The sequence below is a fragment of the Furipterus horrens genome, unplaced genomic scaffold (assembly GCF_987537825.1).
Source record: "Furipterus horrens unplaced genomic scaffold, mFurHor1.1.pri manual_scaffold_2, whole genome shotgun sequence".
Classification (NCBI taxonomy): domain Eukaryota; kingdom Metazoa; phylum Chordata; class Mammalia; order Chiroptera; family Furipteridae; genus Furipterus; species Furipterus horrens.
Window position 1 is genome coordinate 207,085,910 of NW_028327172.1, and position 576,716 is coordinate 207,662,625.

The 576,716-nt window shown below is 38.4% G+C and overlaps 1 protein-coding gene and 1 pseudogene across 2 annotated transcripts; one reads left to right on the plus strand and one right to left on the minus strand.

The window, feature by feature from the left end:
- Positions 1 to 2,236: 2,236 nt before the first annotated feature.
- SLIT2 (slit guidance ligand 2) lies at positions 2,237 to 327,786 on the minus strand. Of its 2 annotated transcripts, XM_090267024.1 has the most exons (37): positions 325,770 to 327,786; positions 322,212 to 322,283; positions 320,970 to 321,041; positions 310,200 to 310,271; positions 132,435 to 132,506; positions 119,764 to 119,835; positions 114,159 to 114,230; positions 111,451 to 111,614; positions 109,216 to 109,354; positions 97,114 to 97,185; positions 96,543 to 96,614; positions 89,298 to 89,369; positions 86,590 to 86,733; positions 86,314 to 86,477; positions 85,299 to 85,322; positions 81,547 to 81,697; positions 78,528 to 78,602; positions 76,910 to 77,053; positions 73,339 to 73,482; positions 71,577 to 71,743; positions 70,103 to 70,235; positions 66,442 to 66,510; positions 62,691 to 62,762; positions 62,101 to 62,172; positions 60,604 to 60,675; positions 57,806 to 57,969; positions 49,460 to 49,584; positions 49,234 to 49,331; positions 47,847 to 47,986; positions 29,673 to 29,766; positions 24,075 to 24,212; positions 23,729 to 23,969; positions 22,029 to 22,159; positions 10,197 to 10,351; positions 4,469 to 4,760; positions 4,075 to 4,286; positions 2,237 to 2,980 (listed from the first exon to the last, which is right to left on the minus strand). In XM_090267024.1, the coding sequence occupies exons 1-37, from the start codon at positions 325,946 to 325,948 to the stop codon at positions 2,739 to 2,741; spliced, it is 4,593 nt and encodes a 1,530-aa protein (XP_090123150.1). In that variant the 5' UTR covers positions 325,949 to 327,786; the 3' UTR covers positions 2,237 to 2,738. The 2 variants fall into 2 exon arrangements, with proteins under 2 accessions (XP_090123150.1, XP_090123152.1); XM_090267026.1 differs by lacking the exon at positions 85,299 to 85,322.
- Positions 327,787 to 336,196: 8,410 nt separating this feature from the next.
- Positions 336,197 to 362,458, plus strand: LOC150020314 (heat shock protein HSP 90-beta-like; annotated as a pseudogene).
- Positions 362,459 to 576,716: the final 214,258 nt, after the last annotated feature.

Below are 576,716 nucleotides of genomic sequence, written 5' to 3' on the forward strand. Positions count from 1 at the left end.
CAGGAAGGAAGAAAAAACACAGTGTGGAAACTACTAAGACTCACTAGTTTTCCCCTTTGAAAATCAAAAACAAACACATGTCTCTGATGTAGATTACTTAAGTCAACAATGATCTGCAGAGAAAACTGCTGTGGAAATGAGGCTCAGAGGATTACCTTGGGTCCCCGAAAATAAGACAGTGTCTTCTGTTAATTTTTGCTCCTAAAGACGTGCTTGGTCTTATTTTCAGGGGGGGGCCTCATATTTCTAAGCACTAGGTCTTATTTTCGGGGGATTTCTTATTTTCAGGGAAACACGGTAAAAGAACCTTAGTAGAGGGTTGTGGGTACTGAGCCACAGCACAGATGTAGGCACTCGGCTCCTCTGTTGTGAGCTGCTGTGCCTGTGTGAAATGGGGAGCGCGGCGGTTGCGTACTCAGGTTTGCAGTGAGAGCTGACTGAGCTATTTCATATAAAGCCCTTGGTAGAGTGCCTGAAATACAAAATACAGTGGCTATTCAGATCATCCATACCTCTAAACACAAAGCTAAGCAATGTCATTCTCGTAGAGGTTCCTTTGCTTAATGAATGGTCCACAGCTCTTGAAAAAAAGAAGCAGCAGATGGGAATAAAAAATGTTTTAAATTGACTTTATAATATTTATATAATTAAAAATGTAGACATTTTAAACAAGAGTGAAGAAGTGATTGGACATTTGTTGTGTGTGAAAGATAAGAGTGTGTGTGTGTGTGTGTGTCTGTACACACATATACGTGATTTTCCTACAGGAAAATGAAGACATCTTAGCATGGCGGGTGGGTACTAATATCCCAGCCAGTCAGTGTGTTGTCTCCCTATGTGGATGGTACTTTGACATTACCTGCCTGAGTTTGCCTGTGAAGAAAGGAACACATTGCCTTTCATTGTTTTCCATCTGTTTCTAATTGAGAGAGAAAGAAGAACAAAGTAAAAATATCATTTTTGGTTTAGTTAGAGTTCACCTTCTACTTTCTGGGGACTAAATTAATTGAATATGCACATTCTTCCTAGCACAGAATGTGTCCTACCTATCTCTTCCATGTGGTCATCCCAAAGTCCCCAGATGCGACACTATGCTATTTGCAACCTAATATCTGACAACAACGACAACAAAATAGAGGTTCTCTTCTCTACTTTCTGTATCACTCTGATTAAAGAATTCGTAAGGAGGGGACTCAAAATACTGTGTAATTTCTAAGAAAATCACCAAGCTGTTAATGCAGTAAATATCTTTTTAATTTACAAACATCAGTAGTATAACTGATATTAGTCTGGAGAAAGACAAAGCACGCTGAATTATACATGTACATCTAATTTTCTCTGTAAAAAAACATTTTTGGAAAGAAACATCTGTGTCTTTACAGGATACCCTGGGATTTTAAGGAGGGAAGAGCACAGTTCACTATAAATCATTATCATTCTACATTGTAATTTAGCAGCAAACATGTTAACATGGGAACATTAAGGTAACAAAGGAGCTTTATTGGTTGGGAAAAAAAAATCACAGTTCTTGACATTACAGCCTTTTCTCTCACCACCCCACCCCCCAAAAGGGCCAAAAAGGTCAAGGGAACTTTACTTTGTAAAAAATCTACTTTCTAGTGCCGATTGCTACACACCATTTCTGTTCGGTGAGGACAGGTTGCAGAGGGGCCACATCTTTCTGTACAGGACCATCTCATGCAAGGACTTGACCTACTCTCTGCAGGTGTCCTGAATGAGACCAGTAGGTCAGTGACACTGGTGGTCAAATGTCAACGTAAACAAACAGACCAACTTGCGTTTATCCCAAGATAACACCCTATGTTAGTACTATTGCAAAAAAAAAAAAAAAAAAAAAAAAAAAAAAAAAAACTCCTGATTTTTAAATTTGAAAAATGTACAAAAATATCAGGACAATTATAAATTAATATATATTAAAGCATCAAGAAACAGAAAAAGGATGGCCTAAAATGTTAAGTACAATGTACTTTGATACAATAAATATTTCTCATGGAAACTGAATACTGTATAGGGCTGTTTAGAACTTATAGAAACAAAAATTCATATTATTACTAATTTATTTATCAATAATCTATTGGTTCTTTATCATCTCTTTTATCATTTATATTACAAAAAATGTAATACTGGAAAACGGTAGATAAACACTTTTGTGTGCTTCTTCTGCTAACATGCTGACGTTGAAAAAGAAGGTAAAACTTTAGCATTCCCGTCATGAATGGGACCCAGGTTTTCGAGACACTATGTTTTGCACAAAATATTTCTCCTCCGTCTGTTCTCTCTGTGAATGCGGGGTCCCATTCCTCTGCTAGGCACCCTCACTCCCACGCATGTGCTTGGTCTGTCTTCATGAACGCAGAGGGCAAGTTCACGTCAGCGCGCAGCAGCTCGTGCGTCCCTGGCCGGTAATGTGCTTCTGCTCATCTTCAGCGCGTTCCAGGGAAGAACCGACCGAGCCGCCACCGTTCCCGTCCGTGTTCTCACGCCTCCGGGGGATACCTGCCTGCACGCTTCTCCAGCGTCGGGGAAGCTGTAGTTCAAGCATTTCTATTTATTTTTCCAAATGCAGAAAAAAGTCTTTATTCTCATAATAAAAATAAGTCTGTTCTGTATTTTACAATATATTTCAAATATTTCCACTATGAAGCATTCATGAGTCCAATGTGGTCAAGGAGGAGACAACATCTTCCCAAGCCAAGAGGCGCCAGGGAGGCGGGCGGTTAGGAGGCGCACCTGGTGCAGCCGCACTTGACCACCTTCTCCACCTCGTCCACAAAGGAAGACCCGTCAGTGCATTCGAAAGAGTATTTCCGCCGCTTGCTCCGCAGGGGTCCACAGCACTGCCCTCCCGCACACCCGCCTCTGCATTCCAGTCGGGAGACTTTCTTAGTCGTCTGGCAAGCCGCGTAGCCCTGCTGCTTTTGGTAATAATCTCTTATCCGCTCCCCTTGACAAGACACTTCTAGGGAAGAACAAAAAACACAAGCAGTTTAAGGGCAGTCTCTGTGCAGAGGGACCGAGAATCCACACCTGGAACCTGGAGATGGCACATCTGCTTCCTGTTTGTAACTGCTATTGTCGGTGTTACGCTTACAGGGCATAGTATGGACTGGTGGCGTGGCCTGCTGTTTTTTTTTTTTTTGCAAAATGTGACTTTTTTTGGCCTTTATTTTCAGCAGAGTGCATACTATAAATGGGAACTATAAATACAGCCATTGGACTGACAAGAATACTGGATTCCTAAGTCTTTTCCTTTATGGCAAAAATACACATCTTCTGCTTTTACACTCCCAGCAGCTGGTTCTGTTTGCCGCAGGGAGCAGTTTCAGAGAGTCAGCGATTTAATTTATTAGACCTGGGGTTTAATATCATTCAATCTGTTACTTAATACAAGTAACATTCCGCTAACTTCTTAAATTACCCCGGTAGGAACTAGTTCAAAAAGAGACATCTGCTAAAAGCTTCCACGGGCACGTTCCTCTTGTCTCGTCCCCTGATAACACTCAACCGAGCCCGTGCCAGGTAGAAGCAGGGCATTCTGGTCATGCAGACACAGAAGGAGAAAGGCGGCTACCAAGTCAGCCCGGTTCCATCTCTCCCGCCTGCATCATGTGCTCGGATGCATGAGCTCGATTCTAAGGTCAGAGGTGATTTTATCCTCAAACTAGAGCCAAATTATGAGCCCCTCTTCTCTGTTCCAGAAGGTGAATTTTGGGGAGGACATCCCATAAAGGTAAGAAAGGAGTAAAGTTAAATGCACTTCTATGTGAGGTGAAAGGAGTCTTTTCAGAGCAAATCGAGTTGTGAGCAGACAGCCGAAGGCTGGGTAAAAATCTTGCAGGGGCGGATTAGCAGAGTTCACATCTGCTGCCTTCATAACACTGGGAAATAAATAGACAGCAGCAACTCCAAGTCCCATGAAGACCCGGCATTCCTCCTATTCCTCCCCTCTCTCTGGCTCTTTCTCATTCTGTCTGCCTTTCTCTCACTCTGTTTTCAAAGACGAGGCCCCTCTTGCTGTTCTAAGACGGAAGGTGCCTGGCTGGGCAGGCTTACCTCGGTCACAGCTGTCCCCAGTGTATCCACTGCTGCATTCGCAGTAGGGCTGCCCCAGTCCTGAGAGCCTGCACTTCCCATGCTTACACCTGATGGCCTGGCAGGGGTTAAACAGGTCCTCCTCTTCATCACAGAGGACACCCCCATGACCCTCCAGGCACTTGCAGCTGTAGGAGAAAGCGTTGATGGGCAGGCAGGTGCCATGCACGCATCTGCGGAGAGGAGGGATGCAGGAATGAGAACGGTTAGCAGAAAGGATGAGGATGGAGGGAAGACAATGGAAGAAATATGGAGAGAATTTAATGAGGTGACTTTCTTACCCTCCCTCCCTCCCTTAGGGTTTGCCTTGAGGGTTGCAATATGGGTGTTTACCTGCCAAGTAGCCCAGACTTACTTATTTCCAAGACAGGGGTCATTGGTCCTCTGGTCACAGAGGGGCCCCGTCCATCCCTCCTCACACTCGCAGGTGAAGCCCGACGGGCTGCCAGCCTGGCACGTGCCGTGGGCACACACCTTCTTGTGGCACGGCTCACAGCCAGGCAAGATGCCAGTCTGCATGGGCACCTTGCGGAAGTCCTGCAGCTCACTGTTGATGTAGAGGTTGCGGATGCAGCCGTGGAAGCTGGTGCCATTCTGCCCGGGGGCCTGGCGCAGGGCCGCAGCCACGTTGTTTTTCCCGGGCATGCCTGGGGAGGGACAGCGAGTCAGAGGTCAGGCTCTCTGGGGACTCCTCAGCCATTTGCCACCCAGATGCTCTTAGCTTTCTCAGGAGAAACTGATGTCATGAGCATCTAGTCCCGTGGGTCTCAACCTGGATGCACCTGACAATGCCATGGGCTCTCTGAAGGAATACTGATGCTCTGCACCTCAGCCCAGACCTCCTCGATCTGTTTTTCTGGGCAGGCTTGGGGAGGGAGAAGAGATGTTATGTTTCTTTGCTTTTGTCTTTTACAAGATACTCCGGCCGATTTTAATGAACGACTAGATAAAGGACCTAGTTCACTGATGGTCAAATTTTAATTTTTAATATTTGTTTCAAACCAAACCTGACACAGAGGTGTAACGTGACACCTGAAGCAGGGCTCCTGCACCTAAAGGCAGGACCGGGAAGAGGGAAGGGGTAGCGCTCTGTACTCTACACTCACCCCCTCAACCTGGACGCCATGCCCCAGATGCCTACAGTTCCACAAGCGAGGTTAGTCCTTCCCTCACCAACCCTGTCTCCTAAAGGCGAAGGGCCAGGACCCAAGGGGCTCAGGTGGCATACTCAATGTCACCCAACAGGACCACGTTAGAGCTGCGCAGGTGAGGGGAACCACCTCTGCAATCTCTCGTCACATTCAAGTTCAGAGGGTGAGAGCTGGGTTCACAGTGGCCACACACCCTGGTCCTGCCAGATTCTAAGCCAGCGACTGACCCAGCTCACCGCTGACAATATCCGGAGCACAGCCGGGGACCTCAGTGCTGGAAAACCTCACCATGCTTCCTATCAGGATGGCACCTCATTCCTGTCATTTCCTTCCTTGCTAATGGCGAGTAAAACCATTGTGGTCCAAGAAATCGGAAATGTAACAAATTCCTCCAGACATAGAATGTGCAATCTTTGCACATTTCATTCCACTAGTGATAGTCATCTAGTAACCCACAGCTGGCAAAACTGAGGAATCTTTCCACAGCTTAAGCCAGACCCTGAAATAGTTCCTGGATGGGCTCCTACAGAAGGCAACCGTCCAGGTCGCTGTGGGAGGTTTACAGAGCTGCTGACTTTCTCCGTGGCGTGCATGTCCTCGTTGTGCCTGGACTCTGAGCTTCTGGCTGGAGGTCCAGGGGGTTCGATGGTTATACAGTCCAAGAACCTCAGCACTCCCAGGGCCTACCTGTGGCATCATCACGTTTCCCATCCAAAGGAGCCCTGTTTGCAGGCGCCAGGGTCCCACAGCAAGGTGCACACCACCACAAGGCTAGAGGTCAAAGTCCTAATTGTTGGTTCTGTGTGCACTTGGGCTGGTCATTTCCCTTCTCGGAGGCTTGTTTTTTTCATCCATAACATGGGTGGATGGACCAAAACAGTTGTCGCCAAGCTGGTCAAACATAAGTACCAGCGGATGTGCATGCTCAGAAGGCCCCTGCCCAATCCCCCTCACCCCCCTCCCTGAAAGGGACTCAGCAAGAAGGCCCAGCATGCAGGAGTCTAGATGCAGGTGGTCCACAATCACACTTCGACAGCGCTGAGCTGTGCGTCTTGGCTTTGAAGTTCCAGTTCAGGCTTTCAGTCTATGACCATCGAGCCCTGGAAAATGGGTGCTTTTGTGGAGCAGGGTCAGGAGAGGAGGAGGAGCAGGAAGTTCCTGACTCTGGTATCAGATGCTCTAATTTAATCTTATCTATCATCAGCGTGTGGACTTTACGGTCCACATGTTTGTGGCCCTTCTTTCGAGGTGAAAAAAGAACGTCTTTCCAAACTATGTTTAATCGCTCATTTTGATTGGGTGATAATACATACATGTGCATGAATCAAGATTAAATACAGACTGGCGATGTTCTGCAGCAGGAAATGCGCTCCTTTTATTCCCAAAGCTAACAATTGTACCAGGTCTTAATTGATCCTAACAGGCAAGATAGACTCATAGATGGAGAGCAGGAGGACAGCTTTGGTGGGGTGGGGGTGGGGTGATTGAGCCAAAAAGAAAAAGAACTCATGGATGTAGACAGCAGTGAGGTGATTGCGGGGGTTGGGGGTGGAAGAGGATAAACAGGGACGGCAAAAAGGAATAAAAATAAACTATTAAAAAAAAAAAAAGAGGTAGATTCTTGGGTTTTTTTGTTTTGTTTTTGTTTTTTTCCTCCAGCTTGTTTTCTATGCCCTAGGCTGTAGCTGGAGTTCAATCAACAGATAACTCCATAGGAGGTTTGTAGGCTTAACATGGGCAACAGCAGACCCTCCATATCACCCTGCCCAGGCTCTGTAGCTTCAGCTTCACTGGAGAGGACACTCCAGCGTCATCGCAAGATGTCGATTCAACACGGGAGGAGACAGATGCCGTGTCACTCCCGAGTCGGACTGCACAGCCATTCTCGGCGGTGCAGATAGACACTTAAGAAGCTACACCATCGTCTCTCGAGACGGACGGCTGCCGCCGACGACGACATTTTACAATGACAATAAAGGGATTATAGGTCGGAGCTGATTATGGGTCTTCTGTCCAGTGTGGCATTAGATTTGTGACACACTGATGGGTCTTTTTTTTAAAGGTTTTATGTGTTTATTTTTAGAGAGCGAGGAAGGGAGGAAGAAAGAGAGGGAGGGAAACATCAATGCATGGTTACCTCTCACGTGCCCCCAACTGGGGACCTGGCCCCCAGCTCAGGCCTGTCCCCTGACTGGGAATCAAAACAGCAACCCTTTGGTTCACAGGTCGGCACTCAAACCACTGACCCGCACCAGCCAGGGCTGATGGGTCTTTATGTATAGGTCTCAACTATTGTTTTGTAACCCATTAGATAATACTACATGTTCTGATCGCATTATTATACAGAAAAGCATAAAGATTAGATTGCTTTGTGTTGAGCAAAGCCTATATCATGGGCAATTGATAGGCCAACTGTAGGGTAAAGCTGCCTCCCTCCTGCTGGAGAATACTTCTGCAAGGGGCCTAAGGCATGGTATTGAGGAATGTCCCTGTTTCAAACTTGGAGAAAAAGGAAAGCTTGTTTACCTCGCTCTCCTTTGCTACCTCAGATTCCCTTGCCTTCACCATAAAGAATTCAGGGCTGCAGTTTTACAATTGCTGTGTACTTCCTTCCTTCCTTCCTTCCTTCCTTCCTTCCTTCCTTTCCTCCTTCCCTCCTTCCTTCCTTCCTTCCTTCCTTCCTTCCTTCCTTCCTTCCTTCCTTCCTTCCTTCCTTCCTTCCCTCCCTCCTTCCTTCCTTCCCTCCTTCCCTTTTTCCTTCCTTCCTTAAGATTTTTTGATTTAATCTTTATTGTATTTTTTCCCCCATTACCATTTAGTCCCCTTCTACCCCCAGCAATCGCCACATTGTTGTCCTTAATCTGAATTACCCTTCACTCCGAGTTAGAAGGAAGTTTGCCTGCTCTGTTCTCTGGCTGTGAGGTGGGGAGGGAAGAGGTTTCCGTCAGGCCTGGGTGGACAGTGGAACTGGGGGCACACCCAGGCCCTCCGTCGGCAGAAGGATGACCGCTTTTAGTTTGGACTTGAAAACACTTTTTTTCTTTTTTGGAAAAATGTTCTTACCCAGGCACTCCCATTTTGTAATTGCTCCCCCCACCCCCACCATATTCTAAAGGGGTTTAAAAAGATTTAATGAAATGGTTTCTAATGAAAGCATAATGAAATCAAGTAAACAAATCCAGAAAGAAAGAAAAAAAAGCCACACACCTCCGACTGCATCCCTTTCTGCTCTATGTTAATTAGGAAGTGGCAATGCAGGTGGCTTTGGGTCAGACAGACCTGGACTTAAATGAGGTGTCTATCACTTCAGAGCTCCGTCAACTCGGATTTTTAGGAAGTCCCTGAGATTGCCTCTTCGGGACTGCAAAGCAAAAATCATACCTACTTCCTCAGGCCTCTGAGGAATAAGATCATACAAGCGGCATCGTGTTGGGCCCATGGCATGTGCTTAGAAGATACAATTTCGCTACCATATCAGGCACAGCTGAGACTCGCTTCACCCCTCCCAAGGCAGCAGCTGTTCATGGCCACACAGGCAAAAAGCAAGGCCTCTGTCTGTTGATGAATCTCACAGTTGTGAGTCCCACGTAGCAACGAGATCAGTCAACCTGCTGCACAGACTTAATGTGTGATACATTTGCTTACTTGAAAACATGTCTGCCTTCTCCATGCCCCAGGGCACAGAAGAGATTGCTTTTTTCAACTCTCTGTTCTTCAGGCATCTATTAACTTAGTTCTCAGCATATGGGAGATGCTCAATAAATATTCACAGAAACAGAACCGAAGACTTTTAACTGTTTCTAAAAACTCAAAGACTATCAAAGGGCTAACATTTTCTATTGCAAATAATTGAAAATAAAGGTGCTGTGGACATTCAGGATTAATTTTTTACAAATGCTGTTGGGGAATGCTTTGAAGTGGTTGAGAAAATTGTGTAGCAGCTAAAGATCACTATTTTGAAGGGAATGATGTGAACTTCATAAAATGCTTGTCACGGGGAAGAAATCGGTTATATTGACCTGTAGAAAAGCTTTAGCTTATTTATCTGTAAAATAAGTTAATTTTATCAGTCATTTCACCTCAATTCAATCTGATTTTATTCACTATCACATGCTTTCTTGTCCCTTTGCCTGAAATTTGAAATTCTACGTCTCCAGTTTATACTGGCTCCTCCCGCTGGAGGCAAGAGAGGCAGCCTCTCCTTTGTCGACCCTCTCCTCTGGGCTCCTCCAGAGTCTTGCTCCTGTTGCTTCCCTCACCTATTTACCCATCTGACTTATCGCTTAAAAGTGAAGTCCAAAGTCTTTATTACTCCAAGCCTGAATGCAGCTGCCCGACCCTCTCTCTTGTTCACTCACAATAAGGTCACAGCTAAACAAAAACTATGTTCTATTATCCCAATATAATTTCTACATTCATTCACTCAATTTCATTAATAATCATCCTGTCATCTACATGAGTTAGCAACTGGTGGCCCAGACAGCGGCAGCATGGTGACATGTAACCGAAGCTGCTAGCGTTTCCCTCCTCACGGGAGCTGGGGTGCGGTCCTGTGCTCCACAGTGTATATCAAACTTGTTTTGTCATTTTATTCACGGTCTGATTTGACCTCTCACTGCTTTCTTTTTTCATAGACCAGATCAAATAACAAGATGACATTCTATGATGTATAAATCACCCAGCATGTGACAGACACAAAGAAATATTGATGTTCTTCTCCACCCCAACGACATGTTCAGTTAAAACCGGAGCTGGGATTATAAAATGGTCCCTGAACAGCTCTCCAGGGCTCGCTCTTTTCTATCCTTGCTCTCCGCCTTTCAGCAACTGGTGACTGTTGGCCAATGACCACAGCACCAGGCACCGACAACTTCAGAATCAGCCTTTGATGAGCAGAGTTTGGGGGCCCACTGCATTTGGAAGAGAGTTTACCTCCTACGTAGAGCGGGGAGTCAAAATTCAGAGTGGACTGCTTGGACAAGTTAGTGATGATTTTGGGACTCCCTCCATCCACGGAGAGAGAGAGACTCTGATCCAGGGCGAGTAGTTCCACAATGTGAAAATTTCCATCGTTGATTGTCTCCACACTACAAACAAACAAACAAATAAACAAACAAACCTTAGATGATGCTTGCTTGTTCTTCATATTAAAGAAAAGAAGTCATGATACAAACTCCAGTAAACACTTCTTGGGAAAAGATACTCCTATCTAACACTAATGAAGATAAAAACCATTAGCTGATTTAAAAATAAAAGATATTTGCAAGGTGATAAAATTTCTATTCTTAGGAACAGATAAGCTTGTTCTTCCATTGGGAGAAGTGGAAATGAGTACATTTTATCATTATCCAGTCACGTTCTCTTAATAGATGAGGTCTGTCCAGAAAAATATCCAGCTATTGTTAATACAATGAGAATGGTTTCTATGACATCGATGTAACCTGGCAGCCAAGGGGAGTGGACTGGAATGTGCATGCGTGAACAATGATGACTTCACTGTACTGCTCAGTGGGGGTGGTAGTCTCCATTGAGTGAGCATGTGCACTGTGTGGCCACTGCATTCAAAACGACTGAGTAGAGCAACGAACCTGCATCAAATTTTGCATTAAGCTTGAATTTTCCTCTGCAGAAACTATTTGGGTAACTCAGAAGGTTGCAACTATGGGCAACAGGTGATAGGCAGCTTCACTACAACACGCCCACTCATGCATCACATTCTATGCAGAGTTTTTTTGGCAAAACATCAGCTAACCCAGGTGACTCAGCCCCACTACAGCCCAGATTTGGTGCCCTGCGACTTCTGGCTTTTCCCAAAACTAAATTCACCTTTGAAAGGGAAAAGAATTCAGAACATCGATGAGATTCAGGAAAATATGACAGGGCAGCTGATGGAAATTGGGAGAACTGTGTGAGGTCCCAAGGTGCCTACTTTGAAAGGGACTGAGGTATCATTGTCCTATGTACAACGTTTCTTGTATCTTCTTTAATAAATGCCTCTTTTTCATAGTACATGACTGGATACTTTCTGGACAGACCTTATATAGAAATTACAAAAGATACTTGATTTGCTGTTAAATGCTACAAAAGTTGCATTGACTAAGATACTGTTAATCCAAATTGCATGCAGAAGACAAGGAACCTACACCTGTGTGAAATATCTTCTACAGATATTAATATTAGCAGAAAAGTAGCTTCTGCTCTCCTAAGTACTGCACATACAACTTATTAGACTCAAACATACCCAAATACAGAATGATACAATGTGGTATGATCAAGGCACTTTTTAAAGCTTGTTAATTGATGATATATTCTTATTTTCTTTGCATTTTCAGGGGACCACCCATCGAATGATACTACTATGAACAGATCTACATTCAGTGAACTGAAGGCAATAACAGATTAAACAGAAAGTGGAACACAGTCGTATCTAGGAGCCTAGTGGTGATAGTGGTCAGTTTCTCTTAGAGACATTGGGAATACTTCATGTTCCCTACCCAAGGTGTTTACTTAAATTTCAAGGTGCTGATATTTAAACTTGCAAATAGTCAAGCCAGGAAAACAACAGAAAAATGTATTGCCATTTCTGCATGGTTCTCACCACAGAAGTCTAATTTTATTCCTCTTTTTTTTTCCCCTGCATAGCATAGAAGGGTTTGTGATATGGTAACACTATAGAGCATTCTGCAGAACTGTGAAAACATGTGAGGTTCTCTTGTTTTAAGTGCTTAAAGGAGCCCATGTATAATGGGCTCCTTTGATAATTTGTCTCAAATATCATATTTAAAAATGTTAGACATGCTAATCATTTATTTTTTGCCTTCTACACATTTAATTATTCCATTAACATCAACAGAATAAAACGCTGTACAAGGACATCATTTTGTAAGTAAAGTTGCATTGCACCTGTTAGTGGGCTTAAGTATTAGTTTTTTAAGGGGATATGCTGAGTAGTAGTATCAAATAGTAGTTAAGCATACAGATTTTTGATGTCAGATAAACTTGGATTTGAATACAGGTCCTGAATTTTAAAAAATTTTGACCTTAGATAAGTTACTTAATTGTTAATAAATTTCAGTTTTCTCTTCAGTAGATGTTAATAAATATTTGTCCCTCTTATGTAAACTTGAGAGCTATAGGAGGTGAATTTTTAAAAATGCAGAGCACAGCATCCAGCATATGGAAAGGACAAAGTTAAACATTAGATATTAATGTCACTATCACCAACATTACCACAGTTTACCATATAAATAATGCCATACTACTTCAGAACTTTCTTCAGAAATAACTTAGTCCAGTTTTATGTTTAATAATGACTGCAAGATAATATTAAAGACAAGCAGAAACATAATAACTTCTTTGGGGGGCATAGCTTGTTCAAATTACTAAAAGTTTTAAGTAAAACATTAAAATAAAGATATAGAGAGAGAAGGTAGTGGCCAGTCGCTTTTTCTTTGGGATCATGTACAACTCTCAAAGTGGTTTTCTATGAATGTTCTATGAACATGGACTTTAATTAAGTCATACATATTAGTAAGGAGGCCCCTTTTTTTCTTTAAAATTATAAAAAGAAGAACCTTGTGTCCTGGGAATGGGTTCTGAGTCACACAACAGTTTTAGACAATTAATTCAGGCATGTCATCGTGGATGGTGGTGTTCGATGCAGTACAATCAAGTACACTACTTTAAAGAAGCCAGGTATACTTATTTCTGTAGTCCTTAATGTAGCCAGTAGAGTGTCTGGCATATAGTCGTCGGCAGCCGTCCGTCTCGAGAGATGATGGTGTAGCTTCCCAAGAGTCTATCTGCACCGCCGAGAATGGCTGTGCAGTCCGACTCGGGAGTGACACGGTATCTGTCTCCTCCCGTGTTGAATCGACATCTTGCGATGACGCTGAAGCTACAGAGCCTGGGCAGGGTAATATGGAGGGTCTGCTGTTGCCCATGCAGCAGACCCCCCCTCTCTTCGCAGCTGAAGGATCCAAGGGAAAGACGGAGTCAATACAGCTTGGCTTCAGGTGCGCCGCAGGAGTTGCCGGTGTTGACTACAAAGTCAAACCGCCTTAGGGACTCCGGCTCCGGATTTTCTGTCAGGGTTTACTCCCTTAGCCTTTCCCCTGAAGAGGTATGCCGCAAGGCAGCGGAGGTTTTTTGGAGTCATATAGTAGGCGTTCAATAAATACATGCTAAGTAATAAAATATAAGGGAGATGTATTAAATATTATCTATATAAATTTTTTAGTAATACTAACTGTATAATAGTTTAAGATAGTCAAGAGACTTCAAAGCATACTTTGAGCAGGACATCTAAATGTATTTTATTTAAAATATTGAATTTTACAGTGGCCATATCTTGAAGGACAACGCTGGGAGACAAATCCTGTTCAGCTCGTTCTAGATGACATTGGGTAGTGACTTCAAGTAGTTTGTTTCTGCTTTATCTTCCTCACCAGGAAAATGTGAATACAGCGATCCCTCACTTACCGCGGGTACTATGTTCTAGACCCCCCCACGATAGGTGAAACTCCGCGAAGTAGGAACCTTACATTTACTTTAGTATTTACTGTACAGTACCGCGAAATCCCGTGATATAGCAAAAAATCTGCGATAAATAATTAAATATATTTTAAAAAATCCCGCGATACAGTGAGGCTGCAGTAAGTGAATCACAATAGAGAGAGGGACCGCTGTAATAAGACCAAAGAATTATATAGCACCGACTATGAGCCAGGTACTGTTCCAAGACCTTCACATGTATTAACCCATTTAAGACCCACAACAGCTCTAAGATTTGGGCACTTAGGGGATTTAAGGTGGTACTGCTAGTGGTCACAGGTTTGAAGCCAGGTTGTCTGGTTCTAGAGTATGTGCTTTTAATCAGTATGCATCACTTTCCCAGAATAAATAAATAAACACACACACACAAAAATGAAAGAGTAACTAGTACTGGACCATCAGCCTGTGTTCTCACCACTAACAAGTCTTTAATAGGTGATTTCTCTCCCAAATAGCCTAGGAATAAACTGCTATTGAAAATAAGCTTATATAATGGTTGCACAACTTTGACATTTACTAAAAATCAAGGGACTGTGAAAACAAAAGTAATAGTTTAGTAAGGAGATTTTGAATTCAGTGAAGGTTATGAGAATGCATCTAAAGGATATAGATATAAAACTTGGATTTGGACTCAATTTTCCGAATTATAAGTACAGTTCAGACTGACTAGGTTTCTCTCCCAGACGCTTTAAATGTCCCATCTGATCATTCCAGAACTTGGCAAGAGTTACCACGGAGCTTAGTTCTATTTCTATTTCCCTATAATTAAGGCCTCATGCTGGCCTTTTAACAGGCAAGTGTTGTGAAATAACTATTTTTCGATGTTTTTTGTGTGTTTTCTAGGGTGGTGGTGCGCGTGGATGGGGCCTGAAGGAACCGTGTGAGAGCTAAGAGTATTCTGCATGGTTGCTTCACACTGTCTGGTAAAGCATGTGATAGACGGGGCGGTGACCAGGCGGGACATTTTAAAATAAAAGCAGTGACCAGCACACCGGCTGTAACATGATAAAACGGAGCCATCATCGATTGTACCGGCTCTCACCGTCAGCGCCCGCCTCTCCGCTCACAATGCACAGCGTCCTCTCCGGTGCTGAGGAGCACTGATGACCCCGCTCGCCCCCCCACCTGGGGAACCGTATACTGGATGACTCAGAGGAGTCACAAGTGCACCACTTTGCACCGAGCCTCTCCACGGGGAACGTAGATGGCATTTATTGCCTTTATTATGTAATTCGGTTTTGCTGTCCTCATCTGCTACCTGAGAATTTATTTTCTTGAATTTCTAAATGGCTGTATGAAAACAAGGCAGTGACTCAACTCTGTCTTGTGTCTACAGAAAAAGAGCTTAAAAGAAGAGAGGCTCTCATCGGTCTCGGCTTTTCCTACCTTATGCAGGACACGTTAACAATGACTTTTATATTTCTGTCTCAACCATAAGTCTTATGTCAGCCACTTAATACATATTTATGGTTCACTGTGCTTATGCAAGGTTCAGCTTTTTGCCTTACAAATTTTAAGTATCTGTTGGCATATTCTGTGCAAGAAACAGAAATTTTAAAAAAATGAGACAAGTTCAACTGGTCACCTCATTTTGATGTCACTGTGCTGAAGATACTGCAATGGTGAAGTGGGATGGTAATGATAAATTTCCCTGACTAATGCTTTCAGGCAAATGGAATGGGTGGCCAAATGGGATTAAAGGTGTGTATGTATATGCCTAAGAGTTTTCACAGGATGTTTTATAAAATAATGAGTTTATCAAGTAACGCTATACTTTAATCAGTACTCTGGAAGCAAATTAATTAAGATGCACTAAAATAGACAGGGACTTCTATATATGGTAACTGTCACCTGTAAGAGAATAACATCTGCACTTGGGTATTTTTATTCTTCAGTATCTTGATATCTGAGCATGAAGAACACCCATAAACCGTCATCATTACCAATCATTGTGAGCCTACTCTGTGCCTAGCACTATACTAGGAGCTTTATAGTACTTCCATTTCTCCCAAACACACACAAAAAACAGACCTAATTCCGATTGCTCAGAGGAGCAAATATAAGCACAGAGAAGTGAGGTAACTTGCCCTAAGCTATAAAGCTGGTAAATAGTTTGTGTCTTCCTGTATGGTATATTAAGAAGGGCTGAGTCTTATCTTGGAAATGAGAAGACCAAGGCGATTCTATTTCTCCAATGAGACCCAATTCTTTATTATTATTATTCTTTTCAATCTAAGCCGGTAAGTTACATAACTCAAAGGCTGTGCAATGAACCAAGCCTAAGAGTCAGCAGGGGAAATTCCTCCGAAGGTATACATGTTCCACAAATACTGAAGCTGATTTATGCGTGGTATAATCCTGTACTTTTGTAAGATACTTATCTGTTTTCCTAGTTTTGAACAGTAGTGACTATGTTTCCAAAGAACGTGTCTAGTTTGGAAAATGACATTAATTTGAATCTAGAGAAAAAAAACATACCATTTATTACTCATTTAAAAATGTTTTTGACTATCTGGATGAAAACAAAGTCACTCTGAAAGACAATCAATTATCAGCCTGCTTGAGAAAAAATGGGTTGCTCTGTTCCTCTTCGGAGGGCAGCTGCTGATGTTAGCTTTAAATTTAGGCTGTCATTCATTCATTCATTCCTTACTCACTCACTCATTCATTCCTGGCATTATTCCCAAGCCCCTTTTGATGCAATTCTCTAAGCAGTGTAAAAACGAGGCACATGTGTGATGTTCTACATTCATTCACTTGTTCGACAGTTCATGACATCTCTGTGGTTGCTGATTAGGTCCCTTAAACATCAGGGTGCTGGTGAATGGTCAATGAATAACTGAAATAAGAAAAAGAGCCTGGATTTTTACTGATTTCTGCGGTGGGAATACTCCCAACGTGGTTGGTCTCAAGGCCAACGTCGAGCATGATGTCATAGAACTTATCTAAGAGAAGAGATGCACACCCCGAGCTCTGAGAGCACAGCTCAGACATATTCCTCTTATAACTGTGGTTCTGGAATGATGGTCCCTGGACAAGTGCATCGCCTGGGAACTTATAGAAACACAAAATGGGGGGCATATCTGTGATCTGAATCAGAAATTAAAGGGGGAGCCCGGTAATCTGTATTTTAACACACCTTTCAGGTGATTCTGGTGCACACTATTTTCCTTCTTTTTTTCTCATTTATTTTATTTTATTGTTGTTCAATTACAGTTGTCCCAACTCCCCCCCCATTGTTCTCCCCTGCCTCACCCACCTGCTGCTCCCAGAGTCAGTCCCACCCTGTTGCCAATGTCCTTGGGTCCATTATACACGTTCCTTGATTAGACCCTCCCCTGTCTTTCCCCCATTATCCCTCTGCCCCCTCCCCTCTGGTCGCTGTGAGTTTGTTCCTTGTTTCCTTGAAAACAATTGCTCTACACTGCCACTTCCATGTCTGGTCCTGTCAGGAGTAAGCAAGTCTACAAGAAAACAATGACCTTCTGAAGTCAGATGTAAGAAATAAAATAAGAAAATGTGCATGCTACTTTAGTTCTACTGAAAAGGAATAATTACTACATCTTGAATTTTCTTAAACACACTTAAAGCCATGTTAACTACTCCCTCTAGACATAATTCTCTGAAATAATGGTTCTCATAGAGATTCATCTGATACAGTAACTGACATCTAAAATGAACATTTTAAAGCAAAAAATATCCTGTAGAAACAATAACTTAATGTGGGATTATTTCCCCCTTTTTTAGTCAGATTTTATTTTACTAAAGTAAAATCCACTTCCATCAATTTTGAAAAGAAACCATGCAACTGAAAAGATGCACCTTTTGTATAAAATTATTTCTGTATGTGATGTCCAATAGCACATTAAATAACTGTAATTTGGAAAAAAAAGTTTACCAAAGCTACTTTTTATAATGTAAAATTATGCAATTAAACTAAACTTACACTGAGCAAATTATCTGAGGTAAGAATAAATAAAAATACCTCTTTTGAAAACATTAATGTAGTGTACTTTCCTAATGTTAAGTAAAGTGGAAACACATTAAGATCTGAAAGTTTAATTCAACCCAACAAAAAATTTATTAAGCAACAGTGTTATTAATGGATTTTGCTATAATGGTGGGGAAGGCATACCTTTCATCACAGTTCACATTCTAGCAAATCCTGAGCAAGTTCAGAAGCCTTTGGATAAATGCAAGAAAATTAGAAGCAGAGCTAAGACTTGGGACAAATTTCAAGTTAAAGGTGAAGGAAAGAAAAAGAGTAAGAGTAATTCTGCTACACTGCTGATGCCCAAGAACTTGGGGATCCCTCTCAATGCAATTAGGACACAGGTTCCGGTGAAGCAAAGGAAAGGAACTCAGTTTCAAACATTCTGAAATTATCATCCCAATAGCTCTTATATTTACTGCTTGGTATGCATTCTTCTAAATATTTTATGTGTGCCAAATCATAAAATTCTTACTACAGTCCCAGAAAGATGAAACTATGATCAATCGCAACCATTGACCAGGTGAGGCCCAGAGAACTTATGCCGCTTGTTGAAGGCACACAGGTGACAGGTGGCAGAGCTGGGACTCGAATCAAGGTGGACTGTCTTTAGGGCACCTGCTACATCAATTTTCATTTTCAGTGACAATAACATTCACACGGTTCAAAAATAGAAATGACATGATACGGTATTCATATACAAGTCTTGCTTCTCTCCCACTCTTTCCTCTCTGTCCCTTGTTTACCTATGCAAATACCAGGACCTACAAATACAAAAGTTTATCCATATTTGACACTGTTCTGCCTTGCTGCTGCTTCTTTTTTATTTAAACTGAGCAATATACCTTGGAAACCTTTCAATATAATATATAGAGAAGATCCTCATTCTCTCACTCCTTCATTCCTTTTCTTTTCACAGTGCTCTTCATTTTGTGGATGCACCATGCATAGTTTGTTTAGATAGAAACCTGGGTTGCTTTCCAACCTCTGTTTTACAGCCAATGCCACCGAGAATTGCCTTGCGCAAACGTTATTTCTATGTCCTCAGCTATATCTGTAGGATGCATTTCCAGAACTGGGATATTATAGGTTGGAGAGTAAATGTATCTGTAATTTCGATATTTTTAAAATGCTCTCTGTTGAAATTGTAAAACAACTTGAACTTCTACTATTAATGTGTGAGGATTGAGGGTACATTTTTGACTCCTCTTCTATACTCCACAGGAAAAAAAAAAAAAAAAAGATACCAGAAAAACGTTCCTGTATTGACAGAAGGGAGATGAGAATGAAGACAACGTGAGTGAGGCGTGAGGACAAAGGTGAGTTTAGTCTGATATTCAGAGAGACCTGATGGGGAGGTGCTATATTATTACTTACAGAAATGATTCTAAGGCACAGAAAATTAAGTACCTTGCCTGAGTTTATATCCCAATCATTGGCCAAGCCTAGACCTGAATACATATCTTAGCACAATGATCCTTACTTATCAAAAACTATATTTTCCTAGTGTGTTGAAATAATTTAATTGTTCTCTGCGGTCTCAATTACACAAAAGTATTTTTCTAATCCAAATTGAAATATTAATATATTCATATTATATATACATATATTTCATATTAATCAATCAGTCAATCAACTTCTCATCTTTATTTGAATTCTAGGTAATTGTTGTTTCTTTTATTTTCCTTAAAAAAATACAATAACTTTTCTCGATTGTTGTGCTGTAAACCAAAGAGCAAGAATTAACCATTATGTTTTCCCTGGACTTCTGGTTCACAGTGAAAAGTGTGCCATGTGTTATTATCCATTTATATAAAAGCCACAGGGTATGCTCTGTTGTTTGTTAGGCAAACACGGTAATGAACATAAACTCAAAATAAGCTCTTTATAGTAAGTCATCATTTGGATATAATTATCTGGGTTTCTACAACTTATCAAGAAATACTTTAAGTATATATTTTTTTGTGAATACCAGCTTTAATAGCCAACCTCAAGAACCTTTATTATGGTTTCTGAAAGTTCTCTGCTGTTTCACTGCATAAAATACAACAAAAACAATCAAAACCAGAAATGAAGCACCAAATCAATTTTCTGAAATATTTTTATGGGCTGGATCCAATTGAGACTATGATTTGAAGCCTCACAATCTCTGCAACGTTGGTGCTAATTCATTTCCATTTGGAGATGAACTAACGACTGCGTTCCTCTTGGAAACCAATAATGATGTGTTTGTTTCCATGCTGTAAATATTCCCGAGTGGGTGAGCTCACCACTAAAAGGATTCCATTCACGGCTACAAATGGCATTGACTTTCCTGGAACTTTTATGAAGGATCAAATAGGATGTGAAGGCTTTTGAAGCACATTGACATATATAAGAATAATTTCAACAATATAGAGGTCAGTATCTCCACTTAGTTCCAATCAATGGCCACAGATCGGTTGCCAAGCCTTTTGGTTTATAGATGCATTGTGTTAACCACAAATGGTCTTTTGAAATAATGTGAATCAATATTTAAAGGGGGAAAAACTTCAGAGCTTAAAGAAATTCAGATTTCTGCCTTTGCTGGAAAAAGCTGGAGTTGCAGCAAACCCACATTTTTGCATGACAGCACCAGGGAGAGCCGCATAGAGGTTATGCAGCCCTGTTTGGACAAAGATTTGCTTTGGGTTCACTCCAGACACAACCACTCCCATTATATTGCCAACATCAAGGCTATTTGTCATAGAGGAAGAGGTCCCTGAAAAGTTAGATCTCTTCAAAAGTAATAGGAAGAGAACATATTCTTTTCTTTCAAATGATCTGTTTATTTCATTTAAGGTACTGACTGTATATGATTTGATAACCCTGTTCTATTTCTATATGTGAAGAAGTTTACTAGGCATTTTTTCTGCAGGACGATAGAGTTAGTGTTGAGACCCAACAGAGGTGCTCTGAAGGTTAATCTTATGCAAAAAAGTACACTTCCAGCAAAATCTATGCCCCATGAATACCATCCTTTTCACATCATCAATATATCATCAATATCATTATATTATTAAAAAAAAAACTTCCAAAATTAATAAGATTACCAACACATATTGTATACACCCATTGGTTTATCACATGAAAGCTCTCTAAGGGCAGGGGTTTTGTTCCTGAAAGTTTAGAACAGGACCTGGCATGGTAGGTGCTTAATAAATAGTGTTGCATGAATAGTAACTTTAAATTACTGTGCCAAGTGTCTCCTGCAGCTGTTTGTCTACAGCTTCTCCCTACAGGTCTCTACCCTGCTCTGAGCACTGGGAGGCTCCTGTGTGACTTACAGGACTGGGATCAGTGTATTCCTTGTTTTCTGGCATCTGATTTGACCAAAGGGAAGCACTAGGCATGAGATAGTTGGGAGGAAGAAGAGTCATCAGCTTGGGTATTTAAAACCCCAGGTCCTAAAGCTGACTTTACTGAAGGTCATAGCCTGTCCTGCAGTCCTCTCCACAATTCCTTTGAATTTCCATAACTGCTGCCTCCTTCCGCTCCTTCAAACACAAGGGTGGCAGCAGTGTCTCTGGTTTCTAGCCCCAGGTTAATGTGCTACCCCTGCCAGGCTTGGTAAACACAGGTACCCTTGCTTTCTGAAAGTTCACTTGACCGCCACGTTGTGGAAGACAGAGCAGTAGTCCCTGTTCTCCCTAACAAAAAGAGAGGAATCTGGCTAAAGGAATGTGAATATAAGACTCTTCTGCTTTTCTTTCCAAGAGTGAAAATAGCGTTTGCTTATCAGTGAGCCCGTGTAGAGGAAGCGTGCACCTGGAGCAGCGAAAGTGCAACCAGCAAGCTCCGCCCCTGGGAACCACCCCCGGCCTCTCAGCACCCAGCCGTCCCAGCTCCGAACAGGGCCTGTGAGCACGTGTGCTCGGTCTCCATGGAGCTGGTACCTCCAACGGCTGGGGTGTCCCACGGTGACTGCTTTCCCCCTTTCCTCCGTTTAGGTTTAGGAGAGGTTTTGCAGGAACACTCCACTTGCGGAAAGCGGGGGAGACCCTTAGTCCCACTACATATCTCTCCTGCAGTTAGTTATCCAACTGGAGTCTGCCATCTGTTTCTGCCAGGCCCCTCACACATGCAGCACAGAGCCTGCCCGGGCCCACTTATTCCCTCCCCTGCCCCTTACAGAACAACGGAGAAGCAGTTCTTCAATAAACGGTTGTTTTCACCTTTACCAGTAACTGAGAGATCTTCACCTGTAAATGGCAGAAGCCGGGTGAGAGCCGGTGTCATAGCTGGCACGGACACGTCCCCGGTAGAGTTCCACAGCGATATGGTCTCTGTCCCCCTTATACAGGAGGATCCCACTGTCCTCATCTGTAGCGATCTAGGAGAAAGGACCGTCACATCAGTAGGGTGCATCGTCACCCCAACCCACTTCATTGGAAGAAACAAGACTCCTTAGTGAGGAGTTTTTACTATGGTTTATTTTTTCCCTAACGGCTATGAGAAAATACTAATGTACGTTGAAATTATTACTTGAAAGTTAACCTGGTCTAAATTACTTCATGGCAAAGAAATTCCTAAAGAACTTTAAAAGGTGTTCCTTTTTTTTACATTCATAAACATATTTTGATTCTTTCTGTACATACTGGCAATGATAAAGCTTAAAGATGCATGTCCCATAAAAGATGCAAAAATGAGGAATTTACATACAAAATTTATAGTTCAGGAAATTAAAGTTGAAAATAGCTTCCACAGCATTACAGTGCACAGTATGTAAAGTAAACTGAGCTTTCCCCCTTAGATTTCAAACTGTATTTTCTCAGCAGAGAATGATAAAATCTAATCAGGAATAAAGTGGTCATGGTCCTGTCCTGTTGAAAAAGAACAATAGCAAATACTTAAACACCATTGCATGGGCCTGACCTTTCTTTTCTGGAGCTTTCCACTCGCCTGCTCCTTTTGCTTGTGGAAGGGGCTTTATTTATGGCACATGTGCAATGTGACTGCATGGAGCAAGAATGATTTTCATATTTCACATAAAAAAGGAAATTCTTTATAGTATGGCATAAAAACAGGGAAACCTCTGCTTATATCCTGCTTTCTGGCTTTTTTTGGGTTTTGAAGAATCAGTTCTGTAAAAGTCATTTCTGGGTACTTCTCATAACAACCCAACATGGCAAAGGTTGGAAGGCAGGATGACAGGTTTTTTAAAAATAAAGTAAGCCTGTCTTGTTTGTATCTTCCTTATGACTTCTGAAGAACCCTTGCTCCTCATGGGAGTGCCAGGGTAACCCAAATACAAAGAGAGGTATACAGGAAATAGGCTAAAACCATTTGAATTCAAAACATATTAAAATAGTTTGCTTACCAGATAAACAAACACGCAGCCCCAATCTGCCCCATGGCCCCAATTGGCGTGATTACACCTAATCTAGTCTAACCTCGTCTACTGGGGTCTGATTCCCTGACTCCAAGCAACTCGGTGACTTGGGGGAAAGACTAACACTAAATCGGAGCTTGTTCCTTTCGGGTCTCTCCTCAAAGGTTTTGCCTGAACAGTGAAAAGACACTCGCGATATGTTGCCGTGGTGTGCCCTGCCCCACCTGCACGTCCTCTAGGAAAAGCATCCCTCCAGAAGATCCTGGATGGCACAGTTGTAAATATAAATGACTATGAAGCCTTCACCCAGGCACGAAACAAGGAGATGCACTGTGCTGTGTGTTTTTTCAAACAATGAATAAAAATACCTGGTTCCCATTTAGTTTGGAAAAATAAAATGGAGAGATGACAGAAGCTGTCACACAGGAGCACTGTGGGTCCCTGCGTTCTGCAGTCTGTAACTGACTAGGTGAGGAATCACATCACTCACAAAGGACTGCGAGTGTAAATGCTTTAAAGCTGAATCTGGCTTAAGGTGAGATCAGCTCTTGCTAGTGGCGGAAATCTTACCTGAAGGCTGATGTTCGTTTGAGGCCGAACCTTGGCTGAAGGAATTTGAAGATAGGACTCTTTGTTTACAAAATTCACACTAACTAACTTTTCACACTTCTCCCCTTGGTAGCCAGGCAGACACTGGCATATTGGCTCATTTATCCTGATGATGCACTGAGCCCCGTTCTGACAATCGAAATTATCACAGGGGCTGGTCCGAGGGAGGACCATGGGTGGAGAAAATTCACAGAACAAGCCACTAAAGGAAAACAGAAACATGCTGGTTAGATTTTCTCTAATTGCCACTGTAAACAGAGTCCTGTGAGACCCAACCTGACACACAGAGGTGTATTTCTCCTTTTACCTGTAACCGTCAGGACAGGTGCATGTATAGCCGTTCACGGCGTCTGTGCAGTGGGCTCCGTTTTTACACTTGTGATCTTGGCAGTCGTCGAAGTCCATGTCACAGTGCTCACCTATGTACCCTGGGGTGCAGTCACATCTGTGGGAGCGAGCAGGGACGCGATTTCAAACCCAACTGAGCCACAGGGAGGAAAACAGTTGCATTTCATCCAGAAAAAGATGGCGTCACCTTCAGAAAATGTATTTCGACAGGCTCACAGAGCCCCCAGTGAAAGGAAGCCTAGAATACGGTACTGGTCTGCAAAGTCTCCCGTGGCTTCTCGCTGTGGTCTGTCAGAGGAACAGGGATTTCGTCTCCCTGATGGCAGTGAGTCTCCGTGAGCCAAGTAAGAACAGAACCATTGCGCCATGATGCCTGCCTTCTCTCCATCTTGTTTGCTTCCTTCCTCTCCTCTCTCCCTCTCTCTCTTCCCTTCCCTCTCTTCCCTCCCTTCCCTCCTCCCTTCCATTCCATTCTCCCTTCCTCTTTTCCCCTCTGCCTTCCTCCCTTCTTGCCCCACTTAATTTGTCTACAGGGTCTTCTATTTTTAGCTCTAATTCATTCTAAGAGTTAAGACGATAAAAGTGCTATGTTGTCAAATGTACTAAAACGATTTAGCGATTTTTAAAATGAATAACAGTTAAAAATCTTTCTAATAGAGAATAAATACATTGGGATAAAATATATTATGGGTGAAATAATATGTGAACACTGGATACCGTAACTCATACTAAACCCAGACAATCATTATGGCTGAACGGGGCTGACCTAATGGCACGGGACAGGGAAGCCCAAATGGAACTCTGGGGCCAGGCTACGGGACAGCTTCTCTGCCTGTTCCTCTGGCGCCCTGGGGGCAGAAGGGTCTCAGCTGCCCTGAGGGTGAAAAACCAGGGACTACAGGCAGCGGATGGTCTCTGAGCACTTCCTCTGGGCCAGCCCCTGCCATACCCCCCCCCCCCCGCCCCCGCCTTTGTGGGTTCCCTGAATGCTCCCCAGGGCCCTTGGCATCGCTGTATCTCTGCTGCCCTCTGCAGGCGAGGAAACAAAGGACATGCTGCTTGAGTACCTTACCCCAGGGCATTGAGCTTCTAAGTGCCACAGCCAGAAACGGAACCCAAGCAATCTGACAAGGGAGCCTGGACTTCGAACCACTGCACATGCTGTCAGATCATTAATTCTGTAGGGCTCTCTGTGAAACCTGTCCCTTGCTAGGGCCGACTGCTGGAATCTCTGGGCATGACACCAAGGACCCAGGACTTCAGAATTGCCCGAGGGAAAGCAGTGTGGCAAGTGCAGTGGTTTTTGGACTACGCTCTGTGACTCTGTAGGGGACCCTACCAATATGGCCGCGGCAGGGCGTGCGGTGCTTCCCTGAGCTTCCCTCTACTCCCCTCTGCCTCCAGCCCTCTCTTGTTGCAGTTTATTCATTTTATGCACCGGGCTTCCATGAGCATTTTTGTTTTGGGTTCTCTGACTTAAAAAAGCAAATAAGCCAGGGAACTATGGGTTAACTATACAGAAGTTGGACGCCGCCGTTACACCGATCTGGGTTTGTATGCTGGCCTCATCCGTAAGTGTATGTCATCTTGACTAAGTTACTTAACCTAAGTGCCCATATGTAACATATACAAAATAAAATAACTTCCATCTCACAGTTTTGTTAAAGATTAAATAAAACCACTCTCATAACATCGTTAGCACAGTGTTTGATACATAACACATGATCAATAAATGGTAGGTATTTTTAAAATAATTCTAAGTCTTTATAATTCTATAAACGTCTTTATGGTTAGGCTGTAGCAATTACCCACTTTTCTATTTTGAAGCCATTAAGGTTTAAGTGAATGAGGATAATTCAAAACACCAAAGTGAATGTGGACGTTACTGAATGCCAGGGGTTTTGTCTGCAAATGCAAAATCGGGATTTAAGAGCTACTGGAGAACTGATGGATTGAAATAAATGGGGTAACATATAGACTCTCAGCTCTGCATGTATGAATTGAGAAAGAAAGGAAGCTACCTGCATAAGCATGCTTGCCCTGGAGCCAGTGGCTGTAGTGCTAAATCATAACAATGCAAAGTAAACAAGTCTGAAGTTAAATGGGTCCTAAGTGGCCACGGACATTCTCAAATAGATGGACAAGCAGCAAGCCAAGAGCTCCCGCCCACGTTAATGCGAGCAGAGCTGAAGTGCCGAGCATTAAAAGAAAGAAGAAATGCTTTGAAACATTCTGAATTATTTATCTGAGAAAAGAAATCCAAGTAAAAGATAAGAGAACCAACCATACATTCACCATAGTGGCTGTCTAAGAGCTATTTTATATTCTCTTCTCCATAAACACGATTTTTCAAGCCCATTAGAACTTGAAGTCATATTATGACCAACTTTTTTTTTGTCTTTCTTTTGCTCCTCAGTCCTAGTTTTAAATGATGATGAAAATATTTAATTAGGAATTCCTTAAAGTCTGCATTATCAATAAAACCTTATCATATTCCCTCAACTCCATTATCTGCCAAGGAGTGAGGAAGAAAGCAAAGACTATAAAATATAGTCTGTTTGGAAGCCCAAACGCTGACTAAGTAAGATGCATGCTTGAAAGTACGGCTTATGGCATATCGTGGTCTAAAAATATCTCAGAGCAATTTGGGAGATTTATGAGGTATATAATAAGCTGGAGAAGTAAAACCAGCTCTCTTCGCTTAGTAATAAGAAAATGGAGTTGAAGTAACAGTACAACTGGTCCAAACAACGTTTGTCAGTGGAGATTTTCTTTAGCAGCATTCATCCAGTTTTGGTTTTTAAGCCCCCTTTTTATTGGAACTGCCTTTCCCACAATGTGCAGTTATGTATAAGATGGGAGTAACAGCATGTACTGCAACTTCACCTGTTTTTATGCTAAGCTATATCCAGCTATAAACAAGCTCACACATCACTGCTGAAAATTCTGGTTCCCAAATCAGCCAACCCATAATCCAGTAAGATGCACTCTTAAAGAGTGTGTAACCTCAAAAACTAAAAAAACAAACAAACAAACAAACAAAAAAAAACAGAAAAAACCAGAACTACCTTATGACTTAGCAGTTCCACTTCTGGGTACTGACTCAAAGAAATCCAAAACACTAATTTGAAAAGATACATACATCCCTGTGTTTGTTGTTGTATTATTTACAATAGCCAAGATATAGAAGCAGCCTAAGTGTCCATGGATAGATAAATGGATAAAGAAGATGTGGCACAGATATACAATAGAATACTACTTGGTCACGAAAAGAATAAAATCTTACCATTTGTGATGAACTGGATGGACCTCATGGGTATTATGCTAAGTGAAATAAGTCAGACCCAGAAAGACAAATATCATACGATTTCACTTATATGTGGGATCTAAAGAACAAAATAAATGGACAAGCAAAACAGAAGCAGACTTAAAGATACAGGGAAAAAGCTGATGGTTGCCAGAGGGGTGGGGGGTTTCAGGGACTGGGTGAAAAGGGTGAAGGGATTAGGAAGTACAAATTGGTACTTACAAGTAGTCAGAGGGATATGAAGTACAGCATAAAAAGTACAGTCAATAATATTGTAATAATTATTTATGATGCCAGGTGGGGACTAGACTTATCAGGGTCACTCCATAAATGATACAAATATCTAACCACTATGCTGTACACCTAAAACTAATATAAAATATTGAATGTCAACTGTAACTGAAAAAAAGTATGCAATCTAATTGGTAATAATAGAAGACATTGATTAAAGATTCATCTTTTTGAAGATGAACCTCTTCATTTTGTAATAATTTCCATTAAGTCTTACTAATATTTTATCTTATAATTACACTGCCCAAAGTCCTGTGAAACCTGTATAGCAGATAAACAGTTGTGGAAAACCACCTTCTTTACTGAGAAATGAGATCTGTTATGTATGTGATAGACTTTCAACCTGCCAAGTTCAATTGTGAGAGATCAAAGGCATTAGGAGTTTAGAGTAATTTATGCACAGTACTTAGATGGACAAAAATGCAAAGCAGGATTTTGTATAAAATAATGATTTCAATAAGGCTTTTGTTTTTTGCAGCGGATTGTAAACTAAAATGAAAAGTAGAATCAAAGATACTTTTTTCTTTTCCAGTAAGTCATCAAAAAGAATTGGCAGGTACTGCAACTATGTGTATTTTCTAAAATGATGAATTTTAAACAAAGCTGTATCAAAAATTTAAATAAAATTCAAGAATAAGTATTTTATTCAGATTGACTTTTAAAGGCAGTGGGGACACCTTGGTAATACAGACCCTTATGTCCCATCCAACAGAGATTGTTTGATGATCTGTTGACAAATTTCAAAATGTTAGAGTCTCAGCTCAAATCCCAACTCCTCTCATAAAACTCTTCCTGACCTGAGTCATTTTTAATTCTCTGAAATCTGCGGCAATTAGGCTTGAGTCATTTCACTGAGAAAATCAAGAATGTGAAATCAAGTAGCTATCAAGCAGTATAAAAGCATAAAATGGCAGGATTGCCATGTGCCCTGACCCAGGGCAGGTGCTCAATAAATATTGTGTAAAGGAACAAATAATGTTCTTTTCTAGTTGTCTGATGTAAGCACAGCTCAGCTCCTGAACCCCACTGTGTCATCCCTGAGAAACCAGCTACCTCCCATAATAAGCCAACTGCAACGTTAATAAACCACAAAACTTAGAGGGAACCTGTGTTAGAAAAATTATCCAGCTAGGAAGTATATATCTGACCTCCATCTCTGCCAGTGAATAACCCTGACCTCTTCCAACAACCACTGACCGACCTGGGCCTTGGCTTCCTCATGCTCAAAAGGAAGACTTCAAACAGGATGACCTCTAAACTACTGTTGTCTCTAAGAAGAGAAGGTGCTGTTGATAGACCCTTAAAATATTTCAGAACTGTGGCAACGCTGTAACTTAATTTGATACCAAAGGTATTTCAGCAAGATTGCTGAGGAGGACAGAAAAATGATTTGGAAGTTCTGAATTCGCTTGCGGGGGCCCCCTGCCTAGAGCAACTATATGCTTTTTCTTCCCACACAAGACTTAGGGAAGGGGAAGGAGCACTATTAATAATCACACCGAGACAAGAGGCATAAACTGGGATTGTCCCTGGGCAACCTCGGCTATATGTCCCCTCTCTCTTCCTCGCCTTGGGGAGTTACAGCATCGCTGCAGATCAAAAACTTTCCATTACATTAAATTAAACTCCATATTTTTACCAGACTTACATTCAGATAATAAAGCACCTACCAGATATTCCACATTTATTTGGCCTTCAAACAGATTTTGCTAATATAGTCCAAGGCTATTTTATTTCATACCTGCCTTCCTAGGAAGAGTCATGAAAAAAAGGAAACCTTCTCTATTATTTTATTTCTTTTAGTGAACTAAAAAAAAAAGGCCATGTCGTTTCTGAACATTTAGACAAATGTCATGGACTCCAGAGAGTCTGTCCCTTCAATCCCGAGTGAAGATGTGAAGCTAGATCCCAAAAGGAAGGTTCCCCTCATCGTGAGCAGCGAGGCAGCCCCTGACTTACTTGAATCCCTTTGGCGTCAGGATGCACTTGGAGTCGTGCTGACAAGGGTTCAGGTCCTGGGCACAAAAGTCCAGCTTCTCCTCACACAACTCGCCTGCGAACACAGCAAACAATGTTAGTTCACGGAGAAAGGAGAACAGGCTTCCAGCCAGCAGGCTGTGTCACAGGCCTAATAGGTCAGCCCAGGTTGGGACAGGGGTGGGGGTGGGGTGGGAATCATAAGACACGGAAGCAGAAGATCCCAAATTCTGGTTCTGCTGGTAAACAGTCTTATGATCTGGGACAGCACAGTGTTGTGATCTGTGACGAACACCTGCCCCTTTAGGAGATGCCGCTAGGATTAGAAAAAGGAAATCTGAATGCTTTTCATTCCTATTGTTAAATCTATTTTATTTTGGACATTTTTTTGAGGTACATATAGCATATACCCAAAGGACAAGTGAATAGCTAATGAACACTCACTGACTGAGCCCACGCATGTAACCAACATCCACGTCCAGAAACAACACTATTTCCCAGCCTCGGGGGGAAATACCCACTATCCCAGCAGTACCACACATTAGCTGTGCCTGGTTTTGAGCTTGACATCATTTTGTATGTACCCTTTTATGTCTGGTTTATTCTATTTTATGTCTGAAAAAATAATCCTCGAATCTTCACAGTCTCCAAGGTCTTATAAATCTAGAATAAAATATTTTTCCCACTTCTGACTTATTGCAACAGCTTCAGAGAATACTCCTTAGCTACATGCACCAAGATAGGCAGGAAAAAGCAAAAGGAAAATTAATCTAAAGAGAGAACATAGACTTTTTTCTGAGTATCAGCTGGCTTGTAAGGAATAATTTTTATTAATAAAGGAGACCCAAAAGCATAACCGTGCCGAGTCTAGACACACTATGTTCAATTGCACATCTGACTCTCAGGAAATGTCTTTAGATACAAATGACATGATTATATTTTATTTTCAGGTATATTAAGCCAAACATGATTTTCAGTGAGAAGACTTACCCAATCATTGTGTGAGATATTTAGGGGACTGGAAAAATATAAAATAGAAGTTCTTTTTTTCTACCTTACTTCTGTATTACTTTTTAATTATTTTAGTGACACACCTATAGGCCTCTGTTCATTTCCAAGAAACTATTAGAGCTTTTGTTTGTTTAGAGTGTGTGGATTTAAACAGCAATGGTTAAAAAATCAGGAGTCTGCAACATGTCCCTTTGTCATAAGACTGTCCTTTTCCTTATACTTTGCTAACTGGCAGAAATAGTTGCTTAACAACTAAATGTGGCATATTATTTACACTCTAAGGATATTTTATTATGATGCAAATATATAAATGTACTCATCTAGGTGTTATATCAACTTGATCTATGGTAAAGTAGGTTTTCTTCTGTCTCTTAACATGAACTAATTGCAATTGAAAGTCTCATATATTTTTTCTATAAGAAGGCTCTCTGTGTCCCTAATCTGTGATATAAAAAGGTTTTAACAATGTATATATGATGAGCTATTTTTAAACAGGGTTTATCTAGAACTTTCACTGTCAGTATTATTTTAAGTAATGCATCTTGATGGGATTCATTCATTATAATTTATTGGTCCACCATGATGAAATACCATTTTTAATTTTCTAATCAAATCTATCCAGTTGGATTCAGGTTCTCTACAATAGTCTATATCCAAAGCATCTTGTAAAAAAATGATGGTAAAGTGGGACCATTTGAGATAGATAATATCATTCTATGTACTTTTCACTTTATACCCAAATAAAAATTGTTTTAAAAATACAAAAGTGAGGGCCTCTTTTACTTCTTATTCATTTTGATCTGATCCTATTTGATCCAACCCCACCCAATTCAATGAAGCCAATCTAAACTTTAGTTTGTAGGGATTTACTAAATGATGCTCTGTGCTAGATGCTGGGGCTATAAGGATGGATATGATGAAGGCTGCCCTCAGTCAGCTCTCAATCTACCAAGAGAGAAAGCCTGAGCTGGAGCTAGAACATAGAGAAAGAACTTCAGCTCTAAGTGAAAAAAAAAAAAGAGTTGACACTATTCTCCACCACGTATTTTTCCACAAACTAGATGTGGAAAAGAGAAAGGAGATAATTCTAAGCAACTGTTGGCTAAACAGATTGTCAAGTCTATAATCCACTCACAGCTTTAAAACTAAGCCTGCCAACGTGACTGTGAAAAGCTACATCAATGTCAAGTGTTTCTTACCTTAGAAGGACTCTATGGTATAAGAACAGCATAGCAGTAATAATGATCATTGCTAAAGCTGTGTAGAACAGTTCTTTGTGACCTTTACCTAACTACCCATTTGACTTTCCAGTTAGATTGACTTATTACTTCAAACAGGGTTTTTCTCCTTTTAAACATCACCAAATAAAATAATATTAACAAATATTACAGAAGCATTTTCCGTGTCCCATTACTGCCTAACTCAGTTTTAAAGCCCAATCTTCCATCCTATACTGTTGACACCTGCGTTTGTACACTGGATTATGAATTTATCTCAGATATGTGCCTAGGCTGATGGTGTTTCATTTTACTTTAGTAACTTTAATAAGTTCTGTTCTCAGTTTTTCCCTTCATTATACATCCCCTTCTTTATGAAAATTTCCTGGATGTTATTATCCATTTGTTATCTATCTACAATTTTTACATGCCAGGTTTGCTTCTATCTATGGCACATATTGTATGCATCGATATTGACTTGAGACATTTATATAGTGCTGACTACCGTGTCAGACTGTTGTAAAGGTTATGTAAATTTGCAGTCATTTAAATGTTCATGAGAATTATATAAGGTAAGGTTGTAGGGCTGCATGGTTCTGGGATCATTGCATACTACTGGTGTTTCTCTATTTCACTTCCTTTGTAAGGTTATTAAAAGCGATATGCTTGGCGTCTTTACCTTTATATCTTTTTAGAGTATGGTGCAGAGCCATACTAAAATAATAGTTACTGAAAGGAAAAGTCATGCTTTTAAAGGCATGACTACCTCATTGACCTATATTCAACTTGAATTTCAATTTAGCCTTTAGGCACTTTTATGTTTAAATTTACTGAATAGTTACTCATTAGTAATAAGTAACTTATGCTCTTTTCTTTAACAATTACTTTAGATATTTCCCTGGCCAAATAGTAAAAGAAATGTTTTCATTGCACTGTTTGCTTAATGTGTGCTAATTATACTGGATTCTGCTGTATTTGGGGGAAGGCAGCTTTTACAGTTCAAATAGTGGCCCACAGTGGTGAGACCCAGGAGCTCGGTATAAAATGGGAGATGTAGCAAGTGCCCTAGGCAAATGCAGGACTTGATGTCACTTCTCACTCAGTAAGGAAACTCGGACACTTGAAAACATCGCTGGGTTTTCAAGAAGAACGGGAATAAAATGCCCTAACAGTTCTGTACTCTTCTGGTTTCAGTCACTAATGAACACTCTCTCCCAGATCTCATGGCATTGAGGGGACATGATGCGATTTTCTTCCTTCTCCTCCATCTCTGCCTCCTCCTCCTTTTTCTTCTTCCTCTGCTTCTCCTTCTTCTCCTCTTCCTCTTCCCCTCCTCCTCCTCATCCTCCTTCCTCCTCTTTTACTTCTTCTTTAGTATGTGTGTAGTCAGAGCAAGACTTGAGTTAGTGGAGAAATCAGGAAAATTTTTTTTAAAAATATGACATCTGAATTTGCTTTTTTAATAGTCCAGGGCCTGTCTGAGCTAGTATCATCAATGGCTGCCTCCCTTCCTGAGATGATAAAGTGTGATGTGACAGAAAAAACAAAACGGGAATGTTCTTTATATATCACACACAGTCAATGTTGTAATCTGCTCTCCTATAAGCAGGGTTTTCTATACTTAACATGGCCTCAGAAAAGGTAAGGCAGCCCATTGGAGTGGGTAAGGTCAATGCAATTGAATACAGGTTAAATATCTGGGCCCTTGAACTCCTCAAAAGATAGGGATCTCTAGACAGTCTTTGATTCCATGATTTGATGCCAACCCTGGAAATCCTATGCATTTGCTTTCATCCCCAGATCTGTAAAGGTCCCCAAGGACAAAGCAATAGTGGGGAATATCATGGTTGCGTGACACTCGTGATTTCCCTTTTGGTCAGGCAAAATAAATTAATTTTCCTCATGTTTCTGGTTTTCAGCTTTTTTGTTGATGAGAAGTTAAGAAAGATGTGTATGAGTGTGTGTGTGTGTGTGTGTGTGTATGTCAGTTGTCTGTGTTTTCAAGAAACAGAGAGTTACCTCCTCAGGATATCAGTTAGTGAATGACCCACTCTATCCTGTGAAGCAAAAGTGCCACATGTCCTACACAGAGTTGTCCTTTTTGTGAGAGAGGGATATGCAGCTGTCGGATCACTTCCTCCGGAAGCATCTGTCAGGTGAACAGGGCAGTTCCACAGTCACACTAGGATGCGCTGTGAGGGAGCAGGGCAGGTGCCGCCCACTTCCCTGAAAGGGTGTGATCCCTCAAAGCCACTCCTGGGGAAGATAAACAACTCATTGCCTGCGGAACACCTGCAAATGTGGTTTTTCTGAAGGGCTTCAGGTAGTGGTGATGTCGCCATGCATCCTGGCTTGCTCAGGACAGTCCTGGTTTGTACCTGTTGTCCGGAGTAATTATCAATAGCCCCCATAAAGTCACACAGATGCCCTGATTCAGATGATGAATGTTATGGCACCTTGTAGGTGGAGCAGTGAAAGCTGAATCATCGGAGTTAATGTTCAGTTGGGAGTAAAGAATGAGCGGGCATAAAGGGAGAAATCACAGAGAGAAGCTGCCCTTCCGGGGTGAGACAGCATCTTGGTTGCTGAGTTATTGCTTGGAACGGCCTTCTGCAACTTGTTCGGTATAAAAGAGTGGGCTGGCTGCAGGGATGTGAGCTCTGTCCTGGGCCCCGATTCTTCATCGGCAAAATGAGGTTCTGAGATTGAAGTGGTATAAGGTCGACCGTGACTCTAAAAAGTCTTTAAAAAAATGCTTATAAAGAGATGGATAATGTAGCTAGCACGTTAGCAGAGGGAGCATCATGCTCATCTGCACAAAATAGCATTACTGCATTCAGTGGTGAAGACAAAGTGTCAGCACGTGCCCAGAGCCCGCTAAGGTACCGGTGTTGTGGATATTATTGCAATGAGGCAGAGATCTCAATGCACTCTGATGCGCGCCCCGGGGACTGGTCTCTGGACTCGGCCTTGCGTCCTGTTTCACTTTCGATCCGTGAACGTCTACTGATAGTAATATTTCTTCCCTTCTGAACACAAGGGGCCCTTCCTTTTATCTTCATGTGTACTTCCGGTATCTTCAGTTATCACTTGGTTTACATGTCTTATTAACCAACTTACCAAAATAGTTTTAAAACTGTTCTACAAGCTTCTCTCGTGACACCCATGGAGTGATATGCCTATGGCTTTTTCTAATGACTCCAATCGGAAATCAGACTTTTAACATGGTCATATACTTTGAGTGCCAACTAGGTGTCAGGCCCTGATTCAATGTTTGGAGCCTAGTGATGAACAGCAAGGACCACAAACACTGATGTCCCTGTTCTCAGGGACCTGATATGTGAGAGGCAGAGGAGAAGACAGTAATCTAATAACTTCATAGGTAACTAAACAACCGACTGTGTGGTAAATGCGCAGCGGAGAAATGTCCAGGCGCGCGAGAAGAGGCACCGACTGCGACGGAGGTTTTTCTGAAGTGATACCTGGATGACAAGAGCTGACAGAGGTTCTGCGCAGCAGGTGACAGGGCCTCTGAGACACGGGGAGGGAGTCCGGGAAAGCATGGTGCCAGAGGAGGTCCCATGAGTTGGCAGGGGCCGCTTGATAGAACGTCTTGACTCAATGAGCAATGGGTGCCACTGAAAAGGCTGAAGCTGGAGGAGGGCCAGATGGCAGGTTCCTGTTGAAGAGAACATTCTGGCTCCAGGGGCACAGACGGCTGGATACAAATGGACACGGGAGGTGGCTCAGCTTGCACTCAGGAGACAGGGATGGCCTGGGGAGGTGGTGAGGAGGCCACACAGACGGGAATCTGTGCTGGGGCGGACAACGGGGAGGCTGAGAGAAGGAGCTGCCTGGAACGTCTGGGTCTCTGGTGGGTATACCTGGAAGGGCTTTTCTGAGACACAGAGCAGACTGAAAGAATATTCGGTTTTCTGGTCCAAAGACCGAGAGTTTTAAATATAGCGATGTGGTGTTATGGGCTGAATGTGTCCCCTCCAAAAAATATATGTTGGAGTCCTCCAGTATCTCAGAATGTCAACTTACTTGGAGATACCTCTTTATGGAGGTAATCATGTTAAAATGAAATCTTTGTGGTGGGCCCTGATCCCATATGACTAATGTTCTTATACAAAGGGGAGATGTGGCACAGGGGAGGATGGCATGGACAGCCACAGGAGAAAGGTGACTAGCTACAGCCAAGTAGGAAAGCCTGCAGTAGACCCTTCCCTCCAGCTTGAAGGACCAGCTCTGCTGACCCCTTGATTTCAGACTTCCAGCCTCCGGAGCTGGGAGGAAAGACATTTCTGTGGTTTAAGCCACCCGGTCTATGGTGCTTTGTCACAGCAGCTCTAGCAAACCAGTGCGGGTGGTGAATTCTATACTGATCAAGGTTTAGGGTAGGGAAAACGTTTTAACTTATGCCACTATTGCTTTTTCTTTTCTTTCCTTTTCTCCCCTTCCTTCCTGCCTGTTTCCCTCCTTTCTTCCGTCCTTTCTTCCTTCCTTTCTTCCTTCCTTCTTTCCTTCCTTCCTTCCTTCCTTCCTTCCTTCCTTCCTTCCTTCCTTCCCTCCTTCCTTCCTTCCATGTGGTTGTTCTCCCGTGGTCCTCAAATTTTCTTCCAGGTCTTAGAGCTTCTTGAACAGAGTCTGTAATAAGTGATGCGCAAGGAAAAAATAAGTGGCCTGTGACCATGACCTCTGCATTTAAAAGTGGCCAGGACTGAACAGAGCACAGCAGAGTAGTCTAGCCTTACCTTGGTTTGCTGCTAGAGCCAGAACCCTCTGTGCCAAGCACTGTGAGTCTCAGTTGACCTGGACCAAGAAACCCTCAGCCCTCTCCCCAGAGGGAGATGCAGGGTGGGCTTCCCAGACAGTAGTAACTCATGCCAATTAGGTGAGACCTTAAGATGTCAAAGGTGATAAAGTCAAGAGAACCACAAACTTTGGTGTCTTAGAGAGGGGGAGAAAAGTTAGTCCATTGTCCTGTTCCATCAACTTTACTAAATTGGGAGACTGGCTTGAACTGTGAATAACGGCCAGACTTAAAAATAACTATTAGTATCTATACTATCCTTAGTTATAAAACAATAATCTTGAAAGTATCTTATAAATTTAAACTATGTCAAAGACATCAATACTCAATGAGGGGAGGATGCCTGAGTCGAATCCTGTCACCAATATGATTTACATTCTCCGCACACACACTCAGCTTTCTTAAGAAATATTTTTCCTTAAAAAACTGGCTCAACTCATGGCACTGTTGCTAATTCTTAACTATAGAGATGCTTTGGCAAATCCACGAATAATGAAGACAGTACCTAATCCATGGCAGTTAACATTAAATGTTTCCTGAAACTAATAATGGTATAAAAAAGAAATTATCTTCTTGTAATAGCATTATTTATATATACTCTGGAGTGAGATATTTTTATTTGACCAAATGAAAAGGTGTTTTAGTTTAATAGTTTTTATACTAGAATGTGGGGGGGGGGATATTTTCAGCTCTATGCAGCAAATGATTAAAGGGAGAGCATGACCCAGTCCTTACCCTGGAGGTCACTACCTGTATAATTTAGAGAGCTAAGATGCCCAGTTTTCCAGTACCCCTTAAAAGTTCCATTTAGTGACTGGACTCTGGACCATTTTGAAATGCTGAATGGCTTATTAGTACTTTTATTTATAACTGAAAACTATACCACACAGTCCCTGACATCGTTGTTACCTCTAAAGAGATTAGTCTTTTATGTAAACTGTGCTAGTCAGAGACAACTTTTGAAGAGTTATTGGATGGACAATGAATTGCTCTCTCTACCCAGAAATTCCGGCACCAGCACGTCTCACCTAGATTCATTCAGTCCTCAAAGTCTGCTTAGCAGAAAACAGGTTGGTCATTTTGTTCCTGGATTAGGATTTCTGGAATTTTCCCATTCAAATCACTGTTTAAACTATTCATTTGTTTTACACTAATGGAGAAATTTTCAAAAGGGTAGATTTGAATGAATAACGCTATCATTTGAATTTTTTCCAAAAGTGAGCCCTTTAAATGCAGGTTGGGCATGTCTATCTATAACAGAAATAACTTAGATACGGGTAACATGGCGTTGTTGGAACACTTATCTGTTGCTAGTTTCTGCTAATTTAGCCAGATTAATTTCTTTTTTCTATAAAACAGGAAAAACCATTGCAGAGTCCATTCTGGGGCTCATGGGTATATGACGGGGGTGGAGAGGTTTCTGGGCTGATGGTACGGACTGTTCTTGTTCCTATTCATACATTGTACCAAAATAGATTTTTTTTTTTAATACAAAAGGATCATTGCTATTGATGATAATGGAAAGGGAATTTATGACAGCAATCTGAATAACTGGATTAGAATTCCAATGTTAAAGCTAATGTGTTATGACATTTTCAAGTATACTTGTAACAAGGGAGGAAGTCTGGTTGAATTCCTGACAGAATCCCCAGGACACAGATTTCTGGAGGGTCAAAATGCATCATTCTTCAAATATTTGCATTTGAGCTCTTTCCTGGTTCAAGAAAAAGCCTGAATAAAGGGAACCAGTTTTACTCTAATTGGCACAGCAAGGGAAGGTATCAAAAAGCAACGTATTGGATAAAATAAATGAGATTTAATTTCTTAACTGTATACTACTTGAGGACAGGGGATAAATACCTTTATATATATTTATATGGTTGTACCTCTTTATTCCCATTGCATTAACTAGCAAATTATCTGCCACAAACTACATATTTGCTGGTTGCTGACAATGTGAACGATAGCACTTATATGATTGCATCTCGAAGGAAAATATGTTTTTAAATGTTAATAAAGGAGACCCAGATGGCATACGGGACAATGAAAGGAAACAGAACATAAGGAAAACTGGTAGAAGATTTGTGTTCTGATATCTGGCCTGAGACGGTTAGCTTGTTGACTCAGATATTCCTACAATCTTGTCGGCCAAATAACAACAATCCCAAGTGGAAATGGAGAGGATGAGCTGGGAATCAAGGAAGTGGGCATGTAAGCACTTCAGTGGTATGTTTGAGAAAGGTTAAGATGAACGGACCTGAATGATTCGTATTGCCACATTTTAAAAGTTCCATCCAATTCCTATCAGAAATTATATATTACCCATTTGTTCTTCTTCCTTTTGTAAGTTTATTTTGTTCATTAGATTCCACATCTGAGTGAAATCGTATGGCATTTGTCTTTCTCTGACTGGCTTATTTCACTTAGCATAACGTTCTCCAGGTCCATCTGTGCTGTTGCAAAAGGTAGGAGCTCCTTCTTTTTTATGGCCGAGTAGTATTCCATAGTGTGAATGTACCACAGCTTCTTTTATTCATTCATCGACTGATGTTCACTTGGGCTGCTTGCAAATCTTGGCTATTATAAATAACACTGCAATGAACACAGGGGTGCTTATATTCTTCTGAATTAGTGTTCCAGGTTTATTGGGATATATTCCCAGAAGTGGGATTGCTGGGTCCAAAGACAGGTCCATTTTTAATGTGTTGCAGTTACTCCATACTGCTTTCCACAGTGGCTGCACCAGTCTGCATTCCCACCAGCAATGTGCCAGGGTCCCCTTCTCCCCACATCCTCACTAGCATTTGTTTGTGGATTTATTGATGATGCCCTTCTGGCAGGTGTGAGGTGAAATCTCCTTGTGGTTTTCCATTTGTTCCTTATTCATGCAGAGAAAACCGTCCCCTCTCCTCTTACAGACCTTGCGGTGCAACATGGTGATGGGCGAGCCTTGGTAGAGGGTGGACAGAGTGCATGGGGTCATGGGAGTCATCCCAGGATAGGTTAAATGGATTGGACCTGAAAGGAGAGTGTTTCTATTTTCTCCTCTTTTGCTGAGCCAGGCCAGATCGATGTGTTACATTCTCTGCTCATGGCTTTAATCCCAAACACCACAGCACATCACCATGAGCAGATATCCAGTCTCCCATATTCTCAGGGGTGATGGTAACAGTTGGCTTTATTTCTATCAGTAAGTAAATAGCGTGATCCTGTTTATTTCTTCAGAGAGCCAACTCTTCCTGAAGATTCTTTTTAGTAACCCTACGCTCTCTTATTTGTGTCCACTATCCTGAAATTTGTCCTCTCTATTAGAAATAGTTAATTGACCTTCACAATATGACCAATAAACAATCCAGATCACACCCACTTCTGTGAGCTTAATTAAATCCCATTGTCAGTATAGAAACACAGGGGACTGTTCTTGAGGGGTGTCGAATTCCTGAAGATACAAGAGAAACCAGTGAATGTCCTCCTGGGGCCAAAATCGTGCATGTGGGACACATGTTCCAGCAGGACATGGCCACAGAGTAACCTCGTGAGATCAAGTTAATCATAATTCAAAACAGGAAGGCTCAAAAATACATGCAATAAATCTGGGTATTAAAATGTTTCCAAATGAAGGCAATTATTTTATGTTCTCACTTTTGATAAATGATATAAAATAGATTGCTCCATAATACTTGTTTGCCAGAAAGTTTGATTAGGCTTCAGAGTCAGAAAAGAGCGTTTCTCTTTGCTTACGATCTGGTAAGGTAACTCTACTTGCTGCTGACTTTATTGGGATATGAGGAATGATGACTTTGCACTGGCCTAGCCTGAACTTGCAGGGAGAACCAAAGCCAAGGATTTTGCCTGGTAGACAAGGGTAATGTTTTATGAATTTTTGTATCACTTCAAATGCTAAGCACAGTGTCCTGCATAAAGTATTTTCTCAATAAATATCTTTTGAATTTTTAAAATGGAAAAACTAACCTCCCCAATAAATAAACAAAGAGGAGGTATTTTTCAGTACTTCCTCGTTGGAACATTGGAGCTCAATAATGGAGCCAATTCCAACAGCTACTGAAACTGCAGAAGTATTTCAATCTGTTTTAAAAATAAATAAATCCAAATTTGATTGAATGAGGCTTGGTTAAGCTAAACTGTTGTTCTGGGCTCCATGGTCTCTCTTAACTGAAGAGCAAACAGGATCATTAAAATGTTTGCTGAGACTCAAAGGCATTTAAGAAGGCTTTGAAAGGGTGGAAGATGAACAAAAATCACACAATATCATTAGGTTGCCAATGTATCCTCTCTAGTTAAAATAGACTGCAGGTATGTCTGTGACTAAACTGACTTTGCTATAAAGACCTTACATATCTCAAGGCAAATTAATCATAGAAGGAGTCGCTATTTTTAAGGGATCATAAAAACCCAAAAATATGTACAAAACCTAAACAATGAAACAAAATCCAAGAGTTCTTCACCATTTAATATTTCCTTAAACTTCAAAGTAGAGTAAGGGGGTAAAAGAACTAAAGACTTAACCCTAGGTAAAGTCTTTCACTTGAAGCAAGCACAAAAAAATAATAAAAATAATAATTTTAAAAAGAGTACTGGAAAATATGGGGAGAAAAATTTCCTTCACACATATAGTTTCCTTTAGGTGGAATTTTCTCTACCAAACTAACTGTAAGAATTCTTATGTCATTAGGAATGCCATCAAATCATCTAAACTAGGTCAATGGTTGGAATTACATGATGCAAAACATTTACATTTCACCTGTCGTATAGGGTAGCCCTTGATATTTCTGGAGTGTAGACATGTAACATTTTTAAATGTTTTCCCATGTCCTGTCATGTAATTCTGAAGTATCTATGTGAATGGGGACAGATAGCATTATCCCTGTTTCACAGGGAAAAAATAAATAAATAAACAAGACCAGGAGGGGTCCCAGAGTTGCTAAATATCAGCATGAGATACCCGAGCTTTCCCTGTTAGGTATTCAAACTCATCAGTATCCCATCTGCTCTAACTGATGGAAAGTAGCCTAGTCATCAGGGACATTAATTACTGAATTATACAGGCATTGGGCATTGATAAGACACTTTCTTTTTCTTTTCTCATGTGTAAATAAAAGAGATTGCTGTCTATACCTGCACTTTGTGGCTACGTTTACTATTTTCAAATGCACATAAGGGGTCATTCTGTGTGGCAAGCTGAAGAGAGAGCAGAAGAAAAGCTTGTTTGGCATCATCGGTCAGTGGGAGCCACTGTGGGATGTACAAGGATTCGGAGCCGGGAAGATGGCAGCAGGTAGGAGGGGATGGTTCTAATGCATGTCCCCAAATTAGCGCGCATGCCTTGGGCATCTGGGCGCATCTCCTCAAGGTGTGAATTCCTGGGTAAGTTATTTTTCCTTATTTTGTACAACTTACTGCTCAAATCCTTTCTGTTCATATCTATGGGGATTTTAAAAATGAACCGTATGTTGGCTAATTACAGAACCTCTTTTTATTTCAGAAAATTACCCTCGGTGTTATAAAGAAACTGGAATTTCATTTCTAGTTAAGATTTGGACTTAAAAATAGAGAATAGTTTGACTGCTTTTAAAAGCAAATTTAGTAAGCAGTGGACTCTTGGAAATAAAAGACATCTTTTATAACACAGGCATGAAATTTAGTCAACACATGCAACCACGTGGTGATTTAAAACACTATCTCACTGCCAAGCTTGCTCCTGAGAGTATATAGAGCTATTTAAGGGTATATTCCTGTGACAGAATAATTGCTACTGTGTTTCTGAGATACAATCAGACCTTAGACATCCCTGCCCCAGACCCCCAACTGTTTCAGTACTTGTACAAAGGATAGATGGCACCTGACCAAGAATGGTATTGAATGCATCAATCCACAGAGAACTGACCATGATGTATTTTTTACATTTTAAAATATAAAACCATTTTTAAATGTTTTTTTCAACCTAATTCTGCACATAGTACGAGTAAGTGACCAAACGCAGTCAATCACCCGAACGATGCAACAGAAAGAAATGGAGTCTTTGGCAAGAGGAGACAGAGCAAGCTGCTGTATACCATTCCCGTGTAAACTATATTCTTACTGCCAACGCTTCACAAACAGCCGGGACTGCCGAGACAGGTACATATTGGGCTCCTTCTATGACGCTGTGCCTCCACTTGGCACTTGAAGACTTTTGGTCAATGAAATGAGTAAAAATCCAATGTTGTTAGTAATAATTCTGAACCTTTAAGATAACATTTCACAAAGGTTCCATAATTATTTCTTGAACACGCCTACTGACCTAATCAGGTCTAGGACCTCCTTTGCTGGGCCCTTATATATATGGGGAGATACGAGGACCCTACTGATGTCGATGATTAAATACAGCTCTCTTTATGCTTTAAAAATATTGCCTAGTACTCATAATGTAGTATAATATGAATTTGAAAGTGTCATTTTATAAATCAACCTCCTGGGTTTTGTAATATTTATTTTATAAACTGTTTTAGTAAGTGTATACTCCTTTCAATATTTCTCCTGTTTCAAATTACTAAGATATTAGTTTACCATTATTGGAAAATTCCCATGATTGAAAGCATTTTTCTATCTATACCTTATGTGATGTACTATAAATGACATGTATTTTTCATTGTAAAAATAATTCCTGTTCCCGCTATCTTTAAAAATGTAAAAGCGTACAGAAAAGCAGAAAGTAGAAACTATTCGTCTTTATTTCTAGCCACTCTTCACCCCACTCAGAAGGTTCCCTTCACAACCTTCTAGAAACTGGGAAAGCGCATTTCGGATGTCCTTTGACAGTGTTCGGCAAAGCTACTCATATATCAAGGATCTGCACAACTGGTTGAACACATTAATTTCAGATTTTGTCAACTTTCCTTTTACCACGTCAACATTCCAACATAATGAAATCTGTGTAGCATTAAAAGAAAGAGGGAAGAAACCAAAAATCATAATAGACTTAAAAGGCCACTGACCTTTTTCCACCTCATTCAGATTAGCAGCTGGCAGCGACAAAGACAGAAGAGACAGAAGACTTTTTACATTGCGATACAGTAGCCGAGCACAGGAAGCTAATGCATTTAACAACAGAGAGGCCACAGGAGAGAAGGCAAAGGGGGCCGAGGCTTCTGTTTCTTACCCACAGCAGGCCAAGCGCACAAACATGGAGGGAATGAGGCAGCAGGCAAGCGCCGTCTTAGGGAGCTGGAGATCTGCATCTGAACCAGGCGACTTAACAACCAGCCTTATTTTTTACCATGGGCAATTCATGGGTTGTGTGTGGACATTGGAGATTTGGAAAAACAGAGAGCTCATGCTACAAAATGGAAACAGGGTTCTCAATATTTTCCACAAAATATATTCTCCATCTTTATATGCCCAATTGGTAGGGAAACTTTCATTTGCTGAATTTGTGTGATCCCATTAAGTGACACCATGGATTACATTGTGATAAGTGGTGTAGCATCTTTGTATGGGGGCCCATGATAATAGGGTTGATTAAGAAACATAGCCTGATCGAGCAGATCCAGGGTTCCGACGCTTAGGAAACATGCAAAAACACATTTTTCAATTTAACACCTAAGATCATGCTAGACTTTAAGAAAAGGCATCAAGTTTTCAACATAGCAGGGGTGCCATGTTTGTAATTTTCATTTTTATAGGTTTTGAGCTTATATATTTCCAGGAATTCCTCGAAGATTTTCCTTCAAGAAATGCCTTGGTTTCAGAAAGAATAAAATAATTTAAAAAAATCAAAAACACAATCTCTTAAACTAAAATTAAAACTCTAGAGCAAATTTTAAAATTATTTGTTTAGCAATTCCAGAGTCATACTTGTTCAGTCCTTAGCATAGTGATTTTGATTAAAAATAATACTGCATCAAACTTTTCTAAAATTAACTATACTCGATCCTTACAGTGTAGTGATTTTAATTCACAAGCATACTAAATTAAACGTTTCAAAAATTAATTCTGTATGAAGAATATTAGCAATCAACAACAATATATCCTACAACTAGAACAGATAATGAATTGAATTAAGTAGAAATCAACAGTTTTGATAACTGGAGGGGGGAGGGTATAATGAGGTTTAGATAATGGAAAAATAATACAGACCCTTAACATTTATGTTGTTAATCTCTGCAGCAGAAAAGAGCAGATAGTTCTGTCCTCTAATAAATCAATAACGATTTACTGTGATGTGCTGGTCACAAGGGCTTAAATAAATTTAATACATTTTCCAGTGGTGGGTCATTTTATTTTGAATATTCATAGCTGTGTTTTATCATCTGCCCATCATACGAAGACCTCTCCAGCAGATTCCTTTCAGATCTCTGAATTTTCTCCATTAACAACAATGTCCGTTTGGACTCTTGCCATGGATGCCAAATGTAAAAACTTTCCCCATAATATTTTATAAGCTTTTTCCATGAAGTTTTATTTGTTCCAAGTAAGGAGTTCACATTTTCATTTATGCCTCTGGGGTATGGAGTAAAAATCTTCAAACAGAAAGCAACTTGTGACTTGAATAACTTTTAAACAATGACAACATTATTATATTCCCTGAGCATAGCAGGGTTTCTGTTCCCGGATCTCATGCTCATTAATCAGACTCCAAACTTAAATCTAAAATAATACAGCCACATTATAAGAAAATTCCTCCCTAACTGTAAACTTGGATGAAGGAGGATATAAAACTCTAGAGTCCAATTTATATTTTCCTATAATTAAAGGCCACTATGTGCCACTGATTTCAAAATCTGCAGATGGTTGTTTGATATTTTGTAAATGAGCTCACTTCACATATGGACAAAAATACTACAGTTAATAGACGAGTTACAAAAGGGCCCCGTTTATATATTTGCTTCAATGCCAAATTGTCAGGTTCTTCATTGCCCACAAGACTCGGCCCACAGTTGCAATGGTAATATCTTCATGCTATTAAGTTTCTGTGGAGCTCAGTATTTTTGTTTATACTTTGCCAAAATTAACGCGAACTGATATTTGCAATAGCTATGCTTAAAAAGACTAAAAGAGTCTCAGTTCTTTTTGAGAACTAAATGGCTCTTGACAGACAGTCTTGGCTGGTTCCCACATGACAGCTTTGTAGATGTTACATTTTGGCTAAAAAAAAATGGCTTTGCTAAGTTTTAGGTTTTTCGGATGTTTCAAGGCAAAGGATCTGGCACAGAGAGCTGAGCCTTCATAATACTTCTCAGAGGAAGCTGCAATGAACTGAATCATTTCACAGGGAGAAGACGTGTGGTCAAGAGGATCAGGTATGGGGGCGGGGGCTTAGAACATGAAGGATGAAAAGATAAGACAAAGACTCAAAAGGAATGGCTAAGGAATAAGGCGCAGCAAATCTGAGGCCAAGGCAGGAGGACCCCTTCAAACCAACTCAGAAGAGTCTTCCACCTTCTGTAATTGACCATAAAAAAGGGCACGGAAGAACTCAAACACCTAGGTTGGCAACAGAGAGGGGATGCAGACAAATTTCTGGTTGCTGTGCTCTGAATCTCATTAGCTAGTTGAGGTGTGCTTGAAATGCTTTGGCCCAGTGTGTCTTGGTCAGAACACATCGGTTTATGAAGGCCTCAGAGAGTGTAAGTGAATTAAGATCTTTACATGATGATTAGAACAATAGTGGGAAAAGAGAACTATTCGACCTAGGTAAACCTAGGTCACAGATTTTAGTGCACACATCAGGCCTTTTATACAAGTCTAAATGAGCTCATCCAGCAAAACTCAGTTCTCAGGGGAAGCTCCAAGGGCTGCAGAATCTGTGCCTGCTGAATAGACTGGCTATCCTTCATTAATACAAAATGTCAGAGAGCACTCAAAGTTTGCCCATGAAGGAGCCCAAGGGCTACGTATATGTAATAGAGAGACTGGCAAATACAACATGCTCAGATCTCTACTGGAAACTTAGTATATCACTTTATATGGCACCGGGTGCTTTACGGGTACAGGAAAAAATCATACCAGAGAAAGGCAGCTTCAGAGTACTCAGGCAGATCTGGGTCGAAGCAAAACCCCCTTATTCTAGTTAACATTTTACCATCAAGAAAGGTACTTAGTGAAATGTCAAGTTTGGGTAGCCCATAAAAGCTTAAATTTCTATGCTTTCCTAACAAAGTGCCTGGAAAGTTAATCATACAGATGTAATTTCATCTTTCATGTTTAGAGATGCTAACCTTACTCACCTACATAGTTATTTCGCTCTCTGATACTCTTACCCATGAACTAAATTATATGAAAATAAATGTAGTTAGTGAAAAATGCCCAGCAAAATGAAAATGGTAATTTTAAACAGAGTGACAGAATTGACTGCTCCATTTTTTCTTACAAATACTATGTATAACATTCTCTTTTTCTTGATCATATATTAAGTCTAAGTGGTTTATTAAGGAAACAAGGTTGTAACTGTGAAGTTTCTTATCCATAGCCACAAAAATGAATCAGAATAGATATTCTTCCATCACATCAAAGTTATAAACTCGATGTTGACTTTATTGCAAATTGGTTGGTCTAGGGACGAAGTCAATAAAGTTGAATAGTCGATGAGATTTATCATCCCAAGAGATAAGATGTCAAAAAAAGGTGATGGTCTCTTAAGATTATTCAACGTGCTTAATATTTCCCCATTTGTATTTTATTTTAAAGAACGTGAGTTACTAGAGGAAAATATTCGTTAGTGAAGAACCAAGTATGGATACAATCTCAAATGCTTAATTATGTTTTGATTAGGTAAAGAAATGCCTCTTTTCACATATGTATTGGTAGGCTGCTCTGCAGAGGAAAAACGCTTTGTGCACAAATGTCATATGACTGTGAGATGAATAGCTTCAGTACAATTAACTCCTTTTTTTTGCTGGAGAGCCTGATGTGACAGATAACTGAGCTTGGCAGGTCTTTCATGGGGTTGGCTGAAAACAACCTGAACTTCGTCTGTTATTTACGTTATATCTAATCTCCCAAACACCTACCAGTTATTAAACAATGCAGTGGTTTACTAAACGTAAGCAGCAGGGTGCCTATGATGTGTTCAGATACACAGATCGATGGCCAAGCATTTCCAGTTCTTCCTACCTGTGTACTCAGGTGGGCAAAGGCATGTGTAGTTATTAATCCCATCGACACACGTAGAATTATTTTCACAGTCATTATCTTCACAGTCATCAACATTGATTTCACAATGTTCTCCTTCAAATCCATCAGCACAAATACACCTGAACACCAAAGAGGGGGAGAAAGTAAAACATCAAATCAAAAAAACATTAAACACCCCTGCGTTTTAAAACCGTATGTTCTAAATATTGAAAGAAACCTAAATACACTCATTAATTGCAGGATTTTAAACTACGAGAAACTGGTTTTTAAAATGCTTTTACAAGACATGTTGTAAGCATCGATTTAAGGTAATACCCTCCAAATCAGAAACAATGTGAAACAGAAATCAATTCTGGCTGCAAGATGGCAAACGGCACCATGGTCCTATGGGTCAGTAGATCTAATATATTTGCAGATCTAAAATACAAGTAAAGTTTACTCTATGCAAATTTCAAGTTGTGCCCTAATGAAATAATTCACACTTCTTTGTTCATAAGTGAGGAGGAATTGGCTCTGATTTAAAAAGAAAATACAACACCCACTATTCTATGTATAATGTTCTTGATGTCTCAAAACAAAAAAAACATTAGAAGTAAAATTTGGTCTTCCTTGCCATTATAAAACATGAATGTTATCTTTAGGTCTCAACAAATGCAATCTTTTCACTGGCATGAAACATTGTACATTTCATCTTGATAGGCATCAGAATAATCTTTGAAAATCCTTGATAAAAAAGAGACAATTTCCTAACAGAATGCTGAAATAAAGCCCATTTGTTATAAAAAGTGGTATTTCTAATAAGCTTTAGTAGTACATTGGCATTCTTATGTGAAATTAGTGTCATTATAAGAACTCTATTTCATAATTCATGAAGTACATCTGAAGTAATTGTATTGTATGATTAAATAACTCCAGATTAAAAATGTTCACAGCATGGTTTTCTACTCATATCGAGGCTTGGAAATGAATCATTAATTTTCTGTTTCAGTGGGACCTACACACTTTTAAGCAATACACACAATAACAGATGAATATATGACTTGCAGTGGGAGAGTAGTTGGCTCTTAATTAGCATAATAGAGCCACTACTTTGCCTTGACCTAATCTAACTTGATTAATCATAATGTGTGCATGTGCGTGTTTTAAATTTCTTGATTCTGTAGATTCCTGAGCTGAAAATACTGAAACATCTCCACCTGTTTTTTATATTGCAATATCTCAGAGAGGGACTCATACATGTTGTCCTTATGAATAGGTTTCTGGCTTACTTTAAAAAATATTCTTCTTTGACTTGAAAAAGAAAATGCAATGTTTGCTTCTTGTTCCAGTCCTTCAGACACAGGTCACAGACTAATAAATGACCTACCAGAATCCATCTTTTTCTCCTTCTTTCAAATGGCAGGTTCCTCCATGTTTACATGGGTTACTGATGCATGCATGAATCGGGACATCACAGTCCTGTCCCTGGAGAAGGAATGGCCAAGCGGAGGTGAATGTAAATAAAGTATTAGTTGTCAGCACAACAAAATAAGACAGAGCCACCAGAAGAAGTATGTTTTCAGATCATGGCTCCTATCACAGCTTCCACTTACCTTGAAACCATATGGACAGGTGCAGCGGTAAAAGTCAACTGGATCATTGTTACAGGTGCCATCATTTTTACATGGATTAGATAAGCAGGGATTACATTTAGCTAAAATAGTCACATCCACAGGACCTAAAATTAATTAAAAATATGAGAAACTGGTACAATTTTGGTTCACTTGAAATTGTTTCAATGCCTTAATGTAACAGCAAATTTTGTATAAAAGTGATTGGCCACAGATCTGTATGTAAGGCCCCTCCATCACAAAACCAGAAATTAGTGTTATCATATTATGTTCAAGAATGAAATGTGTCGGGGGGGTGGTCTTCTGATTGAGAGGGATGGTGAGACTCTGACATCAGAGTGGGACTCTGGGTTTTGATTTCACGGGCTGGTATCTGCTGCTAATGATGCCAATGTCATAGGCTCAGTCCCCTCACGGATGAGCTGCTTCTGTAGTTGAGTTCCCCAGCTATGACTGCACCTTAAACTCAGCCAGCTGTCATGGACATACTTGTCACCCATCCCAAAGAGGACTGGGTGAGTGTGTGCATGCATGCTGGGAGATGGGTGGGTAGGTTTTTATGAATAAGTAGGAATCATCAGTTAAATTATAAATTCCTCAATTAAATATAAAATCGTAGGCACCTGCCCTGATAACACCAGATCAGTAGGATTGTGTTCATACAGGAGACACAAAACAACATAAACCAACAATGTAATCTCTGTGACATCCCCCCTTATGTCCTTGTGTCTCAGTTTGTCAGCACACGGGCACAGGCAGGCAATGGGTGGAGTGTCTCTAGCTTCCTCTCCAGAAGGACTTTCCACTGAAATCATCTCTACTTGCAATCCCACCTTTTGGAAAATACATTAAAAAAAGAAAACTGATCCATAACAGGTTTGGATTAAACGCCGATTCGGCTGCAACCATTTCCCTTCGGTAACACATATGTATCCCCTAAGTGGCTACCTGTGTAGCAATTGTACTGTCCTCCAAAAACCAAGTTTTGCGCTGTTGGGGAGAGCTCCCTGGGATGCCTTCCGGCAACTCTCGGAGGAGGACCTCTGTCCAGGTGACATCTTTATGTGTAAAATGCACATCTTCCAATTTTGCTGTCACCGGTCTCCCTGAAATACTTTATCCTCACGGGAACAGCAACGACCAGTCCAGCTGCATGTTTGATCACACGTCATTCCAGGCAAAGTGTGTAGCACGTGGCCCCTTAACATCCACTACTGTCACCTCCTCAGGGACCTCCAACCCGGCAGTTGCGCGACTTCCGCTCACGTAAACCTCCTTTCAGTTCTCTATAGATTAGAGTTTAGGTTTGTGAGATTTTTGACCACTGACAAAACCTCACGTGTGACAGAGAGTGTGGCCATAAGAACTGCCTAGCTTAGTATCCCCCCATGCCCCCCCCCCCCCCCGCCCGGAACTGCCGGCCCAGTCACATATTAGGGTTTTGGAGTAAAACCCAAAACAGAATAGTTCTCTATATGATTCAATTTTTCTATTAATAAAACCCTGAAATACAGGGATTCCTCTTTCTTTTTAACCATTTGAAATGGATGGCCATCCTGGGGATAATTGTATTGATGAGAAGGCATGATGCTTGCTTCTAGTGACCCCCTCAGTCATTAAGGGAGGTCTTGCCAGTGTCTGCTTCAGTTTTTCTGGTAACCGAAATAACTACGGCAGTCTCTATATCCAATTACAGCCGAACAATTTCTGGGATTAACACTGAAGTGAGCCTCATAGAAATTCAATTTCTCACCCCTCCCAACTTATTTATCAATTAAGGACCAGAATGTAGCCATTCAGAATATTGCAGAAATGAATGGCAGCAGTTAGCAAAAGCTGCTGGTTAAATGAATGTCATCGTCCACAATAAATGACTTGGTATTTGCTGAAGTTATCACACTTACAATCAGCAAGAGAAAAGAAAATACTTAACTGGCAATGGATCACTTAGCTAGGCTAAAAAAAAAAAATCTGATTTTGAACAAAGGCGGAGGCTAAAGCAGCAAATAATGGACACTGGCAAAACGGCACGTCAGCAAATGCAAGAGCTGGCCACGTTCGTCTGGCCACTTGCCAAGACCTTGATAAAAATTGTCTTCTTGTCTATTTCTGTGCTTTCAACCTGGTAAGACTGGTTTGAATAGAGGCGTTCAGGGCTGACAATTTCTAAGTTTATTCTATTGAGTGTGACATTTTTCAAAAATTATGTTTGATTATTTAAATGAGAAGCTAGAGATTGTTTTAGAGAAAAAACTGGATTCATGGATGCATTTTGAACAATTTAATAAAGTATGCAGGTGACAAAATTGCCAGGCTGAAATAGTCCCCTGTCCAATTTAACAGATGCTCAAGATTTATTTAATAAATAATCACCGAACCATATCTGATTAATAAGCACTATCTAATCTCTTTGATTTGGTTTCCAATATAGTTAATGCTGCTCAATTATTTTCTAGCTGGAAATTCTTACTGGAATATGAAGGGAGATTGTTGTCCCCTTGAATATATTCAGTTTAACTACAGGAATCAAAATAATCAGGTTTACCATGTACATAGGATCCTTCTGACACTTTATTAAACCCATGAACTGTGTTGGTGATATCAAGATTGGGGAATATAGAAAAATATCGAGTTCACACTACTTCAGGCTGGTAAAGTTGCTTGCTTCTTTTTTAAAAAAAATCCTTCGTTGAAAATCAGTGTTTTAATGATAATTTTTTATTTCTAGCACTCAAGTTTGAGTAAAGGGTCGTTCAAAAGATGTTTATAAGACATATAAATTCCAAATAGCAGCATCCTCTGATATATCCAAATACCTTAATCCCCTTTCCTGATTTATTTTGATTGTAAATCCACCTAACTAAACATCCTTCCTATAATGTGATTTATACATCTACATGGTTTATCTAAACCTCCTTATTTCTCTATTCTAATCCGTTGGAACTCCAGCTGACCCTTGAACAGCTCAGGGGTTAGGGGCACTGAACACCAAGAAGGAGAAAATCTGCATATAATTTTGATTCTCCCCAAACTGAAATTGTCTCTCAGTAACTATAGCGGATGGGTTCCTGGACCTTGACTGAATGCCAAAATGTGCAGACACCCAAGTCCACTACAGACAAGGGACAGGTCAATGCATACAGCCTGCCCTCGGCATCCTCAGACTCCCAAATGCAGACCGAAAACAAATTTATTGGGAAACACTCATATGTAAGTGGACCCACACAGTTCAAACTTGTGCCGTTCAAAGGTCAGTCATCCCTCGTATCTGGTTGTCTGCTCTCACTCATCTTCCCACTCATATTTTGCTCCTCTTCTAAGACTATCTTCTACCTTCTGTTTTTCTTCAACTTATGATTCATTTTCCACCCAGGACATTTTCTCTGAGATCCTCTCCTGTAAAGTTCTTAGTCAAGGAGAACGACATCTTTAATCTGTTTCTACAACAAGGAGATGGTATCCAAGTTAAAGGGCGATGATAAAAAAAAAAGTCAAAAGGAAATGCTGAAGAGTTTGCACAGCTCTCTAGAAGCAAGCCAGCGCTTGCAGAATTCTGCAAACTTGAATAGTCCCAGGGGACAAAAATATGCCCAGGGACAGGAATCAGAAAAGTGTTTTGGCATAATGTATAGTAATGGAGGACAGAAAATCTGAAGCCTATCAACCCAAGTCAGTAACCCAGACTTGTCACTTACGGGTGTGGCGTTAGCAGAACAATGGCAGTCATCTCAAGGGATTGTTTTAAGCATTAAATTAGATGCTAATGAATGTTTGAGCACGGATTATAGCGAGAGCTAGCACAGAGCCACAGCAATTTCTGACCCTCTTCCTCGACTCCCCAAGAAGGTAGGGTGATGAGGAAAACATGCGTAGTTTTCCAAAAAGGATAAACACAGTCTTCTTCTGCTTGTTTGCCCACATTTAACACAGACAGAGGCCAATTAGAGCTTGCCATGTAGCCTTCTGTCTATGCCAGGGCTGCTCAAATTTGGGAAACCCGTAGAGGCTTTTATTATCAAAACCATGGGGGAACGAAGTAAGCCCTGAGAGAGAATTACCCATTGGGGAAACAACACACAGAGTTAATGATTTTGTATTTTTAAGACTGCAACTTTGATTGTAAATCCGGTATGGACAACCACCAGAAATAACTGTCAGGCAATGAAAAGGAGAGGTTCTCTTTTCTCTTTGCATTCTATTTAATTAAGAAAACTAGAGCTTCCTTCGATACAACTTTGCTGATCTTCTGTCTTTCTTCCTTCCCAGCGTAAACTAGTTCCAAGAATTGTTAAAGTCTTTCCAAAACAATAGCCCTCCTAAGACGTGTGCCACAGAGGAGATGAAGCAATCTAGCTTCTGGGATACAGATTCTTACTAATGTCAGTGAAATGAAAAGAGGCCAGTCTAGGCTAAACAGACTGATGGAAGTTTTGGTCTCGATATAAGAGAGCCTTCTAGCATCAGCTATCTGGACGGGAGGTGTGTTTAGCTTAAGAATTCAAAGGGAAAAGGAGAAAGAAGTTGGGTTTAACAATTTGTCTTTGTCAGTTACTTTAATCTTTAATGGGAGAACCGCGGGGCCCCCCATCCATTAAAGCTTGTAGGCAGACGCGCTTACTTGACTCTCATCACTAGCTTTGCCCCTGACACCCACATCACCACCCACAGAGAATTGTATCTCACTTTGATTTATGACTAAAAGCTGCCCACAAATTTCGAACTGTATTCCAGAGTCTGCCCCCATTCTGGCATCCCTGGGAAACATGAATCAAATAACAAATTCCTCTAGCACTGACCTTGTAAAGAGTCTAGGTATGTCAAAGACGACTCAGAAAAATTGTGGGTCGGGGATATTGGAGGTTGGGCATAATGAACTAAGAGGAGGTTTTTACTGAAAACCAAAGATTCTACACTCCACTTGCAATGACAGCGTTGCATTTCTTAAGCATGGATTATCAATACATATTTTAACATATTTGTATCAACTACAGAACTCTATGGTAAGAGGATGTATGTTTTGGAATATGTTTTAAGTTTATACAATCCATCCAGGGGGAGGAATTTACCAAGTGAGTGGTAATCTGAAGTTCATAAGAAAAGTCATGGCTAAATATCTGAAGCCATGAGGTTGAAATCAATTAATTTCATAGGGCTAAGGAGAGAACCCCCGCCACCCCCCATGCATGTCAATATTAGAGAATGGGTAAGAGGAGTCAGAACAGGAATGAGGAAAGGCAAAGAGAATATACCAGAAGGAGCACTGTCTAGGATGAAAAGGGAACAGACAAAGGTGAGTACAAGATGCCACTGAAGTAACCAAGACGGAAGTTGCTGGTGTCTCTCTAGCTTCATTGGAGGGGTGAAGATTGTCACGGGATGATGGGGGCAAAAATCCTATAAAACTGCATAAAAACCCTATAAATGGTCTCTCCAGATGGAAAAAGTTCTCAGAGGGAAACGTTTTGCAGATGTGGAAGAGGGGAAACAAAAAAACTGCAGAAGCACGAAAAGGGATCGAACTTGACAAGGTCAAAAACTGTTTTGTGCAGTTGAAAAGAAGTCTCGACAAGTGTACTGCATCAAAGGTACTTTGAAGGTGACTAAAGTTTACACGTGCAAGAATACACACAAAATTTTTTTGTAAATAAATTCCAGGATTTTTTGGGTCCCCCCTTGTACAGGCATGCATTTGAATTCTGAGAACACTGAATAAGTTAACGGGAACAAGGATACTCTAAGAATGGAATATAAGTATGTAGCTTTCTAAAATTGTTATCATGATTTAAAAAAACAAAAACAAAAGACATCTCCAAGAACTCTATAAACTTTAGGAAATACAGATCATCACTAGCATTTAAAAAAAAAAAAAAGAGCACATGTATCCTTGAGCACAGAAAGGGGTAATAGAATCAATCTGCTGTTTCTCAGCTTCCTCCACAAAATCCTTCTAAAACTGTTCTGCCCAATAACATTCCTGAGAATAAGTGTTTATGCCAGTTTCTCCTTCCTTTTGACAAATGTCTCCACGTTACAAAAAATGGTGTACATCTCTGCCCAGAAATGAACCATAGGGCACTGGCCCAATGGAATAGTTGGAGTCACAAAGAACAATATAAAATCCTGGTTATTTTCAAAGTCTCATGCAATCAACGCACATAATCCCAGAGAGGTAATTCCAAAAAAATTCTACTTTCAATTTTCAATAACAATATTAAAGCATGGGTGAATAATTATATTGTCCCAATCAATGATTCAAGTATTAGTGGAAATAATTTGGTTGAAAGAAGAATTTAAAAACTCAGATTTGTGGGGGCAGTAAATTTTTTAAAGCAATTTATATATATATTTCTGTAGTGAAGAATGAGACAGTTCTCTGAGGTACTGGAAATAGGAATTCAAAGAGAAAAACATAAGTTCAAGAAAAATGAAAAAAAAAAAGCATCTTGTTTTTGTCTTTTAAAATTAGCTGTTATAGTTAGATTCCACCAAATACATTTAAAAGAATAATGGAAGAGTTTTGTTCTAAAACATCAAACTTTGCAGTGCACTGCAGATGACATACTTTGCAATCATTCAGAGCTGTGGAAAAAAGCATCGGATGCCAAGTTAAAAATCTTTGGAGGGAATAGAGTTTTGGAAAATTCCTTCTTTAACCAATAAACCACAGATAGTCCCTCATCATTTTTTTGTTGGTCTTTTGAAGTGTTATAATAATAAAATTACTAGTTAATCTATATTGGTGCTTCCTGTGTGTAAGGTAACATGTTTCACATACATCATATAAAATAAGATCTATTTTCCCAACTTTATTGAGGAATAAGTGGCAAATATAATGAAATATATTTAAAGTGTCCAACATGATAATGGGATATACACATATATTGTGGACTTAAGATAATTAACACATGTCACCTCACATAGTTACCATTTTTGTGTGTGGTGAGAATGCTGAAGATCTACTCAGCAACTTTCAAGTACACATTATCGTATTATTAACTATCGTCGCCGTACTGAACATTCCATCCTCACAACTTGTTCTGCTTGTAACTGAACATTTGAACACTCTGACCTACAGCTCCCCACTTTCCTTTCCCCCGGCCCCTGACAACCATCATTCTATTCTTTGTTGCTCTACAATTGGCTTTTTATGATGATTCTACCCAACCTTAAACTCTCAGATGTGTACTGCGGTCGTCTCTGCTGACCTCTGAGAACACTGAGGCAGAGCGCAGCTAAACCATTACAGTTCTGTAACTACTGAAGAGCGGACCTGGTCTGCAGCCCAGGACGTACCAGGCTGGGCTTCAGTGCCCAGGCTGTGACCCACTGCACATGACCCACTAGATATGTTTTCCTGCCTAAATGAGCAAACGCGGGAGGCTTCTCTCCTCAGCTAGGTTTGCAAGCCTTGGGAGGCAAGACCATAGCATCAACTTCTGCATGCTCTATGACACCCGGGATTGAGTTTTACACATAAGACACATTTAATAAACATTGGCTGATTATACATTTACAAGTTTCAAGGATTTCCTACATTTAGTAATTACAGGTAGCCCTCTTGAAAATCTACAAATTAATAATAATAACCTATTCCACTTTTGGTAAAAAAAAATAAAATCTAAATCCATACATTTCACTTGTAAACATGGAAAAATATACAGAACAAGTTCAATAGTGGTTACTTCTAGGTATTGGGATTAATGGTTCAGTTTAGTTGTGACCATCTACATTTTATTCTTTAGGTTTTTCTATGTTGGAAATATATTATTCTTGCAAGTAAGAGACACATATTTCTTACTAAAATGCTATTTCGAATTCACAGATACATAAAACCAAGGGGAAACAAGGGAATGCAAAGAAGGACGAAAGCCACGTCACCGCGGGAAGAGGGCAGCACAAGAGGCCAGTGGGAGGTTTGGCCTGACACTCAGGTGGGCTCATCTCCTTACCTGGTGTCAGGGAGCCGCAGGGCCCTGGCAGGCCTAGGAGCCGGGCACACGTTCAGACAAAGCAAAGGCAAAATATTTCACTGTTAGAGGCCATGAGAGGAATTTCCAGAAGCAGTGTACTCTTCATCTCTTCATGCATTTTAAAGAAAGCAGTGATTTCCAACTAACTCTTTCTGCGATTTATTTGAAAAGCCTAATTCTTCACTTGGGTGCCTCAGGTGACCTCTCTGTCCTGTCCAAGTGTGTGTGGAAAGAGTAATTAGTTAGTGGGACTTCTCAGCTACCCCTTTGAAATCTAGTGGCAAATGGTATTCTTTTTCTTTTGGAACTAATATGGCATATTTTAATTTACAGAAATACAAATGACGAAAAACCATACCTTGACATGTAAATTTTTTGGAGGGAGTTGTGAGTAAAAGTTTATCTGCCATTTCTCCAGGACCAGCACAGCGAGCAATTCCTGGTTCTTTGTACTCGGACTTGACCCAGTCAGATAACCATTGCATGTTACAGTCACAGTAAAGAGGGTTCGCTCCAATTGCTCTGGAAAACAAAAGTGCACACACGCAGGTGTGGAAGTCTTATTTGTAAGGGAACATAAAGTGATGCTCAGTAGAAAATCCCTATAGATTTATTGACAAAAACGATTTAGAAGAAAACAGTGGCATTGGGATTCCTCATTTCCCTGAATTGTGTGCAACTGAGATTTAGTCAATTGTCACCAGTGTTCACGATTACCTGCAATTTAGACAGTCCCCTGGTATTTGCAGAGACAGGCTTGTATTGGGTGCAGATCAACACATCCTTCATTTGCCAATTCTATGCCAGGTTGTGGGGACCCAAATATGAAACCGCATTATGTTTAACTCCAAAGAACTCCTTCTGCAACATAGACTCGTATGTGCCATAGTTTCATTTAGAGGTGCTCTAGTAGAAGTATTTACTTACAAGCTGACTATGAACAGAGGGTAAGTCCCCTGTGGGGCTGGTGGTTAAAAATGTCTAAGCTTTGAGATGGCCAAATAGGTGGGAGAGGCTGGGAAGAGCATTTCAGGGTAAAAACCCTAAGGACAAAAGTGCAAAGATAAGAATGTAAATGAAATAATAGAGACACATAAAGCTAGTTCACCAGAGTTGACTTAGACTTTAGTTGGATGAATGTTCTTTTACAAAGTGTTTCATTTAGGACTTTGGTCCCTACTCCTATCAACAGTGATAGTGGTAGGAAAAGTAATCGAGACAAGTGTGAACACTTACTGTATCACTCAATAGGCTGGAACTGTGCTAAACCACTCATTTATATGCATTCCCTCATATTATCCAAAATAGCATTTCTCTTATTATTAATAACCCATTGTATAGATTAAGAAACTGAAACCAAAGAAGTTAACCAATGTGTTTGTAAAACTGCCAAGAGATACCTAAAGTAGCATTTAGAAACTGATTAACTCTGATAATTAATTTTGGATTAGCAATGTTTTAGGTCTACCATCTAAGAAAAATTACTCTTTTATTGAAAAACTGCCAAAATATGTTTGTAAAACTATAATAGTTTATATTGTAATTTTAATGCCCAACTCTAACCAAGAAACTGGAGTAAAGGTTATGCTCATATATGTGTCAGATTCAAACCCTTCTTCTAAATGAAAAATGAGCAAAATGATATCTTGGAATCATTTGCTCTCATCTTTAATGGCCTTTACTAAGTCCTTCCTATGTCAGGGGACCCAGAAGAACAAAGGAACAGAGCAGAGCTCTTCATATTCTAGGGAGTAAAAGACAAATGCACAAATGAAACACAGGACTGAATAGAGCACATGACAGAGAGGGTTCAAATGACCCTCCCTAGTGGGGGCTGGTCACATAAAGGGACATTCTACTTAGTTCAGGCAACACCTTTCCCACGTAGCCTTTTCTGACCCGTTGCCCTAACGCTTCAGATGGCCGCTTCCTTCTTTCTGCTGCATGGTCTGCCAGACAGCCCTGCAGTCCTACACCCCTCAGGTACTGGTTTTCATTAATATTGTATCTCAGGCAACTGACATCCCTGCAGTTTTCAGAGGAGTGGCCCTGATGTCAACTTTGAGGTAGGTACTGGGGCTCCAATATGAAAAAAAATGAGGGTCTTGCCTAATAGGTCGTAACTAATAGGTTAGTGGAAGGAATATTAACTGAAAGCACCAGGCAGTTAGATGCATAAAAACCTCCATTGACAACACAGCCCCCATAGGGAAATTCACCTGTAGCATGACTGATGACTAACTCCTATCCTCTGCCCATCCTCCTTTCTCAATTTTCTATACATCTTATCTTCTTGGGGTTTGGTGGGTTTTGGAAGGAAAGGCAAAGCCAAAAGGGACAGGGCAGGCAACCTCTTCTGGGAACTGGGACCAACTGACATTGATATTTAAACTGAGACAGAGAACTGTTCCCAGAGGATGCCAGTTCAGCCTGACTGTAGGCTTTGGGTTCTGGGACTGTTCCCCTAACTTCCTTCCAGGTTTGCCATGGTCTTAATGTACAACTGAAAACAAGAGAATAATGGAATTTGACCCAGATGAGTTTTTGGACCCCACTTACCCTGTATGAAGTTGTACTTCCAAGAAATAAGGAGATACACATGGCTGCGATGACAGAGAAACAAAGGGAAAACATTTCACCCAGGATGAGGATCTGGCTGTTTCCTTCTACCACACTATAAAGGCTTGAACTCTCATTTGCTTTTCTAATGTGTCAATGTTGAGTGATATTTGCTAAAGAAATGAATCCTGTTTCAGCCGATCAGGACAGGCTTCATGGAAGAGGTGATAGTTGGGGTATGACTTAGAAAAGTTGGATTTAAAGAGACTGAATTGAAGGAGAGCCAACAGCCCAGAATCAGAGAACATCAAGAGAAAAGTCATCCGCTAGGAAGTTGGGTAAGCCATGTTTGTAAGAAATACTTTTAGCTAAGTAAAGGGAATACAGCTTACGGCGAGTAAGGGCAAATATAATAAAGTAAGGCTATTTTGTGGCGTTCACCATATCTGTATTGAAAATATTTACATTTTCGTTAAAGATGGAGCCAATCACATGTTTAGATGTGACAATAAAAGGGGAGGCAGAGCACATGGTTTCCAAACTCACTTGTCAGGGACAGTTTTACACGTACACCCACATCATGAACTAGGTACTCACAGGTGTGATAATGCAGAAAGATCATTGAAAGCACCTTCGGGCACAACAGAAATGTCATTTCCATGTAAAGAACTAAAAACAAGAAAAACAAAATTAAATTTCCTAGGCTTCAGAGAGTTCATAAAAATCCCCATGCATGCATGAACCCTCAGTTTATAATAAGCCTTTTAACTTAGTGAAGATAAGATGATCTATTCAATAAATAGTTTTGGTACCACGGGGTATCTATTTTGGAAAGCAAAAAGTTAGTGCCTCCCTCACATCATATGCAAAATAAATTCTAGATTGAAGAGTTAAATGTAAAAATAAACCTAAAATGCAGTAAATGAAAGCATTATCTTCAACTCAGAAATCATAATGAAAAGGAGTGACAAGTTTTTGACAACGTGAAATATATTCATAGTGTAAAAGATTACATATAAGGGACAGAATGGGAAATATTTGTAACACATATAAGGTACAAGGAATACTTTCTTTGGGAAAAGACATGAAAATTTAGAGTCAAGTGGTAGATGCATAAAGATATGCACGTTAACAAGGAAAAGAAAAAGTACCCAATAAAAATTGGGAAATGATATGATCAGGATCAGGCTCAGGCTCAGAGATTAAGCAGCACAAATGTTCAATAAACAAAATAAATTCAAATGCCCTGGTAACTGGAATTGCAAATTAAAACAGAAATGGAAAATAAAGTTCCATTTTTCATATGACAAAAATAAAAATATTGATAATATTCAATATTTGCAAGGGCGCCTTAGAACAGGTACTCTATCAAACAATTGGTTGAAAAAATGAATTTGTAAATTGACAAAGTCTTGCCTGAAGGGTGACATGACCGTTATTTTTGGTAGTTTCCCAATATACTCAACGGTAACTTTCCACTGCAAATTACTGCCGGAATGCTAGCACATTTGCATCAGTGATGTGTACCATGTCCTTTAGAGTGGTGTACAGCATAACAAGAATTTGGAAGCAAAATTTATGACAGTGAAGATGTGGCAGGACAAGTTCTATTTGCGGCTTTTAAATTTTATATGGCCAGGGGCGTACCTATACCATCATACAATATCAAACGCGTATACACAAGGGCCAGGAAAGAACTTCAACTGTATAACAGTAAATTCTTGGGGAGGGTTTTGAGATTGAGAATCATATTTATCTCACATACTTTAAAATTCATATATTATGTAATCTGTGAAGAAATTAAATTTCCTACATTCCTTTCAAAATTAGTTGACTCTATAAAACATACATCTAAGTATTGTATATTATCAGATAAACAATTACAGCAAAAGCAAATATTACAGGAGAGAAAATTATATTATCCAAATCAGAGCTGTTGAGCAATAATAATACAGTGAGATATGATTTTCTCAATCTGTAGTAAATCCTAATGCATATATCTGAAAACACCCAAGAATCAGCAAAGTAGTTAAATCATTAAATAGACTCAATTCCTGAGAAAAAGAGTTATTCTTTTGAACATAAGATGCTTACAGTAATCGAAGAGACTTTAACCCATCGAAGGTTCGAGGAGGAATACATCTCAGACGGTTGTAACTGAGAATCCTGAAAGCACACATAAGCCAACTTATCTTACTCAGGCACCCCAAACGGCCAAATATCATTTTAAAAATAAAACAGTTAATAAAAGGGTTATTTTAGCATCTTATACATTAAGAATAATGACATGAAATATTTAAAAAAATATTTGTGTTGTGTCACTAAGACAACCTATTTATTTCCTTAATACAGTCCCCAAAGCTTTCTACCTCTGCAGGATGCTGATGCCTGAACTATGCCCGCCCGGAGGTGACTTTCTCCAGATGCTTGCTTAAGGACCTCTCCCAATCCCTCCACAAGTACAAATTATTCTTGTGTCTTTTACAGAACCCAACTTTTTTTTGCAATGCCTTTATTTGTTGGCTTGTTGGGGAATTATTTGTCTATTTCTAACAACACGTATATTTCCATTCCTTGAGGGCAGAGCCACTATCTGTCTTGTTTACTGAGAATGTCCAGTGCCTAGACAATGCAATTTGTCCAGTGAATTCATAAAAAACTCAGTACCACACTTTCACACTCACAAAGTGAGGAGCTGGGTCATGTTGCTGAAGCTCTGGTTAGAAAGGGTGCTTATTCGGTTGTTACTTAAGTCTCTGAAAGAGAAAAAGAAAAGGGATTTACTGTTACCACAGAAATTGAAATACTAGCGATTCAGAAAGAGATGTTCTTCTTGTTTCACAGGCAGAGCAGCATTGTTAGCACTCAACTTTATCTGCAAATAACAAAACATCGGGTAACCACCTGAAGTAGACTCTAATGTTATTCATGCCCCGCGCTGTTGAAATCAGAAGGGACCATACACCTGGCTCTGGCCAGTGAAGTGTGGGCACTGGAGCTGGTATCGTTTCAGCACAGAGTTAGAGTGAACTCACTTTTCCCGTATCCGTTCTCTCCTGTAAGACTTGATGACCATCCCCAGACTCTGTGACAGTTGTCCAGTCCCAGAGCAAAGCCATGTGGAGGCCATTTAGCCAATACAATGGACACATTTTATGGGTGAGAAAAAAACCTTTGTTCTTGAAAATTCCATCAGGTACACACACTTTGTCTTCATTGTAGTGTATCCTCGCTAATACATAGTCATATCTGATAACTGAAAGAATCCCTCATTTAACTACATTCACAATGCCATAATTAAAACAATGCCATAATTAAAAACTTTGCCCTTGGCAAAGTCACTAGCACATAGCAGGTCCTCAGTAAATATGTTTAATGAATGATAAGTAAATGAGAGAGGTGTGAAATATTTACCAATGCTAAATGGCTAATCATAAGTGAACTTCATACTGAGTTGTAATTTATATACAGTGAACTTCATCTTATTTTTATTATATATGTGATATATATATATAACATGATGGCATAAAATATATTACAAATATAATATATAATGCAACATAATAATATATGACATATACATATTTTGCATTTTGCTATAAAAATTAGTGAATATATACATATACATATATATGACAATGTGATACAATTATTAGTGAACATGCATATATTCACTAACATTTTTCCCAAAGCAACATGTCAAATATATAAATAAAAGATTAATGAATACATGAAATATTCTGAGTCATAAATTATGCTCATTTATGTGTGTATTTATAGTCACTAAATTTTCCTTAAGTAAAATATATGAATCAATAAATTCAAGATTCAAAAAAGTTGATTATCCATTTCTTTATGAAAGTACCAAATTTCATTAAAATGAACCAATAAAATTATGAAAATAGTAGAAATGTTATTGAAGCTCTAAAATATCAGGTTGGCCAAAAAATTCGTTCCTTTTTTTCATAAGCTGGCTCTAGTAGTACTTAATTGTTTTTAACTTCATTCAAAACAATTTTGTTAGATTGTATTGTGACAGCTGTCCTACATGTTTTTACCACATGAGGTCTGTTCAAAAAAAGTCCAGCCATTGTTAATACAACAATGGTTTGTACGACATTGATGTAACCTGGCAGCCAAGCAGAGTAGGCCAGAATACGCATGCGTGAACAATGACGACCTCACTCTACCAATCAGTGGGGAGCATGTGTACTGTGTGGCCCTCACATTCAAAATGACTGAGTAGCGCAATGAATCTGCATCAAATTTTACGTTAAGTTTGAACATTTCTCTGGAGGAACTATTCGGATGATCCCAAAGGCTGCAGCTATGGGCAACTGGTGATTGGCAGCTTCATCACAACAATGTACCCGCTCATGCATCACATTTTGTGCAGAGTTTTTTGCGAAACATCAAATCACCCAGGTGACTCAGCCCCCCTACAGCCCAGATTTGGTGCCTTGAAACTTCTGGCTTTTCCCTAAACTGAAATCACCTTTCAAAAGGAAGAGATTTCAGATCATTGATGAGATCCAGGAAAGTATGACAGGTCAGCTGATGGCGACTGGGAGAACTGGGTGAGGTCCCAAGGTGCCTACTTTGCAGAGGACTGAGGCGTCATTGTCCTACGTACAATGTTTCTTGTATCTTTTATCTTCTTCAACAGATGTCTCCAATTTTTATAGTACATGGATGGGTACTTCCTGGACAGACCTCATATTATGCTTTATTATTTCAAGAAAGGTAAAAATGAAACTGAAACACAAAGATCTGTGCAGTGTGTGGAGAAGGTGTTGTGACGGATTGAATGTGTCAAAAGTGGTTTGCAAAGTTTTGTGCTGGCGGTTTCTTGCTGGACGATGCTCCATAAACAGGCAGAGCAGTTGAGGTTGGTAGCGATCCAGTTGAGACAGTAATTGAGAACAATCACCCTTACACCACGTGAGAGATAGCCGACATACTCAAAATATCCAAATCAATAAAGTTATTGTTGAAAATAAAAAAAGTGTCTTTTATTTTATGGAAAAAAACATGCAGACTTTTTGGCCAACCCAATACATTTTCTGAACTTCTGAAGTGCTATATCTAAATTTAAATGTCAATAAAGATGCCTATACCAGCAAAATTACTTGCCTACAGTTGGATAATGACTCCTTGGTAAAACTATTTGTGGATCCACAAATTCTCATTTATCATTTTCAAATTGGTTTTAAAATAATCGTGTGCTGTCCCACAAATGACCCAATTCTGCTGAAGTGACCCTTTGGAAACTGCAGCAATTTAATGGTTTATTTAACTGAACACAATGTATGTAATCACTTCTTGCTGCTATTAAATAACTAAAGGCAGAACAAGACACCTTAAAGGATATTCTCCTTTTTTCTTAATTTCAACAATTTGTCATTTAAACACTCCTGTATGCTGCCTACAAAGTGTTTCACCATATTTTTAAGAAAAATTAAAAATTATCAACATCATTTTAACTAACCTCCCACTTCTCTAGGTTAAAGTTTATATTGAGAAATGTGACACTTTCTGCCACCTTGTTTTCTAGAATTCACTAATTAAGACTAAACCTCCTTATTATAGCACTACTAGAAATCTGCCTCCTAAGTCAGTTATATTTACTCTAAAACCAGATAGACTTAAACTAAAGATAAAGTATTTACTTTTATGTTCACTGTCATTGCTAATATTTTATTTTTGTGAGAAATTCTATCAATTCCTAACAAGGCTATTCTAAGTGCAACATTATATAGGGTAAGATTATATATTAAAAAAATATTTTGCACATAACTAGATTAAAATGTATGCTTTAAATATAATCTTGTACTTACAATTTTAAATGGTAAAAAAATTATTGTTTACACACATTAACAAAAATGATGTCATTTTTAGGACACCAAACAAAAAAAAAATTCAGTTTTGAAATCTATATTCAGAATGTCATCTCTTTGTCAAGTTTTCCTAAACACTGTATAAGTAAATATGGGTTATAAAAATGAACTTGAATTCTGGAAGCCCATAATTTAATTCATAATTTATTATATAAGAGAATCAAACCTAATAAACTAGATTTATATTTTCAGTAAGATTACTACATCTATCAACTTTTGCTTAAAGTCAAGAATAAAAAGTTTTCTATCTTTATTTCCTTGGTTTGTCATAAAAAAGCCCATATTCATTATCAATAGAAGGATTGTATTTGTAATTTGAAGAGAGGAGGACCTTTTCTTAGTAGCACTGCTGCCTGCTTGATACACAATGAAGATGCAGCCAGTGACCAGAAAGAACCACTGTAAGTGAGGTAGGAGGAGGTCATTGTGGATGATTTATATGACCTGAAAGGTTCACCACGTTTCTGCCTCTTGCTATCCCCACTTTTGTGAAATGGAATAAGAAGTCAAAGATGGAAACATACCATATGTTACTTACATAAGTGTTAAATGTTTGTAGTTGGAGAGTTCCTTAGGAATCAGGGTAAATTGGTTCCCATCCAGATACCTGAGAATGAGGAAACAATATTATCTTTTCAAAAGTAACAGTAGTGCACTGTAAAAGAGTTGGACGCTATTTCACTCTTAATGGAGGCGAGAAAGCACTTGGCAATTTTGACTTTAACATGGCATGTTTCTAGCTGAGATGGCTATTTCAGAGAAGAAGGGGAAAAGCACTTTGTCCAGTCCAGTAGGATTCCTTTGCGGATACTACAATAAATTCTAAAACCAAGGAGAGACTGGTGAGTCCAGCTCTTTGTGGTTTATCCAAGAAGGCAAGCATGTGTCCAACCATTTGCTTGGCAGTGAGAAGGTTCATTCAAAAAACCACATTGTTAGTCAAACTCCAGTTTGCTTGTGTTTATGTGGAGTTAATGCCATGACGGGCATCTACTGGCAGAACCTCCCTATTGAGGCCATGAACACTCTTCGCTGCCTTAAATCAATACATTTAGTAAACAACAATGGAGAGTTTAAAGGAGATTTTGGGGAATTTAAACATAATTACATTTCAGTTAATAATACCTTAAATTAATTTTTTCCACTGTATATCTATTTGATGATATAAATTTTAGGAGGTTTCTTAGAAAATCACATTTATCGAGTGCACAATTATAGCACATTTGTGTAAAACTAATAATAAAAAAACACACTTAATAAATTTTCTTTTTCTGATTAGTCAGTAGAATAATCAGGGAGAAGGCCCTGACTGGTGAGTTCTGGACTGCAAACTGAAAGGTCACTGGTTTGATTCCCAGTCAGGGCACATGGCTGGGTTGCAGGCCAGGTCCCCAGTTGGGGGCATGCAAGAGGCAACCAGTTGATGTTTCTCTCTCTCTTTCTCCCTCCCCCCTCTCTCTCTAAAAAACAAATAAAATCTTAAAAAAATAAATATCTTAAGAGTTTTAGATTCTATTAAAAAAAGAAGGTAGATAGGCTCTGGGCTAACTGGGAAGATATAAAAGTAAAGGAATGCTTAAAGGTATATCCAGGATGTTGCACACACACACACACACACACACACAAGGATAAATTCCATTTCCTCCCAAGGCTATTCTTTCCCAGGACATAGACAGGGGTGAAAATGCCTTTCATTAATGTCAGTCATTTGGCACAGCTGTGCCCACAGTCCACCTTGGCACACTGGGCCTGTGACCCCTCTTGCCCCAGTGCTGTGGTCCATCCCAGGCTTGGGGTTAGTATTTTTGCTGGATGCAGCAGTAGCGGAGAAATTGCCTAAGACTACAATCTGTTTCAACTATTTCAAAATGAAAACAGTTATATAACAGTCACAAAGGATCAAAATACATAATAAATATTTGATTAAGAGCCCATGATATGATTCCTCTTGCCTACTCAAATTTTCTTTGTATTTCAACTCTCCCTCCTTCCTCTCTCGTAGCTAAATTTTCTTGCTGCCACTAGAAGGCAGCATAATCCCATACACTTCAATACTCTCCCTTCGTTCCAGAAAACATCTTCAGAGAAAGCTAAAAAGATTCAGAATGTGCTACGGATGTTTACATGTAAAACAATCTAAGAGGGAAATTACATGAAAACAATTAAAACTAATAAGCACTTTTTGTTTTAAAATTTCTACTGGTACTATTATGCCAATTTCTGAAATAATTTAATATAACAAGCACAGGAAGTTTTTCTAATACAGGCATATATATTATTGTAAAGAGGAATTCTGCTGACTTGGTCTAGTTCTAAGGATAAACTGTTTGGGAGGTAAAACTTAGAATTCACATGAGAGAAGCTAATTTCCTCATCACTGTAACATATTTTCTTTAGCAAAAAGATTACTTTTTAAAAATGTATATTTCTGGCTAGTGTGGCTCAGTGGATTGAGTACCAGCCTGTGAACCAAAGGGTCACCAGTTCGATTCCCAGTCAGGGCACAGGCCTGGGTTGCGGGCCAGGTCCCCAGTTGGGGGCGCGCTAGAGGCAACCACACAGTGATGTTTTGCTCCTTCTTTTTCTCCCTCCCTTCCCCTCTCTCTAAAAATAAATAAATAAGATCTTTAAAAAAACAAAGAATGAAAATTGGTAGAGAAAGAGACTCATGATTTGACTATGTAACAGAAGAAACGTGTAGATGACATAGAAAAGGCATGAATTAAGCATGCTCTCTGATGTGGTTTAGTAAGGAAATGAAAGAAGGTTAACATTTAAAAATTTTCCAAAATTAATTAATGTGAATCAGGTAAAATGACAGGGGGCAAGGGCAGTTAAATGATAAAAGAAAAGAGGTAGTGTCTGACTGTTGTGCTGAGAGCTATGTTCTGGGCTGGGGTGCTCCCCAAATCAATGCTTCGCCTACAGAGTACTCTATAGGCATCTAGCTTCCCAACTCTGGATGGAGGCTAATCATCTGACATAAATACACATTAAAGTAAGAATTAAGTATCTAATTACACACAGGCACACACAAAGCGGTGCTTATAGTTAACTAACAACTGTGACTGGCAGTAAAAGAGAGAAACCGATCACTTCATAACTATTCAAATCTAAGAGGGACCTTTTGTGTACATACGCTAAGATCACACGGTTTCCAAGCATTCAATTCAGGACCGAATTAGGATTCACAGAACTGCACATGGTTTGAAAACAAGTTTTAAAAAAAAAAAAAAAACCCTAACATGGTCTCTTCTGAAACCTCATTAAGGATGTTTTCCATGTTGCCAAAAGTTTATCAAAGCTGCTCACTTGGGGTACTTGTACACAGCTGCATTAGTACAGGCACACATTTGCATGAGTTAGAGTGGGACTTAAATCATTTTTGACATATGGTTCCATGCAGACAAAAATCAATGAGGCAAGATGGCTTCACTGTAAGTCAAGCATTTGTGCACTGCCCATTCGTACACAGCCAAAGGAATGGAAAGAGTGTGCGTGCATTATTATTTAAGCAGCTTGTTCTCTGCTTTACTCCATTCCCCGTCATAGCATAAGGCAGCTAAGGAGGTGTGGGTTGTGTTTACTACCTAGATATGTGTTTATCAACCACGTAATTTGTGGTTAAATGTCAGTAATAAAAATGTTAGAGATCATTGGCCCCAAACCCTTTACAATCTAAAAGACTCTGATTCAAATCCAAAGGGCAGTTTTTCTTTTTAAAGGTAAGAATTATGCTAGCTTTTTCCACCTCCCAGATATGAATGTATCCCATATAGTGAGATATTCTCCTAAGAGACACAGTGGTAAAGAATAATTAAGCATATGGAATATCTCAGACACTAAAGATAAACTAAATATTTCCCAAGGCGCATTGATGGAACATTAGCCTTACAAGATACTCCATAAGAAAAGGGCTACAGGAACAAATAAGTATGGGAGCATCCTTATTTTTTACCATCCTCTCTTGTAGCTTTACCATGCACCTTAGCATAATAAAGGCTCTGAGAAGTCCTGCAGGAAAAACAGAAAAACACACCCAACCGGCATTTTCCAAGGGTATCGGGTATGTGATACTCATTAAAGGTCCATAGAATGTAATTTGCACACAGGACTCTAAAACCTTGTGTTCAATGCCCATTTCCCTTGGAGTGTGAAGTACTAATTATTCAGAAAGAAGAAAGACAGGCTTTACTTACAGTTCAGTGACATCCCTTGGAATTCCTTTGGGCAAGACCTTCAAGCCCTTATTGCTACATCGGACCACCGTATCCAAGCAGGTGCACTCCATGGGGCAGCGGGACAGCGGGGAACAGCTGTTGTCATCATTTCCTAAATTGCCAAAAGATATCCAGGAAAACCCGGATTTGTGGCTCGGAAGATGTTAGAAGCGATTCCATGTTTTTACATGAACATAACGGGCACCAATCTTGAGCCATAGGATCCCTGATATTTAGAGCTTAAAGGATTTATGGATTGATGCCATTCATTTAATATAGCACCATTTTCAGACAGCCTCGGGCAGAATTCCAGAAAACAATTTCTAAGTCGTCTTCTCAATACAATGATGAGTTGTCTTCGTACAGTTATTTACATAAATTATATACTTTTTAAATTAGAGTATATAAGTGTTAGCTGAATTATGGATAAATCATAAGGAGACAGACATGGAGAGACATGAAGTGACAGAGTAATTTAAAATGTTTAGCAAAAATGGTACAGGTCCCTCATTTTAATAAGCTCAGCATTCACTGGCAAATATTGTAATAGCAGGATCTGCTTTACCTACCCTACAGGGCTATTAGAATCAAATGTGATGAGTGCATTAAAAAGTGGAAATTATTATTTTTGTTAGATTTACTAGCATTCCTATTTTGAAGTCAATTGCTTTTCTTATTTGGAAATGGTAGTTAATAGAATGGATGCTTAGGATAATAAAGAAATGTTACAACGAAGCTGTAAAAGTAGTATCACGCACAAGTCGGAAACTGGAAAATCTAAGATTCAAAAACACAAAGGGGACTTGGACGGGAAAGTGCAGTCTGAGAAGGAAAGTGTCCTATTGCCAAAACATCACAGGACAAAACAACATGAAACATGCCTAGTGTCTTTGGAATGACATGCTGTTCAGCTGTGCCCACAGCATCAAAACAGCCACCAGGACACCCGGCATCCCAAGGTTTGGCTAGGTCTTCCTTTTTCTTTTCTTTTATTGAATTTATTGGGGGGTGACACTGGCTAATAAACCATACAGGGCATTGCGTCTTGGCTCATCACCCCAAGTCAAGTCTCTTTCTGTTCCCATTTAGCCCCCTTTTGCCCACTTCCACCTCCCCCACCCCACCCCCCTTTCCTTCTGGCTATCACCACACTGTTGTCTGTGTCTGTATGTCATTCATATGTACATATACATATATATATATACATATATATATTTATTTATTTATCTTTTGTTTAATCCCTTCACATTTTTTCACCCAAACCCCCAAACCCCCTCCCCTCTGACAGCTGTCAGTCCGTTCTCTGTATCTGTGGGTGTGTTTCTATTTTGTTTGTTAAATGATTGTGTTGATTAGATTCCACATATGAGTGAGATCCTGTGGTACTCGTCTTTCTGACTGGCTTGTTTCACTTAGCGGAATAATTTCCGGGTCCACGCAGAGGCTTTCTTACCGTCATCGCACGTGAAGTCTTGAATGGCCACATCCTGGATGGGGATTTCTTTAAGGAAGTAGGGTTTCTGACACCGAGGATTGCCCGTGACAATTCTCTTCTTCCTCAGCCATTCTCCCAACCAGGCCAGGTAGCAGTTACAGTTAAAAGGATTGGCCAAGAGGTTTCTGAGCGCCACATGCAAACAATGCAGAGTTGAGTTCAGAGTCCCACTTTCTTACTTCTCAACACCCCAGCCTACCTTTTTGCCACACTCTTTCTCTTCATTTTTCATATTCCTTTCCAGTCCCCAAGTCATACTCAATTATAATATTGGAGATGCATTTTTTTTTTGCTAAAATAGTTACGTGTGAAATTTATAAAGTAACAACAGTTCCATATAAGAAATTTTCAACTAATTTCATGCAAAAAATAAAGTGAAGGCAGCAATTTTGGGCTTCTGCAGAGAGGGTCCTGAGAGATATCTCATTTAGAGATAATTTAAACTTGTCTGGGATCTGAGTTGCTGTCAGACTTGCCTACCCTGACAGTGCAATAATTTAATATAAAGATGAAGGCTGATTACCTTATATTATTGAGTTTAACCTGACAACAGCTATTTCATTAATTTGTCATTTCAAGATTTCCATCTCTTATTTGCTCTAGAGAATAGGTTTCCCATCTGAACTGACAGCTGAACTGATTAAATGCCAGTTATAAAAATGAATTTACTTCTACATATCGTCATACTTTTGGCATCTCACCACTTCAGCACAAACCTATTGACAATCCCATTATTTATAAACATGCCATATTTAATATGCACAAATTAGTCACCCCATGTAAAATGTCACATATTATGTGGAAAGAGGATTAAATACTTTGCTGGTGGAGGGATGCTTTCCTCAAATTATTTCTTCAGTGATGTGAGCTATGTTGAACATGGTTTTGTCTTTTTATTTTTAATTTCTAACTACATTTTTAGATTAGTATGCCACCATTACTAGGAAATCATATCAATTATAAGATTTATCCTTTCAAACACCGCTTCTTAGACACTGATATACAAGACACCAGAAATATGTTATTTGGAGAGGGTTTTTTTTGACACTTTCTGAGTTCTGTGTTCAGAAAATGATGAGATTTCACCAGGTTTTTCTTGGATTTTTAGCACGCTAACATTAAATGTCTGTGTTTAGACCTACAAATATGCTTTATTCCTGAACTGTCTACATAAAATATCCTTCTGGACAGGCTCAGCCTGTTTCTTTAATATTTTCCTACCATCTCAGTTAATGCCCCCCCAGTGAGCAGCTGTTCCTGTTCTTCCGGTCATCGTGATGCAGTCCTTGTCATTGTGAATGACCCTTTTGAGCATCACAAGGTGGCAATATCCTATCAACTGTTTTTATGACCCTTATACTGAAAAGACTCGAGTGCAAAGACACTGGGAAAATTCTGCAACAGTTCTTTCATTTGCAGCACACTTGAGCTCTACAATTAAAATTTATAAATTAAGCCACAGCACATTAGTATAAAAAAGAATTGATTGAAAACTACTATGATCTTTATTTAATTTTAATATGAGATAGTAGGTAATCCTTTTAGAAAAATTAAAATAAAGTTAACATGAGCAAATTTGTCTTTAAAAACAAAATACCTAAATCCTTGATCAGGTTTTTATGAAATGCCTAATTATGCATTAAAATGCTATCAATGAAAGTAATAAATGTGATACAGTGGCTCAAGCGATACACAAATGAAGGCTATTTTTCATACTCACAGAGTAGATAAAGAATGGAGAGTGTCAAAGGCCCCTGGTGCAAGTGTCGTAATTTGATTATCATATAAAGAAAGGAGACGCACAGAACTCAGTCCTATGAAGCTGTCATTCCCTACGCAGCTTATGCGATTACTTCTCAACATCCTGAGGGGGAAAAGGAGAACACTGTTATGGAGAGAGAGCATCAGGCAATCAATTTTGCCTATCTGAGGACCAAAATAACTCCTCTCTGCAAATCCGTAGCATTCATTACTGTTTTATGAATGTTTTCTAGACACTAGGGATCACTGCACCTATGTACCGAGAACCCTGCACAGAAGTAAAATGCTTTGAGTTGTCAATGATTGCACTCAGTTACAAAAAGCAAGGTGAGCCTAGGCGTGCATTTCCAACCCCATCTGATGAGGGCAGAACGCTTCCCTTTGATGCGATCATTTTGTTTGCATGTTTACATAATGTCCTAAGTCACCTACAGCTCTCCAGGCCCTTGAAGTCCTGTGATTTGTGAATTCACTGCAGTATCACATTTGAGGTTGAACAGAGGGAGGCAGAAAAGAACGAGTAACCACAGCAGAAGAACGAAGGGCCTCTCAGGGACTTACGTGCCAAGTCGATGTCAGCATCAGCTGGGGGAGTCAAACTTGACTGAGCACCCACAGAGCCTACGCAAATTATTTTATTTTTGATAATCGTCTCATTGTTTTAAGTTCAGGACTTAAAAAGAAGCCCTAGTTAAAGATCTAAGTTGTTCACAGGGAGGTTGAAATGGGGCTTCTCTTAAAAAAAATCTGATCATCTTTTATTTATATGTTTTAGCTGTTGCCATTAATACAATTAACACTGTGGTCATTCTGTTAACACTGCTAAAGGTTTGGTTCATTCTTGATTCTTGTCTCAACTCTTTATTTGTGGGACTTAGAAAAATAACAAAAGGTTCTAAAAATCCCATGTCAAAATGAATAGCTGCCATAAATCTAATTCAGAATTGCTGAAAAGTTCATTTCTTTCCCTTAATGTTTCTAAATATGAGTTGACTACCCTATTTGAAGATTGCAGGATATAAAAACGAGAGTCACAATAAATTAACAAAATGTTCTTTTAAAACTCTAGCCCACTCTATAATAAATATCAGCTTCTGCATTCTGCTAAGTCACAGAAAAGAAGAAACTATGATGCCTCCTTATTAAGATATCATTTTATGTTATGGGACAAATGCCCAACATAAAAAAATTTCTATCAGCACTAATCCTTTGCTGTATATAAATAAAGAGGACTTGGTCTTAATTTTGTTGGAATCATGAACCTCTGGGAGAAGTTAAAGAAAACTTTGCTTTCTGTCACTACACAAATCTGTAAGCAAACATCCATGGACCATATTTCACCTGCAATCAGAGATTCAATTGTCCCTAGACTATAGGGGTGTCCTGCCAAGAACTTTACACCTCTAAGTTGCAAGTTCCCATTAGAGGACAAGATATGTCCAGGTAAACCTACTCTAGGCCTTTGACTATGCCAGCTTGGCTCTAAATGCTCTATTATTCTAGTTCTGATACAGTGGGGTTAAGCAGAAAGCCATCTGGGTATCTGCCTCCGGTGCCAAGACATAAGAGGCACAAGAACATTGCTAGGAATAGGATAAAGGAGAAAGATAAATTTGGAGCACCTGTCTCAGAGAAAGTCCTGTGAATGAAGCTCGTCAGAAGCAACACTTTGCTGAATTCCTTGGAGTGGTGCTGTGAACTGAATCATGTCCCTCTAAACTTCATACGTTGAAACCCTAACACTTGATGGGACTGCATTGGAAATAGGGCTTTCAGGGACGCAATTAAGGTTAAATGAGGTCTCACAGGTGAGGCCCTAATCTGATAGAAATGGTGTCCTTATAAGCAGAGGAAGGGACAGCAGAGCTCCCCCTCCCCACGCACAGAGGAAAGTTCAGTAAAAAACACAGTGGAAAGACGGCAAGCGAAAGGGCGAGAAGAGAGCCCTCGCCAGACACCAACCCTCTCAGCCTCTGGATCGTGAACTGCTAGCCTGCAGAACTGTGAGAAAACAAATTCCTGCTGCTGAAGCCATCCGGTCTGGGCTTTCTCGTTAGGGCAGCCCAGCGCAGACTAATACAGTTGGAGTTACAGGTTCCCCACTCCCTGCTCCTCCTCCTGCCCGGTCAAGAAGAAAATTTCAGTAACAGGCAGTCCCTCAACTATTGTCTAAGAAGGAAGCATTCTGCTTGCGGCAGGATTTCTGTTTTGCGGAGTTACCTGAGACCGCTTGGGTGGATGTAGATGCAGCAAGCCACCTGTAGGATAACTTCTCTGCCTTCCTCCTGCACACTCCTGACCTCCTCCACAAAAGGCTGAAGGAATACTTGCATAACATTTTGAAGGGGCTCCAAGTTGTGCAGGAGAGGGGACCTGCTAGATAGTTAGGCTCCAGGCTACTCCTCAAGGAACACATGTGCATTTCCCCAGGCAGAGTTTTTTCAGCAGGATTTGAGTTTGGGATGCTAGGAACATATCTGCCCTTCGCATCTGATCAAGAGCAGGCCATGGACGCCCTTGGCTCTCAGTCCCCAGGTCAGGGCTCCGAGGGCTATGGGAGAGGATGAGGGTGGCTGGGAGACAGTGGAGCTGGGTCTCTCTCCACTGCAGTCACCAAGGGCTGCTGCTTGGTGACAAACAGGTTTCCGTTGTGTCTTTGATAGGCTTCCGAGTTCGGTTTGTGTCTCTTCCGAGTTTTAGGCCACCACTTTTGTCAGACATAATTATACACTTTGGAGATAATAAAAAGTACATATGTGCCCCGTAGAAAATTCAAATAACTCAGTGTCGTCATTACTAGTCACTCTAATCCCATCCTCCTTGGCCAGCAGCCTTTTGGAAACAGAATTTCTTTCTCCCAACCTCAAAATCCCTAAGCAAGTAAGCAGACATAACTCTTAGAATGTTTGCTTTAAAATCTGTAGTAAATGTTCCAATACCAGTCAGTCTCTTCTGCACTAAAACCTTGCAGACACAGACCAAGGTGATCTCCAGGTAAGCTGCTATTCCACCACAGGGCTCGGAGCAGACTCTGAAGCCAGCTGCCTTGGCCAAGGCAGAGTCTTAGATGGAGGTGTTTGAGGAAAAGGAAAAAGAAGGATCGGTCTGAGGTGGATCAGAGGAGCCAAACCTCTACAAGCAGTGGACCAAAGATGGTCTGGTTTTTGTCGTTGTTGTGGGACTGCAGCAAGGAGAGGCCTTTCTGCTCTTTTGCAAGCAATGTGCTGGAGTCAGGGGTATTAGAATAAGGTACTGTCTGCAATGTGTGTGTGTGTGTGTGTGTGTGAGTGTTTGTGTGTGTGTGAGAGAGAGAGAGGGAAAGAGAGAGAGAGGGAGAGAGGGAGAGAGAGAGAGAGAGAGAGAGAGAGAGAGAGAGAGAGAGAGAGAGAGAGAGAGAGAGAGAGAGAGGTGGCCAGTGGCTCCCTGGGGGATTAGGAAGAATAGAATCACCAACCCCTCTCCAGGATTATAACGGCCAATGAAGTGCAATCCAGCAGTAGAAGAATCACAATGCAGATAAGAATACTTACAAAGTTTTGAGACTTTCCAATCCCTTGAACATCTTATGCTGCACATTTTCCAAGCGATTACTCGTGAAAAGTATTTCATTTACACCAGAGGCTCCTTCAAAAGCTCCTTCTTCAATGTCTGTGATCTTATTGTTGCTAAAGTTTCTAAATAAAAATTGTTGAAACACTGATTTTAAACGATTTCTTTCTGACAGCGAGGACACTGAGCCATGCTCGATCAATTACTTCTACAGGATAGACTTCCACAATTGCCAGGCTCTTCTCAGCCCAGCACTCCCAGGGCTCTGAAGAGATACCACTTCCCAATTCCATCAAGTGAAAGTGAGAGTAACACTAAGGGTGATGGTTATGGTGAAAAATACCAGCCTGGTCATTGTCAAAATGATCTGAATGGGTCCCCAGGAATAAGAAGTTCTTTAGGTCATGTATTGAGTCATGTGAATCTTTGTCACCAAACTTACTAAGGACATTTTCAAAGAAATGCCCCTGACTAAAAGTGCTGAATGAATTAATGACTTACAAGAAGGCAACTGGGTGGAGAGAAGAAGAATGAACTAAAGTGTGTGAGCATTTAGGGAGCATCAGAAATATATCTGAATATGAGTTTGTTACCAATGAGATTATGTAACAGTGTGCCTAAACTACCAACGTAACTGCCCGCATTTCATTTCTCACTGCTCATGCCAAGACTAGGAACGTCGTTTTATTCCTCTCAGAGCATTGCACGTAATAGCTGCTCAGTGCATATGTGTGCCATTGAAAGGCATCTTATGGCTAAGAGGAAAGAGAAGTTTGTATCAGAGAAAAAGCCGGACCACTAAGCAAGTAGTAACTGTTTGGGAGGCAGACTGTAATTTGGGGGTCAAGTGCACAGAAGTAGTTTCAGTCTCCTCTGCCTCCTACAGTCTACGACCGTGGTCCAGGCCCATATATAAAAGCACATATATCACAGAAAACACCCCTTTCCTCCTTCTGATGCTTCCTCGTATGTGGAGGGCGCTCGCCTGGCCTTACACTCTTGGCCTTTGTCCTGTCCCTCCCTCCCGCCTCCCCAGGGGGGTAGGGTACTGTTTTGAGAATTGTTGAAACTGCTGAGCTTACAAACTTATTTTGAAATATGAGTTGTGAATGTGTAGGAACACAGATGAGCTATCAAGCCAGTTTAGCAATCATTAATTTTGACTATCTCCTAATGAAAGTTTAATGAAGCAAAAAGTCAAATAGCCGAAATGAATGTGCTGAAAGAGAAAGAACAGCTTGCTTCTTGGGATGGTAAAGGAAGTTACACAGCATTACGGGACCCGTCTCTAACGGGCTTAGGTGCCGGGCCCTGCCGCGGCGGCACGACAGGCCAGCTGTCGGAGTCACAGTGAGACGCGAGCGCTCTGCTATGGGAATGTGGTTCGCATCGCGGAATCCACAGAAAAGAACCAATTACTCAGGTTCCTCCTCTCAGAGAGGACCCTAAATTCATGCCACAGGTAGGCATTGTTGGACATTTCTCTGGATCTTTTATATTTTCCAATTTCCAAATACATCTACACAAAATTGCAAAAGGATGGGAAAAACACAACAAAACACCACAGAAATGTACAGAGATGGCTAATGCACGGCTTACATTTTACGTAACTGAGGAAGTTTCTTGAAGATTCCTGTAGCTTCCAACACCGTGAACTCATTATTATTGAGACGCCTAGGGAAAAGAAACAAAGTTTTCGTTACCAAGAGTCAGGAAGGGATAAAATTTTATTTCTCGTGCAGAATTATAACATTGTTTAAGGATTATACTAAAGCAAAATATAGGACATGGATCACAGAAGATCCAAGGAAAATAGAGTCATCCCTCAATCTCCAGACAGGATTGCTTCCAGCACCTTCCTTGGATACTAAGATCCACAGAGGCTCAATTCCCTTACATGAAATGATGCGGTATTTGCATATAACCTACACACATCTTCCCGTATGCTTTAAACCATCTATGGATGATTTAAATGCTACCTACTGAAATAGATATTACATTGTATTTTTTAGAAAATGATGGCCAGAAAAATGTCTGTACATGTTCCATGTTCAGTACAGGTCAACCATCATAGGCCTGAGTACATAGGACATGTCAGCAACAAGGTAACTTTTAAAAAACATCTTTTCCATCCAAGATTGTTTAAATTTGCAGATGCAGACCGCGAGAATATGAAGGGCCAACTGTACTGAATTCTTTCCCAGTTCACTCAAATTTTAATGATTAAAATAAAATCTATAAGAAGCACACAGTAAAGAAAAACAATAATCAAAAAACCAAAACAAGCTCTTATTTAGCAATCACAAACATTTTTTTCTTACTATTACCCTGCCCCCAGAAAGAATTTTAGACCTTTCTTTCCTAATCACTTGCTCCATAATTATTTTTTTATATTAATGGCTTTACTGAGAAACAATTTATCTGTCACGAAGTTCACCTTTGTAAATTACATAGTTCAGGAGATTTTAGTCCATTCACAAAGTTGTGCATTTTTGCTACATCACTCCCCAAAGAAATCCCACACCCATTAGCTGGGCCTCTCAATTTGTTTCCCCACTACTTAAGTTCTTGGCCACCACAAATTTACTTTCTGTCTCTATAAATTTTCCTCTTCTGGACATCTCATGTAAATGTGGCCTTCTGTGGTGGTCTTTTTTTTTAACTTTGCACGTTTACAAGGTTCATCCAAGTTTAGCATATGTCAGTACTTCATTTCTTTTCATGGCCACATACTCCATTGCATGGACTTACCACTTTATGTTTATCCATCTTGATGAAGATCTGGGTTGCTTCACTTGTTGGTTATTTTAAATAATGCCGCTATGAATATCAGTGTACAAGTTTTTCTGTGGATATATGTTTTCAATTCTTTTGGATATATATATATATATATATATATATATATATATATATATATGTGTGTGTGTGTGTGTGTGTGTGTGTGTGTGTGAAATTGCTGGGTCACATGGTAAATTGATGTTTACCTCTTTGAGAAATAGCTACTCTTTCCAAAGGAGTTACATTATTTTATAGTCCCAGCAGTAATGTGTGAAGGATCCAATTTCACTTACCTGTTACTATCTTTGTTTGTTTGTTTGTTTTTTAATGACCATTCTAGTGGGTGTGCACCATTACCTTATTGTGGTTTTGATTTCTGTTTCCCTAATGCCTAACAATAGTGAGAATTTTTTTCATGTGCTTATTGGCCATTTGTATATCTTCTCTGGAGAAATACCCATACAAATAAATTGACCATGTTTTAATTGGGTAATGTACATTTTTATTTTTTACTTTATTGTTGAGTTGTAAGAATTCTTTATTCATTCATTCTGGTTATAAGTCCTTCATCAGGTATATGGCTTTTTCCTCCAAGTGCTGATTTTTAAATGTATAATTTAAAAATAATCCTTAATTTCTTAAAACACAAATATGACCTCTGCTGAAAAATTAATTAGATGCTAGTTTCTGATGTAATTCTTGATTGACAATTATGCTGGAAGATATGATTTGAATTATTGTTTTAGTATTATTGGAAATGAGCATAACTCCCTACATGAGTACAAAAATAGAATTTGGGGCTTTAACTGCATGGGCTCCATGAATTTCTAAAAGTCCTGACACTGAAATAGCTTTATGAACTAACAGGAATAAAAACCCATCACTATAATCACAAGGTAGTTCGTTCCTGTCATCTCTTTGAAAGTGTTACATTATTTTTAATTATTCAAATTGCTTAAAATTCATTAAGTAACAGGCATGAGTATAGACTCTGTGGGAGTAAACTATAAAACACAATCCCTGACATCAAGGGGCTATAATCTAGTTGAAGATAAAAGGATTATACAGGCACAGAAAGACAACCAACTATGCCAAGTGGATAATGACAAATACCAAAGGTACTATACATACACATGGCTAACATGTTCAGAAAACAATGAGATTTCACCAGGTGTTTCTTGGATTTTTAGCACGCTAACATTAAATGTCTCACTTCTATAAACAAAGTCAGTAAAGGCAAATGGTACATGGGCATAGTACCTATAAATGATCCAACAGACATATTTTATCACCCAGTGCGCACTAAGCTCTCTGTTAGGGTTGTAAGTGTAACTCTGATCATACTCTGTCTTCTCGGCTTTTCCTGCTAGGCTGTCCTTTGTGCTGTAATACTTGATAATCGCTGAATCCTTCCAGCTGTGAGTCCGTGAGGCAGTAAAGCAGATAAAAAACTCTTTGTTTTGAATTCATAAGAAACAGAGATTAAAAATGGTGATGCTCAAACTACTTTATTTGGTTGCCGTAAAGACTAAATACATTAAAAATCTGTTACTTGTTTAGAAATGGGTTGGGCAGATGTAATGCTTAAGAAATAAACATCACGTGAGTGTTATCATTCATAGTATTACTAAGTGCTAACTGAATTTCTGTAATTGTGTCTTGGGCCAGAAAGGATGCAGTAAGCCTGGAAAATGCCCTTATACCTAGAAGAGTTAGGTCAATGTGTATTAATTGAGATTAATGTAATTATTGAGCATAAAAGGGAAAGACCAAAATTCCAAGGCTCTGATGCTCTTGTCCCCTCCCCCTCAGCCTGGGTTTTGGGGGAAGAGGGACTTACAGTTCTGCAGTGTACTGGGGAATGTGGTCTGGGATTTTGGTGAGTTTTTGATTGGAGCAATCGACTGTGGTCCCCTCACAGCGGCACTTCTCAGGGCAAGCCAGGTCTGCAAAGCAGTCCCCACTTAATTTTGATCGGTAATCTTCTGTACCTATTGAGGATTCAAGCCAAGAAAAAATAAAACAGAGAGATACTGAGTCTAAAGGTTAGGATGTTTGTTAATTTGTAGGAAGAAAAAAAGAAGATAACAACAGATTATGCAGCAGGGAGACAACTTGGGGGGATTTGGTCAATGGATGTCAGGAGAAGGTTAAAACAAGGGCTTGGAATTTGCTGGAAAAGAAGAGTAACTAGAGTCACAGGACAGGCAAACATTAATAGAGATGAGCTTTTCACAGCTGTACTTTCTGCTGATCCAGTTCTGAGCGATTCTAGCCTATTTGACAGCGAATCACACAATGGCTATTAATTGTGGAAAAAGATGATTTTTTTTCAGAGTCAAGAATTTAAAAATGTATCCAGCCATGAACATATCCCTATATCGTTTAAAATTGGGGCTTTCAAGGCAAATAGATGTACTCAGGTTTTTAAATTTTCTATGGTCTTTGATTATTCTCTCCCTCTCACATAATCTCCAGAAATGCCTAAAAAGCCCTCTTTGTTCATTTTGATTTTATAAAGAGAGACCAGTACATCCCGATTTAAGCCTCAGCAGCTTGTCATGCTGTAGAAAGCTGCGTGACGTTCCATGGTGCTTGACGGAACCATGTTTTACTCATACCTGGCAACCACATGGTTAGATCAAGCACAACAGAAAATCTCGCTACATAATCACTACACCATCCACTAGGCCAAGGGGAAGGCGGAGAGGAAGGATGAAGGGAAGCAGGAGAAAAGCTACAGATGCTCTGGAAGTGTAATACTGTTCACATGACATGCATTCTTCCCGCAGAATGTTTGCGACCATTGTTAAGAGGATTACTACCGAAGATTCCTGGAAACACAAAGAAGGGGCTATACTGAAAGGTGTCTCCGCTGTTCCTCAGAACCGCAGAGTGGGGACGACAGCTTTCAGGAACAACCTCCAGGCAGAAGCTGGGTGTGAACTACAAGGACAACAGAGAAGCTCAAAAGATCTGTGGGTTCTTTTTGAGAAAAAAAAAAAAAAAGCATAAAAGACTGTGACCAGAAGAAGGTAGATACACCAGGATTGAAAAGGGGGGACATTATGTTTCAGATGAGACACTTTACTTACAGCCCAAATGGTGGACTCCTGTAAAAGTAAAGATCACCAAGAAGGACAGAAAGACAGAAATCCCAATTAAGGTTAATAGACATGTAGATATATAACTAAGGTCTCTTTCTTCTTTCCTTACTGTAGCAGTTATTGGGTGATGCTATGGTAGCATCGGAACTGTCATGCTTTGGAAACTTTTATAATAATTTCCTGAAGCACAGTGGTCTTACAGGAAAAGCAAAGACATACAAGATGCGCAGTACAACTTAAGTTCTGGCCAACTCCTTTAAAAGGTGAACTCTGCACGATAGATCTCTTTTGAATTAGCAATGCAGTATCTAGAATGCCAGGCAGAATGGCGGTAGCAAGTAAACATGTAAAATTAAGTGAAAAAAAATAATCGCGGAGATCTTCAAGGATGGTCCTCAGCACGTTTGGCTTAATCCCTAGGCTGTGGCTCATGTGCTTTTTAATCGCCTTTCCAATTTATAAATAATGTTATTCAGTTAAAATGGAATCAGATTTAAAAAATTGCAAAGCTAAATATAATAGTTTCATTACTTTTGGAAATTACTGCCATGGCATTAATTGAAAACCTGTTGTATGGTGGTTTAAGCTTTTGTTTTAAAATTAAAATGAGAAAATACTGGGAACAAAATCTAAGTAACAGTTGCACTAGGTATCTTACATTTAAAGTAATTCACCTTCTGTACAGTGACAATGATTCTTATTTATGGTGACTCTTTAGATATGCGCAAATTTTCATTAAAATCTGGTAAAAAGGGGAGAGTATGACCAAAGAATTCTTCTGAGTCCTGACTTCTATAATTTTAAATAATGTAAATTGAATTACTATAAGTTGACAATTAATACATGATATCTGGTATAAGAGGTACTTTCCAAAACCTCTTTTGGCTATTGTCAATAAGTGGGCAAAAGTGCATTAGAATTTATGAAAACAACCTAACTTCTGTTCTTTATTTGGTGAGTTGAAAATATTAATTTCTAAATTATTAATGAATTATATTTAAAACAGTATATCATGTAATATTTAAAATAATATATTTAATGTACTAATAAATAATGAAGTATATTTAAATGTCATAGGCTGAATAATTTGCTAACAATTACATTAACTGCTATAATTTGGGGATTTAAGCAATATTAATGTTTTATTCTATAGGTGTCCTGGTGTTTAGAATATGACTTTTTCTGTTTTAGTAATAGCTATCAGATGACCTTCTACCTAATAACTGGGTAAAAATAAGGAATTTAAAAAATTGCCAGTGTAAGCCAATCAACCTCTGTTCAACACATTACTTTTTTGACATGCTAATTCTTATGCTGTCACTGTAATATGTGAAATGTTATTGATCACTCAAGCTCAAAATAGGCAATAAAACATAAAATTACTCAAATCATAACTCAAGAATGGCAAGCAACACCCATCTCCTTAAAATAGAGAGCAAACCCAGAGTCCTTTAAAAAATAGGTATGGTTTTACACACTAACACTACAGAATATGTCTTTATTTATACATGTTAAAATACATTGCAGTTTAGAATATATCAAGACACGGTAAATGTGGCCAATCAGTTACCACTTAACATATAAACTTTTTAATATAATGGTTTAAAACAAACAAGTCAAGAGGCATTTTACACAATTGGCAAGCAAGAAAAAAATAAGTAAGGAAACTTATTTCAAAGAACTAGTTCTAGACTCTTCAGCCTTGACAGTGTTAAGAGTGTAGTGCTAAGACATTTCAATTACTTCTCTAAGAACGTTTCATTCATTGGTGTAAATTACTCAAGGCATTTAGTGCCCAAGAACTTCTGATGCTTGGAGGGCGGATGTCAGTGTTGCTTCTGTGGAGCTTATACTCTGGCTCCAGGTGTGCAAGGAGGTAAAGTCACAGAGAAAGTACAACTGCATGTAAATCAGCAGGAAGCTGCTGTTTTTGTATAAAAAGGGAAGCAACAGTAAACAAACTCAAGCGGAAATTAAGGGACACTCTTTTAATATAAAAATAAAAACATGAAAAAGATGAATCCCATGATGAAAACCACAATTACGTGTGTCGGTAGCTGATTTCATGAAGAACTAGCTCTTTGACAACAGAAAGGTCTGTCTTTAAAACCAGCTCGTGAGCTACATTTTAAAAACAGGTTCAAAGATCAGATCTCTAATGTAAGGAGAGAACATGATTTAAGTAGAAAGCCATAGGTTCAAACATTTTAGCTTTTGTGAGAAATTTTAGATAATGTGCCAAAGTGAGAGAGAGGGTAAATAAAAGGTGAGAGTTTAATAATATATATATACATATTTAATATCAGAAGCTGCATGCAAAGGTCAGGTGTTCAGGAAACAGCTATAAGTGATCTATGCAGAAGTAAATCTATCTACTCAGTACCCACTGTATTTTCAAAAGCATGCATATCAAAGTTTTAGAAGCTATATTTTATAAGGTGAGGAAAGGGCATCTGCAGTTAGTCCTACTACCGAGCAAACCTACCTGGAATGAAATACTGTTCTTTAGCTAAATAAAAAAAGAGAAAAAAAAATAGAATATGCACCTGAATGTCAGCAAGCAGAGATATGAGTTATATTAGATTAAGACTGGTCTAAAGTTACCACAGATAACTAAGTGAAAATGTATATTTTCAGCAGGGGCTGAAGTATAATAATGTACAGTGAGTAGTAAATGCATCTAGAACCATGGACAATAACCAACTTTATCTCGATATTAGCTTTTTAGTATGAATTAACTGCCGAATGTGAAATAGGCCTGGAATAGTTAGGTAGCATACTACTCAAACCATACAGAATGTATTTTATCATTAAGAAAACAGAAGAGATTAGGCCAAAGCAAATTGTAAGTTTCAATGAAGTAAGCTTTCTATTTAATATTAAAACAATGCATCTATGGTTAGCTTTCTATAAACAAATGTAATATTCCCAACACATTGAAAGATGGCCTTTTGGAAAAAAAGATATATATGTATATCTTCACAGTCTTATCCAAAATAAGAGAATGCAAACATGAGAAAACAGTATTCAGTAAGGGGCCAGGCGATTTTCCCCTACTTCTCAGCCTGAGCAAATAACGTAACCAAGTCTCAGTTCATTTCCTGAAGCAACGAACACATGATTAATTACCTTAAGTTTCTCAATGGAGAATAATACAACAGACATGAGACTCAACAGGCTTAAAAGGCATTCTGAGTTAACTAAAAGGCCCCTGGTATGTTCGCACCCTGGGAATACCGTATGAAGTAACCATGCGTCATTTTTTTCTTGGCCGGTCACCTATTCCTTCTGCTTCATATAGTGTTAAAAAATGTTACACAAAGGAGGCTTATATGAATTGTGTTTATAATTCTCTTTGTTTTTTCTTTATGTATAGAAGATAAAGAAATATGATTGTCTAATGTGTGGTAATTAACCAAAGGCCAACTGTCTCTAGGTGTCCCATAACCACTGTTTTTGGTAACAACACAGGGGAAATGTCACGTGAAGTAAGAAATTACCTGAACAACGGAATTTCTTGCTTTTGATCTGTCCGATTCTTTTGTTTGCCAGACGCCGGGGGCTGGTGCAGCGGGCACCGCTGGTCTCAATGGGGTTGGTGTGGAGATAATCCGCCAGCCACTTGAGATGGCAGTCACAAATAAAGGGGTTCTGGGCCAGATGCCTTGGAGAAACACATACAGAACACTTTTATACATGACTTTCAAGGAACTCAACTATCAGGTTCAGAGTGAAAACAACGGTAATCCAATTCGATCCAAATCGCATATACATACATGGTCTGAATGGCCCGGAGGGGTGAAAAGGTCCCCTTGGCGATGGTCTGAAGCTTGTTGTCATATAAAGACAGAAGGTTCAAGTTGTGCAGATCCTGGAAAGCATCTACCCGAAGACAGTTTATCTTGTTGGCATTCAATAATCTGTTTGATCAAATAGTTGTAAAATTAAAGTGTGGCATTTCCTTAACCTTCCCTTCGAGATTCTGTCCTTGAGAAAACCCAACCAAGAAATAGCATTTCTTTTATCCTCAACACTGACATTTATACTACAATAATTTAGGCATCCCAGGCTGAAGATTCAGAGTTATACCAGATAAAGCAAGGCTCATGGAGTCTGAGGAATGCCTAAATCTAGTGGTATTTATACATCCATTTAATAAAAAAAAAATAATTAAACAAACTCTCTAAAAGATGTAGAGGTAGTGCAGTAGATAAAGGTCGGTGAGCCCCAGACTCTGCTGTCAAGGATGCCATAAAAGGGAAAAAAATCAGTGCCATAAAGCCTTATCCACTGCTTTTGCAGGTGTCCCATGCATGTGCAAGTCTATGACTTCCTTGTGGTGACTTTACTTGCTGCACTCTTTCCTATTTCCCTGCAGGAGCCGAAGAGTTGGCCTTCTCTGTGTTCTGCATAATACTTCCTTAAAAGCTCAGGGGCCTGGTTTGAGGTACGGGCTGCTTAATTCCACTCCTCCGCAACCAAGTTCCACTGTCCTTAATCCCTAATTCGTCAGCCACCCAGAGGAAGGAGTTATAGCACAGAACATTAAGGGCAAGAAGAAGGTGGGTGTCCTGGGGGACAATTGAAGAAGGTGCTTTTCTGAGTATTTCGTACTTTAAATTTACATAGTCCGACAATCAGGGGGGAAAGTATTGGATGGTAATTTATTTAGTTCCTTCCATTTACCTACTTCTCCCCCTGAATACTACATTCATTCAGGCAGATCAAAGATGCTTAACCAAATTCTCAGTAAGCTATGAAGAGACAATCCTGTATCTTTAGCTCTGGCAGGCTTAAGAAAGGGCTTTAGTATAGAGATAAAACACTAGGCTGAGGGAACGTATGTAGAATTATTGTATTAAAGATCAGAAACAATATTTGCTAACTCTATTGCAAAGGTTAGAACATCATTTGAAACCCAAATAAAGTCATTAGGTAACAAATATCAGTATTTGTCTTGGCTCATTGGTTTGTTGGAGAGAGAGAGAATGGAGAAAAAAATAAAAAGTACTGGGCACAGGAAAGGGAACTTTTTTTTGGTTAACAATTTGTTTCATTTGTATGTGTGTGTGTGTATAAAAACTGGGCTGTGATATAAGATATGTTCCTGTATAATGATGAAAAATTTAAAACATGAATAATAGAATATAATTATGAACATACATTTATTAAGTAAGAAAAAATATCTATATTTGGGACGTTTGTGGAATTAGGAATTTTTTTTTTTTTTTACCAAATAAATGATATAAACATCAACACCAAAAAACAAATGCATATACTCAGAAGAGAAAATAACATTCTAAGTTAAAATTTTTTATGTTAATGATGTTTTTATTAAAATTATTTTTTTCCATTACAATTTATATCCAATATTATTTTGCATTAGTTTCAGGTGCACAGCATGGTTGTTAGACAATAACATACTTTATAACGTGTTCCCCTGATATTTCCAGTACCCACCTGGCAACGTACATAGTTATTACAATATTATTGACTACATTCCTTATGCTGTACTTACATCCCCATGACTGTTTTGTAACGACCAGTCTGTACTTTTCAATCCCTTCACCTTTTTTCACCCCGTCTCTCCCTGCTGGCAACCATCAGTCTGTCCTCTGTGTCTCTGGGTCTGTTTCTGTTTTGTTTGTTTAGATTGTTCTTTAGATTCCACATACAAGTGAAATCGTAATGTAAAATTTTTTAAAGTAGGCTGACTATGAACCAGTTGAGAGAATTACATCATTCTCATTGCTGCATCCGCAGCAGGAGGCTGTGCTCTAAATGAGGTACTCTGTATGTGTTTGGTGATCTGGATGGAATTTGATGATCCAACAATCATCATCTTAATGCTGGCATGTTTTTCCAATTTCCTTTTCATATAAGCATTAATTAAAACACCTGGGGTCAGGTCTGAGTCTTATAAATATGTACAGTAAGTAGTTCCTCTGAGGCAAAGGAGAAGTAGCTTTTGTTGAAGTGGAGTGGTCTTTATAAAGATATAATCCAGGGATTTACAGACAACTCTCTTACTAAAGATTAGATGCAGTGTTACACTGTGTTCTGGCCTCCTGCACCCCACCTTTTTGCCGGGGGATGTTTTATTCTAGAATCGTCACTCTTGCAGATTCTCTGCCCAAAGGTGGATAAACATATCCCCGTGCCTCTCTCCTTTCCAACTATTGTTAAATCAAACCAGAGAAGTTTCACAGAAGGTGGGGATTGCAAAAGCTTTAAAGGACAGAGCAGATGGGATGCATACATTCGTGACCGTGTGAAGAGAAAGGCTTTGAGACAATTTCAAAGTGTTGTGTCTTCCAATAAATAATCATCAGCAAGGTTAGATCCACTAGGCTAATCTTTTTCATTTCATTAAACTATGTCATTTTGGGTCAAATTTTTCTAAAGCCTCCATGAAAATATGAGACAGTACACTGACTAAAATATAATATTTCGTTCAACCGATCAGAAACAATCAAATACTTACAGTAGCTGTAAGGAAAATAATCCTTCAAATAAACTTTTTGGGAGTTCCGTGATTTTATTTCCATAGAGAACACTGGAAAAAAAATATTTAAGAGAAAAAAATCAGACACCAAACCAGCATAACAAATTAATCCAACACATACTTATATTCCACCATATTGAAGGTTAGCAAGCACTCTGCACACAAATACATGCTTATGATAGAAAGTTTGGAAAACACTGAAAAACAAGGAAAAATTAACAAAATTAACACAGTTCATAAATGTATTATCCCTTCATAGCACTGCCCACTGCTAAATTGTCATTTTTTTACACACATACACATACACACATAGTTCATATGTAATGACAGCACATTGTATGTAACAAAAGTGAATGCTAAATGTGGAATCCATTGCTCATTGAACGGATGAATTTTGGGCTTATCATGTTGGTGAATAGTGAAAGAAATCCATCCATGCATTAGCTGTATAGCATGTATGCTTGAGAAAGGTAACATCTATGAAGAAAGTGATAATTAATATTAATACAGAGGTTTTTGTTATAAATTTAAGTTCCCCAAAGAAATATGAACAGAAATGCATCCTCATGGTACCCACTTCTGGTTAGCCACTAAGTGCAAAGACCATGAATGACTTCACGAACCCAGTACAACTAGTGCATGGCACAGGCCTTGGCAAATGGTGATGTTCTGCTTGGACTGAGAATGAATACTGTTTGATAACTGAAAGGAAAACTAATTACATAAGGAACCCACTAAAGAATAAATTAACAAAAAGGGTGAAATAAAGGTATTTCGACAGCAAATGAATGGCTATCGTTGACTCATCATTTCAATTAACAATAGGTCTGTCATGTTGCTGATCTATTTTGAGCCATGCAAAGCAGGAAACCACAATTAAGTGTAGGAAAACAGAGCAATCATATTTTAGGAGGACATTTTGGCAACATATATCAAGAGTCATAACAAAGTTTATATAAATTTTACATAGTAGTTTCAAGGAGGGGTTTAAGAAAATCATCAGAGATAAACAGTATTTTATGTACAAAATGTTAATCAGGGCATAATTTATAACAGTGAAAAGTTAAAATGTTCAAATCATGTTTTGAAGAATATTTAGTGACATGAAAGTGTTCATGGTATGCTAAAAAGAGCATAATATCCATATACACAAATTGATTGATATGATACACCACATTAACAAAATAAAGGATAAAAACCATATGATCATATCAAGAGATGCAGAAAAAGCATTTGACTAGCTACAACATTAATTTATGATTAGAACACTTAATACAATGGGTATAGAAGGAAAGTACCTGAAAATAATAAAGGTCATAAAGGACAAACCTTTAGCTAACATCATACTCAAGGAAAAGGACTTAGGAGTAAAAACCAAAAGCGTTTACTCTAAGAATAGGAATAAGACAAGGATACCCACTCTCAACAATTGTTCAGCATAGTACAGGAAATTCTAGTCAGAGCAATCAGGTAAGAGAAAGAAAAAAAAGGCATCTAACTTGGGAATGGAGAAATAAAATTGTCCCTTTTTGCAGATGGCATGCTTCTTTATATAGAAAACCTTAAAGACACCACTAAAACTTAGAAACAACAAACAAATACAATAAAGTTTCAAGATACAAAATCACTATAAAAATTCATTATGTTACTATCTACTAAAAATAAAATTTTAGAAAAAAATTAAAAGCACAATTCTTTTTGCAATTGCAACAAAAAGAATAAAAATCTTAGAATAAATTGAACAAAGGATGTGAAGAAATTATACACTGAAAACTGCAAAAAATTATTTAAAAAATTAAAGAAGTCACAAGAAAGTGGAAAAACATTTGTGTTTATGAATTGGAAGAATCAATTTAGTTAAAATGGTCATATCACTCGAAATATGCAGTTTAATGCAATCCCAACCATAATCTCAATGGCATTTTTAAAAAAGAAATAGAACAAAAAAATAATCAGATTTGTATAGAACTAAAAGAGACTCCCAATAGCCAAAGCAATACTAAGAAAAAAGAATCAAGCCACAAGTATCACATTCCCTGATTTCATATTATACTACAAAACAACAATAATCAAAGCAGTATGATATTGGCAAAAACAAGACCAGGGAAAAAAAGATCAGACACATAGACCAATAGAATAGAATTACTGAGAGCCCAGAAATAAACTCACATGTATATGGGCAAATAATTTTCACCAAGGGAGCCAAAAATACATAATGGAGAAAAGAAAGCTTCTTCAATAAATGGTGCTGTGGGATATTGGAAAGCCACATGCAAAGAATGAGACTAAGCTGCTATTTGTCACTATACCAAAAAAAAAAAAAACCAAAAAACAAAAAACAAAACAAAAATAAAACCTAAAAATGAATCAAAGACCTAAATATACAATCTGAAATAATGAATTACATAGAAGAAAATATAGATACTAAACTCATGGACTGGGTCTTAGAGACAATTTTATGAATTTGACCTCCAAGGTAAAGGAAGTAAAAGCAAAAATAAATGAATGAGCCTATATCAAACTTAAAAGTTCCTGTACGGGAAAAAAAAAAAAGTCGACAAACAAAAAAGCAACCAACCAAATGGAAAAAGTTATTTGTACACAATACCTCTGATAAGAGATTAAAATCCAAAATACATAAAGAACTCACACAACTCAACAACAACAAGACGATCCAATTAAAAAATGGGTGACACTTCTCTCAAGAAGACATATAAATGTCCAAGAGACACATGAAAATATGTTCAACTTCACTAGATATTGGGGAAATACAAATCAAAGCTTCACTGAGGTACCACCTCACACCTGTTAGAGTGGCTATGATCAGTAAGACAAGAAATACCAGGTGTTGGAGGGGTTGTGGAGAAAAGGGACCCCTCATTCACTGCTGGCGGGAATGTAGTTTGGTACAGCCACTATGGAACACAGTGTGGTGGTTCCCCAAAAAATTAAGAATAGGGTTACCATATGATCCAGCAAACCCTCTCCTGGATAGACATCTGGAAAAATTTGAAAATATTTATTTGCAAAGATATATGCACTCCTATGTTCATTGCAGCATTATTCATGGTGGCCAAGACATGGAGACAACTAGAATGTCCTTCAACAGATGATTGGATAAAGAAGATGCGGGATCTATATACAAGGGATACTACCCAGCTGAACAAAAAGGTGAACTATTGCCATTTGTGACAACATGGATGGATCTTGAGAACATTATGCTAGATGAAATAAACCAGGTGGAAACTGTCAAGAATCATATGACTTCACTCATATGTGGGATATAAAACTGAAAGCAACAAATGATCAAACAAGAAAAACAAACAAAAACTCAGAGATGCATAAACAGTAGGGTGGTTACAAGAGGGAAGGGGGCTGGGGGAAGACAGTAAAGAGTAAAGGGGATTGAATATATGGTGATGAAAGGAGATTTGACCTCAGGTAGTAATCACACAATGCAATGTACAGGTGAGGTATCATAGAATTGCATACTTCACACCTATGTGATTTTATTACCAATGTTAACCCAATACATTTAATAAAATACTTTCAAAGCTTAACATAAAGAAGTAAATTACAGCATAATTTTAATTTTGTATATATATATGTATGCATAGAAGTATATATACACACACTGAGAAAAAGGTGGAAAATCTTATAATGGCAAGTGATTTGCCATCCAGAGTTTATTTGAATTTGATTATATTTTTTCTTATTTTTTACATTCTCTCCAATGAACACATATTACTTTGGAAAAAATATTTTGGAAAATAAAGGATGTGATAATACATAAAGAAAATATTGAAATGAGAATCTATATAATATGTTTGGCAGGCAGCAGTACATGATTTCTATTTGAAGAGGAGGAAAATAACAATACGGGAGAGGTAAATAAGAGTGAGGGGAAACACTTCCCTTTTAAGATGTCAGTGAGAGGTTGGCTATATTACAAAATGGAAGAACATTCTCAAGGAAATAAATAAACCTGGATGCTGTATTGTATAAAGAGACTTTAAATTTGTATAGATTCCTGCGGTACAGGCACACAGCATGCCATAAAAATTCATTTCTGTAGAATATAGATTTCTTAAAAAGGTAAATCAATTAGAAAATAAACAATTTAAAAAATCAAAACAGAAAAGAGAGCAATCAGTCTAGTCAGGGTCAAGAAGGTAAGGGAACTTAGAGTAAAGCAAGAATAAGTATATGTTAAAGTCAAGAGTAAAAAAAAGAGGAGGCTTTAGGAACACAAATGAGCAGATCACAGCATCGGTTCAGGATATTCAATTCAATATTATTCAGCAAGAGATATTGCACACTTACTGTGTGCCAGGAGCATTGCTAGATTCTAAGCACAATGCCAAATTGCATGGAATCCAACTGTTATTTTTTGAATGTTTATCATTTACACATGTCCCAGGCACTGATATAAGGTATGGCTTCAAAGACCAATCCAAAAGAAAAATTTTGAATAGTGAGTTTCATATTTTGATCCCATTGAGGAGTAAAATGGAAATATAATACGTGTAAATAGTGGGAGACCCCTGTAAGAATTTGGGGGAAGATAATTTGGTTGGTAGTTTATTTGAGACTTTTTCTTCAAAGGCAGGCTCAACTAGCAGGAAAGGAGAACTGCTCGGAGGTATGTCATATTTGCATGGTGAAACTATTTTTTTCCAATAAATTATTGTTTTCATTAAGATCATGTTAAAAAATAGATGTTGACTGCCAATGAGACAATTATGTGCATGGGAGAAACAAGTAGATCACACAAGGGTGAAGGAAATCCACCATTTACTGGATATATGGACTAAAAGTCATGGAAAAGGTATAACAATACTAGGGCTGGGCTCATTTTTCTTACATCCAGCAAGATCGACATGATAGAAAAGAAAAAGATGTTAAAATATCAACAATCCAAAGACCCAGAATGAGAGATTGGATGATGGAAATGACTTATATTCCACATTTTATATATAGCGTTCAATCACGCCGATGGAGAATTTTTTAAAGACCTTTGGGACAACAGGGGAATCATAAGGCTGCCTTTGTACCTGTTCCTAGGAGGAAGACTAGGAATTCTAAACCCAGTTTCGCCCTTGTGAGTTTCATCTCCAGGACAGGAGAATACTACCTAGGACAGTTGGAAGCCAGAACTCCTACTGAAGACAAAAGTATCTGAAATAGAAACCTATTAAGATGGCTGTTATGTAAAAAGTGTTAAGGGCAGGCTTTATTATCTAAATATATGGTAGAAATCAATACTTACAAATGAAAAACGACATATATCTGAGAATCAACACACTAAGCAAGTTTATAGACGGTATACATTGCTACATTTTCATGTTCATTGAAAACCTATAGTAAAATGCCACATATTGAGCAGGACAGTTAACAGGAGTCCAAAAAAGACTGTAGGAAGTGTTAATACAGCAATCAGAATCAAAATACAAGTCTTTCACTGGGGCTAATAAAAAAAAAAATCTGTGTCCCTGGTTCAATTCCCAGTCAGGGCACATGACTAGGTTGCACGTCAGGTCCCCAGTTGGGGGCGTGAGTGAGAGGCAACCACACAGGGATGTTTCTCTCCCTCTCTTTCTCCTTTCCTCTCTCTCAAAAAACAAACAAATAAATAAATAAATAAACAACAAACAAATAAATAAATTATTTTTTTTTAAATGTGAAAGGAGCAAAACTTTATGTTGAGGATTTGGAGCATAAGAATTCTCTGGGATAATTAAAATTCAGAAACATACACGTTGATAAGTATCAGAAGAATCTGTCAAGGCTACATCTGTTATCTCTTGATTTCTTTTCTGTGCTTTGACAAAACTGGAAGGGGAGTAATCATATCCCCACTTCAGAGATTGGATAACTGAAGCACAGGGAATTTAGTAAGAATTCTCTGACCACTTCTCTCTTTTGACACTTAATCATTACCTTGAGGCACAGATACTTGAAGGATCAATAATTTGTATACTGACTTGACTTTTGCTCTGTTCTTTTATAGGGTGACTCTATTTACTTGGATAATATCATTGTCCAGAGTACACATGGTCGTTGATGGGCACATTGGGTGATTTAATTGAGTTTCAAATTAAACTATAGAGTCTGACAGTCCACCCTGAGTGCAGTACATGACTAGGCTACATTTTCTGCCAACAACTGTTCCCCTAACTTAGACTTTCTGTAGTAAAAAACAAACATAGAAACAATCAAACCAAAACACAAACAAATCAACCATGAACCTACTCAGATACTGCTGAAATGATAGTTTTTAATGTTCTCTTTTCAAAGGAAATTGTACCTTCCTGAGCAGACCAGCATAGCGCCCTGCACACTCATATGCCCAGAGGAGCGCATCTGTCTCATTCTCCCCTTGGTACAAGTGAGTGTAAATTGTTATATAAACCCCAGGTGTTTATCTGGGCCCTGCACATGTGTATCTTGGAATGACTTCTGAAATTCATAAGAGCTCCGCAGTAACTACATCAATCAGAACCCTTTTCTAAGCATCAACTCTTCAAAAATACATGCCGGCCTCCACTTTCAAACTTTAAAGTGAAAATTTGAAATAAAGGTTTCTTTACTGGATGATCTTCAGAAAGTTTTTACAAAAAGGAGTGGCAGCATTTATCCATTTATTTTAGAACCACTTTACATAGTTAGCTCCCTGAAAGTCCTTTGACGTTAAAAAGCTCTAAAGCTTTCTTATCTTTGTACTGTTAGAGACTAAAGCTGGTTCTTTCAGGGAAGTCGAAGGTGATAGAGCGGGGGGTTGAGGGGGCCTCTCAGGGGTCCTCTTCCATTGCTCTCTGCAAGACTTCACCCAGCATCCTTCTAAAGGGGACTGATATTGTCCCCAGAGATCATGGCTGTTGGCTTAAAAATTATAAATACAACATTGACCAGAACATTCCAAAATAAACATTTTCCTTTTATTTCAGAAACAAAAATGATAAAAAAAGAAGCTCTTACTCTTGCTCTCTAAACAGCAAAACTATCAAGTCCTACAATATATACCCTTATAATTGGATGATTTTAATGACAGGTGGCATTCCTCAGTGAAAACAACAGAATTCATTAACGATTGACAACAGTTAGTGTCGTTTGTAATTATTAATACACAAACTTAAAGAAGTATGTTTTAAAAATCCAAATTAAAAAGCAGAACCACACTTAGTCATGCACTGCGCTTTCCTTCCGGGCTGTGGGGGTACTCACAGTGAGTTCAGGGAGCGCAGTCCTTGGAAGGCATCTGACGCAAGTTCAGAGATCTGATTATTGCTCAGGTCGCTAAGATTAGAAATAGGGTTGGGTTCAATTAAACAGAATGTCAGTGATATTTATTGCAGGAGAAAGTTATTTACTGCTTTTACATGTCTATTTTGCACCTATCAATCGATAGATGTATAAAATTTGTAACATAAAACATCTGAAGTATCCTAAATATAAAAATAAAATCATCCTTTTAAATCAACTATTATTTTCTTAAATTATTATAAAAGATGCCATGTCTTATTTTTGAAAATAGAACATCTAAGATTTGATTGTATACTATATTAAAACACATACATTCACACTAGTGTGAACTGATATGTTAAATTGCAGAGAACTTTAAAATATTCATAGTTTATTAATGTTACAATATAGAGAACTGGCAATCAAAGAGTCATATTGCTTAATATTTAAGCTGTCAAATACCTATATATTCATACTTAAGTGGATGCCTTTGCATGGTCATGGCCCGTAGAATTAAAAATATTACATATATTCCAGAATATTATCCACTCACATTCTTCTAAGCTTTTTATATGGCGAGAAAGCTCCAGGGGGGATGACCTTGATTGAATTCTGTTCCAGACGTCTGCAATAAATAAAATTCATTTTTAAATGGAGACATGAGCTATCAGATGCATTTAATGCAAGCCTAGGATTTGGGTCAACAAGCAAAGTTGATGTACTTCATGAGTAAATATTCTTTTTTTCTCAAAACTGGCCATGAAAATGAATTGTTCTTGGGAATAAAAACAAAGCAATTACAAAAACAATTTTAAAAATCCCAATTTGTTGGCATTACATGTCCACTAAATATGATCTCACTTATATATGAGATCTAATGAACAAAGTAAACTGACAAAAAACAAAGGACCAGAGGCATGGACGAGACTGAGAGAACTCAGAGGGAATGGGGGGGGGGGGGGGCTGCAGAGATGAGCCAAAGGACACATATGCGCATATGCATTGCCCTTAGGCACAGGCAGTGATGTGGGGAAGGCAGGGACGGGGAGGGCGGAGGGCTGGGTGGAAGCGGGCAAAGGGATGAAAACAAGGACATCTTTCATCGTGTCGACAATAAAAAAGACCCACTTGCACAACCGAGGAAGCACCTGTGAGAAACAAATTTGGGGGTACGTTTTAATAACCTCAATTCCAGTAAGAGAGAGATGCATACATATATAATGTTTTTTAGGGATAATTGTAACTCTTCCACAAAGGAAATTGTTGTTGAATATTAAGTCTTATAAACCTTCTATGTCCTCTACAGAAAGTGTATTATAGGTTGAAGAAAATAGTTGTTATATTCAGACAATTAATTCTGAAGCTTCTTATGAAGCCAAATCTTAAATTCTAAATCCATAAGTGTTATAGGGATTTCCAGTAAGACTGCCAGGACTCTGTTGATTCATTGTGTGCATATTTTATGGGAAAACCACTGCAGCAAAGTGCATTCAGACACAACTGAAGTACTTTTATGATGCACTAAAATCAGAGAGTTGAAAATAACACTCATATTTTAGACTCTATGGTTCTGCTATCAGAGAAAGACAAGATTTGCCCACCTAGTTATGAAAGAAACAAAGAAATATATTTTGTGAAGTATTTTGGTAAACATTTTAGTCCATCAAAACATGTTGCCTCTCAGCCTCATGTCTACCCATATAAACGTCTATTAAACATATCCAATTCCCTTCTCTGCTCTCTATTCTCGAGAGCTGACTTCTGTGAACCATGAGCCCCAAGCACACTTTCCTACTGGTTTTTGTGAAATTCAGCCAATGGGAGGCACTGGTGGGAGAGTGAAGGTAGGAAGAGGGGAGAAGATAGGATATTCTCCCCTCAAGGGAGGTTCTCAGCAATAGTCTCCTCCCTCCCTAATTTCAGCTCTGGTTGAGGCTACCTCCTCACTTAGTATTACGTCACTTTCCTCTTAGGTCATTGTAACCCTGGGGGTGGACACAGCTTTCTAATTTCTGCCTTGGGTTCTACAACTGTTTAATTCATTCCTCATATTAAATCCCTCTACTGAAGTACTGGGCATGAGTTCCACTTTCCTGCCAGGATTTTAAATATATATATATATATACATATAAATAAACATTTAGCTTTATATATTTATGAATGAATATGAGAATAGATATTGATTATGTGTGTCATATACATTGGGTCATTTTTATTGAATGTTGGTAATACTGTATATATTATTAATGAGCATCAAGTCAAAACATACAAAATATCCCTGAGAGGTTAAGTCAAATTGCTTAAGTATTGGTCTTTTCCGACTCAAAGACCATTCACAGGACCATGTTTTCTTTAACAGTCTCAGGGGTTCCCCTCTGACCTCCTTATCTCTAAATGCAACTGGCTTCCTCAATGGCCATAGCTTTTGAACTCCATGTAGTATTTGCTATAGCTAACAATCCTTCTTTCCTTGGATGTGACACCATATTGCCCTGATTCTCACTCCTTTTCTTTTTCTAAATTTGTAACTTTGATTTAATGCCCTAAATCAAGCTGTTCCTCAAGTTTCTATCCCTTCCTCTCTTACAAAAAGATAAAATCCAGCCTCTGTCACCTGCATTGTTAGTAATAAATCCCCCCTCTAAAAACAGAAATTATTTTGTTCACATTCAAGACACATTCAAGTTTAATTACGAAATATGAAAAAATTCTTAGTCACTAGTAGATTTATTTTAACAGTAATACAAGACTAGTTATTATCATTCCTTTTTATAAATTTCAGGTCCTTGAAAATAAGAGCATCAGAATATATTTTATAAACTAAAAACCACACATCTCAAATGGTATCCTTATGCCTATAACACAGAGGAAAATATTTAAAGCAGATTATAAAGCAGATTGTAAAGAAAGAAAGAAAAATATTAGAGTTTTCAGGTGAAGGTTTAAAAAAAGCAAATGAAATGTATATTTTATGTCTTTGCTATCCTCTTATCTTCTATTTTAATAGCATAGAATCTACTGACTTTTATAGAGTGTAAATATAAATCCATTGTTCCATGAAGAATCTAATTAAAAACATTCAGGGTTACAAAAACAGATAGTGTAATAGCTAAGATATATTTTCATGCTGTGGATAAAATCCTCCATAACTAAGAGACTTCCTAATGCTAGTCCTTCAAGGAAAGAAAATTCAGTATTTTGAATTTCAAAGTGAAAATAGACTTAGAAAACTGAATAAGGGAGAGAGAAAATTCTATGAACCACATGATGTAAGAAAACCTTTTTTCAAAATATAAAAGTAGCCTGAACCTTAGTTTTTTCCTTTTTCTCCACAGAATATACGTGAAAAATTCTAAAACATTTCATCACTGAGTATATGTGTGTGTGTATCTATATCTGTCATCTGTCTCTCTCTCTATCATCTATCTTTCTGTCCATCTGTTGGTCCATCCATCCATCTATCTATGTATCTATCCATTCATCCATCTATTATCTATCTACAATCTGTCTGTCTGCCTGTCTACCCATGTGGTTTACATAAAAGCAATTTGTTTTTGCCACTTCATCAAAACCAAGTGGAAACTTTAGTTAGACATTCAATGAGATAAGAAACCGGAGACAATTTTTTAACTGTTCCAATAAGAAATTCAGACATGTTTAATCAGTGAAGATCTTCATCCTCACTTTCAAATATTTTTTCTCTTATTCATTAATACTGATTTTTTTGAATAAATCAACAAAAAAATGAACTGCAACCAATATCACTTTCTGGTGCCTACTTCAGATTATAGGAAATTTAAAAAACTATCAAATCCTACATCAGTAGAGCGTACAACAATGCAGTTGGGCAATTTAAAAACCCCAACTAGTTCTGAAGCCATTTACAAGATATTAAATTATCTTAATGACACTTTCAGCTCACCAGTATTCAATTCGCAGGCATTATTCTCAGTGCTTTTCAAATTAAATTATTTTGACAAACCACACAAAATAACATCTACATGCCAAAGCTGAAGCAGCTCACCCCAGGAGATATTAATGTTTTGTATATGTGTACACATAAAGACAAAAATGTGTAGCTTAGTGCTTGGATGCTTATACGGAGTTGGATTAAATCCTGTTTTTGCTATTGATTTGTTTTCAGGGTCTTGCAAAGTTACTTTTCTTCTCTGTGTCTCGGTTTCTCTTTCTGAAAAATGAGGAAAATACAACCTACTATATATGTTTTGGTAAAACTTACGAGATGTAGAAAAATATATATGGTATGTTTTTCTTGCACAAAAAATGGAAAAAGAATAAAAATATGGTGATAATATTTAGCATTATATAATAGAATGTCTACAACGTATCTTAGCCATAAACATACACAAAAGTTATATAAATGAATAAATATGATACATGATGTTGATCTCTAGTATGAAATAAATATATATGGTTCCAAAATATGTTTTTAAACAAATCAGTAGTACAGATTTTTATATAACTCAATAACTATATATTAAACACATATATCAATACATCATTCATATGGATGCTGGAAAAATATATATATGGTTGCAATTTCAATGATCAAGTTGGTTAAAGTATAGCATTTTCTCTAACTTGGAAAATGTCTAAGAAACTCAAAAATGTTTTTACAGCACCAGTAAAGTATGAGATTGTATTGGCTGTATCTGTAACATACAGCCCAGACGCCGATTATATATGGCAATCAAACTGATAGTCCTTTACAATTTCTTCTTCTGCGTTTAATGTAAATGGCAAAAACAGCTGCCAGAAAACAGAACCTAGATTTAACAGAGCGAAGTGGGTGTGTGGAATGGCTCTAGCTTCCGAATCTTGGACTGCCCAGGGTAGCCAAACATTCTCATCCTAAGGAACGTGAGACCGGCATTTGAAAACGGAGGAAGCAGCAATATTTCTCTGGCTTCAGGGACTCTCTTGCCTATTACATAATAATTCTAAAGTAACGACTTTCTATTTCTGGACTGTTACTTCTAACGTTAGTAGTAAATGCCGTTGAAGTCCTTCACGTGTCTCCACATAAGATGACCCACAATTCTTTTAGACTAGAATATTACTTCTGGTAAGTAACTGCAGTCTCCAGAACACTGTAAGTTTAACAAATATCTTCAGCAGCGGAGTGAACACTGGCCTCTAGAGGGACATACGTTGCATATACTAATATTTTTTTGCCTGAGGACTGTGCCCTTACTAATTACCAGCCATCCCTGCCTTGGCATGATTTATTCCTGAAACTATCCATTTCCTTAATCTTATTTTATTTCTTGTGATGTCATTCTAGGGTACATTCCCCCTAGTGTAAACTCAATTGATGTTTTCATAGGAGCATTAACTCTTTTCCCATTTGGTCTTTAAGCAATTAAAGCAAGACAGAAATAAGTGTGTGCTCTTACTGACCTCATATTTCAGGCAGTGACCTTTTCGGGTGTTAAAATTTTCATGCATGCATTCATGTGGATGCATAGTCAAATACAAAGATACACTCAACACACACAATAATCTGCTTTAGATTTAGAGGGAAATTCAGAGGCATATGCTCACTGAATTCAGGAGGACAGAGTATAGATATGTAATTCTGAACAACACTGTTTTTACATATAATTTTTCTTTAGCAACCCAGGAAAAAAAAACAAACTTTTCTGTTGCTTGTTTTTCATTAATAACTAAAACCTTGTGACCACTTCCTATGAGTCAGGCACTGAACAACGTCCCCCATTTGGTAATAATTTTAGTTTTCAAAACATTATGCAAATTACCTTTACGCATCACTAATTTGACAGCATTACTCAATGAGTGGGTAGCAATTTGCATCCTCCCCAACCCTGCAATTTGCATCCTCCCCATCCAAGTTATCTGTCATCTTTTTCCTAAAATTCAGATAACAGTATGATCGCTAGTGGAATTTGAACTACATAAATTTTCAACTTAATCCTTCCAGTTGATTATATAACCACAAATCTATAAATTAATTATCAAATTCATCTAAGAATGAATGCACATTTGACTATGCCCCACCTGCCTTTATTTTTATGTTGAAGTCCACCCAGGTCTTTATTTACATCTAATGGTATCCACCTTTTCCTGCAGAAAATTCTAGGAAAATACGTACCCCAACAGCACAAGGGTCACGTCTTGGAATCACCTGCCATGACTACCTGCGGGAAAGTCTGCCCTCATCGTGCCTTCCAGAGACTGTTCTAGCACATTCCTAGTAAGCTGCTTTTCTCCAAACCCCTCTCTACTCCATGCTGAGTGGATTTCCTAACCAACAAATCAAATAATGCTACTCCCTTGCTCAAAATCTTTCCTTGCATGCATTGCATTCTTCAAAGTTAGACTTCTGCTTTATGTCCTGGCTTTTGAAAACTTAATTTCTCAAAGATATACTCCTCTCATTTGACTGGGATTTTGCATGTGGTCTTTCCTGTCTAAAAAGCCCCCAGTTTCTATGCTGTGAAACATATCCTCATATCCGAAGTTTCCTTGATTCTCCCAGGTGAACCAAGGGGTTCCTTCCTCTGTGTTCTCCGTGCATGTGTATTTTATTCCTTATCGCGTAGCTTAAAATTTTCTATTTGTATAAAACTTCCATTCTCTGCAGTGTAAACATTCTGAAAGCTGGAACTGTGCCCTCTCAACTGTAATGCCTGATGCAGAGAAGGCACTCTGGGGGGATGGGTGAAGAAGGCAGATGAGGTGAAAAAATATGTAGATAGAGAGTATATAGAATCTAATAGAATGAAGGGTTCAAAGTTCTGGAAGGGGCAAATGCAGAAATAGCATGCAGAAAGGGTTAAACATATAAAAGAAGATTGTTTAATAGAAAAAATAGAGAATATGTGTATATTTTTAAAGTTATATTCAGTATCATCAATGGAGGCTGCAATCGGATATAGCATTTATGAATATTCTCACTTTCACTTTATATTTATGCGTGCAAGTGGTCCAGAGGACGCCAAAGGACCAGAAGCACTCCCAAACCTCAGATCCAGCTCCACACAGAGGATCTCTTTCCAGCTGTTATTATTATTGGCAGAGTAAGAGTAGTCCTGTGAGTTTACACAGGAAAGTGTTTCCTTTCCATTACACCTATTTGAACAGCATGTCCAGAAAAAAAAAATTATACTAATTTCTGAGAATTTGCAATCCACCTTAGAAGACATCGAAACAACACTCAGTGTTCTGACAACATTACTCTTATCCTTCTCCTTCCCATAATTTAAACTTTTCCCTGGCTCTCTTCTCTAAAACAAATCAAATAAAGACCTGAATGGTTCTTAGCTTCGGAGCCCTTTTGGGCAACCAAAAGCAAAGGCAGGAGACATTAAGAGTAACATGGACATTCTAAATTGTTTCGACTTATGTTCTTACTAACTATTCTCTATGATTTATGGAATTCCTCTATAATGGTTTGAATAGGTGATCTGCCACAAAAGATCTATAACTGGATTGAAGAGAACTAAATATCTACTTTATAGCAATCCATCACATTGCATTTGAAATTTTATACCTCAAAACATGATTTAAGAAATTAATTCCAAGGATTTGATATATAGAGAACCAATGTGCTCTTAACGATTTTGTTGCCATGGGCCAGATCATATACGGACTTGCCTCTGGCATTCTGTGTATGTGAAAGCAAGATTTCAACAAGCATAGTCCAAAGTAGCAAGAGCACTAGCAACAGCTTCTTTCTTTTAAACATAATTTCACCTTATATTATACATTCTAACTCCCCCATCTTCATTAGTCCAATTTCCTTTGTCATGTGAGACAGAAAAAAAAAATATGGCAAAGGAATTTGGACTAATAAAGATAGGAAACAATACATACACACGCACACACACACACACACATATATATAATTTTTTTCACTAAGAACAATGGAGGCTTGGAGACTCTCCAGATGTTGGGAAGATATGATGGGGAAAGGGACATGGTCCTGCCCTCCTTAGGCTTGCAGTCTGATAGAAGAGTTTGACACTATTCAAAATATTAAATCAAAGTGTTAGAAGTTCTGTGCAGACTAAACCCAGGGAGATGTTAAGAATATTTAATGGAGAATAAGAAAGATGGCATTATAGTAGTTCTGCATGTAAAACATAGTAGGAAACAGCTCTCAGGTATGCAAACACGCCTGTACCTGAGTGCCTGGTTCTGCTCTCCGCTCCTTCTATGGTCTCTTGATGTGTACATTTCTTAAAATTTCCCATGTGCTGTTTTTCTGACGAATCAGTCAGTCTCTTGTGATTTTTTTCAGTTATTCCCCTTCACTCTGTCCCAACAAGCTGAGTGATGTCTGCCTTCTGTGGGCAGCCCGATAAAAGAAGGAACATGAACTTTGGAGTCAAGTGAATTTAATATGGTGGCCAGTTTAGCCGCTTCACAATTGAAGAATTTTTGTTTTATAAGGTTTCTTAACTGTTTTGAGCCTCATTTTTTTTAAATGGCAAACTGAAGTTGCCAGCCTTTTAGGCATTTGAGGTGAGTGACTATGGCTTCCCTACAGATGAAACAGGACCTTAGTGAAAGGCATCTAAGATATCTGTAAGAAGACTCACGTAAGTATCAGTATCTAAGGAAGAACAGGACCTATCACATACTGGGTTGGTCAGCCTAAAAAAGAGAAAAAGGAGTTTTCACACCCACGGAGAGGGTGCAATCCAAGTCAGTATGAGGAACATTCCATTCATTAACTTTTCTCTTACTGGTCTTATGTTTAAAAGCATTATGTATTGTCTTTTCCTACAGATATGTATGAACATATATATATATATATATATATATATATATATATAATAATTAGGTACAGTCATAATTTGATTTCTAACCTACAGATGGGAGGACAGATCTTGGGTCTGGTGAAATCATCAGGATAACAATGCTTCTTGGAGAAAACCACCAACTTTTATCTAACACAGGCCTCTGCATGGTTTTCTCAACTATACCAGCCACGGTCAATGAGAAGATCAAATCACTTAATGAGCATATGGCATCCAACATTGCAGGTATTGGATAAATCTGGTCTCTTTCTAGTCTTCCTTCTCCAATTCTGACTTTAAAAGATTGTTTGCCTTCTATATCTTCACAGATCATTGTTTCAGCAAATACCAGAAGTGTGTAATTATAGATGAAAGCACAAAGCAGAAAAAAAGGAGGAGTTGGGGGCTTTTTGGCAATTGATTAGTCCAACACAAAGCACATACATACTTCGTTTTGGTCAGAACTGTATTATGAGAGAGTTGCAGGAATATCACTCAGTAAGAAATCAACTCAACATTACTGAAAGAAATATCTATTAACTTCCAGTAAAGAAATTCTACTACTATTTTGTGGTAAAACCCAGATTAAAATTATCTGAAAAATATGAATTTAGAATTTTTAGTTCATCATCTATTAAAATCCTGGATCTATAAAAAATTTTAGAAGATGTTGCATAGCTTTATTTCCACATGGTATGAGTCTTACTGATGTCCTTTATTCTAATAAAAAAATAAGTGTAATGAAAAGTAGATTACTAAACTGGTAAATTATGCCAATATAACCAATGTTAATGGGGGTATTTTGTTGGAGTTGAAGATCAGTATGATTTATTACCAGATGCTCTACTGATAAAGCTGATGATATAATAATCAGAGCAATAAAATTCATCTAGAACTAAACATATTTTCATATCAACTTACACATTTAATTTATTCTAGCTTCACTGTATACACCACCTCCTCAATATAGTCAAAACCAATGGGACACATTATTTTGTGTATCTTTTATGTTACTAGATTCTACCATTATACAAAATCTATAGTGTGTGCAAATAGAAGAGAGGCTCTATTGTAAAAAGTAAAATAGATTACATGAGCGAAACCATTTTAAACGTCCCATGTTACTTTCATTCTTTCACAGTGCTCACTCTCTGCTTCACTTCAGTCCCTCCGAGTCCCTCAATGGCACCTCAGCATTTCACAAACACTGCTCACCACCACCTGCCTTCCCAGTTCTGGTCCTGCCCCTCAGCTTCTTATATACCATGATACGATCATCATCTCCCAGTCCCTCCAACTTGAAATGCTGGCATCATCTTTGGTTCATTTTTCTCCATTATTCCCTCATCTCAACAGATTCCAAATCCCATTTATTCTGCTTTTCTATTAGCTATCATATCTGCTTCCACATCATCATCTGACAGTTATGTATTTGCTCCTGTTCTCAGGACATCTCCCCTCAATCAACATAATAGTCTCCTAAAAGGCCTCAGGCTTGGTATTCTCTCCCTTTTGCCAGCCACTGGTATACAGCTGTCAGATTAATTATTGAAGATTCAGAGTAAAACTCCCATATTCAAATGCAGTCCAAATAAAGACAAAGATCCTTATACTACCAAAGGCCCTCCATGAATTGTCTCCCACCAACCTTTCCAACTTTTATTTTCCTGCACTCTCTCAGGTTTCAAATACCAAGCTGAGTTTTGTAGTGTCTTGTATCACCATTCTTAATGCCTTTGCTTATGGTGTTTTATTAACGTTGAAAGTCTTACTCATCATTGTACATATTTCTATTCACTACCTATTCTTCAAGGCCCACCTCACGAGTTACCACCCACATGAAGGCTTCAATGATCAAAGTAGCATTTATTGAATGATTACTATATCGCTAAGCACACAAAGCTCAACATGTGTTAAGGATTCCATTTCAAACAACAACCCTTAGTTTCAGACGTGGAGACGGTCTCATAGAAGAGAAGTAACGTGCCCATAGCCTCACAGAGAGTAAGCAGTAGGCAGACCTGTGGTTCTAACGGAAACTGTCTGACTCTTGTTAACCAATGCACTTGCCCTCCACTTTACACCTTCTGTAATAAATACTTTCGGTTTTATTTGTTCTTTTCTTACAGTGAATTACTACTTCGGACCTCATTTCATAATTTCTAACTGGAGTGTCAAATTTGTTAGTCACTTGATAAAGGATCTCTGGAGAATTCATTCTGCCTTTATATAATATTTACTTAATAAATGCTCTCATCAGGATAGATGAATGTACTATTCCCCTATTCTAAAACTTAATTATGTCTTTCTGCTTTGTAGTTCATCATATATTACACCTTCTAAGGTGAAAGTCCTTACACTTGGTAGGGTGAAAATTATACAGAGATGTCCTTTTTGGGTTTTATTTTCCATGATGCCTCAATATGCAGCACTAGGCTCAAATGTACAATCTCTAAAGCTCAATGCTCACTGTCACCTGTGCTCTAGGTTCCTGCTCTTTGTCTTTTAAAGGCTATCATGCATCTCTTCTGAAATCATATATCATTCTTCTTTCCAGGTTCAGCTAAAAAATACTTACAAAGGTCTTCTATGCAAGGCAGTTTCCATCAACTACAATTTTGATGAGAATACTATTATTTTGTGCATGCATTATTCCATGTCTGGGTCAAATCTCCATAAATTCTAGAGCCCCTACAGAGGGTCCTATCTAACACAGCAAAGCTCTAAGCACATTTTAAAGCACGCATTAGGTACTTTAAAGTGATAACATAGTGTCTTATGAATTAAGGCTATTCTCCCATAAAGTAAATTAGAGCAGTTAATTGGTAAAAAGAAAAAAATGGAAGGCGTCAACTTGTGGTGGCAAATTGTATTGTTGTATGATAAAATTGTACCTGAAACTGATATAACATAATTACCAATTTATCCCAATAAATTGAATAAAAATGACTAATGAGTTTTCTTTAAATAACTTACTTTTTTTGTGCCTACTATGTAGATTTATCACAAGAAGTTGGTCCTATTTTATTATTTCAATCAAAAATGCCCAAAGCTGTTTACTTAGTTAAAATTTAGAGTTGGCTTCCTAAATAATAATATGACTACCTAAGTGGTTAAAAAGTGCTTTCTCAGTGAATGGATATTGGAGCAAAGATTTTCCATCATGTTTACTTCTCAAGATGGTCACAGCAGTCCGTTTCACATCTTACATGACCTTGTATCCACATGGCTTATGCCTGGCAAGGACAAAAGCACACGGTGGCTGCCTGCAAGATCAGTAAGAAATACTCTGTCAAGAGGATTTGATTTTCAGTGGGTTTGATATTGACTCAAAGAGGCTAAAATGATCAATTTAAATATCTTATAATTTTGACTCATATTATTATCCTTTTTTTATGCTTTGCAGCGAACTATACTATATTTCATACAAAATAGCTAAACTGTATTTTAAAATGTGAGCTCTTGAGGAGGCAGAATATCACCTGGTCATCTCGTTTCCATGATTAATTACCCTCCACTCCAGGCTTGAAATGGACTGAGGTGAAACCCTAGACCCAGATGGTCAGACTAGAATAGCCAGTCTTATTTTTCCTAAATAGCCCAATCACCCTTTCCCAAGGGAAGGAAAAGTACTATTTATCCTTAAAATGCATTCTTTTAGATTCCACCTGTGTTTAAAAGAGACAAATCCTCGCGACTTTAACAAGATATTTAATTAAACAGAGTCAGGGTCAATACCATTCTGAAAGGCACATTTGTCTAAGCTAATTGATCCGATTTGCCTTTGATAAACTGAGACTTTCCTAAAGAAAGTCATGGTTGGGTCCCTGGGGAGGTGGAGGGATAGGAGGGAATTTCAGGGCACATACATTTCTGTGATGGTCTCAGGCAGATTTGTGGGAATCTCAGTAAGACCTTTCCCACGACAGTCTACGATATTGTTGCTACAGGTACAAGCGGCCGGACAATGCAAAACACTGCATGAAGGTGCCATGAATGACTGGTGACCTGCAACAAAACACATAAAGAGCAATTCCACTTTTCCTCCTGAAACTCATAATCATGAGACATGCAAGCTTACCTCAAAGAGCAAAGCACGTCAAACAGATGTCTCTAAGTGCCTGATTATAAAATGGTCCTGTAGTTCTAGAATATGTTTTAGGAAGCAGGCATTTGTATTTTTTTGACAACACTATGGTGAAGTAAATAAGATTTTTAAAGGGAATTAGAGCGATGATAATGTTTAAGACTTGAAATAATTGTGAAAAAGGCTAATTCAGATTTGAAACTAAAATTCTATCCGGTACTATTCTGAGTTCCAAAAAAGCATCAACTTCAGACAAAGCCATCTTTCACTTCTAATAAGCTTAACTAGAGCTTGGTCTTTACTTAACTTACATAGTTTAACTTACTTTATCTGAAAAATAAAAATTTCCCTCTTTATAGACATATCTGGTGATTTTAAATAAGCAATCATGTGGCAATAAATGTGGGGGAAAATTAGATCATGCTAAGTTTCATGTCTCAATAGGTTCAAAAATGGTCATTTTCTTTGAAGTAATTATAATAATTTGTAATACATCATTTTGTAATTGTTAATTCATATGTTTCTTTTCTTTGGCCTCCCATAACCTAAAATGTTAGCCTATGTATTCATTTCCTGGAGGTATATAATTTTACTGCTCATTATTTGGAAACAAAACTATTTTGAAATGAGATTTTACTGCTCAAATGATGAAGAGCAGTGTCAGCAGTATTTTAGCAAATGGGCAGGTGCACACACGTGGTTACTGGCGTAGGGACAGCGCTCCCCCCATCTGCAGGGAAGGGACCTCTCAACAAGCTCTCGACCATGACAAAAACCATCTAAGTCTAAAAAAGAAACATGAACTTGCCTTCTCGCTCATCTAGAAAACAGGAAGGGAAAAGTGGAGAGAGAAAAAAGTGGTTAGTAACAAATTGTTAGTCCTTTCATTATTTAATTTTTTAAAAAAGCAATCAGGCCTATTGAGAACATTCCATGACATTAAAATAAAACTCTGGGTTATAAGTAGTGTGGGAAGGTACATACAAAGAACTGAAAAGTAACAATAACTTAGATTCCAGTACTAGCCCAGCTTCTCACCCCTTTAAGAAACTGTTCAATGGGGGAAAAAGTGGGACAACTATAATAGAAAAATAATAAAAATAAATTTTTTAAAAAAGAAAAAATATATTAACTTTAATTTACTTGTAAAATAAGAAACTGTTAACTATTTATAATGCATTACATATATTATTAAAATAGCTTTTATTGTATTTTGAACAGTCACTTATAAAGCAGAAACAACCCTATATTTAGAAAGGAAATTATATGTTAATATGGATCAAAATAATATTAACATACAATTTTACAAATACAATATACACGTCTATCTCTCTAACTATCCATGGATTGGCTCATAATAGTACATTTTTCTCATAATATCACATTTCTCTACAGTTGTCATGAGGCAAGTGAAATGAGGTAAATATATGTGAAATTCTTAGATTGGTGCTTAAGTACCAATAAAGAACTAAGTAAATGTTACCTACTGATATTTTAAACAGCCCAGGTCTTATTTTTGTTTTCATATTTTTGTTACTAAAGCTAGCCATTTATCTTTTTAAGTAGAACTGAACCTCTGGTATATATGTATACACAGAAAGCATTCTGTCACTCTGCAACTATAGTGGAGTTACTTTTTGAATTTCCCAGCAGAGATCCAGGATTAATTAATCACACTTCCAGTTGTTAACATAAAAGTAGGTATAAATGATTACTTATAGAGAAAATAATGAGTAGCAAATAGTTCTAAAATCTAGGGATTTCCTACATTTCCCCTGGAGTGAAAACTGAAAAGTCTTTCATCATACCTTGGGTACAAGTAATCAGTAATTACCAACTATGCACAAATGTCTTAGAACATATTATTATCATCCCTAAAACAGAGGATTTCCATAAAGCGATTAGGGCACACTGCACATGTTAGTGAGAGGTACTGAAACCCTGAAAGCATGCGTTTTTCACTGTTTTCTTAAATACGGCATAAAATCAAGCAAGAGAACGGTTCTCCGTCCCTTACCACTGCAGACGAACTCCCGTTTTTGAACCTCAGCGACATTGTGGCCCCTCAGGTGGGACGGGCTCATACACTGGGTGTAGAGGCCCACCCGCGGCCTCTGACGCAGCCAGTCAGAGAGCCAGGCCAGGTGGCAGTCACAGTACAGGTTGTTGGAGTGCAGACGACTAAATGAAAGGCAAGACGTTTAAAGCAAGAAAACAGAAATCGTTATTTCAAAACGTGGGGCGCTCCTTCGTAATAATAAATCGCTTTGTTTCTTAACATATAATTAGATAAAGCTTTGCAACTTTCATCGAATGACTTGTCTAAAAATTAAACTGGTTTACAACCGCGGAATCAAGTCTCTTGTCTTTTACCTGTGAGCTGAGCAACAGCTGAGCAGGAGCTGCAACATGACCATGAACATTTTTTGGTTATGTTCATTCAAAAAGGTGAAAAGAAACAGTAAGTTCAAGGCAAATTGCTCTGCAGCCCAGATCTCCTGACAGCCCATCGGGGTTGGGGGACAGGGCAGTAAAGCATGGGACTGGGCCAGGAGGCACGATAATAAGTCAGGCGTGGCCCCCGGGTTGCATTATTAGCTCCTCTTTTCATTACTAGTCTCTGCAGAAGCTGCTTGCAAAATCTTTTTAGTGGGTCACTTTCATTTTTTTGCTCAACAAGACAATAATAATTCAGCATAAAACACTTCTTTCAGATCCCTATTCTGATTTCCTTCCTTTTGTGTCCTATCAGAAAAAGGGGTCAGTAGCTTTCGGCTCTTGGGGACCTATCCTCAAAGAGCAGAAGCTGGAATTAAAAGACATAAATGGCTAGGAGTGAAGGAATTAAGTGAGCCCCGCTCCATGTTGGCAGGAATCCACACCAGATCATGGAACCCATCCAAGTGGCAAATAGCACTTCTCCATTAATAAAACATCAGACAAATGTATCCACTAAATTAGGCAAATGACTTCAAACTGGCTTTTATGTTTTCTTAAACTAAAGAACAGGACATCCAAAGCTATAAATCAAAGCATCGTTCCCAGAATCACCTATGACGCAGTAATACCATTTTAGCCCTTTTTAGCTGATGTGCTCAATTCTAACCCAATAACAGTAATGGATATTAAAACATGGAACTCAGTCCAGAAAGATAATTGGACCATAAAGATGGGATTTTGAGGTAGCAGTGATAATATAGAATAATGAAACAACCCAAGCAAGGGAATTTAAAGTCAGATGACTCTTTTACATTCTCTTCGAGCGAGTAGACAATGGAAGAGTCTTGCATCAAAACTAGGTGGTGATACACAGAACAAAAAGTGACATTTGGGGAAAGGTGGGGGACCGCTGGCTCGGTATGCGTAGCACACAGAGTGGCATCCTTTGAAAGCGACAGAGCACATTCCACAACGATGTTCTCTAAATATTTCCATCTGAACCAAGCACATTCCAGCGATTCAGTTACATGTGCATCAATGATATCAGAAAAGAAAAACTTAAAAACCTGACGAGTAAGAGAAACGGTGGTGGATTTCTACAAGAGAGTAAGGCGCACTATCAAAAATGCAGATGATAAACGATTTTACAGTCTTAGTGGCTTTATTTTGCAAAGAATAAAAGCTTAATCATTTTTTTTTTGAAAATTAACTAAATTTAGTGAGAAACCAATTTCATTAGATATGGTTTAAGTGAACTGGGCTCTTAATTTGTTCAGAATAGCCAATCTGATAGCCCCCAAGGAAACAAAATTTAGTTATGCCTGCATACTTCTAGAATTCTTTTATTTTACTAAATCATATTCCAAGAAAATTATAATGATGAACTTTTGCATTCAGAGGCACATGTTAGTGAGAAAAATGACATTAAGATTCGCATTGTCTAATTATTTAAAGTCTGGCAATTCAACATATTTTTTTAATTAAAAAGAGAAAATCATGTAATATATCTAGTTATCAGCTGTTACGAAATAAAATATTTTGAAAACCCAATAAAAATAGATGTATCCTACATACTTTTTCAAGAATTCAGTGCTTTGGTTATGTTTCTCACTATTTATCACACATTGTATATAATATAGGTTTTTAGGTCAAGCTAATTCTGAAACTGAGTTCAAATGAGATTTATCTTGGAGAATCCTTTAAATAAATATCCCCATCCAGGGCTTTATGGATTAATTTTTCTCCATGAGAAAAAAATATCTAGCTGTAGTCAATGTTTTATTAGAGAACCATTTTATTCACCTAAAATATTTTAACATCTATTTGTAACCCTGAAAAGGTATTTTAAAATAGAAATGCTGACACAGCCTTAATTATAGAAACACTAGAAGGTGATGCTGTAATTTTATGTTACAAAGAATGCTGGAGAGCTAGTTTAGCTTTATTAGGGCTGCCTGACATACAGTAATAAAATCATAAAGATTTACCATTTATCATTTCTGACAGCCAATCAAGGAGCCTTCCATTTCTTAATGAAACGTGACCTCCACAATGGCTTAGGGTAAACTTTCCTCGCCCAAACTTCCCAGAACAGATATCATTGAAAAGAACGCTTTCCAAGTTTTAGAATAATTTACTCAAATATCATATTTAGAACTTAAGTAAAACTGGTGTTTTCGTGGTCTACACCATAATGAACTATTTGTTCTTTGCGTCCTAAAAGTAGTACTTAAGGGGGATTCTTAACTGATTAGATTGACGTTTATATATATTGTGACTACTTACAAAGTCCTAAGTTTAGGCATATGGTTGAAACTTGCCACAGAAAGTCTGGTAATGTTGTTATTGTTGAGAGTGCTGTAGAATTAAAAAAAAAAACAGTTAAAAATGTTAGATACAGAATATATTAATTATCATATATATATATGAATATAAAGAAAATGTCTAGTGATTATGTTTATACAAAATAACTATCCAGTAGAGATGGCACAGAGAATGCATTATATTAAAAACAAGATGATAAACTTCATACTTCAGCATTTCACTGTGCATTCAGTTTTATCAGATATTTATTACAAATGTATGGCTTTGACCATAGCATCTTTACTATTTACATGTTGCTTGATGCCCTGTGAGTACACCCGCATGTCCGTTTATGATAAATGCGTGTCAGACAGTCACCGTCGGGAACAGTAAGTAGTGACACTTCCTTGGAGGGGTATGATGTGTCATTAGTGTCCATGAGTAAATGAACATATTTGAAAGCTCCAACTGAAATCTCAGAGCAATAGCACAGAATCAGTTCTCTCAGGTCCCAAGACAGAGTCCCACTAATTCTTATTTACTGTAGACACTAGCCATCATTGAAATGGGAGTCATAAGAACAATATCTATATTTGGTGCCTGCTCTGGGTGGGGATGAAGTGACATTCTGTAGCAGTATAAGTGCTTGGTACAGTCGAAGTGTATCCTTGCAGCCACATACACTTCCCCATTTTTTAGCGCGACGTGGTAATGATCATGGCTTCACGGAGCTAGAATGAAGGCGATGGGTGGTCCAGGGAGATACGGTGAAAATAAGCATGATCCTTGCTTGCTTTAGATTTTTCCTGCTGTTCCCCTAACAAGCATTGTTAGTTGTGTTATCACTATTCCTACTGCTCTTCCTCATCATTCATTCATCTGATATGTCCTGAATGGCTCTTATTTTTATGGCAACATGAAATATTATAAGAAATAAGTCAGGCATAAAACTTCTATGAAAATAGCAAATAGTCCAACTGGTGAGATGAATTACTCAAGTTACAAAAACTTAGAGTTAATGAGAATAAGAAGAGCATTTTTCTCTCCCTTTGGAGAAGTCTGGTCATGACAAGAAAACGCTAGAATCGTTACCCCAAGGGTGTGTGAGTGCAGTGTGGAAATGGAACACAGTTTTAGCACACACAGATACAACAGTCTGTTGACTAAGCAGGACAAGCTGCAGAAGGAGGTGGAAAAGATGAGATGAGGAGTGCAGGTGGACACTTTTGGTATTGGAGAAGGGTTTGAATTAGGAGTTGCAAATTCACTTGCCTACGGAGGCCAGGCAGGCGACATGCATGAGAGAAGCAGGCTGGTTCCAAAAGTCACAGTGGGAGAAAGACAAGAAGAGCAGCAGACAGCTGGGAATGAGGAGAACCCTGCACAACCAGCAATGCCGTTCTTTGCTGTAGTGTTAATAGTCAGGGCCCGCGGACTACTGCTGTGTTGTAACGGAAGCCTGCCGAACAATCTGATTTTCTCAAGAGAAGCTAGAGTTGGAAGTTTTGAGATCAATCCTCCTAATTTTTAATATTTAAATACCAGCAAACCAACTCGAATATTTCAAAGAGCCTTTGGGCCAAGTCTCTTTGGGCTAAGCAATGTACATTTGGGAAGCCACGTTAGGTCAGCTGGTGGCTGCAGTTGTCAGTGATGGGATGTGGGGTGTTCTGGGGTCAAGGGATTAACTTTAAACTTCATGGTGAAGTAGGGCACTAGAGCTACATGTCTGGAATGCACAGGGACCCTCTTTACTCTCCCGTTTTGCAATGTATTGAATGATATGAGCTAATCCCAGTGATTTGAATTAAGTCACGTGGGAAAAAAAAAGTGCCCTTTATGAAGAACCTATAAAGCTCTGAATTGGATGGCTCATGCTATCTAAAAGCCTGTAGCATTTTCCGTGTACACAAGTGAAATGAGATTTTTTTCCAAATGCCATTAAAATATACCCTGATGTTTGCACTAAAAGGTTTCACTTCTCAAAGGGACTTGCTTCCCAATGACCCCTTTTCCCACCCTAAAAAATTTATGCTGGCCTTATATAGCAAAAATCTTCAGAGTCCATAGCATACTAAAATGTGACTTTGAGGGTGATATTTGTAAAAGTAATTCAATACAGCAGATGCACATTCTTTTTGAACTATAATTTCTTCAGATTCCATATAAAAGAGAATTTCACTTAATGCTAAAACTGGTGGCTCTCCATCTGAAGACTTCTCCCAAATGTTAGTTTGTATAATGCAATTGAAGAAGTAAGTTATCTTGTATTGATGTAGCAAAGCAATATTAATACTAATACCTGGTCATGGAGCAATACATGGAACCAATGAAATTGTTACTTAAAAATTAATAATAAATATGTGTTGATTAGGTCTGATGACATGTTCAGGTTATGGTCATGAGAAGTTTATTTCTGTGTTCAACAGCAAGATTTTCTCTTTGTAATGAGAATGTATTCTTGTACAAAGAACATTTTGGTATGTCAATATGCTAATTACATAGGTCCTCTTGGACTTAGATCTTGACTTATTATTTTTTAAAATTCCCTTGGTGCCAGGCATAGGATTTGGTAGAGACTCTGCTATTTAATGGATTTGAATCACCATGTTTCAATTAAATTAAATTATGTGCCTTCTATAGAAAAGAAAAAGTAATCTTAAATGTTAACTCACGGGATGTATTTTATTTCTGATTCTAGCATCCAAAGAGAAAGAAAACATTCATTTAGATTTAATTTCCAATGTTAGTTTTGACATGGTATCTTCATATTTGGAAAAAAGACAAGGTCTAAACCCTACTAACCAGAATTCCACAATAAGGCCATGAATATACAAGTGATAAACTGTCTGACTGCTTTCACCTACCTTAACTTTTCCTTCTTGAACTTTATTCATTTTCTCTACCTTAATATATATCCTAATCTAACAAATTTTCATCAATGGCCCTGGATCATTATTCCCATCTTTTGTTTGGCCTCAGTATATTCATACACTCATAAATGGTTCATGGAATTAAAATTTTTAAAATATGAATCATTGGGATCTGAAATTTAAGGTAATCTGCAAATCAATGTTCATGATTTTCACATAATGAAATAATATACTCTAAAGAGTCATGATTGGTAAAAATAAGCAAAACAGAGACCGTTCTCTCTGAAACCCTTCAGAAGTTAACGCTATAAAAATCTCCTGACCAAACGTTTATAATAGGTGAACTTCTGATTTACCCAACAAGATATTTAGGCATAATAAATTCCAGTGTTTTCAGTATTTTATCCAAGTTTTCCTTAAATTTTTCATCAGATAATTTCTCTAAAGGTTACACAAATTATAAGGATTAAAAAATTAACATGTATTAAAAGAATGAGTGCTTGACTTTATAAAATTTTCATATCAACTATTTAAATGATTTTGAAAGAAATTCATATTTTCTCATATCATTTGTTAATTTCATTTATTTATTTTTTACCAAACAAACTCTGATTGTTATGTATCTCTTTGAGACATACGTATTAGGTCCTCAAGAGAGTTTTCGGCAGTTTAAATTTTGATTTTAATTCCATGAACCATAAGATGTTTATCACTCTTTGGTGTGTTTATCATAGTAGGTCTTTCTAAAGTCACCTTTTAGATGTTTTGCTAATATAACAAACAAGATGAATGAAGTAATTGTGCTTTCATGAATTTACTGCTTCTAAAAGCAACGATATTTGTCTATAACAAAGTAAATAAATACTTATTATATTTATGGGTAAAGGGTTTTTGATACCTAGCATAGTGCTTGGCACATGGCAAGTTTCCTCTCTCAAATATACTCTCTCCCTCTCTCTATATATGTAAATATATAAAAAATATATATTATTCATATTCTCTCAGTCTCTTTCTATAGAGTACTCAACATATACTCAATATATTATATATGAATTATTCCATAGCCAATATTTATTTAAACACTTACTAACAAAGTACTTTATGGAATTTTAATTTATCCAAAATACGCAGCAAAGTTTCCACAAAATTCTTGGTATCATTCATATTTCTAGTTAGGCACACTGACCTAGCATCAAATTTTTTTGGCTCGATCAGCTCAGTTGAATTAAATAAGACCCGCAGTGGGCTCTTCACATACAAAGTTCAGTGGTGTGGGCTACGGTCTTTACATCAGACTGCTATCAGGAAATCAGTTGTATCCTAATTATTCGGATTCTGAATTAGCACCAGTGAACTTCGTATATTGAAACTGGCTCTGGAACACAATTTTAAAAGCGGCCTTATAGCTACAACGTGTGTGATAAGCACTTGGAATGCTTTTCCTATAGAAAAAGTTGGACTGTTGTCAGCAGAAACAATCATGACTTCTCATGTGGTTAGAGAACAGTATACATTCTTATAACAGTTTATCTCAATAAACTCGTTCTTACATAGACCTTTAAAAATAATTAATAACATCACATAGCACAGCTAGAAATTCTATTCATTTATTCACAATTAAAATCAAAAGCATATAGGAAATACTGCTAAAATAAGTCACTCTGCTTGAAACGTTAAACTTTTTTTTTCAGAATTACATCCTGTTCCTCAAATTCAATTCATAAAGCAATGAAATCTTTTATTTTATTTTATTTTTTTACAGGAGGATTTCATAATTCCTGATAACTTTTACCACCTGGACTAAAAATTCAAAACTTCTTCACATTTAATTCAGTTTTGGATTTCTGAATAAACTGAATCACGGATGAATTAGAGCATAGACAAATCTTTATAAGGGGAGACATGTGTAAGTATATTTAAAAAGCTGGGAATGTGACTCTTTGGAAAAAATAGCCAGCAATGTACAGATGGCTTCACGGGCTTTAGTGACTGTAGTTTTCATTAAAATTATTTTTATGATAATTAATAATTTAATTTAAATTACGTTATTGAGTCAAAGATCTGTAGTGGTTACTCAGTTGCCTCTAACCCATTTTGTCAGTCACCTCTGCCCAGTAAGGAAAGGCAGAGGGTGCCAATGACAATTAAAAATCTCTGTGCCGTCCTTTACTAAGTCAGTAGTGAAGACTTTCAATGGACCTAATAAGCGGCTTATTAAAATTAGAATGTCAATTTCAAAATAACCTGACAAATTCAACGTTATCTGGTTAAAAATGATGGTTTTAAAATGAGAAAAAGTCTTTCCATTGCATAGCAACTACAAAATATATCCACATATCAGCTACTCGGAGCTTTATCTTTTTTGTTGTGGTTTTTCTTATACAACTCGTGTTATCTTAATATTTAGCAATTCGAGGAATTCTCACAAATTTTGTGAATGAGGATATTTTATGACAAGAAGAAGCACTTCAAGGACATTATGTGTAAACATCTGAGTGCCCTTCTTAAATAGACATTACCTAAACATACAGATACGATACACAAGGTTGTGCACACATGTTTGGATTCTCCCCTATTTGCTCCATGAGTTATTTAAGGCATCTCTTTAGGAGACCATGCTGACAGTAGGTTTTAAGCTAGCAGATAAGCTTCCACATTAGCACTCCCCAGACAAAAAGCTCCGGTTAGGAGTAAGAGAAATAAGAGATACTCACAGCACTTCCAGGTCCCGGAGAGCCCTAAATGCCCCGTCTTCTATACAGCTGATCTGGTTGTAATCCAGTTGCCTGTTAAATAGATTAGAAGAATATATGTAAAAGGCTGAAGACTCGCAGGGTTACGGGGAAGGAAGTCTCCTAAAGGGTCTATGAAACCCTGGCTGCACTAACTGAAATGCTCTCGCAAATACAGTCCTCTGCTTAAGAATGTCACGAGCCATTCTGGCCTCGATGCCGCCACTGAAATCTCTTTTTGTTCTGAACTGTCTGTGCAAATAGCAGCCCTTGGAAAGCTCCTGTAAATAATAACTGCACCTTATATTAAATGCCATAGGAATGCAATTTCATTACATCAAGAAAAGCTATCCATTAAGGGCTTTCAGCGTCATCTTGCTGAAACAATTTCATTAAGGTAAAGGACTGTAAATCACTTAATGTCACATGCACCCCCTCAGTGACCTAACAGAATCCATTTATCAGAGAAGCCCAGCTGCATGTTAATTTCACTATCCTTGGCAAGAAAGAGCAAGACTACTTTTAGGTTTTCTTCTTTTAAAAGCAGTTTTCCTTCGAAAACTCCAAATCAAGGAAGAGAAATGAGGTCCCCTGTATCTCCCTGCTGGTCCTAACCAGGAATACACTTTAGAAAGCTAGCCGTTGTTCTGTTTTAAGCTCCCTTATTTCCACAATTTGCACTGGTTATCATTATATGAGAATCCTCTGCGCTGTAAAAATGGCATTCTTTTCAAGTTAAGAAACTTCCTGAATTATGCTACTCTCCAGGAAATAAGTTTCTAAATCATTCGGAAATTAATTAAATTTTTTGCTTTTCTGAAAGATGCACGTTTTAGCCCCAAACACTACAAAACTTATACTGCAGCAGCATCATTAAATCGATACCTAGATCTACCGTAAAGCGTTTTAAAGCTGTATCTGTTCCTTCTAAATCACACAAAATTAAAACAAAGAAAATTTTTTGTAGCTTAAGTACTCATTTGTTAAAATTCAAATATTTTATTTTATTTTTTTAAAAAGGTTGCTCCAAACTTGGTTAAGTCGGCTTTTTCTTGCCCCTTATTTTTGTAATTAAAACTTCCTTATTTACACTAAGGAATTTACTGGGTTAAAATGAACTGCTAAATACTAAATCCTATCAGTCCTACAAGCAGTATTTAAATCTAGTAGCTTGGTGCTTAGCAATATTATTACAGTAAAGAAAAAAGTCTTTTAATGCTTCACTTGAGATACAAGTGGAATATTTGATGAAATAATCACATGAGTTGTCAGCTCTATGTGAAGATGTACAGGGATAAGGCTGTGATCATAGCACAATTGAATCTTGTCCTTGTTTCAAGTTTGGAATTCACCAAAAGGGCTAATTCATACTCGAGATCTATTCTTAAAACAACTGTTTAAACATTCCCAAACAACAGATGTTTCATAAAACTACTGAAACAAAGGTACAATGATTTAATCCAGAGGGGCCTCTTTGAATTCCTTACTTTAGAAATCACTGTATCTAGAGAATGTCTCATGAAATATACATCTCATTTTTAAGAAGGTCTCCAGGGGACCCAGTCATACCGGAGACTCCCTTGATGCCATGCAAATGTTGCCATCTAGGACATGCGTATATAAAAACGTGAACCCCAGAGATGATCCAATTTTATTGCTTTTATAAACAAAGGCTTTTCCCAAATAATAGCTACCATCCGAGCTACTCTAACAGCCTAAAGCATTGCCACTTATTGGGAAGTTATACACAAGGATAATTTTATTTTTTAAGAAGACTTTAAAGCCTCATGATATAATACCGCTGCTACAGTTCCAAGAAAACACTTAACATTCTTGAGCACTTTTGATTTTTACAGATTAAATTCATTTAACAATTAAGTTAATAACCTTTTATTTTAAAGTGCTAAATATATATCTACACTATTATTCTCTAACCTCTTGAACAATTTATCAAAGCCATTTAAATTAGTACAATGGCATGAAGTGTTACCCTTGACACACTACAAAAGAGAAATTGTTTCCAGACAAATTGGCAAAATCTTTTAATGCTATCAAATTTGCCTAATGCAGTCTCCAGGTTAATCTGTAAAAGGGTGAGCTGTATGTTTGCCCATATCTTAATATCCTTAGCTGTCAATGTATAAATCAGTGCTGACACAGATTCTTTCAAATCACGCGTCCCATCCACAAAGGGGAGGCCCCCGCATGCCAGAGAGCACTCAAGCAAATCTTGTCCTCGAAGAACTGAAAGGCAGATTACCTTCTGTCTACCCAGAAGTTGAGACGCTGCTGAAAACTTCAGGAATTTCACCCCACTTTAGCATTGCTCCTGGTTACACGCTTCTGATTCTTAGCAGAAATCTAAGCCTTTAGCTGTGCTAAAACATTAAGACTATTCGGTTCACCTAAGACCAGAGTTTTCCTTAAAAGTTTTCTGAATGCCATCCTGTCTCTGTCCATATTTCTTCTGAGGACAAAGTTATTTTATGAAAAAGTGACGTAGGGAAAGGGCAATCAGAATCAAAATGAACAATTTTTTTATCAGCTGGTGGATTTTATTCTATTCCAAGGAATGTTTATGGCAATAGCTGTGCCCACATTACCGCTCATGAGAAAATCTCTCTGCATAAACCTCCATTTGTCTGCATATGGTTCAAGATAAACAGTGTCAAAACTACGCAGAAGCGTAATTTATTTCAGGGGTTCTGGATTATTTTTCTGCACCTCGTTTTTCTCGCCCAGCTCACTTCCTTCTCCACTGCCTTTCAAACCCTGGGCACTTCTGCTTCTGTAAACAGAAGAGGATCTGTTTTCAGGCACACAGTCAGAGACAGACTGCTCCATTTAGATGACATTTCCAATGGTGCCATGAAATTATTCTGAATTAAGGAATTAGTAAGAGGAAAGTTGTGTTTTGTTTTTTTTTTCCTTCCTGTCTCTTCTCCAAAAAGTAATGTCACAACTGTTCAGCTAGACATGGTGCCAATGTGTTGCTCTTTGGATGATAAAGGCACTAGGGGCTTAGGAGGCTTTCCCAGCACAGAGGATACGTCTGTGGAGGAAGCAAGTTACCACTTTTCTTATTTTCTGGGAAGAAAAACATGGTATAAGTAGTGTTATCAGTAGCTCCTTTCAGACCTGCAGCTGACATATTTTAGCGCAAATATTTGTGCATCCTCCTTATTGTTCTAGCTCCAGTCTTCCTTCTGTTTCAATTCCAGATTCCCTCTCCATCCGATCCCTCGCTGTTCTAGTTCTCGTAAAGGTTTGGATGCAATTGCTTTATCTTTAATTCCATGATATATGATGTTAAAAAGAACAGAGAATCTTAAGATCTCTCTCAGCATTAACCTTCCATAATTCTCTTTTCAGTGATAGCTACTCTTCTTCTGATGCTCTGAAATAACTCTAGACACCCATTTTAATTTTTCTTAGTACTGCTAAATTTAGTCTTAGATAATGCGTTCTGTCTTTATTTAGAGATGTAACTTGCTGTGCCTTACAAACATAAAATTTCTAAAGCTGATCTGATTTTCTTTAATACTAAAAATAAACTAGCCTAGTTTCAGATTTTGATCAATTCTAGGTATGAGAGACAATATGCAGTGTTACTAAATATAAGTTTTTAAAATAGGTATATTAAATGACAAAAAGTTAAAATGTTGCTAACTTAGCATACTGAAATATAGTTGGAGACATTGCATTTGGTTACTTTTTACTTTTTTTTTCTTTGATTTCCTTTTTTAATTTTTCAGAGTTTGAATACCATACGATCTTTGAGTCAGACATATAAAACTTTCCTTCCTAAATTAATCTGTCAGTTTTTTCCTTACCCAAAGAAAATTCATATTTCATTTCAGCATCCAAATAATATCTTATTACTAATTGATTTTTGAAAGAATTAGAACATAATAAACTAAGCTTTACTCTGAAATAATACTGAACATAAAAAATCTTTAATAATTTCTAAGCCAGGCAGGTTTCTTCCATGTCTCAATAAATTTATTATGACTATGCTCTGGTTTTCAAGGTTTTTTTTGTTTTGTTTTGTTTTGTTTTTTAAGATACAAGAAATACAAGTTTAGTTCATATCACTATTGTAAGATAAAAAAACTCAAAAATTTAGCTCACTTAAAATGCATCAAAGTAATAAGAATCAATATGAGGGACTACCACAATTCTATTTTTTGGAAACAAAGATAATAAAGGCTATAAATTAAATAGGAGAAAAAAAAGAAAAAAAATGCTGTTTAGGGTATGGGCATGATCTGTTCTATTTTTCCCCTTGCATGTATAAAATTCATGTCAATATGAGTGCCTAAACATACCAATCTTACACAGATAATGATCATTTAAGAAGTAGTCCAATATTTAAGTAATAATGAATAGAAGCATAAGGATAATATAAATAGATCTATAAATACCCGAGACAGAAGCTTCAGTGACTATATCAATTACCGTGTTAACCTGGGTATTGGTGACGAAAGCAACCACAGTAAGAACTAGTCTGAGAAATGCAAAATAATTCACATTATTTGTAAAATTAACCTTTTGGAATCTTTTAAGCAACGCTTTATTTTTCTTATATGAATAAAGAATTTCAATTTTTACTGAAATAATCTATGGTATAAAGTTATATCCAATTGTCAATTTATTGGGAGGAAGCAAAAGGTAGTTTTAGGAGCCATGATAACAGAAAATGAATGAAAAACAATTAAGTTGACTTTCATGTTCTGGTAACTTTAAGCAAAATAATCAAAGGTGGTAGAAACTGAAACTGACTGTAATTGGTTAACAAATATTTGGTCTTGTTCAAAATACCCATGGAGACATTTGGTCCAAGCCAAACCATGTACCTAACCCAGCAATTTTCAACCTTTTTCATCTCATGGCACACGTACTGAAATTCAGTGGAACATCAAAAAATATATATATTTTTGCCAGTCTGACAAAAATAGGTATTTTTAAAAAATGCATTTACATCAGACAATTATCGTTGTGTTGGCTTCTGTCAGTTTTTTATTTGCGAATCTAAGGGAAAAGAAATCAGAGCTCTTGACTAAATACATATTATATCTTTTAAAAATGCTTGTGGCATACTTGTTGAAAATCATTGACCTAACTCCTTGTGCCATTACCAGCTAGGCTACCAAGACAAGGAAGGTTATTATCACAATACAGACCCACTGGAATTATTGAACCAATAAAACATGATAGTATCTTTAATGTATTAATCCTATAAAGCAAAAGTAGAAATAAATTTTATGGGTTATATGACCCCTGAGATGTTTTCTAAGCATATGCATTTTGATCAGTACCAAATATCAAGGACCACTTGGCATAGACCACATGTTGCCATGAATGCTTTGGACAGGACCAGATGTCTAACAAGGGTGTGTACTAAATGCATAGCAATTGGCAGGATCTGTATACACATAATCTCATTAGTCCTTATAATACCTTCAATAAAAGTAAGTATTAACATACTGAATTTATAAATGAGAAAAATGAGGCTCACAGATTTCAATAACTTATCAAAGTATGTAATAAATAGCTGGTAAAAGCTTGATTCAATTTCAGATTTACACATATCTGAATCCCCTATTCAATACAAAAATCGCTAGGGTAACAAATTCTGCAAATGGGACGTTTCAATTAAATCTCCAATGGCCAAGTGTTAAGGAAGAAGCCAATAAATGAAGAATGCTAAAAACACTTGAGAAGAAATAGATTATTGTAGGCTGAAGTAACCATGTGTGAGGGTAGGAAAAAACCCAATGCTTAAAAAAACTGATAGAATCCAGACAGATAAAAATAAAAACAGTATTCCTTTTGATGGAGAGTGGAATAATAGAAGAACAGTTGTAAGGAGAAGCTCTACGATGTTTAAAGTCAAGAGAGAGGCCATTTGGCCTTGAGCAAAGAGCTTGTGTGCAGGTTAAGTGGGAGAGGGTGCTAAAAAACTGGGTGAAGTCACGATATCATGACCAGTCAGAATATCTCAGAAGACGAGATGCTATGATATTTAATGACAATCACTGCTCTCTCAGGGAAAAGTCAATGTTCCTATAGACCCTGTGGAACTAGGACAATATTCTTCTATGTCCTTTTGTCATAGTACCTATAATAAAGTTTTTTTAATGAAATTATTTTGAATCAGGTAGTGATGGTATAAAAAATAATGTTTTGTGAAAACAAACCTGTCCACAATGTTAAGTGGGGGTTGGGCTGGACAGAGGAGGGCAAAGGGGATAAACTGGGAAAATGCAATAGAATAAACAAGAATAAAAAATTATCTAATGAGAACATAAATCGCAGATCAAAATTCAATTAGTGGGCTATTGTAATAGAACAGAGGTAGCAAAGCGAGGGTGTTCAGTGTTGGGGAAGCAAGAAACCGTAAGATCTGTCGTATCTCAAGAACAACAGGGAAGCCTCAGCAAAATCATGCCAATTCCTATTCTGAACATATGTAAATTGGATTCCCAATGAATCAAATGTTTTTCTGTTTTGTTTGTTTCATTTTGTTTGGAAAAGGATTCATGAAGATTGTGTAGATTCATTTTTACATGAAAGAATGCCATCATTGATGAAAAACTACTAAGGCATCATAGTGACAAAGCAGAATGCAAGACGGAGAGGTTATTGGTAGCAACCTTGACCATAGTTGTCAGGGACTATCCCCATTCAGTGTGCTTTTAGAGTGAGTACAAACCAGGTAAATTACAGCACCACGGATAGTTCCCAAAGGTACATAACTTCTGACCTATTTTACATTCAAGGACCCAGAGGACTGCTGGTTACCCCTTATGTCTTTAGACAGCCTTCTAGATGTTAAGGGGAGCTCTCATCCTCATAATATGAAACTTAACTTAACCTATCTAAATGCAGAGCCATTTCCACGCGTTTGTTTAGAAGGTTCTATGCCCCAAAGAAGACCTACTGCATTTAATCCAACACTAGGAATAGCAAACCCCGTGAATGAGGAACCAGCCTCCTCCTTTAAGTCTCTTCAGCCTCATCTTACTAAAAACACTCTAGAAAAGAGCCAGGGTCACTAAAAGTTACAACTTAAAGTTTATAGCAATGGCTTTTATTTAAGAACCAAATTTGAAAACGAGATGATTACAGTAGATATTTTGTAAATTGTGACTTAAATTATGTGACAAAGGTAAAGTAAGTCTGGCATTTACATGGAAAATATATAATAATAACATATAGATGAACTTTCCTGCTTGCTACATCTTCTTATTACTAATAATCATTGCAACCCAAATTGGGTGATTTGTTTCCTAGAAAGACACGGTAATACACATCTATTTCCCAAATGACACCATGACTTAGACAAAGGCAATGAAGCCAGATCCTCTTCAATTTAAGCCCTTGTCTATAAATTGATGTATGTCAACAAAAAAAAAAAAAGATAAATATAATATTTTGCCTAACCTACTTTTTACCAAGAGCCAGTTTTCCTGGAAAGGGTTGGTAAGGTTCATAACAGAAGTAGGGCTAATTGGTTTGCGATAACGCAAGCAAATAGAAAGGATTGCATTTATTTATGAACAGTAAAAGGTAACATTTGACTGGAACATGGAGTACCCTTTGAGGATGTACTGCAAAATAAAATGAGATAAAAAAAAAAGCAAGTGTGATTTATATTACACAGTATATCTAAAATAATGCTGTTGAAATTTAATTATTTTAAGTATCGATTTTGAGCTCACTGGAGAAACTAATGGTAAAGTATAATGGAGTTTGCTTTTGTGATATGAATAACAACTTGCAATCTACTTTATTTTTAAGTTCATATATTTGTATATTTTTCATTTAAATCCTGGGATAACCATAACTAGGAACGGTTTCTTATAAACACAAGAGACTTTTGGAAGATTTTTATACTAATTAAGTGCATGTTTAGAGATTAAGCTTGCAAGTCTCAGCAATAAAGCGAGGTGGAATTTGAATATTCTCTTAAGTTATTCAATTAAATGGAAATACTTCATAAATCCTTGCTTAAAAAAACCCTGGCACATTGTAACAAGTCTTTGTTCAGGATTTGATGAGAAGGCAGCAAAGGCTCTACTGCATCAGTGTTAAATGTATGAAATATGGGCAAAGTTTATAAAGAAAAGTGGTATAAACATCGGTTATCATTTTGGTGAGGCATCAGTTGGTAATGATATGGTATCAATGCTTTAATTTACACTTGATCGGGGAATTTGAAAAACACAGATATAAATCCTAAGGAGAAGTGCTGCCAGTGAGTATTATAAACACTATAATTTAGCTGATATTTTAATATAATCTTGCTATTCTCAGATCTTACCATCTAAAATGTCAGAAATAAGAAAATGATTTCAATTGCAGCAGGACAAAGGTACCAAAATAAAATATAAAGGTTTTAATCTGGTTAAGAAATTAATAGAGAAAAGTGAAAAAGTTATGGGAAGTCCTCCCTGGAGATGTTTCAGAGGAAGATAAATGTCCGCCCGTGTGGCATCATTTTTGTGTGGCTCGCCCGCAGGAAAAGGACTAAGATCTGCTAATTTGCAAAATTTCTAGAGCATCAATTTCATATTGTCAGGATGCTCCCGTGAGCACATTTAGCCAAACCACACGATTAAAGCAAGTCCTTCCAGGGAGAGTCTTCTGATAACCAGAATTTGCTCTGAATAAGGTCTGAATGTAGTAAATCCAATGAGCCTATATCAGTGCATCCGACTGGCTTTCATGTTACACAAAATATCATCTTGATGCAACCCGAGCACACATTCTTTCTGTCCAGCCTTCTTTTTTCTCTTTTACTCTCTGGATGGCTGGGAATACTAGCCAACATGGCACTATGCAGGACTGTCCCAACTGTAAATGCATCCACTGGAAGGCAAACAGGGCAAAGCACTATGCCCCTCCTTCCCACACTGAACATTAATAATATTAATTATGCTAATATTTGTGGGCTTCTATTGAGTCATTATTTGATGGCTTATGATTACTGGTTTAATTATATGAATTACATTTTACCCTCACATTAAATATATTTTCCCAGATCGTCGGCAGCCGTCCGTCTTGAGAGACGATGGTGTAGCTTCCTAAGTGTCTATCTGCACCGCCGAGAATGGCTGTGCAGTCCGACTCGGGAGTGACACGGCATCTGTCTCCTCCCGTGTTGAATCGACATCTTGCGATGACGCTGGAGTGTCCTCTCCAGTGGAGCTGAAGCTACAGAGCCTGGGCAGGGTGATATGGAGGGTCTGCTGTTGCCCATGCAGCAGACCCCCCCTCTCTTCGCAGCTGAAGGGTCCAAGGGAAAGACAGAGTCGATACAGCTTGGGTTCAGGTGCGCCGCAGGAGTTGCCGGTGTTGACTACAACGTCAAACCGCCTTAGGGACTCCGGCTCCGGATTTTCTGTCGGGGTTTACTCCCTTAGCCTTTCCCCTGAAGAGGTATGCCGCAAGGCAGCGGAGGTTTTTTGGAGTCAGAGTTTTCCTTCTCTGATGTACCCTGACTGGAAGATCGAACCAGCGACACTTAGCTCGCAGGCCGACGCTCAATCCACTGAGCTAAACCAGCCAGGGCTGTATATTTTTAACTTTTAATGGAAAACTAAACTTTATACAAAGACCCATGAAATTGGACATTTTTTTGAATAACATAGTTTGAGCTATTTTTTGTTTTAATTTTTAAAATATGTCTTTAAACTTATTTTTAGAGAAGCGGGAAAGGAGGGAGAGAGGGAGAGAAACATCGACATGGGAGAGAAACATCGAATGGTTGCCTATTGCATGTGCCCCGACTGGGAATTGAACCGGCTACCTTCTGGTTTGTAGGACAATGCCCAACTTACTGAGCCACATCAGTCAGGGCGTGAATTATTTTTTAATTACATAAAAATACCTTTTCACAGTAAAATTCTATGAGACTACAGCTATGATCCTAATAAGCTAAATAAACCTAAAAATGCACTGTGATATTTCAGTGTTGCTCTAATGGTCTTTCCCATTGTTACATGAAAGGCAGGAAAAGAGTGGGAATGATTTCTGTCTTTGTACAGACTCTTAGTAAATTCCTCACTAGAAACCAGCCTCTTCAAAAATTCCTTTATATTTTCTTCCAGGAACTCTTTCCTACACAATTCCCTAATAACTTCAACTGGTCCTTTTTATCTTTTTCTTCCCTCAGACCCTATAGCATTTAACGTAAGGGTCTTGTGTTATCCATGCGGACCTTTCTGATATATTTCCTGTTTCTGTTGTGTAGCACCATGTCTAGATGACCCATAATCAGTATGAGTCTACCGTATCCATTCCTAATATTGCAAATTACTTTGTGTCCTGCTCTTCTGCCTTCTTACCCCGTCTTTTCCAAAGCTAACTTTCAGCAGTTGGTTAGTGAATATCTGAAGAACGAAACGCACTCTATTTCATAGCATTTTACTGCTTTAAATTCTTTTACATGTTTTCTTTCCCTAATCCCCACAATAAACCCAAGCAATTACTGTAGTCATTTTATAAAAGTGAAAACTAAGGCTCAGTGACGTTTACTGGTTTATCATAACTACAAATCCAGTAAATAGCAAAGATTCTGAGATTCCAGCCCTAACCTCATCTCACTGTATACATAATAACGGCCTTAAAATTTGGGGATGAAACAAAGCATGTGGGGAAAAAGATTTTTAAACATCCTGCTAGTAAGTCAATAATGCATTCCTTTCAGGATACTTGCTAGCATCTCACTTTTTTTTTAAATCTCTAAACTTTTAAAGTCACATATTTTTTAAGGTTAAATGAAGAGGGCATAAGGAAGAATCTCACCATGACTGGTATCCCATTCCCAAATGTATCCTTAAATTTGGCAGAAGGATTACTTATAGACCTAAATTCCCTGAATATCTTTCCTAAGAAGTAAAAGCCACCTGTTTTAAGGATTTAGAGATAATACTATGGTAAGATTGTAAGTGCATTCCCAACGGGTGGTCAACTGTAGCCGTTACTCTCCTTTTATGGTGGCATACAGGCAACTTGAGTAGGCGCTACACAGGCTCTCTATAGTGTTCCAATCAATGCAATACACCGAGGCAGTTGGAACCCTCGACCTCACTGAATCTACCTGAAGACCTCCATAAGCCCTGGCTAAAGAAGATAAAACGAAAGCACATAAATTCCTTTGAACATGTAAACACTCATACTAACCTAGGGCCAGATTTTAATGACTCTACACAGTTACATCTAGAAGCCTGTCTTTTCTCTTTATTTGTACCTTTAGAACATACACATTGAAAACAAAACCTATTTGCATTGAAAAGAATACAAGAGAGGCCAAAACGTGTAGCTTTGTAAACAGTTGTCTTCTTTGATGAGGAAAAACATCTGTCTCGCTTTTGCTACTGAAAAAATATTATTGTATCTTACCATGGCGAATTCTGAATATAAGTTAATTCTTGACAAAGTCCCTGCCCTGTTTATTACTAGCTAAAAATATTGAATTCCTGATAGTTAATCTCAGCACTCAGGGGCTTTTATCCTCCTATATTCCAAACTAACATAAAAAATAGAACAAGGAACAGAATAACAGTTATTAGGGGGGAGGGGGAGGGAGAGAAGGGGGATAAGTAAGGGAAGGGTTAGTCAAGGAACGTGTATAAATGACTCATGGACATGGACAACGGGGAGGGATATGATTGTGGGAGAGGGGGTGGGGGAAGGAATGGGGGGAAAATGGGACAACTCTAATTGAAAAAACAAAAAAAAATAATTTTTTGTCAAAAAAATTAATTAATTTTTTAAAAATAAAGGTATTTCAAATAAAAAAAAGATAAGGAGAACATTTTCTGTCCTAGCTTTCAGGCAGTCAAGCACCATCATTTCCAAAGGATACTATGATATTTAAATTTTATAAAAAGTATATACTGACAACAGTATTGTCATTGAGCTTTTAAATCTGATACATACTTCCAGAGCTATGGGCAGTTACAACAAACACTTCTACGCAAGCCCACAGTTTAAAGATTTATTAAGGAAAAATACAGAAAGTTTCCTTTTTCTTCTTTCTTTCCTTTTCTTTTTGAAGAAGATTATATATATATATATATCCTTTCATAAATATATGAAGAAAAACAGAAGTAAGAAAAATGTCCACACAAAGGGAAAGGACTAATCTTCTCACTCTCGCACTCTTGGCATTTAATGACAATGGTGATCTAAAAGCTATTTTAAAGAGCCACGGCTCTAGGCTAAAGGTACCTTTAACAAGAAAATATTGCCTACTCTTTCAGGAAAAATAGTTTATATTCTACATATACAATAAACACCAATAACAACTGAAAAGGAAGTTACTGAAATAAGCTGACAGTGAAAGGCAGAAAATACACTGAAAATGCCTTTTTAATCAAATCAATTCACTTGATTGAACAAGATTAATCACAAGGTTTGAAGAATGAATTTGATAACAAGTTTAGATTCAAGACACCTTTTAAATGAGAACCCCTTCAAGACAGCTTGTGAAAAAACGTAAAACTTAGTGTTACAAGCTCTCTTAATCAAGCATAAAGATGTACAGGGATTTTACCACTTTTTATTACACTTGCTTTAATATAAATTTAACTTTAAAATTGGATGGCTTTAAAAAGACAGTATAAATTTTAAAAAATACTTACAAATTTTTAATGTCAACCGCTCCACGGAAAGCCTTCCTTGGAATTGCCTGAATTTGGTTTTCACTGAGATCTCTAAAAATAATAGAAAAGAATAAGATCAAGTTATAAAGTAATCCAAATTATTTTAATCAATGTATTTGAGAAGTGATAGAATACTGTACTTCTAAAAAAACTAAAAGGGTCATAATGAAATCCATAGCATCACATGCATTTTCTGATACAAAATTTTATATTTCCAGTATAAATTAACAGGTTGGACCTAATGGTTTCTTGAAGCGCTTTTACAGATCTTTAATTTCATGATAAGTTATAGAGTATGGTTCTCTTACATTTAAGAGCTGATTCAATTCTGTGCAATAAACTTTGTATTTAAAACAAATAGCAAGGTTTTCATAATTCAATTTCAAGGGGTTCTGAAGTTTTAGTACTGCTATTTCTACATCACTGATATAATTTACAAAGTACATTGGAAAGCAGTCCATTTTAACATCCTAGCGAAGAGAGGGTACAACCTGATAGAACCTGGGCAGTGTGATTAAGTTTTCAGAGCACTTGTAAGTAATCTTGAAAATGGAACATGGCGGTACTAACCCAACAATAAAACCAACAGTTCCTGCATGAAATATGATCAGCAGGTTGAATTAAAACCTTCTTTAAATAACTCTCTTATAACCATAAACACAGCCTGTCTATATTTGCATTTTAATTTAATTGAGAAATGCATTTTAATCAAGGGGAAAAAGCACTCTTTGAGTTGGAAGGAGAAGTTAGTAAAAATCACTCATCTCCTGAAATGGATCATTATTTTTCCTTTAGAGTTCAGATGCAATCCTATGTGCTCACATTGTATTATTAGCCTTAACAAGTAGGAGATACACACTGAGAAATGCCACTGAGAACAGAAAATGCTCACCTCGTTTTAAGTGACACTAATACATAGCAGAAAGTTGAACTATCAAATAAATAAATGATTAAACTAGCCCTGATGGTGCTAAAATTATCATTAAAATTCTAAGGTAACTGATGCCCACAAAAGAAAATGCAGCTACTAACCATGGAGCCATAGCTGATGGAAACAGAGCCATTTTCCAATTACGTGGAGGCGCATTGGACGGATTCATCCCCATCCTCTCCCCTGATGCTTCTTACATCCAGAGCTAGTAGTTCACACACTTACGGCCACGCAATAAAGATAATCGGCAGTGAGAAAGATTTAGTGCATGGTCTTGACCTCATTAACACTAAGATTTAAACAACTAAGATTTGCATTTATATCTCAATATCCTCAATGTTCAAATAAAAAAGTGTTTGCTCAGCAACTTGTCAAGCAATAAATGTTAGCCTATTTAAAGAGTAAAGGTCTTTAGGGGGAAAAAGCAAAAACACATGTATTATTTCAAAGAGTAAATCTGCAATATGTGCTCATGTGGAAGTTAAGACATCCAATGCATTCCCTAAGTACTGTAGCTCTGTTACTGCGTTCAATAGTTTCAGTATATTCCTAAGAGTAATAAAACTTCATTTCCTTAAAAAGCATTTATTCAGCTTGTCATTGATTGAGACTGGCTTCCTTCCTTGGTTGAATCACATAGGGTTAAGAAAGTTGAACAATATGTATTTAAAAGCCTTGATACTAGAAACAGAGTTCAAAGGAGGCTACCGAGCAAGGAGAAGGTAAAGAGAGACACTGGAGAAAGAAAAAACTGGGAAGCAGTAAGACCTGAAGAGGGACGGAAGATTGAATTCAAGCAAATTTGAATCTATAAAGCTCCCTGAAAACCAGCGGAAGAGTTTTTACCATTGTGTCACCGTTGAGTCAACGTTTTCTTAGTCCTTAATTTTTTTCACTTCTCCAAAGAAGAAGAAGGATTTAGAGACTGTTCCGGTGAATAAAAAGGACAGGGAAGTTTTCTTCCGACCTCGCCTGCTTCCCAGACTCTGCTGTCTTTCCATCCCGCCAGCTGGAGCCCTCAGGCAACACCTGCAGGCTCAGCTCTGCTCAGATTCCAGGCACAATGCACTCTAGGGTCATGGTCTCAAAAGGGGAGATGGAGGAGTGGGAGGAAAATTGGGGGAATATTTTACATGGATCATAGAGAATCACTGAGGATCAATGAAATGCAGTCAGTAACTTGTTCCTTCTGAATCTGATTTTAGTCCTTCTGGTTTCCACAGGCAGAATTCTGGGACATGGAAGGGTTTTGTCCTGCTAACACTTACCTATCTTTTCTGTTGCACAGAAGAGTGAGCAGCTACCCATCCTCAGAGGCTCCTTACTCCCCTAAGGTCTGTGGTTTAAGTGTGGCTGTATCCCCCCAATACATCACTTCCCAGACTATCATACAGGGTGACTACTCTGTGCCCAGCCCACTCCAGCAGGCAACTCCAGGTGTGGACCCTGGGCCCCTTCAGTGAAGGGGACATGGTCACCCATGACAGGAGGAGGAAACTAAACACATTTTCAGTACATATTGTACTCAATAGTTAATTGCAAGAAATAATATATTATCAAATTTGGATTTCTTTTAATCTCCATGACCATCTTATAGAGTAGTTATTATTATCCTGGTTTTACATGAGAGAAAACTAACCCTCAGATATGTCAGGTGTTAGTGCTAAACAATGAGACAGTTTGCTAATGTAAATGTACAGAAAATACAGATAAATATTGAGTCCAGGTTTGGGGGTTTTTTAAAGGTGATACCAGGAGCTACTTAATCTCAGTATGTCCCTCCTGTGGCCTAGAACTTAGAAGACATTTTCTTAACTCATCCTAGTCTCTGATTTATGTCATTTGCAAAATGATGGGTGAGACTGTGATAGAACAATGACTCATATTTTCTACATATAGTCAAGAGGGGATTAGCAGTTATTTTAACCCAACATATATTTATTTAATATCCAATATCTGTGAGGCATTGGCTGATGTTGCAAGAATTACTGAGTTGTGTAATGTTCATTTTCTGACTGCAGAAATTTTCAAAGTTAGTAAAGAAGATGATGCTAATAGCCAAACAGAAGGCCAAATAAGAGATTCATCAAATTACTGAGAATCTAAAAAGTGAGAAAACAGAATACGAAAGGTAACCTGAATGTGTCTAGATATAAAGACAGAGGCCTGGGTGAGGAATAACACTTACAGTGAAATAAATTGAACAACAAAGACTACGGAGGTGGAAACAGAATATTTTATGGGAGCAGCTTTTGGTCTGGTTTGTTTGGAAGGTGTACCATAAGCACTGGAGTAATGGGAGATGAAGTCAGAAGGACAAGTCCACGGTGTGATAAGTAGACTTTCTGATACCAATGAAGGAGTGAGTTCTTATTTCAGTAGACGCTGGTGGGGAGGGGAGGGTGATGGACAGGAGCAGGACAGAGGCTCTTCCTTAGAGAAATTAAACTGGCAATGAACACCTGGGGTCAAAGACCCTAGTTCAAAAGAGCACATACAGAACTCCCATGCTTGTTGCAAAAAGGGTAGTGAGAATCTCAAGCAATATAATAACCATTAACACATGGCTTGCTTATCCCTAGCCAATTAATGGATGAGGCACCTCTCACTGTATAGATAAAAAATGTGGAGAAGATTAAGAGTGGTATCAGGGACTCATGAAGAACCAAAACTTAGAAATGAGTTATATGTGAATATGAATTCGGCAAGAGAGAGGGAGGAGAGAGAAGTGACTTTGAACTTGGATTAGGGGAACTGTTAACAAAATTGGGAAATCAAAAGAGCAAGCTGCAGTGTCCATCATGAGTCTGTCCGGACATTTTTCAATCTAGTTAGAGAGGTGTGATATACTTGTACGTCTCATAGTTTGATGACAGCAAAAATATGTGATAAGTAAAAAAGGAGTGGTATCTGAGAAAGGTGACCTAGGAGATCAGAAATCTAAGAGTCAATGGAGGCTTGATTGATTAGGGCTACTTTCAAAACCGAATGGGATCTCTTTGAACCTTGATTGCAATGGCTGAGTTCAGTAATTCTCAGCTTCCAGTGTTGAGGAATGGGTGGGAGCTGGCAGAAATCCCAAGGCAGAGGCAGCATGCCAGAGGATTTAAGAGCGCAGACTGCAGACCTAGACTATCTGAGATTAAATTCTATCTCTGCCATGTATTAACCATGTGATCTTGGGAAAATTGCTTACCCTTTCTGTGTTTCAGTTTCTTCATCTGTAAAATGGATCAATTATAACGTCTACCTCATAGAACTGTTAGGTGGATTCAATGAATTCACACTTTTAAAAATGCTCAAAAAATACCCGACCCATTGTAAACACTACAAAGGATTGATTACACGTTATAGTTATTCCACTAGGAAATGCTATGTACCCCTGAGTGTGTCTGCTTTATTCCTTGATGATTACAGTAGAAAAGGTGAAACTTATAGGAAGGAAGTGTTCTGAGAACCATATGGAAAGAGAGGAATGAGTCAGAACTACTGAGTTCACTAGATGGAGTTGCCAAGAAGAGTCTGTAATTATATCACTAGGCAACAGAGTGTAAAATATGTTCCAAAGAAGGGAAGTGACTTGACTGGAGTTGATTTTTAGGAACATTAAACTGGAAATTGAATTTCACAGCAGGCAGAGACAATGAGCAGAGAGGTCCTACTGGGCAGTGCTGGTGGAGGAAGATGGTGGGTGTCCAGTGACCTGGGAAATTCTACTTGCAGAATATTAAGTAATAAAGGTGAAAGTCCGGCTCAGGTCCAAATACAAGATCTTCAATGTCAGTTAAGGCGATTGTCATCTTGGGAGGAGTTTGAGTCCACTTATATTTTCTGATAAAGGGAATTACAATATTCAAAAAGTTAAAAAAGTATTTGGGGAAGACAATTAGAAAGCTGGGGTTGAAGACTAAATTAGTTTTCTGATATTTTGGACACAAATATGGAAAGGTATTGTGTGCTTATGGATTATAAGAATTAATATTGTTAAAATGTTCATACTACCCAAAGCTATCTACAGATTCAGTATAACCCCTATCAAAATTCCATGGCATTTTTCATAGAAACAGACCAAACCAAAAAAGACCCCGGATACCCAAATAAATCTTAAGAAAGAAGAACAAAGCTGGAGGCATCATGCTCCTTGAATATAACTACATTACAAAGCTATAGTAATCAAAACAGTATGGTAATGGCATTAAAAACAGACTCATAAACCGATGGAGCACAATAGAGTGCCCAGAAATAAACCTGTGCATATGTGGTCAATTAATTTAAGACAAAGTTTCCAAAAATATAGTGAAATGGTAGCTCTTCAACAAATGATGTTGGGAAAACTGGACAGCCACATACAAAAGAATAAAACTGGATCCTTTCTTACAAAATATACAAAAATTAACTCAACATGGAGTAAAGGTTGAATATATGACCTAAACTCATGAAACTCCTAGAAGAAAGTTTAAGGTGCAAACTTCATGACATCAGTCTTAGCAACAATTTCTTAATTTCTTGGATTTGACACCAAAAGCAAAGATTATGAAAGCAAAAACAGAAAAGGAGTCTATATCAAACTTAAAAGGTTCTGTAAAGCAAGGCAAACCATCAACAAAACAAAACGTAATCTACAGAATGAGAGAAAATATTTGCAAATCACATATCTGATAATGACTTACTACCCAAAATGTAGAATGCGCACATGCAATTCAACCGCAAAAATCACTGAGCAAGTTGATGAAAAATAGACAGCGAAACTAAATAAAATGTTTTCCAAAGAAGGAACACAAAGGGCCAACACGTACATGAAAAGGTGTTAAATATCACTACACAGATCAAGAGCAAATTAAGACCACAGTGAGGTATCACCCCCCTCCCCCCACACGTTGGAATGGCTATTATAAAAAAGACAAGAAATAAGAAGTGTTGCTAAGGATGTGAGGAAAGGGAACCCCATGCACTGTGTGTGGGGATGTAGTTTGGTGTAGCTACTGTGGAAAGCAGTAACTTGCATCGGTACCTGCAACGCCATAATCACTGTATCATTACTCGCCATGGCATGGAAACAACCTAAGTTTCAATCAATGAATCAATGGGGAAAAAAATATAGATAAAGAAATGCAAACATTTAGAAAGATACAGTGAAATAATATTCAGCTATACAGAAAGCAAAAGTAGCTTTGCAGTTGTGAGTACAAAAAACAGAGTTTATTCTTGTATCGATATTTATTAATTACTGCATTATTGTCCATACAAACAACTGTAAACCTATTTTTGCCCCACCCAGTATAAAAAGAAGAAATTCTGACATTTGGGGCAACATGGATGGACCTTGAGGGCATTATGTTAAGTGAAAAAAGTCAGAAAGAGAAAGACAAATCCTGGAAGCTGTATGAACTCACTTACATGTGGAATCTAAAATAAACTGAACTCATACAGGTTACGGTAGAGGTTGGGGTCAAAATATACAAACTTCCAGTTACGGTTAATATGTTCCGGGGATGTAATGTTCAACATGGTGACTACAGTTAACGAAACAGTATTCTATATTTGAAAATCACACAAGTTTTCATCACAAGAAAAAAAAATTGTATCTATGTAAGGTAATGGACATTAACTAAATTTATTGTGGTAATCATTTTCCAATACATACATATATCAAACCATTTTGTTGTACACCTAAAATGAACACAATATTATATGTCAGTAACACATTAATAAATCTGGGAAAACACCATGCCTCTCCCCTCCAAAAAAAAAAAAAAAGAGTACTGCAAATACTCAAGCACAATAATTTGGCATTTTATTAAAAATATTAACTGCCTTAAACTTGAATATTTATTTCTTGAGGTGGCAAAAAAGTAAGAAAGACTTTCCTCTTGTGATGTTATCTTGGCAGAAAATATTTGAATGGGGGTGACTGTCTGTGGTTTGAAACGGGAAAGGCTCTTGGCATCTGCTCAATCAGAAAGATAACAGGTCTCCCACAGCCAGGCCAGAGAAGGGGCCCCAGTTGTCATCAGCCAAGATCCCTGGAGTTGCTCGTTTTAGACCCTCCCTCTTGCACCACCGCCAACCCCCTCCCAGACTGAATCAAGCCCCTTTTGCGCATTCTCCACTGCCGTGACGTCACTGGTAAACACTCACCACCATTTCTTATGACTGAGTTTCCAAATTAATCTCTACATTGATTCATGATTTTTTTCCAATGCATCAGCCACACTGGCACTACAGTTTCATTTCCAAAACTGAAACCATGTCAAACGACCTCCTTTCAAAGTCTGGCTTGTCTCAGTTACGGAGACACCCGTTCCAAACCCTTAGGAGTTTTCGTTGTTTTCGTACCTTCTCAGACACCCCACATTCAACGCCAACAGCCAATCCGCTGGACTCTCTCTTCCAAAGACAGCCAGCCCCGGACCTCCCTGGCCCTCTGCTCCCCTGACAAAGCCACCGCCCCCTCCTGTCTGGGCTACTTTCCCAGCCTGCTAACCATCTCTGCTTCTCCTCCTGCCTCCCTGTAACCATATCTTGCCACATCACTTTTCAAAACTCCTCACCAATGTTCCATAGCGCTACAAGGGCAAGCAGAGAGTATCGCAGAGGTCTCCAGGTCCCCAAGAGAAACTGGGCAGCACACCCTCTTTTACCTCAACTCCCTCTACCCCCCTCCCCCAATCTCCTCCAGCCCCACAGGCCTTCCGGGGCTTCCTTAAAAACGTCAACATTCTCTCACTTACTGGATATGTTTTGTGCCTCAGGTTCCAAGTCAGAAATTCGCATATTCATGCTCTGCTCTTAATTCAGCTTTTATAAAATCATCTCTCCAAATTGCTCAGCTTTGGAAAATTAACCCTTTTTTTCGTGTGTGTTACTCACATAGTTTCTATCACCGTGAGATGGTGAGTAAAACATTGCAAGGCCCAGAGCAAATCGTACCTCCTTCAACATAGTCTTTCTTCAATTCTCCAGCCGAGCTTAGTGCTAGGATTGCTGTAGCTGGCAAGCTCTGTGATGCTGAGCAAGGGATTTATTTAGCCTCTCTCCCCAACCACTCATCTGTAAAAGAGCTCGTATATATATCTCTTAGGGCCATTTTGCCTCATCCAGGCAACAATATTGTTATTAATACAAATTAGTATTTAATTAGATACAATATAATTATTGCATAATTATGAAACCTAATTAATTATTAATGGTGAGTTAGATTTTTCCCTCTTCTGTACTCTACAAGTGATTTACACCCATATTTATTACAAAACTTCAAAAAATTTACTTGAATCCTTTTTTTTAGGGAACTGCTTCTCTTGCTAGGCAACATAGTAAATGAAGACAGGGTTTCAGGGGTTTTCTCCATCTTGTTTCTGCAGCGCTCATGGCATATGACAGGCCATCAGAAAGGGAAGTGGGGAAGCATGGCAACTTCCTGGAGAGACACGCGTTGGAGACCGAGATGTTGCATACAAGCCTGTTCTTGGTGCCCTGATAAGAAGCAAAATCTAATATCATAGACACAACGAGGGGAAACCAGGAGAGCAAACTGGACTTCTGAGAGGGCTTTTAGATATATTGGTATCAAGGCAACACTGGAGGGGCGAAAGGCAATCCTTCGCAAAACACTGGAGAAAAGAAACTAGAGCTCAGTGAAGAGATCAGGGAGTGAAATACAGAGGAACCCGTCTGTATTTCCCATGGTGAGAACTGAACTATGCATTACATACATGTCTTCTTTCAGATGGGACATAGCAACACATTTCGTATTTGCAGGTTATTGTCCCCAATGCTTAATGGACTCGAAATTTCATTATTTGAAAGTGGGAAGCTCTGGCTGCTATGGCTCAGTGGATTGAGCATCAGCCTGCGAGTCAAGTGTCGCTGGTTCTATTCCCAGTCAGGGCACATGACTAGGTTGCACGTCAGGTCCCCAGCTGGGAGCGCGAGTGAGAGACAACCACACAGTGATGTTTCTCCTTCTCTCTTTCTCCTTTCCCCTCTCTCTAAAAATAAATAAATAAACAAGAAACAAATAAACAAATAAATAAATTATTTAAAAAAAAAATGAAAGTGGAAAAGTCAGCTGTCTTCCTTTCTCACCCTCACGGCTAATCTGTCCTTAATGCATTCAAAAGCGCTTGCTGACAGCATGCAGTCTAATACAATCATGGCTCTGTGAGAATTCTTTCCCCTTTATCATGTCTTTAATCACCCACTTGATTGCTGTTTCTTGATAAGCGGGACTGTCTCTTTCACGTTGTCCTTGGTTTTCCAGGTCCTAGTGTTATTCTACCTAGCCTAAGTTCCTTTACCATTCTTTGTCAGATGTACAAAAGGTCTGATTTTAGAGGTGGTTGGGGCTCTTCTTCCACTGAAAATTGTTGTGTCCCTGAGAGCCTGCAGGGAATTCTGGTACTCAGCTACCAAAGCTTCATTGAATGTAGCAGTAATAATACGTATCTATTTCTCTCCTATTTGCTAATACACTTGGAAACACAGTGCGTTCTTTCTCTTAATGAAAAGTATCAGTAGAAGTTTTGTACACAGCTGACTGGCAATTGTAAGACTCCATAGATGTCTAAGTGTAGAAGAGCATGCACTTCAGAATAGATGAAATAAGATAACACTCTAAACTAATGTATAATGGGCAATAACTAACAGCCATGCGGCACACTTTGATTTACTTGTTTCCATAATCACCTCAGGATGTCCTTTTTATTTCCATGTAAAGACAAGGAACTAGGGGTACGGAGGTTACATCGTTTCCCTGCAGTCAGAGATCTAGTAAGCTAGCAGCGCAGGGATTCGAACTCGGCTCTGTTATCTGAACCTCCTACACTGAACCACAGCTGTCTTACCTCAGACAGGAGGTGGCATCCGTAGGAGTCTGGCTCTCCGGAGTTTAGTTTCAAAGGGGAAGGAGGGATTGAGCAAGAAAAGGAAAAAGGACTCATGGACACAGATAACAGTGTGGTGATTGCTGGGGGGAGGAGGGCTTAAGGGAACTACATGATAATGGAAAAAAATACAATAAATATTAAACTTAAAACAACAACAAAGTGTGGTTTTAGGATCACCCATAAGAATCCCCTGGGGAGGCTGTTTGAAAAACCGACAGACCTCTGAGATCCGCTCCAGAAATACTAGGCAGAACCTCTCTCGGGGAGATGCCAGCTCTCTGCCTGCTAGGTAACGGGGATGCCCATTGTCTCTGAAGCTCATGATAGTAGCCTTTGGACCATCTCCCGGAAATGGTATTTTCTAGAGTTTGGTTTGGTTTATAAGCGTGACATTCCTTTGTGTTCATCTAGTTGGAAGTAGTGAATGCTAATAGTAAATAAAAAATGGGAAACCCCACTAAAGCCAAGAATATACGTAGTGTCAAAGGTATATATACATATGCTACAAAAGGCTTTTTTATTGTGGTAAAATGTACACACCATAACACTGACCATTTTAACCACGAAGTGTACAGTTCACTGGCATTAAATGCCTTCATGTGTGACCCCCCCCATAGATCTCCAGAATGTTTTAAGAGACCATGTTCAAAACTCCTTTTTCACAATGTAATAATCTTACAACCAGGATGCTAGCTTTGAAATAATAAATAATTCACAATGTAAATAATCTTTCTTTCCTCTTTCTTCTCTTCAAAATAGTATCATAACAATGCCTTATATTGACATCTATCTTTCCAAGTGACCTTTAAGTCACCACTTGGGTTACTTATAATTACTCTTATCTAGTGCACTAAAGGAGGAGTTACTTAATTGGGTAGAACCATCAGGTAATGAACGATGTTAAAAATATTGTACAGCAACAAATTAAAAAAATAACCTCCCTTTATGCCTCTTATGAGAACGGCCACTGAGCAAATAATTCATGTTTCATGATAACCCATGCTTTTTTTGTCACCTCTGAGCACAGAGATAACCACAATGGCCGAAAACATCCCCAGATACCTGAGTGGCATGATGTTTGGAAGGCAGTATACTGGGACAGGCCTGGAATCGGGTTAGGATCAATAACCTTGGCTTTACTCCATAAAAATATGGGATCAAGTGATCTTGGCCAAGTTACTGCAATTTTCTGAATCACGTTTTATTTTTTTAACTCTAGAAACACTACCAAACTTTTCTGTGTCAAGGTCGCTATGGGAATTGCAGAATCTGATGTATTCTGTGCAAACATGTGATGTGCCTGACCTAGTCTTGGCACACAAAGGCGCTCACACATAGTACTTCCCTTGCACTGCCAGAGTTCAATTCAATTCAATTCAGGAATTATTTTTTCAGGGCAGTATGTGCTGAACACACTTCTGTTCTTAGAAATCGACGATGAAAATAATATTCTGTCTGTGCCCGAGAAGTTCAGATTCAGGAAGGGAATGCAGGCAAGTAAGGTGACCATTACTTTACTGAACTAATAAAAATATCAGCAAGAAAATATACAAAGTTTCAAAACAGAGAATGAAGAAATATTTCATTTTATCATTGTCTGGAGTGTTAGGGATGGTAGATGATCATGAAAAAAACAAAACAAAACAACAAACAAACGAAAAACCTTTGCTATGGAGTTTAAAATTGAGGCATAACTGACATATTGCATTGTATTTGTTTAGGTGTACAACATGATTTGATATATGTACATGTTGTAAAATGATGCCATTTTTTAAGTTTACATATAGAGTCACAGAATATATATGCATACAACAATCTAACAGGCATGCAGTTTTTTCCTGTCAAGCCTTGATATATGAATTCCCCTCTGCCTCTAATATTTACATATTGTCCTTCACTTTGTTAATTCACTTACTCTTCTTCCAGAACAGAGTTTAAAGATCCTCGCTTCATTTTCCCTGAAGGAGCCTACTGAAGTGGGCGCCGTTCCCCATGCCCCTGTAACATGCCATATGTAACTGGGTGGTACAATAATTGCTACATTACTTACTTATGTATCCCACTAGAGTTGAAAGTTCCCTAAGAACAGATACTGAGCAAGTCGTCATTGTACACTAGTGCCTAATACAGTGCCTGGTGATAGTCAAGAAAGCATAAAAAAATGCCCATGATGGATTAGCAAATTAGCGCTATAGTTACTAATATTAAGTTCTCAAGTGATTCACTTATTTAACAGGTACTTGATGTCTTTCTTAGGATATCTTATATGAAATGGCATCTTCTGCTCTAGTAAATTAAGACTATGCCCTCCTTCTTTGGGGTTCCCGAAGGTATGGTGAAAATATTCTTTTTGAGATCCAGATACCTTTACTGAGATCAATAAGACAAAGGATATATAGCAAATTTAGAATTATTGTGTTAGTATAGGTACCACCTACTTTAAATGGAAAACAGTCAATGAAAGCTTTTATTTGGTCTTAACTCAGTCTCAGCTGATAGACTTAAAATACTTCAATTCTCTCAATATGTGTGAGTTTAATAAATTAGTCAATAAAATATGATGTCAATCGGGAAATAATGATTTCCCAAACACAACTCAAGGCCTTTGTATCAGAAATTGCACTATTCATTTATTAAAACATATCAAAAATATGATCTTATTTTCTCATCAAAATAACTGCAAAGTCAGGAAGACCAGGTACACATATATGAATAAAAAACAAACACAAACTCATGATCACACACATGCATAAATAAAGCATTTAGATATAACAAGAGTGAGGTGGACTATAAATGAGGAAATACTTTGAAAGAGGAAGGCGTGGAGCTGGGTCTTAGGAAAAGTGGGAAGGGTGATCTGGGAAGAAGAAACGAGAAGTTATTTCTGCAGGCAAGGCCAGCACAGGAAGACAAAGGACACACGGGCATTTTATGAGTGACATCACTGGGACTGAACGGTAAGAAGATAGAATTTTGCTAATTAACAATTAATTAGAAGGAACAATGAGAGGTTGTGTTGGGATTCCAGAATATTCAAATACAATGCTGTGGGGTTTTCAGTTAATCTTATTAATAGTATGAAACAAGATGAGAAAGTGGTAGAACAGATCAAACAAAGGTTTCAGGACTCTTTGTGCAAGGGCCACTCTAGGACAGCATCTAAACCCTTCACAACAACACATTTTGTTTAGCTTTTCTTCTCTCCATTTGTTCTTAAATTACATTTGTCAATGAAAAGCCAAAGACAATGAATATATTCAATTCAGACATTATAAAAACTTGTGGTATACAAAGACAGTTGACCCTCAGGACTTCCTTCTTAAATTTATAGATATCAACTAAAAAAGTGTTTCTTGATAATTATGAAAAAATTTGAATGAAACACAAGCTTCAATTAAAAGAACACCTACAAATCAGGAATTGATAAATAAGGTTAATAAATATCCTATCTCAACAAATCACGGCCTCCCCCAAAGAGAAATACTTTAGTGACAGGCTTTAACAGCTTTACTGACATACAATTTATATTCCAAAAACATACCATTTTGAACTGCGAAATTTAATGGTTTTTAGACTGTTTAATGGAGTTGTATAATAACAACCATAATCTAATTTTAGAACATTCTCATTAGCTCAGGAGACCTTGTACTCATTAGCAGTCACACCCCCATCCTTCCTCCATGCTATCACATGTATCCGCATTTCATTTCTCATTGGCAAATACTATTCCATTGCATGGATATGCCACATTTTGTTTATGAACTCCTCAGTTGATAGATGCAATTGACTTTGTAAGGCAATTAAAAAACAAAACAAAACAATAACTACCTCTGCTGGAGACTAGTATGTTTAGTATCCTCTTTGGGTCCTTTGTGATATTTTTGTACTTGATTTAGTGTTTCTTAATATGACAGAAACCCAATTATTAGTCCATGGCCATCAGGGAATGGCTAGTGCTTTAGACCATCTTGAATCCTTTCAGACACCACACTCTCTTCAAATACTTCTTTATTTTGGTTCAACACCACATATTGGATTATAATATTCTTCCTTTAATTTTACCTCTGTTGACCCACAACAGCTATATAAGACAAGATATATTCTTTTGATAATGCTTATAGAATTTGTATAGATGATGGAAACAGCTCTCTATTTGTTTTGAACTTGGGATAAAACTGTTTTACAAAGTGGGGAAATATGTATTTCCTATCAATGTTTTCTGTCTACATATGTATTCTGTACTGAAATAAAGCTAAATAAATATTAAATAATAAATATTCTTTCTAAATATGTGCATTGTGACAGAGAGAGGGAGAAAGATAAACACAGAGAGGAAGAGAGAGAGAGGAGGAGGAGGAAGAGAGGAAGAAGAAGAAGAGGAAGAAGAAGAAGAGGAAGAGGAAGGAGAAGGAGAAGAAGAAGAGGAAGAGGAAGAAGAAGAAGAGGACAAGGAAGAAGAAGAGGAAGAAGAAGAAGCTCATTATGTGCAAAGATGGGTTTAGAGAGAGAGAGAGAGATTAGTTACATAGACAATACTATCTTACTGCCTGTAATTTAGGTAGGAAGATTGTGAAATATTATGATTGAAGAAAGTTTTTAATTTTGGATTTTAAAAGACCTCAATTAGTTTCAGTTTAAAACAAATCTATAACTACTAAAATGATAATTGTAAGTCTCACCTGAGAAATTCTCTAGAATATTCTCCATTAAAAAAGAAGATAGGTTAAAAATAATTGTCAAATATGTTTATCCTAAGCACTCTTTATAGATCCTCCTTTAATTCTTCTATTTTTAAAAAAGAAAAGGCAACTTTCAAGAGGATGCTTTTATTAATTGTCATGTCTTTGTCTCTTGCTCGTTCTAAAGATTTTTAAAAGGTAAATGTAACCTAACAGTACTGAAATACTGAATCAGCTTTTAACCAAATAGCCAATACTGCAATGCTGCTATTTTATTGCTCACGAAGTATGGCTGCCAGTTGAGTATCCCATTAACCTCAGAGTGCAATGATATCATTTTAATTATATAAATTGAAACAGCAATGTATAATCCCTATATCATGTAAAAATGGATTCACTTTATGTGAAAGTGTCTCAACTATCTTTCTCTATGAAGCAATAAATCTGCTTTAGATGGCAAACCTGCCTGTAAATTTAATTACTGGTAATTTTATTTTCCTCCATGGTTTAACCTCTCTTAGAGCCTGACCAGAAATATCATAAATCTGTACTTCCATGGACTACTTTGAAAACTACTGAGTAATGATAAATGAGTATTTGCCCAGATTTCAACTTAGAAAAGCAAATAAATATAAATGTGTGTGGGAAATAAAAATGCCAACCTTGAATCATCACAGTTTAAATTCCTAATTTGTTAAAAAGTATAGTTTACTTACTGAAATTCTTTTTGTGATAACATATTATCAAATAATACATTTCATAGAAGAGAATTACTTTCACATATTCAAGATCCAAAGAGCTGTGTGTGGATTTAAAAAAAAAAAAAAAAGTTCACATAAGAGAGATGCATTTGCCTTCATTAAAGAGAAAAACTAGTTTATGTATAGTACAGTCTTGCATTATCTGGTATCATTACAGCATCTCAAGGATTATACCACAAGGAATGCATGCAAGATTGGGGAGAAGCTGGCAGATACAGAAGAAGGGTTACCCATCAATGCTTTCTCTCCTTAGAATTCCCTACAGGGCAAGTGTTTCTAAAGGGAGCAGAAAGGAAGCATGGTTAGGAAGGGTGAAGAGTAGCGCATTTCGAGGCTGATTAAATATGACCCACACCAGGTGAGAACAATCACATGTCTTCCTGTGAACACAGAAGAGTACAATGTATGTTTAAGAGCCATGACCGCTCAAGTAAGAGGGTCTGGACCCGCACATCTGGGCTCTGCCTCTTGCCGGCTTTATTATTTTGGGCAAGCCATTCCATCTCTCTAAACCTTCATCCCCTTCATCTCTGCAAAATGGGGATGACAAAACCACCTACCTGATGAGGTTATTGCGTTAAAGAGCTGAGCTGAGGCCTGTGCAATGCTTGGTGGAGGGCTCGGTATAGAGAAAGCACCTGGTAAACTCTAGACCTGCCATGAGTTGCGTGCAATGGTGCGTGTGTCCTTGTGTTCCCTCCTGTGGGTTTCCTGTGGGCTTGGTCTCTGCCTCAATCATGTAAGAGTTTTAACCTGGAAATGGCACTTATTAGCTCTATAACCTTAAGTTAGTTTTTTAAAACTTCTCTAAGCTTTAACTTCCCAATCTGTAAGGCTATTACTTAGAACATTATATAGGATTGTTGGAAAGATTATCTGAAATACTTAGCATGGGACTTCACAGGTATTAATAATGTTAAGCAAATGTTACATGTCATCATTTAATGTAAGACTATAGACCAAAAAACAGGATTAGGAAAGATAGATTGTAATGTAGGTAAAATTTTAGCACACCAATTATATCTAACAAAATTCAATGCAGGGAAAAACAGAAAAGCCTTTTTCACAGGTTAAACATCGTATCTGTGAATTATATTGCTGTCATCATCAATAAATACTTAAAAGAATCCGAGCAAGCACTGAGCTATTTTAAGATACATTTTAAATTCAGAAAATTTAAGTTTATTGTATACCATTTCTGAATTACAAAGAAGAATAAGAGGTTCATAACCTGTATCTGGTTCTGTCATAATGTTCTGAATGTAAAAAGCCATTGTATAATTTTTGAAAGGCAATCTTAAGCTAATGTTTCCACTTAATGCATAAACCACCCTTGATTATGCAGCTAGTAGACATTTTCAGGGAACGGAAGTCATATTTTCATATCCTGCCTTCTGAAGTACACCTAAAAGAGAATTAACCCTAGATGTACAATCTGAAAAGCAACTTCAGGTTCTACACATGGTAAGCTCCCCTGTGGTGGCTTCCACAGAGGAAGAGAGTGGGGTTGAGCATGGATCTTCACCCCCTGCACCCTGCCCTCATGGTCCACTGTCTGCTTCCCCATGTACCATGTTCATGGGGCAGAGAGGAAACTGCGACAGGGCAGAGAATTAAACAAGATGTGGAAAAGTCAAAGAAAGGACTGAGAGCTGTGTTCGTGTAAGAAAGGAAGAGGGAGAAAAGAACTTCTTTTCAGGGCAGAGAGAAAGAAGGAGTGACAGAGAAGGAGGTGACAAAAAAAGACAGAATGAGAATAAGAGGAAGAAATGACGGGGGGTGCCAAGCGAAACAAGATCTTGACAACGTGTGCAAAAGAGAAAAGAATCAGAGCCAAATGCCTCAAACTGTACGATTTCTTTCTTCCACATCCTTAGCAGGGATGTGTGGCTTCTCTAAGACATTGTTCTATTGCTTTACACATATCACACATTTCACACACTCAACACTGAGAAGTAGATGCTCTCTCCGACATGTGGATGAGGAGATGGAGCCTTAGAAACGGAAGGAACTTACCGAGCACCTAACGGGTACTGGGGATAAAGAGGTAAACAGAACAAAGCTCCTGCCCTCAGGAAGCTAAGCCTAAAATGCTACAGGCTGGATTTGGGAAGATGCTAGGAGTTGCAGGAGAAAAAGTACCGATGCATCTAATATGCATATTTAATACAGCATTCCCATCTATCCACCATGCAAAGTTTTCATTAGCTTGTGACAGATTTTGACATCAGGATACCTCATCAATTCTACTTTGACCATGGCGGCTTATATAATTTCAATGAGATTAAGTTGACTTTAAAATTTCCAAAGCAACTCAAGTACTTTGTGTTTTTGCCAGCTGTCAATGGGCGTTTTGATCCACCATACTGTACTGAATCTCTTTTAATATCACAGATCACGGCATTTGAGTTCAAGTTCACGGAGAATGGCATTCCAGCTCTACTGACTCTTCTATTACTTAAACTCTATTTAGATGCCAGAGTAAACCCAGGCACGATTTTGCTGTGTAAGTCCATCTATTGGCTGTGAATCAATTCTGCCCAACAACTGTTCCAAAAAAGCACTTAAATCAATTTGCTCCAAAAGTACTGCATAAAATGATATACGCACAAACTATACTTAGTTATTATACATAGAAAATTAATCCCAGCAGATTCAGAACTCACATTTAAGTACAGTTCTCAGTCACAGTATATCTTTGTGAGAAATATTCATAGACAAAATAATTCCAACACACACATGCTGTTTGTGTGTGTGTTAGTGGGAAATTAACCAACAAAGTATGAATAGTTTTCTTTTTACTAGATCTTGGGGAATTTTATGCATCTTAACATAACTCAGTATAGTCTTTTCTTACTTGTAGTGCTTTTTCTTACTTTCTTTCCTTTTTAGCAGCATTTTAGCAGCATTTTTAGGGAACACAAGGGCCATCTGCAAAGGGAACAGTGCCTGCACTTAATGAGGTTAAAAGAAAGTCAGCAGATCAAATTTTTCCTTTACCGGAAACATGGGTAGAAGTTTTTCCGAAGAGTGCATCTTTGAAAACAGAATAGGGTCTCTTCTACCTAGAGTGATTTGCATGTTCTCAGACAGTTGGTAAGGTGATGGAATGAAGTAAAACTTCAGGTCCCTTCTGCTCCAATGGTTATCATTTTCTCTTCCTGATATTAGAGCAACGTACCATGAGAAATTCAGGTAGAAGAAAATAGAATAGAACTGTAAAAAATCTAAAATGTGCTTAAAATACAAAATTCTAATGTCAGATTAATTTGGGACGCTGCTTTTAATGTCCCATTGAAGGAAATGTACCCTAACACCATAGGGAATGCACCTGACTCGGTCAGTTTGATGGGATTTCATCGGCATACTTAGAGCATCACTAGAGAGGATGCGCAACATTATTTCAATGTTATGTATGGAGAGAAAGAAGTATGTATCCTTCCCTCATGGTCTGTTAGAGATAAAAGAAGTATCGTGAACATAAGATGAGAGGAGTCAGCTACCCAACTCCATTTTGATTAAATTCAGACTATCTAAGGGACTTTTCTTATAGTCGGGAAGCCAAAGTTGACGACATTGGAAAAAAAGAAGAAAGGTTGCAGGTTCTGTTACTGACTATACACTTAGCAGGTTAGATATTTCAGGTCATGTTTTCAGGAAGACAGAACAGACAAAAGCACTGAGCTGTCATTCTTGAAACAAATCACAGAAGTGGGTTCCAGATTATATTTTCACTCATTAGCAAGCTATAAATTAAATGGCTTCAACTATTTTTTTAAAAATTTTTATTTAAATACTCTAGTGTTTACTCTGTCTGACGTGGCTCAGTGGGTTGAGCATCATCCCACAACCCATCAGGTCCCCAGTTCGGGTCCCGGTCAGGGCACAGGCCTGGGTTGTGAGCCTGGTCCCTGGGTTAGGCTGTGTTAGAGGCAGCTGATTGAAGTTCCTCTCACACATCAATGTTTCCCTCTCTTCCTCTCTTTCTCCCGCCCTTCCCCTCTCTAAAAATAAATAACACCTTTAAAAAGTACTTTAGCTTTCATACTTCTTGTGTTTTTCCTATAATGTTACTAGTTTCTAAATATCAGTCATTTTTAACTCCTTAATAGTCTAGTTAATGCTTGTAATGCTGATGTTCTACTTTCTTCTTTTTAAGCAAATCAAAGTAAAAATGTGTTTCTCTCTGTAAGTTATAAAACAATGCAATAAAATAAAACAAACATTGTCTCTAATTTTTAAAATAATGTGACTGAATGAAAACCCAACAATTGCCTATGGGCAAAGTTTTCAATAAATAATAAAAATAGTCAAAAACTACACTAAATCCCCAAATGATCTATCTATATTTCTTTCAGTCCATGGGCAGATAGCCTATCAGGATTTTCATAGTTAACTATTAATAACAATTAAAAGCAATTAAATTTTCAAGAAAAACAATGAATCTCCCAATCCAATACACAAAATAAATCTGAAAACCCATTTAAAAATGGTTGGAATATTCTTTCCCTGTCACTCCTTATACTTCAGGGTGGTTAAACAACTATGGCCATTGGGTGACATAAAAGTGTCATCTTTTATATATACAACCAGGGTATTTAACACCATTAAACAAGTGCATTGTTAGCACATCAATACCAGTGAATATTTTTGAAAGATTAGGAAATGGTTGATTTCTCTCTCTCAGAAAGACAGTGGATGACAAGTGTATAGACAGATATAGACTGAACCATGTACTTTCTGAGCTCCAAATGTTATGGGTAAAGCTTGATAAAATCCCAGCCTGTGAAATTTCTATCCCCTTTTGACCAATCATTTCTCTTCCTTTAGACTCACTCTTAACATCTTCCTATTGAGGAAGAGCTGTGGATTCCCCTAAATACTACTTTCTATTCCCCCCTTTCTCCTCAAATATCCAGTGACTAACATGGCCAAAAAATCTCCAATGATTCTCATTGTATTGCTATTGCAAAGTAATTGCTTCTGAATTCCTTTTCTACTTTATTGTGTGTGTGTGAGAGAGAAAGAAAGAGGAAGAGAGGAGAGGCTGAGACTCCTTTAGGTTGTTTCTTTTTTCTTCTGAAAAGTTGTTTCTTCTGATCTAGCCATGCCTGGGCAAGTAAAGACCCCCATCCCTTCTCTCCCCAGAACCCCTCTGCAGAAAGGGCAGGGCTCCTGCCTGTTCACTTTCACCAACAACTTGCCTCTCCTTTCCTGCCAGGAAACACAGGATACCACATTCTCCCTATGAGAATGTCTTACCTGCTGTCTCCATCCTTTTCAAATCAAGAAAGGATATTGAAATTCAAATGAGAGCAGTGTTATAGGGATAACTTCAAACAGACTTTTGAAACAGGAATATTTTGAAATAAAGCTACTTGAGCTATTGTAACTCCTAAGTGACTCATGACGTGCCACACGGCTGATTGCCACAGCGCCCAGCGAGGTCGCCTGGCTCTTCTTTGGTAAGATGGTTGCATTGGCCTGACCTCTGCTCCTCTGCTCACCAAACACAGCCAGACCCCTCCTGACTGGCTCTGGCTCCTCAGAGACTGTGCTTTCTTCCCAGCCAACCAAAAACAAAACAAAATCCACCCCCTTACACACACACACACACACACACAAAACAAACAAATGAGGGGAAAAAAAAACAACAACAACCCCAAAAGTATAGAGCTTGAAAGTCATTCCCAAAAATCCTAGGGGTTTCCATTAATAGCCCTAGAAAGTCAGACTCTTAGAGATAGTGTGTGGTTACCACGGAAGGAGAAACGATGTTCTCCGTTTGAAGGATGGCGTTCTGCAGACGATCCTTACCTTCAGCCAGCCACCTTCTTTAAGCAAGCATTCTTCAGGGCCACCTCTGTTTCTGCCCTGCTCACAGTCCTTATATATCATAGACTCCTGGCTTCTTCGTCTAAGTTTCCTCCTGCCTTTGTTCTGCAGAAAACACTCACAATAAACCAGACCCGAAACTAAAATGTAGACGGTATTTTCAACTACGTTACCTCATTTGATACAATAAAGAGGAGCCGGGTGCATATTGGAATTTCTGAACATCTTTTATTTTGATGACATTATCTATTCATTCTCTGAACATACAGTTAATAATGTGAAAGGCTGAATTTAGGTCCTGAATTTAGGATTGTCATATTTTGCATCTAAAATTGAGTTAACTATTTGAACAGGTAAACAATGCAGAGGGGTCTTCGTGAGGCAGCTATTCATTTAAAATAATGCCTATTTTCTTCCACCTGTCCTTCATTTCAATTTTTAAATTGTAAAGTGCTTGCTTTTCAAAGCTGCATGATTCATCTCTGATAACAAGGAAAGAGCTATTTGGACGGTTAGCCTTGCATACTGATTTTTGGCTTTTCTGGGCTCCAGACTGGCTGGAAATCCTGGATACAGTTTCAAATACTTTCTCCAAACTTGCCCCATCATTGCTGCACCACGCTTAATTCTTTTATTCCCTGTGCCTGAAAAAGCAGCACTTCCTCGCCCCCACTCTGCACTGACACGTGAATGCGGTGCCCGGGCCTGCTGGGGACCACGGGACATCACACTGAGCCTCTCCCTTCCTTACTGCGAAGCAGAGACAATCCAGGCTACCCTAGAAAAACAAAGACCAAGCTCTGCCGTTAATAATACCAGCTTCCCTCTTCAATTGCCTGCCTCCAGGGACATCCTGCTTTAAGTGGGCAAACCACTGGGAAAATTCCCATCTGACAACTGGCTACGCAGAAGGGTCAAAGGAATTAACCCGTAGTTGAAGAGGCAGGGTTTGCTTAAGTGCTTTAAGCACACAGACAGTTGTGCACAGAGATGTGAGCAGCTGGTTTCTGTCTCTGATGGCAAATGACAGAGAGGGATGCTACAGTAGGGACGATGACTTTTAGACAGGAAGGGAGAAGTCTCCATAGCATTTATGAAGCATTCCCTGTAGGCTGGGACTTTGTATCCTCTGCCTCATTTAGCCCATTCCACACCCTTAGGGAACTGTAAAGGCAACCAAGGTTAGAGAGTCGCTTCCTTTGTCCAAGGTTGCAAACTAGTAAGGGGTAGAACTCGTGTTCAAGCCTGAATTTATGGAACTGAGAAGTCCATTCCACTACAGCAGTGATTCTTATGCATATTTAATGAGAGAAGAGGGCACTGTGTAGAACCCTTGGGAACTCTTACAAAATCTGTGTACCTGTTCCTGGAAAAATATACACGGACACACCCACAATGTGATACATGTTTTTAGCTGGTGCAGGAAGTACAGACCCTGATAATAATAATAATATTCCCCTGTAGTTAAGTTTGTTGCTGTTCATGGAATAATGGCAAAAACTGAGCCTAGTCACCAGATGAAAATAATACCTCACAGGAGAAATGACAATGTCTAAAAGAAGAGATGGCATGGGTCCCTTCCAGTCTTCCAGTTCTATGTAAATCCTTTTTAACGTGTTCATAACAGGCATTCCTATAGTTCTTAGTTGGGAAGAATGCATTTAATTTCGAAATAGTCTTTTAAATGCCTCTTAAAAATTAATAGTACAAATGCATAGAGAATTCTTTAAAATACAATGTTCAGGTGAAGGAATATCTTCTTTTAAGGCGACGCATTAATGTAAAAACGTGATTCTGGAAAGAGTAGTCTTCAAGCACATTGAGTTACTGGAGCAGAAACCAATTCATCATTTTAATAGCACATGATTTAATAATAGGGTTGGGTGCAGAGCTCGCCGAGTTAATGGCCAGGAGGAGGGTGAGGAGGACGGCGGACACGGGCATGACTCTCAGCGGGCCGGGCCGATCGGAGTTGTCAGTGCTCCACTGAATCGCCCCTCTTCAGCTCCCGTTGATGCACTGGGTGTGGGGAGGCCACTTACTTGTGTCCAAGTAATGGGTTTGATGCTATTGCAACTACGAAGAAAGGATGGGCAAGGATACCCAGACAGAATGCAGTTAAATCTCAAAGTAGGTAACAGAGACATAGGCCTGGGAAGCTAGTGCAGACATGAGTGACATCTCCAAGGATAGCATCCTTTGACCCACATTACCACAGGCCTCTTCCACCATGTGTTGAACTAGTATTTCTTTTGTCCTTGATAATCACATGATGTTGTCACCAGCACACCAAGCCTAGTATCTGTCTTCCTTGAATGTCTGATTCTCTTCTTGCCACACTGGGTACTCCATCTCAATTTCATACTTTGTTCCTCTTCCCCAGGGAAACCATTACATAATGATGCTCTGCAGGAGCTACTCAATTATCTCATCTACTTCCAAGGCCTCAGTTACCCTCAAATATTCCACGATGACCTCTCGAGTAGAGACTCGTAGCACCTAAGATAGCCTAGTACATAGTAAGTGCTCAATAAATACTAATTATGGTTATAAAGCTATTTATGGTCTAGTTCAAAATTACATTTTTAGTTTTCTTTTTATCTGTTCTTCTGTTCTCCCCCAATAGCTGGTGACTTGATACATTAGCCATGTTTCAATAAACTTGTGATGAATGAATGAACGACTGATGCTTTCTAGTGCCTTGAGCTAAACTTTATCGGTTTGGGTCAAAATGCATTTAAATGTTATGAGAAAATGTATCATTTTCCATGCCTTGTCCCCTAAAGCACCAAACTCTTAAGCCTTCAGTCTTCAAGGTTCTGTCCTTCAGAAATATTTTAGGCCTTTTCCAAGAAGGTAGCTATCTCTCATGTGGAAAAAAATAATTAAATCCTATTTTTTTTTGTTTCTGCACACAGGGAAAAAGATAAGTCAAAAATTTAGTGGTCCTTCTAAAAAGACCAGAGAATCCTTTGTGCCCTTCTCAACACTTCATCTTTTAATAAAAAGACTTTCTAATCACCAAAGCTATGTGTGTGCATGCTCAAATAATGTGAACAGTATAGGCTGAAAATGTCACTGCATTCCCTGATATATTGCTATAAAGGACTTGGAGATTTCCCAGGCATGATATGACCTATGAGAAACAAAATTCTATTCAACTCCACGATTCCTATTCATGTGACTTAGGCTGGTCCCTTGTAAACTACTGGAGCAAGAAGAAGTAGCCTTTTTCTCCTTCAATATGTTATTAGCAAAATTCCAACTTTCATTTATTTTCCTCAGCCTTCTCTTGGGTCTGAAAAAAGCCTCAATTCATAACAGACTTCAACACTCCCTAGAAAAATATTAAGTAGACATGGAACTTCAGCCATTCCAGTTGAAGGGAAAATTCCACGGAGCAAGCAGGCAGCACTGCGAAGCCTCCTCCTCTCTCTCCGTCCCTCTCCGGCAGATCTCATGCGGAATGTGAACGCTCTGCTTCCGGGCTGTGTCCTCTCCAACTCATCGTCCAGATTTCTCAGCAAGGAACTTTTACAAACACAAACACAGCCACCTCACTCCTTGCTGCAGAGATGTCAAAGTCTGCCAGCTGTGACTTTGCACCTCTCTGTCACGTTGTGGCCTCATTCACGTCCTTACCCTGTGTGAAATCGCTCTCCGGTCTCAAACACAATGGACCTTCGCATCTGGCCAAGTGCTAGCCGCTCCTCTGCCCTCCCCCCCACACCCCTCCTTTGTCCTCGGAAAAGAAACCATGAGCTCTTTAAGACCCCGCCTGAACCCAATTTGGGCTTCCCCTAAACACTTTCCCCTCCTACCACCCACAACTTTAACATTTGTATTTTTCTTCCTCTGTTCCCAAATAGCAACGTACCTTGATTGAATCATTTGCTTAATTGTAATGTTATTACGTGTTTTTCTTATTAAAATGATTTTTTAAACATATGCATTGGGTTTTCTTACTAGGCTATATTATGCCCAGGACATAGTAATTACAAGTAAAAGTTTTTGTTCCAGTAAAGTACGTTATGGTTCTTATAGAGAGAAAAGGAAATGGTTGAACAGTAACGTTTTGGCTGCTATCCATTAGGTGGAATATTTGATAATTGACAAGGAAATTTACCAGAGCAATAACTTGTGAGTAGAGAGGACACACTTACTACAATTTTCCTTTATAACCTGGAAGTTATTCTCTTCTAAGCAACCCTCAAGGGCTGTAACATCCTTATGCCAAAGGACAGGAAAGGTACTGGTTATGCACATGTATGTGTATATTGTATACATATGTATATGTATGTATTTATGAGAGAGGGGGAGAGAGAGAGTTTGGATGAGAGACCATGATCCCCAGTTACCAGTACAACTACTATTTTGCAGCAAATATGTATTGGAAGCAAGTAAACGCACCAAAACATGCTATTGGTAGTATTAACATTGCATCTTTGAGGCAAATTTAAACAAAAGATTGAACAATCTTTGCAAGGCATAAAGACTTGATGTGAAAAAGAAAAGAAAAGGAAAAAAAAAGGACTTGATATAAGGAAATGGTCACCTGTGACTGGGACAAAAAACATATCAGCAAAGAAGGCATCAGTGAATGATAGAAAATCCAGATCATAGAAGAAACTCTTCCCTGGACCGGGACACCGCTGTCTCCTTGCCACACTGAGCACCAGAGTTTTTTTTTTTTTTTTTTTTTTTTACCAGTTCTTGTCTGAGGAGGGTTTTAAAGTCCACAAGAAACCAAACTGTCTATTATGTAAAAGCTTGCTATTTATATATATATATTTTTTTCATATGGAAGCTTCAGCCACTTTCAAATTATTCTTGTTGTGGCCCTGAGTAAAAATTCTTGTTAAGGCAAAGTTAGTTATTTTAGTCGCGGGTGGGGGACAATTTTAACTGCAGGGAAAAGCGGCAGGTGTACAGGGAAGCTAAAATGCTTCGTAAAGGCCTGACTTTAGGCGTTCTCACTCTTTCACTCGTGCTTCCGCTAAAAATTACGCACACCCCACTCCCAAATATTAGAGTATACCTGAATGCACTTTAGCTGGAAGTTGGAACCATGAAAGACATCTCAATGATCACATCTGTCGCACTTTACCAACAAATCCAATCTGTTACAAAGTTATACGGGCTACAAAAGAATCTTCTAGAATTTAAAATCACAAAGGTTTGGCATCAACCTGAGAAAATGGCAACTTTAATTTCAGAGGTACTGCTGTTTAGAGGACGTCACTGAACAGATGAGATCATTTCAGCAAATTGCTCACGGTGCCCGTTTTATTCTTTGTGAGGTTTTCAGTTGCCCCATGTTCCAGCGTTTTCTTAGGCCGTATGCCTCAGCCGAAGTTCACAACAGAGTCTATTGGCTATTGAGAGACCTGTAGCAGCCGGCAGCTGTAGAAAGGCTTCAGAAATTGATTTAAAGTCTGCAACATAAGCATATCCAATCCTAATAGTACACAAGACTATCTATCTTCTTTGCGGGACTGACACACGTTTCCCACTCTGCCTGGTGATAATGTATCCTTGCCAAGCCCAGATGCAGTTTCAACTCCAGGGACAGGCAACTAATGATGGATTGGCATAACCCAATCACGCCATCATTTGTATCTGGAAACCCTACCGTGTAGCACTGACTATATATATATATTTACTTTCCCTACCATGTTTCTTCAACTATATCAAGAAATCAAGATGTTCTGCCAGGATGACAAGCATAAGATTGAGTTTAATGGCATAGAAAGATATGGAAGACTGCCTTCCAAAGCAAAATTTCATAATTGGAACTTTTATCAATTAATTGCACTTCTGGCAATGCCACTGAAAATTAAATTAAATGGTGGAACTATTTCATTAGAAGGCTTTGGCAAAATAATTCCAGTAGATAGAAAGCTCTATATAATTATTTAAAATGGAAAGTGAGTTTCTTGCTGGGTGCTTTTAAGTCGTAGGTCTTACTTTCCATCTTTCTCCCGTGTTATGTAGCGAGTTCTTCAAGAGCAGGGGTTGGATTCTACGTATCTATAGTTAATGGCAGCATCCACAGCGCACAGTAGGCATTTAATAAATATTAGTAAATCCACATATGGATTCAGGTATTAGTACGCTGTGAGCTTTGGAATCCAAGTTTGAATCAAAGCCCCTCTACTGATTAAATGAACGCATCACGGGCTGATTTGTGTCCTCCACAAATTCATGTGTTGAAGCCCTAACCCCTGCTGTGCTCCAGTATGAGCTTACTTGGAGATGGAGTTATCATGAGTTGAAACAGTGTTATTAGGGTGGGCCCTTATCTAATCTGACTGGTGTCCTTATAAAGAGGGGGAATTCGGACACTAAGGGAAACACACACAGGGAGAAGGAAGCATGAAGGTGAGGACAGACACAGTGGCGACTCTTCTATCAGCCAAGGCACGCCTGGGCCTGCCAGCAGCAGCAATGAAGGCCAGATGCCTGGGAGTGATTCTCCCTCTCAGCCCTCAGAAGGAACCAGCCCTGCCTGCACCTGACCTTGTTCTCCCAGCCTCTAGAAATGTGGGACAGGACAGTTCTGTGGGTTAGGCCCCCAGTTTGTCATCGTTTGTTACAACAGGTCTAAAAAATGAATATACTGGCTTAGAACTAGTCATCTCACCCCTACAAGTCTTGTGGTGAGATGGAAGGAGTACCTCGGCATAGTGTCTGACACAGGCTTAGTGCTCAACAGATAGGAACCTTGAGAATGACAAAGAGAACAATAATCCTTCCAACTAATGTATACTAACCACCTTTCATGTGCAGAGCCTACTTCCCTTTCTGGAAAAATAGCTATTAGTAAGGCTCAGGGAGCTAACATTCGCATGAGAGAAGGCAGACAACAGCAAGCAGGTAAAAAAATTCTTTTTTAAAATTTATTAATTTTAGAGAGAAAAACATCGACTTGTTGTTCCACTTATTCATGTATTCATTGGTTGATTCTTATATGTGCTCTGACTGGGGACAGAACCTGCAGCCTTGGTGTATCAAGAGAATGCTCTAACCAACCAAGTCCTCCGGTCAGGGCTCAAATGATAAAAAGTCTATGGAAAAACTTAGAGCAGGGAAGGGCAATATGAAGTAAGAAGCTGAAGAAATAACATGTTATATAGTCTCATCTGCATTAATAAAATCTGAAAAAAATTATAGACCATATGAAGGAGGTAGCAAGCCACATGGCTAAGTGAGGGAAGAGCATTCTAGCAGAGAGAACAGCAAGTGCAAAGGCCCTGAGGTAGAAATACTCCTGACATATTGCGGTAATGGCCAGGAGGCAAGTGTTTCTCAGCATAGCAAGCAGGGCGAGAATTGCAGGAGATGAAGTCTCAGAGAGACTGTGGGAGTCAAGGTAGGGACTAGCAGACTGATGACAAAGCCACGAGGCTGCCTGGAGGCCACTGCATGGCTGGCTGATCATTACAGAAGGGCTGATGTGGCAGAACATGTTTTAACAGGATCACTCGGGCTGCTGCTTGGAGAATGACAGAAAAGGAGATAAAGGGGAAAGAGAAAGACCAGTTAAGAAATTGTTCCTGAGGGTGGTAAATTATTGATCAATTATAGATAAATGACAAAGGGATTCCTCTGATAGCACAGAAAAGCTGGACTTTAAATCCCCCTCGTAAGTTGGACATCTTTGCGCAAAGACCAACTTGCCCAACCTTCTTAAAATGGTCCTGAATGGCAACTTTCTTTTCCTAAAGATTAATATCAAGCTGCATCCTGAAACTAGCAAGACTGGGGATATGATGGCCCAAAATGGCTTTACGGACTTGGAGAGCGAAAACGACATGATGTTTTATGGTCACATGAAAGGAACACAGGATGTATACGAAAACAGTATATACACTGGGAATAGGAATGGGGATAGGGAAACATACATGTGGGCTTCTTTATTTTAATTATGATGTCATATTTTAACACTATGTCATGATGCGGTGGAGTTGCTTTCCTTGTCCAGGAAGTCCTTTTGTCAACTAGCCTTCTCTCACCTCGAGAGAGAGAATGGAAGGTGCATTTCTGGGAGGCCAGTAGACAGTCCATTACACAGAAGAGCCTACTGTTCCTTCTACCAGCCTCACGTCACAGCCTGCCAAAGCCGGGCCCCAAGGCTCCAGCTCTGATCTGTTCGGTGGTTGCAATAAGTCTATGATTTTTTTTATACTACAGTATTCCCTCGCTTATCGTGGGTATTACGTTCTAGACCCTCCCGCGAGAGGTGAAAATCCGCGAGGTAGGAAACTTACATTTATTTTAGTATTTACTGTGCAGTACCGCAAAATCCCACGATATCGCAAAAACTTCACAATAAATAATTAAGGATAATATTTTTTAAAATCCTGCAATACAGTGAGGCCGCGATGAGTGAACCGCGCTATAGAGAGGGGCTACTGTGTTCTTTTGGAAGTATCTTTGACTCACAGGCAATGATAGTCCAGTTAATTACACCAGTTTTTTAAAGAAGATGGGAAAGAGATGGGAAAATGTAATGGGGCTATAAAAGAACAAAAGTTACTTTTTTATAATTTTTAAAATTCAAATGGATCTTCTGAAGTGTATCCTATCACAGGGAAAACTGCCCCAAGCAGAACGGAAGGACGTAAGTAAGCACTTTGAGGACAGAACATGACCCTCACACTTCTGTTTGCGAGGATTTTTATTTTTTGCAACTAAATTAATGGATCTATTCAAGAAAATCAGATTTTGTAAAGAGTCCTCCTAATTGTATAATTTTTTCCAGCCTGTAAAATGCCTGATAAGAGCTCTTCAGATTTTCCAAAACATTCCCCTTCTATCATGTTGTGAGAATTTCTCTGAAGGCAGCATTTATGCACGTGGAACAGAGGACGCTGCGCCCAGGAGCAACACCCGTTAGCTCTGAAATTAAGTCAGTCACTTTTCTTCACACCTCTGGTGGCCAGGTTGAAAAAAAAAACGAAAGGCAAACAAGTCTGCAGCAATGAATGAAGGCTCCGCAGTCCTTTCAAAACATTCAACTTGGTCAGGGTCCTTGCTGAAAGGTCTTACCTCATTTCCCACACATTTTCTGACCTATTTTGTCTGCCTTTTCTCAGAAGGATTTCGCTTGCTCTGCTGTCGACTAAGCAGTAAACTAATTATCTTGTTCAAATCCCTTTGTAACGCCCCTAATCCTATTAGTTATAAGAATGTCTGAATGCTGATTGCAAACTTTTTTTTTTTTTTTAAAGAGAGAGAAACGTCCAGGGTTTGGTCTTGGGGGTGGGGGTGGGGGTCGGGGGGGGGGGGGCGCTCTAGCCAGTTCATTGTACTGAGGCAAAGGCAATTCCGGTCAAAATCCCAGGCCACCTAGCATACAGGAAAAAAATATTCTCCTGTATTTATCCATTGGCTCTCTCTCTTTCTCTGTCTCTGTCTCTCTCTCTGTCTCTCTGTCTCTGTCTCTCTCTCTCTCTCTCTCTCTCTCTCTCTCTCTCTCTCTCTCTCTCACGTACACACATACACACCGTGGATTTAGTAATCACGTGTATCTATCTGATTGCCTTACGAAAGTCAAGTTCTGAGCGCTCCTCCACAGAGTGGAGCCCAGTGAACCCAGCCCCTGCTAGGAGCCTGACTTCGCTTTCCTTCTTTTATCAGGATCATTTTAATGAAGAGGGTGAGGCTATTATTACAAGAAGTCAAAGCAGCCATCGGAAGTAGAGGAAATGAACAACTGTGATGGCAGACCTCTACCAGCCCTGGGAGTCTTAACTTCTCTTCTTCAAAGGACTGTCACAAGTCTTGTCAAAGGACTCACTTTCCCTCTGCAGAAGACGCCAAGGCCATTGCCTCCTGCTGTCTATTACTGACGGACCTTTAATCACTTCTCATTTTTGTTCCCACTGGGGAAGAAGCCAGACTGCAGTGAAAGGCCTGTGGTCAGAGGCGGTGCTAAAGAGCATGAAATTTATCTGACTCGCACAAAAGACGTGTTCTGCCCTTCCATTTCCACTTCAGCCAGGCGGGCTGCTCAGGGCAGGCTGCTGTCTCAGAAAAAACAAATATTTGCTTTAAACATTGAAGCACAAGGCTACTTCCAGGATTTTGTCTGTCTTCCCAGCCCCCTCTTTTCCACCTACAAAGAATGTCTATGTTCTTGGCATACAAAGTCAACTTATTGTAAATTCCTAAAATAGGATCTCTGCCTTGTGATATTTTTTTTTTCCTGTTAGCACAAGCAATCACTGTTTTAGAAATGATCTTGAAGAGAATACAATACGTGTTAAAGGAGAGTCCCTGCTCTAACAAATTTCTAGGGTCTGAGAAAAATGCTACAATCAAGAGAAAAGTACAGAATCCTTAGGTATGGTTGTAAGACTACCAACCTAACATATTGCAAGTAAGATGTGCTGATATTTTGATATATGGCCATCTGCAGTTACCAACAGCATCTGTTTAGGAGACTGAAGGTTGGGTTTCTCCGGGACAGTCTTTGGCGTATAAGAACGCGTTAGCATGTGTCCGTGGTTGGTACATGGGTGTGAGCATGCAGTGGGGTGCTGGTGGTGGGGGGAGAGATCTACCACTCCTACCCATGGCCCGCTGCTCTAGGGAAATTAAGGCCTAAAGAAACTGCTGCATACCTGTTAGCAACTCTTTTAAAATAATTAGGGGAGTGAGCAAGTTTTACCTGTATATTCTGTTATTTGATGCAGAAAGGATTCCAGGTAGTTGACAGAAATGTGTGTGATACAGTAAGATGTGTACATAAATAGCATAAGGGGGAGGTTAAGTTGAAGGTTCTTCATTCACAGAAGCCCTATGTAAGAGTGTGGCTTAGTTCCGCGTCCCCAGCAAAGAGGAAAGACACCCTGTCTTTGATATTGAAGGCATTTCAGCTCTCCAGGAAAAACGCATGCTCCCCCTTGATGCTGTAGCACATCTGCTTGAGGAGTCACGTGATGAGACAGTACGTAATGTCCTCAAGTACAAGAGTGCCACAGCAGTGTCTTGCGTTATCACTCAAGAAGGTCAAGGGCACAACAACCACTATGTACTTATGCTGGGACCCAAACATCGCAATTGAGTGGGAGCATGTAAGTCTCTGGCAGTCTCGCATGTAAGAGTCTATCTAAATCACAGAACACTGAGTACATGCCCATAGGCAAATATGAAAAAAACAAGAAAGAAAAAGAGTTTTGAGAAAATGTTTACTAATTTAAAAATACTAATTCTCATATTATGCTTCCTCAATTGCGTGCTGGCTGCTTCATTATGATATAACCAATGTCCTATGTCCACTCTAAAAACGCATAAACATTCCTACTAATTGTTAGTTTTGCTTCAGAAGAGCTGCATGAAATTGCCATTTGTTATTACGACTGATTAAAACTGTGAAGTGGATGAGACTGCTTCTGAGCTTCACACCTTCCAGCGACAGCAACTGTCTGCAGAAGGAAACCCACCCGTGGTCCGAGGGGGCAGGATGGGGCCCCTCTTCACTCTCCCCCTCCGTTCTCACTACTCTCTTCTTCGCTCCATGACCATCTTTCTGTTTCCCAGATGCACAAAAAAACATCCTGCTGGGATTCGGCATTCTCTGGTCTCTCGGTCTCAGACCCTGCACGTTCTTGCTTCGTTGTCTGCATCGATAACTCAGCTCAGAGGTCTTGTTCCCGGAGACGCCTCCCCCGACTCTGCCCTCTGAAACATCTTTTCTCTCTTCCTACTCATTCTCCAACCCAAGCACGTTTTTTATTTTCTTCATATTCCTTATTGTTATAGGAAATTACCTCATGTGTTTTTCAGTTAATTCACTTAATCATTACTCCTAGGGTCTCCACTATAAATATGTGTCATGCGAACAGAAACCGTTTAAGTTTATGCTGATAACTTGGGTATCTAATAGGTCCCTCCATAAATATCTGCTGAATACATGAATGAAGCAAATTTTCCATTAGACAAGATGATGTTTTTTCAAAATATAGGGTAATAATTGAAATTAGAACCTACTTTCTCAACCTTTAGAAACATTAAGGTTGCCTATGGGACTCCATGGAGACACATAAAAATATGCTGCCTTGATTATGTAACAGGAACAATAAACTCCCATCAAAGAGCAGTCTTAAAAGTGCTACGCGGTTACTTTCTTTCCACAAACGGCATGTATTCAGAGGCAGCCTGGCCCTCATGAAGTAGCTTCAAAAGAAAGTAAATACCCAAAGGTCCATTGGTGCCCTTAAAGGACCTGGCACCGCAAAATAAAACCACAGCAAATGGACACAAAGCTCCTTGAACGTGAAGGAAAAGTCAAGCACACGCTCTGACCAGCAGGTCGAGGGCCACAGACCCCCCCTCCCCCAATCCCCAGCCAATAAGAGGGCCGCGGTGCTAAGGGCTCCAGGGGAGTCCCAAGTGGACACCGAGACAGCCAGCCACCTGGGCAGGTCAGTGAGTCCCCACTGAAAACGGAGGCTGCACAACCGTCCTCTGTACGCAGCGTAAACCGAAGTCCTCAGGAGCCTCGTGGGAGCGAGACCAGGAACCCCAAGGCAAGTCTAGCAATTAGCAGCGAGAAGAGTCCCAAGGGATAAAAGGTTGCACTTTCTGTTACAGCCACGTAGGGGCACTCAAAGGCTGAGACATGGTCCTCGGAGTCCACATTTTAAAGAGGCCTGACCTTCGATGTGAGAACAGCACACACTATATCATTAGCATATTCCTGTACACCTGCCTAGTGAATATCAGTTCTCCTTTTGTGACCGCAACCAAGTTTCCTTCGTTGGGTAACAAGAACAAGGTAAAAAAAAAAAAAAAAGAAAAGAAAAAAAAGCCCTCAAAACATATTTTAAAGAAAAGCAAGGAATTGCCCTGAATCAAGATGCATTTTCCTCTCTGTTAGGCAAGAAGCAGGAATGACAGGAAAAGACATGAAGGGGCATGTGTGGTATGGTAGCAGGATGCCCTGAATGGTGGGTCTTTACCTTAAGTTATCCTGTACATTTATGTACAATATTCTGTGTGTGTGTGTGTGTGTGTGTATTTCACAAGATAGTAATTACTTCTGATCACGATTACGTGTTGCCATAGAAACTTTAAAAAATACACCCTGAAAGCGAATTTGAATGAGTCTTTAAGTTCAGAGGTAAAAAGCGTGGTGTTCAGAGTCAAAAGGGGTTTTGAATGTTCTTCCCCATTCCCTGTGAGACTTTGCACAAGTGACTTCTTTTTTCCAGCCTCGGTTTTCTTTCTGCTTTAAGGGGATATAAAAAGACTGACTTTGCAGGGCTGTTGTGTGAATTAGTTGAGCGTGAAGGCAGTTAGCACAGCATGGATCATGAGTGGCCTCAAAACGGGTTTCCTACCTGCCTCTCTCCCCTCTGCCTGCCTTTCTTAGCTCCTCCAAGTTGATAATTTAGGTCAGAAGCCTTAGCAGTGAATGAAAGCAAAGACAAAAGTGGCAGAGGACAGGTGCTTGAGGGGAGTGACTGTAGATAAGATTTTATATGTGGTTGGGGAAAGAAAAAAAAAAGACATGGAGAGAAGATGCAATCATCTGCTGATCATAGCATATCTAATTACTGGTAAATGCTTAGAGGTTATTGTTACCATCTGACATTGGCGTAAGGCTGCACTTAAAAAGACAGCAACCTCATAGCTTTCCCTGTGTAGCGGCTTCCCTTTATCTGTTCAGACACCTGGCCCCTGCTATACTGTGAACAGGAGGACTGAACTAAGATGGCGTCAGTCCTGCCAACTCAGGAGCCAGGTTTAGAGTCTGGTTCAAGAAGAAAACTACCAAGGTCATGCCTGGCAGGTTGGCGTGTTCAAGATAATCTATATTTGTGACCTGAACAGACACATCTGTAGAGATGGAGTACCCCAGGATAAACCTATTAGGAATTCCCAGATGACTTATCAAGGGTCTCAAGACATTTACTGAGAGACCCAGAAGGGTGGAGTATACGACTCTCAAGGGCATATGAAATGGGGACCTCAGACCACTGCTGAGTTCCACGCACAGAGCTTCTGCTCCACGCCACGCTGATCTCCTGACGGCCATGCTGCCGGAAGCTCTGCCCTGCTGTGCTGAGTACTTGGTCTGTCCCATTGCCGACCAGCTCCGGAGATTCTGCCTTGTAAGATGCTGGTGGCTCCCTTGCCCACCGTGCTGTCTCCGGGACTGGCAGACTGAGACTCTGGGACTTGGGTTCATTATCCTGCAATTCCCGTGTGTGATGTTAGTACCGATTGTTTCTATGTGATTATTATAGTTATTAGCTTATTATGGATTTGGATTGAACCTGCATTAATAAAAACTGAGTGACTAGCATAGGCACCAGTGTTGACTTCTTATTTCTTGATGCTCTTAAGGCTAGAATCAGAAGACCCATGAGGGAACTGAAGGCTGGCATGTAGGAAAGACTATGGTGTGAAACACGAACTTGTGACATATACACTCTTTATCATCATACATTTTTACATTAACATTACCGTCATTATTAAATACTAGGTCATCTTTTATTCTGCATCAGTGGCTTTTCAGCCAAGCCTCATTTCCTGCTCTCAAGGCCTCAGTTCTGCTTTCTTAAGTTAGGGTTTTAAGGCTCTCTCTTTTTCTTCCCTTCAATGAATTTGCAAAACCTAAAGCTACATTATTTATGTGTTCCTTACTGTTTCAGTTATCACCAGCATACAAATGGCCCTACCTGTCAAAATCTAAAGTCTTTGCAATACTACACAGGGAAGTTTATCTAGGTCACCTCTGACTGAATAAACCACTGCCAGCTCAGGTGGAGTATGATTATTTTGGGGAAAGTATTTTTCTTCTACCACCTTCCCTAACACTCCATGTTGTCTAAAAAATCCGATTCCTGGTCGCCATGTTCATATGTGGATAGCAGGCTACAAATCTTCCCCTTCTCTTTCACGGCCCCCACAGTGAAGTCTCAGGCAACCCCTTGCTCATTCATCAGCAGTTCAGGGGGTGTACTCTCCTTTCCCACTGCCTCTGCTGTCCAGGCTCAGAGCTGCATCATCTCATGTGTGTGCTGGCTGAGCTGCAGGCAGCAGGCACGGGCTAGGTACCACGCAAGGCACTGAGAACGCAGTGACAAAGCAGACAGCATCTTTGCCTTCAAGAAGCTCACACTCTAGAAGGCAGCACTGACCCCAAACAGTCCATCACACACTAGTGTGATAGGGAAAATCACAGGTCTCCAGAGAAACACTAAGGATGGCATCAAAGTGCAAACAGGGGTCAGGGAAGGTAGAGGAGAGTCTTGAGAAACACAAGGTCATGCAAAGGATGGGGTGGGGGGAAGTGGCAGGTGCAGGCAGAGATGCATGAAAAAACGTAGAAGCCAGCTGGGCAGTGCAAATAGTCCAGCATAGCTGAAAATAAACCCACGCTTGAGTTTCTCCATACACTACCTTAACGTTTCAGCTAAAGAGCCACTTTCCAAAGTAAAGTATCCATAGAAAATCTATTTGAAAGACTCAAATAAATCCTAGGACCTTAGAATTGAACTCACTAAAGAAATTTCTAATTGTTGAAGGTGGCTTTTTTCCCCCCTGTCAAACTGATTATAGATAGGGAGATTTAGGAAACTTTTTTAGAAATGACTTCTGTAAGTTCTAATTGTATTTAATCAATATATTATGTCTTTAAATAGAAATTTTGATTTCTACCATAGATATACACCACACATATATTTATAGGCTTTCTTCTGAGATTATTTCATTTATATAAATAAAAAACCACCAGGGACTTGGGCAGCTATATTAAACCAAAACAGAAAATGTGTTGAAAGCTTGGAAGCATATGGGCCACAGGTTTTAAAAATGATACTAAAGAAACCTCAAAGCAATAACAAAACACCTAAAAGAAAATTGAACAAAGCATAAAACTTTGTGACAAAATAAAACATCCTTTTCTATAAAAAGGAAGTCATCTATTAAAGACACAAAGTTTGCCCAAGTACATAAAGTCTGAAGTTCAAGACCAATCTAGAAATAACTAGGGCTAAAACAAAACTTCATGAAACCCTTACAATGAACTTAAAAGCAATTAAAATGCATAAAAAGTTCATGGGGAAAAAAAGCATACACAATTCCTTGGGAAACAGATGATAAGTCTTCCTGGAATAAATCATGCCTTATCAATTGATGAAGGTAATTAGCAAAATCAAGTATGTAAACAAGGGGAAATACATCAACATAATTCATCTGACATTAATAAAGTCTCATTCACTGTTACTTTAACATATCAGTTACTCTGGAATTGGGACAAATGAAAACTGATGGCTGTAAATATAACAACTAAAGGATGTGGTGGGCACACAGTGCATATACAGATCTTGTATCATAGACATGTACACTTGAGACCCATATGATCCTATGAACTGATATCACCCCAATACATTTAATAAAAATTTTTAAACAAACAATCAAACAAAAAAAAAGAAAACAAAGGGCGATGCCACCAGTAAACCTCTGAAAGCAGAAGGGCATTTCACAGTATCCTAACAAAAGCTTCTGTGATTATTTATAAAAACATAAGTTCCCAAAAGGAAGAGGGAATACATTGACTTAGAATGTTTCTTAGTGAAAAGTATTGCATGAAAACAAATTCAACTAGAAAACTGGGTTCTACAGTATCATGTTGGACTATTTTGGTTGTTTGTCCTATGTATTTTAATAAATTTAACAAGTAACATGAAATAAAATTTGAAATAGGAATCTGCTATAAAATACTAAGCGCTTTTATTAAAATTATTTGGGTATATTAAATATTAAAATCCACTGTGTGAATCTACAATGATAAAATGTACAGATCCTCAAGTAGAAAAAGCATATCTTTAATGATTAAGAAATATAACTTTATAGCATATAATATAGATGTAGATATTTAAACTTTTCAATCTTTGTTTGAGAATCAATGGTCACTACAATATTTGGAAAGAACATATAGGTTTAATTTTATTATATACACTGTTATAACATCGTTGGTATTTTTGAAGCTATGACAAATTTCATGGGTCTTTCAAATTCTTTTAACTTTATGACTTATTTTCTCAAATTATTTTTCAAAATTTTTCTCTAATAGTATTTTACTCTAGAATTCCATAGATATAAAGGGAACCCTAATTCAGAAGCAAGAACTGTAAGAAAACAATGAGACTTTGTCATTTTCATAAAGTTAAGGTACTCTAAAATTGATGTGCAGATAAAAGTGTTTCACGGTAATTTTGATTCAATTTAACAATCCTGGAAGGTAGCAATAGTCAATGTTTAAGAACGCCAACAAAAACATGTGTTCCGTGCATCTTACTTCTGGGCTAACTATGGGTAACTCGACAATGAATGGTTTCATTTATACATTTAACTTACTAATTCTATAAAGCAGTGAAAAACAATACCTTTGCCTGAAAGATCAGTCTAAAAAAGTTAAGCAAGAATGAGAGAGGCAGATCCAGTAGATCCTTTAACTATAAAGTGGTATATCAAATTGACCCCATGAGCCAAGATTACATTCCTTTAATAAAAGACATGTAATGGAAAGCTATACTTAAAACTCAAACACTTAAAGGAACCTATAATCATTACTTATTAGTGGAGTAAATAAACATAAATTAAGCTTACAACTTTCCTTACTCATAAAAGCAATTTTATCACATATCATGATGACTGAACATTTACATTTGCAGTGTGTTTATACCTTACAGCTGCTTTATTTCATTTATTCAGTAAATAAATATTTACTATATGTCCATTAAATGCCAATCATAGTACTAAAGGCCTAAGAGAAAGGTCCCTGGTGAAATTACAAGCAGTAAGAATCAAATGCAGACCCGTGGTTAATGAGAACTCTATCACTTAACCACTTATAATCAAGAGTCGTATTGCCTTCTACCTTCAAATATAATTTAAATTCTAAATAATTACTCCATATGTAAACATATTAAACACTGTATTTCTCAAATTATGAATTAGAACTATGGAATTGTAATTCTAGAATTGTAGACTATCTACTTGATAGGTTCTTTGCTTTGGTAAATATTCAGGAATATGGCAAAGAAGAGTAGAGAATGGGTATTTGTGATGTGTTCACTGAAGGTAATTATTTATAATCTTTTCATTGCCCCAAGTCTCTTTTTCTGATTTTTAAATATCCCTCTCCTATCCCAATGAAGTTGTTTTTTAGGAAATTTAGCAAAATAAAGATCCCAATCAATCTCAATGTTTCCCTTTCAGTCTACCTGTAAATTTACTTTGGGTGTACCCTAAAAATCTGGTTGTAGTGTAATACAAATTGTGAGCCATTCCTTTTGGTTGGACCAAGAGGGACGTGGGGTAAACCAGATGGCTGAGCAATAGCAGAGATCAGATAATAGTGTCTTAGTAAGTATAAAGTAACTTAAGGTAGAGGAAACAAAAACAAGATGACTAGGTTAAGTACACATTATCTAAAGCATACCCCATCCAAATAATTTTAAATAGAATTTTTTAAATATAATTTAAGTTTTTTTTATTTTAATTTTTTAATTTTAAATTAATCTCTTTTTCCAAATGGAAAAGAAAAGAACTCAGAAAGATAACGGAATATTCTGCATGCTCACTTTACTGCAACCTCCTGTCTCCATCCTCATTTCCCTTGCCTTTCTTGCTTCATAGCAACAGGCCTTCTTTCTCTTTCCCCCAAAATCCTGTCTTCTAGTTTCAGTTGCCTTGGAGGTGAAGTCTCCTCTGCGGTATTCTGGCTCCACATCATTCAGGTCCCTGCGCAGATGCCTCCTCACACAGGTGGCCCTGACCAGAGCGTCTAAGAGAGCCTCTTCCGCCCCACTCTGGTGACTGCCTTTCGTTATACTGAAGCCACCTAGGTGCATGTAACTATTTACCTTAGAATGTAAGCTTCCTGAGAGCAGGGACCCGATTTGATCTGTCTACCCAGTGTCCCTAGCGCTTAGACTAGTGTCCAGCACACAATAAGAATAAAGGAAATGAAGGATTAAACACAGAATAACATTAACTTTTATGGATATTATCTGCAATAAAATAAAGTAGGGGTTTTTATATCTGTATGGAGGAGAAGAAATGCAAGAGAATCTCCAAAATTCCCTTACCAACAAGAAAAAAATATTTAGAAATCAATACTTAGGACTCGTTATTTCTAATTTAGGTGCACACAAAATTATCAACAATATTTACCTTTGTCAGTGTGCTATTTACTGAATAGAGCTTTCATTGGCTCAAGGTAAACAGTGATCCTCTTTATCAAATTTCTTCCAAATGGTCTTAGCATTTCATTTATGCACTCTCCTATTATTGGATTTTCTTTTTAGAAGCTAAAACCTTGAGACTGAGGATTGTATATTAAAAAGTGTTGTGTATAAATATCAAATAGCCCAACAATAGCATAAATAATTATTTTAAAATGGTTAGTTAATATTCTTATGTACAAAATAGTAAATATGTATCGCTGACACAGAAGTTCCTCCAGTAATCTTCACTTTAACATGCATCCTTTTCCCAAAACAGGCTAAGACAGGTGAAGTGTTATACCCGTGTTAAATATCCAAACATGTTAACTCATGTCTGGATTAATTTCTCATCTCATATTGACACCTTGATTAAAATTGCGACAAATTAGAAAATATTTTGATGTTCCTTACAACAGATTATCTGTAATTCAAACTGGAAATGTATCTAATCGGTGAGGTCTTTTTGTGATATAAATATCTTGATATATATACATTTGGGCCATTTCACTAAAATGACAATTCAAAATGTATCAGAAGGCTAGAGGGGGGTGAGGGGTGGAAGGACTCAGCGAAAAGGAAAAAGGACTCATGAACATGAATAATAGTGCAGGGATTGCTGCGGGGAGGGGCATACAGGGGGATTAAATAGTAATGGAAAAATACAATAAATATTAAATTTAAAAATTTTCAAAAAAAAACGTACTGGAAGATATGAAGTAGGATCAAAAGAAAAATAACAAAAGATGAGCCAAGAAATGACCTTTGAGCCCTGCCAGGTGGCTCAGCTGGCTGGAGTGTTGTCCTGTGCATCAAAACATTTCCTGTTTGATTCCTGTCAAGGCACATGCCTAGGGTGCAGGTTTGAGCCCCGGTCAAGGCATGTATGGTAGGCAGCCAACCAATCAATGCTTCTTTCTCACACTGATGTCAATGTCTCTTCCTATCTCTCCCTTTCTGCCCTCTCCAAAGTAGTAAACATATCTTCAAGCGAAGATTTTAAAAAAAGAAGGAAAGAAAGAAATGACCTTTGAAATACGATTGTCTCCTCATGACAAAGCACAAGGGTGGCAAGAACACACGGTGACCGCATCCCATCCATGTTGTCATTTGTACCATTCTGCAACAATTCCTGCAGCTCTCTGAAAAGTGTAGGTTGAATAATCGGACAAAACAGAACATGAAACCAAAGCACAGATGATGTGCCAAGGAATCCTGTCACATGGGGCCAGGAAGAAGGCGGAAGCCCACAGAAGCATTCCTTTGGGAATGACAGGATGCTGAGGGAGCCTCTTGACAGCCAAGCGGGACTCCACAGGCTGCCTGTGACAGAATCGTGAGACTCTGACCAGCGTCTCACAGGACCCCCCACCCCACATTACATGGTAGAAACAAACCTACCAATGATTTTTTTCTTAGCCTTTTGGGGGATGTGAAGAAAGGAGATGTTTCCTATACAACAAGCCCCTACAAAACAGGAATGAGCCAATTCACGATGCATTTTAATGAATTTATTTTAAAAAAATTGACCAACGCTTTTTAAAAAGCATGACGTTTAAAGCTTTAGAATCATTACATTGGAAGTTCTCATCCTAACTGCTTAATAAGTGTCACTCCGTTTAATGTCAATAGGAAATCAGCACCGAGGAGGGGACATATGGTGAGGAGGGGGACAGTGGAACTCACTCATCATGAATCAGCTCTCTTCACTGCCAGAGAGAAATAAAATGTTTATATTTTTAAAGGTTACTACAAAATGTTCTACCAGCAAGACTGGGAATTCTAAGCAGCATGTAACGATCAGACTTAAGTCACTTGCAGACATACTTTGGATTCTGAAGCTGTGCTTGACTTCCTGGAAAAGGCAAAAGACCAATAAATACATCGCATTCATCAGATTCTTCATCAGAGTTAGGGGACTGAAGGTCATTGCCATTTTAATAGCTGGACTCAGTGCGGGCAATGTGGATTAACTTTTAACTCTTTCTTTTCCAGTTCTAGGTACTAGCTCCAGAAGCGTAAGAAAGCTATCTTCGCCACCTGCCATGACAAAATACCATAGACTGGGGGGCATTAACAGTAGAATTCTTCTCTCACAGTTCTGGAGGTCTGCGATCCCAGGCCAAGGTCAGTAGGACTGGGGTCTGGAGAGGGCTGTTTTCCTGATGCGCAGGTGGCTACCTTCCCACTGTGCCCTCCCACAGAGGAGGGACAACAGAATGTTTATTCTCATTGTCTCTTCTAACCCCATCATAAGGGCTCCACCCTCATGACCTCATCTAAATCTAACTACCCCCGACTGTCCCATCTCTGAGTATTGTCATATCTGGGGTTAAGGCTTCAAATTTAATCCTCAGCAAATGCAAAGAAAGTGGGTCAAACTATTAAAAAAACCGTAAGATTCAGGAGACGTAGAAGTGAGAAAATATAAAACTAAGATAGGGCAAGGATTGTGCAAAATATACCTGTAACTTAGCTCTTTATTGGTTACGAAAGTTACTGTTAAATGCATGAGCTGACATTTCAACCCCGGGATTGGTTTCTAACTTTGCCAACTGACTAATGGCTTTGGACCACCCATGGTTTAAGCTAAAAACTCTTAGTAAACATTATCATTATCTCCAAGAGTCAAAATATATAGATTTCTCCAGCAGACCTGAACTTCCTAGGAAAACAAAATTTATGTGGTACCTACAGGGTTACATGAATAACATCAAATGTTTAGTGAGAGGCAGTACTCGTAGACATTATCACATTTTCTATATATGCAATATAACAAACACAGTGCCTATTCTATAATCATTAATATATAATATTGATAATAATAATGAAAATTGTTGCGACTAAGCATATCACACTGTCTAAAGCTGTCCTTCATTTGTAGGTATGGGTAAGTAGCTGAACAGGAGAGGCGTTTTTCTGCTGTGTGTGGTTTTTGTTTTTATTTTGTTTTGTTTTGTTTTTGACTCATATGTCATCTAGCAATATAAATACTTTGTCCCAGGAATGAGAGTAAGGTTTCATGTTTTCCCTAATTCATAGAGTTCTCATATGTTCAAGAAGGAAATATGAATGCAAGTACTGTATATATTATACATATCTAAGGGATCTCTGTGATTCTTATATTGATTTACAAATGCAAAACCATGAATTTTAAATACCTTACAAATAGGAAGAATACGACATGATCTATTGCCAGGGATAAAAATAATATCACCAAAGGAGCCAAAGTCAGCTTTGATAAAGATAAATGCAGTAACAATGACTTTCACCTTTTCTTCTCCCACTTACACATAAAGTGCCCCGATTTCTGTAGCCGAAGCTGGCAGTGTTCTGCCACATCTCTTTGGATGAATCCCTTTACCATCGTTGCTTATGCCAGCTTTCCACTCCCAGCGTTCTCTCCCCACCACTGACTCCTGGGCCTCACTTCCAACGGCCCACTCTCAGAAGGCCATAGCAAGCTTTTCCTGAGCGCACACAGTGGACAGCGAGTGCCTGGGAATTTATGTCCCCGGACCCTTACCACCTGGCTTGAACCAGGACTCACTCCAAGCTAGAGCTCCCAGTCCCAGATCAGAACTGGTCTTGGTCTGACATATGATGCCCAAGTGCGTGCCGATGGGACTGAGCCAATGTGATTCTCTGCTAAACTTGATATCTCGGCCTTCCTGTTCCCAGTTCCTCCTCCCCGCTTAGCAACTTCCCACAAATTATTTCCTAGGCATCTGTGTGCCAGGATATGCTTTGGAGGGACCCAATATAAGAGATCCTCTCAACTTTCAAATCTCAGCACATAACCCATAAGCTGGTCCTGATCTCTGGCCACAGTGTGACACTTTTAAGCTTTTGACCTAACACCAAACTGTCACCTGTTGAGTAGCTCTTTGCTGTGATTGACTTGATTTTCAACTTTAAGCAATGCTGTGTTCCTTCCTGTTCGTCTCTGTCCAGAGAGACACAGTCTTTGCCCCTCCCCAGGTCTACATAAAATCTCTATGCTGATGATTTGTTTGGCCTAAAACCTCATTCACTGTAGTGCCTATGGGTCAAAAATATTTTTAATATCTGGCTTGCACATACTTAAATGGCTATAGTGTATTATAAGCAATATTTGAAATGTCTGCACACATTGGAAGACACGTGAGGTCATTAAACATACCATAATCAATCTTCCATTTTTAAAACAACTTCAATATAAATATAGTAATACTATATCTGTTGCCAGGAAAGTACCATCTTTTCCCATTTCGAAGATGGAAAATTGAGTTTCAGCAAGGTTATGTCAACTGCTTCTGGTTGCACAGGTAGCAAGGAGATGGAACCACTGTCCTGTACCTGTTTGTGATAGGAACACTTGGGGCACGTGATCCCTGAAGCCCACGAGCATTTTCAGTTTCTCGGAGTGACTTGCCAAAATTCACTTGAATAGCAGTCCTTAGTAATAGGAGTAAATAATATAGGTAAATTGTTACAAATAGTAAGCTAATAATTAGCTGGGCAGGTACTGAAATCTGCTGATGTTTATGTGACACCCATTCTTTTGCTTCTGACCACCATGCGCCCTCTCGTCTCCAAGTCCCAGAGGAGTTATCGGAGCACAGCTTATATGTCACTATGGGCAACCCAGACAACCTAACAATCACTGAACAGTGTTCCTAGGGGGAAAAAAATGTGTTCCCAATTTTAAACAGAAAACTTGCACATAAATCTTTAAGACATCAAATGAGGGAACGGCTTTCAAGTTATGAGCCACGTCTGACTGTATATTACGATGAACATGGAGAGCACAGGAAACCAAATATAGTGGCTGGTAACTGTGAGAGATTCATAGATTTGTGGGCCTAGAGGCCTACTTTTGTCTAGATAATGCGTGTGCATACGAGCAGGACAGAGCTGAGTTCACCAGCAGGAAGAGAAGTCCAGCTGTCTGTCTAGATGGAAAAATGGTGCCTCTAGAGATCTGCGTGCTCCTAACCCACGTAGCTAGAGTTGGGAAAATGTAAGGAGGTAACAGAAATCTTTGAGCACGTTTTCAGAATTTGTAAGAAGAGAGAGAAATAAAATGTGTGTGTTTCTCTGGGTGTATTCACATTCTTTATAAAATAATTATAATAATTTAAATTTTAAAATTACAAAGATCAGTAGATGTCAGAAGTTACACAAACACACCAACTGTACAAGTTGTCTATTACCAGTTGAATTTCTAGATATTGGAGTAGAGTTTGTCTTCTAATGCAACCCGGCAAGTGTTACTATATTGTACTAACGACAACCGTTTTGAAATTAGAAGTGTTTCCTAACACTTCCTTATCAAGATGGAACAACATTGTGAGTCACAACGGCGCCATCTACTGGGAAGCTACTGAACTATGAAAATAGAGAGAATACTATGGTATGCATAAAATGGAAACAAAATAATACTCTACGATATTCTTTTAATAAAGAAATTCCATTAATTAGCATTTTTAGCTGGGTGGGGGGGCGGCGGTTAATGGGTATAGTTTCCTGAGAAGTCAAATGTTCCCACCACAGTTCTCTGACATTTGTTTTCTCCCTTGTTATTTAGCATCATTTGGGTGTACTATCTTTTCTTCCTATTTCCTCGAGCCAGAGATAAGAGAAAGTGACTTTTAAAATTAATCTTTAATTATTAAAATTTTAAAAATTAATAATTAAATGACACATTTCAATAGGAGACAACTTAGAGAAGCTGTTTTGAAGGCTGATATGCAGTTACTTCTCTCAGGAAGTTTACCAGTATTTAAAAAGCCTTTTATGTCTTAGTTGGTGCAGCCCATAATATCAGGTTTGCTTTTTATGTAATATCAGGTTTGAGTGAGTGAGATCACCCTCCAGCTTTCACCACGGCCTGTCCAAGAATCATCTGATATATCAAAAGGAAACAAAATATTCTCTGTATCTGCTGGTAGATCTACTTGTTACCCTCAGCCTATAACTAGAGTTTTGGAAGGAAAATTAGGTGACATTTTGTATCGCCAAATTTTCAGCAAAATATAACAGAAAAAAAAATGTTTCCTTACATGGACATATTCATAATATGACAGATAGTAAGCCTTAATTAGCATGTTTTATCCACTCTGTAAATTTACTACCTTTGATTCTGAGTCTCAGTTTCCATTACCTAGAACTTTTTGGATCACTTTACCGATTTTATTGTAACTGAAGAGAATTAAAATAATAATAGCCCAAGGGATAAGATATGCTCTTAAAGCAGATAAGACATTTACATAGTTATTTACACGGCTACCTATGTACCGACTTATCCGTTCAAATACTACTTCAAAAGATATGTATTATCAGACCCAACTGTGTGCAAATTGCTGCGTTAAGATAAAATGTCTCCCCGTGTAGTACGTTCTAGCAGCAGGAGAACGCAGCCAACACTGCAGATCGGTGCACATTGTAACGAAGGGGAGGAAAAAGAGTTACTGTGTCCAGGGTTGGGGGTGCAAGGAAGGCGTGTGCTACTCCGGACCTGTGCATGAGAGGCCACTAGAGGTAGTTTTAATGAACACAGAAGGCATGAGAAAGAGGATGCTTTGTGCAGATCTGGGACACAAATAATCAAGATAGAGAGACACGTATAAAGTCTTCAAGTGGGAGCGAGCTGGGCAGGAAGAGGACAGCTCTTCGATTATGAATAGAGGCTGGGAGTGGTAGGAAATGTGTTAGAAGAAGCGGGAGCCCTATCTTCAAAAAATGACGCCGTGGCTAAAAATAGGTCGACTGCCAAGAAACCTCGCTGGTGAGTATGAAAGGAATGCAGATGAATCAAGCAATGCAATAAGCCCTCATGTATGTAACTTTTAAAAATTTCCACGTTCACCTCATGTGGTGGCTATTACTATCCCAATTCTAGAGATAAAGTAACAAAAGACAACGTGAAATAAGTTCCTCAGTGTCTCCCTGACTAGCAAGAGGGAAGCTCAGTTTCGAACTCAAGGCTCCCTTCTGTTTCCATTTTGCTGATGGAAACACATCCAAACCTGAGTGAAGAAAAGATTCTTTAAAAGTTTAAATGATTGGCATGGAGGAATTGCCTGTGGCTGGAAAAACACAGAAGGCAAGTCAGATACATTCACGGTCCGGTTTTGCTTGTTTAACTGAACAAGGAAAATTTTCTAAATAAGTCTTACGTGAATTGAATGAGAACTGAATGAAAGACTTGTTGAACAGGAATCGTAATTTTCTTCTTATCAGAACAAGTTTGTTCATTCTTAAATTTTTTAAATTGTTGCAAAGCTAGTGTTCAACTCAGTTAATGGAATTGACAGTCTTCTAAAACCATGTCAGAACAAGCACTATTAAAACAACTAACACTTTAAAATTAATTTTAATTTTAAATGTTAAAGAAGGGGTGATATGATTTTTCTTCATTTGTAAATATTTTCAAGGGGCTGTTTTCCTCAGTATCTCACAATCGTTATATCGGAGAAGGTATTACAGACTGAAATCTGCCCCATTCCTATGTTAAAGCCCTAATCCACAATGTGACCACAGTATTCCCTCACTTGTCGTGGGTATTACATTCTAGACCCCACCCCCCACCCCACAACAGGTGAAAATCCGCGAAGTAGGAACCTTACATTTGTTTTACTATTTATATATATTTTAAGGCTTTATAAACCCTTCCCACACACTTAGAAACCGTTCCCAGTCCCTTATTAACCTTCCCCACTCCCCTATTAACCTTTTCCACACTTTTATAAACACTACTTATGTTTATAAGTTGTTTATAAGTGTTGATTATGCTATTACAGTTGTCTTGATTTTTTTCCCCCTTTGCCCCCCTCCACCAAGCTCCTCCCACTCCCTCAGGCAATCCCCACATCATTGTTCATGTCCATGGGTCATGCTTATAAGTTCTTTGGCTACTCCATTTCCTCTACTGTACTTTACATATATCCCTGGCTGGTTTGGCTCAGTGGATTGAGCGTCGGCCTGCGAGCTAAGTGTCGCTGGTTCGATCTTCCAGTCAGGGCACATCAGAGAAGGAAAACTCTGACTCCAAAAAACCTCCGCTGCCTTGCGGCATACCTCTTCAGGGGAAAGGCTAAGGGAGTAAACCCCGACAGAAAATCCGGAGCCGGAGTCCCTAAGGCGGTTTGACGTTGTAGTCAACACCGGCAACTCCTGTGGCGCACCTGAAGCCAAGCTGTATTGACTCTGTCTTTCCCCTTGGATCCTTCAGCTGCGAAGAGAGGGGGGGTCTGCTGCATGGGCAACAGCAGACCCTCCATATCACCCTGCCCAGGCTCTGTAGCTTCAGCTTCACTGGAGAGGACACTCCAGCGTTGATTCAACACGGGAGGAGACAGATACCGTGTCACTCCCGAGTCGGACTGCACAACCATTCTTGGCGGTGCAGATAGACTCTTAAGAAGCTACACCATCATCTCTGGAGACGGACGGCTGCCGACGACGACTTATGTTCTTAAACATATTCTACACTCTTAAACCTATGTAACTTTAACAACATAAGCATACATACAGTACCGCAAAATCCCACGATATAGTAAAAAATCCACGATAAATAATTAAATATAATATTTTTAAAAATCCCGCAATACTGTGAGGCCACAATAAGTGAACCGTGATATAGAGAGGGACTACTGTATATTTGGTGACAGGGCCTTAAAGGAGGTAATTAAGGAGATCATTACGGTGAGGCCCTAATCCATAGGGCTAAATCTATCTCCCTCATTCCCTCTCCCAACTCTCTTTTCAAGTGTGCACTTGAGCTCAGATTTTCAACATCCAGAACTGTGAGAAAATAAAGTTGTGTTGTCTCAGCCACTCAGTCTGTGGTATTTTGTTATAGCAGCTCTCACAGTCTAGCCCTTCTTGGTTCTGCCATGGAGACTGAATCATCATGTCCTCTTAGAGGTTCTCTCATTGTTTATTCAACAACTATAAACTGGATTCTAGAGTCAAAAGTCTGGGTTTTCACATTGAACGAGATAAGAATGTCCTTGCTCCCAAGGGAATTTATAATCTAATAGGACTAAAGAAAGAAAAACCCAAATGCAACATCGTGAGAAAAAAAAGAGGAAGGTTAATTGAGCACAGCATAGGGTCAACGATGAACTGAAATTTTAGGCTATAGGGGAAAGAGGATGAGGGTCAGCTTTGGGGCAAAGCATCTTTGGTCTCGGATCTGAGAATAAATGGTAGAGAAGGGAGCTAGGGACCCACACACTCACCCTTAGAATATAAAACAGAATGTCACAGTCCTGAGATTCAAACAGAGACAGTAATATAAAATTGAGGCCTGAAAGGGTATTTCTGGCATGAGGTTGACATTGGGGATTACATTCTCCTGGTGGAATAATTTTATTTTTGTCTATGTTTTATTACAACATAGTGTCATAAATTGGTTCTACCCAACTTCTTTCTCCTATCATTTGATGGTGAGCCCTTCAAGCTAGGTGTCCCATATGAATATTGTGACCGCCACTGATCACTGAGGTTGAAAGCTGTTCACAAGGCTCTGGTGAACAAATGAATAAAAAATGAATAATAAGCATACAACTGTCTCTACTTCATACAGAACTTTATAATTGACTTACATTTATCAGACAGTGTTTTGATGCAGGTGGAGATCAGGAACAATTGCTGATCACCACTGTTTCCTCACTTCCTGCCTGCCTTTCCCTGCCTGTAGCCCCATCTCAGCAGATACATGCCTGGAAAGACTTGTCTATCCTCAGTGCTGCCAATCAAAGGGCTTGGTTTTGTTTTTGCTTTTGACCACAGAACAGGCCTTTCACACTGCAGCAGACAAACTTTGGTGTTTGGCCCTCCTCCACTAGGCTAATTTTTCACTGGATACCTAGGTGCTTGAACTTTGCAAAGACATTCTTCATTTTCCCAGCTCTTCCAAGTCTAGAGGGCAGTCAGAAGTCTGGGAATATGGGAGTCTCATGTTCTGCTGAAATCCTTGCCCACTGAGTTTTGCTCAAACAAACAAAAAACAAAAGTGGTCAAATAGGGCTTTTGCAGCACTTGGCCTTCTGAAGGCACTTCCATGCTCCTGACAGCTGAGGGTCCTGATGTTTTGCTGGCTTGTTTGGGACTAAGAGGCTGAGATCTCAAAGTCAAGTTCTCCAAGGTGCAATGCTGAATGAGGATAGTTGAGGCAGAGCCAGTGAGATATTATCTGGTCAAAACCAAACAGAACTACAAAATACAGACATATCCAGAATGGCTTTTAGTCCAGTCTTGTTCCTCGGAACTTGGAGAAATAACTACTTTGATCCATATCACATGGACTGGTGACTTGGCATGACCATATGTGAGCACACATGTCTGTCCATTGTCCCCCGTACACATCCCTCCATTTCTTTTCCATAAAGATGAGGCTCTAACCTAAAATAGAAATTAAAGAAGAGCAGGGATCGGGGCATAAAAGTCTAGTAATGGGGAGACAGTCTGTGCTTTTAAAAGCCTTTCTCATCTTCAAAGAAGCCACTTGTGTTCCTGTAACACATCGCAGCCCTTTTAAACCTTCTGGGACAGGGATCCTGTATGTTTAGAGACAGCAGCATCCCAGGCATGTGAGCAGTGCATGCGTGAACCACGTTTACATGACACAAAATTCTGACTTTCAAAGTGAGAATGTTTGGTTGATTTGAAAGGAAAGGAGATGTTTCCAGTAATTCTCCAAGTACGTAGTGTCTTCAGTAAGTTGCTTACAGATTCAGTGTTGAATTTTATAGGGATATTACATATGTATGTAAGAGTGTACAAGTCAGAAGAACACAGCTTGATAGAGTTTAACAAAATGAACACATTAAAAAACAAAACATTGCAAGTAACTCCCTACCCCAAGATTTCCCCGTCATTTATCTCCCTGAAGAAAAACACATTTTGAATCTTATTAGACTAGATAAGTTTTATCTATTTTGGACTTTAAATCAATAAGATTTACAGAAAAGAAACCATGCAGTTTAGACTATAGGGCTTATAAAGCACATTAATGAAAAATCCTGGTGATTTTGTCTAGTCATCCAGACTCATAGAACACTGTAAATTAACCTTAAAATTCTTTAGAAAACATAGTAATGATTTTGGGGTAATAAGTATCACCTATCTAAATACAGATTCTAAGCTCTTCAGAAACTTTTCTACATTTGGTTATTATTTTATAATTATTCATCTATATACGCTTTTGTTTAGATGTTTAAGACTGGCATTGATTTGTAATGATTCTAGGTTTTGGGGGCAACACTTTCTCTTGTCCATTCATTCATTCATTGATGAATTCTTTATTGAACACATGACTGGCATCAGGTTTTATGCTAGATTATCAAGCCATATCTATGAGTGCTAGCACCCACTGAGCAATTCTTATGTGCTAGGCACTCTTCCAAGAGTCCTTCCAAGAACTTCCCTTGTATTAACATTCATTATATTTATGTTAAACTTATGAAATTCAGAGAATCAAGTTGTTTGCCCAGGGTCACAAAGCCAGGCACAGAGCAGAGATTTAAACCAAGGTTATCTTTTTCCAGAGTCCAAGTTCATAATCACTACACTCTTCTGCCTCCACTCTCAAGATGAACAGCTTATTGAATGGCATTCTAGAAAAAATCTGAAGTTTTCATTTAGAGGACATTTAACTCGCATCCTAGGAAACTTCCTTACTATACTTAAGAATTGTCTAAGGTACAATAGAAACCAGCACTAAATTCTAAAAAAATGTAAAATAAAGGTATTAACTAACTTCATTCATCATCATATTTCGGTCTATTGATCTCTGCTGCTGCCTACAAGTGTTCATAATATTGAAAAGTAATGCAACTGGAATACTTTGAAGGTTTTAAAACTTAAGGGAAAATTGTTCAAGTCCACAACTGGACAATGCTGTGGACAAACAACTCACCTTCACTGGAGAAAAATGGAAATTTCAAGTTTGTATGGTCCAAAGAATTAACCTTCTGAACTTCATACCTGTGGGCATTTATTCATTTTTTAAAACCTATCAAAACCATCGACTTCTCTTCAACCTCTGCACTGGATGACTAACAATTACTAAAACTGCAAACAGCCCCAGGAGAGCAAACTGAGGTTGTATGTAAGCTTTTCACCTGCAAAGGGCTCCAGCTTGGAGAATCATGAATCAAATGTGAATTGAACACTTTTCTAACAGAACTTTCCTTTGTATCAAAAACACAGCACACTCATACCTAATAAAGTCCTTCCTTCTTTGCTAATTAAGATAGCACCAAATAAATAAATAAATACAGTTACTAATTCAGTCATGAGGACTGAATGCTCCCAGTAGGCAGTCTTTTCACAATTCAATTTCCCCAAAGGGACCAGAAGAGGAAATGAAACAACAAATTGTACTCCTGATGAACTAAGCAGAAGCTGCTATTCTATAGGGAGCCCCGCTAGGTCAATTAGTTCATCATGCTAAGGGAACAGAAATCCAGAAACCATTGCCCCAAAACAAAGGCCATCCTCCTTCCCCCTCTCAAAAAAAAAAAAAAAAAAAAGAAAGTAAGTTCAACAGCCTCTTGTAACACTGTCTCCAGTGGCAACTCCTGGAAATTGGTGTGTGCATTCCCAATAGTATTTTAATGTATGATACTAAGCAAAGATTCATGGTAAGTCAAAAATAGGAACATTATTGCGTTATTACATAGCTAGGTTAATATAATTACCATCTATGTGTACTTTTCATTAAATGATACTTGTGTTTCCTGAATCAATTTAGGAAATGTTGTATGGAATATTTCTTTCCAACTTTCCAGCTGTATCTTATTCAACCCCAGAATATAAAATATAAAACGAGCCTTCATTTAAAAAAAAAAAAACCATCTCCCAAGCATATATTTATTGCTATGAGAAAGAGGAAGGGAGAGAGAGAACCATCAATATGAAAGAGAAAACATGATTGGTTGCCTCCTATATGGGCCCTGACAGGGGATGAAGTCCACCACCCAGAGGTGTGACACACTTCCTACAGGGGATAAATAGTATTTAATCCAGCCTTAACGTCATCATCACGTTCACAAGTTCGTTTGGAAAAACCATGAAGTCGTTTAAACCTAAGACTGAGCTACCTGTCATGCGAACGGCACCATGTAAAGATACAAGGACACCGCCGTTGATATTCATGTAACGGTGTGCACACCAGAAAGCGCTGGCTCCAGATGCACTTGAATTGATTTCTAGCAAACAATAACAGGGCACTTCATACATTGTTACTGCTGTGATCACTTCACATATCTCAATCTAATCGAAACTCACTACTATTTATAAGGTAGGGACTATTACTGATCCCATTTTATAGATGCAGAAACTGAGGGTCAGAGAACTTAGTGATTTGCTCAGGGTCACTCAGGTCATAAATGGCAAGGTCAGGATTTAAACCCCAATGTCTGCTTCCAGAATTAAGGCTGTGGTTTGGGCACCTTCTTTGTGATATTAACTCAATTAATATCCGTCCATAGCAGAATGCTTTTTCTTAAACCAGATAGTATAATATTGAAAACTTGTATTATTCTGCTTACTTCTGTCCTTTTAAAACCCAGCCATAGTATGAAAAGAATAAAGTTTAACTTCTCTATTAGTGAAATGTTTGATATACAGAGAACACACTGCTTACAATTTTTTACCATGTTGAATATTTTTCATTAGTTAGCTTAACATTAAGCTGCTTATCACTTTTATGCCACAAAGTATATTTGCATTATCCTAAAATTAATCCTTTATTTAAAGTTCTATATTTGATTCAGTGATTACCTTGTGTGTTTGTCAATCATAATTTAAAATACAACTAAATCAATTTATAATACTGTTAAGATTTTGCATTACATGAAGGATGAATATTACTGATTAAAATATATCCCAGATATTATACAAAATAAAATTAAATATATCTGGTGGCTGAATTTCTGAAGATCATAAATGATTTTCGATAAAGGAATCACAGAGTAGAAGAATGAGATATACGTATAAACAGCAGAACTAAAAGGTAGACTTGATATACAAATTAATAGTATGTTATCTACATTCGGAATTGGAAAGCAAAAAGACAGCACACTTGGATAATAAATCAGGGAATATTATATGGTAGTTAGAGAATCAAGTCCCTTGCTAAATTGTAGATGATAAAAAATAGCCCAACCACATACAGAAACCATCGCCCAAATTCTGGCCATAAGGTTGCTTCTTCCTCCTTGATTTCCAGGGCTGCTTTCAGACACTGAGAGTCCTGCCCTCCTGTTCTCACCTCCAGCTGCGGGCCCCGGTGCCCCAGCTCTCCGCTGCTCCGGGCAGCCTGTGCTGTGCATGCTCAGCGGGAATGAGAAAAGCCAACACAGCGAACACCCTTCCTCTCGCTCGATCCCTCTCCAGAAAAGAAAACCAAAGCAAACGCGTCCTGATGTCTCTTGAATGAACCTCCTTCACAGTCTGTTCGGTCTCTCCCGGGTCCTCTTCCAGCTCGTCTCTGAGCCGGGGGCCCGCCACGCTCCCGAAGGCGTCTCAGGGACTCTCATGCTAGTAACTCTGCGATGCCACTTTTCACATAAGAGCGTTTTCTCTGGAGCTCCAGCATCCCATGCCAAGTGTCTCAGGACCCTGCCCCCACGGGTATCTCGCGGATGCAGCGAACATCATATATCACAAATCGGAAGCGTCCTCTCCCCTCCTCCATTCTGCTCTTTTTCCTGGAGACCGATATGAACACATGATGCACTATTCACATAGTCACACGAGCCAGCCATGCGGGGGCCACCTTTGACTCCTCCCCTGCCTTACTCTTCACATAGAGTTAGTTCTTGATCACGCCTGAAATAATGTTTCTTATTTTGACAACCATGTGTCATAAAACAAACAAACAAACAAAAAACCTTGAAATTGTATGCGGGAGTAGAGTAGGTAACATGGTGTTTCTGTACTTGTACAACTTTTCTGTATACCTAAAACTACTCTAAAAATAGTCTATAAATTAAAAAAAAATTTGGAAGGATACAGAGTAGAGTGCTAGTGGGGAGAGATTTAAAACTATGTCATATGAAAAAGAGAGTCAGGCACTTGAAGTATTCATCTTCATGGAAAAGACGAAGACAAGTCATGACAGATGCCTTTCAAAACTGTACAGTGAAAAGGAAGGTGTATTCATCTGACCCCAGGAAAACAAAGCAGCATTCACCAAGGAGCAACTATGGAGGCAGCTTTCAGCTTCTTACTAGATAACAAATTACTTAGTAAACAGAAACCTTTGAGAGACAGCAAGCTACTAAATCATTTATTCAACATAGCACTTTGGGGGTTAGAAAGTGCGTTTTAATATCTGTAATTCTATTTAATTACCACCACAATTCTTTTCCTAGGTAGGACAAATGTAATTATCCTCACTTTATTAATGGAGAATAAAGACAATGAGCTTTAGAGTATTTGAGTGATTGGCCAAAGTCAGCTGGGTAGATCCCTGCACAGAGCACTTAAATAATTCTTAGTACACAGTAGTGCCTTACCCAATAGATTCTTTATTTCTGAGGTCACCCAGCAGCATAGAATTAGTGTTCAAAAACTATGGATGAATAAATGAAATGATCGATTACTTAATGCATAAATCAAGCCAGGGTTTAGCATAAAGTTTCAGTTAAGCAAAATATGCTCTAGTTCTTGAGATCTGCTGCACAACCTTGCACCTCTTGTCACTGATACTGTATTGGATACTTCTAAACGTGTTATGAGAGTAGATCTGGTGCTGTGTTGTTACCATAATAAAATACAATTTAAAGATAAGAAAGATAAAAAGAATAGATTTCAGAAGAAAACACTCCTCTTATCTGTACTGCTTTCGCCATCTATTAATCCTTATGGTAATAATAAGTCCCGGGCACAGGATTGTTATGAGGATGATACAATATGCATGTAAGACTCTTCACCCACCTGTAGGACTAGTTGAGGGATTCCTAGAAGACATGGAATATTCAGAAAACAGGGGCCCTCCAGAATAGAGAAAAACATTAGAGCATTACTGAGCTATAGAATTACCACATCTTCACTGGTATGCATTCATTCACTTATTCTTTTAAATAAATAAGTTAACCTTAAAAAGTGCTGGCAACAGTATCTTGCACATCAGGCCTACATGGTCTCTGTTAGACATATACAGTCATACAGAAAATATATATTTAATGAATACCTACTATATTCAAGTTCAGGGAGCTAGAGTAATAACAAAGCCATGATCCACTTTTGTTTTTGTTATTATAGGCTTTATGTCGAAATCTTTCAGAGGTGTGCAAATGGATGTAAGAATAATAAAATATAGTCTGGGAGTACTTTGAAATATTTACTATAGACAGTTTATCCTTGTGTATAATTCGCATTTCAAAAATATTTTACTTTTATTAATTAATTACATTATAATGTTTAACATTTAAAAAAAACTCAAAACAATTCTTGTCTAACCCATTTCAGAAATTCTAGCATCATATAATATTTTTTTCAAAAAAGTAAAACTTTGGATTTTTTGTCAGCTTTTTTCCTAAAATTTTCTATAATTAGGTTTTAGTGAAAGTAAAAGGTTGGGGTTTAACTTACGGAATGCATATTTTCTACAGTGGAAGTTTGGTAGATATGGGAGCAATTAACTGGTTAAAATGTAAGGATCTATGCTGAGAGCTAGCATGCAGCTATTTACAAAGGCAATAAGCGTTTTTATTGGCAGTGTGGCCAATGATGCTATGGTTATATAAACTGGCCAAGCAAGAGAATAAAATCATGGTTCACCCACATGCTGTTGCTGAAATGCTCCCACAGGTGAATTGGATCACATCACGTATCTCCTGGGGGAAAAAAATCCCTCAAAGGGCCCTACTGGACAGACTGGACAAAATTCAAACTTTTGATTGAGGCCCTTAGTCAGGTTTCTGCATAGGCATCTTTATCTTCAGTAATGCCGCCCCTACACCACCTGCTGAGACAGCCATCGAAGCGCCTGGGATTTGCCCAGACACGTTCTCCCCATCCTCCAAATCGCTGTCTGTGCCTCCTTATGCCAAAGAAGATCCATTCATCCTTCAAGTCTCAGCTTAGGAATTACACATTCTAATTTATGTTATCTAGCAAAATACCTATCCATTAATGTTTAATATTTACAGAATATAGAGAACTTGTAATTATGTAATTAAAGTGGCAACATGATCATACACTTCTAGTAAAATGTTTCCTATACTGTTTGTCTTTGAGTAAACGGTGATCAGGACAGGGGACAGGTGGGTATGCAATACAAAGCAACATTTCTACCAGAGACTCTACCATAATAATTTACTGCCCCAAAGAGCCAGCCACCAGCAGCAGCAGCAAAGATTGAGATTAATATTTCATGACCAGCTGTGAGCGATCAAGATACAAAGAAAGAAATTACTCTGTCCAAGATTACCGCCATTGTAATGAGGTGCAGAGCTGAGGTGTGCTCTCTGAAAATAGAGCATATTCCCAGCAGCCCTTGGTTGGGAAAAGTGAATGATACAGCGTTTAAGATACTTTGCATAACCATGGCAAGTTTATAGCTGTGCCTGCCTTTCTTGAACGAAGAGGACTGCCGCCCAGGATGGAAGGTGTATGTGACTGTATAGTGTAGCCAGGGGAGGCAGATGCCCCTGTGTCACGGGGAACTCTTGCCCTGACTAAAGATGGCAGCTAAAAGAAGGTAGGTAAAAGATACGGGAGAACTGGCAGAAGTAGCACATCATAGGAAGGGCCGGATATGAGGTCACATGGGAAGTTCTGGGCTGAGCATTTAAAATTGGGGCAGGCTGAGAGAGAAGGGGGTCCAGTCTGCCATGAGGTCTGGTGTGTAAGGAGATGTCACATGGTTTAGAATTAAGAGTAGCCATGTGATCTGAAGGATGTAGGACGGGGTCCGCCATGAGAAGGAAGCCACTCAATTTGGAGTAAGAGGAGGCCTGCGGCAGAGCTGACGGAGCTGTGCAGGGACCTATGGGAGATGGCTGGAGCTAAACTGTGACTGGGAATGCTGAGCTGCAGACTTCTGCTTCTCGGAAGGATGTACAGAGAAGCCACTTTTGGGACACAGGCCTCCTTGGACTCCACCGTGATCCAGTGTAACATGGCACATGGTTTCCTGAACCCCTACATGGAGGCTGAGAACAACGTACCCCAGATCCTGAAGGAGAGAGCTGCTGAGAGAGGGTGGGGACTCTGAGACCCACAAGTCCACATTCCAGAGAGGATGGAGACCTGTTTGCGAGACTGGCTGATGCACAGTTAAGGATATGGGGGACTTCTGGGCATGGTTTTGGCTTAGAGTCTTTTGGGAAGCAAGGGGAGTGGTAGGTCTCATGGGAGTGCCCTCAGCACCGCCCACTTCAATGCTAATTGTTGGGTCCTATGTCACGGCACCACATGGCCGAGCTCTGGTTTGCCGGTTACACCATCAGCTACTACAGTATTAGACCTCAGTGCTTTATTTACAGAACTCCCAACTGACAAATAATAGAAGTGCATAATGAGTGTACAAATGCCTTTCCAAGAACAGAACTTGAAAGCTGTTTTCATAAAAACGCCTTCTGGCTGAATTACTGAAACGCAACGTGCTCACAGTCAGGAGGGGACAGTCGCACGCAAAGGCTGCAGGCGGCTAATGGAGTTCATCTCTCCTAGCGTGAAAAGTGGGAGCTGAAGGACTTCGGCGAAGTTTGTATGTCTCTCCATGGGGTCCTACAGTGTGAAGAACACACGTACAGTAGGCATTTCTTTATAAGAGAACACAGGACTTTCAAGAATTGCCATTTGAATAGACAAGGTTAGTAGGTATAATGATGCTACAGAACACACCCTTGGGAGTAAAACCTTCTTATTTTGAAAGGGTAATCCAACAAACGCTTGAAACAGGGATTTTATAAAATTACTTATTTTGTAAAGGAAACTTTTAAAATAAAGTATTTCTAAGGAAATATTGAAAAGCATACGTTTCAAAAAATATAAAATACTCTCTTGAAGTGGGGTTCATGCTATAAAATTTTTGAGGCTTTATCTTCCCTAGTAGCTAAGTATTTTCAAAAGTTTTTTTTTTTTTTTAATGGAAACTCTTTATACTTGCCTGACTTTAAGGTAAGGATTGTGAATATACCATCTGAAGCCCTGACAGGGTGACAGTTCTCACACTTCTCACACTTCCTACTGCAGTCACCGAGAATCCTTTCATTGTGTGACTGAGGCTGACGCTAATGCAAGCGAGAAAGAGTCATCATAATTACAATAAAATCATACAACCAAGACGGACATCTTTTATTAAGTCATGCTGTGCAAAGGCAATCTGCATACAGATCCAAGCGCAAAAGGATGTGATTGATTCGGTCCCGCTGGCTGTCCCAACAGAGAGGGCTGCCCTCAGTCCTTGTCATCACCAATATAGCGAATGTTAATGCATGTGACTTGCAAGGCAAAACGCTAATCCTGGTCCAGCTTGACAAGCCATGAATTGTCAGTAATGAGCATACACTTTCAAAGTTAAGCAATGATGATGGCTTCATCCTCTTCTGTATGTAGGAAGCCCTTGCAGGGAGAAGTGTGTGCACGGAGGACTGGCACGATGAAAGCAGGAAAGCCTGAACTGCAGTAGCTGGAGATCTCATAACTCAGATGGCTTAGTCATTACTTTACTCTCCTAGGGCACATGCACGTGTTACCAGAAATATGTGGTGTGGTCAGGGGAGCCCCAAAACAAGCCAGGGTGGCTTATCTAAGTTCACCCAGGGGGTGAACATGTAATTTTAAAAAGCAACGTTTTAGAGATTTTCAAGATTCAAGAGCAAAACTAACCTATTGGGAAATACTTGTCAATTGTAGGTTATAATGCTAGCACTTTGCTTGTGAGAGACAACAGGACCCATAACTCTGGTCAATGCTTCCCAGTGACTCGACAGCTCAGGATATTGAGAGGACCAGAAGCAAAGAAATCTAATCAGCCTTTTTCTATTTGCTCCATAGGCTCTTCAATGTAAAAAATCAGAAGAAATTCAAATAGTATGAGCACGCAAGCACTTATATGGGTCTCTCAGCTATGTGGTATACATAAACATCTTTCTTGCTGATAACGGGTAGACCTCACTTGCACCCGAAGAACACAGGCTACCTAGCCTCTCCATTGAACCGACTGGTGATCACTGGTATCCCTTATAACTCTGCGTCCCTGTCTCTGATTCAGTACCCGTTTCTTCCTCTAGGGGTCAGTACACTAGTATTGTCAACGACGCCAGTTTTGAACATGATTTTTGAACATCATTTCTGAACAAGACTTAACGTTGTCTTCAAAACAAATAAAGGAAAGAAATATTTAGATGCCAAGAAATCTTTACTGAGTCTATCTTCTTAAATAACTACACTCAGAAACCTCCCTGACAGCATGAGTCGGTTTAGGAATGATCAGAACCTACAATTCAGAAGGAGAACCAAGTCACCAGTCACTTACGCAAATGTTTTATCATCAGTAGGATGCAGATGATAAATCAGAAATTGTGTCAAAACATATTTTAATCGTGTACTTTAAAGAATTCAGATTTTCAACAATATGGTTTCAACAAATAAATTCTGTCATAAAACTTCCAGTTCCAGTCTAATGTGTCAGCCATAAAAGCAATTTCTCTGTTGAACAATACAGTCAGTTTCTGTACAAAAAAAAAAAAAAAAAAAGTACCTTCTGTGCCACATAGAATCTTATCCACAGTTAAATAAATACCTGGTGCAATTAAATGACTAGCAGTTCTCTTGGTGGTCTCTGTTCTCGTGTATTTCCCTACCTGTGACATCTCCATCCCACACACCTTGTCTATTGGTCAACATGCTACTTCATACGTCAGGAACACCGCGAAGCTCCTGACACTTCAGAAAGTGTCACTTTCTGGGACACTTCAGAAAGCTACAAGCTCTGTAGTTTACGTAGGAAAAAAAAAAAAAAGTTGCACCAACAACTCTAATAGGTTTTACTAAAAGGCTTTTTGGCCTTTACAACCAAACAGATATTTGTGATAAAGCAACTTGTCTGAATAGTCCCCGAGGCACTGAGTATTTTCCATCTGTAGATGGATTATTTATGGGTACAATAAAATTACAATTCTGGGAACAAAATTATGCAGGTTTATGAATTCTGGGAATGAGTTTTTGTTTCAATTAACTTGAAAATTAACTTTAAAGCAATCAGGTACTGTTTTAAGAATTCTGTAGTAGGTAATTAAGTAATGAATTTTAGTAATTTTCAGTGAAATAAAACAAAAGCACTGTTTTAAAGTATTTTAGGAATAGTGTCATTAACTTAGTATATTATAAAAATATAAGATCCTTTTAAAAGTGTTCAACAATTTTGATGAAAAATAATAAGCTGGTATTTTCAGTTAAGTTTTAATTATACTTCATTTTAATATGTTTTAATTTTAAAATCTCAATTAAAGAAGAACTACCTCTGGATGGAGAATAGAACAAAAACTAAACCAGATTTTTCTTTAATGGAGAACCAGGCCTGCATTGCCACAGTAACTGTGTGATGTATTTTTCAAAAGAGTTTTCAACACAACCTACGAGCATGGTTTTAGGAACACAATCCATGCCCTGGAAGTCTTCTGTCAGCAGCTATGAAAACCTATACAACTTGCATCCTAATATTATCACCACATTTTTTTTTATGTCCCACTGCAAAGCATTAGCAAAATTCTGTGATAGGATTTGCCACATCCACGTAACTAGTTTACATTTTAAGATGCTTATTGATCCAGATAAGATCAATAGGGCCAATTATTCAATGTGTTTCAGCTTTCCTCTATAAGAAATATATACCTAGAAAATTTTGCATTTCTATTAGACAGGTGTCTTTGTACTTAATTAGAATAGTGAGGTTACATTTTTGAATTTGGTCTATAAAAATGATCTAAGTTTCTGGCAGAGAGATGGAATGAGGTTATATGTTCACATTTTTTTTTTTTTTTTTTTTTTGCCTGATAGGAAAAAATAGTATCAAAGAAATTTGGGGACCCCTGAAGATTTCTAAATTCTAACTTCTAGCAGAGCAAAACTTCATTTATGTGATCATGAAGGTCAGCTGGCGCTCTTAGATGCAAAGAATAGAACTCTGGGTAATTTAAAGCAGGGAGGGGATTTACTGAACAGCTGGAGAACCATGCTTGTAAGCAGGTAAGAACCAAAGTATTCAGGTTTTATAAAGAACCAGATGCCCATATATGTCTGGCAAGGAAGCCTCTACTGCTGAACAGTGAGGCGTGGTCAGGTTGCAGGCACCTCTGGCTTCCCGCTCTGGTCCCTGGCGGAGTGTATAGCCACCGCTCCTCTAGAATGAACTCTTACCATTCCCCTTCTTAACATCCGTTCTGTATTCAAAAACCCAGAGAGAAATCTAATCTGCATTTAAGTCTTGTGCCTCTTTGTGCACCCCAATGTACACCAGCTGAGGACTCTGTTAATATTGCAGTCACCTCAATGGAGACATCCCCTCTATCTAGTTGCCAAGGCAGAGAGAGAGTTCCTAATACAGCAACCCTCAAGAACAATAATAATATTAAGATGCTATTTGTCTATTTTTGTATCATTTTGATTATATAACAATGCCTCTCTAATAATAATTACAGTAACATATTAATGATACCCCATAATTAAAATAATATATTAATGATGATAATAATTCCTCCTATGGCAATTTTTAGTTATAAACTACACCCACAGAAATGATATCATTTGATTATCATGACTTGAAAAATAAGTATTAATAGCTACCTACCACATAACTTTAATTAGAGATCTGAAGCAAAATTTAGTTCTAGGTCTTATTTTTATTTTATTATCATGATTTAATAGAACACACAAACTTTGAAAATAAGGAAACCAAGAACAGATATTTTAAGTTCAAGGTACTGTGAACTAGGCACATTTTTCTAAACATTCATTTTGGTCACATCTGCATGACATTTTTAATGCTGCTCTGGGAATTTACGTCTCTCTTTTCAGTCTGGTTTTTTTCTGTAAATGACCAAAATGTATTTTAAAATTTAGCTCCGAAGTCACTGACTTTCACTGACTTTGTTTTCTTATTTTGAGTTCCGTGAATTCTTATGTATTCTGGATACAAGTTCATTACCAGATATAAGATCTGCAAATATACCCTACTCTATGGCTCGTTTTTTTTTCATTCTTTTAACAATATCATTTATAGACTAGAAGCTTTAAATGTTAATGAAGTCCAGTGTTTCAATTTGGTCTTTTAGGATTGTGCTTCTGGTATCATTTCTGTGAAATCTTTGCATTCAGTCTTTTGCCAGTACATTTTGAAGTTCTATGTGGGTTTTTATAGATGCTATTTATCAGCTTAAGGAAGTTCCTTTCTTTTCCTAGTTTCATGAAGTTTTTGGTTTTTGTTTTAATCAGGAAAAGATGTTGGAACTTGTTAAATGCTTTTTCTACATGTGTAGAGATGAGCATATAGTTTTTCTTATGGTTTGTTACTATAATGAATTCCATTCTGGAGACAGTGGGGGAGCATGCACTTCTAGATTATTCAGGTTGTGGCAGAATTCAGTTACATGTGGCTCTATAATAAGGCCTTCATTTCCTTGCTGGGTCAGCTGGGGGCCGCCCTTGCCTCATGGAGGTCTCTCTCAGGACCCTGGACAGATGTGCTTACATCTGGGAACCAGTAATGGCACATGGATTGCTCCTCGTGTTACCACATCTCCTCTGCCTCCTCTTGGGCTGTGCCTAGTATTTTCCTTCTGTATTCTTATTTTCATACAGCGGAATTTTCTAGAGGTTACACGACACTGTGATATTTCAACAGACTGAGTGTGGAAGATGATATGAGCATCTAGCTGCCTTCTTTTCAGCCAAAACTCAAGAATTGCAAAAATGTAAAACAACACTACTCTTTTCAATGTTTATTTTAGTATATATGCTATATCCATATAGTATGTATATTATATTAGTGTATATATAAATGCATTTAATAACTTTAACATGTAATGGGGTTATTTTGCTATTTAAAATGGTGAGCACACAGTCAATACCCAGATCACATACCATAGAAATGTACACTTGAGGTAGTGATGAGTGCATGGGGCTCCACCCTCTATAGCGTAGGAGGTGTGACAGCCCCGCCCAGGAAGCAAAGATAAACACAAAACTGTCAGGATGGCACAGATCATGATAGAGATCCCAGTGATGCAGCCGACCAGCCAACAAATATCTAATCTAACAAAGCAGCAGATAGGAAATCTTTCTGAGGCACAGTTCAGAGCTTCGGTTATAAAAATTCTTACAGACCTAACAGTAGATCTTTAACAAGACGGGGAAGGAATGAAGGCTAGTCCTGCTGAAATGAACAAAAACACATACGAAACTGCTGGTGAGAGAGAGAAAACCAGGGGTCAAATCAACAAATCGGAACATAGAAAAGGAACAAACAGTCAACCAGTGCAGACAGAGGAAACGAGAAGTGAGGAAAGCGAGGAGAGACCCAGAAACCTATGGGACAGCCATAAGCAGACCAACATCCGAATCATAGGGTTGCCAGAAGGTGAAGAAGAAGAACTAGAAATTGAAAAATTATGTGAAAAAATAATGAAGCAGAACTCCTCTAACTTGGGGAAGGAAATAGACTTTACAGATCCAGGAAGCACAGAGAATTCCAAAAAAAACTGAACCCAGGGAGAACCACACCAAGATACATAATAATCAAAATGTGAAAAATTAAGGATAAAGAGAGGATTTTAAAAGCAGCAAGAGAGAAGAAGAGAATTATGTACAAATGGGTCCTAATAAGACTATCAGCTGATTTCTCAAAAGAAACTCTGCAGGCAAGAAGGGACTGACAAGAAATATTCAAAGGAATGAAAAGCAAAAACCTACAACCATGACTACTCTATCCAGCAAAGCTGTCATTCAGAATAGAAGGGCAGAGAAAGTGCTTCCAGGACAAAGTAAAACTGAAGGAGTTCATCAGGTCCAAACCACTGTTATATGAGATGTTAAAGAGAAAGAGGACCAAAACTATGAACATTAAAATGTAAACTGTATCACAACAATCAACGGCAGCACTAGGGAATCAAAACAAAGGCAAACTAAGTAGGCAACAAGAGTGGGAAAAGAATTATAGGTATGGGGAACATTTTGGGGGGAGGTCAGCAGGGAGGGGTAAGGGGGAAAGGGAGGGAGATGGTGCAGGAATTAAGAAGCATAGTAGGAGGGAGTGGAGTATATAGCAATATGTTGAGAACTATATGCACAACCAATGGGCATGGACTAAGGGGGGGGACAATTGGAGGGAGCGGGGTCACTAGGTGGAGGGGAGCAAGTGGAAAAGAAATTGCGACAACTGTAACAGCATAATCAATAAAGCATATTAAAAAAAAAAAAGAAATGTACACTTGAAACCTATATATGATCTTATTAGCCCACATGACCCCAATGAATTTAATAAAATAACTTAAAAAATAAGTTAATTAAAAGACTGGTGAAAGAGAAGGCTAAAAATTGTTTAAAAACTTAAAAATGATTTAATAAAGATTTTTAAAACTGCTTTAAGTTCCAAGTAAATGATATCTATATATAGATTGATACAACATAGGGATAACAATCTTCCAAACGTTTTAAAAGTATAACGGAGTCCAGAAGAAGAAAAAAAATGAAAAGTTTTAGAACCGCTCCCCTGGGTCTCACACCAGCAATGAGATGATCTCCTTTGAACTAAGATGGTGTCCCTGTCGCTCACCTCTGATTGGTCAGAAGTGGTCAGGGGCCCGGCTTACTAGAGCGCAGCCAGGAGATTCTACCCTGCAAGGCAGAGAGCCAAGAGAACTTTGGTGACCGCCACAAAAGGCACAGCCTACCTCCAGCAAGAGTCCACTTTTTTCCCCAAACGACATATACAAGAGCCTGGGAAGCTAAATCTATAACAAGCGCCCACCGCATGCTCTGTGGCTTGATCTGAATGTGATTACTATTCAGAAAATGCTACCTTTCAACTCCTCCCATTAGAAAAAAGTACTGAAAACTGTCTGCATACAAGAAAGATAATGATGTACAACTACACAATCTGCTAATCTATTAGTTTGGTCCTTGCATGTGATAAATCCAAGATTATCCTCTTCAGTATTTATATGTCCCATTTCGAGATTATGCCTGATATCAATCTACCCCAATATCCATTTAGGAGAAAATGGATTGTATGTTATGTATAAATAGTTCTCAATAAATCAGCGGCTGAGAACTCAAGAAAGGAGTTTTGATATTATATTTTAAAATGGAAAAACTAGGTTTTCACATCACACTTCTAGTTGATTCTGTTGCAGGCTCTTTACTACCCATATTTCGGTAAGCTTAATTATATATATAGGACTTCAAAGGTTGCTCAGCGAAGAATATTTTCAGAGCGATTCTTGTTTGAGATGATCTGTAAAGATACGATGTGTTGTATCTCAACACAAACACAACCCTTTACAGAAGAAACAGGTGTAGTAGAAATAATATTTAAATCTCAGATAAAGCTTTAAACACTGTATTTATTGTCAAGGTTAATGAAGGGCACAGCCTGTGAAAAGTCATTAATTTCAACTGTTGTCAGTTTTCTTGCCTCCTTTTTATTGGCTAATTTTAGTCAGCTCTCTGTGGGAAAATTAAAAAGTTCAGTTTAATGAATTTATTTTTAAGAAGAGTCAACAGCTTTGACTAAAACTCTTATTATTCTCCTATGAGTCAAATGTGTAAACTTTATTCACATACACAGATCATACACATTTTGGTATTTATGTGGGATGAGGAGAAAATACTATTTTGAGCAATTATTTCCTTTACATCCTGGATTTTGGCTACGTTATAAAGAGCTCAAATTAAATGCTAAGTAGTTTCTAGATAAATTAGGTTTTCCTAAATGTGAACTGTTATTCAATTGTGACCAAATGAATTGCAAAAGAACACACAGATTGATACCTAGTAATGAACACAATTGCAGAGGAACGTAAATAAACTATATGGTTTTCCTTCTGCTAAGACAGCAACTTTGTCAATTTGTTCTTTTGTTCTACAAAAGAAACATTTATTTCTTAAGCACGGTGTAATGATAAGAACCACAGAAATTATAATCAGGGATTCGGAATGTTTACTGAGTAATTTCCAAGTGCCTGGCATGTGCTGTGGGTTTGCAGACATTTTCTCACAAAATATTTCTTAAACTGAAGGGTAAGTTCTAACATTGCTTTCATTTCACAGATGAAAAAAATACTTGAGGCTTATCAAGTTAAGGTCCAGATCTGTAAAATCTGTACTAATTGTACCAACAAACTCACCGTACGCTACTACCTTTTCTTTAGCATATGCCAGACTCTGTGACCTTAGCCACTTCTGTGAGTCTCACTGATTTGTCCATCTCTCCATTAATGTCTTCATAAATTCTTTTAACAAATATTGCCTTCCTACTAAGAGCCACTCCCTGGACAAGGAGCTGAAAAGACTCATTCATAAAAAGAAAAGCTGAAAATGACTGTTACGGAGATCAGGTGAAATAATGTACTAAAGAGGTTTGATATTTTAAGGTGCTAGTAGGCCAAACTATTTCTGATAAAAATTGCCAAGACTGTGCTTGTTCCATTTGACTTTGTCACAGCCATTGGATCACCAACTATTTCCCCCCAAACAGCGCCTTACTCTGGGCAATGAATTAATCTGATACAAAAACTTTCCTCAGTGGGCATCCTCTCTCTTAAGAGAGTGGTTCCCGCTGGTGATCAAATCTTTTCTCAGAGATTCAGAATGTGGGATCTCCAAAGAGAGGTGCTCAGAATGGAGGAGCCACAGAGGCAGACAGGCCAGCAGAGCCATTTTAAAAACTTGGGCAGTTCTTCTGCATTCCAGACCACATTCCAATTTTTGATGACGCCTATCTGAGACCAGTGAACATATTTTCTTGCTCCCATGGCCAGAACATGTCTCAGGCCTTAAGATCTTTCAAGGTGGTACAGTAGCTTGATTTCTAACTTGATTTCAGAACTATAAGGCATGTACATATGAAATCTGTCACCACCATTCTAAAACGGGTGTCATTGTTTGGCATAAATTCATTCAAAATGGAAGACTGAAGCTTCTGGCTAGGATTTATTGATCTCCTTATGTGGCCATATTACAGAATTATCTTTCAAAGGCTGCTTTCTAAAATAATATTAAGCTCTTGTCTTGATTTGATTTAGTCCATTTATCAGCCCACAACTCTGAACCAATTACTGAAAAATATCCTTAGTGACACATCTGTCAGTATAATTGTGAAGATTTATCTGGATAGATTTTTATATCTTTCTTTGAGTCAGCTTTACAGAGGTATAATTAATGGGAAAAATTAACTAATTTTAAGTATGCATCTCAGAGTTTTAACAAATGTATGCAGTCAGGTAACCACTAAACCTACCATGATGCAGAATTACTCCATCACCCCCAAAAGTTCCCTCATGTCCAATTGCTTTCAATCTCTCCCCTCAGTTTTGACCCCTGACAACCACTGATCTATTTCTGTCATTGTTAACTTGCCTCTTTCAGAATATCATATAAATGGAACTGAAGTTTGGAGTCTTTCATATCTACCTTCTTTCACTTGGCATAATGTTTTTAGAGAGTAGTTATAGGTACCAATAGTGAAGTCCTTTTTACTGCTGAGAGACAATATTGCATTGTATAAGTCTACCACATTTGTTTAACCACGGTAATAGCTGAACAACGAGTTATATTTTGTTGTTTGGCTCTTACTTAAAATGTTAATCTGAACATTTACATATACACTTTTGTGTGGAACGATAATTTCATTTTCTTGGAAAAATAGCCAAGAATAGTAAGCAATATGCATATTGTGACCTTGATAAATCCGCTAATGAGTTTGAGTCATTTTTTGATGGTTCCTCAAGATTTTCTGCAAGAACAATAATGTTAGAGAGTTCTGCTTCTTCCTTACCAAGCCATATGATGACTTAAGGCTTCTTGGATTGGGTAGGAAATTTTAAGCAAGGTCTAAAAGGGGTGGTTGCCTTGCTACCCAACATAGAAGACAGCATTTATCCTATTAGAAGATGTTAACTGTAGGTTTTACAAAGATGTTCTTGATTAGTTTGCAGAAATCCCCTTCTACTTCTAGATTGCTGAGAGTATTTTTTTTGTTTTTAATCATGAATAAGTGCTGAGCTTTGTCAAATGTTTTCTCTTCTTAAAATATCTATTAATAAGTTGAATTGCAATGATTGATTTTTCAAATGTAAAAGCAACCTTGTTTTCCTAGGACAAACCCCTCTTGGTCATGGTGCACAAGCCTTTTTTACTTATTGCTACATTAATACATTCAATTTTTGAAAAAATTATTTTGCATCTATGAGCATGAGGTATATTGAAGTTTTGTTTTGTTTTGTTTTGTTTGTAACAAAAATTGTCTGATTGGTTATAGAATATATTTAAAAGTATTCTTGCCTTTTCTGTTTTCTGGAAAAGTCTATGTAGATTTTACATTATTTCTTCTATAAAGGTTGGTAGATTCACCAGGAAGACATCTGACCTTGGAGTTTTTGTTTGTTTTTTATCTTATGGAAAGCTTCGTTATTCAACTTCTAATTTATTTTTTAGAACAGTTTTAGATTCACAAAAATACTGAACAGAAGGACAGAGGTTTCCTTTCCATTCACCCCTTGCTCTCTCACATGCAAGTCTTTGGACTTGACCAGAAAACACTTAAAATTACACACTGATTTCATTGACTTGACACATTGTTTTCCCTTGCTCTTCATCTCTGTTTTACCTCAAGGGCCCTTAATGTCCATGGATTGGTTTCTGCTCCCAATTCTTTTATTGTCTGATGTAGAACATAGTCTATTGGCTACTGTCCTCAAAGGGGAGCACTGGTGTCCACAGACTCGGAGCAACCACGCTGGCGTGGACCCTCTGGAAATCTGGTCTGCCTTGTCAAAGTGGAACCCTCCATAGAGAGGAACAAATGACCTCTCAAGCAGCTTGCATTTTAAATGGCTCCCATTGTTATAGATTTCTTCTGTGGGAGGGCCGGTAAGTCCAGAGAGGCTGAATAAGGAGTCTGTGATCATGGCCATGTGTAATGGCAACAGAATCCAAGTGACCTGACTCCAAGTGGCATGTGAGCTTTTCATTTGCCTTTTTCAGATGGTTTGTTACAACTGCCTGGCAGGGGACAACAGTACTCATGATTGTTAGTTTCTAATACTAATAATACCTCTTGCTTAAGAGATATAGAGGTAAATATTTCCATAATCTCAGGCAAATACATATGTTTGTATATTGTTCGAGATATTTTTCATTCCATTTAAAATTTCTTAATAGATACATTCACTTTCAGTGAGCTTTTTCAGATTTCAGTGATATGACATCTAAAATACGCTTATTCAAAATCAACTAAATTATCTGAACTAAAAATAATAAATACTTTTAAAATTGTAAATATTTTCAACTTTCTAATTATATACCAGGAAAAAGAGAAATGCTAACAATAATATAGGCAGAGCTGTGTGTGTTCATTGTTACAGAATCTGCATAGTTTAGTTACTCATCAGTCTTATTTTGCACATTTTCCATTATCATAACAATGAGACACAACAGAACTTGAAGAACAGAACTCATCCAAACAACTGATGATGATGCTCTTTCTTCCACAGTTGTATAAGGAATAGATGTGCATCCTATTATGAATCCACTTAAATGGCAGGAGTTCCACTCCTGCCATTTGCAACAACATGGATGGAACTAGAGAGAATTATGCTTAGTGAAATAAGCAAGGCAAAGAAAGAAAAATACCATATGATTTCACCTAATACAGGAAACTAAAGAACAACTCAAACAAAAGAACTAAATAGAACAAAGAGCAGAATAGCAGTCAATAGGGGGGAGGGGGGAGGGAGAGAAGGGGAATAAGTAAGGGAAGGGTTTAGTCAAAGAACGTGTATAAATGACTCATGGATACGGACAACAGGGAGGAATATGATTGTGGGAGGGGGGTGAGCTGGGTCGGGGAGAGAAATGGGGGAAAAATGGGACAACTATAATTGAAAAACCAAAAAAAAAAATAATAAATAAAAAATAATAAATAAATAAATAAAATGAACCCACTTAAAATATGAACAGATACATGACAAGCAGCACAAAATGGTCCAGCTTCCCAAGCTAAAAGTTTTAGAAATCATGCTGTGACTAATTGTTTAATATCCATTTATACACATAAACTCTAACACTGTAATGATGTTTCCCCAGGTTTCATTGCTCCATCCTTCCTAACTAGAATGCCAATGATGTTGTAACAAAAAAAAAAAAAAAAAAAAAAAAGAAATAGCAATACAACAAAAGGCACAAACTAAAATTTGATATCATATTGATGTCTGAAATGTTAACAAACCTCAGCTCTGTGGCTTATTGACACTTGTGATTTTTCTAGTTGGCAGAAAAGTGATCAATGTATTGAGTGAACATAAACTCTGAATTTATATTATCACAGCTAAAAAAAACACAGTAATTCCTTCAAGGTGTTACTATATGAAAATTCAGTAGCAACAGAAGGTATGTTTCCTATTTGTTGTCTACAAAAGGAACAGGAGAAGAAGGGATGAAGAAGCAAAGGAGAAAAAGGAGAGGGGAAAACGGAGAAAAGTTAATGGAGGAAAAGAAGAGAAGAGAGAGGTAGAAAGACTAAAAAAATGGAAAAAGTGGGGGGCTGGACAGGAAGGGAGCAACAGAAATGGGCTAAGAGATTTCAATTAGCAAAAAACTGGCTTTATGTGCTAGCAGGTCAGCAGGAAACTACCGACTCTCAGGCAATTAAAAGGACTGAACTGTGTAAGAAGAGGCTAGTCCAATACCAAGGAACAGAGAAATGGCCATCTAAAGCGAAAGTCCAAAAACAGGGTAGTTAGGTACAACTGAAAGCAGTAGATTCAAGTGCAAGTTTAATTCATTCATTCAGTGAGCAAAGTTCCCCGTCACACCAATAGTAAGCAGGTTAGGAAAGTCAAGGTTGCTAAAGGCAACCGCGTGCCTACAGGGCAAGAGAACCTTCCATGTCACTGAAGTCCACTTAAGCACAAGGCACTCAGAGGCCAGAGGGGCAGAGAATCGGGGGCTGTGAGGGTGATGATGATAAGGCTGCAGCCATTTCCCTTCAGCTGTGGGGCCTGATTTATTCTCTTCCAGTGGGTTGGCTGGAACTGCTGATCTCTAAGTTCCATGGAAGCCCAGAAATATGAAACTGGGATTCCGAGTAAGAGGCAACCCAAAGTAAAAATTTCTCCTCAACAAGAGAAGTGAAAACATTAATTAGTACACAGTGAAAACATTGACTTTGGCCTTTTTCACAGAACTATCAAAATTAAGCCAAAACAGACCATTTTATCATGCTGAGCAATGATTATTACCTTCCAAAGGGGCAGCTGTTTCCATTCAAATGTCCTTGTTCTTCCCACCTACCTTGCCCCAACAGTTACTTATTTTGCAACGAAAAATGAGCACTTCCCATTGAGTATTTGGATGAGTTGAATTGGGCCCCACTTTGTTCATGTTGAAATTCTACCCTCAGTACCGCCCAATGTGACCTTATTTTGAATGAAGGTTCTTGCAGAATAATGAGTTAAGATGAGGTCATTAGGCTGGGCCCTAACCAATATGGCTTTTATAAAAAAAAGGAACATTGGGACACAGAGACACACCCACAGAGGAAAGATAATATGAAGAGATTCGGGCAAGACAGCCATCTCCAGGCCAAGGGGACAGGCTGGCAACAGATCCTTCCTTCACAGCCCTCAGACAGAACCAATCCAGCAGACAACCAGAGTTTGGACTTTAAGCCTCCAGAGCTGTGAGACAATATAGTTCTGTTGTGTAAACCACACTAGCGAACTAATATCAGGACCCCTATGTACCTGCAGCCCTTTTCACTAAGCATCATACCTTCACAGTGTGTTAACACCCACCTTCACGTGATGGGGGAAGCTGGGGCACAGAAAAGTGATGCTAATAACACAGTTCCTACGTGGCAGAGCCAAGACTTAACCTGAGACAGGTCAGAGCATGTGAGTTTAACCACTGTGCACATTTCAGGACTTCACCTGGTTTTGCTACTACTTCTTTCTTCTAGTCCTTGCTTACTGTTCGCCGTGCCTATTTCCTCTTGTCACATAGGTTCCACTTAACCCCCACTTCCATTACAGCCTGTCCTGAAGTGGGCTGTGCCTCTTCGATGTGTCTCTCCAGAGAAGCATGGTATTATAATCCCATTTCAATTGTATGTTCCTCCCAGCAGTTTCGGGGCTCCTGGGGGAACTGAAATGGGGTCACATGAGGTCATTTTTATATATGTGGCTCCTAGAAGCAAGGCTAGCACATCAAAAGAGTTTAATATGTATTTGTTGAATGAGTAAATTAATGCTGAAGGAAGCCCTAAGAAATTCTGTAGGAATTAACTCTATTAGATACACACACACACACACACACACACACACACACACACACACACACATTAACTACACATACATACCAGCTACATTACAGAACGGACAAAAATTTAGAAGGACTGACATCAAGACCTCAATACTGGGCTTCAATAAACTTACATATGAAAGGGAAATACTTTAGTTTCTTTAAAACTGTTCTTCAAAGCAAAGGGAATAGACTATTTCTGAGGCATTGCATATATTAATGAGTTAGGCATTTCAAGCATCGGTATTTGTGTTCCATGTAATTGGAGAATGAAATACAGAGGAGCTGATCCAATAGGAGTCAACAGCAGAGTTACACTCAGTGGCAAAAAGTGGCTTTCTGGAGGGTGATGATAGAGGCAGAAGAGTGGATGTTTTTCTTCCAGCAGGGAACATTTGGTTCCCTGTTTCAGAAAGCTGCCAAACTAATTCTGATTATAAATTCCCTAGCAACTTTAAAATGCCATGGGGAGAGAGGTCAAAGACATGTGTTAGTTGAAATAAGTGACTTGAGATAAGAAATGCTGCTTCACATATAAATATAATGACAGTTGGCAGCTAACACCTACTATTTACAAGAAACTGAGTAAGCAATGGGAAAATAATATTTCTATATGTAAACACACTCTGACAATCTATCCATATCTGATGGTTCCTTGAAAGGCAATGTCTCCTCTTCATTAGGTTTATAAAAAAAGATGTTTATCCCATTGTAAACACACTTAAAACAAAAGGGTGTTTCGTAATAAAAGAGATCTTTTCAAACGCTAGATATCAATACTATTCAACACCAATATACCTGCCTTCGATGTTGTTATGATGCTTGAAGCTGGGAGTGGGCTTAATCTTGTCTATGTCTTGTTTTGTACTCCCTGGCATTTGTAGAAGTAAAGGGTAAAATTCAGATAAATGAGTAAATATACCACCTAGGATCATTTCACCCCAAAGGAGCAAAATATACATTCTTTCAAACATACATGGATCATAAAAATAAAAACTAAGGATTTTTGCTCAGTGTAAAAATTTTACATATTTTTATATTTTACTCCATGCTCTAGAGTAAAATATAAAAATTATCAAAGGCATTTACATTTATAAATAGCATAAAGTTAACTTTGGAAGTTAAAGAATTAACATATAAATAGAACTATATTTTTATATTTTAAAGGTAATATAAAATCATGACTTCTTTAAAAGTCTAAAGAATGGTTATATTAAACTGTATTTCACCTTTTCTCTTTGTGTTCCTTTTCTACTTCAATCTTTATAAAATTTTATGAGACCAAAAAGAATGTCCAGTAACCATGGCCATATAAAAGCCACTAACTCTGAAAGCAGATGAATCTGGGTTTGAAGTCAAATTCAGCCCTTTGGACACCATTTGATATCAAGAGAAATCCTTCAAAATGATTATTCTTCGTCTGTAGAATGGTATTAAAAATCACACCATCCCCAGGAGTGGTTTGAGGACTGAATGAAATTGGGCTTCTGAAGCACCTGGCATGATGTCTGATATATAAACATGATATCAGACAGCACAGCTCTGCAAGTGGCTGAAGAACGACAGCCAGAGCCCTCTCATCACTCAGAGGAACAGAGGGACAAGAACACCTGCGGTGAACTTGGATTTGCTAAAAATGTATTAAACAGAATAGTCATTAATGAAACCTACAAAGTAGTTAGGCATGTTTACTGAGTTCTTCCTTGTAATTCAAATAAGCAAATGTGCCATCCTAGGGGAAATTAAGAAACCCTTACAAGAACACAGTATTTCTGGCCAGCTGACTCCATATATATGCACCTTGAAACACCCATCGTCCATTCAGTGGATGAAAAGTACTTTGTTAAACATCTTCCAGTCAGGTTCAACGGTGGGTACCAAGGATAATCTCAAGGGACTCTGTGGTCTCCAGAGCCAGGAAAGAACATGAACGATTCTGCACCATGTGAGAGAGCTGTGATCGCAGTGTGCATGGAAGGGTGGCCTCAGAGACCCTGCAGGCAGCGGGGGCATCTCATAGAATCCCCCTGGGGATTGATGAACAAAGAGAAGAGGGGTCAGAAGAGATGCCCCAATGACGCCTCCAGGTGGATTTTTAAAAGTGTTCCTTCCTCAATGCAGCTACAGAAATACATGTTGGGAAAAAAGTGCTTTGCTGTCTTGTCTTTAAAAATATATACAAATGTTGTGAATGTGAATGAGTCTGGATGGGAACGTGTGGCAGGGGGGTCTCTGAAACTGCGTTAGTGTGTACATTTATGTGACTTTGTGTGTGTCAGTGTCCATGTGGGTGGTGTGTGCATGACTGTGTGAGAGTGAGAGCATATATGTGAGTTAGCATGAGCATATGTAGACAGACCTTTACAAGGTGTCGTTAACATCTGATGGTGGCCCTTGAATGGGATGCTCTTGTGCATTCCAGAGCCTGCCTAACAACAGGGATGGCTCTAAGGGATGAGACAACTAGATACAGGAAGAACACGGAGGAAACCATGCTGTCTCAAAAATAACTAAAGATGGTCTTTCCTAGGAGCAGCCATCTTGGGAAAGAAAAGCAATAGTATTTGAAAAATATCTGTAAAAGAGATCATGCAATGCTGCCGAGTGACATTGGTCTCTAAGAGGACATTGAGAAGGGGGTGAGTTTAGGATAATAAATAACATCTGGTCAGGCACATGTTTTACCCAAATCTCCAAAATTATACATGGGAGTTAGAACTTCCTCTGTTTTACAGGAAAATGTAGACTTCGAAAGTTGGTGGTTTAAGATTATAATGGGAATAAAGGATAAAATTGGCATTTGGATCCAGGTCAGTCCAAAACGACGCTTAAGAGTCGAGCTATTCATCAAGGCCGTGACTTCAGGGAACGGAGGATGGTTAGGGGGAAAGATCATGGGTCACCTTTTACACCTTCTAGGTCTGAGACGCCCACGGCACGTCTAGGTGAAAATGTCTCAGCAAGTTAAAGATGCCAGTCCTAGAGCTTCTGTCACACTTAGGAGCTCGAGTGGACGTTCCTGACTCAGCAGCAAGTGGTGCCGGTCCTGTCACATGCTCCGCCATCAGTTACATGTGTGCCTTAGGCAGCATTTAGTCTGAAACACTGCGTCCTCCTAAGATGTGTCTACATCCCCGTTTAGCTAGAGCCACTGACGATGATGGGAAGGATGAGGATGACTAGTTCAGGCATACATGAAGGAAAAAGTATTTATAAATTTTCAAAATAGCAATTTTGTATCTACTCGAGCTTATGTTTATGGAGAGAGAAAGGTGTTCCCTACATTTGGAAAGCATTCTTTCACACATCAAGAATGAAACCTGGCTAATGCAGGTCATTGTGGTGAGCGTATGTTTCGCAATATGTTCTTTCCTATACGCCAGCCATCAGTCCCTGCTTAGGTCACCTGATTTGAGACTTAAGAACTGAAAGCGCTGAGCCACCTGTATGACCACCAGTCCCAAAGGTGAAACCAGCACTGAGAAATAACAGGGAGCCAACACAGGTTGCTATGCTATTCACGCGGATTTTATTAATGCAGATTCAGTCCAAATCCATATGAACCTAATAACAATAATAGTCACATAGAAACAATCAGTACTATCATCACACGTGAGAACTGCAGGATAATGAGCCCAAGTCCGAGTCTCAGTCTGCCAGTCCCGGAGACAGCACGGTGGGCAAGGGAGCCACCAGCATCTTACAAGGCAGAATCTCTGGAGTTAGTCGGCAGTGGGGCAGACCAAGTCCTCGGCCCAGCAGGGCAGAGCCTCTGGCAGCACGGCCGTCCGGAGAACAACATTGCATGGAGCAGCAGCTCGGATCATGGAGCTCAGCTGTCTCGCTTCTTATGCCCTTGAGGGTCATGTACTCCACCCTTCTGGGTCTCTCAGTAAATGTCTTGATAAGTTATCTGGGAATTCTGAGTAGACTTATCCTGGGGTAGGTACTCCACCTCTACAGACATGTCTGTTCAGGTCACAATATAGATTATCTTGAACATGCCACCCTGCCAGGCATGGCTTAGGTAGTTTCCTTCTTGAACCAAAGTGTCAGGACTGACTGGCAGCCATCTTGTTTGACATGAGTGCCACCATCTTGTTTTCTATACCTGATGCTATCTTGACCAGACCAATGCCATTTTATTGGTCATGCTCTCCACAGTCATCTTGTTGCAGCTACAGATATGAGGAAAGGCAGTGGTGGTTCTCAAACTTTGGTGGTCTCACAACCTCCTGGAGGGCTTGGCAATACACAGTTCGGAGGGCCCTTCTCCAGATGTTTGATTCTGTGGTCTCTGGTAAGCCCCAGAATTTTCATTTTTGGCAAGTTTTCATATGCCATGCCATATCCCAGAAAACACCATGAGAATTGCTCATGTTAAAAATGTTCCCCCCAGATACAAAGTAGAAAGCCTTTCATGGAAAGAAGAACAGAGATTTGGAAGAAACATCATTCGGTTTGGTATGATGCATGTGTCTCAAAGAAGATACCAAAGCCCTTCAGCCAAGAGGCTGGAAACTTAAAATACAACCTCTTGCAATACTCCTAGACATGGCAAGCAATAAGGACAGGCTGACATTAAGCTGGTGTTCTGCTTCCTTATTACAAAAGGAATGAAGCAGAAGAACAGAGACGTTTCTAGACAGATGCCATGCAGGAGATCTGGCATTCCTGAGTGCTGTGGAAATGATGGAACATGGAGAGAGGAAGGGCAGACAAAGAGTGGTTGACCCAAGGACTCTAACGATCAGGGGTCTGCAAGCTTTTTCTATAAAATGCCAGTCCATGAATATTTTAGGCTTTGGGGGCATGCAGTCTTTGTCACAACTACTCACCTCTGCTGCCGTGGAACTAAAAGTGATGGCTGTGGCTGCAGTTGGCCCACAGTGGCTGGATTTTGTTTCCATGCTGCATCTGCCAACTGCTATTATAAACCACAGGGATCTCAGAGACCAGAAGCAAAACCTCCACCTCTCACAGCCTATAAAAGCATCACCATCCCCAAACGGCCAGGCCTTGGTGAACGAGGACACAAGATATTTACAGACAATACTAAGTATTGTTTCAAGACAATACCAGGTGATCCCAGAGGAAAATGATTAGATGAAGACAGCGCACAGACCAGATGCACCTCCTTCTCTTACTAGGACACCTGGGAATTCTGCCCAACACCACCTTCGGAAGGAAAGAGAAAAGAGTGTAGACTCATTGAGAAAAGACGCCTTGCTGACATGCAATAAAACTGAAACTGAATTAATTTGAGAGAGACCAATATAAACCCAAAGTGGATGAAATAATTTATTTAGTGGAGTAATTTTCTCTATCCCGGTGGGCAGGGTCCAATTATTGACAACTAAAATAGAATTATTGTGTTTGTATGTCTGAGTGTGATGTATGAATACCCACCCCATTAGATGACAAGAAGAAACCATTTCTGTCATCCTACAAGTTCACAGGGGCCCTCCTAAAATTGGAGTCCAGATATAAAGCACTTCATAGAGCATGTGATGTCAAAAGTAGAGGTTCCCTGAATTCCTAATATTCAGTGCTCTCTGTAATTTTATCATAAGCATTCTTTAATTTTTAAAACTCCTACCACTTGACCAAGAGTCTCAATTAAAGGAATTAGTTAAAAGAAATTTTCCAGATCCCAGGAAAGACTCTGGACAAGAGTAGGTGTTCAAATGTGACACTGAATTTATCTGCATTGATTTTTAAAGCCATGGCTGTGAATTCTCCTAACTTGTTCTGGTGGTGGCATCTATTTTGAGCACTACATTATAGAGAGATTGTTATGGTTTACCTCAAACACATATAACTATATTCAATTACCTTAAAAAAAAAAAAGGGTCAAAAGTTGTGTTTGGAAATTCCTTTTTCTTAAGGGCTACTGGGAACTTTAATCTGACTCGGTCCAGTCCAGTAGATGACTAATCTTAGAAATTCCTCAGCATCTTCTCCCCCACCCCACGCCCTGATCACTTATCTTTTTCTATCTCATCACACTATTTCAAAAATCTGAAAAACTAACAATACAGAGCTGGCTTTTAAAGGGATTTCAGCTTAGCTAAAGCATCCCATTAAAAGTTCCTCAGCCTTTCTAAACGAATCCTGTTTAGAAAACTACAGAAAGCTTGGCGACAGAATTTGTCAAGTAATACTTCTTGTATACAACTCTCAAGGTTCCAGGAACGGAAGTAAGAGAGAGACAGTGAAAAAGGATAGTGCTATCTGTCTTCCTTTACAAACGCATCAACCCTCAGTAGAAAACAGAGAAGACAGCTTTTTGCAGGGCAGGCCCACTGCTATAACCTCCAAGCCTTATTAGCCCTGGAAGAATGAGCTGAATGGATCCGGCCCAGAGGAGTTCACCCAAAAGAATCAATCTGCTTTCTGGAAAGATAATGACCCTGTGCGGAGTGACAAAGAGGAAGCCATGATTAAAGCCCGTCCTTTCCTTGTTCCAAACACCAATGGCAAAGATAAGGAGGCAGTGGCAGTGAACATACAGGAAGCTGTTCGCGAACTGAGTCATTCAAAGCAAATGGAAAAACTTCAGGAGAAATAAATACTACGATCTTTCACCTCAGAACATTTCTGAATCTGCCAAGAGGACAACAGAGAAATAATAAGCGTGGGTATAAACTTATTTTATTTGGAGTCATACGCTTATGTTTAGGATGTTTGCTGAGAGACCTAAAATGTATCAAATGCTTCTTTAATCGGTTTAAAATAAATATCTGAATTCATTTTCATCAGTTTCTTATTTCCATATACTAAAGTTGAACACAATACTATCCAGCTTTCTAAGAAGCTTTGCAACAAATAGCTCCCTGAAGAAACTTTGCTTGGAACTATGTATTGCCTGTTATTTTCTCTGTCAGGTTAACATTCTTATTAACTATAGAGAAAAACATCTCAATTGTTGTCACTAAAAGAATAAAACACCTTCCAATCTGTGCCTTGGCATAGTGTAGGCACTTCATAAATAGAAAAAGCCATAGCTGAGGTAACATTTTTTTGGATGTGATTTTGGGCTATATTTGTTTACTTAAAAAAAAAAAAAAAAAAAAAAAAAAAAAAAAAAAAAAAAAAAAACTACTCACTGGGAATTCATATGAATTCAAAATACAAAATGGCATTGCAGGAATTTAATATAGCTCATGAAACACTGAAATACATACAGCGAGAGGTGACAGGAAAAATAACAGCTCTTGTTTGGCCTGTAAAGCATTAATCCCCAGCATCACACGTGGCTGCGGTGGTATCTTCAATGGCAAGTCCCCATCTTACACGGGGCCACCAGAATGGTCCTCTGAGCGAGGCCTAGTCAATCGTAACACTCTGTTGTCCTCCACAGTGATTTGTGAAACGGTAGAGACGTGGCCAACCAATGCTGGTCATATTCCTTCCAGAAATATTTGATGAAATGCAGTTGGGAGCAGGGCGGGGGTGGGGGACTCCCCAATTCTACCATAATGACAAACCAGGTAAGTTAGGAGCTGCAAATGTCTATTTTTTACACAGCGTAAAGAACCTGTTTTATAAAGGAGCAAAACAGAAGCAACTAGAAGAAAGAACGGGAGAAAGGGAAGAAGGAGAAGGTGAACGGGGAAGGCGAGAGGGTGCTGGAAGCGGGACAGACGAGACAGAGAATGAGAGCAGACACAGGGACTAAAAACAGACACCTCGTTTCAGCCTGTGCGTCCAGACGTCCCCGAAGCCCGTCGGCCCCTAGACGCCCATGTTAAATGAGCCAACACCTTGTGGAGTAAATCAGTTACAATTATTTTTTGACACTTGCAACTGAGAGTCCTGACTCCTACAGTGTCAGTCTTCGACCTCAAGATGAAGACACAGGTGCACATGCCTCATGACAGTTATTCTGCCTTTTAGGGTGAAGGCTGAGAAGTGATATTCCACAGGGAAATGCAAAGGGCAGCTCTGCAGTCAGAACTGGAGACAGCGGGCAGTCTCTACTATATATCACGTAGGTGGAAGTCACATGAGAGGTGACAGAAAACCTTCCAAGTAGGGGAATGAAGGTGTGTTAGGTACTGCTCACTCAATGACCATCTGCACGTGCTGATCCTTCTCCTTAGCCATTTTCAGGCAGGGGAGGCAATGAGAGAGTTTTCATAATGAAATGGAACCCAACGACTTTGAGGTAAGCCTTCTGAGAGGGCTTCTACTTTACTGGAAAGAAAAACAAAAGATGTAAAAGCAGGCATAGTCCTCTATCTTGCCTTTTTCCTCTTCACCCTTTTCCTGGCCTGGAATATAGATGAAAAGTCGGGGATGCAGCAGCCATGTTGTGAACACGAGGTGAAAATCATAAGGCCAAAAGCTGGCAGACTAAAGATGGTGCCGCAGATGGGCAGGAAGGGCCTAGGGCCTTGAAGTCACTGCTGGGAAGTTACACTAACCCTGAACGACCTGTCTACCTCTAGACTTTTCATCTATGTGTCAACAGTTTGTTTGAGACTCAGCAAATTACTTGTCCTGTTACATAAATCATTTCTAACTGACATAGGGATATAAGACATTACAGAGCATATATGAAAAAAAAAAAAAACTTAGAGCTACAATCCAGCAGTTAAACGCTCACAGAGTGTACAAATGTCCATTATGAGTAGTTGGTATCTAGGCTGATCCTGTTGTTAAATAACTTGAAAATAACCACTCAGAGTAACAAAATGTTTAGTCAACGAAAAGGTATGAAGCAGTGAGAATTGAAGCAGGAACGTGATTGGGAGTAAATTGAGGAGGCCCAGAAATACCACTCTAAGAAGTATAACGTCACTTAGCAGAGAACGTACAAAATTTCCACTGATGTGTAGATGAAATACGCCGCATTGATGTTACTTTTGTGCTGTAGTGAAAACAGCTCTCAGGATTCTCTTATATTAAAATGCAAGCCAGGAGGAACCTCACAACATACTGCAGTTAACAGCTTGGTTTTGTGACCTCCCAGTACCTCAATTTATCCCTAAAAGTTTATTTTAAAAATTACCTTAAGAGTGTTTGGGTTATAAAACTCATAGCCTGGAATTAGTTATTATATCATTGAAAACACCTGGCTTCCCACAGAAGCTATTTTCTTGCACTGACTGGCTAATTTACATATGTTGAGTGAGAAAAATTGAAGTTCAAGCTTTTCTCAAAATCACCTTCAGCACAGGAAAATGTCTTATATGAAACAATTTTAAACATAATTACACAAGATGGCAGTTAATACAGGAAGCAGAACAATTTCACAACTAAGGAAAAATGGAGACTAGAAACTAAACGATTATAAGATGGTTATTGTCTGGTTTTTAGGTTTTACAAGTTAATTTGACTCAATAATTATTAATTTTCTTATTCTTAATTACCTACTGGAATGATAAACTGTACAGTTAAGTTTGTTTTCTCTTCTTTGTTCGTTTAATCTTTGCCATGGAGACCTACACAGTGAAGGGTCCAGCTATTCTAAGATGCAGACCCCTTATTTTTCAATTATTTGAAATACGATCAAAAATGAATGCTTCTACGTACTTGCGTAAGTGCAGTCAGATAGGATGCAGACGGTTGGCTTGTTTCATCGGCAAACACTCCATGGGCACAAAGCCTGCATCCCGGTGTTTCTCTGAGTGTCAAGTCTGCTTTCCAGAATGAATCCTCTGCTCACAAGCCGACAGGCATAATACCCCGATGGATGACAGCAAACACCAACTTTCCCTTCTTTGTTTCTTTCAAGTTGAAAAATCAGTTGAAGATGGCCTTTCTGATCTGATTATTTCTTTTACACACATACAAGAAAATAACTTTCCCTGCTGCTAACTGAAAATAGAAACTTGGGGATACTACTGCAAAATACTTTTGCAATTCTTCAAGCAAAAACAGTTTTTCTTCCAGCTTCCAGAATTCACAGCAATCTCTTTCAAGATGGGACTATTTCTGGTTCATTAAAAACATTATTCTATCATGATTTTTTTCTCTTACAATTTGTTGTAGGAAACCACATGCTGTCTAGCTTGCCTCTCAGATTTTATGTTCAAATATTCTCTTTCTGGATTCTTATGGATCCGAACTGATATCCTTATTCATAAACTTGAATCATAAACTTAAAGCCTTTAAGTCTGTGAAGCATGTTTGTGTCTGTTTCTTTTTCTTTTCTTTCTTTCTTTCTTTCTTTCTTTCTTTCTTTCTTTCTTTCTTTCTTTCTTTCTTTCTTTCTTTCTTTCTTCCTTCCTTCCTTCCTTCCTTCCTTCCTACCTTCCTTCCTTCCTTCCTTCCTTCCTTCCTTCCTTCCTTCCTTTCATGGGGGTAGTTTACCTGGAAGACCTTTAATTTTATTGACTGCAGTTTATTTTTTTATTGTTATCATGAACTGTCCTCTGTTTTCCACAAGAACTCTGACTAGGAAATATAGCTGTGCTACAAGAATTCAGCCAAACTGAAAAGCCGAGTGGAAAACAGGTGGCCTTACTTTGACCTATTACCATAGGACAGAAGTGAAACCCAAGGACAGAAACCAAAGTAAGCAAATGCAGATGCCATTGTGCCCAAGTTATTATTATTGTCTGCAAAAAAATAATTATGGTAAGGAAGACCAACTACCATTGTTTAAATCATCACTGCAGATTAATGAAGGACACCTTTATTTTGTGTTGTGTTCAAAGTGTCATTGTAGCTTAATTGTATTTTTTTGTCACCTATGTTAAAGATTATTCACATGTTTCAAATTAAGAAAATTCCATAAATTTTAAATATTTGTATTATCTTATTTCAATGTCATGATCACTTAGGCTATATTTATTTTTTCATGAGGTTTACTGTAAATTGCCAATTTAGTAACATAACTTTAATTATTAGAGACCTGAAGCAGAATTTCGTTCTAGGGTTTATTTTTATTTTATTATCATGATTTAATAGAGCATAAGTGCTGTTATTGTTTCAGTATTTAAAGGTGTACTTAACCTACAAACTGAGTCCCAATGTGATTTATAAACATTAAAATTTCTCTTTTAAATCTATTTTATTCTTCCTGGAAAATAAATTTTGAAGAAAACATTTCAGTTTTATGAAAAATAAGCTGTAATATTTATGTTCTATAACGGAAGTGTGTGGTTAAAATAAATTAATTTATAAAAAGTAAGCTGAAAAGCAAAACCTTCAAGATTAAATTCTACGAAAAACAAATTTATGTATATGTGTTTTTTTAGATATAGTTTAAATATTTAAAAAGTTTTTTTAAAGAAAATATACACAATGCTCAGGAATGAAAAAAATATAAAGTTTACAAACAAAATACAAAGAACTAAAACGCAGGATTCTCAGAATATAAAAATTAATTTAACTGAAATTTACATAGCCGACATCAAACTTGTGACAATTTGCAATTCGGCTTAGAAAATTAAACCATGAAAAACAAACTTTTCCTTTTTTGCAAATTCTCCAAATCCAGTAAAAGTATTCAGAGTATGCTATTTTGCACGTACTCAATACACTTATTAAGTTCTCTCCAGATAGTGCTCTGTGGTCTTGATGGTATCTCTCCACCCTCCATTCCCCAAGTCCGGAAGATTTAAGTTAGGTGAATAGAAGTGGCTTTAATAAGATGGTTTAAATTTTCAAGGAATATCTGTATGTCCTTTGCTCTCGTCCAATAACCTTACAGAGTGTAGATTTAGGCTCTCCCACCACCTCAGGGAAGGTGCGCCCAGTGTGGGGGAGAAGGCAGGATGGGAGGGACAGGGAAAGTATATACTAATTAGTCTGTCCCTTGGGAAGTACTTTTAATCAGGTGAAACCAACCATTTATTCAATATTCCTTTCTTAATGTAGTGTAGCAGAATTGAACAAGAACAGACAAAAAAGAAACAGAAAAAATATCATGCATGGTGTATTCTGAGTCAAGATTGAAAATCACTTTAAAGCTTCTGAATATGTTTATTTAAAAAAATGTCTTGAGATCTCTAATACTTCTTATTTAAAATATTTTCTATTGTAGAATCTTTAAAAGTATTATCTAGTCTAAAATCTCAGTATTACATTTTAATGAGGTTTACATTCAATCAGGAAAGACCAAAGTTGCTAACGAAATGGTACTTAGTCACTAGCATTTCTATAAATTTGGATTTTATAATCTTGCTGACATTAATGGAATGATTTGGACATGCTTTAGAGAGACACTGAAATCTAAAATTTTAAATGTCTTGTTCACTAGTTTGAGCATTATTTTAAAAAATACTAAACACTTTACATACTTAAGGGTAGAAAATGCAGTTAATTGAATTTTTTTTTCAGAAACAATTTTTCCATGTTTGCACAATGACCTTACCACTGCATGTCAATTCAGATTGATTAGTCATGAGCTCAGATCATGTCAATCAAACCATTAGGCCTGATGGCTGTAAAAACTTCACCCCTCTTAGACTGAAATTCATAAAAAATTAGAAGTGGAAATAAGCCTCTGTGCTGGACAGAAAAGTGCATCAGCGTTCCTACAGCCTGGACCTATGCAACTGCTCAGAACTGGATGCAAATGCTCTCTCTCCCAATAAAAAGATAATATCTTTCATCCTAAAAAAAAAAGGATAACATCATAGGAGTAAGAGTTCCCTAAAATATTTAATATGGACTTTAGTGGTATTAAACACAATTGTGTTTAAATTCAGTCTCTGTGCTTTTTGAAATTAAAAAGAAAATCTTTCAGATCCTTCTTTTTTAAGAATGCAGTGGCTGGCAGCCACAGTACTTAGTATATATTGAGATTCCGATGTATATTGTTGATTAGTTGGTTGTTTTTTGGTTGGTTGGTTGGTTGGTTGGTTGGTAGGTTAGATGGTTGGATGTATGTATAGATACATGAATGGAGAAATGAATAAATGGGTGGGTGGATGAATGGATGGACGGATGGGACAGATGGATGGATGGACAGACAGATAAATGGATGAACAATGAATGGATAATAGATGAAAGAAGGAAAGGGAGAGGGAGGAAGGAAGGGAAGGGATAATAGGAGAAATGAAGGAAGGGCTCTAATAATGAAACCTAATATATAAAACAGATATCCCCAAAGTGAATCTGGATAAAGAGAATATGACATTTTCCAAGAAATTTATGGAGATACTTGAGGCACAGACCAAAAATCACTTACCTAAGAAGACTTTATATTAATAAATCTACTAAAGGTAGAAATAAAAATTTGGAAAAAAATAAGAATAGCCTCTTAAGATCATTGAAATGTCAAATATTGAACATGCTGATTATCACCTGTTAATCAGCTCTGATCAACAATTATTGAGATTTTTGGTTGATACAAAATGAAAATGAATTCATTTTTGCATAATAAGTAATAGCTGTTGAATGTTGGCCAAGTTCCTTAAACATTTTATTCTTCAATTTCTTTGTTTATAAAATAGGGATGATAGCTCACAGGTGATGTGAAAAATTAGAGTTCATACATGCAATTGTGTTTAGAACAGTAACTAGCAACTAGCAAGAAGTCAGTTAAAAAAAGATATCTCTTGCAACAGTGATTGTTTCTAAGGATATGGTATGTATCATACATAGTTCTTAGTCAATTATATTAACAAATCTGACTTACCTATTCTACAAACCCTGCCTTTAACTGAGCACCTAAACTTTTATTACACAATTTTCACAACAATTTTGTGGAATTTCTACTACTTTGAGACACTAAGTTCCAATTCACTGAACAAAGAAAACTCATTTTCTAAGCACATTGAAATTTACAAAGTATTTTCACCCGGAGAACTTCAGAGAGTAGGAAAAAGCCTATTTTACAAAAATAGAAATAAAATCATTATCCTTATTTTATAAAAGAGGGCCCTGAGGCCCTGGGTGTTTAAATAGCCTACCCAAGGTCACAGAACTTTCAGAATTTAGGGGTTTATTTTCATTGAAGGTGACTTAATAACCAATGTTATGCCATTCAAGGGTTCCTTTCTTTCTATTCTTCTTTCCTTCTCTCCTTTCTTTCTGCTCTTTGTCCTTTTTTAATAAATAACTTGTCAGAAGGAAAGCTTAACATCCGTAATTTAGGTTCCTGAGACTTCCTTCCTATTAAAGTACTCCCGCATTTGTCTGGAAGGAAATGGGGTGGTGAAACCATTTGGAAATTCCAAAGGGAAGACTAAGCCCAAATGTGAAACGCCTTCCCTCCACTGCCAGATACATCTGAAACTCTCACTGACGTGCATCGGGTCCTCTCTGCAGCTCTCTACAGAGAAGGAATAAAACTAAAAGGCAGTTACTTAATGCTTGTTGATATTTTTTAGTAGGAGGACTTAAAGGAAAAGAGCATATAAAGTTTTCATATCCCTATGTACCTTTCAGTGAAGCTTGATGAAAGTGAAGGTAGGGGATGAGCAGAGGACCGTCAAAGACGTGAGGTAGAAGATGCAAATCTTTACCTTCCTCATTTCACACCTAAGTACTATACCTTTTCTCCCCCCACTGTGCTGCTCACTGAATACTCTTTCTTTTCACCCATTACCTCATCTTCACATCCTCTCTAAGGAGCAGCTCCATTCTTGGCAAGAGCCATCTCGTTCCACTTGATCATTGTATTAAGCCATCTCCATCCACCATGATTAATCTACTTCCTGCTGGAACCTTCATAGGTCTGTGAAAGGTGAGGACAGGTAACTGCCAGGGAAGTCAGAGTGGACATTGTCTTTATTGCCTTCACAAACACTTCACTCATCAAAGAAAAAAGATGAGTGCTTTGTGACAATCACTGGCTTCCTAAGATGATAATGACGATGATGACCTTTTTTTTTTTTTTTTTTAATTGAGGAATGTGTGAACTAGTAGTGCTGTAAAGCCCTCTCTCATGTCATCATTATAAAAGCCAACAACCTTGGTAGTTTACCAAAAAGTTAAACATAGAATTGCCATATGGTTGGGCAATTCCACTCCTAAGTATGTATCCAAAAGAAGTAAAAGCAAGGACCTGAAGATGTTTTTTAAATACAATAAATGAAATTAATTCAAGATTTCTCAGGACCTCTTCTTTGGTCTTCTTCATCTGCTTGTTCAAGCCCTAAGCATCACTTGCCTAGAGCCAAGCTCCTGAGACTAAGGACATAGTAACATTCCTGATATTATTGACTCCTACCTCTCTGCCTTTACCTGTCCTCTTCATTACCACAAAGGCAGTCTTTCCTAATACGAACCTGAACATTTTCTGTCTATAGTTAATATGTGTTTTATAGATCTCTATCTAACGAGGTGGCACAGGAATCCCTCACAATGTGATGAAGGACCCGTCTGATACTCGCCCCTTGACCTCCCTGGAAACTCTCCTGACTCCCTGAAACACAAACTTTTGACCATGCGGAGCTGCTCATCAGCCCACCTGTGGCTCTGACCAAGCCTGAAACTATCTCCTTCTTCCAATACCAGGTGAACACATCCTTCTAGACCCTACTCGAATGTCACCACCGAATGATACTTTCCATGCTCCCACAGCACAGCATATCCTGCCTTCACATATCAGAGTGGGCTATAAACACTTCTTGTCATGGTGATTTTCATGGATAGGCATTCCACTGGGGCACAGACCCTGCCTTATCTTTACATCTCTTACTGTGGGTGTGGCACATAATGGTCTTCAAAGTCCAAGATTGTCTTTCTTGGTTCCTGTGGAAATATCAGAATGCCTCCTAACCCTTATCAATGGAGAGCTCAAAATGTGTGGTCCAATTTTACAGAAATTGTAATTGTGCTCTAGTTGTTCCGACTGTCGCTTAGCATGGTGAACCTATTCGTTAGTACACTATTGATCGGAACCATCCAAATCCCTGGCAGTTAGGATTATCTGTCCCGAAGGTGATGACTTCATAGGCCATCAGAGACGCCTTCGCTGCTTATATTAATCAGAAATTTGGAAATGTAGTAGAGAATTATAACCTATGGAATTAGAAATGACTGGTAGCAGTCTGAGTTTAAATAATGTCAGTAAGCATGGGTTTGTTGCCCAATTTGTAAAATGGGAACAATGCTACTTAAGTCATAAGGGTGCTCTTAGGGTTGAGTGAGGCAAAATACGTAAAGCGCCTTGGAGACAGATGGTCTCGCACAGAGTAAGTACTTGAGCTCTTTTGTTTTTTCCTCGATAATTATTTCCAAACCACCACATGACACTTACTTTGATATTCCACCTGCCTTACCAATTTAAATTCACATAACACTCCGACTGCCCCCCACCCCGATGACAATGAAAACCCCAGATTTCTATTTACTACAGTAACCTGCAGCCCACAATGAACCGTTCTGCATTAGAAACAGAGGGGACACATGCTTAAACAGGTAGTAATATGCCTCTGCTTTGCCCCCAATACACTGTGCAATAAGATTAGTCTCATCACTTTATGGTACTTGAGATATAACTCAAAAAATGTCATCAACAATTGACAAAGAGACCCAAATAGCTATCCTGAGATACACTTAGGCTTAAAAGATAAAGAAGGAATGAGGATATAAAGAAATATCTCTGATTTTCTTGACCAATAATTTAAGTCTTTCATTTCACAAGCAACATAATGAATACATTCAAATCAGTAACCAACATGAGTCATACAGGTAATTAAAACTAAAAATTAACATTATGAATAAGCTTAAAATGTATTGTTGCAACAACAAAAATCCATGTAGCTTAAGTAATTATTTAAATAAATGAGTTAGGAAATATTCCAAAAATTTTAAATAAACATGATATAAAAGAAGTTTTAGTAGGTAGGTAAGAACCAATTTAATCTGTGTGATCTACCAATAGAGAGTTGTCAAAGGTGTATGGTTGGCAATATTAATATTATTCAATTAAAATTACAAACTGTCAAATACCATGTGATCTCACCTGTAAGAGGACTCTAATGAACAAAATAAACTAACGAACAAAATAGAAGGACAGGCATGGATACATGGAACAGACAGAAAATGACCAGGGTTGGGTGGGGATGCGGTAGTGGTGGAAGGAAGGGGAAGACTAGCCAAAGAACGTGTATGAATGACCCACGGACGTGGACAACCGTGTAGGAACTGACTGTGGGAGAGGGGGTTGGGGTGGATGGAGGAGAGCAAAGAGGGAAAAACCGGGATGACTGTGACAGAATAACAATAAAAATGATTTAATTTAAAAAATATAGAAAATAAACTGGAAAAGCATTAGGAGACCAAAAGCTAACTAATTTGAAATTTAGGTGAATCATACCTAATGATCACATGCATTTCAAACAATACAGGGCATGTCTTTGCTTTCTTGTCCTATGCGACAAACATATAATTTCTTACTACTTATAACAAAAGAATAAGATGAAAGCTACCTAGTTACTTCTAAAAAGAATCTTTTTTTTTAAAGCTAGAAATGGTATCTAGGTATTATGTAATGGCACATATTTAATTCACACATGTTGGTATCATATTCTTATTTTTGTACCTCAGAAGTATCTATTTGGACTAATTATAGAAACAATCATAGCAGCATGTTTATAACTCTTACTTTGCTGTGACAGTGATTTTAAGAGAAAGTGACTTAAGAGCAAAGCCAAGTAAGAACAGTAGAACCAGTGTTATAAATATAACACCAAATTTATATTCTGTAAATACCTCAAGATTGACTCAAACAAATTTAACCAAGGCAAAAATAAGTGCATAATGGTCATATTCTGTTACCTAATAATGATACGTATTTTGAAATGTAATAAACACATTAAAATTCCACATCCCGGTATCTGACATTCAACCTTTCCAAATTTAAAGGGGTGATGAGAATATGATGCAACTTTAATGGGGACAGAACCACATTTCAGACTGAGAGATGGGGGTAAATGTTAATTTTAAGTATTTCCAAATAGCATTACACATGAAAAAACACTGCTTTCACAAAGTTTTATGTCAAGTTCACTCGAGAAGATAATTCTATTTGCTTTACCTTGTAACAATAATTTTATAATTTTTCGAAAGTTTTAACTTTGTTTTAAACATGCACACCCCATAGCCTGGGAAGCTATTGTTCTATCTTCTCCTTTTACAAGATCATTCGTTTACTAAGGAACTTTTGAAAAGAAACACCAGTGGCTGGATTTCCTGGATCTTTAAGCCCTGGGCTGGGCGGTATGGGAAGTGGCTAGGAAGCTTTGCGCTGAAGAAGGCGCGTTTCCAGGCAACCTTGCACAGCAGAGCAGCCAGAAGCAAGGGAAACAAAGGGGAACACTGGCAGGGATCCATTAAAGGGGGTGGAGTCTACAGAAACACCCTGTGTGTGTTTACCCTTTTTAAAACACACGCAGATCAAATAGCAGCTAGAGTAAGTAATAAAGAAATACTGGAGAAACCAATCTAGAGAAAATCAGTATATTCTCCATGTTCTTTTAATAGATTTTAATGCAATGGACACTACATGGGGAATATTAGCCTCTCTGTGTGACTAAGCGGTCACCTCTCTCTAGGTTGTCAATCCATACTATGAATACAGCAGGTTAGGCTCCCTTTTCCAATGCACCATTACACAACTGGGTGATCGCATCTTGTACCACTGGTAATCTCAACTTCAGGGTGGAATGGAAACACACTAAATTAAAACTGATGATAATAAAGTGATATATTCTGGGATAACTGGCTGGGATGGGGAGGGAGAAATAGAGTAGAAGGTCACATGTAGCCTTTCTCCATTCATTTGTAGAATTATCTGTCTTGGAAATCCAAGTGTCTAGGCTCCAAGTTCTAAAGATCTTCTTATGCTAGCTTTTGTTCTAACACTGATTACTTATGTTTCATTTAGGGTCCTGAATGGCACTCTAGAATAAAATGTCTCCTAAAGACAGACCGAATAATAAAAAGATCCATAAAGCTTTATAATCATTTAGCTGGCATCCTGTTTAACAATATTATTGAAAGGGCTGCTTGATTTGTGTATTTTAAATGTAAACAGATTTCTTGTAATGCTGGCTCCTTGAAAGCCTCACTTCTGTCCATGAAATGCATACATTGGGTTTATAAATTAAATGATATTGGATGATCAAAAAAATAATAGCTGTAATAATAAATTGTTATCTCCTTCACTGTTTTCTAAGAAAAAAATTTGAGTTTGATAACAGATATATAAAATATAATTTCTGATAATCATTCACTCTTGCCTTTTTACAGGTAGAAGTCAGTCTGCAAATATCACTTAGAATATTAAAAACATAAAATTTATACTTCATTAAAAAAGCATGGATTATACTAACTTCTCATAGTTAATATGTATTAGAGTATAGTGATGTTTTAATTCAAAGGTTTCATTTCATATGTGCCTTATACATGGCTCATCTGCATTTGCTATGAAGAGCAGACTTCAAAACCCAAGATGTTCTTTGGAAAATACTTTTTAAAAATATATATCATCTGTCATAAACACACATCCTGCAACCAAAAACAATAGCAGTATATTCTCTTGGAGAGAATTCTACAAAAGCAAATGTGAGTCATAATTAAACACATCACTTTTTTGTCATTACATGAAATAAAACTGGCTTTCTGTCAAGCTCTAATAAATTTAGAAAACCCTCAAAGGCACTAATTACCCTCATTCAATGGCTTTGTAGTAAAAGGAATCTATAGAGGAGGGATCAATTTGCAGGCCATGGTCAAAGCTTTATCTGTTTAGTAGTAGAGTAGGTATTAAGCAGTATGGCTTAATATTCATTCAGCTGGAAGAAATGCATTACACATGGAAGCTACATGCAATGTTGATAATTACACACCTGTTGCTATGGTAATTTTGGAAGCTGCAGTAGATATAATTAAAATTCCAAACCAATAATATCACCTTACCAAAACTTGATAACTTTAATCAATTCAAAAATTATGAAGAAGTCATCCCAATTATTTTAAACAATAATTGACAAATTGAGAAAAAGTAAAAAAAGCAAGAACATCCAAGACGTTATTCTTTCTTGGTCTTGCTATATTCTTTCTCTCCATCTCTCCCTTTCTTTAACACACATACACACACACACACACACACACACACACACACACACACCATTTGTGCAGTATTTTTTTAAGTTTTTTTTCCTTTGAAATTCTGACAGTAATTGTATTAATTCTATTATCATATTTCAGCAGATGGTGACAATATATAATTAGATTTGGTAGGCTTTGCTCACTGAGATCAAGTTCTATAGTTTCCTCTACCATTTAACCATTTAGATTGTTTGCAAACCCTACTTAATAAGAGTAAAGACATTTAGAGCATGCTGTGCTCATTCATGCAAAAATATTAGGTAGCTTTTTTTTTTTTTTTTTTTTAAGCCAAACAATGTATTTCTATAAGCCTTTCCAAGCATATGCTGCAAAGAAAAGGTTTATACATTTTTGTTTAAAAGAGTCATCAAAACTTTGGGACATTTTTAGTGCCCTTAAAAATGTGCATGGTGATTGCACAGTTGGATGAGAATTCGGTGGCCTTGGTCATCCAATCAGTTCAGGACCCAGATTAGGACTGTCAGACTGTGTCAGGACTTTGCAGTGAGGGCTCACTAGAGTGCCTTTAATCCTCCAAGGTTTTCTCCAATGTCACAGCCATCTGGAGGAAAAGGAGCTTCCCCGCTGGGCTCCACTGACCACAAATTACTTTCTAAAGAAAAAGACAACAATAGAAAGCAGTTGATAAATATTTGATTTTCTTTTCCAGAAAGGGAAGGTAAAAACTGCCTTTCCATCTCAATTTAGTGTTAAATGCTTTTTTACCATAGGCATACATGAGAAAATAATACCTGCCTGGTATTTAATTTAAGAGCAAAGGAAAAAATTCATTACAAAATTAAAGAAAAACGGGAGGAGAGATTTAAGTAACTGCTAATGTAGCTCTCACTTTTCGTTGCAGTTTATTCTGGTTTTAGAATAACAATTTTCTCCTGCACAAGGAGCATGATCATTTTTCAGTTATGAAAAGTACACATTAGTCTGTGGTCCTGCCTACTGCCAAAGTTAAATGTGCGGTGTTACCAGAACCTTGGTAACGAGTTTAGAATAAGCTAAGGTTCAGTGCAACGTTACTTCAGCATCTCCACCGCAAGTTCTAAAGTGAAATCCGGTTCTAGTTTCCTCGTTTAAGGATATGACTGTAATCCTCTTCTCTAAGGAAAGTCTCTTCTTTATCTGACCCAAAAGAGACTGGGAAACCAGCTGCATGTCTCTTTTAAGGGACCCAGCTGCATTCAGGACCCATAATGTTCTGATGTCCTTACCTGTGTTCTCCAAGTGCAAAAAAAAAAAAAAAAAGTCAGATAAACGGTTGTAAAATAGCTTGTATGTGGTGTAGAAATGATGCTGGGCCCACTATAAGCAAAAATGCTGCTTTTTAAAAATCATTAAATGTTCTGAATTATTTGCCTTGGATCCTGCCTTTGTGGTTGTGCGATTTTAAAGACCTTTCTATAACATGTCTGGATAGAGTAAAAAAGCTTTATTATATCACAAAGAACCTTTATACGATTGCCGCTATTCTTGCTTTTTTTAAGGATGCCTTTTGAACTATTTCTTTACATTCAGAATACAATAATTGAGTTATACATTGATATTACAATTTCACCATGTTTTTAAAGAAAAGGCCTTTTTTTCTATAAAGTTAAAAACCTCAATTTTTATGAAGCCCTAAACTTTTACCTTTGCCATATGTTTATTATGTCAGAAAGTATGTGCTTCCACCCTTGCTACCAATGCACCCTAAGTGTGAATCAATACAGTCCTGTTCTTCCCTACTGGAACACCTCTAGTCAAAACCCAGGAGATAGCCGAGGACGAAGGCAAGGTGGGACAGGCCCTGAGGCCCCCTTCCATGCTGCCCCGGCTGCACGGCTGGATCACATCGCCTGATTATACAACAGCATATTTAGCATATGAGACTTTTTCTGTTTTATTGCATATTTGGTGACTCAATCAATTATTTTTCAAAAGCAAAAGAGTCAAAGTCTGCCATGAAATTCTTATGCTGTGAGAAGTAGTACATTTGAAGATCCAAGTTAACAGGCCCTTTCCAACAGCCAAAATGTTACATACTGTTTACCCAATTTGATGTATTTTTATGTACCAACTGTCTACGCTTGGTGATTAATAGTTAGCATGCATTAGCAAATTGCTCTACTTTTTAGGCTCTATGAATCTGAGTGAAAAATATCTTAACCTCTAATAATCAACACCAGAGAAATGATAAAATTTCAGTTAAAAGATGGGCATACAAATTTTGAACTACAGCTGTCATAATAATGAAAAAATGATTGCAAGGGGGCGGGGGGTAGAAGAGGGTATGGGGGGATAAGTGGTAATGGAAAAAATAAAATAAAATAATGTTAAAAATTAAAAATCTCAAATGGTGAGGCGTGGCCTTCCATGCAGCCTGCGGAGTGAGGAATAGCATTATTACATAATGAGCTACAGTGATGATTTTAAGTTTAGTAAGTGCCAGGGTAAGTACTGCTCAACATAGTTGTTCAATTAATCATTGGAATACTGAGAAGAATGGCTGTACAAGGGAAAAGTCAAATACATAGAGGCATGCAGCGCTGACATATTTCCCAGCATAAACTGAGAGTCTATTCAACAAGTAACAGATGAGACGTTATTCTTGTTCTATAAAATGAATTCAACTGTCTCCATGATGAGAAACACAAATAGAACTGAGGAAGGTGACTGTCACATGTCAATCACGAAGAAATGCTGAGACAAGAACTAATTAAAGCTCTTACAAGCCCCCATTAAGAGGATGATCAAGGAAACATGAACTGCATTGTCATTTATGGAACTCTGTTGACATTCATGATCACAAACAAACTCAACTGTCTAGGCAGGAGCATTTTTCAACACCTCATTAAGGCCCCGTTGTTTATGTGACGTGGTAAGTACTCACAGACTCTCATTACTAACACATGTCCTAAAATATCATGGCGTCAAAACGACATGTCATAGCCCAGCAATGTTTATATCACTTAAGAAACAAATTACATCAAACCTCAAAAATAAACATGTACAATGATCTTGTGTTTCAAAGTCTACTATAAACATTTGTCAGTGTTGTGCTAATGCTCTCAAATATTTCATTTACAGTATTAAAAGATACTAAAAAGAGAACCTAAAGGAAAAAATAAGCAGTCTAAAATTATGTTGCTTTTATAAGTAAAGGAGAAATTATTTGGATAGTCAAAAAATAAAAAATACGGCATTTCTTTGTAACTGAATAATTGTTAGTATCTTTCAGTTTCTAATTGAAAAAAGTATTAACATCACAGTAGCGTAGTTAACATTTTCAATGCATTTTTTTTTCTGGACTATGGGTAGCGATTGTAACAGGTAATTCTGAACAATCAGTAAGAGTGACAGCTTCATGAGACTGTGAGCAATGTTATGAAATGAGCTACAGTGACAGAATGATGATAAAATGATGGCCCATTATATCTCATACATTAACTCGGGACATATTAACATTATTGAGTCAAGTCAAATGAAAGTTGCAGCACATGCTTTGGGAAATCTGCTGGTGACCAACTACATTTAAGTTATTTCAAAAATCAGGTTGGAGGACATTAATGCTACATCATTAAAAAAGCAAGGAAAAAAAACATAATCAGTGAGAAAATACTCTATTCACTACTTTAAGAGAAAAAAAGTCACTTCAAGATCAAAACCTTGTTCTGTTCAGTTATTACTGATTAAGCTTTGCTATACATAGTTAAGATTAAAGGAACAAACTAAAATTTCAGATTTACAACCTAAACAAAAAAAACATGGTAGCCACCTCTGTTATTTATGCCAATATGTGAACAATTCAGAGTTTAGAAGACAAACAACTTTCTTTTTTGAAGTTTATTTTACATACAATTGAAAACATAAAATGCAAACACGGAAATGAGCCACTCCATGGAGGATATCAATTAGACTGATGCAGAACTCATAAGATCAAAGAGTCAAACAATGGACTATAAAGCTGGACGGTAGCTGAGCAGACGTACGTCATTCTTCTCTTGAGGAGAAGGGAAAGCTGTGTGCCATCCTAGAGGTCGTTGGGCCAAGACACAGAAGGAATTGGACCTCTCTGCTGAGATGCCCCCCCAGCCCCCACCTCTTACCTAAACTCAACCCACAGAGCCAACATTTGATTCTCCATTCTTACAGAGATGTTTAATAGGACGTTCAAATATAAAATTTCTAAGACCATGGTTCCCAAACTATGCACCAGAACAACTTGGGGAATTCACAGGGGTTCTCTTGATATTTTAAAATCTCTAGAGAAACCCAATGATACTGAATATCTGTTGGAGACCACACCAGCAATTTAAGGTAGTTCACAGTTTCAAGAAATGGTGCTCACACTATGTTTCTTTTGATAACATTGTATCTTTGTCAGGCTGGGATTTAGGGATTGCTGTTAGAAAAGAGGGAAGCTAAAGTTTTTCCTCACTTACCAAGGGTATTACATTCTACGACACCGCCCTCCCCCCACCCGCCGCGATAGGTGAAAATCCCTGAAGTAGGAACCTTACATTTATTTTAGTATTTATATATATTTTAAGGCTTTATAAACCCTTCCCACACACTTATAAACCATTCCCAGTCCCTTATTAGCCTTTCCCACTCCCTTATTAACTTTTTCCACACTTTTATAAACACTACTTATGTTCTTAAACATATTCTACACTCTTAACCTACATAACTTTAACAACATATGTATACAGTACCACAAAATCCTGCAATATAGCGAAAAATCCACGATAAATAATTAAATATAATATTTTCTAAAATCCCGCGATACAGTAAGGCCACAATAAGTGAATGGTGATACAGAGAGGGACTATTGTACTGAGAAAAAATCAGGGTAGGACAGGAAATGAGGGTGTTAAAATTTAATCTTAACCTGAGGTCAAGAAGTTATATGGAGCCCAACAAGTGGATGCATCTCCTTCGGGGGTAAAATATTAATTTTCTTTCAATTTATATGTATTATTTTATCAAATAGCTACCTTTGGTTCCGAGGCGGCGGCGGCGGCGCTGGCAGCGGCGGCGGCGGTAGCGGCCCCTCCTCACCCGAACATCAGGGCCCTCCAGACCCCGGCGCCCCAACAGAAAGAGGAAGGACATCTCTAAAATCAGAGAAGGAAAACTCTGACTCCAAAAAACCTTCGCTGCCTTGCGGCATACCTCTTCAGGGGAAAGGCTAAGGGAGTAAACCCCGACAGAAAATCCGGAGCCGGAGTCCCTAAGGCGGTTTGACATTGTAGTCAACACCGTCAACTCCTGCGGCGCACCTGAAGCCAAGCTGTATTGACTCCGTCTTTCCCTTGGATCCTTCAGCTGCGAAGAGAGGGGGGGTCTGCTGCATGGGCAACAGCAGACCCTCCATATCACCCTGCCCAGGCTCTGTAGCTTCAGTTTCACTGGAGAGGACACTCCAGCGTCATCGCAAGATGTCGACTCAACACGGGAGGAGACAGATACCGGTTATAAGCTCATCCGATTGGCGAAGGAAACGAGCGCCAGGGGTCTCCTCTGATGGTGGGAGAGGTCATCGCACCTCACTGGACAGCTACCGCCCGCCTCAAGCTGGGCAGCCCCAGCCAATTAGGTGCCGTCTCGCCATGGCTCGCCTGCCCCACTGGGTGCGTGGGGATCAGAGAGGCGCCTCTCGAAAAGTGGGCCACGAAACACCCGCACCAGTTAATTCCAAGCAAACAACAAGAAAGAAGCCTCCGGCTCTTCGCCTCGCTAGTTGGAACATCAGGACCATGTGCCCCGGACTTACTGCAGACCTTCCGTGGATCAAGGGTGCCAGGAAAACCGCTGTCATCGATAGGGAACTGGCACGACTAAACATCGACATTGCGGCTCTACAGGAGACCCGGTTGGCCGACAACGGAACTATCAGAGAAACCAACTACACCTTCTACTGGCAAGGGAAGTCTCCGGACCAACCAAGACAGCACGGTGTTGGGTTCGCTGTGAAGAACACGCTTGTTAACTCCATAGAGCCACCCACAGGAGGCACAGAGAAATTACTTACCCTCCGATTGTCAACAACTTTCGGCCCAGTCAGCATTCTTAGCGCGTACGCCCCAACCCTCTGCGCCACCATTGAAGAGAAAGAACAGTTCTACCATGCACTGGACGAAGCGTTATCCAAGATCCCCAGAAGTAACGCTCTCTATCTCCTTGGAGACTTCAACGCAAGAGTAGGAGCCGACCACATGGCCTGGCCCACCTGCCTTGGAAACTTTGGGCGAGGAAAGATCAATGAGAATGGTCAGCGACTGCTTGAGCTTTCGTGTCACCACGGCCTGTGCGTGACAAACACATTCTTCAAGTGCAAAGAGATCCACCAGGTGTCATGGAGGCACCCCCGCTCCCGCCATTGGCACCAGCTTGACCTCGTCATCACCAGAAGAACGGATATTGGCAGCACCCTCCTCACCCGCAGCTACCACAGTGCAGACTGCGACACGGACCATGCCCTCGTGGTAAGCAAGGTGCGCATAATGCCGAAGAGGTTGCACCACTCCAAGATGAAGGGTCGCCCACGCATCAACACCAGTTGTGCCAGCAACCCAGTTAAGACCCAGCAATTCATCAACAAGATGGAAGATGCACTCGGCGAGGGAGTGGTGGCAGATGACATTATCGAATCCAATTGGCCACGTCTCCGCGACGCCATATACAACTCCGCCATTATTGCTTACGGGAAGAAAGAGCGGAAGAACGCTGACTGGTACGAGGCTCACTGGGAAGAAATGGAACCCGTGATCGAGGCTAAGAGGAAGGCCCTACTGGCTTACAAGGCCACGCCCACTCCCAGTACACTTCAAGCTCTACGGGCTGCCAGGAACAAAGTCCAGAAGACCGCCCGCCACTGTGCCAACACCTATTGGCTAAACCTGTGCAGAAGCATTCAGGAAGCCGCCGATATAGGCAACGCACGAGGAATGTATGAGGGTATCAAGAAGGCAACAGGCCCAATCCCCTCCAAGATCGCCCCCCTTAAGTCCAAGACAGGTGAGGTCATCACTGACCAGGAACAGCAAATGCGGCGGTGGACCGAGCACTACCTCGAGCTGTACGCAACGAAGAACACCGTAACAGACACTGCTCTTAACGCCATCCCAGACCTACCAGTCATGGAGGAGCTAGACACCCCACCTACTGCGGCAGAGCTCGGCAAAGCCATCGACCGCCTCGCTTGCGGGAAAGCGCCAGGAAGCGACGGAATCCCTCCAGAAATCCTAAAGAGCGGGAAACCAGTCCTGCTACAGCCGCTCCACCATCTACTCTGTCTCTGCTGGAAGGAGGGTTACATCCCCCAGGATATGAGAGACGCCAACATTATCACCATGTACAAGAACAAAGGAGACCGCAGCGACTGCAACAACTACCGGGGCATCTCTCTCCTCAGCGTCGTCGGCAAAGTATTCGCCCGGGTCGCTCTTGCCCGCCTGCAGACCCTTGCTTCCCGCGTCTACCCAGAGTCCCAGTGTGGCTTCAGAGCTGGCCGTTCAACAGTGGACATGATCTTCTCCCTACGCCAGCTGCAGGAGAAGTGTCACGAGCAGCATAAACCACTCTACCTCGCCTTTATTGACCTCACGAAGGCGTTTGATCTGGTCAGTCGAAGCGGACTCTTCAGCTTGCTACGGAAGATTGGCTGTCCACCACATCTGCTTGCTGTGGTCATGTCCTTTCACGACAACATGCACAGCACGGTGTCCTACAACGGCGCAACCTCTGAGGCCTTCCCAGTCAGCAGCGGAGTAAAGCAGGGCTGCGTCCTCGCGCCTACGCTGTTCGGAATCTTCTTCTCCATGCTCCTCCAATACGCCTTTAAGGACTGCAGCGAGGGTGTCTTCATTCACACCAGATCCGATGGCAAGCTCTACAACCTGGCCCGTCTACGAGCCAAGACCAAAGTCAAAGAGGTGCTCATCCGTGAGATGCTCTTCGCCGACGACGCAGCTTTGACATCACACTCTGAAGAGGGACTCCAGCAGCTAGTCACTTGCCTTTCTCACGCATGCAAGGAGTTCGGACTAGCCATCAGCCTGACGAAGACGAATGTTATGGCTCAAGGCACGGGGACTCCCCCATGCATCACCATCGACGGATACACCCTGGAGGTTGTCAACGACTTCACTTACCTCGGGTCCACCATCTCGAGCTCTCTGTCAGTCAACTTGGAGGTCAACCGGAGAATCGCCAGGGCAGCCACAGTTATGGCCAGACTGAACCGGCGAGCGTGGAACAATTCCAGCCTCACTGAGAAAACCAGACTGCGCATCTACCAAGCCTGCGTACTCAGCACTCTCCTCTATGGCAGCGAGACGTGGACCACCTACGCAAGGCACGAAAGGAAACTCAACAGCTTCCACATGAGGTGCCTGCGACGCGTCCTGCATGTCGCCTGGCAGGATAAGGTCCCCAACACCGAGGTGCTGAAGCGAGCCAATATGAGCAGTTTGCATGCAGTTCTTAGTGAGAGACGCCTCAGGTGGCTCGGCCATGTCAAAAGAATGGATGCAGGCCGTATCCCCAAAGACCTCCTCTACGGCGAGCTAGCAGAAGGCCAGAGGATGACAGGGCGCCCAAAACTGCGGTTCAAAGACATCTGCAAAAAGGACATGACACAATGCTCCATCAATCTCAACACATGGGAAGTTCAAGCAGACGACCGCCTAGCCTGGAGGCTCGCGGTCAGGCAAGGTACGTCACGTGCAGAGGCTGTGCGCAACGAGGAGGTGGCCCAGAAAAGATTGAGGTGGAAGCAGCGTCAGCAGCAGCAACAACGGCCATCTGCCTTCACCTGTACCAAGTGCGGCAGGGATTGTCACTCCCGAGTCGGACTGCACAGCCATTCTCGGCGGTGCAGATAGACTCTCAAGAAGCTACGCCATCGTCTCTCGAGACGGACGGCTGCCGACGACGAGCTACTTCATGGTTAGAACAAATATCTTATTAAGTTTTTTGCACTTAACTACTTAAGAAACAGAACTATAGTAAGTTGTTAGAATATAAATGTTTATTAAATTGTTGGACCTAACGACCAAATAAATGAACTGTTGGGTATTTCTTTTGGACTAGGGCACCATGAAAAATTCCTAAGAATTCAAAAACATTTGTAAAGCTCTGGTATGCATCCAATCACTTTATATAGTAAAAATCTACTCAGCACCCTGATTTTCCCCTTGGGAATGACATGCTTTCCCCACTATCAGTCCAAGTCCTTCAGATGAAGTTGGCTCTACTTCTGATTCCAGGAATGGATTAACTCAGGGCCAAACTAGTACATCACAGTTCTATTGCCACATAGATTGATAACAAACAGACAGGGCTTAATTGGAGCCAATGCAATGCTATGAGACTTTCTGCTGGGACGGTTGGGAAAGAGGCAAGAAATTTATTTCTACCAAGTCTGAACCTTGGAGGATGAGCTACGAGAGACTGTAGAGCAAGAAAGTGAAACCAAGTACAAAGGTCAAAGCTGGAGAGGGAATCAAACCAACTCTTAACGACAGAGTCAAAGCACCTGTATGTCAGTCAACTGCAACCATATCTTCAACGCTACATGCCAATACCTTATTCTTCCAGTACCCAGAATAGTGGATGTCATGTAGACATGGCTACCCCCAATATTGCCCATGAATGAGAAGTACTGAAATCATCTGGAAGCCTACAGTAATACACAATCTTGGCAATTGACAGGCATTTTAACAGGTGATTTGGACACATATTGAAGTCTGCAAGGTTCTGAATTTTTTAAAAAATTAATAAAAATTCATTCATCAATTAATTAATATTTTTAAAGTCACTGCTGCACAATTTTATTTCAGGACCTCAATTTTTTTCTTGATTGGTTTATACCATCATCATCTTTAAAGAGACTTGTGTCTGCTCAAATCCAGTGTTCAAATTATAACACTAAAGGTTTGAGGTCTTTTTCCTCCTAAAACATAGATCTGTTCATAAAATCCTGTTGCTTAATATCCTTCAATGGCTCTGCAGGGGCTTAGAGAATAATGTCAACACTCATTAGTATAGCATATAAAGACCCCACAGCCGAATGCCTGATTCTACACTTATTTCTCTTCATGTCATCCTCTGCTTGTTGCATCTGCCACACCACGCGATGTACAGTTATCATGTTATTGTACTCTGTTTCATCTCTATATGCCCTTCTTCCTCTTTGGAAGTCATCCACCTTTCCATCTTTGCTCATTCAACTCTCTCACATTCTATTCCAGTTACTCGCTTGTCCGAAAAGAATGAGAGTCCAGCAAAATAGGAAAGAGCACCAGCTTTTGAGCTAAGCCTGATGGTTTTTATGCATAGTCTATCAAAGTCAAAGCCCTTAAGAATTCCTCACATATCTGCTACACAAATTTGAATAAACCGATGGGCGTTTTGCATTTCAACTTCAGTGAAGACTTTTTATGCCTGTAACCTAGTGCCCGCTACAAATGTGATGTTCCAAAATAAGGCAAAGAATGCAGTCTTCTAACATATGCATTAAAATATTTGGCAAAGTGAGCTGCATAGCTGAAATAGTATATGGTATTATGAAAAGTTTACTTGGATTCTCAGGTTGGATGGATGTGAAACCTGCCTCCTCTGCCTAACAAATAAGTAGCTCTTGGATACAGTCACTAGTGTTCTGTAAAATGTGATTAACATCTTTCTTAGCCATAAATGCCATGCCCCTCCCTTTTCATTTCCATCCCCTACTTGGCTACTATTGCCACTAATTCTTAAACTTTTACCCTAAAGGAGAATTAATATTGCCTAATTATGTATTTGTTGCAATATAGTTTATTAAGAGCTTTTCATATCTCAGTAAGTTTCAATTGCAACAGTGATTTATAACCAGAGGTGATTTTGTTCCCCCAGAGGATATTTGGCAACATCAGGAGATATTTTTGGTTGTCAGAATTGGGGAATTATCCTAGCTTCTATTTAATAGGGGCCAGGGATGCTGCTAAACATTCTAATAAACAGGTCATGCCTTCACAACAAAGAATTCTTTGGTCCAAATGTCAATAGTGCCAAAGCTGACAAACCTTGGGTTATGGGGCAAATGCAGAAATTTGTTCAGAGACTTCTTGCTCTTAGGTGTCCCTTTCCAGGAAGGTGACTCTACAAAGCTAGGAGAAACAGGATCAAGAGCAGTCACATAGGAAGAAGAGTTTATTACAGATGTGGAAAAGGCCAAAGGTCCTTCAAGGACCATGGGACCAGAGGGAAAAGATCCAGTTGTTCAATAGGAGGCTGGCTCGGGACACTCAAATGCCCAGCCTCGGGAAGAAGTCCTGTGCCGTAACCGAGGCACGGGGCCAAAAAGCTACAGGTTTTCAAGGGCCCAGGAAGATGTGGGGGAAAGCACATCAGGACCAACCCAAGATGAACTGAAGACAGCAGCCCTGCCATTTTCTGGGGACTACCTAATACCCTCATTTCTTATAGGACCCTGGAGGATAACATCATGACTGATACTTAACTTTCCAACTGCCTTCTAGGATGTGGATTTAAAATCAAATTTATTTTATTTAAAAGATAGTGATATCGCTTACAAAAAACAAGTGAAATACTATCTGCATCCATTACACATTCTAGAAGCAGTACCTAATGGTGATGCCACCAATATAATCCCTCCCCAAACGAGCCTGCATGTATTTATAGAGTATCTATTATATTCTTGGCAAGGTATGCATTACAGGAAATAAAATTAACCATGGTTCCCTGCCTTTTGAAAATATATCATATATAAAGAAACAAAGAGAAAAGAAAGGAAAAAATAAAAGGAAAAGAATTTTAGAAAGCCAGGGTTTCTCAGTAGTGCCTCTTAACCCACGAAGGTTAAGCAGGTTTAACATAATTAAAGGTTCTTATATTTGGATAGATGGAGATCAAGGGCGAACATTCAGAAAATAATTTACAGGAGCTGATGGAGTAAAAATCCCTAGGGTGTCAAGAAGGGAGGTGGGCAAAGGATGCAAAACATGTGTGAGGAATTTGGCAGTAAAAGGGGAACTAAAAGGAAATGTTGACTATATCCATTCTTCCTGCCTCAGTCAGTAGCAACAGATGGATGGCTATTCTATGAATCTAAATCCTGATATGTCCAGGCAATGTCAAAATGTTTGCTAGCACCGTTTTAGTGAAGGAGTGGGGGAAGAGGAAATATCATCGAATTTCAAAGATGACCATGAAAAGGTAGACACTCCCTAAGAAAAATTTTCAAAGAATTCTCCCTGGACTACTCTAAACAGAATGCATTCTCCCTGCAACCCGTTCCTTTATAGCAGGATATTTTCTCATTTGAACACTTTTATCACTATCACCTTGACTGGTATGGCTGTGTGTGTGTCTACCCTGGTCTGCTAGATTGCAAGCTATGAGGCCAAAAAGGCCCACATGCGTCTATCTTTGTGGTTTTGATGGTATTTCCAAAAGGTGCTTTGCATGGACTAGATCCTAAAGAAACAAAAAGACTACTGAATGAACGTCAATGCAAAATTGTATAAAAGTTTTACAGTTCTAATGAACAAAGCCATTATCAGATTCACTACCAAAAAAATATTTAGGCTTGTAATCATTAACCTGTCCTCCCTTAGCTATACTGTGGGTCACACCTGTTTATCCAGCACCTGGAAGAGCAGTGACAACCTGCGAGCGTTCGATAACAATTTGCTGAATGAATGAATGAATGAATGAATGACGAATGCATAGCTCAATTCAAATGACCACAAGACACCTATTTTAAAGGGTTAAAAAAGGATCATATAGATAAATTAATGTTTTTATTGTAAGCAGCATATTCAAATTTAGATTTCTGTATTAGAATGATTAGGCTTGTGCTCAATATTGGAGTGTCAGGAAAACTTTATTATGAAATATAGCTCAGATTTACGTATAGCATAAGTCAAATGGCATACTTACCCCTTCCAAAATCTGAAGACATAGAGAGAGTCTAGGAGGTAAAAAATCACTTGGTACAAACTTGTTCACAGAGATGATGAGTCTTGACTACTCTTCATTTTGTCATGTTAGCACTGAGTTATTGATCATGAAATACTGTAAAATTTACCTACACTTCCATTATTTTATTACGTTTCCACTAATCAGAAAAAGGTGCTGTGCAATCTACATTATTATATAAATTTTGGCACACAGTGTTAAGCAGATGTTCATATAATTTAAAGGCACAATGGGATGAAAACAAGGGAAAACGCTAATTTCCTAGAAATGTGATTAATCATTAGTAATTGTAAATTGCACACATTTCTAAAAATCGTGTCTCCATCTGCCCATTTACAAAAAAAATCTAGCAACTTTATTTAACCCACTGAACACAAAATATGTTCCCCTGTCTTTTTAAGCAATTTTCATTACTAATTAATTTATCTTTGATTATGATTCCTAGAAACAAGGCTAAATTTCTCGAACTAAATCACCTGGACAAAAACGCAATTTTATACAAAAAAAAAAAAAAAAAAATTACAACATCCTGTTTGACAAATAAACAGAATCTAAAAATCAGTGCATTCCTAAGAGATTTTTAGATATAAAAGGCACAGGTTATAGGATCCGCCTAACACCTGAAGAAGCTACAACTATTTAAAAGACTGAGTTTGGGCGTACAATAGAATTAATTAGTAGTGATTAATCTCTAGAAAGAAGTGTATCTTTCAATAACCTGTTAATTATTTACTGGAGTGAAACTTTTGTGGATGTTATTTTTCAAGCTCACAGCACTTTCGAAGCGCGGGACGCCTGCACACTTCCCGGGCGGTAATTACTTCTCCTGTCAAATGACCCGTCCCTGTGGTGTTCCGCTAGGTTAACTCGCAGACGGATGGCTCCCCTCACTCCTGCCCTGCTCCAGGTTCGTGTTGAGTAAGGAATGACAAATGCCTCAAGGAAATTTCCTTTCACTCGAGTTGAAAACAAGAGGATGAAAACGCACAGGAAAATGTGGTTCGGAAATGCCGAAAAGGTCCGGTAAACAAAGCAATGGGTGGAGCCGTGTTAGCAGCTAGATTACTGTCTGTTGGAAGGAAAATAAGGTGCTGAGGTCCAAGTACTGACTCAGTATAGTGTCTCATCCAACTCCTTCTTACCCATCAGGGGACATGTTCTCCACGGGTATCTAAGGGGAAGGCCATTGATTGACTTTCTCTTTGCCAAACTCTATGCTGAGTGGGAGGATATACTTTAAAGACACATCTATAAAGTGCAAGACCTTCCCCATATGGTCACCAATAGGTGACCCGTCTTCCATGTCTCTGAAGACACTGGCTGTCTTCTGTGTCCACCCCTAGCGACCTGGATCACAACCTCACTCTCTACCTTGAAGTATTCATTCGTATCGCACTTGGTCAGTGGGGTTTATCCAGCCACTGTGTTTGAAATTGAAACAACCATCCCAACCCTCTTTACTTTTTCCATCTTTTTTTCCCCAAGAAACTCATTGTGTTCTAACAGGTTGTAATTTACTTATTAATTATGTTATTTATTGTCTATCTCCTCTGGCCGGAAAGTCAGCTCCATGAGGCCAGGCATCCTTGGTTACGTTGTTCATTATCACATCCTAAGCACCCTAAGGAGAAGCAGCACCAGATTATCCATAAATATTTAATGAACAAGATACAGCGAGCCCCTTGAGTTAAAAGAGATGATAATGCATGAATAAACAACTATAACTCACAACAGAATGTGTCAAGGGTTTTTTCTTTTTTTTTGGTTTTGTGGTTTTTGTTTCCCCTTCTCCTCCCAAGATTGGAGGAATATGAAGAAAAATAGGTAGAAAGAGAGAGGCCAACTAAGACTTGGAGAGGAAGGGGAAGAGGGACAGAGAGAGAATAAAGGAGAAAACAAGGCTTTGGACAAGGTTTTCAGAACACAGGTCAAGGGGATTAGCAAGGAGCTATGAACAAACTACTGATACTTAAGGTTGATTGCAATGATCTCAGATTCATTTGACTATGTGTTTGGCACCAGGTGAGCCCTAAGAAGACATATACTGGGGCCCTAGAAAGGCGTAATGATGATAAACAACATAGTAAGAACCAGAAAGGTATTTCTGCACCTCAGTGTTTTTACACCGGTTCCCAAGTTTTCTAATGACTTGGAGTCTTCAGGATAAAATTGTAAGACCCTGGCAGAGTACACAAGCTATTCCAGGGTAACACCCTGGCAGTCTTTCGACTGCAGGTTCATGTCTTCTCACTGCCTTCAAAACAATCCATGCTCCAGCCTCACCCAATCCCTTATGATATCTAAAAGGGTTATGTCATTTCAAGCCTCTCTAAGTTTGTACTCATCACCCTCTTCTTAAAATGGCTTTTGCTCCAGAGTCCATATGAAAACCATACCAATTCATTTGCTAAGATTCCTTTTAAAAATCCCCTCTGAGGTATCTACCAAGCAGCCCAAGTAGAATTAGAAACATCCCATTTTTTTCCTAAAATCTTTTGTTGTGCGCATGTGGTGGTGTTACATTTTGAGCTGCTGGAGAGCAGAGAGTGTGTTCAATTAGTGTTCACACCCCTGGCACTGGGATCCTTTCTGACACACGATGGCTTTTAACAAATATTTCATAAATAAGTGAGTAAACAGATTCTTAAGAAATTGAAAAACCCTAAACTGCCTCTTACAGCCCAACCCTCCCCCTCCTCTCCCACCCCCCCAAATTAAATCAGGTTCAGTTGCATTATCATCTTAAAGAGCCGGTTATTATCTTTCAATATTGGAAACATATGCAATCCATACAAAATGCATAATGTATGTCATTTTGTCAAAATATTCAGTAAACCACATAGTCCATTTATTGATCAAGGGAAAAACAGATTGTTGGTATTTGTTCTCAGAAATAGGGAGTCTATAAATAACAGAGGAACCCTTTCCTGATATCTTCAATAATACATTTCATTTTTATTTCAAGTGGAAAAAGTTCAGACGGTGGGCTCACGAGCCTACATTTCCTGATGGCATGTAGCCATTATCCCAGAAGAAGCTTCACTGCGTCTGTCAGGAAATGATGCCAATTTGCCTCATCGCACGCAGGGCCGCTGCTCACATCTATGATTTACCCAGAGGCTCCACAGCAGAGAGATATGTGAATCGCGTCCCCACATGCCCTCCATATTTCTAACTAAATGGGTTGCTGGGAATAGCCTGCCCCAAAGCTGACATCAAAGGATCATGTTCTGAATTCTTTTAGGGACAGAATGCAGCACAGCTTAATCCACCCTAATGTTATGGAAGTCATTTTTTTGCCATCAGAAAGGCAGTCACAGTGACCAACAATGTATTGACCACCGTAGGCTGTAGAGGACGGCCCCTCTTCAGAAATATATATTTTAAAAATACTTTCATCCTCTGTGATCCTAACACAGGGGAAGAAAATGGCTTCTGAGCAACCCTGTCAAGCTGGGACAAAGTGAATGAGAAAAAAATGTAAATTTATAAGAGACTGCAAATAAATCACTTAAATACACACACACACACACACACACACACACACGAAAAGCCCCTACTTGTGAGTGATATCCTTGAAAAATTACCTAATAATTTGCCCCAAATGAGCACCTCTATTTAAATGAGCGACATTTGGCAGGTTTTCTTGCTTTTCCTTGGATTTACAACTACTGATTTATTCAGCGGGCTTCAAGCAATTGCTCTGAACTTAGCGTTTTTGAGACATAAAATACTTGGCGTATATAGTGGCATCATTTTTTAAAATAAAAATCAACTTGTATCTATGCAATTTGGGGGGGCTTCTTCTTAACCCAGCAGAAGCAAAATGGAAAAGGTCAAAGATGGATCAATTGAGAAAAAGATGTGGAAGTCATTTGCTGTCTGTGGAGATCAGCCTTTTGCTTCTTACGCACTCAGGCAGGTGTATATTACCCTAAAAATATTTAGCAGTTCATATCTGGTTTGGTTTATGTACAGGTACAATTATCATCCTTCAGCATGAACTCTAGAGAGACAACTGAATTAAATGTCAAGGTATCAGTTTCACTCCTGACTCTACAACTGACTTCCCAATTAATCTAGTGGCTACTACTTAAATTCTTTGCGAGCTAGCCTTCCCTTTGTTCAAAAGCAATAATAATAACTATCATCCCTGTTGCAGTAGTTTATTGAAATAATTCTAATAAAACATTTTGCATACTCTTATAACAGCAACATAGGGAAGCAATTAGACCCCTGAAAAAATGTACGTATGCCGATTTCTTAACCATTTAAACGGAAGCCAATCTCAAGCAAAAATGTATAAGGCACTCAACAGGTTAAGAAGAAAATAATGTGGATTTCCTACATGGTATTGATGTTTTTGAGTTGAAGATGCTGTGACCGTTGACCCCATGGACACCGTGAGGATGGAGAGAGGGTTAGCAGTTACAAGTTAATGGGATGCAGGCAGCCTTTTTTTTTTCACACTTGGAGCATGTGAAAACTATTCCTTAGTGGTGTTTATGGCTCATGTATATAGGTCCACATCTTCACGTTGTAAAAGAGAAACAAATTTCAGCTCATTAGACGAGGAAAGTGGGGATTAGAGAGGGAACACCAAACGCGCATTATGCTGACAAACGTGTTGGAGCTATGGGCAAACTCTGACGTGCCTACATGTCCCAAGGGGAGGGGAGATCACACAGTCCCCCGAGACAACTGGGGCATAACTTGGGTTTCTGACATGATCCTCTCTCTACTAGATACATCACCAACAAGATGTCGGTTAGCAAAACTCAGTTTCCTCGCTCCTTCTACATCAGTTCTGACGAGCATGCTGTCCCGGGGAAGGACAATGCGGTCCTCCCTGGAGGGGTGCAAGGAGAGAAACTAAGCATGTCCTACAGTAAATTAGGCCTCGGCATCTGCTGGTCTCAGATATGCCTTTCCTGAGGTTCCCACGCTTTCCCACCTCAAATATCACTCCTTCGCTCCACCTAAAACAGGTCAGATATCACTCTCCCTAAAACAAGGTCTCCGGTCATTCTTGTCTGTTTTCATATTCTTCACAGCACTTACCACTCAGTGACAATGTATTACATGTGTTTGCTTTTTACAGTCTGAGCCTCCTCCTTGAGAGCAGAGGGTTATCTGTTTTGCACCTTCTGCTGCTGATGGGCCTAGCGTGTTGGTCCTGAACGCATAATGGGAGATGGATCGATCTTGGGATGAATGAATGAATGGCTGAATTATAATCATGGACAACAGAGTTCCACAAGCTTGTAAGCACAGTCTAACATGAAGGTTACGGTCCGGCACAGTCCACAAGGAATCGGTGGCTGAAGGGTGTTTAGGTGACAAGTAGGATCAGATCATAAAAGTGAGATGGGCGAATTGGGAGAGGAAGGAAACTAAGAGCTCATGGGACAGCAAAAGTTAAAAAAAATTTAAAAAGGTCAGCAAATCAGGAGAACACAGTATCTGAAGATGATGGGTGAGAGACTACTCTCCATCAGCTTAGGAGCTCCATGAGTGCATGGTTAGCCTCCTGTGTTCTGGAACACGCTGCTTCTGGATCCACTCTTCTTTCCCACCTCAGTGGGGTTTCTCTGGTTTCTCTCTCTCTAAATGTAAGGAGTCCCTGCAATAGCCTTACACTCATCCTCTTAGTTATTTCCATTTCACCATATGAAAATTAACAGCTTGATGGTACTATTTCCTCTCTCGATATACATATATATATACACACTATTAAAATTACTGAGTTCTCTTATTCTTTTATCAAAACAATCAGGGAACTTGGAAAAAATAGCTGGATAATATTTCAAAAATTATAACTAATTAGGTTAATTGGCACCAAACTTCAGAGCAGAAACCTATTTCTTATGAGCTATTAAGCAACCTGCTAAAGTACAATAAATACAAAAAGGAAAAAGGACTCGTGGACAATGACATCAGTGCAGTGACTGCTGGGGGAAGGGGGATAAGGGGACTAAATGGTTATAGAAAAAAATACATTGAAGATGACATCAAACAATAAAAGAAAGGTAAAAAAAAATTAAGTACAATAAATGCAACTGACAGAATATTTTTAACTAGTCCCTAATCAAGTTCTCTTCTGAATCCATTCTTCATAGTGTTTTCTCGTAAATGTCCACTACCTATACTCATGAAATAAAAACAATACTATACTGTGTACTGGACCGGTATTTGTATTTCAAACAAATCAACAAAAGAACTCTCTGTGGCTCAAAACTTGAAACAAATATTTAAAAAAGCAATGTCTTGCCAACTTCAGTTGGCCAAAGCATCTTCCTTCTCTGTCCTAGGCAGCAACACGGCACTACAGAGAAACATCTGTCTGTAGCACATTTGAGAACAGGCTCCACTCTTGATTCAGATTCACTCAGAACAACGTAGATTTCCAAGCTGCTGGAATGTGACTGGCAAAGCAAACCACACAGTGTTCCAAAGTCAATCTGTTCTCAGTGAGAAAAAAGGAGGTGAAAAGTATGTAATCATACGATGATTTAAGAACGAGTGCTTAAAGAATGATTCAGGAGCATATGCTGGATTAGAAGTAAGAAACTGAATTTTATCTTCAGGTTTACTCCACCCAGAGAAACTCTGATTGTTTAAAAACAGTGTGTGCTGACAACTGCAAAGTTAGCCCTTCCCCAAGTTCTCCGCTCACAAAATACACCATAAAGGTATCTCAGTCAATTACTAGTACATTGGAAGTTTCTTTTTTTTCTGGAAGAATTTAATAGCACACTGTAAAGTATAACATTTTTCATTTAAATTAGTATGAATAAAAATATTCTCCTTGAAATACTTTTTTTGTTTTGGATAAAATAATAATTTCTAAAAAGTTAATAAATCAATTTATAACTGAAAATGTGTAGAGGCTCTTAAATAGATATTTTCAAAAAAAATTAGAAACCATTATATTTTAAGAAAAATTTCTGTCTGGATTTGACAAATCCATGGAGGCAGGAAGTGATGGCCAGGAGCAGGGATATGGGGACTGAGGGATGACTTTCAATCGATACTAAATTTCCTTTTGGGGATGATGATAAAGTTTTAAAATTAGATAGTGCTGACGACTGCCCAAATCTACATATATATTAAAACACTCACTTAGACACTCTAAAAATTGTACTGTGTACTATGTGAGTTATACCTCAACCAAGCTCTTGAAAAACTCTAGTGCGAAAGATTGATACAAAAAAATTAATGAGAAAACTCATGTGAACTCCCCCATAGCACTGTGACAGACATAGCATTCAAGGAACGTCACCTATAATTACCACTTGGAAACATAAGTGTGTTTATCATAATTGATATGTAAATTATAACAATATAAACCATATAATTTCTTTTTCAAAAGGAATGCAATATACTTGCCCACTGCTTGACTAATTTACTCCTGCAAATCCATGCTACTGTTTTTATCACTAAATACCACTTTGTAACAATAGCTCTAAAGTGTACTTCATTCACTTTATACCTGGTCTCATCTTGTGTTACAATTTATTTTGTCTCCAAGTAGTTCTGATTTTTTCCTGTGTCATCATAATTTCCTTTGTCTATAACATTGTGTCTGATGTGAATGTACATAATACATAAGGGGTTTTAACGAAATTTACACATTAGTAAACATGTCTGGTGTCACAAAACCGCTGAGTAACAACTAAACAACCACTGCCTTTAACAGTGCTTTTGGCAAAAGCAAAAAATAGAGAACCAATTTACAACACTGTGTCATATGTCCATCCCCCCAAAATGCTAAATTTTCTCACATATGAGTTTAATTGTGCACAGCAAGCTTTGTTTGTTGACTTGTTTTTGCTGACTTTCTTACTGGCTTACTCTGAAGACAGATGCAATCGCAGAATAAATGTTATATGCATGGGGACCAGGCTTGGCTCCGCAGCTTTATAAACTTACCTATACTTTATGACTCCTGCTTCCTCATCAAAAACTGGACGATGTGATCTGCAAGATTATTTGAATTCCATCGGACACCATTTGATATCTTAACTTGTGAAATTTTTAGTACAAATTAATCCTCGGTACTATATAGGTTCCTTCCACATAGTCATTTTTCTGGAGAATGGAGTAAAGTACCCTTCCCAAATCAAAAGAAGCCCCCAAACTGAGTGTGAGAAATTACAGTCAGTGAGTATATGCTAACAAACATTAATAATTCTCTCGGGGGATTATATAATTATTATGTATATAACATTTCATGCTTCCCAAGTGCCTTAAAGCTATTAATTAGTTCTTCCTTTCAAACACACTATGAATCAGCAAGTTACTACTCTCCCTGCCTTCCAGGATAGGAGGCAAATGAAAAGAGGAACTGGTTTCTCAAAATCCAAAACTGCTGCTGTATTATCAAATAGGAGTAATTCACAATAGTGCTAATCTAGCATCAACCTCATCATTACCGCCACATACGTGATTTTTATTCATGTTTTGCACAATCACATTTGAGATTCCAGTGTCATTTGAAGACCTCAAACCAACATCACGTCCTGTAAGGAGTTTGGTAAACACATCTGATTTTGCTGTTCTATCTCCTGGAATATTGATTTATTCTAAACTAGTTGAAAAGAAAAATCTATACACTAGTTGATGAAGAGGGAAAAAAAAATGGACTGATCATTTAGTGAGATTTTCAGAGCCAATATTGCCTAAGTTGTGGTCACAGAGGAGTAAACTCAGAAGGTTTGCAGAGAGCTGCCAATGCTGTAAGTTTTAAACGGGAAAACAAAACAAAAGCATAAGTGGTAAAAGGAAAAGAAAGATACAAGAAAGACAACAAAAATGAAAAGAATTAGAATGGCTACAGAACTTGACGAAACCCTGGAGAAGGTGGGCAGGCCAAGGAAAGCTTGTCCTTCTGAAAGGCTGCCTGTGGTCAGTTCTCACGATGGTTGGGGTGCATTTCAAACCTGGCCTCACCTACCAATGGAACTCTTTATGACCCTGAGCACATTAGTCCCAGGCAGATCATTAACACCTGTCTGGGCATCTTCACTGCCCATGAAAACCAGAAGGATTCAAAGTCTGACTTTGAGAGGTATTTGCAAAATTCATTTCTCAGTCCAAATATACATGTAATTGGCCTCTTTAGATCAAATCTGTTCTCATGGTTTTCCTAGCATGCTCAAAGTAACTTCTGGTAACATCCACCCTCAGCACAAATGTTGTCTCCATTGTGAAGCCTCTCAGACAGTCTAAGCTGTTCTTCCTTCTATGCAATAAACACACTTAGCAAATATCCCCATTAAAACAATTTTCCTTCTTGAATTATAATGCAATATAATTGTTATCCAATTATAAAGCATTGTAATTATTTTATCATGATTACACATCATAAATTTTAATAAGTGTTACTATAATTCTCTTAATAACTAAATAATAACATTTGTTTACATGTCAGTCCTGTTATGGACTATACATTTCTTGAATAAATAGCCCATGTCTTTTCATCCTGTATTCCCTTCCCCGACATCATGACTATTTTATTGTCTGAGGCACAATTAACAACTAATGATACTGAATGAATGAATGTCTCCAACCTTAATCTCTTGCCTGAATGCTGAGCTATCTTCTGTTCCCTGGATATGTCCGGGTAATATCTCGGACTGGGTATGTGCTATTCCTCACATTCCACCCTATTCTCCAGCTTCCATAACTTAGTTTAACAACATCACCATGAATCAGTTTCTCTCTGCATCTCTATCTTCCTTACTTCTGTCTTTCTCTTCCTCCCTTCCACCCGCCCACACACTCTTATTTCTGGAACACTAGTTTCAGTTCAAGGCCCATCTCAAAGTCATTTATCCACTAAAGCATCGCTGTTACACTAACACAGTCCATTTTTTGGTTATCTTTCCTGATGAACTATAAATTCCTTTCTCCTAGAGGCCTTATTTTGCTCTTTGTTTTGAATCTATAATGTCCAGTAAAGTACCTAGTATATATCTGGATCTAATAATCATTTCTTAGATTTTTCTTTAAAATTCTACATATCCAAGCCCAGTTTTTCTAATGACTTATATACCTCTTATTCCATCCTATTAATTGTGGCAAAAAAAATGTCAATTAGACCTAAAGATAAAAAGTAGACAAGCTGCAAACAGAAAATGCAGCATATTAGTTAACTTATTTAAACCCTATAACGGATTATAGGAATTTGGTATTTTTACATATTTTTAAATTCAAAACTAATGATCTGTTTAATATTAAAAATATAAACATATATATTCCTCCTCCTTGCCTAAATGGCTTTATTCTAATTGCAGGGAAAGAGAAATATATCACCTAAGATTTCATAGTAGTGGATTCAAATTCAAATGTTAGCAAAATGTTTTATGTGCTACTCATCAAGTTACTTTACTTGTGTGGATAGTTTCTCATCCACGAAAGACGTTTTTGGACTCCCAGTGCTGTTCAAATGTATTGGTTGAGTCCTACGTTTCCATTTAAACCATTCAGAGAACTAAAATAGACATTACAGCTTGACGACCAGCTCCCCTTCCTGACCCTGGAAGTCCCTGGGACAGGCCTCAGGAACCCATAGGCTCCCTGCGACACACTGGGATGACCACTGCACTCTGCAAACTCCTGATGGCCCTCGTACTCTGCAACGCTGGCGGAGAATACATCCTAAAAGCCACAAGCATCTTGTTCCATGCAGTCTTTGAGATATTTTTGTAAAATTATTATGGGGTCATAAGATTAAAATGTAAAGGTCTAGCCCCGGCCACATGACTCAGTTGGTTGGAGTGTCAGTCCATGCACTGAAAGTTGCTGGTTCCATTCCTGGTCAGAGCACAGGTCTAGGCTGCAGGTTCGATAACCAGCTGTGGCACATATCGGAGGCAACGGACTGATGCTTCTCTCTCACCGCGATGTTTCTCTCTCTCTTCCTTCCTCTCTCTCTAAAATCAAGGGAAATGTCCTTGGAGGATGAATAACAAATAAGTAAATAAGTAAAATAAATAAAAAATGTAAAAGTCCAAATTCGTACACATACACAAAACAGGCAACGTGGAAACTGCTTCGACAGAAATCAGAGTGCCATAATTCAGACAAGATAGATGATGTGGGGTTGGGGTTGGGGAAGGGGTGACGAGTCCTCTATAGTTTCATGAAAGTTTAAGTTTTGCTACATAATACATATAAATTATACTCGCAACATTTACTGCTGAAATTGAAATTATAATAAGTTCTTAAAAATTTTATTACTTAGCAGAATAAGAGTTAGTTTTGCTATTTCCCAGTGAAATAAAATAAACTGCTCTTAATTTTAAAGCATTTTAGTAATAGCCTTTGCCTATAAATAATTAACCCACTAATTACAAATAATGCTTGCCGATTCATTAAAAGAAAAACAATTATTCAATGTTACTCCCAATATTTAAGGTATTAAATAAAAGCAATAAAGCTTCACGTATTCATTTTTTTAAGTAATTATTTCAGAACTTTTGTTTATTTATTTATAGGCTTTTGCTCGGCCTAGCTATCGATATTACATAGCCTAACTCATTTATACTGAATTCTGAGGTTTCATTTTAAAACCAACCTAAATTAGTTTCCTGGAAAATAAATAGAAGTTAGAGGGGGAAAACGTATCATTCCCAATTAGGCAGACCTGTCTGCTGGCCCATGTTTTATGTCATAATACAATAAAATAATCTGGCAAATGTTGCTGGTAGGGACTAGCTTCATTAGAAAAGGCAGGAAAAAGCTGTAGCTCTGCATGTCCTCAGCATCTACTTGATAATTAAAGCCATATGCCTCCATCAATCTGGAAAGCATATGAATAATAGGAGGAGAAACAAAGAAACTAGCTCAGAAACCTGTTTGAAAGGGTTGAATGTATTAACATTAGCAAAAATTATGCTGCACCTCTCTCTGAATTTAACCTTTCTGGAAACAATTCTCGCCTTAATTCCGAATACAATGTTTGTTCCAACAAACATAATATTCGATGTTTTAATCTGATAGTCTAGAAGGCAACATCATTTAAGGAGCATTCCTCAGTCTCCCAAACCATTGCATTTGTGTGGTTTGGAGATAATATAGAAAGGAAAAGAAGACGGTCTAAGAAACACTTAGCAAATTTTCTAATTGGAGAGACAGAACTCATTCTCGTGCTTCAAAGAAAGGCTTCAGAATGCTTTCAGCATGTCATACAAATAAGGGCAAATTAACTAAGTAAAAACTGAGTAGATAATTCCAAGGAGACTTGGAATAAGAGTCACTTAGAGTTCATTAAGTCTTACCAAACGAGGTTAAACCTAAGCCAGCTTTTGAAAAACAAGACAGAAGTAAAATGGTTGAAAAGGAAAAAAAGAAGCATGTACATGCAAAGAGACTGAGAAAGAATAAAAGCTCCAAGATGAGACTAAGCAGGATGCGTAGTTCTGCTTTCTGAGGGATAGAAATCCACATCAAGGTTCGTACAATTAAAAAAATTTAGGGCCTGTGACGGGATTCAAGAGAGGTAAGGGCCCTTCAGAAACAGTAGTTGGTAAAATTAGCCAAAGGGTCATAATGTATTATTGGGGGCAGAGAGAGAGAGCTACTTTGATGGGAGGAAAACTAGTAACAAAACAACAAATACTAGTGCCTTAGAAGAGCGGTTTGATGCACAGAATTATTCTAAAGTACATTTAGATGGATATCCATTAACTTTGCTTGCAGACTGAGTCATTCTTAACATGGAGTTGTCCTCACAACTAAAAATGTCAGAATACACAGTTTATTTTTATGCTATTTATACTCCTGCTACTTCTAAAACAGATTTTTGAAGGGCACAGATAGCGTGAAATCCTAAAAGAACATTAACATAGTCAATGAGGATGAGCAAGAAGACAGCAGATCACTTATCTAAGAAAAGACACTGCCATTTAATGAAAAACTGAGAACTGAATTTTGGTAGTCAAAGAAAAAGCTAAGCAAGAGCCTTACATTCCTTTATTTCATCATGAAGCCAATATTTATGGATTGCATAGCATCTATAAAATTATAATCAAATATAAGGAAAAAGACTTGGTTCGTAGACAGCTAATTCCCTTCCAGTTTTGAATTCAGAGAGGAATGTGCTGTTTTGATATTTAAATAAAAGTCACCAATCAGCATAAGGAAGTGATGATGTCTTTTATGTCAAAGTTACAAAGACTGCAAATGTTTCATTTAGGATTATTTAAAATAAACTTTGATGAGGTTTAGTGCAGAATATGTGTAAATATTATGTAAAGAATATGCTTTCAAATAAATCATACAGGTGTGCTCCATTTTACTAATCTGATACAAGAAGTAATGAAGGTTATGTGACACTATAGCAAAACTACAAAAACTGTAAGTGTTCTACTTAGAGCTTATAACAAATCTTGATGAAGCTGAGGATAAAATATCTGGTTATACCTATATAAAGGCAAATAATGTAGGTAAGCTCCATTTTAATAATCTGATGTAGTAATTGGGAAGAATGAATAGTGCAGCAGGCACTTTTCAGGATATTTGCTTAGCCTAAATTAGCATCTTCTGTTTCTTTCTTCTTGTGTTTCTTCTTTAATCTGTCCCACCTCACCCCTACATGCTCTAATATAAAGGAGTGGTTTTGGATTTCAACCCTACTGATCACAATTCATTTAATCAGATCACAGCTATTGGGACACCAGACTAAATAAAATCAGACTAAAGGTGTCCTGTAGAAGGCTGGTTTTTGTTTGTTTGTTTGTTTGTTTTAACCAGAGCATTGCTGCATTGCTCTGAAACACTCTCATTGCTCTGAAACACTCTCATTGAGTTTAGGCTGTTCCATTAAACGGAAGTGAGATAAACTTAAACTTGAGAGCAGTTAGAAAGCCATCATCTTTAACTGCTTCTCTGTGCACTTGGTAAAAGATAAGAAGGGGGAAGAGGGAAACACAAAGGGGAAAGGAACAGAGGCATAGAAGGAGTAGGAGTGAAAAAGCAGTTCCAAAGGGGAGGAGGAGAGAAAGGTAAAAAGAGAAGGGCGGAGGAGGGAGGGACAAAGAGAGAGAGACAGAGAGAGAGAGAGAGAGAGAGAGAGAGAGAGGGAAACAGAGAGAGAGACAGAGAGAGACAGAGAGATGAGAGATGAGATGCTGCCTGGCAGCCAGAGGCCTTTCCTTTTTCCTAATTCTATTTGCAGGTTTTTTGAGGACTCGCATTTTATCTGCTTTGTTTACATCATCCCACTGTTTTAAAAGAGCGTCTAAAAAAATATCCCCATAATGATGGTCTCTGCTTTAACATCAACGGGGATGAAAGAAGGAAAATGCCTAGTCTAACTGGGATGAGCAGTGTGTCACCAGTACAACATTCCTCCTCATATAAATTGCCCCAGTGCATTGGGGACATGGAAATAGCAAAACTAGCACTGTCATGCCTAGACCACGAGTCCAAGGTTTCTACTCCCGGAGTCGCAAATGCCACGTGATTTGGTCCTCAGACCGGTTTGCTCATGTGCCACCATGACTGGCCAACCTTAAGTACTTCTGAGCAAGTCCCACTTCACGGCCCTTATGGTCTTGGCTTGCTTTTCACTTTCCCCCACAACTACTCACCATGTCATTATTTCTTCCCCTCTGTAAGTGTTTAAGTCCTTCTGCTTTGCAAATTTTTAGTTGTCATTAATCAAATGTTCTTCAAACTGCCTTAAGTATCATGTTATGAACTTACAAATTAAAAATATTGTTTTAGGCATAAAGTAAATGACTTCATAAATACAAATTGAACAGATTATATGCAATATACTGTACAAGACACATGGGAAGAATTAAAGAGGAAAAATCAACAGTGCACTACCTTATGGTAATTCTTCAAGTGACATGGTAACTTAATTTAGCCCATAAAAGTTTCTGTCTAGCTGTTTCTCCTATATAATCTTGACTCTGCCCAACCAGGAACTTTTCTATACCTAATAATGTCTACAGCTAACTGAAGTGAAATGGAATATTCCTTTTTCAACAGAAAGTTCAGGGCATGTTTCATTTTGGCTGAATTCTCATATCTGCATATATACCAGATTCTTTCCCTTCTATGCTTCTTTTGCAGAAAAACTACAGGGGAAAAAAAAAAAGCTAAAATTTAGAATAACATCTAAGTGCACTCACCATAATATTTAAAAATGTTTTGAATCTTGTTTATATAAAGCTCTCGCTTGTTATTAATTTAAAATATAGATGTGTGCATACGTAAGCTGTTATTCTGATCACTGTCTCCAAGCCTTTTAAATGTTAATGTGTTCACCTACAGCAAGAATCCATTCTCTCCTTTTCCATCTACATTACTATCTTCAACTAAAATTGACTGAAAAGGCTAGGTTACTCTTGCCTGGAAAGCAAGACATCAAAATCTTGATATGGACAAATACTCCGGAAATCCAAGGTCAACACACATTTTTCAGCTGCAATCTTCTAGAGAGTAAATTAAATTGTTTGTATATTTGCCCATGTAGGAGATTCCTGCTCTAATCTCCATGGCCTGTCCACTCTCACAAAGAGAATAGCACTTCTAAACACGAAGGTATTTAGTCTCTTTACCTGCAAAGTAGAGATAATAAAAGTACTTACATCCCAAGGGTTTTATGAAGATCTAATGCCACGTTTTCTAGGACAATACTTTGCAAATGCTGAAGCATCTTTAAAATGGCACTTATCCACCTAATGCACTGCCATAACAGCTCCCCCTCCCAAACACAGTGTCCCTGAGAGTTGTGGTGGGAAGGTGATGCCATATTGACAAAGGGTAATGAAGAGTCCAGAGTGTTCAATACCATTAGTCTGTGTTGTCCTGAAAATTCATCATCAAAGACTATAAAAACGCTCTGTGCTATATACCAGGGGAATGGAAATAGGGCTTTGGCATTGACTTTCTTTTACTAGAGACTTTGGGGGGGACATAAGACATAAAACATAATGATTAAGGAGAATAATGCATGATCATTCTTAAAGAGATAGTATCAACTAAATAAAAACTATTGGATTTTATTTCAGAGGAGTTTCATGGAAGTAAGACATAAACATAGACTACAAATAAATGGTTGGACTAAACTACCAGAAAGAAAGAGGGACAACATGAGAGGCACAGAGGACCCTGCACTTAACAAAGGGCTAAATGGTGAAGGAGCGGTTCTGGGGAGAGAAGGAAGCAGGAAACGAAGCCTGGAATCTGGCTGTCCTGTCCTGAGAAGGATGTTCCTCTCTTCTTCATGCTCTGTGGCCCTTCTTTTCAAGGTTGCACTCCAGTGAATGGGCAACAAAGTGTTAGACAATATTTCTTGTGCATTCTCTCAGGAAGATCTCGTCTGTGCATCCTAACTGGGCCCTAGAGTCAGAGAATCATCATCATGTGTTTGGGTCTGCTGGCCCCTGGCTCAGGAGCTGCTAACTGTGAGCCACTGCTCTGAAGGGCTGGTCAAGGAATTTGGGTGCCATGGTGTTTTATTTTCTACAAAGACTAGAAATGGGCTGGCCCGGGAGGAATTTCTGGCTATTAGCAGAGGAAACAAATAGTAGGGGTCAGGCGCAGAGAAAGCAAGGGAAGTGACAGATCTCAAGGACAATATGGAAGAAAAATCAGCAGAATTTTGGCAACTGACTGGCTATAAAATGACTCAGTGGTTTGCAGCCTGGGCTTCTGAGAAATTTGGGATCATTAACGGAATAAAAAAACTATAAGGAGAAGCTAGTCTGGAGGAAAGGTGGTAAGTTCAGCTTTCAGATGAGTGAGTGGAGTTGCTTCATAAACAGACAGATGGGTGTGCTTAAGCACAGGGTTCCGGATAAAAACCTGGAACTTGAAATATAGGTTGAAGAGGGATATACAGACCTGTTCATTGTGTACATAGATGTAATATTTGACACCTAAGGCCTACATGTAAGTGAACGAAGAAGAAAGAGTGAAAGGACGCTCTAAACAAGAGGAAAATCCTTCCCCTAACTGACGAAGGCAGGCATAAGGAAAAGGGAGCCAGGAGGGTAAAAGAAGGTAAGTGATTAAAGAGACCATTGTATTTGGTGATCACAGGACAAGTGAACTTTGGGATCACAGCCTCTCCCAAAGGCAGGGAGAAGAGTGAGTGTATGATGAATGACTGGGAGACAAGTAGATCCAGGGAATCTTGAGGGCAAAAGGGAGTGAATAAGAGAAAAGAGGGGGAAAAACTGAGGACATGCAAAGATTGGAGGAGCCCCCGACAGAAGGTTTAAATGGAGGGTAAGATGTAACTACTGATTTTGAATGTTATGGAAACTCTTTGTGTTCTGAAAGTAGGGGAGGGAGAAGAGTCTGAGGACTATAGGAGAAATGGTGAGGAAAACAGGATAAACGTTTCAAGAAATTAGGTCAGATGCTCACCCAAGTTCAAAGTGAGACCATTGCTGAGAGTAAGAAGTCAAGGCTTAAATGAAAAACCACTAGGGGTCAGCAGGGTCAGAAGGCAGCTCAGGGCAGGCGAGGCCTAAACAGGAAGGAACAGAAGCGTAAGGAGCATAAAAAATGGAATGCATGTGTACCAGGAAGTGGCAGGGTGGCTGTGGTCAAAAAGAGGGCCATCTCCCCATTTCCTAAGCTTTACAGCTTTACATTTATTTGCTGGAAGATCTGAATAATAATTGCTTATAAAATTGCTCTGTATTATCAATATTCCGTATTTTAAATGAAAAGACTAAGAGTGTGTGTGTGTGTGTGTGTGTGTGTGTATGAGACTAAGCATATATCTTGTATATATAAGACTAAGTATGCATATATGTGTGTGTGTAAGCATTAGACTTTCTGGTATCTGTACTTGACCGTGGCAGTCTAAGATATATAATTATTTATAATGATGATAATAGGACCATATTACTAGAGCAGTTATATTCAAAGTACATTACATAGTTTAGATTAATTTTCACATGAAATCTAAGAGCTCAGTACTACTATTATCCCCATTTTACATTTAAGAAGTCAGGACTTAGAAAAGCTAAGTAACTTGATTTAGATCACACAGACAGTAAATGGCAGGCTAGAGATGCAGACTCGGGGCTGGATAATTGCACTGTGATATCAAGGGTCCTCATTTCTGCTTACTGAGAGAATAGCTGGAGTCTCAAAACTGAGAGCTGATGTGCGCTGTGTGAGGTCAAGAGGGAATTGAATGAACATGCAGGAGCAGAATATAGTAGTTGCTGTAAAATAGTCACAATGTGCAGGACACACACCTACAGGGAGACATATATTCTTCTTTACGTTTATCTGCACATTTTCCCTAAGACCAGCCCCACCTATAACAAAGCTGATAGAAATTGTGTGTCCACACAGCAGATCAATAAGCTGACAGCTGTATATGGTGACCGCCTCCCTTCCCACCAGGCCCCAGGGGGAAAGGGCCCTTTGATCACTGGGGAAGATCACAGAGACCTGAGGACTCTCCTAGAGCTCAGTGCCGGACCATCACGCCAGGACCTTGCCATCTTTATTGGAAAGGAGACACTGCAAACAAGGGCCCTTTGAAGGTAGTCCCAGGAGGGTTTTTGATTTGTTGATTTGTTTTTTTTTTTTTTTTTTTTTTTTTTTTTTGTAGTACTGGCCCAAATCAGTGGAAAAAGGAAGGCTCCTGAGAAAGCAAGTGATTGACACAGAAATTGAGTAGTAGCAAGCCTGGTTCATTCATCCCTCCAGCAGTTTCTAGCAAGTGCCTAATACATGCAATACCGTGCTGGATCCTCACGGCATTCCGGGCTGAAATTCATTTTAAAAAGATCGCACACACGTAAATAAAAACAAACTCAATTTTAAAAACTCAAATAATATATTTTCAAACCTAGTTAAGAAAATAAGGGGCATCATTACTGTTAAACTGTAATTTTTTTCCAAAGGAAAAATCAAAAGGGTATCTCTAGCATTTTCTAAATGTAATACCTTTCCTGTTTCCCATTTCAAGTTAGATCTAGAATAACAGTTGAAGGAAAAGACCTGAAAAACATGAGTAATATTATAGTCTCATAATCACATCTCATTTTACCAGCTGTCTCTGAAAGCCTTCATGGTTTTAAGTAACATTTGCAAGCGCAATAACATTTCTGTACTTGTACAATGCACTGTGTAACAAATTGGAAAACACAGCAACTACTTAAGAGAAATATTTAGATTGTGTCTAATTTAAATCGATAGTCCATTGGGCAAGGGCTCTGTCTAATTCTACGTTAGGTACAACGCATTGCAAAATGTTGGCACTCAATAAATGTAAAATAATAACAACAGTCTTTTCCCCTTTAAAGTATATAATTACACCTACCCCCTACTGTGCACCAAGCTCAGTGACAGATCTTTTGTTTATTAAATCCACAGCCCTAAAGGCATACAGTCTCGTACTTCAATACGAATGGCTATAAAGTCCTCTCAGCTTTAGGCAAAACTTTAAATATCTACAAATCTCTACAGAACATCTTAATTTAGCCGCCCACCATCTATATTACTTAACCAAATGCAGGAAACCTCTCCTAAGTCCCCAAAGTGGAATCCAAATGCTAAGTGGAAATGTGTTTTCAAAGTTCGTTTGGAAATCTGTCACGGAATAAAATTACTCTTAGCTAATTTACCATTTCTGTCTCCTAAAGAAACGCGTCAAGCTGCTGAGCAAAGCTCTGAAGGCTTTAGATGCAGGAAACATTCAATAGGTTCCCAAGCTTGTGTTCAAAGTGCGCTATTATCCAAGTAGCTTGAACTGAAGAGGAAAAAATAATGACTCATGTACAGCTTTATCTGAGACATTTGCACTACAATGAACCGAGCAAAGCAACAGGTCAACTTAAAAAAATATATGTTGCAAAAACCAACAGCAGCCAAAGCCCCTTCAAGGGAAATTTTGGACAGGAAAGCACTTTTGCTTCGTTTCATCATTATTTTCTACTAGTTTCCCGTGTTTGTATTTGAATGCTTGCACTTGAACATTAGTTTCACAATCACCTCTTCCACATTTGGTATTGATGAAGTTCAACATATGCTCAGCAATACACTGCTACTAAAATAAGAAATGCAAATTCAGCTAAGTGCGCTCCAAGTCTACCGTCGAGCTGGGCCCGAGCTGCTTTGTAGGTTGCGTAGAGTATTATCATTAGCAGAGAAGGGTTAATGGCAAAGGCCGACGATTGTTTAAAAATTCACATTACCAAAGTGGATTACATTGCATCTACTGAGGGGATCAACAACGTAAGCCTACACTAAGCCATTATTGCAGAAACAAAGGTTTCATTTTAAGCCTTTGAAAACAAGAATAAAATGGACAAAAGAAAAAATTCCTCTGATGTAAGAACAGGCAAGTACTACATGCTTTTCATCCTGACTCGGTTTTAGAACCATGATGAATGAGCAGAAAAAATGGACACTCTCTCGCAAGAACGCATCATGAAATTATAACACACCAGCGTTTTGGAAAATGATTCACTTCTATAGCAAGAAATCCAACAAAAATCCTTTATTTAAATTTCTTTGTCCTTTTGTTGAGAATTAGTCACAACATAGACATGGACATTCTTTAGGATGGTCTCACCATTTCTTCTTTTATCTTCTAATGAGAAGAAAGAGAATGGTTCTGAAAACACACATTCCTGCAGCCAGCATCATGGTCTACCCTCTGCAGCAGTAATTCATTGCAAACAATGTGGGTGTGTAGCGGCTGAACACTAAACTGCCCCTAAGTGACAGAAATAGGGCCGACGCTGGATGTACTTCTATGCGTTTCCACAACAAACTTGCAAGTACAGTATTGATACCCCTACTTCAGATGTAGAAACTGAGGCTCAGCATGGTTAAGAAACTTGCTCTACATCACCCCACACAGGAACAAGGATTCAAACTTAGGTCTGACTAAAATGACAAGTCCCAGTACCTTCCATTTCCACAATGCCTTCCATTGACAAAACAAGTCCCTGTATGTTGGACATTCTTTTAGCAAATTACCTGCAAAATCCTACATGAAATGGAAGGCTTTCAGACAAATTTGTTTTCTTTACAAATTAGAGCTCAACAATGAAGTGGTTTTTTTTGCGTATGTAAATTAGACTTACATAAATTGTATCATCATTACTATTGTGTGACAGATATGCAGAAAGACAATCTCACAAATAGTAACGGGTATTAAGCTCTCCTACTGTCATATACCCGTAGCAAGTTATCCAGCACTTTTAATTCTGCAGAATATGGCTAAGAACTAGTAAGGAAAACAAACCAACAAACAATAAATAGCAAGGCTCCCAGTAGTTAAAATATTCTACACATTTTGTCTGCAAAGAGGAAGAAACTACAGGTCTTCCTCCTGGGTCTATTAATACTTACATTAAACATAATTCAGCTAACTTGGTTGTCTGCTTTAATTGAAAATAAACAAAAAATAATAAAATATAAAATGGAAAGCATTCTGAGAGATAATGAAAAAGCCTAAGTCTTGTCAGAAATACAGGAGTATAATGTTACCTAAAAATAGTCATAAGAATTAAAAATGCTTAATATACCCAATGGACACTAATGTATATAGGTAAAAAAAAAAAAATACACACACACACAGCAGTCATTCTTGTACAGAAGATTTATTAAAAGTTATATGTATAAATAATGATATAAATATATAAAATAATAATTTATTGTCATATTAATTATAGTAAATATTTTGTTGAATGTAATATTTTATATAATAAAATAGGTAAGTTTATACTTTTAATTATTATAGTTAAAGATAAATATATAATAATATAAATATAATAAAAGCCAATACTGTCACAAGGAAAATCCTGGGAATAAATGTCTAATAGAATACAATCGTCTGTTTAAAATTCTGGACTTAAAGAACAGAAGTTTCATTATCTGGAAGGTTTTTTTAGCAGATGAGTCTAAGGGAAGCTTCTGAAACTAGAACAGGAAGACCGAATATCCTGGGACCTGACAAGTCTAGTGCCGTGGTGGCCATTTTGCTAGTATGTCTAAATTGTCTTCTAACTTGGCTTCTTACACATCTTCTGTTAGTCCCTCCGCAAGATCACACCCTTGCTTCAGCTCCCTCACTAAGTGTGTACTTATGGGTTAGAAATAAAGAGGTTTAGATTGTTGTGTAAAGTTGACAATAAGTATATAATAATAAACCCTTAATCTATGATGAAGAGAGACATTAAGTGACATGGAATTGATGACATGTTTATAATCTGCAGAACTGTAAACTCCTTGTAGGTAAAATGATGTATGAATACATCTTTTTCCCCCACCAGGCTTAGCAAGCAATAAACTTTGAAAGAACCGAGTGAATGAATGCATCATGTTCATTATGCTTCGCCCAGGTCACATTTTTGGACTGGAAGAAATCCAGAAGGAAGGGACTTTATTATGGATTCTGTTACTATCCTTGCTTGGCTCATTTCTATTACCAAGAAAATAAAAGTCTAAACTAAGCAGAAAAATCATTTCTGGACAAAGGTACCTTGCAAGCAATAGCTCTCAAAGTATAGTATATACATATATATGAAAGAGAGAGAGAGCACAAGAAAGAGAGGTATTTCTTAAAAGCCCTGGGATATAGAGTTCTCAATACATTTCAATTAATGAATGACTGAAATACAGTACAGTATTCCCTCATTCAGCGCAGGTATTACGTTCTAGATGCCCCCGCGAAGTAGGAACCTTACATTTATTCCATGTATTTACTAAACACCTATTCTAAAAATATTACAGTAGCTTCTGTATTGACCACCGCACTGAGAAGTTTACCAATGAAACTCTACATAGGCCATTTTTAATAGCTTGAAATTTTGACTTTCTATATTTTGTTTCTTTATTACAATATTATACATGATAATTACAACAATTCAAACAAATCATAAAGAAGACAACCAAGTGCTGTGACTTCTGATATCCCATCAATAACCCCACATTTAGGTAACAAATGACCAATTACACATACATTATTCCCTATCTTTCTGTTTTCCTAAAACATGTTCAAATTTGAAATATGTATATAGAATTATGAAGACAAAAATGTCATCATAATAAGTTCATCACGAACCTATTCACTTTTCTCACTTAACAATATACCATAGATGTCCACCTAGGTCAACAATGATAGCTCTAATTGATCATTTTTAATATCTGTATAATGCTGCATACTTTGGGTTTGCCATAATTTATCAAACTACTCCATTATTGATGAAACTTTATGATTTTTTTACAGTTTTTGCCTTCACAAACATTGCTGAATAGGAACCTTGGGGAGGTATTACATGTGTTAGTGCATTGGTATTGAAATAATGTCCCTTTATTGAGGGATTTGAAGTTTTTTGTTCCCTCAGATTTTTATTATTACATAAAGTAATGTAGCACAATTTAAAGACATCATTGTATACATTGGTACTTTCATCTCTAAAGGGTAGTTTACAAAAAGTAAAATAGCTGAGTCAGGAGCATGATCCCATTTTTTTCCCCATTTTTAATTTACTAGCTAATACAGATCACTTTCACCCCCCAAAATTACAATTCACATCCCTATATTGAAATGTGCTTATTTTCCCCATACCCTAACCAACATTGGAAGATATCAATATTTTTCTCTTTTTCCAATTTTATGAAGAAAATACCGGATATCCTTGGATTTGCATTTCCCATGTTACCAGTGAGTTCGGGCAGCTTTCCATGAATTTATTAGCCATCTGCAGTTCTTTTTTGTGCATTACCTATTAATATCATTTACGATTTCCTTTATGTTATTTATCTTTTAAAATCAATTTAAAAACTTCTTTCTATATGAGGAATATGTAGCTCTTATCCTGTCCTACTTTTTCTTCTTTCCATTAGTTCATGAGAAGATACATATATAGTGAGCCAAGAAAACAGATAGCCAAGAAAACAGATAGCCAAGACTGCAGGACCAGTTTGAAATAAACATTAGTGACACTAAAGGAAAGCTTGCCATATTCACTTTCTAAAATATTAAGCTCCACAAGGATGGGGATCTTTATTTTGTTAAATCATGTATCTCAACAATCTAGAACATGCCTGGCAAATAGTAGAAACTCAGTAAATATCTCCTCACACATTTACTCAAGATAGAAGTTTGCCAAATAAATGTGAATATACATTAACCTTTAAAACTGTGAGGTACGGGTTTTGCAAAGGCTGTTTGAACTTGACCATCATTTAGTATATACCACATCTTAACATCACAATTACTCCTAAGGAGCAGGTATGGTTACTTCTGTTTTACAGATGAAAACACTCAAGACTCAGAAAGTCTCCCAGGATAACACAGCCAATAAAGAGAGAGCTGGGATATAAGTCCAGGTCTTTCTGATACAAGATGGAGATCCTTGTCACTGTGTCATCTTGCCTATCAGCACATACATCTGACTTGGGTTGATTGAAATATGCTTATCATCTAATTTTCAACTTAAAATGGCCCTAGGACAGAGAAACAACCTAACTGAGATTTATAAACCAAGAATGGCATTGATTTGAAGTCATAACATCTACAGCATTTATTTTCATGACCATAAAAATAGCTGTAAAAACACAGGCCCTAAGACACTTGAGCAATGATGTGGATAAATTTAAAAATAAAACAACAACAACAACAAAAAACAGATGGCAGAAAGCAATCAGAAGTCTACTTTCTATAAAAAGTGAAATATTGTCCTAAGAGACTACAGAAGAATGTGATTAACTCAATCAATGTGGTTTAGGAATAAAATTTTGCAACAAGTCTAGAAAAACGACCCCAATCATAGAACTAAAAAAAAGTCTCCTAATCATGTCAGATTCTAATACAACCACATAGTTATTGTCTAAGATACATGTTTAACAATAAAAATATAATGGCTTTCAGGCTGAAAAATAAATTTAATAATAACCTGATATATGAAAGACCCTTTATTAACCGTGTGTGTGTGTGTTTGTGTGTATGTATGTAAATTAAGTTTCAGTTGTATGGCATAATATAGTAATTTCTACTGAATAAAATATGATTATCATTGATTGAACTATTCTCTATGACTCCAAAATAATCATATTAATACAGTGAAAAAATTGAAATGCTTTTCTTTTTTCATATTTTAAGTGCTTTTTCAATATTTTCATAGCAATTGCCAGGGATTATCAGTAACTGGCTAGTTCAATTTCACCTGTGGTTTTATAATTAGTCTATATGATAAAAAGTTTCCACGGGCCAAAATGTTGGAATTCTTAAAAATTCAGATTAATCACAGTCTGTTTTCTCTGTAAAGTCAGATCAAAATCCAGATCTCTAAGCTAAGAATTTGATAAAGGCAAGCAGAAACACAAATAATGCCCCATTTGCGGAAATACCAGTGGTTGTCATGCTCGAGGGCTGAGGATACAGTTTCTGCTAGAATGCAATGATGCCACAGAGTCACTTGACTAACGCTATTAAATGAAAACCCTTCCTTCCTGAAAGCCACATCATTTGTTGTAGGAATTCCAAAACCTTCGATATTATTCTCCAGTTAGGGCTACAGTTCTTTTCTGCTTTTGGCAATCTTTGTGAAAAAAAAAACATTCTCAAAAGACAAGAAAGCCTGGATCAGGGTTAATGTTGATCAAATGCATTTTAATAACTATAAAATACCAATCCCTCTATTAAAAATTTAACAACAAAAATTATTATCAATTTTGTATAGACAGAATTTCATGAAAATTACTAGAATAATTATTAAAACAGAGAAAACTTCTGTAAATTTGTCAGTTGAAAAGAGGTGAAATTATTAATTATAGGTTCTTCCATAAATATTTTTATTTTTTCCTTCAATGTTTAATGTTTAGCATGTTAATTTTATATAAAAATATAACATAGAATGTCTATAAGAATTTAAGAATAGTAATTACTCTTAAAAATGTTTGGAGAATGTTAATTAAAAATGATCGTCTAAAACAATTTGTACCTCCGAGATATTCACATTTCTATTTCCAAAGTACATAACAAATATCGACAAAAGTTTTATAATTTTTCAATGTAAACTTTATCTGAGACAAATAAAAGCAAATTACCTTTAGTTCCATGAGGAATGCAACATGATTTAATTATAAAAAATATTTATCTGGTAACATAAAAATTATTTCTCATAAATTCATTTTAATATTTATAACAATGGCATTCATTTAATTTTTATAAAGTAGCATCAATTCAATAAACCATTGAAATGACTAACAATGCAATATTGTTCCCCAGGAGATGTTTCTAAACTTTTCAGAATGTTTTTTTACAAGTAGTTTCCTTCTTTGTGCCTTGAAAAGATCTTCACAACAACGAAGACATTTATTTTACAGATTATAAGAATTTCAACAGAGTCCACTTTGACATATCCAAAATCCAGTCATGGTAAGAAACAACAAACTTGCTCCTCTGGGCCTCAGTTTTCTTTTTCACTGAAAGAAGCTGCTGAGGTCCCACTAGAAGACAATGCTCAGTCTCACCTCTGGCCAGGCCATTCCAGAGCTGTCCCCCCTTCCCTCTCTGTCATCCCTCCTCCCACCATGGCAAACTGCGTGTGGTGGGGGCAGAGGACAGAGGATGGTAAGAAACCAAGTCCCCAAGACATTCTGAGGGACATGAAATTAGAAACCCTTAGTATTTCACTAAAGAGCAAATGTACCATCACACTCTCATATATAAATGACAGTTTTCAATTACAATCATTAAACTCTTCTTAGTCCACACATTAAAACGCCTCAATGCGTGAGTAACCTAAATTTTGCATACTGTAACTTAAAACCAGATATTTTAACACAGTTAGCGGAAACCCAATATCTGATCCTACAAGAAAGAGTTTCATTTTCTTTAAAATAACACCCTGAGAAACTGTTCTGAAAATACAAACGTCTCATGTTGCACACCTAAACTGTCATGGTCATAAAAGGAGACTAAATTCTTTAGATAAGCTTGTTCATGAAGTACCTCATGTGCTTTTAGAGAACACCACCACATTGTGGCTAAACAGCATTATGCCAGCAGGCCTGAAAGTCACCATACTTACAACAGCAAACAATTCCAATTGCTTTCCTCATATTAGAAAGCTGACATGCTCACAAGAAATGGAGCCGAGGGAGAAAGCCCTGCGAGACTCAATGTTTTCATCTGAATACTAACTCAGACAACTTATTGGAAACCCATTCATAGTGACTTTGCAGAGTATATTTCAAACAAAATTGCATTAATTTTACAAGCAAGCAAACCTCAATCTGTAAAATTTACTAAATAGTCTATTTAAAAAGTCCATTTCCAATTATAATAGTAAAAAAAAAGAAAGAAAGAAAACCTTCCAATCTAGCATTATTCACTGCCTATAACAGTATGTAATATAACTTTGAGAAAAAAATTAGGAAAACAATTTAAAATTTATAAATTTCTATGCTAACTTGTATTTAAAACACAACCAGAATGCCTGTCTACAATACACCAAGTCCTATACTAAAATCATTACCTCATTTTTTTAATTCATAACATTGCCATCCAAATATAAGGTAAAAATACATAACACTGTTTCATCGCATTTTCAAAAAGTTATTTTTATAAATTATTTACCTATAAATATAAGTATCTGGGGATAATCTTGTTATAAGATTATGCTTTTAAAGTGGGATGTGGAGTTTCAAGTTCCAAACATGTTTTCTAAGTTCCCATCTTTTCCTGTACATTCATTTTTGAAACACAAAATGAAGGGATTAAGTGAAAAGAAAAATCTCACAGACACAGACAACAGTGTGGTGACCACCAGAAGGAAATGGGGGTCGGGGGAGGTAGAAGAGGGAAAAGGGGGGATAAATCATGATGGAAGGAGACTTCAGCTGGAGTGGTGAATATACAATATACAGATGATGTATTAGAGAACTGTAAGCCTGAAACCCGTATAACTTTATAAACTGATGTCACTCCCATAAATTCAATAACAAAATAAAATAAAATGTAAAATATTTATTTTGGTATACAATATTGGGTTCAGATCACAGGGATTTATGGGCTACCTATATAGTGATAGACTCCGAGAATACAGATAACAATAGACACATTCTCTTCTTTTGAAGGTTTATAAGTGGAAAGTAGCTTGAAATTAAGTTAGAAAATAAGGCCACATAGCATGAAAGAGCTTTCAGTCTGATGATATGGAAAGACTTGGGTGTGGGGCAGAGTGCTCTGTAGCAATTGGGGCCAAGTCATTGATGGGAAACACGTTGCTAGGCAGCAAGATTATTTTGGACCAATGTGAAAATCTAGGGCAATGGTAAACAGAATGGAAAAAGAAGAGAAAGATTCGAGAAATACTAATAAGTCAGAATGTCAGGGATTAAGGTTCACTGGCTGCAGAGACGAGAGAAAAGTCTGAGATTGACATGAGGTGTGTGGCCTCGGTGATGCAGGGAATGAGTGCACTGGGGACAGCAAAAGGAAGTAGAGGGAATAGAACACCTTGTGATGGGGACAAGGAGGAGCAGGTCAGCAAGGAGAGAAAAGAGAACTCTTTCATAAGTTTGAGTCGCTGATTTTTCATCCAAGTTTGCGTGAATAGCAAGTATTTTCATGTATGAATCTGAAATTCTGCGACGGAGATCTAGATTTGGGGTTGACAGTTGGTGGTGGTAATCTAAAACTTGAAAATTGCTGAGCTTGTCCAGAAAGCATGTACAGAATGAGAAGAAAAAAAGAGCAAAAAATTTGAGGAGATCCTGATGTACGAAGATAAGATGGTGGGAACTTCTGTCCGATGTAGGCGATGAAGACTAAGACTTGGTAAGAAAAGATTAGGAGGATTACCAATGATTTTTAGCAAGAGGAGCTTTAGCGGTACGGCAAAAGGCAGAGGTTGTCACAGTGGACGGAGAAATTAGGTAGTAAAGCAAATAAGTATTTATCCAAAGATGCCTGCCAGTAGGAAAGGGAGACCTACAGACAAACCTGTGTTTACTAATGCTGCTGTCAGTTAGGTGCTGCAGCCCATTTCTAATCCCTGCCGCTCGTCTTTGAGGGAGTTCACATACCCATTTCACAGAAGCAGCAACTAAAACGCAAAGAAGACGGGTTACAGTTGATATCACCTAGCTAGGAAGTGTCAGAGCCTCCTTCACCGTGTTACGTCCACTCATACTTCCTGTCTGACCTTACAAATTCAGCATAATCCACTCCTTCCATACCTAATCCATAGATTACAAACCACTGCACTTGTGTGAGTTAACACATCTGGTTATCTGTTGACACCTTGGAGAGCTCCAGAGCCCGGAGGATGAGATGAAGGCATCTTCTACACTGTTATCACCACTTAAGTGAATTCCAAAATCCACTCCCATGCAATGAACTGATACACGCGCACTACGCCCTCCAGGTTGTTGGTGTTACACTCCTTCCTCTGCCCAAGAAGGCTTCCTACCTTCTTCAACTGGTGAACTGTTAGTCTTCTGAAGCCCATCACTTTTCAAGTCTGATCTGAAGTGGGCAAAGGGGGTCAGATATATGGGGACAGAAGGATGGTGAGCACACAAGACAATATACAGATCATATTATATGCATACATATATGTATATATAAGAGCTATGATCTCATATATATGTCACCCCCATACATTTAACTAAAAGAAAATCTGATCTACAGCTCTCCATGAGGCACGTCTCTCACCAGGCAGAGCCAATGGTCCCTTGTCACATACCCACAGGACCCGCGTCAAGCACTTATCATTCTGAATCATAATGATTGCTTTAATCTCTCCCTTGCTGGAATGTGAGTCTTTCAAAGATAGGGACCGTATTTCATTCAATGGAGAATCAATAGTTCATAAAGCGGTGTGTGGCACCGAGTAGATAATAAGTCACTGATTGCTGTGTCGTGAAAATACCGTGGGCTTTGGAGGTGGTGAGGGAAGAGGCGTGGGGTCCTCAAGTCCCCGTTCTGCCTCATGCCACCTCTGTGAGCTGGGAAGGTCACAGGCTTTGCTCTCTGTGTCCCCATCTGCATTGAACTAATACCACTTGCCTTAAAGAGATGCTATGAGATTAAAAAAAACAAAACTGAAACAAAAAATTACAGTCCCTGGTATGTAATTAACTACTTAATAAATGTTAGTTTTCTGTCTTTTCACCCCACCTTGAATGCATGAATGCAGAGCAGGTAAGATTCAAAGGATAAATGTGTTTGTTAATTAAACATATACTACTCATATGTGCAACCCAGAATAAAAACTATAGTAGGTGCCGTATGTGTGTCAGAGAGATCAATTTCTGCACTCAAGCAGTCGACAATCCTATGAGAAAAATACAAGTTTTATTTAAATGATGATTTTTAAACTAAGATAGAAAATGGAGTCCTATAAACTAAATGCATGGATAATGCTATGGAGAACGCAGTGAGGGCACAGATGCTTTGGGGGAAATACTGGAAGGGGTCACCGATGATCTGGAATCTGACATAAGTTTTGAAGAATTGATTTTAAGTTGGAGTCATGCATGTACAAGAGCAGGAAGGCTACACAAAAAGATTCAGTATGCACAGAGGCACAGACGCAGGAGGCATTTCTCTGGGAAGGCAGACTGGTTTGGTGTGACTTGCTGAGGATAAGAAGCATGAGAAAGTGAGGTGGGGTAAAGACATCACACTGCCGAGGAAAGAAATTTGCAAACCCGTTGAAAAAAATCAGTCAACCCATGATCTGGCTTAGAACTCCCATGCTTTCTAATTTAAGTCTCTCTACCATACTTACTAGAATTTTCAAAGTTATACACAAAAAGAAAAGGGAGTTAGAAAACAAGGTGTCATTATATACTATGAATGGAAACAAATTCTATTTCCTGATGGGTGGCTTTCATGTACCATTCACATAGACTACATGTGACTACTCACCCTCAGCTTGCAGGATTGTGAGAACAGGAAAAATGGGTCTGATTAAAGAGAATCTGTGCCTGAAGAAATAATAAAAAACACTTCGTGAAAAATGCCTATGTCTTCCACTGACCAGTCCCCCTTTTCCTCTGTCCACACAAAATGTTCTACTGCCACCTGCTGCTTTAAGTTGCAGAAGCTCACACACATGCACACACACAACTTTTTATCATGCTTTGCTGATTCTACTGATTCCATCGTTTGCCTTTTTTCCCCCTTCCTTTTCTTCTAGGATGATCAAGGCTCTAGGGCTTGTTTCTTAGCCAAAGTAAACTGTGATAGTAATGAAGGTGTAAGAGTTATGCAAAACTTGGTAGGAGGAAATTACAGCTTTGAAAATCATGTGGATGTCATAACTTCTTTTGAGGACTTCTCAATAATTGTACATTCTTATCAAAAAGTAGTAACCGATCCTCAAATGCTTCGTTCGCCTCTTGTTCAGATGGTACCCCGAACTCTCTAAGCCAAGTATATAATCTGTATGTACAATCAGAGGTTTCCCACACAAGGTATTCTGTACATGTTAGATTAAATGTAATATAGAGGATAAGCCTGGCTTATCTGATGTTACTAAAATTTGTTGAATAACTTCAGTTTCTTAACATGTGTTATAGATTGTGAATGTTTTCATGTCTTGTGATGTAACCAGTTCCAGTTTAACAAATATTTTAAAATATATTTTAGTATGTATTGGTTTTGGGGTATCCAACTGAGCGGTTAGATAACCATACACTTTACATAGCTTTCCCTTCCATATTTCCAGTTCCCCCCTGGCACTATACATAGTTATCACAATATTATTGAGTATATTTCCTGTGCTTTACTGACTTCCCCATGACTATTCTGTAACTACCAATTTGTGCTTCTTAGTCCCTTCACCTCTTTCAACTAGTGCCCCAGCAAATATGTTTGTCTTCCTTTTTGACACATGTGGGTAGGAGGTAGGTGGTGCTTACCCATCTTGTGACCACTCAATGGGTTAGGTCACAGGGATCTATGACAACCAAAAAGAAAAAGAAAAAGAAAAGGAAAGGAAAGAAAGGAAAGCCTGCTGGAAAGTTCTCTAACTGTGATCAAAAGGCAAGTCACTACCTTGAGTATGGTTTTATTTCCTTTTTTTTTTTTTTACAGGGTAAGTTTTGTTTTTTTTTAATTTTATTTTTTGGTTATTCAATTACAGTTGTCCCATTTTTCCCCCATTGCTCCCTCCTCCCAGCCCATCCCTTTTCCCACAATCATATCCCTCCCCGTTGTCCATGTCCATGAGTCATTTATACACGTTCCTTGACTAGACCCTTCCCTTACTTATCCCCCTTCTCTCCCTCCCCTCTCCCTCCTACTGACTACTATTCTAGTCTTTGCCTATTTAGTTCATTTGTTTGTGTTGCTCTTTAGTTTCCTGTATTAGGTGATATCATATGGTATTTTGCTTTCTTTGCCTGGCTTATTTCACTAAGCATAATTCTCTCTAGTTCCATCCATGTTGTCGCAAATGGCAGGAGTTCCTTCTTTCTTTCTGCTACATAGTATTCCATTGTGTAGATGTACCACAGTTTTTTGATCCACTCATCTACAGATGGGCACTTAGGCTGTTTTCAGCACTTAGATATTGTAAACAGTGCTGCAATGAACATAGGGGTGCATAAGTTCTCTTGAATTAGGGTTTCAGGATTTTTCGGGTATAATCCTAGCAGTGGAATCACTGATTCAAATGGCAGTTCCATTTTTAGTTTTTTGAGGTAATTCCATACTGTTTTCCATAGTGGCTGCCCCAGTCTGCATTCCCACCAACAGTGCAGTAGGATTCCCGTTTCTCCACATCCTCGCCAGCACTTGTTTGTTGATTTGTTGATGATGGCCATTCTGACTGGTGTAAGGTGGTATCTCGTTGTGGTTTTTACTTGCATCTCTCTGATGGCCAATGATGTTGAGCATTTTTTCATGTGCCTATGGACCTTCTGTATGTCCTCTTCGGAGAAGTGTTTGTTCAGGTCCTTTGCCCATTTTTTAATTGGGTTGTTTGTTTTCTTGATGTTGAGTTATATAAGCTCTTTATATATTTTGGAGATAAGTCCCCTGTCTGTGATGTCATTGGCAAATATGTTTTCCCATATGGTTGGTTTCCTTTTCATCCTGCTGATGTTTTCTTTTGATGAGCAGAAACTTTTTAGTTTGATGTAGTCCCATTTGTTTATTTTTTCCTTTATTTCTCTTGCCTTAGGAGATGCATCCGTGAAGACCACCAACTCACACCACACACGAGAATAAACTCAAGATGGTTTTATTTCAATATTTTGCTCAGTGAACAGTCTGGAATACCTGCTCTGAGTGAAAATGCAGGAGATATATTTATTTCCTCTTTTCAGAAGTTCAATCTAGTGTACCAACAAAGGACTTACTCCTTGTTTCAATGCCTTGCAATAAGCAAATGTCTAACCTCCAAGGGTGCTGCTAACTTCAGCCATTGAAAATCTCTGAATTAAACTCTATATTTTTTAACTCTTTAAATTATATTTTATTGATGATGCTAATCCAGTAGTCCCAATTTTTCCCCTTTTTCCCTCTCCACCCAGCACCCCCGACTCCCTCAGGCAATACCCACACCATTGTTCAAGTCCATGGGTCATGCATGTAAGTGCTACTCCGTTTCCTGTACTATACTTTATATCCCCATGGCTTTTCTGTAACTACCTCTTTGTACTTCTTAATCCCATCATCTCTTCACCCATTTCCCCACACGCCCTTCCCATCTGGCAACCATCAAAACACTCTCCATAGCCATGATTCTGTCTCTGTTCTTGTTTGTTTTGTTTCTTTTAGATTCAATGGTTGAAAGATATGTTATTTATTGCCATTTTATTGTTCATACTTTTGATCTTTTTTTTTTAATAGAAATTAGTGAACTTGTATTAAAAAGTAAGTCTTACACAGTATAAAACTAAGGTATTCCATATAAGACTACTGGCATTTCAGATTTATCACAAGGATATATCCATTGAAGTTTTCAAAAGTAACGTGTTTGCATTGATGATACAATATGTCTCAAATTAAACTTTAATTATAATATAGTTATAAGATTTTGGTAAGTGATTAGATTTTTAACATGGTCATACAGATGATGACAGAATGTGAATTTATATCATGCATGCTCCAGATCACATGTTATTGCATATTAATTATGTAATCCAATAAGCCATTGAACTCATTTACAGGGCTTAGAATCACAGGGCCTTCTAGAGTCTGCCTCATTTGACATTCCCTCTTATCCCCCATCACTTGCTCCTCTCTTACCCCCTTGCCACACTGGATCACACATTTCATTTCCCCTAGTGGGTGGTACATCCCCAACTTAACCTCCCTCCACAAACGCAATCCCTTCTTCATGACCCACCTCAAGTGTCACCGCCTCCTCATAGCCTTTATAAACTGTCTGTGAGGAAGGTCAAGTTCCTCGGCATCGCATATCAATTTCAATTTCAATACTCTGGAGTTTGGTCACTACTTTGTGGAGGTGTGTTCTTCCGTCCCTTCCATACGACTGTGTTCTATTTAACTTGAACATCCCACATTGCCTGGTATGTAGTAGGCACCAGATAAATGTTCAACTTCTGATAATAACCAATAACTGAACAAAACGAAGTTTGAATCTTGTGTTTTCATTTAAACAGTAATTTACTTAAATCATGAGTACTCAGTAAAATTACTGATAATTGTATTAGGTATTGTAATTTTAGCTAAGGCCACATTCATATATTTTAAAATAGAATACTGCAAATTAAAAAGATACAAACCCTACATTATGGAAAAAAAAGACTACAATATGAGCAAAAGCACAACCCTGAAATGGGTCATATGCTTATGCACCCTTTGGCAAAAGGATGAAAAGACAGAAAAAGTAATCTGCATTTCTCTAGTTCTATTTTTACCACTTATTAGATATAAAACCTTTCAGTAAAATGAGGTCAATAATATATCCTTTTCTTACCTCACAGGATATAGATACAAAATGCATATGAAAATCCTTTTCTTAAGCTAAAATGTAAAGCCATATTCTTATTGAGCCCAAAAGTTTATATTCAGTCTATTTGTGCATTAGAAATGATTGAGCCTGGTGAACATTTAGCCCACTCACTGTCTAGCACACTTAGGGAGAATTTCCCTTTGAGAAATAAAATATTCATCAGTTCTAATTATAAATGTTACTGTTGTCAAGACAGCTTTTCTCATGAGGGATAGCATTATTCTAAAACAGTCTTTAACAATTTTAAAAACCTCAATTCTTATTTACAAATACATCATCCCTTCTAATATCGCATTCATCAGAATACTCTCATCAATTTTAAAGAAATGTTATTTGGGAAAGGCTTCAATAAAGTTCCTTTCCTTAGCTCTACTAGGGAATTAGAATTCATGACACGAGGATTTAACTATGTAGCACTTAAATTAAAAGCAGGAGGTCTGGAATTAATGTCACAAAAGTAACAGGCACAATAGGGTTAGCATGGCCCATTAATGCAGGACCACTGGGACAAAATGACAATCCAAGGCATGAAGGACAAAAGGGTAATTGGATGTAACAGGGATCTCATTTTAGCAAACATGAATCTTGGCCATTCCTATAAGCATGATTCACTCACTACAACACTGTAAAAACAAGACATTCCTATATTGAAACATTCAAAAAGGCAACAATATGTTTATCCTTCTTGACATTACAATAGATATCCAAAATAGTAAATATTCCACATTATAAACATGTAATGTTATTGTTATTCATAAATTCACAATTATAAAATATTCATACTGTTTAAAGCCCTTCTATATGTCATCTGATTCTCCCAACAACCCTGTGAGCGAACAGGGACAGTGAGCTTCTAATTTCATATATGAGGAAACAAGAATAATACTCTTCAATTTCCCATAGCAAGTAAAAATTCAGCCACTGATTTATCATTCCTTAATCGATCCACTTTTCAGTAAGTACCAATTATATGGCAAACACTGTACTATATGCCAAAGGAAAAGAAAGACAAACAAGATTAATCTCCTAATTAGAAAATCGTAGATAGCAGATCCAAGTTTTGTAAATGGAAAGTTCAGTAAGTACTATTGTGTTTTAGGCTTCAACTAGCATAATGATATCCTAGTGAATCTCTACATATCACAGACACAAAGTTCAAAGAAAAACATAGAGTGCCATAGAGGAAAAAATATATGTAAATTTCCTCCTTTGCTAAAACCAAACAGTAAACTGGATACTTTTTTTCTTTTGAAACTTAAAATAAGCAATCAAATATTAAGTAGGCATTTAGCCCACAATGTAATCCATCACTATGATAGTCACTAAATATACCAGAAATAAAGACCAATGTGTTGTTATAATTCAGAACAAAAATGATGTTCGTGTGTGTATTTATTTTTATGTATTTATTTTTTATGTGTGTGTGTGCGTATTTAAATGTGAGACCCAAATATACTCATCAAATAACAGGATATACAGATATGTTGCTAGCAAGTGAATTAAGATTTTAAATACTGTAGTTGCACAGAAAATTATGACACAGTATCTATTGTAAACTAAAATAGTTTAGATGTCCTTGCTCAATATAATTCCGTGTCCTTTGCAAGATAAATGTAAATAGCATACTGAACAGTTTTAAAATCTCTGAGAATGTTGTATGACACCATATGGCGCACAGAAATTCAAATAAGTAAAACCACACTTTCTACCTTGAGAATAGAATATAGACCCAAACAATTAGGGAAGTTCAATACCAACCTAAATGATTCACTGTGGCAGACCTTGAACTTAGTTGAAAATCTTTATTTTAAAGAAAGCAACACATGTGGTTTTTAAAAATCCACAGTAGAGTCATGTGATTTTAATTATTTTATAAATTAGCTTAGCTTATAAGGCAGAAAAGTGTTCCATCTTTATTAACCTAATCATAATATAATGCTTCTAAAAGATTTTTGTGAACATTAAAATGCCCTATATTTTCTACAATGATTTTTATTGTGAAAAGATTATACAATTACCTTCACCTTGAATAAAAATATCATGCACTGGGAAAAAGTGACCTTTATTTCAGACTTTCCTAGGCATGACCGTAATAAATTAATACATTTAATATTACAGACTAAAAAATAATCAGTAGAAAATAGACCTGTATTTTCAATGAAGATTTTCTGTTACTGGGCTGTGTCAACAGCCATGGCTAGGAAAGTCTTTAGCTTTGACAATTGGGCCACAGCAATAATGCCAAGCAACCTCCATAGAACATGGAATTGGCTCCCCCTGTTGGGTCTGAAGAGTCCACACTTATGACCGTGACATCACAGAGCTTGAAAACAAAAAAGTAAAATGAACAATGTAAACAAAATCTCTATAAGCATATTGGAAATCTCTGGTTATAGACTTTTATATTATATTTTCAAATAAAAAGAAATCATGAAAATCAGCATATAGTAATTGAAGAAAAGAGAAATTAATTTTCAATGTAGTGATATAGATAAAACAGCCAAATAAGATACATAATTTCATGAATAATATTGCCTTCTTTTTTCATCTAAAAACCATGCCACCCATTGAACTAAACACACAAGAAAATGAAAGATACTCCTTCACAAAATATATGGTGTGAGATATGTTCTGGTAATATAATGTGTTTTTACCGTTGTTGATATATAAATATTTGCGAAAGAACTTGCTTTTTCTTTAACATTTTTATTGCTCAGAGCAATGCAAAGATTTCTATCTTTTAAGGAACAGCTACATCTCTTAAGAATGGCTACTACGATTAAGCCATTGGGGGAGCTGTCTTTAACCTGCTTGCCCGAGCAGGTCTTAGAACAATAGTTGCGGCAAGAGAGGGAATTAATACAGAGCAAAGAACATGATACAACCCTTACTCACTTATGAATGTAGTAAATTGGGGGGGGGGCATATTACACAATGCAAACAGCAACGGAAATAAATGTAAAGTTACAACTATGAATAACAGAAGTTTTATGTTATTGAGAAATAATGCAATAAATTGCAATCCCCCATTTGCAAACGAAGTATTTACTATTAACTTCCCTGATGACACCCCACTTCAGCAAAGGCTCTGCCCCAGTCACTGTAAGAACAGTAAAGTGTTAATGACAGTGAGGCATTCTGAAGAGGACAAAAGAGAAATAAATTAAAAATCACGACTAAGCCCTAAGACCCTAAATATCTGACAACATATCAAGACGTTTCTGTTGTATCTTGTCTTTTTTCATACTTTGTAAATCATCGTTTAACTTTATCTCGTTACTTTTCTTAAAAGTTGGTCTTTCAGAAAGCTGGGGTCAGTAAGCCTTATGAAAACGTCCAGAGCAACAAAGGGGTCCTGATGCAATAACTTGCAGTGAACCTGTTAGAGCCGATTGCTTTCCTTTTCAACAGCAGGCAAGACAACACCGTGTGGGTCCTGCCTTCACGTAGGTTCACAGACGAGCTCTGGAACCCCTGACTAGAACACACAAAAGGAAGGGAAAAATACCCAAAACAGTTTCTTCTGAAAATCCCCATGGAACCATTTTCTTACCAGAAAACCAAGAAAAAACTATCATCTCGGGGCTCTTTCCTGCACAGATGCTTTCAAAACCCGGCACTCAAGCAAACATTGGTGTTGTATCTTAGATACATATGGATTAAGTAGGATATACACTCTGGCCTGGGAACTGAACCAATATTTACAACATTGGGTTTCTATAGAAAACTGTGTCCAAAGTCTAAATATTTTATGGACATTTGGAATATACTGATATAAAAATCTTTTGCTAAGAGATATATTATGAAGATAGGATACAGATTAATTCATGTTGATTTTTTTAATTTTTTACCACCCACTTCTCCATCACAGTCTGGCAAAGGAATGAAAAGTCTATGTTTTACACATGTATATAATTCTTGATTGTGAACACCCTATGGGATTTTTTTAAATTAGCAGCAAGAATACATAATACATTTCTAGCAACCTTAGACTGATCCTATCAAAGTCATCCTACTCTATTTCAGTTCGTCTTATTGACATTTATCAGACTGACCATTTGCCTAGGGAATCTCAAAAAATGTGATTTTCCAGATTTTGCTGGTTAGCAAACACAGATTTTACTGTGTTCGGTTTCTCTTGGATCTGGAATAAATTGTCATCTGCTGGCAAATAGCTCATTGATAGCATCCAAGTTCTTAACATTCAAGTTACAAAAGAAAAAAAATTAGGAACATTTTGCCTTCAAACTCTGAGGCAATCATTAGAACATTTTAGACATAGAAAATGATTATAAACAGAAGAATTTCTTCCGAACTTATAAAATATATAAGAATACACAAAAGTTTCACTTCATATTCATCCTTTAATTTCTCATTTATTACTTAAAATATGAACTATTTAAGAAGAATCATAATGGATGACAGCACTCATTTATTAATTATTTTAAAATATTTTATCTAAGAAAGCCAGAATAAAGATTTTTTAAAAATGAGGACTAAGAAGTACAGTAAGATACAATGCTATGAATTAAGAAAACTAGTTATGAGAACGATGTCCCCATGAGGGAGACACAGGTTGTTCCTGACTTTGTTCCTCCTCAGAAGAACAAAAACACACATTCAAGAACAAGAGAACAAGGAGAGAATCCTATAAGACAGGGATGAGGCTGAAGTGCCCCCCTATACCTCAGAGCCAAGACAGACACAATTAGAAGGGTAAGAGAGGCAGCTACACACTAAATTGCATCTCCGTGCACAGACAGTCCCACAGAGAGAGGTCTACCTGAGCCTCTGGTTCCTCCAGTGGGAAAAGAGAATCCAAGGGTAAGGGCCAACCAGCCAGGCTCCCCCAGCATTGTAGGTAACTTTACAGGAGCCCCTGCTCTGACTTAGCACCACAAGGATTGCAATGGAATCTGTAGATCCAACACTGAAAATAGGGTGGTGATGGAGGAGAGGGTAGCCTTGCAAAAACCAGCCCACGGATCTTAGCAGACTGAGTTAAGACCAGCAGTGCCCAAGCAGTGATCCCAACCAGCAGCTTTGCTCATCTGAAGAATCAGGTCAGGGGCACACACTGACCAGGGCATTCAGCAGGGTGCAGATCTGCCTGAGTTGGGTCCTCAAAGGAGGAGTTTTGCTGGACCTCCAGCCTGGGTTGCCCGTGCCAAAGCAAGGCACAGGGTCATAGCCCCACCAACTGGGGAGGTTGCTACCAGCCCCATCTGACCAGAAAGCTGGTGACAACTCCTAGAAGCTGTGCGGCCCAGCAGCACTTGAGCCAAGAGGTACAGGGAGCAGAGCTGATAGCTCCCAGAGCAAAGTCACGGCCTTGTTCAGCCTGTACACTGGGAGTGCAGGTCAGCTTGACTTAAGACAATACACCAAGTTTTGCCAGTTTGAGAGCTGCTTCGCCTTCTGGACCTGGCAGAGACTCCAATTCAGTGTTGCTCATTGCTAAATACAGCCATCAGCCTGTCTGGCCAGGGAACCTAATGAGAGTGCACAGGAAGCTGTGTAGCCCATACAACGGCCCTACATGCAGTGGCATTTGAACAGAGAGAAGAGTCCATGGCTTAAGGCATCTGCAGAGCAAAATTTGTGGCCTCATCTGATCAGGAATTCAATGCACACTCTGGCCGGATTTAGGTCCCCAAACATTTTAGGGCAGGGAAGTTCATTCACAGCCCCAACTAATATGGAATATAGTATTCAGTCTCAACCATTAAGTAAGCCTGACCAGGGAGTCAAGGCAACAGCAGAATCCATCCTTATAGCCTCACTCGGGTAGCGAACCAAGCCACTAGTTCCTGTCCAACTGTCCTCAGCCAATAGCACATCCCTCATCCCTATCCTCAGAACTGGAACAATCCCTTCACCTAAAATAGGCCATAAGAGCAGGCCCTACTTGACCAAAGCCATTACTAGCAGGCACACACATAAACCCAAACTAAACTAACTAGTGAAAGAGTATCCATGCCAAAGTAAAGCTATAAGGTCTGGAAGATGAGACCCATAATTCAAATATGTGGATAACAATGTAAGGATTCAAGGATCACAAAATTTTTTTTAAAAAATTCCAGGTAACCACGACATTACCAAAGGAAACCAGCAAAGCTCCAATAGCTAATGCTATAAAAATGGAGATCTGTGGGCTATCACACAAATAATTCAGAATGATCCTTTAAAAAAAAGTTTCATGAACTAAAAAAAAAAAAAAGGGACATCAAAATAAAGTTAGGAAAACAATGGATGAACAAAATGAGACATTTTACAAGGAAATAGCAACCATCAAACAACAGTAACAGAAATCCTACATTTGAAAAAAGAAAACATAATTAAACTGAAGAAAAGAAATGGAGTTTCAAAGTAGATTTGACCACACAGAAGAAAGAATCAGCAACCTGGATGACAGAACATTGTAAATTGCCCGAAGGTGCAAAAAGAAAAAGAGAATGAAAAAGAGAAGAAAACCTACGGGAGTCATGTGACACAATGAAAAGGAACAATTTCAATTGTGGGAATTCCAGAAGGAGAACAGAGAGAAAAGGGGGCAGAACATATAAATTCCTAAAAACTTTCCAAACCTGGGAAGAAAATGAATAGCCAGATCCATGAGGCCAAAATGATCCCAATAGGTTGAACCCAAATATGGCTACACTGGGTCACATTATAATTAAATTGTCGCATGTCAAAGACAAAAAGAGAATTTTTACAGCAGCAAGAGAAAAGAGAGGAGTTACATAAAAGGGAATCAATCCCCATAAGGTAGATTTCTCAGCAGATACTTTACAGATCAGGAGACAATGTGATGCCATATTCAAAATATTGGAGAAAATAACTGTCAACTAAGAATTCCATACCTGGCAAAGCTGTCCTATAGAAAGGAATAAAAACTTTCCCAAACAAACAAAACCTGAGGGAATTAATTACCATTAGATCTGCCTTACAAGAAATGCTAAGGGGAGTTCTTTGAGTAAAAGTAAAAGAATGTTAGTTAACATCATAAAAAAGATAGCATAAGTGTCAAATATAATGGAAAATATATAGTCATAGTTAGATTCTGCAGTATGGTAATAGTGGTGCATAACTCACAACTCTAGTTTAAAAGTTTAAAAAATAAACATTGCAAAAATAACCATAAATACAATAATCTGTTATCAATTACACAATATGAAAATATATAAATTTAACAGCAATAAACATGTGAAGTATACAAATTCTATTGAAGTTAGTTTATCAGTTTAAAATACGATGTTACATGCTTAATTTACTCATATAAGCCTTATGGTAATTACCAGGGAGAATCTTGTAGTAATTGTGCAAAGGAAATGATGAAGAAGTCAAGGCGTACTGATAGCAAAAGACATCAAGATACACATACACACACACACACACACACACACACAGAAACATAAGAACCAAAAAATATTGGATCTACAAAACAACCAGAAACCAATTAGCAAATGTCAATAGTAAATCCTCATTTATCAATAATTACTTTAAATGTAAATGCATTAAATTCTTCATTTCAAAAACAGAATGGCAGAATAGGTTTTAAAAAAAGATCCAACAAAATGCTGGACACATTTTAGCCTTAAACTGTAACCAAAGAACAGTAGGAGAAGCTACACTTACATCAGACACAATAGACTTTAAACTAAAAGTGGTAAAAAAGAAAGCTACCAAAAATAAAAAAAGAAAGAAAGAAAACCTTCTTCAAGGACAATTATAAGAGTTTTTGATTGCACATGACGTAATGCTGTGTCACCTATGTGTTAATAGAAAGGGCAAATTCACAGTGACCCCGGAGTCATCAACAGAAGATTTCAAGTTAGAAATACTCTCACTTTCATTCACTCGTGGATGGTTTCAAGCTATTCGATGAAACGTGCAATTTGCTTTCATTTTCAGAGTTTAAATTCAGTTAAACATATTAAAAGAAAGTTCCCATTTGTTCATTTCACAGATACGCCCCACACTGAGGAAGGGCGTTGTGAAAGCGCGGGAGGAAGTGGTGCATTTGGGCAGCTCAAGCACAATATTGTTTCCATCCCTCAAACCAAGCACTGAATAAAAATTGGATAGTGGTGACTTCCTGAGGCTTCCTTAGCATCTGCAGTCTAGCATCACAGAAGGGAGTACAAGGGCACAGTGGGGTTGTTTACATGCCAATCACGTGTCAGTTTCACGAGCTCTCTACAAATGTTCCTTGTGCTTGCAAACTTCTTTACTGATCACTGTTATTAGAACTTTTAAATACAGCAATAGACACTTTTTCTAAAACTACTAAATTTAAATCACCAGCAGACACAAAAAGAAAGGTAACGCCATGGTAACCTTTGTGCAAATGAAAATTTACATTTTTATAACTTGCTTCCAGTTCAGGTCACTGGTGCATTTTTAGTTTTATTCTTTTTGTTCAATGCAACGTTCTACTCTCCACATCGTTTTTAAACATTTGACATTACTTAAGTAGGTGAAGTAATAAAATAAGCAGTAAGTTAACTAATATCTCTGTGTTCAAAGCAAGAGAGTATCAATTGTATTCTCATCAGCACAACAAAGGGTCATGAATGGACATTTGTCTGGTTTGCTAGTATTTCTAAAATATCTACAGTACGTAAAAGGTCAGGGCACAACACTCAGTAGAAAACATGTTTGAACATACTACTGTTTCCTAGACATTTTTGGATGGAATAGATTTTGTGTAGGACACGGACCGTCATACAAATGAAATGACAATATCATCTGCTCTAGAGTACTCTGTGACAAAGCACATGATAATCTGAGCATGTGATTCAGCTAACATTTTATTTAACAATATGTCCTTTAGTCCCTGTTCTTACTTTCTTTTCAAAAGCAGTCTGTAAAGAAAGATCAAGCCTGTAAATTTAAGTCAATTTCTTTAGATTATGCCTTTTCAACTGAACAAGATTTAAGATTTTCATAAGAAGAAGATCATTGTGTGCAGATAGGATGTTTCAAGATACCTCCTTAAAATTCTGAAAATAATATAAGATTTTGTTTTGATCTGTTTCACTTTATTGACTTAATTAGCTTCTCAGGCAGCTCAAGTAATTTTCCAGGGGGGAGGGGTGGAGTGAAGATTGAATTGAATTAGCAATGAAAGAGTCCCCCTTATCCTGGGGGGAAACATTCCAAGACCCCAAGTGGATGCCTGAAACTGTGATTAGTACAAAAAAAACCTCTATATACTGTTTTGTTTTGTTTTTTTTCTACACATAACGTGCCTTTTCACTTAAAGGAATCACTTCACAGCTTCTCTTGGCACATACGAATTGACAGCCATTATTAAGTAAAATAAGGGTCACTTGAACACAAACATTGCAATAACCTCAGTTGGTCTGATAACCAAATACAGCTATTAGGTGACTGATGGGGGGGGGGAGCTCTACAGCATGGAGACGCCGGACACAGGGATGCTTCATATCCTACCCCTAGGTTTCCTCACACTTGTCAGAATGGCACACAATTTAAAATGTATGAAATGTTCATTTCTACAATTTTCCCTTTAATACTTTTAGATCATGGCTGACCACAGGTAGCTAAAAGCAAGGAAAGCAAATCCGCAGATAAAGGGGGACCACTGTAAATAAACTGAGTTGGATTGACTGGTTAGTAAGACAGCTGATGTGTCTTCTGCCCAAGTACAAACAAACCTGCGTGAGGAGTTCCTCCAAAAGTCATGTACAAATCATGCGTCCATCACACAAATTGACCTTGCTCTAAATTCAAGTTAAAATCTTCCCACAGAAAGGAAAATTGGAAATTATTTACCTCAGAGTGTTTCAAAGGAAGATGATTACATACACCATGTTTCTGAGAAGGGCCTCGGGGTGTTTTCCTGGTTTCTTATCATGGCTGCTCCAGAGAAATTCTGGTTAATCTACGTTACATATTGTCATTTTGTATCAGAGTCACTCTGAAATGAAATTCAGTGACAGAAACATTAAAATTGGAAACTTTTAAGATGTAGTCCTTGTGCAATCTCCCAATAAAGGAATTGAACCAGAGATCTGGCCCTGAGCCTTCTGCAAGGGCCTTGGGAGCCAAACTGTTTATTCCAACACCGAATTACTGTGGTCTTTGGAACTATCATTTGATTCCTCTTTTAGAGGATAACACCTCAGATGTCGTCACATTTTTGATGAAGTCAAACCTAAAAATCTATCACTTTCTTCTAAACATCTCCAGTTGCCTCAACTGGTTCTCACACGATATAACAAGTCAGGCCTTTTAATCCCCTCAGGGCTTTTCTCTGAATGTCTTTCAGTTTGTCTATGTCAATATTATGATGTCACTTCTTAATATGAAATCATTTATTTTATAGACCTGACAGATAGGAATTATAGTCATGGCTTTACCTTTTACCAGCAAGGCTAGTCAACCTCTAGCTTTCTCATCTGTAAACTAAGATATGTAATAATAATTTCTTCTCAAAAGAAGGTTGCATGTATTTAAAAATTCACATATGCTCCTTGCAAACAACGTGTGAATTTCCTTTCCCTCTATTTTAGAGTCAAAATTATTAGCCAGAATGATAAACAAAACAAAATACCCTCTAAGTGAGACTGGGGAATTTATGGGAGCAAATTGATAGTAAAATATTTATTCCAGTGGCCTCCGGATAGAAACCTCAAAGTATGAAACATGAGACAGCGTGGAAGCGAAGGCTTGTACACATTCACCTGGCTTTACAGAGAGCCCGGCACAGCACCTTGAACAAACAGTGCTTTCTAAAGACAAAAAGATATAAGAAGCATCACGAGAGTGCTGTGCATTTCAGCAAGGTGTCTTTAATAACAACAAAAGGAAACAATGAGAACTTGTAAGAACAAGGACCTGGGTCCCTGGAGCAGGTGTAGGCCAAGGGCCTTTCCAGCATGGCAAGCATGTCATGTTTTCTTATTTTAATATGAAAAATGAAGGCCTCATTAATACATCTAGTTCTGCAAGCAACAGAGAAAGGGAAGGACTGTATCTATGGCAAGAATAAAGCCAGGAAGCAATTCCAACCCCTGAAACGACAGTAGTGTGTTTGTTTCCATGATTCCACTTCACACTGGTGGACGTTAAGAGCTCTACTTAATAATCATTCGTGCTTCAACTAATCAAAATGCTTAAGGAATTGGCTTTCTTTGATGTTTATAGAGGTATTGTTTAAAAATGTAAAATCTTATTCTCTACCTAATACTATCATGTTATTCCCCTGGCTGGTTTGGCTCAGTGGATTGAGCGTCGGCCTGCGAGCTAAGTGTCGCTGGTTCGATCTTCCAGTCAGGGCACATCAGAGAAGGAAAACTGTGATTCCAAAAAACCTCCGCTGCCTTGCGGCATACCTCTTCAGGGGAAAGGCTAAGGGAGTAAACCCCGACAGAAAATCCGGAGCCGGAGTCCCTAAGGCGGTTTGACGTTGTAGTCAACACCGGCAACTCCTGCGGCGCACCTGAAGCCAAGCTGTATTGACTCCGTCTTTCCCTTGGATCCCTCAGCTGCGAAGAGAGGGGGGGTCTGCTGCATGGGCAACAGCAGACCCTCCATATCACCCTGCCCAGGCTCTGTAGCTTCAGCTTCACTGGAGAGGACACTCCAGCGTCAACACGGGAGGAGACAGATACCGTGTCACTCCCGAGTCGGACTGCACAACCATTCTCGGCGGTGCAGATAGACTCTTAAGAAGCTACACCATCGTCTCTCGAGACGGACGGCTGCCGACGACGACGACTATCATGTTATACAACAGCTATGCAATTTCATTGTAAACATCTCTTTATATGCCTTTCTCTTCTTCTAAGAGCATCGCCCCAAATGAGGACTTGGGACCATGGCATTATTTTGTGACCGATCTCTAGTCTTCCAGTCTCTTTTTACTTCAGTTTACAGTCATAATCTTCCCAAGGAATTATCTTGGCCAGATGACCCCTGCCTGCCAGTTAAAGGCTGGACGAAATCTTTAGCCTAGCATTTCAGGTCCTTTAACATGATTCCAATGTGCACTTCTTAGATGATCTCTACTTGATTCAATACCACAAGTGTATGAAACTTTTTCAGATAATAAACATACTTTTAAACCATGTCAACTAATGCCATTCCCTCTGTATGGATGCTTTTGTTCTCTCTCTTGTTTTTACAAACTACAGGAATCCCCATAAACTGGAATTTCTGTGTTGCTTTCTTATGTCCTTGAGTCAGAAGTGACTTTTACTCCAAACCCTGTAACACCCATATGACTCAACACTATTCCAGGCACTGATGAATGCTCCATCATTGTACCATCACTCAGTCGCGTGTTGTTTGGTCCTCAAAGCAGAGCAAAAAAGGACGGGAGGTTGTTATTTCCTCAGGAAACAGATGAGCCCATTGGCCAACCATCTAACCAAATGTCACATTTTAACTCATTAAATATAGATAAGGAACAAACTTCTCCAGATGTGATTGTATTACTGCAAATAAACATGAAAAGAGATTCTGCCATTAGCATGTTCAAAACTCAAAAATCCTATAAACGCTGCTTAGTGCCATGCTAGCTACGTTCACATATTCTTAATTTTTATAACAAATCTGCGAGCTAGTTAATACCATTTTCATCTTACAGGGAAAGAGACTGAAGCTCAGAGTGGTTAATTATTTTGCCTAAATCACACACAATTCCAATTACACTACTCTGACTCCAAGCATACCTGTCTATTTTGTGATTAGAAACCTGCCGTTCAGTCATGAGTAACACATCCCAGAGGCAGAGCAGAAATGAAGTCATTGCTTTATATCTAAAGGGTTATATGATGCCAAGGAATGGGGAAAAGAAAACTCATAAAGTACTCACTTGAAAGGGGAACTGGCTATTGAATCTTAAAATTTGTGTATCTGCCTTTCCAAAAGAGAGGACAGTGGGGAGGATCTGAACCAAGCCTGAAGATGGTCTGCCTGCTCTCTCCCTCAGCATATGCACGCGGATTATGGGCATACACACTGGTCACACCGTGGTGCACAGGACGCCCTGCATGTCATTACCCTGAGCTCGCACACCCCTTTCTTAAGGCACCTGAAAATGGCATTAAGGACAAGCTGCAAATCAACTTGGAAACTACCATGACATTGGAATTGTAAGTTAAATCAAAGTTCTCCATAACTGTTTTTAATCACACCTCATCATCAGGGCAATGTGTCTAACTTACAGGGGCAAAAGTGGGTTCACAGTCATTCATATGGGAAAGAATACAATAACTAACAAACAATAAAAACAAACTGCTCTGCATACTCACCAGTGTAAACCTGCTCTTGCCCCACAGTGTATAACATAACTTATTCATGTATTTATAAATCAATGCTACTGTAGTGATGTCAGTTGTATCTATAAAATATAGACAAAAGTAGAGAGAAAAAACTTAAATAGAAATTTAATGATAAAATTTTCACATTTTCTTCCTATATGCATGTCCATACTATTACATAGAGAATCCCTGTGGAAAAAAAATGTTAAAGGAACCTCTCAGGGGCTGACACAGCATAATAAGCAGATGGCAAAGGACTTCAGCCCCACTCCCTCCTCAGACAGGCACTTGCATGCCACGTCCAATGTGCACCCCAGTTTTAAGATCATTAAGAAGTAGGATGCTTGAGCAATCCTTGAAGAATGCATATGCCACCCTGAAGACAGTTAAGTTTCAACTCTTTACTGAATGCTTTTCCTGGAATGATGTAGATACTGGAAAATACCATACAGGCGCAAGGCATGCACTCACATTCGTTTGTTTGGAAAAGCAGTTCTGGTGCCTATTATGCCAAGTCCTGTGTCAAGCAACGGGCATCTCAGACTAGATTCAATCTACTTTTCAGCTCGATGGAGAGACAGACTAGTGATGACGACCTTAACAGGGTGCCAGGGCCACACAGATGGGGGACATCTAACCTGCCTGAGTGAAGTGGAGCCCAGAGAACGTACATTCCAAGTGGAGCCCTAAAATAAGAGAAGGAAATGGGAATAAAACATTGAGGCAAGAAAATAGTAGCTGTTCCTGACAACTTTATAATTTTCCAGTATTTAAATTATGAGAAAAGACACATGAAAAAATAAGGGACTAATACAGAACACTAATCTCTCTTCTACAAACCAAAAGTGTAATTTAGTGAGGAATAAAAAAAACAATAAGAAAATAGACTGACAAGACAGTCTTTAGTGACATTCATTCAAAATATATTTATTGAGCACCTAGAACATGTCAGATACTGGTCAGGCTTTGGGGAAACATTAAAGAATTAAAATCCACCCCATTTTCAAGAAATTCAAGCAAGGAAAGAGCAATCATTAAATACTAACACTATGGACAAAAATGACACGTGACCTCCCAGGGTGATCTGACCATAGAGTCCTAGCTGGGCAGGTCACAGTGGGTAGACACACCCCAGCAGTACAACTTCTTCAGTAAAAGGATTCTTTGCCTTCAGCAAGCCAAGTCCATTGTTCTGGTACATCCAGGTTAATACCTTGATGATGAGCATAACCACCCACAAAAGAGCATGTAGTCATTGCGATGCTGTCATTCAGTTCATGCCTGGCTTTAGCCCATGTCCTCAGAACCTTCCTGACCTTCCTTCCTTAATTTCAAGTGTATAACAGAAGCTGCAAAACTGTTCTTAGCTGGAGCATTTGAGATCTTGCTCCTCAGCAATGGTCTGTTTTGGCTCAAATAAATTCATAAAAATTCTCTGCCCTGGCCAGGTGGCCCAATTGGTTAGAGCAGTGGTTCTCAACCTTCCTAATACAGTTCCTCATGTTGAGGTGACCCTCAACCATAAAATTATTTTCGTTGCTACTTCGTAACTGTAATTTTGCTACTGTTATGAATCATAATGTAAATATCTGATATGCAGGATGTATTTACATTGTTACAAATTGAACATAATTAAAGCATAGTGATGAATCACAAAAACAATATGTAATTATATATGTGTTTTCTGATGGTCTTAGGCAACCCCTGTGAAAGGGTCGTTTGATCCCCAAAGGGGTCATGACCCACAGGTTGAGAATCGCTGGGTTAGAGCATCATCTCATACACTCAAAGGTTGCAGGTTTGATCCCAGGTCAGGGCACATTTGGGAGGCAACCGATCAATGATCAATGTTTTCTCCCTCACATTAATGGTATTCTCTCTCTCTTTCTCTCTCTTTCTCTCTCTCTCTCTCTCTCTCTCTCTCTCTCTCTCTCTCTCTCTGTGTCTTTTACCTCCCTCCCTCCCTCTTTCTCTAAAATATCAACAAATGCATCCTCCAGTGAGGACTTTTAAAAATTCCCTACAAGTCTGTACATTTCTTACATAAACAATACAAATACAGATGCATTTAAAAAGTTCCGGAAAATGTGTTTCTAGTGTGGGGATGTGTAAAGAGCACATGACTGAGCCTGGAGGATCATGGAAGGCTTCCCAGAGGAGGTGATGTCTGAACTGGAATATGAAGGATATAAACAGAGTATATTATGGGACACAATGACCATGTATAGGAGGGAAACAGGGGGCTGAGCAGGTAGAGGTACAGGCCTAGATATATGCATATGCAACGGCCCCGTGAAAGTGAAAAGCAAGTCCCACCTTGGGAAGCGCATATGCCTCTGCAACTAGAGGACAAAGAGGAAAGAAATAAGAATGAGGCTAAAGAGTAAGGGGCAGAGTATGCAGGTCCCAAAGGCCCACAAAGAATGTGGGTTTATATGTCAAGTGCAATGTCGCGAACTAAGGGAGTTCTTTCACCTTTGTAGGTCACATTTAACTCCTCCCTTCCTTCCTTTCTCCCCTCCTTCAACAAACACTGATTGAGCAGCTACCAGCCGAGAACTTGTGAGACACTACATTGGATGATGGGGATACAACAGTCTCTGTCCTCAGGAAGCTCACAGTGTAGAGCAGGAAAGGGAGAAAGAGTCTGCAAAACGGCATAAGCAATAGCTGCATCGCAGCATTTCTGGGAGGACCACGGGGGATCACTTCATTATACAGTTAATAACATATACACTAAACTGTTATGTTTTAAAAACGCACCGCTGTGAGTTTTTTCTTGGGTGTAGTAACTTAAATAGGGTGACAAGGCACCTGTCTGAACTCATACTGCAAATAATTTGAAAATGGAAAATTGATGAAGGTGAAATAAGTAAATTCTGACGAAAAAAATCCAACTACCACGGTAACTACTCAGATCAAGCCTGTATTATGTGCCCGGCACTGGGACTTACACAAATTTTATTTTTCACCTCCTCAAAAACTTGAAAGATGGGCTTTATTATCTCTACATGTGAAAATAAAGCAAAAAGACATCAACAATTCTGAGAGGTTCAGTTTTATACACTTAAACTAAAACCTGCCATAACAGCAACTTTTCTGAAGCCCCTTGGTAAAGTCAAATGAAAACTCAAAATTTAAGTTCCTAACAGTCGGCAGCCGTCCATCTCGAGAGACGATGGTGTAGCTTCTTAAGAGTCTATCTGCACCGCCGAGAATGGTTGTGCAGTCCGACTCGGGAGTGACACGGTATCTGTCTCCTCCCGTGTTGAATTAACATCTTGCGATGTCGCTGGAGTGTCCTCTCCAGTGAAGCTGAAGCTACAGAGCCTGGGCAGGGTGATATGGAGGGTCTGCTGTTGCCCATGCAGCAGACCCCCCCTCTCTTCGCAGCTGAAGGGTCCAAGGGAAAGACGGAGTCAATACAGCTTGGCTTCAGGTGCGCCGCAGGAGTTGCCGTTGTTGACTACAACGTCAAACCGCCTTAGGGACTCCGGCTCCGGATTTTCTGTTGGGGTTTACTCCCTTAGCCTTTCCCCTGAAGAGGTATGCCGCAAGGCAGCGGAGGTTTTTTGGAATCAGAGTTTTCCTTCTCTGATGTGCCCTGACTGGAAGATCGAACCAGCGACACTTAGCTCGCAGGCCGACGCTCAATCCACTGAGCCAAACCAGCCAGGGTTAGTTCCTAACAGTAGTACACTGTTAACTCCCACATTAATGAACTTCTCCTCCTCTTTAATCAAATCCTGATCTGATCCACTCAGTTATCCATCTTCCCAAAAGTCCAGAGAGATACCTTCACTAATCTAAATCAATCACTTGTGGCATTTCGTGGGCAGCCCCTGGTCTATAATTATGTACCTCACCTAAGCTGCCTCAGTCCACTGAAGGAGGAAATCTGTGGGGAGAAGACATGCGTCCTCTCTCTTCTTGCTTCTTTTTTTCCTTTTCTCTGTCACTTCTTTCTTCCTCTCTCTCCCACTGAGTATGTACCAGGAAGCATGTGGCCCAAATAATGGACATTTTGAAACCAGGACCAAAGCCTGAGGACAAGCTGTCACTGAGAATGGAAAAATGATGAAACAGAAAGAAATGAAAAGCTATGGCGTGATGTACCTCTGAACTTCCTGCTCTGTGAGATCAGTTTTCCTTATGCCCAACGCCAGATTCAGACAGGTTTCAGTTGTTTGCCACCAAGTGCATATAGCTAATCCACTCACCATAACCACCTCTTTTCTGTACTTGAATGGCTTATATCTTATTGGTAAATTAAAGAAAACAGGATTTTTTTTTTCCATAGGTATCCACAATATGAAACATTACCCCGGGGACAGACATCATTGCCCCAGCATTTCAGAAACTAAAGCAGAATGTTCTGATTTTCAAGCACATGAGTACAGCACCCAAATTCAGTGAAGTGTCAGCGTTTCTCATAACATACTTGTTTCTAATAACATACAGTGACTTCTCTATGGAGACGCCATGAAGTGTAAGCACTTCACTGACACCACAAACTCCATCTTCACAGCAGCCCAGTATGGTATACAGTATATGACCTTCACCTACCTGGTAAGGAAGCCAGGCTAGAGAGCGTTTCCCAGTGGCGCACTGCGCAAACGAGTGCTTCGGTCCCATCCTGTCTGCCCACAAAAACTTGGCGCTCTTACCCACAGCATGCTGACTCACATGCCATTTCTTTTTAAATTCTAAAATAAATTAGCACAATACACCCCATAATCAACACGATGAAATACAGTAATCACTGCGGTTGTTTACCTGGACATGGCAGAGATTTATCAATCTGCACGTATAAACATGCTCTAGTTTTTGGGGTGTTTTTTTCTTTTTTTCCCCACACATAAAGTGTTTAAAAATCAGATACAGTGTTACCGAAGGTTTTCTTTTGCTTTTTTTCAGAAGGAAGTTTTCTACTTTCATGATAAAAATGTAAGTCAGCGGTAAAGAATGAAAAGTCCTTATTCAGTCTATTTAACAGGCATTAATATATTGAGCCTAGTGATATGGTGGGTGCTTTGGGAGCACAAACATGAAAAAGACTTAGGAGCTGCCACCGGAAGCCTGAATTCTAGGAGGAGAGAGTGAGGGACAAACTCACTCTCCTCTCAGACAGCTGTTGCCTTCGGTTAATGGAGGTCTAAGAAAGGCAGTGAGGCAGGGTTGCAGAGGGGCAGGCAGGCTCCGATTCTGCTCTCCAAGAAAAGCTTCGGACAAGAGAGACACACGGAGGTCCTTAGGTCTAGCCGTAAAGTCAGCTCATTGAGCGGAGGCAGCAGTCCCAGCTACGGACCAGCACCTCCGACGACAGAGAGAGGAATAAAATATGACATCCATGATAACATTCTCTGGAGATTCCAGGTGCGCTGTTAGCATTAAGGGAGGTAAGAGGTATTCTGTCAGGCAGTAGAGGAGAAGGAAGAAACATCCCAGGGAAGAGGCATCCTCTGTGCGAGGCTGGTGTGTGAGACCCCTCCAATGGAACGCACTGTTCACCTGAAATAGTAAGTAAATGGGGTCCCATTTTCTTCAATGAAATCAAGTAGGCCTTCATGGTAGAGGAGGCACAGTTTGGGTCTTGGGTAGTGAATAGAAGGTTGTCTGGTGATGAAAACACAGAAGATATCAGAAGCAAATGTCCAGAGGCTCAAGAACAGCTAAGTTACTTGTGTAACTCTTCAAGTATACATTATAATGAGAAAATATCAAGAGATAAGAACCTGGGACCACTGAGGGAGGATGAAGGCCAAGGCAGGAATCTAGACTACAGACAGTGGCTATTAGTAAACACTTAGAGAAAAATAACAGTTCTATGAACTTAGTACCTGTGTCACTGCGGGCTAGTAATTCAGTTAAGCACTTTAGGCCACAGTTATTTTATTTATAAAATTGAGGCAGCGATATATACTTATCAGAGTTCCTTTGAATGTAATGTATGGGAAAATGTTTTATAATACAGTAGTCCCTCGCTATATCACGGTTCACTTATTGCGGCCTCACTGTATCGTGGGATTTTTAAAAATATTATATTTAATTATTTATCGCTGATTTTTTTCTATATCACAGGATTTTGCGGTGCTGTATACGTATGTCGTTAAAGTTACGTAGGTTTAAGAGTGTAGAATAAAGGTAAGATTCCTACTTCGCGGGGGCATATGGAACATAATACCCGCGGTAAGTGAGGGAGTACTGTATCTTCTGCTGAGCTAATGTGCAAAATGACTTTAGACTGGAGAGGAGACATCGTCCTTGCAATGCTTTAATGCACCTCGTGCAGGCGATGGTTTTTTAGTGAAGAAATCATGGAGCAGGGGAGCCTAGTTAGGAAGTAGGCTGAAGAGGGAAAAGAGAGGACAGATGCATATGATCCTCACCAGGGAGAGTCAACAGAACTTGACAATGAGGATAAGGGGGAGGAAACACGTCCAGGTGACACCAAGCAGCAAGGTTGGATGATTGACAGGATGGGTGGGAGAAACAATGTGATAGGTTCCCTGCAGACACCGATATACGCACAGTTAACAATGCATAATACATGGCGAGGATTTAAAGTGCATTATAAGGCTCATGAATTTCTAGTCTTTTTACCTAATTAAAGGGAACTTTTATCCCCATCCATTCATATATGTGGCAAAGTGCCCTGCACTATATTCAAATGCCAGCCTGCCACTTGGGCAGGTTCCATCACCTCTCTGGGATCTCAGTTTCATCATCTGTAATTTGGTTCTCCTTCACATTGTTGAAGAAATGAATAACTATTCATATGAATAAAGCAGTTGGAAGAGCTCCTGGGTCATGTACCGCATCTATGAGCGCTATAGGGCTGACTTCAACACCCCCATCCTCATCACCACGTCCTCCTCCAATCAGAACCTGCTTCTCTGCTTGGCGTGAAGGCATCAAGCCACGGGTGAAAGCACCAGTTTCTCCACAGCTGTCCACAGTCTGCCTCCAGCCATACACAAGACATATCAGTGTGCTTTCCCATTGCTTCGATTTGGGGCAAGAAAAATAACAAAGGGGTAGTATGGTCTCCTGCATGGCTTCTACAGCTACAACTGAACCAGGATTATCGACGGAGCACCCTCGGTGGACGCGAACTTCAGTCTGTCTGCGGAAGGGCCGACGAGCCAGGATGGGCAGAGGGGCGATCACCTTCGCTGCCGCCGGTCGGCTCACCGACACCCCGCACGTCGCTGACCTGCGCTCCCGGCCCTGCTCTCCCTCAGACAGCGCGGGCTGCCCAGCGTCCCAGCTGAGCCGCGATGACTCACTGTCTGCAGGACTGGATTTGCTCAGAGAAGATAACGCCCTCGTAGGCGCAGGCACTGCGAATCCCTCTCTACCCCTTGTACAGGGAAGACAACTGACGTGACCAAACACAAAGGCCAATAAAAATGTCAGAAGTCCACTGAGTGACGTCAGCTGTGCCTTAGCAACCCACGCACGCACAGCTGCACCACGATGACATTAACGCGGCTGGTCGGCTGCTTCCTGTCACGTCAGCAAGGTCAGTTCCGTGGTAATGTCACGGGACTATCGTTTTATTGGCAAATGAAACAAAATCCCACACAGAGACATGTATGCAAAGCATTAAGAAAGGACTAATAATACAGAAGATGTCATAAAAAAAAGAAGCCTTTTCTGCAGGCTTTCACAAATAGAATAGACAGAAACTGGCACATAGAGCCACCTTTATATAAGTGCATATCTTATATGGATATGAAATATATTGATTAAACAAGGTTCCGGATTGCTACCCTCTTGAAACTTAAACGCCGTCAAAGGAGAACAAATGCAAAGATACTTGAAAGTGATTTTTGGTATGTGTTGCACAGCCAACCAGCGGAAGGGACCCCAGTGCCTAGGCAGGGTGTTGGCACCCTCTGACAAAAGTCACTGCTGAAGGGAAGAAAAGCAGTGCCTAGTTTATAGCAAAGCCAGGTGGGATTTCAACATTCCTGATGCAGAACTGGGAAGACAGAAAACGGCATGAAAACGGTGAACTCGTAAAATGTGTAAAAAGAAAGAAGGAGATAACAAGCATCTTGTAATGTGTCTGTGCCTGGTTGGATTTCCCATTCTAATACTAGAGGATGATGGGCAGGTGGGTATAGGAATGGTTCTCAGCCAAAAACCAGAAGCTATAGAAAATGATTTCACCAAATGATGGTAAATGTTTGGTTATTTTTACTCAACCAGTTTAAGAGCTATTCGACTTATCAAAAATATTTACCGTGAGTGGAACTCTGTGGCAGATGTATCATGTCCTCTCATCCTCTTCATGACTCTGTGACATTGGACATCGAGGCAGAGAGGTTAAGCAATGTGTTCCAAGTCACACAGCTAGGCAGCCTGGGAGCTAGGATTCAAATTCTGACCAAGGTTTTGCAAAGCATTACTCATTCATTTAACCAGTATTTCTTGTGCACCTACTACTACTCTCTGCCTTTTTATTCCTGTCCCTAATCCATCATAAGGAATGTGTGTGTGTGTGTGTGTGAGAGAGAGAGAGAGAGAGAGAGGAGAGAGAGACAGAGACAGAGAGAGAGAGAGGAGAGACAGAGAAACAGAGAGAGAGAGAGAGAGAGAGAGAGAGAGAGAGAGAGAGAGAGAGGAGAGAAAGAGAGACAGAGAGACAGAGAGAGAGGTTTAGTCCTAGAGAGATTGGTTTTGGACAAAACTATTGAACAAATTAAACTATGTTGATTTCAAAGTCCACTGACCATCAACAAATTGAACATAAAAACACTTTTGGCTTCAACACCCTCTCTGTGGAATGAGAAAGATTCCTGCACATTTACACCCAGCTCACAGCATGCAGGCCTCCTTGTGCTGCTAAAGAATGTGGCACAAAGCAGGTCTCAGGTAGGACAGTAACACACACAAGGACAGAGAAAGAGTTCGGTAATGAAAGGCTCTCACTCATTGAAGCAGTTGAGCGGTGCTGTGTGTGTGTGTTTTAGAGGAATTTAGATCATTTTGTAAAAAGTTCAATAACTTAATACCAGTATTTGCTCAGAATGTGTGTGTGTATACATTAACAAATGACTTTACATACAACACACACACACACACAAGCACACAGCTAAGCAAATACCAGTGCTAAATTATAAAATTCTTACAGAAGGAACTAAATTACTCTGTCCCTAGAGTTAACAAAAAAACGCAGTTCACCTTCAAAGGTGGATTAAAAAACAGATTTCTCAAGCCAATGTACTATAAAAAGTTATCTATCTGATCAGTGGAACAAAAAAAATAACATTAAACTTTGACCTTCCATGTCTAAAATGGTTTTAATTTTTTTAAAAATCTCAATTACCATGAACACAAAGTAGTTACTCCTTGGAACAGCTAAAGGCAGCTCTTGTCATTTGCATTAATCAGTATAAGAGCGGGGAGCAGAGGAGGAGGAGGGCTTGAGTGGTCATATGGCTTTGAGAGACAAATATTCAATAGTTCAGCCCAGGGCTTTATGGCACAAGGCCATGGGGACTAGGGCACAAGTGTATCAGGCAGTCACCACAGGGGAAATGACTTTCATTATTTCCCAACACATCTGACCACAGGACACTTTTCTCTAGTGTCACCGGAGAGCAGACCTCAGGACTCACTGCTTTGAAATATAATAAATAGAAAATCATCAGGACTGGGAAGAAGAGCTATACTTTAGAAAATCTAAACCTGAATCATCTTATAAAAATACAACAAAAGTAACTTGCAGTACATACCATACTCGTAATGGGGGTATAGCCTTTATTTGGAAATAACTAAACCTCTAGCAAAACATATTTTCCCATTGTTTAATAGCATTGTTTCAACAAGGTCAATTAATTTAGAAAATAAAGCAATAGCTGGACTGTCCTGTTGTCTTAAACCTTCCTTCTCTCTTTAAATCCGTGCGTGGTTTTTGAATGGGAAAGGGTTGAAGAACAACATTTGGCCATTTTAATAATATTCTGTTATATTCACACTTCTTTTTAGCCCCTTGGCCATATTTAGTTCAAGTTCTTAATCTGATTTAGCTCTAGCCTCCCATATTAGGGCAGCAGAATGATAGCTGATAACTCAGAAAAGAATAAGAGATGATGATGATCATAGTCATACTGCCCATTGTGCTATGCTCTGCGGTAAGAATGACAAGAAGAAAGGCTCCCTTAGGTGAACACACTGGCTCTGAAATACAATGACTGATATACTTGGTGATTTTTAATGTCGTTATTAGAGCTACAAGTGTTATTCATACCACTTCACATTTTCAAACACTATTTGCTGCAGTGATTTCCCTGCATCAAGTGAATTCCAGAGGATTACATGGTGGGTGGGGAGAGGAAAAAAGGTATTTCCTTTTATCAAATGCAACTACGTTGCTTTCTCATTCCATCACGTCCCCATGTAATAAAAGAAGAATCCAGGGTGGTCACTTGGCATACCTGATTAACAACTCTCCTTGAAACTATTCATTAGGTGTGGAATTCATTCCTCTTCAGGAGAGGAAAAGAAAACCACATCAACACAGAGAGTGAACTTGTCCTTTAGAAACAGACTCCAGGTTTCAGTTGCCTTCAGGGAAATCAGGTTCTATACATTCTGTTCTCCTCAAAGGTCAGAAAGATTACATTGTCCAGGATACACAATGCGTTTACTAGGGAGAATTGCGGAAAGTGATGGTCCTTGAAACTGCTTTCAATCAAATGACTATAACACATACAAGAACATAAAAACCTGTGTCGGCCAACTCCATTATGCTCCCTTGATTTTGCCTCGAATGGTTTGTAAGTCATTCCTTCATGCTATCATTAGTGATGTTTGAGAGGCAGGTGGTTATTGAAACTACTTCAATCTCATACCACTTATATTGAGGGACTATCAAGTATCAGGATAACCACTTAATAATGCATAACCATCCAATCTCCTTTAATCTTTTTTTAAAACCGAAACCTTCAAATAATTCACTTTTAATAGCAAAGCCATGCAAAATACAAGCAAGCTCTCTTTATCTAGTAAGAAGAAAAAACTGCCTTTATTTTCAAAATGCTAATAGGGAAGAGAACAACCTCAAACGCATTCATCCACAATCTAATTATCTCATCTTGGTTTATTACCATGAATAATTCCATCGTTATAATTTGTGCAAGTTCTGTGAAGAGCTCCCTATAAATTTTTGAAAAAGATCTAGAACAAATCTTTGAGATGTTTTGATTTCCTATCATTCTCTCAATTCTGTTTGGGCGTCCCCTAGAGACCAGGAGGAGGCGTTGTGCTGAATTACGGTGACACATTAGTCATGGTTCCCCTCTTATCTGACCTACTATACACTGGCAGAGGAGCTGGTCTTCAAAAAGACATCAAGTACCTTTGCTCAGAATCTGCAGCTAGTGACCAGCAGAGCTAGAGACATAACTAGTAGGTCTGACATTTGATGAGTGTTCCCTTCCTGCCACGATGGATATTTCATTTCAAACTCAAACTATTGCTACTGACTTTTTCAGGCTTCATTCCATCAAGCGTTCAGTTGACAAGTATGGATTAACCAAACCTGCACTAAGCTAGATGCTGTATGTAAAACAAAGACAAATATTAGAAAAGGAGTCTTTGCAAAGTTAACATGAGTAATGATTACAGAATAATACTTAACAGCACATTATATGAGACTCATAATAATAGTAGTTTTAATTATAAAAACAGAATAATAAAAAAGTACTTAGCACTTAATATATACCAGGCATAATACTAAGCCTTAATCACTGAGTGAATAATTTTATCTACACAACACTTCCACGAGGTAAATTCTACTATCCCCCTAGTTTTGCACAAGGGGAAGCTGAGGCACGGGGCAGCTAAATAAGTGACATTCCCAAGGTTACACGTTCAGAGATCCAAACTCCTGCAGCCTGAAATGAGTTTTTGTATTCATAATCACCACGTTATACTGGATGATCATTTGCAGGAACATGAAGCAGCTAAGAAAGGTTTGATTCAAGGAGGGGAGGTTATGGGAGAAGAGTAAACTACTGTACATTGGAAGCAAGGAGAGAGTCCAAAAATATGCTGAGAATTCCAAGCAGCATCAGGAGAACAAGCTTGCTTAGGATATATCACATGTGCCGTGTTAACAATGATAAAATTAAAGAGGTAACGTAGAAATAGATTATAATGGGTCTTGAAACTTAGGGAAAAAGTTTTATGCAAAAGGGAAGTTAATTTTAACTAATTACAAAAGAGCAGACTCGAGTATTTCTACATATCCTATCTCCCAATCTCATTCTCTGTAGGTTTCAATAGAATAACTATCAAATATATTTGTTACAGCATATTGTTTGCGTTTAGAACAGTCATGCCTATTTTTAAGAGGTAAACATGGAGACTTTATTTAGAATAAATCCTGGAATCTCTCTTTCGAACTTCTAGAGATTCCAAATAATTAATGTATAAAATCTTCACAGTGTCTTTCTCCACCTAAGTGCGCGTCTCTTGGCTTTGTTAGTGTTAAAGCAACACATTTATCTGTGTTAAATTAAATTTCCTATAATTTCTCTAAATGTTTAGTCTTCAAGCGTTTTGAATATTCACAAAATATTTATGTTTCTCTAGCTCTTAGTATCCCCACAAAACACACACACACACACACACACACACACACACACACATACTCACCCCACCCAGCTGGGTTAGAATATTGGTTGGTATAATGAACTATATTATTTAGAATATACCGGGTACCCCATATGTTAAATAATCAGGTTTTGTTTCTTTTCCTCTCTGTTTTTATTTCATATTTTATAACCTCTGAGCATTTTGTCACACAAATACTTCAGTCAAAAGGTGGCTCTTTATATAATGTTATTCAAATGTGAGTGGGGAGAAAGCTTTGGGAAGAAAAAGGTCAATGTGGGCCAAAACAGAAAAAATGAAGGAAGTTCTGGGAAAAAAACTGAAACTTGATAGAAGTTAGGAGAACACATAATATTGTACAAAGTGCCTATGTAATGCTTAGCAGTATTTTGTAAATGAGAATCTAATGCTGGGTTCAAAGCAGGGTTTTCTATTAAGAGAGTCTAATAACATTCCATCCTCCTTGCACTCTTTTACCATGAATAATACAGAAAAGCAGGTTTTATCCTGAGGCATTTGAATTTAAACTTAAAAAAGGGATAAACGTTTTCAGATTCAGTACAAATAAAAATGGTGTACTTAGAAAAACTACACCACAACACCAGGTTCATTTCTGGAAAAAATAAGGAAGATTTTACTTTAACAGCACATCTTCAGTACACACTGTATTTTTAACGTTTCATATAGTCAGCATGAAGTTGTATATTCAGACAAAATGAGAGAGTAACAGATATAAGTTCTAATAATCTTTTTAGAAATATAAAGTGTTACTGAGTGTGCAGCTGCCCTTGGCAGTACATGTTATATTTTCCAAATGTTAATAATTGGCCTTTTTAGGTAATTGTTTTAATAAAAGATCAAGAATTAAGGGAATTGATAATATCTAATCTTTTAGTAATTGATGAAGTGAATTTGAATTTTCACATTAATGGCATCATTCTTTCTATTGTCTACATAGAAACCTCTTTCATCACAGGACAGTAACTGACTCTATCTAAATAATCATGAAAATATAATAATAATGTGCCTTTTTTTCCCACGGAATTTCCTTGCCTATGATTATGTATTTTAAGCCTGATTCTTAAAACACTATAACTATAGTGGTAGTTTTTAAAATGTAGAATACTTATAATTAGCATTCTAAATATATTAAACTTCTTAAGGTAAACTAATGGGCAATTTCAAATGTTTTACAGTAGGGAGTTTTGAATGTAAATTAAATAATATTTAAACATTAAATGTTTATATAGAAAATAAAGTGCTCAATTAAGACTTACTTTTAATATATTATATTTTAGTTTAAAACCTTTAAACAGACACACCAGATTTAAAATGTAATTTAAATTAATATTTTAGGGAAAAAAAAAAACGGGTCAAGGTTAAACTGTTTGCCTTCCTTAAAAAGTTTATAATGTCCTTTGTGTCTCTACATACAAAAAGAAATCTCAATGAAACTTGGATATTAAAACCTCCCAGGAAACGAACAACAAAAGCTACTAAGAATTTCACAAGTTTTTTTTCCCCCTCAGGTGTTAATTAAATGATCATTTAACACCGAAATGTAAACAGGACATTTTCATCTCCTGACAGCACAGCCTATTAAAATCCTGGGTAATCAAAGCCTTGGTGTTAATGCTCTGAAGCAAGTTCCCACAACACTGCAAGATGCCTTGTAGTGTCTAAGGTTAAGCATGTAGACACAAAACAAAGCTTGCACCTACTCGACTTCCAGTTCCATTTTCCCAGCGCCCAGTGACCTAGGTAACTCTTGGAGCCATAAAGAATAAATTTAATTTCTCCAGCATTTTGTGAGGATTAGGAACAATCGGTGGCTTGCAATGACTTTTTATCCTTGGATTCTTTTTCCTCCCGAGCATTCCTCCCCGGTCCTAAAGGAGAATTCTGATGGTTTAAGACGTAGAACAAACAGAACTTTAAATTAGGCTTTCTTCAATCAACTGGAACTATTGGAGGGGAAGCAATCGGCCTTCCTCTGCGCTGGGCTCAGCTACTCACACACCCCCAAGCCTTAATCTTCCTGTACTAGAAGGAATTTACCATGACGGGCAAAGCTCTCTTTTCCCATTCTGTTTCCAGACTTATTTATTTCTTTTTTCTTTAAGGTTTTCTTTCTTTAAATACTGAATGAGGCTGCCATACTTAGCTGTACACATTCATTTGGGGGACAGTTCAGGAGGCAAATGTTCTTGTAATAACATTTCACACAGCCGTGTTGTATCCTAGACCATGGGTGTTGCCAACGACAAGACTTTTACTTTTCTTCACTTCCTTCTGTAGAATTTAGGGTTTGTTTGTTTGTTTTAACTCCTGCCCAAAGTTTCTTATATCACAATTTGTCAGATATTCTCTTTTAAAAATTCAGTGATCGCAATTATGTTGGTTACGGGTGACAGGTAATGAAGAGGACATATGCCACATTTGCCTGACTGCAAAGCTTATGAATGTATAAAAATAATTAGTTATGTTAAAAACAAAACTAAACTAAACTAACTTCAGAATCAAACCTATTTCATAATCAAATATTGTTTAAATCCAAAGTGTTAAAAGGTTTGCAGTTGGCACTGCATTTAGACATAATGTTTAGTTTTAAAATGTACTTAAGTCACATGTGCCATGTATTAAAGGTCACACACAGAATGCTCCCCAGAACAAATCGTATGTGCATATTATGAGTTAAATTGATGAATTACTTTATATCATTTTGAAAAGTGAAATTCTTATTAGTGAAAAATGTTCTTTAGCAACCCTTATATATTTTCTTAACTTCCGGAATAGTTTACTCAGATATCCTGATTTGTATTTTTCCTTCATTGTGTTATTCAGAAAAACACATCATTAAAACAATCTACTTATGTTATGGACTAACCTAAGTAGTTTCTGAGTCACAGTCTCTGTTTCTATCCCCGTTTCATTTTATATAGGAATTTTAAAACTATATGAATCAACATCAACTGTGAGAGGGTAAGAGTTTTTATTAGGAACATTCTGGCCTTAATATATTTCCTGTTGCCAAATAAGGAGAAACAAAGTGGTACAAATGCATATTTTATGTTAATTTGTAATGGTGAAAAATGTGGTTATGCTTATATATTTGTTATTCCACTGAGAATAAATTCAAGAAGGAGGTGAAACAGAACCAGATTTGCTGACTGTCGGCAAATTGCAAGGACATCTGTGTGACTATTATTTTTACCTTATTTTGCAATGAGAGGATGATAATAATACAAATATAGTTCCTGTCATTCTTGAAAGTTTACAATTTTTTTTCAATACAAGATCTAAATTTTGACTTGAAATATCCTCAGGAGGTAAATATGATCATTCATATTTCACACATAAGGAAACTTGACTCCAGAAGTATCAACTGATTTCCAAAGATAGCAGAGCCACTAGTATCTGAGTAGGTGTTTAAACACCAGCGTTTTGCACCCTCTCTTGTAATACAAATTAATCTTGCCATCTTAAAACACAATGTAAACACATTAAAATTAGTTAAACGTAATTAAAATGCTATAAAAACGTATTCCTAAAATTAATATTTATGTAAACTTCAGTCACCAAATTATAATCTTGAGATGACAGTGGCAATTTCATGATTTACAGTCAAATTTTAAACTACTCCCTGATGATGTGAATTCAATGACATCTCTTTGATGGGAAAACCACATACTTACATCCATGTTTCAAAAAACACTATCACTCTCCTAGATGACCTCTGTATGCTTTAATTTACATTTTACAGATCAGATGCTTGCAATGGCTGAGGCCCACACGTACCACCTATCATTCCAGTCTTCTCCCCAGTGTCCATCACATTGTTCTCCAAAGTTAAGATCGTATGCCAGGAGTATTTGTTGGTGGAGGTAGAAAGATGTGCACTCGGGAAAGTGGCCATTTAAACAGGTAGGGAGGAGGAAAGGCCTCTTGCCCTTGACTTTGCTATACCATGAACTATGCTGTGGATTTCACACGCAGAGCGCCTACCCTGTGGGTTGGCAATAGCAGAAACCTGCCAAGTTCTGACTTTCTCCAGCAACAAGTCCTACTAGAGATCCCTTTGAAGTAAAAACTATCAACATGAGGCCCAGCCAAAATCTCAAATACAATCTTAATCTCCACTGGATTTATAACTTCTAAACCATAGGATTACATGTTGATTTAAAAACAAAATCAAACATAAGTCCTACTCAATGGCTCCCCGCGCCTTTTTTTTTTTTTTCTCCCCCATAGCAAGTGGGGATGGCCACAGTGAAGTGTATGCAGACACCCAGGCATCAAGTCTTTTGTCTACCTTCTTAAAAACAAACCTTTGGTTAAACAATCTCTTTAAATTAAATCCTCTTCGTGTATCTCCCTCTTTTTTTTTTAAGTCGCAAGAATGGAGTCTCTTGGACCCAAGAATACTAATTAATAAGTTACTTAATAAATAATAAAGGACTTGGCAATTGAACACTGGCAATTAACACTTTTCTAAGTTTCCTCTCTCTTACTGATTCTTTGTTTTCGAAGATAAAGGCGGGGGTGGAGGTGGAAGAGGATACAGAGGGGATAAATGGTAATGGAAAAAATACAGTGAAAAAAAAGTCTTATCTGTTCTCCTTCACAAAATATCAGTCCTGACAACACAAATAGCATCTCCTCACACCTCAGGGACACATGGGCTCACCACCGCTGAAGAACTTTTATCCTCTGCACACGAAGCTCAGCAACAGAGAGCAGCAGCAGCTACCAAAGCAGCTCACGCGATGAGTAATGATGTCAATCTGGCTGGACAACGGTCACCGTAGCAACTGGAACCTGCGATTCCTGCACAATCACTGCCGGATTTATTGTGGCAGGGGCCAAACAGGCCAAGAGTAAAATGAAGCAGGAAACTATGGCACCTGACTCCTCTGGATGCCCACACTTTAATCAGAGCTGGCAGAAATGAATTCAAGGGGGATTTTTACGTGGTCTCCACTGTTGTATTATGCTCTTATCCTTAAATATAAGAATCTTAGGAGGCTGAATTGACATCAGAGAACTAGAAGGTTGCTTATACATAAGTATGGTATTATATTAAATTAGGGTATATTTTTTGCTTAGGTGAAAAATGGGTCATTTTGATTTTGTTTTGTCTACCAAAACCCTCCATGTTTAGAAAACGTAAGGGGGCTAAACCTTTAATTAGCCAAATTATCCTTTAAATTTAATTTGGTTCTCCATTATTCATAATGCTTGCCCAGTGTTACTATTTGCTCATTCAAGTTACAAACCCTGAACCCACAGAGATTTAATCCAATACATCAAACACTTACTGAGAGCCTTCTAAAGGTCAAGCCTTATACTAGACCTTGGGGATATAAAACAAAATGTTTTCATAATACATACACACCAGCACTTATATGTATAATCATATAAAAAGTAAGCTAAATTAATAATTGATAAGTATACTAGTGGTTATATCTGGATGATGAAATAATGACTATTTTCTACTATCTCTTTTCTACTTTTCTGAATTGTCTGGGCCTTTCTAAGGTGAACATGTGCTATTATTATAACTATTAAAAGACAAAAACTAAGTTTCCTTCTATCAGACTAAGCAAAAGGGAAATAAAGACTCCTTAATTGTATATTTGTTATGCTTTACAAATTGATTTTCACTTTCATAAAACAAAAAGTTCAATTTCCCTCTCAAAAAGGCCAATTATTATTTTCAAAAGCAATTTTGAGAATCTGAGATCCTACATGATGATAGCAAATAAATCAACCTGACCAATCACATCAAGCAGTCAAAATCTAATTGTCTCAGGTAAGTAGGCCCTGGGCCATAAAAAGAGCCCTTAGATTTAAAATGACTATTTATAACATTTGATAATTTTGTGGCTCCAAAGCTCATTGGGGAATAATAAATGCCACTTGTGAATCAAAAATAAAAAGGCTTTTATTTAAAGAAGTAAAGAAAATAAACCATCAGGACCTATGTATTTATTTTTGTTAGTTTTGTTTTATTTTGGTAGATACAAGTGAAAAATGAGATTTTGCTACACACATTGGATACCTAAGCTTATGTTAGAAGTCTGGGTAAATATAATAATACTCAAAGAAATAAACTGAAAACCGCAAAGCAAATATTTATAACCAAATACTCCACCGCAGTACTGCCAATGGAATTCCTCTCTAATGAGCCCAGCTTAGTAGTTGTAAATTCAAGCTGAAAAGTGTGAATCACTCTGGTAAGTCACCTTTAAGGTTACATTTATCAAGAAGATTTGTGTATGCTACACACACACACACATATATAATTGCTACTCACAAATTTCCATCCATCTTAAATGACCCTTTCAAAAGCCACAGAAATCTCTCCCAGTTAACCAGCTCTAGATTGCTCTGAAAATAATTTTCTCCACTCTTAAGTTGATAATAAAAACGTAACCTTGGTTTTGGAGGAGGAGCAAAGAGGACAATGGTATATCTACACACGTGAAGAAAACTATGTACTGTTTCTTTTATCCTGCAACCTAGGGCCCTTTACTTTCCCTCTGCTCACACTTTCCATCTGTCAACAAGTGCTTGTAATTTTATTACACCATCCTGTAGTGGATGCAGAGTCGGTATCCTTTTACAGAGTTCTGTTAATGGACTGGATGAACGGTAATGCCATTTAAACGAGGCTCCTGCTCCAACAAATACCGCTGTAACTGTCCTGCTATTTCTGAGCAAACATCTTGACCTGAACACGTAGTGCTCTCTCAAGCCGTCCAAAGAGAAATTGGAGCAGACGGCAAAGGAAACGCAGATGTGGCCGCTCCCGGCAACCGACCGTGTCAAAGCGTAATTCATATGCCGTGTGCCCCCTTTCTCTTTCAGATTGCACTGAGCGTCCAGAGCGTAGTGTGTGTGCTTCTTCACCTGACATCGCTTTTTCAGCCAAGAGTCAACTGGTGATTACTCATTGCAAAAGCACAAAAAAAATATCTCATACAGAGGTAGGCAAAAGTAGGTTTACAGTTGTGAGTATGTGCAAGTTTATGTTTGCATTGTTATTTATTAATCATTGTATTCATTTTGCCCACCCCTGTAATGTCCAATACATCAGACGAGCTTTAATCCAAGCAAACCCAATGATAAAAGTCAAACATCACCATATGAATGATATGTGAAACTAGTAAACTCTTTCATTAGTTAGATATCAGGTAAAATAGTTTTAAATAATGGTTAAAGATACCATAAGTTAGGAAAATAAATATAGAGGTTAATTAGCATTGTGCAACAATTTATAAAGAGAAAAATTCTAAATGTGTTGCTTTATGAATTCTAGATATGCACGCTTTTGTTACATTATATGGTAGGGCGGTTATCGATCAATTCATATGTATATGCAATATACTTCCCCTGTCCCCAAGTAATTTCCCTGTTATTTGTCAGAAACCCTATATCCTTTGTTTGTCCCTGTGAAAGAAAGATCCATTCTTCTGTGAGCATTTTAAAGGACAAGTTTGTATGTCGATCTGTGCAGTTTTCCATCTGTTGGCACATTTGCTTCGGGTGCGCTACTAGGCACCTGTATCATCTGAAGAAAATGTGAACTTGCCTCCTTCCTCTTGGAAATTACACTAACCAGGCAGTCAGCTGCACAAGTCTTTGTTTCTTTATTTATTAAAGATTCTTAATGGCAGCTGTCTAATTTAACTAGTGGTCAGCATCATAAAAATGTGGACACATGTAGCTTATCAGTTACCATCTCAAGAGAAAGATCACTGCAACCAAGCTACTAAATCTAATTCAAATGAGACACCAGAGCCTCAACTCAAAAAGATTCCTGATGTGAAGATGTCAGAAAAAATGTTACCTCGATGTTTCTAAGTGTCTGGAGCATCTATGTCAGGTGTCAGATCCCAATCGATAGTAAACATTGAACCATCAAGCTCTGACTTCAGGAATATCAAAGCATTCAAGTCCTCCTTGCAACCAGTCCCATCTAATGAACAAAACTTCATTTTCCATATTCCCCAGGGAAAACCTTTTTGCTAACCAAGAACATCAGAACTCTGAACACATTTCCTACTAGCTAACCATGTTCCTGTTTTGTTTTGTTTTTTTTAATGTTTTAAAATAGCTAGAAAAGGTTACCTTACAGTTTTATGGGTTCTATTTCTTTAATTCAGCTCTTTAAGATTTGAACTGTCCCTCATTCATAGAGCAGCTTAAATTATGATATTATAACACATTATAAAAGAAAATCACTTGGTCTACAATGTGATAGTGTCAGAAAAGATGGTAACAGAATAGACTTGGCTGGTGAAGGACTCTGAACTGGGTTATACCACCTGAAATGAAGGCTCTTAAGAAAATTAATCCAAGTACTTCTCAAAATCAATCATTCTTATTTCTCAGAGATCGTGCTGATGTTCCATCACCTCTTCAGCTTAATGCTAGATGACAGTCATTCTGTTTCAATGGTATTTTCACAGCTTCATAGAAAATGGACAATTTCCTAGACAATGTGCACTGCTTCTATAAGTACCCTAGTAGCAAAGTAGTAGTTCAACAGTGCTCACTGTATCCAGTCTTGAAGTCAATGCTTCCAAGTCCACTCAGTCACCAAAAATTAAAGCAGAGAGTAAAATACTATAAACCCATTCTTATGGCCCTTCTTAGAAACTAAGCACAAACGTTTAAATTAAGTATCAATTTATATGTATACATATAATCTTTATAACAATTTACATCCTGCTTCTTTGGTAAAACTGGTCCCGAGGGAATTACTATTAAAAAGGCAGTCTCTGGGTTTCTTTACTTGAGTTTTTTTTTTTTTTTTTTTTAATTTACTTAAGTTGAGCCAATTAACCATCAGGGAACACATAGAAGAGAAATAACACTAGATGACTTGAGCTTTCCTTAGAGGTCCAGAAAAGTCACACCCTAGAGGAAGATCCGGTGTGTTAGCTGGCTGTACCTTTACCTGCTGGGGAAGTTCTCTGTATCAGAAGGGCCTGACAGTGACCCTGGCTACAATGGGGGCAGGGCTGTGGAAGGGCAGTCTTCTCACTTCAGGAATTGGTAACAATACTGAACTGGTAGGCTGAGAGGCCTTGGCTACAAAGTCAAGTTCGGAGAAAAGCAATCTGCTCACCTTCCCTACAAACGTGAACCTAGGGGACTTCCCATCATCGGGGTGGGGGTCATCCTGAGCAGTTTATTCTATACAGCCCAACAGGTTTTCCCACAACATCCATGGACATCGACAATCATTGCTATTTATTTTCCCAACACTTTGTAGCTAATCGCCCATCTGCACAGAATCATTCACATGGCTGAAAATCTAATTTTAAAAGCTTTCAAAAACGTGTTTTCACTATTACACATTAGGTCAGCGAACAAGCATTTTAGGGAGGAAAAGCTGATCCTGCCTACAAGTCACATTACGCTCCTTCCCAAGAACTTCCGTTAACGGTCGATGACGTACTTGATGCAAAAGCCTTACAGTCGTTCGTTCTGCAGAGTTTGGAATTCTGGTCTTAAAAGGAACATATAAGAAGAAATTTACAGCCCTTTTAAATACCTTTTAATAATATTTCCAGACTAATAAATATACTCAAGTACAAAAACAATATTTAAAACGCTGACAGTAAGAACCCTGACTTTACAAGAAAACGTGGCCAACTTCCTCTGAAGAGGAAAGGCAGCGACATTTTTCCTGTTCTGAACTTAATCACCAGTGTCCATAAACAAGTCAGGTAAATCTTCGCAGCATCACAAGGCCAAAACAGAATAATATAATCACAATAACACATACGTAAACCAGTAAATGCTAACCAAATAAAACTGGAGTCACTGGAAAACCAATCATAAATTTCCATTAAAAATAAAGGCAAACTCTTAATCCATTAATCTAGTGGTGAATACATTCCAAGAAAGCACATGAAACAAATCCAAAATATATTTAACAAAACACAAGGCACTACCCAAGGCAACAATAACTATTTCAGTCTACTTACAGCCTGTAGAGCTTCGAAGTCCCAAGAAACAGCAACTCAGGAAACAGCTGAAGGTGATTTCTGTTTAAACGTCTTTTGAGAAAATAAAAAATAAAATAAAAAAGAAAGAAAAAAATAAAGCATATGTTACATAGACAATAACCAACAGTGATTTGATAGGTAGTGTCATGCCTCATCCTGTATTTCAGGAAAGAAAGACGTGACAGTCAAGAGAATTCAAGCATTGCAGATCAAAAGTTGGTTACATCTTTTGTTACATGATTCTTTAAGGCAATTTCCCATTATGCTTACTCAGACGATGATTACTGGGGCCTCAACTCTGAACTCACATCCCGTGACATCAGTCAACCAGAACAGACACAATGAAAAAGGATTTCTTGACTCAGATTCTGGTGTCTAGGCACGGAGAGAGCTCAACACACAGCAGAAATAACACAATAAATGGCACCCTAAAATATTTCATATACTATTCCAAATAGCCTAAATTTCCAGCCAAGGCACGGTGGGGAGATGAACATTCCAATTTTGAAAGCTTTTCATTAGTTGCAGAAAAAAACATGTGCAAAATTGTTAGCATGATAGGCAAAATCAGAAGAAAACCAATGTTCAAGCCTGAACCCACAGTTCTTGACCCTGAACTGAATTTAAGACTGAGTTATTACTAAGTGGTGTCCAAAATGTTTAAATAATGTTTTTAAAATATTTAACTAATATCAGAATGATTTAACTGTTTTATAAAAAAAAAAATATTTGATTGCAACTCTAACTCAATTTAAGTCCCAGTGCTACACGTAACTAAGTTCTTTTAAACTATACACACTTGCTAAACAGTAGGTCAGTTATGGCCGAGATGATCGAATATCCCAACCGCATTCAATTTAGGTGTACAATTTAACGTTTCAGGAAAAATAAATGTCTATTGCTCTGGTTTTCCCAAATTTAAATAAAATGGCAAGCTGATGCAAAGTTCACACTTAAATGATTTACAAGCTGCTACACAGCTCTACCAAAGAGTAAGGAGTTCCAAACACTAATGCCACACTGAAGAAACTGCAGTTATTTCTTGAAGCTTAAAGATAAAGGGGACAGTAAAAGAGGGGGTAGCAATCAATCTTGACATATCTTAACAGTCACCAGGTGTAAGCAGAATTATTTGGTTTTTAGAGGACAGACTCGGCCAAGGGGTTATAACTGAAGAACGCAGGTCATGAGAAAAACCATCCTAAGAATCACCGATAATAGACAATAGAATGATCTGTCTTGAGAAACTCTCAACTTTGCCCTGCATATATGCAAGCAGAGGTTTTCCTTACCTGCCCCGCCCCCCCCAACTCCGCACAGGATGTATAGTCTACAGAAATCCTGCATTAGGTGAAAAGTAGGGCCAGGTGAACTTCAGAACTTCTTCCAACTCTAAACTGCCATGAAGCTATGATGGCAACCAAAACCTTTGTTAGTAATTCATATTACGAAGAAGTTGGGCATCTACAGAAACACGCTCAGCACTTGATAAAACATATATTGATAAAAAAGCAAGTCAAAATAAATAGGGGGGAAATAGTAAAATTAGCAGTGAAAGGATATACATACTTATCATTTCCCATCTACACTAATTGCTATGAATAAAGGACTTAACAAGGTTAATGTTAAAGGGTCGTAAAGGCTTTTATTTACTGATTGATTTTTCTCTGCCAGGCATGATTCTCAGGAAGGAAAGCTTCCGGAATCTATTACTAACGTTTGTGATAAAATATTATTTACTTAGAACCTTGTTTTATTTTTTATTTTTCTGAACAAAATTAGATTACAAATATTCACAAGAGTAGTAATGAGAACTTTTCTAGGGGAACAACCAGTCTTGGGAAGACTCCCATTGTCCCAGAGCCAATCTTCATTTGTAAAAGGCAGAGATGAAATTTCATAATCGAAACCAAACCATCGGACTAACAAACATCGTCCACGATTCTCCGCCACAAAAAGCATGCTCCTTCCGGCCCCATCTTGCCGAGGCAGCTCCCGGCACTGACTGCTCTCCCTGCTCTCCAAATGGTGCTTTCTTACCTCCTCTGGGTAACTCCCCTGCTTACTCTACACAGTTAGTTCCTTCCTCTGCTGCGACCCCACGTCCCCATGGCATTTCACAAATAAGAGTCAGCCAGGCTGCATTATAGTTACTCAGGTACTGGTCCGTTCCCCACCAGACTGTAGCTCCTCAAGTGTAGAGATGGCATCGTGGCGTTCTCTCCCTTCCTCCCTGACAGTCAGTACGTCCTCAGGAATGAGGACTGGTTGCTAAGCCCGGGCGGATGTATTTTCTATCCAGTCAACCTTCCCCTGTCTCCCTGAGGGTCCTGCCTTGGGATTCATGTGGCCCCCCAGTGCACCTTAGTCCCACCACCACACCTGATTCCATGGGCCCCACACAGCCATTACCTCCTTTCCCTGCCATTCACCTCTCCCCCTCTGCCATTCTTAACATCTTCTAGAGGTTGGAAGGAGTTCAGTTTATGTTTTTAAAAATTCAGGTAGATAAATGATTGAGAGCTGCCACTAGACTTTTTGTTAATGGGCTTACATCAGTACAATTTCAAATTTTGTGAGAAAGTGGATATTTCAGATTGGGTATGAGCAGAGCCTTCTTATTACATTCGCAGTCTCAGTGGTTCTTAATTCAGTCCAAAAGTAATAGCTAACATATCACAGAAGCTTATTATGTGATGGGGGTCTCCGTTCTGAAGGGTTTACATGAATTATCTCATTCATTCTTCAGAACAACCCCATGAGTTGTTACTGCTGTTTTCATGGAAAGCAGAGCTAGAACTTGAATTCAGGGGAGATGAGTCCAGAACATACATTCTGCAGCACTCCTCTCAAAAAGACACAGTCTAAATGCTCCTGAACCATAATTCAAAATAATATAATGCAGAAATTCTCCTTTTCATCAACCTTTCCTTTGGAAAGCCATAGTTTTATAGAGCCCTTTTCTTGAATGTCAATGAATGACCCACCTAAAAATAAAACACCAAGTTTTACTGTTTCTACAAAAACTGGCTCTATGTTCAGCTCGCTGTCTTAAAGACCTATCTAAAATACCTACAGCTGAGAGTGAATGAAAATACATACATTTTCTCTGAATTCAGATCATTTGTTAGGATTTCACGACCATCATTGCAAATGACCTCACTAGGCATATAAGGCGAGGTAGTATCATGCAAAGTAGAGCAAATAAGGAATGTTGCCACAGGCAGAGAAAAGCAATATGACCACACGTTTTCCTTTAAAAAGGTATTAATACCCTTTGGGTTCCTATTCGTCTATTCTTGCTACCACCAATATTAAGAATAAATGAAAATACAAACATTAAAATAAAAATTGAAACTCTTCCAAAACATTCAACCAATGAAGAAATTTAAAGTCAGGAATTCGTGTGCATCAACCATAAATTAAAGCCTTAAACTAAAGAGGGTTTTGGTTTGTTTGTTTTTTCTTTAATTCAGAATTACTTTAGAGACTATTAAGGTGCATAACAATTTCAAAATAGAGCTAGAGTAAAAGTAACCAAGTGCCTTTTAATACCACAGAATACTTCTTAGGGGCTTGAAGAAGCAAGTGTCACAATAACAACTCTAATGCAAATGAGTTAGAGGAGTTAAAACCGGAGTCCCAGAACAGGAAGACAGCATGTGGTGAGTTAAGGGTGTCTCAGGGAGGTTTTACAGGAACCAGCCTAAATTAGCCCCAGAAACAGACCAGGTGGGTGGGGCGGTTCTCTGCTGTTCGCAGCAAGGATACTCAATTGTGTCCGAGAGAGGTAACCCAGACTTAGTGCCGTCCAGCTCTTGTGTCATCACCAGCGAGACGGAATCTGCCCACGAGATCTCAAGAGCTGACTGAGAAGTCTCTGGACAGTAATTCGTAGTTTCAGAAAGGTGTACAACATGAGTCTCTGAGACATTTTTTTTCTTAAGGCAAAAATGAGAGGGATCCCAATAACTGTTTCCTCGGTGTTATGGGGTATTTTTGAGTGTGACGTCAGTGGCATGAATGATCTTTCTGTAGTGCCCAAAACAGCACAGTCCTCTGAAAGGCTGATTCTTAGCCACCTCAATCTGAAGGGCAGCCTGAGCATTACTGACAAGCATTGTTTCCAATGATGTGTCAGCTGCTCCTGTGACTTGCCCATTGAGTTCACCTCGATTCAATTAGGATTTGCTACCTTCACCCTCACTCAAAATGTGAAGTGAAAACAGTTTTACCAAAGCCCCATACTAACCTGTGTAAAGGTAAGGTATTTTGGCAGCGTGCCTGATCTGTAACAAGTACTGCGTATAGATGCTGCCTTAAAGAGTCGATCATTTATAGTCTCCTATTTCCCACATGTATAAATGCCTTCTTCTCAGTTAAGTGTTCCCTTTGTGTTTTTTAAATGTATTATCTTCACATTTCTAAAGCAAAGATGTTTAACATTTACCTACTATTAGCTGAATAAAGTAAAATTTATATTTTTAGCAGTGCTGTTGATAATTTCATTTTTTACATGTCATGGTGGAGAGATGAAAACTTATTAGCAACAACACTGCTTCCTCTTCACTACCCTTACTTCTTGGTAATTCTCTATATTTTGGAGAGATTATGTGAAATACTCCAAACAAAATGTGCAGGGTGTTTGGTACTTTCTTCACATCTCTTCTATGGCTCATATCTTATGTAATTTTAAAAAATCAGAATGGAAACAATAGTAAATATGAATGTTCAGAAGTCAGATTTATTATATATACATTTTATTAGCACCATAATATAATTCTTAGACTGAGCTTTTGAAAAATAGGAAATGTTGAAATACATAAAGAAATACATAACTTTTTTAGAAATACATAATCCTTCAAGTGCCAACTATGTCTCAAGCATTTTGTAAAGCTATGCACATGATTTTATTTAAATCATATACCATGCCACTATGAGATATAATAATTACCTCTGTCCTAAAGGTGAGGAAACTCTAGTCTCAAAAGATCAAGCAATCTGATCAAGATCTCACAGTGGAATTGAAACCAAGGGTTTTCTGATGTCACTCTTACCTATCCTTTCTGATTTTAAAAGGGGGGAGAGGAGTTTGTATCTGCTTAAAAAGCTTAATCAACAGTCCAGCCAATGAGTATCGGGCCTGTCTGTAGGCCACAGTCAACAGCGTGTAAAGTTATCAGTGCCTTAGCAGAGGGGAGTCTGGGTTATCCGCACCCCGGGCTCCTCTGCCAGAACCTAGAAGAGCAGCACAAAGCTGGAGAAATACCCACCTGCCCCCAGAGTGGATGCACCCCGCAAAGAGGACAGTCACGTCAATCATTGTCAAGATTATCGTAAAGCAATATTGCAGTTGTATCACTGCCACATCAGCCCTATTGTTCCCCAACTTTCATTGTGACAGCGTTTTCACCAATGTTTCTTCCAGTCCAACAATAAAAATTGCTTTGGAAAAAAAAAAAAGAGCAATGTAAAGTCTATGCAGGAAAGCCTCTCTGTTTAAAATTGTGAAATCAGTCTAGAAGGCATGTTTCAAGCAGAAAGGTATCCAACAGGAATGAAAGACAGAATTCAATGTAAAATGTTTGACATTCACTGCTTCCACAAATACATTGTAACAGTGCAAACTAAACTCCTCATTTCAGGAGAGGTAGAAAAGACACAGCATCTAGCAAACACTGTCACAAAGGATGAGCCCCAAACAGATGTGGGAAAAATAAACAGCCTCGCTGCTTCAGAATTTATAAAACAGTCCTGAGAGAGCAAACAGGCCTTCTCCCCACCGTTCAACTTCAAGGCCCATTAAAAAAAAAAAAAAGAAAAAAAAACCTGTATGGGAAACCCTCCCAGATGGATTCAGTGTTAGGCTCAACTTCTAACAGTGCACGTGCATTAAAGCCTTATGAGACCAGAGTCCGTAAATGTAATTTAAAATAGTTCATTACTGCTTACATACAGGTGAGAGTTGACCTTTAATCAGCATCACAGATGAAGCAATACACAACCTTCCTGACTATTCTTACATCATGCAGTGCTCACACTCACCCTCTGTTACTAAATTTGATATGCTCTTCAAAGTGCCTTTCCCAAGAAAATCACTGCACTGACTTTAAACTTGGGCGTAAAGTTGCCAGAGAACACTTTTTTGAGACGAGCTAGCATTCTTTTCCAAGGAGATTAGCGTGTGAGTTTGGCCTCACTTTAAGAAGAGGAATGTGTTCTGTGACGCCCCCAGACTTGTAGGATCAGTCGGGGGGTGTGGGGGGCTCTCTGTAAATCCTCGAGAGACAGGGGATAAGTGGTGCTGCCCTTCAGACCTGTTCCACAGCATGTTCTGCACTTGAACGCACATGGAACGGTCTGTAACAAAACCTCCCGAGCCTCAGCTCCCGAGCCTCAGCTTCCCTGGCTGCCACGTGCTTATATGTAAGTGACGTGTGCACACAGAAAAGTTAATTCAGCACCACCTTTAAAATAAGAAAAACGTGCCTTTGACACGTCTTTTTAGGGCGATGTTGTGCCGAGTCCAATTTAGGCTCCGCTGTCATGGAATTTAGACTTTTGTGAATTAAAATGAGCAGTTTTACATCATCTTGGTAGAAACTTTGAAAGAGTAAGTGAACAGGTATATTGTCCAGGATTCCTTACATGGTTTTATTATACTGGGATTTTCAGGACTCATTGTTCAAGTAAACATAAACATAAAATGACAAGGTTAGTAGGAAAATTGTAATTTCAAACCCAAAGCATCTAAAACTTGCAGAGTTTGAAGCAATATTGGTTTTAAAAGCACACCTTCCCACATGACTGGTAAGAAAGAAGAAGAGGCAAGCCCCCAGCTTTTTGACTTCTGCCATTTCCTTATTGTGGGGTATAAACCTATAAGCTGACTATCAAGGTAAGGAAAAGTCTAATATCCAAGGTGTTCTATGGTATGTGATTGGTTCTCATTAACATAATCTAGGCATACAAGCATTTTATTTTGCATATAAGCATTTCATTGCAAGTCAGACAAAATGTCCTAAAAATTTTTGACAATCCTAAAATATTTGAAAATCGTTCTCACGCTCTTGCATTGGTGATATCGAGGAACTTGCAAAAGCAGGTGATTTTTACCAGTGAGACATGGAAGGGGCCTGGGTCTCCTTAAAGGGCCCAAAATAGAGCTTTTAATGATGGCAGCACAGCCCCATACCTTGTAAGTGAACAACAAAACTCAGCACCAGCACACAGAAGTCCTGGCTCCCCATGTGATGCTGTAACCCTCTAAGACACCATGCACCAGCCAAGAAATACCTTGAACTGACAGTTTTGCATGAATACTTTATGACAGAGACATAAAAAGTATCTTCTGTGAAGTATAAAAAAGTAGATTTCCTAAATAGTTCAGTTCTTTACTGTAGCTTATTTGTAGTTTGTTTTTCCTAATGAACTGCCCTTGAATTAACTAGTCACGTAAGTGTATGAGATGTCACTTGAACATTTTGACTAAGCAATGTGAGACCAGCTAATACAATCTACACGGGGCACCTCCTCCAGGCTTCAGTTTCATCCCAGATATGCAGGCACTACCAGCAGCCCGGAGCATCCACGAAAATGTGCTACTGCGCACATCGGCTCTGGGAGAACAGTGAGAAACTGTCAAAATGGGAGGTACTGTGTGCTCACGGTGTGCAAGCGTGATTAAAACATTTCTTTTACAATGATTCATGAACATAGTCTGATGACCATCATTTCATCTGATGTTTTCTACACAATAGCAGGAAGGGAGATGAGGTGGGAATGGAGGGAAGGAGGATTTTAGTGTCCAATACTCGACTAATTTCCTAATAACCTTGCATTCTACCAATTCTTTGAGGTTGGGGGGGGGGCTTTCTCTTGTAACTGTAATGTTTTGACTTACAAATAATCACTTTCTCGTTCTATGCTAAATGTAAATTCAACTTAATGACCTGACCTTATTTCTTATAGATTAAAAGTTGGATTTCTAAAAAGGCACAGATGTTATCTTGTGTTTTCAGATTTGTCTTCTCTCTCTTGATCAAGTTAAAACTCTATCACATAAAATAAACTTAAAAATCGATCATTTTAAAATACAAAACATCATTTGGAGTTATTTTGATTTTTATCATGTTAAAATGAAAAATGACTTAGAACCATAAATTGTACGCAAATAAAATGAATTTTATTTCTTTCTCACAATAAATAAAATTTGTTACTATAAATACTGTATGAATGGCATTTACAACATAAACCTGCATTTATACACTTTTTCATAATTTAGTTTCAATTAGAGAATTCACATCTAAATTGCTAAAAAAAATCATGTAAGCTCACACAACATATAATTAATTAAAAGCTAATTCATTGATTACTTCCTTTCTTTTACATTGTCTCTTGTAGCTCTTTGAAAAAAAATAAGGTGATTTTTTGTGACATTAATGACACCACCAACTCAAATAAGGATATATATCACAGGCCATAGAAATGTGATTATGGAAGTCTCTAGGTAGCTTTTTTTATTTTTACTTTTTAATATAATATACTGAACAAAATTTAAAATAGTTTGTTTCACAATAATTGGAATGCATTCTTAAACAAAACCATCCTGCCGTTTAATGTATTTAAATATATATATATTTGAAAAGTGTATCCACAGTGTTCCTAAGAAATGGTTTTGAATTCCCGAGTCCCAAGGAGATGAATTGACTGTCAGATAACAATGTGCTTCCGTCAGATGGACTTGGCAGTTGTAAACAAAAGGAATTTTCTCAGCTTTTCCTCACAAATATGAAATATTTGCTCTCAGCCAACAGCTGGGGTGATTTAAAGAGCCCTGCATATATATTAGTTTTCATTCAAAATTACAAATCCTCCCCCCACTCTGCAACATCTGACTGCATCTTAGGATAGAAAGTTGTTCTGAAATGAAATGACAGTCCCAGCAGATGTCAAGGTAAAAAACTAGTCCCTACTTACACCTCTAATCAGATTTCAGATCAGAAGGCATCTGGTTAATAATTTTTAGGAAACGTTAATTTATTCAAGATGAAAGTTTGAATGATACTCTGGAGTGGCTTGAAGAATAATGAGAAAGTTTGTTATACGGCAGTGTTCCTGCAAATATTTAAAACCATTATATAACCAGAACAGAAACGGCATGAGAAGCCGTCAAGTTTCCTTCAAAAACCTGGAAGTTGTTCAAGAATCAAAACCTACAGGTTTCCACGCGGGGACTAATTAAGCCAAGTTATTCATGAAAAAAAAACTGTTAATGTTTAAATGATGATTTCAAATTATGTATTCACCTTATTAAGCCTTAAAAATATATTGATACTTCTTGTTAAGTGAGTGAATTAAAAATACCTTTGCAAAGTAATTACTAGGAATTTGCTATTCATAAAAGCCTGGGAAGGAAATCAAAGAACAGATATTTTCAGAGTTTTTTATACATTAAAAGAACTTAAGGACTTCGTTGTGAATTTAACCAAATGCTTATCTTATTTTCATTCCTACCCTACAAACTAGCTCAAAGTAGTAATTTTAAATTTATTTTGAAGTCCACAATAATATATTGTAAAATTGATCATGGATAAAATTTTATAGTAAATTAAGCATTGCTGTGTTCAATTTACTTGAGGTGATAAACATGTACCCCATATATTTACAAATATCTTAGAAGTTGACAAGCAATTTTCTACTTAGAGACAAATACACAGAATTAACTTTTGACCAGTTAATGTAAATGTACTATGCCTAAAATGAACTTCCTATTTCATTATTTTTTTAAATATTTTATTTTTATCTAAAGTGCCTATTAAAGCAGACATGGAACTTATTAAAATAATCATTGCTACTTTTAACAGATCTGTATTTGCCCTTACAATGCAAATGTGGTAAAAACTTGCATTATCAAGACATCTGAAACATGGAATTCATACATGAAATTATAAAGTGTGTAATTTATCCTAATTATTACAGACAGAGGTTTTGCCTTTTGTAGATATACAATGTAGATATAAAATAATAATGGCTCTCAACTAACCTCCTTAAGGTTTTGTGCATAAAATATAAAGTCTGAAGTCCACATTTGATCTTGTTGGAAAAAAAAAAAAAGAATCAATGTGAAAATGACCACTATTTGATAACATAATTCTTACTTCCATTTCTTCTAATCTTTAACATTATTTGTCTAGCAGAAATATGTAAAGTTACCATAAAATGAAATCAAATTGCGAGTAAAAGTAATTAACAACATTCATCATAAGTGTTAAATATCAGAAAGCAAATCTTTACCACCAAGAATTTGAAATATTTCTTCAAATGTCACTGGTGACACACAAAGGACCAGCATGGAAATGAAAATACTATCAGCAAAACTTTTCTTTTCCATATGCACCATGAATGCAAATAAAATTACCACCTTTCTTTCTACATAAGCAAATAAAACAAACTAGATGAACAACCAGAGAACCATGTACATCTCTAAGTACCAAAGCAGAGGTTATCAATGAAGTAAATATTTCAAGAAAATAAGTCTGTATCTTTTGGCTTTATTTCAAGTTAGTCCGATTTATATAAAAATTCTACAATGTCTATTTTTAAATTAGCCTGAAAGTCACTTATTCACACTCTTGTTTCTATAAATTTTTAAAGACTAAGATATGAAATTAAAGACATGGTCTTTGAAATTAAAGTATTTTTGAAAATACAGTTATGTCATCCTAAGTTTGAATTGAAAATACTTACAGTCTCTCCAGTTCTTTAAGATCCTGGAAGGCTCCTCTTTCGATGGTGCTGATCTTATTCTCCATTAGCTGACTGAAATGCACAGAAAAACAGGAGTCTTAAGTCACCCCTCACCAGCTGAGTGAGTTTCAATTCAGCAACTGAAAACTTGCAGCTTCTTTCCTGTTATAAAGTTAAACCTAAAACTGGTTTGAGAGTCAATATCAAATTTAATAATGATGGATTTGAAAAAAGTCAGGGACGGAAAATAGCATCCACATCACAAAACTTTCATTTAAAAAATCCTCAAAAAGTTTGTCATGAAATTGACTGGTCAAGACTCTGAACCTTAAACTATAGTGTATCCTAAAGAACCTCTGACACTGAAACTTTGATGGCTAGTTTTTCTGGGAAAATGACTTTAAACTGAAGTCTTAACTAAGAGAATCAATGTACAGTCATTCATCATAAAGACACTTCAATTCACTTACATCAGAAATTGGAAGAATTCATAATGGCCAAAATGTATCTTTTAAGAGATGAACACTGAACGTACAATAATCAAAAGTATATGTTCACTGTGCTGTAAATATTTACCAATCTGTGGGCGGAAAAATTTTATATTACATTGAACCTCAAATGATGTTCACTCAGAACTAATTTAACCCACGAATTAAAGAAGTAATCAAATTACAATTTTATAAAAGCAATAAAGATATAAAATAGGAGAAACAATTCAAAGTATGACCAGTGTCCTTTTATAAAGAAACATTTCCCACCATAAACTCTGTGAAAAGCTGGATTGCTTGATTTTAATTTTAGAAATTATGTCTGTGTTGTTTGCTAGAAAAGGCTGGACATTTCTATATTAGTAATAAAAATATTCACCCACTTAAAATATATCTACTTAATCTCAAATCCTAAAAGTGCATCAAATATCTCAGATTACTTATTCATATTGTGAAAGCACTTATTTTATATTTTTATATGCATAAGGCACTTGGGGTATGATATCGCAAACACTTGAAATTATTTCTCTAAAACTGTTTCTATGGCCTGCATCCCACCTTAAAAGAAATGCTTACATCTTTAGTAAAAGTTGTAGCACACTGATAAACTAAAAAGGAAAGGGAACCAAGACCTTTTCAATGTTTATGTGTCAGTCATTGGGACAGTGTTCCAAACTGAGATCAGTCATGATTCAAAATATGTAAGCTTAAAATACAAAAGAAAATTCATCAAAACACAGAAGAACATACTTACAGAACTCTTAGATGTCTAAGGCCAGCAAAGTCCGTTTTCGTAATCCGTGTGATGTTATTTCCATTCAAATCCCTGAGAGAAAACAAGTAGGAAAATGAAAGTTCCACTTTATTTCTATCAGTATCTAGTTAGACAAAGAGAAATATAAACTAAATAAGAACGTGATAAAGATTAGTGCCAATGACTAAAGAAGTTTACAAAGTAAAAGAGAGAGAAGGGAGTAACCTTTGAAAGAAATTTTTTAAAGTGATTCTCAACAAGTTTCCAGAGTCCGTGCTTGCTGGCATGTGACAAAAAAATGAAGAGATTAGATTATCCCAAGAAGTTCTCTTTTGTGTGTGTATGGGAGTGCTTTCAACCTTGGTGGAAGGGGGTGTTTGTCTTTAATCATTTCTATTTTTCAATTACAGTTAATGTGTTTGTTTCAGGTGTACACCCCAGTGATTAGATGTTGTACAGCTTACTAAGTGATCATCCTGATAAATCTCGTACCCATCGGACACCATACATAATTATTAGAATATTATTGACTATGATATACTTTACATGCCTATGACTATTCTGTAACAACCAATTTTACTTTCTTAATCACTGCACCTTTTTCATTCATTCCCCAACCCCCCTCCCATCTGGCAACCATCAAAATGTTCTCTGTAACTATGAGTCTGTTTCTGTTCTGCTCGTTCATTTATTTTGCCTCTTAAATTCAGTTGTGGAGGGATATATATTGCCATTTTATTGTTCATATGTTTTATCTTTTTTTTCTCTTCTTTTTAATGAAGACCCTTTTATGCTTCATGTAATAGTGGTTTGGTGGTGATGAACTCCAAGCGCTTTCTCTTGTCTGGGAAGCTCTTTATATGTCCTTCAATTCTAAATGATAGCTTCCCTAACCTGGTGAAGAAAATAGACAAAGAAGTCCAAGAAGCATAGAGAGTTCCAAAAATATGAACCCCAAGAGGCCCACACCAATTCACGTCTTAATTAAAATGCTAAAGGTTAAAGGTAAATGGAGAATCATAAAAGCACCAAGAGAAAGGTGGGTAGTGACCTACAAGGGAGTTCCCATAAGACTGTCAGCTGATTTCTCAACAGAAACTTCACAGGCCAGAGAGAGTGGCAAGAAATATTCAAAGTACTGAAAATCAAGGCCCTACAACCAAGATTTCTCTGTTCAACTTTGTTTTTTATAAGGATGCGTATATTAACTTCACACAGATTCTGCTATTTGCTATTATTGTTAGGCACCTCCCCCCAAAGAGTTCCCTTCAAAAAAGTTAAATGAATGACATTCTAATACTAGTCAGGAATAAATTTTGAAAATCCAAAAAGGCTATCCTGAGGTGGCAGGGTGGCTCAACTTCCAAAGGCAAGGAAAAAGTTAGAGTGCCATCAAAAGAACTGCACTTCAAAGACTTGCATTTATAGGCATTTACTTTCCAACAATTATATGTTTGTATGAAAACTAAACTCTTCATTTGCAGCTCAGGGGACCCCCGCTGTGACTGTAACGTGAAAACTACTAGCGGGAGCAATAATGGAAATAGTATTCAGGCCCAGACTTTTTCGCTCGGATTTCAGCACCATGTTTCCTTCGAGAGTCACAGCCCCCTTTCTGGCATCTTAGGTCAAGATCTAAACTTGCCCTGGTTCCAATCATTTCAAGTAAAACCAGGCTTGGCTGCAATCTGAATGTTCTCCTTCACGGAAGTAAGTTTTTTCTTGACTTTAAGACATCATGTTTGGAATTTGGGTTTAATGTGTTTACTGTGTCAAAGATAGAATTTTATAAACCAGCATTGAATAAACTGTTTTCTAAAAACTCTTTACAGATTCCACAGAGGGACTTTTTTTTTTTTCCAGGACCTGAAACTCAATTGCTATTTTGTCCCCTTTTGTTGTTAGTGCTTAAACTTGAAACTGTTCTGAATGGCATGGAATGGCAAATGGTGAAACAAAAGTCTGCGTTGCTTTCTCCCCAACGTACTTCCCGTCCTCAGCAAAGTACCACTAAGTGACTCCAACAATTGTTGGGATCTTTCACTGGCTGTCTGGCATAACACGAATCCCTACCCACGCACCCCCACCCTAGACAAATGTGGAGAGTCAAGACACCCTTGGAAGAGTCCCAACTTGCCCGGCGAGGCGGGCCTGGGAAGGAGTGAGGCTGGGGGTGGTCGGGAGCCATTTGCAAAGGCTCAAGGGCTCCATTCTGGCCTTTAAACTGAGGGCCAGGCAAATAAATGGGTTAGATACGTGCAGCTGCGGCCCTGCAGACGAAGACTTGCGGACTGGGGCTACTCCTCTCCGAGGCAGGCAACCCTCACACCCCCGGGGCGCAGAGGACCGAGAGCGGAGTCCAGGAGCGCTGGCCCGGCTGCCTTCGTCCCGCACCCGCCGCGACCCCCAGGCCCACGCGCAGCCGCGAATGGAGCGCGCCCGGGGCGCTGAGGCAGTGCCGGGCAGCGGCCTCGGTGATCACAAAGAGAACGGCCTCCACGCTCCACTTCCCCGACCTCGAGAAGCGCCCCTCAAGGAGCGCGTGGGCCGTCAATACCGGCTCAGCGATTACTTCTTCATTAGAGACTCGCAGAGACAGGGAGGCGGGGGTGACTGCGGGCAGCGGAGCAGGGAGAGGGGAGGGAAGGGGGGTTGCTGCCACGTGAAGGGGTGCAGACACTGCGAGAGAGGTGAACGGGGGCACTGGGGCTCCGCGGAAAGAGCCGGAGGGGGCAGCCGAGGGCTGAGACGTTGCTGAAGCAGCCAGACCGGAGTCGGCTGGGTCCGGTTGGAGAGGCAGCCCTAACTTCGCCTAACGATGGGACTTGGTCCTCCTCTGCAGGGGCCCGCTCGGACAGGTCCCTCGGGGCCCACAGCCGCCTGCTCCTCCCGGGGGAAGCGGGGGACGGGAAGGAGTCGCGGGGGTGTTGCGCGTGGCCACTGCGGAGCTGCCGCCTTCCTGGGGCATCCTTCCCTCCACGGCCTGTGAGAAGCGCCCCCGGCTGGACCCAGCGCCCTCCCTCCGGACCCAGGAGGGCGACACAAAGCCAGGGAGTGGAAATTTCTCCCTTTCGAGTCTCCCCGCCAGTCCCCCGCACCACCCGTGGCCACCAGAGTGGGGACTGGGCCTTGAAACTGACCCGCGAATCTTGGCAAGGGCAAGGTGACTTGGTTTACTGAGTCTGGGCAACAAAGTCGCCTCTTCCTTGCCCAAGCATCCGCGAGTATTGTCCCCCATCTATCTATCCGCCCCCCTCCCGCCTCCCCAGCCCGAGAGAACTCGACCCCACCGGGCTGCGTGTGGTGGACCAGAGCGGGAAGACAGGACCAAGCGCAGCTGCCAGCGGGCCCGCCCCTCTTTGGGCAGTGGCCCCTCCTTGGGCAGTGCCCTCCTGTCCCTCACCCTCCCAGAGACTTCAACCCCATGATGCGCGTGCAAAAGTGCTAGTGAGGGCTGCCCCAGGCACGGGGACTGGTGCTGCTAGGTCCCTCCGGTCTCCCTGCACGACGTAGATGGGGGGAGGGGGGAGCGGGGGTGGAGGAAAAGCCCATACTCACAGCCTCTCGGTGTTGCGGGGGATATTCCTGGGCACACTGCGCAGCGCCAGCCCGTGACAGTCTACTGTGCTGCCCGAGCAGGAGCACTGAGCCGGACACGCTTGAGGCGCCACCTCGTTCAGGATCGCCAGCACTAACCCCAGAGACAGGGGCAGCGCCTGCCAGCCGACGCCGCGCATCTTTGCCTGCTGCTTCCTCGCTCGCCAGTGCTGGGGGTTTCTTTTCAGCACGTTGCTTGGCGCAAACCGCGCTGTGGCTGAGGCCCAGTGTCTGGTGCAGGGCTAGCAACCCAGAGTGTCCAGGTAGATGTGCACAAAATAATATGGAAGTAACAGTTATAATATTCAAGGTAGAAGAGCTGACACAGGTACACGCCTCCCACCTCCCCTCTACCCTCCTCCAGCAGGGCAGGCGCTCCTTCGGCAACTTTAGGTCCTGAAGATAAATCAGCCTGACCAAGGCTGCAGGAAGACCCCAGAGCAGCCGAGAGGAGATCACGCGTCGCAAAGATCAACTTGGCGGTAAAAGAGCTGGAGCTCCCAATAGAAGCGAAGATGCAGGAGCCAGTTGCCCGAGGAAGGGGGGGGCTGCTAGGATTCCACGGACCCTCCTCTGCAAATCCGATTCCAGCAGGGAGGGTAAGAGGCAGAAGAGGGGGTCTCAATAGAAATGGTGGCCTTGATTAAAGTGGGCTCTCCGAAGCTAGAAGGCGCAGGAACCCCGTGGGACTGGAGCTGAGCGCGCTGGGAGACTGGGCATGGCGCTCGGGGGCGCACGGGGCGGAGCGCAGCCCGGGGGGCGCGGGGAGGCGCTGCGTGGCGCCTAGCGTGGCTCACTCACGCGGCTTCACCCTGGCCTGTGGCTTCACCCGGACCCGTCTTCACCGTCTCCCGACAGCTGAGGGCGGTTTGCAAATACACATGCACTTCACTGAATGATGTCTCCGAAATCCCGCCTCCCGTCTGGCGTCCTTGGCGACGCTCCGCACGGGGCCTTCCCCGAGGTCAAACAGAAAAGACAAAAGGGCAATGGGGCCGCCACAGCCACCAGGGATATCCACTAGTCACGACCCTGGCAGAAGAAATCCAAGAGGCCAGTTGAGGACGAGAGTTTCTGCGAGGACTGCAGGGGGGCTGCTGGCAGGCCGGCCTGAAGGAGTGGAAAGGTCAAGGTGGAGGAATCCACGTCCTGGGTCCTGCCGGGGTGTTCTGGGGAGATGGCGAGGTGGCAGTTGAGCCAGTGGGATCCGTGGCTCCGAAGACAGCCCAGGAGGCAGCTAAATGGCAGTCCCTTGTGCGCGCGTGTCAGCCCCGCGTCTCCCGTACAGGGCGCAGCTCCGCAGCAGACACCTGATGGCCAAGGTGGAAGAAACAAGAGCCGGCTCCTGGGCAGGCGCAGCCCCTAGGCCGCCCCTGGACAGCCGCCCACAAGTGGGTCCTCCTTCTCCAAGTGCAGGAACTTTTCCCAGCCTTTGAATCCGGCCACCCACGGCCACGGTGGGAGTCCTCCTGCCAACGTCGCCACGCCGGGCTCCTGGCGCTGCACCTGACTCGGCGTCCGCAGTCCGGGGAAGCCCGTGTCCTTCCAGCCCCTTCACCACTCCCAGCTACTTCTGCTTCTCCTTCTCCCGGGAGGGAAGTGGGGGAGAGGAAAGGCGGCGACAGGGAGCGGAGACTCGGTGGCTCTGCTGACTCCCGAGCTCCTGGCAAGTCTCTAAACAATAGGACGGACACGGCAGCCCTAGTCTCTTTCGGCTAAGGGAAGGTGGATCGCTGGTGTGACTGGAGTTGTTCACTCGGGCTGCCTGGCGCTTAGAGCAGCCTAACAAAAACCTGCCCCGCGCCTCTGGAGCCGGCTGTGGGCCCCCGGACGCTCCTCCTCCTCAGCACTCCCGCGGCGCCCAGAAAGCTCGGCTGCTCCCGCCTGCGCTGCGGAGCCAAGACGCTCCCATCCCTCGCCGCTGCTGCCGCCGCCTTTTTTTCACCACCGTCTGCGGCAGCCACAGCCGCCGCTTGCCCCAAATAAATAACCCCAAGTCTGAAGTTAAGCCGGCGCCGGCCTTATATACCCACCCAAGCCCCCACCCCTCGGCCCCGCCCCGCGCCGCCCGGCCCCGCCCACTGGCTGCGCGCTGGGAGCCGGCACCTCGCTGGGGAGAGAGGTGAGGCTCCGGCTGTCTGCGCCAGGCGGGGGCGGGGGGGCGCATTCCCGCGCTCCTAGGCTCGCGCGCCTGCTCCCACGCGCAGTAAAGTTTGCAGGAGGAACGAGGTTCCCGGACCCCGCCCCCAGCTCCAGGGCCCCGGAGGTGACCCCGGCTTGGGGATAGTGGTTCGCAGTGGGAGAATGGGGTGAAGGCGTCTTTGAACGCGACGCACAAACGGGCCTGCCCGTCAGTGCCTCTGCTGCAGCGTTTGCCACGCGATCCTAAGGGGGCTGCTCAGTGGTTGCAGCGCAGCAAGAGAGAGAGAGAGATTATGATTTAAAATTAAAAAGAATATTCTACCGAAATAGATCTGCCTGCGCTCAGACACACACATGTGTATTTTGGGGAGCTTAAAAGTTCAGAGTTTTTCCAAGTTAGAAAACGTTGTTTTTCAACCTTCTAACCAGCCTTCCCGTTTCGGAAACACCCCCTTCCGTTTAACCCTTTCCTTATAATCACGCACTTGACAACACCCTGCTCAGCTGATGTTTTGAGTATATAATACACTCACAAAACTCTAAGGGCTTGAATACGTGTGTGATTCTACTCAGGAGGGAAAAAATAAATTCCTAGCAACGCACATTATACCAGAAGGTTTGCTTTATTTCAGGGAAATTATGGATATTCTTTCCTCACTATGTTTTGGAAGAGAATTTCCTTGTTTCTTTTTGTCTCAGTGTGATGTGCATCTGACAACTGCTACCACTCTCCCGCCCCCGCCCCTGCCCCCAACAAAACCAAAGTCACTATTGGTTTGAATTGACATATAAAGTGGTCAGCAATACTGCATGAATTTTTAAACACCTCACCTAGCCTTTCCTTGTCTCATTCCACCAGAGCTCTCGCAGGAATTTGTGCAAGCTCCCGGCCTAATGCCAGTCTCACAGTATGATAATTATTTGTATAATTATCTGCCACCCACTTAAAAGAGGATCTGTCCAATTCCTTTCTTATTTTCAGCATTTAACAATATACTGGATACAGAGTTGGAACTCTGAAATTGGCTGATTTCTTTAACACAATAATATACACAGTGTGAAAATTCTTAAATATCCCCGTTAACTTTATTCCTACCTAAGTTTTTCACAATGTTTTTTCATAATGGCTACCTCTATCTATGTCATTTTGCCTGCCCTTGAAAACTGGAAGGTTATTTTGAGGACAGTTCCAAAGACAAGGGACTCATTAGATAACTGAAGTGAAACTCTTAGGATACTAATTTTAATGTCATAGGTTTATGTTGCTCTGTTTTTTAAAAGACTTCAAAACATGTAACATTTATTTGTCCTTCTAGGTTTTAGCTTCAAGTTCTGTTATGTAACTTCCTTGAGAAAGAGAAAGTGGAAGTCATAGTAACATTTTCTTAAAAGGAAAATTAGATAAAGAATAAGTACCTATCACTGATGAAGAATTCTTCCATCCCTCTCCATAAACTTCTACCCTCAGTGAATTTTCTTTATAGTCTGTACCAGTAAATTGTGTGGTTGAAATATGTTTACTACCACATCAATTCATTAGTTTCACAATTTTGATACCTTGTCAGCAACAAGATGTATTTCTGTTCAACTTGATCCATCACAGAGAATCATTGCTCTATATTTTAACTTTAAAAACATATACTGTATTTCATAAATAATGCCATTTGTATCTTTGAACAATGCAAGTCACAGACATGAGTTCAAGTTCAGTTTTTTCCTCTGGCCCATTTTCCATTCTGTGTAAAATGGAGGAAAGACCTGAAAATAGCCTTCAGGGTGACAGGCCTATAGAAACATATTTTTTAATTTGATGCAAATTTAAATAAAAAGGTATGTCCAATGGATTTCATTAAGAAAAAAAAAAAGGAAGACTGCAACTAATCTATGAGAGACATGACACATTAATTTCTTTGTGTCATCAACTTTTCAGTTAAAGGAAAATTATACATAAGACTTCTCATTTTTACAAATCGTATTGTATTATTTCTTCAGTATTATTGAAGTGTGTTTGTTGGAGGCCTCACATTGCTTCAGCACCATTAACTTCTAGGTCTTAATTCTACGTTGTTCCCAGAGGTGTTCTGAGATCCTCTCTTGACTGTTAACACCCATCATAATGGAAGCCTTTTGTGGTGCCTCTTGTCACCACATGAGGTCTCTATAAATCCTGACCTGCATTAACCAGAAGTGGAATCCACTAGAGTCAAAAATTCAAGTTTCCCATTACGTTGAGGGGAAAAAAATAAAGCCAGTTACTAAAATAATTTAAAAAACAATTTAAACACATACAAATCCATAGTTTTTTAAAAAATTAAAAACAAACATTATCTCAATTTGCATTTTCTTTGGAGAAAAAGTTTGTGATATTGGGATATATGAAGGAAAAGAAAAAAGAAAAAAATTAATTTAAAAAGAGGTAAATATGAGTAAAAACAAAGGTAAATAACAGTAATAGTATGGATTAAATTCAGGAAACTTACCAAGTAATTCCATAACTGCTTTTGTGCTACAATCTTTCATCATTACAAAAGATGCTCATGTTAATTATAATTTTTTCACCATTTGTCTGTATTGAAAATATAGATACAGAACCCTAATATCATGGGAGATTATGATTTAACTAAAATTTGTTTTATTCCTCCTAAGTGCGAAGCTGTTTAATAGGGTTAAACACCTCAATGTAATTTTAGATGGTTGCTGTTTTATTTGTGTTCAGGTGAGGATTAAATGGCCTTCAGCCAGGTCTGGTTAAATGGCAGAGCTGAAACCGGAACCTGAGTTCTCTGACCTCAAATCTCAATTGGTTCTCCTACAATCAGCTCTATCTATAGAACCTCTGGAACTCCCAGGGCTCAAGGAATCTCTAGTTGGTCAGAAACGGCCACCCTCAGACAAACGTTCACCTCTCTGCACCCACCGTTTATGGTCATCGTAAGGGAGCAGGAGAGAGAGAGTATCCATGGCACGAGCACCCTAAGGATACTGAAACCCAACCAGCTTCTACAGCTGGCTTCAATTCCAGGATGATTCTCTAGGGCAGTGGTTCTTGGAGTGCGGTGCCTCGACCAGCAGCACCAGAAACACAAGGAATTGTAGCTAGAGATGCAAATTTTCAGGCCCCACCTCAGACCCACATGATCAGAAATTCTAGGGTTCTAACAAGCCTCCCAAATGGTTTTGGTGCTCACTCAATTCTGAGCCACTTTTCTCTGGAGCTTCTCTGTGCTTGTAGCTGAGCCATCTAAGTGTAGAGAATCAAGCCCCCAAGGAATTATCCGTAGCACCTGCTGGACTCGCTGGCTTCAGCGTCTCACTCCTTGGCGTTAAACAACGGCACTCCCCTGATAACCTCTAGGGGGCACCAAAATATTTTCCTGTACAGCCCACAGAGGCAACCAGAGTTTAGGCTAATTTTCTAAAGCCATGGCCTTGAGGAGTGGAAAGAGCCTCCATCTCCATAAGCTGCTCTAAATATTATTTCTCAGCCAGTTAGAAAGTGTATTATATTTTTTCCAGTTAAAAATTACCTAAATATGAGAATAACATACTTACTTTTCATGATTATTGTGAAGATTAAAATTATATCTCTCAAATCAACAGCATAATGTCTGGCATAAATCTAGGTGCTAATTAAATAAAGGACAAATTTTTTTATCATTACTACTACTATTAATAAATGACTATTTCTAAAATATTTATTTGCAATGTGAGTCTATATTAGATATTTGAATTAACTATCACTATGACAAGTAGTTTCTTGTACAGAGCCCTGGGAAACCCTTGGAAGAGTGGGGCTGAGGCTATAATTTAAGAGTAAGAAGATCAAATCCTTCCCAAATCTACAGTTGGAGTTGGAGGCAGCCGTCCGTCTCGAGAGACGATGGTGTAGCTTCTTAAGAGTTTATCTGCACCGCCGAGAATGGCTGTGCAGTCCGACTCGGGAGTGACACGGTATTGCATAAACCAAAGAGTAGAAAATAGATAAGGTCGGTTTCATGATAATGGTGTCCCATAATACTCTTTTGAAGGGGTAGAGTCTGTTTTCCACTGCCATGAAATAGCTTGTTGGAAGTTTAGTGAAATTAAAATGAAAGGTTTGAAACATGGCTGTACTGCTAGTTGGGAATTCTTGGTAAGCTGTGAAGATATATCACTTAGATTTTCTGGCCTTAGTTGTTCTCATTTATATAATGTTGGGATTAGATCAGTTGAACTGTAAATCCTTCCCACTTCTCAATAATAATATCGTCGTCGGCAGCCGTCCGTCTCAAGAGACGATGGTGTAGCTTCTTAAGAGTCTATCTGCACCGCCGAGAATGGCTGTGCAGTCCGACTCGGGAGTGACACAGTATCTGTCTCCTCCCGTGTTGAATCGACATCTTGCGATGACGCTGGAGTGTCCTCTCCAGTGAAGCTGAAGCTACAGAGCCTGGGCAGGGTGATATGGAGGGTCTGCTGTTGCCCATGCAGCAGACCCCCCTTCTCTTCGCAGCTGAAGGGTCCAAGGGAAAGACGGAGTCAATACAGCTTGGCTTCAGGTGCGCCGCAGGAGTTGCCGGTGTTGACTACAACGTCAAACCACCTTAGGGACTCCGGCTCCGGATTTTCTGTCGGGGTTTACTCCCTTAGCCTTTCCCCTGAAGAGGTATGCCGCAAGGCAGCGGAGGTTTTTTGGAGTCAGAGTTTTCCTTCTCTGATGTGCCCTGACTGGAAGATCGAACCAACGACACTTAGCTCGCAGGCCGACGCTCAATCCACTGAGCCAAACCAGCCAGGGGGTTCAATAATAATATAACTGTAGTTATTAAGTAATGTCTGCATTTCAAACACTGGATGGTCACTTGTATGTCTAAGTTCTTTTAATTCTCACAATAATCCTTTCAGTCAGAGGTTACTTTTATCACCACTTACAGTTAAGAAGACTGGGACTCACAGAAATTCATTCAATTGGTCATGTTCATACAGCCAGTGTGGCAAAGTAGGAATAAGTATTCTGGGATGACACCAAATCATAGTTTATAAGTATCATAATAAACTGTTTCTCAAGTTCTGTCATTTGAGTGCACTATGCAATGATTTGTCCCATATCTAATCAAAAGTATATTGCGGAGGTGAAGGTGGAGTAAAGTGACATTTGAACATTAAATATGCAAGATACTTGGGCAAGAACAAAACAAAAAGGTAAAAGAAATAGTTAATACTCAATGATGCAGGTTAAAAAACTCATTAACATTTTAAAGCCCAAGGGAAAATACACAGTGAAAATGTTAATAGTTTTATGGGGTTAAAATAAATTTGCAAGAATTTAACTATTGAGGAAAAGGAAATAGAGTTATAAATAGTTTTAAGTTGCCTGATCTTTTTACTTATTAAGTCTAATAGTGTGCTTTCTGACTTTGCACAGAAGAAAAAGGCCTTTCTGTGTTATTTCAGAGGGTAAGGACGGGAACCCCTCAAACCTTCCGTAGGCTCTTTTTGCTAATTTCAAAAAGGTTGACCTTTCTCCTACAGGGAGGGTCATAATATCATGCTCAAATTACAAAGACATACACTGTAGTCTAACATAAACTCAAAATAAATATTTGTAAATCCCAAAACTAAATAGTATATATTTTACATACAAATCAAACCTGATAAACAGAGGCAGTTCATAACCACTATTGAAAAATAAAGCAAATGCCTGTCTGATGACGAAAAAGCCACTTTCTCATACAAAGAGTCACATCAGTGTCTTAGCCCAAAAACTGGCAGACATTTTCTGTGAAGGGCCGGATAGTAAGTGTTTAGGCTTTACAGGTAGACAGTCAAAATCAAGGATATTATGTAGACTCTTAATATAATAATAAAAAAAAACACACATTTCCACAAAGGTATTAATGATATAATTAAAAACACAATTGATTATAATTTATTGTAATACAGATCTACTAATGAGAATTATGGAATTCTTTTTGAAGTAGTGACAATTCATTGAATTGCGGTCTAAAGTCAGTGTTTCCTATCATTGAATCAATTGCTAAGTTTAACATATAAAAAACAATTTTAGCTCCCTGGTAATGCACAGACACATGGGAATTACACTTTGGCCTTAGTCCAAAGTGGCGGTTATTCAACGTTCAAGGTCACAATTTCCTAAAGGGTTATATTAAAATTCGAAAAGATGTGGTAAAATAAGAGCTCTGACCTCCAAAGTGACTGCTCTGTGACAAGCAGTGAATGTCCTCCTCCGGATTATCTACCACTCTAGGTCTTTAACTCTCAAATGCAATTCTGAAAAAGCATAGAGAGGACATTTAAATTCACTCTATTTTAATATGGACAAGTTAGTACTAGATATACTGCATATCCACTTCTTGGATGTGCTTTCTATAGAACCAGATGGTCCTCGTGTAATATAAAATGAAGATAATAAGTAGTATTTATTAAGTATTTATTATACACAGGTATTATTCCAAGTGTGTGGCTTTATTCCCTCATTTAATCCTCCTTAAAAACTATTATAGATGACAAAGTTGAGGGGTCAAAGGTTGAATAATTTGCCTGCATTAATTTAGGAATGAGGAAAATGAAACCAAGAAAGGTTAAATAACCTGCCCAAGTCACACAGCGAGGAAAGACTAGAGCCAAGATCTTAAACCAACCAGCCTGGGACCAAAGAACTAGGCCTCTCACTAACTTATGAAGCAAAGGAAATTTATAATAATTAAGTTAACACTACATATGTGGACTTATATAAACTATAAAACAATGTATTAATGTTCCTATTTGCATTATGGTTATTATTTTTAATTGAGGATTATGAATGCAAAAAACAACATTAAAATACTTAGTAAAGAATCACTGAGGTGAATATAATCTGACTTCAGCCAATTATTTTTATTACCTTTCCATATTAATAGGATTACTTTATTTCCTTTTCATGACTCGAGATACACTCTCCTTAGTTACATAAAACAAAAGGAATAATTACCTACTAAAACATCATAGAAATTCTACAGCATATGAGACATGAAAAAAAGCAAGTATGTAAATTTAGGGAAAAAATCATTATGTAAAGAAGACTCTGTAAGTATAAACAAAGAAGTCTAACTTTTGAATAAATGCAATGTCTGAAAACCTAGAAATATCACTTTACGTATTGCTAACTAGTGGTATCTTGTTTTGTAAGAAATATTAACTCATAAAGCTGTGTTCTTCATTGTGGTCATAACACAAATGAAAATATTCCCATGTATGATTTCCTAAGCAATCTAATAAAAAATAAAATGTGAATTCTAATGCCATTCAAAAAAGTATGTCAAAATAAAGTAACTTCCAAAACACGTATTCATTCATTCCAAATTGTTTTATTTTGTGATTAAAGTAGATACTATAGCCATAAATCTATTCAGGATTATAGTCATAACTCTCTTTTTGTGTGTGTACATGTGTACCCTGGCTGGTTTGGCTCAGTGGATTGAGCGTCGGCCTGCAAGCTAAGTGTCGCTGGTTCGATCTTCCAGTCAGGGCACATCAGAGAAGGAAAACTCTGACTCCAAAAAACCTCCGCTGCCTTGCGGCATACCTCTTCAGGGGAAAGGCTAAGGGAGCAAACCCCGACAGAAAATCCGGAGCCGGAGTCCCTAAGGCGGTTTGACGTTGTAGTCAACACCGGCAACTCCTGCGGCGCACCTGAAGCCAAGCTGTATTGACTCCGTCTTTCCCTTGGATCCTTCAGCTGCGAAGAGAGGGGGCGTCTGCTGCATGGGCAACAGCAGACCCTCCATATCACCCTGCCCAGGCTCTGTAGCTTCAGCTTCACTGGAGAGGACACTCCAGCGTCATCGCAAGATGTCGATTCAACACGGGAGGAGACAGATACTGTGTCACTCCCGAGTCGGACTGCACAACCATTCTCGGCGGTGCAGATAGACTCTTAAGAAGCTACACCATCGTCTCTCGAGATGGACGGCTGCCGACGACGACATGTGCACATACACATTTGTGCATGTGTTTCACCTATATGTTCCTCTTCCTTGGTGCCTTAGTCAGGATCTTATTAATTTTAATTGTCTTCTATAACCTATCATATGTGGAAAATAAGGGATTGTGCATTATCCAACCTCAAAGAAGTTGTGTAGTTTAAATAGTTTATGATGCAAAGCACTCAGAAACTTCCAGTTCTGGAACAAGATGTTATAGGCCCACATATCCCTGCCCTTCCCTTCTGAGTACAACTAAATGTCCTGGAAATAATGTAACAAATGATGGTGAAAGGACTCAGAGAGCTGGAAAGAAGAGCGTGGACCTTCAGTGGAGCTCAGGACCTGAGGAACGGGAGCAACTCTGTGGTTTCCTGGGTTTTCTTTCTGTGTCACACACTGGCAGGAATGGTAAGCCGAAGAGAGACCTACTACAGAGCCTTAAGACCTGCTCTTTACCTAGGGGAGCCCCTGGCTGAGATCCACCAGAAGGGCATCATCTAAGTCCCCATGGACCAACCTATCCACTGCTGCACAATCATTGAGACACTGTCCAGCAAGGTGATCCACTGCCGGGCAACATCACTAGAGCCCAGATTTCCCAACCCTCCACTTAGTGGCATAAGATACCCACACTCAGAATCCTCTGGCTCTCCTCCCCGCACTCACTGACAGAAGATGACCCAGGCTGTTACTTCGGCTCCCACAGGCAACACCAGCAGATACTGAGCAGGAGCCCCAGCAGCACCAAGAGAGCAGAAAGGGCCAGAATTGCATTTTAAAGGCTGTGAAAACTTACCTGTCATGGGGACCACAGCCCACGGAAGCAGACCAGAACCTACATGCTAAATCTAAACGTCGTGATGCAAGGACTGTGAGTCTCCTACCATAACAAACACAATTTCCAGGATACATTAGGAAAAGCAGTCATTGTCCCAAGAACCGGGAAAACTACAACTTGAGGGAGCAAAGACGATCCGTTGATCCCATGCAGATGGTGGAGGGGATATCAAGACATTCTCAGATGGAAGATTGCTAAGAGAATTTGTCTTGGTAGCAGACCTGCCCTAGCAGAAGAGGTAAAGGAGGTTCTCTAAGGCAAAAGGAAGTGGTAAGAGAAGGAATCTGGGTACATCTGGAAGGAAGAAAAAACAATGGAAAATAAAATTACAGGTCAAGTCAATATATTTTCCTTTTCTTTTACCCTTTCTAAATCATGTTTGATGATTTTAGCAAAATTATAACACTGTGATATGTGATTTTCAATGTATGTACAGGAAATAATGAAAATGATTATAAACAGTTGAAAGTATTATCATTTCCACATTAAGGGGCTATTTGATTTAGTTCAGACAAAAATGTATATTTAATCCTATTAAGTGCTTGATACTGGTCTAGATGTCAGAGAAACAGGGATAAAAAAAAGACATATATCTTCCTGTTGGGGAGTTTGTTGACTATTGGGTAGGAAATATAAATAAGATATTACAAATCACCATCATGTATATGAGGAGAAAAATATGTATAGCTGTATGACAGAAACTAGAAGGATAATACTATTTTGTGATACCAGAGAAGACCCAAGGAAGATGAAGCTATAGGTAAGGTTTAAAGGCTTGAAAGGAGTTTTCTTGGTGCACAATCTGAATAATTACAGATTCAAACAACATAAAACCATGACCGAAATGCCCTAAGCCGTAAGAAAATATATTATCTCACATAATAACAAACCCAGATGCAGAATGGCCTGGAGTTGGTAGATCAGATACTCTATGTATATGTAAGTAACATTCTCAAAGACTCATACAGATAACCCACAACAATAATGTTTATTTCTCACTCCTGCTTCCTGCTCATTCTTGGTCAGTTGCACCCAATTACATGTCAACTTCACTGTTTTTGCACATCATCTTCACTCCAGACACCAGGCCCACTGAGCATCCTGTCTCTAAGCATTTGTGATCCTCGTAGTGGAATGAAAGAAAATGTAGAGATCCACCCTCTGGCTCTTGATCATGACATCATGTGACAAACTTGACTTCTCGTATTACATTGGCCAAATGATATCACATCTGACTATCTACGTATCTATCTATCTGAACAGGTTTATTATAAGGAATTGGATGATGTGATTATGGAGGTGAGGTGGTAGGACCCAAGATCTGCAGTTGGCAAACTAGAAACCTAGGAGAGCATATGGTGTGTGTTCCAATGTGAAGGTCAGCTGACTTGAGATCAAGAAAGAGAAAATATTTCAGTTCAAGTCTGAAGGCAGGAAAAAACAAAAACAAAAAAAAAAAAAAAAAAACAGTTCTAGCCCAAAGCAGTAAGGCAGGAGGAATTGCCTCCTGTTTAGGAGAGGGTCAGTCTTTGTTCCATTCAGATCTTAGGCTGATTGGATGAGACCTGCCCACATTCGGGAGGACAATCTGCTTCATCCAGTCCAGCAATTTAAATACTAAACTTATCCAAAATCACCCTTATAGGAACATTCAGAATAATGTTTCACCAAATATATGAACACCTCATGTCCTTGTCAAGTTGACACATAAAATTAGCTATCATATTCCCCAAAGTATTTATACTAAACTGACTCAGGTTATGCTGGGCAGCAGACTTTTTTAAGCTCCCACATGATCTACTATGCAGCCAACATTAGGAACCACTGTACAAGAGGGTGGTGACCCTTACAGGGAATTGGATGATCTACTATGCAGCCAACATTAGGAACCACTGTACAAGAGGGTGGTGACCCTTACAGGGAATTGGGGGGCTGTGAGGACTAATGGTGGGGTTTTCTCCCTTAAGTAAATGGGGTCTGTATTTCCGCTCAAAATTTTGACCATCTTAGTATCAGCATGTGCTACTATAATAATACAGCGAGAGAAAAGAAAAACTCTAAGTCTTCCTTCAATTTGGAGTCCATGGAGGGATAGAGAAGTAGGTCATGGGGGAAAATCTCCGAATCAATATGCCAGTAATAACTGAAGAAGCCACATACAATAATATCATGTATATGATATATCTATTTCTTATACACGCATATGATTTTTTGATATTGATATGTTTTGCTTAATAAAGATCTTTTTATTGATTTATAATGATAATATTTCAGGTAATTATCTGCTTGATAGCCTATAAACATATCTAATATTTTTAGAATCTACACAGATTAAGAGATATGACAGTACAGATATTTTACTTTTCTTCAAGTGTTATATGAAGACATTTATTTTTATTGATGGCTTTAGATTAAAACTGATTATCCCTATCTGCTCAGGTAAGGAAAGGGCAGAAGTGCTCATAGTATGTAAAAACCTTAAAAAAAAAAAAAAAAAAAAACCCTCTCTTTTAATCCCATGTTAGATAGAGTCATAAATTGAAACCCACTTAATTGGCAGTTAAAAGCTGTAGGACAATGTTGTCTCTCTGTATTTAAGTTCCAACTGTTCCAAGAAAGCAACCAGAAGATTGAGAGAAAGTGCCAAGTATCCTGGGGAGAGATGGGAAGTAAAAAGCACATTAGCTTCCATTATTCTAAAGTCATTGTGCTACTGGTTGTAACTGTAAATGCTGTAAATGGAATAAAATACTTCAATTTTAGAAGTTAACCTGCTTTTCACAAGGAAAAGCACCACACTTTTCTGGGTCTGAACTTTATCATAGGACCAATAAATTTCAAAAATAAACGATTCCAAAAATAATTCTTGATTCATAATGTTTCCTCGCCATTCTAAATGTTTAACCATTTAACTTGAAAAATGCGTCTTTTTTACTAGAGGAGCAATGCGTTTAACATCACTACAACCATCAGGAAAGTCAACATTATAATGTAATAAACAACCCCCTCCCTTCATGGCTCATAACAACAGAAGTTATTTCTTACTCATCTTCCTGTGGGTTGGGGGTTGGCTGTGCGATTTGCTTTATGGTTCCTCTCTCTGGACTAAGGCAGCTACTCTCACAAACATTGCTGGACATCAGTGAGCCTTGTACCACCCCAAAAAGCTCCAATTTGGAAGTGACATCCCACTCCCATCATAACCCACTGGCCAGATCTGGTCACATAATTTACTCAGCCAGTGTGAAGAATGCATAGGACTCCACATGCCCAGGACAGTGAAAGCTGAAAACAGTTGATGAACAACGTTATGAACTATGACTTTCTGTCCTTCATGTTACCAGATATTGAACTCACTCTACCTCTCACAGGCAAAATACACCCAACCCTTTCTCAGAGAAGTCAGTCCAAAAATTCTATTTACCGTGGCATCAAATTCAAAGCCTGGGTTCTTTGAATACGATGCAGTCATATCCACATCAACTCTGAGAGTGATTTCTCTTGCTGTGGACACTCATGAAATCAAAGGTTACTTTCCCATCCTCTCTACACAGTAGCAGAACAGAGACAGAGTAACTGCACTGAACACTCCGCTTTTGTGAATTGGAAGAATAAAAGATACATGGCAGATACTAACCTGATTTACAAGGAGTCTGAAATCTCACTAAGCAGAGGTGGTGAGGACTGCCCCCAACCTTGTGAAGTTAGAACGGGATGGAGTTGTTCCTTAACTAGACCCTGATTTTGCTGCCTGGCAGGGGAGTCTCAAGTCCATTACTTTTCTCCATGACCTTTGGCTCTGTCCTATTTGCCATCTGCAGTGAGCATTACATAGGAACATCTTCCTTGTGGGCTGCATAGCTTTTGCACTCAGCAGCATGCTTACTAAAGGGGGAGGGGGTCATTTTAAGCCTTTAATATTACAAGACACTTACAATTTGGACTTACGTTTTCTCTAGTTGTACAATTTTCTTGCTAATGTTCTAGGATTTTTCATCTACAGGGTGTCCCAAAAAATGTATGCACACTTTAAATAATTATAAAGTCAGTGTTTATTAAAATACACTTCATTTTCAAAATGTAATAGAATCTACAGACATTATTTAATTGTTTTGTCAACGCCTGTTCTCAAACTGATGTCTGTTCCGGTCCAGGCACTGCCGACAACGCGAAGCAATGGAATCACAAACATCGCGAAACAGCAAGATGGGGCCCCACCACACTACCGTCATGATGTTAGATCCTACATTGATGAGATCTTGCCAAGCAGGTGGGTTGGATGAAGGGGTTTTGTAAAATACCCTGCGCATTCACCAGACCTCACACCACTAGACATTTTCTTATGGGGATACTTAAAAGACAAAGTCTACACTCTGAAACCTGCAACAGTTGCTGAATTGAGAGCAGCCATTGAATGAAAATGCTCACAAATACCAAACGAACTGTTTCGTGATGTTTGCGATTCCATTGCTTCGCGTTGTCGGCAGTGCCTGGACCGGAACAGACATCAGTTTGAGAACAGGCGTTGACAAAACAATTAAATAATGTCTGTAGATTCTATTACATTTTGAAAATAAAACGTATTTTAATAAACACTGACTTTATAATCATTTAAAGTGTGTATACATTTTTTGGGACACCCTATATATCAACATGTGGTGATAGCTGCCCACACTTCTTTTCTAGATAGGCTTGCAGAACCAGCATTGTGGGCCTGTATTGCTATGACCTTCCCTCTCAGTGCTGTCTTCACCGTGTCTATAGGTTTTGGGTTGTTGTGTGTTCATTTTCATTTATTTCCTAATACTTTTTAATTTCTTTCTCAATCTCATTGTTGACCCCCTATGTTCATAGCAGCACTGTTTACAATAGCCAAGTGCTGGAACCAGCCTAAGTGCCCATCTGTAGATGAGTGGATCAAAAAACTGTGGTACATTTACGCAATGGAATACTACGTAGCAGAAAGAAAGAAGGAACTCCTGCCATTTGTGACAACATGGATGGAACTAGAGAGAATTATGCTGAGTGAAATAAGCCAGTCACTATAAGAAAAATCTAATGAACAAAATAAACTAATGAATAAAACAGAACCACAGGCACGGAAACATGGAACAGACTGACAGTGACCAAAGGAGAGGGGAGAGGAAGTTAATGGCAGAAAAAAGGAAAGAGACTACTCAAATAACATGTATGAATGACCCACGGACAGGGACATCAGTGTGGGGACTGACTGTGGGAGTGGGGGTGGGATGGGCGAAGAAGGGCAAGAGGGGAAAAATTGGGACAACTGTAATAGAATAACAATAAAAAATGATTTAAAAAAAAATAACAGCATTGCAGAGGATGAAGGAAATACTTCTCAGAAGTCTCACTGGTCATTCAGCCCCAACTCCTGGACACAGGCCAGTGTCCCAATCCTACTTGCTCTGTGACCAAGACAGCAGCTAAGATCTAGTCAGTCAGTTGTCCAGTACTTCTGAATGAGCAGCAGCTTCATAAAACGCATCTCTCGAGAAGTCTTCTTACTATGTTGTGGAAAAGTAATCCGATATAAGAGTAATGCCCCTCTCTAAAGATTTGTTCATTAAAAGCACATTTCAATGCATCTTAAGTAAAACATGTTACTCCAGTGCACCTTTAAAATATTCAACTTGGGGAAAGCAGCTAGAAGAAACTTTAAAATGTTTTTTTTTTAAATGTGTTTATAGAAGCATTTGGATAAGATAATCAGATGCTATTTCCATGACTACATGCTTAGTGGACTGCTGGTTAAACTATTTGCAATGTTTATAGGTAATTCTCAACCTCTGGTCTGTTAAAATTTCAAACCAAACCAGAATTTCTTGCTTAAGGAATGAAGTTCGATCATTTATTAAAGATATCTACAGATGTGCATAGATTAGAACACTGCTAGAGAGCATAGCGATTCACACCTACGCCTGATGGCATTTTCTCCACCAATGTCACCCAAGATTCCCTTATCACTTCTGACAGGGAGCAGCATTTCACAGTCTCCTCCCAGAACAACTTCCTTCACAACATTCCCCGCACACTTCTTGTTTACAAACCCCAAGGGAAAGGCAGTAATCTGTATTACTCACTTGTAGAAGAGACTAAGAGACAGCGATCATGCAATCAGTTAACAACCATTTGTGTTTGGATTTAGATATCTTGCACCTGGAGAAACACAGTCAGGAATAGATATGAAGATGGGCTCTCAACCCTACTGTTTTAGGTCCTATGTTTTGAAGGCAGCAGTGGGAGGACTAATGAGGTTCTGAGTAAGCTGGGATGAGTCAGTAAATATTTACTAATCCACAACTCCATATTTCTCTACCTAGGTGTTTATTCCATTTGAAAAACCAAAGTCTTAAATTAGATCTGATATCGCCTCCTAGAGAAAGCAGATCACTGCTGAGCCTCGGGGATGGGTTCAGAGTGTCAAATAGTTCCAGAGAGATGCTCACTGTTGGTTCCTTTCCAATATGCCTCTCAAGATTCTTCTCAATGTTTTTGCTTGTTTGTTTTGTTTTTTAATGATTGCAGCACTCAAAGTAGGACTGTAGTCGTTTCCATAAACTCAGTCACTTAAAAAAAACTCAATTCATTATTTTGTAGGTCTCGGTGGTCAGAAGTCCTAAAACAAGCTAGGGCTGCATTCCTATTCTGGATGCTCTAGGAGAAGCTTCCCTTGACATTTCCAGTTTCTAGAGACCGTCTGCAGTTGTTGGGTTATAGTTTCTTCCTCCATAGTCAAAACTAGTGGTGTAACATCTTTAAATGTCTCTGACTTCTTATATTGTGAAAATTCTTTTCTCTGACTCAAACTCTTCTGCTTCTATACTCCCCTAATAAGGACTTTTAAGATTATACTGGACATATGAGATAATCCAAGATAAGAGCCCCATATCAAGATTCTTAATATAATCACATATAATACCTGTCAGGTAACTTAGTCACAGGTTCTGATGATTGGGACCTGGACATCTTTGTGAAGACATTATTCTGTTTACCATAAGGACCAAGACTCCAAGAATCATATAACTCCAGTTCATTCCAATTGTTAACTTAAAAAATTTAAATATAGATATATGGAGAGGAAACAATAACCAACTTTTCAGTAACCTATTCCTAGCAACAAATAACTCATTATTTACTTAATAAAAATAATTGAAATTATATACCTGATTCCTTTATTATTAAATATGCTATGAATTTTAAAATCACCCAGTGTGCTTATTACAACTTATTATGACAATAAGTTTTAAGATTTTTAAAATAGTATTCAGTGCGAGGTAGCATATCATCAAAAAAAGTCACTTACAAGAAACTGATGTGAGGTTAAGTATACATCTGCACTAGTGATAGAAACATGAATGATTTATATTTAACTTCCAGTACATACAATCCTTAAGGTTTAGTTATCAGAAAGAATAATCCTTCAACATATAAATATATGTTGACATACACAATAGAATTTGTTGAACATTTACAATAAAACTGATACTGATAAAGCCAAAACAACAGAAATTTTTGTAGGAAAAGCAGCAGAGGAAGACCACCACCAAATCGAGTAACACTATGATACACTGATACCAAAGCATCTTTCCTGAATTTTTCAGAAATATTCTCACTATCTGTTTGTATATGCAGCAGAAGCTGAGTCTTTGTCAAACATGTTTTGGAGGCCCAATTTTGTAGTATAAAAGAATTTTAGAGTATCTCAGAAAACTTTGAAATGAGTCAATTCAAATTATACAGCTACAAAATACAGAGATGCCCAATAACTCACTTGGTATTAGGTTACTAAAGAGTAGCCCTTAGTTGTATGCAAATATGGAATGTGCGCCATTTACACATCAAACTACAGACATTACCTGCCTTTCTGAGAACAGGTTCAAACCACCATGAGGATTCTTGTGCCTTCCAATGTCATCGTTTTAAGAATCATTACTTTAGATATTACCTTTGTGTCCTCCTTGTTTCCATCAAACATCCTCCATTTGTCTAGTTCCTTATCATAAGAAATAAGCTCAGGCATTGTTAGCTGTTCATATTCTTAAAATCCCAGAGCACCCAATTCAGTTACCACTGTTAGTATTGATGTCATGGTCATGTAAGCTTGTCAGTGGCAGAGGAAGCTATGTTATTTATCTCAGTATCTTTTTTAGTACCAGAACATGGCAGAAGTTCAACAAACATATAAAGACAGAAATGCATTGAGAAAGGGTTATAATAACATCAATAATTAACATTCATAGACTATTTACTAGATGCCAAGTACTCTTCCAATTGCTTTACATTTGTTTTATAACAAAACTACAAAAACAGTTTATCTTTTCAACAATATAATGAGCTGAGTCCTATTTTTAAAGCAAGGAAACGGAAGCACAGAGATTAAGTAAAGTAACTTGCCTAAGGCTACTTAGAGGTAGAACAAAAAGACAACAAAAAATTTCCAAAATGGAGGCAGAAAAAGAAGACGGGAAATGGAGACTTCAGCCACCAGTTCACCCCACTGGAACCTACAATGCACTATCCATTTGGTTCTATGAGCTTCCTCCCTTTTCTCATGCTCTCACCCTCCTCAGCGCAGACATTGACTTCAGGATCATCGTTTCAGCCATTCACTCGTTAACTTCCCCATTGTGTCCTACTCGCTCAGCAAGGTCCAGAGTTGAGTAAATCCAATTCTTTGCCTACTCTGCATCTAGAGAGAAAAGACTGAATGTGCGGGGGAAAAAACAACAACTGTGTTTACTGGGACATCATTTTAAATTCATGATCACTACTCTCCAGTGACCCTACTTTGTCCTTTAACTCTGTTTAGCCTCTAAACTTCCAGACGATTATTTCACTGATTCTAGTCTCTCTTCATCCCCAACAAATCTACCCCGCCTCCATTTCGCACTCCAAGATGGTGATCTTGCTCCACTTACACTGAAAAAATAAAAACAATCAGAGAGAACTGCACAAAGCCCTGGAACCACCTCTACACTCCGTCCGCTCCGTCCGTGTAATGTCGTCCTGGTTTGCGCTGTACAAGAACTACTTCTGAGTGAGGCTAATTTCTCCACTTCCACGCCAGGGGCCATCCCTCTGCCCCTACTTCAGAATACAGCTCCAGGAATCTCCCTCTCTTTCCAGCATGATCATTTTATTCCCTTTTAACTGCAGTGTTGCCGCCAGCAGACAAACATGTTGTAATCTCTCTCATCTAAACCAATACAAATAAACTAAAAAAAAAAGAAAAAAAAAAACCTGTTTGACCTCATATTACTGTCCAGCCATTCCCCTTTAAAACAAAGCTCTAGAAAGATTAGACTCAGCTCTCTGTCTTCAGTTCCTCTCTTCCTATTTTCTCCGAAACACAGTACAGTTGGGCTTTTTCCCCAATAACGTTCCCGAAAGAGGTTTCGTGGCAGTTACCTGTGATCACTAGGTGCTAAGTCCAGTGGTGCAGTTTGAGTTCTCACCTTAGCTGAACTCTCAGCATATTATGTGTGGGTCAGCGCTGATCATGCCCCCCTCTCAGAAATGCCAGTGACATATTGCTTCCAGTTGTCCTTCTGTTCTATCGGCAGTTCAATGTCAGGATCCTTGGCTGTACTTCCTTGTGGCCCTAGCCTCGAAACCAGTGGTCCTCAAACATTTTTAAAAACTTGTATATCTCTTGCCCATCTTTTTTTTGTTGACAACTAAATATTTTCATCTTAAGTTTAAATCGTTGCACAATGGTAAGTGCCACATATTTTAAATATATTCATTTTCCATAAAATGATGACATCACATTTGTAAATGTATCTAATGAAATTAAACTATAGCAGATCATTGCATGGCTTTATCCATTTACAGAACATAAACGCAGTTTTCTTTAGCAATAGGAAATTACAAGCTATTCCTTTTTCTCCTGAGATGATTATTTTTAGTGCATTCTCATCACAGAATTTTATTCTGGTGTCATTTTAAGCCATTACATTGTGAAATACACCTTTCAAAAAATTCACCAAACAAAGACGTGGATCTTCATGATTTATCACAGTGCAGACTTGTGTAACCACCATTCAACAGGCAGAACATTAACAGCAACAGGGAGGCCTCTCTTTCCTCATTGCAGCCTTCTTCTCTCCCTCCAACATAAGCACTTGTATTTTTTATGCTTTGGTTCATGAACCCGTTATAGAAATATTATGAATTATTGCTCTGATCCATGTATAGTCCTCTTTTTCATTGTTATATGTGTGCTCCCTGAGGAACTTCATTCACATAGATGAGAATAGGAGAGGTTTCCTTATAAATGTTGAAACTTGGTTCTTTGATCCTCTTTCAAACTATATGCCCCCAAATTAAATTATTCATGATCACAAATTACTTTTAATGATGTTTTATGTAATAACTGTATTAAAGTTATCCAGTTTTGTGGAGATAGAAGAATTGGAAACCACGTGACGATGTGTATCAAAATGTGTTCTCAGTCATTAGATTCCAATTAGAAATCCATACTTTCACTCTTCTCCTTATCTGAAATCCAAAGTTATTAACACCTGGGCGATGCAACACAGAAAGATTCACCATGTGTGAGAAGTATAACATTTGTTTGTAAAGTGCATAAAGGCAAAGTATTTTGAAAGGAGAGATGGGAAATAGAACATACAGAAGCTCAACGGAAAGGTCCCTGGTCAATGAATTTTAGTCATAATTATTAATTTTTTAATCCAAGCAAAGTCTATTTAGAAAATCACAGAGGCAGAAGAAATGAGCTGTAGAAGAGGTGAGGCATGGGTTCAGAAAACAACTTACAGAGGCAAAAGAAAGGCCCTTGGAGCTTAGGAGAAAGAAAGGCAAAGATACACACCTTGAGGCAGGGAGAGGGGCAAGGCTAGGGTATATGGGACAGAGAGAGAGAGACATCATAATTATTTGTATTAATATTGAGAACATGAAAATTGATTTTTTTCCCAAACTATTCCAGCCTAACAGTCCTTAGAAAGTCTTATGGTCATTCCCAGGATACATATAGTCCAGTTAGAAATCCCTAGTTGACAAACTTTTCAAAGTTTGCCCTTGGACCATTTCTCCTGCTTATTATATTCATTTATCCAATCTTAAGACATGACTTTAATTCTCTCTCTTTCTATCTCTTCACACACACATACACACACAAACCTCCCATATCTATATCTCCAGCCCAGACATCTCTATTAACTCCAGATGGATATGCATAACCCGATATTTGATCTATCCATTTGGATGTCTAATAGATATCTCAAAATGACTCTTTCCAAACCTGAAATTCTGATACTCATTCCCAATCTAAACCCTAACCTCCTTTAGTCTTCACTTTCTCAGCAAGGGTAAAACCCATCATTCAAGTTATTCAGGCTGAATATTTCTTGCTGTTCCTTGAACACATAGGCGTACCTCTACTGCTGTGCCTTGGTATTTGTTTCCTGGTTATAGAACTCTCTTCCCTCAGAGACCTTCATGCCCTGCCCCTACACTTCTTTCTACTCTTTGCTCAACTCTCACTGTATTTCTGATGCTTTTGCTAACCAAAGTTCAACATGGCAAGTCTCCTCTCATCTACCTACTGCACACTCTCTCCTTTCTTGGGTTTATTTCTCTTCTCTCTAGAGCACTTATCATTTGGCGTTCTATAAATTTTACTTATTTGTTTATTCTATATCTCTTCCTACTAGAATGTTAAGCTTCATAAAAGTTGGAATTCTGATTTCTACGTTTTATTCTATACCCCAGGCCCTAGAAGTGTGTCTTGGACATGGTAGCCACTCAGAAAATATTTACTGCCTTTAAGAATGCATAAATTAAATATAGGGCAGACATCAACAGAATAAATTAAGTTCTCTAAAATAAGCTTGACTTGGAGGTAAAGCCAAGCACAATGCTGATGGAAAGCATATCAGTAGGGTAACAAAAAGGGAACTTAGATTACCAGGACTACCTGCCAAAAAGATAAACTAATATATGGCAGCATAGGAAGACGTGGACATCAAATCCATGTGAGTTGCTACTGACTGAGAAAATGTAAATATAAACCACTGACAGCCGGGTTTGTACCACTGACAACTTCCAAGGGAATAACAGTGAAGTCTGTAGTATTGGATGTGTCAAATCTTATACAATGACTTTAAGAACTCCCATCATTTGTTAGTAACATCTCGGATTTGAGTGATTGAATCAGAAAACGTTAACTGGCAGCAACGTTGACATATATTTATCTCTACATTTTTCAAATTTCAGGGTCAATTCTGGTTTTCTAAATATGAGTAATGATGCAAAGTATTGTAGGAAAGAACACCGTGCCAAAGATGGAATATCTATCCTTCAATCTGAAAAAGATTTGGCATGAAAATTTATTTCAAATGTGGAAATTAGACTGCCTGAAAGTTTAGAGTAAGAACTCTTCAGAGAAATTACCTTATTGGATTGCAGACTTTCACTTCATTCTTCACGTCAACTAAACTGGCATTTGAATATTTGATTAGTAGGAGAACTTGGTATATTTTGGAATCAAACATTTTCTTCTATTGTGTAATTTCTTGGTGCAGACTTTGAAGCACTGGAATTTTTCTTGGTGTGTGTTTGGATTATTGTGACAACCTTCTTTTATCTAGTTTCAGTGGTGCATTACAGGGCTTGGACTTAATAAAGGTTGAATTCTTTCCCCATCAAGATTCAGCCGTAGAATCAATATATAAGTGGTGAGTTATTCCCATAAGTGGGGCAGGATTTTATAATTTTGCACAGATTTCCATAGAAAATTACTCATTCTTTATTGTGTATGTAATCAATTGCTATGAAATTGGCATAAAACATCCCCCACCCAAGCTGCCTGGTACTATATTTCTGAATTTTGTCAGTATTCCATACTTCTGAACATGCAAATAATTTGTAGCATGTTCATCATACTATGATACTGCCTATACAAAAGGTCAATATGTAGATTCACCCCCTTAAAACTGATGATCTTAGTGCTTTGTATACACAGGTCTTCAAAATACATTGGTACACTTTGTGTAAATATGGGAGCTAGAAATTTGGTAATTTTTTAGAGATTGGTTAGTGTATATCTCTTCCCACTAGAATGTAGTTTTGTGGAATTTAGACTTCTGCTTTGTTCCTTTTATTCTATATTCCCAGCACCTAGAAAGGTGCCTTGGATATGGTTAAAATTAAGTAATACTTTGGTTGAAATCAAATTTTAAGACTGTGGAGACATATGGAGTAGGTAATTTTAGTGTTCATGATCCAACTATGGACCAAGCTAATTTTATATATTAAATAGAGGAGTGATTGTTTTTCTTGCTACACCTGAAAACCATTAAAGGCATTATTGTATAATCTCTCTTAAAGTGTCTTGCTGAAAATTTGCTTTTGCAAAGTATTTTCTCATCTCTATTTAAAGTTTGGTATTCTGAGTATCTAACTTAGAAAAATCTATAGTTTTCTTCTCTACACAAAGATTCTTTTTAAAAATAGCATTATAAATAAAGTTAAATATAAATGATACTTGCTTAAAATTGTGTTGACTAAGCCAAAATGGCTTTGGTGAATTATGTTTAATTTTAGCTTAGAGAAAACTTACATAACGTCCATAAAATTGGATTGTTTTTTTTTTGTTGAGGAGTGTTTATCTTAATTCTGAAAACATTTAACATATAGCTATCCCACAGAACACTCAACAAATAAATTACCGTCACTACTGACTATTCAAACAGGATGAATAATTCATTTGTTAATTGCATTGCAATTGAAGTCCTTGTACTTTTCAGGCGTTCTCTGGAATCACCATTTTCTCTTTCCCATGGTCCTATTTTTAATAAGCATGACCTATTTTTATAAATTTGACATAAATTCATTTCACCTTTTTGTATATGTGTGTGCAGTAGCAGAATCAAACAGTAAACAAGGCAAAAACCTTCTTTCCTATGTATAGATTTTCATCCATCTCTACTTTAAAATATTCTTTGATTGTTTAAATACCATAATGACATATTCACTGGGTTGAATTCTCCTACAATTTAAATGATTTTTTGACATTAAATATCATATTATTATCCTGACAATATTAACATGAAATATTCTAAAATTTCCTCTCACTATAAAAGACATAATCCTGGCAGGGATTCACTCAGTTCCTTCTGGCCACTTTGCACCAGGGGGTTCATTAACAAGATGGTTTAAGACCCATCTGAGTGGACAGCCACTCATCTCTGACGGTTTTAGGTTCTCCAGGCTCCAGCCAGGGAGCAGAGCAAGGTCTCTCCTCAGGTCACAACCCTGACTGCAGCGTGGGAAACCCTTACCCCCAGCCCCCCAGTGGCAGACTTATCTTCACACTCTGAACATTGCGGCACCTCTATCCCCACCCAAGCCAAAAATATCTTTGTTGTTTTAAGCAGAGAAACATCTCTCTTCTGGAGGGGTCCTTTTTGCTTTCCTGAAAGACATCAGCTTTTGGAAATATGTGAAGAAGCAGTTCTCTTTCTCTTTATTTCAACCTGTAATATCCCTTTGTTTTGTGTTAGCAGGTGTTGTTAAAATACACCTCTAAAAACAGAGTCTGAAGGTCAGAGGTTGGTTTCAAGTGGGGAATTACCTGTGCATGTGTATGTGTATGTGTGTGTATGTACACACACACATGTGCATGTTTTCTTCCTTTAGAGCCATTGACACTTCTGTTCTGGGTCTTAACTTAAATCTGATTTTCAGTTTTCTACGTCTCTGTTCAGAAGAAACCATGAAGTTCGGCCTATACGCCTTTTGGTAGTTTTTGCCTTCTGGGTCTGAGTAACCTTCTTCGAGAGTCTACAATATATTCAAAAAGCCTATCCTGTGTTTGAAATAAAACATCAGGCAAGGGAGAAAACATGCCCCTGCCTGAAGATCTCTTCTTTGGCGCAGTACTGAGTAGCCTCCCTCGGGCCCTTGGTCTGCAGTGGCTAACGGGTTCCAAGCACCTTCTGCGGTAGATGCTCTGGGGCCTAGCCCAGACTGCTGTTAGGACCAGGGTGCTTGTCCTCCAGCCGGTGGCTGTACTGCTTGCTGCAAGCTCACAGCAGAGGCCTCCCTAGAAGGTGCTGGAGGCCAAAAGTAGCCCCCACCCCTCACCTCCCATAGATGCGCCCCTCTCTAAGGACAGCCCATAGCGACCCGATGTTTGGTGTGATTTCTGAAGGACCATCCCAGCTTCAAAGCTTCCCATGACATAGGCTGCAGCCCTCGTTGCAGCTGCTTTGAATTTCACCCGCTCCTTCTCCCGGGTCCTGCCGCTCTCCCTGTCCCACACCGCACACCTACTGCAGGGGAGCGTCCCCTGCCTACCGAAGTTCCGTCTCTCTACTGAACGACCACACCTCCACAATCCGCACTTCCAGAGTGTTAGCTGTACTTGTCGTGATCTTGAAAACGCAGTGAGATAGCCTTATGTGTTTGAGTTCGCTTAGAATCACCTAGTTCATCCTCACCACCCCTTGACGTAGGCATTACTAGTGTCCCCAATGCGCAGGTGAAGAAACAGAGACTTACAGAGAATAAAGTAGCTTGTCCATTTTCCACGTACTGCATCCAGGCTGGTCTTCTACTGAGAGATGAGTCGAGAGAATGAGGTTCAGTCCCCGGCATTCTTTCCTCAAATATTTCAAAGAACCTGCAGATGCTGTATCTGATTATGTTTAATCCGGTGCAAATAAAGGAACCCCAAGTAGAGGTCCTCATTACTCATGCAGAAAACTCTGGGCTATAAACCTTGTCTCTGAAATAGGGATGGCTATGATGTTATGCCAGAAATTTTTAATACTTCCTGCCATTCTGCATTATTTTCTTGGACAAAGTAGCATGAGTCTGTCTTTCAATCTGTCTCCATCTGTAACGTACTAGTCAAAAATCCTTGACATTTGTGTCTGACGCTGTTCCTCTGTTTCATTGCTGATTAAAACGTCCTACACCTTTGCTGTCTTTCATCTTTTTGTTTGGTTTCTTGAGAGGGTGACATATGGTTTGAAGCTGTCATTTAAGCTTTCATATTTGTAAGCTACCTGGCTTTTGTCAGAGAATGCAGATTTGCAAGCATTTTTCCTATTATTAGTTATTATTTGAAGATAAAATCCTTATATTATTAATTATTCTTGTCCTTTTAGTGAACAAGGGTTCTGATTTTCTTATTCACTGTTTTAATGATACGGTGCCCATATTTACAGACCTATTTAATTTCCATCACTTTAATTTTTTACTTAGGTTAGACTACTATAAAAGTTAAAAGTTAAGAATCTATTGACAACTCTGATAAATAATGTTAAATTGTTCAGAGGTTTTTCTTCTTGCCAATTTAATTTCACCATCAATATATAAAAATGGTTTTGCTAGGAAAAATAGGTCAGTTTGGCATATTCAAGTGTTGTATTTAAAATTTTCTATTTAGTGTTAGATTTTACTTATATAGTGCTTTTAACACATTAAAAATATGTACATTTTATGTGTCATTCTTGCGTCCAGTGTGTTTTCTGCTTCGTAGTTTGCCTTTGGTGTGGATTTTGATGAGAATTTTTGTTATCCGTTTTGTTTCATTGAACTATATTTGGTTCTTGTGCAGAAATATAGTTTTTGATCATCATAACTTTAGAAGATATTTAAGTATGTTGGAATAAATTGACACTCATATTTGTGAATTATTTACAATCATTCTCTACATTTTAAAATCCCAGATAAGCTTCAAATTATGATTTGCCATATTACAGAATCACCAATTTGAGATTTCAATGTCAATATATTTATAAGTATGGGTACCATATCATTAATAAAATAAAAAATAAATAGGTACAATCCTTGTTATCATCAAAGAGGGATGTTAATTCAATAGGGGGGGTACTAATTAATTATTGTACAAAGGAATTTTTTAAAAAGAGGTACATTGAAAGTAATTTGTATAAGGTATTCACAGGTCAGTGATGAGACAACTTTACTAGGACAGGGGTTATATTCATAAAGAGTGAGGGATTAGACAGGAAGAGCAAGGACTGATTATGGATTTCCTTGAAAGATAGAAAGGAAGTTTGATCTGAAGATAATAGGAAGCCCTTTACTGTGAACAAGTGACTTATGTCTTGAAATTAACATTTAATAATGATAAGAACTAACATTGATTATGTCCTTGTATTATGCCAGGAACTCTTCCAACTTCTTTACAAACCATTTAACCCATGCAAAAACTCCATGTGGTTAATATTACTCTTAATCTCATTCTACACATGGGGAAATGGATAAAAAGACCAAGTTACCATTCTCAGGTTTACATGGCAGTATGGCTGCAGAGTTTATACTCTTCACTATTAATTTATAGGTACAGTAGCAGACTTACTCTTTTCTCTTCCATCACTCCCCACCAAATCAAACAAGAACAACATAAACCTAACAAACAAGTCTGTTACAAGAATATTTTTTCTAAGAGTTTTTTTTCCCCAGGTCTTTTTTTTTTTTTTCCTCAAGACTTCCCATAGAACACAGCAGGGACAGCCTAGGTATAAAAGGTCACTTGAGAAATCATCAAAGTCACAGAAGTTTACATTGTCATAGCCAGGTTTAAAAAAAGAAAAACAAGCAAAATCAAACCTATTTGATTCTGTGTGAGGCGAGGGTAGAGCTCTTGCTGCTGTATCCAGCACTCAATTAAACCATTTCACCGGTGTATCTATACAGTCATTCTTGTCTCTTATAAAACAGCTGTGTACTTATCAGTAAAGCTCAAAGAACTGACTGTATAGAATCATTTAAAATAGTCTTGAAAAGTTTTACTTCATCATGACTGTTTCTTAGAGAGATTCTACTATTTATATTCTATATAATTTATATGATTATTATTTAAACATGCTGTCCTAGGGAAACCTCTCAAAAGGCAAATAATGCTTTGAAAATGTGTTGACTAAAAGAAAATGTCCAGGAAAAAATAGCTAGCATCAAAAGCATTATAAAACTGCTAATAATGAGGGAGTGGGGAGCAAGTTTAACCTTATAGCAATTGTCTTCTACATCTGTAGTCTGCATAATTAATAATGCTGATTTTTTAAATAGGAATCAGTAATAAAATGAAACTGCTATACTCTCAATGATCAATAAGTAGCTAGCTGTTATAAAAGAGCACAGATGAGGTCTACTCCAGAGAGCCGTACAACACTGTGTCCTGGCGCAATAAAAAAACATGAAAATGATATGTTTCGGAGGGACTTACAAATTAGAATAAGTATTCCTACTCATGCAGAATGATGATGTGAGAAAGTTTTATGAAACTCTTTTGGAGAATATAATTGACGCAGTCTTTGAAATCGAGAGTTTCACAGCATTTTCAAAATACTCTCAGCATTACTTTCCCAATTCCATAGATCCTACTCAGAATGACTGTCAACCTCTCTATCAGTTCTGACCTTCTTTCGGTTCTGATCTTGCTAAATCGGCTGTCACTTGGTGCTTCTTCACTGTCTTGAAGATGCGCCCTTCAGATCTTTTTCTGTTACCAGTCTCATCCATAATCTAAATATCTGATTGCCACGGCAAAACTATAGATATCCTTTTGTTGTCCTCTTTCTTCTTTCAAATGCACAAACCCAGCTGCTGACATTAATTCATGTTACCTATTCTGCTGTCTGTCCACCCATCCCTTTGACAACTATGTAGAGGCAGCTACAGCATTAACAACACAGGCTGGGAAGTCAGACTGTTTAGGTCTGTTTCTTGATTCTGCTGCTTATTATCCCTCCATGCCTGAACAATTTATTTAGCCTCTTTATTCTTCAGGTTCCTCATTGATAAAACATAAAATAATTAAGCCACCTCCATGGAGTTATTCTGAGATTTAAAGGGGATAATTTATAGCAATGGTATTAAGTGCTTCAAGAGAAAAGTAAATGGCGCCATGAGAGCGTAGAACAGAGATTTAACTTAGATAAGTCAGGGGAGGAAGCCAAGAAATGGGCCGTTTAATAGCAAAGCCAAAGGATGAGTTTATATTACCGTGGTCAAAAAGGAGAGAACATTAAAAACCCAGGCCACGTGTTGAGTGGGATCAGGATGAGTACAAATAGAGATGGAAGGTCAGTGAACTTGGTGCAGAAAGAGCAAGGAGAGACTGAAGGGGTAGATGGAGGACAGCTGATAAAAGGCTTCACAGAGCAATTTCTGGACATTGCGAGCAGCTGGCCACATCAGATTTACTGTGATAGTGCATTGCAGAGGAACCCGAAGGGTAGCCCAGTGGACACATTATGTTATTTTAATAATCCCATTCAGGAGAAAGATAATGTGAATTTGCATTAGGATTGTGGCAAAAGAGATGAAGAGAAGTGAATGGATTTCAGAGACAACTAGGAAGTAAAGTCGCCAGAACTTGGAATGAACTGTGTGGGGGGAGGGTGGGGGAGGAAGAGGGAGCAGTATGGTTGGCTCAGATCCCTGGTTTGTAGTATTAAGAGAGAGTTGACCCAAAGGATGGAAGGTCACATGTTTGTTTTGGAATAATTTGCATCTCAGACACCCAAAGGACACAATTTTAAGGAGTCTTTTATTAATTCATTGTTTTTGAAGACTTCATGATGAAATTTAGATTTCTAAGTCCAGAATTCAATGATTTTTACCAATTCCAAATATTTCTACTCTTTTTCTCTCTCAATTTTCCCCCAAGCTAATCACCTCACTATCTTAAAACATTTGCATGCTAATTTTCTCTTATGTGGCTTTATAAAATCATTCTTTCCTTATTTTATGAGTGTTTTCCCTCCTATCTATATTGTATAATGTCTTACATTAGGGATCAAGCCTTCTATTTATTTTATATTTGTTCTTTATTCCTTAGACACCTTTCAAAATTACTGAAACAAACAAAAATGCTTTGTTGTACAACCAGATTTTTCAAGCTGAGTGAGAAAAAATGGGAAAACAGTTGACTAATGCATGATTTCTTCATTGTCTCAAAGCCACAGAAATATTTTAACACTGTCCCATCTCCATTTTTCCTCCCTCATATCCCTCTCAACAGTTGGAATTCTTTCAGAATGGCCGAAATGTACCAGGTCAAAGTGCAGCAGAGCAAGCATGATTATCTGGCCCATACACAGGTTCTATTTATCCCTGACTGTGTGACCTTGGACATATATATCACTTAACCTCTCTGAGTCAGAATCTCCTCATTTTAAAAATGGAAATATTAATACTAATCTACAAGTTCATTCATAGTCTAACTTGTGCCTTCAGAGCCAAGCTTCATTACATTTCCCTATATAAGCTGGTAACTTGCGTAAACACTTTCACAATCTAACTGTGCATTTCCGATTGAACTTGATGCTGTTTCCTTTATTAGTGTGTGCAGAAAGCAAAATTCTGAAGTTTAATTGAAGATGTTGAGAGAGAACACTGAAATGCAATAACTGTTTTAAAACCCTCAGTGGAGGTCAAATAGACACTTTCAACACCAAAACATTCTAGAATGGGAAAGTGACAAATGCATGAGCGTACCCACAGAGAAACCTGTTTTCACTTTGGAGTAAATATTTTTTTCTCACAAAAAAATCGCCACATTGAATTGCAGAAAACTGCCAAATTTGGAGGAAGTTAAGCAATATCTGTGTGCAATTAAAAATAAATTAGTCATAGCTGTGATCAAGGGGATTTCCAACTAACTGCATTTGAGATCAGAAAAATTAACACTGAACTGTCATTTAAAAAGTAAAAATTATGTATATCATTTTAAATAGGAATTTTAAAATTCAGTGAGGATATGGGGTGATGTTTACTCTTTTTTAAAATATGCCCTTCAACTTATACCAAATTAACCAAGTCATAAATCAAAAATATTCCATATTCAGATTACCCAAACTGGAAAGTCTAGAACATTTTAAAATTAGTATGTCAAGCTTTTAATGTTTTACTGACAAGACAATACAATGATCCAAACAAAATTTCTTTAACCTTACAAGAAGCAATTTCCCCCATATTGATATTGCATTAATATTCTTTTCCAATTGTGCTTTATAGGAAAATTTTAAAGGGTGAGAATTAGATTTTAATTTTGAAAAACAGCCAAAGTTATCAATGAGAAAATTGTGTTGAAATCCAAGAGATTTTAAAGGAGTTCCTCTCATGGACTTGAATCTTCAGTAAGGCTGTTTAGTATTTTATCTACAGACGGAAGTTGATGGGAAGTTGGCAGGCACCCTAATACCATAGTCATCAGGAATGCTGGCTAGGCCTGTCCTTGGCTGCCATGCTCTTCTGAAGAAACATCGCCCTGGCGTAAATCGTTGAGATTCTAGTGCTGCCCCAGCCCTTGGAGGCAATGCTCGTGGACTTGACTGCCAGGTTCAGCCCATTCTCATCACCGTTTTCCGAACCTCACTCCTCTGTGGTGCTTGCTGCCTGCACTTCTTTTCGCCCTTCAGCAACTCCACCCAAAAGTCTTTAGGCTGCTGCTGGAGATGCTGTGGGCTCACTGTCAAGATCTCGGGGCTGAAGTCTGATTGTGTCAGTTTGCATCCCAGTTCCAGCACCTTTTTTTATTAGAACCTTGGGAAACACTCTAATTGGGCCTCAGTTTACCTCATCTTGTTAGTCATGCAAGTGACAGTAAAAGAACCAAAACTGCAGGGCAGTTGAGTAAAGAAGACTGCTTAGTGCATACAGTATGAGCTCAATCCACAGTAGATGACTGATATCTACTAAGGGGTATTCTTTGAGGGTCCCTGGTTCTCTTGATCCTGTTATTTATCTGCTCACCCAAATACACTTGTACTGAATAGCATTTCACCTGGATCTCTCAACCCAATAAAATAGTTAAAACTAAGGTATTGTCATGTTTCCTACCATTTTCACTTGAAAACACCATCTCAGCTTAAATGTAACCTACTCTATGAGACCTTTCCAAACCAATTTAGGGACATTTCTGCCCTTACTTGGTCATCTCTTTACTAACTACTGCCTATGCCAGCAATTTTCAACAGTTTTCATCTCATGGCATGCATAAACTAATTGCTAAAATTCTGCAGTACACCAAAAAAATACATTTTTTTGCCAGTTTGACCCCTCCAAATATGTATAATTTTGACTCATTCACACTAGATGGCTTTTGTGTTGATTATTATTTATTTATTTTTATTTGACAGTCTAAGGGAACATGGTCAGTGCCATCATCATCATCATCATCATCATCATCATCACTATTACCATTACCAATGATGAGAGAAAGGCATTGTAATCACAATTATATATCACATCATTTTGTGTTTATTTTTACTTTAGTTCAACAATTTAGCAATCTTCATCTATGAGGTTTTTAAAAATATAGGTTAAGTTTTTCACAATAAATTAAGAAAATATTTTTTAACTTTTTGGAAGTTTCAATTTAAAAATCCTGTTCTTTATTATTGACTAGAACCATTGGGAATCCCCACCCAATGACTGCCGAGAGAATTCTGGTGGCCAGAATTGCAGAATTCAGCAGATCCTTCTGATTACAGTGAAGACAGCAGGCATACTTTGCCCCTTAAGAGCATGTGACATATTACAGTTATGGAAGATTAGGAGTGTGGACTTAATATTTTTCTCTTAAAAATGGAAAAAATGTTATGATATGGTTAATCAAGATAACCAAGTAGAAATGGGTTTCAATCTGTCAAATAAGTATTACCAACATTTAATTAAAGATAAACATTTTCCCCACAGGCCTTAGAGTCTGGGAGACCACTGGCATTTTTAGTGCCTGATTTGGTTGACAATGTAGATACACTGTGGAAAAAGTAACCCCACAATTCTGCTGTGCACTTCCTGAAATGTTAGTTTTATCCTGTTTACCAGTTTAGTCCTCTCTAAATGATAATAAACCTGGTTTTTAGATAAAGGTAGAATATGTGCAGTGTTATAACATGCATGTATATATAAGGCTTACAAACATTAAAAACTAAAACAAGTTTATTTCTCTCAAAATAATTAAAATACTTTATCTTACATAAGCACAAACTGTGGTCAGTGGAACCATTTGAAACCATGTTTGTAGTACAGAAAACTGGCCTTTATACAATCGTGTGGCTTAAGAAGTATTTTTCAGATTTCAGTTTCAAAATGGTTAATTATGCTTCTGCATTTACTTCTTACTCACCAAATACCATTACACAAGGAGTCTAAAAATACGATTATATTTATCATGCCATTGGAAGCATAGTATTTCCATCAAAGACTAAAGATCTTTGTCAAGTGGTTGGCCAGGATCAAGCACACACAGGCACAGAAGAGATCTATTAGACGGGTGGGTAGATTTCCTCACCACAAGATTTAGAAAATAAAAACCTAAGCTTGGAATAATAAGGAATGGAGGTGAAAGAAAGCCAGCTGGGTGATACAAAGGTGGATCCTGTATATCAGAGATCTGTGTACTCACGTGACTAGTCACAGCAGATTTCTTCCAACCTCTCTCGACAGACAACAAACGTGGAGAAACAACAACCAGCACTTGCACTGATAAGGAATTTTCCTCAAGACTTATCTTCATAATAACTCGTACCTTTACATTTGCAAACACAACTCAGAATTCATTCTTGGCTACCTTACAAGCCAAAGTGGGCCAGAAGTCATTCACCTGCTTTTGTGACTTGATGGGACCTACTAAAAAAGCAGGAACACAGCCATCCCTATGCCTGGTGGCCACCTGGATCCTCAGTCTATCACAATCAAACCACAGAAAATATAAACATTCTCCAGCTCTTTTTCAGGGGATGAAAACTTAAACACAAGCTCTGAAAAATAAACTGCAAGCCATATTACTAGGCCAACACAGACCTCTTGTTTAAGAACATTCAAAGAGAAATCACCAGGTGTGGGGAAAGACTCCGTCGTCTAACAGAAGGTAGTGCAGAAGAATCAGTACAAATGTAACACTGAGAAGTGGGCTTACTATATAAAAGAGGAAAGAAACCCCAAAGTTCTTCTATCCCTTATTCACACACACACACACAAAATTGAGAAACATTGTGTGTATTGTATAACACTGAACAATATGAAATTAGAAACTCTTATTTCTGAGGAAACACATCATTACTAAATTTTATAAAGCAAACATCAGACAAATGAGGAAATGTATTATAAGTGACGATCTCAATTAGGGACTTAGGAAATAAGCTAAAGACATTCCCCCATAAGTAAACACAAAAGATAAGGAAGAAAAAAAGGTAAGTTACTGAGGGTAGGGTCTTCAGAGCAGACATCTCCATGACTGGACAATTTGGTGCTGGCTTTTATGCTGCCTACCTGGTGACAGAGAAAGTGGTTGTGATCACAAAAAGCACAATTATGGTGAACCGGAGAATGTTCAGGTAGGGGATTCTTCACTAACTAGCTGACCATGATGAGCCCATTGCCCGGGGTACCAAAGTGATCCATCCTCTACCTTAAAGAAGACCAGACAGAGTACTTAAAGTACAGGCGGGTCAAAGAAGTGGTGAAGAAGTACTCATAATTCATAGGTCACCCCATCACCCTTTATTTGGAGAAGGAACAAGAGGAAGAAATCAGTGATGATGAAACAGAGGATGAGAAAAGTGAGAAAAAAGAGAAGGATAAAATGATGAGAAGCCCAAGCCCGAAGAAGTGGATTCAGATGAGGAGGATGATGGTGGGAAGAATAAGTAAGAGAAAAATAAAGAAGATTAAGAAGAAATGTTCATCAGAAAGAACTGAACAAGACTAATCTCATTTGGACCAGAGGAAACCCTGATGATGTCACCCAGGAGGAATCTGGAGAGTTTTACGAGAGGCTTAGCAATGAACGGGAAGACCACTTGGCAGTCAAGCACTTCTCTATAGGTCAGTTGAAATTCAGGGTATTGCTTTCCATGCCCTGTGAGGATGCTTTCGGCCTCTTTGGGAACAAGAAGAACAACGACCTCAAACTCTATGGACAGCTATGATAAGCTGACACCAGAGTATCTCATCTTCATCCACAGTGTGGCTGACTCTGAGGACCTGCCCCTGGACATCTCCAGAGAAATGCTCTAGCAGAGCAACCTTTTGAAGGTTGTTTATTAAAACACAGTTAAGTAATGCCTTGAGCTCTTCTCTGAGTTGGTGAAAGACAAGAAGTACAAGACATTCTACAAGGCATTCTGTAAAAACCTATAGCTTGGAAACCATGAGGACTCTACTAACCAGGGATGTCTTTCTGAGCCTTTGCACTATCACAGCTCCCAAGCTGGGAATGAAATTAATTCACTTTCAAAATATGTCTCTCACGTTGAGGAGACCCGAAAGTCCATCTATTACACCATTGGTGAGAGCAAGGGGCAGGTTGCCGACTCTGCTTTTGTGCAGTGAGTGTGGGGTCAGGGCTTCCAGGTGGTTTACAGGACGGAGCCTATGGATGAGTACTGTGTGCTGCAGCTCAAGGAGTTTGAGAGGAACCTGGTCTCAGTTAACCAGGAGGGCCTGGAACTCCCTGAGGCTGAAGAGAAGATAATGCAAGAGAGCAAGGCCAAGTTTGAGAACATTTGCAAAGTCCCCAAAGAAATCTTGGATAAGTAGGTTGGGCTGGTGACGCTCTCCAATAGGCTCATGTGTTCACCCCGCTGCATTGTGACCGGTGCCTGCAGTGAACAGCCAACGTGGAGCAAATTATGAAAGGCCGGGAACTTCAGGACAGCTCTCTGCTGGGCTACTGATGAAGATAAAGCGACAGCAGAAGGACCCAGTGCTGCTGCTTCGCATGAGACCCCGCAGCCCCACTTGAGGGCGATGAGGATGCCTCTCATACTAAAGATGTAGATAAGGAGTTTCTACCTGCAGACCTGGTGCTCTCTGTGTCAATGACTCCTTGGCTCCCCCAACAGCCATGAGTGGCCCCAGCCCACCTGGTTTCCTCTGCTGAGGTCTAGTGGTTTTTTTTTTTTCCTCCTCTCCTGCTTTTCTGCCTGAGGCAGGATACAAGAGCCTCTTCTCTTCCCAGATTTGACATTGAGTTTGGATGTTGTGCATTGTGAGGGTTTTTATTGTTGTTTGTTTTATTCAGAAATTACAGTATGTAGCATAAAGAATATGAAGTTTAAGCCAAAGTGTAGAATGTATTGCTTTATATTTCAAAAAAGGCCAGGAGTCCAAAAATCCTTGGTGCCCATTCTCAAACGAGGATCTTTTACTCTACCTCTTTTGTCCTCTACTTGGAATTTTAAAATTTTCTTAAAAAAACTCTAAAGAGTCCAGTCTGGGTCAAGAATAACATTACAGTATTTGCTATATATGTAACAAACACACTAAAATAATTTAACAGTAATTTAAAAAAAGAATGGGTATATATGTGTGTATTATGTATAATAAATCCAAATAAAAGGAAAAAGGGAGTAATACTATTATATCAAAAAAACTAAATTTAATGCTAAAGTGATTTAATTAGTAAAAAAGGAATTATTTCTATAAAATAAAGGTAAAATCTATAATGACTGTATAGTACCTACAAATGTTTACATGGCTAATAACATAGTTTGCGATTATAAAACAAGTTAGAAGTAAAAAATTGACAACACTTCAATTGTAACCAGAAACTTTGAAGCTTCTCTCTTAGTCTCTGACAGATAAATAGGCAAAATATAAAGGGAAAAACTAAACTGCATAATGCATAAACAACTTAACAGGCTGTAAATATCATAGAAAATACACATCATTAAAACACATTTTAAATATTTGCAAAGAGAAACTGCATTTTAGGTCTTGAGAAATCTTTACAATAAATTTACCAAACTGAAAATTGTACAATCCAGTACAATAAATTGTCTTAAAATAAAATGATACTAGAGACTAACAATAAAAGCATAAATATAACACTCCACAAATGAGAACATTTGGAAACAAAGTAGTATTTTCCTAAATAGATTTTTAAATGAAAGAGATAATCGTCGTCGTCGGCAGCCGTCCGTCTCGAGAGACGATGGCGTAGCTTCCTGAGAGTCTATCTGCAGAAAGAGATAATACATAACATATATATGTATAGCTATATCCATACAAGTATACATGTATATTTATATACACATACATGTCAAATTAGTAAATTGTATCAAATCATAATGATACCACTAATGTCTAACCTTGAAGGAAGCGGTCAAAGCTGTAATCAGAAGAAAAGAAACTGTGTTAAATAATTTTTTATAATAAACAATAAAGAAAAGATAAATAAAGTATATAACTTAAGAAGCTAGGAAACATAGTAAAGGGATTTATAAAGTTAGAAAAAAGTAGATGATATAAACACAAAATAACAAAACCACTTATATAAAAATAATCATAAAACACTCAAATGTATAAGGAGGAGATTTAACCACTTGTAAAAAAATTGCACACAAAAAGTAAGAGAATAATGTGTGATAAGAGCAGCAAAATTGAAGCCCTGGCAAGGTAGCTCAGCTGGTAAGAGCATCGTTCCGAAGGTTTGATATCCAATCAAGGCACATACAAGAAGCACCCAGTGAAAGCATAAGTGGGTGAAACAAGAAATCTCTCTCTCTCTCTCTCCTCCCTTTCCCCCTTCCTTTCTCTCTACTATCAATAAATTTAAAAAAATTAAAACTAACAAAAAAAATAGCATCAGAATTGAAATATTTTTTTTTTTTTCTGTAGAAAGCTACAATGCTCTAAAAAAGACTTACACCACAATGGAAAAATTGAGTGTGAGCTTTCCACTAGAAATTGTAAAATTAAGAAAATAAATGATTTTATATACACACATACATTTTTACTCCACATGTGTGCATATTTATTATATTTTTTATTGGGAAAGAAAGAACCCAGACTGTTTTAAGTTTTGACAAACATCTTGAATGCTTTTACAAATGTTACAAAATTTCCAAAACTGTTTTGCCAATCACTGTTTCTTAATTTTATAGCTTAAGCGGATGTCAAGGGAAATTTAATCCTTATGTTTCTGATTCTTCTTTATTTGGCCCATCGAAGTGTTTCATAAGAACTATTTGATGTCTAAAAGTTCTTGCAGTCTTTTCATTTCAAGCATGTCTAAGATAATTTATTCAGAATTAAGCAGCATTTTATCAGGATCGAATGAAAATCAAACTCTGAAAGCCTTAAGTTATTTTGAAAATTTAAAGACTGATAAACATCATCAATATTTATTTAGCAACTGAAGGTTTACTACAGCCAAAATTTAAATATACCAAAGGGATCTTAGATCTCTTTATTTCTTTTCTTTATGATGAAGCAACAGAAATTAGTATAAGCAACTATTTAGTTAGACACCTAATCGGACTTACACGGTATGAACTGAATGGTCCTGGTAGTTGTCTAAATGTGATAAGTGAATATATTTTTCCTGGCATCCAAGATCACCTGTTTGTTTCTTTAACCAGTGGATCTTTCCTGAGGTTCCTAGAGAAAACATATGTGAAACTGTATCTAACAAAGGATCAGTTTATTAGAATATTAAACTTTGGCCCCCAAATCCTGCATAAAACTTTATGACCTAAGCTGAATCCTATGAAGACTGCATGGGCTCTGGGTCAAAACTTGTTGAGTTTGAATTTTGATTCCACAATGTACTAACTCTGTGATCTTAAGTGAGTTATGTAATCTCTTGAATACCTTGACTTCCTTAACTGTAAGACAGAAATTATCACAGTTTCTGCTTCTTTTGATGCATATAATTTATCTTTAAATATTTTAATATAGGTGCAGTTAATACTCCATGCAGACATGATACACTCCAGGAAACCAGGCTGAAATGTGGCTAAGTGAATTTCCTCTGTTGGTAGCTCAATCAACATGATATACTTTGTTAAGTAACATGGTGAAGGCCAGAAATAAGTTATTATTTGTAAAATTGGTGGCCTGATAATTAGAATAATGAATATTAGAAATGTCCTTTAAATAGTACAATTAAAGTTTTAAAAAATATGTGGATTAGTTTGCATATTTAAAAATACTAACAATGTACTCTATCTTTGCAGAACAACATAGAAAAATCCAGGGAAGCTTTGGGTTAATGTTCATAAGGTCCCTGATTGATTTGGGGGTTTCTTTAATTGATGCTGGCTTTATTGTGAATGGAAGTCACCCTTCAGAATATGTCATCATCTCTCTTAAATAACCTATTCCTTCATGTTGGAGGTTGGAGTAGTGAAAAGAACAAATTCAGGGTTCATCAAACCTACAAAACAGGTTGTAAAACCATTCTGTATCCACTTGACAATAAATACTTCCTTAATTAATGACCTAACTATGTGGCACATATTTTGATCTGAGATATGTTTTCCTTATTACCACCTGGTAGAGAGGTTGTGACCAAGTCTCTGACTCATGCACCTCACACTGCTGTTGCGGACATCATCCACCACGAAGAATAAAACTTAGCTTTGCATTACTAATTGCCTTTTCCAAGTCATACAGCAACTTTGTGTGTTTGATATGAGAAACAAGGAAGTTATCCATGTGAGCTCATAGGACATTTACTGGCGCAGAGTCAGAGCGCAGGAAATGGTTGCCATTGTTAGGGCGAAATGGTCTGTTACCAAAACAAGCCATATGCCCTCCTCTTCCTCTTACACACGCCCAAGTGTCAGATTCCACCACCAACTGCAGAAAAGGCCTTTTCTTCTTTCAGCAAGAACACAAGAATTTGTGCCAATGTGTGGGCCTGGATAGTCCCAGCCCCTCATCTCAGGCTTTCTTACATCAGGCACATGTGATGCCCATGAGTATTTCTTACTTTGTAACACACTCAGAAGGCAGAGAATTCTCAGACTGGAAAAGGAAGCTAGAGAGAGATTTCATTCCTCTAGGTCGGAGAAACCACAAACTCCTGCAGGTTCCACAAAATGCCTAGTGAATTCACAAGCCTCTGGAACTTAAGCCCCATAAAACATTAAAGAATTTGACCAACGCACCACGTCTTCTTAAATGAGGTTGGGGGAGGAGGGACAGGGGGTTTCAGCTTCCCTTTCCAAAACCAAAAAGGGCAATGAAATGGTTTCCTGCTCCATACTCCAAATAGTCGCTTGACTGATGTGACCCGTTAACTTTTATCTATATATTAGTATTGTAAATATAGAGACATATCACACACACACATATATATACATATATAGATATCTCTATATATACATCTATCATGTATGAATATCTGTATATATACATAAGTATCATGTTATCATTTAAAATATGCATATATGGATATATATATAAAGAAAGACACTGAAATGTGATTGTTTCATTTTTGGTGCTTTTAATTATTTTATTTCTATCTGTATTTTCCCAATGGACATTATATACCTCGTAATTAAAAATTAAAATGGTGACAATAAATCCACAAATAAAATTAGTTTCTTCATATTGTGTCCCCTTTCTTGCTTCTTTAAAAAATATAATGCATTCTCTTGAAAAGACCAAATTAAGAACAGAGCACAGCTGTATAAATGTGCTTGTCCAAATGTTATCTTGTTATACCACGTAATTAGTAGCAATTAATGTGATCTGTGGTTGGCTATCAACAGGCAATTGAGAGGTGAGGGGGCAGAATATCTCAGAAAATGAAAGTAAACTGTGTCAAATAAAGATATCCTCCCTCTGTTCAAATCTGGCCCATTACAAGGGCTGTCTAGGCCAATTGGGAGAAGTTTGATAGGCTCAGCTTTTACTCAGTTTTAAAGTTTAACCTTGAATCATTTTACCTAAATCAAGAAGTTTTCTTCTGGGGGGAGGGGGTGGTCAGATCATGTATGCTTTTCATAAGCAGCAGAGGTATTGTATATCTGTTCCAAGTCAAATTTTGGAAGCAGTTATTTTTCTTGAAAGTTTTTTCTTTTTTCCCTGTGGCATTTCATGGAAAACACTTGAGCCTGCCAACAAGTCATGGATATGTTTTGTAAGACAGAAAAGATTCTTAATATGAATAAGCTAATTAAAGCCATGGGAATAAGTACAATTATACAATTTTGGTTCATAATACAATTGCGTAGGTGGAAAGAATCTTGGAAAGTCACCTACTTCAACCATTGTATTTAAGGTAAAGGATACCACCAACCTCCCCTTTACCACCCCCTCTTTTCAAAACAATTTGGGAAATATAATGCAAGACCACCAGGTTAATTCTTCCCTTTGGTAGCTCTTAGAATTGTAGAGTTCCTTGAATATATTTTGTTGCAAGTTAAACTTTAGAACAGTACAGAAATATAAGCCATTTTCCTATTATTTTTGTATTATCATATGTGATCTGGTTCTGGGGCCTCCGTATATCCTTTTCTTTTACCTTTCTTTCTCCAGTTTCTACTTCTCTGCCGCCTAAGTTAGGGATATGTTGTTACAAGCAACAAAGACTCATCTGTGTTAGTGCCACAACGCACTTCATGGCTTTGAAATGTGTCCATGCGGATAGGCTGACGAATGCCCTTTAAAGGTGCGTTTCATTAGGGTCAGACACAAAGATTCTCTCCTGGGCTGGAGAGAGGAAGGCAGGCAGCAGCTGTTCCCTAGGATACATCAGCTGTTGCTGGTCCACTGACTAACCTCTTTTTAAATTTCATTTTGATTATAGTTATTAAAATTTTTAGGGTGACATTCGCTGATAGGGTCATATAGGTTTCGAGTGTACATGTCTACATGCACATGTCTCTATGTCCATGTACAGAGACAAGATCTGTAGATTGCACCGTCTGCCCACCCCCTGACGTCAAACCACCTCCCTTGCTGCAGAAGTTTTCGATTGGTCTTCCTTCTGAGCCTGGGGCGGGGAGTGCCCACGGGCGTGTATGTACGAGCGGGTGTGTTTGCGCAGGTTCAGCAACTTGAAGAAGGGCCCGACGTCTGCCAGGGCCTCATTGCAGGGTCAGAGGCAACACGAACCGACACAGGGTTCGGTCCACCCCTGTGGGTTCCAGCTCTGCTCATGGGGTGCCACTCTTGTCGGCGGTTTGTCCTGGGCACTTCTGGTTCTTACCTGTTCGATGTGGAGGAAGCCTGTGTTGAGTCCTTACCCAACACCCATAATTGGGTAAGCAAGTGTTCTGTAATACATTCCTTCATATACACCTACACGTGTCGATCTTTATCAGAGAGCAGGACAAAATGGGTTTTTTGGGAAACAACAAAGAATTGGATCACCCAGCAAGGGGTGAAATAGGCAGATGCCCAGATGAACAAAGGCAAGTTTATGGAGGGGCTTTTGTAAACAGACTATTGGAGGAAAGTGGAAGTTCGAAGTATAGTGGCTTTTCATTGGCTGAGCTATGGCAGCCCCCATTGGCTGAGCTATGGCAGCCCCTATTGGCTGAGCTGTGACAGTCCCCATGGGCTGAGCTATGGCTGCCCCCATAGGCTGAGCTATGGCAGTCCCCATTGGCTGAGCTATGGCTGCCCCATGGGCTGAGCTATGGAAGCCCCCATTGGTTGAGCTATGGCAGCCCCCATTGGCTGAGCTGTGACAGTCCCCATGGGCTGAGCTATGGCTGCCCCCATAGGCTGAGCTATGGCAGCCCCCATGGGCTGAGCTATGGCTGCCCCCATTGGCTGAGCTATGGCTGCCCCATGGGCTGAGCTATGGAAGCCCCCATTGGCTGAGCTATGGCAGCCCCCATGGGCTGAGCTATGGAAGCCCCCATTGGCTGAGCTATGGCAGCCCCCATTGGCTGAGCCGTGACTGCTGGAGGAGAGCTCTTTTCCTCCTCCTGCTGGGGGAGTAACGTAATAACACCTCCTGGCGGAAGTGCCGGTTGCAGATCCCCTTCGTTGAGTGACACGTGAGTGAAAGGTCTCTGTTGCAGCCTCCAGACTCCGTTCTAAATGAGGTTCCTGTTTATTAATTTTTGCAATGTCCTCCAGATTCTGATTCTCCGGTCGAACGCTCCCTGCTACCTGTCGGAAACAGAACTAAAGAGCAAGATTTAGGATTAGAAATCCTGGCTCCCTTTACTTCCCTCCCTCCTCAATCTAGCTTTGAGCTTTTTTAAAAAAATTTTTATATAGTTTTGCTGTGCATTTCCGGAGAACACATAGCGACAGGTACAATCCAACCAGTTCGCAGGATCACTTAAGTGTCCAACTGTCTGAAGAGACCCTAGTTTCCTTCTTCAGTATTTGTTCTCCTCTCAGGACAAAGTCTAAATCTCAGGAAACGGACTGTTGAACACGCCCGAATCCTGTACCCCCCGCGGTTGGGGGCTGCGGGCTCCAGGGAGGGAGTGGGGCCCTGGCCGGCGCCCACCGCTGCTAGGTCCACGCCGCAGCCGTGGTTTGGACGCGATGACGGCTGGGCTTGCAATGGCGTTTTCATGGGAAGAGGAGACAATTAGGGACTGGCCAGGGCTGATAGTACAAGAAACGCGGATAAGATCTCGGCGGTGGTTTCCGGGCAATGCCTGTTCTGATCAGCAGGTGCCCCTGTCAGGTAAGTTAAACATTTCCGATGATCACCCCTCCCCATAGATGGAACTCAGAACGCTAATTCACTCGTGCAAGACGCGTTCCCGGAGTTGGTCATAGGCTGGAAGCACAATATTGATATCAAGGAAAGCAAAGGAGGAGGAGGGGGAGGGGGGAGGGGAGGGGGAGGGGAGGAGGGGGAAGGGAGGAGGGGGGAGGAGGGGTGGGGGAGGAGGCAAGAGGTAGAGGGAGAAAGAATTTTGAAGAGATGTTGTTAAAGTAACAAGTTACATAGCAAGGTTGTAGTCTTAAGTGTATATAGTCCAAGAGCTGGAGAGACAGACCCTTCCGACTTCAGTGATGGAAGCATCAGACCCAGAGTCAGGTGTGTTAGATCAATGCTTCGCGTTATCCTCTATTGTCGTTTTGACCATGTAATTTTATCGCACAGTAAGTCTGTAAGGAAATGGGCTACCTACATTATAACCTCATCGTCAAGTCTGTATGCCCTTCGGTCAGTTATTTAATCTTTCCAGGGTAAAGTGTTTATGTCTAAAAATAAGGGTAAGATTGTTAGGAAAATAAAACAAGATACTGTGTGAAAGACTGTAACATAAGAGTGGCATGTGTCCTTCTATTTTTAATTTCATTCGAGCTTTTCCTTTGGTCAAGATTTTTCAAAACGTCAGAATGCTGAATTTTTCAAATTCCTTTCCAGCAACTGGAAGTATAATATTAATTTTTTAATTTGGCTATTAATTTGATCAATTACATAAATGTTAAAAAGACTGAGCCGTTGTTATGTTTGTAGAATTAACCCTACTTGAATTTTTAATTTTTCTCCTGGCTTTAACCTGGAATGTATTGAAGATTTTAAAAAATCTATATATAGTGGGTATGATCTTGATGCACAAACTCAATGGTGAAAAGAGTATCACAGTTTTTATTACCTTTAAATCAGTTTAATTCCAACTTCAAGTACATATGCCCCTAGGTTGGCAGGAAATTCAGTGTCAGTTCTTCCTGAGCCTCTTTTCTGTTACTAAGGTAGTATAGTTTCTAGGGTCTTACAAAGAACCAAGGCACGGGAGGAAACCCTTGTCATCATTCATCTCTGTTCTTCAGTTGCCCCCAAGCTACCTGTTATTCGGTCCTAGATCCCCAACCTGCCATTTTCTTTGGAGGTTTTACTGCTTCTTAGACCATGCCAGAGCAGAGTGCTGGTCCCTGAGGTTTTAGGGAATTATAAATCTCTCCTTTCTCACCAGTCTGAGGACTTTCTTCCTTTTTCCCCTTTAAGGAAAAACTGATCTCAACCCTGAAAATACTTAATCTAATCTCCTCAGTGATGCTTTTGCAAAAGAGGTGAAAGAATTGTTCAAGCCAACAGATTACTATCATAAATGCTTGGGGCTGATTAGGGGGATATAGCTAGAGAACTACAGTGTAATTTGATAACATGAATTGTGACACTTTCCATTTCTTTTAGGCTTTGTAACAATTTAAACAACACAAAAATGTCAATTCCTTCTCAGGGCTTGGAAGAATTTGCTAAAACCATCTGAACTTCCTGCCTTTTCAGAGACTAGCTCTTTTATAAGTATTTCAATTTGTTACATGATAATAGTGTATTTAGATCTTCTACTTTTATTAAGTCAATTTTGGCAACCTCGAATGTTCTAGAAAAAATATTTATTTCATTGGGATTATTATGCATTGCAAAGAATTATTCATAATATTGTAATTTTAAAAATCATCTCTGTTCCTGGGATTGCATACATTTTTATTTCTAAATAATACTGCCTTTTTTACTTGATTAGGTTAGATGATTTGTCTATTTTACTGTTATTTTTAAAAGTTTCAGCTCTTGGGTTTATTTATTCTAATTAAAATTTTCTAGTTTCAAGCTTAGTAATTTCTGCCTTGTTTTTCAATTTCTTTCTCTAGGTTTGTTTTCTTTTTGTTTTCTAACTTCTAGAGTTGAATGCTTAGTTCATTTATTTCCAAGCAATCTTGTTTAATAAGAAATGCACTCAGTGTTGCATTTGCCTCATATCATAGTAATGGCCACATGGTAGATTTAATATGGCTTTTTATCTTTGTAGTTATTTTGTAACTTTCTAATGATGGTTTTGTTTCTATTGACTAAAGGTCTTTTGTATTTGTTATATTTTAGTAGAGTATTTTATATTCTTCATATATTTTATGTGTTTAATTATTTTATACACACACACACACACACACACACACACACACTGTCCCCTAGTTTTATTGAGATATGATCTGCAAACATTTTCTCTGAAATTTCAGTTTTGAAGAGTTTATAATAATTACCTTATATGTTCAGTATTAATGGCCTATAATAATCCCCCCTTTCTCCTTGTTAAAGAACATTTAACAGTGAGGCTAAGAATTCAAAACCAGCTTGAGAACTTTCCTATGTGCCTAGTACTAAATTTGTTCTAACCATGGCTCTTTCTTGGCTCTTTCTCTGTGTATACCTTTATGGTACTTGTAATTTTTACCAGAATTTTTATCTTTGGTTCTCCGTGTCTCTCTTTTTTTGAAAATCAGATTGTTTTGAACAAACTCCTTTATTTCTGTAACATCAGCTATTTATTTTGCATTTTCTTTTCAGTACCTTGAGCCTAATTTCATTCTAACAACTGCCCACTCAACATAATGACTGGAATATTATGTTGTTTCCTTGAAATTAATGTAATATCAGATATAACATAATAATAAAAATGATTTTTTCCATAAAGAATTTAAATATTTTTGAAGACTTCAATGATAATTACATGAAAAGTTTCTTGATTAATGCAACATAACTATAATAAAAGAATAGAATAGATGTTTCATACAAGAAGTATAATAAAAATTCAAATAAAAGATGGCCTTGAGTTTATTTAGATGATTACCATTTATTCTCTATATTGCATCTTTTCAGGGTTTTCATTTAAGTGAAAATTTTCCCTGAATTTATGTCTATTAAATCTCATTATCATCATTAAACCTAATTTATCCAGTTATAGAGAATTCTGGGATTGTTTGAGGCTATGCTCTAGATTATGGATAAAAGATATATGTGCAACCAAGATTGCAACATCACCTTTTATGAAATCCTGTTAGTTATCTTTTCTATCTCCAAGTCAATGATGAGGAACATTTGTGAACATTATTTGTCAACCAATTACGTATTAGCCTAATAGGTATATGATATCCAAGTCAGATTTTCCTCATTAATTAGAATGTATTATATGGCATACAATGTTGTATGACATTGTCTTTAAAATCGAAGTACTTTAAATCTTTTTCTTTTCCTAAATCTTTCATGCCTGTCACTCTTGAACATCATTAAATTAGATTAGTTAGACAAAGTGTTCTTTAGCAAGCTACATCGGGGCTTACACAGATAGCTTCCAAGTTCTTTTCAATGTTGTCGCGTTTACTTTAAAAAGCAATATAATTGGAAAGTTTTTTGGACTCCAGATCTCTCTTTCCATGTGAATATAAGCAAAACATGCATTTTAACCAAGTAAACAGATGATATATGTGCTGATATAACTAATTAATGGATTATTTGTAGGGCAAATATGAATTATTCTTAAAATGTTGATAAATCACTTTTGACTCCCCATCTCTCCTCTCAACCTTTTCCCTTTCTGGCCAAATAAATTCACAGGCACATTCAATATTTGACAACTTGGAAGAAGCAGCTGCATTAAAAGATGTAGCTGGGTCTGGTGAAAACTTTGATGATAGTTTATTATAATAAACATATGACCATTGCAACAATGGAATTTGATATAATGACATAATCTCTATATTAACATTGCACATCTGCTTATTAAAAGCATCATTTTATTAAGTGCTCCTTTGCTCACTTGCCAAATGACCAACTTTCTATCTAGCATTTCAATCTTAAGTCAAGTTGAGATCTCCACACCAGGAAATCCCTCCCCCCTTTCTTTGCCTTTACTACGGAAATCTTTTTGTAAGTTCCCATTTATATCACAGAGCTGTGAATTATATAGCAGTGGCCAGTCTTGGTTCAGAATGTTCCAAAAATAAAAATGATTTTCAAGTAATGATTTCAATGAGACATCATTCAGATGTTTCAAACATCAATTAATGGCTTATTTTTGTTTGCATTTTATTACTTAATTCTCCCATAGGTCATTGCTGGCTGAGGCTGAGGGTAGGTGCTTATTGCTCCAACCCTAATGTGATGACTAGTGGGAAGAGTCAGAAAGTGATGTCATGAAAAAATATAAGATCAACAACTAGTAAAATATTCAATCTAAGGGAATAGAATAGTGGTTTCACTTTTTATTCTTGTTACAAGGCCCTTAAAGGGACAACATTCACAGAGCATAGTTAGGGCAGTAAAAATACTGCCATAATGAAGACTATATGTCAGTGTTCATTTGTCCAATCCCAGACCAAGAGCGAAGCATAATGTAAACTATGGACTTTAGGTAATTATTATGTGTCAATGTAGGTTCATCAATTATAACAAATGTTTCATTCTGGTGGGGGGTGTTGGCTATGCATGTGTAGTAATAGGGAATATCTGGGCAATCTCTACATCTTTTGCTCAATTTTCATGTCAATTTTGAACTGCTCTAAAAATAGTATTAAATTAATAATATGTTAAAAAAAACTGGTTGGAACATCGATGATATTTGTGGTGCTCAGTACACTATTTAGATGTAAATAGGTGTGGTAAACTCTTCCATTGGTGCACCCAAACGACCATGCCTCCCAGGGTTCATATCCTTGTGTAGTCAGTCTCTTCCTATGTTGTATCTGGGCCTTAACAAGTGTAATGCACCAGCCTTGATACATGCGTATGTAGTAGGGCTTTTCTGATCGAAATACTCTCTTAGAACCCACCCACCATGTTTAATTATGTCCAAGCTATCCTGCTGGAAGAAAAAAAAAAAAGTCAAGAAGAGGCTCTTTAAGATACAACAGCACATGAAGACAGCTCCCACATGGAAGAGGCCTGAGGGCGCCAGCTGAGCTCCTAGATTTATGAGTGAACCCTGCCAGTCAGCCCACAGAAATCTGAGATATAATAAACGTTTTAAGGTGATATTCTATCCAGCAGTAATTAACTCATTGCTCTCTAGTTATTTTCAGCTCCTCTTATGATAACCTCATAAAATGTCACTCTAAGCACTATAAAATTCTCCAGCCTTCCCTCCTATTCTCTAAATTTCCCTCCCCTATACTTTGATCTTTAGTACTCCTCAATCGTTCTTCCCCTTGTGTTCCTAGTTTTGCTTTATACCTTGATTCTTACTCTTTATCTGTTGAGAGTTGGGGTGCAGACTGCTCATAAAATTCAGTAGAGGATCATATGAGATTCATTTGCATTTTTCATCAACATTCAAAGAAAGTTGGTTAAGCAAACCTATCTCCCCACTCCATTTATTCACATGGAATTATTGCTTAGTGAGACAGTAGACCTGAATGGAATGAGTATTGGCTTCTTAAGTATAATAGGAATGAAAACTGAAAAGTAAACCTCTCCTATCCCCTTTTAATGAATATTTTCCTGGCTACTGATCTTATTCTCTTTTAGAACCTCACTTAACTGAATCCATTCACCTAATCATTTCATTAGGATTGGAACCATGAGCACCTTCCCCCAACTTCAACCAACATCTATGGGAATAAAATAATAAAAACAAGCACACAGAAAAATCAACCATTAACCAAAGTCTGCAGAATCTGAAGAGTCTTATTAAAATATTTGCTTAAACCACTGGCAACCACTGATATTTTCATTGTTTCCATGGGTTTGCGTTTTCCATGATGTGATGTAGTTAGAAGCACACAGTCTGTAGCCTTTTCAGATTGGTTTATTTCACTTAGTATAATAAACTTTGCATTTAGTTTTCTTTATATCTTTTCATGGCTTGAGAATGATGAATAATATTACACTGTCTGGACATTCCTGCTCATTTATCCACTCATCAACTGCATTGGTAAATTCCAAGGAGTGTGTATTGTGGAACCAAAGAGCGTGTTTAGTTTTCAGAAAAACTGCCAAACTCTTCCAAAGTGGGCATACTATTTGCATTCCCACCAGAAATATATGAGCTTTACTGTTGGGCCATATCCTTGTCAGCACTTGATGTTTTTGATGTCCTGGATTTGGGCCACTTAAGTAAGTTTGTAATAGCATTTCATTGCTGTTTAATTTGCATTTCCCTGATCATGGACAATGTGGGGCAACTGTTAAACTTACTTGCCCTCTCTATATATTCTTTGGTGAAGTGCCTGTTAAAGTCTTTTTCCCATTTTTAAGTCATATTTTTATTTCATTCTTGTTGACTTTTCAGAATTTTTTTGCATATTTGGGAAAACAGTCCTTTAGCAGAAGTATCTTTGCAAATACTTTTTTCTCAGCCTGTGGCTTATCTTCTCATTCTATTGACATTGTCTTTGGCACAGCAAAAGTGTTTCATTTTAATGGAATTTCTGAATTATTTCTTTTGTGGATCATGCTTTTGGTGTAACTCATAAATCTTGGTATGGTTTTAGTATTAGGGTAATGTTGGCCTTATAAAATGAATTAGGAAATATTCCTTATGCTTCTGTTCTCTGCAAGATACTTTAGAAAATTAGTATAATTTATTTTTTACATGTTTGGTAGAATTCACCAGTAAGTCCATCTGGGCCTGCTACTTTCTGTTTTGTTTTTTAAATAATTTATTTGTTTGTTTGTTTATTTATTTATTTTTAGAGAGAAGGGAAAGGAGAAAGAGAGGGAGAGAAACATCACTGCGTGGTTGCCTCTCACTTGCGCCCCCAACTGGGGACCTCATGTGCAACCTAGTCATGTGCCCTGACTAGGAATTGAACCAGCGACACTTGGCTCACAGGCCGACGCTCAATCCACTGAGTCACAGCAGCCAGGGCTTTACTTTCTGGTTTTGAAGATTATAAATTGTGGGTGCAATTTCTTTAATGAATTCTTTAATTTCTAAATGTAGGCCAATTCTGATTGTCTATTTCTTGTTGCATAAATTTTGGCAAATGGTGTGTTTCAAGGAATTGGTCCTTTGCATTTGATTATCAGATTTGTGGGCATTGAGTTCTTCATAGTACTTCTTTATTATTCTTACAGTGTCCATAGAATATGTGATGATGCCCCCTGTTACATTTCTGATACTAGCAATTTGTAGGTTCTATCTTTTTTTCCTTCTTTAGCTTCCGTAGGGCTTATTAATTTTATCAATCTTTTCAAAGAACTAGCTTTGATTTTATTGATTTTCATGATGGTTTTCATTTAGGGAATGTTACTGACATCTTTTTATAGAGTATAATTCATCTGTATTGTATTTGTTTCACTCACCTTCCCGTGTAAAAGAGATAACAAGAAAGTATGGGAAATGGTTTTGCATATCACATCAATTCTTTCTCATATCTCCAGAGCCTAAAATGTTTTCTTGGTTTATAATACACTTCCTTGAAATAGCACACACAGATGTTCTTTAATTTTGTACAATATTAGTGAAATTTCTGCCTCAGCATACATCTTGTTTGAGTATGGAGTTTATTGTAAATCTGGCTTAGTTGACTTGTTTTTGCAACAGGTGCTGGTATGGACTGAATATCTCCCCCCTCACCCCCCCCCCAAAACAACAACAAAAAAGAAAAACACCAAAAAATCTCAGAATCTTTATCCCCCCTGTGATGGTATTTGGAGGTGGAGTTGTCTCTGGGAGGCAGTTATGTTATTCAGATAAAACCCTAATAAATGTCATTAGTGTTCTTATAAAAGAGACCTCAGAGAGCTGTCTTGTTCCCCTTAGGCCATGTAAGGACACAGTGAGAAGGTGGTCCTCCTTGTCTATAAATCAGGGAGTGGGCTCTCTTCAGCCAACAAATCTAGAGGCATCTTTGATCTTGGACTTCCCAGCCTCCAGAACTGTGAGTACTAAATATTTCCTATTTAAGCCACTTAGTCTATAGTATTTTTGTTATAATAGCCAAAACAGACTTGAAACGGTGTCATAAGGAAGGTTTTTTTCTAATCCTATTCATACTAATTAACCTTAAGAAAAAAATTCTCATTTCTTTGATCCTCCATCCCAGTACATGATTTATTTTGCTTCCTTTTTTTTTTTTTTTTGCAACAGATTGTTTAATGTCATAAAAGTTCTGTTTCATCTGTTTTCAAAATACCTGGCGGATATCACTAGTTATTCCTTTGAACAAGACTGTGAAATAACTTACTGCAACTTTTAGCCGAAGGAAGTAAGGTTTGAGAGATTGCCCAAGGTTATAGAATCCATTAGTGAGAGAGAGGGGGTTAGGAGTCTCAGCCTTCAGGGTCTTTACTTTCATAAAATCAGTTAGAGCTGAGCTAAATGATGCCTTAAATGAAGACAAGTTTCAAGGAAGGGGTATGTGGCTCTAGGCTGAGGAATGACAATTTAGCAATTCAGGGGTGCGATTGCAAGTATATTTGTGTTTCCCATTCTGAAGTGGATTCTAAATCACTCCTCTATGTCTTTTGTGATCTTACCAAGAAGCTATCTACTGTTAGATGTAAAGAGCTGAATGTGAGAAGTGGGCTGCCTCTTGTGTGTAAAAACTGAGTAAAATAAGGAAGCACTTGAAAGGGTGGTGTATTTAATGCAGACCCACTTCAGTGATAACGACAAACACCATTCCCCCAGAGAAATTACATAGTTATCTATCAAGGGTATTATATAGAGTGCATATTAAATTATCATTGCTAATATATATATTTGGTTATATACAGAACCTATTAAAGATATCAATTTACTACAATAATTTCTACATCTTTGGGGCAGATGTATGAAGCATAGTATCAAAGAAAACAGAGCACTACTAACATCTGTACTTCTATTTTTGCTCAGGATTTTGTTTATTTTCAAAGATTCATTTTAGCAATTTGCACTAAATTAATTAGCTGCAACAGAAACTTTGAATAATTCAAAGAGGCACTTTAGGAAAATTGCGTTTTTTTTCCAATTGGCTACATCATAAGTTTGTTATGATGAATAATAGTGAGGCAGCTGTTTGGATTGATTTATTGTTTTTACATAAAAAAATTCATATTATAATTTTTAGCAGAAATGAGGCTATTTATAGTAATTACCTTTTCAAAGGCATCAGTGCAGAGATACAAGGGAATCCACGGTAGCATTCATTATCTGAACCTTAAATGATAACATGTACTACAGGATCAAGAGGAAGCAAGAATCAAAGTTTTACTATTCAAGTCAGCTTCTTGGAACTGTTATGACCATGTTGGATCCAGGAACATTTTTTTATACTCTTGTTTTACGATGATATTTGACTCAAAGTATTTTTTGACAAATGCTATTTTTTCGTGTACTTCCATTCAGTCTTTTGTTTTCAATTTTGCTTGTTAAGAAAATCAGTTGAAAATGATTCCTTGGTGTGCTGGCTTTTATCCGTGTGTTCCCCTGCTCACCCACCCCACCGTATCTGTCCTCCTCCATTGCACATTCATCAGATCTCTACTCTGCTGGCCTCTGCCCCAGAATTCCGACTTTTCTAGGCTGCATCACTTGATTCTTTAGCCCTTTGGATTCTAGTTGTATGTTGCCAGGGAGGCACACCATGAAGTGGAACAGTGAGAGAGAGAGGTTAAGCTACTTAGTCTCCATTCTCCTCCTTGTACTCATTTCCTTCTGTGCCCTGGGTTGTTCCGTTTTGGGGTTCTACAGTGGCATCACCCAGTGGCATGGCCCCTCTTCCATGGACTCGGGTCTCACGGAGTGCTGACTATGTAAGTTCTTTCCCTTTTGCCCTAGGAATCATAATGGCTTCCCATTGCTGCTAACGTCTGGTCATTTTCCCATCGTATTGGTTTTGTAATTTCTGCCCACATCTCTGTAAAAAGTCCTTCTATTAAACTTCAGCTAAAACCTCTTGAATGGAACATCTGTGTTCTCTCGGACACTGAATGATATCATTGATTTACATAAAAATGACTACCTCCTATAAAGAGGGGAAAAAAGGAAAACCCTTTTACTGTCTCAGCCTATTTCTGAATGCTTTTCATACTTTGTGTTCTTCATCTTCCTCAACTAATGTCAGTCGGAGGCCTGGAAGAGAGGAAGCTGGAGGGGTAGCTTCCCCCACAGCCTCCCCTTCTGCCTTCTGATCTTTGGTGCCTGCCATGGACTGAATGCCGACACCTTGAGTTGGAGGGAGTTTGTTGGTGTTGCGTGGATCATAAGTCAGGGAGGACAGGGCAGTTGGTGGCCTTGAAGGCACAAGTGAAACATTGCTTTTGACTTGCTTTCCTGGCAGTCGAAGCAGTTTTAGAAGCTTCCACTTGCTTATACTGTTATAATAACCCACAGCTAATCCATAGGATATATCAGTGGTCCCATTAGACTCACTCTGAGATGAATCAAGATTTCCATCTATCACCTGACCTCAGTAAATGCCTATTCATAGTAGACCTCTAGTGATTAGCAGCAGTTCAGAGGTTTTACGTAATAATCTCCCAGAAGTTCCGAGTCATTTCCTCTTGGCAGTACAGAGCTATCCCACCTCTGTAGGTCACACAGAGGTCTAGGGAATATACCCAGTATTCATCAGTGGCTGTGCTGCAGACCCTGTCTCAACGGGAACCAAGCACCCCTTTAATGGAGAGCCTCAGGTCTATGTATTGATTTAGGTCTCAGAACTAGATAGGAGACTATGAATCCCTAGTATGATGGCTTGAATTGGATTTTTAACACTAGACTTAGAAATTTTCTTAAGCCACACCTCAGTAGGCTGCTCACCTATTTCATTTGGAGAGACTTAGTGATCAGTAAGTCACTGACACAGGGTAATGCAGGTCAGCACACTACTACCATTTCAGCCCTTGCTTTACTAATGTGATTTTAAGCACCCTATTTTTGATGGTTATGATCTGGCCTCACTCTCTCTGGCATACCATTATTTCCACTGAAATACAGAGCCATTTCCACCAAAGCGTCTCCCACAATCAATCATCTTTGGCCTATAGAAGACATTCACCACAGTGATTTTCAAAGATGCTTTAGTAGGGGAGTGTCTGCTGGGTCTTTTCAGGGTGACTGGTAGAAGGGAGCTTAGCAGGTTGTGCCTAATAAATCTACTCTAATATTCCTATACCCCTAAAACTTCAGATTGCTTCTTTATCATCAGTGGTTTTCATCTCAGGCTGCTCAATAAAATCATCTTGGAGCTTCAGAAAACCCGGTGCCTAGGATATACCCCAGGAACATTAAGATTGGACTCTATGTGGGTGGGACCTACACATACATTTTTGCTTTAAGCTTCTTGCTGATTTTAATGATATGGCTGAAGTTGAAAGTCACTATGCTGTGCCAAAGAATTTCTAGCATTTCTTCCTCGTTACTTGTAAGCCATCATTGAGTCCACAATTCAATTATTGGGTCTTCTGTTGTCAACATCATTCCTTGGGTACTTTAGCCCAGTTTATTACCTTTCGAATCTCTTGTAACTATACCTAGAATTTGGAAATTCAGAATTCTTATTTTTTCCCTTGTCTACCAAATTGCCTTAGGGTCTTATTCTTTTTTCCTCAGTGCCCTTATCTTAGCATAAGATAAATGGCTGTTTTTTTTTTTTTCACTTAGTTGGTTTATAATCATTCAATTTAATTCAGTCCTTAGACTTGATTCTTGTGCATATCTGCCCTATGGCTATTGGAGATAAGGCACTCTTAAGTTTCCGTGGAAGCCTTTTGATTTTCCACTCCATGTTCTGAAGCAGACCTTCGTTTTTTTCTTCTCTCTTGCTACAATCTTTGTACTATAGTTGCTGTAGTGATGAAGGACCACAGTCACTTGGTCTCCCACTGCCTTCGTTGCATCTGTACTTCATCTTGTGCCACCACCCACGGTTACTTGACTAATCACAATGTTGCAGCATGCCGGAGATTATCAGTGTCCCGTTTCCTGAAGCAAAGAAGCTGTGCGCGTCTCAAATATGCCAGCCACCCAATCCCAGAAACCTATTTTAAGGGTGTTTCCTGGGGCCACTTCTTGTGTGTATTATCGAATTACAAGCTCCTGACAGGAAACAGATGGTACATTCAAACAGACCAATGAAGGAAAGTTTAATAGAGAACTGTTTACAGGAGTGTATATAGGGACAAGAGAAACTCAAATTCAAAAAGAGATGATCCAGCATCCTGTGTTTTGCAAAAAATGGAAACGTTTACCACCCCTAGGCATGAACTTTTCTCTCCTTCCAGGCTCTGATATTCTTTTACTACCTCTCAATGGATGAACTCAATCAGGATAACATAACCCTTCCCCATAGGTCAGTAGAAAAAGTTGATGATTCTCATTAAAATTAACCTCCTTGGGACATACAGATAGAAGAGGAGGATCTGGGGTACATCTGGCACAAATGGACAAAGTCCAACCAGGTGCCCAGTTGGTTGTCTCCTCTGAGCTCCAATATGTATGCGAAGCTCTCACTTGACCTCATCAACTGGGTGTCTTAAAGACATCTCAGACCCAATATACTGAAGCTCATAACCACGAGGAAGTCTGCCTGACAGCAAGAAAGCTAAAAATAACCCTTAACAACATGCTTTCTTTTGCCTTCCAATCAACCTCCAATTCTTGTTGGATTTTAACTTCTTAAATACTTCATGTATCTTTTTACTTATTTTTATCACTATTAGGACACCATCACTATTGTAATACTCCCAACCATTGTTACTTCTTTCTTTTTAAAATCAAGAATAGAAATACACGTATTGTTATTGAAAAAAAAAATTTAGACTTTTTATTTTGAAGTAGAACATAGATTCAGAGAAGTGCCTAAGTCTTAAATATACACCCCAAACAATGATAATAAAGTGAACACCAGTGTTTCTTTGAGTCCCTTTCAACCATTCCTTCCTGTTTTCTCCCTTAAGGGGAGCCTGTATTCATGACCACTCACACTATACATGCAATAGTTTACTTTTCTAAGGAAGACTTTTTAAAACAATTTCGTTGAGATATAATTCATTTATTTTAGAACAATTTTATCACCCCCGAAAGAAACTTTATACCCATCAGCAGTCACTCCCCACTTTTTCCAGACTCCCTACCCCAGAGTCCTAGACAACCAGTAGTCTCCTTTCTGTCTCTACTGGTTTACTTATTCTGGATATTTTATAAAATAGAATCGTATAACATGTGGTCTTTTGGGAATGCTTTTTTTTGTTTAGCGTAATGTTTTCAAAGTTCTTCCATGCTGCAGTATGTATTAGTACATCATTCTTTCTTATTGCCTAAAATATTGCACTGTATGGAAATGTCACATTTTATTTATTAATTTATTAGTTGATGGAAATTTGGATTATTTTTACTTTTTGGCTCCTATGAGTAATAGATTATAAATAGTGCTGCCATGAACATTTGTATGTAGGTTATTTTGTGTGTGGCACAGTTATTTAACGTAGATCATATCAAAAGAATGATTTAACAGAGTCGTCGTCGTCGGCAGCCGTCCGTCTCGAGAGACGATGGTGTAGCTTCTTAAGAGTCTATCTGCACCGCCGAGAATGGCTGTGCAGTCCGACTCGGGAGTGACATGGTAGTATCTGTCTCCTCCCGTGTTGAATCGACATCATGCGATGACGCTGAAGCTACAGAGCCTGGGCAGGGTAATATGGAGGGTCTGCTGTTGCCCATGCAGCAGACCCCCCCTCTCTTCGCAGCTGAAGGGTCCAAGGGAAAGACGGAGTCGATACAGCTTGGGTTCAGGTGCGCCGCAGGAGTTGCCGGTGTTGACTACAACGTCAAACCGCCTTAGGGACTCCGGCTCCGGATTTTCTGTCGGGGTTTACTCCCTTAGCCTTTCCCCTGAAGAGGTATGCCGCAAGGCAGCGGAGGTTTTTTGGAGTCAGAGTTTTCCTTCTCTGATGTGCCCTGACTGGAAGATCGAACCAGCGACACTTAGCTCGCAGGCCGACGCTCAATCCACTGAGCTAAACCAGCCAGGGCCCAGAGTACTAGGGAAAATAATGGCTCTGCAAATATGTTCATAGTCTAATCCCCAGAATCTGTGAATATGTTGCCATTTATGGCAAAAAGGACTTCACAGATGCGACTAAAGTTATGGATTTTGAGGTGGGGAGAACAGCCAGAACTATCACGGTGCGCCTAATCTAATCTAATCTCAATATCTTTGTTTGTTTCTCTTCATTTACCCTGTATCCTGCTTCTTATTCTGTATGTTCACCGAGGCTGTCCTTCATGAGGGGCACCAGCTGTGTGCTTGACTTCTGAGTGACAGTTCTGGTTAGGTTTGAGGTGTCACAGTGTACCAGTGGTACTAGAAGGTGAGAGGAGAGGAGATTTGGATTATTTATTCCTCTGGCTTCCTTTCTTTCTGGCTATGGGTTTGCAGCAATGCCATTCATCTGTTGCCTTCTTCTAGGGCACCTTTTTTGAATGGAATATTCATTATCCATTGGACTATTTCGACACCATTGTGGAAAATGAATTGACCATAAGCCTAAGAGCTTTATTTCTGGCCGTTAGGTTCAGTTCCGTTTATCTATGTCTGTCTTCATGCTGCAAGCACACCAGTGTCTTGATTTCTGTATTCTTGTAGTAACTTCGAAATCAGGAGAGTGAGTACTTCAACTTTGTTCTTCTTTCCAAGATTGTTCAGTTAATCTGGGCCCCTTGCATTTCCTTATGAATTTTAGGATCAGTTTGTTATTTTCTGCAAAGAAACCAGATGGGATTTTGACAAATATTGCATTGAATTTGTAAATCAGTTTTGGGAGTATTGCCATCCTAACAATATTAAGTCTTCTTGTCTCTGATTACTATCAGTTGTCTTTCCACTTACTTGGGTGTTCATTTTTGGGGTTCTTAATTTCTTTCAATAATGTTTTATAATTTTCAAGGCAAGTGTCTGGGATCATTTGTTAAATTTATTCCTAAGTATTTTATTACTATTGATTATATTATAAATGCAATTGTTTTCATAATTTCATTTTTGCATTGTTTATTGCTAATGTATAGAAACACAATTGATATTTGTATATTGAACTTATATTCTGCATCCTGGATGTACTCATTTATTTATTTCATGCATTTTTTTGGTAGATTCCTCAAGATTCTTTGTCATCTGCACGTAGAGATAGTTTTCCTTTTTTCTTCCCATATAGATGTCTTTTACTTTTAATTTAATTTTGCTCAATTGTCTTGGCTACAATCTCCAACATGATGTTAAATAGATGCCGCAAAAGTAGATATTCTTATCTTGTTCCTGATCTCAAGGAGAAAACATTTGCTTCTTTCCCATTAATTATGCTGTTGGCTGTTGTTTTGTACTTCAACTTCCTATTAGGTCAGGGAGCTCCCTTCTATCATGGCTTTGTTGAGTATTTTTATTATAAAAGGTTTTTCATCAAATTCTTTGCATATTTTGATGATCCTGTGTTCTTTATTCTTTATGTTATGAAAGAAAAGTATAATTGAGTTTTAAATAATTTACTTAATTTTAAGTGACAAAAGATCTTTATGCCATTGGACAGAAAGGAAACTCTTCTTTTTTTTTTCTTTTTAACCAGAGTGGCATTACAAACTCATGTTTGCATCAAAATAATCAGACCTCTGCCTATGAAGACACAGGGAAAAGAATAGATTTAAGGACACTTACTTCTCTTTAACTTAGTAGCAGAAACAGGGCTGTTCTCATAACGGTCCTGGCAATACTAATGCAACAGTGTTCTGGGGAGTCTGGGAACCTGATCCATGTTAATTTGTTATTTGCAATTTTGCATTACTGGGTTGCATCCTATTTGCTAATGGTAGGCAGTCTGTTTATATATGTTGCCAGCTAATAGCTCTCCAAGTGATCTCCATATCTATGACTCTTAGTTATTTTTTAATTGTCAGTGACAATGCTGCTTTCTCAGTGCTAACTCCTCAGACCAGGTCAGTTTTCCCTACTGTGTGCCCTCATAATTTCCTGGTGTTTCCCCTCTAAGTCCTTTCTGAGTTTGTGACTATATTTGTATGATTATTTGTAGATTTATATTTCTTCATAATTAGATTATAAGATTCAAATGGTGAAATCCATAATTTATCTGCTTAATAATATATTCCCTATACACAGTGCCTGTATTAGTCTGCTATGACTGCCATAACAAAATACTGCAGACTGGTTGACTTAAACAACAAATTTATTTCTCATAGTTCTGGAGGCTAGAAGTTCAAGATCAAGGTTTTGGCATTTTTCCTCTGAGGTATTTTCCTTGGCTTGAAGATGGCTACCTTCTCTCCCTGTCCTCCCACAGTCCTGCCTCTGTGTGTGCACATCCCTGGTGTCTCTCTTTCCCTGTGACCAAATTTTCTCTTATAATGACACCACTGATCATATTGGATCAGGGCCCACCCTCCATGCCTCATTTTAACTTATTCACCACTTTAAAATTTTTATCTTCAAATAAAGTTATATTCTGAGACAGTGGGGGTTAGGGATTCAATACATGCACACGAGGGAACGTAATTAAGTCCATAGCAGTGCATTCTATAGTACTCATCCATAGAAAGAGCTCATTAAATAACTAGTAATTGAATGAATGAACACATGAATGGACTTTTCCTTATGTAACAATTAAGATCAACTACGATGCTCGCTGAGTGCTTCTGAATAGTCTGACACATGCGGATGCCTCTTATGGTGAAACATTCAGAAATAAGCAAAATAATTCGCTTATTATGTGCCTTTTGGTAGAGTGGTTATTCAAAATTTTTATATGTGACTTCAAAGCCCATGATCTTTCTGCCTTTCCACTCCCCCACCTTTAGATGGAGACAAATGAAATGAGGCACGTACATGGCTGGGGAGGGGAAAGGAAAAGGAATAGATCAGCTTACCATTCTCTATGGTATTTTGTTCTAACAACATATTTGATTGTAGTATGACAGCTGTCATATCAGTGTGCATTAAAAAAATACTTATCAAAATTGGTGAGTTTTTGTGTAGCCATTTTAATATTGAAGATGGAAGAAAATCACAACTATTTCATGTTTCATTATTTCAAGAAAAGTAAAAATGCAACTGTAATGCAAAAAAAGATGTGTGCAGTGTGTGGAGAAGGTGCTGTGGCAAATCAAATGTGTCAACAGTGGTTTGTGCCGCAGATGTCTTGCTAGATGATGCTCCAGGGTTGGGTAGACCAGTTGAAGTTGGTAACAATGCAATTGAACCGTTAATTGAGAACAATCAACATTATACCACATGAGAGATAGCTGACACACTCAAAATATCCAAATCAATTAAGTTATTGGTGAAAATGAAAAATGTGCCTTTATAGAAAAAATCTAAACAGATTTTTTGACCAACCCAATATTTACTGAGCACCTGTTGTGAGCAGGATCCATTCTTGGTTCTGGGGAGACAAAGGGGACCAGAACAGAGTCTTTGATCTCATGAATCTTATATTCTAGTGGAGACATACAGTGATAAATAAATAAGTATATACATCAGTAAATATGCAGCATACCAGATAGACATGAATGTTATAGAAAAAATAGAAATGATAAGAGGATAGGGGGTACAGTGGTGTTGGGTAGAGGATTTGCTCTTTAAGATAATAGCCAGGAATGGATGGTCTGATAAGGAGAAGCAAGTGAGAATTAATTTATGTAGCTATTTAACTGAAGAAAAACAATCCAGCCAGAAGAAAGCTCAAGGCCATGACCTGGGAGCATGTTTGCCATGTTTGAAGAAAGAAAGGAGGCCTATGGACCTGGATCAGAATGAACAATAATGAAGTAACGAATAATATCAGATTTGGTAAAGAAAAAACAAGTAGTGTTTTGTAGGCTGAAATAAAGATATTGGCCTTCCTCTTAGTGAGATTGGAGCCAGCAGAAATTTGGGGGAAAGGAATGACATGCCTTAATCTGTGTTGTAAAAAATAATAATAATTCTTGCAATTGTGTGAATTATAGACTATGGATTAATAAAGGAGTAGGTAGATCAATTTAGAGACTACTAATAAAATACAGGCAGGAGATCATCTTGACAAATAACACCTTTACCTAGACTGTTATCAGTAGAGGTGTGGAAAAGTGGTTGGATGTGGGATATGTTTTGAAAGCCAAACTCACAAGGACTTGCTGACAGATATGAGGTGTGTGAGTAAAAAAGGGAGTTATGGATGATTCCATGTTTTATTCCCTAACCAACTGGGAAAAATGGGATTACTGAAATGGACAATGTTGTCAGAAAATGAGGCTTTGGGGAAAAGATCAAAAACCAAGTTTTAGACATAATAATTTTGAAATGCTACTAGCATTCAACTGGAAATATTAACTAGGTTGTTGACTATATTAATCTAGACTGCAAGGCAGAGTACTGGCTGGAAGTAAGAGTTTATGAATTGCAGCATATAGATGTTACTTAAGCCGGGAGACTGGATAAGATTCCTTAGACAGTAAATATAGACAGGAAACAGAAGAGGAATAAGAACTGAGACCCAGAACCTCTAACAATAAGATCAAAAGTTTATGAGAAGTAAAGGAGTAAAGATATTAAGAAGGACTGGCTTGTATGGTAGGGAAAGAAATAAGAAAGTGTAGTGTCTAAGATTCTAGACAAAGCAAAGCCATTCAGAAGGTGGGCGTGTTCAGCTGGGCCAAATATTTCTGATAGTTCCAGTAAAATAAGGGTGGAGAACTGACCATGGGAGTTAGCAATGTGTAGATCCCTGGGAATAAAGAACAAATGATTGGATAGTAGAATTAATGGAGTAAATGATTGATTCAGTAGAATTGTGGGAGTAAAGACTCATTTGCAGGGATTTAAGGATGCAATAGGAAAGAGGAATTCAGATAATGAATATAAATTGCACTCTTAAGGATTTTTTTTATTTTTAAATAAAGAGGAGCAGAGAATTATGACAGTTGTAGGGGAGATTTCACAAGAGGTTTTTCTTTTTTTAAAATGTGTTCACAGGAATGTGTTTAATGTCCATGGAAATAATCCAATAAAGAAGAAAGGTTTGATGAGTCCACCCAGGCAAATAAGTGAGGGGGCACTGTCCTTGAGAAGGTGGGAGGCAATGGGCTGATAAGAATATGAGTAGTTCCCCTGTGTAATATGCATACAGGATGAGGCAGGGTGTATGGGTGCAGATGAGCTAGGTGGGTGGATGTGCGGTGGGGAGTCTGGAAGTTTTATTATTTCTTCAACACTTGTACTGTGGTAGAAAACAGTCCTTGGGTGGTGACAAGGAGGGGCTGATACAGGCTGGAGGTTGTAGGAGAAATAAAAAAGTATTACCCTGTCAACTGGGAGAGAGGAGAATGACTAGCTCCAGCGAATACAACAGCATTGTTTGGGGTCTATAGGAACCCTGCTAGATCATTTTAAGTACATCAAGCACACAGTTGTGTGTTTTCTCCGTGAAGAAAATGCAGGTTAAGAGTGGATAGCAAGTTGGATTTACCCGGCAGTGGGGATTTCCAGGTAATGAGAATGTAGAACTTCATTGGGAAAGGTAGGTGTATGAAAATGAATAGTTATAATAGTGGTTCATGAAATACAATCTGAGTTCAGGAAGATGAGAACCTGCCATTTTTGGAAGGAAGAAACATGCATTCTTGGGAGAGCAGTAACAAATTTCTACTGCAAAATTGACCTTTATTGGGCTTTGCAACCAATGTTATGCTACGATAGTAAAGTTTAGCACTGGTCTGACACAGATATGCATTGTATCAATCTTAAAAGCTCAAAATTATATAAAAATATAATTCTGTAATGCCTTACAACAATTGAAAATAAACAAAGTTGAAATATTAATTTGTTCATTCATTTATTCAAAAGTCATGGAAGCATAAATAACAAGAATGTTAAAACTACATGCATTTTTGGAGAAACTGAATTTTAAGAACTAACATCTTACCTTGCAAGTAACTACACTAAATTTGGGAAACATACAATAAATCAGGACTGAAAGGGTTTTATGGAATATTTTCTGGAACAGTAAGAAAAATAGCTGATATCTGTAGAACATAGTAGAAGGTGACACATGTTGGTAGGGAGGTCATGAACTGATCTGGCGATTCAGAGGACTAAGAAATTACTTCAGTGGGAAAGGTGATATTGATCAGAAGAGAAAAACAGAGAGAGAGAGTCATGGTATGCAATTTAAACATTTTCTGAATTATCTTGTTTCAAGCCAATTAAATTTGGGTTTGATTAGAGAATTTAGAGGTGGTAGCAATTATAATAGATTGGTCACTTCATTAGTTTTCCACATTCCTTCTAGCATCCTTCTTGGACTAAAGAGAATAGAAAACTAAAACTTTCTTAGACTGCTTTTCACCAACTTTCTGGATGTGAATTAAGGGCCCACTAATCCCACACAATCACACAGATATGAACACAAAACCGAGGTGAAGTGCAGAGAGAGCTGGATGGCGGGGCACCCATCTTGCCTGTGTGGATCACAGTGAGGGTGGCTTGGTTCCGGAGCAGAAAGCTGTTTCTTCAGTGTTCTCATCTAGCTCCTTCTTTCTCTCTCAAGCCCTGATGTAAACGAAATGACCATATTCTAGGTTTATTGTCGCTTTGAGAGTTGTTCCTCTGATCTGTTTTATTCTGCTTCCCAAGAATTCCCAAAGTCATTCAGCACCCAGCAATCTCTTCCCGTTCAAACTAGTTAGAATGGATTCTGTTTTCTGCAACAGACCCCGATGAAGCAGACATAACCTCATAAAGTCAGAAACTTGACCTGACCCCAGTGCATGACACTTCTCAATCACCTTAAATCTACACTTGAAAGACATATTCCTGAGACATATTCTCCTACTGATGCAAAAGGGACCTACAAGTCTCTCTTTTTAAAGAATGTTTCATCCTTATACCACTATCATTGTTATTCTTTGATCCAGAAAAATTATTCAGAGGTCTTAATAAAATGTGATAATCAAACTGCACCTACCATTATTCTGTGGTGTGAGTTAAGTGAATTTGTGGGTGAAGATGTATCATTTATTGCCAATTCCCAAATCTCTGACATTGTCACAATAGTGAAATCACAACTCATTGACAACAAAGTGCCTATAGAGCCACACATTCACATACATGCCCCAGGCACCTTCTAATATTTTACTTTGGGATAAAGTTAGTTTTCTAGAGTAAAAAAAAACAAAACAAAACAAAAAAAACATTCTGTAAGGTGAGTAGTCTCTTTATTTACCTTTCAATTTAAAGATAGAGTTGAATGTACAGTTCCTAGTGTACAGTTAATGGAAAGAAAAGTTTTAGTTTTTTCTTTTTTCTTTTTCACTAAAGAAATTTCATTCTCTTATTAAAGTAGTATGTTAAAAAAAATCAATTATTCTTAGCTTTTCTTGTTGGGACAGTCACAATTTTCTTTCTCAATGTTTACTTTCCAGAGTGGCTTTGTAGGAGTAGTTTTAGAATTAAAAAATTTAACTTGATGTCTCTAGAAATATAAAAATAAGAATATATTCAACATAAAATAATTATTTAAAAAATAAAAATTTTCATTTTTGCTTACTTGTTCATATGTATTGCTGTAAGATCCTTGATCACAGCAATGAAAACATTTTCTATTTTTTTCTTAATTTTATATAATATATCTAATTTACTGAGCACTTATTACGCTTTAGGTAATAATCTAAATATCTTAAATATATTCAATAATTTTTACTTGCATCTATCTGTGGGGCTGTTTCTATTTCTATCATTACTCTCCCCATCTCACAAATGGGAAAACTGAGGTCCAAAGGTTAAAAAGGAACTTTTCTAAGAAAGAACGGAGATTGAGAAGCCTATCATATCAGGTCTCATCCTTGCTGCTATATTGATATAATCATCTCTTTAATATATGTATTACATCAAGAAAAGTGTTAAATATGTATTTGATAATAATATTTAACAATCTTTGTGCTGAAGATGATTTATCTTATCATATCTGTCTTCCTAGATGCATTTTTTCTTTTTTTTTTTTTTTGCTGCAGGAAAATCTTATATTAACTTCCTTAATATTTTAAATTATTTTATTAAAATAAAAACTTCAGGAGATGGAGTGATGTATCAAAAATTATGAACATTTATGGAATTTTGATTGGTATTTCTAAAATACATTATACATGCACAACCAAGTCTGAAGTATTAGATTGTATCCATTTTTCTAATTTTTGATAAAAAACATTCATCTTGATAAATAGAAATTGCTACCTCATTGTGATTTCATGTTATTGTAATTACTAGGGCAGTTAGTCTTTTTTCCCTTTCAACAATTAACAAATATTTTATGTGTGCTTTCCAATAGTATGTTCTCATGAAGCAAGGCAGTTTTGCATAGAGAAAAAATGTGGGTCTTCAAGCAGATACTGATTATGTTCTGTTATCTTAGGCCTATTACTTAACTTCATTAAACCCATTTTCGCAACTGTAACCAGGGGAAAATTATGATTTTGGATGATTATTTTCAAGATTCAAGGGAATGCTTGACAATCCCCTAATTATCTGCTCCATAGATAATACTCTAGAATTGTAGTTGTCATTATTATTATTATTGATGACTTTTTCATAATCTTTTCTCACTAGAGTTGTACAATTTGCATAATTTTGCATATATTGTAGATATCAAGTTTTTGCTATATTAGGTAGAAAAAAGAGAAAATCCGTTTTGAATTTTTTTTGATCTAACATTAGAAAAAGTTAATATTAATCAGAATTCATTCATATTGTGATCAAAATTAAATCAAATAAGCAATACACAATTCCCTTAAATGTATCGTACTTTAAAAAAATCATTTTTGTGATTTTATAATAAAATATTAAAACATTTCTAATTATGTTTTAAAATGAAAAGTTGAATAAAAATAAGAATATGTGTACATAATAAAGCAAACAAAATTTGTAAGATACTAGATAAATTTTTTTATAGTGACTGAAATTCATGGGACAATTTATGTCTTTTTCACATGCTTTTTAATAAAATAAAACTTATAGTTTGGATTTTAGTACATTAAAATTCTATGACAGTAGCCTTATAGGGAACATTATATAGTAAAATCAAATATATATTAAAAACTCTAATCTGGTGATGCGATTGTCTCCTACCAATAGTTTTTCCGGTCATGGGAGAAAAAACAAACAAACAGATTTCTTTCTTTTTATTCACCCAAATATATGAAAAGTGTATGCATATAAACATGCTGATTCTATCCTTAGAAAACTTACAATATCCATGAATCTAAAATCACTTCTTTTAATGTTCCATCCAATAATGCCTCATATTCTCTCAAAGAAAGCGTCACATCCCCCAGATGTAAACATTGCTTTGGGAGCCAATGCCATATGCTGACAGATGGCATCCCATCTGTGGTTCACTTATTAAAAATAAATTTCTTGGCTATGTTCAATAAATATAAGATATTCTTATCCATCTTTTCTAGAAATGTTTAGTTTTCAACCATAGATTTAGCAAATCAAACCACAAGGCTCAATTCTATATAATAACTTGAGTAACAAAATAAGCTTTATGTCACACTAAAACTATATATTTAGGCTAAGATGTTCAGAAGAGAAAAAATAGAAAAAGAAAAATGTAAACTAATGTCTCTGAGTATTATACTTTTGATGAGGCTCAGCCCTAACTACTAGATAAGAAATTTTTACAAAAAGATTTCACTTATTTATTTTCAGACAGAGGGGGAGAGACGGAGAGAAACACCAAACATCAATGTGTGAGAGAAACATTGATGTGTGAAAGAAACGTAGATTGGTTGCCTCTCATGCACCCCAGCTAGGCACCTGGCCTGCAACCCACGCATGTGCCCTAACCGGGAGTTGAACCAGTGACCGTTTGGTTCATAGGCCGGTACTCAATTCACTGAGCAACACCAGCCAGGGCAGACAGGAAATTTTTAAAATATTGTACTCACTTCTGGGAGTTAAGAGGTGGTGGCCACAGAGCATGATATCAAAGACCCTGGAAATGTTTTACACTTTGCTCACACTCCAAAATCTTGTCCGTAGTTCTTTTTCTGCTGATTATAAAATGACTTTCAAATTAGTCATTTCTTTCACATTTTCAGTGTTAAGTGAGACTTCGAAGCGAACGTGGGGTATGTAGGTAATAAATTTCTACCCCTCATAAAGCAACAGGTTTTTGCTGAAAGGGTAGAAAAGGAAGAAAAGCACAGGCCTCCCTGACAGTGTTTGATAAGGTAGGCTTCAAAGACAGGACTTTGAAAACCGGTGATCTCAGGATTGTGGAGTAAATGGTAAACTTCGACCTTAATTTCATTTAGGTTTTTGTTACTGTTATTGAAGTTCACAAGGTTTTCCTTGCTTCCCTCCTACCATCTGGGCTTCTCTTTTATGGCAAGACTAGAACTAAGGAACTCCTTTCTGTCTTCTTCTTTGTTAAGGAACCATCCTGTAGGCACACAGTGGGCTTCAGTGGGTGTACATCATTCTAGGCACCAGGAAACTATGGAAATAAACACATTAGAGCAATTGACATTGACCGCTTTAAATATTGTGCAGCCTCTTGGCATATAAAACCAATCACCACCACTTCATATCTTTGAGTTACAGATCTTGTCTTCGTTTGTAAGTATCCGTTTATATTCGTAAACACAATCTCATCTGTCTCCTCAGGAAAAATCTGTGTGCTAGATTGGTCTGTAACAGTATTCCTATCACCAAAACAAAACAAAACAAAACAAAACAAAAAAATCCAAAAAATTACTTATCCATATTCTGAAGGCAAATACAGAGTGTCTGGATTTAAAAAATAAAGAAGACCATTTCTCCATTTATTACTCCAAGTATCTCAGCACTTGTTCCTTATGCCCTTCCTCCACACAAGGAAAGGGCCAGATGTTCATCTCCATGTGTACTGGGATTGTACCACCTAAGAGGAGCCCCGCAAATTAGGAGACTCAGGATTTATATAGGAAGGCTGGCACTTTGGCATGTCTTTCCCTACAGAGCCCTTTACTCTAGAATGTAAACAAATCCTGTCTGGGTAGGGAACAGGAGAGATCTCTGTCCTGGCATGTAAGCAAATGGTTCTGGGCCACATAAGTCCCTAAAATCTCTCTGAAGCAATAGACTTCCTATAACTTCTAAGGTGTTTTTGTCAAATAAACTTTGTTTGGCAAAGTTTGCCAATCCTTTTGGCTTAGAATGTCTGCAGCATGTAGAAACATAAAAAAAAAAAAAAAAAAAATCATTGGAAGTTGTCTTCCAATAGGAATTAGAGAGTTATTTAATTGACATTAATATTACAGTGGCCAATGGTGACTTTGAGACTAAAATCTAGTCTTTCATCTTCAAATCCCATGATACAGACACTCTATCACACATATATTGTGTGTCCTTACAGGAGGCAGAAAGAATTAGTGACTGATACATGTGAGAGTTTTGGAATATTTCTATTATTCCCACAGTCTGAATCCAATATAACTGAACTAGAAGATGGACCAAGGAAAGGGAAAGGGGAAAGTGTTTAATTGCAGCTGAATTGGTACTTTGAAAATGTTAAAAAATAATGCATATATTAAAGTATATATTCACAGATTAAAACAAGAGTCAATACTCTATAACACAAGAATGATTAGAGTTGTTCTGTACTCCAAACAGATAAGGGTAGTAAAAAATGTAAAACAATGTGTCATTATCATGAACAGAATTTTAAAATGGCCCCCAAGATTCTCATCTTGTTTTGATTTCTCCTCATTAGTGTGAGGAGATTTTGTGAGTGTCATGGACTATGACTACCATCCTTAGGTAACAACATATGACAAAGTTAGAAGATATAATTGAGTCTCTAATAAGTTTACTTTGAGTTAATCAAAAGGCAGATCATTCTAGGTGGATTTCTGATATTAACAATTATCTTGATTGCAAATAATAATTTTATCTTTTTTATCTGAAACTTTACATCTATGATTTCTATATTTAACCAGGTGAACTCTAGCATGAGAGACTCTCCTGTTGGTTTGAGCTAAGTAAGTTTCTAAGAGCTCAACTGGTCCCAGCTGACAAACAGAGAAGGAATGGGAGATAGTCTTAATAACCACATAGAAATGAGATTCTCCCAAAAGCCAATGATGTTGACAGATGACCCCAAGACTCGGCTCAGATCCCAGCCCTAACACTCTGATTTCCACCTAGAAGGACCGTGAGCAGACGGTCCAGCAAACCTGTATCTGGACTGACTCGGGAAATGAAATCCTAAAGGATAAATGTACACGTGTTGTTTTAAGCCACTATGTTTGTGGTCATTTTTTGTACAGCAATAGAAAACTGACAACAACAAATGAAACCAAAAAGTGTAGAAAATAAATACTATAATCATGTAGAATAATTACTAATTATATAAGGGACTATATTAGTATAATTTACCATGTTAAATTTTTAAAATCAAATGTTCATCTCTATAAACGTAGAAAATGTTGATAAAATTGTATGTATATGCATGATAAAAACAGTCAATACTGGGAATAGAAGAAAGGATTCCCCTATTATTGTCTCTATTCAAATTGTAATAGAAAAATTAGTTAATACATTAAAAGATGTACATATCAAAGATATAAATCTAAAATAAAAAGAGATGAAATTATTTTTTGCAAATATGATTGTTAACATCAGAAATTCATAAGATTTTATGGATAAATAGTTATAATTAATAAAACAATTCAGCAAGTTTAGAGAACATAAGGCCAATTTACAAAAATAATTTATAATTGCATGTGCAAGAAATTAGAAAATGTAAATAATATTAAAAATAAGCCACATCATTTATAATAGCAACAAAACAATAAAGCTATGGAGAAAAATCTAATTGAATATGAAAACCAAAATACAGAAAACCTAAATAAATGGAGAGTTATGTCATTTTTGAAGAAGAAAACCCTCAATATTATAAGTATGAGAATTATCCACTAATTTATCTGTATTTTATTTTGGTTTCAATCAAAACTCACAAAAGTTTTTAATAAGTTCTAAAAAGCTGATTATAAAATTCATATGTAAGATTAAGGGCCTAAAATAGATAAGAAATCCTTTAGGAAGAGGAGAAAGAATATGGCTCATCAGTTTCTAATTTGTTAAAACTAAATAATTAAAGCAAGATGCTATTTACACATGTAAGAAAAATAAAACAAAATAGCTTCAAAATGCCCAAATTTGTATGAGTGCTTGGTACGTGAATTACAAATAGCATGAGACATCATGTCATAAGGAGTTATTAATCATATATAGTGCTGAGATGATTATCCAAATGGAAAATAATCTGAATTCTCACATGACTCCAGAAACACAATATATTCCATATGCATTAAAGATGATGTGGAAATTAAAATGATAAACCTTTTGGAATACAATACAGAAGCTGTCTTTATATTAGTATAATGAGAAATGATTTCTAAGAAAAAACTAGTCATCTATAAAGTAATATATTGGTAATTCTGATTACATTGAACAACAAAAATAATAATAAGCTTCCACCCAATGAAATGTATCATGAAGTTTAAAGAAATGTCACAGACATGAAAAGAGGCTTGCAATGTACATAGGTCTGATTAACAATCACAATGTATAAAGAAATTCTACCGATCAATAAGAAAAGAACATCCTCCCCTTGCCTTGCCAACAACGACAGAAAAAGGTACAGCAAATAATATAAAAAACAGAACAAAACACACATGACCAATAAAATACTTTTAGAGCATAGAAAAATGCTCAACATTACTAATAAGGAGAAAAATCCAAACTAAATGAATAATATAATACCCAATAGATAACAGTAGATAAATAGTATGTGATAACTTTTAATATTGTCAAGGATATGAGCACAAAAGTCATTCTATCTTCTAGGGCAAGGGTAGATTGATATATATAGTCAGTCACTTTTTCAAACCTAGGAATGTTGAAGGTGCCCCTAAGCTACCAAAGCAGACCAATTTCATTTCTAGATCTAAGGTAGAGAAATTCTCATAGCACAAATGCACAAGAGACTATTTATAAAGTTATTCATCAGAAAACTGCTTGTGAAAATAATGTAACAGTCTTTCACATGGCAAATGGGTACTTCTCAAAATTTAGGCCAGAAAAGACATGTAACCAAATGATTCCCACTTATAAAATGATACATAAATGAATTATAGATAAATAGTTATGTGGTGCAATCGCATAATGATATATGCGGACAATGCACATCCACTTCAAAGTATTGATTACATTTGGGAAGAAATGGGGGTTATAATAAGAACAAGGTGGAGCCTTAGCTGCATCTCTATCATTGTGTGCCTTGAGAGATTTTTGGGGTAGAGGGATGAAGAGGGTGGGGGGAGGAGAGAAGAAGGAGAGGGTGAGGAAGGGCAGAGAGGAAATATGGCACTAGGTTAATGTCTGTTAATGCACAGTTATCCTTATTATTGTTTTGTTAACTTTTTGCAAATGTAGAGCCTTTCATGGCTTAAAAAAAAACATGTAAGTGAGTTAAAGGGAACAGAGTTAGTATAGTCAGGTCAGAAGTTGGTGTTTTCTTCTAGCAAATGTTAAAGAGCAATTGGGGACAACAAACGGCCTAGTTTATTGGCTTTCTGCATTTTTTAGGCCAAACTCACAGCAAAAATAAAAAAAAAATGAAAAAACAATAAGACGTTTTACCTATTGACCCCCATATATGCAAAAGTTTTGCCAAATGCTATTTTGCCCTTGCTGTGCTAGGCACCCTGGGCTTGCTTTGCTTTGTTCTCTTTCACTTTGTTTGGTGTTCCAGGTCTGTCGTTACTCTGTGCTGTGCTGGCTGTGCTCTGCATGCTATGCTGTCATTTTTTTCTCTTCTATTTCATTTTGAAAATGCCAGTCCTCACCAATTATACTGACTTTAGAAACATAGTGGTCCAGTGCCAAGAAAAAAAAAAACACACACACACATTTGAATTAGATCTGCACTTTAATTCTGACTTTGACATTGTCTGTAAAATCTGTACAGCTCACTTAACTGTGCTGGCTCCATTACCCCACAGGAGAAACGGAATTGACGGTGGCATGGGGCTCATTCATTAAATACTCACTGAGCATCTACATGCTGAATCCTTTTCAAACACTGCAGGCATCAAGATAGTTGATGGTTATTGAGGATGCTTTTCATTAACGAAGGGACTACACTATTTTCATTATTTTACCAAAAAAATAAAACAACAACAAAAAACAGATTCAGCAAAATATAGACAGCAAAATACAGGATCAGTTTCAATTAGACCAAAGGATTTTTATAAGACCTGGAGGCCTCAAATGTAGTCCTCTAGAGAATGTCAAACACACACATTGGAAATAAAATGTTTTACAAGGAAACTTTTCATGGTCTGCATTAAATATGAATTATACTCTTTAATTCTCTGCTGAATAAAAATGTGGTAATGCTTTCAAAAGGAAAATTAAGTCGTACTCCCAGCTCTCACTTGCTAAAAAGGGGAGTGATTTAACCTAATTTGTGCTTTGGGGGACTTCTTGATCTCCTTCACCTCCCTGAAGTCATATTTAGGGTGAGGCGCTGGTGATTTTTAGAAAATAGAAGAGGCTTCAGTCTCCCATTCACTGTGCCTGCTGCTGACATGCCCTATGGTCCATTCCACCCCTTCCTCCTCTACCAAATTGGGGCAAGAAGTCCTTTTTTATAGCACCCAGTACCATGGTTCTTGGGCACCATGAACCTCAGTGACTATATACAAACTTTTCAGAGGCTTTAGAGGGATATGGACCTCTACCACCTAACCGCTACCTAACTCTCATTGCCATGGAACCATAAAGAAACAAGCACCAAATCCCCAACTCGACCTTCCTCAGAGGCTACCTGCCAGCTTCTGCCAACCCATCCTCCCTTCTTTCTAAACCCTGGGCCTTCTCTCCACACCATCAAGCCTAATACAATTTAGGTCTTTTTGAAAAATCAAAATGCTTACATGTGGCCAGAGGGGCAGTGTCTCCAGCACCTATTAGTTCTTGGGTTTATGAGAATAGGTGAAGGGGAAAGTGATTCTTATTATTCCTGATTATTCTGCTAAGCAAAGCAGAAGTCAGTATCTCAATAAATTATTCTGAAACATTCATGTGTCATAGAGGAATAACCACCTATTAAAAGACAATGCTTTCACGAGTAATATTTGGTGAATAACTTTTTTCCCTTTTAAAAATGGTTTATTATTATTATGTTTTTGCACTAGCCAGGCTGCTTAGTGGGTTGGGGCATTGTGCCTTATACCAAAATGTTGCAGGTTTGGTCCCTGGTTGGGTTGCATACAAAAGGTAACTGACCAATGTTTCTCTCTGACATCGGTGTTTTTTTCTCTCTCTCTGCCTTCCTCTGTCTCTAGAAAAATCAATAGAAATATCCTCAGGTGAGAATAATTTTTTAAAAAGGTTTATTTTTACCATTTCCAATTACGTACTTTTATTTAACAAAAAAAAGAGGTTCAGATTAACATATTATTAATTGATACATTTATCTTCAGATGATAGTGTTTAAATCTCCCATTTGGAAGTTAATCCTGTCAGTTTTTCTCTATATGTGTTGCTAATATCAGATTGGTGAATATTGAAATTTTATATTTTTATTTTGATTATACATTTTATAACTCCTAGGTCCTCATATCTATAGCAATGTGCTTTAACTATTTTCACTGTGACAAATAGAGGTATAGTAGCTCTCTTTTGGTTAGAATTTACAGGACATGTTTGTTTAGTCTTTGACTTTTCTGTGTGTTTTTCAAAGTCCTTGTGTTCTATTTGTTTATTTTTTCTTTTATTTCCCCAGCCTTGGGAGCTATATCTGAAAAAAAACATTGCTATGAGCAATGTCCAAGATTTTGCCACCTCTTTTCTTCTACCATTGTATGGCTTCGGGTCAAACATTTAAGTCTTTAATCCATTTTGAATTTATTCTTGTGTGTGGTGCGAGGAGGTGGTCTAGTTTCATTTTTCTGCATGTAGCTCTCCAATTTTCCCAACACCATTTATTGAATAAATTATCTTTAGCCCATTGTATGTGCTTGCCTCCTCTGTCAACTATTAATTGACTATAAAGGTGTGGATTTATTTCTGTGCTCTCTATTCTGTTCCATTGATCTATATGCTTGTTTTTAAGCCAGTACCATGCTATTTTGATTACTGTGGCCTTATAGTATTGTCTAAAGTTTAATATTAGGTGGCATTATCCCTCCGAAGTTGTTCTTTCTCAGGATTGCTGTTGATATACGGGGCCTTTTGTGGTTCCATATACATTTTTGAAATATTTGTTTTAGTTCTGTGAAATATATCATTGGACTCTTGATAGGAATTGTGTTGAATCTATAGATTGCTTTGGGTGGCATGGACATCAAACTAAAATTTTTTGCACACCAAAGGAAAACATCAGTGAAATAAAGAGACAACACACAGAATGGGAGAACATATTCACCAATACATCTGATAAGGGGTTAATATCCAAAATTTATAAAGAACTTACAAAACTCAACATCAAAAAACAACCCAATTAAAAAATGGGCAAAGGACCTGAATAGACACTTCTCCAAAGAGGACATACAGATGGCCAATAGACATATGAAAAGATGCTCAAGGTCACTAGTCATCAGAGAAATGCAAATTTAAACCACAATGAGATATCACCTCACAATTGTCAGAATGGCTGTCATCAATAAATCAACAAACAAGTGCTGGTGAGGATATAGAGAGAAGGGACCTATTTTGCCCATTGGTGGGAATGCAGATTGATTCAGACACTGCAGAAAGCAGTATGGAGATACCTGAAAAACTTAAAAATGGATCTGTCTTTTGACTCAGTGATCCCACTTCTGGGAATATAATCCAAAGGAACCCAAAACACTAATTTGAAAGAACATAAGCACCCCTATGTTCATTGCAGCATTATTTACAATTGCCAAAATATGGAAGCAGCCCAAGTGCCCATCAGCAGATGAATGGATTAAACAACTATGGGACATTGACACGGTGGAATACTACTCGGCTGTAAAAAAGAATGTTTTACCCTTAGCGACAGTATGGATGGACCTGGAGAACATTATGCTGAGTGAAATAAGCCAGTCAGAGAAAGACCACATGATTTCACTGATATGTGGAATCTAATGAACAAATTAAACCAACGAACAAAGCAGAGACGGACTCATAGAGAACAGGATGACAGCTAGTGTCGGGGAGAGAGGGTAGAGAGATTGAGCAAAAAGGGAAAAGGACTCATGCACATGGACAACAGTGTGGTGACTGTGGGGAGGGGCAGGGGGTACAAGAGGACTAAGTGGTCATGAAATAAAATACAATAAAAAAAACACCAAAGTCCTTGTATTTTAAGTGTGTACTTTGTAAATAAAAACACATTTCAGAACTCAGCCTCTGCCACTAGTAAAAGAAGTCTCTTCACTTTTATCTTAATTACTGTTTTATTTCTATTATATTTTATGCTTTCTAATTATTCTGATAATTTAATGCTTCTCCATCTTTGTTTTTACTGCTATAATGGCTTAAAGGTTTTTTTCAATATTTCTCTTAATAGTTGGATTTTTCATACTTCTTCTATTTTTATGGTTACCACAATTATAATAGATTTGCATAATAAAATATTAAGTTAATTAATACCACTAGCCTTCTCCTGAGTAATATATATAAGAAATCTAAAGTACATTAATTATGATCAAATTACTCTCAGTTTTGTTCATTTTTAGTTCTGTTTTCAATTTCCTTCAATTTGTTTTATTGCAGTCACAGATGATACTCATTTAGATTTGCCCATATATAAACATGTAGTTTTATGCCTTTTTTTAAATTACAAGTTTTGCTTTGTTTCCTGGGTTTATCTTCTCTCATTTTGACATATAGCTCTGTCAAAGCATTATTCAAGAAATGATTTAAAATTTCCTAGAACATAATGAACATGTGACAAAGTTTCATTTGACTCATTGATAACAGCAGAATAATATGGGTAGCTCAAGAGACAAGTTTAGAAACTAGGATCCAGGGATTGAGAGGAGAAAAGAATTGCTGAGGTAAGACTGCTGTGTGAGAGCAAAACTATTTAAATAAACAATAAACACAGACAAATAATGAAAATGTCAGGTTACCTGATGGGTTCAGTCATGTGAAAAATAATATTCAGAGGGATTTTGCTGTTGAGTTAGAAAGGATTAAACATGTTAAATGAAAAAATAAAATCATTGTTATCTCTAAGGCAAGAAAAAAAAAAGAACAAAAAGGAAAGGTAATCACAGTATATTACTTGGGTAAGGTATAAAGAACACTGATCTAATCAGTAATGTAGCTATGGATATTGATTCAACCAGAAGTTCTATTTATATAGTACATTTATATTGGAGGGACATGACGGTGAATATGAGTGTGTGTGTGTGTGCGCACGCACACGTGTGCGTTAAAGAGAGAGAAGGTGTTTATGTGGAAGGAGGGAAAAGCAGAACTCTGTGAATGCTAAAACCACAGCTTTCTTCATAAGAATTCAGTAGAAAATTTCTAAACAGATAGAGTCAAGATTTGCACAGTAGGCCCTGGCTGCTGTGGTTCAGTGGATTGAGCGTCGGCCTGTGAGCCAAGTGTCGCTGGTTCAATTCCCAGTCAGGGCACATGATTAGGTTCCACATCAGGTCCCCAGTTGGGGGCGCAAGTGAGAGGCAACCACACAGTGATATTTCTCTCCCTCTCTTTCTCCTTTCCCCAATCTCTCAAAATAAATAAATAAACAAATAAATAATTAATTTAAAAAAAAGATTTGCACATTATTCAGAAAACATGGAGGTGTTTAGGATGCAGGATTTATAGGTGAAGAGGAAGAGGTTGAGAAACTGAGCTCTGTAAGTTCTAAATGAATAAGACATTATTGTGTCTGAGAAATCACTAAAAAAAAACAATCTTTCCGAAGAAGATTTTTGCTAATGGCTACAACTGAGAAAAATATTTTATTAATTTGTTGAGTAGGTAATGATTGTGAAGAGGGAGAGAATAAAAGAGAACTCAAGAGATGGAAGTTATGTCAATAGGTGGGGGGTAGGGAGGCAACGTTTACAGGCATTTAAATTTCCTGTAGACTAAGAGCAAATGCTGAAGAAAGTGTTACTCTTGTCCTAATTTTGGAAAATGTTATTTTGCTCCTGAAAGGAGATTAGTGGAGAAGAAATCCTGGTGGAAACTCTAGATTTTTCTTGGCCATTGAAGAGTAGTTTTGAATCCTAGTAAGAGCAGAAGCAGTAATTCTCTTTGATGTGCTTGCATAGGAATGAAATGGAGTACAAGTTGACCTTTTCAGTCTGAAAATATTTGAGTGTTTACTAACCAATTTATTAATTCTTTTCACATCTGCTCCTAATGCTATTATGTGTAGTTTATTTTCATGGCTTCGCCAAAGAGACATTAGGCGCTTAGTTTCTTTCCTGCCTGGAAACTGAAGCTCAGCTTGTATTTGCTACTTTCTTGGAAGCATTGGTCAAAACACTTGTAGAGTTTTATTGTTTTGACAAAGATCTATTAACCAGGCAGACAGTCCCTCCTCCAGTGGGGCTCCCTGCAGAATCTATTGTCCTCCTACAGGTGGAGAGCTTTTGCTCTAAGAGAATGGAGAACATAGTTAGACCCCAGGCTGAGTGATTTTCCCCTCAGTTTCCTGTCTTATTTATATTTTGTCACTGCTTATGTCTGAGGTCGTGGAAATTCTCTGGACCCAGCCTTTTGAGTAAAGTTGACGTCAGCTTTTTGTTTCCTGGAAATAGAGCAGTGGTTTAAGAAAAAAATTTTTTCCTCTTCTACTTACATATTTCTTTCTTTTTCTCTTTTTAAATCACAAACTCCCTCTTAAGGAAATACGCAGGGGCAGGGGAGATAATGAAAGTATAGTAGTATCAAGTAAGTGCTCCCACGGAGAGCAATGGCTCACAACTCTCGGGCAGCTTGCCCACTGTGTCACCATCCAGGGATTCCAGCCCAGGTGGTGGCGATAATTATCCTCATTGTTTAATTTCCTGGCCAGAAAAGTTCTTTATATTTATTTAATAATTTGATTCATTCTGAAATAAACTTCAGCATGTTATATTTTGCCATCAGTAAAAGCTGTGTGTTAATTTCATTTTAATTGTCACTCTTTAAGGAGGCTATTAAAACCAGTGAATATCACTGAGAAAAAAAACAACAACCTATGAAATCTGGATTGGAATCAAATTATTAAATACTTAAGGAAAATATTAGTTTTCGAGTTTCGTTGCATCCTTATTTAAAAAGATATCATATGCTATAAACCAATGAGGGTAGATGACATGTGGTTGTTTGCTCACCACTGTACCTTCCCCCTTAACAATTTACCTGGGAGATAGTACATGCTTATTAAATATTTATAAAATTTGTTATTAGATGGGTCAATCGGTGTATCTGGGTATGCGTATGTCCAAATGCATGAAATGTCAAAATAGAAAGGTTTGGTTTCTGCTGCCTCATGCTGGTGCTTTCTATGCTTCCTACAGATTTTAGGCTATGCCACAATAAAGTACCATTAAGTGTACAAACTCTTACCTGGACTTATCCATCCCAAACTGTGGTGAAGCTAACATTTTAAGAAGTGGAGTGATAGAGCAAGGGAAATTGTGCCAGCCAGGCTTTTCCGAACTCACATTTCCTGGTAAGTAGGTGGGTGATGTGATCTGATGGAGAAAAAACATTTTAAAAAGGAATAACCTAACTGCACAGCTTTCCAGCGAAATTATTTGAAAACATTTTAGTCTAAAGAAATTCACTCTCTAAGTAGCTGAGCACGTTGGCAGAGCACATTTAATACGGATGTATTTATATAAGTCTGTTTCCATAGTACCTAGGCTCTCTAAAGCCATGTCTTAGGAGAAGACAACCAAAATATGCAAGAAATCCAGTTAATTTTCACCAGGATATAGTCCCTGAACATACTTGGGCTAGTACTGTTCTGTTCTTGGGAATCCAGGAAGATAAAGAGCCAGAGAAAGATAAAGATATCCAGTATGATACGCAGGGAGTGGGAAAGAGCTGTGTAAGATAAAACGACCACATGGTTCTAGAAAGGAGGGCTAGATTCTTCCCCCGCCGCAGAACTGCACTGAGGACGGAGGGACTGAGCAGCGCATCGCTCTCAGCGATGTGGCAGCCCAGTGAAGGCGACCGCTCCCTTCTCTGGGTGAATGGCTTTTTGTGGGAGTGTTAATGAAGATGAGGGATTTTCTGGGCAAAGAATGGCAGGCAGAGCACTGAGGAATAGTAAAAATAAAGGCACAGAAATGATAAAGGGTATGGCATGTCCAGAATACGTGAGCTTGTTAGTGCATTCCATCCCTTTTTCTCATACGTAGAGCTTATAAAAACAGTTTAAACCCGTGGGTGTTGTTTTCACTGTCCGTGGCCATCATACTCCTCTGTTCAAGTGGAAATATTACCTCTATCCTGTGGGACAAGTGTTTTAAGAGAATGTCCAGTGTTTCTGTATATTCTAAGTTCCAGGAACAATATAATACAGTCAACAGAGAGGGGTGATGTAGCTCGTATCTTAACTAATGAAAAGATATAAAATTAGTGCTCATGGGTTTATGTTCTATGAATACAAGTCAATACTGCTTAGTTTGCCTAAGTCCTAAGATACTGGGTAGTAGGTAGGTAGACAGATAGACCATGTCCAGTGGTTTGCTCTCTGCATGAGGGAGACCCAGGAAGGCTGGTGATATAATTCAGTCCAAGTCTGAAGGCCTGGGAACCAGGGAAGTACATGATGTAAATCCTAGTCCAAGGGCAGGAGATGAGATGTTCTGGTTTAATCCCTGAGTCTGTGAGGCAAGGGAAAAGGAATGGATTCTTTGTTTTATTCAAGCCCTCAGTGGGTGAGGGCACCTATTGGATGACGCCCACCCATAGTGGGTGGGGCATCCTATTTTACTGAGCCCACTGATTCAAATGCTAACTCATTTGGAAACACCCTTACAAACAGTTTTCACAAAAAATTAACCATCACAGGAAGGGAGAGGTAGGAAGAGCCATTTGTCCTGTTGCAGTCACATGATGCTAAATGGTGGATGAGATATTTGTCTACTCTAGTGATAAAACATTTACATCACTGAGAGATGATATGCCTTACCTAGACATCATAGCTGGCCACAGGGAAATCAAGATTACACAAAAACTTCCTGTCCTTTGCCCAGAGCGTTCCCTGCTCTCTATAACTTTTCCTCACAGAGCTGTGAGTATATTAATGTTTGTATTATCGACATAAGAAATGTCCAAACCTGTAGAGAATTTTTAAGAGTTTATTTGAGCCAAGCTGACAATAACCAGGAAGCAAAATCTCAAAGTATTGCAAAAAAGCTCCTGAGAATGGCAGTTTTGCAGCTTATTTTATATCAATATATTAGAATAAGGGGAGGAAACTTTGGGAGGGTTACATGAAATCCATTGGTGGTAGACTAGGGGGCAGGAGAAATCTAAGCAGGGAAATCTCTGGGACTGGATAAAAAGTAAAGCAGCGAAATAAAAACTTTTACGTAGCTTGGTACAGGATAGTTAATGATTAATATTTACAGCCAGAGAGATGGTATGTGAGCCACAAGGGAACAGGGCGGGGGTCTGCTTCGGTGCAGTTGTGCCTAAGGGGCCTGGAAGAGACGATCACTCTGACATTTCAAAGGTATGTTATCTTAGATGCAAAAAGACAATAGGCAGGCTCACAGAAGGCAAAGACTGACCTTTGTCAAGGCCTAGGACGTGACCCTCTGCCACGACTAGCTTTGAGTGAGGCATTTTTGTGTTCAGACCACCCTATGTGGTTACTTCTGGTGTCGCTAGGACGGGGCCATACAGGCCTCCCCTGAGCTTGTCAGGGTTAGTATGTGGCCCTGTTTTCATCCAAGTATGTTCATCAAAGTGTCATCTGCCATCTGTGACTTATGTTTTGATACATCACAGCCTGTATGAGGCCTTTGCCCAAAACTAGTCCCTGCATTGTTGATTGCTACACACCAACTTGGCCCGTAGTCATATTCCTCAGCATTTTGCAACGATGCCACAGTGGCTCATTCAGGGTTTCAGAAACTCAAGGAGAAGCTCTTACTACGGAATTCTTTTCAGCTCAGTCTTCTAGTTTTGCAGCAGCATCTGCAGAGTTCTAAAACCTGGTGGGTAAAGCTTGGGTAAACTTTTAGTTTTTCACTCAAGATCCTCAAAAACGTTACCTAGATTTTCTCATAAACTCTGCAGATTATACACCCCTTTGCTGGTTCTCAAGGCATTCTGTGATCTGATCACAACTGACTTTTACACACTTTTTTACCATCGTGTCTCAGTAGCAACTTCCTGGGCCATTCAGAGAACTCAGCCCTTGGCATTTTCACACACTTGCCGTGGATTTTCCCACCCACCCTTTGCCTTTCTTTATGCACATGGGTTCCCACTCTGATAGGCTCTCCACCCGTGCAATTTATCTTTATGGTTCCCGTTGCTCAGGCCAAACACTGTGGGGTCACCTTTACTTTTCTCTTTTATACTCCATACCAAATCAATCAGCATACCCTGTTGGCTTTACCTTTCAGAATGTTTCTAGAAACCAATGCTTTTTCACTGCTTCTGCTATTATTCTGATCCATTGTACCACTATCTCTCACCTGTATTTCCAAAGCCAGCCAAGAAGCTGGTCTCTTAGCTTTAGATCTTGTTCACCTCCCGTCTGACAGGATGAGAGCGGCCAGCACAATGATGTTGAGGCATGTGTTGTAGTCTAGCGCTCCCTCCCTACAAACACCACTCCGTGAAGGTCTGTGATATTTAAGATAGCCTACCAGGCTCTGGAATCCTTGGTTCTCACGTCTGTCAAATCTCATCTTGCAAAACACTTCCTCTTAATCAGTCTGCTCCAGTCATACTGGATTTTATTCTATTTCTTGAACACTCAGGTGTGCTCCTGCAGCTCACCTCAGGGCCTTTGTACTTGTTCCCTCTGCCTAGAATACATAGCACCCCCCACATCCCATGATTTTACTTGTTCGCCTCTTTGACTTTTTAGTATGTCCTTTTCTTACCGTTCAGTTTAAAATGCATCTCCCATGCGGGCTTTCTACCTTCCTCCTGTGGCTTGTTTTTCTCCATGATACTTACTACTATCTACCTTAAAAAAAATACACACACACACACACACACACACACACATATGTTTGGCTCCCCCATTTAAAAGGTGAGCCATCTGAAGAGACTAATTTTTGTCTGTTTCATTCACCGCTCTTTCCCGAGTGCGCATCAGTCTGTGTCGCATGTGGTGATTACTGGGGGGAGGGGAGGAAAAGGGGACTAAATGGTAATGGAACAAAATACAATGGAGATTAAATTAAGAAACAAACAAACAAGCTGTGCCGACACATAGTACAGCACAGATAAACCTTGAAAGCATTACATTAGGTGGAGGCAGCCAGTCACAAAAGACCACCTATCGGACGGAGCCATTTATATGAAATGCCCAGTTAGACAAACCCACAGGGACAGAAAGTAAATTAGCGGTGGCCTGGGGCTTGAAGGGGAAAGAGAAGATTGGAGAAAAATGGAGACTGACGTCTAATGGCTACAGGATGTCTTTTGGGGGGCAATGACAGTGTTTTAAAATTGATTATTGTGATGACTGTTGCGCTACACTGTGACTATACTAAATATCGTTGAGCAGTACACTTTAAATGGGTGAAGTACGTGCTTTGTGAATTATAGCTCAATAAACCTATTACAATCTTTTAAAAAAAGGAAATTTGATAAAGGAGTGAACGAATGGCATTTTTTCCAGCCAAGATGAAGGAACAGGGATTGTATTTACTCTTCCAGCTGAAATAAAAATAAAACATGAAAAGATGTGAAGAAGCACTTTCCTAGATATCGGTGAGAAAGGACAGTAAAATCCCCCAGGGACCGGAAACAACCTGTTAAGCCTTACAGTTTCCCTAATTTACTGCCTTTGCTAAGTCTTCAGGCTTGCTGCAGGGAAGAGAAATACAGATGGAGCTGGTCAACTCTTTGGAGTTTCAGGGTGGAACCGGCTGAGAATTCAGGGAGAACAAGAGGCTAGAATTTTCATGCAGGAGTGCTGGAGGGAGAGGATGGCGCATGTAGGGAACCCCGGGGATTGCCCAGGGGTCGCCTCAGGGGTTTCCCTGAGTCCTGCTCTGTGTATCCTGAGCCGGCCGATGGCCGTGCCCTCGGTGAAGGATGCCTGTGGCACCTGCCTGGGCACATGTCACTCTCAGCGGGCCCCACAGATGTTTCCCTTGCAGAACACTTTTTATTTAATGGCTGAACTCGCTCTTGTAGCTTAAGTGAGAATCCCAGGATGCACTTCAGCAAGAAACCATTAGAGGACGCTGAGGAGCAAGAGTTATTGCTCATAGGTTCTAGAGGGTACAGGGCGTGCCCAAGAGCCACACAGCCCAAGGTCAGAGGGAGAGAGAGGGAGAGCTCTGCCTTTAGTAGGGTCTGATGATGGAAGTCTAGGGTTTTGCAGTTTCACTCTTTATTGGCTAATTTAAAGCATACAAGTAGGAATTAGAGAGAGTGAAGGGAGAAGTGGGGTCACTCCAGGAGTCAGTTATCTCGGTTCCCCAATGCTTTCCTAGAGGGACATTCAGGGGTGCTCAAAACCTCGTTCCATATCTGGCTATTTCGCTAGCTAGCAGTTAAGTCCTACAGGCGGCCATATGCTCATTCATGATGGATGTCTTTTGAAGTGTGTGCCTTGGCAATCAAATATTAATGTTAGGCTCTTACACTGCAAATACTATTCAACACATGCATGCGAGGAGACTACCTGAGGACAGGAAATCACCCTCCCCCCAAATGGTGGATAAGACTGTGTAGAAGTCACATAATTCTGAGACTAATACTTCTTGGCATAAGCCGGGTGGGAAAGGCTCACAACTCTTAGGGCATTGGGTAGAGTACAGAAAAGGTGGCCTCGGCAGTGGGGCAAAATTAGCCTTAGACTAAGCGTGGTTACAGTCCATCTAACACTTCTTAAAAGCAAGTCTTGAAAGAGTCAAACTGTTTCCAAGTACCTCAAATGCAACTCAGAAAAAAAAGCCCAAGAATAACTTTAGAAATACAAAAGTATCCAGTACCTAAGTTCAATTGCATGGTTTCCAGCACGTCTCAAAATGAACGAAGCAGAAAAAGAGCAGGAAAAGTACCCTCCAGTGAAGAGAAAAATCAATCAATTTATGTTGACACATAATTGACAAAGATGAATTACTTAGTAGCCAAGGAAGGTACAGTTGTTGTTATAACTGTATTACATATGTTTAAAAGGAAAATTGGTAGGCGAGGGTGATGTATTCATTTTGTTCATTGAGCTGACGGTTCCATGGGAGTGTGTATTTGTCAAAACATCAATTTGTACATATTCAATGTGGGCATTTTACTGTATTTTTCTTATACCTAAATTTAAATATGAATGAATGAATGAATAAAATATTCCCTTCTATTTAAGCTCTCACCTTGTTTCATTATGGTATGTTACCTCATGCATTATAGTTACCACTTTGTATCAGAGAAGATAAAGCATATAAATATTTGTATCACCTGTAAAGTATGCAAAGTTTAGGTTCAATTTATATTTGACAGGTTAATAAGTTAACAGAGTAACTTGGAAGCATTGGGATATGTTGATTGGAATAGAGAGTAACTGTCAAGTGTTGTAAGGTTTTTTCCCTCGTAATTGGTCTTTGGTCATTATGAAAATTTGCAGCATTCCAAGTGCTTCTCTTCATCTTGGAATATTTTTTCTTCCTCATCTTTTAGTTAGTTAATTTCCAGCGATTCTTTAGTGCTCAATTGAAAGAACTACCGAAGAGTTAACTCTTCTGATCCCCAAGACTGTTTCTTTCCATAACCATACTCTTTGTCACCCAGACTTCTTTGTAGTGCTGAATCACAATTAAAATTAAATCATGTCAGTTGTAAGTATCTATTAGTGTGTGTCACTCACTAAATAGAAGTTAAATAGACAAAAGGACTGTGGCCCCCTGTATGTAACTGATGTGTATTTGTTAGATGGTCCACACCAACGGGTCGTTGATATTTGGTCTTGTCAAAGATGTACATGCTTAGAAAATGTCCCTGGGTTCCAACAACCTGTAAAGTTTACTTCTACTTTTGCTTTACAGGATTGATACATAAAAATGCTACTTACTGTGTTTAATGGGCCAATCATTGTGTTGTGACTTTGTTGCCTGTATTAATCCTTCTTGCCTTAGTAGCTTAGCTGATAGTGGCTCATGGGGTCAGGTTGATGGGTCAATATGGACCAAATGTTTCTGTGGATGTTTTGAACAGGACCAAAAACCCACAATTAACTATTGGCAATTATTGTCTGTCTACCACCTGAACTTTCTGAGTCCTGGTTTGAGAATATTACTAATTAACTATGCTTCCTTTTATAAGGTACCCAAAGAAGGAGCAAAAGTGTTAGCTAACTTGAGTACTAAAATAACAGCCCAGCGGCACTTTGCATTGACACAATAATTTCATTCTTACCTGCATATGACATTCCAAGCTGCTTGTGCATGCTATCACATGAAAACTCCAAGTCTTTGAGTGGAATAGTTTTGGAACCATTCTATTAGAGGTTCTGAAGCAGTGAGTAATAACTATCATTCATTAACCTAAAAGTACATGTAATAAAAATGTATTTCTGTTCTAAATCCAGTTTGCTGAAATTTCCTTTAAAACACATGCACTAAAACTAAGCAAGTATAATATACACACACATAATCATAAAGTCTAAGATATCAGAGATGGGTATATTTTTCATTGTTTTGGGGGCTGGATTCATCTAATGAACATTGCCAACAGAACTGAAAGGGGCATTTTAATAGTCTAGATATTTTAATGGATGGAAGTGAAACTAGTTAACATTAAAAAAAGATCCAAAACAAAATAAAAAGAAACCTGAATCTCAACTAAGTTGGCAACAGAAACAGGATTTTGTAAAAATCAAGTTAGTGTGAATTAAAGAGGGTGAATCCCTTGGTTTTAAATAGATTGTTCACAGATATCCTTAAATTCTCTCCTATTCCAATTCCCAACCTCCATTCTAGCCATAAATGAAACAAACTCAGAAGGATCTAGAAAAAATAGTGTTTTAATAAAGATACTTTAGATGCTAAAAGGAGGTAAATATATCCTGAAAGTGAAAACCAAAGTGCAGAGGGGAAAATCTGATTTTACAGAATGACATTGTAATGTAAAACCAGATTTGTATACTTATAAATATAAGTTGTGTGCATTACTCCTCTGCCAGGAAACTACATTAGACACATCTGTGTAAAATATATTTCCAATTTAACCAGTCTGGAATGACCACATTCATTTTCTAGTTCATTGCAAGGGTAAGTAATATAATAAGCCCAATGTATTATCCAAATTTAATAATTTAACATGCTTGCTTAGTTAACTTATTATTACCAATGTAGCGTCTTGGGCTTTATTTTTTCCTGTATAATATACTAAGCACATGGAAGATGCTTACAAATTTAGAATTAAAAGTTTATCTTCTTCAAACTGAGTTTGTTGAAACAAGTATTTTTTAATTTTTATGCTGCCATTAAAATAGTTTATTTTAAATAGAGTCCCATATTTGATCGTTAATCATAAACATACAAACTTCTCTGAAAAATGAAAATACCCTTCTTCTAAATGGAATAAAATCAAGCTAAACAAAGATCTAAAAATAAATCTGTTAAGGTGTTTATGTAGGGAGAAAATCAACTTTAGAAGGCACGTGCACGCGTTGTAATTAGAAAATAGGCTATGATTGATGGAACACAGACACTATGGAGTTACTTTTTTACTGTGTATTTTTTAAATGCAGGAAATATATTCCACAGATGCACTATGCCATTTCCAAAGGGGCTCTTTGTGGCTACGGCTGAGAAACTGATATTTAAATATATGAAGTATGAGATACAACATAAAAAAAAAAATTAGTTGAAAGCAGGTGTAATGTTTCCCTCCATATTTCTGTTCTCAATTTTTATTTATATCAGAGCTCAATACAAATGAGAGAAACCCATATATACTGAAATCCACTACTATGAGGACAAAAAAAAAAAAGCTATTTATTCAGTGTTTTCTTCAAATTTACTGATATGGCATACATTGCCAAGGTTGTTCTCTCTGACAGAAGTCAAATTCTCAGGACTTCCGTTTTCACCATCTTCAGGTCTTTGCTCCAAGGCCACACTGTTCCCGGGATCATCTGCGATCCCTTCAGTTAAAAATGCACCAGCAGTGCCCGTGGGGTGATTACATGATTACCCTGCGCTTGCATCTCTTTTCCCTCTTTTTCTGCATTACTTTTTTCCTCGCATATGCTATTTATTGACTAATTTTCTTATCATTCATTATCTCTACTGTTAAAGTTATAATTGATATTATAACTCATTTGTTGAAAAATTCAAGGTACATTGGGAATGTCCATCTATTGTTTCTTGAGATTTAGGTCAGATAAACCTTGACAATTTTCATCTGTATTTTAGAAAACAAAGGCAAAAACTTCCTTCTTCGACATATTTATCTTCCTGTCATTCATAGTCTTTCTCCTATCCCATTGGCAATCCTTTTTCTCTAAATTTTCCAGAGCCAAAGCTGGAAGACCATGGTTCTCTCTTTACATATAACCCAAAGGAATTATTATTTCTTATTGGAACTATATCATGATTCTTGAAATAAACATTGGTTTGTACAGGTTGGGGCAAAAGAAAGTTTACAGTTGTTTGTATGGAAAATAATACAATAATAACTAAATGATATAAGAATAGTGTGTTTCACCTACTCAAAACTGTGAACCTACTTTTGCCCCACCCGATATATGCCCCAAATAGCAAGTGGATTATAGTCCATTTTATAGCATGTTCTCATTTGAGGAACATGCCTGTGTCTTCAAGTTGTGATGGCCACATTCTTATAAAGAGATTTTTCGATTACAATATTATTTAGAACTTTCATCCTACCTCCTTTTAATTTAAAACTAAATCATCCTGTAGTAATCAATCTAGTTTTAATTTCTAAGTATATAGGGATGGTGGTGGCATGGTCATGAACCAGAAACACAGCGATGTAATTGTTATTTTGAGGATTTCAGACAGTTTTCATTTATAATTTGTTAATTGAAGGAGACCAGATGTGTTTTTGTTTCTGGGTGAGAGTCCCAGAAAAATAACGACCTTAGGTAAGGGTGTGTGATTCTGCTATATACTTTGTGTATGTATATAGACCAATCATGACATGCAGATAGGTTAATCCCATTTGTCATATCTATGCCGTGTGAAAGTTTTGTGGGTCGAGGTGTTCACATGAAACTGATGCAGTGGCCTGTCGCCCTTCACAGCTTGTCTGAAACAGCGAGTCCCAAACTGTTGCTCTTTTCAATGGCTATGACCGTAGTAGTTTAGTGTCGAGAAAATAAGAGTCACGGTTAACAAAGAAACAGGCTCAAATGAATCTGAGGTTATTAATTGGGACAAATCCTCTCGTGTTTGAAAAAGTGTGACACTTTTCTGCATGGTATGTTATTTGTTGAGATTTCTGTTTTGTATGTTTGACTTGGGGGGTCCTTGCAGCTATAACCGCTCACCCCAGTAATCACTGTTGAGAAACTAGGGAACGCTGTTCTCTGGTTTGAAACCTTTGTGAAATCCAACTACCAGACCAGTTTTTCTTTGCAAGCAAAGTCTTTTGAAGGACTGCTCTGAAGTAAGTGACGGCTTTAGGTCTCGGTCTCGGTGAAAGGAGAGCGGCACACATTCATTCAGTGAGAACCCCGCGCTGCGGCGAACCATATAAGTAGTGAACATTTTATAAACCTTAGAGTACCGATCTCACACATTTGAACTGAGTTCCAAAGTTCAAAGCTCTTAATATAATAGCACATACACGATAGAAGCTACTCATTCAATATTAGGTACGATCGTTGTTATACTATGTCAGTTTCAAAAAAAAATTCAAGAGGCAGTAGGACGCTTGGTCCATTTTATCAGGTAAGGAGTGAAACAGCCGTCTATATCAAGGTAATTCAAAACCCCCCTCCTTGTTTAACTCTGTAATGGGCACCGGCGATACCTGAGTGGGATGCTTGTGTCTCTGCGGGACACGGGTACCTGACAAATGGCGCAGTGCAATATCATGAGCGCTCTGAAGGAGAAGTTTAGGGAACAGCTACGGTGTCAAATCACAGGGCACCACTCCAAGGCTGGAGGGCAGAGGAAGACTTCTCGGGTGGAGGTAACATTTGAGATCTAAAGCATGAGTGATGATTTCCTAGTTACAGGCAGGAGGGGTGGAGACTTCCGGCAGAGGGCCAGTGCATTCGTAGGTGCCAAGGCTCTAAAGCTGCTAGAGCAGTGGCTCTCAACCTGTGGGTCGCGATCCCCCACCTTTCACAGGGGTTGCCTAAGACCATCGGAAAACACATATATAATTACATATTGTTTTTGTGATTAATCACTCTGCTTTAATTATGTTCAATTTGTAACAATGAAAATACATCCTGCATATCAGATATTTACATTACGATTCATAACAGTAGCAAAATTACAGTTATGAAGTAGCAACGAAAATAATTTTATGGTTGAGGGTCACCACAACATGAGGAGCTGTATGTATTAAAGGGTTGCAGCATTAGGACGGTTGAGAACCACTGTGCTAGAGGAAGCCGTGTGACTTGACCGTGTCACTGAGGGAGAGAGGTCAAAACCAAGCCTGGAGAGGGAGGTTGGAGCCAAGCAGGCAGAGCCAAGTTATATAATTTTGGATTTTGCCCTAGGGACAATGGAAGGAATTAAAGAATTTCCTGCAAGATCTACAAAGTACTGGCTTAATCACAGCACTTTGTCATTTGTGTTGTCAACTAAGAGAAATTAAAGGAGGACTGCGATCATTGACATTGCAAAGCGGTGTCACATGTAACCCTTTTGGCACCATCATCGCAGGTAATACACGAGGGGCTAAATGTGGCAATGCAGTTTTTATCTGAACAGTTATTCGCGAAGCATTAACCCATTTCAGATGTGGCCAGTTTCATAAAGCCATTTACATGTCACTGTCTAGGTTGGCACATGTAAGCAAGTAAAGTAGGACCCAGACTGCTAGGTTTCAAATCTCATGTCTGCTCTGTATTCGTTGGGTGGATTAGAGTAAGTAATTTCTGTTTATTAGTGTTTTCATCTATAAAATTAGGGTAAAAAGTATTGTTTTAATGATTAAATAAGTTAATATATGCTAAAACTTGAAGTATTCCTGGCACATTGCATGCTCTTAAAAATGTTAAAAGAGACACAATCATATTTTATGAAGTACCTGGGGTGTACTCAGCACTCTATTAGGTCTGTCAGAACATAAATAAGGGTAATTTCTAATTTATGGTAATTTTGTGAGGCTAAAATGAGACAATATATCTAAAGTGTCTGGCACGGGCATTAGCTCATAATGAACATGCAATAAATGTGAGAGCTTCAGGAAATTACAGAGTGGCTGATCTAAGGATGGGTTGGGGTTCTCCAGAGGGTCAAGAAATAAAGGGAGAGTCCAGTGTTTACGTGAATTTTTTCAGAAGTTTATGCCTTGGAACATTTTCTTCATATAGTGATTTTTAAGAATGTTAAATAGAGTTCTGGATTATGCAACAGACAGAATACATAATTAGGGCATCAGGGAAGTGGGGATATTACATAATGAGAGGGAAGATGTTTTGTTGAAGAAATTAGATATTAAAATAATTTTAAAATAATTAAGTACTGTAATTAAAATGAGCAAAATAAAATCATTGCTACTTTTACATTTATTTTACAAATAGCTATGTTTATACCTATTTCTCCCTCTCTCTATATTTTATACTGAATTACCCATTCAAGATACCATAATCTCTCAGTGTCTAAGGATCAATAAAGATCATAATCTGGCCCCGGAGGAACAGTGTAAACAGATGAAACACACAACACCTCAGCAAGACATTCATGTGGGTCAAAGGCAACCCAAGCCCTGGTTGCATTGTGTGAGGATGATTCTTTGTCCCAGAAAATTGTGAGTAGGATCTCTAAGGTCATGTCTTACACACTGAATGTTCATTCATTCAGAAATATGTTAAACATTTATTAAATACCCACTGTGTCAACCAGGGCCCAGTAAGAAAAGCAGAAATCACACTACTTAAGAGAATTTTTAGAATGATCAGGGCTGGGAGATCAAAGGGAAGAGACTTGGGTTGTGAGAAACTAGAAGCTCAAAGGATGTGGACAGAGACCAAGACTTCCGAGGAAAGGGTGTTGCCCGGTGGAGATGCAGCCTAGGGAGCAGTGTCAGACTTGCAGAGGTAGGCTGTCCTTTACAGAAGGGCCGCTGCTTGGCTCATGCTGGTCTCCCTATAAGGCTCTGTGAAGCTGGCTGTGGGAATGTGGGAGAAAGCTGGGAACTGGAATCAACTGCTATAGCCAGAAGAGCCAAAACACGGAGAGGGCAAGTATGTTCTCCCTCTTCCTGCCGTCCAGTATCTCTCCTGTGCTCCTGATTAGCAAAACCTAACAGGAACCCGCTTGGCAACGGAGAGACAGAGTTAGCCAAGTTCCAGTCTCACAGAGTAGACTTTAGAAGGGTAGATTTAGAACTGAGAGGGAAAAAAAAAAGGCTTAATATCCAGCACACCTACTATGTCCCACAAATCATGCTAAAGACACAGCTGTGAGTGAAACAAAGCCACATGGAGCTTATATATTAGAAACAATAACAAAATACCAACTAAATAATATTATTGCAGGTAGTCGTATATTCTTGAAAGAAAATAAAACCAAAAATGGGTTAGAGAGCGGTGGGTGGGGTAGGAGAGGAAGACTGTTGAACATGAGAATGATGGCCTGGGGGAAGAACAGTTGAATGCATTTTGCGAAGATGAGAAGAAGCTCTGTAAAGAGCCATTGGAATCTCATTCCATGCAGAAGAAATAGCAAATGTTAAGACCCTGAGTCAGGAAGAGATGTGTTTGGAAATGTAGACATGGGACAGAGCAAAGAGGCCATTAAATTAGGTTTAATTTTATGCTGGGTGAAATGGGCAGACATTGAAAATTTTTAAGCAATCTGATTTATGTATTAAGAAATTGATTCTTTCCCTGACCCCTGACCTATGTAGCTCAGCAAAGAAAAGGTCACTGGTTTGATTCCCAGTCAGGGCACATGCCTGGCTTGTGGGTTTGGTCCCCAGTTGGGGCCATGCGAGAGGCAACCAATCGATGTTTCTCTCTCACATCGATGTTCTTCTTCCTCTCCTGCCCCTGCCACTAAAAATACATACATAAAATCTTTTTTAAAAAAGAAATTGACTCTGTGTGGAGAATGAACTGTAGATGAATAAGACAAACCATAAGTATTTACAGATGTGTTTCTTTTGGCTCACACTGAATTTTTTAAAAAAGCAACACTTAAATGTTGATAACTTTCTAATTAAATTCAAATATCTGACTTCCATTGAAATATCTGAAGATCTGGCATTCCTCGGCTTACAACATGGCAACCATCTGTGGATGCTAATTGACCTTTGCTTTTCTCAAAGGGGCAGTCTACTCCCTACCCACTCACCTCTCATGTTATCTCTGACTATCCTATTCTCTTATCTAATGGTCACTGCCTGAACACTACGGGCATCTGAGTTCATGATGTCTGAATTTTTTGTGTGTCTTTTCTGCATTGTGTCAGGCTCTGGAGGTGCAACAATGAAGAAGAAGCAATGTCTTTCCTGAAGAAGTTTAAATTTTCCTTATTTTCTACTTTCAATTGCAAAATATTTAGAAAAATGCTATATTGCTGGAATTTAGTATTCACCAAAGTTTAGATTTTTATTTTTGGAACTGGAGAGTTTTGATTTCAGACATTCCAGATTATAGTCCAGAAAACATCCATCCCTCCCCCCCTCATTTATAGTAACTTATTTTCTTTCACCCCATCATTGGTGCGGGCATGGACTACTTACTCTTCTCTAGACAATGAGGGGAGAAGCATGAGCAGAAGCCCAACAAGCTCATCCCTTCCCATCCTTCCACATTCAGCCTTGTTGCCTCCTGCCTCAAAGAGCAGATTTTCTCCCAACACTAATTCCAAACCATCCCCAAGCGTTCAGGATGCCCTCTCAGTCCTCTCTGTTTTTTTGATTCTGGTTGATCAGAGAAGAATGAGCCAGCAGTTAGGCTAGATTAGGAACGAGGACTCACCACATTATCTTTTTCCAAACATAAAGTCAGCATCATGCAGAGCTGCTTTAGCAGATGAGCAAAGGCAGTGACTTTTTGTGGCCTTTCATAAAGGACTTCTTAAGACCTTGCTCTTATGGGGGCCTGTTTACCATCAGGTATTTCTCAGCACTCAGATTTCAATTTACATAACACTTTGCCGTATTTTAGCTTTTACTAATTCATAGAAGAGTAAACACAATGACAAAGATTCTGATTCTTTAACGGTAATGCTCATGTGTTTGAGATTATGATGGAGTCCATGTATTCATTTGTTCACTCAAGCATCATAGAGCTTTGTACTAATTTTATAGTCTTCTGTAAATTAATTATTTGCATGCTATAAAATCCCATCTCGCATTGCAAGTATGAAGGACAATATAATTTGATAAAATCATTTCAGGGCAATGTAATTATCCAAATTATATCTTAGACAAATTTCTATGCTAATAGTACTATTGCATATGCAAAGAAGTCTGTGGAATTCATCATGATGATTAACATACTTTATGTTTAACATAAAATGATTGTGTGCATGAAAAAAGAATGTGCAGAGTAAATGAAACACATTGCAATTCCATCCTCCTAACTTCGGGGCAATCCTTTTTATTTATCTTCAAAATATCTGAGGAAATTGATTCTCCCCATCCCAAAATTCTTTCTCCAAATAGATTATCGAGGGGAAATTGACTTTATTCTTAAGCATATTCTATATAGATTTAATGTCTGGCTCATTATTCAGTCCCATTCCTTCATTGAGGAGATTTCCAAAAGGGGTAACGGAAGTGACGGGGTTTGCTATGAGCAGTCTCATTATTATCTGGCTGTTTGTTTGTAAACCAAGGACTATAATGTAGAAAGTTAGAAATCAGAACTGTTCTGTTCAAAACAAAAAACAGGAAAACAAAAACTAGAACTGTGGTGAACACAAAACTCCAGTGATATAGCATTTTTTTTCTAATTATTTTGCAGTTTAAAATGGACAATTCAAGCTTCTTTATGACAGATATTACTTTTTCACTATTTTAACTCCAGAGCCTGATACAATGTATGGAGGGTATTCAATAATATTAACTGAGTGACTATTGACTCTACATAAGTGTCTCTGAATGTTTTTATAAGTTATCATATTATAATTATTATAAAATAGAAATTATGACAAGTAAGTTCAACTTAGCTTCAGCAAACTTGGGAATGATTCATTGACTTGGGTCATTAAATATTCTTATAGTGATTTGAATTAATGGAAGTTCATGCAGAGAAAGAAACATAGGAGATATAGTTAATAATATTATAATAACTATGTCAGGTGCCAGGTGGGTACTAGGCTTATGCGGGGAGCACTTTGTAAGTTCTGTACATTTCTAGCCACTATGTTGTACGCCTGAAACTAATATAATATTGAATTTCAGCTGTAATTGAAAATTTTTAAACAATTAAAGCAAGCAGACATGAATAAACCACGGTCTAGAGCATTATTTCTCCAAATACGGTCTTAGGGCACGTTCATTTCCAGTTTTATGCTTAGTTCTGGTTAGTTAAGAGAAGATATTCTAGAAAGAGCCTGGGTGGGAGAATAAAGGACCATGAATCCAGCCAGAGGAGGAATGGTGGTTCTAACAGTGTGACCCTGGGCCAGCAGGAACATCAGCACCTGGCAACTTGTTGGCAATGCAAATTCTCGAGCCTCGCCCCAGACCTACTGAGTCACAGCTCTGGGGGTGGGAATCAGCCATGGGAGTTTTAGTGGCTCTTCCCAATGATCATATATACACTAAATTTGAGATGCAGGGGCCTCAGAAACTAAAGTGGTCTTGCCAAGGAAAGAAAATTGAAGGAAGGGGAGCTGCAGCTGGGGAATAATCCTACTTTAGGGGGATGAGACTAATTTGAGTATCTCCTGAGGGAATCACGAGCCACAGCAATTGGTGGTTCCAGTATGACAGACCTCAACTCATGATTTAGGGAAATATTTACTGAATCCCATCTGCAGGCAAGGCCCTCTTCTAAATCCTAGGAGGGGAAAAACATCAAGGAGGGTATGAGTCTGCTTTTACAGAGCTCACCGTCTTTTGTGAATGAGAAACAGGCATTTTTGCAGCATGTGCTGGGGGACAGAAGAGACTTCTCTGTCAGACTGACAGGACAGGGCAGGCCTTACCACTGGGCTGGCATTATTTGGTTTCAGACTGCCTTTGTCACATGTCACATGAGGCAGGAGGAAGAAGCTGACCCTCTGCTTGATATGAAGAAGGAATATAATGTATTCAGTGCCAACAGGATGCTCAGCTCCTCTCAGCCCTAAGTGAAAAAATTGAGCATGCTAACATTTATCTTCGGGACATTTATCGTCTTTTAAATGTAGTTTTTTTTTTTTTTTTTTTTTTTTTTTTTTTTTTTTTTTTTTTTCCTATGTTACTATTATAATATTCCACCATGCTGAATTTTACCTCCCTTCCTTTCGTCTCCTTTACCACCATGGACTCCCTCCTTCCCCATCCCACCTCCACCACTGACAGCCACTTTCAGGTCATAAGGGCTGATGTCACAGTGAAACACCATGTCTTACCCCATCCCACTCTGGTAGTGGCTTTTGGCAGACTCTTCAACAAGGAAAGGCTTAGTTCTTAATCCAAAAGTTTTCTATTTTACTGGAGACATCTGAAACAGTCTGTCAAGACTGGGCTAGAGGATTTTAGGCTGTGTTTGTCAGTGGAGTGTGGCTCAAGTGACCAGCCTTCTTCTACTCAGTCACCAATGACTGTGAGGAAAAGTGAAACTCGATAGTCTTAGCAGTTTTTAGATTGAGGAAAAAGTGACCAGAGCTTTGTTCACTCCCCTCGTTATGGTGTGGATACCGAGACCCTTCTGTGCTCTGATTCTATCTGGACAGGCACGGGAAAGAAATGCTAAAATCCGAACAGAAAGTTTGGTGACTCAGCAACATGACTTTTTTTCCCCTGATGCAAAAAATAGCAGTCGATTTAAAATTGTAAAATTTTAGAAAAGTAGCTGTCCCGGTGTCATGGGGCCATGATTATGGGATGTGCCAGGGAAACCCAAACAAACTGAGCCAGCCTGTTTCTTTTTAACCCTTTCCAGGCACTAGAATTTTTTAAGGGGAAAAAACCCAAACCAGCTTAAATAGGCCTTGATTTAAACACACACACACACACACACAATTTTGAGGTTTCTCTTTCTGAGTAATAAGACTTTTACTTTCTCTCTCCTGGTTAACCCCTGGCTATTCTACTCATCTGCATCTATGAAATCGATTTTGAATTCTCAGATGCCATGCAGTCTTCACACTGTTGTGTCTGCTTTGGCCCTGCCCTGCCCTTAAGGCCCGATTCAGCTGCCTGGGGAGGGGTGGTGAATGGCTTTGGAACTGGGGTGGTGTTTTATATGAGAATATGTCTAAAAGGTTGGGGGGATGACTACCAGGAGAAGTCAGGCTGCACAAGATCTGGACCTAAATCATATTCTAATGACTACAAAAGGCCCATGACATTCCTGGACTTTTCCAATCCTATGACCTACATCACACACAGGATAAAAGCGGGTAACTGAGACCCAGGCTCAAGAACACCCTTTGCCGCATCCGAGGAGCCCTTGGGCAAAGTTCCCAGTCTTCCCAGGACTTGGGGGCCATTTCCAGTCCCAGGCGTTATCGCCTAGATTTGAAATCCTAAAGAAATCATATTAATTGAATCAAAGCAGGAAAACTAAGATTTAATCATTTTAGTACTTGTAATCCTTTGACATATAAGACTATGTTAAAAAAATTAAATTTCTTGGACAAACATGATGTTACATGGTTCATAGTTAACTCATAAAAAGTTAGGGGAAAAATTATTACTTAAGAAAGCAGTATCCCAAGGGATGCAAATTAAGAGAGGAGGCCAGTAACTAGATCTCCTCAATATAAAGCATAATAATCAATAAAAAAGAGTTATATACTTTTTATTCATCCCTGGAACTGCTTTAAGTTATAACCAGCATAGCCATGCAAATTGATGATGGTTTTTTTCTTTTTTCTTTAATAACATAGAGCAATCCTTCAAGAGTTCATTCAACAGATCAAATCACATGCCCACTCACACACCTATGCTATCACCTTGATTCTGTACTAAAGCAGATTTAAGAAATAAACTTGTTGATGGGCACAAAGAAATTTACATAGATATGACTTTGATTTGAAAGCAAAAAATAAAGACTAGATTGGGAGCTGTCGAATTTTGGCTCTAAATGAAACATGAAATGACCTTGCCTCTACGAAAACATTAACTTAAACTCCTTAGGATTTAATTAAAAATTAAATTCTGCATTATTCCTGATTCTTTTAATTCTTTTGTAAATATAATGGACAGGATATTCAAAAATAGCATGAATATGTACTTAGACTATTTTCCTGGTACTTACTTTTTTCTCTTATTAAAAGAGAAATGTTTTAAAATAAGACTCAGCATACATAAAGAGACTTTTTCCAAACATTTAAACAACTTGAAGGGGAATGAGAAATCCTGAGATTGCCTTTGCTGCAATTTCTGAGCAACCCTTTGAAGACCATAAACATGTATTGGTATTTCCCACATAACCCAAAGGCTAGTATTTACCATCAGTTAACAAGAAAAGACCCCAAACCACATATTATATTTTATAAGTTTTCAATGTTCACTATAAATGAGAAGCAGAGTCTTATTTCATGCAAGATTGGTGTGTGCCCAAGCTCAACCCTTGCCAGAATGTGAGGGCTAGATTGGCTGGTGTACAAATCTGCCTTCTGCTTTCTTTTCTGCTAAATGAAAAATTAAATGAATAGGTGCAATTGTAAATGCTGTCAACAGTATTTGCAGTGTATTTTTAAGATACAGTAGCAATGTCATTTGAGTGATTTATCTTCTAATTATTTGTCAAAATGATGTGATTAAATATCATGCTCCATCATGGGTTTCATGTAAATAGCCTCATTAGCCCCACTCTGGCTCTGAAGGGCACCTCCACAGAACTTCTGGATTCTGAGAGACAACTCTTTCCCTTTTGCCTCCACATAAAAAGGCTAGTTCTTTCTCTTTCATCATGCATGAAGATTTACGGGATTTAACTTCCAGCCCATGGGGTAGAAGATCAGGCCCCAAGCCTTCATTTATTCTTGAACATTATTGCACAGTCTCTACTCTAATGGCCTTGCCCTTCAAATTGCCGTAGGTGGAGTCACATAACTCTATATTAACATTTGGAAATGGCTTTTATCTTTTGGGTCATTTTATGGTGTCATTTCAGTGAGTTACTCATTTGGAATGTTACTTAGCTGTATAGACAAAATATTCTTTCTGCTGCAAAATAATCATTTTGCTTTCGATATAATGAGTGCGCTGGAGTTTGCATAAGTTAACTTTCTACTCAATTGTTTTGTCCCCGTGGTAGGTGTAGGAACAGGGTAGTGATGATAGAGAATTGATTTGGTCAAGTTTCGTGAAAAAATATTAATAGAATCCACCATCCTGAACATTTCAATGAATTATTTGGAGGACAATAGTGTAGATCTGTAGAATCAAGAAAGATAGGGTTATAAACAATTACTATTAGGGATTTATATGCTACAGCAGATTAAATTCTTTAAACCTGTCAAGCATTCATTCTCCTTTCGGCTTGTGTCCTCCTTTAGAATCAGTTTTTAATTAAAAACAAATCCTTCTCCCATAGGAGGAGGAGGAGGTTGATGATGTCTCTCTGCACCTTCACATACTTAAAACAAAAACAAACAAACAAACAAAAATTTATCAGCCCATAAAGGAAAATACAGACATCAGTCTTCCCTGCTAGGATGGTAAATTGTCCCCTACCTCCTGTGTATGTCTTTTCAAATCAAAGCAAAGTCAAGGGTTCTTATTATCTTATTAGATATATTTTATAGCAGACAAAGTCTCTCAGACAGGCTTAAAACTGTAGTTTGAAAAATAGTTAACTTTCCTATTTGTTTGAATAATTTAGATACTTTTTTTCTGAGTTTGTTTTATTCTAAATTGCCTCCAGTTAAAAGGTGGTTAATCCCTTTGCACAAATCCAAATGATCACAATCCAAATCCCAAGGATTAAAAAAAAAGTTCTTTTCCAAAGTCAAGCAGAGGAGGGAAAGTCTCAGTGAAAAACTTCCTTAGCAATGTAAATGTTAAGTTCCTCTGACCTAGAAAGAGCAGAGTAAGCAAAACAATAAAAAGGAAAAACATCAGTGAAATTTTGGGGCTTTATCATTCTTTGGAGGGCTTTGAAAGGCAGCAGGACTGATTCCAGTTCAGCAAGAATTTGTTTATTCTGCTTATCGCTGGTCAGAACTAACAGTCTTAATGGATTTGAGGAGCCTAAACTGGCCCTGGACTGATGTGGCCATTTGCCAATTAATGTATCTATTTAAAAACGATCATATTTCCACATATCATCCATAACATATACACTGTAAGTTGTTACAAGATTTGCAGTCTAGTGAAATAAATACCACTGGCTTTTAAATCCTCAAAACATATTGTCATAGTATTGAGCAAACGTATGTGAATGCCTTTTCAACTTTTGCTGCTCATTGACAGATACCTTTGGGTTCCCATGGGCAGCGGAGGCAAAAACCACACGCAAATGAAAACGAACTGTAATTCCTGATTTTGATGGCATTCTTTTCAGTTTGAAATTTCACAAAGCTTAAGCAAATGAAATAAATAAATGGAAGGTACAGTGAAACCCAGTATGGAGGAAACATTTAATGGAGTGGGCCAGTTTGCTTACATATAGTTATACATAACTGGTGACCTGAAGTGAAGAACCCAATAATCATGGAATCCTCGGGACCTCCTGCTGTGAAACAGTGAAAATTCTACCTTCCAAGAAGAGATTCAACTAGAATTCCTGTAGGCAAGTGGTTCAAGACCTTGGCTACTCATTAGATAAACCTGGGGAGCTTGAGCAATAATTCTGCTGGCGCCTGGGCCCCAACACACGCCAATGAAATTGAATACAGGTTTCCCCTACATGTTGAAAATTTGCATTGTACCACTTTGCTTTTTATGGAAGATTTACATTAGTACCTGTTTTCATTAACCAAAAGGAATCCAAAGAGTATTTCACTTTTAAATTAATGGTACTAATTGCTTCTTCTCTTTACACCATTTTGGCTTACCAAAGGATTCATAAGAATGACCTTCTTGTACATAGTGGGGTAGTGGGGGGGGACCTGTATCTGGACCCAGAATTTGGTTTAAAAAACTTCCCAGGCCATTCTAATGGTCAGCCAGAATTGAGAAGTGAAATTATAGACCAATGGTTTTCATACATTAGCTTGTCCTAGGTCACTTAGAAAGCAAGAGGTTTTGATTTAGTGGGTCTTTGATGGGATCTGAGGATTTATGTTTGTAACGGGTTCCCAGGGGATGCTAGATGGTGCTGATGTTGCTATCCCAGGTATTGCACTCGGAGAACCAGCGTTGTATGAAAGGCGCTTTGAGAACCATCGTTGTACAATATGTAATGTATAGGACATAGGTGTATTAGTAATCGTGTATACTTTAGCTGATTGGAAACTCTCCTCCTCTTCCCCCCAAAAGGGTGTAACAGGAAGTTTTTAAAAAGTTTCTGCTGTATTTCAAAAGTAACACGTCAGAGGGACTGACCATCTTGAACTTAAAAAAGAAAATTATGAAATAATTGTATAACTCTTAAATTGTTCCCAATATTGAGAATAAGAAGGCCGAAAGAAGATTTAAAAAAAAAATTTTTGAAAAGAGCTACACTCTAAGACCTAATCCCCACTTCCAAGGAGAGAGAGAGCATGGGTACCTTTCCTAGGGACCATATCTCCTGGTTTGCCCCAAACTGAAGACTTTCCCAAGATTGGGAAGCTTTGGTGCAAAAACCTGGACAGTCCTGGGCAAACTGGGTTGCTTGGGTGCTGTCATGTCAGGCCTCATAGAAGCACTTGGAGAACTGGAGACATATCTGTAGGTGAGGCCACAGAGGTCTTGTGTTATGACTGCAGTCTGAGGATACTAAGGGGCAAGAGAAGGCCTGCATAGCTGTCAACGAACAAGGCAAAGGTGGGGGGGCGAAAGATTTGGGATTGGCCTGTACTCCTAGAGTTATGGTGAGGGGTGCAGCAGAGTTTCCTGTGAATGAGATGTGAGGACATTTGAGACTGCCAGTGGGGGTCATATTAGGCTCATATTAGGTCCTGACCAGTAGAACTTCCCAGATGGGTAAATAGGTTGTAGCAGAGAGAGCTGAAGGAATTGCTGGATCTATCCACAAAGAAAGGGATTGATAATGAGCTCTGGGAAAGTAACTCACCAAGATTAAGGAAGCAAAGGTAAGAGGCCATGTGTTGGAGGAGTGGAAGGGGCTATAAATCACCCATGCAAATTCTCACAAGAGAAAGTGCTTTAAACACCTGTCATGCCCAGAGAGGGCAAAGGCATCTCAGTATTCTGGGAAACCTACAGCTCTACTCTCTGCTTTCCAGCCTGCAGAAGGCCCTAGCTGAAGGAGGACAGAAAATATAGTGTTAGACCAAAGATGGGTTTTTGATTATTATACAGAACTGGGCATTTTATGTTAATAAACTGAGAATGCACTTATCTACTTAATGAACTTTTATATCTAAGAATGATCAAGAAAGTCATATGATAAACTAAATTAGCTTCCAAGGACAAAGGAAGTTGTTTCTTCATTGACTCAATTTGAAAGTACAGTGGGAAGAAAGTCACTTTATGATTTTACTCTATGAGTTCTGTATATCCAAAATATTAGTTATGTCAACAAAAATATTTTAAAGGAAAAAAATACTGTATTAATGTTTTGGCTTGCTAAATTGGAATTTATTACCTGGTCTAGCTAGATCAAGTCAGGTAAAAGAGTGGTATTAGTAATTTCCAAGTCTTGGCTCTTGTTTTCTTCTCTGATGGTAGAATTCTCAAGGATATTATCGCCACCTGAAGTTCAAGATGTCCAGCAGTTTTATGTTTAAATTCCCCTTGAAAATCAAATTCAGGATAGTCAGGAGTCTATTGTTGCCTCAACTTGTTCATTCGTGCACCATTTATTATGATTAAATCAATTTGGTGCTCTCAATGGTGAGTACTGGGTCCCCCAAGTCGGGGGAAGGGTTTGACCAGCCCTGAGTTACACAAAAGGGAGTCTTTTAACAAAATAAGAGAGGAGAAGCAAAAGGCTGCTGCACAGGTTAACTATAGATATAGATATACATATAGATAGATATAGATATCTGCACAGAAAACGTCCAGCCATTGTTAATATAATGAGAATGGTTGCACTACATCGATATAACCTGGCAGCCAAGGAGAGTGAACTGGAATGCACATGCGTGAACGATGACGACTTCATTGTACTGTACTAGTCAGTGGGGCAGTGGACTCCATTGAGTGAGCACGTGTACTGTGTGGTCATCACATTCAAAATAACTGAGCGAACAGAGCAGTGAACCTGCATCAGATTTTGCATTAAGCTTGAACACTCCTCCAGGGAAACTATTTGGATCGTTCAGAAGGCCAAGGCTATGGGCACCTGGTGATTGGCAGTTTCATCATGACAACGTGCTTGCTCATAGATCACATCTAGTGCAGGTTTTTTTGGTGAAACATCAAATCACCCAGGTGACTCAGCCCCCCTACAGCCCAGATTGGCACCCCACAACTTCTGGCTCTTTCTAAAATTAAAATCACCTTTGAAAGGGAAGAGATTTCAGACCATTGATAAGATTCAGGAAAACGCTACAAGGCAGCTGATGGCAATTGGGAGAACTGTGTGAGGTCCCAAGGTGTCTACTTTGATGGGGACTTGAGGCGTCATTGTCTTATGTGCAGTGTTTCTTGTATCTAGTACCCTTTTCAATTAATCTCTCTGTTTTTCATATTACATGGCTGAATACCTTCTGGACAGACTATATATATATATATATATATATAATCTCCACTGAAGTCCCACTATGATACTTAATAATTACCAATCAAAAGTTGGATGAACAAGTAAGTCACTTACAAGTATCAGTTCTTTCCTTATTTGCAAGGAATTGCTCCTAGAACTCATTTATGACAGTTTCATAATAAGGCTTATACCGTTGAACCTCAGGCTTGTCATTTCTCATATCATGAAAATGTTTCAACAGTTAATATGTAAGACGAAGCAATAAAGGCTTTTTAAGGGTGCCTGCACAAAAAATCTTAATTTGCTTAATCTCTCCAACACTTGTTCTTGCATTCTTTTTGAGGAAATGTAACATTAAATCTATTTTTAAAAATTGCAGTTAAAGACAAAATTTTACAAACCTTCAGACCTGTGAAAGAAGTAGGAGGGAAAATAAAAGATGACTTCATAGATTATTGTCCTTTGTGTGAAAGTGTGACATTATTGACCCTCCATTAATAATAGAAGTTGCTGTTAAGAAAAATAATAAAGATTGCTTACCCAGAGGGTTTAAGCAAGAAACAGTTGGGACCATTTGGAATTTTCCCAAAACACATTGATGAATTTTTCTCAGTAGTTAACAGAATCTCTTTTATAAACTGTTTACTCTCTAATGGATAGATCAGAGCTTGTGTTTAGTTTTGTACTCCTGGTAGAGAAGCATGACCATGTTCTTAATCAGTCACTCTTAAAATTGGACTAGTGATATAACTAAAATTTTGACGAAAACTTGAACTCTTCATTCAGATTGAGGAAAGACCCTGAACTGTATATAAACAGAGGGAGTAAACATTTATTTTGCTCTTGGGAGGCTATGTATGTGTGTGTCTTTTTCTGAGTTCTGGGAGTAGGTTTGGATTGGTTGAGGTGGCTGAGGAATAGAATCATGGCTAGAAAATAGTCATTTGACCTTAGATTGTACTTTCTGCATTAGTGTGCTAGAGCTGCTGTAACAAAATGCCACAGACAGGGTGACGTAAACAACAGAAATTTGTTTTCTCATGATTACGGAGGCCACAAGAGCAAGGTGTTAGCAGGCTGGGTTTTTCCTGAGGCCTGTCTCTGAGCTTGCAGATGGAGTGTGTCCATCCTCACTATGTCCTCCCGTGGTCATTCCTTTGTCTGTGTCCTAACTTCCTCTTCGTATAAGGAGACCAGTCCTACTGGACTAGGGCCCACGTGGTGACCTCATTTTACTTTAATCGCCTCTTTAAAGGCCCTATCTCCAAACAGTCCCAGTCTGAGGGGTATATTTGAATTTGAGGGGCGACACAATTCGGCTCACAGCTCTCTAATTTATGATGGATACAGCCCAGATGAGCTACAGAAAATCCTTGTTGTTGCTTCAGAGATGCTCTTTGGCACATCAGTATCCTTTTTTCTTTTTTTTTTTTTTTTTTCCTAATGAAAAAGCTCAAACTTCAGGAGTTATGTCTTGTCCAAAGGCCCTGGATCAACAAGGAGTTGTGCTCAGATTAAAAGTCAGGGTTTTCTGTGTCACTTCTTTCTACTCCATCAGCAAACCACTTTTTAACTCCTTATTCCACCTGAAAGGATGACAGTGCCACATGGGAATGGGAGAGAAGGCAGAAAGGCTTGGGTAAAACAGGATAAAGGGCGACACACACGAGGCCACTTTAGGTAAGAATGGGACAGAGCATTATGCATGTGGGCTCAGAATCCTGAGTGCCGCCTTTGTATGACTGAGTGTATTGGGTCTTATTTGACCGAGCTGATAGTTACCTTTATTGATTTTATAAGACTTCAAAAATTATACAATAGTTCCAATTTGCTTAATTTACTCGAACTCCTTAGCACACCCCGCCCCTCAAAAAGGGATTTTAATTCAAAAGCTTGGTCACATCCCAAACTGCTAAATTAACCAATATTTAGTTATATCTTTATGATTAACACCATATTTTTGGTCTAGTACATTTAACAGTAACAACAACAAAAATAAATAGGGAAAAAAAGAGAGGCCTTCATTTGCACCCAGTTCACATATGTGCTGCTATATTATTCATAACACACTTCAGGGCCTTGCTTATTCAATGTGTTCCCTTTGTACACTTACTAAATATAAAGCAGTATCTTGAAAAAACAGAAATTCAGATTTATTAGCTGGTATATGAGATGGAAAACAAAAACCATTGCAAGTTGGGAATGCTATGAGGAACTTTCTCCTTCTGTGTTTTTCATACAAATTTTCTAAAACTTAGGGAACTTAGACTAATCAAATATGAAAACGACGAGTCTGATGACATCTAATTGCTTTTTGGCTGGCTCCTTTTTTGTTGTTCTGGGAGGGGATAAACTCACCACGGATATGAGGGAGATTTTAATACACTTCCTTTAACTTATCTTTAGCTTTTAGAAACATATAATGTATTTGTAAGCAGACTATAGTCTGGCTGTTAATGAATAAAGAATAGTAGCATGAAGCAGGATAACCATGAGAAATTAAGATATCAATTCTGAAGCAGGTCAAGGGATGGATGATAGAGTCCAAGGTTAGACATTACACCTTACAGCATCCCAGGTAGCTGCCAGAAAGGAGACAGCAGGTAATTACGCAGAGGCCAAGAGGAACACTACTCCCTGTGGCAGTCAAAGGAGGGGAGTATTGTGGTTCTGTGCACGTGTTTGTGCTTTCCAGCATCCTGATACTAATCAGGGTGCATTTCTATACGCGTAAATACCAGACCAATGAGAAACCCTCCACGTGTGTATATTTAGCTTCATGCACCTCCTTAGTTAGATGTATAGGTAAATATACACAGAGAAGCTAATTGAATATGAATGAGAACCCCAGTTAAAGGTAACGTGTATCAAAAACTGCCTGCCATAGGTTTGGAATTCAAGCACTCATGCCTGCAAGTTGTAGCATTTTGCTCACTAGATTATTGAAATTGGGAGTTGATCCAAAGCATAAACAATAAAGAACTGAGTTACTGCAACATAATCTATTTGGAGATGCTCAGGCCACCCAGAAGCTTCTGTTGACACAGGAAGCAGTCTCCTTAGGAGCCCGACCAGTCCCAAATGGCTCACATGCACAGGGTGACCTGCTCTGACCACCTTCTCCTTCTTCAAGACGATTTGAGGTTGGAGTCTAGCGCCAGAGAACCCACTGTAGGTACATGGGCTGAAATACACCTCTGGGAGTGTGAAGAGAAAGGAGCACATGAATGCATACACCTCATCTTCACAAACTCTGGTATTGCGGCCTCCTTCCTCGGGAAAACAGTTCAGTGACCTGGTGTCTCATTTTCTTCCTTTCACACATGATACGCACTTCTTTTTTTCCTCTTTCTCTCTCTCAAACTGTGATCAGGTTCATAAACGAGACCGTAAGACGGAACCCTCTCAGAAGGATTGCCTTCTTACCAGCCATTCTTACCTTAGAACCACGTGAAACAATGCTTGTGCACAGGAGATGAAGACCGTTCGGGGGATGTGCAGGGTTTCAGATGGCTGAGCTCATTTGCTGTCTAGTGGAGATGATTTAGCAATATTGCTGTACCTTGAATGAAGCTTCGTTTGGCTTATGTCATGTGACAGAGCTTATTAGTTTTGTCAGTTATTTTGGAAGTATGTGCATAAAAACCTATTTTATTTTGTGGGCAGACCTCTGGAAATTGTCCTTCACAACACTTATCTGAAACATGGGTTTGAAAATATTGCACGAATGTGTGCCATATTTAAACATTATTGTGAATGGTCTGAAAATATACGCAAACTTTTATAAGTGTAATTTTTTTCAATAGTTTAGTGTAACTAACATAGCAAAAATGTTTGATTTTCCTCCTTCTCTTCCCTCCTCCTTTCCCTCATATATCATCAGACATTTGTTCAATGTGAACTTTGTTAGTTTATAAAATAGATGTTCATTTTGGAGTGGAGTTAACCAAGAGATTGTTAAAAATCCAAATTAAAAAAAAAAAAAAAAAAGAAAAAAAAGACTTTCTAAACATCACCAGCAAGACAGTATCTTTAGTTATTTGAAAAGTTTTCTTGATACAGTGATAAAAATTTCATGGTGCTGTAGCTACTGCTGTTTATGAACACCCTCACTTTTTCAAGGGTTTTGCTCTCTCTCAGCCTGAACTCTTGCTTTAAAGAAGCAGAAGCTTATTATGGGAAGAACCAGGGCTTTGAAATTCCATGGAATACCAGTTATAAAAACAGTTATTAAGCTTATTTAGATGTAATTTCCTAATCGTGGAAAATGGAGATACCTTGAATTGTCTTTAAAGATTGGAAATGGTACATGGAAGTTGTCTAGCATAGATCCTGGCTCATAGTGTTTAAACTTGTGGGTCCTTAGCGAATGTAGTATTCTTTAATTATTGTTTTCCAGCAAATTTTCTACATACCTCTTAGATATATGCTTACAAAGGATTTGTATGTGCTCCTTCACATGAGAATATTTACTAAACATGCTCATTGCTATCTGTTCTTTTTTTAAAACAATTTTATTGAGATATCTTTGACATATGAAAATTGTATACTTTAAAGTGGACAATTTGATAATATATATATTATCACCACAATCAAGCTAACTAACTTACCCATGACCATGTGTGTGTGTGCACATGTATGTGTACATGCACATGGTAGAATATTTAATTTAAGATCTATCCTTTTGGCAAACTTCAAGGATACAAAGCCGTGTTAACTGGTAATGGTTAACTATAATCACCATGCTATACATTGGAACCCCCAAACTTATTCGTCTTTTAACCGAGGGTCATAACCTTTTACCAGTCTCTCTCCTATTCCCTCTCCTCCCACTCTGCCAACCACCATTTTACTCTTTGTTTCTATGAGTTTGAATTTTTTAGGTTCTGTGTATAAGTGAGATCATGCATTACAGTATTTGTCTTTCTGTGTCTGGTTTATTTTATGTAGCAGAATGTCCTTCAGATTCATTCTACTGCAAATGGTAGCCTATTCTTCTATCTTAGGTCTGAATAATATCCCATTATATGCATATACCACATTTTCTTTATCTATTCACCTGTCAGCAGACATTTAGGTCTTCCAGTACCATGGCTGTTGTGAATAATGGCACAGTAAACGCAGGAGTGCAGATAACCTCTTCTAGATCCAGAATTCATGTCCTTTGCATGTCTACCCAGAAGCACTGTTAACTGTTCTTGGTGTTCATTTGCCTTCTCCACTCTGATGGAAGAGGATAGAGGCCATCAGCTTAGAAGGCTGGTGGCAGCAAAACCCATTTGCAGAAAGGGTGATTGTCCTGCTTCCAGAGAACTGTTGGCCCCAACCTGGGAACAGCCAAGGAACATTAAAGGAAAGAGCATTGGAAGACAGAGGCAACACTATGTAGTGAGCAGCTTTAACTTCTCAAGGTGATTTTTTATTTCACCCAAAGTCACGTCCAAAAGAAAAACACAGAAAAATAAAAAGGTTCAAACCATGTCAGAAATAATATTTAAACATTGATAAGGCTGATTGATTAGTATTTTCTTATTTTTTACATGGCACATTTTGTGAACACATCTAATGAGCACACGTCAACTCACATTCTCCATTCATTACCAGGATTTATTAGGCCAAGAAATTAGTATTGACTGAGGCAAAACAGCCACTGACTTCTCTTGCAGGTCAATAAATCTGGCGATAGAGGAGCACCAAACCAGGAATCGTTGTATTTTTTTCTTAGTAGTTGTTTTTTTTTTCCTTTGCCCTGGAAAGAATGTCAGTGCAGCTGCCTGCTTCCAGTGGGCCTATCATGTTTTGTAAAAATTTAGTAGCTAGCCCCTTAGTCTGTTTCCAATTTACATTGTGCACTAATAGGGCCCAAATATAAAATTTCGTTCAGATGCATTAATATGTGTAGGTATAATGTAGCCAAAGGATATTTATCACAGTTAAATTTCATAAAGAATACCAGAAGAAAGAAAAATGCTAAATTTAATACATGTGACAATAACCTAGATATTCTACACCGGTTTTTATGTATTTCAGAAGATATAGCCGAGATCCAGTCAAGTCACTCCATCTTTCTGGATCCCAGTTTTTTCTTTTGTAAAATTGCTTGAACTTTTCTTTGAGATCTTTGTCAGCTCTAAGATCCAAGAAACTATGAATGCTTTTCAAGAGCTAAAATTCATAGGTGTGGATTATTCTCTCAGTTTGAACCCCACGGAGAAACTATTCGAGATTTGGGAAGAAGTAACACAGAAGTAGGGTACAACTATATACATATATGTTTTAAGGGCCCTTTGTGCTATATAAAAATGTATAGTGGGCAGCTTCTTGGTTTAAGGAGAGAGTGAGAGTGGAGCAGTGGTAGAAGAATAGAAGTCTAGATCTGGCCTGAGTATGTGTGTTTGTGTGTGCATTTGTGTGCGTCTGTATGTGAGTGAGTGTGTGTGTGAGTTAAAATAAGTTAGCACCTCTGTAGATGGATCATTTCTCAAGTAGTCAGCACAATACCTTGCACAGTCATGTGCTTTTCATTCAAGGGTGAAGGCAGTGTTGAGTTAGGTTATGTCAGGAGGAGAGAGGCCTTCTCTCTTTCCCTGTAACTGAGCCCGCTGCCCGGTAATGCCGTGCGTCTGGAAACCCTTGCCTTTATAATAATAGCCAGACTGTTTATTGAGGCATTGTTGCCAGAAAGGCACGAGATATAGGACATTAACGGTAGTTTGGGAAGTCTGGTGCTGGTTGTGGCTCTGTAAGTCAACTTGTGGGGCCAGGGGTGAGGGATTGAACTAGCAAGAGCCTCACACTTGTCTCTGAGTGGGCTATGATGATTATTTTACAGGGCATTTTGAGAAGGGAGCTATGCCTTCTAACCGTGGATCCCTGCAGGGAGGATACATAGGGGCTTGTCTTCTTTCTTTCTTTCATGCCCCCTTTATTTCCTCTTGTCCTTCTTTATATCTCCCTTCCTGTCCTTATTGAGCCCTTCCCTAAACTCCCAGTTGTCCACAGACTATCAGCTTCCTTTGCTGTTACATCAGAAAAGACGTTCTACTTTCTATAGTGGAGCACTTCTCACAGGGTGATGTCACTCTTATTGCCTGGCTTCTCCTAAGCCAGACAAGTACCAGTAGGGCAAGGTTTCTCCTTCAGTTGCTGAATCATGTATCATCCTCACCCTGCATGGTTCCGGACACACAGCAGATATTCAGTTGCTATTTGTTATGTCAATTTCTGTGATGGGCACTGGGGAAAATAGTGAATGAGACCCCGTGAGAAAAATAGTGAACAAGACCCAGTGACCAATCTCCATGAGCTTACACGTGTGGCCTGCCAATGTCATTCCTGGGTGATTCTCTACTCATTCATCCCTTCTACAGCCAGGTAATGAGCATCTACTGTGTGCCAAGTGGCACCTTGAGTTCCAGGAATGGAACAATGCGGTGACTCTCTCTGCTCTCAGGGACTTAACAATATATTAAGTGGACACTGACTGTGACCAAAACAAACAAACAAACAAACAAACAAACAGAAACCCGAAGTGAACAAAATGACCCTAGACTATTGCTCTGAAGATGACATAACAGAGCCCTTGCCGGGTGGGTCAGTTGGTTGGACCGTTGACCCTATACTCCAAGGTCGCAGGTTTGATCCCCAGTCAGGGAACATGTAAGGATCAACCAATGAATGAAGGCGTAAGTAAGTGGAACAGCAAATTGATGTCTCTCTTTCTCTCTCTCTCTCAAATCAATCAATTTTAAAAAAAGTAAGATGACAATAGGATGACAGATTGGACCATGGGGAGTGTGAAGGAACTGCTTCAGACTGTGGGCTCCGGAGGGCCTCTGAGGAGGCTCTATTGGACGGGGGACTGATGGAAGCTGACGCAGCAGGTACGGCTGTAAGGGACATGCAGGCCCAGCAGAGGGAATAGCTCCCGCAGAAGTCTCGCATTTGGAGGAAGCGCGGGTTGTACGAGGAAAGATATCATGAAATAATGAGGCCTGTGCGTGTGGGTTGTGGCGCTGGGATACCATGGGATGAGGTCCCAGAGGCAGGCGGAGGCCCTGTCGCTGAGAGCCCTGGGTGCCTCCCCTCTGCGGGTCACTGCCGCGCCCTGCGCTCAGGGAGGCCACGCGGGGTGGGATCTGCAAGCCGCCCGCTCCGTCACTTAAACTCCAGGTGGACTGAGAAATATTTAATTTGCAGGAAACCTCTGCAAAAAACAACCAAACAAATAAACACATACCCAAAGAAACAAACAACAAAAACAAAACAAATACAGCAGTTTAGAAGGAAGGAAGGAAAAAAAACATAAAACTCTGGAGAAAAGTTCATTTCTGTAAACAGATTTGCTTTAATAAAACAAACATTTGGCAAATGCCTGTTTCCCGTACTCCGTTGGATACACCTTAGATGAAATGAAGGCAGGCTGGGAGAATAGAGACTTCCCAGCCTCCCGTTCCCAGAAAATGCCCTTTGCTTTTCAGTCCTGGGGGGAAGGGTGGGCAGACCCCGAAAAGAAGGAACTTGGAGCTGCACATTCCTTCATTTTAGAGAAGACATTGTTCCCTGTAGGAAGATTTTCTTAGCCCAAGAATCAAGAGAGTGAAGGAAACACAGTTTGCCTGCTGTTTTATTTATAAACAAATCTCTCTCTTAAAAAAAAAAAAATGTTAAAATCCATTTGTATTTTTTTTTTCCAGAAGGAAAAAATGCCAGTGCGGGTACCTTGCTCCTCCCTCCTTTCCCAGGAACCGTCCACATTTTTTACTGATGCTGTCATTAGGGCATGCCAGGGAAAAGCCTAGTACTCCCTGCGAAAATTGTTTCACTGAGGGGAAGCAAGACAGCTAAGTGATAAGATAATTTAAATGACAGCAGGAAAGACATTTAAAGTGGCGGAGGCTATAAATGACAGCACAGAAATGAGAGGTTTTGAAGACGCGGTGGAGGCATTAGCTCAGGAGACCCTGGGAAAGGGCACCCGGAGCCGGGGAGCGTTTTATATTTTTCTCTCTTACCACAACAGGAACTTACGGTTGGAAATAGAGAAGACAGCTTTTAAAAATTAATCCTTCAAATCAAAATGAGCATAAAAAGACTTCTACAGGAAAGAGGGAGAGGCAAAGACATTTAGTGGGTCCTTATCCTGAGCTACCCACTGTGTCTGGTACTTTGCAGGTAATTTGTTAATATTCCTCACTTCATCCAGTGTCAAAAAAAGAAGGAGGGGAGGGGAGGAGAGGAGGAGGAACTGCACACAGGATAAGAAACTCATTTCAAAGGTCTGCGTGTTGATACGAAGCAGCGCTTTCATCTGAGCCAGGTTTCCTTGATTCTGTTTTCAGGTCATTGCCGGGCTCCCTTGCAGTCTTCCTGACGTGCAGAAATGTAGGGTGCCCACACTAGGGACATGTAATAAAAACAAACGGACAGTTACTGAGTTTATAAAAGAACCTAAGAGAACATACATGGACTGCGCTTTTTGTTTCATTGAGTGTAAAATAGTCATTCCATGAACTAGGTTCCAAATAACAAAATTTGGAAATTATGCAGGACACCATGTCAGCTTACCAGGAAGTAGGTTGCAATATAGGATGTAAAACTATAATGAAATATTTTTCAAAGGTAACTCACTCACAAAACAATTACATCAAAGTAATGTGTATATTTAAACAGATGTCCCACCACCATAACCATGTATGACTAGCTTAAATAATCATGGGGGGGGGGAGGTCACACTTAGCCTATCTGCCCTCAGAGCTACACTTGGCACTTCATTTGTTTTTGGTGAAACTGAAGAATTCAGGGGTGCTGGTCCCTCAGGCTGGATGTCCAAGTCTCTCATGTTAGCTGGTTTCTGGTGGGTTTGAGGCACTGGGACCAGATTGGAGAGAAGGGAAGGGAGAGGCCAAGGTATTTCTCCTTCTCTGTCTTGCCTTGCGTATCCTCTGGGGCTCCAGATGCTTCCCCTCTGTGCCCCAGATCCTTCCAGGCAGACTCATCTTGTTCTTGCTTCCTCCAGGTCACCTCTGCCCCTGGGCCCTGGGGCCACTGCCAGCTGCTTCTGTGCTTCGGGCCCAGTTTCCCTGCTGCTGTTGCTAGTGTCTCAGTGGCCACCCAGAGCCCTGTGTGGACTTCTCAGGTCTTCCATCTGGCGTAACCAATTCCCCACCCCTTCCATCTGCTTAGGTGGCTTCTCCATCCGTGCCTGGGCTCTCGCTAATGACAGAGCAACTCTTTGCAGAAGCACGAGAAGCCTAATTGTTGCTTGCTTAGTGCCCACGTCCTCCTCTGCCACCCCCTCTCCCATGCCCAGTGGCTGCACAGGCCCTTCCCTCTTGGCCTTCTCTGGCCTTTCTCCCCAGAAAGAAATATAAAAGTTGGCCCAACAGAGCTTAATAGAAATGTCAAAACATTCTCCTCAGACTGTTGTCTTTAAAACAAATCTGCACTTAATAGAAAGTAGCACCTTAAGTTTAAAGTAATAAGGTGCAAAGAAAAACATTTCTGGCATCAGTCGTGGAAAAGACTGTTTAAAGCCCGTTGTATTTTATCTTGATCCAGAGAATGGTGTGAAGTAGGCGGCAGCTTACTCAGGTGCAAGTCTATCTTTGACCCACATTTTAAGCTAATCATGGAAATAATGAATAATTGAAATCAAGAAAACATGGGGTAGCTATACAAATGACAGAACTACAAATACTTATGGAAGCATGTGTTATGTATGAGACACTGTGCTAATTGATTTGGATGCATTATTGCAGTTAATTGTCACAGTAATCTAATGAGGTAGGCGCAATTCCTAACTGAAGATGAAGAAACTGAGGTTCAAAGAGGTTGACTAATTTGTCAAGGTCAGAATTAGTAAATTCTGGGGCCAGGATTTATGCCTGAGTCTTCTTTTCCTACTCGCCTTATTTCAGTTTACAAAGTCCATGATGAGCTGTGAAGATTAAAAGCCACTGGGGTGTGTGCTGGATTTGACTCAAAGGGGTGTTTTTATTGACTCCAGAATGCTTTAAGTTTTATGAACTGATAATTAAAATTAGAAAAAGTCATAAGATCTAGCAATAATGAACTTGCATCCTTTAAGATGGAGTGGCCATTGGCTTTTGGAGAGATACTGGCTCTCGGGTTGAAAACAGTCCTCATGTTTCTCCCATGTCTTTCTAGAATTTTCCTTCACCTATCAGCTTCACTAGATTATGTTGTCTTCTTGGCCCTCTATCCATTTGAGACACCTGCTGAAATGTTTATATCCAGCATTAGTCCCTGAAGATGGGTTCAGTTCCATTTCTGTGAGCAGAGAATAATAAGTAGTAACAAGGATTGTGGATGGACTATCATGGTTCAAATCCCAGCTTTGTGATGCTCTGGTTGTATGACCTTGGGAAAGTGACTTAACCTTTCTCAATTTCCCCACTAAATAAGTATATCATTAGTACTTACCTCATAATATTGATATGACAATAAAGAGGTTATTGTTTATAAATAGCATATAACAGCCTGGCACCGAATACATATGTATGTGTATACACACATGGACACACATCCTTTTTAAATAATAAATTACCTGCAAGTCAGTTTGTACTAATGGAAAACCATTCAAGAAAGAATCAGGAAAACAAACTGTTTGACATTTTGCTGTCCCTGTTACAAATTGATATCAGCAGTATTTTTAGGGGGGTGGGGGCAAAATGTGATAATATACAGAATTCTTCAACTGTGAGGTGAGTATATGAAATGCATGATGATATTTCAGTTTCAGCTATCAGACCAATTGGTTCATGTATGTTGAGAATCTATAGTTGCAGGCTGGGGTGGTATATATTATGCTTCTTACCATATAAAACTTACAATTAAGAAGAATTATAGTAATTCTGTATAATTCTAGTATATGCTACCTTCTTCTTCCACATTAAAGTAAAAATACGTGATGAAAACTGAAGACAAATCCTATTATTATTTTTTAGATCTTTCAGTTATCTCATTTTATGCAGAATAGTGTTCCACAATTTGCTTTTTATTAGGAAAAAATTTTAAAAATATTATAGGCATGCTTAATGCTACTTTGTATTTTAAATAAATATAGTGACAGAAAACTGCATTCTAAAGATTGCCACTTTTAAAAGATTAATATTTTTAAACTACTGTAACCTTCATAAAAAGTGTGGCCCCTTACAGTCCAGTCTCTGCATGGAATAGTTTAAACGATCCCAATCTAAACACTTATTAGCTATTAAAAAGGAATTCTCATCTTTATTTAATCTCCCAGGAGACATGGAAGGAAATACAATTCATAGCCTGCAGCAAACTTACCAAAGCGTCCTCCTCCACTCTGCCATTCACTTTAAGCCCTGATTTACTTTTAAGCTTTCATCAGAAGGAATCACGAAAGAGCCCCCTAGTCCCAGCTTGTGGGGCCTTTCTTATTCATTCACGTTTGCGCCAAACACTGAATTCTCTGTAATTTTGAACAAGTTGACTTCTCTGGCTCTGTCCTGGCCTCTTTTCTCCTGCCCCCCCCCCCCAAGTCTTTTCTCTATCTACCACTTCTTTGTGTCTACCCTTTTAAAAAATATGTGCAATGACCTTAGCACTTCGCTAAGGCAGCATGACATTAGTTTTTCTGTCCCAGTCAGCGGGGAGGATCCAATATAATCTAGGTTACTTTCGATTGTTAAACCTGCTGCTTTATTTTCACAACCACAAGTGATGAAAACTCCAATTTCCCAGTGTCCATTGTTAATGAGAAGATCACGGTCATCATCATGGTTACCATGACCACAAACATCAACATCTTCTTTTTCATCTGAGTCTCTTACAAGCACTTGCTGATGATGATGGGATGAGATCCACAATAATCCAGGAGCCAAGTCCTTCTTTTTCATGTGGTTTCCACCTCATGGTCCCAGATGAGTATACTGGCTTCCAAGTCATGTCCACAATGCATCTGACATGGGAAGAATAAGTCCTGGGCTATAAGAAAATGGTCAGGAACTGTTGACTATCTAATGGTTTCACGAACACACGCACACACACACACACACACATACACACACTGGGCTCTGAAGATTGAGATTTGGGTGGACAGAAAAAGAGGAGTAGACAATTCATGCGAGAAATTCATATGAGGAAAGGCAGGGGTAGGTATAAGTATGTTATATGTGAAGGTCTATGAGAAGAATTTAATTACATTGTGCCAAGCCTATGGAACAGCCTAAGGTACTGACAAGATGCTCTCCCTGACCAAAGTTTAGCCAGGCTCCTCTGAGTCCTTTTCTCTAGTCGACTTCGACCTTTGGGATTCTGAGTCTGTCTTTGCATTGCCTATATTTTGCAAGAATCCTGCTAAGTCTCTCTTTGCAGAACCCTCACCCTGGGTATCTGGTCATTCCTAATATCTGATCAAATTCTCATGGTCCATCATTCCCTGGGCAATATTTAATCTTCCTGGACTGCCTTCAGCAAGAATCCTATTAGAACAGTTTAATCAGAAGCTCCCATCCCGACCCCTGTCCCCGATGGTTCTTCTTAGTAATTCTCTGTCCATCCCAACCTCCACCTCCAACCTGCTCCTTTCCTAGAAATCTCCACTCATCCTTTTTGGTTTCAGATTTGTACCCAGCTCTCTCCTGAGATCCCTTTTGCCTTATTGAAAGAGTTCCTTGGTTAAATGTTTCCACCGCTTTTTTTTTTTTTTTTAATTAAGGATTACAGTCCGTGTTATTTTGTATTAGTTTCAGGTACACAGCACATAGTAGTCAGACAAGCATGCACTTTACAAAGGGCTCCCCCAGGTACTTCCAGTACCCACCCGGCACCATACATAGTTATTATAATATTCTTGACTGCATTCCCTGTGCTGTCTTTTACATCCCTGTGAATATTCTGTAACTACCAACCTGCACTACTTAATCCTTTCACATGTTTTACCCAGTCCCTCAGCCCCACCCTTCTGGCAGCCATCAGTCTGTTCTCTGTGTCTATGAATCTGTTGCAATTTTGTCTGTCCATTTATTTAGTTCTTTAGATTCCACACGTAAGTGAAATCATGTGGTACTTGTCTTTCTTGGACTGACTTATTTCACTTAGCATAATACCCTCTAGGTTCATCCATGTTTCTGCAAATGGTAAGATTTCATTCTTTTAATTACCACATAATATTTCATTATATATATATATATATATATATATATATATATATATATATATATATACCAGTCTTCTTTATCTAGTCAACCACTGATGGGCACTTGCTATTGTCCAGCTCTGGATTTCTTTGACAGTACTTGGGGACTGTCAAGCCTGGGAAGGTCTCTGAATCTAGACAATAGAATTTGACTTGATAGTGAGCTGTGAGAAATTCTGGATTAAGGGAATGCCACATAACAAATCAACTCCTACACTGGGTACAGCAGCAGCACGTAAAATGGATTAGAATACAGGAAAATCAGGTCTCATTAGAAGAGAGAAGAAACTCATTCCTGGTATTCAAATAATATGACTAAAACTTGGATTAAATAAGAACAAAGGGGCTAGCCAAGCATTTTAAAGGGAAGAGCTGACTGATTTTTTTTTTTTCTTTTTGCATTAATATCGAATCTGAAGGAGAGTGAGTGGTTGAAGATGATATCAGAGTGTCTAGTTTCAGCGGTTTGGATAATGGCCCTACTGAAACTACAAAAGGACTGAACCTCTAATTTGAGAAGCCTGAAACATAAGTGCAAATGTAAGGTGGGAGACACCCATCAGAGGTGTAGAGATTTGGTTTACAGAAATGGGGCTTCAGCTCTGCAAAGGATATAGTGGGAGCAGGTCTTACCTAACAGCATGGTCTTCTCTGTACATGACACAGTTTGATGTAGAGCTAGACATCTCTTGGTGAGAGAGCAAGCGCCTAGACTTCATGCCCCCTGACCTCCAGCTGGAGATAATAGAGGGGCAGCTCTATGAGAGGCACTCTTACTGCAAGACGGATCGCTTGGGTTGCTGGATTTACTTAGTTCTCCTTTGTTTACAACCCCATTCTGGAAGTCAGGACAGAACTATGTGATTATTCATAGATTCCTTGTGAGTTTTTGCAGTGAATCTAAGGGGACTTCTCGTCAACCAACCTGGACTTAGGGGTTTGTTTTAATAATAAGATGCAGATCAGGATGCAACAATCTGTTGCTGCGAGCCCACATGAATGCATCTGGTAGGAGCTATATTTTCCAATCTTTTTAGGACAAAAGGAATAATCCTGGACTCATCACTTAAGAGACAGCCAGAAAATCCTGTAGAAATCTAAAGGTAATTCCTCTGCTCAAACACACCCAAAGTTCCATTATATTGTTTTCATGATAAGACAAGCTCTCACTGACTGTAATACTGAATCACTTGGTCCTGGCTCCGCCCTGACCACATCTTCTACCTCTAGCCGTTTCCTTGTCAGCCTCAAGGCCTCCTGTGAAAGCCATTGTCTTCCTGTGAAATGTTCTTCCCCCAGACATACCAGTGGCTCCCTCCCTCCTGCAGACCATCAAGTCTCAGCGACTTCTTCCCTGACAACCATAAAACATGGCTTCCCTGCTGCTCCATCTCCTTGTTCCCTTCAACCTTCTGTATTTATCTTTATAGGACTTACCCCAAGCTGATGTGCTATGTGTTTATTTATTTGTACATTGTCTTGCTCTGTCCAGCCAAGAGAGTACTGATTTAGACTGTTAATATAAACAGTTAATGTAAACCGGATTCCAATGTAAAGAAGAGTGTTTGGCCCACCGTAAATATCAACATATGTTTGATAAATAAGTACGTTTGAATGAACAACTGTTGGAGCAAATTCCAACTCTTTGGCTAGACGGTAAATAGTCTTCTCTTGTTACACAAATCACTACCTGAAGCTCCAGTTCACATCTGAGCCTCATTCTTAAACTTTCCATCACATCCCAACCAGAAGTGGTAACTTTCTCCTCTGATCCACTATGTCTGATTCTAACATGCCTTGTTCCATGTGATTGATAGCTCTGTGGACTTGGGCTTGTTATTTACAGTGAGCCTGAGTTTCATCATCTGAAAAATGGATAATACCATCTCTCTCGTGGTGTGTGATAAATGAAGATAAATGAGATAACTCAAGCGTGATGTTTAGCATGTGCTCTGGGCAGTTCATCGGTAAATGTTACCTATAATTTTCAGCTCAGCCACAGGCTCTTGAAAGGCAGGCATCAGAAGTGCGGTCGTGGGGGAAGGGCTTACCATTTCTCTCACACAGTAATGATAGCTGAGGTTGATGGTTAGGATTAATTTCTGACTGTGCACATGGAAATAGATCTTGAAATATATATATATATATATACATATATATTCTGTACTGATGATTGCATAGCCTTGTGTACTCCAGCAATGTGAAACTGTCCTATGTATAGAAGGACCAGAGGTTTTATTTCAATCTTAAAAATATTCTGGGCCTAAGCTCTGGTTATTGATGATTTAGGTTACTCTTATCCAGCTGAGCAAAGGATGGCATGTTAGTTTTTGAGCTTAAAAAGATATTCAAGTGTAACCTTATCTGATTCCCAATTTTAGGTCTGCCAGAATTGAAATTCAACCTTAACTATAATCATCACCAAGTATTACTTCTGAAGCCCTCCCATGAATATGAGTCTGCTCAGGATGCAATAATACACCAGATGTCTCCTGAGTTAGTTAGAAAAATGAGTTGGAGACGCGGCGGGGGTTCCCCTGACTCAGAGGACAGAAGAGCTAAACTGAAGCAGGAACAGAGGACCTCTGGAGGAAATGAGGACATGCCACACAAAATCAAGAAGAGCTTTCTGCTTTTCACCTGATGTAACAACACTCAGGTCTTGGGGTCAAAATCTTACAGGATTTTGTTGACTCAAGCCTCTGTGGCTTTCTCCCCACAAGCTAGCTCTTCACACATAATCTTTATATTCAGCCTTGGATATAAAGGAAGACGTAACTGATTCTTCAATGGGAACAATTGAGCCCCATCATCCCACACCCACAGTGCGATATAAATTAATCTTAATCAAAAAGGAAGTACCACCAAAACTCCCCAAGGACCCTAATTCCTCACCGTTGGTCCCAAAATAGTGTGTTTTCTGAGTCCAGATTCATGGGTGGGATGAATGTACTTCCTCTTGTCCATGGCTAGCTGATGGGAGTCACCCCAACTTAATTACTGGATACTGGAGAGCTGAAATGTTCACTAGGTCTTTAAGTCACACCCAAGGAAACAAAATATGTTCCTTACTGCTGACAAGGGCGTGGCCTCTTCATAGTGCGTCCACCCCCCCTCCGTTTTCAGCTCAGAAACCAGTGGCCATGGACCCTTCCCTCCCAAACTTGCTACAAAGAAAGCCATACATACTTTACTCTTTTTGCTACACTGAAATATGTCACTGACAGCTAGCACATCGTTTTGAAGGTGCATACAAGATTAACTTTACTCTTACCGTATAACAAAATCTCACTTCATCATTTCTCAAGGTTAGGTAATAATAAGCAAAAAAAAAAAAAAAAAAAAAAAAGTAAAGAATTGTCTGGTACAAGATCGAAGCTAATTCAATAAACATGGTTCCCAGTGTCCTGCGATTGTGTCTAAACAGAAAATATTGATAAAGGAAAGTTTACGGAGAGAGAGACTTAATACTTCCTCTTTGTTCATTTAAGCACGACATCACTGAGCATTTAATTGGAGGCAGGCACAGTGTAGATGCCTGCAAGTAACTGACTACGTGGAACAGCAGACGTGACCTCAGACAGCCCAGAACACAACAAGGAAACGGGCACCCTGTAGGGATAATAAGCAGCGCGAACGGGGAAAGCAGAGAAAGGAAGCACACGCGTGCACGGAGCCCAGCCGGTATTTTGTTGTTTCATTCATCACAGTGGTAATTACTTATCCAGTGTCTGTTTCTCTTCTAGAATATGGATTCCAGGAGGCCGGGGGTGTGTGCACTTTTTCTCTGTTGTATTACCAGCACCTAGTTTTAGGAACAGATTTTATACAAGTCTTTAGCCTGGGCCTGCAAGGGTATTGCAGACCTAAAAAAATGCCCTGAAGACCTCCTTTATTATCCCCTTTATTATACCTTTCAGAGTGAGTACTCAGGGGATTGCGGGGCTGTTGACAATTACTTTCACCAGATAGGCACACAGCCAGAGTCTACAGAGCAGGCGGGAGAGGCCAAGAGGGCACCAAAAAATCCCACGAGAATGGCAAATGGAGCTCCTCAAAGCACCTGATGAAATTCTCACCACTCTTGGCAGGGGCGGCTGCAGTGGGCTATCTTCATGGGAATTGGTGATTAGGGATGTTTGCCTTCCTATAAAGCTTATTCCACTCAGCCCCCTGGTTTGTACAGCTGTGTTCAGAGAGTCAAGTTCATGAATCCTTTACTGACAATAAAGGAACTTGTATTCTTTATTAATATTTTCCCCCAGGGTCAATCACCACTTACTAGCACTGATTCAGACACTAAAATTAAGTGTTCAGTGAGCAGTTTTTTTTGATGCATTAATATTAGACAGATAAATGGTCTGATTATAGAAGTCCTTTATGAACATGCTAAACATTTAGAGAATGTTAAAATGCAAAGACTATTAAAATCTAATCAAACCCCTGCAAGCAAAGTCAAAATTGTATAGCATTTATTTCATTCTAGATGGTTTTTTTGTGTGTATACATATGATTATCTATAAAATAAAATAAAATAAAATAAAATAATACAATGCCCAGGAACATGTAGATATTCTTCTTTTCAAAATATTCTAAGAAAAACATGATATTTGAAAGGAAACGCTGGGGTTTGGTTAGATGTAATAGTTTGCCTTATAGTCATCAAACTGTTTCTGACATTTATTTCTTCACTATTGACTTATCAGAGATAAAGAAAGGTATATTAAAGCCTCCAGATTTTTCTCATTTTTCTAACAACTTTTTTACATCAAAAGTAAATTAATGGTTGTTCACCTTAATTTTTGATGGTGCCTTTGATTGTGTGACAATGCTTGGCACTTTTTGAAATCAGTATTGCCATCTCGCCTATATTTTTGTTTAACATTTGTGAATACTTGTTCACTTTTAATTTTAACTTTCTGCAAAGTTTAGATATATTTCAAGTAGTTATTTCCTTTACATCTTAGCCTCCTCACCTGTAAAACGGGAACAAAATTAGTTCTGAAAGTTTTTTTTGTGTGTGTGTGTGTGAGGACTAAATGAATCAGTACCTGTAACATAGTTGCAACAGACTTGGAAGTCAGGAAATGCTTGCTGTTATTACCTTGGATGTGACATTTGCTATTTTCTTGTACGTTACCTCAAAAAGGATCCTTGTCCTTTAAAACATAATTTTAATCACTTTTCTTTAGTATTATAATTCATTTGATTGATCTCATATATTTAGTTTGACTTGATACTTTGAAATAATTATACTCTCTTCATTTTCATTCTTCAATTTATTTTATTTTATTTTCCGGTTACAGTTGACATTCAGTTTTATTTTATATTAGTTTCAGGTGCACAGCATAATGGTTGGCCATTTATGTAATTCATGAAGTGATCCCCCTGATAAGTCTAGTACCCGCCTGGCACTGTCCATAATTATTACAATGATATTGATTATATCCCTTCCCGATGGTGTACTTTATAAACATCCCCGTGACTGTTTTGTGACTACCAGTCTTTCCATTCTTAATTCTTTCATCTTGTTCACGCTGCCTCTACAGACCATGTTTGCTTGTATTTGTTTTCTAGATATCTGAAAAATGTACATCTCATTTTAAACTTTTGGTTTATACTACTGGTGATTTTTATGTATATTAAAGTATGATTTTAGACTCTATTTCTATGTTTATTAAAGCAAACAGAAAAAGGTATTTTTTTTCTGCCTTTCATATGAAACAGAATTTAGCGTTTTTTGCTGCCTTCTATCATCCTGACATGTTAATATATTAATTCGGAGATCGCCCATTGCTATCAATGAAAACTTTTCTGTTGTCTCTCAAAATTATATTTGCTGCCTGCTTCCCTTTTGTTAGCGTGACTTACAATGGAGATCCCACGTGATCCCTTTACCACTGTCTGTGCCGTCCTCTGGTTTATAAAATACTTGGCCTGTTACTGAGCGCTTGATTGTAACTCACTCTAGTGCTAGCAGGAGAATGTCTTCCTCTCTTCGTCCCCTGTGCAGCCATGTGGGTGGTTTCTTTTTCTGAGACTACATTATTGTAGAATTCCTTTCTTTTGACTTTACATACCAATGAAAAGTTGCAGGGTATAAACATGTATGGATCACAGACTTTTCTCTCATCACAGTTTTGTGAATGTCTCTTGAGTATATTCTGGTATTTAATGTTATGGAAACTCTGAGGACAGCTCAAAGTTGTCCCTTTTATGCATCTTCGTGTTTCTTTTCTTTTATGTATGTTTGAGTGTAGGAATTTTTTTCTCTATCATTATTATTAAAACTTTCCCACATGAAATGTCTAGATGTTTTATTCTTTTTGTGTCTTGCCTAAAATGCTCTGATCTCCTTTTACATAACATCTTTAGACATGTTTTACACACTAGAAAATTTTCTTCAAATATATCATTGCTTCTCTGCTCAGTGGTTTTGGTGCCCTCCGGGGAACTCTATCTTGGTGTTGGGTGGTTATTTTTTCCCGCACGTCTGTCAACATCTCTTCCAGAATTTCATCCTCACAATCCTTCTCCCCCCAACAACTGACATAAAAACCACCCCCACTGATTCAGTTTTCCAGAGTCCATTATCATTTTTGGTTTTTTCTGTTTTGTTTATTTTGTTTTTTAGATTTCACATATAGCGAGATCCCAGTGTCCTTGTTCACCATTTAACTTTTCTAGGTAAGTTTTTATTTTGACATTTAAATTGTTTGAACTGTCCTTCCCACTTTGCTCCCTGGTTATATCAGCTCTTCGTCTGTGTGTACCACCCAATTCCATAATCTTGCTTCCCTTTCTATCATCCTCTTACTCCCCACCCCCTGTTACCCCTGTGATTCTTGCTCTTTTCGCAGACGCCATGGGTTCTTGCCTCTCACTGATAATGTTGGATTGGTTTTTATTGTTCGGCCTGTACACAATTCTCTCTCTTGCTTAGGGTATGCCAGAGAATCACCGTTTCTGGAACCAGTTCCTGACATTCTGCCTCTTCCCCTCCATCAGTGTGGTCCAAATGGAACCCTTCCTCTTCAAGTTCGCACCCTTCTTTTCTGTGACCTTCGGCCCTTTCTCTCTGGATATGTCCCTTCTACTCTACCGATTTCTGAATGCGGTCCTGTTACTTCATGTTGCTCTGAGGAGGAGCTAAGACTCCAAGGCAACCTGCCTTCTCTCCCCCTACCCAGAATTTTATCAAAGTGTCTGTCTTGTTATATTACAGACCTCTTTGTGAACAAGTGAGCTAAAAGCCAGTGAATGCATGAACAACACAGTTTATTTTTACTTTTAGGTAAATAGGGCTCCTCTGGCTTATAAGGGGGCATCATTAGCCAGCCTGTGATAGAGTTTCTTCTTAACTTGGTAGCATCTGTCTTACATTTTGTGATTATCCTGCTCAGATTCTGAGAGTAGTTTGCCAGTCGAAATGAGTTTTGGGTATTTTTGTGAGTGTTTCTGTTTATGTGCATTCAAATGTTCAGGTTGTCTGTAGGCATTTCAGCTGGAAGTTGGACAGACTGCAATGAGGGCTATCAGCCAAAGTCTTTTCAAGAGAAAATCAATTCTATTGGGGATAGTGGTGGTGGAGGTAATGGGAGAGTGGGAGAGTTTTATAGACATGGTGGTATTTTAATTTAAGGAACTTACAAAATGGAGAGCCTGAGAAGCAGGAAAGGCATTTCAGACCATTCGTGATTATCTGAGCATGAGTTAAGTACATGGAAGCAACAGGGAAGAAGAAAAATCCCAAGAGATAACTGGAGATATTTGAGGTTTTATAAATCCATGTAATCATAATCATATTGTAAGCTAGAGCTTGCTGAAACACGATTGAGTCTAAAATGTTTAAACATGCAGAGGTCATCTATTTTGATGTGTGTGTATGAAGACTAAATAAAGCAGTTTCAGGCTTATCTATATTCAGTGTACTACAGAGCAATTTGTGGTTTGCGTACCCTCTTACATAAGGACAAATGCTCCTCTGTTTATGTGGTTTGGTCAATGGAATCTTTTTGTAATTCGATGGATAAGCTATGCCCATATCAGCAACTTGAAGAAGCTCTGATGATTTTATTTGAGAATTTGACTTAAAAATGTAGCAATGTTCTCAATTCTTCATATCTTTACTCCTGTTATATTATCTTTTAATGTCATTTGCTTCTCATTGCTTGTACTGATTACTTTTTTTTTTTAAACTGTGCCTAATGCATTTTGGTAGTACCAAAATGTTCACTCATTAAAATTGGTGATGTTAAGTCATCTTACTTTCACTGCAAAGGTTGCTAAGAAAATCATCAGCTTAAGCAATACCAACTGTATTTCAATGGACACATTAATCTTTTCCTGAAAGCCTCATCTAATCTCCCTTGTTCAACAGGAAGTTTTCTGCCTTGTAGGCATTTGTGATCTGTTTGGCAGTAAAGAAGAAATATGATCTTTATAAGTAGAACTTTAAGTGATTTTTTTTAGAGTAAGAATGCATAAATGTTCTAAAAATAAGATTGACTCAACTTGAAGGCAAGTTTCAAAAGGAATGGATTTATAAAGTATTTATTTCTGCTAGAGATACCATTTGGTTGCAAAAAACACTTTCTTATAGCAAGCAGAGAATAGGATTGTGAAGAAATCGTGGCAAAAACTTAATTTATTAAAAACAACATTTGTATTTTTTTTTAGAGTTCTGACCTTGAACAAAAACCTGTGCATCCAGATTTCCCTGTCTCCAAAATGTGTTCATTTTTCTACCTTATTTGGAACATCATTATGAAGATTAATGATGGCTTTTCAGGGATAAGTTCTGTGTAACATCTTTTACTCTTCGATGAAGTTAGTGTAATGCTGTCATCTGTCGCCTCTCACTAGACAGGGAGGTTCAGAGGAAAGATTTTTGGGTGCGCCTTCCAGTTTGCAACAACTTTATGAGGACCATCTCACAACAAGTCACTCTGTTTCTCATTACTCTACACAATGCTGTCTACTCTCATTGTTTCCCAGGAATCCACAGCCAAAGGAACATATTTCAAATTACAGCTCAGTGTGCATGGGACATTTCCAGCTGTACCACACAACATCAAGTGGCAGATGCTTGGAGGTCCTGTAGCAACCTCTCCCAGTTCATAATTTCCAGCAAGCCAGCGCAAGGACCATCCCAATAGACCAAGTGTATGTGATAATTTTATGTCCAGTCTTGACATTTCATGTGAAGTAGAGCTTGAGGGAGCTATTCAATGTGGCCTATAATGTGATGAGATGCCTTACAATCACGTTAAGAGATGGAAAATATTATATCTCTGGAAGTCTGAACTCGAGTGTAGAACTGCAGTGGTAGAAATGAACAGGAGAGATATGATTCTGATACACATGGCGCTTCCATCCAAGTAGGAAGACAGGCAATAAGTGCATTATTTGAAGTGTTTAAGTAAGATCAGACCGGGTTTTACAAGCAGGCTCTGATGCTTATTTAATTTTGCTCCCTTTATTAAAAAAAATAAAATTAAGTATGACAACAAATACTTATTTTGAAAGAGAAAAATACAACAGATTAAAAAATTAAAACCTGACAACTAGCACAAATGTAAGATCCAGAAAAATAGCATACTGCATTTATTAAATAAATGCCAACACAATACTAAATATCCTTTAATTTTTTTTAATTTTTATTTTTGCTCTGTAGTCTCTAGTTCCTTCTTTATATGATAATTATTTGGGAAAAATCTCATAAAGGAAATGGAAAGACAATTTAGGTTCCCTTTAGTGGGGTATGAAAACAATGCACCTTATTTAAAGTGTTAAGATGTATAAAATATGCAAATTTATCCTCAGAGCAAATTGTTTATATTACTGTTATAGGTTTGTGCTCTGCCAAGTTTTTGATAAATTATGCTTGATAAGAATTTTATCACCTAAAATCTACTTCTGTGAATAATTGTTACCAATTAGTAAGCCCAGGGTGTAATGAATGCTATATACACTTGATCCTTGGCCAATGGGAAGGTTAGGTGCTCCTACCCCCAAGCAATCTAAAATTCTGGCATAACTTCTGGCTCTGCAGTGGGCCCTTTACATCCACACATTTCACCAATCGCAGATAAGATACGGTCTTTTCCGTCAGGATGGGCAATCCATGGTTGGGCATCTGCAGTTGGAAACTGTGGTTGCGAATACGAAAAAATGTTTTCAGCGGAAGTTGGTTGAATCCGCGTATATGAACCCGGTGGACAGGAAGAGGCAACTGTATTTATTGAAAAAAATTCCTGTCAGAAGTGAGCCTCTGCAGTTCAAACCTGCATTGCTGTTCAAGGTTCAACTCTAGTGTATACTGGGGGGAGCTCCCGACATCTTTTTTTTTTTTTTTTTTTTTTTTTTTTTGAGGGAAGCCTGACTGATTCTGGGAATTTGATGAAGGGAGGAAAAATGATGGGAAAAACACAGTCACAAGGACAGAAATGGAGGAGGAACAATCTGAAGAAAACGTGAATTCTGTTTTTAGGCTGTGTTAGCACCACACATAGATGTCTCATTAAATTATAAGATCTAAGATGCTGAGATAAGTTTTATTTTCCTGATTTTACAGATGAGAAGATAAGGCTCAGGAATTTTAACCACCTCTCTCAGCCGCATTGTTAGTGAGAGCTGGGGCCAGAATTCAAGCCCCTGTCTGTCTGATCTGGATTATTCACTAAATATTTCTTATTAGCATGCTGTAGCCACCGCCCTCTAAGGACAGGGGCTGTAAGAATAAGTAAATTATTTTTGTACTTTTGAATCAGTTACTGCCTCCCATAGGCAGAACTTAAAGAATGAGTAGTTTCTTAGCTGATAGAAAAAGGAGACACGCAGTCCTAAGCAGTGAAATATGCATGCGCGAAGACAAAACTGTCCTCCAATGGGGAAAAGCTTCAGGGACGATTTCCTCAAACACTGGGGTGCTGTTGGCGTCGTTATCAGTGTCCCAAGCCTTCTGCAGTCTTATGAGCAATGGGCTGCACCGTCTGTCATGTCATGGCTCTCAGCACTCTGGCCTTTCTCCTTACTGTTTTTGCCTTTGGAAGCGTATCCCTATGAAAACGTAAATGGCATAACTCTCTTCCAGTGCTTACGGATTTCCGTAGTGTATTTATCAAATTAGGTTGGATGGTGGGTATTGATGCAGAGGGTTGTTAATTCAAAATAATTGTTATTACTTCTTGGTGTGCAGACATTAGTCGCGTTTCCTAATAGGCACGGAGCACTTAGTAGCATGGCATGATCCCAGCCCAGGCTTTCAACAGATTTAATGATGGTGGCGACGGTGAAAGTGAGTGCTGTAATAATGCTCACTTAACAATGTTTGTTCCATTATTGTAAGCCTTGATTATCTGAAATGTGAACACAGTAGTAGATGCCATTTTGATTTGCACTCTAGGACAAGTAAAATAGCTGCATGTCAACCAGGATGAGATATATAGAATACGTTAAACCAATCTTGTCGCTTAATATCTGATGACTTACAAGTGATCACCCTTCCTGAAATATGTCAGTTTCTTCAGTTAGCACACTAGGTAGGTATTGTAGTTATAGCTGGTACAAATTGCTGTCTAAATGTATGCTCAATTTAACAACTGTCTGTTACAGTTATCAACACATTCCAACATCCATTATACAAAAGAACACCTTCGCGCATTAAGGCAGAGTGATTATCAAAATGATGCAGAAAGAGAAATACCCGGGGTGCACCTTATAAAACTGCACATGCAATTGTTTGGAAATCAGGCATTTTTATAGCACAAGAATATATAGTATAAATTTGATGTGGCAATAAAATTTTTTAGAAAGAGAGCAACAGCGAAGAAATTAAAATCTTTCCATATTGCACACATGCTAAACTCTACCCTCTGAAACCATAAATGACATAAAACACTCAGTAGATGTTTTAAATCTTAAATTAAGTTATTTGCCAATGCATTATTATTAATTTCAGAAATGCTGAAATGGGAAAATAAAAAGTATGTGTTGACATAATGCTACATTGGTCATTTAAAAACAAATATAAAACATAAACAGGTTCAATTAGATGTATTTTGTTTGCACAACAACAGTTAATAGCATATTTAAGTTAATGAAATATTGGATTATTAGATCACAGATTAATTAGGAAGGTTAGAGGGCTTGTGGATTGGGGCCAGTGAGGGGTGGGAACCAACTATGTTAAACATTCCAGACAAAAGAAGGTGATAAGTATCCTGTTAGAATGAGAATGTAAAGACATCACTCTGTCCTATGCTTTATAGATACTTTATAGGCACATACTAAATAAATAAAAATAAGAATTAGAATATACCTTTTAATTCATTTAGCTCTTTTGAATTAAATTGGACACAATTCCGTAAACATCAAGGGTCTACATGTACCTGGCGCTGTGCTGGATGTTGTGGGGAGAAAATATGATGACTTCTAATCCTGCTTTCAAACATGGATATATAATCATTGTATTTACCCACTACTTTCTAATTATGTGAATATTTATAGGAAACTATATAGATTAAGATTAAGAGTTCTGACTTAGGAATCATACAAATATTGGGCAATTTATTTAATTTTTCTGTGCTTCAGGTATCCTTTTGTAAAATGAAGATTTGAGAATCTGGTTCATAGAACTGTGAAGGTTAAATAGATTTTAGTTTTAGCCCAGTACTCGGGACTTGGTAAGGTCAGGTTAAATGAGGTGATATTTGTTCATTTGTCCACCTTCCTAAATTGTGAGCCCCTTGAAGATTACTCATGTTGAAGAATATCATGTTATTTATCTTAGAATCTCACACATCTGGCCCAGAGCTTGATAACCAGTGTGCATCTTACATCTATGTATGTGTGTATTTATGTATGTGTGTATGTATGACTCTCTTCTCCAGCACCCAGTGTGGGAGATATGAGACAAAAAGAACACCCATGGTACTCCCTGCTGTGTTGTTCCTTGGATTCCAAGGTTCCTAGCTACTGTTTCTTTCTCTCTACCTGTCAGAGTCTTCTTAGGGTTTTAGTTGTACTTAGCAGGAAGAAAAGGGAAAAGTACATCTATTTCAGCCTTCTGGAGGTACCATAGTATTTAGCTGTACTATCAATGGCCTTGGAGTCAGCTAGACCTTAATCAAAATTCTGTCTCTGTTTTTTAAAACCTGGTAATCACTGGACAAATATTCATTCTATATGATAGTTGCTATTCTCAGTAGGAAATTTCTCGCAATTATATATGCCAATAGATGAACCTCAACTAAGGTATAATGAATAGTGTAGTCCTCTATGAGCAAAATACTCATGATGTTGATGGTCAAACATACAAAGAGAAATCATTAGGAAAACTTGTTGATCAAGCAAAGGTAAGTTTACTAGACCTAATTCAGGAAGGGAGAGCATCACTTGGTCATGACAAGCCCTTAGTGGAAGGTTCCTGGGCCTCAGAGGAATGAACTCTCTCGGAGTTAAGGGTGTTGAGTCATGAGCAAAGATGTCTCGATGGGATTTTGGTGAGCACTCTAAGATTGTCAAAAGTTAACTCCTCCACAAACCTACCAGAATAATTTGTTGATTAAGCAAACCTGGAATTATTAATCTACTTCAATAAGAAGAGCATCAGCTTGACCTGAGGTATCAGGAAAGCCAGTGGTATAATTCAGTAGGAGGTCATAGGCCTGAGAAGGGAGTGTATGTCACAGAGTCAGAAGCCAGAGAATCAAGAACTCCAATGTCCAAGGGCAGGAAGAGTGGATAGTCACACTCAGGAAGAGAGAAAATCTGCTACACCTTTACCTTTTTATTCTAGTCAGGCCTGGACTGGATGATGCCCACCCACACTGTGAGGGAAATCTTTTCTTAATCTACTGATTCAAATGCTAATGTTTTCTGGAAACGCTCTCAGAGACACATCCAGAAATCATTGTTTACCAGCTGGACATCCTTTGGCCCAGTCAAGGTGACATAAAATTAACTATCATAGGGACTGACTGCAATTGGGCAGAGTTCATGAGATAATAGTATAGGATTGGTGAGGAAATATTAGATGAGAGTCTATTGTTTGCTAAGTAAGCTCTTTGCCCAGATTAGTATTCTATTTTCTTGATGGAAGAACTAATTTCCTACATGAGAAAACTCTTCATACAGAAAATGCGTTTGGAGGAATTTCCTGAAACAAATTTTGGAGCTGTTTTTTGGTTTACAGCTTTATCTTCCTGGAGAAGAATTTCATAGTCTCAGTTGACTGTCCTGGTTGTTATGCTATGCAGTTATAGATGAGCTTACTTTAAAGTGGTTGAAAATAAAAATATATATGAGGAGTATAAAAGAAATAATCTACTTATTGAAATATCACGTTTTTCTTTGCACACCCAAAGGCTCAACACAAATGTCTCCTCTTAAACATCTTCCCAGATTCTCTAAATTAAAGCTTTCCATTCCTTATAGTCTTAACAATTTTTATGTTTCAATTATAATAGACATATTTTAGCAGAAGGTTTTAAATCTTTTCTTTTTTTTCAAAGAAAGACAGACATTATTGAAACTTTAGTTGTCACCAAACTCAAATCATCTTTTTTTTCAATAAAATGGCAGTTTCATATCAGGTTATTTTTTAAAAAACATTTGCAAAGTAAGCTTCCTTCCTTCCCTCCCGCCTTCCTTCTTTTCTTCCTTTGTTCCTTCCTAACGTCCTTCCAAGACTTTATTTTTTAAGAGCAATTTTAAGTTCACAGAAAACTGAGGGGAATATACAGGGCTTTCCAGTATATCTCCTGCCTCTACACTGGACACCTCCCCCGTCATTTCCTGTCAGAGTGGTACATCTGTTACAATGGATGAACTTACATGGATACATCATAGTATCCAAAATCCATAGATTACATTATGGTGGTGTACATTCTGTGAGTTTGGAAAAATATAAAATGACACGTATCCATCAATATGGTCTCATACAGAGTATTTTCACTGCTTTAAAAATTCCCTATGCTCCTCTTACTCATCCCTGCTATTTGCCCCTCAACCCCTGATTGATCTTTTTAATGTCTCCATAGTTTTACCTCCCCAGGATATCATATAGTTGGAATCATACAGTGTGCAGCCCTTTCTGATTGGCTTCTTTCACTCAGTAATATGCACTGAAGATTCCCCTATGTTTTTTTCATGGCTTGATAGCTCATTTTTAAAAATTTCTTTTGGTGCTGAAAAATATTCCATTGTCTCAGTGTACCACAGTTTATTTATTCATTTACCTACTGAAGAACATCTTGGTTGCTTCCACATTTTAAGCAATTATGAATAAAGCTGCTATAAAACTTTCTGTGAAGACTTTTGTCTGTAGGTTTATTTTTTATCATCCATTTAAAACTTTTATAAAACTATTATCATCCTTCCCAGTATCAAGCAAAGGGCCTAGCAATGAGTATGTAGGCATAAAGTTCATATTTTTTGAATCAATTAAGTTCTCAATAAAATTTAACATATTTAAGTCATGGTTTGTTTTCAATTGTTGTATGAATATTTTTTTTCCCTTGAGTATGAACTTTTAGAGGGTAGATTGGTCTTTCTGTGTAACTGCTCCTCCCTGCCCATTACCACCACACCTCCTCTCTCGACCCAGCTTTACAATAGAAAATACAGTGAGTTGAGGAAATAGAAAAGAGAAGAATTGTGATACAAGCTCTCTTTAAAAAAACTTTTATATTTCATATGATTTATTGATAGTTTAGGAAAAAACTAAGCATTTCATATTTTTATTTCATGGAGTGATTATTCTAAAGCTTGTAGTCTACAATGAAATACATATAACATCTTTAGTTTGCTTCAAGGTGATTTTATTTTAGATAATGAGTTATTGAAATATGGTTTCTATAGAAACTGTATAAGTACACTGACCCTTCAAAATGGACTTGGGAACATTTATTGGCTTGCAGAAATTTCCAATGTCCTTTCTAAATGCTTTATGGCAGTGAATTTCAGTAGCTTAAATTAAATGTATTATATGTAATCCCAACACCGTAGGGCAGACTTTTAAAAACAAATATCCCCTTTTACTTAGAGAGTAACTGTCACCTCTTATGATAGTGGTAAGGGTTGCAAAGATATCTTTGGCTTGGTTTAGAGTTCTGGACTTGGGGATCTCATTTTAAGACTGTTTAGAGACTATATCTACGGAACAGGATTTGGGAAAGTGTTTTTTCTTTCATGAATTTCATGCCTAAGCCATTTACATATCCCACATGTGTTTTTTTTTTTCCCTCACATTTTTGTTTGCTTGGTTTAATTTAATTTAATTTAATTCCAGATGCTAATTGGCAGTAAGTTTGTTTGGAGAAAAGTTGGTGTTCATAAAGAATTAGAAATTTAATGTTACCAAATTGCATTTTTACTTATAGTAAATAAATATAAGCATTTTTTAGTAAATATTTAAACCTCCTATTTTGTGGTAGATTTAATGGAAAGCTCATAAAAATTTGCAACTCTTTCCATCAAGAAATGGAAACTACTTTTCCACCCTTTGAATTTGGGTTTGGCTATGTGACTTGCTTTTGCTAATGTGACATTAATAGATGTGAATATGACTTTTGTAAAGTCTTAGTGAGCCGTTAGAATTTAAAAGAAAATAGTAATAATGAAAACACTACCACTTATACAAGAAGTGAAAGAGTTAATTTAAATTGGAAAATAATTTTAGGTCCTCAACTTTCTAGAGATAGAAAACAGACTGAGCAAGCTACTTGGATTTCTTTTTTTCTAAAAAGAAGAGTTACTCCAAGGGCAGAGCTGAGAACTATGAGTAAAGTAGACTCATGAGTTACTGGTAGGGTGCAGACGCCAGCTTCAGTCAAGAAAAATTTGGTCCCAAATGATGTGACCTGGTACCATGTCCCTGGCTAAATTTCAAAACTGCTATGGTCCAGGTCTTCTATTTCTTCTTTTCTGAAATGGCAGTATTTAATGTGGTTGTTCCATCCATGGACAGGGAAAGTTACTTATCTTTTTAGTTTTTATGTCATTGAATTAATTAATAGATGAATCTTAGAGGCCACATTTATCTTAGATCACATACAGATGACAAGATACTGGATTTAGAGCTTGAGGCCAAAATGCATTGAGTTTGTTTTTGAGTCTTTGGGGAGGATTATTTGATTTGCAAATAGGAGGAATGCAAAATATTGTAATCATAAGTTGGACTCAGGTAAATTGAAAATAAAAAGGCTGTACTGCTTTTTCAGCTCTTATCAAGAGGCAGAGTCTAGTTCTCCAATCCTTTTGATTTACATTAGTCAAAGGGACATTGGAAACCATTATGCAAGCAGAGGTTTAAAAGTGCTTGTGCATTAGAGCTTTCCTTGTTTTGATGCTTTTAAAATAGTAACCATAAAGAGAAACCCTGTGGTCATTCTGTAGGATGAAGGAGGATACGAGATCTATCATCCTTTATAGCTCCACAAAAACATCTAAGCATGTGTGTAAGGTCTTCTAAGATAAGCCAGAAAAATTTTATTGAGTACATTTCTTGAAACTTACCCATCAGTTGAGAGCTGAATGGAAATCCATGAGCAAGCCTAATTGACAACAGAGAGGAGATGTATTACTTAAATTCTAACCAAATTGCTAACCTACAGACTCAGGAGCAAATAAATCATGAGCTCTGTTTTAAGACATAATGTCCCTGGGTAATTTTTATGTGCCAAAAGATAACTGATAAATGCAAATCTATGTACTAAAGCAATAACTATTTATCATGCATCCATTATATGCTATTTGGTATAGATAAGTTTTTATTCAACAAGATTATTTGATGTCAAAATTAAAAATTAACATAAAATTTAATATATAACTCATAATGGAGTGGTTTATGTATCTTAAGTGTACTGACTTTCTAGCTTTAGTGGACTTAAAAATTAATTACTTATTCATTCTTCCTTCTAGTAAGAACACATTAATTTTCATGGGGAATGATCTTAATTGCCCAATGTCATTCTACAAGGAGGAATCCCCACCCCCAAACCAGAATTATCTTCTGGAGGGCAGGCCACTTGTACTTGTAGTATAGGCTTCCCCCAGTGGGTGAACATTGTAGGAACCCATCTGTATCAGTGTACCAGCTGGCATTGTTGTGAGAGGCTGTGTTCTGCTTCAGTGAATTTTTTTTTTTTTGAAGACTCTTTCAGTGTGTTTGCCTAGTTCATGATGGGTGATTTACAAGTGTACTTGCCCATACCATGCTGAGTGGTCAGTAGTTTTTGAACAAAAATGGCATGAGCGCCCCCATGCTCCACCCTCCCTATTCACCCCATCTTTACCTGAGCAACTTTCTTTTTTGTTTCCCTGGATGAAAAAAATCCTCAAAGGGAAATGTTTTGCTGATGTGCAAGAAGTGGAAAACAAAACAAAACAAACACAAATGGCAGAAGCACTAAAAGCCATCAAAATTGATGAGTTCAAAAACTGTTCTGAGCAGTGGAAAAAATGTCTTGATAGGTGTTTTGCATCAAATGGAGAGAACTTTGAAGATGACTGAAGTTTAAACATATAAGAATAAATACACAAATTTTTAATAATTAAATTTCATTTTTTTTGGTGGGGTCCCCCTGGGTACATTTTGTTAGAGCTGACTTTACCCTCGTCTTCAAATAGAAATATCACCAAATTACAGTGTTGTAACCTTGCCCAGGATATGATTTGGGAATGAGTACATGACCTTTTCCAAATCATTTCCTCTGAGCCTCAGTTCTAGGACTTATACTGAAAGAGAGAAGTGTGTCCCTCCTTGAGTAACTGAGAGGATATAATTGCTTTCTGTCAACATGTTGCCAGCTGAGGAGATAATGATTTAGCATGTACTCAAAAAAAAGAATAATAAAACTGAAACGAAAAGAATGAAACCGAGTCCTGATGACAATATTTGAGATCCTAGAACCAGCTTTACTTGAAGCCTAATCTGTCCCTTAGAATTTTTTGGTTTGTGATCCAACAAATTCTTTGGAGTCTAAGTTTGGTTTCCAAAATTTGCAGCCAAAATAGTTCTGGCTAATACTATAGCCTGACATATGAGTATGTGTTACCTTATATGTTTGACAGAACCCCATTTCCAAAAGAATCTCTCTTCCATACTTTATTTTTATCCCTCTGGTTGGGTTTAATATATTAATAGACCAGCGAAAGCCCTTTCCGGATGCATGGAACCATCCTTTCGTACAGGACTCCTGTAGGAAGCTTCCATTTGCTCGGCTCCAAGGCTTGTTTGAATAAAGTTTGAAAACAAGAACCATTGCATGATGGGTGATTTACAATCAAGACACACGTGTATGTATCCAAAGTAATACCAAATGTGTTTATCTCTGCACTGCAATGTGCAAGAGAAGAGTATTTTTATTTTAAGTAACTACATGTTAGCCTCTCTTTGTAACACCAGCTTAGTATTTACCATAACTGATCCTCATTTTTCTTTGACTTTAGCAACTAATTAAATATAATGCATATATTATTCTACCAGACAGGTTTAATGTAAGGAATAGAAACCTCTCTAGGTATTCAAGTAGAAGGGAATTAGCTACTTCGAAAATTGTTGACAGGCCAGAGTAGTAAATGTTATGCACCACATGGACCTCTAGCTTCAGGGTCTTGGCACTGGAGCTGGGATACAGAAAACAGGTAAAAGTTTGTCGCTGCTGCTAGAAAGACTGCTACCATTACCACTGCCTGAGTTACTAGACACAGAAGCATAGAATTTAGCAACTGAACAATCCCATCTCTGTTGGACTTCATGTGAAGGAAGATATTTCCTCAACTTCTAGCTTCCAGAAATCTACAGGGGCAGCTCATTAGTGGAATTGCCACTGCACCTAAGCCCTTCGCTGTAAGATGTTCTGTAAATACAGCGCTGACTCCCAACCTGGGTGAGAAAGGGGAAAACGTGGAAGGAGGAAATTGTGAACAAAAACATCGGTAGGGGAGTTCTATGGAAAATAGGTCCCCAGGGTGATCTGATCATACATTCCTAACTGGGCAGATCACAGTGGACAGCCATGCCCCAGGCAGATAACTTTTTTGTAAAAGGTTTACCTTGGCTTTAAGCAATCCCTGACCATTGTTATGGTGCATCTAGATTAACACGCCTCCTAAATAAACCTTAGCCACTCTTAAAAGAGCACGAACTCTTGCGAAGGACCCTGTAATCTAATCTCCACCTAGCCTAGCATTCTTCCACCTTCCTGTAATCTTCCTTAGTCCCTTTATTAATTTCCTTTGCACAAAAGAAGCTGAAAAGATTGTTTTACTCTCAAGCAATTGAGATCTTTCTCCCTGGCGTATGTCATTAGTTTGGCTCAAATAAAGTCTTCTAAAAATTCTCTACATGTTTGGACTTTTCTTATGTTGACAGAATGGCTAACTTTCATTAATATAATTGCTCTCTGTATTTGTCAGAATTTGAAACTGAGAGAAAAGGTAGGGGGTAGGGGAGAGAGGGAGAGAGAGAGGGAGAATGAGAGAATTAAGGAATTTGGCAAGCCCACAATTAGTGTGGCAAGTAGAGATTCAGGAGAACCCGTGGTACACATGAGGTCTGAAGGCAGTCCTGTGACCGTAGGTAATTGTAAGAGTGGGGAATTATAACCCGTCCCAGCATTCTTCTAACATTGTTCCTAGAAGTGTGGACTCTGACTAATACGTTGCTTGTAGATAAACAGCATGTTTGTATGGAAATCCTAGGAACTAACTTCCAAAGATCAAGACTGACCCCCAGGCATCCCAGCTCCCGGAGGTTTGCTGACCTTCAGCTGTGGATCCAGTCAGGATGATGTAAAGCCAGGATGACCTATGTGGACCGTCACTTCCCTTATCTGAATGGACGGTGCTCATCTGCACACACAAAACTTTTCAGTGCCCTCCCTTGATATTTTTGTTCTGTTCCTCTCTGCCTCCTTGTAAAAACCTCTGCCTGACTGAGAGGTGGAGATGGGCTTTGAGACATGAGGCCCCCACCTTCCCAGGGACATGGGCTTTGAGATATGAGTCCCCCCATCTTCCAGCTTGCCGGAACCTGAAAATAAACCACTCTCCTTTGCATCAAGACCTGTTTTCTTGAATATTGGCTTTCACGGCAGCCGGCAGGCAGACCTGTGTTCAGTTACAGTTATCTGGAAAATTCTCTCTGGCTCAAGAAGGCTGGTCTTTTTGTTCTATTCAGGCCTTTAATTGCATGAGGCCCACCCACATTATGAAGGGAAATCTGCTTTACCTAACTAAAATGCACCAGTTGAAATGTTAATCTCATCCAAAACACCTTCCAAATTGACACATAAAATTAACCATCACATCGTCTAGCCTTGGGTATCAAGTAAGGACGGTGTTTTTTTAATTAGTAAAGGTACTGGTTCATCATACAGTCATGACTTGGTACTTCTCTGCTTCAGAATGCACCAAACCCTGTACTTGCCACATTTTGACGAGAAAAACAATGTTTCAGCACTCGGGGCTTGCGTGGGACTTGTCCCACTTGCTAGAACTTGTATGAGTCACAGTGCCACCCTGCAAGAGAAAACGCTTCATTGTTCGGTACTGGTCTGATTCCGCACCCGTCATGAGTTTTGGAATGAGTTAACAATGAGGACCGAGGCACCACTGCGTTGAGCTGTGTGTGTTCTTTCGATAAGCTTGACCTGTGCTTTCTAACACAGTATCCACCAGCTGTCTGTAGCTATGAGCAATGGAAGTATGGCCAGTTTTCAAACTGAGGTGTGAGTTTGAAGACTTGTACAGAAGACAGAAAACGTTTCATTAATAATTTGTATGTTGATTACATGTTAAATATATTGAGCTAGTAAAATATTAAAATTACCCTCACCTAATGCTTTACTTTTTGTTCCCAGCCCCACGGGTCCCTCTACAAGCTCACAGATATCGGCACTGCAGGCACTCCTCCTCAGAGGTAAGAGTTTCACCTTCTTAAGGTGGCTACTAAGAGACTCATATTATATTTCTGTTGGACCACTCTGGGTTACTTTATGGTACAGGATTAGTGATGGTAAATGCTATTTTTAGTTAAAAATAAAAAGGAAACAAGAACAACTAAAGACACAGGACTTTGGTGGCTCAATGACAGCTGGCTTTCAGGTCATGTGAAAACGGTGGTAAATCCTGATGACTGCATGATGACTTTTTATGGCAGCGATCAACCATGTGGTGACCGCTTCCTCTATATGCCTTCTTAGTTTCTCAGAAGACAAAACCGGGCCATCTTCTTGTAAGTAATTAACTCCTTTGTGCCAGAAGTGAAATAAATGCATTACTCTTGTGAGCAGACAAGTCAGATGACCATGCGAAAGTGCCGTGGACCTGGGCAGTGTGGGGAGGCTCAGACAATGTTTGGTGAGCATTATTGCTTTTGCCAGAGTCTTCCCATCTGCACACTCAATGTATCCTTGCACTTTTTCATATAGAGCACAGGTAACTCTTTCCCAGAGGAAGACTGCCCAAATGCTCTACCCAGTTACCCTATCCAGCTCACTTGCAGGATCTCTGGGTGCTGACCGTACTATTTGCAGTACTCTCTGCATTAGATGGGAATGTGGCTCCTCTGGGTCTCCTCTTACTCTGCTCACTACCACACAGCCAGTGCACAGGAATGGAGCAAGGACAGGGTAACAGTAAAAACCATTCCCATTCAGGAAGGAAAAGCATGGAAAATGCCCAACTACCCACCAGTCATGAATCCGTAGCAACTCCGCTGCCCCAGAGAGATGTTTAGAGCCCTTCCCTGGCATTGTGGAATGCTTCTTGATTAGTTAGATCCTCATGCTGCCATCCAGAGAGGCTTCCTTCACTGTGACATCGGGCTCCACCCTTGAGGCTGTCTTCCCTTTCTGTTCTCTTGGGCCTTCTGAAGTGGATTATGGGGAAGGACATTGTTGTATCTTTCTCTTTTCTACTGGGGAAAGTTTGGTACTCATGTATAAGTATCAGGTTTGAGTAAACATTGTGGATGGAAAAGAGGCCACTTACTAATCCTGAAGTGCTCAGGGGAGGTCTGCATGGTGAGCCTCACAAGCTCAAAGACTAAAACTAACCACGTAGATGGTTCGGACATAAAAATTCTTAACTAAAAGTGGGTCATGGCAGGTAGTCACGTCCTAGGATTGTAGCTTCCTTGACAGAAGTCAATCATTACCTTAAGAGAACCTTTCTGTTTTCTTTCTGCATCTAAGATAACATACCTGTGAAATGTCAGAGTAATCTTTCCCAGGCCCCTTGGGGCATACCCACGCACCAAGGCAGCAGAGGTTGCAGAGTCCCGTATTATCTTGTTCCCACTGCATACCATCTGGCTGTGCTGTGAGGGTTAGATACCCTGTAACCATGGATTTAAAACAAGCATGTTGCTCTATTTCCCCCTCTTATCCAATTCCAGAGATGTCCCTGCTTTGCTTTCTCCCACTCCCCAATCTACCCTCACTGGATCTCCTGTAACACTCCTTCAGACTCCTGCTTTTATTCTAATGTATAAAATAAGCTGCAAAATGGCCATCCTCCGGAGCGTTTTCTCAAGCTCTTGAGATTTTGCTTCCCGGCCATTGTCATCACTTTGGCTCAAATAAACTCATTAAAAAATCTTAACAGGTTTCGACATTTCTTACATCACCATCATGGGCAGTTTCAGTCTATGCTTGTGGATTCATTGTCAGCACAGCTTTCTAAGACTCTCCCTGGCCAGCAACCAGGTGCTCGGGTCATATCGAGATACAGGTTTCGTATCAGCTGTATTTCTTCATTTTTGCCATTACAGGCCTCTCTCTTTGGATTCTCTGTAGCAAGGCCTCAACCTGAATCCAGTCTTTTAACCGAGCTAATTTATGTTAATGAAAGGCACCACCCCCTTGGCCTAATCTTTGCCCTGAGAATATTGGAACAGTTGAGAAAATGTTACCAGACATTTTTGACTCTTGAGTTTTTACTCTTACTTTACTGTTTGGAGGTAAATAAGGAGGTGCCTTTTCCACACCTGCAAGGTTTTTGAATTTCTGAACTTTGTCTTTTCCCTTTCAGTTTTGCTTTCGAAGTGATCAATTCTTTCCTGAGTTTATTTTTGTTATAATAACTTGTCAGTAGCACCCCATGGCAATCAATGCACACTATTGGTGTCCTCTTTTCCAACCTCTTCACATAAATCCACAAATACATTTCATATATAATAGTTTTGCCAATTATTTTGTCACTACCATAAAACAGAAAAGTATCCTGCTGAACTCCGACATCAATTTCCTCTTCTCCTGCTACCCACTGCTCGGTCATTAGCATGGCAGCCCTCTATTTGTGCAGTGGCAAAGAGATCCCACCTCTCGGTACTTAATTACAGAATTTTTGCTCCTCCCTCATGGAAGTCTGTTCTAGGTCCAAACACTCTCTGGTCTTCTGTCCTTCTTGTAGCAACTTAGTGAATCACTAAAGCAGAGACAACAAAACACCCAAAGTTCTTACCCTGGCAATTAAATATTTGACTTGGAAGTGACATAACTTACTTTGGTCCATACACCTTATTACCCAGGACCCATTGACCAGAATAGGGGCCAACCAACTGCAAGGAAGGTGGGAAACATGGGGGGACCTGTGAAATATTTTGAGGTCCTGTTTTATACCAATACCTGCTCACCAAGTGATTTCCAATTCTAAGACTGAAGCCTAAGGAAATATGCCAACGAGGATATCATGACATAGTCAATTACAGTAACAAAACTAGAAAGTATGACTGTCCAACAAAAAAACAAGGAAAAGTAAATTATGTTATGATAAACCCATTTCCTCGAATACTGTGTATCCAATAGCATCACATGTATACAGACAACAGAAAAAAATGTGTACTCCATGTGCATTATATAACACCATTGACAATTAGTCACAGTGTCACAGTAATTAACACCACGTGACATTAAATGAGTGCTCACTGTGCTCCAGGCAATGTTCTGGGGATTCCACAAGTATTGGCTCATTTAAGCCTCAATCAAAGCCTATTTGATACAGGAGGACATTGAGGCACAGAGAGGTAAACAAGCCTAGAAAGCGTCTGTTCAAAGCAGAACTGGGTATATAATGGCGGGGTTGGGAAGAACGGCCTCCTGCATATCCTTAGGGAATTGGACACAGGGACACTGGAATTGGGGGGAAATATTAGTTACAGGGATTCTGGAGATATGGAAATGAGTTGTACATGTTTACACATAATTGCCTTCAAAGATCTCTTCTCTCTCATTTTTCTCCGTTTTTCAAAATAAAAAAAAGAAACATATGCTCCTATGCCAAGTTACTCGATGCATCCTTTATTTTTTAATTTTATGTTGTTATTAGGCATACATGCCTGAGGCATGAAGACCCTAAAATCCATATTTTGTAAACATAGAAATGCCTGAGATATGAAGGAAGATTATAAAATCTATACTTTGGAAACATTTTATCTCTATATCTTTATATAACTCTAACTGCAGTATCTTCATCCTTATCAAAATGTACTAAATTTGCTGTGAGCAATAATAATTGTAGTTTTTTCCAAACATTTTTATGAATATTGAACATTCAATATGAACATTGAATCATGGCTATTAGTAGTGTTTCTTCAAAGGTATTTCAACATAAATTTATTTGACAAACATCCGGTTTTCCAAAGGTTGCATCAGACTGTTACCTGGGCACTGGGCATATGTGGAGATCTTAAAAACTATCAGGAAAGCTATATTCTTAGAGAGTTTAACACATTTTGATTACAAGTTTATTAAAAAAAAAAGTCAAATTGTTAAAAAAAAATAAAGGAGATGTGAACAGCTCATGGAATTGTAAGGAGAGACAGAAGACACATGGACAGCAGAGTAGGCTTGGTTCAGCGGTTTAATGAAGTCACCAAGGACCCCCCCCCCCTTTTTTCTGCTTTCTGGTGGAGCCGTTGTGAGGCAGGCGCCCCCTTGCCATCTCAAGATGAGCGTCACACCCGCTCAGGTTACTTTCTTCCTCCTGCTCTGCTGGAGAGAAAGAACACTGGTCAATTCCAAAAAGTCTTTCAGAAAAAGGAGGAGGCTTCTTTCCGAGAAGCCCCCCAAATAAATGACTCCTCTCACGTGCTTCCCTGAACTAGGTCATATGCATACTCCTGAATAAACCCATGTGCTGATTGGCTCATCCCTGAAATAGTCACCTCTGTGATTGGCTTAGACGCTACAGGCTCTCCTCCCAGCTGGGGTTAGTTTCTCAAGCTGCGTGAATGCAACGCAAGGTGGGCAGAGTAAAACCCACGTGGCGGAGTCCATTACAACGTCGGCCAGACATGAGCTCTAGTGAGAGATGTGAAGTCCGAAGGGTTTTTCGTGACTGACCAACCTGTAACAGCTGAAATTCATGTGTAATTGTAGCCTGTTCAAATGATGTGCTTTATACACCTGAAGCTACATGAATTTAAGGAACCTGCTTACTATCTCAAAAGCCTGTGCTGGACTTTGCCTGGAAGCTAGAATCTGTCTCTGAGACAGGGATTCCATAATCTCTGACTTCAGCTCTATAACGATGCCCCAGCGTGATGAGAGACATTGGACAGTGTTTCCAGAGGCGGGGGAGTTTGAGGGCTCTAGGCTGAAAATAAAACCTCTTATCTAATAGGAGTCTTGGTGCCTTGAGAAGAATAACGAACCCAGAACAAGTGATGAAGGGGTAAAGAAAGAAACATATTGAGTTGCTAAATATGCCATATACCAACTTCACATTTTCCTCCCAAGATTGGCTTGCAGCCACATTTATGGAAAATGAATAGTAATTGACGATAACCATAGTTCCCTCTGGTGACATGGTCTCTGGGCTGGATTATCTCTCTTGTGTATTTCATCATTTAAGTAATGGTCACAGTGTAATTCATAAGTACTCTTTCAAGATGGATTTAATTCCTCTGTAACCTCACAATGATAAGACAGGGAAAGGTGGAGGGGGCACGCGGGGGGTAGGGAGAAGTGGGTCCTCATGTACTCTTTTCCAAAGGAAACAAAATAAATGGCATCCATATGCTTCCAGATTGGTGTGGATTTTTAAGTCAGAATCAGTAAAAGTCTAGGAAATTGGGTGGGATACCTCTAGATTCTGTTTATTTTCACTCTCAAGGGAGGGTGTTTGGGCTGTGCCCTGGACTGCTTCTGGCTCTTCAGCCTGTGGAAACATCCTGCTTGAGGAGGCGGGGTGGAGAAAGGTTTCCTTGTGGGTGCTAACCCTCTGCAGAGCAGGCACCCATACAGTGGATAGACAATGGAGGAACCTCCAGGAATTTCATGTTATCATAAAGGCAGGAGAGTTTGATGTCTGTGTATGAGAAAACGAGCATTCTGGCAGCATCACAAAACTTCCCATCACTGCACAGAAACGTTGTCCCGTGGATCTGTGGATCTGCGAGTTTGAGCTTTCAGCCTCATCAGCACGACCACCAGAGGCCTGGAAGCAGTGTGCTGGGTGCTCTGTTCAGGATTCAGCCCACTCCTGGTCCTTGGAACTCTTGCTCAAAAGTGGTTTCAATACTCCAAGAAAAACATGTGGACTGTGATCATCACTTATGTGTCTTGAGCATGGTCAAAAACTGATCAGGTGTATGAGTCGGAATAGATGAAGGCGTTTGGCAGTACCAGAGGGCCACCTGAAGTCAGTGCTAAACTCAAAGTGTACCAGCTGATCCTCGTCCCTTCTCCGCGACCACAGCAGATCAGCTGGGCACTTCCACTCGACCTCAGCCTCACTCATGAGCTCAGCACGCAGGCTCCTTCATCTTTACGTTCCAGTGGCCAAAACAGAAAAGACAACCCCATGCAGTTTGACGCACTGCACATTAAAACTTCAGCCTAGAAGCAATAGGCGTCACTTCCATTGTATTCTAGAGGCCAAAACAAGTCACGTGGCTGCCTGTGCCCTAAGGGAAGCAGACTGCATCCCTCCCGTATTTCTATTAGGATAAGTGCAAACTCTTGGAGAACGACGTTAATGACCACCCTTCTAAGAAAAACCGATCTTGCTTACTACAAGTATAAAAATACCCTGGTTTTTGGAATGGAGCCCTTTAGGCTCCTATTGCAAATCTTCACTTTATATACCATAGTAACCATTTTAGTCATGGATTCCTGTACTCACAATTTATCAGAAAATACTTTAGAAGGCAGTGGTGTTTTGCAGGACATGTTAGTTTGCTAGGACTGTCATAACAGTGTTCCGTACACTGGGAGGCTTCAACAATATAAATATATTTTTTTTACAGTTCTAGAGGCTGGAATCCCTTAATCAAGGTGTGAGCAGGGTTGCTTTCTCCTGAGACCTCTTTTCTTGGTTGTAGATGGCTGTTTGCTCCCTGTGTCTTTACAAGGTTTTCCCTTTTACATGTCTGTGCCCTAATCCCCAGTGTTTATAGGGACAGGAGTTGTACTCGATTAGAGCCCATACTAACAATCTCATTTTCATTACCTCTCTAAAGGCCTTGATTTCCAGGCACATTCTGCAGTACTGAGGGGTAGGTCTTCAACTCCCTTCCATGTGAATTTTTGGGAGACAAAATTTATCCCATAACATAGCGTAATAGAAGTGAATTTCAAAATAAAAAAATATAGACAGTGATTTAAGAAAATCAGGAAAGTCTTTCTTTCTTTCTTTTTGTCCTAATAATCAGATGCTGGACCACAGGCAATATAACAAATTACTTCAATTGAGGGGGAAAAAATGATTTGGAGACTATGATCTATTCCCAAGAAACACTTACAATAACTAGTAATAAAGGTAGAGCATGCATGGCTGAAAAATGCACTGCTCACTGTACATCCACCTGCTCCCCCTGTATCTTCCAGATAATTTTCTATGAGAGAATCTTGTTCTTACCGCTGAGCAGAGTGAGCAAGGGTGGTATTTTGAAAAAAAGCGGCCCAGGCATAACACGAAGCATGTTTTGCGGCCTCAAAGAAGGGCTAAGACAAATTTCACAAATTTGTTATTTTGGAAGATTTGAAAATTGAGCATACCTGCCTCTTATTGTCCCAAATGTAGCATTGCAAATTCCTGACAGGCATTAGTCTTTAAATTTTGGAAGGAGTAATTGGAATTTTTGGGAGTTTGTAGGATTTCCAAAAAGCATCTTATTATTTTTCATAGTACTCTATGTGTTTTTACTAATGCATGACCATAAAAATAGTAAACCATTTTCTGCAGTAGATTTTCATTGAGTATCATGCATTGTCTATAAAAAAATGGATATATTAATACATGTATGGTTTATTATTTTTATAATTAATATATTAGATAAGGTTTTATATTTCAATAATATGTGTAATGTAAATGGTCTCAACTTGATATACATTTTCCATAAGAAAAATGCTAAAAGATGAGAGCTAACACAAAAATAAAAGTCAAAGTAAATAACTTAAAATGGAAAGACAATATAAAATATTTACTATTTATAAATTATCATTCTTAAAATGAAATTTTAAAAGACCAAATCATTAATTACCCTGTTCAATAGAATTAGATAATTTTTGTGTCAAATGTTCCAGATGTAGAAAAATGTATTTCCTTTTGAATTGATGTTGGTCATATTTTTAAAAGCGTATTCAAAAGTGTCTTCAGATTGGTAGATAATACTTCTGTGATGAGCTTATTTCATTTTTTTAGTAACAGAAAACATTTGTGTGCTTGTCCTGATTTTTATTTGCTATTGAGATTAATATGGCTTTGTTGTATTAAAACTGATTTTAGAGCAGCTTCTGGTTTCATGTTGGAGTATTCCATAATCACATTCTCATTTTCTTTTCTTGCTTTGGTTCTGTTGAAGTGTTTACCAGCAACTGTAGCCTATGGCTAATATTCAAACACTGCAAATGTGAGCAAACTTTAATAGGAAGTATTTGAATAACATAACATTTGAATTTCCTATCAAGATTAGCAATACTACACAGAATCATCTTTTGAAATTGCCAGTCAATGAACATATTTTGCTTCCTGAACATGTTATTTCTTGGACCAATACTCATAGGAATCGTATAAACTATTCCATGCATACGATTACTATTATTTCTGTTTTCAAGAACTGCTTGCCATTAGCAATTCTTGGACAGGGCCATGAACACAAAACTGTTCTAACAAGGCATCAGCTGAGAGTAACCCTGATCTGCTCCTGCTCTGTCCTGTGTTCTGGAAACATCGACCTCAGTCTTTGACTGCACATCCATCTCCCGTCTTTGCTTCCAAACTAGTTTTTCTTCAGACGACTTCTATGTTGCCGGTAAAGCTTTAACTCGTGTAGCAGATTAGACTACTTTTCAGTGTTCTTGATTTCTTGACAGATATTTCATGAGATACAGGATTTGGAAAAACATAAATTTCCTAATAAAGATGGGTTAGGAAGTCCCCTATGGAAACACTGTCCAAATGAGAAAAGAGAAGTTGTAATTGGATATCAATACTGCCAGTTTTCTCAAGTATAAAGGAAGGAGGCAAGTTATCTAACTTGAAAGAGAGAAATGATAAGATTGGATGCATGAAACTTTAAATTAGAAGTGTGGTTTTCAGAGTAAGGTCCCCTTGTCCACCAATATCAGTGTCACCTTGGGACTTGTTAAAGTTGCAAGTTCTTGGGCTCCTGCATAAAACTGCTGCAGCAGAAACCCTTGAGGGTGGAGCTCAGCTATCTGAGCGCTGAAAACACCTCCAGGGGACTCTGCTGCACACAAAGTTTGAGGACACCTTCATTAGGTAATCTTGATTTCAGACGCTCTCCTCCAGAAAGGAGTTGTCTTCAATTTTTAAAATTTGTTAATTATTTTTAATAATTTAAATATGTAACACCCCCTTCAAAGCAGAGGGCTAAGAAATCAGAATGGATAACATCTGTAAATTTCTATATGTACTCTTGTAAGAAAAATTAAAGTATTTTGATCTATTGCCTATTTTCTGGTGGTATTAATTTTTCACTATCTACTTGATAATAATAATAAATACATTTGTTTTGGAGAGGGAATTTCTCTGCAATATTTGGCACAGAACTCTTCTAAAATGATACTTATATTGCATAATTGTTTCTGAAATGTCGCATTCTCAATCATGTTTTTACTAAATTATCAAGTAGTTAAATTGCAATATGACACAACATGCTTAAGTGTTGTGCAAAGCATCATAGTGTATACAGATATGAACATAACTGTGTCCCTCAAAAACATCATGGGGTGGTGTAATAAAAATGTAGCTTTATACAGTATATTAACCTACATATAGTATATTAATAAACTTTAATATAAAACTAGTGCAATATAGTAACCTACATGTATTTTAATCAACTATAATACAGAACAGGAAAATAAAACCTGTGATAAAAGCATGCATAACACACACAAAATATGTATTTATGTACATACACACACATATATGTGCACATGTATATATACATATACACATGAAAAATAGAGATATTTATTAAAGAAGATACAAAATACAAAAAACATTATACATAGGACAATGATACCTCAGTCTCCTGCAAAACAGGTAGCTTGGGACCTCACACAGAGGTCATCAGCTGTCCCGTAGTCATATTTTCCTGAATTTCATTGACAGTCTGAAATCTCTTCCTTTTCAAAGGTAATTTTAGTTTCGGGAAAACCAGAAGTTGCAGGGCACCAAATATGGGCTGTAGTGAGGCTGAGTCACCTGGGTGATTTGTTGTTTTGCCAAAAAACTCTGGATGAAACATGATGCATGAGCAGGCACATTGTCGTGATGAAGCTGCCAATCACCAGTTGCCCAGAGCTGTGGCTTTACGGATCACTTGAATCGTTTCCATGGAGGAACATGCAAGCTTAACACTAAAACTGATACAGTTTTTCTGCTCTACTCACTCAGTCATTTTGACTGCGATGGCCACACAGCACACATGCTCACTCACCAGCATCTACTGCCCCCACTGACTAGTACAGTGAGGTCGTCATTGTTCACGCATGCACATTCCAGTTCACTCACCTTGGCTGCCAGGTTACCTCACATTGCACAAACTGTTCTCCTTATATTAACAATGGTTTGACTTTTTCCAGACAGACCTTGTCATATATATGCATATGTATATATATAAGCAAATATGTGCACAGACAAACATATATAGGTAAATAAATAAATTTAAAAAATACTTTTTCTAAAGGGGTACTTTACGGAACCTTACATTACTCAAGATTAGCCATTCCTTGGGTTGTTAACATTTCATCTCCTGCAGTAACAGTATAAGGATGCTTTTAGTGAAGAGGTCAGATGACTAACTCTTAGCCTAGATGCTCACAAGGAAATGGTTGGACCACAGGGTAGCTTAACCCTTAATTTTATGCATTTTAGTGGTTGCCACAGATTCCCACAACTGACATTGATACTTTTCCTGAAAACAACTGAAAGCTGTCTGGCTTGTTTGCCATGAGTCACTGTGCATATTTGTGGCCCAAGTTAAGGATTAAAGTTACATGGAAATATAACTGTGATACTGGGTTTTTATATCAGCACATGTTACAGAAACCACTGCTCTGCAGAAGGCAGAAATTCAATAAGCAAGGTCAAATTCAAGGAAATGATGTGGGAAAAATACCCATTTTTCTAAAACTGAATACACTATATTATATTAAGGTCACTTCATCACCATGGATGTAGCTTGTTCCTTAAAATCTTCAAAGGACTTCTTTGGGTACATTTGTATGGAAGGACTCACATGTGTTCTTCAAATGAATCCATGATAATACTTTCTGAGTTCAGTTCTCTCTGATGAATGAGTTGGTCTGTGAGTGTGCTTGCATTTATGATTGCTTTTGCTGTAATGTCCCCAGCACAGAAGCAACTACTTGTAAGATAATATGAAGTCTATGCTACTATGTACATAAGCCTCCGGATCAGGACAAAACAAATACTACCAACAACCAACAACAAAAACATGGAGGAAGGAATGTTGAAGAAGGCTATCCTATCACTGGATGTTGCTCCATATATGTATGTTTTTATTTATTATACACAACATCACAAAATTACAGTTTAATAATCTTTTATTCCTCATACTCATTCCTGTTCACGGCATCATGAATTTCACATTATAGTGTGTGTGGGATTCATGTTCCTCAGTATTTTGAGGTGGTAAAATAACATTTAGATCTATAATACAGCTGTAGATCATTCACAGGTTTATATGAAAGCCAAAATTAATTCTATTTGGATGTTAGGAGTAGTTCTGGATGTCCATCTGGCTTACTTAATCACAGTATAATAATTGTGACATTATGATCATATCTATCCTGCCTCTCAGTCTGTGAGAAATGAGGCTTTAGGCTTCCTTAAGAAATTTTTATATCCTTTTATTTGTTGTATTATGGTATATACAACATTCACATGTATGTATGTGTATATATACATGCATATATACACACATGCCTTTACATGCACATATCTATCTTTCTATCTATGGTTTATGTTGACCTGTATACCACTTGAATTCCCTGGTGAACTCAGGTCATCTGTTAAGGTTGTTTGGTCCCTTTTCTGTGTGGCCTTCATAGTAGATCATCTTCCTTGGAACTGCTGCCATCACTCACTTCACATAGCTTCTTGACAGCACTTATCAAATGAAGGAATAAATATTTGTTGTTGTAGATCAGAAACTCCTTGAGGAAGAGACTAATGTTATTTATCTTATTTATCATTTTATCCTGGAGATCAGGGATGGGAACTGTGGCTTGCTCCTTTTTTTGTCTACTCCATGAGCTAAGAGTGTTTTTAAATTTTTAAATAGTTGAGGAAAAACAAAGATTTATTCATAATACGAAAATTGTATAACATTCAAATTCTGATGTTCATAAATAAACTTCTACTGAAATGCAGTCATACTCCTTCATTGACATATAATCTATGACTGTGTTCGTAGTGGCAAAAGAAAATGTAACCTGTAAATTCTAAAACAATGGTTGTCAACCATGGTGCAATGTACTCCTAGGGCCCCCAGGACATTTGACAAAGTCTGGAGACATTTTTGTTGTCACAGTGGATGAAGTGGATACTATCGGAGTCTTATGAAGAAAATGGGATGTCGCTACATATTCTACAACTAACAATACAACAAACAGTTATCCTTTATAACATATTAATAGTGCTCAGACTGAGAACCTTTGTCCCTAAATATTTACTACCTGATCCTTCACAGAAAAGGTTTAATCAGCCTCACTCTAGATCTTAACAAAAACTAAAGGGAGCAGAGTTTCCTGTGATAATTAAAAGATAGAAAGTTTATATACATAACTTTTAAAATATGACTAATTACAAATTTAGACAATTTTACTTTTGAAATAAATATATAGAAAAGCCACAAAATCTAAGTCAAAATAGTCAAATTGCTCCAACTGTACTCAATAAATAAAAAAAAAGAAAAAAATTAAAAGGTGACAGTTAAAATTATGAAACAGAGACACAAACATATAAAGATAAAATTAATTGTTTGTTTTGTGACATGTGTGCCAAACAACAAGGGGTTACATTTTTCTAGTTTCAACTTGTTTGTCTTGGTTAACATAGAGAATATATGAGTCATCTCTAGTGTCCAGGGAATTATGTTTCTCATACTTCAACAGTCATTTTAGAGTTTTCCTTTGTTAAAAACAGTTTACTGGGTGTGCCCTTTGTAAATATGAATGCCTATTCCTGATTTTTAAGCCAAACACTGACACGGCATAAAAATAATACAAAAGTGACTTTCAATAGTAATGAGTCTTCAACAGTAAGGGATGGAGTAATAGGAACCACGATGGGGAATTTCCTCTCTGATTTCTAAGGATCTTATATCAAGTCACCTCTTAAAAATCTATACCTGTAATACAGAACTAAACTTATTGTCAACTGGATTGTATTTCCACTTGGCCTTTTAACCCTGCTTTTTGATTTTTAACAAAAGCACAGGAAATATTTCCTTCTGTGGTAGAAGGAAGGAATGGGAGATGCCCTTTCCCCTTGTCCATTGGATCATATTAATGCCACATTTTTTTTCTATGTGGAAGCCTTCCTTTGAGTTAATATATACCATTCTAACAAGTCAAAGATGTTAATTTTTAATCTGAAACACTTGTCTTAATAAGAAGGGGTGAGATCCTGTTCGCTGTATTGTGATAGCTGAACAGGCCCCTAACAGGTGCCTAAGGAAAAGAAACAGGGATACTGCAGCTTTGTCTCATTCCAGGCAACAGTAATAAGAAATGGCCCCAGAAAAATTGATAGCAGATCCCATGTTTAATGCGGTGTTCCAGAAAGAATCTGGTTTTGACATAGTGCAGAGTCAGGGACAAAAAGGAGGCTGTGATGAATACAGCTAATTGTTTCCAACGCGCTGAGAAGTGATGATTAAGATGCTAGTCCGGGAAGCAGAAATACCTGGGTTGGAACATCGTCTCTGACCCTCACAAGCTGTGGGATCTTATGAAACCGTTCAGCTGTTATGAGACTCTGTTTCCTCACTGATAAAATGAGCATAATAATAGTACACACCTCGTAAAGTGGCTGGGACTGGGATATTGCAGGACACACCTAGAATGCTCACTGTATGGTAGCTTTCAGCCTGTTGTCATCTGGGGGTCCCTCTTCCCTCCAGAGAGCTCATTAAACTTGGCTCGTGTTCTCCCCACGATTCTGCCAAGTTCATGGGACTCACGTCCTCAGGCTTCCCCAAACCCCTGAGCTCTTGCTCTCTGTGTGTTTTCCTTGCAAATATCTTGGGGCAAAACTCTTGTGTGTTCACATACTGGTCTTTACTCACGGATTGTATTTAGTCTGAAAAATTACTTGGAATAGTCTGGACTTAAGGTGGGAGCATTCAGATGCTGAAAACTTCTGCCACTGGGTGTTGGTGTCCTCTTTCCTCCTCTCCTTTCTTCTTTCCTCCTTCCCTTTCCACTCTGCAGTACCTGCATCTCCTCCTCCTCCGGGCCTCCTCCCCTGCCCCTCCTCCTCGTCTTTGGTATCCCTGTCTCTTCCTCATTTCCCTCCTCCCTGACATCTCTGCACGGCACGTCATCTACCCTCCGTCCCAGCTGCAAATCCCTCTGTACCCTCTACACCGAATAGCTGGGGCCTCGGCCCTTGGGGGTTTGGGAGAGTGTTATTTGCTCAGTTTCTCCAGGCATATGGTCCTTCTAATGTGCCTTTCTCCCTAATAGAGATCCAGACTGATTTTTTAAAAATATAGATGTCTCATCTTCTTCCCTGATTACCTCATTCTCTGTGTTTTATGCCTAATAACCTCTATATTCTCTTTGTATGAATGCTCAGGACACATACAACTGTGAAGACTCTGCACACCACACCTTGTCTTCCACCTTTGAAGGCCCTTCATGTTCAGCCTCCCATTTTCTTATAACCTTTAGTTGCCCTGCCTTGTATTGTGGTGACCTGTGGATATTACATTTGCTATCATATTTTGACGGACTGAAACTGGGCCTGGTTCATTTTGACTTCTGCAGTGTTACAGGGGAACACTGTGTGTGATATATGTGTTGTTTCTATGTAAGTAATGCCATATTTAAAAGTAAGATGGCTAAAAACAAAAATCCATCAGAAAAAGGAGTATGGATATTGGCTGTGACTGTCCGAGGTTCACTGTTTGCTCTGTGGTCTTGGCTGTGGGAGTCAGTCAGCGTTCACACAAAGGAGCACAGCCACGGTGAGCATTGTGGGAGTGAGGGGATTGTTATAGGAATCAGACTTCAAACCAGTGTGGAAGAATTGAGACCGTGAAAGTCTAGGAGCTGAGGACAAAGGCTCACAGAAGCACTATGCAGTCTTCCCAAAGCATTGGTGTAGGTGGACAAAGCAGAGTTTTTGAGGAAATCTGAGAAGCCAAGCATGTGTGGTTGTTAATACAGGAGCACAGAGTGGGACCTTGTAGAGGATTCCAAGGAGAACCATTGCATTTATATAGCTTCTATCTCTGTGGCATATACTCAAGTGTTAGGGTTGCTTTTGGTCAGCAGGTCAGCAACCTGGAAGATGAGATGGACCAGGGGTTCAGGAGAACAAGAACAAACTGCCTCTGTCCCTACTATGTCTGACTGCAACCATCTCCTAAGATAAATGACTGTTGCTTTACACTCTCTTCTGAATCTCATGCGACCACTGTTTTTGGCCAACTTTAACCTGAAGGCAGATGGGGGGCGGTATTCTGGGGACCATAGTTCCCAGCCTCATTCAGGCTGACACAGCACAATCCAAGCCAGTGTGTTACTTAATGTCCGTGAACTTCTGTTCTTCTTCAGAAAAATGGAGACTCTAATTTGCCAAGTAATTGTAAGAATAAGAAATGCTTACAGACAGCCTTGCATAGAGTAGGTCCTCAAGTAATGGCATCAGTGATTATATGTGATGAATAAAATGCAGCCTTGAAAGTGGTCCTAGGGGATGTGAGGTTTGTCCTCAGTCACAAAGAAGATGTGGAGGAGAGACAAATAGAAGGAAAGAAAAAGAGCAAAAATAATTTTTATGAGCTGAAAGGTACTTGTAGATTATACTGCTGGTACCTAAATTAAGGGCCATTAGAAACAGATCAGCCTCCATGTATTCCACTTAGAACTTTATATATCATAATTGCTTCAATTATACATGGCATTATATACACTCCCATTTTCTTAAGAACAAGAGGGGGATGCACTATAGATTTTGGGACATTTTTCACTCCAGAGCTCTGAACGTCTCTTTAGTCAAGATGTGCCCTAATTTTTGACTCTTGGCTTGGTGTCTTTTTGTACAGCTTACCAATTTGACACAGAGTTATTATCATTGCAGGTAAATCTGAGGCATAAGTTAAGTGGGCACAGGTTTTAAGTGAAGATGGATGTGATTAGGTGAGCTTTCAGCAATTACATTGAAAGTCCAAAGTAAATTGAATTCAGTTCACTTGGGCCACCAAATAGTCATTCTTCATCGCTGTGTTTTCCAGAAGAGAACCTAGCCAAAAAATAGATCCTTCAGATGTATTCATGTCTAGGAAAGGACATTAAAGACTAGAAGGTTCTTTGGCTTTCTTTCTTTCCTAAAAATATTCTGCCATTACTGTCCCCTAAAATTCCTGAAGCGTCTCCAGAACTATGGATGAGCTTTCAACCTAAGGGTTTCCTCAAGGATCAGCCGGTTGATCAAATGCATAACAAGTGAATCCTTTCTATGTTATTGAGCACAAATGAAGAATCTTTTTCAGACATGGTTGTGGTTTCAGGTGCTTTTACTTTGTATTTGTCTGAAAATTCAATCCTTTGTTTGCCTTCTTCTTAAGTCTGTCATCTCCTTTCTGTGCTCAAGTTCATTGTCTCAGTTAGTAGACCAGGGTTTACAAACTTGTCTGTAGAACAAAAGCCAGATAGTAAATATTATAGGCTTTGTGGACCAAGAGGCAAAAAAAGCAGTTATCACTTAGGTACTTAGAGAGCCATTTAATATGCAGCATTTTAAAAACTGTAAAAACCATTCATAGCTCATGACCAAGAAAACACAGGTAGCAGGCCGTAGTGTTTTGAGCTGTGGGTTAAGCTCTTGCCTCCAGTGTGACATGTGTGGTGTCCTGACTTGCTCTTTGGTTTGGTTTCTCTCCAAATGTTCATCCTCTAATTTATTTTTAGGCACATGCTGACCCACCACAGGCCTTCACCCAGCTTTTGGGGGGATACTTGGGAAAGGCCCCAACTGTCCTTCAACACTGACCAATCCTCCCACATGATACATTGTTATTTTAAGCTTGTTATTTTAAAGCGAGTCTCTTTTTGTAAAAGAAAACAAAATGGTAGATTTCTGATGACATAATATATTACATTTTGAAATAAATTACCAAGGCAATCTAACAGGATGTAAGCAATATAAAAGAAAATACAAATATATCTTCACCCCAAATATCTTAATAATTAATGGGAACTTGTTTTATGAATTTGAGAGTCACAGAAGAGTTTTCTGTGTTGTCCTAGACCTCTGGCTTTCCCCCTCTGGCATTAATTCATTCAGTGGATATTTATTCACATTTACAGTAGTGGATATTTATTCACATTTACAGTGTGCCAGAGGTTTTACAAGGCATTATGAAATCAGAAACAACAGCCATCATCCCTGCTTTTGAGGGGCAAGAAGTTGGTGGGAGGAGAAAGATGAAAGGAGAGTTGACAGATATAATACAAGGTAGTAAGTGCCCTGACAATAATGGGTCCAGTGTGAAGTCCTCGAGAATGTCACTAAACTGGACAAAATGAAGCCAAGGAGGGCTTCCCATAGAATTTGATGTTTGAGCTAAATCCTAAACCATAAGCATTTATCACGATGCACAAGAGAAAAGGTGTTCTCTGCGGGAAAAGAAAATTGCAAAAAGACACAGAAGCCTAAGAGGCCCCAGTATGGGTGGCGGCAGGACTGTAACGAGTCAAGGCTATAGTGCCTGGAACCATGCCTGGCACACAGTGGATGCTTGGTCGAGAACTGTTGATGGCTTGAGTGCCAGGAGGTGAGTCTGAAGAGGCAGGCAGGGCAAACATAACGTATGGCAAGCTAAAAGAGTTGAATTTTATCCAAAAGACATGGCAAAACTTTACAAATGATCTGATGTGATGATATTTGGGTCTCAGAAAAAAGTGTTCCAGCAGCACTGAGGGAATGGATCAGAATGGAGCAAATCTTGAGCCAGGGAGAACGTTTAAGAAGCTGGAGAGGAAATGTTGAGTAGCTGAACCATGAAGGTCACCGTGGCAATGGACAGGAAGGTTGCAACTTAAGAGTCTTTGGATCATCAATATAGCTTTGACATTTTGTTGAGCAAACGTAAAAACAACAAAATCCCATTGTGTTTATGTAGCTTTGTACAGTTTGAAAAATATTTTCACAGAGAGATTTAGTCAGTCCATACAACAGTCTTTGCTGATCAGGCCAGAGAATTATAATGAAAGAGCAAATAATGAATAATATGACACGCCACTGACATATACAATCTAAGGCCAGGTTTTGTTCGTGATAACTGTAATTCCTACTGATCACCTAATTAATCCCAGAGAGATCTAAGGCTTGAAAATGCAAATATTACACTTTTCATTGAGAGGTTAATTTGTATTTACCATCCACAGTTTGGCGAATGATTTTCTGTTTTCAGCATGAATATGTATGGCTTGCTTTCAGCAACCAGAAACACTTAGTTTTTTTACACTCTACTTCATGTTCTGCCGGCAGCATGATTGACTTGGGGAGCAGCCTGCTCATTAAGACTGGGTAAATTATAAATAGCAATTTTAGAGGCAATTGGGTGACTGAGAAAATATATACTGTATACAGTACGGGTCCCAGCAGACGTTTCCTAGCATTCATTGAGACTTTTTAGTTTACCCTACCATAGTGACAAGATTGTCTCAATGGAAATTAGAGTTATCATTTAATGAGTACTGAAGAACCAGAAGGCATTGAATTGGAATTCAGTCTCTGACATAGTAAAAGGTTACATGATGGCCCAAGATCCCTCAGTAACTTACAAGGAAGAGGGCGACTTCTGGCTACAATTCCGGGGCTTCTCTCCCTGGGTACCTTGTAGAAACATCATTACCTCCTGTCAATCCTGAAAGGCCATTGCCATAAATATATATTTTTTGGTTTGAACTTGGGTTTACTTTTAAAACTCAAATGTTCCAGAGGACAGGCAGTTAAATCTATTAGGGTTATCGGTGTAGTGTGAATAAACCTATCGTATATTTCCCTGAGAGTCCATTTCAATCACAGAGGGGGTAGAAAAGAATAGTTATTGGGGTGAAAGGGGGGTGTGTTTCAGTGAAAGAGAAAAGAGGTCTGGAAAACTACTGCTTTTACCATAATAACTTGGAGTGGTCCTACCTAGATAACTATACCAGAAGATAGTTGTTCAATTGAACTTCTAGTTGTGAACAGAGTTGGAAAACCGGTGCCTAATTGAGGTAGTACGTGTGTCAGTTTCTCCAAATATTCACTCGTACACTTACTCTGCCTGGAAAGCCCTTCCTGAATATCCGTTCACGTAGCTTCCGTTTTCACTTCCTTCACGTCTTCGCCTTCATGGCCCTTCCTGCACGAAGCTGTCCCAGACGCCCCCATTTACCCCCCATCTACCGCTGTGCGCGCCCTACCCACCTTTTCTCTGAAGCCCTTAGCGCCACCTCGCGCCCTGCAAGCGTGGGTTCCTCGCTAGAATGCGAGGGCGAGGAAGGCAGGAGCTTTGTCTGTGCTGTGCGTCGCCCTGCTCCTCGGTGGCCGGAGTGGCGCCCGGCACGTACTAGGGACTCCATCAACTTTCATTGAAAGAAAGAATAAATTGATTGAAAGCATAATCTGTGCTACCAGGGGACAGGAAGAGCGATGTTGACTTTGTGATGGGCGTTTACTAGGACCGATACTATGGAGAGCAGCAGAGGCTAGTTCTTGTGGTTCAGACTAAGAAGAAACTCTCAAGGTTCTCACCTAAAATGGGAAAAGTGCTGAGTATGACATCTGCCTCATCACTCATCAGAAATAATAACGTTTCATGTTTGGAGTCCAGCTAGTGCAAAATTCAGATATGATTTCTACCTAATGAAGTTAAGCTGACATTTTTAGTTGATGGTTATAGAAATTAATTTTCTCTCCTGTAATTCTGTTTCTTCTGAGCAAAGTTGTATAGTCTTCCACCACCTGTAAAGAGAAAGATGAAACGTGTTCTGTTATTAAGGGATTGAGATTTCAGTAGTGTACAAAGAAAGTTGTGACAAACTGAAAGAACACATACAAACAACAACAACAAAACCGCACAAAAAAACCAAACTGATCTGAAAGAGCGAATCCTGGCCTCCTCCCTGAGTGCTCTGGATTATCGCTCCCTCGTGTGCTTGATTTGTTTGGGCCTTGCCGAGGCGCGATAAGTTATTGTTGGAACAGTATTTGCGGCAGCGGCAGAGGCTGATTAATCTCTCAACGTGCTATATGTTAGCATAGCTGAGCTTAGAGACAAGTCCATGGGAAGGTTGACAGGAAAATCAGATACCACACATTTAAGCAAATTGCGGAGAAGATAAATAGTGTCATCTGTATGGTGTGCTCCACCTAATCTCTCCAACAATGATTATGAAAATTGAATGCAAGTAAAAACAGATGACCCGTGTTTGCCTGGGAAATAAGCAGAGCACTCTCTTCTAGTGAATGAAGAATGAATCTCTCTCTCTCTCTCTCTCTCTCTCTCTCTCTCTCTCTCTCTCTCTTTCTCTCTCTCTCTCTCTCAAGGATTAATGACACATAAGAAAGCAAGCTTACACTTTGAGGATCTGGAACTGAATCAGACAAATACCAGAAAAAGATCAAGGATTACTCTGTTTGTTTTGTTTTGTATCCAAACTAAAATTTAAAATTTATAAGAAGAGTTCTACAGTTCAGTTGCTCTGTTGCCTGCATATAAATCAGTGCCACTTCATTCAGTTTTCATATATTATGATTTTTGCTGTAAAGGGCACTGGGAAACCAAGTAGAAAGATATTTCGAATAAAAATATATACAAGACTTTTAAAGGCCAGTTAGCTTGTGCTGTCTTCATTGTTTCAATTTTAAGAAGATAGTTTAATAATTAGAAACCAGTTTTAAATTTTAAAAAAGGAATATTTTTTAAAATGGAGGAAAGGGTAATTATTTATTGATAAAATCATAATTTATATTGGCTATTTAATAGTTATAAATTTTATATCAGGAATAGCATCACAAAATTTAAAAATATAGGCAGAAAACAGATCCATTTGTATCATGAAACATCATCATTAGCCTATGATTGATAAAAAAATTCAAATAATTCTGTTAATAAACTTGAAATAATAGATCTGCACTAACTGGGTACCTAAAAGAACTGCATGTTTTTTAAGTGCCACCAAATTTTTAAAAATTTAATCTATTTTTCCCAAAACTTTTAGACATTTAAATTTTTACAGGTCATGTTTTTGATAACAGAGAAGCTGGAAATTAGGTACAAAATTTTACAAAAATAATAATCCTTCAGAACTGAACTATCAATTTTGCATCCGAAATAACTAAAGAAGAATCAAAAATATAATTGGATATTTAAAAATTTGAAAATATATTATTATACTTCATTGTAAACTACAAAGCATTATTCTCTCATACATAATTTTTTAAAATCCTCACCCAAGAATTGTTATCGATTTTAAAGAGAGAGGAAGGTGGGGAGAGATAGAGGGAAAGAGAATGTGAGAGGTAAACATTGGTAAGTTGCTTCCCTGTATGTGCCCCAACCGGGAAAAGAACCTGCAACCTGAGTATGTGCCCTGACCGGGAATCGAACTCTCGGCCTTCTGGTGTGTGGGACAATGCTCTCAACCACTGCGCAATCCGGCCAGGGCCACACTTAAAAAAAAAATAAATAAATAAATGCGAACATACTAAAGATGTTCTCAAAATTACTTTTTTCTTAAAATCTGTAATAGGTTATTTCTCGCTTTCTGTATATAAACTTAATAAATCCTTTAAATATATGCCTAGTGCTCCATAATATGGATATAATATACTTATTAATATATATTTTATATTATTTTTCATTTCTATGAAAACAGTTCCTCCGAATGAGATTGTTGGATCAAAAGTTAGTTTTATTAGAGAAGAGGAGGTTTTGGGGGGGGGGTGTTTCTTCAGTAAATATACACTCACATAATTGCTTTGTTTTCTTTTTTGATACGCTTGTTCTCAATTAAACTTAGGACCCCATTCCAGAGACTTAAAAAAATTCTTTCCAGTGAATAACCCCCTCATCTTTTGCTAGAATACATTATAGTAAGATCTGACTTCTGACTTCTGAAAGTGGGGAGTAAGATCTGAAATGGGGCAAGGGTGGGGTCTAAAGGATTCTTAAATGGAATTTCTGTCAGTATTCCAGTTTTTAGCTCTAACTCCACTGTAGAGGCACTTCATAATAATAATTTATGAATCTTTTGTGTATGTCTCAATAAGCTGACTTGTTAATCAGCTTTCTTAAGTGCTGGTTTAGAGTTCAGCTTTCTTGGTCTACTCAGTCACATACTTTGCAGTCTGCAAAGGTTAGATGCCATTGTCTTCATTCTCTGAATTTACAGATGTCTTTTTTTAAAATTTAACCTTTATTTTACTTTTTTTCCATTACCATTTAGTCCTCTTATACCTCCCTCCTCCCTACAGTCACCACGCTGTGCTCCATGTCCCTCAGTCCTTTTTCCTTTTTGCTCAATCCCTCCACCCCCACAGATGTCTTTTTACAAAATCACTTTGTTTCTCTCTTCACGGGTTCTGGAGTGGGGAATAAAGGTAATTGAGAGGATTTTAATGTCATCCTGACTGGAAGTCTGTAAAGTCATTCTTTTATCATGTGTGCACCTTCTTCAGTTTAGATGGATCAAAACCTTAAACATTTTAATTGAGATGATGATGTCATTTGGGTGTGAAGGCACTCTGTTCCCTTTGTTTTCCTCCATGCAAGGATTTTAATTTTAATATCCTACAATGTGAAATGGAAGAGGTTTTAGAGAACAGTCAGTGTGTCTTCACATTACCCATGAAGAAACAGAAGCCCAGGGAATGTCAAGGTAGGTCTTGCAAAAAATTTAATCTTGTCTGTATTTTCATGGACACTTTACCCTACACTTACACCACCCGGTTTGCAGTCTTTTCTACCATACGACACAGAGAGCCTGAACATAATTGATATATTTGCATGATTATTTGTTTATTATCTGTGCCCCAAGCCCAATAAAATATATTTCGTTAGGTCAGACTACCGGTTTGTATTGCCTTTTTCATTCTTTCCACTCTTAGGTAGTGTTATCTCCAGCACTAAATAGTTACTGGACTTAATAGATATAAAAAATATATTGAATGCAATAGTATAACCACTATTATTTTTTAGCTAGTAATGGAGACATTTTATCATATTGATCTCCACCAAGTGTGGTTATTCTTATATTTGAAGACCCAGCCAACATTTGCATTCTGAGCTCTAATGCACATAGAACATAGCACAGCATTGATCCAATGTTGTTTTTATTGCATATGCTGTTGATCAATGGTGTTTCTTATTCTTTCAATAATCAAAACTATTTAAAGATTGCAGGAATAACAACTTAAAGTGCATTTTTGTGAAACAAAATACTAAAATATTTTACAATTTTCTTGGTAATTCGGAGTTATCATTTTAAACATATAAATTATACCATGCTATGATTTCTCATATCTTTTCTCCACCTTCACTTAAACAAAAAAAGATAAAACACAAAAAGAGAAATAATAAGTGAAGAAAAGCCCTTTTTATCAGAACAAAATATATATTTATATTATAATCTAAATTGATTTAGCAGAATTTAAGCTACATGTGAGTGACTTGGTATTTTTAAATATTTATACCATTCAGTTGCATATTATAAGGTTCTTGTAGTTGGTGTTTTACTCAGAAGTGCTACTGTACTTTAATCAGTTACCAGACAGCATGTTTTAGTGAAGAGAGTGTGTGAAGAACAAAGATTATTAATGCCATATTTATTAAAATTAAAATGACTATTCATTTGTGCCTCAAGGACTTTCCATTTATCATTCTAGTTGACAAATGAAAGAACGCATAGAGAAGTTTCAATGGTTTACCACTTTGCCTCTTTTTCTTGACCTTTGTTTTGTGGAAATTTTAAACATTTTTAGTTAAATGTTCCCTATGCTCAAGGGTGGGGAACGCCGAAAAGAAAGCTCTTACCACGATTTTCCCGTTTTTCACAGATCAGTTTTAGCAGTCATGGGACCACTGTCGGTCAGCCGACAATGTTTTACACCAGATTCTCGGGGCACAAACTAAAACATTTAGTGCTGGAGAAAAAAGAAAAAAAGAAAAAATAAATGAACAGTCAGAGCAGCTATAGGGCTGGAATTGAAAGGAAATGCTTCGATGAGTCACGTTGGGAAGCAGCAAAAGCTGAAAGAAGGAAATGACCGTAGCCACCCTTATCTCGCCCTCTGGCCTAATAAGAAACTGAGTCTGTGAGGCATTTTGAAAACAAGGGACCTGGATTTCAACGTATGTATTTCTGCTTGCTCCTGAAGTTCTCTGCGCTTTTCCGGTGACATTAACCATCAGTAATTTCTTGTATTCTGTGCGGCTCTAACCCTCGATGGGCACTGAGCGCTATACTTAAGAGTCTGGAACACAGTGGTTAAACACGCGCTGCCAATTTAAACGATGGGATCTGTCCGGCTGTGTGGCCTTGAGAAAGGGACAGAACTTTTCTCAGCCTCAGTAACGAGGAGACTGCGAGAACACACCTACTTTACGGATTCCCGTGCAGCTCAGACCTGTCGCTATGTGTGAAGAAAGCACTTACAACAGGGCCGGCAGATATAGAAGGCACGGTATATCCATGGGCTGCTGTTATGTCTTAACGTGCATCCAGATTGCCCTTGACGTGAACGTACTTTAATCTCCCTCTGTATTCTGTTTTCCAACAAATTAGAGGCTTTTTAAAGTTTCTTGAGAAATCCAGGTCTGTCTTTATTTTAGTTTTATTTCAAATCCTTTGTCCATTCAATTTCTTAGCGCTTGGCTCCACCATCAGCAAATATGCTCCTTAAACCCAGGGCTTTCTTGCTCTAATCCTTTGCCCATGCAATTTTCTCTGCCTGAATTAACGTCCTCTTCAGTTTCCACCTTGCTAAATTGGCCCTAGCATGACTGTCACTTCTTTCAGAAGCCTGTGCTTTTTCACAAATGAAATGTCTCTCTTTCAATGGAATCTACCATCATATTTCCATGTGTCATTTCTCACACTTTGTCTTGCAAACACTTTGTGGGATAGGAATGTTTTTTAAACTGTGAATTGTGGATCCTGGGTCTGCAGACAGTAATCTCTGTTTTTCTGAGGATTCATAAATTTTGTATTTTACTTTGGATGATGATCTTAGAAAATAATATATTCTGAGTCAACCTATATGACATCGTTGTACGAGTACTGATGTGTGTTGTTACTGCCCATGTTTGCAGTCACATTTACAATCACCTTCACAGAGGTGAAGGACAGAAAACTTCACTTGGCATAGTAAGATATGTTTCACAAGACTGCCAATAGGAAGAGTCATGGGTGAAAGTGAGCCTCTGCATATCATAAAGCAGGGGTTTACAAAATAACTCATACTCTCTGTAAGTTGATGTTTTGGGGCCACTTTTCTTTTTTATGTACTAATTACCCACACTTCATTGGCAATAAGTGTAGTAGTAAATATGCAAAAAATATGTGTTTTCTCTTTTCATACTATAGCTCGAGATGTACTACTATACTGATTGGCCCATGAAAATAAAGAACAATTTTGTTGTTCATAGGAATATTAAAAGAAGGGATAATGATGGTGACTCAAGCAATGACTCTATTATTGAATGTTATATCAGCAAATTAGTTTCAACACATTAACATAATATAAATCATAAAACTAATCATAACATGACACTCATGTTTTTATATTTAACTATTTTATTGGTTTTGCTATTTATTTTTAAATTTATTCTACTATTCAACAATTATTTATTGTCTTGCTATGTACAAATCAATTATCTAGTTACTAGTAATAGAGCAACAAACTGACAAAAATACTTGTCCTTTTACAGCTTTTTACTGTAGTGAAAGAGGAGACACTCACCAATGTGAATATGTAAAATATGTAGGGGCAAGATAGATTAGTGATAGGGAGGAAAAACAAAATAAGGAGACAGGGTAGGGTTGAAGACACTTGCAATTTTAAATAATGTGATTAAGAAAGGTCTCCAGTGGGTATGTGAAACTCCAGTGAAGATCTAAAGGAAGGGTGGACTTTTCAAGTAGATAACCAGGGAAGAACATTTCTGGCAGTGAGAAATAGAAGGTCCTAATGCGCTAAGACAATAGTGTTCCTACATATTTGATAAAATTAATGAGGTCCAAGTTCCTGAAGAGATCTAATTAAGGGAAAGACTGAAATTACATATCTTTGGAGTTAAACGTGAGTCTATGAAGGGTCTTGTGAATCATAGGAAGGGTTTTGGTTTTTATTCTAAGTCCAGTGTGAGCCATTGGGAAAATGATTGTGAGGTGATTTACATTTAACCAGAATTCCTCTGTCTGTTGTGTTGAAAATGAACTTGAAGGCAGCAAGGACAAAAGCAAGGAGGCCTGTGGAGAGCAGTGGGAGTGGTGAGACAAGCTCACATTCTAGCTCTGTTTTGAAGATAAAGCCTACAGAATGTACCGATGGGGTGGATGTGGGCAATGAGAGACAGAGAAGTTAAAGATGCCATTGATACTTTTCACTTGAAATTTAAAAAAAAAAAAAAAGCAATTGTCATGAACTGAAAAAGAAAAGACTTCCGAAAAAATAGGGTTGGAAATAGAATGGAATATCTGAAGATCAGTTTTGCATATGGTAAGTTTAAGAAGAAGACTCTTTAATGTCCAGTGTAGATATTTTTTGGTTTGGGGGTTGCACAGAGTTATAAATATGAATGTTGTACTTTTGTTTAATATGTACTTTCAAAATCATACTTTTTACCAACGGGTATCTACCAGAACTTTTCTCCTTTAAAAGGTGTTGAGCCATCATCTGATTTGTAAGACTTCAGGGTACTTTGAGGTCAGATAAACCAAGATTTTAACTCTGATTCAGTCCTTGTCTAGATATGTACTTGATATGAGTAATTTCTTTGGGCTTTTATTATATATTTCTAAAAGTAAATATAGTAGTATATAGCCAAGAAAGTTATAGGAATTAAGTGAAATAATAGCAATATAATATATAACTCAATGTCTTTTATGGCACTTAATTGACAAGCAAGAGAAATATTACCTCTCTTGTCTAAAAACTGTCTGGATAAACTCTGAAAAAACAATGCCAGAATTTGGTTTGGAGACCCAGTAGGGTAGGTTCAGTCAAGAATGTGGGCAGTGAGAACAGAGACAAGAACCATTTGTTCTAAAATATATATTTGGAAGTGGAGAGCCAGGGATTTTATACTCAAAGGAGCATGAATCAAAGCCAAAAATTGGACATGGTTTGGAGACCAAAAAAGAGCCATGTTAAGTAGATAAAAGCTGGTTGTGCGTATAGGAGGAACTTCTCAGGCTCAGTGAAGGTGAAAGACTCCATGCATATAATGGATATCAAGTAGAAAAATGTTAGCTATCACCATTTAGTGAATGTCTCTTTAAGAAGCATAGTAATAGGTACTATCTTATGATATCTTTTAACTGCAATGTAGCTGCTCAAAGGCCTCGAAGTGGGATTCAAACACTGGTCTTCTATATTTAGTAACATTTTTAAAAATATAACTTCATGGGATTGAAATATTTCTAGAGAATTTAATTATATATGCCAATTTTAAATAAACATGCACATGCATATATTATATAACTATTTATACATATATACTTACATACATAAAGTGGTTGGTGTTATTTTTAAAATATTCAAGCTCAAGTTAAGTTTGAGAGAGAGTATAGTGACAGAGTCAGTTTAGTAAAGAACCTGAAGACAGCTTCTCCCCATCTTCTCAGGGTATCATGCAGCCTGCTTCAAGATCTGCGAAATGACATTCCTCCTTATCTCTGAACTCTTCCCTTTGGGGTGGGGGAGCAGGGGTTTGCAGTTGACTTCTCACAGAGAAGGCCTTGGCAGTGCCTTGGTGATAAGAGAGAACAAATCACCTTCATTTACTGTTCCTCTCAGGAGCTAGCCTACATACCGAGTGAGCGCTAAAAGTCAGAAGGATTTCAATCAGTGTCCCACTGCCCGTAGTCACATAATTAGCTCTCCTCATCAGTGGAGTCCTCCGTTCACTTCTGATGGGTTGGTCTGTATCCTGCTGTGGTTTCTCCGCAGTCCATCAGATTAAAAATGTCAGCATGTTCCTTGGAAGATGACAGACAATGATGTCAGCTCAGTCCAAGCACAAATAAATAGCTGAACTGTCCATAATGAAGTAGAAGTGTTGCTGAAGAGTTTCTTAGGCACCAAGGCTCTCAGAATCACCACACTGAGATATAACTAAAGTTCACTCAATGTAGGATTCTGTCTTGTTAGTGGCAGTAAGAGATAGTCTGAAGGATAACTGAGTTGTAATAAATTATAGTAACCACAAAAGCGTAAGAATGCACCACCCAGAAATATTGTCAACTTCCAAATTTTTGATTGAACATTCGCAGACATACGTTTCAACCATCATTCCATCATAAATTTATGAAGCGCCATATATAACACTATTTTATTTTCCTTAAGTTTGTTTATTTCAAAAGGTAAATGCTAGTACCCTATTCCCCAATGGAATGAAAAAAGTGTTTTTTTTTTATATATCGTGTTATTTATAATTAACATGTGTAAGATATTGTATAAAACTAAACTTCCTATTGCTTGTATGCTACTAAGAAGTACAACCTAGTTAACTTGTAACTAAGACTTTTTGTATTTGTTTTTATTTGTTTTACTGACTAAATTGTAGTCACAATGAGGGTAGAAACTATAACTACCTTAGCCATTTTGTGTCACTGGTACTTAGTCAATGTCTCAATAAATATTTGCTTAATAAATAAAAGAAATAAATAATTTATGGAGGATTTCCACTTTTAAAAAGATAGACATTAATTGCTCTTCTCCTCCTTTTAGGATTAAATCTCAACATTTAAAAAATATACAATGATATATTATGTAATTATATATATATATCTGAAAGATGAAGAGAAGAAGAGAGACCAGAGATTGGCTAGGGATGTGAAATTGATGAAATTATGTGGCAGTGTTTGTTTTGATTTTTTTTTCTTCATACAGCCCAGACTAGGTGCTAAAGAAGTCAGCAACTCAAAAACACTGAGGGGTACAGATTCAAAAGAGGGGCCCATGAAATCTCACTTTCTCTAATCCAAGAAGCAGGAAAGGTGCAATGCAGTAAGGCAGAAAACTTTTAGATGATAACTGCTCTACTCAAGCAGAAATCCATGGGTAAAGACTGGGGAGCCCCCCAACTCTCCTTAGCAGAAGCGGAGCAGGGAATCTAGATTTCCACTATTGTCAGGTTGCAAGGCAATGAGTCATCCTAAGCCCCTGCTGGGATGGTGTCAGAGTGAGCAGCTCAGATGTTGACCCTCACTGGGCAGTGAATAAATCAGAATGTTCCCCCATGATGTTTTCAGACCCTGCGGGATGCCTACTGTGACATTTGCCTCCCTTTCAGCAGCAGTTCTGCGCCCCTCTTCCTGCTTGTGGATTGGTGTCAGGGGAGGCCTCCTGCGGAGTTAGGACTTTCACTGCCACCACCAGTAACAGGCTCAGGCTACCATCTGGTCCTGTCTGTTTAGGCTACCTGAGGCATAGGGGTGGGGTTCCCTCACTCTTCCACACAGGGTGGTGCCGCAGAGGCGGTGTGTGAAGTTACACTCCCTCCCACGCCCAGGGATAATGGGTGTTTAGAGAGGGTTTAAAGATTACATGGAAATCCATCTCTAGCTGCCAATAAGGAGGCAGTACCCTCCCCCTCCCTTTCCACAGAATCCACATCAATGGAGGCTTGTTCAAGAGATCTAACTAAGATCCAAAGTCTCATAACAACACTAAAATATCCAGGTTTTGATAAAAAGTCAGCTGTCATACAAAGTATCAGGAAGCTTTCCATACGAATAAGAAAAGAGAGTCAACAGATGCCAAGACAGAAGACACAGATATTAGAGGTATCTGACAAGGAGTTTTAAAGCAGCCATCATAATAATATTTCAATGAACAATTATGGACATGCTTGAAATAAATGTAAAAAAATAGAAAGTCTCATCAAAGAAATAGAATGTGAAAGGAAGAACCAAATAGAATTTTAGAACTCAAAAATATGATATCTAAAATAAAAGAAAATAGGCTCAACAGCAAAATGGAGAGAAAAGAATGATCAGTGAACTTGAGGATAAAATAATAGAAACTGTTGAATCTGAACAACAGAGAGAAAATAGACTAAAAACAAAACAAAATGAACAGAGTCTCAGACATATATGCAGTTATATATAAAAAAGCCCCAGAAGGAAAAAGAAGAAAGATGAGCTGAAAATGCATTTGAAAACTGAGTGAAAATTTCTGATATTTGGCAAAAATTACAACTTGTGGATTCATGAAACTGAAATTTAATGAAAAAATACTAACAAGACCATCTCCAAATACTTGGAAACAAAACAGCATGTTTCCAAATAATGCATAGATCAATAAAGAAGTCTGAAGGGAGATGAAAATGACTGAACTACATGAAATTGAAAAACAATACAGTGAGATTTGTGACACATAGTGAGGTTGTAGTGAGAGGGAAATTAAATGCACCTATTAGAAAAATGGAAAGGTTTTAAATCAATAATTTAAGCTCTGGCCTCAAAAACTGAGAAAAAGGAGAACAAAATAAACCTAAGGCATGCAGAAGAAAGGAAACACTAAAGATGAAAGCAGAAATCGATGGAATTAAAAATAGAAAAACAACAGAGAAAATCAAGGGAAAGAAAGCCTTCATCTTTGGAAAAGCTAATAAAATTGACAAACCTCTAAAGGCAAAGCGAAAAGGAAAGGAAGAAAAGTAACAGAAAAATATTAACACTGTCAGAAATAAACCATGGTAGGTAACTACAGACCTGCAGACTTCAAAAAGATAATAAAATAATATACAAACAACTTTACACATAAAAATTTCACAGTTGAGATGCACCAATTCCTTTAAAAAATGCAAACTACCACAGCTTACCCAATATGGAATCAATAACTTGAATAGCCCTTTATTAAGAAAGTTGAATTTGTAGCTAAGTAAAAACTCTTGTAAGAGCTCTGGTGGCCAAGATGCTTTCACTGTTGAATTCTAGCACATCTTTACAGAGAACACCAATTTGGCATTCTCCTTAAGAAAATAGGAGAGCACTTTTAATTTATTTTATAAAATTAGTGTTACTAATACCAAGTATAGACAACCAGGCAAAAATATTATAAAAAAGAGAACTTCTGACCAATTTGAATATAAATATATATGACTATATTCATGATCATATAACACAAAATCCTCAACAAATTTTTGAAATAGAATTTATTTATATATACAAGAATATATTAAAATACATATATACCATAAATAAATGGGTTTATTCCTTGGAGGCATGGCTGCTTCAATATTGAAAAACCAGTCAATGTCCTCCACCATAATAGTAGGCTAAATAAGAAAAAAGCAAACAATAATATCAATTGGTGCTAAAGAGCATCTGGCAAATTTTAACACCTTGTCATGATGAAACAAAAAAACAAACAAACAAAAACTCAGAAAAGTGGGACGGGAGAGAAACTTTCCCAACTTGAAAAAGAACATGGACAAAATCCCAACAGCTAACATGGTACTCAATGGTGAAGGACTGAATGCTTCCCGTAAGATGAGAAACAAGGTGAAGACTTCATTCTTAACTCTTACTTAACACAGTGCTGGAAGTTTCAGCAAATGCAATAAGGCGAGAAAAGGAAATTAAAAGAAATACAGATTTAGAATCAAAGATACAAATCTTGTAGATAACATGATTATCTTCATAAAAACCTTACAGAATCTATCTAAAAACTCCCAAAACTCATAAATAAGTTTAGCAAGGTCACAGAATATAAGATAAACACACAAAAATATATTACAATTTTCTATATATTTATAGCAGTTAACAAATGGAAAAATGGAAAATATCCCATTTGTTATGATCATTTAAAAATTACTTAGGTGTAAGTATAACAGAATATTTGCAAGTATTATATACTGAAAATTATAAAACACTGATAAAAATATCAAAGAATATTTATGAAAAATGGAGAGAGGTACAGTATTTTCGTGTTGGAAGACCCACATATTCAAGGTGTTAATGCTCTCCAGTGTGATATATGGGTCTAATGAAATTCCTTTCAAAATAACAGCAAAATTTCTTTAGACATAGAAAAAGTATCTACAACTTATGTTGAAAGGCAAGGAACTAGAATAGCTGAACAAACTTGAAAAAAGAAGACCGAAGTGGAAGGAATTCCTCTGCCCACTTTCATGACATAGAGCTACAGTAGCCAAGGCTGTGTGGTCTTAGGATAAAGTCAGACACATAGATCAATGGAACACAATAGAGAACCCAGACACAGATCCACAAAGATATGCCCTACTGATTTGTCAAAGGTACAAAAACAAAATAAATTTTACAGAGAAAAGATAATCTTTAAAAAATGGTGCTATAACATCTTCAGGCAAAACAAAACAAAAAAATTCTCATGTTTTATATAAAATTAACCCAAAATGAATCACAGACTTTCATGTAAAATTATAAACTCAGAAAAAAAATACATGAACATCTTTAGTATCTGAGTCTAATAAAAAAGCCTATGAGTTCATACCAAAAACATCCATAAAAGGAGGAATTGATAGATTGGACTTTCTTAAAATTAAAAACTTTTGAATAGTGAAAGAACCTGTTAAGTGGATGAAAAGACAAGCTACAGATGTAGATAAAGTATTTGTAAATCACATATTCAGCAGAGGATAGTGTCTGGAATATATAAGAGCTGTTAAAACTCAACAATTAAAAATCAAACAAACAACCCAATTAGCCAACAGGAAAAAGACACATAGAAATATTAGAAATATTAGAGTGAAGAGAATAAACAGATGGCAAAGAATCCCATGAGAAGATGTTGTCATTCACCATTAGGAAAATGCAAATTAGAAGTCCAATGAGGTATCAGCATACACATATCAAAATGAGTAAAATTAAAAAAAAATATTCACAGTACTAAATGCTGGAGAATGTGTGGAAAAACTGAATCATTCTTACATTGTTGGTTGGAATGTAAAATGGTGCAACCACTCTGAAGACAATTCAGTAGTTTATTAAAAAACTGCATCTGCAATTACACTACTCAGCAATCAAGCTTCTAGGCATTTATCCCAGAGAAATGAAAACTGAGGTTCATACAAAAACCCTGTCTGCTAATGTTTATGGAAGTTCAGCTCAAAACTGAACACAACCAGATATTCTTCAGTGGGTGAATAATAAAAAAAATGGTTGTATTTCCATACCACAGAATTGACCTACTGATACACAAAATAACCTGAGAGAATTAATTCAATAAGAGAAGCCAGTCCCCAAAAGGTTACATGGTTTATGATTACATTTGTATAGCATTCTCAAAATGGCAAGATTATTGAAATTTAGACCAGAGTAGTGGTTCTCTGGGATTAAGGAGAAATTGGTGGTACAAAACGGCTGAGGCCAGGAAAGGGCAATGTGAGGGATCTCTGCGGTGATAAAAACATTGTCTGTCTTGGTTGTATTAATGTCAACATCTTGTATCATTCTTTACCACGCTACGGTAATTTTCTCAGAATACAAATTTTCTATAATTTCCTCGGAATGAAAATGTTTATGAAATAACCCATAGTACTGTGTAGTCAGCGCAGTAGGTGCTCAATGCACATTGAATTCATAAAAGTTGTGCTCTGTTAAGGAGTATTCCTGTGGTTCTGCTCAAGATGTATTGGAAGAAGGATGATACAACTATCCCTAATCAGGTGGCCTTGGAATGATTTCCTAATCACTTGCCATTTCTTTACCATGAAGTAGCACATGCAAAAGTTTTACCATACATTGTGTCTTCTATCATTTATGAAAATTTTTGTTAAATGGAAATATTGGATGATCACCAATGATTACATCAAGACCTGAAATGCAGGCATACAAAACAGCTTATGTACTGCAAGTACTTAGCACTGAACGAACAAAACCATGTGAGGGTATGTTCAGGACATAATCCGGTGTTCTGCATGGAGCAGGGATGATACATATAGTTTTGGAATAAATGTACTCAAGAATAGCATATTGTGAGTTCTTAATAAATAGTAAGTAGTTATAGTAGTATTAGTAATTTTGGTAGTAAAGAAAGTAGCATAATTGAAGTGCTTACTATTACTAGAATGAAAATACGGATGACCTCCAATCTCAGAAATGTGTGAGGTTTCCATTGTTCAAGCTGGTTACCTTTGGCCATTTTGTTTTGTTTATGGTTTTTGAACCACCAGTCTTTGCTTGGTCTCTTTCTTTGCTCTGCTCAGAAGTTAAGCCTAAGATTCAACTATTTGCCCCCAAACTCCTCATGATCCCAAGGTTGTAAGAAAATGAAAAGTAAATTTTTATTGAAAAATTATCAAGGTCTTTGCCTTAAATACTTTAAAAATAGTATGTTTTTTTTTTTTTTCCCTGATGAAGACACATTTGAAAATCAGTAGCTGCAAAGATTGTCTGAGTCACAGGTGAATGCTTTGACCCTAAGCTTTACCAGTGATAAATAGTTTTCTTTTTATTACATTTCCAAGAGCTTCATGCCTTGCATTAAATTATTTTGCCCTGGCTGGTTTAGCTCAGTGGATTGAGCGTCGGCTGCGAGCTAAGTGTCGCTGGTTCGATCTTCCAGTCAGGGTACATCAGAGAAGGAAAACTCTGACTCCAAAAAACCTCCGCTGCCTTGCGGCATACCTCTTCAGGGGAAAGGCTAAGGGAGTAAACCCCGACAGAAAATCCGGAGCCGGAGTCCCTAAGGCGGTTTGACGTTGTAGTCAACACCGGCAACTCCTGCGGCGCACCTGAAGCCAAGCTGTATCGACTCCGTCTTTCCCTTGGACCCTTCAGCTGCGAAGAGAGGGGGGGTCTGCTGCATGGGCAACAACAGACCCTCCATATTACCCTGCCCAGGCTCTGTAGCTTCAGCGTCATCGCAAGATGTCGATTCAACACGGGAGGAGACAGATACCATGTCACTCCCGAGTCGGACTGCACAGCCATTCTTGGCGGTGCAGATAGACTCTGAAGAAGCTACACCATCGTCTCTCAAGACGGACGGCTGTCGACGACGACGACGACGACGACATGCCTTGCATTAAATTATTGTGTAGGCCTCCGTAAATAGCATCTTCAACCTACTGAGCAGTTGAGTAGTCCCCATTTATCACTTTCTCCTGCATATTCCCTGGTGAGCCTGCAGGGACTGCTTCCTGGTTACAGGTCGTAGGGCCTGCACTTGATAATGCAGCAGAGATTCTGTTTAAATGAAGTGTCATCTTATCTCCTCTGTCAGCTAGTAAGGAGCAGGCAGTAGCAAAGACAGTTGCTGTAATGTCCTTAATGGGCAGATGAACTCTCTTTCCAGAGGATTGTTTAACTAGGTTTTGCCAGATGTAAAGAATGCTTTTGTTTCTTCATAGCTTTCATTTACAGATTTTGTGGAATTAGTGAAATATTTAACAATGACACAGATCAATGCTTGTGAATATCCATGTTTTTGTGGCTTGCACTCTGCCTTGTAATGTGGAATACTCTAGTTCCAAGGCCCCTTTTATGTGCCCTTTGATTTTATATCTTCATCTGAAGAAACACCCATGTTTAACTTAACCTATTAAAAACCAACTGTTATTTTCAGAATGAAGGATATAACGAAAGATTACTACAAAAATTAACATGGAGATTATTACATTGTAGATTTGGATGGAGGGTTACATTTCATACACCCACCACTCTTATTTTGCAAAGAACCAGATGTCTTCCCTCCAGTGAAGGGGCTCCTCTTAGATCCACCTCAGATTAATATGATCTGAGCTTCTCTGTACTTGAGCACTGAATCCTAGTCCAGACTGTGCTCTACTTCAATACTGCAAATCCTCGCTATTCAGGAGAATGCACCTTTGAATTCTACTGTATATACATCGACTATTTCATCATTCCCACTCTTCATTTTCTTACCTTACCTGTTTTCTGAAGTCTACCCAATAAATAGTTTTATTGAGTCAATAAAAAGTTGCCCAAATTTTTCTTTTTTAGTTAGCACCATCAATTGTGTCTTTCTCTCAAATTTGCGGCTTTCTTTACATGTCAAAATTTAAATTCTTATCTTAAAGTCTATCAACATCCATTTATTTATCCAATTGGTATGTATAACATACCTGCATTTTCATTTTCATGGGTTATAGCCAACATGTAGGAAATATGTTCTCTTCATTTGAAAAGGGCTTATTAAATCATAGTATGTGCACTTAGAGGGATTCCAGACAGCCATTTAAAACAATGCTTTCAAACAATGGTCTGCAAACTATGGCATACAGGTCAAATTTTTCCTGCCTCTTGTTTTTGTAAATAAGATGTTATTAGAATACAGTTGTACCCACTTGTGTATATATTATATAAGTAAGGCTCTTTCTTTGCTACGATGGAACAGTTAAGTAGTTGCAACAGATACATATGGCTCACAAAGCCTAAAATATTTACTTTCTGACCCTTTTCAGACAAATTTTTCTGAATCTTGAGTTGGAATAATTTTAATGGCATTTATTTCATAAATTTTTCATACACATACTCAAATGTAATAGAAAAATATCTATGACATAATGTTAAGACAACATGTAGGTTAAAAAATGACCCTTTTTTTTTGTAAATGAAATTTATTTATAATACATTTGATAAGATATACCCCAAAATGTTAACAGTTTAACATTTGGTTAAAATGTAGGCAATATTTTCTTATATGTTGTATCAGAGAATTTTTCTTATATGTTGAATCTGTTAGGAAAACATTGGCTACAAGTAAATAATCCTAAAAATCAGAACACCAGACATAGGTTCCAGTTTTTAGAACATAAAAATGATTATTGTTCATTTAACAAAGAGTCTGTAGTCCAGAGTTTATTAGTAATTCAAAAATGTTATCAGGAATTCAAGTGTACTCCATATTTATATAGTATTCCAATTCCAGAGCAAGATTAATAATTGATTAACATGAAAAAGAAATACCCAAATTAGAGAATGGTTAAAGAGCATATATGAGGGGGCATCCAAAAAAAATGAAATTTATTTATAAAAAATTGTGTATTTATTCTTACATGTTTAAACTTAAGTAATCTTTAACGTACTCTTCATTTGATGCAATACACATATAAAAACATTTTTTCCACTGATCAAAAGTTTTTGAACTGGTTGATTTTGATACCCTTTAGTGCTTCTGCCTTTTTTTGTTTGTTTGAGTCACCTCTTCCACATCGGCAAAACATTTATCTTTGAGGCCTTTTTTCATCCAAGAACACAAAGTATGTCACTTGGAGAGAGATGTAGTGAATAGGGAGAGTGGGGCACAAGGGTCATGCCATTTTTGGTCAAAAACTGCTGACCACTCAGCATAGTGTGGGCAAGTGCACTTGTAAATCATCCATCATGAAATGGGCAAAATGTTGAAAGAGTGTTCAAAAGGAATTCACTGAAGCTGGACGCCGCCTCTCACAACACCGCCAGTTGGTAGATTGATACAGATGGGTTCTTAGAACACTCACCTCGTGAAGGAAGCCTGTGCTACAAGGGGTTCACCCTTCAAAGGATAATTACGTTTCTGAGTCCCCCCATGTATATGCCAGATTCCGGAAGAGTTCTAATTGTGTGAGAACATGGGTTCTAAAATCAGAAGGGCTCATCAAACATACCTTTCTTCTCTTGTATCTCCTGTGCACACTTAGGCTGTTGACTTACCTCCCTGTGCCTTGTAACTGTAACGCATCTGTAAAATGAGATTAATGAAGAAATACCTTAGAGTTTTTAGAGTATTGAATATGTTGATACCACTAGTGCTTGAAATAGTGCTCCATATATAATAACCACTCAACAACTGTCTGGCACTCTAAGTATTAATACAATATTAAATGATGTGAGAAAAATCAATGGCCCAGCAACTTGAAAATCTGACCAGAAAGAGCAGGTATGAGTGGCCTCATTCTTTGGTCTCGCTGATGGCTTAGGTAGATGAGTCAATACGACTCAGAGGGAATGGCGGTTTCCAGGTCTATACTATTTCCTTTGCCTGTGTTGCTTTTCTTTTTAACTGCACTCCACCTGATTTCTACCAGCTCTTTACTCTTCAGAAAGGGTTGGATCTAGTCTCTCCCCTACCTACCTCCACTTTTCTACCCTCATTTTAGTCTACTAGAGTGTGGATAACAAAGTACCACCGACTGGTGGCTTCAACAACAGAATTGCGTTTTCTCACCGTTTTGGAAGCTGGAGGTCTGGGAGCAAGGTGTTGGCAGGGCTGTTTTCTTCTGAGTCTTCTCTCCTTGTCTTGTCGATGGTTGACTTCTCCCTGGGTCTTCACACATCCTTTCATCTGTGTGTGTGTGTGTGTGTGTGTGTGTGTGTGTGTGGTCTAACATCTTCCTATGAGGACACCAGTCCTGATGCATCAGGACCCATCCTAATGACCCATTTTAACTTAATCGTCTATCTAAAGGGCCTGTCTCCAAATGCAGCCACATTCTGGGGGCAGAACTTTAATGTATAAATTTTAGGGGGTGACACAATTCACTCCCTATTCTTCTCTCTCACAGGGTTCTATTCTTTTGTTCATAGCACTTGTGATAATATAGAAATGTGTTATGTGTTTATTTTTTGTTTATTTGTTAAAAGTCTGCTTCCATATGAGTATTTGTTTTGTCTATTACAAGAGCCACAAAAAAAAAAAAAAATGCCTGGCACCTAGAAAATCAAGAAGTGGATGTTAAATAAATAAATGAAGAAAAAAAAAATAAATGTACTTAGTACTATGAAGTTTTATTCTTTTTTCAGAGCAATATACATTATCGACTGCTAAAGATATAGAAATTTCTTTACCCAGGGTATATAATATATTTACAAAATAAATAAGTTAGAGGTTGCTAAGATATACAAGGAGTTCTATATTATTTTCAGTTCTTTCTCATATTAGATTAATTAGACTATATGGAATTATTATTTGTATAGATTTAAAAAATGGTCAAATATAGGCACTTTCATATTGCTCATTTTATTTAGACAAAGCATATTCTCTCAGTTTTCTTTCTTTCTTTCTTTTTTTTTTTTTTTTGGCCATAAACATTTTTTTCAGTTTGTATCCAAAATGTTTCTTTCTTTTTTTTTTCAAAATGTTTTTAATTGCTCACTTTTCCAGCACAGGAACCTTGCCATAGTTACTGCTTTTTCTTGCCTAAAGGATTTCTTGTACTAAACTTTGCTTTCTGGGACAGTTAGTCCTCAGGGCTTAGGTCTGCTGGGGGTTCCCGTGTGAGGATTTATCCACCGGCAGCTCCTGCAGTAACTCAAACCCCGGGTCTGATACATTCCGGAACTGGAGCTCGGTTAAATAGGTTTCTGGCCTCTAAAGATAATTCCAAATTTGAGTAAAGTCCAGTCGCTGCAGAAGTTTTCCACACTGCAGTGTCATACATGACAGCGGGTGTGGTCAGATCTTGTCACCTTGAGTAAAATGAAACCCGGTTATGCCAAATGCCAATGGGGCAGCATAGGCTACTGGTATATTGATAGATTTATTCGCCCCAAATTTATATTTTCTGAACACAACTTTTGACTTTGGAGTGTACAACAGTTCTGTAGGCAGAGAGAGATGATAAATGAGTTAAGACAGATGAAGTAGGGCTCGGTGCTCTGATACTACATACTATTTGTAAGTATGTTCTATATGTTCCACTGGGGAAGCAAAGTACCCTCTTCTTCTACCAGGGCCATATAGTACGGACCACTTATTCTTACTCGTTAATCTATTTTCCTCTGCTTTATTAATACCAGCAACCCTAGTTTTTGTTGGGAAATTTGCTGCTAAGCGTAAAGATTTTAATGCTCAGCTTCTGTTGCATTCGGGCCACATGATGAAGCTGTAGAATTTAAGTTTTAAATAGGTGTTTGGTGGGACGTCTGAAGAGGCTATTTGAAAAGAGCTGATTCAGAGAGAATGTCAACAAGATGGTGAAAGAGGAATCCCCAATCTTTGTTCTCCCAGAGAAAAACCACTCAATTTGACAACAGTCTATGGAACCAAAATACTTTTATGAGAATTCCAGGATCCAATTAAGAAGTTGCAGCACCCCAGGGCGAAAAAGTCAAGAATAGCTGCATTGAAATGGGCCAGAAGAGCAATTTAACTTTCCCCACATTAACTCCAGCCCAAGCTGCCACAACTCTGTGCTGAGAGAGAATACTCTGACTTGAACTTGTCTTCCAGGGAGACAGAGAAGCGTTGAACAGGCATCCGACATCCTGGCTTTTCCAAGGGCTACCTGAAGGATTGGTTTCTGCTTTGCATCAATCAGAACCAATCTGAACTGACACAGTTTCGATTCCTGAGGGCGCTGAGAATAAGGAGGGGTAAGGTAAGGGGACAGCTTGTTGAGGTCAGAATGGCTCAGCAGGATGGGGAGAAAATGGATTCTGGAGGCATTGTTCCTGGTAGGAAGGAAAAGCAGTGGAACCTGTGTCTTATGTTCTGATTTTCAGAAGGCTTTGCAAAGGACTGAGACCTGCCTTGCCTGACTCAGGGTGCTGATGAGGAGCTGGCACACTTTGGATGCCTGGCAGCAGCTGAGAACAAAGGAGTACAGATGGCTTGCTGCTCTGTAACTAGAAAACTTAAAGTGATGCAGAAAAACACCATAGGGAGCAAGGGGTTAAAATCACCTTAAAGAAAAACAAACAGGAAAGCCACTCTGACTGAGAAATTGCACGTGTGGGACAGAGATGTTACATCCCTCCCAAAAGTTCTCAGAGGCCCTGCAACTCTCTACCAGAGCTGATATGTGAGGGTCTTCTCCTATACACAGAAGTCTGCAAAGATTGGGAGAGCTAGCTGTTTTATTAAATATACATTTCCCAACATGAAGTTACAGGACCCATGAAGAAAGATGGATACATGGACCAAACCAAGGAACAAAATAAAACCACAGAAACCAACCCATTGAAAGAAAAAAGAAACAGAGGGATGTGAATTATCTGACAAAGAGTTCAAGAGTTCAAAATAATCTAAAGATGCTCTGTGAGCTGAAGAAAATGATGCATGAACAAAATGAGAATATCAATGAAGAAATTAAAAAATAGAAACTTTAGAGCTGAAAAATATAATATAGAACCTGAAAAATTAACTAGAGGATAGAACACATACTTGATGACACAGAAGAAAGAATCTGTGAACTTCAACACAGGTCATTAAAAATTACCCAATCAGAAGAACAAAAATAATAAAGAATGAAGAGAAGTAAAGAAAGCCTGCTCACTACACTGATATGTTCATATAGAATTCTCAGGAGAGACAGAGAAATGGACAGAAAGCTTATTTGTAGCTATTATGGCAGAAAACTTCTTATATCTGGCGAAGGAAGTGAACATTCAGATTCAAGAAACCCAAATTATTTGACTAGGAAAAATCCAAAGTATTCCACACCGAGACATATTAAAATCAAATTGCCAAACTTAAAAAAAGAGAGGTTTGAAAGCAACAAGTGTGACTTTTCATGTACAAAAGAACCTCCATAAGATTATCAGTGGATTTCACAGAAGAAATCTTGCAGGACAAAAATAATTGAGATATATACCCAGCAATCTCACCCCTGGGTATTAATCCAAAAGAATTGAAACCAGGATCTTTAAGCGATATTGCACTCCCACATTTGCTGCGTTGTTATTTATGATAGCCAGGAGGTGCAAATAACCCCAATGTGCACCAGTGTGTGAGCAAGTAAAGAAAAATGGTATATACTTACAATGGAATAATATTCAGCCACGAACAAGAAGAAAATCTGCTTGTTTAGCACAATGCGATGAATCTTGAGGACGCAATGTGAAGGGAAATAAGCCAGTTGCAGAAGAACTAGTGTTGCATGATTTCACTTATATGGGGTACCTAAATTAGGAAACCCATGGAAACAGAAAGTAGTATGGTGGTTTCCAGTGACTGAGGGGAGAGTGAAAAGGAGGATTTCTGTTCAATGGTATAGAGTTTCTGTCAGGAAAGGTGCCCAACTGCTAGATATATGCTGTAATAAATTGTGCTTATAGATAACAATACTGTATTTAAACATTTGTTAAGAGGTTAAGAAAAGCTGATTCGGGTGTGAAATATAATTTTCTTCTTATTACACAAAACGTTGCTATGATTTTTAAGCCCACAGGTGCCCTGTGGGGCAGCCAGTGGGATGTCTGTTTTCTTTAAACGCTGGGCTATCTTCAGGCTTTTGTGCAGTATCATGGCAAAGCGTTCTAGGTCCTCCCTGGTCGCCCTCATAATCAAAGTTGGATTTTTGGAGCCTGTGAGAGACATGAGCATTCGTTTGTCTTCCTGCATTCTATAATATAATAGTCTGTTTTGCTTTTCCGTACTGCGTGTCCGCCTTCCTGCCCTGGCTGGGATTCCTGCTGGTTGTGTGGCCAGCATCATGTGCACGGGCAGCAGCCTTTCATGGACTTGCTAACCAGCTCCCATAACCGCACAAAGTCTAACCCGAATAATAAATCTCTTTGCATCACTAATAGTGATTTTGTTTCCAACAAATCCCTACCTGTTGCATGACGACAGGATAGATCAAACTTGAACAGAAAGGTAAACGTTAATATGAAGTTTAGTACTGAGGTGCACAAGAAAACATAAAGTTATCTTGGGTTCTAAGGAGTTTGTGGGGCCAAAATACCAGCCCTCATCTGTCTGGATCTCATTTACAAGGTATAACCAGTCACTGTTATTTGAGGTTTCTGTTACAGGCAGAACTGAGGTCTAATGGATAGATGTCAGTTGAATTGTTTATTAGGGCTATTTACTCAAACTGCTGTCAATAATAAAAATATTTGATAAGAATTGTGTAAGAATTCAGAGGCTGGGTATTGGTTCCTAAAGAAACACATTACTATCAATTAATTTTACTTGTCAGGAAGATATACAAGGTGAGCGCGTGATGGAACCTGTACCTGGTCTGTGCCATCCTCCCCTTGTGGAAGAGGTTGAAGTCAATTATACAAAGAGCCAATACAAATCCTCTATTCTTCCCACTCTTTTAATTGGTTAGTTGATTCTTTTTTCCATTTCATGGGGACACATTCAATAAAGGCCTTCTTTCTCACAAAATCTAATGAAACTAGGTTTGAACAACCTTTCTTTGTTCAGAAGCCATTGGGTATGAAATAGTTTAATTTTTTCTGAGGCTTCGCCTTTTCAATCTGAGTTTAAATAATAAAGTCTCTGAATTATAGGATGATGTATCTTCTGAGAAATTCTGCATCAGACTCAGAGAATGGAAGCGATAGTACCATTTCTTGGATAAAAACTTTAAGTAAGGTAACTAATGGGAAATTTGGATCTAAAAATGCTCTGATAGATCACCTTTTCTACAAATAGGTGTTACTTTCACAGCATGTTACTTTAACAGTGTGCTACTGTAGAAATTCAACATGCAAGCTGTGTATTTGAATTTTAAGTGATAGATGTTACACTGAAAATTCTAGAAATTAAAAAAAAACTCTTCTATTTCTAGATCATTTGATGTGTTTGAAAAGTGTGTACACACTGGGGTAGTAAAACTTGGCTCATATTCTGGTTTGTTCATTGACTGTGCAACATTGGATGAAATGTTTAATCTCTCTAAGCATCATGCTCTGCAAGAGATTATTAAGACCGTCCTCTGCAAAATGAGTATAGTAATACCACAGTGAGCAATGAGGATTCAGTAAGATAAGGCATGAGCAATATGTGGACCAAATAGGCATTCAGTAGATGCTTGAGTCTCCAATTTGCTGTCACCTACAATAAGCACTAATCCAAGAATACTCCTATCCTATTACTTTTTCTAAGATCATAGCCAATTTCAATAAAAAAATATAATTCACAAAGGAAAAAAGTTACATCTATTTTTATCATTGCTGCTATTTAATTGATAGGAAAGTAAGATATTACTTTCAATTCTCCCTATTATATGGTCATCTAAAATCATTTTTGGACAATTTGTTGGACATTTTAGTAACATACCCAGGTGATCATGATCATCTTATAAGTATTGATTTCCTTTTCTCTGCATGAAACCTCTTATATCGTCCAGTGTCATTGCTGGATTTCTCTTTTGTGGAGAAGTAACATTTTGCCATGAGAAGGATGTAAAATATTTAACTCCTTAACATTTTTTTCCTGTCAAAGGTTAGGCTTTAATGAGATGGATTATTTCAGGGCCTGGAGCATATTTCTGCAGTGACTGTGTAGCTGTCAAAACCTTTACAGTAACAGAGAAATTATTGACTTTTCTCAGCTTAGAAAATGACCAGTGAACAAAAGGATGATTGAGCCCACAGCAAGTGTTTCTTAAGAGTCCTCATGACCTTGTCATTACCTCATTTTCAGGGAGGAAAAAAAATCCAAAATTAATTTCCTAAAGGAGAAAGGAGCTTTATATTGCTTCTTATAAGATGTCATCAGGGACAGAGATATGTTGTTAATGTTGAGAAACAGTGAACGATAATGTGAGAAAGTTAGCTTGGGACCGGCTTGGTAAATGCTAGACAAAAAATTGAGTGTAATTCAATAAACATTCATTGAGGATACTTTTCACACAAGGTTATGATCAAGATAGGTTTTACTGAGAGAGTTAAGACTAGAAAGGCTAGATGTCCCAGGAGTTTGTATTTTGTAGGCCAGTAAAGGGAATAATTTGTCATGGGCAGACCAAAGAGCTGACCCAGGAGAGTATAGGTTTGCCTTGTAAGTTCACCTCTGACTTATGTTTTTCAACGTCTAGCCTTTTATTTCCACTTCATGGTAAACTGAGGACTGATGAGTACCCAGGCCTCTCCTCTTTGCAGACAAGCAACACGCACGCGCTGAAACTGTGTCACAAAATTATTCACCTGGCAATTTTGCTTTAGGACTTGGGTATAGTTCTAGCCAAGTTTCCAGGCCTAGAGATCTCCGGAAGGGAACAAAGAGTAAAAGTTAAAATTGATTAAAAGTGGTTCCCTGATTGAATCTGAGGATATTCTTCAGCCATTTGTCATCTTCCATGCCTAAAGAAAGCTTCAAGATCAAAATGCAATATTCTGCTATTTCTGTTGACTATTGTCTCCAAACCTTTACTAAGTTTAAAAATTATGGGATTTCATGTGGCTAAGTGAGGAATTGGTACACTTAAGTGGAGAAAACAGACTATATGGTAGTTAGTGATCCTTTTTTTATGACTTTCTGACATGTTAAAATATGTATAATTCTCATGGAATCAAAGAAATAAACATTTAGGCTATTTAAAAATGAAAACAAATGTGTGTTCTTATTCCAATTTTTCTGCCTTTATGTTATTCAAAATTCTGAGGTGTAGCTACAATGCTGCCTTTGGAAGTGTGTGTTTGGTGGGTGTCAGCTGGGCTTGGGGCATCGCCTACAAAACCACTTCAAATGCTTTTAGATAGGATTAACAATTGTTGATATGCTGTCATAGCAATTATAGAATTATTAACTAGACCATTAATTTTCAAATTGCTTGGTTCTATACCATATCCTTGAGTGAGGAGGATTAGTTATAAAAGCAAATTATTTGAGGGCTTTTGCTTGGGAAATTAATTTATGGGATATGATGTAGTTTTTCTCCTTTTACTATTTACTTACCTGGCTGATTTGCCAGTGAACTTAAAAATGATCTACTGCAGGGAAATCCTCCCTACTACATCCTATGAGAAAAATATCTTGCGAATTATGGCTTGCTGCTGAGATTTTTTCCCCTTTGGGGCATAACATGACTTGTTATAATAAAGCATGTGTGATGGGTTTTAGGATGACACTTTATTTTCTAGAGTAAAGCTCTTTTAAAAATATCTTGGGTATTGGGTTGTCTGTAGCTATAAATGTAATATTTCAATACAGTTTTTTTCTCCAAGGAGTGCAAAGTTCTTAGAGTATGAATAAATTGATTTACCCACACTATTGCAGGTAAGGGTGCAATAGAAAAAAATGATATAATCAGCTTTTATTTCTGGTTGCTTGAATTAGCCATGGGAAATCTGATATGTAAGGGAGAAAACTGAACTCCCAGCATTTATGCGTTGGCTTCTACCCCATGATATAGAAGAAGTTGACACACTCTTCAAATGAAAGTCCATTTGTCTTTTTTATTTGCAGCAACTGACTGTGTGTGGTCTTGGTTATTTTAAAATCATCTATAGGTACAGTAAGTGGATATGTTAGGGTAATGAAATTAGAAAGGCATTTTAGATTGGCAGCATGTAATTACTTACTTGAAATTTACCCAGGACATTTGCTGTTGACACATTCAATTGGTATAAAGGATCTTTAATTACCCAAAGCGACTAGTCTGTGGTTTCACATCTCGGTGGAAAGACAGCAATTTCTGGAGCAAGGCATTGTAAACACCATCCAGTTCTGAAGCATTCTTTCTGATCAAAGGAAACCAGGGTTACTTCTTATTAGTGAGGTCCGCTGCCAGCACGCTCAGTTATTTCTTAGGGCTGGGGTCCCCGGATATTTTGTGAAGAGGAGCTAATTTTCCTTTCTCAGAGGTAGTGTGTAATAAAGGGAAGACAATGGGCTTTGAAACTAGGCTGAGATGGTGGAAATTCGAGCTCCACCACTTACCAACTCTTTGACCTTGAGTAGGTTATTTCATTTTCCCATATCTAATGCCTCAACAGAGAAATTATACTTGCATCAGACAGTGACTGGTGGGAGTGTTAAATAAGGCAACATATGTATAAGCCAGCAAAGGGCTTGTCACATAATCAGAACTCTACAAATGTCAGTTCCTGTCTGCAAAGCCTGGTGGTTTTTGAAGGTTATGTTCTGAATGAAATATCTCCGTGTGGACCAATAAAGGGCCACTGCTTATTATTATGCTTCTAACAGGACAAGATGAACAGGAAACTATGCAGATGAGTTTAGACTCCAATATATCACCCCAGGCATCATGGTAGAGGAGAAAGGAAGGGGGAGCGGAGACTCCGGGTCACCCACGTGGCCCATAGGAATCAGAGTGAGTTTCCCCATCAACATATTCAGCAGGTTATTTACATCTCCCTGCTTTTTCCCTACAAGGGCAGTCAATATATTGTGCTAGGCCCATCAACATTTCTTCTGGAAAAGAGCAAAGTCCATTTTCATTTCCTATGGGAGGGGCTAGGACCAGGTTAATTTGCATGTGGCTCATTTGCATATGTCAAAGGTCCAGGGGGAGCTGCCGCCATGTTCTGAGACTCCTTACCACCCAGGCGCGTGTGCAACAAACAGGTGTGGGAAAACCCTTCCTGGACCTGAGAATGCAATCTGACAATGAAGGCTATGTTGTCAGACCCAGAAAGAGAGGAAATAACTCATCCCTTTATATAAATAAGCATATACTTATTGATTGCTTACTATAGTCCAGTTATTGCACTAAGACCTGGTGAACAAAAGGGATATGATATGCTTCTTAGTATTATGGAGCTTAGAGTCATCTTTCCAGCCTTTTCCAAGATTGACATATAGGAGGTCTTCATTGATTTTTTTTTCAAACTGGATTGTTTGTAAATGTATCTGATAAAGCTCTGAGCTATCCTAAGTAGAACACTTGTCTCAGACATTTGACAAATATATATTCTGTTCTAACATTCTTCTGAATCCTAGCTGTGAGGACACTCTATACAGCTTATGATTATGTACTTAAGCAATAATGGTGTATCATAGTTCTCACCTTCCCACTGTGTTGACTATTGGAGTACAGAGAGAATCTATCAGTAGCCTAATAACTTATATGTTCTTAATTCCTTTCTTCCCCTTCACATACTCAGTTATCTAGTGCTCACAAAAGAAAGTAGATTAGTAAAGACCAATTTATTTTGCTGGAAATTATGTAATGAATAGCTTTAGGACATTACAAATGGATTATTTCCCGGTATCTAAAGTTACAAGATGAGATTTTTATTTCTATTGTTCCTGCATTCAACCCTTCAAGGTATATGAGACCTCTTGCTTACTATAAATTCACATGAATTTTGAAATAAAAGTAAAAACAAAAATCTGAACCATTTTCAGTTTTAGTTCTACACATTTTTTGGCCCACAGTTTTTAGGTAATTGCTTTGGAAATTATGCAAATGTTTGTAGAAACTTATTTTTGCTATTCTAATTTGTTTCTTAATTCTTTCGTAAGCATCAAAAGATGCTGTTACCCTGATGTGACTACCAAAAGGATAGAATTATGCAAACTATAATAAAATAGTATTTTCCTATTTTAATTTTTCCCATGCTATAGAAACATCTGCAGTTCTGTTCACTGTCTAGATTTTCTGCAAGAACTAAGTGTCCCCAGGAATTACCTTATGTTCTCCTTCCATATCAGTTGTTTTCAAAAATGGTAATATCTAGGGATGTCTTAAAAATTGAGATTTCCAGGACACCAATGCAGATTTACCAAGTCTCTGAGAGTGTGGCCTGGGATTTTGTTTTTCAAATGCAGGAAATTTTGATGCAGTTCATCCCCAGAGTGGCAAGTGCCCTGGATTTCTCACTGCCCGTGTTTACCATTGTCGGTGAGCATGAACTTGGCTAATGCAGGACGCCTGCATTTAGTCTTTTTTCCCTGCTCCTCTCAGAACTGTCTGAATGGCTTCTGCTCTTCCCAGTGCTCAGTGTCTTCCATGCAGGCTCTTGCTTCCACTGTGAGGTAGAACTTCTCAGAGTTGAGGCCAGCACCTGTGTCCTCCTTATGCCCCAATGGATGCCAGCAGCTCCTTCAAGGATGACCCCCTTCCCATTCTTTCTCACGGTTCCTGTAGGCACTAGAGAACTTGTAGAAATTTTGGTGAACTAGCACCTCTGTTTATATCTTCACCATTGACTTTTTCCTTCTCTGGTCACAATCTCCGGTAGAAAAAAGTAGAAGCAAGAAGAAATTTAATAGGACACGATTCATTTTTTTTTTCTTTTCTCTAGCACTGAGGTTTCATATCTTACAAAACCTCCAGAGATATGGGGTGAATAAATTAAAATAAGACGCTCTTTCTGTGTGTACCCAGCTCCATAGCAAGGCACAATGTTTGGTAAATGAAGCAAAATTTGAGCCTCTATTTTTTTTTTTTTTCTTTTTGGACAGATGAAATGTGCATTGCATGACTAACCCAACCGAGTGGGGGTCCAAACTTCCTGGTTGCCAGGAGGCTACTGCATTCTTTATGCGTAACCAGCCATAGCTGGGATGCTCCGCAGACCTTGCAGACTGAGATAAGGGGCTTACACTGGTGACAGTGCAGGGACTCCCATTGGGACCTCTGCTGGGAATAGAGTATGTCTCTTAAATGTACTTCATGTTTGTGCTTTTGTGATCATAGAAGTTACAGAAAATATGTAAAGTGTTTGCCTGGTTTGGGCATTTTCAGTTGACCTTCCCACTTATCCTACACAGAGACACATGTCCATGAAGAACTCTTTTACTTTAGTATCTTGATCACCTTTTCTTTTCTTTTTTTGCTGATAAATATTTTACTTAGTGTGGTTTATGTTTTTCTAGGCAAGCCTTTCTTCAGCTATACTCTTTGATCTACTTAATGCATTTCTTGTTATTTGATAGTTCTTCTTACCTTGAAATTCTCTTTTTCTGTCGAGTTCTTGAGGATGACAACTTGCATCTTAATATTTTGGACAGCCTTCTAACATTTTTGCATTCCACTGTTAAAATACATAAATTATTATATAGTTTGTACCTATTTAGTGCAAAATACTGAGCTAAGCATTTATATGTGCGTATGTATGTGTAACACGCACATATACTTTTATTCTTATTATTCTTATAATGACTCTGCAAGTTCTAGGTTATTCACATTTTACAAATGGGCCAAATGAGCCTCAGACAAGTTAGAGAAGTCCTACCAGTCAGCAGAATGGAGACACGAGCTCTGCACTGTTTCCCCTTCCTCTTGAATCTTCAAGGCTTTTGATAAGATGACTATTAGGTGCTTCCTCACAACTGTTAAACCAGGCAGTTCTCTTAGTGGTAATTTTGAAATGGCACTAGTTTTCTCGGTGAGTCACTTTAATCTCTTCATTAGATAATAATGAGAGAACAGTGCCATCTCCATAAAATATTGTGAGGATTAATGCGCTCTCTCTTGAGATCTGGGGAAGACAAAGTCTATTTAAAGATAAGGCGCAATCGCAGGCTAAACTGAATGCAAACCGCCTGCCCTGCAGTTTGCGATGGACTGTTGGCAGCAAGAGCCTTCGATGGAATGGCGTGGGAAGAGATCACTGTTTCTATCATTCCTGGTACCTGCTTAGAACACTTGTGAGTACAAAACCTCTGGGAAAGTTTTGGTATAATTTCCCATGTTAAAAAAAAACAAAAACAAAAACAAAAAAACATACCTTCAGGCAGGCTCCTCTCTATAATTAAAGCCAGATGAGAATTTCATTCATGCACTGGACAGATATTTATTAAAGGCCTACTACATGCCTGGCCCTCTGCTAGATAATGAGAAAAGAGGGCACACGAAGATGGTCGCTGTTCTCACCCAGGGTACCATCTAGAGGGAGACATGAGCAGAAAACCTTCACACCTACAAGTTGAGAGAGAGCAGGCTAGGGGTAGAGGAATGAGGAGTGGCTCTTTGAATAGGAGCCAAGGTGAGAAGCTGGAGGAAATACGTCCAGGCAGAATGAAGCCAATGGGCAAAGACTCCAGGAGGAAAACGCCAGTGGGCTACAGGGATTGGACTTGTGGGGATGGCTGAAATAGAGTGAGCAAATAGCAGCGTAGCTGGGCGTATGCTCTTCTCTGTCTTACATGGCCTGCAAGCTGGGGAAAGAAGGACTTTCTCATGTGTAAGTGAGAGTTATTTGCCCAGGTATTTCCTGTCATTTTCCACCAGTCTTGAGACCTGCTGTGGAACTAGAGCCAAGCAAACTGCTGAATCATTTGTGCTCTCCACCCTCTTTCCCTTTCTCTCCCTAAAAGCTGCCTCTCCAGGTGACAATGGCAGGTGAGTTCCTCATAATGCAGAGTAGGTGGAGCCATTTTTGGTCATTTGGTCATTTGATGTCAAGTAGGTTATGCATGGAACATGAAGAAGTCACGCTTCTTTTCATGGGCACCAGAACAGGGCTCTACCTGTCCCAATTTCTCCACTGATATTCTCGGGTGATGAGACACCATTGAGCCCCTTCTCCATCATGAGGATGGGGCTTGCTCTTTGGTTTTTGAGAAAGCGTCTGACCACTGCAGATCAGAATCCCATAGGAGCTACCACTGGGGCCCTAACTAACACTAGCAAATGAAGTATCTGTCAAATTTCATTTCATTGCTTGTGAGTCAGTTAAAGGTAGAAAAAAAAACCCAACCAATTGCTTGGCTAATCAGCTAACTCCAGTAATACCATTTCATGCTTATCTCCAGAGTATATGGTTGCAGCTGGGTTTTCTTTATTTCTTTTTATTTTTTAAAGACTTTTTTTTAGTGTGGTCATAGTACTTTGAATAATAATAGATACCTAAGAGGAATGTTTATCCTCTGACTTAAGTTCAGTTTAGAAAAATAATCGGCCCAGCTCAAAACCATTTTTATTGGTAAAATGATCATTTTGTAATTCCCAGAATCTCATAGTCTTGATTTCTAAGCCTGAATTGAAAATGTAGCAGGATGACATTTAAAATCCCAGAGCAAAGACAAAAATGGAAAAGATCTGATTACAATCTCTTTTCTCTCAAAATATACAGTAATTTATTTTGAAAGAAAGCAATACTTTGGTTAATAAATATTTTTATTCATAGAGGTGTTGCCTATATAGTTTCAGCTTAGTTTTTAGTGGGGCTTGGGTGGGGGAGAAGGTGTTTAGACTTCAGCCTAGTGTGGATTTGATGCGAAAGGTTTTCCACATTTTGACATTTGAATACAATCGTGTCTAAATAAACTACTTTTCTATCTATCTCTCCATCTCTCCATCTGTCTGTCATCTATCTGTGTATGCATCCATCCATCCACTCAACCATCCATTAATTCATCTGCCTTTTTAAGTATAATCTTCATGGTGTTTGGGCTGGATATTGTCCATTCGCTCCTCCAGACCCATTTATCTGTGTCCTGGGAGGCTGACCTGTCTGGACCATATGAAAGGCATCCTCTTTCCTCCAACTTTAAGTTCTTTTTGGCCAATGGGAGAGATGGAAACAGATGAGAGGGCGGGAGGACAGGATGTCATTGATATTCCTCCTGCTGTGGCCTCCGTCCTCTTCCTAAGCACAGCTGCTGTCAGATGCGACTTGAACTCACTGCCTTCCCCACTTTGCGCCGCGGGTCTAGGGTTGGTAATGCTTTGTGTCTGAAGTTCCTTTTCGGGTTTCCTCTCCGTGCCTACACTCCGGGAAACAGTGCCTTCATTGACTGCTCCTCAAATTTGGTTTGAAAGTGTACCTACAACATTCTATTCTGGTATTCATTTCTAAGTTGGAGTGTGTCACAAACTCTACTTCTATACCTTATCTACAGGGCATTTTTATTTCAAATTGTCTATGATAGCTAAAAGGAGGAAAAAATTACCTATAACTTAAATTTTAAAGATACTGAAAATGTCTCATTTTACCTCTTTGTAACTCCCCCATTTGTCAGTAAATAACGTTTATAATCAGGCTGTTCTGTTGTTATCTACAGAAGAGTTTGGCTTCGAGTTGTTTTAGGGCTGTATACTGTTCTCATACAACCTTAGAACAAAGCACAGCTAGCGGCCACTTTGGCACTCTTTGCTTAGTGTGCAGTGTCTGTGTTGGGGAACAGAGGATCAGAATGTGAGGGGAAGCAGAGATGGAGAAAGAAGCTTCAGGCTGTGCATTTATTAGAGGAGAAACTGCCCAGCCTTCCAGCTCAAGCGTACGCTGAATCAGAAAAGGTGGCCTTTAAACTGGGGCCCCCAGACACAGGACTGAAGACAGAGGAGAGAAGTGCACCGAGATGCAGTCAGCGTAGGTAACCCCTGTAGTTCGGCGTCATCTAGAATTATCCTCCCGGGGGGTTAAGTCTTTCTGAATGCTCGGATTTGGGGATAAGAGACCTTGCCGAAATATACTTAATGTATTATACATATAATGGAATGCATGCGAGTTCTATGGAGGTGGTTTCACATAACCACTAAATTATATGAAAAGTGGCTTCCTCCACCCCAAAGAAAACAAAATGATCCCAAATACTAACATTAAAGAAATCCTAACAACAAAAACAACTTTTGCAGTAGCCAAGTTAAATTTGTTCTTCACAAATATTCCCACAGAATAAACATAACATTTTCTTAAGCCCTGGCCAGTTAAACAAATCCAACTTTAAAGGAAGGGAGTGTTAAATGTTTCTCCTCTGACAGTGTTGTCCAAGACTGTGGTGTGGGTGGAATAGATTTGGAAGGCTTTTAGGATGTTTCTTTTTTTTTTTTTTCCCCTCTCTTATCCCAGTATTTCCCCCAAAGTTGTTTCCTTGGATACTTTAAAATCAAATCCAAATTGCCTTTTACATCATGAAGGATGATAGACACCTAGATAATTCTGGACTCCTACATTTGGGGCTTAAGTGCTTTAGTTTAAAAATGAAGTTGAAACGGAACACTTTATTCTTTATCATTTTTATTGGCATGAGAGCCTAGTTTTCATGAAGACAGACGCCTTCCCTCTTCTTAATCCAAAGCTTTCTGCTTATTCTCCAAAGAGATAATAAGGCTGAATTAGCACCAACTTAGCTGGAACTGCTCTGCTTTAGGCTGGATATAAAGAGAAAAATGATCCCTATGATTTTTGGTCTCATAATTGCTAGGCCACCACAAGGATACTATTTTGAAAATATTTTGTATTTATAAGGCTCTAGTCAGATGGCTATAGTTTCACTGCTGATACCCACAATACAAATGCACATGGCAAGCTGGAAGCCTGTTGTCTAAGGCCATGGTGTCAATTTGCATGGGTTAAAATCTGAACTCTGACATTCACTAGCTCTGTGGCTTTGGGTGGGCGATATAACCTTTATGTGCTCAAGTTTCTTTCAACCATAAAATGGGAATAAAGATAGTTCCTATCTATTTAGTCTCTGATGACTATTTCATGAGCATTACATTTCAAAAGTACATAATGTACGCATATAATATATATTCCATAAAGTGTTGACTCTTGTTTTTATTGAATAGTAGATAAAGTCTCCACTCTGTTCCCATTGTAGACTTACTCATTTCCCTTGTCTACCCTTTAACCATCACTTTCATGAGAATAAGGGATATTTTAGATTTTACTTTCTAAGGACAACACTGTATTATAGTAACCATTTTGCTTTCACTAATCCTTACAGTGATTTTGGAGGCAGATGAGGAATGTGACTCCCCTACAATATTTCATGTAACTTCACTGAGTGTATTTTCACAAATAGTGTAGCAGTCAATGAGACCAATTAAGACTATTTGATTTGAGTTATTTGTTGAAACATGACAGGTATTTGCTATTACTTGATAACCATCCTCTTCACCTTCACCTTGCAAAGACCTAGCAAATGTTGAGATTTGGAATGTGAACTTGGGATTTTCATTAAGGATTAGCATTTTCTACTCATTACTTTAATGATACCGATTTCTGCTTCTGCAAAATAATAACTAGAAATTTTACTTCAATTAAAAAATGGAGTTCATTCCATCTATTGCCATCAACCTATCACTTGAAACCTTGTTTCTATCAACTCTTCTTTCTGTTTGCTACAAAATAGCCTCATTACATCTTAGACTATGCTATGGTAACTAACACATTCTAAGGATTGGAGAATGTTCTGGAGAATTCAAATGTTTACCAAAGAAGATCAAATAAAACCAGAGGCATGGATACATGCAACAGACTGTCATCTCAAAAAAGAAGGGGGTAAGGGGTGCTGAAAGAGATTAAAGAACATGTATGCATAGCCCATGGACACAGACAACCATGTGGTAAAGGTTGGGGTGGGGGCTGGGTGGAGGGGGACAAAGGTAGAGAAAATGGGGGATATCTGTAATAGTGTCAACAATAAGAAAAAAAGAAAGTAAATCATTATCAATTCGTATTCATCGAGAGCACACAAATTGTGAGGCACTCTAGCAGCTACTATCCGTTTTCAGATTTCCACTCCACCATTTCCCTCTTCCAATCCCTTTCATTAAACTTTGGTGATTGAGACCTTGAATGATTATTTCTAATGCATGAAAAGCATCTTGAAGACTCGGTAGTCCACTAAAAATAACAAGGTAAGAACCCTTAGATAGACGATTGACTAAAAATGTCTTAATATGCACTAGTCATTGGCTCAAACTGCCAGGTCCTCATTCCTTTTCTTAAGTTTTAGTTTATGCATTGATACACTAGAAATGAAAACATCTATGTTAGTATGATTCTATGTTTGCACATCTGGCATATTCCAATCTGATGAAAGTAAATATGTAAATATACCATACTTAAGTGTAATGTTTTAGCATTCTTTCATATAGAAATCTAATTCAAATATACTGGAAAAAATTCTCATTTTGATTAATTTGTGGTAATATCAGCCTGCAAATAAACACTGGGTGCTCTATCCGAGCATTTTTTTTTAAGCGTTTAGAATTTGCTTTTATGGTCCCTATTATTTCCAGATGACAGGACATAGTGCTGAAAAGTATGGGAAAATATGGTTAGACTAATGGGTTTCCTGCCGACTAAATCATTCTGAATCATTTAATGCGGCTTCTATATTATCTCACTGTTGATTAAAGCAGAGGCAAATTACAGCACTGGAATCTCTTTAAGAGAAATTATCTGATGAACTGGTTCTCAAAAGAGGTGAGGAAAGGCGATAGGGCTGCTTGAGGTACATCGTTTCCAAACAAGGCCTTTGTGAGATACAGTCAGGAGCAGTGGGTTTGACTTCTCGATGGAGATGCACTCTGATTGTGGCACGTGGACGTCAAGATACTATCTCAGTTGAAGACTGTTTTTCAACTTTCTTAATTTATAAACCTCCAAAACCCTTTTGTAGGCAAAACTTAGAAACCCGAATACTTTGGCTCATTTTCTGCATACAGGAAATTAAAAGTGGCTTCTTATAAAAGAAGGATGTCAGAGGAGAGTGGAAAAAAATTTTTTTAAATGTGTCAAAGTTGATTAATTATTAGAGTTAAAAATACACTCATTATAAATGGTAGTGGAGCAGTGATTTAAAAATGCATTTTAAATGACAATGGCTTTATGATTTGGATGTCATTTGCTCAACACAGAGATCCTAATGTTGATTGATGGGCTTATAGATGTCTTCCTTGGGATTTGGCAGACAAAACTGATGTCTATGCATTAAATCAAATGCTTCCACATTTTTCCGTTCTATTATAACACTCAAAGCATCATTCACAATGATGTGAAAGACTCATATTCCAGGGTTGTGACAAATGAAACCCACTTATCTCATCCAGATTATATGAGTATTTTCCAAACCCTTTCTTAATATCTTGTCTTCTGAAGCCGTGCCATGATATTTCAGACACTTCTTTTTCTGTTTTTAATGTATTGATATTCCCCCCCCCCGCATGTTTTGGCATTTGATTTATCCTTCTTGAAATGTCTTCAGCTTAGCATTGGCAATTCTTGTGCAGCGTCATGCATTTTACACAATAATGGTAAAACCTACATTTTCTCTACTCTGTTGTGGTTGCGTGGTTGACGTGAAGAAAAAAATTCAGGAAAGGCAGTTGGAGAAAACCAGTTAGTATAAGATAAAGAATAAAAAATACAAGCTGTAAAGGATAGACTTATATGACTCACTCCCAAAATGACGCTGGGCCCACGGAGCCAATATAACGTTTGAGAGGACTACCACTGTTTTTTTTAAAATAAAATAAGGAGATGGCAAGGAAAAGATATCCAATAAAGGATGCTGTTTCTAGTTTTTATCATGCTGAAATCAATTCATTCTTGGCTAACTGTAGACATAATTTGATTTTGCTTTGTGAAGAGTAGATTCTTGCACTTATTGAATAGTAGTACAATATAAATTGACATTGTAGGAAGCTAAAATTGAGGCCTTTTCCTGTAATAAACCATTTACTAGATCCGGGTAGCCTCAGTCAGCATAACTTTCATAGATGCAATATTTATCATGCTCGTGTAGTTTATTTTCCCTTCATACTTGAAATCTTTGGAAAGGAAAGATTATGTTTTGTTCTTCTGTACAATTTCACTCTTAGCAGAGCACCTGGCACATAGGAGTTATCTGATAAAAATCTGACAAATTTATCTGGATAGGAGGCAAATTATGTCACAGATGTTCTGCCTCAGTATATATCAATAACTTTATTATTTGGTTATTCATTTGTTCATTGAATATATATTGTGACCACTGTGACAATCTGCCTAAAATATATTTGAGTGATTAGATATATATTTTATGCTAATGATACACAATGAAGCACATTTTTCTACTTGACTGTGGGGAAATACTTCTACTCTGACTTAGACAATTAAAATTCAAGACATTCTGTTGGGGTGACAGACAGATGGACACAATTTTCTTTAATGCTTGAGTGTCCCTGTTAAAATAATATGACAATGTAACCATTAACTAGAAGGGAGGTCAGCAGTCTACCACCTGTGAGTCAAATCTGGCTTGTCACTGTGTTTACAAATAAAGTTTTATTGGATCACTGCCATGTGCATTTGTTTACCTCTTGCCAATAGCTGCTTTCATAAAGTGGAGTTGTATCCTTGGGGCAAAGTCAAGTTGAATTGCAGAACCTCAAGTATCTTGCCCTGTACAAAAATATCTGCAGACTCCTAAACTATACTATATTCATCAGTAATCTTTTTAAAGGTGTCATCTAAAATTTAGCATAACTTGAAGAATTCATTTAACCTCCTGAACCTGTGTGCTCTCATCTGGAAAATGAGAGTCACTGTGAGGACTTTCTTATTTACTGTAAGTAAAGTGCTGGGGAAACTGTAGTCCTCTCCTCTCATTCTCAATCTAATGCCCGTGTGGGGTGAGGTTTCTAATGAGTAACCTTGAACGATAGTGCCTAATAGAATTAGTACATCTGACTATGTAGTAAGTGATATTTTAGATTCAGCAGAAACTTGTCTGAGGATCTTTATAGGCTTGTCCTTGAATTTTAACAATGATTTACAAATATTCTATAAACATGAAACATTTCAGATAGTGGAAACTCTCTTTTCTTGTCAGCATCATTGCTGGTGGCATTTTCTAATAATCGCTAACATTTAGGGCCTTCTTGGGATATACAAATAATGATACTGAGTGCTTCCCAAATATTAAGGCGTTTAATCTTCAGGATGGCCCTATGAAGTAGGTATTTTTATTTGATTTCAGATAAGGACCCTGAGGCTTAGGGGAAAGAAATGAATGCTTTGTTCAAAGTGACTTAACCAGGAAGTGGGGAAACAAGAATTTGAAACCAGGTCGGGCTTGAAAGGTAGGTTTTAAGCCAACACCCTGAGCCTACTCCTTCTCGCCTCTCCATCTCTGGCATTTTCACTCTTGTTACCGTAGTTCACCTTTAGACTTCAGGACAGGACCAACCCATAAACTGAAACACACGATCTTAAAGTTTTCACCAAGAAGGAAAAAGGAATTCCATTTTTCCATAGAATTTTTACTTAAAGGTTAGTTATGAAGCACCCCTTGTAAATCCTGTATCATTTAACCGATAATTATGATGAATTCAGTGATTAATGCACCCAGCAAAACCCAAAATTCAGAAATCACATAACCAATGGTTGATTCTTAGCACCCTAAAACGTCCAACCAGATAGCTACAAAGACTCATCTGATCATTTTAGGAATCTTGCTATAACACGGCTGTATTTTATATATTTGAGTTTTCATTCCTAGTTCTAGAATGTTGGTGGAGCTTTACTGTGCTGTCTAAAGCAATACTTCTTCCATTTGACTGGTATGTGCTCTCATCAGTCACCCTGCTCAGACAGGTATGTGGGACAAACTGTAGCACAGTTTGACAGATTGGTCTAGGAAGGCGTGGAGATTTTGGTGACAGATACTATTGCATTCAAAGTATGGGGCATGGTGGGTGGAACTGTTGGATTCTCTCTCTACAGGCTGCTTCCCAATGAGAAGGTGGCTAGGTAACAGATCCCCATTTGTTCTAAGTTTTTCCTTCTGTGGGAACTTCTGCCAACTAATATTAATATCTCTAGGTTTAGTGTAACATTTTCCTAAAGGAGTATGAAGATAGCAGGAGGCTTTAAGTGTATCTAGTTAAGCACGTGTATGGACTGTATTATGTCCCCTCTAAATTCATATATTGAAGTCCTAACCTCAAATGTGACCATATTTGGAGATAGGGCCTATAAGGAAGTAATTCAGTTTAAGTGAAGTCATGAAGCTGGGGCCTTAATCTGATAAGTCTGGTGTCCCTACAAGCAGAGGGACAGCAGTGCTCTCCCTGGCCATGTACCACAGAGGGAAGGCCATGTGAGGACGTAGCAAGAAGCTGGATATGTACAACAAGAGAGCTTTTACCAGAAACCAAATATATCTGCACTTTGAGCTAGGACTTCTAGCTTCCAGACTGTGAGAAAATTAGTTTCTATAGTTTAAGTCACTCAGTCCATGGCTTTTTTTTAAGGGCAGCCCGACAGTATCTGTTCTACACAGAAACCTGAGTTCTGTCAATTCCATTCCAATGTCACTTAGAACTTTTTGAAATAACAGGACATTTGAATGCTATATAGGAGATTATTGTTGAAGGATTCCTTTCTCATAAGCAATATTCCATTATAAGCTTTTGTAGAGGCAACCTGTAGAAGAATGTTTCTTTGCATTGTCCTTTTAGATGGCAGTTAGTTTGACCATTCTAAAGGTTCTTTGATTCCTGATTTCTCAATGTAGGCATGTGGGTTACTAAAAACCTAATGTTTATAAGAGCCCACATATGCACATACATACCTCATTTAAGACATCCCATAATTCTGCTTTTTAAGTAACATTGCATTTGAGTTATGTTAAAATTTCCTCTCCTCCTCCTCCTCAATCTTCTCCTTCTTCCTCATCTTCTTCTCCTACTCCTACTCCCCCTTGTCTTCTTTTTATTAGTTTCTTTGGTTAATATTTAATTTAAAAGGAAAAAAAATCAATTGCTAGGAAAGGTACCTGGACAATATTTGAGAACCGTTTTCACTTGCAAATTGTTACAAAAGCTTCACATGCTGACCAATATCACCCAGGGTTTCTCTCAAATTTCTGCTATTCTAATAAATTTATCATACCTACTTTGAGTTTTCTTAGTAGAATGGACTGTTAGTATGAAGCAGTTGAACAGGTCAGCTATTTGGGGTACTGCCATTTCCTTTAAAAGATTATAGTTATTATTTTAGGAACCAGACAGAGTAGCCTTGAGAATCAAAAATAGTTCTGGATTCAACAGTAATTCAGAAGTGAATGGGGTGAGAGGATATGAAATTTGGTGACTTTGGGAGAGGATGATTTGGAGTTGAAGTTTATTGTCAGATTTATTTTGCACTTTGTAAACTCCTGGTCCTGATTTTCAGGTTCATATAACATAAAGGCTTACTTCTGCAATGGGGGGTCATCTGGGTTTGGCTGTGGCAGGCTGTTCCCTTTGGACTTGAATAGAGTGAAATCTAAGTTGTTGAATTCATTGCTTACACATATATTTCCCTTCAATCTTTTGTGGTCTCTGTGTTTAAGGAAAATAGAGATCTCTTTGTTTAAAGAAACTAGCTTAGATTTTAAATATTTATATGTGGTATATAAATATGGCCTATTTTTATTTTCACATATTTTGGCAATATCTCAAAGTATTATATGACCGTCATCATAAGCATATGTGAAGACTTTAAGATATTTTTATAATAGATTAGACAATATTTTTATTTTTTAATATTTTTATCTTTAATACATCTGGAGCATATATATCATTGATTTCATGAGCAACAACATGAGGACATTCTGAAAACTAGATTATCAAGAAAGATCATGTCATGCTCAGGACCTTCCACCCTGGCCTTAGTTTACCTTTGGATTCATCTCTGCTACCCTCTTTGGATGCTCCATTCATAATCGCAACTAAAGACTTTTGTCTCAGCGCGATGCAATGCATTTGCGTGCTTCCTTCACTTTCCTAATACCATGGCCTCGGTTAGCGGTGGCGACCCAACTTGCTCATCTCATCTGCCATTTTTTATTTGATCAGTTATCATTTTCTCTTTTACATGTCCCTTAAGTATCAATGCAGTATTCTCTGACCCTTCCATGCAGAATGAGTTGCTCTGCCACAACACCACCTACATCTTTCATTATGAATTATTTACTTACCTATCTCTTTCATGAGTGCAAATATTCTTCAAAAAGAAAGGACTATGCTTTATTCACCCAGTATTCATCTTTTGTGATTTGTGCTGAGCCTGGCATATAGTAAACCATTCATAAGTATTTGGTCACTAGATTCAAATTCTTAGATGATTAATTCTGCATTCTAACTTTGACATTTTGTAAAACACACGCATATGTCACATAGGGGACAGGGTTATTTTAGGGTGAATGATTGAATTAAAAAACAGTTACTCTCTATGCTATAATTTATTAAAACCATAAACAAAGTAAATTTTTTCTGTCTAACAAGGTGACTGTGGTTTTGACCAAAGAAACTTGAGTGGAAGTAGCACATGCTGCCCTGCATAATCTATCATGTGCCTGGTCCCGGGAAGTGGGCATCTGTGCTGTGCCCGGTGACAGAGTCCGTCAGCCTGGCTCTCTTGCTGAAGACTGCCAGAGCAGAGCCAAAGTGGGCATGTAATCTGAGTTAGAAATAAACCTTTGCTGTCATAGGCTTTGGAGACTTAGGGTTTATTACCACAGCCTGACCTAACTAATTTTGACTGATGCCGTTCAGTAATCATTTGTAAAATGAACAGTATCATAAATGAGAAGTGCAAAGGCTATTATCAAAGGAGAGAATACTGACAAAAACATTTACCAGTCCAGGTATTTCCCATTTTCAATCTGTTGCACTATTATTTTACAAATCTGTAATGTTAGATACTGTATTTCTGAAATTATCTAGATTAGCAATTGTCAGCATTTTCAATCTCATTCTAGGGTACACCAAAATCTATTATGATTTTTGCCTATATGACAAAAAATAAGTATACTGTTGTGTTGTTGTCATTTTTTATTTGACAATATAAAGGAAAATAAATCAGAGCCCCTAACTAAATGGTCAGAGATTGCATGTTTTAAAAATTCTGTGGCACACTAGTTGAAATTCACTGGGGTAGATCAATATCTCACTAAGCAAAGCCTATATTTTACAGTATCTTTGCTGGCTATCAAATACTTATTTGACTATTTACTATAGTTTATGAAGTAGCATGCGCCACTGTTGAGAGCTCATTTTTCAAAGCCTTTCTTATTTATCCCTTTAGCTTATGTACTAATTACATAGCATTGCTACATGGAATATAATTTTTTTATGTTTATGTCTCTACAAATATATTTATCTGCTTTTTTTAACTTATCAAGCTATTTATTTATTTATTTTTACATTTATTTGTTAATTAATTCAACAACCACTCTTGAGTGCCTAGTAATTGTATTATGTTTGGTGCTCTAGTCAGTGTGTACATGTGTGTGAGCATTTGTAGGCCTATACTTTTGTGAGGTGTGTGCTAATTGATGGATATTGAGACAGCATTACATCATCCCTATTATAAAGGACTTTGCAATCCAGTGCAATATATAATCACAATGGCCTTCACACGCTGGTATCACCAAAGGACAGTGGTAGGTCAGCTTTTCAGTCATTTGAACACTAACCAGGATTCTTCACATTTGTTCAGTTAAACTGGAAAAGGACCACCGCCCAAAAAGAATGTGCTGTTTAACTCGACATGAAGGGTAGTTGTGAGAACATAGATGGATCGCATTACCTGGAAAGTCTCTCAGAATGGGGGACACGATTTTTAGGGGAGTAAGTACCACTTAATAACACTTAAAAAGAAGCCTTCCCATAAGTAGTCCACACTAGGAGCCAACTTCTTTCTTTGACGAAGTAAAAGTATCTATATGAGTCACTTCTTAACCTCTTTCCATTCGGCTTCTGCTCCTACTGATCTGCTGTAACTGCTTGTTCAGGGATCTCCACAATCTCCTAAACAAAACCATAGGTTATTTTCTGTGTTTGCAGCATTATGATACCATTGCTTCCAGGGTATCTCTTGAAATTGGCTTCCCTCTTTCAATTTCTTCCTCATTATTATTTATGGAAAGTTTACAAAATACTAGCTTCTGGTCTCCTCTTTCCTGTACATGCTCTCTCACTTTGTGACTTACTCATAGGACTTTACCTCTTATTGTCATAGAAATGACTCTTGAATCAATATCTATAGTAAGAGTTCTTGCCCAAATTCTTTGCCCATGTTTGCACTGAACTGGTAGATGTCTGTCTCCTCATGGGCATTATTTAAATGTTTTAAATAAAACACTTCAAAGGTCATTCTCATTGCTAATTTCTCTCACGAATCAACCAATTATTGCATGTTACAAAACTTTAAGTCATTTCCCCATAATGAGACAAACCTGCATATATGTAATTAAATAAACCCACATTCATATATCAACTTTACTCTAAAAGCTATGAGACTTTGAATAGTTTACTAACATCTCTAAAACATCTACTTTATCATTACAAAGCTGGGATAATAGAAGCAGTTACTTCATCAGGATATTTATATAAAATAGTTAACATGTGGAACATAATATGTAGAATGGGATATAGCATAAGTGTGAAGCAATAGTAGCTTATTTATTAATTTAATATTAATACTCACCTTAAGAAACTTTTTAAATTTTTAAAATAGTTCTTACATTAATTCTTTACTTTCCATTCCCACTTAACCACGTTCACATCAACTCTTACTACTTTTCTTGCTTGAATGCCGTGGCTGAGTGGACATTGGATCTAGGCTTTGACACCTGAACAAAGATCAACAGAAAAGGTGAGGAAAAACATTGAAGAAAGAAAATGAGCATTGTCTCCAATGACAAGCAAAGCCCTGAGTTTCTCTGGGCATGGGGTCTATGCAGAGGCAGAGTGTGGCAGTAGAGTTGGACATGAATTTACGTGGAGAGCATCATGTACTTTCTTAGGACCACTTCATGGAGAGACAGGCAAGATGTTTCAGTTACGGACTCACATTCCCAAACCTGTGCTTCAGGACTATTCATACAACATCAGCATATGACTAAATGGAATGGAGAGGTACTGGGACATACAGGGCGTCTGTTAGGGGGTTGCTAGACTTACCAGGATGATGAAGGGAAACCTCAGAATGCAGGGCAGCAATTCAGGTAGAGCCAGGCTGTGTCTCAGAGATTGGACTTTAATCCCCAAAGGAAGGGAGAAAAGGACAAAATAGATTGAGAGAATCTGGATTATAAAAATGTCATCAGAAGCAGAAATTTGAGTATGGAAGACATGGCAGGAGTCTAGTAACTGAGACAGGATTATCATGTGAGCTAATAGATTCAGGAAGAAGGCAGGAAGTCAAGGTGTTGTAATTTTGTTCACCAAACCTCCTGTATTTATGCATATTTTGTTTACATGTATGTGTGCATGTGCCATTTTTATGGGGACAGTTCCCACAGCATTTATAGCAATCATGAGGGACCCATGAACAAAAATATTTAAGATATATTACATTAGACTCATAAGTCCTGCAATGACTGAGATTGTATTATTTTGGTGTAGCATTCTATTTCTGGTACCTGGCTAATATAAATGTTCTAATAAATATTGGTTGATCGAATGAGTGGGTAAATAAGTGATACCAAAATGAAGATACGTCTTACTCCCTGGTGCTTTCCGTAAGTGAAGACACTGGAACAGACTGCGCTTTTTCTGTGCACAACGCATAGGCAGTTATGAGAGCATGTCCAGGAGTCCAGTGGGACATCTCTGAGCTCGTGTTGCCAATGTTTCTTCTTCAGGAATGAATGGGCTGGCACCGTAGCCCTACTATGCGCAGTCATTGGCAGGGAACAGCCCAGGGGAAGGAAGCATGGCTTCACAATAAATGAAGTTCACAGAACGATGCTTCAGTGTGACGTTCTTCCTGCTCAGCCATCCTTCCTTCTTATCTCCTCTCCCAGGAATCAGGCCGGTCTCAGAGTCTGAAGGCTCTGCCTGCTCAGTTTTGCTTCTTCTGTGTTTGCCATCCACCAGAGTTACCCGCATAAACCCGAAAGGGCCAGAGCGGAAGGCTGACGTTCAGCAGCGCTGCTCGGAGCAGTCTTCGGAGGACGCTCTGAGGGCACGTCTCCATGGCTGCTAGAGTTTTGTATCTTGGAAACTCCCTAGATCAGATATGACATAGGATGTCTCACTCTGTTTCTGCTAGATGCACACCAGACTTTCAGTATTGTCTGTGTGAAGAGCAGTAACATAGTGATTGATTTTATCAAGAACGCTTATAGGACTTTGATACGTGTGCAGATCAGGCTGGGGGAAAAACCCAGTTATGCATTTATTGTGGGGCAGTTTTCCGAGGGGCAATGAGTAAGACTATCCACCTCTTAAATGTCTGAGCATATGGGTATTTGCTTTCTGTTGGATTCCAAAAAGTCTGAAATGACACAAAAAATAATATTCCAATTCAAAAAAAGCTTTAATCTTGTAGACAGCAAACCATTACCGAAGTAGCAATTAAGACAGTCCATGATTGTGGGAACTACTCACTCCCTTCTGCTTCCTTTGGTAACACTTTTCACACAGAAATGTAAAGTGTTTACAAGAAAGGCTTAACTCAAAAAAGTATTTTATCGACTTCTTTAGTTTATCAGCTTGTTTATTCACTTAGTTACATATTTCACAGAACTTACTTTTTCCTATCTCTGTGAAGGTTCAAATAACCCACTGATGAAAACCACTGCCATTTTTTTTCTTGTCATCTATGACCATATATCTAGATTACACTTTTTTGAAGGATGCTACAGATAAGAGTATTGTTTTTAATATCTGGTTTTATATTAAAGACAGACAATATATTTAGTTAGTTTTTTCTTTTTTCTTTTTTTCTTTTTGCTGTGGTTTTATTCTATTAAGCTCTTTTAGTATGAAAATGTGAAAAGTAATTTCTTCATTCTGTCAGAAGTCAGGCATATTCTAGCAAGCCGTTCGTGTCATTATAATCAGGATCTCTTGTAAATGTTTGGTAAATAATTTTTCTTACTTGTAGTGTTAAAGAGGTAATATTCACAATATATTTTTAAGTCAATGAATCTCTCTATATAATCTTGAAAAGAGGTTGAGATTATATAAAGGGAACAGCATATACACCTTAATTGAAACAATGTATTCTTTATCACATATGAAGTTATTGAATTAGCCATACCACATTGTTGAGGAAAGAATATTCATGTTACGTAAGATAAGGGCACTAGGGTAGGAGCTAATCTAATATGACCGGTGTCCTTCCCAGAGGGGCGAGAGGCACACAGGGAGAGCGCTATGTGACGAGTCCTAGCAGGAGGACAGCTGCCTACGAACCAAGGGGAGAGGCCTGGAACAGACCCTCAAATCACAGTTCTCAGAAGGAATGAACCCTGCTGACTGACACCTTGATTTTGGAGGTCTAGCCTCCCAACTCCCAATACATTTCTGTTGTTGAAGACACCCCGTTTTTACGACTCTGTTATGGCAGCCCTATCAAACTAACATAACCAGAAGCCACTTTTTCTTTGTGAGATGACTATACCTTCTGGGAATGATCTCTTCGTCACCATCCACTCATGTAATTTGGATAAATCTGGCTCCATCCCAGTATATCCATGGGCATAGTCCCTAGATTGCCAGTTGGGAAGCCAAAGCCTTTTGTCATTGTTTCTGCTGGGTGAATACACAATACACTATGCAGATAATATATTATAGAATACATTATATATATATATATATATTTCTATATATATATAGAATACAATATATATAATGTATTAAGCAGTGTCACCCCAATAAATTCAGTAAAAATAAAATAATATAATTTATATCAGTGTTTGGCATACATATGAAATCATACATAATTCAAATAAGACATAAGTTCAAGATTTTTGTGGGAATCTACTGTAAAAGAGAATTTATTTTGAGTTTTTGTAATTAATAGGTCAGCAATTTCTTTCTCTAAAGGGTCAGACAATAAATATTTTAGGTTTTATGGGTTATAGAGTCTCTACTGTACTCACTCTGCCTTTGTAGTGCAAAAGCAACCATCTATAACACATAAGCAAATAAGCCTGACTGTGTCCCAGAAAACTTTATTTACAAAAACAGGTGGCAGACCAGATTTGACCCATGGGCTATAATTTACTGACTTCTGCTAAACACAATAAAACATCAGCCTGAAACATCTTGGTGTTACCATAATGGGTTAGCCTATTAAAACAAATCTGGTGCAAAGGGAAGTCAAGATGAGTGATGGAAAGGAACAGATTCATAAAGATATTGTGCCAGAGTGAATCCAGAACATCAGTACTTGGGTTCAGGACTCAAATAACCTTATATAATTAAATCTCTCTTGTTATAAAATGAGCTGTAATACAGTAGATGAAACTTCCCGTACAAAATCAATACATAATGGACACTCGGTATCAGCCTTCTCTCTTGTCTGATGGACAGTTATGGATACCAGAGAGAGTACTTTCTTTTTTAAAGAAATAGTATATTCAGGAGTAAAATATAAAAGATGAAAAGAATGAATGAAATAAAGTAAAGAATAGTTTTGCAACTTTATACTTTCTGTCCCTCTTATTTCTTATTTGCTCAAACTAATTCTTTCTAAAACACTTTCCTCCTTGACCATAATTGATTTTATTTTTCCTTAAAAGGAAATATAATAAAGGCATTAAATTCTTTAATGTTGTACTCTGGGCTTTCCTGTTGTTCAGTCTATGGCTCAAAAGAAGGAATTTATTCATGTTGTACTTTGTGCCTGCAGTGTTCTCAAAGATGGAGTGAGATCTGTCCAAAAACTGTAGCACTGATCTTTTCAGAGGAGAATAAACAAATGGAGGGTAGAGTAACTAGGAAACAGTGGTTATTTTAAAAAGTCTTAAGTCCATGACAAAACACACCAGGATTTTACATGATATTTAAAATTTGAAAAGGCCGTTTTCACTTGGAAAGACAAAATTTTTAATCACAGCAAACCATTTTACCGATTACCACACCTTGTTTAAGTATTCTAACACTCCAGCATGAGCTAATCTATCTCTATTGCACATAGAAAATTAGTGGACTCTAGATAACCCCAGCGTAAGTCATCTTTACTGAAGATGGAAAGGTGTTAGTGACTATCTGAAAAATCTTTTATTTCATTTTCTTACAGTTTGGCAGCACGGTAGCTTTTAATTTAATTCTTCTTATTTTACCCTTACAGAATTTTAAATAGAATAACCCAATTAGATTGTGATGGAAAGATGTTTTCAGGTTGACCTACTGATTGGCCATTGGTCATTTATTCAGTCAGTCTTATATGAATATTAAAAAGTATTTATTAAATTCTCATTAAATGTACAGCATTTCTTGCTATTACAGTTCTATATGAATTCTTAGTTCCCAGAATGATACCTCTATTGCTAGGAACAATGCAATTGAATAAATATTTACTAAAACCTTTTGGATGTATGGATAAATGAATAGATTTTTCTGAATATTCAATATGAACTTATGTAGCTGAAGAGGTAAACCCTTTATATTTGAGGAAACTACGTGATTGTAGGGATGAATTCTCTGCAAATAATTAATGCTAAAATAAATGGTAATAATATACTCAGGAAACAATATATTATGATGAGGTAGAACAGATATGTGAAGAGTTTGGACTGATAGTGATCTTGAACTAGATAGATTCTGATCAGTGAATGAATAAGATTTATTTAGAAAGAGAAGAGAGAGAAAGATACTCCAGGTGAGATAACTGTCATGGGCAGACATGGAATCAGAAATAAGCATGTGAATTTTCAGGTGAGGAACAGGGCGACAAACCTAGGTTGCAGGAGGGTGGTGTTAGTATTGGTAGAGTAGAAGTGAGATTATTTAAGAGAGCTTTCATTACCTCTAAAGGTTTACTTTCTTGGGTGGTACCTTGCTGGCGGGGAAGAAACTACCAGCCTAAGCCCCTTTGGGGCATGATGTGCCTGGGAAGGTATTAGAAAAATGAGAATTAGGATAAACACCCTCTGGTGACTCATGCATTCAGGGTGCCCTGTTGGCAATGGCCTTGAGGCTGTATTTCAGCTCCTTCTTCCTCCCAGGGAGTTCCCTTTGCACAGTGCATGCCTCTTACCATGCCTCTCACCATGCCTCTCTGCATCCCAAGGGTGTCGCATGCCGAATGAGTGAATGGAAAAATAAGTGAATGTGGAAAAATCAAAGGAATAAATGATAAATAATTGCTTTCAGTTGTCAATGAAGTATGTATTGCATGCTTTTTATATATAACTTTGTTAGCCACTAAAGTGTCTATAGAGAGAAGTCAAAGACATTTATGTTCAGGTTATATTTTTGTCATATAAAATATGTGTTGTATTGAAGTGGTCTTCCAAATTGACTATCTAAATCTATTTGACAATTTGTGGAAACTTGTTGTTTTGCTGTTTTAGAGAGGCAGAAATGCATAGCGACTAAGAACACTGACTCTGAGTAGACTGAATTTGGATTTAGGCTCTGATGATATGTTGTGTAGCTTTGGTCTGTCTGTCAGCTTCTCTGTGCCTCAGTATCCAGATCATATTAAAAGAACAATCAAGTAAGTAAGTAATTAAATGTGAAAAACTCTATTTAGGTAAAAGTATTATTTTAGATGGGGTGGAAGACAATGGAAAGAAGATGGATCTCACCAGTCTTATTCAGAACACTGGCCAAAAATAATTCATGGGAATGTATTGAGAAACTATCTCTCAGTCCTTCTCTTAAGCCCAGGGCACAATGTTTTGAGAAGCAAGGAAAGAAAGATAAGGCCTGTTTGCATGATGCCACTATTTGATATGTTCTGATTTGAGGCTTCAGCATCATCCAAGAAGTTTATTTTTTCCCAACATGTGGTCAACTCAATCACTTTTCTTTGTCTAAGATTACAGGGATCATTTTTCTATGGGAAGTCTTTAATTTCCATAACACTTTAAAGTTGCTAATACAATGGAAATGTTCTTGAGTACATCTTTATCTTCCATGGATATTATATTTCATGATTTTATAGACATGGGGGAACAGAAGAGTATGGATTTAGAATTTCAATGTCTTCTGACAGTATAGCTAGTTAGAAAAGCCCAAGCTACAAAAAGCAGAACAGAACTTTCTTCCTACTGTGAGCCTGGATTCCAAGCAGCATTTATCAGCAATTTTCAACTGTGATTTATATGGGCGCTGACATGGGTGGGTCTTACATGTGTGTATGCTCTTGCTGGGGATGTGAATTCCCAGGCACAGGTCCAATGGATGCATCTTCCTTCCTCACCCCAAAAAGCCAATGCAGATAAGACATGAGAGAGAACATTTAAGATATGGATGATTTTAACCCAGCTCAGATTTTTAAATAAAACTAAATCAGTTTCACATTTTGGCACTATGACCATAGGAAACCATTACTTGTATATTCCGTACACAGTGCTGAAACAGATTGCCGAAGAGACCTGAGCAATGTGTGATATTTGTACACAAACATCACGGTGACAGACAGAAATGGGGACAAGTTGCCACAGATGTTGAAGAATAGTTTTAAGCAACGGGGACCTGTCATCTTACTGAATTTTATGGACAACTATTAACAGGTAAATGGAGAACTGCCCTGATGATGAGAGGGAGTCTATCATGAAACTTGGTTTCCCCTGACAATTCCCATGGGCCACCACGATGCTGCAGCACACAACTTGAAAGTGACTGTTTCAGGGAAGAGGGGAAGATTCTTGGGTTGAAATCCAGGCTCAATCACATTGTCATTTAAATTTATGAGCTTTGATTTTTTTTTTTTTTTTTTTATCTGTGTAGTGCAAAAAACTACCCACCTTGCAAAAACCAATGGGGAATTTGAAATGATTATTATGTGATTTGACACTGTTTTAGATTCTATTCTTTGTTTCCTTTGTATATTGTTTCTCTCTCCTTTCATGCAGGCTCTGTGTTTTAAGTCTTTGCCTCTGTAATATTTATAGGGCAGGAGCTGTTTGAAGTCAACCATGCTTCCTCTCTTTTGCAAAAAAAAAAAAAAAAAAAAAACCTTAGCCCTTTGAAGATGAAATAAGTCTTGTATCCTGGAGGGAAGAGAGAGAATGGTTATAGGGACCAGAGAAAATGGGAGGTGAGAGAACCAATACCTGGGAAGGGGAAGGAGTTAGTTGGGATAAACCATTACCGGTAGTCCACTCAGATCCCCAGATCTGTGTCTTTTTAAGGATTCTAAGAGCTGTGGTTTGCAGAACCTAAAGGAGTCCTGAGGTGGGACAAGGATGTGGTAACAGACACCAACTTGGGCAGGAGAACTTTGAGCAGAAGGACCACCCACATGCTTTGGATTTGCATCAGCCTGAAACCTTGGATAACCTTGGGGTGAAAGGGAATTCAAATTATAACTGCTATTGAGATTTCATTCAGCTACACATGCAAGACTCAATCCTATTGAAATTTAATACGAGAAAATAAATAAATGGGATATTTCTGGTTTACCTGAGTTTATAAACTAAGATTTATATCCACTGCATACTTAAAACTCCTAGCCCAATATGAGTCAGATTCATAGGTGCTATTAAACAATGCTCATGAATTTAATCCAGGCTACAAAATGCTGACACTAAGGTAAATGTGATTTAGTTATGATACCTAACATATCTAGAGCCAAACTATATTTAATAAATACAATAAAATTAATAAATTAGCAATAGAAACATGCCTAAATATTTCTTTTTTTAAATCATGGCAGATATTTCAATCAAATTTAAAGCATTACACATTTGCATCTTTACATCTTTTTTTCCCTCATAGTGGATATTCATCTATTTTTGTTCATTTATTTAAAAATGTTTATTGATCATGTACAATATGCCAAGACCTAATCTAGGCATCACAGACACACACTGAAAGAGACAAATAATTCACAGCTTTCATGGACCTTATATTTCAATGAAGAAATGAATTAATGAGGGATTTGGGTTCAGGGGCTTGACTAAAGTCATATGGGACTCTTATTTTATATAAAAATAATCAGGATTTAGGAGGACCAGGGCTAACTTACTTGTATGTGGTTCATTTATGCCATCTGTGTCCCCATTGTAGCATGTGGCTTCCACCCTCAAAGTCACCTCCCATTCCCTCATTGTCTTGGAGCACCAGGTATGATGTCCCTATTTCAGGGATAGAAAAGGGTAGGAACACAGTTCAGACTCACTTTTGTAGAGTCAGTTCTCTTTTCTAGCAGCTTTCCCAGGAATTCAGCACCAGATATTTGCCTACATCTCATTAGCCAGGTCTGGTTATGTCCATAATCAGCTGTATCCCATCCCTGGCCTCCCCGCTGGGAAGTGCAGCTTTTTACTTAGAAGTACTGCTGTGCTTATTATTGATTAAAAAGAGATACTATGCCTAAGGAAGAAGGGGAGAAGAGCTGTTTGTAGCAACTAGCAGTCCTTGACATTGGGAGGCAGGCACTTAGCCACAAATAGAATGTAAGTGTGGTAACAAGTAGTGCTAAAGCTGCGAAGCAGGGTCAGAAGATAGAAAGTAGCTGGGTTGTTATTTTGACATGGATTGTCAAGAAAGACATGTCAGAGGTGGTAACATTTGATTGGAATCCTAAAGGGAGTATGGAGGCCAACCATGAACTTATTTTTTCGGGAGGTATATTCCAATCAGGAATAGACAGCTGAAAGTTCCTGAGACAGGGACCATTAAAAAGTCTTTGTAGTGAGAACACGAGTATTTATATACAAGTGTGTATGTGTGTGTGTGTGTGTGTGTGTGTGTGTGTGTGTGTGCGTTTGTTGTGTTTGGTAAGGGTAGAGGTTGCTAGAAAGGAGATGAAAGAAAAAAAATAAGCATTTTAAATTGTCCATTCACCCTCAAAGTAATCAAAAGAGTTAAAAATTATCACACCATTAATCATGAATCAGATACTACATGTTTTTACAGTGAATTATTCAATATTTACAAGTTCTTTAAATTTGTTACCCTGGTTACAAATATTTCACAGATGAGAAAACTGAGGCACATAGCTTCACCGATTGCCTAAGCTCACGTACCCAGTATGTGGTCTAGCACAACGGTTCGAGTTGAGCTCTGGGATGGGGTTGCCTGGGTTTAGACCATTTTGACCATTATACTGTGCTATACTACCTCCCTGGTAACCCACGGATTGTGTTTCACTGTGAGCACGTCCATTAGTATCACTCATCGCTTTGTTTAGCTCTGGCTTGGAGTGTGGACCTCGATCCTCCTATATTTATATATTTATCTATGCATAGATTTGTGGGGTGAGTTTCTTTCAGAGAACCCTGCCCCTTCCCTTTCAGCTCTCTAGTGTAGCTTGTTAATAAGAATCATGAACATTTCAAATGTTAACGATTTTCAAGCATCTGTCCAAGGGAGACAGATTGGATTAGACTCTTGCTTTCAGGCTTGGTCACTTTGATTAAATTGTGTCTCACCAAAGGAGACATCAGAATGTGACTTTGGAAACAGGGTGATTACAGACATAATTAGTTAAAATTAGGTCATTAGTGTAAGCATTAATACAATATAACAGGTGTCTATAAATAGGTGAAATTTGGACACAGACATGCAAGAGGGAAAATCATGTGAAGACATACAGGAATGCATCTACAAGTCAAGGAATATAAAGAATTGCTGGAAAATACCAGAAGCTAGAAGAGGCAAGGGACAATCCAATTCCCATAGAGCCATCAGAGAGCATGGCCTGTGGGTGCATTTATTTTGAACTTCTAGCTCTGGAATTATGAGACATTGTTTTAGGCCACCCAGTCTGTGGTACTTTGTTATGGCAGCTGTAGGAAACTACATAGCAAGTAACTTATCTTTCACCTGTCTCGTTTTCTTATTGGGGATTATGAATTTTCTTGCACTGCCTGGCAAGTAGTAACTGATCAATAATTGTTAACAATGATAATTATTTTGAAGGTGAAGAATGAAAATGGGGCACGCATATGCTCCTTCCCTCCCCTCATAGCCACTGATTTGTCATGAGGAGTAGAGTATTGGTTCACACAAAGCACTTAGCAAAGCTCAGTGTGTCTTGGCACAAATAAGTTCTTTTTAATCACTTTGGCATCTTCTAGACTTCGTTGCCTTTGCCTTTGATACACGGTTCCACCTGCTGTTGAGGGTGACGTTCTGAAGGGCAGGAAACCTTAATATCTTTGATATTTAGTTTGTTATACATGCAAAAAAATAAAGGTGAGTTTATAAATATCCTGGATTGAGAATCTGGGAATCTGGGTTGTAGCTCCCAGGTCTCCATGTCCCTAGGAAAGCCATTCAGCTCTTCCCTGCACTTTGAGAAGCTTGTGCTGCCTAATCTCTGAGCTTCCTTTCATCTTGAAATCTGACTCTAATATCCCTAATTTAAAATTACGTGATACTCCGGTGTAGTGGTTAAAATGACCAAGCTAATATAAGGTGGATATTCCTAAATCGTGGGTAGGTAACCTTTCTTCCAATATTTTGTTTTTCCACCTCCACATGACCACCTCGAGGACTTGGTCCCTGATCTTATATTTGTCATGTATGTATTCCTGACCCCTGAGAGTCTACCAGCTGCTGCCATTTTCATACTCTCACCCATTAATGCATCTAGGAAAAAATAAAATTGTTTATAGCAGCAAACACTCTGGAACCCAAGTGGAGCACTCTCTCATTTTGTAAAAGAAGAACAGATGTCTTCAGACCTGGGTCTAGAACTCTCATCTTCTGACCCCCAGCCCTGGGCTTTTCAGTTCCTGTGCTGTTTCTCTCAGGCAGGATTTTCTAATGAGTATGTTTTCTCGTTCAGCTAGACAATTACTGCCTTCCTAGGTTTCCGAGATGGTGCTAACTAGAGACGGATCTAAGTTACTGATTACATCCCTGCTGATGTGTTGGGTTGGGAAAGGTCCTTTACTCACCACATCCCCTGTTCTCTTTGAAACTGTTTTTCAAAGAACTAAAGAGAAGGGTGGCAAGTTAAGAGGAAAGATGAAGGCATATTAGTATTACTTAATGTGTCCATGACAGCCCTCACATTAAACTATCTTAATAACTGCACTATGAAGTGGAAGGTGTTTATTTAGCATGGCATATATGTATTTCAATGATTTGTATCCTAAATTTTAACATATGTTTCTATTATTTTCTATATGCATTCTTCATTCTAACTATATGAACTACCTACATTTTCAGAATGTGTCATTTCATTTCATTTTCCTATGTTTTGAGGATCCTGTCCCTTCTGCCTGGTATTTCATTGCTTACTTTGGTTCTCTAATAAATTCCTACTCATTTTTAAAGACCCACCCCCAAAACTTATCATTATGGGAAGCAATTTTCTGTTTAATTCAAATAAAGGCCACCTCAGTGTTTTTGGAGTTGCAGGGTACCCAAACCTCTATTGTAGCGTTTACTACACTGTATTAAAATAACTTTATATCTGTTACTATCCTACTTAATTGTGGTATTATTAAAGGCACAGTTTATGTCTTATTCAGCCTGGGATTCCCAAGTTTTTAGCCTGATATATAGAACAGGGTGGGTTTTCCACAAATATGTGTTGAATGAACAGTGGATGGATGAAGGACAGACAGAATCATGTGAACCAAAGAAGATTACAGACAGGAGAAAACACACTGATATCTCTTATCTTCAAATTTGAGGAACACTCTTCCAACCTTCCCTCCCCACAACTCCAGTTCTAGCAAAACCTTATAGATCACAGGCTTTTCTTAGACTCCCCAAAGGAGGCTTGGTTTTTATGTACTGATACAAGCTAAATATGAACTTAGCCATTGATACTATCAATTGGAGACTGTATTCGAATATGTAGGGAAAATAAATTGTCTTTATTGCATATAATGTTACAAGGTAACTGGGTAATGGTTTTGGGCTTGGATTACTTGGGCTGATGGGCAGACTGAATTGAGCAGTGTTCAGAATGGAGCTGACTCTGGAAGGCATCTACTGCCAAAGACTTCTGTGTGCATCCCATTGCTTTCTGACACTTGATGATTATAGTGTATTTCTTTGGGTGGTAAAATTATTAAATATGTGCCACAGTATTTGTTTTGTGGGGTACACTGGGAAGAGAGCATAGGAGAAGGGATGCTTCATGGGAAGTTATGGTTTATTTTACATGACTTCCTGTTAGGAATGTGGAGGCAGGGATAGGAGGGGAGCTATTCATCAGCACGCATGAATATTCCTCCAGAAACTGTACTTCATATCAAGCAACTATACTATATGTTAAGGCCTAGTCCAAGTTCAAGCCCTGGCTGGTTTGGCTCAGTGGATTGAGCGTCGGCCTGCGAGCTAAGTGTCGCTGGTTCGATCTTCCAGTCAGGGCACATCAGAGAAGGAAAACTCTGACTCCAAAATACCTCCGCTGCCTTGCGGCATACCTCTTCAGGGGAAAGGCTAAGGGAGTAAACCCCGACAGAAAATCCGGAGCCGGAGTCCCTAAGGCGGTTTGACGTTGTAGTCAACACCGGCAACTCCTGCGGCGCACCTGAAGCCAAGCTGTATTGACTCCGTCTTTCCCTTGGATCCTTCAGCTGCGAAGAGAGGGGGGGTCTGCTGCATGGGCAACAGCAGACCCTCCATATCACCCTGCCCAGGCTCTGTAGCTTCAGCTTCACTGGAGAGGACACTCCAGCGTCATCGCAAGATGTCGATTCAACACGGGAGGAGACAGATACCGTGTCACTCCCGAGTCGGACTGCACAGCCATTCTCGGCGGTGCAGATAGACTCTTAAGAAGCTACACCATCGTCTCTCGAGACGGACGGCTGCCGACGACGAGTCCAAGTTCATGTTAATCTTGTTTTATCAGAAATGAATTGGAATCTTAGTTGTTATGGCTCCCGGGATTTTATGACCACAAAATAACAGTCTAAAACCAATGAAATTGACCTGAATGCATGTTAGTTACATTGAACTGGATGTATTCATTCACTTAAATGGCAAGAAAGAAAGGGGAGGGAAGATGGCAGAGGAGGGAGAAAAGGCTGAGCTTGCTCGCTCCTGAGACTGGTCTGTAGTTTCAGCTAATTGTGGACAGAGCATCTCAGTTAACATCTGGATACTGGTGGGAGTTGAGCCTTGACACTGCTGGCAGCAGAGGAGACCTCCTTGGAGTGACCTGTCTGCTGAGCATCACGAAAAGAAATGGGGGAGACACGAGTTCTGGCTGGCTTGGCTCCCTGGGCAGCAGTTGGCAGTGTGCAGATTTTTCAATGCCTCTAGGTTTCCGCTGAGTGGAGTCAGAGGTATAGATCAAGACTGTGCTCACTGGCAGAGCCAGGAGTTGGCCAGGTAGTGTCTGGCACTGAGAGGCAAGGAGTAGAATGGCTCTGAGAGGCAAGGAGTAGAATAGTTTTTATGTCTGTGTGTGTGTGTGTGTGTGTGTGCATGCATTTTTTTTTCGTTGTTTTTGTGGATGGGGAGGAAAAGCTAGGGGTAGAGAAAGATTGTTGAGGAGTGCACGTGCAAGAGCGCACTCACCCCCTCCTCCCCCCGACACCCCTCCCCGGGTGGCATGCTGGGGAGCACCTCATTCTGCCCAACCTGGTGCATCACCAGCCCACCCCCAGCTCACCCAACTTGACCTGTTCTGTGGCCAAAGGAGGGTGAAGTGAACTAGAGGCACTTTGGAAAAGTTCTGGGTGCTGGTTTTGGAGAAGAAGCTGGGGGCATCAGACCAGATCCCAGTGCAGACTCATCCTCAGTGCTATGGGAGAAATCTCTTAAGCAGACTACTCCCCTCCAAGTGACATCAGCCAGAAGAAGAAGCTCAACAGCTGTCTACAAGATGAGATGGGTGGATTGACTCTCACTCAGTGAATTGGAGGGAAAGACCCACCAAAGGCAGCACAGCAACAACCAAAACCAAAATACTACCAAAATTAAAACAAAAGGCATAAAGGTCATCCCAAGACCGTCAGGTTAAGGAGATCAAGGAGCCTGTACCACTGAATCACACAGGATTTCTACCACAAAAGGTTACACCACAAAGACAGGAAATAAAAACAGATCAACCTAAGAAGCAGAAACAAATATGAAGAGCCATCTAAACTGGGGAAACAAATAAACACCCCATCAAAAGGAAAGGAGGAATTCCCAGAAGGAGGGATATATGAAACAGGAGCAAGCAAACTATCAGACATGGAATTCAAAACAATGGTAATGAGGAAGCTCAATGAACTCAACAAACTCAAAGAAAAGTACAATGAACTCCAGTGGAACTACAAAGAATTCCAGGAAAACTATAGGGAACTTATTGAGAACTATACCAGCATGTGAAAGGACATAGCAACTATAAATAAGAGCCAGGAATAAATGAAGAATACAATTTCTGAACTGAAGAACACAGTTGAAGGAATCAATAGCAGGGTAAATGAAGCAAAGGACTGGATCAGTGAGTTAGAGAACAACATAGAAAAAAAATTTCTAGACAGTGCAACAAAATGAAAAAAGACTTAAAAAGGATGAAGAGGGTTTAAGAGCTGCAGGACAACATGGAACATAATAATATTTGTATCATAAGGATACCAGAAGGAGAAGAGGAGCAAGGGAATGAAAACCTGATTGAAAAAGTAATGACAAAAAGCTTCCTGAACATGAGGAAAGAAAATGTCTCACAAGTACAGGAAGAACAAAGGGTCCCAATGAAAATGACTCCAAACAGGCTCACTCCAAGGCAGATCATAATTAAAATGGCAACATTCAAAGACAAAGAGAGAATCTTAAAGGCAACAAGAGAAAAACAGCAAATAACATAGAAGGGAGCTCTGATAAAACTATCAGCCGATTTCTCAACTGAAACACTATAAGCCAGAAGGGAATGGAAAAACATTTTAAGCAATGAAAAACAAAGGCCTACAACCAAGACTACTCTACTGAGCAAGGCTCTCTTTAAAAATGGAAAGTGAAATAAGGAGTTTCCCTTACAAAGGAAGACTAAAAGAATACATCTCCACCAAACCACCATTGCAAGAGACACTAAAGGGAATGCCTTAAGAAGAAAAAGTGAGAGGGAGAGGAACACAGGTACAAAGGGAAAAAGTCACAATGAATAAATATCTGTCAATAATAACTTTAAATGTAAATGGATTAAATGCTCCAATCGAAAGATATAGGGTAGTGGAATAGATACGAAAACATGACCCACATGTATGCTGTCTACAAGAGACCCACCTCAGAACAAAAGATTTATGCAGATGGAAAGTGAAGGGATGGAAAAAAGTACTTCAAGTAAATGAACATGAATAAAAAGCTGGCATAGCAATACTTATATCAGACAAAGTAGGCGTCACAACAAAGGCCATAAAAAGAGACAAAGAAGGACATTTCACAATACTTAAAGGAACAATCCATCAAGAAGATATAAACATGGTAAACATATAGTACCCAACATAGAAACACCCAAACGTATAAGGACAATCTTGGAAGACTACAAGAAGAATATCAAAAGCAACACACTCATAGTAGGGGACTTTAACACCCCATTATCAATAATGGACAGATCTTCAAAGCAAAGAGGCTTTGAACAATACCCTAGATCAAAGGGACTTAGTTGATATATATAGAACTTTTCACCCTAAAGAAAAAGAAGCAAAATAAGTGCACATGGAATGTTTTCAAAGATAGACCATGTGGTAGGACACAAAACAAACCTCAACAAATTCAAGAAAAATCAAATTATATCAAGCATCTTCTCAGATCACAATGGCTTGAAACTGGAAATCAACCTCAAGGAAAAAACTCAAAGACTTTCGAAGTCATGAAGAATGAATAACATGCTATTAAATAATGAATGGGTTAACAATGACATCAAGGAAGAAATTTAAAAAGTTTCTGGAAACAAATGAGAATGAACACACAACAGCCCTAAACCTTTGGGACACAATGAAAGCAGTCCTGAGAGGAAAGTTCATAGCAATACAGGCCTCCCTACCAAGGATCGAAGAATCTCAAATAAAAAAAATCTAACCCTACAACTACAAAAACTAGAGGAACAACAATAAACAAAGCCCAGAGTGAGTAGAAGGAAGAAAATCATCAAGATCAGAGAAGAATAAAATGACATGGAGACTAAACAAGCAATTTAAAAGATCAATAAAACCAGGAGCTCATTCTTTGAAAAGATAACAATCGACAAGCCTTTATCCAGGCTCATTAACAAAAAAAGATAGAAGACCCAAATAAACAAAATCAGAAACAAAAGAGGAGAAATCACAAGCGATTCCACAGAAATACAAAAGATTGTAAGAAATTACTACAAACAACTGTACAGCAAGGATTTTGACAACCTAGATTAAATGGACAAATATCTGGAAACATATAATCTTCCAAAACTGAATCAAGAGGAAGCAGAAAGCCTGAACAGACCAATAACAACTAGTGAAATTGAAGCAGTTATCCAAAACCTCCTGGCACACAAAAGCCCTGGACCAAATGCCTCCATGGGTGAATTTTACACAACATTTAGGGAAGAACTAACTCCTATTGTTCTCAAACTATTCCAAAAAATCCAAGAAGAGGGAAGACTTCCAAACTCTTTCTATGAGGCCAGTATTGCCCTAATTCCAAAACCAGGTCAAGACACAACAAAGAAAGAAAACGACAGGCCAATATTGCTGATGAACATAGATGCTAAAATCCTCAACAAAATATTGGCAAACAGGATCCAACAACACATTAAAAAGATTATACACCACGATCAAGTGGGATTCATCCCAGGGATGCAAGGATGGTCAATATTCACAAATCAATAAATGTAATAAACCATCTAAACAAAATGAAAGACAAAAATTACATAATAATATCAATAGATGCTGAAAAAGCATTTGATAAAGTACAACACCCACTTATGGTGAAGACACTGAGCAAACTGGGAATAGAGGGAGCATACCTCAACATAATAAAGCCCATATACAAGAAACCTGAAGCCAGCATTATACTCAATGGGCAAAAATGAAAGCATTCCCCCTGACATCAGGAACAAGAAAAGGATGTCCACTCTCTCCACTCCTATTCAATATAGTCTTGGAAGTTCTAGCCATTACAGTCAGATAAGAAAAAGAAATAAGAGGCATCCAAATTGGAAAAGAGGAAGTAAAACTATCATTATGTTCAGATGACATGATAGTGTACATAGAAAACCCTATAGACTTCATGAATAAAACTACTCCACCTAATAAGTAAATTTGACAGAATAGCAAAGTACAATGTCAATATTCAGAAATTGAAGGCATTTCTGTACACCAACAATAAAATATCAGAGATAAAAACTAGAAAGAAATCCCATGTACTATAGCAACAACAAAAAAAAATAAAGTACCTATGAATAAACTTAACCAGGGAGGTAAAAGACCTGTGCTTGGAAAACTACAGAACACTGAAGAAAGAAATTAAGGAAGATACAAATAAATGGAAGCATGTATAATATTCATGGGTGGGAAGAATCAACATCATTAAAATGTCCATATTACCCAAAGCAATTTATAGATTCAAAGTAGTCCCTATTAAAATATCAGTGACATATTTCACAGACCTAGAACAAATACTTCAAAAATTATATGGAACCAAAAAGTCCCCAAATAGCCACAGCAATTTTGTAGAAGGAGAACACAATAGGAGGAATCATGATACCTGATATCAAACTATACTACAAGGCCACTCTAATCAAAACAGTCTGGTACTGGCTTAAGAACAGACATATAGATCAATGGAACAGAATAGAGAGCCCAGAAATAAACCCAGATCTATATGGTCAACTAATATTTGAAAAAAGGGGAATAAATGTAAAATGGAGTGAAAAGAGCCTCTTCAACAAATGGTGCTGGGAGAACTGGACAGAGACATGCAAAAAAGATGAAACTAGACCACCAACTTACACCATACACCAGAATAAATTCAAGATGGATAAAAGACTTAAATGTCAGCCATGGCACCATAAAAGTCTTAGAGGAAAACATAGGAAGGAAAATTCTAAATATCCCATGTAGCAATATTTTCACTGATATATCTCCTAAGGCATGGGAAATAAAGGAAAGAATAAACAAATGGGACTACATCAAACCAAAGAGTTCTGCTTAGCAAAAGAAAACTTCAGCAAGATGATAAGGGAACCAACCATATGGGAAAACATATTTGCCAATGATACCTCAGACAAGGGATTGAGCTCCAAAATATATGAAGAACTTATATGACTCAACACCTAGAAGACAGACAAGCCAATTAAAAAATGGGCAAAGAACCTGAATGAACACTTCTCCAAAGAGAACATACAGAGGTCCACAGGCATATGAAAGAATGCTCAACATCACTAGCCATCAGAGAGATGCAAATAAAAACCTCAATGAGATACCACTTTACACCAGTCAGAATGGCCATCATCAACAAATCAACAAACAATGTGTGCTGGCGAGGATGTGGAGAAACGGGAACCCTACTGCACTGTTGGTGGGAATGCAGACTGGTGCAGCCACTGTGGAAAACAGTATGGAATCTCATAAAAAAAAAAAAAAAAAAAGGAAGTGCCTTTTGAACCATCAATTCCATTGCTAGGATTATACCTGAAGAATCCTGTAACACCCATTCAAAAGAACTTATGCACTGCTATGTTCATAGCAGCCTAAGTGCCCATCTGTAGATGAGTGGATCAAAAAACTGTGGTACATTTACACAATGGAATACTATGTAGCAGAGAGAAAGAAGGAACTCCTGCCATTTGTGACAACATGGATGGAACTAGAGAGAATTATGCTTAGTGAAATAAGCCAGGCAATGGAAGAAAAATGCCATATGATATCACCTAATACAGGAAACTAATGAACAACACAGACAAACAAGCAAAATTGAACCAGAGGCATGTAAACAAAAAGCAGATAACAGTGACCCAGGGGAAGGGGGGAGGGAGAGAAAGGGGGTAAGTAGGGGCAGGGTCTAGACAAGGAACTAGTATAAATGACCCATGGACATGGACAACGGGGTGGGGATTGACTGTGGGAGAAGGGGTGGGTGGTGTGGAGGGGGAGCAATGGGGGAAAAAGTGGAAAAACTGTAATAGAAAAGCGATAAATGAAAAAAAAATGGCAAGAAAGATTTTTAGCTTTCTACTTTGTAGTTGGCTTTAGAAATGCTTAGAGGAAGAAAAACAGAAATGCCCCCTTGTTTCTCACAGTTTACTTGGGAAAACAGTATATTTACCAAACACAGTATAATACTATAATACAGTTCATGTTAGTAAGAGATAAGCATGAACTATTACTGAATAAGTTGAGGGCTCTAGATGCTTTGGGAATTGTCAGAGGAGGTGACATGTGTGATGAGCTTTGAAGGGCGAGTAAGAATGCAAGGGCATTCCCAGGCAGAGAAAAGAGTGTGTATAAAGGTGTGGAGTTTAGAGAGTGTGCGTGCCTTACCCCCCAGTGATGATTACTGCCATTTATGTTCATGATGGTTAGGATTCAGTGCATCAAGTTGGAAGTGGTGCCTGTTATCAGGGCATTTAGAACTCCGGTCCCTTGGAGAGGGCAGAGCTACCAAGGAAGAGGTCTCGGCTCTTGAAATGGAAAATGTAGATTAGAGCGGCAGCATCAAGCTATCGTCGTCGTCGTCGGCAGCCGTCCGTCTCGAAAGATGATGGTGTAGCTTCTCAAGAGTCTATCTGCACTGCCGAGAATGGCTGTGCAGTCCGACTCGGGAGTGACATGGTATCTGTCTCCTCCCGTGTTGAATCGACATCTTGCGATGACGCTGGAGTGTCCTCTCCAGTGAAGCTGAAGCTACAGAGCCTGGGCAGGGTGATATGGAGGGTCTGCTGTTGCCCATGCAGCAGACCCCCCCTCTCTTCGCAGCTGAAGGGTCCAAGGGAAAGACGGAGTCAATACAGTTTGGCTTCAGGTGCACCGCAGGAGTTGCCGGTGTTGACTACAACGTCAAACCGCCTTAGGGACTCTGACTCCGGATTTTGTGTCGGGGTTTACTCCCTTAGCCTTTCCCCTGAAGAGGTATGCCGCAAGGCAGCGGAGGTTTTTTGGAGTCAGAGTTTTCCTTCTCTGATGTGCCCTGACTGGAAGATCGAACCAGCAACACTTAGCTCGCAGGCCGACGCTCAATCCACTGAGCCAAACCAGCCAGGGCTAGCATCAAGCTATCATTCTTAAGATAAATGGAGAAAACAATATACATATCAATTCTAAGTAGAATTATCACACAATCATTTTCTTTTTTTCTTTTTCTTTTTCTTTTTGCACACAATCATATTCAAACCAGGATAATTTTTAGAGTAAAAGGGAGTTTTATTAATAATTACATCAGAACCATTTGTATAAACTGGGACATTCTCAGACAAACCAGGTCTCTGGTCAAGTGAACAATAAAGAATCAGATCAAAGAAGAAAGAATTTGTGGGCCAATCAGAACAATTTGAATATTTAGAAGAGGGTGAAGACCATTTCAACCTGGGGGTAACTCACCCACATCAGTTAATATCAGTTCCTCATTGAACTAGAACTAGATACTGAAATCAGAATTGCATTGTTTGTTCTCTGCAACTCTTTTCAAATACACATTTAGAAAAAAATCTCAGTTGGCTTCACTTAATAAGAGTGACCTTAGTCATTACTGATAAATTATTGCCCCATCATTATAGGTGCTAAGAGAAATGACCCAGTTGGCAAAACACTTCAGCAGAGCTGGTAGGAGACTATCATCCCCTCATATTGTGGGATGTGGTGTCCATTTAGACTCATCCCTGTCTCCTTGAGCTTCTTGATGGAAAAGTACACGAGGCATGAATACATGAAAAGGATATACAACCTCATGGCTTGTAAAAATATATGACAAACTCTTTTCTAGTTAGGGTGACAACCAACAACACACATTAGTGAGAGAAGCAACCTTAACCTTTTCTAAAATTTCCCATTACCTGGGAACTGTACACATTCGCAGTTGACTACAGTAACCAGTTTCCACTAGAATATGGAGGAACAGGAACTCTTGTACATTGCTGATAGAAGTGTATAGTTTATAACCTATTTCTAAAACCTTTTGACATTACATTATGAAGTTGAATATAATTATTCTCCATAACCCACCAAAATATGCATATGTATGGGCATATATAGATTTACATATACATATAGATGATGTATGTGAATATGGTATAGATAGATAGATATCTAACAGAACTATGGGCTTATTAAAGGACACAAATGAGAATGTTTATGCCAACTTTATCTGTAATCACACCAAACTGCAAACAACCCAAATTAATTGTGGCATAAAGATTTAATAAAATACTATGCAGTGATGATTGCTACCTGCAGTAATGGGGAAAAATCTGACAAGCATGATGCTGAGTGAGTAATTCAGGCACAAAGAAGTATCATTCCAGTTATCCGAAGTTTAAATCTGGCAAGAAAAAGATCAGTATGGCAAAAGTCGTATGGTGTCTAGGGTTCTGTTTCTTGAAGTAGGTGACGCCTTTGCCTGTGTCCTCATCGCAAAACTTCTGTAAGCTGCGCCTCTCCATTCTTCACACTCTTCTAAAAGTATGCTACATTTCAAGGAAGGTTTACTGAGCTTTTAAAAAATAAAATATAAATATCAATTATCGTATATTTGCACTTAAAAATACTTTCTGTCTACATATCTCTATAGGATGACATTCATAAAATAGTCTCTTGTTATTTCCAGGTGATGGGATTTGAGTGATCATTTTGCTTTTATTTTTTTTTTCTTTTTGGTTACTTCTCTTTATTGACTTTTGTTTTCAAAACAAACAAAAATCACATTTACTAAAATAATTTATTTACAAAACAGTGGATCAAGTAGAGGGGTCTACGTATATACAGTAGATAAGAAAAATAAATTCAAGGTTTCAATACTATATCATTTTTATTTTATTACAAATTGCAAATTTCATGAAGGAAGAGAAGGAATCATTAATTTTTAAAAAATTCATTGCCAGAATCACAGTGCTATTTAAACAGTGTCTGGTAAACAGGAAGCAGCCAAAAAATACTTACAGAACAAGAGAATAAAGGTCCCCAGCCTATGATTTTGGGGTCACTGGCAATGGCTTCTGGTGTCACCCTAATTTGATAATAAGAAGAAAAATCTATAAAAATTCTTTATTTGTTCGAAAGTCCAACTACTTTTAGGAAGTTGCCTCCTTTTGGTGGAAGGACTGGAGACAGGGATTCAGGAAGCCACCAAGCAGTGGGCTAGCATTATAAGTCCCATAACCTCTGGATCTAAAGTCCATCATCTGTGAAACACGGGGTAGGACCAGAATTCCATTTGTTAAGATAATTTGCTACAAAATTTTACATCTGTATGTCATTTATCATAAAGTGTTTACAGATCAGTGAAGGTTTCTCATTGTTTTCTTTTTTCTTTTTGATAGGTTTATAGTGGGACCCTTTTACTTCTTTATGTCAAAGGTGAACAATTACCTTACATGTCAGCTCCCAGGTACCATAGTAGATTACTTTTACATAGGAATGACATATTTTTTTTAAATGTCATATTTACTATTAACTGTTATTCTGATGGAATCATTTCTGGTCAAAATTTTATAAGACTAAACATGACCAAACTTTGCATTTATTAAACAAATAGAACTAATATTTAGAGTCAAAGTCCAACTATTCCTATTAAAAATCATAAAGGCCTATGAAAATATGGTATTTGAGAAAATCATGTCTTTAAAAAAAAAGTTTATCTATTTTTGTCCAAAGTATTGATAAAATCACTCTGAGCCTCTCATTAGCGAGGAAGGTCTCTCTCATGCTGTCCCTCTCTTGACCCCATGGTCTCCCATCGAGTCCACGACTGCCTACCTGTGATGAAATGCCTAAGTCCACAAACATAAACAGTTAATAGAGTTATGGAGTTCTCCAAAGTGCGAGTCTCAATATAATGTTTTAACTTTAGACTCAATAAGCTATTACTATTTCAAAACCTCATGTGCACCTCACTGAGCGCTAAGTAAACTGTATTTCAATTAAAATAATATAAAAAGTAAATATTAGGAAGAGAGATAAAATTTGCTTGTAACCCAGTAAGAAAGGAATACTCAACCATAATAATCAGGGGACTTGGCTTCTAATTTAGCCTGACCCCTAACTACATCTGTTTGACATTGAACAAGACATTGGCAAAAGGTTCCACAGAGAATGAGAGACAAGTGTAGATAATTTTTCTAAGGAGTTTTTGTGTAGGGGACTTGTGCAATGATTCTAAGACTGGGAGGGTTTGAGGGACCAGGTAGGTTTATAATATTATAATATTATAATATTGCCACGCTGAAGGAAATGACCCACTGAAAGTCAGGTTAAAGTGGAGTGGGGGAGAGAAATGTTGATGCAGGCATGAGAAAAGAAAACTGGAGAACAAAACTCTGGAGCCAACAAGAGAAATATTCAATTGGCACCAGATTTAGAATTATTCCTTTTAAAAAGATTGCCTTGCAGAGTGAAGGTTCAGAGTGCCTTGGTAAAGAACCCAATCAAGCTGAGAACGGCTGAAGGGAAAGGGAATACAAAGTGTACAGGGCAAAAGGGAATTTATAAATGCCCGTGGTGGGTGCATAAACAACTTTAGAAATGTGCTCTTTACCCTGCAGTTGTATGTTTTTTTTAAAACCTGTTTCACATTGTCATTTTTCCTTTTCCTACTCTACCGTGTTTTGACAAATTGATGACCATTAAACATAACCAACGGTAAACAGGCACTAGAATGGAAAGATGGGGGTTTTCAAGGTGATCCTTTCTTCCCAGAGGGAATGATATATGAAATGGGTTTGGCAAACAAGTTTTAAGGGATTGCATTGCTATAAAATCACCTCTGAGGTTGTTAGATAAACGTGACTTTAGGTCGCTCATTTCACTGGTAAATGAGCTCTTGCTCATGCAGGACTGACAATCAAAGAGGGCATACTAAAACCACAAATCATTGATATATGTATATTTAAAGATAATATAATTATATATACACTTATCCTTAAATGTATATACAGGGTAGGGCAAAAGTAGGTTCCAGTTGTGAGTATGTGAAACACAGCATTTATTCCCATATAATTATTTATTAACTATTGTATTATTTTCCATATGAACCACTGTAAACCTTCTTTTGCCCACCCCGTATAATATATGTGTGTGTGTATGTGTGTGTGTGTATAAAACCTAAAATCAAAATATATAATTATGCCAGCGTGAACAAAGTTTTGTGTGCATTGGAGATGACCAGTAGATGTAGTCACTTGTGAGCAAATTGATTTACTCATAGGATAATGTCATATCTGAAATTTTGAGTTAATAACCCCCTTGATCAAATTGGGAAGTAAGTGATGGTAGTAATCACTATGGTCATGATGTGAGGAATTCCATCCTCAAATATATTCTCCTAGGATCACTATGGTCACATGAACACATGGAGAAAGAAAGAAGCTAATTTTCCTAGTAAAGGGTCACTGTGTGTCTGGTTATTGGAACCCTGATTATTAGATTTTTGGTGAGCATTTCTGCTTTTGTGCCGAGCAATCGTCTGCTCTTGGTCAGCCATTGGCCTATATCCTGGCGTATGTGCTTGCTCAGGAATTGATTCAAGTCCTGATGTATAACCAGTCATTGTCTCCAATGTTGGCATTGAGGTTCTGTGTTTAGAGATGACCCACAGGGAGAAGACTTTCCTTCTCCACTGCCCACCCAGGGCTCAAAGCTGCATCACTCCACAGGCCACAGAAAGCAACCCTCAAATGCCACTGTAGGAGGTTTAGAAACAATCCTACATAGGTGAGGGAGGTAAGGGTAGTTTTAAACGTACTGACCTTCAGACCCACATACTCATGTACCCAAGCTTCTTCGAGGAGTCTATTGGCCAAGCTCTGTCGTGCCCAACTTTGTAGAAACAGGGATTTATAAATGTCTCTGGATTTATTTTGTTATCTGAAGTTATAATTGAAGTAAAATTATTATATTACCCCCCCCCTTTTCAGTTGTTTCTCTTATTGTCAGAGATGTCCCCAGAACGTCATTTATCAGAGTGGCCAAATGGTGTCTCCATGGAGGAGAGCAGGGCTCTGGGCTCAGAACACTGCGAAGGTACTAGGGACCCAAAGGCAAACACAATTCTTGGCTGAGGGACTTCTCAGAGTTATTAAATGCTGACGTGCATTGTGAACTTCTTAGAGACAGACATAGCATGTCATTGTTTCCAAAAGTAGATTAGCAATGGGAAGTGCCACCCTTGAGAGTGATAAAGCAGGCCCTATCTTTTGAGATTTGAATTCTCTGTAGCTAACCTAGGTGTTGTCACTCGCCAATTGGAAGTATTTATGGGGTATAGCTCTTCTCCATAAAGCTTTCAAGAATGTGTGCCCACCTCAATCCTTCTTCCTCATCGTCCCAATCAGAGTGTCTCTCATTTATTACTTTAGTTTACTGTAGTTACCTGCATGTCTCTCATCCCTTCTAAGTCACATTTATTTAATATGTATGGGCCCCAGGCATTGTTCATCTCTGATCCCTAGTGTGGCATTTACAAATCCATAGGCTTTGGGTCTGACCAATATTAAAGTTTCAAGATTCTTAGCTTTGTCTGATAAACCAGAAGAACTGGCAGCATCAGGCTGGCATATCAGCATGGCCAAAATTGGTGGGCGCTGAGTAGTGAATGGCATCCTGCAACAGAGCGTGCACTTCCGTGTGTGTCAGGGTTCTATCTGCTCTGCTTCTAAAATTTGTTTCCTGCTCTTCCGTTGGACGCATTTGAGTGCACAGCGCTGGTTCTTAGGCCTGGCTGCCTACAGAAAGATGGTAGGTTCTCAGTAAGCCATCGCTGACTTGTTTAATATTAAAGTGTATCAGCTCAGATCCTCTCAGGGGCAGATCCTCAGACAAGGGTTTGAATTCAAATAGTAATTTTGAGGTAGAAAGGCAATGCCTGTAAGCAAGTAAGAAGGTGATTCAAAGGGACAGGAAAAGGGGCTTCAAGCCAGCCACTACTCTAGGTAACTAGAGCTTGATCCTTCAAGGAAATTCTCAAAACAGTGGATATTTCACGCCTCAGAATTATCCTAACTGGGGAGGCGGGGGGGGGGGTGTTTGAGGGAACTGGAGTATGGATATAACAATTCCTACTAGTGTAATTCCTCAAAATATTCTTTCTGTGACTCACATTGACAAAGCAGGTTTCTGAGAGTTGGGGAAAAACTATCAGTGTAGAGGCCCAGGTGTAGCATTTGAAAATTAGAAGAATCTAAAATGGCGATGTACTAGGAATATCAACAGGGCACTGAGCGAGTTCCCACGAAGTGGGTTAAACTGTTTGGAAGAAGAAAAGAAGGAGAAACAAAGCATCTCTGGTAGCTGAAGTTAAAACTGATGTAAACTCATGAGCAGACACTGAATACTTGCCTGTGTTCCTCACGCTCCCCTCTCCTCGTATGCCCAGCTGTGTAGTGGCAGGGAGCTTCTGCTGTCCATGCAGGAAGACCCCAAAGTATAGGAGCTGGTCCTTGTGTATCTTTGTTCTCCTGCCAGACTTTTGAAGCTTCATTTTAACTTGATGTCACATGATGACAGTGACGGGGATATTGACCACCATCAGATATGGCTCTGTCTAGAGCTCATGTGGGAATGCAAACACAAACAAACAAAACATGCTTTTCCTTATTAATAAAAATGCATTTGTAATTTCATTCAATATTTGGAAGTAAAGTTATTTACCCTTGAACATTGTTGGAAGTTGAAAAGCCATTCAAGGTCATCAAAATGGATGATGCTGGAATTGCAATATTTTATTCATAAACAATAATATAAACTTAAAAACAGATACGTCTTCTTTTAGAGGATGGAAAGGAACAATCAAATCAAGCTCCTGTGGAAATCCAGAAAAAGTGGAAATGTTTATTTTCTTACTTTTACATGAGAATATAGTTAACTTCTAGCGACCCTTCCGAACTATTATATTCGTGTACCTTTGCTTCTGTGCACTACCTGAAGTTTCTCTGGGATTGTGAGCCTTCTAAGCTTCTAGAAGCAAACGGTGGGTTCAGTTTTTCCTTCCCTACAGAGTACAGGTTTCTCTTAGGAAGTAACAGAGTATCTCTAGCCAAGCCTGCTTGGGAATTCATGCCATACTGACATTTTTCCCCCTTAAATTATTGTTTATTTGTGGGCAGTACTTTACTGGATTGTTTGAAGTCTGCTTGTAATTGCCATTGGAAAGTGAGCCTCGATGCACAAGATCATCTTTTCTCTTTGTTTATCCCTGGATGAATTGTCTTCTGAACTTGAGAAAGCAGGGTAAGTCAATGGCATGGCTTAGTTTTCTCAGAGGAAACTACTGTTTTATTATCGTGAAACGAGGCTTTCTTGATTTTATTAGATTTAAATACATTTTACTAGTTTTTTCATGTTCCAGTTTTATTTAGGGATTGCAGATTTGATGTAGAGAAGAGGTATGCTTTACTAAGGGGAGAGAGATTGCCCAAGTGCTGTGAAATAAAAGTTGTAATCATTTTAAAGTTTAATCATCATATAAACTGTACGTCAAAACTTAATATGTGATCTGAAGAGTAGCCTTTATCTTTTACCGACATAAAAATGTTTAAAATGTTAACATCAAAACAAGTCAAAACAATTTGGCCATTTTGATATACATACAATGGACATTTTCTCAAATGTCCAAGCAAATACTGATTTTGACGTACGTCTGCTTGGAAATAACATTATCAGAAGACTGAGTGCCTTCCTCGGGGTGCGTGGTTGGTGAATACATTCCTGCGACAAGGGCCTAAGCAGTACCAAAGCCTGGAGCTGCTCATTAGTTCTTAGAACGTATTTCAGATTCACTTGAAAGTGATGAGAGAAACAGATGTGTTGCCTGAAGTTTCTACTTTTTCATGTACACCTATAAGCTTATTCCAAAAAGGCAGCTATCAGAAATTGAAGAACAAAAACTATCCCCTGCACCCGAATTTCCTTCTGAGATAAGGCAAACAAGCAAGGAAATAAAAGCTTACTGTTCAATACAGTTTGACTACATTAACAAAGATAGAAATCGCTGGAACTGGTCAGCGACATTGATACATTCAGCTGGAAACTGAATGTATCCGTTTTTTTCAGTGTGTTCCATCTTCGGTCCCATTTCCATTACTGCTTTATAAAATTTTAGCGCTCTGATGCAAGCAAAGTAGGTATTGAAATACTGTTGTCTTTCTTAATTGCCTCTTAAAGTGATAATGAATATAGGAATAATACAGTCTTGTGGTTCCTAATCATTTTGGGGCTGCTGGACTATTGAAAATGTTATTTTAATAGAGCTATTGGCCTTCTCCCTAGAAAAATACACAACAAAATTTATTCACAATTCGAAGGGGTCCATGGACTGCAATAATTTCATCTCTACAATCTAGAGAGCCACAGGTCTTCTGTTCATAACCTCTTATATAGTTCAACTTTATATACATAAAATACTACCATTTGTTTTTAAAAGTTATCTCCTTAAGTAACTTGCTAAATTTGAGATGAGTCGTTATTATTTAGATAAACGTTAACTTCCTTATTCGGGCCTTGTTGTGGAAGGCAATGTAATTATTGGGGTGGGGGTGCTCCTATGCTGGGGTATCATCTATTTGGGCTTGTTACCACTTGCAGGGCAGGGTCTTCCATCAGCCGCTGTCTGAGTTTGTTGTCTGGGTGTTTTCCCACACAAGGCTCCTGTGTGACCTTCCTGAGTCCCATCCGAACTGCAGTGCGCCTACATTTTCCTTTCGAATGGTCCAAGTGCATTTGTAAACCTCAGCAGTTGACGGTAGGGTTCTTGACATAAAAGTCGTTTTATTGGTATGTAAGAGAAAGCCTTCGGCATCCATAGTGTGCTGAAACTTGCCCTGTTTAGCCATTAATATAACTCTAAGAATTTATTTGACATCAGTATATTGGAAGATAGGAGCATGTTAGCAGAGTGTGGACAGATCTTGGGTGAGAGATTAAAATAAAGCAGATATTTTAGTGGTAGAATTAGTAACAGGGCCTTTGTCTTTTTATGTTACAGTTGCATCCTCAGTACCAGCCAAAGTGATTGATAAACTGCGGGATAGGAGTCTGGAGTCTAATGCCTTCTTTCCTCTTCAATTATGGGAAGATAGGTAGACCATGTGTTAGCCATATCTAGGTTTCTTATCTATAAATGGGATCGACGCTACCCAATCTTCACCCAGTTGTACATTTTCAGTGAGGTTACTATGAGAAGAGTTATGATTATATTATTACTACTACCATTATTAGTATTCTTTATAATTATCATAGCCTGTTCATACAAGATTCTGCTTGCACTCTTAGTCTAAACTCCATTCGGCTGGTTGGTGGCTCTCTTGATGGTAGTGCAGGGCCAAAAATATGTTTTCAAAAGATGAAATTAGATATCTGTTCAAAGCAGCCTCCATTTTGGACCAAGCAGTAAGTATGATTATAAGTTTTCAAAGAGAACAGGATGCTGAACAGATTAAGATGGTCTACCTCATCACGACCCTTGTTTGATGGAATGATTGAGGTTTACAATCCTCTTCTTCAACCATCAATCATATTTGCATTCAACTCTAGTCATTTCTTGGAGATCATATACTCTTAATGGGGGAAATGTTTTACTGCATGCTCTCAAGTGTGATAAAGGAGTAATTAAGCCAGGTGAGCACACAGATTTAGTACATGTACTGATTCTGTGGATAAAAACATGGTCTGTTTTCCTTTGATGTTTACTAGTGTAATATGATACAATTTGAAAGTAGCTTTTTTTGTAACAACTTTGACTATAAGAAAATCCCTATTTTCCTTATATAGAGTAGATTTTATGAATGGTTACTGAATAGGTATTTTATGACCTTCCCCAATGGGGGACCCTATAAATATGCATATATTTTATTGAGTTTTGTAAAAAAACGAACAAAAGCTTTTTAAATTTTAGATCATTGGCTTCTGGAAATTTAGTATGGAAAATAATGGTACTGTAAAATTCAATGTATATCTTGAAGTCCTTAACTCATACTAAACAGTTTATGGGAGTAGTTACTGCTAATCATTCAAAATTTTGAGAAGTGTACAACAGAATAATAATTTTGCTCATTTTATTCTTAAAAGATGATAGAATAATGAAGAAGAAATGTACTTTTATTTATTGTTCATACTGATGTTCATCTAGTGAATTATTGTCTATGAATATTTCAAAATCTCAACCAATGATACCTTTCTGAAATCATTTCAATGGATTTTAGCTTCAGTTCTTTCCATGAGTGTTAGATTTAATGTCATTAATTTGCTTCCTAGGAATATTGTAGGCAGAAGGGAAAGTTCTAAGATCTCATTCTTTCCAGATCATTTGATTCCTTCCGTGCTTATTCCCTGCGTTGGCTTAACTCTTTGCAAATGTTGCTAATAGTGACTGAAAAAGAAGAGATTTGGAATTTCTACTCTCTCTACTCCTATAATGGTAGCTTATTTAGAGTTTGAATGTGAGACCCACTGTTTATGTTACATTATTATCAGTAATTCTCAATGAGTCTTTAATTGCTTTAATTTCTGTTCTGAACGCATAGTCTGGGATGTGTGCCAGAAGTTCTCGCTTTGAAAATAATAATAAAAAATACATCCAGGTTTTAATTTTGCAAACATGTTCCTTGTTTAATGGTTCACTGCATGAAATGTTAGTGAATTATATGTTTTGTTATCTTCAGTTTTACTGTAAATTCTAACTGCAGGGGCCTTGTTGAAAGAAATTATTGAGGCAACTAGTGATAATTCAATAAGAGTTAAATGAAGCATTTTCAAAAATTATTTTTGCTAATTTATATTTTAAATTAGTTTTTTTAGTCCTTGCTGGTAAATTGCCTCATAGCAAATGACAAGTTAGACATGAGGATGAAACTTCCGGTCTGTTTTATTTTCCCGTTGATTGATGATAAGCTTTCATGTTATTTAATATTTATCTCTATTTATTTTAAAATATATGCTTTATCATAAAAATTAATTTCAAAGGCAGTGGAAATGTATAAGTTGGAAGTTGTCAATGATATATAGTTGGTATATTGTATAAACAGATTTTGAAAGGGATACCTTTACAATTACGTCTCGCTTTCCAGGGAGGAAGTGTTTCTGAAAACCTTGCTCTCAGTTGGGCTTTAGGTATCAAATCTATGTCTTCATTGATTTTGAGCTTTTCTTTTGGGAAATGTGTTAAACCAAGAATAGAAGAAAAATCACAGATCAGAATCAGGGAATATTTTTAGAATCACATCTTTAATGTAGAATTAATACTTTTTTATATAACTTCAATGAGATATATTTTATGTATCGTATAATTCATCCTTTGCAAGTATAGAGTTTAATATTTTTAGTAAGTATGAAAATTGCACAACCATCACAGTAATAGCTGTTAGAACATTTTCATCACCCCACTAAACTCCTTCATATCCACTTACTTCTAAACTTTTTCCCTCTGGCTTCCCACACCCTAACACCTCAGGCAGCCATCAATCTATTGTTTGTCTCTATAGATTTGCCTTTTCTGGACACACATAAAAGCAATAATATAATATGTTTTCTTACATTTGGTTTCTTTCACTCAACATAATGTTTTTGAGGTTTATCCTCAATATAGCATGTATCAGTAGTTGGTTGTTTTTTAATTACTAAATAGTTTTCCATTGCATGGAAATGCCACTTTGTGTAACCATTCATCAGTTGAGTGATATTTAGACTTTTTAAATTTTTATCTGTTATGAATAGTGCTTCTAAGATCATTTGTGTGCGAGTCTGTGTGTGGATATATATATTGGACTGATACCTAAGAGTGGGATTCCTCAGTCATATAGCAAATGTATGTTTAACTTTTAAGAAAATCTCAAACCATTTCCTAAATTTGTCATACCATTTTATTTCACCACTAGCAATGTATGAAGGGCCTCATTTCTCACATTCATTTATTATTATATATTGATTTTATTATAGGTATTCTAGTGAATGTGACATGCCATCAAATTGTGGTTTTGATATGCATTTCCTAATGACTGATGATATTGGGCTTCTTTTTTTATACTTGTTGGCCACTTGTATAATCTTCTGTACTCAAATGTATATTTAAATCTTATGCCTACATTTGTTAGGTTGTTTATTTTCTTACTATTGAGGTATAAATGTTCTCTGTATATGCAAGATATTAGCCCATTATCAGCTATAGATTTTACAAAATCCTTTGTTCTAGTCTGTTGCTTACCCTGGCTGGTTTGGCTCAGTGGATTGAGCGTCGTCGGCCTGCGAGCTAAGTGTCGCTGGTTCGATCTTCCAGTCAGGGCACATCAGAGAAGGAAAACTCTGACTCCAAAAAACCTCCGCTGCCTTGCGGCATACCTCTTCAGGGGAAAGGCTAAGGGAGTAAACCCTGACAGAAAATCCGGAGCCGGAGTCCCTAAGGCGGTTTGACGTTGTAGTCAACACCGGCAACTCCTGCGGCGCACCTGAAGCCAAGCTGTATTGACTCCGTCTTTCCCTTGGACCCTTCAGCTGCGAAGAGAGGGGGGGTCTGCTGCATGGGCAACAGCAGACCCTCCATATCACCCTGCCCAGGCTCTGTAGCTTCAGCTTCACTGGAGAGGACACTCCAGCGTCATCGCAAGATGTCGATTCAACACGGGAGGAGACAGATACCGTGTCACTCCTGAGTCGGACTGCACAGCCATTCTCGGCGGTGCAGATAGACTCTTAAGAAGCTACACCATCGTCTCTCGAGACGGACGGCTGCCGATACGAGTCTGTTGCTTGTTTTTAGATTTTATAAATAATGTCTCCTGTGGCACAGATGTATTGACTTTTGATGAGACAAACTATTTCATTTAAAAAAATTATGTTTTTCATATCATATTTAAGAAATTTTTGCTTACTTCAAGATCTTGAAGATTTTCTTCTGTATTGGATTTCTATGACTTGTACCAAATTACCACAAATTTAGTGGCTTAAACAACATAAATGTACTGTGTCTCTTCTTAATGTCCTAAGGGAGAATACTTTACCTTGTCTTTTCCAGCTTTAGAAGTTGCCTACATGCCTTTGCTTGTGGCCTCTTCCTCAGTCTTCAAAACCAGAGTCATCAGGTACTCACAGTACATTGCCCTTATCTAACTATGACTCCTCCACCTTATTGTCGCTTCTATTTTCGAATAGCCTCATGCTTACATTGGGCCTTCCTGGAAAGCCAAGAATAAAATCTCTACTTTAAGGTCGGCTGATTAGCGATCTTGATTCCATCTGCAAAATTAATACCCCTTTGTTACATATCTGAGCATACTATAGGTTCTTGAGATTAGAAGATGGACATCTTTGAGGGACTATTATTCTGCCTACCATTTGGACTGTACTTTGGGCATCGTATCTAAAAAATCGTTGCTTAACCAAAAGTTCAGATGATATTCTATGTTATTTTCCAAAAGTTTTGTTATTCTAGCTCTTATATTTAAGTCTATAACAAATTTTAGTTAATTTTTGTGTGTAGTGTGAGATGAGTCTAAGTTCATATTATTGTGGATGTACAATTGGCCCATCACTGTCTCTTAAAAAGTTATTCATTTTCTTAATTTCCTTGATATCTTTGTCAGAAAGCAATTCACTATAAATGTAAGGCTTTATTTCTAGATCCTCAATTGTGTTCCCTTGATCTGCATGTTTATTCTTCTGACAATACCATTCTGTCTTCATAACTATAGCTTTACAATAAGTTTGAAATTGGAAAGTTAAAATCTTCTGGTGTTAGTCCTTTATTCCCCCCCCCCCAAAAAAAAATGTTGGCTAGTTTAGGTCTTTATAATTGTATATACATTTTTGGACCAATTTTCAATTTATTAAAAAAAAACTGCTGGAATTTTAATATGTTTTGTATTGAATATATAGATCAACTGAGAATAATTGTCATCCTAACAATACTAAATGTTTTAATCCATGAAGATGAAATGCCACTCCAATTATATGGATCTTCTTTAAATTTCCTTAACAGCATTCCGTTTCCATTGCAATTTTTAAAAATCTCACCTGAGGATTTATCCATTGATTTTAGACAAAGGAAGGGAGATAGAGAAACATTGGTGTGAGAGAAACATCGATTGGTTGCTCCCTGAACTTGCATGGGCAGTGGACCAACCAGCAACCTAGACATGTGCTCTGACTGGGAATCGAACCCTCAGCCTTTCAGTTTACAGGATGACGCTCCAACCAACTGAGCCACACTGGCCAAGGCCATTGCAGAATTTTTACACTTCTTTTATTAAAATTATCCAGGTACCGATTCTTTTTTGCTATTATGAAAGGAATTACAGAATAAACAAACTTGATAAAATAATAATACTCAAAAATTTCAAAATATAAAGTTGTATTTAAATGAAGAAGGCTATACATAAAAATAATCTGTGATTTTCTGTAGAGAAGTCTTTTAAGTAGTTTGAGCAGTTAATTAGTTATCTATTTAGTATAAAAATAATTAAAATGTTTATAGCTCACCAATTAAAGAATATTTTTTGTAGGAAGAATTGGTGAAACTTGAAAACAAAGTTTTATATTTAAGAAAAAAATTGGAGAATGAAAGCATACTACATTTTCCTTCGGACATTCATTATGACCTTTGGCACATTCAAGGCTCAGAAATCTCTTCTGGTTTGCTTAGCTATGTATCATCTTAAGGAACTCTAGTGTGCTCTAGAAAATAACTCAGGAAATTCTGGGTTAGCAGCTTATAGTACAGCACTCTCATGAGCATGATAACTCACAGTTACTGGGAAAGTAGATGTGGCTGTTGTCATAACACAGAGAGCTACTAATCCAAGTCAAGTATCTGGTGAGTGTTGGAGCCAGGACCTACATCTTCTGCTTCCAAATACCATGTGCTTCTGGACTATAGTATCAATCGATGAAGTAATAAAGGAGAATTAACTGTAGCCCGAATAAGTAGGAAATGTTTGAAAACAAGTCATCAGGTACTAATTGGTCTGTTTGCTTATTTAGATTAAATCTGTTCCCACATGAAACTTGCTAAAACAGAACATGCTAACATTTGGAACCAGAAAATTGGTAAACATTAAAATAAATACTCATTTACAAATATTGACACAATTCCAACAAATTTAGTGACGCATGATGGAATTGGGAATAATCAAGGAGATATTTACCTTTAAAAATATAGTAACCACTTTAATTAGTTCATTAATTTCTTGAATATTTATTCAGTGCCGGCTACATGCCAGGCACTGTTGTAGGAACTTGGATTATCAGTGAGCAAAATGAAATCCCTTGCCTTGTGGAACATAAATTTTCATAATAAATCATTAACTAGAGAATAGATATAACAAGTCAATTACATAGTATGTGTAAAGGAAGTAAGGCCTGGGGGTGAGAATAAGAAGTAGAGAAGGGGGTTGGGGGTGAGGATGTAAAAGGGCTAAGGGGTGAAGCAGGAGAGAGGGTGTCACAGGTGTGAAATTAACAATGGCAGAATGAGAGTAACGGATACAAACATATTCATTTTGCATGTATATTCTAATTTATATCTGATACCTTGTAGATACTTTTCCCTAAGGCGGAAGGTGAACAGGTATAAATTATTCATGATTTGAAAAAGATGTTGCATTGATAGTGTCATTCTAAATAAATATAAATATTTTTTTTTCCTCTGGTATGTCTGCTGGGTGACTATTTTTTTAATTCAGTTTTTTTTAAGGCAGTGGCAATTGTGTACATATTTTTGTGCTTTCTTTTATTTAATCAATAGAATTTGACAGGGTGTTTGGGTTTATGAATAGCATGTGTTAATTCATGAGGTGATACTATAAAATTAGGCATTGTTTTTAATTTCTTTTTAATATCAGGGCGTTCTTAAGAGGAAAAGACCACAGGCAATAGAATAATAGCTCTCAAGAGCATCAAGTGAAAAAGAGCCAACAAATATCATGAATTAAGTGTCATGGTCAGAAAGTCAAGTATACAATGAGAAAGAAGAGAAACAACTGTTTTTTCTAATATTCAATCTGTTCTTTTAAAATTTCTTCTACCTGAAAAATACATTTTATTCTACAATATATAAAATTCAATTTACTTAGATTATTGAAATATAGTAACATATCTTTAATCTAAGGTCTAAAGTAATGGGATAGATTAGTTGGAATACTTCATTACATTTGAAATGTACACCTTGAAAGTGTCCCTTATAAGGTGCTGAGGTTTGTGGGTCAACATAATCACATGAAAGAACTATGTAACCAAATAAAAATCGAGTTACATCCCAAAATTATACTTGCCTCATCTAGGGTTTCTTCATCCATCCAGCCACTCATTCATACTTTTATTGCAAATTTGTCTCTTGGGAACTTTAACCTAGACTCAGTAAGAAGTGCTGGGATTAAAATATGATGCAGACATGATCATAATGATATAGATACAGGCTATGGGCTGAAGGTTTGTTTTTTCTCAACGTGCCTATGTTGAAGACCTGACTCTCAATGCAACTCTGTTTGCAGACAGGGTCTCTGAGTAGGTGATTAAATATTAAATAAAGGTGGTCATTAGGGTGGGTCCTTATTTGTTAGGTCTGGTGCCCTTATAAGAAAAGGGAGAGACGCCAAAGCTCTCGCTACCATGTGAGGACCACCTGCCAGCTAAAGAGGGCAACCCTACCAGAAACCAACCCTGATGGCACCTTAACCTTGAGGGTCTAGCTTCCAGAATGGTAAGGAAATAACTTTCTGTTGCTTAGCTCTCTGGCTGTGGCATTTTGTTATGGCTTCCCAAGTTAACTACTACAGCGTGCCAACTAAATAGTACTGTTGCCTATAGTGAGTTCCATGACAGTGGTCTGTAAGCAGCTCAGAGGAGGAAGTGATTGATCTCATTGATCAAATGCAAATGCTTCAGAGAGGAGAAGATATTTGAACTGATTTTTAAAGAGTGGATAGGGATTTACTAAGTAGTGACCATCACTTTGCAATTGTGAAAAGTTCTTCGTACTTGCTGAATGCTTTCTCCTATTACAAAGCTCTTCCTTCTAAACCCTTTTCTCAGAACATCCCTGTGCTCAATTGTCTTGATGAATGTTACCAGCTGATTTGCATGGATGTTGCTGCTCCTCACCAGATATTCTGGCCTTACTGTAGTTCTTTGTTCCTCTAACCTCACGGCCTGGTGCCTGTGTTCTCCTTAGGGGCCTGCTAGTTTCTGTGGAAGTGTGTCTTGGCAAGGGGGATTGTAAAGCCCCTTTGAAAGTATCTAATTGAAGGTCAATATGGAAAAAGCACTGCTGGAGGCAGAAAACAAGGGCCCCAGGGCCAATCCGGGTGCCATAAGAATTCTTGCAAACAGTAGTTCAGAAAGCCGCCCTTTCAGTCGTATTGTTCCCCAATGCTAAGTCACAGCCTGTCTGTGATCCTGCCTTACTTTGTGCTTCTCCTGCTTTGAGTAACACATTGAAACTATTGATGTCTACCTCACCTATTGCACGGTGGGCTTCATGGTGCAGATGGTATTTCATTTCTTCCCTTTCTACTGCTGGATCTCACCACTCATGCCCTCCATGAGTCGTTCATTCACCTAACGTATCTACAGTATATAGTCACTCTGCCAGGCACTCGTGGTATAGCAGTGGATGAGGCCTGCAAGTGCTTGCTCTCAAAAGACAGCTGTGCACGAGAAGTAAGCAGGGCGGATGGTCAACAAGGAAAGACGCAGTCGAGCTGGTCTCACTGATCAGTGCTCTGAAGGAAGGAAACTAGGATGTTGGAGAGAAACTGAGTGCAGTGGTGGGTGAATCTCAAGTCTAAAGATGAGAAGGAGAAGCCAATACTGTGAAGATGAGTGAGGAGAGGAAGCAGGGGAGTGTTCCAAATAAAGAGCATAGCCAAGTCAGAGTCCCTGGGGCAAGCAGTGTGGGACTGTGTTCACGGTACTGAGGAAGAAAAGGCACATCAGCGTGGCAGGTCCACGTGCTGTACAGGAGAGGGGGCGTGTCCTGGGCCCTGCAGGTCATGTGGGGAACTTTGGATTTACTAGAGTGGGAAGCTATTAAAGGATTTTAACCAAAGGAGAACATTTTTGTGTTCATGTTTGATTGTAATTTACACTTTTAAAGCTATCACTCTGCCTTCCGTGCAAAAGCCAGGTTGCAAGTGGGCATTTACAGAAGTGCGGAAGCCAATTAGGAGCCGGTTGCTATAATCCTGGCAAAGCGAAAAGGACCTCAGGCCAAGTTAGTAGCCATCCAGGAAAAGAACAGAACACATTTGAGATATGCTTTTGGGGAGAAAGCTGAATGATTGGATAATGGACTGAATGTGGGGGATCAGGAAGAAGGAAGACTTAGGGATGGCTTAAGGTTCGTTGTCTTTGAGCAGCTAGACAGATGTTGGCACCATTTAACAAAGTAGGAAAGATAGAGAAAGGAACAGGTTTGGAGAGGAAAGGAAATGGTACTTTTCTGAGTCATATTAAGCTTGAAGTAATTATAAGATATTTTGGTAGAAATATCAAGGACACAATGGGAAATAGGAGAACGAAGCTCCTGGGGGACTCTCTAAGTTGGACATGGGCTAGAGGTGCTATCAAAAGCCAGAGAGGGCTATGATTTAAAGGAAAAGATGAAGCCACAGATGAAAAGAGGCGCCGACTGAAGCGTGGTTTATATACAGAAGATGGGGAGCTAGAAGCAGATGACACAGCATAGAGACAGAGGAGCAGCAGGCAGAAGTGGAGGAGGAAATTGGAGGAGAGTGTGACCACCCTGAGGAGGAAGAGGTGGCCGGCTGTGACAAATGCCACTGATAGGCTGAGTGAGACTGTTGCTGGTGACCTTCCAAGAAGGGCTCCATGGCAGTTTCTTTGTGTTATTAACCTGAAACCTTCGCATGATACCTACACCTGATCTACAATTCTCCAAGTATATTTACTCTGTTTAGCCACAAAATATGGTCTTTATAATGGTATTATGTTGAATTCAGAAATCCTTGCAACTTGAAATGCAATTTTGAGAATTTACTGACAAATAAAATTAGGCTCGATGATACTGATCTCCAGGATGTACTTTGTTGTTGGTGGGTAATTTTATAATTCATCATGCTCCAAATCATAGAATGATTGCAAGCTGGCACTCACTCCTTGATCTCATTGCCATTAGCAACAGATTGGGGGGGGGTGTAAAGAAAATGCATTAGAAGAGTCAAAGGGCATTCTTCACCATAGTTTTTTTTTTTTTTTTTCATATTTCTTCTACCCAATCTGGAAAATAGCTTTCTGTTGACCAATCTTATTACTTTCAAGGAGTCAGAAAGAGAGAGAGAGTGGGTTGTCAAACCTCTCCTCAAGTGAGCATGATTACATTTGAGCATGAAAGAGGAGGAAGAAAACAACTTTGCAATGATGAGCTAAAAGTTTCATTCTTTTCCTCCTGTACAAGGACGTTCATGTTCATGTTTCCTTTTTATCTTATTTTGTTTATTTTCCTTATCCTTACTTTATTCAAAGTTCATGTATAGCTGAGCCAAAGCTTGGTTTGGAATCGGAGTGAAGAGTCAACCACAGAGCACTTTTTTAATGGGGACGTGTGGAAAGTTGTTTTTTTTTTTTTTAATTTTTTTTTTCTTTCCATCGTGGGGGTGCCTAAAAATAACTTGCAGGTGGGCAACTCAATGCAGAGCCAAATTCTACCTCTGTTCTTTATTACATTATTTGTTGCATTTTTTAGAAAGTTTTACAGCTGATACTGAAGTTTTTGATTATTTTTTGGGGGGATCTGTAATTTTCTGGAGTTATTTTATAGGCCTATATTAACTCCATAATCTTGTTTTTATTATAATTTTAGTTTTGGTAAATGAACAATGGAGTGGAATTTGGACATGGGGCCAAATGCTATTTTTTCTCCCATAGTGAAATGGTCCCTGGCTGTTAGTTGATCCTGGCGTTGAACTTCAAAGATTCAGGTCTCCTTTAGGAACTGTGGACAGCAGAAAGGATAGAGGGGGAAAGCGGTCAGTCCCACCAGATGTTTCAATGTTAAATTATCGGTAAATAAAGTTTTGTTTCGTGTTTTTTTTTTTTTTTTTTTTTTTTTTTTTTTTAATGAACAATTCAAAGCTGCAGCACATATCTGCACTCACAAAATCACAGTGTCTGGTACTATCACTGGCAGGTTTCTTAAAACTAAATTCCAGTTTGGGGAACTGTTTGTTGTGCCTGTAAGAATAATGCTTTGTAAATTTCTGTTTAAACAAATGCATTTACTCTATTTTTACAATTCAGTGTTGCTGTGCAGCTCAAAGTGAGGCCTTTAATACTAAATAATTAGGACCATAAACTCTTCAATGGACTATTATCATGCTGTCCATGTAGAAGCATTACTACCAGCTCATTATCATTAATCTGGGGGAGCAATGTGGTTATAATTAATTTCCACTCAATTCTGTTTCCTATAATGGGGAATGAATGCACACATCTGCTTACACTTAGGGAAGACTTACTACCCTTAGGATCGTCATCGTCTAAGTCACAAAAATCACTGATATTGTGCTCAAAATTAAAGAATATTTGCAGTGCACCTGAGGGGCATAAGGAGCATGGGATTTGAGTCAGGACACCTGAGTTATAGTTCAGAGCACAAGAAATATGTCTTTTCTGAGTAATTTCAAATCTTTTGCATGAGGACCTTGATCTTTAAATTTAGGCATTTGAACCACGCGATGTCTCTATTCCCTTCTTCATTCAAAATTGTGAGACCATATAAAGCTGTCTCTTTATTCCTTAATTTTTAAAAGACATAGATTAACTTTACAAAGAAGGCATAATCTCGATATAAGAAAGTAAATCATGCATGGTCTTAATATAAGATAAAGTAAATCATGAAAGACAAATAAATGAGTCTCTTTGGCCTCTTCTGTGTTTCTCTGTCCTTGCCTCACCCCAAAAGAAAGCATATTTTTATTTTAAAGTGTATGCTTCTAGATATTTTTTTGTGTTCTTTGTGAATATATACTTTTAAAATGGTAAAACTACACGCATTTTCAAACGATTGCATAGCGTTTGTCTTATGAATGTACCATAACACTTAATCATTATTCTTTGGAAGGATATTCATGTCATTTCTTATCTCTTTAATGAATTATGATGAAAGTTCTCTTCGCACACACATGTAAGTAATTCTACCTGGGACAAACTAACAGGTGAAATTTTTGCATCAGAGGGAATGCAAATTTAAACAACTTAACATATATTGTCAAAAATACCTCTAAAAAGCTTCAGTAGATATTACACAATTCCTTTTATTTTGTGAGTGTTCAAAATGTTGCCAGTCTCAGGGCCCGAAATGTACGATATCATTGTTTTCATTTGCTTTTCCATGATTATTAGTGAAAATGAGCTTATTATTATTGGCTTTTTACCTTCCTGTTAATGTTCTTTGCCTAACTCTATTTTAAAACATTAACTATATAAGGTTTTAAAATATTCTAGATACCAATCACATTTCTTTTGTATATTGGATATTTTTTTCAGTGTGCCACTTTTTCTTATACCTTTGCTTATGGTAATTTTTATGTTGTTTTTGTTTTGTCAAATGGGTTTTTTCACTTTAAAAGTTACCAAAATGAATGTTGATGCTTTATTATTTAGAAAGATGGCCAATTGTACAGAAATGAGTAGCCAATAGATTTATAGAGGATTTGCTTTATACAAGGTACTATATCAAAAATAATAAATGAAGGTAATTTATATGAAAGGAATAATCTTCTGAATTTCTTAATATATAACTCTGGACTATACACATTTACTTATGTACTCTTAAATGTTTGACAAAAAGGCAAAATAAGACTTGGTATTTTTCTGACTGTAAAAAAGGAATCAGAGTATCTATTAAAATTGAGAGTAAAAATCACCCATAATCTCATCATCCAGAAATAGGTACATCTAACATCTTGATATGGATCGTTTTTTTTCTAAGCAAACATTCAGAAAGAGCGATAATTACATCAGAGAAATATTATTGTTGTTTGTTCGATCCCAAATTGTAGAATCATAAAATGCCAGGAGGGAAAAGGATGTTTACCATTCCATAGTCAGTGCAGAAGTGTCCTTTGCTGAGGTACCCCGCGGGTGGAGAACCCGCCGCCTTCCACGCACTGTCCCTCCTTCCGTCCTCTCCTCGCTCCCTTCTGCTCTTCCTCCCTCTTCCTTTCGTTCCTTTCATTTGCTCTCTTTCATTTTGCTAGCTAGCATGTTAAAACCGTTCTTCTACTGTGCACCCTGAAGTCCATCTCCTCCTGACTTTTACTCTTTGCTTCTTTTGGCTTAATTATATTTGGAGGTATTTGTGGAAGGAGCACATGTGTGGTGCTGAGAATAACTACTTAGGTAGCCACGTGTAATCTATACTCATGCTCTGTGTGTGGATTGTGTAGCTAAGGCTTATGTCCAAGAGTGTGAGGGGACAAGAAAATTTTACCAAGTTTCTGTCTCCTTTAGGCCCTCCACCCTCTGCACACACAAGTCCTGTATCTTACCCTACTTTCTAGGGCTATGTTCCTATTAACAGGAATCTCTTCTGCAAGAAGACCATTAGGCTACCCCTTGTCTGGCTAAATTCTATGTGGCCTCAGGTTCCTGGTCATGTGTCAGCCCCTCTAGAAAGTATCATCTGAGCTTAACCTCTTCTGTGCCCGAATCTGAGCTACATGCTTCTACTCCCCTGTCTCATCCGCTATGACGTTGCAACTGTTTGTTGATATGTACATAGGCTTCTCCTTAGTCTAGAAGCACCGAGAGCGGTCGTTTCCCATTTCCGTATCCAAAGCATCTTGCGCCGCTCAGAGTACACTCGTACTGTTTGTTGAAACTACAGAGAAGAACAGAACGCATAAGCACTCTCACTGATCTCTAGTCTCCCTGACACAGCCTCTTAGGGGCTCTCTGCTGATTCAGCTGGGCTGGCCGTCCCTTTCGCTTTCCAGGATGTGGTATGCCCCTGCCCCCATCACTTGTTTTCTGCCCTTTCTAATAGAAACCAGTCTCACTTCTGCTTTTTCTAATTCTACTCTTTCTTTTCACATTATGTTCATGAAACAATATAGTGAATGAACATGGAACCTTCCCACTGTGGGATAGTGTTACTTCCTGTACATGAATATTTTGCTCTCTGTTATATTAATTAAAAATACACGTGTCTACCAATCATCTAACTATCGGATATGCTAGATATTGAGTGGTTCATAGTTAATATTTTATGAGTTGGAATTTTGCATTATTTGTATGGTTTTCATTTTGTTTGTATTTTCTAAATTGCTCACTACAAAAATGTAATTTTTGTATGTAGGGAAAAATAAATTATTTAGAACATGAATTATTATATTTGGCAATGAGAACATCCCTAGTGTTTCTCCAGAAAAAATTTGGGGAAAGTAAAGGAAGAAATAAGATTGCAAGAAGGTAAGGATTCCATGCTTAACACTTAAAACTTTGAGACTTTTAAAGCTTCTTGCTCTAATAAGATGAACTTTAATTCAAATTTAAATATTATAGTATATTGATAAGTGTAGGGTGATTCTAATGAATAATTGGTTGTCAAATGAGGTTCATTTAATTGTCAGGAGCATGAGTATAATACTTGTTCCATCTTTCTCTGTGTGATGAATTTAATGCAAGTATGAACATTCCAGGTGCAGGCGCGGGAGCAGTTGGAGCCATGGGATTGAGGTATGTGGTCCTAGAAGGAATGGCTGTATTAAAATACTCTGTATTTTATCAGGTTCCTTTTGGAGCACTTCAATTCCATGACATTATTTCCTTCTTTCCCTTGACTGTTAAGAATATTTTGGAAAATATTGTTCAAGGATTCACTCCAGGGCGCTTTGGAGACAGTAGGGCATCAGGATGGACACCGTAGTGCCAGAAACGTATCCGAACTGAGTTACCAGCTGCCCCACCTGTCTGCCGTGTCCTTGAACATATTAGTGCCCTCATTTCACTAAGTCTTAGTTCTTCCTAAGAACCATAACTGGGTTCTCATGAGGATCAAGACATAATTTGTACTTGATATGTGTGGGTATTAGTTACATTTCTCTACCTTTCTCTTGTTTCCTCCTCTGCTACTGGAATTCTGTTTTAAATAAAAGCTTCCTATTTTATTCATGGTCTCCTTAGAGAAGCCGATGAAAGCTATGGGCTTGCTCTCTGAGAAAATATGTACTTGCACAAAAGTTGACATGATTTCAGGCAAGTCCTGGGCCCTGTGGAACACTTCCGTGGGCCTAGGCCTCAGTACACATCACTCTACATTTTTTATCTCCTTTTCTAGACTCTCCCCTGGGATTTAAATTTCGGAGCCTTTCCTGAGGGTTGGTGGAGACTGGTAAACGACACATCCATAATCATGCCCCAGCCCACACAACACATACAACATACACAGCACACACAGTACACACAGCATACTGCATACGCAGTACAGATAACATACACAGCATACATAGCACACAGCACACACAGCACATAGCAAGTGCAGCACACACACACCACATACAGTACACACGATGCACAGCACGCACAACACACAGAGCATGCAGAGTACACTGTACACAGTGCACATGCTGCAGACACAGCATACAGCCCATACAATGCACAGCACGCATAGCAGGCGAGGGTAAGCAGGCCTGTCTGCTTGGGCACTGAAACCACGGTTGCCTTTCTCTTCCCCTTGTGAATTATTCCGGGGCTCACATGTTCTCAACACCCACTGCTTACCTCCAGGAAGCAAATGAGGATCAAAATTTAGAGGATCAGATTACCTGATGTCTCAAGGTCTGAATTAGCATCCTTCTTTGGATGGCTACTTCTTTAATCAAAGGGATGTTAAGAAGTCAATTCATCAGATCCCTAAATTTAAAATCATTTTATTTCTATTCAGGGTGCTGAAATCTGAAGAATCAAACAAACAGAAACAAGCACAGAGCATCTGGTTTTGGTTCTGGTTTTAATTTTTTTCCCATAAAAGCTTCTTCTGGCTCCCATGATTCTGTTTGCTTTGCCTGATGTGCAGGAGACTGGACACCTTCTAGAGCAGCCCTCAATGAGGACAGAGGCTGGTGTGGTGGTACCATGCTCTCTCTCTCACCCTGCTGGCGAGATAACCCAGAGGCCTGTGCTGTGCGTGGGTTCTCAGAGTTTCCTTAGGTGGGTTATGCTCCGGTTGGCCTCAGTAGTAGCTGACTTCATAAAACACACTTGATTGCCTTGGTTCTTCTCCTGTCTCTCTCTACCTAATAATCCCTGATTCCTTCACTTTATAAAGTTTACTTGAAAGTGGATCCTCTGTCAGCATTGGCTTCTGAAAGAACCCAGACTATATTCTCTAAAATACTCAAGGAGCATTCTTTTTGTTCTCATTGATTATGAGAGGTTCAACATCCCTGGTTGCCACCCACTAAATGCCTATAATCATCCCAAGGCACTGTGGCAGCCAGAGCACCTGCCCACATCCCCCTAGTCAACAATCACAGGTCAGCCAGATAAAGCATTTGGTTCTAGTTTAAAATGTATTCTTAAATAATTGATTTAAGTTTGTAATTTTGAGTTAGACGAAATAAGATAATTCTACCAGGTTTTGCAAATAATTTTGTAATGTTTACTGTGATTTAAGATTTACTGTATTTATGCCTCTAATTTATTAGGTTTATAATAATTGGTTAAGTTCCTGGGGAGGTTTTTCTATTATTCAGATAATTAAAATGCATATAAAATAAAAACAAATATATTAAATGTATAAATGCTGCTTAAAATATTTAAAGTGATTTAATTAACTAAGCTGTAAAATTCCCTTTAAAAGTCAGACTTAAATTTATTGGATTTATAAATAGTGTCACAACTTTGTAAATTCAAT

Excerpts from the sequence above, each read along its gene's own strand:
- SLIT2 (XM_090267024.1), bottom strand. The coding sequence starts at position 325,948 with ATGCGCGGCGTCGGCTGGCAGGCGCTGCCCCTGTCTCTGGGGTTAGTG. Across the intron at positions 78,603-81,546 it reads CCCCAGTACACTGCAGAACT|GCGTCTCAATAATAATGAGT; the intron begins GTAAGTCCCTCT and ends TCTTTTCCCTAG. Across the intron at positions 47,987-49,233 it reads GGAGAAAAAGATGGATTCTG|GTGTATTTGTGCTGATGGAT; the intron begins GTAGGTCATTTA and ends TTTGGTGTTCAG.